The 572,305-nt window shown below is 52.7% G+C and overlaps 2 protein-coding genes across 3 annotated transcripts; both read left to right on the top strand.

The window, feature by feature from the left end:
- Positions 1 to 109,002: 109,002 nt before the first annotated feature.
- On the top strand, positions 109,003 to 380,430 carry IGSF21 (immunoglobin superfamily member 21). 2 transcript variants are annotated; one of them, XM_071217753.1, is made up of 10 exons: positions 109,003 to 109,115; positions 226,854 to 226,966; positions 289,335 to 289,456; positions 329,771 to 329,889; positions 353,217 to 353,332; positions 355,820 to 356,294; positions 366,761 to 366,846; positions 367,131 to 367,323; positions 367,691 to 367,729; positions 380,218 to 380,430. In XM_071217753.1, the coding sequence occupies exons 1-10, from the start codon at positions 109,046 to 109,048 to the stop codon at positions 380,352 to 380,354; spliced, it is 1,470 nt and encodes a 489-aa protein (XP_071073854.1). In that variant the 5' UTR covers positions 109,003 to 109,045; the 3' UTR covers positions 380,355 to 380,430. The 2 variants fall into 2 exon arrangements, with proteins under 2 accessions (XP_071073854.1, XP_058160261.1); XM_058304278.1 differs by lacking the exon at positions 380,218 to 380,430 and adding an exon at positions 368,767 to 369,001.
- A 56,514-nt stretch (positions 380,431 to 436,944) lies between these two features.
- KLHDC7A (kelch domain containing 7A) lies at positions 436,945 to 445,790 on the top strand. The gene has a single exon (XM_004450204.4). It carries the CDS (start codon positions 437,310 to 437,312, stop codon positions 439,590 to 439,592), a length of 2,283 nt encoding a protein of 760 aa, XP_004450261.1. The 5' UTR covers positions 436,945 to 437,309; the 3' UTR covers positions 439,593 to 445,790.
- The last annotated feature ends 126,515 nt before the right edge of the window (positions 445,791 to 572,305 follow it).

Below are 572,305 nucleotides of genomic sequence, written 5' to 3'. Positions count from 1 at the left end.
ACCATGGCTCGCCTGCTCTCCATCTGTGTTCCATAGGAGAGCACTGAGTCACCTACACGCAGGGCAAGTTCAGCCCCTCAGGCATCCATCAGACAGATTCGGCCAGGCCTACATGCTGCCAGCACGTGCACGAGCGTTGCTGTGCTTCTTCCAGAACCGGGATCACGGACCCACCCTGGGAATATGGATCTGCTCTGTGCCAGGTCAGTGAGGAGAGGGGCAGGGACTCAGTCAGGGAGCCACACGTTTCCACCATTTTTAAGTTCCAGTTTTGATTCAGTACTTGCCCTATTTTTTTTAAGCGTTGGGAATGATGTTTCTGCTGGTTATGCAAAGCTTCTGTGGAGAAATGGAGCCCTGAAGGCTTGCAGCTCTGCTCTCTTGATCAGGGCATTGCTGAAACCCAAGCCCCAGCCTCCTTCCTGCACTTGTCTGGATTTGGTTTCTGCAACATGGAGATGGGTGGGGGGATGAGGAATGCTGGGGCCTTCCCTTCTTGAGGCGCTACCACAGGCTTTGCGTGGAAACTTCAGAGAGAGAGAGACCCCATCTTCTCAGCCTTGCCTGCCCTGAAGGAGCTTCTGGGAAAGGAGGGAGAGGGAGGACGTGGGATGGGATTCAAGGGCCACAGACTCTTTCTACTGCTACTGATTTGTAGTAGAGTTTCTTGAACAAATGTCTCTTCATTTTCTTTGTGTCCTTGGGCCAATTTCCAGAGATTTTTAATGGTTGTAGGTTTTTTGTTGTGATTTTTTTTTGTTTTTTGGTGGTTTTTTTTTCGGTAATTCTCACCAGTTATGGTTGTTTTGCTGGGGAGAGGGACTGTGGAGCTTCTCGTGCTCCCAATCCAGAAGATGTCCCTCCAGGTTTCTTCTGACTGTTGCTGGCATGGTGTGTATTTCCAACCTTTTACCTTCACCCTGTTTGCAGTTTTATAAGTAAAGTGAATTTCTTATAAGTAGCGTAGAGTTGGTTCTTGCTTTTTTATTCATTCGACTATCTTTACCTTTTAATCTGAGTGTTAGCCTTTGTCTGTTGCCATACAGTTTACTTTTATACACAGCATCATATTTTTTAAACAATTATCTTTATTTTAAAAGTGGATTTAAATAATTAGAAAAATTTATTATATAGTAACTGACACAATCTGAAGTTTTTCACTTTTTTTTTTTTTACATAGATCCACAGTACTATCTGGTTCATGTTCCTTCTACTTGCAGAATGTCCTGTAAAATTTACTGTGGTGCAGGACTCCTGGTGAAGAATCCTCTCTGCTTTGTATGTCTGAAAAATACTTTTTAGTTCACCTTTGTTTTTGAAAGATGTTTTTTCTTTGGGCCAAGAATTCTAGGTTGACAATTTTTTTAGCGTGTTAAAGATGTTGCTGTATTGTCTTCTTGTTTACATTGTTTCTGATGAGAAATTTGTTGTCAGCCTCATCTTCACCCTTGTGCATGTTAATGTCTTTTTTCCCTCTCTCTCCTTAAGATTTTCCCTTCATCACTGGTATTGAAAATCTTAATATGATGTGCATTAGAGTAGTTTTCCTCATGTTTCTTGTGGCTTGGAGTTCATTGAGCTGTTTGGATCTGTGGATTTATAGTTTTCATCAAATTTCGAAAATAATTTGGCCATTATTTCTTCAAACTTTTTTCTGTTCTACTTCTATGGAGACTCCAATTATACATATATTAGGCTGCTTGAAATCATAAGCTGTCCCATAGTTTACTGATGCTGTATTCATTCTTTTTTTTCAAAAAAAAATTCTCTTTCTCTTTGTATCATTTTGAATAGTTTCTATTACTGTGCATTCAAGTTCACTGATCTCTTCTGATCTGTCTAATGTCTTATCTGCCGTTAATGCCATGCAGTGTACTTTTAAAAATCTCACACACTGTTGTTTTCATCTCTAGAAGTTTGATTTGGGTCTTTTTAAAAGTATCTTCAATGTCTCTACTTAAATTGTTGAACAAATGGAATATGGTTATGATAACTATTATTATATTTCCCTGCTAACTCTAACACCTGTGTCAGGTTTGGATCTTTCTCAATTGATTGATTATTCTCTTCACTATGCATTGTATTTTCCTGCATTTTATTTTTTTCATTTTTCTCATGCCTAGACCTATTTTATTAGATGCCAGTTACTGTAAGGTTCACCTTGTTGGACATTGGATGTTGTATTCCTGTAAATAATCTTGAGCTTTCTCCTAGGACATATATAAGTTACTTGAAAACAGTTTGATAATTTGGGTCTTGCTTTTATTTTTGAGATCTGGTATCACAACAGTGCTCAGTCTAGGATTAATTATTCCCCACAACTGAGACAAGACCCTTCTCAGTATTCAGCCATTGTCTTGTGAATCATGAGGTTTTTCAACGCAGTAGGTAGGAATGGTCACCGCTGCTGGCCCTGTGTGAGCAAGAGGCACTGTTCTCTTTAATCCTTTCAGGTGCTTCTTTCCCTGGCCTTGGGTAGTTTCTTCCTGCGTTTGTGCTGGCAAGTACTCTGCTAAAGAGTTGAGGGTGACCCTCTGCAGATGTCTGAGCTGCATTTTTGTGCAGCAATCTTCTCCCTGGTTCTCTGTCTTACAAACTCTAACTGCTTTATCTCCCAAGACTCTCAGCTCCTTTGCCTCACCTTAGGCTGCCTGGGTTTCTCCTTAGGCCACTGGAGTTTCTCCTCCCTAGCCATGGCCTGGAAACTCTCTCAAAGCAGCAAGCTGAGGCAATTCAAGGCCTACTTCATTTATTTCTTGTCTCTCACGAATCAAGCTCCATCGTTCTCAGATGTCCAATGTCTTGAAACCATTTTATGTATCTTGTGGGGTTTTTGTTTTGGGTTGTTTCAAACAGGAGGGTAAATCTGGTCCCTGCTGACTGGAAGTCCAGCGAACCTTCAGGGCGGGCACTGTTTCACTCATACTGCCACCCACTTAACCGGTGAGGGAACGGAACTCAGGGAAGTGAACTGACTCCTTCAGTGTCACGAGCCACATATCCTGGTAGGGTCAGGACAGACGCTCAGGCCTTCTTCACTCTGAAGCCTATTGCTACACACCAGGTCCCCTCAGACTCCCAGGGTTGTTCCCTCATGTCCTACTTGCTGCTTGACGATTTAGAGTCTGGTACTCATCTAACATCTGGGATTGGCCAGACAGGAAACTCACGTCTGGTCTTGCAGGACTGGCATTAGGACCCCAGAGCAAAAGTAAACACTCTGAGCTTTCCTTGTCAGACCTGCCTGCTGAAAATGTTAATTTTGATGTGACATTTTTCGGTAAGCCCATTGTAAAGGCTGCAGTAAAATGCAATCATAAAATCATGAAATTTTCAAGAACTCGTAGGATGTAGATTCCAACCTTTCGCTCAACACCAACGGCTGCAGCAGGATTAAGAAATCTAACGCCGCCACTTTCCATTTTAGTGTCCATTGCAATGTGCTCACTGCAGACATCACTAATACGTGAAGGAACTCTTTCCTGTTGAACCAGACTTGATCTCGAAATCCAATTTTTAAAATACAGTATGCGAGGCACTCGCTAACAATAGATTGGCTTGACACACATGACGAAGCCTCCTTACATCCTGCTCTTTAGCGTCCTGTTCACAGGGCCGCGTGGCCTTGCATGCACACCTCCTTGCCCAAACCTTCACCATCTCCCAAGGTGGTCTGTTTCATTATCCTCTAGCCACCAGGCCTGAAACATTTCTGTATGTGACAGACAAATCTACTGCCCAGTCAGTATTATCTATTACATCAAATTGTGCCCACTGGGGTATCAGAGACCAGACTTCTCCAGCTTCCAGAAACACCAAAGTCCTTCAGACATAATGTGAAGATAATGGTCAAGTCCCCTCTCCATCAAGTGAAGTATCCCTAGTACCTGACCCGTGACCCTTTACAGTCCTGATTTGCCTTATTTTTCGACACCTTGTGTTTGTCGACATTTTCCTTAAAATATAAAATCCAAATCTGAATAAAAAAAGAACAGCCCAATACAGTACACATGGTCTGATTAGAGTGCAGTAGAGGAAAACTATTACACATTGGTCTCAACATTTTACTTTTATTAGCATAGCCTAGGCTTTTATTGGCTTTTAAAGCAATCATCTCTTACTTTTAGCTCATGTGAGAAGATTTGAGGTAATTTTTACATGAACTGAGCCAAGACAGATGCCCCCTTTCCCATACTAGCACAATTGAATTTCCAAACCCAGTGCAGTGCTTGGCACTTTCTCCCCATTTCATTTCATCACTCCAGCCTATGATCATTTAGCAAAGGAGCTAGATCTCCAAGTTTAGTACAGTGCCTGGGATATGTTGAATTATAGTAACCATATTAGTTAACACTTATCTTGTACTTATTACATGCCAGATACTGTTCTAAGCATATGACGTATTTTAACTGATTTAATCCTTAGGACAGGCGGCGGACTTGGCCCAGTGGTTAGGGCGTCCGTCTACCACATGGGAGGTCCGCGGTTCAAACCCCGGGCCTCCTTGACCCGTGTGGAGCTGGCCTGTGTGCAGTGCTGATGCCCGCAAGGAGTGCCGCGCCACGCGGGGATGTCCCCCTTGCAGGGGAGCCCCACGCGCAAGGAGCGCGCCCCGTAAGGAGAGCCGCCCAGCGCGAAAGAAAGTGCAGCCTGCCCAGGAATGGCGCCACACACACGGAGAGCTGACACAACAAGATGATGCAACAAAAAGAAACACAGATTCCCGGGCTGCTGACAACAACAGAAGCGGACAAAAAAGACGCAGCAAATAGACACAGAGAACAGACAACCGGGGTGGGGGGAGGGAAGGGGAGAGAAATAAATAAATAAATCTTAAAAAAAAAAAAATCCTCAGGACAGCCCTGTGAGGTAGGCACTATTATTATTCCCATTTTACCGAAGAGGAAACTGAAGCGGAGAGGCTCTGTAAGCCAGTGTGGCAGCACCGGGACCTGAACCCAGGCAGTTGAGCTCCCCCATTTGTGTCCCAAATGGCTATACAACACTGTTCTCTGTAAGGGCTTGAAAACATATCTGTTACATGAGCGGCCATGCTCTCCCATGATGGAGTTCTCAGGCAGGCTTCCGGGCAGCAGCAGGAAATGGCTGAGATGCGAAGGGCGCATCTGCTGGGCAGACCTTGCCCCTTTAGTAAATCTTACCTTCTAGTTCGTCTGCTGGTTTCTCTGCTGAGGCTCTGCTTGCACTGAAGGTTGCATATGGGGGAGGGCAGAGCAAATCTCAAGCATAACTTGATGCTTTTTTGCTCCAGCACCTTGAGGACAGAGCTATGATTTTTAACTCGGAGCTTACTCTAGAGGGTGCCCCGGGGTCTCCCTCTGAGAGATGATGTCACAAGGTTGAGGGTCCAGAGGGACAGCCCCAGGTTTGAGATGAGGACTCAGACTCATTGTCAGAGAAGCCAGCTGCTCTCCTTGCCAAGGTCCCAGGGACCCCATCTTAACGCCCCCTCCCTGTGGGCCGAGGCCTGAGAGGCTGGCCCCGGCCCCCTGGTAGACATGTGATCTAGACTGAGCCAATCAATGCGCTTCATCTCCAGAGTCATCGCCATTGGTCCAGATTCAGGCACGTGACTCAATCAGGACCAATGACAAGCAGTCCCGGGATTTTGATAGAAGCTGTTCTTCTGTATGGACTTGAACCCAGGAGGAAGTTAACCTTTAGTCATCGTGGAAAGAACCTGCCTGTCTATAAAACACCCAGAAAGATAAAGCAGAGGTGAGAGACATTGCTCGAGCCCCTGAGCCCAGCCCTGTTGCCCTTTCAGTTATTTGAGCCTATTAATTCCCTGATTTTCTTAAACTGGATGAGTTGCTTTTCTGTAAATTATAGCTCAGTGAGCCCTGATAGGGACAGGTGGGCTGTCTCTGGCTGCCATGTGACAGTCCAGGGCCAAGGACCGGGGGAGGGGTCCCTTACCCGTCATGAAGCATGCGCCCCCACAATGTACCATACCCTGGGGTTACGGGGAGGAATCAGACACAGTCTTGCCCTTGAGGAGCTCACAGCCTAGTTAATAATTAACCACCACGTAGGTGATTAATCTCTATGGTGTGAGGCATGTCACAGAGATACACTCAAGGTGCCAGGGAAGGGAGGCTAGGGAAGGAAGATTTAGCGGGTCCCTAGAGAAGCTCATGTCTAAGCCACATACAGAGCAGGTAAATATTTGGGTCCTTCACTGTTCCTGGGTTTGAATTCTGGCTGTACCCTTTGCTAGTTCTGTAACATGGGGCAAATTATTTCACATCTTTGTGTCTCAGTTTCCTCATTTGTAAAACGGGCATCTACCTCCTGGGTTTGTTGTGAGGGATGAAAGTGGTATATATATGTTGAGGTTAGCAGAATAACTGGCCCAGAGTAAATGTTAGTGGTGATGGTGGCGATGATGATGGTGATGATGATTTCATGAGGGCAGAGGCACTGCAGGTGAAGGAAAAGGATACCAAGAATTACTCCTTCTTAAAGGGGGTAGATGGGCAAGATTCAGGTCTGTGGAAGGAAAGAAGGCATTCCAGGGACTGGCACCAGCTCAGGCAATAGTGCAAAGTGGGGAAGAGCCAGAGGCAGCCACTCAGCACACCTGCCTGGTGGCCAGACTTCAAGGTTGAGAGCAGGAAGGAAACATGGAGCATCTGGGCTGGACTCAGATCACTAATGCCTCGCATGTTGCTATAAACAAAAATGCCTGTCCTTTCTTCAGAAAAAGAATTTGCAGCAGCCCCATAACCCAGAAGTAACTTGTTGATTTGCTCAAATCAGTTAAGCTACTGGTCAATTTGGTCTGGAAAAAAACCTGGTAGAGCCAATTGTCCAGCCAAAGCAGCTGTCTGCTTGGCAGTAGAATGCATGTTCAGCTATGCCATGAGGTGAACCTCTAAGCAAGGCTACCTGAACATTAGCAGTGCCCCAGGAGCCCAGTGTCCAGAGAAAAGAGAGAAACCAGCATCTGACAGTGGCACATTTATTTTTGCTTTTTGTCATGTGGAAAAAAATGATGTTTAATTCTTTAAGCTCCTGGAAATAAATAAATCTTGTGAAGCAAGCATATGCTTGTCTTACCCGCCCCCCCCCCCCAACACACACACACACACAGAGCCTATCTGTGAAGGCAAAGGGCAATTATTTGGTGGATTGTGTCAAGCAAGGCTTCCCACTCAAATTGGCTGGCACCCCAAGTTCCTGGGTGACCTGAGGTTACATCCACCATTTTGGTCAGGGGTACCCCTTGTACCTCTCCCCCAACCTACAAATCCATCCACCTGCTCACCCTTCCCCTATTCACTCACTCACCCATTCACTGACGTCCTCACTCACTCATTTGTTCATGACCTCAGCCATTCATTCATTTATTTTTTTCACTCATGCCTCCCCATTTATGCATTTACAAACATGGACTTTCTGCCAGATATTGGGAATCCAGAGGCAAATGAGACATGGTCCTTATGGAGTAGGGCCCAAAAATGCAGACAAATACAAGATTTGAGCTGTTGAAAAATTATTCTTTAAAGTTTTTAGCATAAACAAAAAGAGAGAAAAAAGTAAAATTAATCCCACATACCATCCCTCAGCTTCAATATTTATTAATTCAGCACCAGTCTTATTTCATCTATCGTTCTCACTCCCCCGCAGAGAATCCCTCTGAAACCAATCTCAGATTCTGTGTAAAGATCTCACTTTGTGAAAGATCCGGTCTTACCCCGTGGTCTTCTGGGTAAAGGCATGTGGTTAAAGGCCGTTGGGCTTCTACAGGACGGGAGAGAGAATGAGCTCAAAAGCTGGCCTATTACCAGCTTTCTCTGGGCCTCGGTTTCCCCCTGTGCATGAGGTGGTGACATCTGTTTTTCAATCTGAGCCTCAGTCTCCATGTCTGTGAAACGGGGATATCTGCCCCCCTCTCTTATTAAGGGGGGCAGGAGGAGGGGAGTCTCAAGTGAGATCACAGATGTAAAGAAGGAAAAACATTAAGTGTTACACAAAGAGTAGTAGCACTTGTTCTCTCTCTTCCACCTGGGCTTTCAGCGTGCCAGAAGTGAGAGAGAATCTTTCAGGGCTGGCTGGTGCTCTGGGGTTGCATAGACCAGCTCCCTTGGTTTTGCTCCCTTTGGAGTTTCTGTAGTTGCAGATGCTGTGGATGATGGCACCCGTTTCTGGGAACAGTGGGGGTTGCCCAAGCAGTCCTGCTCCGGGATTCCTCAGACGCCACTGGCCAGCGGCTTCTCCTCAGGTTATTACCAGGTGCTTGGTCTCACAGGAAGCAGTGGTCATACCGGAGTGGCAGGTGAGTAGCATTGATGAATTGGGGTGAGGCATAGCCAGAGAAAGGGAAGAGAAGTGCAAGGTGCTCCATCGCCGACCTGGCCCTGGCTTTGTAGGAAGGGCAGCCAGTTCAGTCATGTAGCACGTCTCTGGACAAACTGCTTGGAACCACAGCAAAGGAAAGGCGAGCAGTTATACTCATCACCTCTCTAAGTTCTAAAGGTTAAAGTTTACCCCATGGGGCTTTATATTCCCTGTGCTTCGGGTCATGTTACCTTGCCTCTCTGGCCTCCACCAGGGAAGCCAGAGCCTTTGTGGTAGCAGCTGGGCTGGACCCGGGTGCAGGAGCTACAGCCATTCCTACCAAGGTGGGTGTGATGGAGACCAGCCCTGGCCTGGGTGAGGCTGAGACAGCAGCGAGTTCAGAAGAAAACTCAGCGGAGATGGGTTCCTCTCTCAACATCTAGGCACTGGGCATGGTGACCAGGGGCAGGTGGCAGCAGTGGCTGTGATGGCGAGGTCACTGTGAACTGATTGGGCCAGGTGTCCAGGGCTTTCCAACCACAGCAATGCCGTGAGCCATCCCTGGGGCTGCTCCAGCAGGGAGTGCTAGAGACCAAAGTCTGGGGGCAGGTGAACAAGCAGATCTGGGCAGGTGCATAAACTGGGCCAAATACAGAGCTGCATAATGCAAGGTTATGGAAGTGTTCTGGGAGCCTGGTCTGTAAGCAGCAGTGATCTGGGGTTGTAGCTGCTCCAGATCAAACTATCGCATGGTCTTCCATTCCAACTTCCCTTGAAAAGTTCCTCCTTATGTATTAGGATGCATCTGTCCTTTCCCTAGGTGTTATGTTGGATTTGTATCATATGGACATGGGGAACCAATTGACGGTGTGGGGATGGAGGCTCTCTGGCAAAGAGGAGACTGGCTAAAGCTAGGTGAGGAAGAATGATTTCCTAGAATGTGTGTACATCTTGGTCAATACACAGGTCTTTGAAAGAGGCTTAAGGAATCTAATTGTCTGTCTTCTTTATGATGGTCTCATGAGAATACAAAATCTCCAAAAGTACTGCAGCCAGAAACATTTCTGACTTCTTTAAGGTACCCCAAGACCCTACACAGCCATGGGAATGGCTAGCACCCATAAGATACAGTTCTTGAAAGAAGAACAGGACCTTGGACTCCTCCATCCCAAGCACCTAGTACAGTAACTAGCAAAGAGTAGGTATTCATTCATTCATTCATTCATTCAATAAATGCTATGTGCCAGGCCAGGTGATGGGCATTAGAGCGAAATACCTGTTGAATGGAAGACTTCACTCTTAAACCCCCAACATTACTGTTGAGAAAATGCTGGTAAAGGGGTGAGGACTCAGCTCAGCTGAAAAGTTCCTAGAGCTCAGGCTTGCTGGGGACACCCACCCCACTTCTCTCCTGGGCATCTCCAGCCCCACCTGGAGATGGTTACTCATCAGTAACCATAAGGGGAGCAGCCGGTTGAATAAATCTCACTCCAAAATTAATGTAACTGAGGGAAAAAAAGTACATTTACTCATTTCAGCTTCTTGTTGCAAGACTCATAAGTGAATAAATCCAAAATAAATGTAACAGGGACATGGGGAGAAGTCAAGAAAAATGCAATCCCATCACCCTAAATGAAGATGAAGGCTCCAAGACAATATTAAATTCCATCCCCAAAGCCTCATTTCATTTCAGACCCAGATTTCCACAAAATTGAGGTTCTCAGCAGAGCCAAAAGCCCTCTTCTGCTCCCATCCTCCTTTCAACCCCTGCCCTGCTCCCTCCCCCATTAAATAAGTCTCTGCTTTTTCCTTCCTCCCAGTCTCCTGGCATTCTCATCCGTGCAGGTTGCCGACTCTGCTCACGTACCAACTGGCCCCCAAACTCAGATGTGGATAACTTGCTCCGTTCTCAGATAGCTTCAGCCACGCTCTGGGGACCGTCAGCATCTGCCTGGGCTTCCAGGATTTGCATATCAATATGTGCCTCCCCGAAGCCCAGGTGGAGCGTGAGCAGGGGTGCACTCACTTGCTCCGTTCCACAGATGCTTTGGACATGTGAGCTTGGGTGTTTGGCCCTGCAGGTGACTGGCCTTCCTGCCCAAAGGGTTGAACCAGATGTGTTGGGGGTGAAGGTAGGTCCATGTTCTGTTTGGTTTTGTTTCATTTTAATCCAACATCTCTGAATCTCATCCTTGCCATACCTTCTACAGACCTAGTGTCTGGAAATCTTGGGGAGGGAGAGAACAAGGGTGGGGAATGCAGAGGAAGGAGCAGAGTCTCCGCTCTCAGGAAGGGCCCCAGCTGCGGGGGGAAGACTTGTCCCCTTCCCAGGGACAGTGCATTCCATGGCCCTCCAGCCTTCATCCACAATGGGCCAATTCCATGAGGGCAGGGCTGTGTCTGCCTCGGACCTCACCCCATATGCCTGCCACAGAGCCTGGCACACGAGGACATCAAGACCTCCTTGTTGAACTGATTCAAGTGACCCTCACTGACCAGCTTCCCACTCCCAGTGGTGTCCCCAGCCAGATGGTCTTGCATAGCTTTTAGCTGACAGCAAGCACCAATCAGGTCTGTATGTTTCACCATTTTACTGACTAAACTGAGTCGACTGAGTACACGCTGAAAGGTTTTCAGGGAATTCAAGGAGATCCCCGATGAAGCTGACAGATGTCTGTCATCAGTGCCAACAGCTATGTCTTTGTGTCATAATTCTGTCAATGTCAAGAATCATGTTAGCTGTACCCACCCCTTTCCAGGTCTAGGCCATGGGGGTAGATGGCAATGCTGCTGGTGGGGTCAAATAATTGCCATGTCATGGCACCCACTATGTGCCAACTCCTAGCCATAGGTTTACCACCCAAGCATTCCTTCAATAAATCTCCTTTGAACACCTACTGTTTGCTAGGCCCTATTATAGTAGTGAAAGGGACTGTTCTGGTGTCATGAAGTTACATGCTAGAGGGGGCGAGTAGATTCAATTTTATTCTACTATGTTCTAGTGGAGGGAATTATGTTGCATTGTATATTATATTGTAATAAAGTACAAATATATAATTTATATCATATTGTACTATATTATTATATTTCCATTTAATATTACCTTCCAGGGAGTTGTCATTATCTCCATTTTATACTTGAGAAGACATACTCAGGGAGGGAAGTAACTTGCTCAGTGTTCTCAGCTAGTAAGCAAGGGTGTGTGTATAAGCGCAGTGGGTGGAGGGTGGGTTTGGGAGGGGGGCAGGTCTGGATTTGAACCTGAGAGTCCAGACCTCGGTTTTCTCATCTGTAATGCGGAGCTAATGTCCCCTCTGAGGATGACTCTAAGACCCCAAGGGACAACATGTAGAAGCTTCTGGCTCATTTCCTGGCTCATCATCAGCACGTAGTATGAATCACCGTCATTATGACAAAGGTCATGTCGCAGCTGAGCCAGGACCACAGAGGACCCTGTGGCAGGACCAGAGCTCTGCTCTCCTGCCCTCGAGCTCAGGTTTCCCTCTGCTGCGAAGACTCAGCAAGAGCCAAGAAGCCCCCACCTCCTCTCCTGCACTTCCATCCTGGGGATGGGGTGGAGGGGGCAGCCCTTCCAGACCGTGGGCCGGCACCTGCCTTTGTTCCCAGGGGGAGGGCAGCAGGTGTCAGGCTTACGAGCACGGGCCCTGGACCCAGACTGCAGGGTGCCAGTCCTGGCTCTGTTACTTCCTCTCTTGGTGAACTGGAGCAAATGACTCACCTTTGCCATTACCCAGTTTCCTTATCTACAAAATGGCGTTTTTAATCAAATGGTGATTGGGAGGATTAGATATATACAAAAGGCTTAGGACAGAGCTCGCCCCCTGGAGAGTGCCATGTGAGGTCTAGCTGTCGTCATCATGTGGATGCGTGCCAGATGGGGCTGAAACGGGCCTTGCCTTCCTGGGAAGGAGTTGGGCTGGCCCTTGGCCAAAGCAGGAGACAGATTCCACCACCACAGGAATATGAGAATCTGTTTTGAAAACGAAGCACCAGGGAGAGACAGTGGCTTTTGTCAAGGAAGTCAGGAACCAGGCAATACTCCTCCTACTCTCCTGCTAAGCTATCTGGGGGCAGAGCGCAGGAACCCCGCCCTTGGCTAGACGCCCTGGGACCCCTAGGGGCTCACGCGGATGGGCCCCTTGTAGTGTTGTCTGCCCACAGGGTACGGAAGGAATCGCTGTTCCCAGCTCCCTGGGGAATGCCTTAACTCAGACTTACTTTTAATTTTTTACAATTCAGTGGGTTTTGGCATATTCACAAATTTGTGAAGCCATCACCACAATCAATTTTAGAACATTTTTATCACCCCCCCAAAAAAAAACCCTGTTCCCTTTAGCTATCACCCCCAGCCTCCCTTCTCTCCAGGCTCTGACAACTGCTAATCTACTTTCTACCTATTACTTGCTTTTTTTGCACATTTCATATAGATGGAATCATAAAATATGTGATCTTTTGTGGCTGGCTCCTTCAGAGTCCCAAGTGGACAGAGTTAGGAGGGGTCCCTCAGATCATCGAACTCGAGTCCTTCATATTTCAGGTGGGAAAGTAAAGCCATGTGCTGTCAAGGAGAGACACAGGATTCGAACTCACATCTCCTGAGATCATTCTGAACCTGTCTCTCTGAGGCCTGGGTCAGAAAAAGATTAAAGATAGGATCCCTGAAAAAAATAATGAGTCCCCTTTGTGAGACAGTAGTTAAGTGGCTGCCTTCATTCATTCATTCATTCATTCATTCATTCATCCATTCATTCATCAGCACATATTTATTGGCTACCAATAACATTCCAGGCTCTGTTCAAGGCCATGGAGAGACAGAGGAGAGCAAGACAGAGTGGCCTTGGAATGCCAGGCAGCGATCATGGAAACAGGCAAACAGAAAAGGAGCTGTGGCTGCCAGCAGTGCTGCGAACGCAGTGAAAGGGGGAAGTGGCAGGGTGCTGCTTTAGCTTGGGTGGTCAGAGAATGTCGCTTGGAAGTGGGGATATTTGGAGCAAAGGAGGCTGCTCTGCATTGTTCCAGAGGAAGAGCATTCTAAGAAGTGAGAAGTATGAGGAAAAGTGCCGAGGTGGGCTGAGTCTGGAGTGGCAGATGCTGCAGGGAAGGCTGCTGTGCTGGGCCAGGGTAAGCCCGGGGACAGGGGCCGAAGGTGAGCTTTGCTCTCTCCATAACCTTCCCAGGGACGTTTATCTGTCACAATACAGTTATCTGCCTGGGGTCTGTCTCCTTTGCTGGCCTGGACACCCCTGATGGCTGAGCTCTGTGGCCCTCATCCTGCCCAGGGCCCAGCGCAGAGCTGGGTCTGTGCTGTTTGAATTGGCATCTTAGCAAGAATCCCCATGGCAGAGGTTTCCGGGGAGCAGGTTTGCATAAATGAAGGTGGGAGTGGGTGGGGGCTGCTACAGACCCAAGGGGGGTGCGAGGAGAGGGGGCCTGGGGGAATGTGGCAGAACAGGCTTGCCTAAGACGTGCTACCCCTCAGAGCTCGCCTGCTTCCTGCATCTTGGTTTGCTCAGCTGCCCTTGTCTCTTCTGTCATTTCTCCTTGAAAATCAAGTTGTTTGGGAATGAGAAAACCAGTTGCATAACTGGGTCTGTTGGCAGGCATGTTCTAATTTTAAAAAATGTGTCACTCTCCAAGCTGCGAGTCCCCTTAATCAAGCAATTACTTTATGATGTAGTATAGTTAAGGAAGGGAAAAAAATAAAAAATTAAAAAAACACCAAGCCCTGAAATCTCAAACAATTTCTTGAGGAGAATTAATTTGGTAAATGTTTGACTTGAGCTCGAGAATGTCTTTTGTTTCCATTTCTAAATGATAAAAAGGACACAAAAGAAAGGTAATAATTTGGTATTAATCAATCTTCTTCATTCAAATTAGTGCCCCAAATTAAGGGCGTCATGGAAACAGCGAATATTGCAGACAAGGCTACGGGACCTGTCGGGGGACGTATGAGGAGCTGTGTGGGGTGGGCAGAGGTATCCGTGGCCGTGAACCAGGGTTCACAGGATGGGGCAGCCTGGGTAAGGCTGGCACTGAGAATAGTAGCAGTCGCATATTCCACTCTTCCCGTGCTCAGCCATTGTCCGAGCCTTTTCAACTACCCTAGAGTGTTGTACCCAGAGGTACCCTGTGAGGTGAGCATTCCCATCCCCATTTTAGAGCTGGGGAAACTGAGCCTTGGGCAGTCGGAGAAGTTGTCAACAAGGAGACTTGAACCCAAGACTGACCCCAAGGCTCTAGTCTACCACTGCTCCCTCTCACCATCTCTCAGTGCCCCGCACTTCTGCCAAGGCCCAGAGCAGGGGTGGGAGCAGCCAGGTCCACAGGTCAGGAGGGGCTGCCGAGGGGCCCTCTCAGGTATCAACAGAACTCTGATCATCGCAGGATACCCCAAGTGGGAAGGAGAGGGGTTGAGCGCCAGCTTCTGTTTCAGGCTTGTAGAGGAAATCTTCTGAGCTGGAAAAGGAGGGCGGTCAGTTTTCCATACTCTTTGGACCTGTATCCCAGCAATTTCCCTCCTTCAAACCCAGACCTGAGTCTCCTCGTTTCCCCCTCTTCCACCGCTCTTCATTATGCAGAACGGTATAGGCCTTTCTGGACCAGTCTCGCGAATTATTCCCCACTCCTTTATCCAGTCCCCGGCAACAGCAGGGCCATCCCTGCGGACAGGAGCTTAGCCCGCAAAGACAACATTTTCCTTAGGGTGAGTGGAGGGTGGTGGGGAGTCCTCACTTGTGAATACCTCATCATGCCCCTGTCACACGATCATGCCTGCTACAAACGAGCCTCTTCCTTCACTGCAGTCACACTGCCACCTGAATTTGAACAGCCCTCCTTGTCTGCTCAAGGTGCGTTTTGGGATGTGATAGCCCAAAGCTTTTGAAGAACACAAGCCAAGTCTCTCAAAACAATCCACCAGGACAGGCCTTGGTCCCATTCCAAAGCAGCATGAAGTCCAGAGGGCCCTCTGAGCCATTCCCACTGTGAAAGGTGCAGGCCTGGGGACAGTGGGTTGCCTCAGCCCCAAGGCCTTTGACAAGTCCAAATGGGAACCCACAGGCAGGTAACTGCCCCAGGTCAGTCTTCAGGCTTTGTGAAGTAAAATTACCAATTATTAAGCACCTGCAGTTTACGAAGTGCTTATTTCCCTGCGAAGGAGATATTTTCTTCCTGGTGCAGATGAGACAAATGAGTCTTTGAGAGCTCAACTAACTTGTTCAAAGCCACACAGCTTCTAAGTGGCAGAGCAAGGACTCAAACCTAAGTTTGTCTGATGCTACAACCCATTCCCTGACCATTATATCCATGTGCTTCGTGTCTGTTTTCCTATCTGCTGAAAGAGGCACATCCTAATGACAGATTGATAGGCTGGAGCGTCCAGCAGAAGTTTGTCATATCTATTTTTGGGACGTTTGGATAAGAGCAGACTGTGGGGCAACATGGGATCTCACCCTTGGTTACTGTTTCCATATAAATATACCACAGTAAGAATTTATAGTAAACAGTATACAATTTACACATTTAATCATCCAAGTAGAATTTAGTGTGCCTCTACTGTGTGCCAGGCCCTGTGATAGATGCTGTGGTGGTGACCAAAACTCATTTGGTCCCTTCTGGCACATTGACAGTCCTGTTGTGAAAATAGCATTTGAACAAGTAATTAAAACATTGTATCTGTCAGGGTGCAATTGTGGAAACAGAAGTCATTCAAGGTTGAGGAGGAAGGGATTTAACATAAGAGATTATGTGTTCATAGAACCATTAGAAGATCTGCAGAAGCAGCCCCTAGGCTCAGGCTCTGAGAATGGCTCCAAGAACAATGCAGGCCTAGAGCACAGGGGAGCCGTGACCCAAGGTTCCTCTGCATGCCATGCCATCTGGGTTTGGAAGCACCTCTACTAATGTCATATTCTGTAGACTAGGAGGCTGTTGAATGCCCAAAACCTGTGGTCCAGTGATTAGGGAGTCAGCTCATGAAGTCATCACAACCACTTGACACCCAGGATGCTTGTGCATGAGCCCAGGCATTTTCTGCAGGATCCCATGGCATCCTAACCAGTGGAGGTCAGAAGCCACAGCGAGGAGGCATTCACCTTACTTTTGCCATCCCAGTCCTACAAGTGTACCCCATTGGTGGAAACGTCATCTTATCCTAAATCTTAGCTGAGAAGAAATATGGGAAATGGGGATTTTTACACTTCCAGATCATGAGATACAAGTGGGAACAGAGAAAGGGTTGGGGATAGATGCCCCAGGGACTGATAGGTAGTATCTGGAACATCCATGAGTGTCCTTCATGGTAAGTGCAGGAAGGAAGCCCCACGAGGGGCTGTGGGCCTATAATGGCAAGTCGAATCCAGGCCACGTGGTCAAAGGCTGCTTCTCTGATGAAGGTGCTGTCGCACCTGAGATAAGAGCGGTGCAGGGGGCGGATGTGGCTCAAGCAGTCAAGCACCTGCTTCCCACATGGGGAATTCCAGGTTCAGTTCCCAGGACCTCCTAAAAATGAAATAAAACAACAACAACAACAAGCAAATAAACGAAGGGACCAACTTAGGGGAACTGCTATAGCTCAGTGGTTCAGCACTGGTTTCCCACATATAAGAACTTGGATTAAATCCCCAGCTCCAGTACCTCAAAAAAAAAAAAAAAAAAAAGTAAAAAGAAAAAAGAATGGCGTCAACTGAGTGCTCCAAGTGAATTGAACAGCAGAGGTTGGGGTGTGGGGGAGAGCACAGCATGTTTGGATGAGGTGGTTCAACCCGTGGTCACTGTGCTTCCCCTCCACTTAGGTGGGGTGTACTTCCTGCTGATGTTGGGCTTGGTCACATGACTTGCTGTGGCCAGATGGGATGTGTGCAGAGGCCTGCATGGCTTATTCGGGCCATCCACGGTGAGAAGGGCACCCTGGGCCTCAGGAGGAGATGCAGGGAGCGGACCTGAGCCCAACCAGCAGGCTGGATCCAAGCCCAGACAACCCCTGGCCTGAGCGGAACCATGCAGCTGAGCCCGGCCAGATCAGCCCAGCCCCGGCCAACAGCAGGCCCGTGAGCACGAGGACTAGCACTCAGCCGGCTATTGTAAGCCACTGAGGGTTTGGGTTGCTTGTTGTGTAGAACTAGTGTGGCCATAGCTGAGTGATTTAATGTGAGTGAAATATCCAGTATACTTGGAATGGGGAAAATGAGGGGCAGTTGGTGTAAGACAAGGCTGCAGAGCTGGCAGGGGACAGACTTTTCAGGGCTTTATAGGCTCTGCTAAAAGTATGGCGGATTTTTTTCTATTTTACATAAGATTAAGACCATGGCCAAGTGAAGCTAAGTGCCCATGGCATCTGGCAGGCTAGCGGCAGAGCCGGGGCTCCTGAATCCCCTCTGTGCTAGTCCTTTCATCGGCTCGTAGTAAGGACATCAGCAAACACTCAACAAAAGCAATATTTAGTATGACCCAGTCGTATCTGATTCATCCACTACTGAGTGCTTTAGTCTTGTTATTATCCCCTTGTGCAGATGAGGAAACTGGGTAACAGAGAGGTTCCACATTCGGCTCAAAGTCACACAGCTAGCATGTCTGATCCAGTGCCTATGCTGTGGACCACTGGGCATCACTGCCTCTCATCAGTGGGTTTTCTAAAGCGCTCTCCCCGGCCTGCACCCCCTCCCCCGAGGAGCATGGGCTTCTCATTCCAGCTGCGCTGAGCTGGACTGCCAGCAGAGGGTGGCGCCGCCCACACGTGCCAGCTTCAAACTCCGCAGCTCTTAGCAGCTCCGCTCGGACTCAGGTGGGCTAAATTTACACCTCAGGCCGCCGCCGCGTGTGGGGACCTTTCGTTGTAGGCGAATGACAGGCTCGGGTCCCAGCGTCTGCTCCTGGTAATTACAGACTTCTTTGTTGTCAGGCAATCACCGAGATGCCTGCGGGGAGATTTCCTTCTCAGAAGGCAGCATAGCCCCTGTCGAACGGAAGTGACAAGGGCAAGTGCACTGAGGGAGAAGGAAGGGAGGACACAAGCAGCTGCTCCTCCTGGGATGTCAGCGGAAGGTGGGAGGAAAGCGCTCTGAGTGAGGATTTGCCTCTGGTCCAGACCAGGGCACTGGGTGACCCGGAGCCGCCTTCCAGGTCGGGCTCCACGGAGGCCCGGGGTCCGAGGCGGCATGTGTCCCCTAGACCAGCAGAGCCCGCACTCCAGCTCTGCTTTCTGCACACAAGGCAGCAGCACACTTCCCGGCCCCTGGCGGCTGGGCGAGGCCGCGTGACCAGTTCTGGCCATTGAGTTGCTGGCGCAAGTGAAGTGCCCCCCGCCAGCCTGGGGCACTGAGAGTGGGTAGAGACCTCAAGACGTTCCCTCGCCCTACTGGAAAGGCCTGCTGTGAAGGGTTGGGTGTGACAGCAGTGACAGACACCCCCTGCCCCCCCACCTCCGTCAGCCTGCGCAGGTACAGTGTGTGGAGTGGGAAATAAACTTTTGTTGTTATCAGCTGGGAGCTTTGGAGATTTTTATTACTGCAGTGTAACTGAACCTAGCCTCACAGATTAAAAACGTTCAAATGAGGATGGAAAGTGCTGCAAATCATGTGTATTCTTAGAGATTCACAGGACACAATATCATGGTGAAGGCTCTGAGAAGTCCTGGGATTTAAAAAAAAAAGAAGAAAGTTATTTTCTTTGGTGTAACTCAAGATTTCCCACATTTATAAGCCAGCAATCACTCACTCCATTTTGTGGATTCCCCATGACTATCCTAGGAAACATCTTTGGGAAAGGACAGTCCAGGATGCTCGGCACAGCATGACGGCAGCCCCACGTTCCAGAGGGCTCTCCCGGGCACGAGGAGCTCCTCTGTGAGCATCTCGCCTCTGCCGTCCTCACGAGCAGTGCCACGGGGAGCTTGGGCCCGGCTTACGTAGTCACGCAGGAGGCAGAAGGTCTGCCTTCCACCCGGCTCGGCCAGCAGCTTCCTGTCCTCCAGCGAGCTGTGAAGGCCCCTCACCTCTCTAAGCCTTGACATCCTTCCTCATCGCCCATCCTTAATGTGAGTGTGACACAGTTCTGCAAAGTGGTGGAGGTGCCAGCCGCGGCCCGGTGCAGCAGCCATGGGTGAGTACAGAGCCAGGACACATAGACTATGCCAGAGAGAGACTGGAAGATTTGGATGGAGAGATCCGGATCTGCAGGTGGCACAGAAGACCCACCAATTATCCACCGAGACACCCCCAATCTCCCCTGTCACAGTGTCTAGCTCCACCTAAAATTCCAGACTCAGATTCCCAGACAGCCGCTGGGGCTAACCCTCTCCCCACAGCCCCAAGGAGGTGGGCGCCTGCCTCTGGTGCAGATGAGATTCTCCAAACAGCCAGTCCCAGAACGCGCTCAGGCCCACGTCCGTGGAAATGCTCCCTGACCCTCCTGCTGGATTCAGACCGCGGGGGGCCCGCGGGACCCAGCTTTCCCATCGCCCCAGCCTCTGAGGGCCCTGTGGGGGCCCAGCGGATCCCATTTCCACATTCCCACCAGCCCCTGCTGTCCCCAAGGCCTTTCTGCAGCTTCAGCCCCAGCACGTTTCCAAGCTGTGGACAGCTGCACCTCTCTGTCCCATTGGGGACCAAAAACATCCTGGCACAAAAATTGCTGCCTGTTTTCTCTGGGTCTCTTAGCCATCTGCAAAAGGGAGAGCAGGGACTATGTCAGGGGCTTCACATCGTTCCTGTCGACCCTGGAATCCTTCCTTTGAATGCAGTCTGAGACCGGGCGCCCGTGTGTCAATCAGGGGAGAGCAGGGCTGCTCCGAGAGAAGGGCAGGAGGCCGCTGGCGCAGCTCCCTCCTGCTTCCTCTCCTGCCTTCCCCTTCCCCAGCGGAGGTCCCGGGGCTCCTCAGTGCACAGTTTGGAAGTCACTCAATCACATGCACAGAAAGATCCTCCTGTGGGGGGCCCACAGCTCATCAGGACTGACCCCTGCTGCTTCACTTGGCCTTCCCCCTGGGGCCCACACCCTCACCCCTGCCACCTCCCACCCACGCGTTGGCCTCGCTCCTCGGGCTCTGTCAGATGCTGCGTCCCTGCCACTGAGCCCCGGGAGCTTCCCCACGGGCTGTCAGAGCTGCCCAAGGGTGCTCATGGGATGGCTGCAGCGGCCGCGCCTGCCCCGGCCTCCGCCACGCCCTTCCAGGCGAGCCCCCCAACGAGGGTCTGCTGCAGTGAGATGCTCGGGTGGGCCCGGGAAGGCAGTGCCTGGCCTGGCGGGGCTGCCCGGCCTGTCCTCGCTGCCACACCCGGCCGACGCGGGGCCTGGCTGCCCCCGTCCCCATAGCGGCAGCCCTGGGAGCCGGCGTGGCAGCCGCCACCCCTCCAGGAGCCCCCCTGGCACCAACCCCTTGCTGACCTGCTAGCTGAAGAGGGGAGCTCATTAGTTACAAATTAGCATTATTATTCAGCTCAAGTGCCCTGTCAGGGGCCGACACAAGGGAGCCGTTGCAGGTCTGCTTGTCCTTGCTGGAGATTTTAATAATCACTGAAGGTGTTTTTTTAATATAATAATGATGATGATGATGATCAGAGGACACAGCGGCCTTGCCTCCCAAGGGGCCTCGGCAACCTGTCTCTGGCTGCCCAGTGGGATGAAGACGTTGTGTGTGTGTGCACGGCAGAAACCGCCCTCTAAAATAACCGCACACCGGGGGAATAACAGAGTCTCAGATGCATTTTAATTTGGCCCCTGCTTCTAGAATCAGGCCAGTGTGATTGAAGGGTTTCTGGTCCAGGTTTAAATCTCTCAAGGAGCAAGGGCGTGTTCCAGGGTCCCACATGATCCCTCAGGAGGTTCCTGAGCTGCGACCAGATCCCCTGTGGTTTCTTTTTGAAGTGGTTCCGTCCCACCAGGCCATCCTGGCTGAGTCAGGAGAGGGACAGTGGCAACGCGCTCTGCTTTGTAGATGCCACCTTCCATCAGGGAGCTCTTTGGAAACAAGGGATGGGAAAACAGTGATTCAAACTGGCTCATACAATCAACTACAACAGGTGATTTGCTAGGCCGACAGCCAAAGGGGTGCTGATGCAAAATACCAGAAACTGGTTGGTTTTTATAAAGGGTATTGATTTGGGGTAGGCGCTTACAGATACCAAGCCATAAAGCATAAGTTACTTCCCTCACCAAAGTCTATTTCCATGTGTTGGAGCAAGATGGCTGCCAACATCTGCGACGGTTCAGGCTTCCTGGGTTCCTCCCTTCTTCTTTTTCTTGCTTCTTCATCTTGCTTCTTCCTGGGCTCAAGGTTTCTCTCTTCCTGGGCCTTGCTTCTCTTTCCTCTGTGAGCTTACTTCCCAGACCTCCAGCTCAAGACTCCAGCATCGAACTCCAAATCAAAACTCCAACATCAAAATCCCTCATCTCTGTCCTTTGCCACGTCTTTTATCTGTGAGTTCCCACCCACCAAGGGGTGGGGACTCAACACCCTAATGGCATGACCCACTCAAAGCCCTAATCTTAACTTAATCATGCCCAGGCACAGACCAGATTACAAACATAATCCAGTATCTATTTTTGGAATTCATAACCATATCAAACTGCTACACCAACCAACAGGTAAATTTGGGGCAAATCTTCAAGCCCAGTTAAATCCAGGGCTTGGTCTTTCTCTCTCCATCGCTTGGCCTTGCTTTCCTCTATGCTGGCTCTTTTTCAGGTTCTCCTCTCCTGGTGGCAAGATGGCTCCCAGCAGCTCCAGGCTTTCACCCTCTCCTTTCAGGGGGAAAGAGTCTGCCTTTTTTTCAGCAATCCTTGTTAAAGTCCAGCATTGATTTCCATGGGCTCCTGTCAGACCAGTTTGGGTCACTTGCCTATCCCTGAGCCAATCAATGCTCTGATTGGATAGCCCTGGATTGCCTTCCCACCACTGGAGCAAAACTGGGGACAGCCCCACTTAAGGGCTAGGAGGGAAGGAGGGTGAAGTAACCAAGAGAAACTAGGGCGCTGGAAGCAAGGGAAGGCAAAAACTAGATAGATGGATGGATGGACGGATAGATAGATAGATGTAGATGGTAGACGGTAGATAGATTTACCCTTTAGATGGCACCACTTCACCCACTCTCTACTACCACCCTACTCATAGCTCCCAAATCCAAGGGTCAGAGCCAGTGCTGACCCATGCTTCAGCCTCAAGCCCAGACAAGGAAAATCTTTCATCAGCCAGATTGTTCCTCAAAGTCCAGATCTTGGCAATGGTCAACTGAAAGTCAGGGAGGCAGAGGATGTCAGGATACCTTTGCCTGGTCTCCTTCCCAAGAGGTTGTCCAACCTGTATGACCAGCGACTCCCCCCAGCCCCCAGGTAGTGTGTGTCTACTAGTAGTTAATCTCCCTGAGGATAAGTACTTTGTTTTGTTCATGATTTTTTTCCCCAGACTGAGGGCAGTGCCTGGAACACATTGTTACACAAATGAATAAATTTCACAATTGGTTGACTCTGACTTTCAAAAAAAATTTCCCTTCTATATGTATATTTAGCCAACACTCAGCTTTTTGGGTTTTTTACACTCTGGTTGGGACTATACAGAATAACTTCACTGTTTCTGGGAGACTCACTGTCAGACATCTGGGGATTACTGGATATCCCTCATCTGCACCCTATCCTGTGTCTCCTGAGCCTACACAGGATTGATTTTGTCAACTACTCTCCATATGGTAAGATCTAGAGTACCTCTCCCTATTCTGGATGCGTCAATCTGCTTGGTCAATGTCTTGCCCAAAGTATGGTACCACTTTGCAGGTGTGAGGTATAGGGCTGTAGTATAGCAAGACAAGCACCTCCCAATTCTAGATACTCTACCTCTATTAATGTGACCAAGACAATCCCATTATTATTTGGATCTCTACATGTCACTGGCGACTCACAATATAAAAACTGCTGCTTAAAACCCTTGTCTATTTCACATATCCTAAAATCATGTCTTTCCCATCCCTTACTTGTATGGTTGACTTTTTTGTATAGCTCCTGACACCCATGGAGAAAAGAATAATGGCACAGAAGCTGAGGATGGGGAAAATTAACCTCATATGTGCTGGGCACTTCACATGCACTCTGTCATTTACTTCTAACACCCCTGTGAAAACAGGCATAATTGTTCCCATTTTACAGATGTTGAAACGGAGGCTCAGAGAAGATCTTCATTTGTAAAAGTTATCAAACTAAAAAGGAGCAGGTTCATGATGCAACCCCAGACCTGCCTGGCCCCCGCTCCCACACTCTTACAGCGGCCCCGTCTGTGAGTTCTTCCAGTGGCAGGCTCTGAACTGAAGGCGAGACGCTCTTGGAGAGTGTTTCACTGGGCACGTAAGTTCACCTTACCCCCCCTCTCTGCCCAAGCCCGCCCCTTTGTAGACCCTCCGACTGCCCTTCTGGATACTGCTTCCAGCACACTGCGAGAACCCACCGCAACCTCAAAGTTCCCTGCATCCATCTGCCCGCCTGGCACGGCTGCATCCACGGGGCGCCATGGGCGGCAGATGGGGCTTCGGCAAGTCCGGTGCCAACGAGCCGTCTTGGAAAAGGCAAGCAGAAGAGGAAAAGGCCAGTCCGGTCCACCGCAGTCTACCCTCTACTCGCCAGCTGTCAAGGGGGCTCACCAATTAAGTGGCTGTTTAGAGCTTTCAAAACCACTAATCAACCCTGCCAAAACCTTTAAAAAGAGCTTTTAAAATTTTTTCTCTTCATTTTCTTTTTTAAAGCATGTTAAAAGGTTCATTAAAGATCCACAGAGGCTGGAGAAGCCCCTCTCCAGCTACCCTCTGCCCTCCTTTAGTAATTAAGAACGTGGCTCCCCCAGACACTAGCTTCGTGCCTCCCCTGTTGGCCGGCGGAAGCGCGGATGGGAGCTCAGGAGCGTCTTGTTAGTGCATGGCCTTGCGAGGAATCACTGGTTAAGGGGAGGTGCTGGGAGTTGGTGATTTGGTAAAGATGCACGGTCCTTGTCAGCAGTGGGCTCCTCCAGCTCCTGCCTGGGCTCCCCCCACTCCCTTTCCTGTATTTGGAGCGCCCTGAGGAAACAGGCAAAGAAAAGGCACCCCCGGGGAGTCCAGGCCACATGTGTTCACTCAAAGAACTCTCCAGAATTAATGGCATTTAGGAAGCTGCAGCTCAAGGTCCCCCAGAGAGAGCAGCCTCCCCACCGAGCCGGGAGCCAGGGTTGCATGGGAAGGTGTGGACTCTGAGTCGGAAAACCTAGACTAGAGACCCTGTTTCTGTCTCCAAGAAAGATGGCCTCATCTTTGGCCTCAGTTTCCACACGTGTAAAGTGGAGATGTTATCTTCCATGCAGGATTGTCATGAGAGTTAGGTGGCCGTAAGAGTAATTAGAATGACAGCGGCCACACATGGAACATTTGCCAAATGTGAGACACTGCCAAGGGCTGCCACTGCCTTATTTCACTAAGTCCTCAAAACACCCGTTTCACAGGCGAGAAAACTGAGGCTAAGAGAGGTTGAGGCACTTGATTATGGTCACACAGCTAGTAGTGGAAGAGTGGGGGTTGAAGCCAGACATTTCTGTTTCAGATGCCACGTACGAGCCGTGTTTAAATCAGATTCCAGACGCAATTGGAACAGTTTGTGCAGGAAAGGTTCTGTACCTGCTCGGCTTTGCAGAAGCATTTCATGTCAGTATTCTCTGAGCTGTCAGGCTCAGGATTGGGGAAGGTGAAGGGACAATCACTAATTTTCAGAGACAGAGGGAGGGAGGGGAGGGAGGGGGCGGGGGGGAACTGAGAGACTGAGAGATTGGCTCACAAACCACGCCACTCCAGGGACTTCGAAGGCCCGGATCTCCCTGCGGCCACGATGAACGGACAGGCCCAGCCCCAACCGGGCATCGACACTCCTGGACACGTCCCAGGAGAAGAGCAGCGCCGAAGTGGAGTCAGGGGCAGGGTGCAGTGAGCTGACAACGCCTCTTCCTCATTTACGCAGCAGATATTTCCCATGCCTACTAAGCACAGGCGTGAACACTGGGGATACAATGGAATTGTTTAAGACTTCTCCCTAAACCCCTTCTGAGTCTCCCCATTGCACAGAAGCAAAACCACGGTCCTTTCTGAGCGTGATCTGACACTGCCCCCCCGTCCTCACTGCCCAGGACACCTCTTCCTCCTCATTCTCCATCACCCCGAAGGTCCCCATCCCTGATCTTTCCACAACGGGCTTCTCTTCATCGTTCAAGCTTCAGATCCGATGTCACTGTGCACAGCCCTTCCCTGCTGCCTTACAGCCCTTCCCTGCTGCCTCACAGGCCTTCCCTGACTTATCCTAATCGAGCAGGGCCCTTCCCTCCTGGCTGTTTTCTATCCTCACACCTGTGGTCTTATGCCTTTATGACATTTAGCATTTGTGTACTCCCCCCACCTCTTTTTCTCTGGATAAGCATAAGTACGCTCCTTGAGGATGGCAGCCTTGTCTATCTAGTTTACCATCCTATCTCCAGGGCCTGACCCTGAGCAGGTGCTCAGGAAGTGTTGACTGAAAGAACCATATATGGAAGGGTTACCTGTCCCTGGGGAGTTTAAAAGTAGCTCACAGGTTGCATTGGCAGAGCCAAGCCGAGTGGGCTTCCTGGTGGAGGGAGGCCTTCAGGCTAGGGATGGCTGGGGCACAGTTTCACAGGATGGAGGGGAGAGCTGAGAGAGGGGAGAAGGCAGAGATGGGAAGAATTGGTGTGTACAGCAGCCACGCTCACTGGTTCACAGAGGAGAGGGCCTGGCCCAGCTCTGGCTGGCTTCAGGGGTCAGGACAGTGGAGGGTAGTGGCCATAGCCCTTGACTGTGTTGGGGGCTGGGCAGCCCACAACCCCCCAGGAGCCTCTTGCCTGTGCTGTAGCAGCTGCAGCTGTAGCCCTGAGCCCAGCAGAAAGAATGGAGACAAAAAGGAGAAAGGAAAAAAACCACACACCAATTCCCTGGGAATCACATTTGAAAACAGCATCTCACTTGTAAGGGACGTGTGTGAGGCCCAGGCGGCTGCAGGCGGGCTGGTAAGTGACCTCATTTCCGAGCTGACACAGGCCCACCTGCTGCCAAGCAGGCAGAGCCAGAGCTGCAAGGGCCGGGCCAAGCAGCAGCCTCTGCCGGACACAACGGTCCTCCTGGAAGGAAGCACAGAGTCCCAGCCGGGCCTGTGGGGGTCTGATGAGAAAATGTTTCTTGTTCCAGCATCCCAGCTCAACAGACATCCCCCAATGGCTGCTAAGTTCCAGGCACTGAGCTTCTCCTGGGCAAGCAGATGAAAAAGATACAGACTGCCCTTGAGGGGCTTTTGTCCTCGATGAAAGAGGAACATACCAAAAAGACAGTGTAGTCAATGCAGGGGTGATGGGGACAAAAGAAGAGCCATCAGAGGCTGCCAGTCTCTTGGATCCCAATTTTCCATTTGCTGGGAGAGTCATCAAAGGTCTGGAGGAGAAAGTACTGGTTACTAGGAGGTGCCACCACCACCATGTCATACCCAACTCACCAAGCCCATTCCTCTGAGGGCCATGGTGGGCTCAACATATCTACAGATGACAGAGTCAGCACAAATGTCACCCAGGGTCCCCAACCCCAAAAGCAATGTGAAGAAGAATGCAGGAAGTTGGCATGAATTATTAAATTTGGGGGTAAAGAGTGGTGATGGGGTGATGGCTATGAGCAGTGGTGAAGGATTTCCAGTGATGGTGGTGTGGGGGTGAATTATTACAGTGGCTGTAGTCATGATACCCATGGAGACAATGAATGTGCTGGCAATGGCTTAGAGTTGTGATAACAATGCTGGTAGTGGTAGTAGAATAATGGTGCTGAAGGCGGCAGTGATGGAGCTGCTGTAATGAGAGAGGCTGTGAGGAGCACAGTAACACAGGAGATGGTGGTGAAGACTTGGGCTGTTGCCTGGATCCCTCTCGGACTTGAATTGTATCGCAGTGTGAATGTGTTCTTGTTTTTGGTTCGCATTCTCGTGGGTGTGGCCCCATTGTAATTAAGACGCCTTCAAGACGTTACTTCAGTTAAGGTATGGCCTCTGAATCACGTTGGGCTTTAATCCAGACTATTGGAGTCCTTGATAAACAGACAAAGGTCAGATGGAGAGAGAAGCCCCTGGAGCAGCCAGAAGCTGGAAGACAACGGAACCCAGAAGAGAAAGGAGAGCATGCCACCTTGTGCATTGCCATGTGGCCGAAGAACCAAGGACCAAGGATCACTACTAGCCAGCGCCAGAATGCCAGTCTTCTGGGAGAAAGCCTTGCCTTGCTGACACCTTGATTTTGTACTTCTAGCCTCAAAACTGTGAGCCAATAAATCCCCATTGTTTAAGTATGGTATCTGTTTTAGCAGCCAGGGAAGTCAAACCAGGCCCATCCTCCAGAGCTGGAAGAGCAGATGGCAGCGGACATCACTTCCTCCCATCTGTATTAGTTTCCTAGAGCTGCTGTAACAAAATACTGCAAGCTGAACAGCTTAAAACAGCATACGATTATTCAATCATGGTTCTGGAGGCTAGAAGTCCAAAATCAAGGTGTTGGCAGGCCGTGCTTCCCCTGACAGCCCTGAGGGAGGGTCCTTCCTTGCCTCGTCCCAGCCTCAAGGACATTCCTTGGCTCGTGGCAGCCTAACTCCAGGCTTTGCTTCTGTCTCCACGTGGCTGTCTTCTCTCTGGCTCTGTAGGTCTCACTCTTCTCCTCTTTTTATAAGGACACCAGCCCCATTCCATTCACCCTAATTCAGCATGGCTTCATTTTTACCTGCCGATACCTGATGGCAGTCCATGACCAAAGGTCACGAATGATAGCGTGGGGTATGGTCTACCCATTTCCCTCTTGATCATGTCCCTTTTGAGGATCCACATAGCAGCGCTTCAGAAGGGGCAGAAAATAGACAAATCCAGTCCCGGGCTCCTGAGGAGGAAGCAGGGTGCTGCACAGAAGGTGGGTGAGGGCTTCCCTGGGGCCCTCTGCTCCAGACACACCCTGCTCTGGGCTGCCTGTCAGCTGACTCCTCATTAGCATGAGCTTTCTGGACCCTTCACAAGCTCCATGCGACCTTAATTGATGGGCAGGGACAGTTCTGGCAGGCAGGAGGAGGTGGCCATGGGGGCAGTGCCAGTGAGAGACATCTAGGATCCATCAGAGACGGGCTGGCGTCCTCAAGGAATTTAGGTTATCTGCTGCTGCACTGCTGGTGCAGCTGCCAGCTCCTTGAGAGGGGCAGCCTCTCTTCCCCCCTCTCTCCTTTCCACACACGTTCCTGCACCTAGCTGTCCATCAGTCTGCCATGCTCCATTCACACATCCCATATTTACTGAACACCTACTGTATGCCAGGCACCATTCTTAGTGAGGGGGGTGCAGCAATGAACAACACAGACCGTTATCGCCCCTGGGCGGGGGGTCGGGGGGATCATGGTCTAGTTGAAAATCACATCCAGAATCTTCTGAAATGAGTGGGCAGTGGGACTTGCCCACCAGGGCCTGAAGCACAGGAAGAGAGAGATGGAGGACATGTGGTCCAGGGGAGGGAGGCCAGGCTTCGGAGAGAGACAGACTGGGGCCCAAATCGGGATATTTATTTCATCTCCCTGAGTTCCAGCTTCCTCATCTGTAAAATGCAGATACTTACTAGCCGCCCACTGGGGTTGGTTATGAGGATTCACAAACGGCCGCTCTAAAATCCAGAGGAGGAGCGAGATTTGAGGTGGCAGGGATGCCTTTCAGCTGGAGGGAACGCAGGAGCCATCTCGAAGGGGTGAGGCTCTGGTGAAACGTTGACGGATGGCTAGCGATCCAAAGGGGGCCCGCGGGAAGGGCAGTGCCTCGCCGAGGGCCTGGTGACGAGCACACAGTCAATAATGGGCAGACGAAGCGGGCAGCCACGCTCCATCACGCCGCCCTTCCTGAGAAGTCATCGTGTTTATGCACATTCTTGTTCCTTGTCTGTCGCGCTCAACCAGGTCATAAACTCCAGGAGAGTCTCCTTCACATTCCCAGTGCTTAAAACGGTGCTGACCCAGACTGGACATTTAGTTAATATTGGTTGAATGAATGGATGAATGAGTGAGTGAATGAAATTGTAAATTGCCATTCTGTGGATCCCAGGGGCAGCCTTGTGAAGAGATGTTCATTAAACTCTTTGCCCATGACCTACCTCAAGTTGAATTGCTGGACTTTTAGGGATCCATGACCCCACTGACACAAATTTACATTGAGCTAGTGAAGTTCCAAACCTCCTTTGCGTGAACTATTCAAAGTAGAGATCTTGTGAGGCGGATTTGGTTCAACTAATAGAGCATCCGCCTACCATATGGAAGGTCCAGGGTTCAAACCCAGGGCCATCTGGTGAGCATGGTGAGCTGGCCCATGCTCAGTGCTGATGTGCGCAAGGAGTGTCGTACCACGCAGGGGTGTCCCCTGTGTAGGGCGGCCCCACGTGCAAGGAATGTGCCCGCAAGGAGAGCCGCCCCGTGTGAAAAAAACACAGTCTGCCCAGGAGTGGCGCCATACACACAGAAAGCTGATGCAGCAAGATGACGCAAAAAAAAGGGACACATTCCTGGTGCTTCTGACAAGAATGCAAGTGGACACAAAAAAATACACAGCGAATGAACACAGACAGCAGACAATATGGGGTGAGGGGTGGGGGAAGAAATAAATAAAAAAATAAAAATCTTTAAAGAACAAACAAAAGACAAAGCAGAGATCTTTTTTTTTTTTTTAACATTTATTATTTATTTATTTCTCTCCCCTTTCCCCTTCCCCCCACCCCGGTTGTCTGTTCTGTGTCTATTTGCTGCGTCGTCTTTGTCCGATTCTGTTCTTGTCAGCGGCATGGGAATCTGTGTTTTTTTGTTGTTGTTGCATCATCTTGTTGTGTCTGCTCTCCGTGTGTGTGGCACCATTCCTGGGCAGGCTGCACTTTCTTTCGCGCTGGGAGGCTCTCCTTATGGGGTGCACTCCTTGCGCGTGGGGCTCCCCTACGTGGGGGACACCCCTGCATGGCAGGGTACTCCTTGCGCACATCAGCACTGTGCATGGGCCAGCTGCACATGGGTCAAGGAGGCCTGGGGTTTGAACCGTGGACCTCCCATGTGGTAGACAGACGCCCTAACCACTGGGCCAAGTCTGCCGCCAAAAGTAGAGATTTTAATGAATGTTATTATTTATATTCACTTTATTATCTCTCTTGATTCTAGTAGGCAGGGCAGAAATTGTGAGCTCATTTTCCAGCCAAGGAAACAGGGCCTCAGGAAGGTGAAATACCCATGGTGGAGAGACAGAGCATCAGTTCCAAACCCAGGACTCTGGCTCCCAGCCAGTGGTGCCCCCACCACCCAGAACACACCACTGCTCAGTTCTGCCCGCAGAAAGGGCGGCTTCCTCTCCAAGCTTTCCCTGGCAGGTTTTCATACCTTAAGGCTCAGTTCTGCCACGTGGGATCTGTGGGCTGTGGGATCTTCTGCAGGTCATTCCTCTCTCTGAGCCTCAGTTTCCTCATCCAGGCATAAAGCCCGACACTGTGTTGTGCAAACAGCAGGTGCTCAAACACGGCGGCCCAGGCTGCTGACATACAGGCCAAGGAAGGGTGGGATATGTGGGGCACAGGCGGTGAGACCAGCAGGGACGGGGCTGTCGGGCACCCGGGAAGGAGGTCCAAGGACAGGAGCTGGGAACTAAGGAAGCAGGTGGTGGATGCTGGAGCTGAGCGGGGCCATCCTCAAGCCAGAATGAGAATAGCACATACTTTCTGTGTCATATAAATGATAAACAATAATAATAACATTGGTTTGCATGTAATGAGAGAGACCACGGAGCCTGAATTACCTTGGTAATGGGTTGTGGATGTCAGGGAGCCATTTGTTTCTTGAAGGAAGAGCTGAGGATTGCATTCTCTCCTCTGCCTCCCCCCACTCCACCCACTAGGATGCCACCGAAGGTAGGGAGAAGGCAGAGGAGGCCCTGGCAGAGGGTGAGCAGCTAGGGCAGGGGAGGGCTACGAAGGGGGCTGTGGTGGGCACTGTTGCTGAGTATTTCCCATTCTCGCCTTATAGGTACATGGTGAGTTTGAATTTCCTAGACCCCTTGTGGGTGGTGGGCCCACTCAGTAATTATCAGGGGAAGTGATGTGTGTCCATTCCGGGTGGGACACTTAATGGTCATGCATCACTCTCCAGAATGCCCTTCCCTCTGCTGGGTGACTGTAAAGGCACTGTGTCCAGGTGGCAGCACTGTCCACCAGGGTCCTGGAGTGAAGGTGAGAGGGCACAGAGCCCTCGCACTACGCATGGACAGCAGGAGAAAGATGCAAACCTTTGAGGGTTTAAGCTACTGACATTGGGAGTCATTGTTACTGCAGCATTACTCGCCCCATCCTGACTATCATGGGACCCTTCCTTGGGGCTAGGGTCTAAGAAGGAGAGGCCTCAACCAAAGAGTCAGGCAGCTGGTCAGATGGAACATGGGCCTCAGCCTTCCAAGACAGGGAGATGGGTCTCTCCACCTTGGGCCAGCTGATGGTCGCATCCTCGCATGGCTTTCTTCTGCTGCCTGGAAGCTCCCTCCAGGAGTTGCAAGTCATTGGTTCTAGAAATAAAAATCAGGTGGGCATCCAATATCATGGAGACAGAAGGTACTCTGTTAACTGAGCTTTGGATTTTCAATTATTTTTCAGGTCATCGGATGTCAGAGCACTGTGGCTTTCAGGTCAGAGCTTGGCACGTCATCCAGGTGTTCAATAAGTAGTGGTGATGGTTCATGACAATTTCATCGGGGCCCTTAATTATGAGGTGGGAAACTGAGGTTCAGAGAGAGGCAACCACATTTTCAAGGTCACACAAGACAAAATGAGTGGTTTTAAACTTTCCTGAAATCTCCCAGAGATGAGGTGTCTAAGAACCCAAATATTACCTTTATATCTTATTTGGGGAGGTGCAAAGGGTGAAGTGGACCTTGGTGAGACAAAAAACTCAAGCCTGAGTTTAACGCCTAGCCGCCCTTCTGCCGGGTGGGTGAAAGTTCACCAGCTCTCTGCTTCCCATTTAATCATCCAAAGCTCAGCCCGAGGCTCACCCCGAAAGTTTCTCCCTGAGAGGGGAGAGCTGGCCCCTGGGAATTCTCGGTAGCCTCTTCCTCCACCTCCGCCGCATTCGCACCCTTTCTTGCCAGGACCCACCGCCCTTGGATCCCGTCCCCAGCTCTTCCTGGATCCTTTTCAGCTGCCGCGCCCCCCCAGCCCACGTGTTATCCACTCACGTGGTCACCCTAACAGCCCTCACAGCCTACAGACACAAAACACTTTTACAAAGGAGCAAAGTGGTTTAGCCTCTTCAGCTGGAAGAATAACAAGGCAGCCAACCCTGACAGGAAGTCCGCCCCTTGCCGGGGACTGTCCCAGGAGCTCAGTGTGTGGTAACTTACTTCATTCTCGCAACAACCCTGAGAGATGGCGTGCTTTATTCTGGTGTGGAGGAAACCGAGGCACAGAGCATTTGGGGACTCCCCTAAAGACGGGGAGCAGGTAAGCGCCAGGGATGGCACTCAGCTCTGGGAGCCAGGGCCTCCACTCCTCCCTTTAGCGCTCCCCCAATCCGGCCCTGTTTGGAGACAAGGCAAAGAGAGGTGCAGCGACTTTCTCCAGCTCACGTTGTAAGTTAGTGACTCCGGTTCTAAATGCCCATCGGCTCTATTTCCAGGTCCCTACATTCCTGGCACAGGGCAGCTGCACAGCTTTCTCTTCTCTCCTCTGGCTCCATCTGTAGACAAGGGCTTCCTGTTTATCCACAAAGCCGAGGACCCCACTGGAAGAAGGGAGCACCCTGACCCTCTCGGGAGCCACAGCCAGCAACCTGGAAGGGCGTCAGAGACAAGGCAGAGCAGGGCGAGAGGGGCAGCCTCAGCCACCATCCCCTTTGCAAATGCCAGCCTTGGGGGGAGCACTCACGAGGGGGCAGGAATTCCCACGGTCAGGGTCCCACGGGCCTCCTTGGCACATGCCTCCTGTCCTTCTCCCCGAGCTGGCTGCGCGCTCGGACTCAGCCTGGGAGGCTGAGTGTTCCTGGGAGGCTAGAAGAAGGCACGAGGTGGGAGCCTGAGAAGCATGGCCCCACGTCCCGGCTTCTGGGTTATGCTCGAGCAGACACACGTCTTGGTCTCAGGAGAGTGTGTGCTTGTGGGGGAAGGACGCAACTTTTTATATAATGGAGACTCTCAAAACCACGCTATCAGGTAGGTATCCTACTTCTGTTTTGTTTTTTTTTTCATCAGTGTGGCACATTCATTGCATTTGATGAATACATTTTGGAGCATTGCTATACCACATGGATTATAGTTTGCATTGTAGTTTACACTCTCCCCCAGTCCATTCAGTGGGTTATGGCAGGATATATAATGTCCTGCATCTGTCCCTGCAATATCATTCAGGACAATTCCAAGTCCCAAAAATGCCCCATATCACACTTCTTCCCTTTCCCTGCCCTTAGCAACTCCCGGGGCCACTGTCTCCACATGAATGATACAGTTTCTTCCATTGCTAGAGTCACAATAATTCTATAGTAGAATATCAGTAAGTCCATGCTAATCCACATTTTATTCCTCCATCCTGTGGACCCTGGGATGGTGATGTCCACACCACCTCTAAATCAAGAGGGGGCTTAGAGCCCACATGGCTGATGAATGGGATTCTCCTGCTTGCAGCTGTATACTCTCTCAATTCCCTGGTGTAGTGGTTGACCATCCTCACCTCCCTGTTAGCTGACCTGGGTAAGTCAACGAACCAGAGAGTAGGTGTTGCAACTCTCCTGAGGCTCAGGGCCCAGCTGGCACATGGACAGTCCAGAGATTCAAGTCTCCTGAGCATACACCAACCCTCACACCAACCACAGGTTCAGTAAAAGTGACAGAAGAGGCATGTGCTGAGCGGTCACATCTGAGCCCAGCTCCATCACACTCAGGAGCACACATTCCAAAGAAGGGCCCACTGACAAGGCACTGAACTCCAGAGCCGTCTGCCATGACCGTAGAGCCTGGGTGTCTCCACGGCCCTCAGGAGCACTACCAGCTGGGTTTTATCTACTACTTCTGTTTTGAAGATAATGACACAACGTCAGAAGGGTTAAGGGACTTGATAAAAGTCCTAGAGCGGCAGGTGGTTCGGGTGGCGTGCAGACTCGGGCCCCTGAAGCCAAGCCCAGTGTGTTTCAGGAGACCCCGCTCCTCCCCGCCTTCTGCTCCCCTCGCTCCACTCTGCGGTTCCCTCACCCTGAGTTTCCACACCAGCAAAACGGTTACAAAACGAAGATTTCCAGTCAGTTCCTTGACACCCCACAGACCACCAATTCTCAAAAAGGAAAAAAAAGCCACATGTGGAGACTTTTTCTATGCACAGGTTTACCATTGGGGGGGCGGTATTGTTGATAAAAGGAGAGTATAGTGGACGTCTTGTTTGTTTCTGTCCAACATCTTTTTCTCCCCTTTTCATTTTCAAAATCTCTCTTTCCTATGAGAAGCCCATTCCCTGCTCAGTTACATGAACCAATACATTCTGATTTTTTTTTTTTTTTTTTTTTTGGCTTAAATGAGTTGCAATGAATGCGTTATGTGCAGACCAGGCATCCTGATCAGAACCAGAAAAAATGGTTAAAATAAGTAGTGGCTGATTATCAGAGTTGTTCTCCACTCCTCGTCCACCTGGCTTGGACCCCACAGAGCCAGTTAAAATTCTTAGGAGAACAGGGCCATGCTGTGCTCAGCTGCCCTGGGCTCTTTCCCTATCTGTGCCCAGAATCCTGTGGCCTCCTCTCCAAACACCTCCACTTGACCAGGAGGCAAGACTGGTGATGAAGTCACCACCTCAACTTGCCGAGGCCCCAGAGCATTGAAAAGGCAGAAGCGAGTCCCAACCAGGGACTAGCGGAGCCTCAGGGGTCCTTTGGCCAACAGGTGAGAGCCAGGATCAGGGAGCAAGCCCCCAGAGCTCTGCATTTACCTCCTCCGAGACATACCCTGGGACATTCAAGCTCATCAGGTATGCAATGATTTTATTATCTAAGCCAATAAAAAGGAAAATTACAATTTCACTGTTGAGTTTTCTGAACCTTCTATTTTATAGCCTCACGTGTCCTGATTATGTAGATATTTTAAAAAATGCATTCTTCCCTAATAAACAAATTCACTCTTAAATAATGCGCAGACACGGAGGCGATAGATAGGATTGTTGTCGTTCCTACTCTTCAAGGCCCTGCTTTCCCCTCTGCCACGTGATGCCACGGCGGAGTAGGTGCTGCACACGTTTCTGCCCCAGTGACCCGGAGCGCGGCCATCCGGCTTGCTTGGGATGACGGAAGTGGAGGAAGTGACAGTGAAGCAGTTTTGAGAGGACCTCTAAGGGGTATTCTCTGTGTCTACTTGGCCTTCACAAGTTTCTGTCCCCGGTCATGAAAAGCATATGCCCCAGATTGCCTGGTCTTGGGGTGAGGGATGTATGGAGCAGACCTGGACTTAGTCCAGCCTGGAGCCCAGAGCCCGTCACAGCTGGCCGGTAGACCCACGTGCACTCGAAATAAATGCTTGATTTTGTAGGCCGTTGCAATGTGCGGGGTTCTTATGCAGCTTCACTGCAATGAAACCTGACTCATATAGCACATATGCTCATGGATGCAGAGACTCTTAGACTCAAGTTTGGAAGGAATTTGTTTTATTAATAATGATGCCCTCCTTCACGGAGGATTACTAAGTGCCAGACACTATACTAGTTAATTGATATGCACCATCCCTTTCAATTGAGTAAATGGATGTTCAGAGAGGTCAGGTAACTTGCCCAAGGTCACTTAGCTCATTAGTGGTAGAACTCAGATGTTAAACTCAGGTTTGGCTGATTACAAGAGCCTCGCTCACCCGAGCTGCCCTCGCCTCTTTGATTGTCAGCCTCAACCCGCCCTGCTCCAGGCCTCTCCGACATTGACTCATCCTCCAAAACCCTTGCCAAGGTTTTCATCCATGTGCTTTTGAATCCTTTAATTAAATAAAAAGGAACTTATCCCCCCCGAAGTGCACTCTTTCTTTGAACGTTTCTGGTTATTGGAAATTCTTCCTTATATTGAACCAACACTCATTACCCTGAGGCATCTGAACTTTGGTCCTGGTTTCCACATCCCAGACTTTCAGATATTTCAAGACAGGTCTTATGGTCACCTCATGCTTTCTCTTCTTTGTACTAAAGACCCTGCATCCTCTAGCTCTTCTTAAGAAAACACCTTTTTATTTTGAGATATTACATGCAGAAGAGTGCACAAAACATAATAAAAACACAGTTAAATAAATAACTCTAAAGCGAGCCCTGTATAACCACTTCTAGGCTAGGACATAGAACTTTGCCATTTCTAGAAGTTCCTGGGTTCCTTGCCAAATATTCCTCCCCCTCCCCCAGCTGTAACCTCCATCCTCTTCTTCATGGTAATAATTTCCTGGCTTTTCTTTATAGTTTTATCTCATGTGTATCTTTCCCTAAACAATATGGTTTTAGCTTTGCCTGTCTGTAAACTTTGCCTAATGTCGCCATACTGTAGCACTCTTCTTTTAATTTACATTTTGTTTGTAAGATTTATCTTTATTGTTGCTTATAGCTATGTAGTTCACTTATTCTCCTTGCTGTATAGTATTTCATATTGCATATAGTATTTCATATTGCAGTTTACTTATCCATTCTATAGGTGATGGGCATTTGGGTTATGTGTAGGCTTGGGTTGTGATACACAATGCTGTGATGAAATTCTGATACATGTACCTTGGTAAAATGTCCAAGAATTTCTTTGACTTTATTAGATAATTCCAAGCTCCTATCTGAAGTAATGGAACCTAATTCATACACCCACACATGCACTGCTCTTCTAGCTGTTCTATGGCTTCGTTCCAAGTGGCCTTCTTATCCTGGCCATTAAGTCTCCAAATGGTCTCTGTATACGTATACGAGTTGCATTTTTATTCATGAGGTCTGTACATCTGCCTATACATACATACTCGCCCAAGAATACATGGGGTATGCACACAGAGAAGAAATGCCTTCCATACATCCCCTTGACTAGATTTTAAAAGATATGTAATCTATTTGGAAAAGGAAGCTAGAAGCTGGTTCCACTGTAATCATAGTCTTAATTCTGTACTTGTATGAGTGGGTATGAAAGAAAATAAGTGCACCTGAGTTGTTCATTGCAGAAGATTGAATTGTGAGTCTGCCTCTTCACTCTCTTCACAGTAATAGGATTGTTTTCCACACTCTTTGGCATACAGCTTTGCAATGTCCTCTCGTTGTGGCCTGGGTTTACATCTCCAGCTCTTGACCTGGGCTCAGCCATGTGTCTTGCTTTGGCCAATGGAAGTTAGCCCAGGTGACACCAGCAGAGACTTGAAGTAAACGAGTGCAATTCAGCTTTTTGGTCCCTGCCATCATCATGAGTCTGCGGGTCTGGGGGGAGGCTGAGAGCTACGTGGAGCCGAGCAGCCCCAGCCGAGACAAGCCTGGACCATCCAATCCCCAGTCAACATGAGCTAATTAAATGCTTTCCTTTGTGTGCCCCTGGGATGCTGTGTTTGTTTGATTTGGATCAATAGTTAACCAACACAATTGTTATTATCATCATCATCCTTCTGTTAATAATAGCTACCATTTATTGAGCATTTATTATGTGCCAGGTACTGTGCAAAGAGCTTTATATACCTTACCTTATGGAATCCTCACACCATCCCTCTATAGTAGACAATAGTACCATCTTCTTTTTGCAGAGGGAAACCGAGGCTCAGAGAGGTCAAGGGACTTGCCCAAGTTCTCATAATTGATAGGAGGAGGGGCCAAGATTTACACTCGAGTGTGTGACTCAAGATCTCTTAACCAGCTTGGGGAAGGGTTTTGTATTAGTCAGCCAAAGGGGTGCTGATGCAAAAGACTAGAAATTGGTTGGCTTTTATAAAGGGTATTTATTTGGGGTAGAAGCTTACAGATACCAGGCCATAAAGTATAAGTTACTTCCCTCACCAAAGTCTATTTTCACATGTTGGAGCAAGATGGCTGCTGACGTCTGCCAGAGTTCAGGCTTCCTGGGTTCTTCCCTTCCAGGGTCTTGTTTCTCTCTGGGTTCAAGATTCCTTTTTTTCCAGGGCTTGCTTCTTCCTGGGCTCAGGGTCCTCTTATCCTGGGGCTGGCTTCTCTTTCCTCTGCATGCTGACTTCCTAGGGCTCCAGCTTAAGGCTTCAGCATCAAACTCCAACATCAAAACTTCAATACCCAAAACCTTCAACTCTGTGCTTTGCCATGCCTTTTATCTGTGGGTCCCCACCCACCAAAGGGTGGGGACTCAACACCTACTGGCACAAGAGGTTTACATAATTACTTAATCAAGTGAACCTATAAATCCGATATAATCTAATATGCTCAGAGGAGAAGATCAATTTACCAACATAATCCAATATTTCTTTTTGAAATCCATCAGTAATATCAAACTGTTACAGGTTTAGAGGAGTATTTTAAACAAAATTTTAAATTATTATGTTGCATTGGTACTTGTTAAAGCTATGATGGAAAGCCTTTAGAAGAAGCAGGTGTCACACACAGTCAAATTTCAATGGTCAAACTGAGATAAGCAAAGGAGCAGCCGAAGGGAGGGACTTTTTTTTTAGTGAATTCCCTCCCCTTTAGTCATGGCTCAGACCAGCCCCCTGGCTTTCTCCCTGATCATAGAACCAGGCAAAAAAAAAAAAAAAAACCCCACTGGCACTGTGTTCATGGGAAATAATCAGAGTTTAGGAACAGATCAGAACAGTTCTTATCACTGGTGTGTCTTTGGGAAAACCATTTAATTACCTGAGAATTCATTCCCTCATGTGTAAAATGGGAGGAGAAAAATAATCCCTGTTTTTTTTTTTCCCAGCTCCCTATTATTATTAGGGACAAATGGTACAAGGGCTGGGAAAGAGGCTGTAAATGTCAAAACTCTCTGCAGATGTTCTCCGCTGTCATCTTGTTATTGTTGTCATCTTGTTATTATTACAGTGTGTGTCCTCATGACAAGGCAAGGTGCAAAGGTCTCCAAACCCGTGGCTGAACTCTCTTGGTTGAGTCCTGTGCAAAGAGGAGTGGGGAGGAGGGAGGAGGAAGGCCGAGAGCGAGACCTGGGTCCCTCGGGTCTCAGGGCTAGCCCCGGGCTGGCTGACCCCTTGACGGGTCCCTGAGGGGCCTGGAGTTGTTTCTTTGCCTCCCCACTCCCACCCCAGCCTGGGAAGACACAGGTTTGAGAAGGCAAGTTCCCTATTTCATTCCTCAGATGAAGAAGGCTGTGTGGAAGGCTGAGCCTAGAGGGGAGACAGCTTTGCAAGTCAACATTCCACTTCGGGGGGCCAGGGCACCCCGCAGCCCCCCCAGAGCCGCAGTGTTTGGTGGGGCGGCCATCTTGACACCGTTGTGTGCAGCCAAACTGCCGGAAGGGGGCTCTCTGCCTTGACCTTCCAGCTTCTATGTGTTTTAGCTTCTGCAAAATCCTCTTTCATTTCTCCCCTGAACAGCATCTGACAGCTCTCCTCACTCCTCTGTGTGTGATGGTTTCTTTGTTTGGTTGAATAAAGAAGCTTGTTAAGGGAGAAAATGCTTGGCAAGTGTCGGCAAAGATATCTGTTTCCTTGAAGAAACTTCCATAAAACCTTTCAAGCCGCCGCTTTTGAGTCCCACAGCCCCTTGGTTCCAAAGGCCTCTCCAGTTTCCTCACTCTCTCCAGCTGTTGCTTGGTGATTTTCCCGCAGCAGGAAAGGTGAGCCCCACTCCTGGAACCTTGGGAGTGCCGTGGTGGGCTGGTCTCCGCCATTTTGCTTTCCTCACAGCTGACCTGAAGCCAGGGCCTCGGCGCTGAGGAGGGGAGCACGCCCATCGGTCACTCGGTGTCATTGCCCACCATCCCTCCCCACGCGACCTGTGCTTCATCAATCACAGCTTTTTTTGGGCTCTGAAACCTAATACACTCTCTCACTCTTCTGTGTCTTTATTTTTGTTTGTTTTGTTTTTGTTTTTTGGAGGTATCGAGGCCGGGATTGAACCTGGGACCTTGTATGTGAGAAGCCGCTGCTCAACCTCTGAGCCACACTGGCTCCCCACTCTGTGCCTTTAAATACAAGGCTCTCTTTCCTCCGGAAGTCCCTCTTCCTCTAATGAACCCATTCAAGACTCAGTCTCAAATCACCTTCACAGGAAACCTTCCCCGACCCCTCGGGGAACCCCAGCCCTCCCCACCCGCCACTCTTGCTCTTCTTTGAGCACTTCTCCTGCAGTACTGTAATGATCTGTGTGGGGTGTCTCCCTCCCACCAGCAGGCAGATCTTGGAGGTCAGGTGTGGGTTTCGCACGCGGTGCTTTCATCAGTTTGGTTTTCTGAGCTTTCAAGGATGAGTCCCCTCCAAGTTGCCATTGGTGATAGGGGAGGGAGGTCACTGCAAGGACAGAAAGGCAGCAAGCTAGCTTGGCCATGCAATTATACCAGGTTCCAGCATTTGCCAGACTCATGGAAAATGGACACAAACACCCAGTATTCCAAATATATCCTTGCCCTGGGATGCCCCTGCTTTTTTGGGATGCCCAGCATCAAGATCACCTTGGAGAAAAAATCTGATTGCCCCTTTGTCTCCCCCTGGAACAGAGCATCATTACCGGCAGGCAGGGTTCCTCCTCCCCCAAGTCTCCTTGAGGCCATGGGCTTCCTCACAGCCTTGGGCACTGACCTTGATCCCATGTCACTGGGGTTAGCAGTGTCTCCAGGCAGTAGCCCTCTGCAGAAAGACTGGCTTGGGGTCTCTAGCCTCAAAAGGGATAGTGGGCAGGGCAGGTTCCCAGGGATTTCTGGAACCCTCTCCTGTGCTGCAAGCCATTCTTCGGGAGTGGAAAGAAGGCTCTCAGAGGGATCTCTCTTTATGATGGGAAACCATCTGGCCCCACCAAAGGAGCCAGGCGAAAGACAGCAGGAAAGAAGTTGAGTAAAATCAATGTTGAGCCCCATGGAATTTCAAAGCCTGCAGGTGATTGACTAAATACTTCTTTTTATGTTCCAGCTCACAGCTTCCATAGACCTGGACTTGCCATTCACAGGACTCCAATCCATAATGACAAAAATAACTAAAAATTTATTAAGCATTTCACATATATCAGGCATGTGTGATTTCGTTTACTCCCCTTTACAGCCCAGTGAATTTAGGTCTGGGTCTCATGCTACCTCACGGTGCAGGAAATGGGACTCGGATTGGCAAAGTGATTCTGAGGATGTGGAAGGACCAGGGCTCCAGCCTGGTTTGATGATAAGCCCATGCTCTTAAGCTCCATCCTCTACTGCCTGACCACAGTGTCCCCACGGCCCTGGGCCCCCAGACTCACCACCTCCCCAGGCCCTGCCTCCCCTGCCCCAGCTCCCTGAAAGTAGAATCTTGTTCCTGGGCCATCCCAGGAGACCCTCTCATTCCATCTGCCAGAAGGCATCCAGGGAAAGCCCCTTTCTCAATGGCAGGAGCTGCTGCGCCACGGTTCTTTGCTGCCCAGCAGACCTGGGACCCTGGTCACCCCCCAAAGCTTTCAAGCCTTAAAACATCCCCACTGCAGGCCCCCTGGCCTCTGGGTAGACTTTGGCGTCTTCGTTCCTTCTCTGGGAACTGAACTCCACCCACCCCAGGATACAATGGGCTGGGGTGGAAGATACCACCTGGTTCTGGCCAGCAAGCATTTGTGTGGGCTTAGTGCCCCTTCTCTCCGTGGTGGCACTTGTCCTCACCCTAGGGGACTCCCAGACAGGGACGGCCACAAACTGCTGGACTTTGCCCTCAGCCAAATGCTTCTGTGAGCAGAGATTATAATAATAATCCAAGTTGCTATTCATTGGACCTAATACGCGCCCAGCAAAGGCTTGGTGCTCGGTGTTCTCTTGCATGTCATTGGGTTCCATGGACCCCCTTGTATGGATGAAGATACTGAGGCTCAGAGGGAGGGAGTGACTCTCCCCAGGTACCAGCTACTAAGTGGCAGGGCTGGTACCAGCAGGGCTATCTGCCCCCAAAGCCCAGGCTCCCTCCATTTCCATGGACCTGAGACGTGGGCCACCTCTTCAGAAGATGGGTGAGTTGCCCCAGGTTTGGTGCTCCATGGAGAGATTAAATGGCCCTCCAGTCCGGGGCTTCTCCTTGATACATGTCCTGAGTTGACAAGGATTCCAGCTCCAGGGCTGGGGTTTTGATCCATGAGTTGTCCCATCCTCCCCGTGTGTGGGCAAAGCGGCTGAGAAGAGGGTATAGCACACCCATAAGAAAAACAACAAGGGCCAGCACGTGATGTGCATCTCCCAGGTACCAAGCGCTGCAGTGACTCCTTTACCCACAGTGGGGCTACAAAGAGAGCCTCATCCCCGAAGCCTATGGACGCCCAGCCCAGCTTCAAGGATCCAGGGGACAAAGGGCCTCCCTGCTTGTCTCGGAAGCCTTGACATCCCATCTATCACCAGGTCCACCCCGGCTCCCCCAGCCTCCGTCTTCCACCTTTCCTCTGCCTAGTGACAATGAGATTTTTGCTTTGTTGCAAAAGGGGGGAGGGAAAAAAAAAACACCCTCAACAACCAACAAGAAATAATTAGCGTACATTGTGTCATTAAACACTAGACTTTAATTAAATCGCATGGAGATAAATACCTCTAACGACTGGAAATGTGGAGCCCGTGGACAGCAAAGCACTCAGCATAATGGAGTAATAGACTCCGCAAATAGCGTCAAGTCAGGGATTCTGACTTGATTAAGAATCTGACTAAATTGGGTTGTCACCTCGTATGCTGCACCTACTACCTGAAAATTGCTCATTATCTTCCCCATTTGATCTTCTTGGAGCTAACAAGCCTTTGCGGAAATCGGCCCAATGATCAAAGGACCCATTTATTTGGAATTCTTCCCCGCGACGGGGCCCTCATCGCCGGCGTCTCCTTCCTCCCGTTTTTATTTGTAATGAATCATCACCCGGCAGCAGCCAGTGGCGAGCCAAGGCTGGAGGTGACCTCTGCAATCGCCGAGATGACCGTCCCTTCGGTCACCCTGGCTACGGGGACCGAGGCACCTGTCTCCAGAAGGCGAGACATCTCCGTCTGCGGCGGCTGCCGGCTGCCTCTCCCGTTACCCCAACGAGCCGTCCGTCACCAAATCTGATCCCAAGCGTCTCTCTCGCTTCTGCTCTCTTGTCTTTGCGTTCTCTACTGCTGCCCCAGGTCAGAGCACTCTGTCTGGACAGCGTGAGGATATCTAACCATGTTCTTTGTCTCTAGAACCCTCCGCCTGTATCTACCCCATCCTGGCCATGAGGACACGTGTAAAGCACAGCTCTGAATAAACACAGCAAGGGCTTCCCATTTTCTGTAAGAAAGTAGACAAGTTCCTCAGCTGGGGTTTCAGCCTTCTGGGCTGTGATCCCCACCTATCGCTCCAGTCCCCCAACGGGGGGCATGGCTCCCCGGGAAGCCCCTGCGCTCCAGTCGCACTGAGCTGCCCTGGCTCCCTCACCCAAGTCTGCCCTTCTCGCTTCACGGTCTTCCTTCATCAGCTTTGCTCCTTGCAGACGCTCTTCCCTGTTGCCTCAGCCTGAGTCATGGGCGTTCTCCAGGGCGGGCCTCCCACGCAGCGGCGAAGCCGCCTCTGAAAGCTGAGCCTCCAGGCGTGCCCTTCTGGGCCAGCCGAGGCCAGACTTCTAGCATGATGCTGCCCGGTGGGAGACCGAGGGCAGGATCCCCGCTCGTCCAACCATGTCTTAGAAAGCCCCTACTGTGCGAAAGCCCCTACTGAGCGTGGGCATTGTGGTGAGGCTGGGACGATGGGCGTGAGGCCCGCCTCCCTGCCCTCGTGAGCGCTCCTGTCCAGTGGGCAAGAGCAACCCCTGGGCCAACCCATCCTGTAGCAGCACCAAGGTGGACACACGCTCCAGGGGGCTGGGGAGGCTGGGGGTGGGGGGAGCTTCTTAAGAGAAATAGGATGGGCGGGAATCAGCCAGGCATCTGGATGGAGGAGAGTCCGGCCCATCTGGGACCCCCAAGATCATGGGTGGAGCTGGAACTCTGAGAGTGAGGGGTGTGAGGGGCGCGCGGGAGGGGGCCATGAAATGAGCTAAGTTGGGGGCTCAAGAACGTAAGCTCCAGCCAGGGAGGGGGTGGCAGCTGGTGAAGGAGTTTGGGTGAAGTCCTTTCTGCAGGAGCTTCTGAAAAAGCCTCTGTGCCCCAGTGTGCCGTTTATAAAATGGACCGGCTGGAGCTAAAAGGCAACCTCTGCCGGGCTGGGCCCAGGGCCAGGAGGCACTCAGGAGTGCTGCTTCCCAGGGTGCTCCCGTCCTCGTGACGCCCCTCACAGAGGGAGCCCACTCAGGCTCTTTCTCACCAGTGCCCTAAGCAGAGGGGCTGTCTGAGTCTGTCCCCGGGGCGGGGTTTTGGCCTCTGCGGCTCAGAGATAATCAGATAATCAATCCGGAGGTCTGCTTCAGAGGCGGAGAGAGGCCCTAAGGGAACATCACAGCAGGGGCAGCAACCGGGGATCGCATGCGCTCATTCATTCCATAAAGCCTTAATGAGCACCTACTATGGGCCAGGCATTTGGGATGCATCCCTGAATAAAAGAGGTAAGGCTCTCTGGTCATACAGCACTTATATTCCAGCAAGGGAAAAGTGGACAATAAATAATTTAGGTAACAAATAAGTAAAGATGATCGTTTATTAAAAAGGCATAGGGCTATAGGAAAAAAAACCCACCAGGGCAGTGTAAAGAGGCTCGAGATCCAGGACCGTCATTTTAGAAAGCATGGTCAGGGTAACCTCTGGATGTTGACTCATTTTTTTCCTTTGTGACAACCCTATACGAGAGTGCTGCTATTACACCAATTCACAGATGAAGAAACTGAGGCACACAGAGAAGACACGTAACTAAGGCAGCTAAGCAAGTGGAAGCTCTTGGACTTAACTAATTTCACACATGCAGAAAGCTCTCAATAAATAGTAGGTTCTCATGATGACAGTGATGATTTTGCACACTGCAGGTGATCATTAAATATTGGGGGGGGGGGGGGGTTTGAAATAAACTGAAACCGGCAAACAGCCAGAAGGCGCATCAGTCCCTAAGAGGACAAGCACACAGACAGATCTCTAAATGCCTGACAGTCCCTAGTGGTTCTGGCTGTGTGAGAGCCAGGCCGCACAAGCACAGCCCCACTGTGGCGCAAGACCACCCCACACCCCTGCCCCTGCCCGATGCCCCACGTCAAAGGGTCAGCGTCTTTGGAGAGAGGAGGCAGGTGCCAGGAAATGGGGTGTGGGGGAGTGGGGGGATGGAAAACTGGAGCTGAAGGATTGTGAGGCCACGGAAGGACCAAAGGAGAAACCCTACTGCAGGGGCAAGTCAGTAAGTTCTCCTTTAAATATTTAGCTCTCTGGCTGCTTAAAATGGAGAACCCTATCTTTGAATATGTATACATATAAATGTATATTTTGTAGTTTGATCACAGAGACATGAACACCCCAGACAAAATGACTGGTGGGGTGGCGCATGGCAGGGCGCTGGAACCCTTGGGGACATGCAAGAGAGTTTCTGCAGGTAGGAGAGAGCGTGCAAAGCGATATTGAAATACTAATTATCACGGTTGTGTGTTGCGCACCGGCTGTGGGCTGGGCATGCGCTAAGCACTCCTCCACTAACTCACTCCCTCATCCGTTCATTTGCTTCCTCATTCACTCGTCCAGGCTCGCTGGCTCGGGAGCCCAACAGCTGGAGTGCCAAGTCTGGCTCCACAGGGGACAATGGCTGCGTGGCCCTGGGCAGGATACTTAACCTTTCTGTGCCCCAGTCTTCTCTTGAAACAGGGGAACAGTGAGAATGAAACAATGTAATTCCCGCGGAGTTCCTAGAGCAGCGCCTGGCGGGTTCTAGGAGCTCAAAAGTGTCCTTACTATTACTACTGTCGTCATCGTTTACTCACTTGCTCTTTCAAGAAATATTTACCGAGTGCCTACTGTGTGACAGATACTGTGTGAACACAGGGGGAACCTGAAAAGAAAGACAGTTTCTGCCTTCAAGGAAGATTCACTGCGGTCACGGACAATAAGCCTTAAAAAATAAGGAAGGGGCAAGTTCCTCTGGCCCTGAGGGCTGGGAAGCAAGGAATAGGCTGGCGGGGTGGGGTGGGCTGAGGGGGAGGCGGTCAGGGAAGGCTGGCTGGGAGGAACTGAAGCATGAAGAGGAGCCCAGGAAAGGGAGTTCCAGGAAGAGGGGACAGCAAGTGGAAAGGCCTGGAAGGGGGAGGAGTGGATGTGTTTGAAAGACCAGAGAGTAGCTGAACATTCCCCCACACTCTCCAGGGGATCTGGAACCCTTTGGGGTGTGGAAAAGGAAGCCGAGAGAGGGGCAGAGACCTCCCCGAGGTTTTGCAGCTGGAACGTGGTAAAGCCAAGACTTGAAAATCAGCCTGACTCCAGAGCGCCTGCACCAGACCCCCTGGTGGGAGCTCAGGCCCCGTGAACCCCGCCCAACGTGGATGAGCTCAGGGAATCTGTGACCACCAAATCAAAGAGTGTCCTCCGATAGGAGCAGAGGGCCTGCCTTGGGGGCCTGACAGCTGTCAGACCAGCCGCCTACAGAGCGGTGCCAAGGAAAGGCCTGCTGGACCCTCCTTAATGAACAATCAAAGGCTCCTCCAATTAGCATCTCCTAGGGCATCAAACCAGCCACGCGAAGCGATTGGAAATTGCAGTATGTGCCCACCAGGGCCATGGGGGAAGGAGGTTGGGCAAAGGGGCGTGCAGGATGGGCAGCCATGGATCCGTTATGTACCAAGAGCTGTCTTTGTGCATCACTGAAGGCTCCTAGTAACTCAGAGCTGCAGGCATGGTCCTCCTTACATTACGAGTAGGAGGCTCAGCGATATCAAGAGTTTTGCCCAAGGTCACACAGCTAGAAGGCAGAGTGCTACAAGTCCTACCCCTTCACCCCAAATCTGTCACTGGTTCCAGAAAATGCAGTCGCCCAAGGCTCAGGCTAAGAAACGTGATGTCTCTTCAAATCACCCATCTTCTGTCACGGTCACTGGAGCAGTTTGGTATAATTTATGAATTCCAAAAACAGATACTGGATTAAATTTGCAAACCGGTCTGTTCCTCTGAATGTATTAGATTATATCAAATTCAGAGGTTTCACTTTTACTTGATTAAATAATGATTAAGGCTTTGATTGGGCCACATCAGTAGGCTGTTGAGTCCCTGCCCCCTTGTTGGGCAGGGAATCACAGTGAAAATGACATGGCAGAGGAGAGAGTGGGAGTTTTTTGATGCTGGAGCCCCAGGAAGGAAACACACAGGAGAAGAACACAGGAACAGAGACGGCTCCATAGACACGGCCGAGGCCCCGGGAAGAGAGAGGGCCTGAAAGTCTACAGCTGACCTTGTAGAGAAAACAGAGCAGCTGAGCCCGGAGAGAAGTGAGCTCTGGGGAGAGAGACAAGCCTGTGCTAACTACAGCTGAGAAAGGAAGAAGCTGGGACACGGAGCCTGAGGAGGAGAAGGAAGCCTGAACCCTCCAGCGACCGGCAGCCATCTTGCGCCAACACGTGGCGGCAGGCTTCCATGAGGGAAGTAATTTACGCTTTATGGCCTGGTGACTGTAAGCTTCTACCCCAAAGAAATACCCTTTGTAAATGCCAACAGACTTCTGGTACTTTGCGTAAGCACCCCTTTGGCCGACTAATGCAGTCACTAACTGGCCAGGCCCTTCTTTGCCGGAACCTTCTGAGATGTGGTCACATTCACTCACAACCACCAAGGAAGCCGTTGGATCTGGCAGTTAGTAGAGGGCGTTCTAAAGCTCTGAATGAAATTCTAAGCCAGTCCAGGAGCTCTGGGAGAAGACATGTCACCTTTTGAGGCACCGAATTGTTTTAATGGGATGTGAACAAAAGTAATTTAGGGCAACACCTGTCCAGGGAGGAAATTTGAGCATTGGTGGTTGCACGCGGCAAAGGGGCTCATGTTAGCTAGAATCTGATCAGGGCTGTAAGCTCCGGGAGGGCGGTGTCCGTGACTACCTTTGTTACCATTGAATTCCCCAGGCCGAGGGTTTAGCACTGGACCCAGCACACAGTAGGACTTCTGGTTAATAGGTACCGAATTAATAACAATAGCTCATCCTCACTTGAGCCCTTACTTTGTACCAGGTACTCTGCTGAGAATTTTCATCAGGGGTGACAACCTCAGCCGCACACTGGAATTACTTTGGGATCCTGGAAAAATACTGACTCCTGAGTCCCATTCCCCTCGGCTCAGGATGCAATCTGGGCACTGGGAGATTTTAAAGCTCCCCTGGTGACTCTAATATACAGCCAAGGTAAAGAACACGACTTTACATGAGTCACAGGAGGTGGTTATTATTAGCATGCACTTTGCAGATGAGAAAGCAAGTGCTTGTAAGGTTAGGGAATCTGCCCCAGGCCTCTTGGGGAGGAGTCGGGTCGTGAGCTGAGGTAGCCTGGCTCAAGCACCCAAGACCGAACCAACTGCAAAACACACAGAATGAGCAGAGGGAAACAGGGCATCTTGCGAGCTGTCGATAAAGGAGGAAGGAGCAGGCAGCAGTAGAAAGCCTGGGCGTCCGTGGCAGCACCTGCCTTGCTCACTCTGAGAGCAAGTGCTCCCACCGAGAGTTCCACCCTGGACCATTTCTAGAGCAAGGGCCTGTAACCCACCCCTTGGGTCCACCGTGATTGGGTCTTGGGTGATGCCTTACTCAAAAACAACTGCCTCACAGGTGGATAGCGGCATATCAGGGGGGCTAACAGGAAAAACTCACTTTGCCCAAGTGAATTAATTGCTTGAATCACATTGTACAAATCAATGAGTAGGTCAGGGTACTGCCCACATTTCCTGTTTAATCCCAAATATCCACTTTCTTTATTGAATTCCCTAATCAGTTTATGCTCTATCCTTTGGCTGTGACAGCCTGAGCCTCAGAGAAAGGTATTGGTTCATTTGCTCATTCATTCATTCACTCATTCACTCATTCGTTTAGTACCTCCTCTGCACCAACTATCTCCAAGATTCCAGAACATTTTCTGTGGTTAACCACGCATCAAACAGCAATGAAAGAAGGACCTGGCTTCCCGTTGATTTTCACTTGCCTTAATGTAAAGCAGGATTGCCAGCATTTCAGATTTTGCTGGTTTATCTTTCACGGCCAAAGCCCCAGTTATCTCTGCTTCACTAAGTCTTGAGATTGGTTTGGAACTTGTACATATATTCTTTGAAACCATTAAGAGTGGTTTAATTGGCTGTTCAGGGATATCCTCCACTCTGCTCTCCAAATAAATCATTCCTCTCCATCTTTCCCAAGAACTGGGAGGAGGGAATCCCCTTGCCCGGGTGATCCACTACCCTGGATTTATTTGTCTTGCTCTGGGCCCCGGAAGCATCCGGTTTCACACTGCAGATCCAGCTGCTGTTCGCAGCCACTATCCACATCCTGTTTCAGACACCCATCAGGGCCCACAAAGCTACAGCCCGCATGACAGAGCAGCACCAGCTGGCATTGTCTGGAGAGCCTGACTCTTTTTAAAAATTTAAAGCGTATCTTGAGAAAGCATGGTGTTAGGGACCTCAGGAGGAAAGATGGAGAGATCCCCAGGGTTATGTAATTAAGTGGGAAGCCAATGACCTTTGCAGTCAGGTTGTACTGATCCACTGGTCAGCTGCTGTGCACCTGCTGAATGCCCGCCACCTACCAGGTACCGGGCTCAGTTTGTATCCAGGCTTTGCCAACTCAGTGGTGTGAGCTTGGGCAAGTCACACAACTTCTTGGAGCCTGTCTCATTGCTGAGTTCACGGGTTCTGTGTGAGTAGTAAGTGAGGCCACCTATATGAATGCAGGTGGCAAATGGCAGGTGACTGATAAGTATTGGTTCAGTCACTGATTTCGAATACCAACGTCCAGCCATTGACAGTGGACTCCCCATATTGCTATCTGATGCTATTTGTTATAATATACTCATTCCACTCATCCTTAAAGCTTTGTGTGTATATAGAGTTATGTTTGAATTATATACACATATAATAAATGTGTATATATTTTGTAAAGGTAAGCAGAGACAGAGACATGGAGCTGGACTAGAGAATTAGAGAGACCCGTGTATTTCTGAATACTCTCTTGAGGTCATTTCTGGATATGTCTAGTGCCTTCAGACATATCTGTTGGGCACTAAATATATATTTGTTGAATAAATAAATCTAAGAATACATGATTTGTGTAAGTGAGGGAGACAGAATGTGTCTGTTTCAAAGTAGTTAGAACAGTAACTTGAGGGGCAATACAATGTTTAATAGCCTCTCTTGAATTAAAAAAAACAGAAAACACAAATATGAACTTTCTTTTTGGTTTTACTTTTTCTTTTCATTCTTTCCCTTCCAATTAGGGTGGCCAAATAAAATATAAGAAGCCAAGTTAAATTTATATTTCAGATAAAAAACAATTTTTTTTTTTGAGGTACCAGAGCCGGAGATTGAACCCTGGACCCCGTGTGCAGGAAGCCGGCCCTTGACCACTGAGCCACCTCAGCTCCCCTGAGTAGGTTTTCTCGTTTGTTTGTTTGTTTTTGTTTTTAGGAGGCACCAGGGACCGAACTTGGGCCCTTGCATGTGGGAAGCAGGTGCTCAATCGCTTGAGCCACATCTGCTCTCCACAAATACTTTCAATATAATCAAACAATATTTGACCATATATGTGAGATATATACTAAAAAAGTCCTTTGATTTTTTTATCTGAGATTCAAATTTGCCTGGGCATCCTGTATTTTTATTTGCTAAATCTGGCAACCCTCCCACTTCATTCTAGATGAGTCCCTAAATTCTATTTTTCTTCATGTTGCTTACATGTTCAAAAGCCTTCCCTGGTTTTTCATCACCCATGGGATCAGGTAAAAACTCTAACCTGGCGTCTGACCCTCCAGTCCTGCCCGCCTCCCTGGTCAGAGTGGCTTCCTGACCCCTGCCCAGGCATACCTAGGGCAGCCCCACCTCTGCTTCTGCCTGGCCTGGCCCTTTAAATGCTTCTAAGGGGCCAGCCGCGGAGTGCAGGGCAGGTGATTTGGGTCTATGTTTTGGTTTACATTTTACATGGGCTTCCTCCCCAGATAAAGTCACCTATTAGCTGGTTTTGAGCCGATGCTGTTTTACACACACAGTGGTGTCCTGTGCGGAATCTAACCCTGTACCTAAATAGATGGAAAACAGGAAAACCTTTTTCTTTACCTTTTCAGGGCACTAAAAATGCAATTACCTTCTTCCCTCGTAGTGGAGGAGCTCATAAAGAGCCTTAGGAGAGACCCGCCTCTGCACCGGGCAATAGGGCCATCACTCACCAGGCCTGCGGGCAGGGTGGCGGCGACGGCCCCTGCATGCCGCGGGCTGCAGGCCATTGGGGTTTTTGTTTGGCTCTTTCAGCCTTCCCACCTTGCTCACCTGAACCCTCCCAGGCTGCTTTTGGAGTTTGAATAACATGAGTAGCATGAAATAAGCTGGAAGGAGGAGCAGGACTTGAGAAGACAATGAAGGGGGAACTTGCAGGGAAGAAGGAGGAGCAGGGAGGGAAGGGGCTTCTTTACTTCCCGGGGACCATCTGCTGAGTAGCAGTTACGTCCTCTGTAAAAACGGGGACCACAGCGCCTTCCTCCTGGGGTGGTGTTGAAGATCAGTGGCTTGAGGGAAGCTGTCACCTGGTATGGTCAGTCCTCAGTAAGCTTTTACTTTCTTTACTCTTTTGCATAGCTGGTACTTAGACATCTGGGCTGCCTTCTCCCATGCCGGCAGTTGAGTTGAAGCAACTCTGAGCAGACACTTCGGCCACCGTCTGGGGCTGACCTCGAGATGCAAGATGAGTCCCCTTCCCTAAGACCCCATCCCAGAGACAGGATAGGGCCTGTCCCCTCTGGCTCGGCCATTCATCCCTGCCTGGGGAATTACAGTGTTGCCGACAAACTCAAGTTCAGCTTCGTTCTCCAGAAATGGCCCATTGCTCACCAGAGTCTCTCTAGCGACAGTCCCATTGAATTTTCCCAACAGCCCTGAAGGGGGTGCACTTTTTTTTTTTTGCCTCATTTTACAGGTAACCAGAAAGTATTCATAAAACTAGAAATCTGGAGTCTCAATCCCAAGTCCACAGCTTGTCAAGCCCACGGGCGCCAGGCTGTCTGATTCCGGGGCGGGCGATCTTAACCGATGAACCTGGGAGTGGCTGGAGGTGAAATTTGGCTCTTAGAGAGGTCCCTGGTACATGCTCAAAGCTTCCATCCACCCGCTCACTTTCATCCTGGGAGTCAGAGGGACCCCCAGCCTTCCCTCCACACCCCCAGAGCCCCCGGCGGCTGCCAGGGTCCTTATTCTCTCAATGATAGCCCTCCCTAACCGCTGCAATCTTCTCCCTGGACGATTTTTCTTTACCTCCTCTCTGTGACTCTGGCCCTCTCTCCCTGAAAATACAGTTTGCTGATATTAAATACACACACACAATTGCTAAACACATTTTATGTAGTCTTTGAAATCTAATGGCCTCAGGCTCCTGGACGAGGGCTGCAGATAGAGTATCGGCATCCAGAGCTAGGAAGGCAGCGGCTTCTGCAGGCAGCACCCCGTCAGAATGGGGGTTGAAGGAGGCCTGGGGAGGCTGCAAGGGTGGGGGGCAGAGGTTTCCACGGGATAGGAAGGGAACGGGGAGGGGTGTACAAGGTCAGAGGAGAGACCCACCTCTGTTCAGTAGCATCTGGAGGAAAGAAGAAATGGGATGGGGAGCTGGCATGGGGGAGGGAGGCTACTGTGCAAGGGGCTCTTTGAAAGGGGTCTTGATCTCTCAGATTCTGGGTGGTTCTCCACTTTCTGGAATTCTCTCAATGAAGGACAGTTTTTTAAAAAAAAGGAGTTCTGTGCATCCCAAGGCCTGGGGAATCTGCTGCACTCACACACATGTGTAGAGTACAGGCACACGTGGACCAGTGTTGGGGGAGCACAACATGACTTCTGCCAGCCCCTTCCTGTACATCTGCTCGGACAAGGCCATCACCCCAAGTTCAGACCCTCGGCCAGAGCACCTGAGCCATGAGGCCCTGCATGACACTGCAAGTCCAGGCCACTCTGCTCAGCCCGGCCAGACAGGGACACAAACTGCTCTCGGGAGGCTCCAGGCAGACGGGGGAAGCCCCGGCCTTGGGGAGCTCCTGGCCAGGGGAGTGTGGAGGTCAAAGGCCCCAACCTCGGTAATTACCTCTCGAGCTGCAGGAGGAGGTGACATGCCTGACCTCAGGGAGCGCCCAGGCTGAGGGAGGAGGCAAAGGCCCTGGACCAAGAGGGTACCCAGGCTGAGAAGGGACTTCCGGTCCTTGTCTGAAGGGAAAACCCAGGTAGAGTTTGGAAAGGAGGATCCACTCAAGTATGGAAACCACTGACCCATGAGAAGGAAGCAACCCTTATGCTTCCAGCCATGGAAACACCCAGTTGTGTGCCCATCACCCCCAGAGGGCAGAGATGATTTCCTCATGTTCATATTTCAGCACCTAGCTCAGAGCCTGGCCACTGTGTTCATCTCACATTTATCAAATGCATGCTCTGCGCTGGCCATGCATGTTACCTCACTCATATACAATATGTGTGCTACCTCACCGATTTGTGTGATGCCCCACCAATATGTGTTACCTCACGCATGTATGTTACCTCATACATGGGTGGTACCTCACTGATAAGTGATACCCCACACACGTGTGTTACCTCACCAATATTTGTTATCTCGTGCATGTACAGTACCTCATACGTGGGTGATACTTCAATGATAAGTGATACCCCACACACGTGTGTTACCTCACCAATATGTGTTACCTTGTGCATGTATGTTACCTCACACATGGGTGATACCTAACGGATAAGTGATACCCCACACACGTGTGTTACCTCACCAATATGTGTTACCTTGTGCGTGTATGTTACCTCATACATGGGTGATACTGCACTGATAAGTGATACTTCACGCATATGTGTTACCTCACCAATATGTATTACCTCACATGTGTGCTGCCTCACTGATATGTGATATATCGTGCATGTGTGTTACCTCACACATGTATGTTACCTCACATGTGTGTGCTATCTCGCCAGAAGATGGGAGACCAAGGTTCTGCAAGGCCTGGAAACTTGCTACCCATTACAAGGTAATTTCTGTCAATCCTTAGGTCCAAGTCTCAGTGTTTTTTCCTTAGGTAGGGAAGTTCTCTCTGACTCCACCTCCCCCCCGCTTCCTGCACACCTTTGGCACACTAATCACAGTGGTATTTAATAAATTATTTCTGTCGTATTTTGCCCTCTCCCCACTTTTTCATAAGCTCCTCAAGGGAAGGGATGGCATCTACATTGTTTTCCACCCTATTTTGAATGTTTTAGAATGGGCTAAGAGAAGACCTCCCACTAAATATTTACTGTCTGACTGAAGAAATGTATGGACTAGTAAGTGTCCACCAATCAATCAGTGGATAAATAAAATGTGGCATATACATACGATGGAGTACTGTTCAGCTGTAAAAGAAATGAAGTTAGGATGCATGTGACAACATGGATGAACCGTGAGGCCATTGTATGGTCTCACTAATACGAACTAAAGACAATGAGTAAACTCACAGAGTTAAACTACAGAGTATAGGTTACTAGGAGATAGACTGTAGGTTGAGAAGGGGCAGCTGATGCTGAGTGTATGTAGAATGTTTAATATGGTCCATTGTAAATGTGTGGAAATGGATAGAGTTGACGGTAACACATTATAATCAGTATAACTAACACTGCTGATTTATAAATGTGATTGTGGCCGACAGGGGTAGTCTAGGCAGGTTAATGTCAGTGGAAAAAAGATAGAGAATAATCTAGGGGCTGTGTGACACAGTGATTTCAGTGGTGGATGACGATTGAGAAAGTCCACCTGAAACTTTCTAGACCTCCGTTGCCTCATTGTAAATGGATGGATCAATATGTCCCCAGGACTAGCTCACTCTTGAGGTACATCCTTACTCTTAGGTCTAGAAAATACTTTGTAAAATTCCACCTTCCTTCTCCAAATGAAAACAATTTCATACCACTTTGCACCAATCAGATTGGAAAAGATTGGAAAGCTGGATAATGCCACGCGTTAGTGAGGCTGTGGGGGAGATGCCTGAAGCTGGTGGGAGGATCAGTGTCTGCAGGAAACTTGGCGGTATTGAAGGAAATGAAGTCTGCACACACCCTATGACGCTACCATCCCACCCCTGGAGGCCCCAGGAAGACCCTCACATGGGCCCAGGGGACACGCACAGGGTCGCGCTGGCGGCTGTTGGCGGGTGGCGTCTTGGGTGGGGTCTGGGTGGCCGTTAGGGGAGTGGAGGCCTTCTCTGAAAGCCTCTGCAGCAGTCTGAGGCAGCAAACGAGATGTACGCACAGCAACACAGGTAGATCTTAAAAACAAGCGTTAAGTGAAAAAATTAAGCAACAGAATGAGATCTATAGCCCAACACAATTTATGTAAATTAAAACACATTCGCACCATAAACAACACCATATATCTTATAGGAAAACATCCATATCTAAGAACATATATTAGAGACAGTGGAGTGGGGCTGTGGAGGGGGCCGGTGGGGAGGGGCCTGGGAGTCGGATCAGGGAGAAGGGAGAAGATAAAAGAAAGCAAAACCAGAGCCAGGCCTTGGGTGAGCGTGATGATAATGGATGGTGAACCGAGGGTGCTGACCTTGACTGACTGGCTCTCCCAAGGTCAAGTCACGACTGACTCCCACCTCCCCTCCCGCCTGTGGTTTCCAGTGAGATTCCACTGAGGTTACAATAGGTTGGAACAAGGGGTGTCTCAGCCTCAGACCCCATTGACCTGCTGAGCCAGGAAACCCTGGGGGGGGGCTGGGCCTTGCACTGCAGGAGCTTCAGTGGCTTCCCCAGTCTCTATTCCCCAGATGCCAGTCGCACCCACACTCCCCCCACTCACATTTTTGACAACAAAAAATGTCTCCGTGCATTGCCAAATATCCCCTGGGGGGCAAAATCGCCCCCTACTGAGAACCACTGGGTTAAAATAAAAGCTGAGAACTGCTCCCTGTGTCCCAGGTAAGCGGCCCACACTTGCTTCCCAGAAACATGTACACAGAGTGGGACTGGGGCCGAGACTTGGGACCCCATCTTGACAGCTGCTAGCTGCACTTGACGCTTAAACCAGGGCTCTGTGGAGATTCAGTTACAGCCGACAACTGCGTCTCTGCCTTGGGCTTCCTCCTAATTTTAACCAGCAGCCGGATTTGCATAGGACATTTGCATCTGAGATTACCCATGATTCTCTGGGAGACACGGTTTATAGCAGATGATGGCAAAATATATAGATAATTCCATTTCAGCTTGCAAAGTAGCAGGAAGAAGGAAGGGAAAGAGCACTTTGGGGGTTGGGTGGGGGGTGGGCTGCCTCACTCACACGATTAGAGGGATGGGAAGGGGGTGCCTTGCTGGTCAGTGGGCAGAGGGGACTGTTTCTCCTGGGATTCGGCATGTGAATTAATAAATCAAACAGCGAATAAATGGAGCTTCCTGAGAATCCATCTGGAGGGGGCTGCTGTTCCCAGCGGAGGCAGGCGGGGGTGGGGGATGGGCTGGAGACCCAGTCTACAGAACAGCACCCAGACCCAGCCCCTGCCCTCCAGGAACCGAGTCACCCACCAGCACTGCCCGAGAGCCTACCATGTGCCAGGCACTGCTCACTGGGTGCTTTCCCCATGTGGGCCACTCACCTCACTCTCCCACCCTGCACTAGGGGGCTTTTGCTACCCCCACTGGCAGAGGAGGAATCAGGGGTTCAGAAGCCAGACAGTAAAGAGCAGAGCCTGAATTGCAACAAGAGTTTGCCGGCCTCTAACACAGCACTCTTTCCACCAAGGCCTGCAGCAGGCTAGCCACTGACATCCCAAGTAATCACCAAAGCAAGGGCAGGGGTGGTGGTCTTGGGGGACAAGCAGCCTCTCCCTTAGAGTGCAGTGGTTTGTGCCCAGTGTGAGATCTAGCCAGGCCTGAACGTCGAATGCGAAAACTGGAACCTGTAGGCCATGACCTAAATGCCAGGGAAAGTGTGTATGTCCCCATCTTGGGTCAAGGCTTGACTGGAAACTTCCCTACTGTCCTCCCACTCTTCTCCAAGCACCAAAGTTAATGACACCCTCTGCATTGCTGTCCCAATGCCTCCATTATTGCCTGTGAGTAATTCTTTCTATATCTGTCTCTCCCACTAGACCAGGAGCATCTTGGGGGAAGAGACCATGATGGCTCATCTTTCTTTGCCCAGTGCTCAAGAAATACATGAGCTGCAACCTGAGCTAATTTTGGCCTGGAAGCAGAAGAGTAACCAACCCTTAACATCTCTGTCCAAATGCAAATGCTACCTCATCCAGGAAGTGTTCTTTGATTTTCCAGAAGAAAGAACATCTTAGATAAAATCTTTCACTAAGCCACATGTAGTAAGAGGCATTGTGGTTTCTTGATCACATTCCACTTTGCATATTTGTTCCTCTCGAGTATGCTGAAGATGCCTCACAGAAAGGGAAATTGTCAAATTGTTTCTGCATTCTCAGAGTCTAGGGAAGGGTCTTGCAGGTAGGAAGTAGTGTGTGGTTGGATGACTGCATAGATGGGTGAGTGAGTGGATGGATGGATGGATGGATGGATGGATGGATGGATGGATGGATGGATGACTACATAGATGGGTGGGTGAGTGGATGGACAGGTGGATGGATGGATGGATGACTACACAGATGGGTGGGTGAGTGGATGGACGGATGGATGGATAACTGCATAGATGGGTGAGTGAGTGGATGGATGGATGAAAAGGTAAGAAGGTAGATGGATGATTGTATAGGCACATAGTTGAAGGATGGTTTAGTAGTTGAGGGAATGATTGTAGAGATGATGATTGGCTTCTGGATGAGGGGGTAGGTGGACAGATGGGATGGATAAAACAAAGGTGCATAGTTGGGGGTTTGAAAGTGGAAGAGTGAGCAGGTGGGTGAAAGGATGAGTGAATGGATGGGTGTAAGGTTGGACTGATGGTTTGGAGAGTAAGTTAATGTATGTACGGTTGGGTGGTGAATGGCTGGACGGGTAGATCCATGTGGTATGCACTATGGGGGGGTGGCTTGTGAGGTAATGGTTACATGGATGAATGAATTGCCTTTCCATCTCCAAACATCATGCTCAGACTCTACAAATGAACTAGTCCTTTAGTACTTCTTTTTCCCAAATTCTACCCTTAAGTTCCTCTTCCTCTCTCACTCTTTTCCACCCTCCAAGCAGGGGCTCTAGGATGCCAGATGGATGTCTTCCCAGGAAGTTCAGCTCCAGTCTCTGCCCCAGTGCTGAGCATTCCATGCTGTGCAGAAATTTAATACTTAACTCCAGCCTCTCCTCACTCCTTACCTGCCTGAGGAGGTAGAGGCAGCAATTTGCATATTTATTAAATATCTCTTAGCAGGATACACAAGCCGCATTGCTACATCTCGCTTGCAGAGCTGTCCTGCTGGCAGACAAGACCATGCACAATTGTGCTGCATCACGGCCTGTTAAATAGCTGTTCCGGGGTCCAGGGCTAGGAGGGGGGAGGGGCCACAGGGCAGGCAGGAAGAAAGAGACCATGGAACCGGAGAGGCCCTAGAGGCTGCAGACACAGGTGTCTCATGCTTGCTCAGCAGCAGCTCCTGTTCATGGCCCAGGTAAAAGGGCTCACTGGGTATCTATTCCAGGCACTGCCTCCTCATGGACACCCCTGAAAACCAGTCCCCTTCCCTTAGAAAATTCCCAGAGGGAGACATTTTGAAACCTTTTGGGGTTGTGTTTCTTCTTCTGCTCAGTTTATTTGGAAGTTCTTCCTATTGTCTAAACAGAAGTGCGCCTGCTTTTGCATAAGGCTGGCACATTGCCTTTGGCCAAAACGAAGGACAAGTGCCCCGTATGGGCTGGGGGGCCATCGCCAGAACAGAGCTATCCCAGGAGGTCCAGGCTCAGACCTGAGTTTCCAGGCCCCTGGTGCCCGCGCCCTCTCCTCTCTGAAACGGTGTTTTTGGAATTGGGACCTGATGTCCTTCTGGGAACCTGGAGCTCCCTGCTGTAAAGCAGGACGGACCTGCCCACTGAAGCCTGGGTGCCCCAGCCCGGGCCCCAAGAGCTGAGCCCTCCTTCCTCTCCTGACACGGGTCCTTGGTCAGGGCCCAGCTCCAAGCTGGCGGTTTCCAGATTCAGACTACCCAGGCGCTCCTCCCTGCCTCACCTCTTACTAGCTGGGGGACCTGGGAGACTCTCTGAGCCTCAGTTTCCTCATCTGTGAAATGGGAATGCTTATGATGCCACCTCGTGAAGTTTCATGAGGATGAAGAAAACGATGGAAGCCCGGGGCTTACAGAGGCCTCTGCACCACCCTAAACCCTCAGGAAACACCGGTTGTCACCGTTACAGAATCACAGAATGTTATACCTGCAAAGCGAGGCTGTGGTGCCCAGTCACCTTCCCAGGAGGGGGCCAGTGGGGAGGGACTCATCTTGGGTCTTCGTTTTGTCTGCTCTGAGCAAGAATCCTTGCAACAATCCTAAGAGGTAGATACTCCAATCCCCCCGCCCCCCACCTTTATGGACAAAGACACTGAACCCCGGCGGAAGGAAGGAAATGCTCAAGGCCACCCATGATTTGGGGACCTAGACCTCCCTTGGCCCCCTCTTCTCAGACTCGCCACGGGGTATCCCTGCCCGGGAATGGCCTGAGACCCAGGGAAGCGGGAGGGGAACCCACAGCCTTTCCAGCTCATCCGGCCCACCCCCGCTGCCCTGGCCTGGCAGGAGCCAGCTGCAGGCTCGTAAACCTCCCTGAAAGCCTCATAAAACCCAGGCCCCGGCTCCAAGGTGCTGCCGCAGAAGCAAAACCCTTGGTCGTAAAGTAATTCCCATTAAGAGAGGAAGAAAAAGAAAAAGAAAGGACCTGTGCAGTAAAACCAGTAATGGCCTGCGGGGGGTGGGGGGGGGTGGGGGTGGGGGTGTCTCCTGGTCCCAGTGGGCCCTGCCGGAGGGCCACCTGCTCAGAGGGCAAAGGGCAGTGGGCAGAGCCGGGTGGTGGGGTGGAGAGGCAGAGGGTGGAGCCTCCCAGTGCTCTCAGGGTTGGCGGGGTTGGGGCCCCATCGTGCAGATGCAGAAACTGAGGCTCAAGGGGGGACGGGCTCTCAGCCAGGACTCTGCGGTCCTGCACTGCCGCTGCTGGTAGCTCAGGATCCTGAGGGAGGGCGCCTGGCGGGTCCCTCTATCCCTAAGAAGGCATGCCTGGGCTCAGGAGGTGGACCTGCCGTGGGACCCTAGGGCCATACAGACACATCCCCTTGCGCCTCTCTATCATCGATAAATTGGGGCCGATGACCTGGGAAGGGCGTGAAGCCAGGTGTAAAGACTTGGTAGGTGGGGGCTAAAGGGACATGGGGGGTGGCATTGAGGCACTTAGAATCTAGGTGGTGAGGATGACATTTGGGTGGGGACAGATGCCACCAACTTGGCGCAGGCAGAAACTGACTTTGCCCCCTCAGTGCCCTCCCCACTGCCGGACAAAGCACCTCTGCTTGGCTCTAGCCTCGCAACCCTGACAACTCACAGCCTTTCCCTACATCGCCCCGGCCTCCACCTTTCCCCTCCCCACCTGATCTCTTCCCTGAGCCCTCTTCTCCTTCCCTCTCCTGCGCCCTCGGCTTTTGTCTGCCAGGCTCCAGCTCCTCCAGCTTCCTGCCACGCTGACGATCCGCTTCGCTCTCTCCCTCTCTCTCCAGGTTTGGGAGACATTGGCCCTTCTGGCCATCAGAGCCGACTCTACCTCCTCCCTTCCTGAGGACACCGCCCCAGCCACTCCCTGGCCCTCTCGTTGCCCTTTTGGGGACTTAGAGTCTGCCCCAAATCCTGGCTCAGCCTCAGTAGTTTGGAGAAGATTCCATTTGATCCATGGCCTGAAGCCTAAGCAAGGAAGGGCCTCCCATGCCCCACATCCCTTTGCACACCCACCGCACCCACTGCAGGAAGCAGTGCTACAGCGCACGCCACCAACTTTTCACGACAGTCCCGGGCCGCTCAGGGAGGGGTGGAGCCTCATCATCTGCCCTCCAGGACCTGCGAAGCGTGTGTTGTGAGCAAGCGGGAACGAGCTCAGCGACAGAGTGGACCTGCAGGCGGAGAACACGCCAGCGCTGCTCCAAAATGCACCTCCACCACTCCTCTCCAGCTCAGAAACAAAACAAATTCAATGAAGCGTGAAGTCCTGTCCTCCCCCACCGCTTTCTCTCGAGGGGTCTCGGTGCAGAAACCTCTCCCCGGGAACACTGTGGAAAGGGAGCGGGCCCCAGCCCGGGCAGTGGGGGTAGGTGTGAAGCTTCCAGAAGCCTTGGTCTCACCATCTGTAAAATGGGATAACCATACCTACTCCCCAGGGTTGCTGAGAGAACTGGATGAGGACACAACCACAAGGCATTTACGTCCGTGCCTGGCACAGAGCCAGGGAGCGCTGCAGAAGGGGTTAATGCTACCATTACGGCCGACGACGTTGGTGGCAGTGGGGGTGGCACCCTTTCCCTCTGCCTGCCCCACCTCCTCTCTTCACTGCTTCTTCCCAACCCTGGGAGGGAAACGACTTTCGGATTCTAGCGCAGCTGGCGCCTCCGCGGGCCAGGAGCCCACTTCCTTTCAGGTTAGCGGTGGTAGTGACAGGGCAGGGGACAGCCGTGACTACACCTGCCTTGCACTGAGCAGTCCCACGTGCCCGACACAGCACTAGGCGCCTCCCAGGAGCGGTCTCGTGCCACCCTCGCCATGGTCCCTGGCGGCAGTCGCTGTGTCCCCCCTTCCAGACAAGATAGTCTCCTGGAGGTGAGGCCGCTCCCCAGGGCCGCAGGGCCCCCCACGGGTGAAGGGCAAGTCGCTTCCCTTTTCCGGGCCTTAAAATGCGGTGTCTGTACCTCCAAGGCCTGGGCCGTGATGATTTACTGACCGGGCACCGGGCATGGCTGGCGAGGCCCAGGGCTGCTCTGCGAGGCCCTGCTTGGACAGGGTTAAGGTGCAGGAGCCCCAAGGGACGCTGAGCTGGCCCCCGAGGCCAGGCCGCCTCCCCCTCGGTCCAGCCTGGCACTCAGAAGCACAGAGATAATTGGCTCCAGCGTCACTCCACTTTGGAGAGACCTGGGGATTAGCCAGGCTGGTGGAAAAGCACCTGAGCCCCGGGTGGTATTGCTGCTAGCAGGGATCCCAGGCCCGGCCACGGGGGCTCCTCAGGGAACTATGTGGGGACGGGGACAGCACAACAGGGCCAGTGGCTAGTGCCCAGCACATGCAGCTGCAGATCCAGCAGATGGTGCAACGGAGGCCCCGAGAGGGCCAGCCCTGGGGTCCCCCTTCCGCCTTCCTCACGGGCTGCAGTCGCAGTAATAACAATTGTACTACTACTGACGACGGTAGGATAATGGCTGTGCTGTTTGAGCCCCTTCTCTGCCAGACACCTGCTTGGCACCCTGCAAACACTGTCGTGCTCACCCCCCAACAGCCCTCTCTGGAGGGATTGTTTCTCTAGCCTGGTTGTAAGGAGGGGAGAACACAGGCTCTGAGAGCTGCCCAGGCTCGCCCAGCTCGGGTCTGACTCCAAGGTCTATGCTGTTTTTAAGAAGCCAGACCAACTCATACAGAACCTGAAATTACGGAGCGTGGCACAGATCTGGGCCCATTCTGATGGGGTCGGCAGACAGACTCAGGTTAAAATCCGATCCCAGGTAAACGATGGAGCGTGGCGTACCTGTGAGAAGTGGCTTGCTTGGGAGGAAGGTGTGTGCATCTCTGCAGTCAGTTGATCAAGAGGCCCATTGGGTCATGACTCACAATGTTGGCCAATTCCTCCAGCCCCGGATATCCCTTGCAGTTAGCGGCGCTGCGTTGCACTTCAACGCCCACCTGCCATTCCATCTGCCTGGAATCTCCTTTCTTGTCCCACCTGGCAGTTTCCTATTCATCCTTTGAAATGGTTCCTCCAGGAAGCCATGTCTGACGCCCTGGGACCTAGACGTGCCCCTCCCTCTGCCAGGTGCTGCAGCACCTTTAGTGTCTCTCTCTTCCCACCCATTGTCGATTGCATGTGTGTCTGGGGCACTGTGTGGTCCGTGAAGGCACAGGGAAGGCTGTCACACTTGTCTCATGTCCCCAGCTCCCAGCACCGGGCAGCACTTTGAAGGTGCTCTGCCATGAACAAGTGAACGGGTGAATGAAAAATGGATGAACGGACAGCAGGGAAATCAGCACCAGCAACACTCCCGTCCTGCCTTCCTCTGGGCCAGGGACCTGATGCCAGGCCCTCTCCTCCCCACGCCCATGCGTGCAGGTCTTCTTGACATTTAAATTTGTCCATGGTAGAGGCTGGTGGGTCATGAGATTAGAAGGTCAAGGCCACAGGGACTTCTGGACCTACAGCCACCACCGAGTACGCCATGAGCTATCAAGGCACGGGCACCGCCAGAAACCTGAGACTCCCTCTGAACGTGCCTGGGTTTTCACGCCGCTTGGCAGTCCCTGTGAGAGGGAAGAACACGCGTGTCCCTGCAAGCTGACCGCGGAACTCTGTACACTCCTTATTCCAACGATCCCAGAATGCTCCTGCCAGCATAAGAACTAATTTAGAGGGAATTGGCAGGTGCCCTGGCTCCATCCTCATCGATCAGAAAAACAAAGTCTACTTCCTTTGCTTTGGATGCCAACTTCCAAATGCTCTCTTCTCAGAAGCTGGAGTTTGAACACGATCCCTTGGGGGGGTATGTCCAAAGAAGAAGTTCTCGCTGAAATTTCCCGCACCGTAAAATGTCAGGATGCATGCGGACTGTATTTATAGACATATTGCTTTTCAACTTTTCTCACTCCAACATTTCAATGTGTTATTCCTGAAGATAAATGCACATTATGATTTCATAATAGAAATTGCATTTCTCCCTTGTGTCACCTCTAAGCATGTATGTACATAAATATGGCACATTGCCTCCGACAGTAATTTAAAAGGCACTTTGGAGAACATATTGATCATGACCAGAGAACAGAGCTGGCATGGTCTGGGTTTTGCCGGAGTCGGCCTTCTCCCAACCCCCGCCCTCCCCCACTTCTTTGTTTGGACTCTGCAGATTCGGAACTTATGATTTCCATTTATCTTTGTATTTCAGGATGCTTGTTTATAGGTGCCATGGGCTTTGGGAGGGGGAACAAAGCTAAATTTTATAACTCCAAAGTGTAAATAAGGAATGAAAAATGCAGCCTGCCTGCCAGGGTGAATTCCCTGGAGGCGAGACTTGTCCATCTCACTCCCTGATGGACTTGAGATCTTATTAGTTAGATGCTGTCCACAGCTTCCTAGGGCTACCTGGATGTCTTGATCCAAAAAGCAACCCAAAGAGAGAGCAAGGTGCTGGGATGCAGCTCTGAGCAGTCATGGCAACTTCCTGGAAGAGGTGAGTTTGGCAGTACTTTCCATGAATGACAGGGAATGGCTCAAAGGGGCTCAAAGGTGAACATTCTGAGATGAGCCAGAGGTCCTGAGGAAGCAGGTATGTGAACAGAGAGGAGGAAACTGATCCAGCCCATGAGATGCTCCGGATGAGCAAAGAATTCAGCTCCAGGAGAAAGCAGCGAGAAGCTGAAAGGAGCGCTGCCCTTCCAGGTAGCCCTAGTGTATGCCGGGCTAAAATTTATTGAGCACCTACAATAGTCCAGCCCAACTCATCTAGCCCCTACAGTGGTGAGGGGCAGTGTTTTATTCCCCCACTTTACAGAAGAGAGAAACAGGGCTCAAAACTATCCAGCCAGCACCTGAAGTCTTGACCCACTAAATGGAAGGAAGAGCTTCGATTCAAACTTGGCCCTGACTCCAAAGACTCTGCTCCCTCCAGCGTATCAGAAAACTGATGGGGCTAGGGCTTGGGGGTCAGTTTTCAAGAGGCTGCTAACTTTTCCCATCAAGAAAATTAGCTCCCCTAGAGTAAACCATGGACTATAGTTAACAGTACAAATACAAAAATATTCTTTCATCACTTGCAGCTAATGCACCACACTAAGGCAAGGTGTTAATAAAAGGATAGTTTATGGGAACTTTGTGTTTTATGCATACTTGCTCTTATATAGAACTTGCAGCTTCTATAATAATAATTTAAAAAAGCATTGGCTCTATCTCTGCTGTTGTGGAAATGTATTCATTTCATATTGTTAAATGGAAACAAGCGAGTTGTAGAACAGTATGACATCTCATTCTGATAAAATATTTTAAAAGTACAAATATTTCTGAATATGCACCAAAAAGTCATCGTGGATACTCACCAAACTTTTATTAACAGTAGGATGGCAGGCAGAATCTCCCAAGAGGTCCACATCCTAAACCCAAGAACCTGTGAGTGTGGTTCCTGAGATGGGAGATTATCCTGGATTGTCAGAAGGGACCCAGTGTCATCACAAGGGTCCTTCCAAGTGAAAGAGGAGGGCACAAGAGTCAGTGCCAGGCAGACTTGACTGGCCCCTGCTGGCTTTGGTGATGGAGGGAAGCCAGGGACGCAGGCAGCCCGTAGATGCTGGAAAGGGCAAGTAAACAGGTCTACCCTGGAGACTCCAGTAAGGAGCACAGTCCTGCCAACCCCTTCCTGTTAGCCCCGTGAGGCCCATCCTGGACTGCTGGCCTCCAGAACCATAAAATAATAAATCTGTATTGTTTTGTGCCTCTTCCCGTAAGGGGGCAGGCTAGAGCAAGCCTTAGCACTCCTGGTCTCTTAAGGTCCTTCTCAGCCTCCTACCCACTCCTTAAGCAACAGTATTCCCAAGACTTCAGTCTTGGACCTTTTCTCTCCTCCCTTCTCTCACTCTTCCTGGGCCTTCTCTACTCATTCTCCCCAGCTTTGGTGACCATTTTTCTCTTAGTGACCTTCCACACTCCTGTCCAGCACAGATCCTGGATATCTCCACTGGGACGTCTTGCGGGCCTCCCATCAACACAGCCATGACAGAACCGAATATTCTGCCGTGTAAGCGAGCAGACCGTCATCCACTCAGGCTGCTAAAGACAGAAACCTTGGCCATAATCCTTGACTCCTTTGACGTCATCACATCCATTCATCACCACACCATCAACACCTCTTTTTTTAAAAATATTTATTTATTTCCCCCCCCGCCCCAGTTGTCTGTTCTCTGTGTCTATTTGCTGCATGTTCTTTGTCCGCTTCTGTTGTTGTCAGCAGCACAGGAATCTGTGTTTCTTTTTGTTGCGTCATCTTGTTATGTCAGTTCTCCGTGTGTGCGGTGCCATTCCTGGGCAGGCTGCACTTTCTTTCACACTGGGCGGCTCTCCTTACGGGGTGCACTCCTTGCGCGTGGGGCTCCCCTGTGCGGGGGACACCCCTGCGTGGCAGGGCACTCCTTGCGTGCATCAGCACTGCGCATGGGCCAGCTCCACATGGGTCAAGGAGGCCCGGGGTTTGAACCGCGGACCTCCCATGTGGTAGGCGGAGACCCTAACCACTGGGCCAAGTCCAAGGCTTCCCCCAGCACCTCTTGACAACCTCCTTCTAGCGCCTCTTCAGCCTACCACCCACCCTCTCACCTGAATCTCACCAGTGGTCGACTCACTCCTCTCCCAGACTCCACTCTTGCCTCTTCCAATCCATCTTCCATATTATAGGTAAAGTGAGCTTTCGCAAGTAAAAACCTGATCAGGTCCTTCTCCTTTTTACAATCCTTCCACGGCTGCTCATGGACGGATCGGTGGGAACAGCTCTCACAGGCGTCCTCCTTCGGTCATGGGCATGTAGTGGGCACACAGTAAATAGTCGCTGTGTAAATTCTCCCTCCCTTCTTTGTGGGTCTGCGCCCTGGACTTGGTGCCTGCTAACTTTTCTCTCAGAGTCTTCTGAGAACAAGGAGTTCCACCTGGCCACGAAGACCACGGAGGCCGAACTAGCCCCTCGATGCTGCCATTAGCTGTCTTTCCTCTCAATTACAGGGTAATCCCTGTTAAAATGACAAATTTATTTATAGTTTTTTCCTTTTCTTTTTTCCCCCACCTGGCAATTTCTACGGCTCATCGGCTGTAACAAATTCTACTTCATAAAGCAAAGGCACGCGTTATTATTACCTTATGGAAATAGACAGTGGCAGCCGACTTCTAGTCGTGGCCGGTGCGCTGTCTCCGTGAATCTGTAATGGTTTCAATCAGTACCTTGTGGGATTTGTTCTGCCCTTCGAGGACGAGAGCGTTTGGACCTGGAAATGGTGCTGCCACCTCCAAGTCAGTTGGCAGCCGTGACCCAGCCAAAGGGCACTGGGCTTGGGTGGTTGCCGCAGTGAAATGAACAGGCAGGTGATTCAAGGTTGCCTGGGGTTAAGGAGATGGCCCTGGGTACAATATTTATAGAAAGCACTCAGGGCAACCACATAGAGGAAGTGCTCATTATTATTCCATTTTGCAGAGGAAGAATGTGAGGCTCAGAGGAAATCCGTAACTCGCCCAGAGGAGGAGCAAGAGCCCACAAATCCTTGCAGGGCACCCTCCTTTTGTCCCAACGAGGTGGGAGAGTCTTGGAGGATGCCCCGTGCTCCCTGTCCCCCTGCAAACCTTCCCGAGGTTCTGCTATAGAGACGCTACATTATTCCCTCTTTCATTCCCCTATTCATTCATTCGTTGGCTCTTTCATTCAGTCAGTACACTTGTGTTAGCACCAGCCGTGTGCCAGGCACCGTACCAGACTTGGACTGATAATTCAGCCATAGATGAAAGGGGTGGACATTTTCATCTTCCCCATCATATTGGAGGGCATCTTCATTAATTATACTGCTATTAATAAAACAAGAAGGGTGAGAATGCAGAGAAGTCAAAGATGAGGTGGAGAGGAGGAGGAAGAAGGTGCTGTGGCCCCTGCTTGCGGCGCACGAGTCCCTGCTGTCTTTGTAACCACACAGAGGCCGTGGGCTCCCAGGGCCTGCGTCCAGGTCCCAGCCCATCTGCTCCCAGGACCGTGGCTGTGGCTGGATTATTGACCCTCAGTGAGGTCACAGCTAATTCACCTTCTGCCCCACCGTGTGAATATGTGAACATACTGTGGGTGGTGGGCACAAAAGAGGAGGCAGGTTCACCTTGGCAGGTTTTAGAGGGAAGGCCGACTTCATAACGGGCCACAGGGGTAACGAGACGCCGCCTTTCAGGTGTGGGAAGGAGAGCTCCGAGAAAGGGTTCCACCGTCATCAGCGTCCCCAGGCCCGCGCTCTCCGGGCCCATCCGTCAAGACTCCTCTCTGGAGTCAGCTCTTCTGGGAACTTTTCCTGGCTGACTCAGAGAGTGCTGGGTATCGTGCCCTCCCCTGGGGACGCCACTTCCCTCTCTGGACGTGCGTCATCATTGACAAGTGCTCATTGTGAGCCAACTTCACTTTCCTCCTCAGGAGGTAAAGTTCCTTTTCGGAACCACTTGAAAGTCCCGAATCATGTGCGTGCACATCGTTCTTAGCATGGTGTGAAGAGAAGTGTCATTAAAACAAGAGCAGTTTGTGCGCTGATTATTGGATTGTTTTCATAACAAAAGGCACGAAGCCTTTGCAAAGGTTTCCATCTGCTCCAGATTGGCTCCCTAGGCAGGTCCAGTTTATCTGCCTTCCTAGAGCTTACACACAACTCGTAATGGTCAGGGGCTTCTAAAGGACGGGCTACAGGCCACCTCCTTGCATTTGATGGGGTGCAGAAGGCAGAAGGGTTAGGGCGGAGGCTGGGAATGGCATGGGTAGGAGCTCTGTCCTGTTACTCTGTCGAGTTCTCCCCATCTCCAGCTCCAAGCCTGGTCATGTTTGGGAAGAAAATTCATCATTGGAGAATGACAAGACATCATACTGTTTGGGGCACAGAGTTGGAAATGACTAGTGGATCACAACTATTCCAGCCTCACTTAAATGCCTCCGAAGGCAGGGAAGGCACTACCTTTGAGCAAACCCATTCCTGAACAGCCTGGGCTCTCAGTCTTCCTTTGAAGTAGCCCAAATGAAAAACTCTGTAAGTGCAACCCACAGGCCCTTGTTCAGTTCTTGGAGGGCACAAAAGTGAGTCTAATTCTTCCTGTTCACTTCGGCAGCTTGGATGTTTAGACAGGACATCAGAGCTGATGGCGTCTTAGAATTCACACACTCTTCCCATTGCACAGGGGGTCATGCCTCACTTTCCTCATTTGTCACACACAATGTTGTTCAGTGATTTGACCTCAGAGCTGGGGCTAGATCCCAGCCTCCAGCCTCCTCTTCCCCTGCTTTGCTCACTGCTGTCTGCAGAAAGTAGACTTGGCCAGGATCCATCGGACTCCAGCGCATGCTGTCCCTGATAGCCCTCAGGTCTACCCTGTGCTTGCAGTGTAACCAGACCTGGCCCAGGGGAACGGTGGCATTCTTTGCTCTGACCGCATCTCTATCTTCCACCTTCTGACTAATTTGGCTGACAGAGGCAGACCAGCGCGTTCACAGGCAGACTCGTAAGCCAAAATAAAGGAAACTTTACTGTCAAGTAAATTTTGGGGTTCGGTCCAAAATGTGGAAGGGCCTTTCTGCTTCCCAGCCCCCGCCCCTCAGAGGCCGGGCTGGGAGCTCCGGGGTCCCATCCCTGCTCCTCAAAGTCCACACTTGCTGGGCCCAGGAGGTAGGCTGGTGGGGCAGAGAAAGGAGAGGCTCCTGAAGGTGGAGATCTCAGGCTTAAACGCTGGCTCTTTCTTTTACCTGCTGGGAGGCTCGCCTCGAAACTTTCCCCTTCTCTGGGTCTCAGTTTCCTCATTGGTAAAAGGGAGAAAAAAATATCCAATTTGGAGGCTGTTTTGGAGTTTTAAGCAAGAGAAGATAAACATAGCACCCGGCTCGGTGCCTGGCACTCGACTGACTCTCGGCAAATGCTGGCCTTCCCCCTCCCGAACGCCTGAACACTCACCGCGGCCCTCACCAAGTCCCTGCAGCCCTCAGCCTCCTCTGGCTCGCACTTGGAGGACTGCGGTTACCATAGCAACCCCAAGGCAGCGGGAGCCTGGTCCTGTGCCCCAGCCCCACGGCCCAGCCTGGGTCAGCCAAGGCAGCGGGGTCGTGTCAGCACAGCCGGCTCCTCCCTGCCAGAGGCGACCCCCCACCTCCTGAGGTTTTAAGGGGTTTAGGGCTCAGTGGCTTAATGGGCTTTTCTCAGCCTGCACCAGGCCCCCTGCTCCCCTGTCAGCAGAGGCTGGACCCCGCCGTGCCCGTGCCCATGCCCCTGCCCCCGGCGGCGGCGTGGTTGCACCTCGCTCGCTCATTAGGAAGGCCGAGCTGGGCCTGGCATTTGGAGAGCTCTTGCTCACAGTGGGGGCTCAGCCCCCCTTCCTTCTTTGTCTTGCGCCGCCTCCTCCAGGCATTCTCTAAGCAAACCCTCTCTCCGCTTGTCTATGCTGGGCCCGCTGAGTCTGGCTGGAAGGGTTGTCTCAGTGCACTGAGGAGCAGCAGGTGCTGGGATCAGAGGAATCTGGGTTCAAATCATGCCTGTGCACTTACCAGCTGTGTGACCTTGGGCAGGTCATATAATCTTAGCAACGTCCTCATGGGCTTGATATAAGGATGGACCAGGACTGTACATGAGTTCGTTTCAGTTTTGTCAGTAGATTCAATGAACATAGCTGTGAATCCCCCCGGGGACCACACCCAGTCCCTTTTGCTCTTGATGGAGGGAGGGGGGTGGGTGAGGAATAGGCTCTGAGCCTCTCGGGCCTCCCAGCTGCAATCTGGCCTTCGAGCAACCTGACAAGGCTACACTTTGGGCATTCGTTCATTGACCTCGTCCATGCAGTTGATAAATGTTGGGTGCTTCACGCAGGCTATTTCATCTCATCTTTGCAAATGTATTCTCATTTCCACTTAGCAGATGAGGAAATTGAAGTTCTGAGAGGTCATGTGCTTTACCCAAAGTCACACAGCCAAGGGAACGGTGGGGGCTGGGCCCACATGTGGAGGAAGTCTGGGTGTGCCTGGCTGCCAGGGCTCCGTAAATCCTTCAGGCCAGAGCCATGGGCCCCACTGCAGCCCACCCCTGGGGAAGCCCTTCTGTTCTCCTGGCTGTTGGCACTGGAAACACTCCAACTGCAGCCCAGCGCAGGACTCCTGGTTATAATTTTCTGCATTTATATCTTTCCTTTGCCTGTCATCAGGCTGTTTATCGGCACGTGGCGATGCACCGCTTGTACGTGTTAAATATATATGCGTCTCTGTGTGTTATGTGTGTGCCTTCCCAGTTATATTTATGCAGTTCCTCGGAGGATTAATTTAGTCAAATAACTGAAGCTATTTAGGTAGCTGACATTCACACTGTGAAAGGGATGCAGGAGCTAAGTCGGAGAGGCCCTGGCTTTGCTCCCAGGCCTCCCAGGCCTCAGTTTCCTTCAGCGTGGGGCCTGGTGGGGCAGCAAGTGCAGGAGCTCGGGAAGCCAGGGTTCTAATCCAGGCTCCAGGGTGCAGACCTGTGTGACTCTGGGACAAGTGCAAACCTGGGCCCCAGCTTGCTCAGCTAAGAGCAGGCCTCAGGGCCTTTTTCCCACTGAGTTGTACCAAACTGCAGTTGACTTAATGATGTACAGCTCTTGGAGCATAGTAGGTGTTTATTGGTTGGAGATTCCTTTCAGTCTCCTCTCTCTCCCCCTTTCCCTCCATGTGGGTTCCAAGTGGCATATAAGGTAAAGTTGAAGTTTCTCAGCCTGTCACCTCAGACCCTTTTTCTTCCTTCCCCTGGAAATTATACGCTCACTCTGCACAGAGGTGGCAGAGTTGAGCTGGGCGGGAGGCCAAGCTGTAGGTGCCCCTGCACTATCTCCTTGGTCCTCCCCATTCCTGTGCATGCAGATTCTATAGCTTCCACCTGCCAACATGCTGGGGGCTTTCTCTGAGTGCCAGAGCCCACTGGCCTGCCAGAGGGGGAAGCTGCAGGTGGGAGCAGCCCCAGCCAAAGACTGAAGGGAGGCAGTGCATGAAAGCCAAGCCTTCTCCCCTCTGTTGGAATAGCTCCAAGCCTATCACCCACTGCATCCTGGGATCTCTGTCAAAATAAACTCATTGCACTCAAACCTTTGGGAAAGCCCAACCCGAGAAGAGGGCAGGGAGGAATGGTGTTGTGAAGAGATGAGCTCCAGGGTCCCTCCACATGTTTTGAAGCCAGCTTTAAGAGGCAATGGACAGCTATTTAACCCCTCTGAACCTCTGTCTCCTCTTCTGTAAAGGAGGAATAATAGTCACAGGTCTTCCCCACAGAGGTGTGGGGTGATTGAGATAACCTCCTGTCTCTCTCTGGCCCCTTACCAGTTTTAGCTCGTAGCCTCTTCACCAGGGAGGTAATGCAATTGTTGATGTGTGCATGTTTGGTCTTTCTTCACGTAGACCGTCCTCACCCTAAGCAGAGGGTTAACTTCGTAGGAGTCGGGATCGCCGTTTCGTTACAGTAGTTTCTCCAGCACCTTGGACAGCGCCGAGCACAGTCTCTTTGGTGAATGTGATCACATCTTGGCTTTGTTCTATTGGTGTCCCTCACCAGGGCTTGGCCCGTTCCTGCCTCTGATTATGCCCCAGCTGTTGATGCCACCTCGGGTCTCTGTTCTGTCCAGCTCCATTCTTCCTCTATGGCCAAGGAAACTTCCCAGATCAGTTCTGGCCCTTCCTGAGCGCCTTTGTCTTCTGAGATTCCCCACGGAGAATCACCCTCAGCGGCCCACAGTGAGGTCCTGGGCATCAGGCTCACACCCGCTCAACACCTTATGTCCTCCTCCCTTGTCTTCCTTCCCAGGTTTGGGTGGGGGGCACCCAGGCTTCTGCAGTTTGCTCCTCTCCTTGGCCAGCAGCAGAAAGCAGAGAGGCCAGCCGAGGACCTCTCCAGGACACATCTACAGCCACATTTGCAAGGCCCCTCACCTGTCTACCCTGCCCCCCATCCTGAGTTACCAGCCACTGGCACAGCAGACCTGCTCAGCCTCGGACTTGTGTCCTGGCCTCCTGTGGCGTTTTGTGCAGGTCCAGCCTCAGATGTCAAGAGCAGCAACATGGTGGTGGCTTCCTCTTACCTCCCTCCAAGGAACCTGGACAGTTCTGAGCACAGCTGGGGGGGACATCAAAACCTGTTGAATTGAATGGAATTAGGAACCGTGAGGCTGGGCAGGGGTAGGATGGTCAGAAGACCTGGGCAGAGCCAACTTGCTCCATGGCCTTGAGAACTCCTTTCCTTCTTTGTGCCTCAGTTCCCCCACCTATGCTGTGAGGCGCGTGCATGGGACTATCTCCAGCAGCACAGAGGTGGGCACTCATTGGGCATCTGTCACACACCAGGTGTGTTCATAGCCCCAGTTCATCTCAACTCCACGAGGTGGTTATTGATTTTCCCATTTTGCACCATAGAGTTTCTGAGAACAAGACGGGTAAGGGGCTGGAAGTCCTGGAGCTCCCTGTCCTGTAGCCTCTAGAAGAGGCTGCTCTCCTTGGGGATAGAGAGATGGCAGCTAGTCCTGAAGGACTGCCTGGGAACTTTGGTCAAGGCTCTGTCCCCATTAGTGTGCTTACTGCCCCCACCCTCACTTTTCCAACTGACAAATGAGTACAATAATAATACCTACCCATTTTGGTTGTATGTGAATTCAATGAGCTAATTCAAGTAAAGTACCTTGCACAGGCGCCTGACAGGCAGTCCAAGCTCAATAATACCAGATATTATTACGTTTTAATTTTAGTTTTTATCATCACCACCATTATCACCACCGTTATCATCAGCAGCTTAGGGTATGCCCTCAAAGCTGCAGCCTCCTCTTAGATTTTCCCTGGGTCCCTCAGCTTGCAGCCAGTTTGTCCCTCAGAACTAGGCACTGCCCTCACACACACTACCAGCTGCCTGTCCTCCACCGCTTTCTGTAGCAGAGTGAACGCTCCCACCTGGCACAGGTGGTTTGGTATAGATGGAGCACTGAGCTCTGCAGTGTGTGGGTTCCACACTTGGTCACGGCCAATTGGGCCTGGGATGGATTCCTGAACCAAAGGCACCCATCTGCAAGTTGATGGAAGCCTGGGAGGTGGCCTGGGGTGGGGGCTGAGCCCCAGCCTGGGAATCTTACCTGGCTCGTATTGAGCATGCCCTGTGCACCAGGAAGTGCTCTGAGCTCCTCCCCTCCCATGCTCTCACTTGATCCTCACAGCATCCTTTGAGGCAGGTGTTGTTGTCATCATGCCCTTTTCACAGATGATACAAACTCAGAAAGATTAAGTAACTTGCCCAATATCAGGACTTGAACTGCGTCTGTCTGATTCCAGATGCACACTGCAAATACCACCCTATCCTCTCCTTTGGGATGGTGACTGACTGAAGCTCTCAGACTCTCCTACTTGAACCATAAAATCCCGAGTAGCCCTGCTCACTGTGAATGTTCTGGACAGAGAGAGAAGGGGGCATAGAGAGAGACTCAGGGGATGGGGAGGAACTGTGGAAAGAAGGCTGCGAGCAGAAACCAGAAGGTGACAGAAGCCTCAAGAGCAGGATCAAGGGTTGAGGAAAGAGAAGAGCAGAGAGGAAATCTTTGCTCTCAGAACAGTGCTCTCGTGACCTCTGGAACACCAACTCCTGAACAAGGCTCCCGTTCTCCTTGCTGGGGTGGTTTCCCATTCCTTGAGCACACTCAAGCATGTATCCATCCCACTCAACCTGAGTGAACCAACCCAGCACCACTGCCACCCCCGCCACCATCGCATTCAGTGACACTGTTGCAATCGCTGGTGTTGCTGGTGTACAACGGGCCATTGTGCCGTTTTCATAGACGTCTTTTCCATGCCCCTCACGCTGTGCCTGTCTTTATCGCCCTACCACCTACATCAGCCTCATCATTCATTCATTCTTTCTTTCGTTCAGCAAATATCTCTTGAGCCGCTCTTATGTGCCAGGTGCTCCTCCAGCCACTGGGCACAGAGCAGTGAGCAAAACCAGCTCCCAGCTCTCAGGGAGCTTCCATCATCATTCTCACCACTATCTCTGTGTCCTTGGCTGCCAGGCCCAGCCTCACCACTATAACATCAACCATTATTTACTGGGAACCTACCGTGGGTAAGATGTCCGGCTGAGAATTGATGTGTAAAAGACACCTCACTTTGTAGTACATTTCCTGCTTCTTGTCTTATCTGGGCAAAGGGAAACCCCTCCTTACAGAGACACGCCTTCAGGTTCCCCTAGGTGGCACACCTTTAAAGCCAGCCGGGCATAAGCCTGTCTGAGCTACTTGGAAATCTTCTTCTAGTGCAAAAAAGGAGCTGCTGTTTCATCCCAGCGACAGCGGCATTTCCCCAGAGTAGGAAAGGAAGTAAGACAAGGCCTGTGGCTCTTCAAAGTTAAAAATGCCCATGAGATGCCGGGAAGGGAGGAGAGCACTGGAGGCAGAGTGTTCCGGTGGCACCTCGGCAGGGCCCTCTTAAGGGATAACTGATAGGGCAATAAGGCGGTGTGAGTGGGGGACAGATGCGCCTTAATTCTCTGGCTGCAAATGAACCCATCCATTCACCCAAGTGGGTCCTCTTTTCTGTCTTTCCCTTCCCAGCATCCGGCTTCCTTCTCTGCCTTACAGAGGGCCCCAGCAGGCCCTGGGGCTGGGATTTATTTAAATGGTGAGTGAGCTGTGTGGTTAAAGTGTGCGTTAAGCAATGTTTATTACAATCAATAAATCATGGTCCCGTATCTGATCCAGAGACGGAAATAGCACACCGAGCCCAGGCTGCAGGAAAGAGGTGAGGGAGACGACAGCCCCAGAGAGAAGACAAACCCAATCGAGGTCAGTGTCTGCACGTTGGCTGCAAGGGGCTGGCGTTCCCCAGAGCCCTGGGCCCTCCTGACATTTCTTCCTCTGCCTTCTCCTTAGAGGAACATTGGGGGGAAGGGAAGTGGGTGGTCTGGTTTTTCTCCACATGAGAGAAGGTTGGCCTGGGATCAAAACACAGCTTGGAGAGGTAGGTGGGCTTCTTGCCAGGATCAGGATTTGGAAGAGAAGCTTGTCAGGCCTCCTTCAGTGACTTCTCGCCTCCTTGTGGCTTCATTCTCTGCACATCTGGAATGGAGGCACTTGGTAAGGAGACCACATGAAATGCCACAATCCAAACATCTACAGCTTTTAATGTGAGGAGCGCATCTGGAGAGTCAGGATCAAATCGTTTAAAGAGGCAAATGCTGTAAAAAAGATGGGTAAGGAGTCACCAGCATAGATGATTCCAGGATCTCCACTGAAGGTTCCCAAATGCTGGTGCCTAGGTTAGCCACAACAGAAATACCTGGGGAGTGTGTCCAAAAACTGCCTTCCCAGAGCACAGCAGGGAAGGAGAGATTATATCTTCTCAAGGCAAGATGACGATGATGGTGAAATACTGTCATTCTTCTCTCTTGCCCCCATCCCCTTACAGACCACTTTCCACTCTCCATCAGCATACAGACAAATGACTGTGATGCATAAACCTACAGATGTTCCCCTGCTGCAGGGTTTATCAACAGTGGCACTACTGACATTCTGGACTAGAACATTTTCTGTTGCGGGGACTGTCCTGTGCACTGGGAGAGGTTTAATGGCATCCTTAGCCTCCGCCAGCAGCACCCTCCACTTGTGATGATCAAAAATATCTCCTGATATTGCCCAATGTCCCTTGAGGTGACAGAATCTCCTCCAAAGGACCACCTCAATGGCTTCATTGGTGGGTTGCATTATTTTTCCTAATTCCTCATCCCATACTCTTAACCACATGATTCAGTAGCCCCCTCCATTAGGGGCAGAGCCTATTGCCCCATCCTACTCATACTGAGTTTGACTTTGTGACTTGCTGTGGCCAAGAGAGCGAGAGTGGAAGTGACAATGGACTCGTTCCAAGGAGAGGCCTGAAAAGCCATCACCTGCTTCTTTTTACCCTCATGTGCTTCCAAAACTGCCTCAAGAAGATCATGCCTGGAGCAGCCCACTGGCCCCAGGAGAAGATGGAAGATGTGGAGCAAGCCTGGACCCACCTAGTGCTGGAGTCCACCCCAGGGCGCTGAATTAGATGACCCTGGACCAAGCGGCAAACGTGAGTGAGAACAAATGACGGCTGCCGTGGGTCTCTGGTGGTGTGCTCTACAGCAAGAGCTGACTCACACGACTTCCTGCTGAAACCAGCAGACCATCCAGATGTCTCACTCTGGCCCCGAGGCCTTCCATGATCTGGCCACTGCCTAACTCTTCCAAGGGCGTGGGCATCCCAGGCAGAGGGATGAGCAAGAGATCGAAGAGAGGTGCTCAAAGGACAGAATTAGGCCTAGCGTTCGGCAAAGGCCAGCTCATGCCTGCAGGCTCTGCTTTCTAGAGAACCTGGGCCGAGACAGGGAAACAAGAATTAAAATCCAGGCAGTCATTCAAATTCTATATTCCATGTCCTTCACTCCCAGATCATGGATAAAATAATTATTATCATAATAACAATTATTAGCAAGTTCTTGCTGTGGGCTAGGTCTTATTAAGCCAACAATCTTACAGACAGAAAAGAATTCAATCTTCACATGCAAGCAAGGGAGGTACTATTATTACACCCATGATCCAGGTGGGAAAACCAAGTCCGTGGCTGGCACTCACACAAGCAGTGGTGACAGAGGTGGAATTTAAACTCAGGACCTTCTGTTCTCAGAGCTCAGGCTCTCAGGCCCCATTCTGTCTCTCCCCTGAGCAGCTATGCCTGCCCAGGTATCTTCCAGAACAAATCTCCCTGCAGGGAACAGGAGAGATGTGTTGCTTTCAAGATCATGCTACCTTTGGGAAACAAATGTCACCATGGTGCCATCAAAGCTTTCGGTCACTTTCACAGGCCAGCCACGCGCTCTCCAGGATCACAGTGCCAGGTGGGGTGAGTTGTGTGTCTATTTGGGGGCAGGCTTCGGGGTACACAGCCTTCATTTTGGGACAGACTCCAAGGGGAGGCTTAGACCCTGGAGTCAGATCTCATGACTGAAAGGCAGCAGCAGGAGGAGAGGGGCAGACAGGCCAGGCCGGGTGGAGGTGGACTTGGCAGGAGCCTGGCCGGGGTGAAGCAGTGCCAAGGAGAAAGCTGAGGCTTCCGGGGAGCTTTAGAGAAGCCTCGGGTGGGCTCCACACTCCGCCCCTGGAGAGCTCAGGGCCTGGGCACCCTCAAGCTTTGCTCCATCCTCAGGTCATTCTGATTGGTACTCCCGTTTGAGAAGCTTCTGCCCTGGAGGCTGCCCTCGTAGGGAATGTTCTCGGTCCTTACCGTCCTCCTGACTTACCGCATTTACGGCAGTGGGTTTTGGAATTGTCTCCTGCTATTTATTATTCTCTTCTTCCGCGACATCTTCCTGGGTTCATCAGACAAAGGTAAATGTCTTTCTAGACTTCTTCTTCCATATCTGACTCTTCAAAACCAACACACCTCACAGAGAACCCCACTTCTCCCCTAAGTCTACTCCTCCTTCTTGGGTTTTCTGTCTCAACAAATGGTACGTCCGTCCCTGCACACACAGTAGAAGAAGGCACCACATATTAGCAGCTAAGGCAGTCAGCCCCCTGCCTTTGCAACACGGTTCCACTGCTCCCTGGCTGTGTGGCCATTAGCAAGTTGCTTAACCTCTCTGAGCCTCTGTTTCTTCATCTCTGAGATAAGACGATGGTAACCTCCATCCTTGGGCTGTGGTTAGAAGTCAGTGAGATGATGCGTGTGAAATGCTTAGAACTGCACTTGCCACATAGTAAGTGCTCAGTCAATGTTCACCATCACCATTGTCATTCCTGACACTTTCCTCTCTCTCAATCCTTGTAGCCAACCCATCACCAAGCCCTGTCTCCTAAGTATCAAATCCACCCTCTTTACTCCACCTCCACGGCACCCCCGGGTGCAGGCCCCATCATTCTGCCTCAGGACAGCTCTGCCTGCCCCCCAGTGCTCTCCCTGCCTCCCCTCTTACCCTCACCCAGTCTATTCTGCACGCAGCAGCCACTGGGGCCATCTTTTGAAAACACAAATGGCTTCATGCCACTCTGCTGCCTAAAACCTTCAGTGGCTCCCCATTGCCCTCAGGTTAAAGTAAACATTCCTTGGTGTGCCTTGTCACTCTCTGCCTGACCTGTCTTGCCATTGTGCCTCTCCCACTTCAGTAAACCTGAAACTTTCAGTTCTCCAGATCTCCATCTCTCTCTCCCTCTCCCCCTCTCCCTCTCTCCTTCCTTCTGCCTCTCCTCAAGGCTGGCACAACGTTACAATGCAGACCCTTCTGCCTGACCGGCTCTCCTCTGTCCCATCCTGTCTTCCCCTGATCCGCTCCTACTCATCCTTCAAGCCTCAGCTGAGATGCCGGGGAGGTCACTGGCTTGGCCACAGATTGCGAGGGCAGGTCCCTGGCTCAGCTGCATGTCCACTTCCGCAGCACGCACCAGGCGGGGCTAGCGTCGCCTCTGCTTCCACCTGGTTCCCCGGCTATACCACGAGCACCCTGTTGTCAACCAAGTAAACAAGAGGTGGCCGCTCCCCTGGTCCTCCAAGCTGCCCTGTCGCCGTCCTGTTCCACGGCCAGCTCCCTTCTCCCCTCACGCGCGCTCTGCCTTCTGCAGACCGATTTCATCCGCGTCCCCGGGCCTCACCCTCCCCGTCTCGACGTCCTTGCCCGTGACTTGGCAGTTCTCTGCTAGAAAGGGGTGGTGTTTCCCACGCCTTGAATCTGGGTTGGCTTTAGCCAGTAGAATGCAGCGGAAGTGACAGATGCCAGTCCTGAGTCTAGACCTTCAGAGGCTTTTCACAGTTTTTGTTCCCTCTCCCTTTGTCACGGAAACACGCCCGGGCTAGCCTGCAGAGCTGGGCTGAGGTGCCCAGTGTGCCCGCCCAGGCCATTCAAGAGCGGCCAACAGCCAGCCACCCTCCTCCCGCGCCGTGACAGCACAGCCAAGACAGCAGAGCGACCCGGCTGATCGGCCCATGGCCCCCGACACACGAGGGAGCTGAACCCTGCAGACTCGTGGGCCAAACGAGTGTTTATTGTTGTGTGCCACTGGGGTTTTGTTTGTTATGCAGCATTATTGTGGCAATAGATAACGGTCACAGAAGTACCTAGGGAAAGGGCAAGTTAAGTCTTAGAGGAGAATGTTCCAAGACCTTATGTCTTTTTGGAGTGACAGTTGCCAACCTTGGCTTTCACCTCCTCTACCACCTGCTCCGCTCGACCCGGGGCCCAGCCAGGGTCTGCCGGCACACCCGCACCCTGCACCCTGCCTTGCCTCGCTTCCCACCACACTGCTGTCTGAGACTGAGCAGCATCTCTGAGACCCCAGGCAAAACCCTCTGCAGGAGGGGGAGGCTGCTCCCGATCAGCCCCGAGCGACAGGAAGGCAGATGGAGGCTGACTCACCACGCCCCCCTCTGCTCCCAGGGCTGGCTGCGCCCCCCGCCCCGAGCCTGCCCGCCCTGTTGAAGGCTCTCAGGGATGCCTGGAAAGGCACTTCCCAGTCCAGGCACTTTGGGATTCCTGCTACTTGCCCTTGGCTTTGCCCCTAGGACTGTGCCCTCAATCTAGGTCTTCCCTGCAGAGTAGACTGTCCAGGAAACTCTCAGGTCTGGCCGTGTCTTCTCATGGCCACCACTTCTGCCCAGCCTGAGCGCTTCGGTGGGTGCCACCTGTTCATCCACAGTCCAGGAAAGAAGGGAGGAGAAGGCTTTCTAGAACTGTTCACTTCGTGTTTACATCCTTCCTTCCCTTCTTTGAAAGAGAGCTAGAGAGCAAGCCGGTTCCCCGAGCCGGTGTTGCCCTGTCTGAGCCTGATCTGGGAAAGGCGGGTCATCTGCAGCGTCGCGGTGGGGCGCAGGCAGCGGCCGCGGCGCAGAAGCCGCGCAGCACCGCCTCGTCATCTCAGCAGCAGTGAGCTGGCCCCAACACTAGTCATCCAAAATGTTTGGTACCCCCCAGCCCAGTGGTAGCCCCAAAGCACGTTCCAAAACCAAAGAGACGTGTCTTTCAAATGTTCTCATCTGTTTTAAAAACCGCGTGGCCAGCTGCTGCGTTCTGATGGAATGTGGTGAGAAGAGCTGGCTGCTCCGTGGGAAAATCCTTGCCTTTGCCAGGGCTGGAGCGACGGCTGCCTCTCTCCCAGGAGGATGATGGGCTCAGGCAGCCTTGGGCAAGCCGCAAAGCAAAAGCAGACCTTAAAAAAAAGCTGAATACCTATGACATGCATTTGTTTTTTAAATACACAAAAATATAAAGAAGAAAACAAAAGGGGCCCACACCCTGGACGTCCTTTATTTTATACTTGTAAAAATAAAAGTAATATATACAAATGGTTAGAATATTTAAACACTATCCAAAGCATCTTTATACCTACTTTTAAAAATGAACTCAGAAAGGACCTTCCTTACACCATTCTGGGTCATGCTTTTTCACTCAATGATATGTCTTGCAGATCTTTCTAAATTAGCCCAGTCAGCTACCACATTCTTTTCTTATAATCCTAGGGAGGGCTTCCTTTTTTGATCTCTTATTCTAGGCTGGGGGGTATTCCAAGTGATTAACATGTGTTAGCTCGTTTAATCTTCCCAACTGCCTTCAGAGGTGATAAGGCTAACATCCCCATTTTATAAAGGAAGAAACTGAGGCCCAAAGGGGTTATTTGCTTAGGTTCACGTAGCTAGAAGTGAAAGGGCAGCACCCAAACCCGGGTGAATGGGCTGCAGATATGCTCTTGGTCAGTTTGCCTCCTGCACTGGGTGGCCTTCTATTGTACAATTAAAGTGTAATTTATTTTACTAGTCCCCTATTGATGGACATCTGGGTAGTTTTTACTCTTCTGCTATAATAAATCATGCTGAATAGATATTTGTGGTGTGTGTATGTGTGTGTCTGGCATATGAATACAAGGATGAGTCTACGGGGTAAATTCTTAGCTTGGAATACATGGCTGAAAGATTTGCACATTTCAATTTTTGATATGGCCAAATGGCCCTCCAAAGAAGTAGCATCGATTTACATGCTCACTGTAATGGATGAGAGGGCTGGGAAGAGCCTCTTTTGAAGTGTGCACCCAAGAATATTACAGGAATACCTGGGAGGGCTCACAGCTCCCCTTTTAAAAAGCTGACTTCTCGCATTCTACAATGCACATGCCACCCTGGATGAGCGCCTTAAGCAGAGCAAGGACCTGGACGGGCAGCTGGCAAGGGGTGCTACCCCAAAGCCAAGTTGGTGGAGAAGCCATGTGAGCCAGTGGTGTGGCAACTGATAGGCACCAAATGCCAATGGTGCCAGGCTCCTGCTGAAGATGTGAGAAGCCACTGCTGGCTGTCCCAGGTGAGAACAGCAGCTTCCTCGAGGATAACTCCAGGAGAATCGTGGGTAGCTCCCAGCGCTGCCATCAGGCTGGAAGTGAGGAGGTCTGGGTTTGAGCCCCAGCTCTGCCAATACCTTGCTGTGACCTTGGTCAAGTACCTGCCCCCACCATCTATGTCTCTTCCAAAACAAGAAGATTGTACCAGGTGCTGGGCAGCCTCTTTGCCCTCCATCCCGTGACTCTGTGGTTCCACAGCACGGGTAGGGGTTTTCTGTAAACCTCTTTTACATGGACCCTGAGGCCGAACTGCCTGGGGTCAAACCCCAGCTTAGGGTCCTATTAGCAAATTACCTAACCTCCCTGACCCTTGGGCTCTTCATCTGCCGGTGGGGACACAAAGTTATATATTAGGCTTATTGTGAGACTTAAAAGAGAGAAAACACATCAAGTGTCTGGCCCTTAGTGAGTACTTGTCAAGTAGTAGCTATGACAATCACCACTATTACTATGATTGCCATGATTTTCATTTCATTGGTACCTGGGGCAGGGGGATGCTGGGAAAGGCCCATCTCCTCTTGGACTCTGCCTGCCTGCCTGGATGGTTCCCTTTAGCACCTCCAGCCTTGAAATCCATCCACAAAGCAAGCCTCTGTGTGTGTACCCCAGGCATCTCAGAGGGATGCTGAGGCCTGTGTGTAACTATAATTGTAACTGTAAATGTTGGCAAAGGGCTTGGGGGTCCCCCAAGGAGGAGATGCTCCAGAAATGTAAAGAGGCAGGCATACTTTTCCTTGCATCAATGTCTTCAGGACCCAGCCAGCTCCTGCGGGCAATTGCTGGGCAGGATGTGGCGGGATCCGCGTGCTCTGATCTGGGTTTGGGAGACCCATGACCTGGTGACCTTGGGCAAATGGCTGTGTTCTCTGAGCCTCAGCTTCGTCTCTACAGTGGGTTTAATATAACTGCTCAGTCAGGCCGTGGAAGTAGAGATCACACGAAAGAGCCCGGCACACAGTCAGTGCTTAATAACTGTTGGCTTTCTTTCTCCCTTCTCCAAGTTCAAGCCCAGAGCCTTGACTTGGGCACCATGGGGAGTGAGCAGGAAACAGGAGCTCCCAGGCTGAGGGGAAAGCTGAGCCCTGCCCCTGCTGAACTTAAAAGCTTTGGCGACCACAGGTGACATTCACCTGAACTTCTCTAAGAAGTGCCTAAGGCTCTGCTACTCAAAGTGTGGCCTGTGGACCTGCACCATCAGCATCTCCTGGGACCTGGGAACCCAGGCCTCCCGAATGCACGTGTGCATTTGGACAAGACGCCCAGGTGATCATGTGCTCAGCCAAGGCTCACCCTCCCAGCTCTCCAGGAGCATGCGGTGCTGCCACAGGGCTCCCCTCCCCTAGGTCCCTGGCCTGGCAGTGAGGGACAGAAGGGGTGTGGCCCCCAGAGACCCAGAAATGGGGTAGGAGATGCTCCCAAAGGAGGCCGCCCAGGCAGGTGAATCTTCTGGGATGGCAGCCCTTCCCCTTCTCCACCCCAGCTCCCAGGCCCAGGTGAGCTGTGGGGACTGGGGCGAGGTTTTCACTTTAGCTAAGCAAGCCTCAGAGGTCAGACCAGCGGGCCAGAACTGCTGCTTCCCCCAGGCGTGTCTCCCCCAAGCTCCTGCCCACTCCCCTGTCCCCTGGAGGTCCCCTGGAGGAGAGCCAGGGAGACCACGGCAGCTGGGCCAGCCGGCTGGCAAGGAGGCTGATCCACCCAGCAGCGGCCCAGAAGGCACATTAAGGACGTTTGCCTGCTCCCACTTCAATAACCTGCCAGCCTGCGTGGCCAGCGCGGCTCAGAAGTTGAGGAGCAAGAGGGCCATTTCTTATTATTTTTAATAAAGAGCTTCTTACAACCGACTCCATCAGTGCTATTAACATGCCACGTGTTAAATGGGACCACATGGGAACAAGGGGGCTGTCTCATTACTCACTTGCCCGATGAAGCCGGAGCAGCTTGCCGCCATTTGCACACACACACGCCAGCGTGCACCCCCACGGGTGGAGTCATATGCACGCCTGCTTGTAGCTTCTCACTGACAGGTGAGCTGGCATGCCCAGGGCTGAGCACATGCCTACACACGTACCCACCTAGGCGAGGGATGCCTGTGCCCATGCCAGCACACGCTCCAGCACACGTGTGCGCTCAGGCACACATGCCAGTCGCACACAAAGCACATCCGTGGACCTGGAAGGGGCATGCATGGACCTGGCCCAGGAGTTGCACGCATGCCCACACGTGTTAAGGAGAGCGTGCATGCCTGCTCCCACATACGGTTTTGCAAACCATGGCAAGGAGGGGTGGGCCACGCAGTTGAGAAATGTTCCCACAGGCCTGCAGGAAGGCTCTTCCGGGCAGGCTTCAGAGGCTAGGATTGAGGGTCAGGTGCAAGGCGCCCCCTCCCCTGTGTACCCCAAACCAGAGAAGGTGGTGGAGCAGGCCCAAGGTGGGTGTGGCCAGAAAGGAGAGCCAAGCTGAACAGGGGAGAGGACGTAAGCGGCCCCCAAAGTCTGCCGAGCAGGGTGGGTTTCAGAAACAGAACGGCTGAGGGTTAGCAAGTGACTCTCTGTGCAAGGAAAGGGAGAGAGGCGAGGGAGAGGGAAGACGGCAAGAGGCTGGGGGGTGAGCCACCGAGGGGCTGCACCCCTCCAACCCTCACTGCCAGGGTGAAAGTCCTGCCTCTGCTTCCTCTTTCAGAGAGGCCCCGTCCTACCCCCCAAAGAACTATTTCTGGATTGGTCTCAGATCTGAAACAGACAGACAGACAGAGGTGAAGTCAAAGCCGTGGCGGTTGCTGGTGGAGGGTCCGGAAGCCCCAGGCCCGCCTCTAAGCCCCACGTGGTTTCAGCTCGGGGGAGCCTCCCGGCACCCTTTGAGGCGGCTAGCGTCTGTCCAGCTTCCCGTCAGGGAAATCAACGCTGGAGGAGGCTCCCGCAGCTCGTCCGGACGGTGGCTTTCCAAGCACAGGGCCTCAGCTCTGCTACGCGGACCAGCCCTCCAAAAGAAAGAGGGAAGAAGGAGAGGAAGTGGAACAAAGAGCTGGGGATTCAGGAAGGACAGAAAAGAAGAGGAGGAAGAGCAGGGAGAGGTGTGTGCCTGGGTACGGGGCTGGGGGCACATGTAGCCCAGAAATCTCCCGTGGGATGGGACGTGTGCCGGGCGACTTGTGTAAGCATCACGTTTGGTCTTTGCGTCACCCTGGGAGGTAGCAGTCCCTGGCCTCATTTTCACATCTGAGGCCTGGGAAGTTGTGAACGTTCCCCAAGGGACGCGGTGGAGCAGGCGGCCCCCAGGTCCGCGCGGTTGGTAGGGCGCTTGACAGTGCTCCTGCTTCCTTGCAGGGTGGAGCTGGAGAACAATGGGTCAGCATCTTCTTTCTGGAATCTTGGCGCCGGGCACCTGGTAACGAGCTACCTGTCAGCCTTCTCATCCCCCGTCCTCTGCACAGAATAGAGAGAGAAGCTCGGCTGAGCCGGAATAAAAAGAAGGGCAGGAGGGAGACGGGGGAGGGAGGTGGTGAATGAAAGCATCGACGTTTGCAAAAGAACAGACACAGCGATTTTTGCCTTCTGATCTGTAAGCTTCTGGAAACTGGGGGTCCGCAGGGGTTCCCTGTGAGGCCATTTTAATTCTGGCCTCTGTGCTCCATGCAGCTTTCTGGAGCCGCCATGGAACGGGCTCCCCAAAGGGGACATCGATATGTCCGGAAGGACAAAACGGTGAATCCCCTGCCTTCTCTGGGGCCTGGAGGACGTGGTGGGAGGCTAGAGCGATCGACGTTTTAATAGCTGCAGTCAGCGTGGCACTGGGCAGCCCCAGCCCAGACAAAGGCCCCGGAGCCTGCACTTCCCCCACCCTGGCTTCTTCCCGGCTGCCTGCTTTCCTGACCCTGGTCTGAGGTGGCCACACCCCCACTGGGCCTTTGGAAAGGTCAGAAGCTACTGCCCTCCAGGATGAACTTGGGCCTTGAACTTTAAAGGAGACGGTGGGAGGCTGTGGGGAGCTCTGTGTGGAGCTGATAAAGACTCAGGAAAGCAACTTGGATGGGGTGGGGACCGGAGGGCTTGGGGGCAAAAGGAGGCCCCCAGGCAAAGTCGCACAAGGGGGTCTGCGGGGTGTTGCCTGCTGGTCTTCAGCGCTGGGGTCAGGCGGCGCTGCGGTGGCCCCTCCGGCTTACACACTGACCCACTTCCCCAGCTCTTCATCTCCCCCCTCTGTTTCCCAGGCCCAAGCAGCAGCCACCCACTCGGTGGATTGAAACCGGTAATGGACCTCTCTTAGGCAGAGCCCCAGGGCCCCCATTATTGCCGACTGTTCTGAGATGCATCCCTATCCAAGCCTGGCCAGCCCCAGCAGGCCCCAGACAAAGGACATGAAACAATGGTCAGGCACATGCTTTGTAAACCGCAAAGAGGACTGTACAAATGTGGGTTATTCTAATTGCTACTCGGAAGGAAGCCGTTTGGCTGCAGGAGACGGCTCCTACTGCACTGTGACTGCGACGTCAGGCACCGGCTCCGTGCCAGGCACAGGGTTAAGCAATTTGTGGAGAAAATGATCCTAAAAGTTAGGCATTGGGGCTTTCTTTCACAGTGGGGGAAACTGAGGCTCAGCAAGTTTGAGCAGCTTGCCCATGTTTACTCACAGTTGGTGGCTAAGTCGGGACTGGAGGCCCGGCTACCTGACTTCCAACTTCACACCAGGTGCCTGGGAGGAGCCCGGTCCCTCCTTGCAGTCACCGCCCCTTCCCCCTTGGAGACCCTCCTCTGCCTGTTATCCGTCCCCAGTCCTATACTGGACCAGTGCCTTCTAAGGCCCCTAGAGTTACTATCACTGTTGTGGCAGCACCTTTCCCGGAGGCTATGCAGTATCCCCCTGTAGAGCACTGCAAGACAGGCAGTAATCACAGGAACTTGTCTCGGCAGGTCCCAGACCGCGTGACCTCAGGGCTGCACCCCTAGACCCTGGCTGGAAACACTGAGCATGGCTTCATAAGCTCGGCCGCAGCACCCCAAGACACCAGCTCCAGAGGTTTCTAGGGAGGTGGGAGGGAGAAGACGGGGTCCGAGGCCAGCAGGAGGAAGGGTGCACCAGATGGCCACCAGAAATGGGTGAACCCTGGGTGACACTGGGTGGCCCTTCAGCCAGCAGCCACACACAGCATCAACCTCCCTCACCCATCTCTGGGGACAGCGATGGGAGGTGGCAGTGGAGGACCACCCAGAGCCCAGCCGGAATCGAACAGACGGGGGTCCAATCCCAGCCCTCTCATGTCAGCGGTGTGATTTTAGCAAGGACTTTCATCATTCTGGGCCCCTTTAGGACCTCGGTTTCCCCATCTGTAAAATGAGGATGGGAAGACTTACTCCATAGATATTGCCTCTGACAGAGCTGGCATAGCACAAACATTAAGCACACGACAACCACTAAAATGGGCAAAGAGTGAGGTTCAAGCTAGACCCCTGCCACTGCCTCCTGGCATGCCTCACCTCACCTCTGGAGAGCAGGGCTAGGAACAGGATCCATCAACAACGGAAGGATGGTCTCGGGGGTCAGGCGCTCCCCGTCCCTGGGCAGAGGCTGGCTGGCACCTGGAAGGGAATCTGTGGCAGGCTGCGGGGCGGTGAACTGGATGGTTTCTACAATCCCGTGCTAGCTTCGTGACTCTGTGATATCTGACTCACCTCTGTCCTCCTCTGCCTCTAAAACTGATGGCAAAGCAGCCTGTGAAAGTCAACATCTACTCAAATGACATGGGTTGGATCAAACTGAAGACCCGGGCCATCCAGAGGAGGCTCTAAGATGGAGGGTGCACAGCAGGGTCTCGGCAAATACTTTGAATAGTGATAACAATGACAGGGGAGACCCGGATGAGCCACAGAGAATGACAGCGAGCAGAAACCATTCTTCCAGGTCGGTATAAAGGTCATTTCCTGGACCCCTGCCACACCCTCAGCCCTGGGCGAGCACTGGGGACCTCGAAGGGAACATGGCAGGGCCCGTGCCATGGGACAGAGGCAGAGCCAGAACGTTTGGCAGTTCCAGGTAAGGCTAAGTCTCTGGTAGGTAAAGAACACTCTAGAGCCAGAGAAGGGGCGTCAACCCAGCCTGGAGGAGTTGAGCCAGACCCAAAGGATAAATAAGGTAGAGAGAGTGATGGCAGAGAAGGATAAGTGAGATATTCCCTGTAGAGGGAAGAAAAGAATAAAAGGGAATGAAAAAAAAAAAAAGACATGCTCTCCAATCCATCTGTCTTGCTCTCCACAGCACTCTAGGACTTAGCACACCGCATGGCAATCGTAGGTGCTCATTTGTCGAGTGACTAATAAAGCTAATGTTTACCTACTGCTTGTTAATTTAACCCGTGCAACAGCCCTGTGAGGCAGACATTACTCTTACCCTGATTCTACAGATGGGAAAGAGAGGTAGAGGGAAGCTAAACAACCTGCTCCAGGTTGAATAACTTGAATAAGCTAGTAAGCAGCAGAGCTGGGATTCAAATGGAAGGTTCTTGGTTCCAAAGTCTATAAACTCTGAATTGCTCTGCTATGGCATGGCCCTACTATGTGCCCCTACTGCTGCTGAGCAGCACACTGTGTGCAGGAACCACAGACAGGAGGTGCAGGGAGGAGGTGGGAGATGAAGCCAAGCGATGGTCAGAATCCCAGACCCGCTGGAGGTCTGTGCAGAAGGGATGCTTCGGAACTACATTCAGGAGGTGAAGGCAAGGGCCTCGGCAGGATGGAGAGCCTACTGGGTGGGACAGAAGGCTACTCTGTGTGCCCGCTTGGCCGTGGAAAACAATGAACATCGTGCTGAGAGCAAAGCATCACCATCCACATGCAAGTGCACACGTTTGCTTCGGCCAAGAAGGAGAAGATGATTCATTCTTAACTGTAACACACATATTTGCAAATCCAGTAGGGTTAACTGAATGCTGTAAAATTAACCAAACAACCCCAAACAAGCTAAATTGATAATGGTGAAGCTAAACTAGCAGGCTTTTGTAATTGGTAAGCAAGGAGAGGAGCAATTGAAAAACCACAGCTTCCTCGAGACCAGCCTGCTGGTTTGCTAACAGGGCACCCTTACCCTGAACTGGGGGGATTTCCACTCTCTGGGGGAGCACGTGCACAGTAAGATCTCTGCTAGCCATCAGGTGTGTCTGGGGGGAGCCAGGGCTCTGAGAAGAAAGACAATGAGAGCCCTGAGTTGATGGTCCCCACTCATACTCCACTGAGTAGGTTAGTAGTAAATAGGTTTTAATCTGATGTCAGAACAAAAGCTCCCGGACACCTAACCCAGATGCCTGGAAGACTGGGAGCGAAGCTCTGCAGTGAGACTCCATTCACGGCGCGTCAGGCATCAACCAGCCACAAGGCACACTTTGCCAATCCCTGTGCCAGAGCCAACTCTCAGGCCCACCACGCCCGCCCTGCACCCTGGGGCTGTCCAGCACCCTACAGGCCCTGAGGCAGAGGCCAGATTTCAACACATTAGGCACATCCTCCCAAGAGATAAGAGCATTCTCTAAAATCTGTATTTTTAAATCTCAAAGAAGTTAAACAGCAGTATCCAACAAGTCATGTCCCAGCCAAAAGAGTCGTGGACAGGGAGCTAGAAGACTCGAGCTCCAGGCCCAGTTCAGTCGCTGAGCAGCTAGTCTGGCCATTTATCGGACCTCTAAACGTGCTCATTTATACAATGGGCCACTAAGGTTCTTTAGGTTTGAGCTCCTGTGGAATACTTTCAATTATATGTATGCCTCCTTCCTGTCACTTCCTGCGTTAGTTATCTACTGCTGCGTAACAAATTTCAACAAGGATTATTGGCTTAAAACAACTCACATTCATTATCTCTAAGTCTCTGTGGGCCAGGACTCCAGGTGCAGCTTAGCTGGGCCCTCTGGCTACAGTCATTTTAAGGCGCATCCGGCTATGGGTCAGTTCCTAAACTTACGCCAGTTGTTGGCAGGACTCGGCACCCAGCAGGCTTGTGGACTGGCTGTTGTCCAGAGAGCTCCCTTGGTTCCCTGCCATGAAGGCATCTCTGTGGCGCAGCTCACAGCCTGGCACCTCGCTTCACTAAAGCAGGCGTGCAAGAGAGCAAGTGAGTGTGCCAGGACAAAGGACCTACCAGACGTCTGCCAGCCAATCTCGGAAGTGATGTCCCATCCCTTCTGGTGCATTCTATTTGTTAGGAGTGAGTCACTGGGTCCATCCCACACCCAGGGGAGGGGATCCCACAAGGCCATGAATACCAGGAGTTGGGGAGCCTTGGGAAGCATTGGGAAGCCTCTCGTGCTTCCACTTCTCCGTCTATCTCCTGACCTCACTAGGTCCATCTGAAACCACAGTCCTCGCTCTTGTGCTGTTGCAAGGTGCTCCTTTGCAAGAAGACCTTGCAAAGTGGGAAATGGTGCCAGGGGAGAACGTGAGGCAGGTCAGCCAAAGCAAAGCCTTGGATAGATGCCCTGGGGAGAATGATGAGAGAGGAAATTGACAACAGATGTAGCCCCATTTCCACTAATGGGAGTTGCTTCAGCCAATTACTCCATGGGTGCTGTGTCTTCATAATACAAAGAACTTGGGAGAAAAGGCTGTGTTTGATGTGCATTAGAGGACAGTCTCATGCGCCTGAGAATCTTGGTCTTCAATCCTCCAACTCCACATTGCGGGAGCACTGGAGGTTGGCGTGGCCCCTGGAGCAAAGCCCTGCGTTTCATCAGTTCTGCTGAGCTCAATGGCTATGAGCGCCTTCAGGCAGAGGGAAAAATAAAGAGGTGAAGGCTTTTTAGAAGGGTTCATGGCGAATCCCCTCCGTTGTACAGAAAGCCACCTTCTTGTCAGGGAGAGTTTAGGGCTCAATCTCGGTACCCATGCCCTGTGTGGTAGTGCCCTCTGCTTTGTGGGAGATGGAAAGAAAAAACAGGATGCATTTCGGTGACCTTGCCCTTTGTCTTCCCTAGGACAAGTGACAGGAGGGAGCTGGAAATTTAGGGTGCAGAAAGCTAAATGCAGTGCGTGTGTCCAAGAGCCACTTGAGAAAGGCAGGCATTTACTTCCAGCTGGAAGTCCAGCCTTGTATTTTGGTTTCATGACATGGGCTTTCCCCCTCTGCAGTCCCCAAGGCAGGGCCTGGGTAGGCCAGGGCTGGGACCCGAGCCAGGAGGGAGGGGCACAGAGGATGCACACTTTCAGGAGGGCAGCGCCATCCTGTCGGCGAGGAGCTCCTTTCATTTGGTGGCCCGGGCTCCCCACCGGCCTCACCCTGCTCCTGGCCCGGGGGTAGACCAATTGTGTGATTACTTGTTCGATGTCAGCCTCTCTGTCTACACTGGAGAGTCCATGTCTGCTTTTGGTCACCAGTGTGTTGCCAGTGCCTTGTAGGGGATCTGGCACTTATTTATGGAATGAATGCATCACTGAATCAATGAATGCATCAATAAGCTCTCTACTGGGAGAAATTCCATTTGTCTGTAATACCCAGCTCAAAGGCTCTTCCTCTCTGGAGCCTTGTCAACTGCCCGGGCAGCATGAGGGGCCACCTCTTGGCTCCCAGTGTAGCCTGGACTCCCACCCCCACCCCCATCGCAGAGTGCTCCGCTAAAGCGGTGTAGGATGGTGCTTGAGAATTTTCCTGCTGGGATTCATCGTGGCTCCATCTCTTCCTGGCTGTGTGACCACGGCCAATTTGCTCAACTTGCCCAGGCCTTGGTGTCTTCACCTGTACACTGGGGCCAGCAGCAGCTGTGTTGTAAGGATTAAAGGTGTTAATCCAGGGAAAGTACTGAGCACATAGTAAGTGCCCAGTGACTGTAGCTGCTCCCTCATCAGCACACTGCACTGTAGTTAACTTCTTAATTTGGTCATGAATGCCCCAAAGCCAAGGCCTCTGACTTACTCATTCCTGTACCCCTGGCCCCTGTGTTCTTTTCATGGGACGTTTTGCCCAAGAGAGCCAGAACAGAGCCTTGAACTCTGAGACCGGCACTGTGACCTTTTATCTTCCCACCTCCATTTCCCACCACCCTGGCCCGGTACAGGCCCTTTGGCCCCTGGAGACCCATAGAGAGCTCTGGGTCCCAAGTTCCCCTCTTCCCACCCCTTCATTAATCTTGATTAGAGAGTCCTTGCACAGGAGCTAATTTTCGTATAGATGCATATCAGTCATGTAGCAGGGAATCTCTCCTGAGCTAATGAGGAATCATAGTCTTGCCATGTTATTACTTAGTTAATTAGTACACAGACTTCACTGGGGGAAAAAAGGTCAGGGAAGATACTGGCAGAAAGGGAGAAAGCTGTGATTTCCGGAGGCACTGGGAATGGGCAGGGACTCCCAGCAGAGGGTGGGTGATACTTTGGGATTCCCATATTTCCCTTCCCAGACTGGCCATGGGAGGCCGAGCTGGGGCGTAGAGGGTTCCAGGCATTGCCATCTGCAGCCCAGTGCCCATGGGAGAGAAACAAATAAAAATAAATCTTTAAAAAATAAAATAAAATAAAATGGGGATACTAGAGGGGGTACATCATGGTATGTGTGCATGTAGAGCATACATGAGGTGCTTAGTAAGTGTTCGCTAGTGTATCAGCTATCTATTGCCACATAACAAATTATCCCAAAACTTAGTGGCTTAAAATAACATTTATTGTCTCTTGGGAATCTGGGCTCAGGACTCTGGGCGTGGCTTGGCTGGGTCCTCCGGCTCGGGGTCTCTTACGGGCTACAGGCCAAGGCCCCACCAAGGCCCCGGTCACCTCAAGGCTTGACTGCTTCCGAGCTCATGCCAGTGGTGGTTGGCAGGACCCATTCCTCACGGGCTGTTGGACCGAAGCCTCAGCTCCTCACAAGCTGTGGTCCAGCTGCCACCTTCCTTCCACTCCTTGCCGCGTGGGCCTCTCCATAAATAAGCCTATGGCACGGCAGCTGATCCATCGGCGCAAGCAGCGGGGAGGGCCGGAGGGTGCCAGCAAGATGGCAGCCACAGTCTTTTGTAGCCTAATCCCGGCAGTGACCTTCCATCCCTCTTGCCTACTCTACCCGCGAGAAGCAAGTCAGTAGGGGAAGCCGATACCCAAAGCCTTAGCCAGCAGGAGGTGGGGACCGCGGCGGCCAGGTAGGAAGTTATCTCCCACATCTGGCCTGGGAGACGGGGAGAGAGCGGCTGCCTTTCTCTTCACTGCTGTAACCCTAGCACCCACCCCAGCCACAGGCCTGGCATGCAGTAGGGACTCTATAAATATTGGTCCAATGCGCCACGCCAAGGTGCTCGGGGCAGGGGCTGGACAGGAAGGGACCTCCTCTTCTGTCCGCCCTCTCCTGAGCACCCAGACAAGGCTTTGCAACCCAGAGCCCAGAATCATGCCCGCGGGCGAGCCCACCCCCACCGGAAAAGCCTCTGCTTTCGTTGCCCTGCTTTTGCTCCTGACCTCCCACTCCGAAGGAAGGCAGATTCCATCCAGAAGGAGATGTGTGAAAATTGGATTTGCTGCCAGGGTCAAACTCCGCAGTGCTTTATCTGGGCTGTCACCTTCTTTTGAAGCAGAGAACGTTTCTCCAAGCGACACCTCTCACCCATGGCCCCTCCTCCCTGGAATCAGAGCCCCCCAGGGCTCCATCTGTCCCCTCCTTGCCAGCTCTACGACCACCCGCCCAGTCCAGGCCCCCTTTACCTCTCTCTCCAGCCCTTGCAGTGACCCCCTGACCGGTGTCTTCATTGCCATCTGCACCCCCCCTTCCCTTTCTTCACATAGCAGCCAGAGAGGTCCTTTGAAAAAGCAAATCAGATCACGTCATTCTCCTACTTTAAGCCTTCCAGCAGCGTCCCAGGCTCTGGAATGAAATCCGAGCACCCGCTCTGCCTGCCCTGGCCCCGCCGCCTCTCTCGGCTCATCCCCTGGAACTCACCCTAGGACCTCTCCGCGGGCACGGGTCGCCAGCCCTGGAGCGTGCAGAGCTCCTCCTGCTCTGCCACTCAGGCTTTGCCCCTGCCTTCCCTCTGCCTGCAGCCCTCGGCAGCACCAGCTCCTTCTTATCCTTCTTATCCAGCTTATGACACCTTCTCCGGGAAGACTTCTCTGACTGTGCTATGCTCCCATTATCCCCAGCCACATAATCTTATTTATTTATCTCCTGGTACAGTGTGGATTACAACCTGTAATTGTTCGGGTTTTGTTGGTAACTTGGTTTTTGTTTATTTTCTTCATGGACTTCCAGCTTCATGAGGGCAAGACAAACACCTGGTTGTTCACAGCTGTACCCCAGGGCCCTGCACACTGGGGGTAAATGGATTCTGGAAGATTGCAGCAGCTGACCACCTGCCTGCCTGGCCTCAGTTTCAGCTCCTCCAATCGGCCCTGGGCACAGGTGAATGGAGAGAAAACAGAGCTCTGAGTGTGTCACTCCCACCCTGGAAACTTCAGTGGCTCCCGCTGGCCCAGTAGCACCAGGGTCCCCTGGGCTCACACTCCAGGCTGGGGCCAGCCTGCCTTTCCAAACACACTTCCTAACACTCCCTTACGCATACCCCATGCTTTTAGGCAAACTGGAGTCCTTTCTGTCTTCCTGAACATTCTCTGCCTTTTCTCCTCTCTGGGCTTTTGCTGGTATCTTTTCCCTCCACCTAGAAAGGCCTTTCTTTCCTTCTCTGTGAGGCATACACATCTCAGTTCAGGTCACCTCTCCCAAGAAGTCTTCCCTGGCTGCCTTGGTTGGTGAAGAAGAAAAACGTGGGATTTGGAATCAGGCCTGGATTCATATCCCTGCCACTCTGTGACCTTGGGCAAGAGGCCTATGGGCCTGAACTTGTTCAGTGGGAATGGATCTGGCTGTCCATCAGAGCTCCCGTGTGAAATAGCTTGTAATACCCTGGGCCCAATAGATGTGGCATAAATGTGGGGCCCGTTCCACACTGTTTCCTGGGGGTTTGTGATTCTCCCGCACCCTTGATCCTTCCTGTAACCCACTTGGTGGTGCCCTCGCCTACTCACTCCGCTGCTCTGCAAGCCCCTTGCCTTTCCTCTCCATCCCCTTAACCTGCCTACCACAGGGTGTTGCGCAAGTAGAGGCTAGGAAGATTTGTTGACTGTTCTTGACCTTCCCTCTTCTCCGGGAACTCTTCCTCTGTAGAGAAAAGCCACACAACACAGTTTTATGATCATTCATTTTTAATGTCCATGACACAAACAAGAGAGCCATATTTCCCACCCCCATGGAACTTGCTTTCTAAAATTTTGGAAATACCATCATTCATTCAGTCAACAAACAGCTGGGTGTGTTTCAGGTCACCCCAGGGAAGGGCCCAGGCTCCTGGCAGCCACTAGCAATTGCTGAGGGCACCCGGGTCCCTCTTTCCCGGAGTGCAGGCTTCCCTCGAGGGCCACTCCCCTGGCTTCCTGGCTGCTGTTCCTTCCCAGCTGGAGAAGGGTGGCTCCAGGGTGGGCCTGTGAGCCCTGGCACCCGGCAGGCAGCGAGCTGTGGAGTCCCACCACGACCTGCTGTGGCCGGCGAGGGGCGTCAGGAACCCCCCATCCCGCTCTCCCTGGGGATTCCGGCCTCCCAGCCAGGGCCAGGGCCTGCAGGGCCAGTGTCCTTCCTCGAAGAGGAGCAGAGACGCCGTCCCAGGCAGAGCACCTGGGCAGGTGGGCTCGGCCTCTGGGCTCGGAGGGGCCTCTGAGCCCCACCTCTGGCGCAGACCCCTCCAGCGTTCACATCCTCTCCTGTCCTCCCCTCTTTCTCGGCGTCAGCGTGTGGACACGCTGGCTTTCCCCCTTGCCACTTCCCTAACGCAGCTGGCTTAGGCTGGTGCTTCCAGTTTTCCTGGGAACAGAATTGAGAAAGGGAATAAAGAGAGAAAAATCAACCTAGAAAGAGCAGGTTTCCAATCCTACTTCTCTGGCCTCTGAGCCCGGCTCGGTTCTGTGGGGGGCCGTGACCTGCTCCCTGTGTGCCCCACTTAACGCATCTCCAGGTGAAGATGGCGCTTCCCATCCGTGGGCCAGGGTGGCCTGATGCAGGCTCCCCTCTCATCTGCAGGCTGTGCCATCGCCTGCCTCTCCCTCTTCCTACCTTTCCAGAGCAGAGCTCGATTGGGTCCTGGCAAGCTGCATTTCGGGGAAGAGCTGGGGTGGGGAGTGGGGCCCAGGGCTCCTCGCTCTTCTCGGGGAGCCCAGGAGCACAGCAGCCCTCCCCTCCCCCACTAACCCTTTCTTGGGTGCTGCTGGACGCGGGAGGCAGGAGCAGCAGCGGCCTGTGTCCTGCCTCCGGAGCCTGCGCTCCCTCCTCGGCCCTCCAGGGGGCTCCTTCCCTGCCTCTCTCCTGCTCCTGCCAGCTCTGTCCTCGGCATTCCCCAGCTTGGCGGAGCCACCTCTAGCCTCTGCCTCTGTCACCATGGGTGCTCTCTCGGGGTTCCCTGTGACTGTGTTAAAAGGACACCAGGTCATACTGGATTTAGGGCCTGGCCTAACCCAGTATAATCTCAACCAATTACATCTACAAAGACCCTATTTCCAAAGAAAGGCCACATTCTGAGGTTCCAGGTGGACGTGCCTTTTGGGGTGACATTGATCTACTCAGCACTGCCCCTCTGCCTGCTCTGAACCTCCCCCCTGGCCCCTGGCTCTGACCTGCCGTGGAGGAACTCGTCCCTCAGGCCACCGCCTCCCAGCCTGGCTCTTCCTCTGCCTTCCCCAATGGACACCTGCGGTTCTCGGTCCTGTTATGCTGCTGTAATGTCCTCATCCGATCCAGCCTGGCCTCTAGGCCCTTACACTTGGCACTTGCCCTTGTGGGTTGTGCTTCCACTTAACCTTCAGGAAAGCATCGGGCTGCTTCCCCCTTAGCCAGTGGAGCCTGCCTGCACGGGGTCTGGGGGCAGGGAGGCAGCTGGCGCCCAGCCCTCCTCCTCCTGCCGGCCTCCTGGGGTGACTCAGCCCCTGGGGAGAGAGTGGGCACGCCACGGGGGCTGCTTTCCTCCGGGTCCTCCACGTCCTAGGGCGTGAGCTCAAGAGGCAGAGGCTCTTGGCATCCTGTGACCCCTGCCCTTGGCCTGGGGAGCTGTCATTGCTCTAAAATCCACCTTCTGCCTGGGCCTTTCCCCCCGAAGCCCTTGGTATTGGTCTCCGACTTAGGGGACCTGGCAGATGAGAGCCGGACACAGGGCGTTGGGACGCGGCTTTCGGGGGTGGCATCGGCCTCATCAGCCACCTTGCACACTTGCTCTTCAGCGGGCCCCACCGTGGGGCAGATACGAGAGACACAGCGGGACGACACGGGCCCTGGCCTGAGTGCCCCCACTGCCCGCGGCCCTGAGGTCAAACCTGGACTCTACGCTTACTCAGCGCGGCGACCTTGGACAGATTCCTTAAGCCGTCTGACCTTCAGTTTCCTCGTCAATAATCAGGAACGCTCGCTCCTACGCAGTCTTACTGTCAGGTTCAAATGCAATAATAGATGTACAGCACCCAGCTCCGTAGCAGGAGGTCGATAACTGCTTTTTCCCTTCTCTCCACGATGGGTGAGGGAGCTGGAACACCTAGAGCATCTATTGTCTGTATTACTAGATTCCGTCTTGTACTTTTCCTAGCCTGCTCCAAACGAATGACTGGGGAGGAATAAAAATAAGCCTCTTATGTTGGCATATTTCAGGTCACAGAGCCCTTTTGAAATTCTTCATCATATTTGTTATTTCAAAAAACTCCCTGGGAGGCTGATGGGGAAGGCACGATTGGCCCATTTTATAGACAAAGATGCTGAGACACAGAGAAGGGGAAGACTTCATCCAAGGTCACACAGCTAAGCGACAGTTAAACTGGGAACCCTGGTTGTTTGTTTCCTTTTTTTAAAAAAATTTTGTCCTGAAAAGTTTGCCAAGGCACCACCCTGTTCTCAGGAGCCTGTCAGGGCAGATGCAATTCTTAGGAGAAAAGGGCTGGGGTGCTGGCAGATACCTTGGTACCCAGTGGAGGCAGTGCCCGTGTGAACTAATTACCATGCTCTCTCACACTCGCTCTGAGCCTTCCTTCCAGAGAGACCCTAAAGTGCTTCTGAGCTCCTCGTACATATTTATATGCCTGTGTGCTCGATAAAAATAAAACCACTTCACCCACTGCTGAAAGGCAGCCACTTGGGGTGTGAAATATGGGGCTTATCGAGCAGCCGCAAGGAACGGCTCTCTGGGAGAGGCTCCTGTCCCTCCTGACATTGCAAGGGGGCAGCTGGAAGGCGGTGGAATTTCATTAGCTGGAAAAGACAGTGCTGGACCTGGGAGCAGGAGCCAAGAAGACAGCCGGTGCCCAGGCGTCTAGGATGACCCCGACCTCTCTGGGAGGGAGAGCTGGTCCTGCCAGAGGAGGCGGTCCCATCGAAAGCAGGGTGTCAGGTGCCTCAAAACTCACCTGTTCGCATGCGCCCCTGAACCGCAGGCCCTGTGAGCCTGCTTGCAGGTATTTTGGACTCCAGCCTTCTGTTTCCCTAATCCCCACGTTCCACCAAGTACTGCTTCTTCCTTCAAAGGAAGGGGTCAAGAGGCTTCAGTGATTTAAGAAGTTTTGGAGTGAGGACCACCCCCTGGGCAGGTGGTCCAGCCTGGGCAGCCCTGGTCAGAGACATAGGGTTCTGCAAAAGATTTAGCATCTTTTCCGGCCTTTCCAACCTTCTGGTGGTAACTTCCCTCTGTTCTGATGGTTGATTCTGAGTCTTCTCTAGATTCAGGGCTCTGGCTTCTTCCCTTCCTCTCCCGGTCCTGAGCCTATCTTAGGACCTGGGACAACCACAGCAGTCGAAAGCCAAGAGAAGGCCTCTGTCACAGACTTCCTGAACTAGCGAGGGTTAAGCAGAGCCCTGGGGAACACGTGGGGGCAGCCAGCCTAAAGGGTGTGCACAGGGTGCCCTGGGCAGGGAGGTGAGGCGAGGAGGGATGGGGACGCAGGAGCGGGAAGGTGTTTCAGGCAGAGGGAGTGGCGAGTGTAGAGGTCTAGAATCAAGAGCAAGCTCCATGTGCTCTAAGAACTGAACATATGGGCAGGGCTGCAGAGGTGGACTCAGCTGCAAAGAGGCCCCCGGAAGCATGGTGGCAGTGTCGGCATCAGCCTGCAGGCCTCGGGGAGCCAGGGAGGGGCTGGAAGGCAGTTGTCCTGGTAAGATTTCATCCTTGGTATGCTCTGTGACCTGGGAAGTGGCCAGGTGGGGATTGTTTTGACAAGGAAGGAAGGACAAAAGAGGGGAACAGGGGTCGGCCCTGAGGAGCCTCGACTATCCTTCCTTGAAGTGGAGGCTGGAATGGGGTGAGAACTGGAGGCAAAGCAGGAGCTGCGGGAGCCAGGGGAGGCCTCTGGGAAGGAGGACCCGAGAGGACAAGGAGCCTGCAGGACTGTGGCGGCAGAGAGGCCGGGTACGCGGAGGGGGCTCTCAGGCCCTCTTGGTCACGTACCCACCCCCGCCAACCAATCACGCCCTTTCACCTCTGCATCCCCAGCACCCAGCGCAGGGCCTGGTCCAGAAGAGAAGCTCAGCAGTCATGGGCGACCTTTCACGCCTTCGAGGGTGGCAGGGACCCATTAGAACCACTCCTTTAGGGGGCCAGGGTCAGAGGCTGCTGAAGCTGTGCCATTTTGGGCTATCGTACTCCCAAAGACAAAAGAAGGACAGGTTGGCCAGACACCTCCCCTTGATATCATGAAAAGCATTAACCACGCCCCTGGTTTCCCAGGTGGACGTATCCCCTTTTAAGGGATGGATAACTTTGAGGAGTGAGGGCCTCTCCCTTGATGCCTCCCAGTTACCCCAATTCCAAGGAAAAAGTCCAGCCTGATATTGCAGGTCACCCTCTTGGCAGGGTAAATGTGAAGGACAAGGGGTGGGGGTGGGCAGAAGGGCAAGGCAGAGAGCCAGCGAGCGGAGCTGGAGTCCCGTGGACGGCTTGGCGCTTAGTGGGACTGTTTCCATTGATCAGTAGTGGTAGAAGAGTGGGGAAAGGAGAGGGGAAGAAGCAGCTTACCTCTGCTGAGGGGGACAGGCTCCAGGGGTATCAAGTACCTCCTGGGGGATGGCAGGGGATTGTCAATGGGATCTAATGTGGGGACTGGCAGGATCTCAAGATTGGCAGGTGTGTCCAGATCACTGTGTTCAGTGCATGTTTGTAGAACAATTTTAATTGTACCCTGGATTTTAGCATTCCTCAGAGTTCCATCTGTGGTCTGCAAAGACCTGCCTAACCTCACAGCCTCTCCTCCCTACATGCTGGTTCCAGCCTTCCCTGGACGTGCAATCCTAGTCGCATGTTTTAAAGGCTCTGCATATGCAGTTCTGCCCCCAAAGCTTTTCTCTACCTGGTCAACTTTTTTTTTTTTTTAATATTTATTTATTATTATTTTTTTAATTACATTAAAAAATATATATGAGGTCCCATTCAACCCCACCGCCCCCGCCCCCCACTCCCCCCACAGCAACACTCTCTCCCATCATCGTGATACATCCATTGCACCTGGTAAGTTCATCTCTGAGCATCACTGCACCCCATAGTCAATGGTCCACATCATAGCCCAGACTCTCTCACGTTCCATCCAGTGGGCCCTGGGGGGATCTACAGTGTCCCGTAATTGTCCGTGAAGCACTATCCAGGACAACTCCACGTCCCGAAAACGCCTCCACCTCTCATCTCTTCCTCCCGTTCCCCACACCCAGCAGCCCCCATGGCTACCGTTCCCACACCCATTCCACATTTTCTCTGTGGACATTGGATTGGTTGTGTCCATTGCACACCTATGTCAAGTGAGGGCTTAGATTCCACATGGGTACTGGATGCACTCTTCCCGCTTCTAGTTGTAGACACTCTAGGCTCCATGTTGTGGTGGTTGACCTTCTTCAACTCCATGTTAGCTGAGTGGAGTAAGTCCAATAAGTCAAAGTGTAGGAGCTGAAGTCTGTTGAGGCTCTGGGCCTGGGTGTCATATTATCAGTTCTACCTGGTCAACTCTTAAGCGTCCTTCAAAACCCCAGGTCCCACCACCCACAGAAAGCCCATCTTCCACATCCTAGCTCAGTGCCAGGTTCAGAGGATCTGCTCCGATCACGGCACAGGAAGGAAGAGAGGGAGAGAAGGAAGGGAGAGACAGATTCGTGCGCAGGTGAGACATCAGGGCCCTCGCATAGCTCACACAGCCTCTGCCTCTTACAGTCGGGAATGCTGAAGCCCAGAGAAAGGAAATGAGCTCCCAGTGCTATAAATCTAATTGGGATTTTCTCAAAGGTTTCGGGACCTAAAAATGCAAGATTGAAAGCAGACCGGCAGAGAGAAGAGGAAATTGCCAGATTTCCAGTCCAGCATGATCACACCTGCTAGTTTTTGTATTTAAGCAGAGCACTTTCCTTTCAAATACTTTTTCACTTCCAATTAAACGGCTAGCCTGCTTGGCTGGAGAAGCTTACTTCTTGTTCCCTGGCCTCTAGCAGCAGGCGGCCGCGGCCCAAGCAGGCTAAGCGTGGAGGTGCCAAGGGAACAAGGAACAGGCCAAGAACTTCCGGACCTTCCGGTTGACCCTGAGGAGACAAGACACAAAGGGGAGTCGACCAAAGAGCGCATGGCTTCATTACGTGGTGCCGACAACCTGCTCCTCCAATACTGAAACCACAGGGAGCGGACGGTCTTGCTTTGCTCTCAGTTTCCTCATCTATAGTATCATGGGCCCATCACGTAGTTGATGACGACCTAGGGAGCTTAAGTATACGTGTTTCATGAGAGCATGCCTCACTGTAAGTATATTAAAGCTTAAATAATTTGTTAAATGTGGAGATGATTGGTTCTGCGGAACATGGGCCCTCCAACTGGAAAGGTGTGAAAATGGAACCAATCACATATTGGATGTCGCCACCTGTTGGCCATGTTTTGTATTGCAGTTTGGCAGGAAGGGAAAGGGCTGCTCCAACAGTGACGTCAGAAGACGCCAGCCCCGAGTTGACTGTCCCAGCGACAAGAGCACAAAGCCGGGAACACACTAGTGCTGTAAAAATGCCAGAGAGGAAAAATGAACTGCAGATCCTGTTCACACTGGGCTTGTGCTTCTGTTCGTGTCAAGGCCACCTTCTGCAGAGTCCAGACTTGACCCCTGGAGCCTTGGTCCACCCCCCTCCACTGCAGAGAGCAGGAAGTTAAGGATGGAAAAAAGGAATTGCAGTGTGCGGTAATTACAGCACTGGATGGCTGCCTCAACTGTTGTAATTATTATAGCTAATATTTACTGAGTGCTACATCAGTCAAGGCACTTTACACACGTTGCCTTCTTCCACCACCACCACACCTCAATGATTAGTGCTTTTACCCCATCCCCATTTCACAGGTGAGGAAACTGAGGTGCAGAGAGGATAAATAATTTGCTCAAGTTCTTGCATTTGGTGAGTGAGTGCTGAAGCTGGAATTTGAGCCCATCTAGAACTCATGCTTCAACTACAGCACTTGACTACATCCGTTTTCATCTTCTAACGATGACTAATCCCTGTTGATACAAGTTGCTCACACACATCTGTCCCCTTATCCATCCAAATGTTCACGTGCCCATCCACCCCTTCTCGAATCCACCTGTCTACCCAACGACCCCCATCTACCTGCCACCCCTCCATCCATCCTCATGTCCATCTATCCATTCATCCTTCCATCCACTCATTCCTCCTTGCTTTCTCGCTTCCCTCCCTCCTTCCTCCTATCCATCCAGAGGTCATTATCTTAAGGACCTGCTACCTGCCAGGCACAGCTACTGCTGAGATGAGTCATCTGTGGCCCCACCCTCAAGCCACTCACAGGCTCAGAGATACATTGAGGCGATGTTACAGGTGCTGCCTCATGCTGGGGAAGGGGCTCTGCCTGCCCCTGCAGGGCTGGAGAGAGGGGCTTCCCCACAGAAGTAGATTACATCAGTCTCGGCCTTAATGGATGAGTGGACACTGACGGATGAAAAAGGGGAGAAGGAAGCTCAAGCAGAGAGAGCGGCCCGAGTCAAGGCAGAGGCAGTAGAAGACTAGAGAACAGTGACTGATCCAGAGCACAAGATGCGTGAGAGGAGGAGGATGAGAGACGGAGCCAGAAGGGACCTCAGAGTGGCAGCCTCGAGGGGCGTGCTGCGGGGCTTGGCCTTAGCGACAGGGAACCCTGCAAGGCTGAGAAGCAGGGGGTCTGGAGCTCTGTGGGGGGAGGGCCCCTCTAACCGCAGCGTGGGGGATGGGCCGAGAGCAGAGTTAGGAGACCCCAGCTAGGTCCCAGCCCCAGCGTCACTACTTACCGACTTTGCGACCCTGGGCAACGGCTTCACCTCTCTGTGCCTCAGTTTACTTGTCTATTCCAAGTAAACAGAACCTACCACACAGGGTTGTGGAGACGACTGGGTGAGTTAGTGCAAGCAAAGCACTTAGAACAGAGCTTGGCACATCGTCAGCACTCCATAAATGCCAGCGACTGGCAGTGGTCCTCGTCGTTGTTGTTATTATTACTGTGGTATTCTGGGAAGAGATCAGGAGCTTATCCAGGGCAAAAGCAGCATCTCCCACCTTGCAGTCCACAGAACTCTCCCTCATGAGATGTTAATGTTAGTTATGGAAAGACGGTTCTGAGGCCAAGCATGTTTGGGCTTCAAATCAAAATTATAAATCAAAAGCAAAAAAAACCCAAAACAAACAAACAAAAAAACAGCCGTAGGACTTGTCATAGCCTTTAATGTGCTCATGTGAATTGTGACTCTCCAAGGACATAGAGGGGCCCAGTGGGCAGCGTTTGTGAAGTCTGTTTAACTGCAGAGCCCTTGGTAAAGAAATGTTTATTGCAAACTTGCAGAACAAATGGTGCATGGGCCCTGGCCTGGGGCTCTTGGTCTCCAGGGCCTGCCTGCTCCCTTCTGCCCTCGCTGGCCCCCAGGACTGAACTTGGCGTGTCCGACTCCTCAGAGGGGTCCGGCTCCTTTCTCTGAGCCCGTAGAGCTGAGGCCGCTCAGCACCCAGGCTCAGTTTCCCCCTGGGGACCTGGCTGGGGTCCTCCGGGAAGACGTGCTAGTGCATGACAGTCCGGATGGGCCGCGGTCCATTAAGGCCTCAGCGCTGGACTTAATTCCAAGCGGCCCACTCTGTATTGATTTGGGTCACCGGTGTTAAGGCATCACTTTCACTTGCGTTTAATTTAAACAAACAATAAAAACTAGGTCCTGATGGGATGCGGCCTGGTGGGTGTTTAATTCCTGGCACGGAGAGGCAGGAGGCAGGGTGGGAGGGAGCAGGAGGCCAGCACGGAGAGCGGAGAGCGTGGGTGGATGTGTGGTCTCTGGGGCAGAGCCTGGGGCAGGTCCAACCTAGACCCCATCCCCAGAATGCAGGACCTTGGCCAGAGCGGGCGGTTCTTCTCGTTTCTCTGAGATTCCGTTTCCTTCTCAGTCAATAGGACATGAATAAAGCTGCCGCAGAGAGCTTTTAGGAGGATCAGAGGACTTAAGAGAGGTGGAGCACTCTGGACTCCTCAAAGCATTGTGGGTTTTGTTTTTTTTAAATCTCACTTCCCACCTAAAAACTGCCCCTCTGGGCTGTGTGAGTGCACCTTGGCCAGGGGAGGATGTGTAGGAGATCTGACTCTGGGGCTAGAGCTGTGTGGTCCTGGGCAAGTTGCTTAACTCCTCTGGGCCTCAGTTTTCTCATCTCATGTGCTCATTTAATAGTGCTTGGCGTGAAAGAGGCACAGTCATGAATGCTCACTTCCTCGTAAATCAACTCCCTCCCCCCAGGGTGTCCTTCCCCAAAGCAGCAAAAGCCAGGCTGAGGAGGTAACAACAGGGCAGTACGCCCCACCCCCCCACACACACATACCCCTCTGGAAATAAACAAACTCAAGGTCACAGAAAGCCCCTTTGACCCTTGGGGGTGTTCCCTGGGGTGGGGAGAGGAGAAACTTGCTCTGTGCTGTAGCGCCCTCTGTCGGGGGAGCCTTGCTCAGCACCATGGACAGAGGGAGGCGGGCCAGAGGGCCACAGCTCCGGGTGCCCGGCAGCCGGGGGCTCCCACTCGGCGGTGGAGGAGGCCTGCCCCCCGTGACTCATGGGACCGAGTGCCAGGACTGCAAAGTGGAGGCCCTGCCGCCAGCGGCCAAGCCATTAGGAGACAGGAGCTGGGGGAACTTAAGCAAATTAAAAGCCTGAGGCTGCCCTGGGTGCCTTTTCCTTCGGCTAAGTCACCTTGTGCCCTCTGCTAACTGTGCCTCTCAGTGCTTTGGAGACTCCTTTCTCAGGGGCAAAAGGCAAGAATGGAAGATGTGATTTTTGAAACAGGAGCCGGGGAAGCGAGCTCCCACAGAGAGGGTTGCAAGGCAGCAGCGCATCATTTTCCGTGAGGAGCAGTATTCCTGCCATTACCGTAGCTCATATCTGCCCGCGGGACAGCCAGCCCCCTTGGGGAAGCCAGCCATCAGCCATGCCCTGGGCTGGCTGTCCTCTCTGGTGGGTCCGGCTAGACCGTGCGGTCCAGGGGGGGCTGCTGGCTCTCTGAGTGAGTTCACTTCCACAGAATGCTCCCTAGCACCTACTATGCGCCATCCCAGTGACTGAGACAGAGTGTGCTGTCCTAGTTCATTCATTCACTCACTCATACATTCATCCATCCAACCCGTATTTATTGAAGGCCTACTATGTGGCAGCCACAGATGAGGGAGACAATGATCACAATACAGAATGATGATAAAGGACAGTGGGGATGACTGTGAAGTCCTAGGGCTGAGGGGACATTACCGGAGCTCTCCAACCTCCAAACCATAGCGGTAGGAAGGCAACCCGCCTCTGGTCACCAGGCCTTCTTTTCTCCTAACTAGCTTCTCCCCAGGATGCCATCTGGAGCTGCCATAGCAGAGGCACCTCTCTAGCTGCTGCTCCCTGGAGTTCTCTTTCCGGGTGTGGCCCAGGGCTGGGAGCAAGCATCACCCAGGGGGGCCTAGAACCCCACCCGCTGCCTGGATCTCCTCCCTAATGGCTGGGTTGCAGTGGGTGCAGCCAGGAAACCTCACCAATTTGGGGCTCACTTGACAAATGTCTCCTGTCCTCCCGTGGGGCTGCACTCTAATTCCCACTTGGGTGGTCCCACAGAGCCCAGCCATCACGGCACCTGGCCTCGAAGCTCTGGCGCACGTGAGGGTCCTCCCCGCTCAACACCATTCTCCAGCCCGGGAGCCCCATTCAGGGAGGGCGTGGAACCTGGCAGGGATTCTCCGTCCTGCTGGCTTTTCCCTGGGCCAGCGATGGAGGGACGGGGGGCGGTGGTCAGGGACTGTGTCCATGGCAAGGCGGGGGTCAGTCCAAAAGAGGGTCAGAGCGAGGAGTGACCCCAAACTGACCCTCGGCACCTTGGAGAAGGGGCTAGCCGGTGGGTGGGGTGGAGAGAGCAGAGCCGGCGTAGGGAGAAGAAAGGGCTTGAGACTCCTGAGCTCAAGCCACATCCAGCCCAATCAGCCTGGCAACCAATTAGTCTGATTCAAAAAAAAAGAAAAAAAAATACCCATGTAGGGACAAACTGTAATCAAACACCTATTTATAAGGGTTTATTACGATCATTATTATTATTTTACTGAGAGGATCATTCTAAAGCCTGTCAGGTGAACATATGCTTTCAGATCTTCGTAAATGCAAATCGCTCTTTTCCCGGGGTGGGCGGGTGTGAGCGGCAGCCAGGCTGCCTTTGGAGACAGCGTGGTGAAGCGGGGAGAGGGCGGATGGAGGGAGCAGCTCGCAGCCACGGGGCATCTCTGCACCACCAGACCAGTCCAGGGCGGGGCCCAGCAATCACCCTCTGGCTACCCCACTTCCTCCAACCCCCTCCCAAGGCTGCTGGAGAAGGAACCGGCCATGTACCCAGTATCTGTAAGAGTAAATAGAGCACTGGCCTGATAGGGCAGATGGGCAGAACTAGCAAAGCTGGGACTTTTTCCTGCTAGTGCTGTAAGAGGAGCACTGGGTAGAGAGTCCAGTTCGTGGGTTCTGAGCTTGGTTCTGCCCTGGCTTGCCAGGTGCCTGGGTCCCTGACAGAGATGGAACCCCAGCTCTCTGCTTTTCAACCTAAGCTCCAGCCCACCCCAGAGGCTAGCGTGCCCCTCCCCTGCCCACAGAGACCTCCAGGCGCAGCCAGGCCCGACAGTGCGTGTTGGGGAAGAGGAGCACGAAAAGATACGAGTCCCAAACCCCACTTGTCAGACCTGGGGACACCCTGACATGCAAGGTGAAAACTTGGCCTTGCCGGGAGAAAACGACCAGTTCCTTGGCCATTCCAGGCTGGGTGAAGGATAAGGCTCTTCTGGGAAGAAAGCCGGCCCGCGCGCCCCCTGCCGGGGTTCCTGGGCAAGTGGGCAGCCATCGGGTGGAAGCTTCAGAACACCGGTGCCCCGAAGGCGCCCCAAGAAGGGCCTCCAACGGCGGCGAGGCCACACCCCGCGCCTGGCCTGTTCCTGGAGGCTGGCATCGCTCTCACGGGAGGGGGGCGGCCTCCCTCCCTCAGGCGCTGGGGTGAGGGTAGGGGTGCCCCCAGGGATGGGTTGAGTCGAGTGGGAGAGGGTGGAGCTTGGCCTCTGGAAGGGGCGCTTGGACAGCGGGGGGAGGGTTACGAGGCTAAGGGCAGCAGGCGGGTTGAGCGTGAGGGGGGCACGCGGGGGGAGAGTGGGGGGGGGAGATGGAGGGAGGAGGGGGGGCGGGGTGGGGAGGAGTGAGCGCTCCTCCCCGCAATAAATCGGCTTAGCAGATGAGAGCCGAACAGCCCAGAAAGGATTAAAGAAAAGTCTGTATAATACAGCGGAGCGCGACGAGGAGAGGGCGGGGAGAGGGGAGGGACGGAGGGAGGGCGCGGGGAGGGGGACGCTCAGCGCGGCCGCGAGAGGCGAGCGCGAGGCAGGGAGCGGATTCCGCTCCAAACTCCCGCGCTGCCGCGAGCCGACTCCGCGAGGCGGTGGGGCGCCGCGCAGCCGGGGAGCCAGCCGGGAGCCGCGGCGGGGCCGCAGGACGCCCGGAGGGCCAGGGTCGCCGCGCCCCGCGGAGCCCGAGCCGAGTCGAGCCCGGCGCCAGGCGGCCCGGCCGCGGCGGCATGGGGGCGCCCCCGCGGCGCCCCGCGCTCCCCGCCACCGCCTCGGCCCGCGGCCGGGGGCAGGAGGGCGCCTGAGCCCATGGCGAGGAGACCCGCAGCCGCCGCCGCCTCCGCCATCGCCCCGCCACCGCCGCCGGCTCCCGGGCACCATGCGAGCCGCCCCGAGCCTCCGCGGCTGCGCCTGCCTGCTGCTCGCCTGCATCCTGGACCTGGCGCGCGGTGAGTGCGGGGGCGCCCGGTGGGAGCCGGGGCGCGGGGGTGCGCGCGGGGGGCGGGCCGCGGGGGGGCGGGGGCCGGGGTCGCTCCACGGCCGCGCGGAGCCCGGGAGGCGCGGGGTCCGAGCCGCCGTCCTGGAGTGAGAATCCGTCGGGATGTCTCTTTTGGAGAGAGCACTCGTGGGTCTGTGCCAGGGTGTGTGTGGTGTGTGTGTGTCCAGCCGAGTGTGTACGAGCGTGGGTCTTTGTGGCGTCTCGGCGTTCGGGTGTCCAGGAGGGCACTGGGGTGGAATGGGGGGCAGGAGCCTAGCGATGCGAGCGTGGTAGGTCGTGGGGGGTCTGTGTGTGAAGGAGGGTTTGGAGGGGTGTTGGAGCGTCGGTGTCAGTTACTACGCGGCTGCTGCGTTTGGAAAGGTATGCGTGTGAGCGAAAGTGTGAGCGGGAGTGTTTGGGGGTGTGAGCGTGTGCCAGCTTCTCAGCGAGGGTGTGAAGTGTGTGAGCTTGTGTCATCGCGTGTGTGAGCGTGCTGAGGGACGAGGGTGTGAGGTGTAGCGTTTCACGCGGGGCGTTGGAGTGCGGGTCTCTGGGGGGGGTCTGTCTTTCCGTGGAGGGAGCGTGTGCGCAGACGAGGTGAGAACGAGCCGCTCGGGCGGGAGCGTCTGCGGGCTCCGGTGGAGAGGCCGGCGCGTGGGGGGTGAGTGGCTTCATGTGCGGGGCGTGTGTGCGTGCGATGGAGCGTGTGGTTCGTGTGTGCGGGGAGGTAGGGACGCGTCCGGGAGCCAAAGTGCGGGCAGCCCTTTGTGCGTGTGTCCCGCACGGACTTGGTCCAGGGCTAGGCTGGGCCAGCGGGAAGGAAGCGGAAGCTGAACGGCGTCTCCGGAGCGAGGGCGAGAGCCAGCAGGGTCTCCGAGCTCGAGGGTCAGGAGTTCGCGGCCACTTCCGTGCCCCGCGCCCGGCGCCTCCGCCCGATGGGTCTTAAATGGGGCCAGAGTCGAACCTGGAGACCCCCGCACCTTTCGAGCCCACCAGCTGAGAGCTGTCGCGTCTGCCCCCGGCCGGGCGGGAGAAAGGCGGGACCCGCACAGAGCCGCGGCTCCAGGACCGGCGGGGTCCGCGCCCTCGATTCGCCCCTAAGTCTCGTGCCAGCGGGGGTGCCCAGGACCAACCCGGCGGGAGTAAGAGCGGGCTCCGCCGTGGAGGGGGAGGGGAACGCGGTAGTGCAAAAAAAAAAAAAAAAAAGAAAGTAGCCATCGTGGCCGGTAGGGTGTCGGCCCCGATTTCAACTGGGCGATGGAGGTGGGGTCAGCTCTGTCCTCTCTGTATATATCCCTCACCCCACGGGGAGAGAGCCAGGCTCTGAGAATGCCTGCCAGGAAGGGGTGCCCCCTCTAAAATAACCCCACCCCTTCTTCTCCGACGCCCTGGGAGAGCGCTGGGTCTGCGGAGGGCCTGCGGAGGGGCGAAGCTGCAGAATTGGAGTCTGAACGGTGGTCCTGCTGGCAGAGAGGGGGAAGGGCTGTTACAACCCAGAAGGAGAGCAAGCAGGGTACTCTGCCCCCCTACCCGTGGGCCAAGAGACTTTACAAAGTGGACCAACACCCCCACCCCAACTTTTGGGCGAGGGCTCCCCCGTTCGGATGCCACTTGAGGGAAAGGTTATGTGGGGGAGAGTCCCCGGGTCCCAGGGCTACCGAGAGGGCCCTGCCTCTGTCCACAGGCACCGGAGCGCTCGCCCGGGCACTGGGGGCAGCAGGGGAATCCCTTTCCCCCTGGAATGCGCGGGATCGAGGAGCGCGGGGTGTGCGCGGCTACTGTCGAAGGGATCTGGTGGGAAAGCCGGCTCGCTCAGGACGCCACCCTGCGAGCTCCCCGGGCCCCCGCGCGCTGCGTTCTTTAGGCTGCCGGCGTCCTAGCGCCTCTGCTCCTGTCCCGGTCTCTGCGGGGCCCGGAGGCTGGGGGCTGGGGGGGTGGGCGCCCGGGAGGGCGCATCCGGGCCATCGAGGCTGCTCCGCGCCTGTGCTCCGCAGCTCACGCTGAAGAGCGAGCGCCCACCGAGACCGCGGATGGAAACTTCCCGCGCCTGGGGCGCGAGGAGACGCCTGGGTGGTTGGGGAGCCTCCTCTGCTCTGCAGAGAAGTGAGCGCACGAGGGTGGGTCCCCCTTCCAAGTCTATGCCCACGATGGGAGACTGGAGTACGAGAAAGGTCCGCGCCAAATGCAAAAGGCCGGCTCTGCCGGGGGAGGGCGCCCTTCCTGAAAGCGGCGGAGAGCCTTGCACCTGGTATTTGGTTTTGCAGGGCCACCTGCCAGCAGCTGCCCTCGGAGGGTGGGGACGGTAGAGTCCAGGGCAGGTATCTACAAGGGTGCCGGCCCAGTGGCCCCGTGCTGGGCCATTAGGGTCACTGCTGGGGAAGGGGCCTGACCAGTGTGCTCCATCCCTCGCCTGTTGCCACTTGGGGCCGTAGAGAAGGGACCTCAACTTTGGAGAGGTGGGTCTGTTTGAGAGGTGGGAGTAGGATGCGCAAAGGGTGGTCTGGGAGGAAAGTCTTGCCCCTGGCTCCTGACCCCTCAAGACTAGACTCTCCAGAGGATAAACCCACATTCCTCTGGTCGCCCAGATCACCTAGGAGCGTCCTGGGGGTGGGGATGGGTTGGGGTGGGGGGGCGTTTCCAGCTTCTCCGGCCCCAGTTAAGCCGGCCTGGACATCTCTGTGAAGTCCTGCTCCTGTGCCTGTGCAGTGGCCGGAAGAGAGGGAGGGGGAGGGGGCGATAGGGGGTAAGGGGGGAAGTTTGGACCTGCTGGTCTCCCCAGCTGTGGGTCTCCGGGATGGGGAGCCGCGTCCCTGCGCGTTCTCGTTCCGCAGCCGGGTGTCGCCAGGTGGAGGTGCGGGGTGGAGGTGCGGGGTGGGGGGTGGGGGGGCGGCTCTGCTGGTCCCAGCCAGCTGCAGCGCTGAGACTGTGGGGGCTGTGCGCGCGCCAGCGGGTGTGACGACTTGATATATTTATCCTCCCCCGCCCACCGAGCCTGCACTGGCGCCAGGCGGGGGGCTCCAGCAGGGCCGAGTCCGGCTCCCGCCCTAGGGGGGGAGAGCTAAGAGCCAGCGCAGGGTGCCCTCGGCTCAGCTCGGCTCAGCTCGGCTCCCCGGCCACGCCCACACTGGCCGGCCACGCCCCCACCCATCAACCCCACCCCTTTCCCACCCCAGAACGTGGGGCCAATAGGCTTCATGTCCTGAGACTGAGCTAATGTGATTTTTGGTTTTTAAGGGCAGAGAATGTTAGAGCTGGGAGGGAGCTCCGAGATCATTTTCTTCACTGATTCTAAAACTTCTATTTTTTAGCCAAGAGGACCCTTTTAAAGGGAACTGATTATCACCTCCCCTAAAATTCTAACACCTTTGAGCAAGATGACAGGCACAAAAGGAGAGCTGCCCTGGCTGGGCGATGGGGTGTGATGAGACCCCCTGTCGAACCATCCTCCGGGCAGGTCTCCTTAACAGTCTAAGACGACTCTGTTCCTAATACAATGGAGGGGGGTGTTTTATTAAAAGCGTCAGCTGCTTCTCACAGTCTTCCTTCACTCTGTAAGACGGGAAAAGTGAGGCCCCGAGCTTTAAGATGTGTTAATGACAGGAGTACTGGTTCCTTCCAGCTGCTGGATTTGCCCCAGGGCTGCCCGCTTTCCTTTGGCATTCCCCCCGTGGGCAGGTCATGCGGGCAGAGGTGGACATGAACCAGTGCGACCTTCGCCTGGTCCAGCTACCACGATTTTTCAGAACATCAGTCACACACTCATCTTACTACACTCTGAGCCAGACCAGGCTGTATACTCTGCAGAAGGGGGCAGGGACAGGAGAAGTTTAAGTGACTGCTCAGGTTTCTGCTTTACAGCAGTCCCTAGCCCGAGGCAGAAATCAAACAAAGAGGAGGCTGGGTAGATCTGTTAACTGGGTTTCCCAGAGGGAGCAGTCAGCGGCCTGGCTTACTACCCTGCCACCTCTGCAACATCAGCAGTTCATTTATCTGTGCACCCCGCAGATACTTACTGCGTGCCTGCTCTGTGCCAGGCACTGTGCTCAGCCCTGGGAACGTGGCCCTGAGCATGCTGGGGGATTCGCTGTGTTAAAGGTGATCTCAGCTCAGGGGAAATTGATTCTGCACCGAGAGGGAGGAAGGGGCTCTATCCACCACCTTCACTGAACTCTCGCCGGGTACCAGGCATTGCGCCACGGGCGCGATCATGCTTGTCTCACCCAGTTCTAACAACCATCCTGAGGGCTAAAATTGACCCTATTTTGAAGATGAGGAAACCGAGGCTCCAAGAGGTTAAGGATCTTGTCCAAGGCCACCCAGAGATGCACCCGGTCCCGTCCTCAGCCCCAGCCACGTGGAGGGTTGCAGCCTATCCCATTCCCTGGCTTGGTACTTTACTTCCTCCCAAATCCTCATTGAGATGGAATTATTCCGTGTGGTCATCTGCACAGACGGGAGAGGGGGTGTCCCTCAAAGCCACCACCATCATCAAGAGAGTGAATGGACACAGACCTGGGACCATGACCCTCAAGGAGTTCACGGGCGATGAGTGGTAGGGCATGTCCCCAAAGCGCTGAACAGCAGTCCTGGTGGAAGTCTGTTGATACATCCCAGATGCCAAGTGAATTGAGGTCCCCTCGAGGAAGTGCCTGGGGAGGAGTGATTACCTGGGGTAGTAAGGGACTGCCTCAGAGGAGAGGGAGAACTTGAGCTAGACCTTGGAGTAGAGGGAAGACATTAATAAGCTGAGGGCCGTGGAGGAGAATGTGCCAGAGAGGGAGACCTGACATGCCCAGACCTGGAGGCAGGGCTGTGTGTGCTGGGCTCAGCCGCACCCAGAGGGCTGTCTCCCTGGAGTCTGGCTGGGGAGTGGGAGAAAGGCAGGGATATTACCGCTAACTGCCGCTAACTGCACACCTACCAGATGCTCTTATACATTAAGTGCTCTCAGCATCCTGCGGGGCAGTGCTGTTAGTCCTGTGTTACAGACGAGGACAAGCGGGCCAGGCTCTTTCTTTTTTATTTATTTTTTCCTTTAAAAGAAAAAAAAAAATGAATGAGGCCCAGCATCTTTTCTAAGTGGAAGGGTTAGGAGTTCCAATCCTAAGTCTGAAGCAATGCAGAGGCAGCTGCCACTCCCAAGGGAGAGGAGAAAGCGTTTATTTTTTTCATCCCTGGATCGGGGAGTGCAACAGTCTCTCACCATTTGCGAGAGGATGTGGAGAGCCTTCTGCTTTAAACGATAAATGTCAGCGGTGGTAAAACACATGATATCACTTCCTAAGAGGTATGTGTCATCAGGATGACGTTCCTGGGACAAAACCAGGGTAGTGAGATCCTGGAGCCCACCTTTAACCTTTTGAGGGTGGTCCGGTGACGGAGGGGAGGGCCAAGTTCCCCCTGATCTATTGGCCCAGATTCCGTGGAGGGAGCAAATAAATGCAACATGTTTGGAGCTGAGCTGGAGGGAGGAGCATCCCCAGAGAGCAGGAGATCCCGGCTTGAGATGGTCTGCCTGAGACTCAGATTTTAACCCCCGGGAAAAGAATCTGGTGTTTAGCTTGTCCACCAGCCATCCCTTTCTCTCCTGGCAACACACCAGATTTGCTCTGAGCCAATTCCACCCCCCCACACAACTGTAAGCCGTCCTGGTGGGTGGGGCTGTCAGAGCAGGCACCCCTAAGAGGCGCCAGTCGGGCACACTCCCCCAGAAACTGGATGGTGGGCAGAGTCTCATGATGACTGAGAAGCACTGGAAGGTTCCCCTGGCAATGGGGGAGGCGAAGAAGTTGTACTTCCCAGGAGTCCTGAGGCTGAGGGAAGGAACTCCTTCCCTCCTCTGACACCGGGAACTTAGCTCGTCCTTGCGTTCCAGGAACTCCTCCCCTGCATTCCCATCAGGTACTTTTGGTGGCTTCGGTTGTCCAGTCAGTTTCTGTGGCTTGTAAGAAAACGACCACGCTTGACAACTTCCCTGGGTGTGGAGAACCACGAGAGCCTCCGAGATGCCAGTTAGCTCATGCCCAGAGGACCGTTCCTGACCCACTGGCCAGAGGCAACCGAGCCCACCTCCTGCTTCCTGCTTTTCTCTGGAAGCCACAAGGCACGTCCCCCCGTTGGCAGTTCACAGCGAGCTTTTTCCCCCAGTAAAGTGCAGGGATGGAGCCAGGCTTACTATGACCCTCCCATCCTCCACCCCACCAGACTGGCAGCTCCATGAAGTCAGGGTCCCTGTCGCTTCTGCTCATTATTGAGTCCTTCCCACAGCACACAGTAGATACCCCATAAAGGTTAATTGGATAAATGAATTGCCTTCAGCCATTAGACATGGGAGTCTGGTTTAGAAGAAGCCTGGGTGCATAGCTTTCTATTTCTACAGAAAATATATGAAAAGGCTTACACCCCCTCTCAGTCAGAAGCAGAGGGGGCATTGCTATCCCCAAATCCTCAAGATGGAGGAATGAACAGACAAAAGAGGGAATGCAACTATCAACTAAAGTAGACTTACTATTATTCCAGCAATGGAAGAACTTGTAACATTGATATAAAAGCCGTGGTCACCAGAGGTTCTGAGGGGAGGGAGAGGGAAGAACAGGCGTAACATGGGGCATTTTTGGGACATTGGATTTGTTCTGCATGACATTGTAATGACAAGGAAGGATACAAGCCATTATACATTTTGTCAGAAACCATAAAATTGTGCAGTGCAAAGTGTAAACCATAATGTAAACTATAGGCTATGATTAGTAGCAGTGCTTCAATATGTGTTCATCAATTTTAACAAATGTACCACACTAATGAAAGATGTTAATGGGAAAAAGTGTAGAGGGGGGATATATGAGAATTCCCTATATTTTCAATATAACATTTATGTAATCTAAACCTTCTTTAAAAAAAAAAGAAAAAGTTATTGACCTTAAAACAAAAAAAGGCTTGTAGCATGTGGAATTTAGGCTAGATTTGCAGGTGAACTTCCTGACAGTGAAGATGTTCTGTTCCAGAACTACATTTTGTGCTTTCTGAAGACTCTCAGATAATCAAAGTGGTTGGAGACTCTGACTCCAGATATCCTAACTCTCCACCCGTTGATGGCACTTGAGAATTGGCAGAATGCTTCCCCACCCGTCATTCCATTTCAACCTCTCATAAGACATGAAGGCTACTCTTGTGCCCATTTAACAGATGAGCGAAACTGAGGTTCGGAGAGATGGAATGACGGTGCTGTGAAATGACTGGGCCGGAACCCAGGGTTTTTGGCTTCGAGCCCAGCCTTCTCACTCCCCGCCCATGGCCTTGCTTCCTTCAGCCCACATGGGCCTGTGGGAGCCGGGGGTGAGACAGGCCGCCCCCTGTGAGCTCCCGGGAACTTATACCGAAAAGCATCGACTGTGAGCTGGGTGCTGCTGTAGCTGCTCTGCCAAGGGGACCTTGCCACCCCCCACGGCCACCAGCTGGGCGTGGCAGCCCCGTTCCACAGGCGAGGGCACCGGCCTGCCCGTGGCCACACAGCCCGGAGGCGGCAGAGCAGGCCGCCTTGCCTGGCCCCGCCGACTTGGCTTGCTGGATCTTGGCTTGCTCCGGGGCTTCTGGCCTGTGTCAGTCCTCTGCCCCTCCCCCACCGCCCCCTTTCTTGGCTCAGAGAGCAGACATCTGCCCTCCACGGCCCGCCTCCCCCTGAGCTCCCCTCCAAGTCTCGCTCGCCCCCTTCCTCCCCTTCTCTTCTGCCCTTCTCTGACTCAGGTCAGGGGCAGTGGCACTTTGGACAAACGTCTGCCAAAATAACTGGCTTCTCGGGCTGGAGGGGCTGTGGGTCCGTCTCCCTGCCGAGCAGAGGCTCTAGCTGGTGGGCATCCCCACCCCTGCCCAGCACCAGGCCTGGCTCTGAGCAGGCCCTCAGGATGTGCTTGTTGAATGAATGAGCGATGTCTCCCGGAGCCCCTGAATCTGGGCCAAGCCTGTCTGCTGGCCCTGTCAGGCCCCTCTGGGAGCCCTTTGCAGTCTGAGAATGCTGCCGTCATCCAGCTCTGTCCCCCGTCACTCTCTCTGGCGTTCCAGCTGGTGTCAGGGGCATGAGCCAACGGTGGAAGGCGGTGGGAAGACGCAGGGGCTTTCCCTTCCCTCTGGGTCTTCCTTTGAGGAGGGGTGCTGTCCTGTTGGTGATGGGTGAGGGGTTTTTGGAGAAGAAAGAAGGAAGGCAGTGAAGGGGGGAAAGAAGACAGGGAGGAAGGAAGAAATGAGGTGCACTGAGCACCTGCTATGTGCCATGGCCCGTATGTTGCCATATTGAATCTTTCCAGAAACCCCTATTTGCAATCTGTCATTCTCCCCACCTTACAGATGAGGTGGCCAGGCTTAGGGAGATTGCGTGGTTGGCCTATGGCCACAATGCTGATGCCGGACAGCTCTGGAGTCACACCAGGCACGATTTGCATGTCTCATCCCAGCTCTGACCGCCCTGGGAGCAGTTACACCAGGGCAATGGACCCTCCTGTCCAGAGCTGGTGCCTAGACATCTGCCGGCCCACCCCCGGGCAGGCCCGTCCTCCCTCAGCCAGCCTGTATATGCCAACACTGCCCGTGTTTGGGGTCGACAGGACTTGGGTTCCAGTCCCAGGGCAGCCACTTCCAAGCAGAGCCACTAGAACAAGCCCCTGCATCTCTGGGTCTCCACGCCTCCAGGCGCCTCCAGCGGGCGGTGAGTCTCCAAGAGGCCGAGGGCTGGCGCTTTCTTCTCCCTGCCCTGGGTGCTGACTTGGGAGCCAACAGGCCCAGCCCCTCCCCATTCATTGAGCAGCTGCCCAGGTCTAATTCTGGACCAGAAGGGACCTCCCTCGGGGAGCTGAGGTGTCGCTGACAGCCCTACAAGGGGAAGAACTCATTTGAGAACAAGAAAAATCGTGTTTAATGAAATGGCGAATGCAGGCGTCTAAAGAACAAACCGTGGGGATTAGACGGAAATGACCCAGGAAGGCTGTGATGGGAGGCAGGATCCGGGCAGGTCGGCAGGCTCCCGAGCAGGGGCCGAGCGTGTGCAAAGGCCGGAAGCAGCCCAGGGCCGGCTGCCTGTGTGAGGGTGGGGCAGTGCGGCGCTGGCCTCACCGGCTCGCCAAGCCCTCACGGAGGACCCTTGAGGAGGAGGTTGGAGATGTGGGTGGAGGGCGCGAGGCCTGGGTCTGGCCTGGGGGCTGTGGGGAGCAGTCGAAGTGACAAGAGTGATGTCCCAGAGCAGCGTTGGAAGATCAGTATGGCTTTTCTGGGCCGCCTGGAGCTGACAGTCTCGGGGACCTCCCCTGGTTATAAATGGTGCCTTGGGGCGCTCAGGGAGACAGCAGTCGGTTCCCAGCCAGCAAGGGGGCAAGGCTGGCCCCTGCCAAGATGGCCCTGCCCGGCCCCAGCATGTACCTGGGGCCTGGACCGAGAGTGCTGGGAGGCAGGGGTCCTCCTGGGCAGAACCTTCTGGAACCCAGAGGGCACAGACTCCGGAATTGGACCTGGGTTCACAGTCCATCTCCACCCCTCATCTGATGTGTGAACCAGGCAGCCTCTTCATCACTCTCAGCCTGGATTTCTCCACCTGAGCGCGCAGCTGGTGCCTTGGAGGCCGGGGCTGCTGGGACAGGTGAATCACGAACACGTAATATGAAGAGTCCATGTGCAGGTGCCTGTCCCTTATTGGCTGCTTGAGAAGTGACTGCTACTCTTATACTAGGGCCTGGCTCCCTGGCATTGGAACCCGCTCAAGTTTGAAGGGGAAGAAAAAGTACTTACAACCCCCGTGCCCGAATCCTGCCTGAAGGCAGGGACGCATTGCTGTTCTCCCACGCGAAGCACTAAGGGAGACTCTGGATTTGGAATCACAGAGCATCAGAGCCCAAGGGAGATAAGAAATCATCCGCACCTCCTGCTCTCTCCCCATTTTAAAGCTGGGAAACCTGAGGCCAGCGGGAGCAGTGACTGGCTCTTTGGCACGCGTCCTGCGTAATGCGGGGGACAGGTCTTCTCCCTCGAAGTTCTGGGGCTCCATCCCAGGGCGTGGGCAGGCGGACCCACCCCCCAAAGAGCACTGCATGGGGTGGCATCTTGGCGGCACCCCAGTGGGGAGTGAACCCCGGCCTCATAAATCCCCGGAGCAGCCTGGGAGTAGCCTGGGAGAGAAGCAGCTGAGCGGATGGGTTTTTTTGTTCCTTTGCCAAGCGTTCCCTGTGCCCTTTTGTTTCTCATTCGGCAGAGGCCCTTACGCTTCTCCGCTGGGGCTATTTGTCCCCAATCGTTGGCACCTCCATTTTCTCCCTGGCACCATCTCTTCCTCCCCCTTTCCTCACACCTCCCCAAAGGAAGGCGTCCATCACGGGCTGCCTTGGCATCGTGCGGGGCAGTGCTGGGGGAGGGGTGGCACAGGGGCGCGGATGCTTCTGCGGGGTGAAGGCAGAGGCTGGGGCTCCTGGGAGGTGGGTGGCATCTGCCCCATGATGCTAACTGCCCGAGTTTTGTCAAGTCGATATTCAGTACATACACACAATGTGGCCATACCATAGCCGAATGCCAGGTGCCTGGTCCACAGGAGCAGGTGACCAGTTGTGAATCGTCACTGGGCCCCTAATGTCCCGGGCAGGGGCTGAGGGGGTGGGGGTGGGGGCTAGCTGAGGGGGTGGGGGTGAGGGCTGGCTGAGGCAGTCACAGCACAAAGACTTCTTTGTTGGCTTCTGCGGCAGAGAAGTGGGCCCCTGCTCTGCTTGGAGGGGAAGAGGCATCGGAAGGCAAATTCTAGGGTCTGGCTTCTGGCTGCAGAGCTGGCATGTGGGGGGAGAAAAGCCCCCGATCCAGGGGGAGGGATCGGGCTACCTGATGGAAGAGACCAGGACAGTCTGACTTGCAGAGGGACACAGTTTCTTATTTCAGGAAGTAGTAGAGTTCATAAATTCATTCATGCACACGTGCAGCAAGGCTTTATGCCTGTTTCCCAGGGGCGAGGCACTGTGCGAGGTTCTGAAAATCCAGAAGAGAAGGAAGAGGCCAGTGCTTGCCCTCGCGGGGCAGACAGTCTACACCTGTGCTGTTCCGGAGGGGAGCCACCGGCCAGGTGTGACTATCGAAATGTAAACTAAAACCGGACAAGTCTCCCAGCCTTTACTGAACCGAATTGAACAACACTCAGTTCCTCAGTCATGCGAGCCAAGGCCAAGTGCGCAACAGCCACGCGTGGGTAGTGGCTTCGGTACTGGGCAGCGCAGACAGAGAGCATTTCCATCATCGCGGAAAGCTCTGTTTGGACAGTGTGGGTCTAAGGCCGTATTCCCCCGAGTGGGAGGTCGGCAGTGGTGCCTTTAGGTGGGGCTTGCCCCGGAGGGAGGGTCTTTCCTTTATCTGGTTCATGTGGCTTCTTAGCCAAGGAGAAAGCCTCTGGCTGATGCCCTTGTGTCGCTAAGTCTCCTTTAACAGTTGCTAATCTCTCTTTCCAGCAAAAAGATAGTAGGGCTGGGGCAACTAGCATTCCCTGGGCCAAAGCAAGCACGGCTTTTAACAACAGTGTTTTGCTTTCATGGTAATTATTTTTCAGTCACCTTCTGTTTAAGGCAAGTGGTGGTGCTGGTTTGCCATTTGGGACAGTGATTTAAATGTTCTTTTTCTTTTTTAAACGTGGCTTTATTTAAGTAAAAATTGAAAAAACGTGTTAAGTACAGAGCAGAGCAGGTGGCGTGCGGATGCTGCCGGTCTGTGTGGTGCCGGTGGGAACGCCTGCAGTTGGGAAACCCTGGTTCAGCTGGGGCGCCCGCCGCGGTCCCTGCAGTCAGACCGAGTGGGGACGAGTTTCGGTGCCAGCCTTGTGTAAGCCCCTGGCTTTGGGGCGAATTCCTTCCCTCCCTGTCAGTCGGGTTCCAGCAGGGAGCAGCAAACTCTACCGGGGGGTGTTTAAAGGCGCTGTTTAATATTTAACAGAGTTTGGGGAAGGCAGCGGGGGACGGTGCAGCACCGTGGGGCTGGTGACGGTGGGGAGCTGTTAGCTTCTCTAGGCTGGAGGGGAAGGGAAGGAAGCAGTTGTCGGAACCAGAAGGAATGCTGTGCAGAGAGAGGTGCCTGACCCGACCGTGGCCTTAGGGAGAGGGGTGCAGCCAGCTCTCGGGGACCTGGCAGGGAGGGAGCTAGAGGGAGAAACACCCCAACCTCACCCTTCTTCTGCCTTTAGGTCTCCTTGTGGTGCCTGCCATTGACCAAACCTCACTGGAAGCCCATGCAGGTCCGCCTCCCAGGCACACAGGGAGTGGAGAAAGGCTCGTGATCAGGGCCACACGTGGCAGAGATCCAGCCCAATCCTACTAAGCCTCTGTTTCCCGTTTATAGCACGAGGATCACACTGTGTACATGATAAAGTTACTGCATAATGAAACAAGACAGTGAACGTAAAATTCCTGGTGCTAATAACTGGTAGCTGTTTATAATAACAACAGTAATAATAAAGCACCTACTTTTATGCCCAAACCTGTGTTAGATGTTAGATTTCCTTGAGCCAAGAAGTAGCATGATGAGTATGCAGCTTTAGGAAGGTGGACTGGCTTTTCAGGGGTACACGGATTTGAGGGGACAGACAGCTCCGGGACCCTGCTGGCTGGCTTGACCTTTGGGATGTGTTGTCCTGACTCTAGCCTCAACTTCCTGCAACTCCCCTTTCCCTGGTCCATCTCACTGATGGACTATATTTCACCCCAAGGGGCACTGATTTCATCATTCCCCAGTCTATTTTCCACCCTATTTCCCATGGAGATCTTCTTTTTCCTTAGATCCATTTGGGTCATCTTTTCTCCCACCCCCACTGGCTCTTACCATGTGCAGTCTGGTCCACATCAGTTGTGGATGGGCTCAAAGCTCCCTTCTTCCAAATAGAAAGGTAGGTACTCTCTAAGACTCAACTACTCCCGACAGAAGCTGCTTCTATCCTTTCAGGTAGGGGAGAAGGAAGGATACTGTTGAGTAAGTTAGCACTTTGGACTGTGAAATATTTATCCTTCACCTGAAAGTAACTTTGCAACTTTTAGAGCAGGTGTTCTTTTTTAAAAAGATTTTATTTATTTCTCTCCCCTTCCCCCTGCCCCTGGTCCAGTTGTCTGTTCTCTGTGTCCATTTGCTGCGTGTTCTTTTTGTCCACTTCTGTTGTTGTCAGCGGCACGGGAATCTGTGTTTCTTTTTGTTGCATCATCTTGCTGTGTCAGCTCTTTGTGTGTGTGGCGCCATTCCTGGGCAGGCTGCACTTTCTTTCATGGTGGGTGGCTCTCCTTATGGGGCGCACTCCTTGCGCATGGGGCTCCCCTATGTGGGGGACACCCCTGCATGGCAGGGCACTCCTTGCGCGCATCAGCACTGCACATGGGCCAGCTCCACACAGGTCAAGGAGGTCCAGGGTTTGAACCGTGGACCTCCCATGTGGTAGACGGACGCCCTATTCACTGGGCCAAGTCCGCTTCCCTTAAAGCAGGTGTTCTTAATTTTTTTTGTTCCACGGACCCCTTTGCCACTCAGGTGAAAACCACAAATCCCTTACTAAGTCCACACTGTATGTGTTATTTAATGAATATGTCACCCCAGAACCAACATGCCCCCACAAGAATGTTTTTTTGAATTTCACTTCAAGCTCATGGGCCCCTTGTTAAGAACCCATTTTAAAGGGACTTTCTCAACAGGGATTATCTGGAGTTCTGAGAGTGGCTGGCTTCTAGATAGAAATAAATATTCCTTGGGAAAACTTCTACCAACAGCCCCTGTAGCTCTCAGCTTCTAGGTCGGCTGGAGTGGCATTCCCTGTGACCTGGTATTTTCCTTTGTTCGACCTTGTTTCCATCTACCTGACTATTCAAATTGAATTCGATGAGGACTAATTTTGCCAGTTGAAACTCATGAGACGCTTACACATTTGGTGCTTTGCTGAAATTGCTGTGACAAATACCAGCGGCAATTCCTTCCCTGGCTCATTCTCTAAAGTGCTCTGGGCCAGATAGAGTGCCCCTGCCCCTCGCCGACATACCATCTGTCGACCGCTCGGCCTCCTGCCAGCCCTGCTCTTTGCCCGCCTCGATGCAGGTCCCGGTGCACCCTTCGTGCTGGCCCAATGGCCGTGTGGTTCTTAGGAGATCAGTTGCCTGCTGGGGATAAATCTTCCTTGGGGACAATTCCATCAACAGCCCCCGGCTCTCATTTCAGTTGGCTGAGTTGACTTTCCTTATACTCCTTTATTGCCCTTGGTCCAGCTCCTTTCCTACCTACTTGAACCTTCCCGTTGACTTTGGTGCACTCTCGTGGTCCGTTGAGTATGGGCCCGTGTCTGGAGGCTGGTCTCCCATCAGTGCTGGCTGCTGGGCCTCCATCGCGGCTCCTCTGACTCCTTCGGTGGGTGCTGGGGCACAGAGGCAGCTTTTGTCTGTCACCGTCATCCTCGCTTCTTGGGCAATGGGAGGGGTGCCTTCCGGTCAGCAAGCTCTGATCCCCTTTCTGTTGCAGCCTGGGCACCCTGCAGTGATTGCTGAACTTCAGTCAACCCCTTTATGATTTGTGCCATTATCGACATCCTGTTTGCCCTATCATTTACATCATGATTTTCTTAAGATAAAATTTAGATGGACTCTCCCTCTCTTTTGATTTGTCTTGGGCACAGGAATAATGTATGGGTTTGTTGGACTCACTATGTATTTTTTCTTAATTCATATTAAAATAAACATGGACTATTGGAATTTTAAAAGAAGGTTCTCCCTATACCACCTAGAGATATCCTGCTTGCCATTTTGGAAAATGCCAGTTTGGGTGAAAGGGCACTAGCCTAGGAGTTATGAGACCCAGGATCTGGTTTCAGTTTCTCCATCTGCTTGCTGTGTGACCCACTTACCTCCCACCCCACCCGGTCCTCAGGCGCATAGAACAGAGGGGTGAGCCTGGATGACCCAATTCTAAAGTTCTTTGATGGGCAATAGGGTTTGAAAAGAGGATGTCACCTATGCCCCAATATTTTCTTTGTCTTACCTTTTTGTTCTTGTTGCTAATGAAAAGATTTATTTTGTACTTTATGCAGAACAACCTGAAGTATGCAGCTTGACCTGACAGTTACCCAGGGCTTTACAGACAGCGTGTCCATCTCAACAGTGTGGTTTTGGGGATTGGGGATCCACATGAAGTCTGCAGGAGTTGTGAGGAGGGAAAGGGGTACAACAGAGGATATTTCAGTCCTTTCTCAAAGAAGAGGCACTAGAACCTTTGGAGTCCCTGAAAACCTGTGCAAATGGGGCCTCTAAAACAAATACTAGACTTTGAGTGCTTAGCAAAGAGATGGGAAAAGGACCTCGGTAAATAAGAGGGTATTTTCACATAGCAGAGGGTGAAGAGGGAGGCTTACCATTTTTAATGTCCTCAGTACCAGCGACAAAATATTCGATAAGGACCACGTACAATCTCAAATCACTGTCTTGTCCCAAAAGAGGTGACAGTGCCCTGCTCATTCCCAAGTCCCTGTTTATGCCCTATAGCCTATTTTAAAAGGTCAGGGTAGTGGCTTGTTTTCTATGGAAGTATGAAGTTCAGTTCACAGTAAGCACCTGTAAAGCCAGTGAATGAGAAGACCACAGACCAGGCAGTGGTTTCTGTGACCTGCTGAAAAAGGCTCCAGCAGGGCCCAAGAGAGGAGTGCCCAGAGCATCTTCAGCCTGAGGCACAGCAGGTAGAGAAAGCCTGAAAGGAGGTGAGCGGTAAAGCAGTCTGGAGGAGAGCCCCCCCAGATCCTAACTTTAATGGACAATGTTAAAAAGGGAAATAAAAAATCAAACACTGGGGGCCAAAATCCTGACAGATGCCATGACATCTATGCTCACCCCGTAGTATTAAAAATGCCAAAAGCCATGCATGGCCAATAGGTCTGGGCTGGGAGGTGTTTGTGTGCCTAGGAGAGGGTGGTGGGGTTTAGTGCAACATGAATCCCATGGAAAGAGAAGGGCAGAGTCCTGCTTTGCTGACATAGTAAGGGCGGACAGAGTAGAAGGACCAAAACCTCCAAAGTGACTGAAACTCTCTGTAGCCAGCTTTGACCCAGGGAAAAGAGGGGCTAGATTCCCCTCTAGAGATGGGTGAGGGGCAAACTTGACATATATCACATCTTACGGTTGATGGGAAGGCGAAGGGAGCTAGTTTGGGGAGAGGGAGTCACTTTTCTCTTTTAAAGTCTTAATTTATATTTTAACCTCAGAGTTATCAGTGCCTCAGATATAATTTAATCTGAAGTTTTTAAGGACCCCTGAAACAAAAGGCAGAAGTTCACTTTTAAAAAGTTTCAGGAGGCAGGGGTGCCTCAAGTGATTGGGCTTCCATCTACCATATGGGAGGCCCCGGGTTTCATTCCTGGGGCCTCCTGGTGAAGGCAAGCTGGCCTGCGCTGCCACAAAGAGCTGATCACCCATGCCACTGCAGAGTGCTGATGGCAGACAGTGAGTGCAAACAACAAGGGGGGGGAGGGAAGAATAAATAAATGAAATAAAATAAATAAACTAAAAAAAAAGTTTCCTCACTTGCTGGTAGTCAGTTTCCTCCCAGTCTCCCGTTTAACCCTGACTTAGAGTCCACAAAAGCCACAATGTCTAATTGGCAATATATTAGGCTTCATTTCTGAAGAAGTTTTGGATCACAAAAGGGTTCAATTAAGGCAGGGGAGGAGCACTGGTGTGGGATGTCATTGATGGGAGATGCATGGGTGGGAGGGAGTTCTCTAGGGCATGCATATGGGGTATATAGATATGTTCGAATGTGTGTTGGGTATTGTCACAGTGGATAGAATTACACTTGACAACTGAGGGAGTGCTGAGTTCCCAACCTGGGGAGCTCTGTTGCATTCTTCAATGAAATAGCAACAATCCACCAAGTGCAAGGGCAAAGACCAGTGAAGAAGGATGGGCCAATGATGGGGCACTTGCTACAGATGACTATGCTTATGAGCCTGGTTGCTTGAAATTTAACTTGGCCTAGAGCTGCAGGGTGTCTAAGAGTTACCTCCTGAGAACACCCATGTTGCTCAAATGTGGCTACTCTCTAAGCAAAACTCAGCATGTAAATGCATTACCTTCCCCCTAGCATGGGACATGACTCCCAGGGATAAGACTCCCTGGCGCCGAGGGATTACTACCAAGCACCAGCTGGTGATGCAACTAGAAAAAGGTATTGAATAAAAGGAGGAAATGGCAAAGATAAATGAGTTTACATGGCCTTCAAAATGAGTTGGGGTTGCACTTACGCACATCTCAGCAGGATCCCAGAGATAGCCAAAGTAGATACAACCCCAGGTACTGGTGCTCCTGAGGGCTACGGAGACATACAGGCCTACAGTCATGGCAGTTGACTGTGAAGTTCAATGCCTTGCCAGTGGGCCTTATTTTGGAATTTGTGCTCCTGAGTGTGATGGAGTTGAACTCAGATGTGACCTCTACACATGCCTCTTCTGTCACTTTTACTGAACCTGTGGCTGGCGCTGGGGTTGGTGTATGCTCAGGAGACTTGAATCTCAGGATTGTTCATGTGCCAGCTAGGCCCTGAGCCTCAGCAGAGTTCAACACCTACTCTCTGGTTCATTGGACTTACCCAGGTCAGCTAACTGGGAGGTGACGATGGTCAACCACCACACCAGGGAACCAAGGGAGTCTACAACAGCAAGCAGGAGAATCACATCCATCAGCCATGTGAGATCTAAGCCCCTTCTCGATTTAGAGGTGGAGTGGGCATCGCCATCCCAGGGTCCTTAGGATGGAGGAATAAAATATGGATTAGAGTGGACTTACTGGTATTCTGCTATAGAATTACTATGACTTTAGCAATGGAAGAAATTGCATCATTGATTTGGAGACAGTGGCCACAGGAGTTGCTGAGGGCAGGGAGAGGGAAGAAGAGGTGTGATATGGGGGCATTTTTGGGACTTGGAGTTGTCTTCAATGATACTGCAGGGACAGATGCAGGACATTATATATCCTGTCATAACCCACTGAATGGACTAGGGGAGAGTGTAAATTAAGATGTAAACTATAATCCATGCTGTGTAGCAATGCTCCAAAATGTGTTCATCAAATGCAATGAACATGCCACACTGATGAAAGAGGTTGTTGATGTGGGAGGAGTAGGAGTGGGGTGGCAAGTGGGGTATATGGGAACCTCATATTTTTTAATGTAACATTTTGTGTGATGTATGTATCTTTAAAAAAAAGACAATAAAATATTTTTAAAAAGTTATTAATTTTAATCAAAATACAGAAAAAAAGATCATTAGATAGCCAAGCTCTTGGACTTGGGCATCTCTAGGGGGGAGGCGTACTGGCACAGCTCACCTGGAGCCAAGCCCTAGGCTTCCTTTTAAGTCTTTTTTTTAAGATTAATTAATTAATTTATTTATTTATCTCCCCTCCCCACCCCAGTTGTCTGTTTTCTGTGTCTATTTGCTGCGTCTTTCTTCTTTGTCTGCTTCTGTTGTCAGTGGCACGGGAATGTGTGTTTCTTTTTGTTGTGTCATCTTATTGTGTCAGCTCTCCGTGTGTGCAGCACCACTCCTGGGCAGGCTGCACTTTCTTTCGCGCTGGGCAGCTCTCCTTACGGGGTTCACTCCTTGTGCATGGGACTCCCCTGTGCAGGGACACCCCTGTGTGGCATGGCACTCCTTGCGTGCATCAGCACTGTGCATAGGCCAGGTCCACACGGGTCAAGGAGGCCCGGGGTTTGAACCGCGGACCTCCCATGTGGTAGGCGGACGCCCTAACCACTGGGCCAAGTCCGCTTCCCCTTTTTAAGTCTTATTTGATGCCTCTAAATCCACACCTGTGGGATGAAGTATTCTGCCTCTAGAGGACCCTACTAGTTGGATCTGCAGAATGGACACCCCCTTAGCCATGATCCCCTGGGAACAAGGGCAGAGGCTCATTTCAGTCCCATCCACCAGCCACTTACCCAGCACCTGCCACAGGTCAGGCCCTGGACCAAGTCTGGGTATACAGGGTTAAGTAAGACAGTCCCTGACCTCACAGAGTTCAGCTTCATGGAGGAAACTGGCAGGCAAACAAATAAATTACAGTACAGGATTGGAAATTCTAAGATTAAATAGCTATGAAGTCCTTGGCGGAATGCAGAAGAGGGAATAACCAATTTGCCTGAGGTGTTGGGTAAAGTCATAGATGACTGGAAGGGCTGGCACGTGACTGGGTCTTGAAGAATGCATAGGAGTTTGCCAACAGAAGAGAGGAGTAGAGGTATCATAGGAGGAGGCAATGGTAGGGAGAAAGACTCAGAAGCTGGAAAGAGTCTGAGGCAGAAGGAGAAGAGTGGGGAGTCTGGGGAGGCAGGAGGGCTGTGTGCAGGAAGAGTGGGAGGCTGGAGGTGCTATCAGAGTTCAAGTGCCTTTGCTGGAGGCAGGCCATTCCTGCCATTAGATAGATTTCTCAGGCATGGTCCCTCTGGCCTGGCCACTGCAGCCTCCCAGCAGCCTGGACCCTACTTGCCCCGTCCTGGGAAGCTAGAGGCCCTCTTGTGCACTTGCACAGTAACAGGGCCCCTGGTGCACTTGCCCCACAGAGTCAGGGAAAAGTGCTGGAATGACAGAAAGCAGAGCATAGTTCTAACCCAGATTGCTATCTTCAAAAGATGTCCCCTCCTGGGAAGAAATGTCTCCTCCTTTTAACTCAGGCTCTGCAGCGGGGACAGCTGCCCTGTTTATAAAACAGCCTCTCTTGTCTGTGTGGTTCCAAGGAGAGAGTCCTGCACTTGAAGTCAAAAGAGGCGTATGGCTAGATGAAGGCCATCTTCTGAATCCTAGCCTGAGAGTGAAGGGCTGCCCTCGGGGGTGACAATCGCTCACCTTTACCTTGCACTGACTAGACTTCAGGCTCCTCCTTATATGAACTCATTCGTTAAATCTTCACAATCTGCCAGGAGGTCTGTGCTGCTAGGATCCCCACTTTATAGAAGGAGCTGAAGCACAGAGAAGTGAAGCCACTCGCCTGGAGTTGCACAGCTATTGAGTGGCTGCGTCGGGTTTTCCAGGCTGTCTGACATTTTAACTGCTCTCTGCTTTCTTGCTTCTCTGCCAGAGATCCCTTCCAACTTGACCCTTTGTGTTTCTGGGGCTCTCCAGCCCTCACACCCTGACCCTACCTGGCCTCTGGGGGACACAGAGGCTCGGGCAGCAGCTGGCCCTGGCCCTGGGCTCAGTGGCTCAGCTGGTGGAGGAGGCTGGGACCCGGCCCCTGCACCTCTGCAGCCACTGGGTGGCAGCTCCGTTCTGCCCCCTTGTCTCCGGCCGAGTCATATGTTATGTTATTGTTTCTTTCCAGCACACTGCTGCGAGCTTCCTGCAGAGAGCACACAGCCCAGCTCCTTAAAATTTAAAGGGCTTTACTTAGACAATGTCACATCCCTTGGAAAGGAGAGAGAAGAGGCATATGTGACAGTTATATTTAGTGCTGCGTGTGGGTCTGAGCAGATGAGTGTGGGGCTCTGAGCACAGGCGACAGGGCAGGGAGAGGGCCTTTGGCAGGGAGGGTTGGCAGCCAGCCTCTCTTCCCTCTCATCTCCCAAAAAGTGAGGCCTTAGAGGGAGACTATCGTGCGCAGTGTTCTGGGAAGAAGAGGAGAATGGGTGTCACCTGAGGGCAACCACAGGGGAGCCATAACTCTGGAGAAGAACCCCCACCCTCCTGCCACACGGGCCCCCAGCCCCTGAGACACAGCACCCCAGCACCTGTCTCCTGGCTGCCCCAGAGCCTTTGCACCTCCTGCTTTCGACTAAGTTCTATTCATGATCTCATATTAGACATCCTTCATTCATTACACAAATATTGTCTGTGTGCCTACCATGTTCACAGCATGCAGATTGGGCACAGAGATCAGTTGTGACTTGTTTTCATCCCCTCTGCTCCCGGCCCAGGGCCTGGCACAGCATGGGCCTCGGGACGTGTTTGTGGAATTACACATGCAGATGCTGTGGGGTCTGGAGGAAGGAGATGGCTATCCTCCAGGGGTGGATGGTCTCGTTGGCGGTTTCCACCAGGGATATCATCAACTCTGAATGGGCCGTCCTCGCTGGCAGAGCCATACCCATTTAGGAAAGGAAGGGAGAATTCATTCTTTCCTCCTTTTGACCGTCTCTTCACACATTCATTCATTCGACCCGTGCTTATTGGGCACCTACTATGTTTTGGGCAGCGTAAGAAACACTGGGGATATGTGGGGGCAGGGCGAAGATGAAGCCTCCCTCCTGGAGCTTACGTTGCAGAGAGTGTGACTGGACAGTGCATACATGGACCTGCAGTGTCAGGGAGGGAAGTGGTCACAGCTACGCAGAAGAGTAAGGAGGGACTGCCGGGGAGTCCAGCAGAGGTGCCCGCACCCTGGGAGGGGAAGGGGCCCTGTGCACTGAGCATCTACTACGTGCCAGGCCCTGGGCAGGCCCTGGGGCAGCAAACCAGTAAAGAAACATCATCGCCAACTGCAGTAGGTGTTAGGACGGAGAGAACCAGCACAGTGGCTGGTGGGACGGGGGAGGCACCGGGTCGTGGGGCTGAGGGGGCTCCAGGGAGGGGTGAGAGAGGAGGAGAAGGGCCTGGGAGGACGGTCGGGTTTAGGTGGGATTTGGCAGGTCCATGGTTTTCAAACTGTGCTCCCTGGAACCCCAGCCCCCCTGGAGGTTCCCTCTGGGCCCACTCTGGGAGGAGAAATATGGGGGACAGGTCAGGGTGATGGCTGAGGGGGGCCCTCACCCTCAGATCAAGCTGGGAGCTCTGCTTTCTGCTTCACAGATCAGGCATCTCCTTCACTTCTGCTTTGAACAAAGCATCCAGAAGCCAAGAAAGGAATTTGAACATGAGTGGATTAGACGATGATGCGGGGGGGGGGGGGGATTTCTGGACCATCAAAGCCGGAGGGAGTTCTGGGGCTTTTCTGTTTCGGTCCGATCTCCCCCACTTCACTGTTCATGTGGGGAAACTGAGGCCCAGAGGAACTAGTGGCTTTCCCCAGCAAGAGGAGCCGTGTGGGATCGCTGCCTCTTTCTAAGCCGGGAGGGAGGGCTGCGGGGAAGCCCGCCCTATCCCGGAGGGGGCTCGGCTGATGCTGAGCAGCCTGGGCGACGCCCCCCACCCTGGCCCAGCCCCAGCCCAGGTCCCGGTGGACCCTTTTCCTCTGCCAGCCCGACTGGCGTGCCCCACCCTCACGGGAGCCTTGAATCAAAGGAAATGTTTTATGGTCCCACGCTTCGTTATGCTTTATTAAAAGCGCCCGCGCCGGTCCCACTGGCATGTCTGCCAAGTCTTGGGACTTCCTCTCCCCCTCCTCCACCACGGCTGACAGCTGCTGCCCCACCCCCACCCCTTCCCTCCGGAGCAGGGCCCTGGCCTGGGTCAGGTGCTGATGAGATGAAGAGGAGTCCTGCAGGTGAAGCCAGATCGGGGGGTTTGGAATGACTCCTGCAAGTTCACACATTGGTAAACCCATCTGGCCTTGCAGTTACTCCTGGCGGGGATTGGTTCAGAGAAGTTGAGGCTGAGTCCAAAGCTACACAGCACAATTAGAAAGCACCTAGTCCTGTATCTTTCCCCTTCTCTATTCTCAATGCAAATCTAAGATCAGGCTGACAGAGGGAGCCCTGGGCTGCATGAGGCCCGGTCCACAGGGTCAGGGGCGCGTGACTATTAGGTAGCCACCTGCTGCTGTCTCTGCTTCAGTAAACGTCCCATTTGCTTGCCTGCCCTGCCCACTCTGTGAAATCCAGTGTCCCTGTTTGTCATTAATTTCTGTAACCCCAGCCCCTGGAACTCTATGTTAAATATTTGGATGGATGGATGGATGGGTGGATGGTTGGATGTATGGATGGACAGATGCATGCGTGACATGATAGTGAACCAATCACCCTGTCGTCTAGGGGGCCCCATGGGTTCCCGCTGGGTTTAGGGTCAGCCCTGTGGGACGGGGCCCACGCTCGCCTCGCTGATTGTCCCCATCACTGAGCAGGGTGCTGGCACATGGCAGGGATTTCAGTGATGCCTGAGCGGAAGCTGGAGAGATCCTGGGGAAACGGACTGGCCTTGGCCGCGCCAGCCCCAGACAGAGGGATGGCCGAGATGGCCGGGGCTGTGCTGACGCCCGGGGCTGTGAGATGCCTGACCTGAGAGGGTCCTGGGCCCAGTCGGCCTCCTGGGGCTGAGGCCCTTTCCCTCCCCCCTTCCCACCAGGCGAGTGTGAAGGAAAACCCCGGAGCCTTCACTTGCAGGGACCCTGTGCTCAGGGGCCCCTCGGTGGGCAGGGGGTGGCAGCTGCTGAGTCCAGCCCCTCCCTCGATGGACTTGTGCGGCCAGTGGAGAGCCCAGGGAGCGCCTCGCTGCTGGAGGCTGGCTGCTTCCGGTGGGGGGGCAGCGGGAGAAGCCTGGCCCCGCCCCTTCACCTCGGTGGGGAGGGCTGTGCCGTGTCGGGGGACCGGGCGGGGGTCCTCAGGAGGGTGAATGGCCGCTGCGTCACCCAGGAGATGCTTCCCTCGGAAAAGGCACAGAACTGCTCTGAGCCTCGGCTTCTCATCTGTCCAGTGGGGGTAACAATACCCTCTTGTTGGGGGGGTCACAGAAGGCACCTGACCCCCGGGGGCCGTGGTTCGAACCTCGCTGGAGGGAGGGCAGTCGTCCGCTCTCGTGGGAGGGAAGGGGGAAGGAACTGCGGCTGTTGTTCGCTGACACCGAGGGAGAACTTGTTATTCTTTTACCCAATACTCAGAGATCACCTACTGCGGGCCTGGGAAGGCGGCGCTGGACAGGACGGCCAAGTGCCTGGCCCTGGTGGCTTGGATTCCAGTGGATGAGACAAGAGCAAACACGCTGGTACAGGGCACAGTTCTGGCTGGTGACATACAGTGGGGAGAGTAAATAAAGCAGGGCTGTGGGGTCGTGAGGGACTTGGGGGCAGAGCAGCATCTCTGGATTGGTCATGGAAGGCTTCTCGGAGGAGGTGTCTTTTGAGCCAGGCCTGAATAAGGAGAAGAACAGAAGCAGAAAAAGTCTGTCTCAACTCTGGCCTTGGCATCTGCTAGCCAGGGCACGTGTTTGTGGCTGTCCCTTCTCTGGCAGTTCCCCACCCTCACCCCAGCCCCCCGGCTCTTCAACACTGCAAATCCGTCGCCCTTGGTGCCCTGGCACCGTGATGCCAATGCGGCTGTCCCCTTCAGCCCTGGGGACTTGGAGGAAAGAGCACGCCAGGCCCAGAGGGCACGAAGGCCAAGGGCACGAGGAGGCAGGAGGCGGGACCCGTGCCAGTAAGTCCGTCCCTGTTCTCGCTTAGTTCCTGCCCACTTCTGCGAGCTGGGCCCTTCTGCTCTGTTTTGCACACGAGGAGGCTGCGACTCAGAGGACGCGCTCGCGGCCGGGCTGCGGCGGAGCCGGGCTTCGAACCCTGCTGCGTCTGCCCCAGCACTCCGGGGCTCGGCCCTGCCTCCGGGGCCCCCGCTGGCTGTGCGCTCCGCGTGCGGCAGGGACGGAAGGCCCCTCGCTCCTCCCGCTCTGTCCTGCACCCCGGGTGGGTGGGTCAGCCCCTCGGGGACCGCGGGGGCTGGCGGAGTCCCGAGGAGGGTGGGAGAGTGGCGGGTGGCAGGGAGCCCACCGAGTATTGATGGCGCTCCCTCCAGCGAGGAGAAAGGGATTAATTAGCGGTTATTCCCCGGCAGAGGAGATGGATAGAGATTAGGTGGCGGCCCCTGCATCCGTTTTGTAGCGGCTGAGAAGCAACAGTAAATCAGCGCTAGGAATCGATGCTGGGAGAGGGAGATATGTTTTAATCTTATTAGTGGGATGGCATTACGGGGAGTGAGCTGGAGATCCCACTGCCCAGCCTGGGTCTGGAAGGGAGAAAAGAAAGTGGCGGGTGGGTGGGTGGGGGGGTTTGGACAGCCTCCGGGTCTGAGAACTTTGGCCCCGTGGTGGGTTAAAGGCAGGCAGGGGGTGGGGACAGAGGCGCAAGCGGGTAAGAGCGGGGAAAGGAGAGCTGGGCCAGCAGAGGGGCTTCCCAGGCTCCGAAGGGCCTCTGGCACAGTCCAGGTCCTACTGCGCGCCAGGAGCGCCGTGCGTCCGTGGGTGGCTGTGACCCGCCCTGATGCCGGGGCTCCGGGCTGGCCCTGGCTCTGCTACCGGCCCTGAGTGGGGTCCCCCTGCAGCCCTGGCCCGCTCTGGGCTGCACCTGCACCCCTGCAGCAGCCCTGGGGGGGCCGGGGCGGGGGCCCGGAGGCCGCTGCTTCTGGGTGTGTGAGAGGAGGGGGACAGGGCTGCGGTTGGGGCAGCCGTCCCTCCCGGCAGCTCTACCACGGGGACTAGGAGAGGAGCGGCGCGCCGGACGAGGCGGCCCTGGGATCTGACCCGTCTCGGAGCTGCAGAGGCCTGAGTCCCTGGGCCACTGCCAGCAAAACCGTGGGAAACGACGCAGTCTGGCCTTCGAGTGTGACAAGGAGCTTAGAGACGGGACCCCCACTCGCCTTTCTCAGTCCAACTGTCCAGACCAGGTCAAGAGGTTCCTCCAGAAAGAAAACCAGGAGTCAAGGGGATGTGTCACTGAATCCGCTCCACAGCCCCTGGGACGCAGGCACCTTTCATACCATTTCATAGCTCGGTAGGCTGAGGGCTCAGAGAGGGCTAGTTACCTGCCCAGGTGGCACAGCTCGTGGTGTCAGAGCCTGGATTCAAGCCAGGTGGGCCTGCCCTTGCAAGCCCGTGCACCCTGCGTTGCACGACACCCCCTCCTTGTCTGATGGTCAGAAAATCATGGAGAAGGAAAACGGACTTGGCCCAGTGGTTAGGGTGTCCGTCTACCACACGGAAGGTCCACGGTTCAAACCCCGGGCCTCCTTGACCCGTGTGGAGCTGGCCCACGCGCAGTGCTGATGTGCGCAAGGAGTGCCGTGCCACGCAGGGGTGTCCCCCACGTAGGGGAGCCCCACGCGCAAGGAGTGCGCCCAGAAGGAGAGCCGCCCAGCACGAAAGAAAGTGCAGCCTGCCCAGGAATGATGCCGCACACACTTCCCGTGCCGCTGACGACAACAGAAGCGGACAAAGAAACAAGACGCAGCAAATAGACACAGAGAACAGACAACCGGGGGACGGGAGGGGGGGAAATGAAATAAAATAAATAAATAAATCTTTTAAAAAAAAATCATGGAGGAAAAAATGTTAACAAGAAGGAGCTCTACCCAGGTCGTCATTGCTGAGCAGCCCCCCCTCTGTGTCCACGTCTCCATTGCCCCTCGTCGGCCGCCCCGCTCTGACGGCTGAGCCACCCCGGAGGGCCGGCTCCGGAGCCTGGACGGGCACCCGGAGCTCCCTTGGCTCCAGCGGCCGGCACAGCCCGATGCAGGCATCCCGGAGGTCTGCCTGCGCCACCGAGGCCGGCTGAGCCTTCGCGGGAGGCCACCGACCCCCCGGGCGGGAGCCGGGCGACTCGCATCCTCACTTCCTCTATTCCTGGGAAGTCCCTGTGGGTCGAGAGAGAAGATCCTTCAGGAAGACGGCGACTCCCAGGGGAAAGGGGCCCAGCCCAGGCCTCTTGCTGCAGCTTTTCATTTCTTCTTCCCCACGTGCCTTGGAAACAGAATCCACTCTGTTGGTCCAGAAATAAAGGCCTGGCACCAGCCTCTGTACCCAGAGATAGGCAAAAATGTCAGCCCTGCCCATTCCACTCTGTGGTTGCCTCAGCTGTACCACCAGCTAGGAGCATTTTGACATAATAAGTGGAAGGATAGGGGAGTCAGGACCAAATCCTGGCCCACCACCACTAGCTGTGTGACCCCAGGCATGTTACTTCACCTCTCTGATCCCTGGATTCTCACCAGTAAATGGAGGCAACAATTAGCTGCCATGTGTAGCTGTTGTTATAAGAATCGAATAAAATGATTGTATCCATTTATTCCTCTGTTCACTGACAGAATGTGGCTTTGCAAAATGTAATTATATTTGGTAGGATGGCACTTACTGCTGTCACAAAGAAACCCCCAAATTCCCTGGCACAAGCTCAATGCAAAGTTAATTTTAGCTCATTTAATGGCAAGCCGCTGGCGTCTTTGTAGACAGGTGGCTTTCCTCTAGGAGGGGACGCAGGGATCCAGGTTCCCCGTCTTGTGTCCCTGCTGCCTCCTGGGGCCTCGTGGTTCTCTGTAGCCGGTGGACGAGGCAGGAGAAGTGTCTCCACCTCTTAAAAGCCTGGACCAGCACATTCTGTCCCCTTGCATTCCACATACAACTGGCCGGGGCCGCTAGCTGGGTGCAGGGGGCCTGGGGAGTACAGTTGCAGGGTGGGGGCTGCCTCCCAGACACGCCTCCCTGTCTGCAGGTCGGGGCACATGCACGTCTGGCGGCCGCCTGCTGCTGTCTCTGCTTCGGTAACCGCCCGTTTGCTTGCCTGCCCTGCCCGCTCTGCGAAACCCAGCATCCCTGTTTATCTTATTTTCTCCTGTCATCAATTTCCGTAACCCCAGCACCGAGCACTGTGTTGGGCACAGAGTATGTGTTTGTTCAATATTTGGATGGATGGATGGATGGATGGATGGATGGATGGACAGAAGGCGAGTGGATGAAACGGCAGTGAACCCAATCACCCTGGCCTCTAGGGGGCCCCATGGGCTCCCGCTGGGTTTAGGGTCAGCCTGTGGGACGGGGCCCACGCCTGCCTCGCTGATTGTCCCCATCTCCGAGCACGGTGCTGGCACATGGCAGGATTTTCAGTGATGCCTGAGCAGAAGCCGGAGAGATCCTGGGGAAACGGACTGGCCTTGGCAGCGCCAACCCCGGACAGAGGGATGGCCGAGATGGCCCAGGACTGTGAGATGCCTGCAGGCGCTTGACCTGAGAGGGTCCTGGGCCGAGGTGGCCTCCTGGGCTGCCGGGGAAGGGGAGTGCAGGCCCCTTTCCCTCCTCCCTTCCCGTCGAGTGCGGTAAGTAAACCCCGGAGCTGGAGCCGGAGCCGGAGCCCTCACGCGCAGGGACCCCGCCCGGCCAGCCCTGTGCTCAGGGGCCCACGGTGGGCAGGGGGCGGGGGCCGCTGCTGAGTTCAGGGCCATTGCAGATTTCACCTGAGCATCCTTAAGTTATGCCCTGCCTTGCCTGTGTCCCCTGGTGGCGGGACAGAAGGGGAGGAAGAGGAGACTGACCACTGAGGCTTTCAATTTTTAACTTAAATAGAATTATATCATTCTCTCTCTCTCTATGCAAAGCGCTGTTTTGGAGCAATTAAGGAAAAGCATAAATCAGTCTGTTTTAAAAGCCCGGCTGACTTTGTGGCTGGCTAAAATTAGCGTCCTCACACAGGCGGGGGAGGGAGGGGAGCAGGCTGGACTTGGCTTCAAGCGCCGGGTCCACTGAGGCTGCGGGAGCCGCCCTCGGCCGGGGCCAGCCTGGGGGGTCTGAGAGCCCATTGGGAGTGGAGGGCTGGCCCCCAGGCCCGTCCTGCCTCTGCTGCCCAGCACAGCTTTCCTGGCCCAGCCCTGACTCCCTGACACCGTGGAAAAAGCAAGATTTGCAGAGACTGGCTTTGAGCTCTGGCTCCACCACCTGCCTGCTGTGTGGGCTTGGACAGGTCACTTCACCTCTCTGAGGCCCCAGTTCTGCGACCAACAAATGGAGATAAACCCACCCCTCGGGGACTTTCCTCTGACGGGATCATGCCTGTGAAAGTGGCTTGTAAATGGCGAGGGTCTCCCAGGGCCCCTTATGGTAAGGTGCAGCCTTTCCTTACCTGCAGGGGCAGCGCGCCGCCCTTCCGCCTTCTGGCCGTCCCCCACTTTCCCCCCCTTCCCCCCCCTTCCTCCCCCCGCCCCCTGTCCACCGTCCACCGTCCACCGTCCAACTCAGGATGCAGCCGACCTGCCCCCTACCGGGAGCCTCATTGCACGTCGTCAGCTTAGTCCGGGTGGGACCACCTCTGACTCCCCCGGTCGGCTGAAAGCACCCAGGCTGTGCCTGGCTCATCCACTCCTGGCCCCTCGTGGGTGCTCAGTGAGTATCAGTTCAGCGAATGAATTCATAGCCGGCACGTGGGTCCATCACTCACCTCTCAGAGCCTCATTTTCCCCACCTGTCAGGTGAGTCCCACCCGTCTTCTCAAACTCCCTGGCCTGGGACATACTCTGGTCCCTCGTTGAAAAGCCAGATCTGAAATCCCCTCCCGCTGCCTCCCTCCGGGCTGCAGCTCTCTGGGTGCAGCTGGAGGTGGGAGCAGCTCCCAGCAGGAGGGCTAATTACTCGCGGGCACTATCTGCTCATCTGCCTTATCAGAGACATAAGCGTTTAGGCAAACACATTAGACCCACACAGCCAGGCACGTGGGCCCAGAGCATCTGCACCCACACCTCCGGGCTTCTTCTCGTCAGGGGGCTTTACCTGGACGCTGGAGGCAGCATCCGCCCCAGCGCCCCCCGCCTCCCGCAGGCCTGCCCGGCCCACACCTTCCGGATCGAGCCGCAGGTCCCGAAAACTCCCAGCACCCGAGTCCAGGCCCAGGGACTGCGCGCGGCCAGACTCAGCGGGCGCAGGCTGCTTCCCGCACCCAGCCTGAGCCGCGCGCCGACGTGGTCCTCAGCCAATCGCAGGGGACGGACAAATCCTCCCGAGGGCCCCGCAGCCGCACCGGGGAGATTAGAGGATTCTCAGTGATTTGGATGGATCGACAGATTTTCCCAGAAAGGGCAGAAAGGGGGGCTGTCAGTGAGCGTATGCTCTCCCCCAGGCCCGTGCCGTCCTCCCGCCAATGACCTGGTGTGTTGTGCTCCTGTTACTGGAGGGGAAACCGAGTCCCAAGGCAAGGAAAGGACTGGGTGCCTCTTGGGGGCAGACCCTGGCCGGTGCTCCTCACTTACCTGACCTCCCCCAATGCCCACCTCAGCCCTAAGCGGGGGCTCCGCTACCATCCCCACTTCACAGATGGGGAAACTGAGGGTCTGAAGCATGATGTGACTTGCCCCTAGTTCATACCTGGGTCCGTTCTTTGTACCCTTGGAGGGAAGCCACTTTGGGGGACTGGGGCAGAAACAGAATTCATCGTTATAATATGTTTGCATGGATTTCAGCCACGCAGGAAGGCTTTTCGTGTATTTATCATCTGGTGATGCTACCGCAGCCCTTCGAAGTTGGCAGGATAGGTATTTATTTAACAAATATTTATGTAGCACTTACCATGCACCAGGCACTGTCCTAAGTGCTTTATGCATATTAATGTGTTTAATCTGTGTTAAAAACTCTATGAGTTAGATGCTCTTCTTTCCCCTGTTTTATAAATGAGGAAACTGAGGCACAGAGAGGTTAAGTACCTGACTCAAGGCCACACAGCGAGTGAGGGGCAGAGCTGGGTTTCCATCTCTGGCACTATGACTTGTCATCCGAGTTAGAGGTTAGGCTCAGAGCAGGGATGTGACCTGCCCAAGGGCGCAACAAGCCAGAGGCAGGACCGGGCCTGACAGGGGAGCAGGAGCCAAGTGGCACTCCCTCTCCCCGCCTCTCCCTGTGGGAGGTGCCAAGTGCCCCGGATGCTCTCTGTCTCATGGCCACGGCTGACGAGGTTGGATCCATTTCAGGGAAGCGTTTATCTGCCCCGCTCCCCCCCACACTTACGGCTGAAGGTAACAGGGCCGGAAGTGGCTGGCGGCGAGGGGATTAGCGGGCCGGCGGCTGTGCTGGAGCCCTGGCCGGAGTCTCTCCCCACCGACACGCAGTAATCTCCTCCGGGCCGGGGCCTGCTTTCCGCTGGCCGGTGGCTTTGTCCTGCAGATTATCCTGACCACTCCCGACAGCAGTGGGAAGAGGTGTGACATGGCCACAGGTCCCCGGGGGGCTCTGCTCGGGGCCAGCCCTGCTGCTGCGGTCCTTTCTCTACAAACGCAGAGTCTGAGGCCAGGATGTGGGGTGGGGTCGGTAGTTGATCTGGGGGTGGTCCCGGGACCCCGCAGGTCGGGGGGGGAGACTGGGAGGGTGCGCCACCCACGCCCATGCCTCACTGACTGAGGTCACTCCAGGTGATCCTGTCCTGGGCCCCTCCCCACGGCGGGGAGCCACCCAGCACCCCCTCTGCACTGCCTGTGCTGAGCTCTCCCACGACCCGGGCTCGGCGTGAAGGGCCTTCTCTGCGTCATCTCGATTAAACTCCCTGGACGGGAGGTGTTACCACCTCCATCGACAGATGAGGAAACTGAGGCACAGAGAGGGCCACTCACAGCATCTGTGGGAGAGCTGGGACTCAGACCCAGGCACTCAGGCAACACACGCTTTTTTTTTTTTTTAAAGATTTATTTATTTACTTCTCTTCCCTCCCTGCCCCCCACCCCGGTTGTCTGTTCTCTGTGTCTATTTACTGCATCTTCTTTGTCCGCTTCTGTTGTTGTCAGCGACATGGGAATCTGTGTCTCTTTCTGTTGTGTCATCTTGTGTCAGCTCTCCGTGTGTGCGGCGCCATTCCTGGGCAGGCTGCACTTTCTTTCGCGCTGGGCGGCTCTCCTTATGGGGTGCACTCCTTGCGCGTGGGGCTCCCCTGTGCGGGGGACACCCCTGCGTGGCACGGCACTCCTTGCGCGCATCGGCACTGCGCATGGCCAGCTCCACACGGGTCAAGGAGGCCCGGGGTTTGAACCGTGGACCTCCCATGTGGTAGGCGGACGCCCTAACCACTGGGCCCAGTCCACTTCCCAACACATGCTTATTAAGCACCGACTGTGTTCCAGCCAGCGTGCTCCTTCCTGAGCACACAGGGATGAACAGTCCCTGATTTTAAAACCCACATTCCTAACCGTTGCACTCGATGCCTCTGCACGCACGAGCGCTCATGCCCCCCTGGGTGCAGAATCCATATTTTTTAGATTCTCAGGGCTGGTCCTCATTGCAAGTGTTTTTTATCCTTCTCAATAAAGACAATTTGCGACATATAGAGCCAAATGCGTGCTGACAGTTAAAGCTTTGTAAGACGTTTCGCATGAATAACCTCCCTCTGCACTTCCCACGGTGTGGGGAAGCTGTGTCCAACAAGAAATTCGGGATTTAGGCCTGGAAAACGTGGTCCCTGTACCTGATCCCGGAGCCCAGTTCAGATCAGAACCGGGGGCCCCGGGGACATTGCGGGGCACCCGGGGTGACTGCCCCCTTCCCAGCAAGCCCCGGCCTGCCTCTTGGTCTTCGCCCTTTGCCGCCCGCCCTCTCGCTGCCCTCCCGCTGGGCGGCGGGCTCTGGGGTGGACGGCCGGGTTTGAAGGCCGGCCCTGCAGTGCGCTGACTGTGCGTCCTGGGCCCGGGTACGCGGACGCCATGGGCCTCAGTTTCCTGATCTGTGAGATGGGGATAAGGACTGTGGCAGACGCTATCAATGCCCGCCTTGTCCCCTTGTCCCCTCTCCCTGCCAGCCAAAGCCCGTGAACGCAGGGACTGTGCCCAGGGCAGGCCGGGAGCAGCCAAGGACGGCCAGGGAAGCTGGGGGCGGGCGCCCGGCCCCCTCGCCCTCGCCGGGGGTCGCGCTGGGGTGCACCGCGGGGCACAGCCCGGCTGCCCGCGTCGCTAGCTGTCTCGGCCCGTGCCCTGCAGCGGCGGTCTCCCGGCTCTTCTCCGCCTCCCTCCCTGGGGTTTCCTGGGGTCGCCTCCCGAATAGGCGACCTGCCCGTGAATTCCTGTCTCAGGGTCTGCAGCTGGGGAGCCCAAACCAAGGCCGTCGTCCCCACTATCGGGGCAGCTCTGGGAGGAGAGGAGGAAGCCGCCGTGCCGTCGCTCTGCTCACCCCCCACTGCCCTGCCGTGCGCCCGCTCTTCACCCAGCTCATGCCAAGGCAGCCTTCAGACTCGGCTCCGTCACCGATTCCTGGAAATCTCCCCCTTGACCGCTCCCTGCCCCGGGCTGGGTCAGGGATCCTCATATGCGGGAGGCTGGTGCTCAACCACTGAGCCACATCAGCTCCCCTTCGTTGGCTCCCCTGTCTGTCTTGCTTGTTGTTTGCTCATTTTCTCTAGGAGACGCTGGGAACCGATCCCGGGACCTGCCATGTGGGAGGCAGGTGCTCAGGTGCTTGCGCCACATCTACTCCCCCGAATTACTTTTTTTTTTTTAACATTTATTTATTTATTTATCTCCCCCACACTTTTGCGGCTTGTTTTGCTCTCTGTTCTCTGTGTCCATTCGCTGTGCATTTTCCTGTGTCTGCTTGTTTCTCTTTGTTGCGTCATCTTGCTGCGTCAGCTCTCGTCAGCTCTCCACAGTGCGTGGCCAGCTTGCCTTCACAAGGCCCTGGGACACGAACCCAGGGCCTCCCATACGGCAGACAGGAGCCCAACTGCTGAGCCACGTCTGCTCCCCCTGATTACTTTTTAATGAGGAGGATGGTGAGTCAATGTTTTACCCATCTGCTCCTGATGAAAAAAAAAAAGGATGCAGGGTGATTATAAAGCAAGAGAAACTGCAGTCAGACATAAGAAGGAACTTCCCACCCTCTTGTTGAGCAGAGACAGAGATGTCGGGGACAGAACGAGCACCTGCGAAGTGAGAGAGGGGCGAGAAGGGAGAGGCTGATCACGGTGAGCAGGGAGGGCATTGCGGGTCTCCTGCCTCGGCTGTGGCTGGAAAGAGCACTTGACTGAGAGTGAGGGGCTGGAGACCTTGCTCCTGCTCATTCCCAGCTTGCTGTGCGACTTAGGTAAGTCACTTCACCTCTCTGGGCCTCAATATCCTTACATGTATAATGGGGACAATAGCGTGTCCCAGCCGCCTCTACCAGCTGTTTCGTAAGTATCTGAGTGGGAATATGCTTTGCCCACTTTAACACACAGTCCAGATGAAAAGCAGACAAAACAGAAGCGAATACACTGGGAAGTGGAGCAACCAAGTTCTTGCTTCTTGTTCTTGCACAAATCGTGGCTGGGGGACGGGGTGGGGAGGCGGCCACTTGAGGAGCAGCTGCTCCACGCCTTGCCCTTCAGCTGTAGACTCTTTCCATCCTGACAACCGCCCATATGGGAAGTACTGTCTCCTTTTAATAAATGAGAATTTCTGAGGCCCAGAGAGTCAGTTAACTTGTCTGGAGTCACCCAGCAGCAAGTGGTAGAGTTAGGAGTAGAGCCATCTGACTCAAAGCCCTGGCCTGCTCCCCTTGTCCTGGCATTGGAGCTGGGTGGTCACACATCCCCCAATCACCTGCTGCCCGGTGGGCCCTCTCCCCCTGAATACAGCAATAAAAGGAAAGTCCATAAGACCTGGGAGATCTTTCCAGGGCCTCGGGCCTTCCCCATCCCTCTGGAAGGGGGCGCCTGGCCCAGGGTGGGGCTTTGTCACCCACCTGCCAGGCCGCAGCCGAGAAGGAGCCAGGCTCGGAGCCCAGCGGGTAAAATACCGCAGCCAATCCTGGTGGCCTGGCTAGGCATGAAGCGGAGCTAATTGCTCTGTAGACAGTGGAGCCTTGTTTGCATATATGCAAATAGCGGGGCTTATTAGCTCTTCTCCCAGATGGGTCAGTGCAGGCCTCGGCCTGACCCCTGCACGGCCTGGCTGGAAGGCTTCGCTGGCCGGTGGGACGGATGCCCGTCCAGATGGGGGATACGGCGGGCGGGGGCCGCCCGTGGGCTCGGCAGCCTCCGGGGCTGGCGCTTGGCAGCTGAAGGGGAATCACGACCCAAGTGTGTGGATGGGGTCCTGCTGCCTGAGGTCCCCAAGCCCCCTGCAGAACGGCCAGCCTCCCCCCACTTGGGGGACCCCTGAAATCCCGGGCGCGCCCGGCTTTCTCCACTCAGGGCCAGGACTCACGGACCTGACCTTGGCCGCACAGTGCCTCAGTCGCAGCAGATGTCCGCTGCCCAGCTGCGCGGCCTTCGCAGACGAGCGGGCATCTGCGGAGGAGGGCCCCGGGCCTGCGCCGGGAGCCCGGCCGGGCAGCTGTTCTGAGCGCAGGCGTCGTTTAACCTCCTCGGGCCCTCCCCTCGGGCCCGGCTCAGGGCGCAGGACTTTGAGACCGCAGTCAGCCTCCTTCCACTGCCCCGGAGGGACGGCCTGCAGCTCCCGCCTGCTCCCACAGCAGGCCGTGATGACCACAGCAGCCGGCTCCCCAACCCCCCCCCCCCCCGCCTCCCGCTCCCACTCTCCCCTCATTCTCTCCTCCTGGCAGCCCAGCTGAGCTTTTCAAACATCAAACCCAATCACTCTCCTCCCTGCCTACAACATTCCATGGCTCCCCAGTACCCCAGGCAGACAGTCCCAACTCCTAACCTGGCCACAGTCATTACATCTGTTTTCAGCCCCTGGTGTCCTTGTCAGTGTCCAGTACCCCTCCGACCCACTCCCACCCCCACCTCCCACCACCAGCTCTTTGAGGGCAAGGACAGAGTGTGGTTTGCTGATGTGTCCTCAGAGCCTGGCAGAGCCGAGCTGGACTGAGGCCAAAGGAATCCCCTTGTCAGGGAAGCCTCCCCTGCTGCTGGCTCCACCCTCTCCGGCGCTCACCCACAGGTGCCTAGCCCGGAGACCCTGTGCCTCGTTCCTTTGTTCTCTTTAAGGGTCCTCCGGCCTCTTTTCTGGGTGAGGGTCTTGTCCTCTCCATTCGACTGGGAGGTCCTAGAGGGCAGGTGCCGTGTCTCCCCCATTAGACCGGCGCCTCCCCAGGCCAGGAGCTGTGTCTCCCCCATCAGACAGGGCTGTCAGGATGGGAGGGGCTCCCTCTCGCCCGTCCGAGGGGAGTTCCCCGGGGCGGCCCAGGTGTCCCCCGCATCCCAGGGCACTGCAGGGCACGACGTCCACACGGTCACTAAGGAAGAGGTGAGCGAGGATGGAGGACAAGACCGGGAGCCCCTGCTCCTCCCGCCCTCCCCCCTTCACCTGTGGGAAGAACGGCGCGCCCAGTGAGTCCCAGTCCCGCAGCCCGAGCTGCTCTGCGCTGGGGCCCAGGGCCCTCGACCCCTCACGCCCCCCCGGGGCCGGGGCTGCCCAGAGGGGGGCTCCCCGAGACCTCCAGCTGAGGGCTCGTTGCCTGTGCCCGAGGGGCTGATGCGTCTGCCGCCGCCCCTTCCACGTCCAGTTCCTGCTCTGCCCAGCCTTGACCTGGCGCAGCCTGGCTCTGGAACCTTCTGAAGGCACCGAGGTCCAGTCCCTCGCCCCCCGAAATATCACTGGGTCATCCAGGTGACGGGATCTGACTGGAGAAGCCCCCGGTAAACATAGCCACCAAAAAAGGCTGCCCGGGACCCCCCCAAGGCTGCCGGCTAAGCCCCCCAACCCTGAGCCAGCAGGGCAGGGTGAAGGGCAGGCCGAGGGAAGGGGCAGGGCTGTGCCTCCTGCTGAGGACCTTTCTCTGTGTGACCCTGAGAAACACATTTCACCTCTCTGTGCCTCGGTTTCCCCACCCATCAAGCAGTCCCTGCTGGAGGGTGAAGGCGGGATGAGATTACAGGATGCGTGTGCGTCCCGTGATGGGTTATTATCGTGGGCGATTTGTGTCTTTCTCGGTAAACATTCCTTCCTGCTGTTTTGAATTATCTGACTTTAAAAAATAACTTTTTCCTTTTTCGATTACAAAAGTAATGCCTGAATGCTGGAGATAATTTGGAGTATTTAGAAAGGCACGCAAATAAAACATCCCTCCTCAGAGATGACGGCGGTTGACTTATGATTATCCTGCCAGCCTTTTCTAGGCATGGAGATGGAGAATTTGGGGGAGAAACAAAAAGGAATTTGCGGGGTATGTTTTAAATATTATCAGTGGCGTAGCGTTTGTGGCAAGGTGGCTCCTGCTTGCCTCCGTTCCCTGATCGCTGCGTGGGTGTCTGAAAGCTGCCCATTCCCCTGCTTTTGCCACCAATTTCCTGGATTCATACTCCCTGCAACCACCACGGGGGACTTTACAGGCCCACAAAGGCATTCAGAGTTAATGGCAAAACCAACCGTGTGAAAACGGCGCCGTCAAATCCACCTTCTCTCCCCAGCGCCCCGTGCCCAGCCCGCCTGGCTCCCGGGGGGCAGCACGAGCCCTGGGGCAGCGAGGAGGGGGTCGCAGGGGCCCGAGGGGTGACCTTCCCTGTGCCAGGGGCACAGAGCCCCCCGCCCACACCTGCCCAACAGCACGCCAGGAGAGCTGAACCGGAGGTGGTGATCCAGGTAGATGTTCTCAAGTCCAAACAGACACTGGAGGGATTCCTACAATTATGACCTTCAGTCAGCGGCTCAGGGCAGGTCCCTAACCTGCCGCCAAAGGATGGAGGTTAGATGAGACCCCCCCCCCCCCCACCATGCCTTGGGGCTCCGCTCCTGGGGTTGAGGCTGGGGGTGGAACCAGAGCTGGGAAGGACTTCAGCCACTCCTCCACTCATCCTTCCAGTAAACACAGGCCAGACCTTGTTCCAGCTCTTGCCCAAACCTTCCCAGGCAGGAAGGGTCAGAAGTTTGGCTTGGTCTTCAGGGGAGAAACGTGTGGCTACTTCCAGGGTAGTGAGCCCTGGACCCAGCTCTGCTGTGTAACCTTGGGTAAATCATTGCCCTCTCTGATCCTGCTTAGGCTTCCATCAAATGGAGAAAAAGATAGGTATTATTAGAATCGAGTGCCAGGCAAAGAGGGAGTACATAATTACTGCCAGTGTCTCACCACCCTCCATCAGCTTCCTGATTTCTTGTGAACTCTGTAAGGGAGAACAGACACCTTGTTTTTGTCCTGAGAGAAGCACTGGTCTTGGCATGGAGCAGGAAAGACCAGAATTAGGGGCTGCCCCCTCTTTCTGACAAAAGAGGACAGTGGGTAGGTGTGGCGTGGAGGTGGGGCACCTCAGACCTACTTCGGGCCATGCCCCTAACTCAGCAGGTGACCTTGGCTGAGTCATTTCACCTCTGAGGGTGCTGGAGGGGAGCCAGCTCCATCGGCCCTTTTCTCCAGGGCCTCTGGGGAGCTCTGAGGCTGGGACTGGTCATGAAGCTGAGGAATCAGGCTGCTGCCCTACCTGCCGGCCCACACCCCTGCCCACCCCCCGCTCCTGTGGGCAAGAGATGCCCCCTTCGGGCCCAGGTGCAGATGGGAGGAGCTAAGCTACAGGGTCCGTCCACTCAGCCTCACTTGAGGAGGAGGTTGGAACCCGGTTTCTGATTGAGGTTATGCTGCCAGGGAGGTGCCCGGGTGGGACCAGAAGGTGGTCCTGACAGCGCCTCTTGCCCCAGTCCTCTCTCCGCACTTCTCTTTTCACAGCACAGTCTCATCTCTTAATTGATCCTCACAACAAACTCTACGAGGGGCTAGATAACATTACCCCCTGGTTAGGAAATGGGGAAAGCGAAGCTCAGAGAGGGAAGGTGACATACTCAAGGTCACAGAGCATGTTTGTGGCAGGGTCAAGGGCAAGAATAAAACTTATGTCCGCTAGCAGATGCCTCCCCCCCAAATGGAGTCACCCTTGATTCCTTTTCCCTCGCTCTCCATGTCCAGTCAAGGAGCAAGTCCTGGCAGTTTAGACCCAAACACATCCCGAATCTGACTGCTTTTCTCTGTCCTCACTGGTAGCCCCCAGTCCAAGCCACCATCAGTCCTGCTGCCACAGCTCCCAGCTGGTGGTCGGCTGCTGCCACTCTCCTGATCCCTTAGTATCCAAAGAGATGCTATTAAAATGTAAATCAGATAAGATCACTTCCCAGCTTAAAACCCTCCAGGGTTTGCCATCGGACTTGAAGTCAAGTCTGCTCCTTGCCCCGGCCACAGGCTCTGGCTCCTTCGCCTGCGGCCCAAGCTCTGACCTCCCTTGCCCGCTGACTTCTACGCCCAGCCCACTCCAACACTCTGGGCTCCTTCGTTTCTTGCCAGGGTGCCAGGAGCTATCCTGCCTGTGACTTTGAACTTGCCGTTTCCTCGATTTGAATCAAGCTGCCCGCCCATCCTTCAGCTTCAGTTTAGATAAAATGGACAGCTCACGACCTTCCTCTCCCCCCCCCCAATTTCTTGTAATCCTATCGGAGTCTCTAGCTCTCTGAGATAGGTTCATTTGCTTAATTCATATCAGAGAGGTCATGTAGTATTTGTCCTTCAATGCCTGGCTTGCTTCACTCAACATAAGGTCCTCAAGATTCATCCATGTTATCCCATGTGTTAGTACCGTATTCCTTCTTACAGCTGAGTAGTATTCCATTGTGTGTATATACAACATTTTGTTTATCCGTTCATCTGTTGATGGGCATTTTGGTTGATTCCAACTTTTGGCGATAGTGAATATTGCTGCTATGAACGTTGGTGTGCATATATCAGTTTGTGTCCTTGTTTTCAGCTCTTCTGGGTATATACCTAGCAGTGGAATTGCTGGGTCATATGGCAAATCTATAGCTAGTTTTTTGAGGAACTGCCAAACTGTCCTTCAGAATGGTGGGATCCTTCTGTATTCATACGATGAGGGACACATTGCTGGGAGGGAGTTCTCCAGGGACTGTATATAGGGTATATAAAAATGTTCAGATATTCGTTGGGTATTGACATAGTAGGTAGATTTACACATGACAACTGAGGAAGTGCTGAGTTCCTAGCCAGGGGAGCACTGTCACATCCTGCAACGGAAGAGCAACAATCCCCCAAGTGCAAGGGCAAAGACCAGTGAAGAAGGATGGGCCAATAATGGGCCCTTGATACTGATGACTATGATTATGAGTCTGTGTGCTTGAAATTTCAACTAGGCCTAGAGCTGCAGGATGCCTAAAAATTACCTCCTGAGAGCCTCCATGTTGCTCAAATGTGGCCACTCTCTAGAAGTCAAACTAAGCATGTAAATGCATTACCTTCCCCCCAGGGTAGGACATGACTCCCAGGGATGAACCTCCCTGGTGCCAAGGGATTACTACCAATCACCAGCTGGTGATGCAACTAGAAAAAGACCTTGAATAAAAAGGGGAAATGGTAAAAACAAATGAGTTTATGTGGCTAAGAGCCTTCAAAATGAGTCGGGAGGTCATCAGAGAGGTCGCACTTATGCATGTCTCAGCAGGATCCCAGAGACAGCCAGAGTAGATACAACCCGAGGTACTGGTGCTCCTGAGGACTACGAAGACACACAAATTCTATAGTCGTGGCAGATGGCTCTGGAGTTCAGTGCCTTGCCAGTGGGCCCTACTTTGGAATTTGTGCTCCTGAGTGTGATGGAGATGGACTCAGATGTGACCTTTCTACACATGCCTCTTCTGTCACTTTTACTGAACCTGTGGTTGGCACTGGGGTTGGTATATGCTCAGGACACTTGAGTCTCCAGACTATCCATGTGCCAGCTGGGCCCTGAGCCTCAACAGAGTTGAAAACTTCTACTCTCTGGTTCATTGGACTTACCCAGGCCAGCTAACAAGGAGGAGAGGATTGTCACCTGCCACACCAGGGAACCAAGAGTGTCTACAACTGCAAGCAGGAGAATCACATTTATCAGTCATATGGGATCTAAGCCCCCTCTCAATCTAGAGGTGGAGTGGATATCATCATCCCAGCATCCACAGGATGGAGGCATAAACTATGGATTAGACTGGACTTACTGGTATTCTACTATAGAACTATTGTGATTCTAGCAATGGAAGAAATTGTATCATTGATGTGGAGACAGTGGCCACAGGAGTTGCTGAGGGCAGGGAGAGGGAAGAAGAGATGTGATATGGGGGCATTTTTGGAACTTGGAGTTGTCCTGAATGATATTACAGGGACAGATGCAGGACATCGTATATCCTGCCATAACCCACTGAATGGACTGGGGGAGAGCATAAACCACAATGGAAACCATAATCCATGCTGTGTAGCAGTGCTTCAAAATGTATTCATCAAATGCAATGAATGTGCCATAATGATGAAAGAGGTTGTTGATGTGGGAGGAGTGGGTGGGGTGGGACGTGGGGTATATGGGAACCTCTTATGTTTTTTAATGTAACATTTTTTGTGATCTATATATCTTTAAAAAAAAACAACAAAAAATTTGCTATAAATAAAATGGTTTAGAAGATGCCTTCCCTGAATTCCCCTCCCCATCCAAATATTACCTCCAGCCCCGATTTTTCTCTCTATATTAATGCACTGGAGCCATCCTTCAGGGTACTTCTTACAATCTTTAGTAATCCCGTTTGTTATTTGTTTGTTCCTCATATCATTTCCCACTATTTTAATATTATTATTATTATTAAGCTTTTAACACCTACTCCATACCAGGATTATTCTAGGTATTTATATTTGTGACTCATTTAAGCCCACCACAGCCCTGTGAAGTAGACACTATTATTATCCCGATTTTACAGGTGAGGACACTGAAGCCCAGGGAGGTTAAGTCACTTGCCCGAGGTCACACAGCCGGCTAGTGGTAAAGCTGAGATCTAAACCCCTGTGGTCTGGCTCCAGAGTCAGGCTCTTGACCCAACACTAGACTATAAGCCCCGCCAAGGCTGCGTTCCCCGTGCCTGACACAGGGTCTGGCGCTACCAGGTACCCGCCGGGTGCTTGTCCCAGGAGGGTACGTGCACCACAGTAGACATGGTCTGCGCCCTCAGAGAGCTCTTGTGATAGCTTATTTTGTTGCTTGGAAGAATTAGGGAAATAAAAATAAGAAATAGAGAAAACAAGCCTATATAATTTAAAGAATGAATGTTTTATCCTCGAGTGGGTAAGGCTGTTTGTATTCAAGTACACGGTGGCTCGCCCGCCCCCGTGCAAACAAGTTAATGCTTTGTACCCGTGAAAAAAGCCTGAGCATAGACCCAATGCTTGAAGTAAACGTCCGCAGGCTCTTAGAGCATCAGCCAGGCGCGTCCGCGGCACATGGCCGGCGGCGTCTCCAGGGCTCCCGGCAGGCTAAGTGCACAGAGCGGGGCTCAGGGGTCTGCATTCTTTCTAATGCTCCCGCAGCCCCCCTTGCCTGGACAGACCGCTGGCCTCGGCGTGGGCCACGCCTGCACGCACCGGCCTATGTCACAGGCCCCGCTGCTCAGCAGTGGCAGGGCCAGCAGCGCAGCCCAGAACCGGAGAGCCCACAGGGGCGGGCGGGGGGGCACAGTGCACACCTGGGGAGGCAGAGGCAACGGGGGGTGCTTGGCACACAGGGAAGGCCATGGGGGCCTCTGGGTGAGGACAGGCTTGGGGGCACCCTGGGTGGGGGCAGGCCTCCTGGCACAGCCCAGAGGTTCCGCCTCATCGCCGTGCTCATCACCACTGTCAAAGCTCACAGCTCACGGGGCAAATGTAGCTAATGATAAGGGTGCCCTGTGCTGCCTCCCAGCCCTGGCTGAATGGCCAGTCCGCTCGGCCCTGGGCTCTCTGCGGCAGGTGCACCTGCCAGCTTGGCCCCACAGGTCTTCCTGATGGGTGGAGGGAGGCTTTAGAGCCTCTCCGAGATTCCTCCCAGGTTGGGACCCTGGCTTCGTTTTTCCGTCTCTGCCTCCCGGCTCCTTCATTTTCCTGCTGCGTGATCTTGCATGAGTCATTTCCCCTCTTGGGTGAGTCATCTGTAAACTGCACTATCTGCTTAAAGCAGAGTCCCGAGAATTCTCTGAGATAACGTGAGCAGAACACCCGGCACAGGGTTTGCTCCGTGTGGGCTGTAGTTCCGGCAATTCCGGTTTTCATTTATTTGCTAACAGGAATGTAGGCTTTGGAACCAGGTCCATCTGGGGTGGAATCCCTCTTCTGCCGCTCTGGCTTAGGCCGGGGACTCTTGGAGCCTCAGTTTCTTCATCTGGACAATGGGGATAATGACTTCCTCCAGGGAGGTCGCAGGATTGGCCCATATAACACCTGGCTCAATGCTTGGGCCTGAACAGAATCTCAGGACACTGAGGTGGCTTAAAGGTGGTAGCTGGTTTCCTACCATGCACGGGTCCCAGGATCCTGCAGTGTCCTGCAGCTCTGTTTTAGCTATAGGTGTTTGAGGCAGGGTGGCCCGTGACCTCCCGAAGTGTTGCTTGCAGGGCCAGGTGAGAAGAAGCAAGCAAACACCGAGTTCAGGGCTGGCAGTCCACAGATGTCCAGCCCTTCCAGCCTCCTTGGTTTCCAGAGGGGTTTAAATCACTTACTCTGAACCTGCAGGGGGCTGAGACCCCTGAACGCCACACCGTGCCTGCCAGGCACCCCAGTGACCTAACTACCCACCCCGGACCCAATGCATTCACCGTGGCAGCTACTGCCCTCACCGTGGTTTCACCAGGTGGGATGCCGAATGCCAGTGCCTTCTGGATGGTTCCAAGTGGACACTGTCTGTACTGGCCCCGGCAAGAGTGGCCTTGGTCCTGCAGAGCAGGTCTGCCCCCAAAGCCTCCCCACCTTGTGCCAATGCAGAGAAAAGCCTGTCCCAGCCTGCACCAGCCAAGCAAAGGCTCCGGCGGGTTGTATGATCTGAGCAGGGTCACCCTGGTGGTGAGAGAGGAGACCCAGGCTGGGCGGCAGCCACCAGGAGTCCCTGGGCCTTCTGGATGTTTGCTGCACACCTGAGCTCCCGCTCTGGGCTCTGCGTGCAGTGAGCCTCCCTCACTTCACCGTGGTCTTTGCCCACATGCTCCCTCTCTGTAGAGGCCTTCCGGCCACTTCTAAGAGGGTAATCACATGGGCTGCTGTAACAGACAGCTCCAAAGTCCTAGTGACTTGACTAATTCCATTAAATTTCTTGCCATGTGGGGTCAGGTGCACTCACCCCTGGTCAGAGGCTCTCCCAGGTGCCTCACCGCGAGGCATGGCTTGGGGATCCCAGCCTCTTCCGTGTGCCTCTGCCATCATAGGGTCCTTCGGGGTTCCCCAATGGAGCCTGTTTTAGCCTGCTGCAGAGTGACGAGGAAGAGGGCACTGAGGGCATCAGCTGATGTTGCCTGGACCAGGTCTGGAAGTTGTGGGCTTGGCTCATGCCACATGCCAGGAGCCAGAGCAAGTCCACGACCAAGGCCAAGCAAAGGTGGAGAGAGGGCGCGCGTGGGGGGGGGGTGCGATTTGCTGGGCGTTGCTGACATCGTCGCGGAGGTTTCATGGGGTGTCTGGAGCCAGGGCTGGAAGTGGCACCCGACACTTAGGACCTGTTCCGATGGCCGTAACTCTACCCTCCTTCACTGCAAGGCGGACCGGGAGGCGCAGAGACGGTCCCAATATTGATGAAAACAGAGTTTCTGTACCCCCCCGTCACCACGAGGGTGACCATATAGCTTCAGGTGAAAGGGGTCACTGCTAGTTCCCGCTGAGGGGCAGGCCCGCCCAGGATCGCCCCGGCGGCCTGGCACGTAGGCGGGCCTCCGCCTCGCAGCGCCGCTCGCTCCCCGGCCTTTGCTCTGAACGGGTTTTTGGCCTGTTATCTGTCTCCCCGCCTGGATGTGGGCCCCGAGAGCGCAGGGCCTTTCCTTGCTCCCCTCCTGTATCTCCAGTGCCTAGAGCTGGGCCTGGCACGGAAGAGGGCTTCGCTCAGTGCCCGCTGGGTGAGTGGGTATGTCTGAGCATCCCCCGAGGTAGTCTGAGAAACCGACGCCGCCTTAGCCCACGCTGTCCAGCCCTCCCGCGGCCGCACCCTGGAGGCCGAGCAGGCCCCAAACCAGGAAGAGCGAAATCCAGGGGCTCTAGGCCTGAGGCAGAGGAGGGGCAGGGCGGGTGCCCCCAGGGGGTGACACTGGCACTGAGGATGTTTAGAAAACAGACCAAAAAAAAATTTGATGTAAGAAAAATAAAGCATAGCCATAAGCTATAGTTTAATATAAATTATTAGCAGATGTATATTTTTTCTCAAAGTAAAAAGGATTGCAAAAATCGAAATTAAATTAATGGTATTTGTACTTTATAAGTGGAATCTAAGAAAAAAAGAAAGAAAACAGAGACCGGAGACTTGGTTTTAGACCGTCTTGGGCTCACGGTCTTGTTCGGCCCCTTAGACCTTGGATAAGCTCGGGGAGGTTGCTTGAGCGCGCTGAACCCCAGTTTGCATCTGGAAGGCGAGACCAGGGGTCCACACCTCGACAGCGCGGGGGTGAGGCTTGGATGAGAGCGCGCCGGCCAATAGCCCAGCCCGTCGGCCGGGGCCCAGCACCTGGCATCGGCTGTCACCGTCGTCATTTCTCGTACGTAGATTTAAGTTCGAGGCTCCATGGCTATGTATTTTGGCCTCTGGCCACGTCGGAGGCGAGAAGGCCTGGCTCGTTGTGCCCCTCCATAAAGCCCACTGAGGAAGGTTCTCGAGTGTGCAGTGCCAGGAGCTCTCGCGGCTCACGCTGCTTCCCGAGGCGAGGTCCCTGGCCCTGGTCTCGGCTCTGCCGGCGTGCCGCGGGGTGAGCCTGCACAGCTGACTTTGCGCCTCTGAGCACCAACCTCCTTGGACTCGGGATGTCAAGAGCCATCTTGCCATGGTGGGGTGGGGATTGAAAAAAGAAAATGCAGTTCAAGAGCCTGGCGGTAGTTACGAGGTCATAGCACGGGGCTGACGTGTGTTGCGCTCTCTCTGTGTGGCAGGGAGCAGTGGGGACACGCCCAGGCTCTGGGGTATGAGCCCCCAGGGCTTTCGGACCCTGCCCAGCAGCGGCCACCAGGCTCTGTGGCACTGAAGGGAGACAGTCTCCTTGTGGTTGTGCCCCCACGGTGCTCCGCTGGCTTAGAACCGGCGGCAGGCGGGGGCACCTGCAGAGTGAGGGACATGTCCCGGGGCGTTGTCGCAGCCTCAGCATACACCGTGTCACAGGCAGGGGTGTTTTTTGTCCTCTCAGCGTTGTCTGTCCATTACCCTCTGCAGACAGCCGTGAGGGGCTTGGGCAGCCCATGCCAGCTCCCTTGTCCTCACTCAGCAGGGAGGCCCCAGCGAGAGCGATGGGGAGCGGCGCGCAGAGCGGCTCAGGCCTGCCCGCGGCCCCTGGCAGGTCAGCGCCCCAGTATCGCGCCGTCCACTCGCCCAGCCCAGTCGCGGTCACTTGGCTCCGTCACAGCGGTGGAAGAGCAGTGGAGTCACGACTCAAAACCGCACAGCCGAGGGGCACGGCGCTTCCCCTGGGCCAGGAGCCCAAAGGCATTTCCTCCTTTTAGCTTCGCCCTTCCCATTTTACAGACCAGGCAGCCAAGGGTCGAGGGTCGGGGAGGTGAAGAGCTCTTCCAAGGTCATGTGAAGAGCTCTTCCAATGTCACGTGGCTAGGGAGCACGCGGGGCAGAGGGTAGGCTGGCGTTCCGGTCTGTCCGAGCCCCAGTGTGGAAGCTGCTACCCCACACAGCATCTGCGCTGTAATCACCACCTACCCAGCCGTCGGCGTTTGCTCTTCCTGTGCAGCTGCTGGCTTGGCGGCCCCATGCAGCATCGACCCCATGTGCTCCTTTAACAGATGGAGACACTGAGGCCCAGGGTCACAAAATGTGTTAATTATAGGTGCCAGGGACCTGTGAGAATCCCAGGTCACTGGCTAACATCCAGATGCCCCTGTGTTTTCGTGCATTGCCATACCTTTAGACAGGCACGTGGGCTCCCCTTCACCCCAGTCCCCCCCACTCCCTATTGTCTTCACCTGGACCTATTTTCTCATTGACATCACTTGCCTGATACCGTCCACCTTTGCTTCCCTGCTGGGGTTCCTCTCACAGGGGACACCCTTTTTTAAACCTTCCTCTTACTTGCAAGCATGGTTGTCCCTTTCAGAGCCCCCTTCCCACAGTCCAGCTGGCTCTGCTCAGTGGTGGAGAGAAGCAGAGGCCTCTGTGCCTGCTCTTCCCTGACCTTAGTGCCTGGCTCGGGGAGGCCGGGGTCAGCTCTGTCCCTGGTCCTGGACAGGATGACTCTGGAGCTGAGATTGCTTCCCTTCCTAGGCCAGGAGGCCTAAGCCAGGGGGGAGGGAGGAGGCTCTGGCCCCAGGGAGGGTCAGCTGTGGAGGGGCAGGTGGTGGGCCAGAGCTGGGCAGCTGGTGGTCTCACTCAGGCCGCCTGCAGGTGCCAGCTGAGGCAGCAAAGGGGCCAGGGCTACTGGACACACCCTTCTTCCAGGCAGCCCTCCAGGATATTTTGAGATTCTACTCTGTCTTAAGAATCTCCAGGGAGCCCCTCCTCTAGGGAAGAGAGAGGAAGTAAGGAGGAAGAGAAGGGAGGGAAGAGGAGAAGGGGGGAGGGTGGGGAAAGGAGAGGAGGGGAGGGGAGAGGACAAACTCTGGCCACACAAACAGCTCCACTCTCTTTGCACCCAAATGGCCAAGCTTATTGTTTCCCCCCTGGCAGGGGCCCCCACCCCACCCCTCCTTACTCCTCCAAGCTGCAGCCCGGAAGCCACTGCCCTACCTTCCTGCTCCCCTCCCCTCTGCTCCCACTAAACCATGTGCCGCCGCAGGCCGCGTGGCATCGCTTAGACGGCACCACTCACCTTTGCTCACTGCAGCCCCCACACTGCGGCTCCTTAGGGGCGGGAGGGCCGGGCTGGGCACACGTCCCCACGTCCACTACGCCCCAGCACCCAGCCCTGAGAACGCTGGCCAGTGAGAGCTCGGTGCCTCGCTCAGAGCTCTGCCGCTTCGGGGCCTATGACCCGGATAGGCCCTTCTCTCAGCCTTGGAGCCGATGCTTCTGCTTTGTAGGATTGCTAGGGAAATCGGAATTAGGCCTCTCTGTACAATGAGCTTGGCACTGCTCAGGGCTTCAACAGACAGCGGCTTCAGAGCAGACAGAGAAAGGTGGCCGTGACCCAGGCCAACTGGCCCACGCCCTCCAAGGGCAAGTGCACTGAGCTGGGAAGGGCGAGGACCCAGGCCATGCAAGAGCCTCAGGGTCCAAGGTGTCTGAAAGCTGGGGGTGCCTCGCCAAGGGACGCAGTCCCCTGGACAACTTAGAGGGGCATAGAGACCACTCTGGAGAGCCTGATATTAGGCTGGCCTGGAGTGGGGGGATGATGGGGGCAGCCCTGAGTGGGGAGGAGCAGGCCAGAGGAGGGGGAGGGCAAGCCCCCGGCCCCTGCAGCGCTGCTGCTGGCCCAGCAGGGACCTCGGTGAGCCTCTTGCCCAGCCCCCGCCAGGCTGAGCCAAGGGAAGCTGTTAGCTGTGATCGGGGAGGCTGGGAGCTTAATTGATTAATGTTGGTACGTGTTTTGACGGGCCCAGATGCAGTGCTCGAAAAAGGTGGAGCATTAATACATATAATATATAATTATGATGTACCACCGGCCTGGCAGCCTGTGTAAATAGTTACCCAGCTGGGAACCAGTCGGGTAAGTGGGCCTGGCCCGCTGCAGGCCCCTCCCAGAGCGCAGGCTGGCTGCCACCGTGTCGGGAGGGCTCTGCCCGGCCTTGACTGCGTGAGAGGGGCCCAGGGTGGCTTGTCCGGGCTTGGGGTCTGGGGTAGAGGTCAGGAGCCTGTGTGGAACCAGCTGCCAGTAAGCAGGGGCCGGTCAGGAAGGAAGGAACCGGGGGTGGGCCGAGCTCTAATCCACATCCTCCCACTCCATGCTCCCTTGTCGCTCGTCCTCCTCTCTCCTTTGCAGATGAGGAAACACGTTCAGAGAGCGTAAGTAAACTCTTCGAGGATGCACAGCAAGGGGGTGGCGTGGCTGGGATTGCAGTTCAGACCCTCCTGGTTCTGAGCCTGAGCACTAGGTGGGAAGGGAAGACCCAGGCTGCCGCCCCCACCCCCACCCAAGCAGAGCCCCTGACAGGCTCGCACCGACTGCCCCAAAGAGGGCACCGAGGGAGGGCTCCAGATCCTGGGTCTCTTTCCCTAACGTAACCAAAAAGTTTAGAAAGCAGGGTTCAGAAAGGAAATTGAGGGGCGAGCCCAAGCAGCTCGAGGTTTCCCTGACACCCAGCTCCTCGGCCCTCCTCTCTGTGTGGATGGGGAGCAGCGCGGGGGAAGCAGCTGGGGGGGGGGGACTAGGTGCAGAGGAGGAAGGTGGAACCCAGACCCTCCGGGGTCAGCAGACCCATCAAAAGGACTTTGGGAACCAAAGTCACGTCGGACAGCCACACCGCTGGCCACGCCTCCAGCGCAGAGCCCCACACTCCGCCCCGGGCGCATGGCTCGCTCTCTGGTACCCACGGAGCCCTGGGTCTCCCCGCCCTGGCGTTGCCCCTGGACTTCAGCCCAGGAACCAAGCTCAGCCTGGGCTGCCCTGCCAACAGCTGCGCCTCGTGTCGCCCTATAGCTACGAGCTGGGCCCCTGGCCCCGCCCTGCAGCCCCCTACGTGGGGCTCGGCAGGCAGGGGATTCGTTTGCTTCCCCCGCGCCCCCCCTAGCTCCCCACTCTCAGGCCAGGCCCTGGCCACACGTCCTCATCCCCCACATCATCCCCACATCCGCACCGGGCCTGCCTTCCTCCAGAGCAGCAGCCGCTAATGGGATGCTAAGTGCCTCTTTTGCAGATGAGGAAATTGCAATTAAGAGAGGTTAAGGAACGTTCCCGGGGTCACCTATTTCCTTTGCCTGACTTCAAAGAGTGTGATTCTCCCACTTCATCATGTTGTCTCTTTGACTGATGGGTCGTCAGGGCAGGGTGGCTGTGTTTCCCCGTTGTCTCTGAGACCCCCAAAAGTAGGGCCTGTGACTCCCCCACCAGACTGGGACCATCCTCCCATAGGTGTGTCTCCCCCATCAGACTGGGAGCCCCCTGAGGGCAGGGGCTGCGTCTGAAGTCCCCCAAGTCCCCCAGCGGGGTAGGCGCTCCGCTGCCCCCACCCTCGCCGCCCCCACCTGTGGCACCCGGCATCGCCCTGTCCTGCCCAGGACTCACCCTCAGCCGAGCAGAAGCCGCCGGCAGGCCGCAGGCCCAGGGTGCACCCCAGGCATTAATTAGTGTTGTTGCTGTTAAGTGTTTCTTCCCATTTATGCAAATCAGCGAGGTAAGAGGCATATAATGAAGTGTTTGTGGTTGAATACTGTGCGCTAGGAAGGAAGATGAATTTTAATTACGGGCTCCTAATTGGATGGACGGCTTGTTAATATCCTCCCAACTGGGTCTCTGAGCCTCCGCAGCCCCGCCCCCCGCCCCCACCCAGGCCTGGGGATCTCCTGACCCGTTCCTGGTCAGCCTCGGGTAACTGCAGCTCAGGAGCCTCTCCCCCAGGGTCACCCCAGGCGTCCCTCTGCCCTTTGCTTTGGGATTCCTGTGCTTTGTAATCACATCCTCACTCTCTCTCAGCCTTTTGCAAAGCCCTGGGCCTCCTGTTCAAATCTCTGCTGTACCACCTGCTGTGTGACCCTGGGTGAGTCGCTTGCCCTCTCTGAGCCTCATGTTCTCCAGGCTAAGCATGAAGAGTGTAGACAAAGGGCAGTGGGAAATCAGCAGGAATAGTTAGGAATGGTTTTCCAGAGAAGGGGAGGCCCTGAAAGACCCGTAGCATCCAGAGGGAAAGGGAGGGCAGCCCAGGAGCAGCCCAGGAGGAGAGTCTGAGGACAACCCCTCCCACTCCTCCCAGAAGCCCCCCTGATCCTTGCTCGACCCCTGGCACCTGGTTTGAGTGCCCCTGCCCCGGGTTCAGTGGCCTCTGCCTCCCAGCACTTTTTTCACGTGTCTCCTCCATCAGACTGTGAGCTCCGCAGGGGGCAAGGCTGGTCCGTTTTGTTCACATTGTCCTCCGGCACCCAGCACGGCTCTGGGACCTACTGTTCACCCAAGACGTGTTTGTTCAACGAACAAATGAAAGAAAGGCCAGCACGAGGGGCCAGGGTCAGCCTGACTTGTCTGTGGAAGGCGTTCTGAGACAGCGTGCAGTTTGGGTTCTGGGGAAGGCAGGCGTAGGAGCCACGGGGCCCTCTAAGCAGGGACTGATGGGATAATAGACTAAATGGCATCTTTGGGGGTCCCCGCTGCCTCCTCTCAGCCCCTCTCCCCTTTGTTCCTGATGTGATCCCAGGTCTCCAGGTCACCAGTTCGGAAGCATGTGGACCCGCTTGGGATGGGTGGAAAGGGAGTGAGATTTGGGAAGGGCAAGGTGGGGGCAGAGCTAGAGGGAGAAAAGGAAGGAAAAAAGTCATTGCTTCCAGGAATTTCCCTGGAATGGGCTGGAGGATAAATTATAAAGCAGGGAGGAAGGCTGGCAGTGTGGGTCCCTTGTAGTGCCAAGAGAAGTCTGTTCGGAAAAACACACTCAAGTTTGAACCCATCTTCGGGACTAGCCAGCTCTGGGGTCTTTCCGAGCCTCAGTAGACCCGTCTGTCAAGTGGGCTGAGCCTGTCTTACAGGGCGCGGGGAGAGGTAAACGACGTGAAGTGTTTCAAACGCTCAGCACAGTGCCTGGCAGGTATGACTGTCACTAGCACACCCACGGCAGGAGAGAGTCCCAGCAGTCCAGACTGGGGCTTGCTCTGCGGGATGGGCAGGTGAAAAGCACAGGTGTTTAAGGCACACCTGACGCTGCCCCTTTCCTGGTGGGCGATGTTGCCCTTTCCAAGTGGGCGACTTTGGGCAAGTTTCTCTTTCTAAGTCACAATTTCTTTACCCAGAAAATGAGGATCATAGCGTGCCTACCGACAGTGGGTAAGTAACCTGCCCCAGGTCACATGGCTGATGAGTGACAGAGCTGGGATTTGAACCCAGCTTTGACTAACTCTAGAGCACAAGCGTTTCCTCATTTCCTCCCTGCCTGCCTCCCTCGAGTCCTTTCCTTCCCTTCTTTCTTTCAAATGGTTATTGCCAAATTGCCCTCCATAAAGGTTGTACCAAACTCTGCTCCCACCAGCAGTGTTGGAGTCTCTTCCTGTTTTCCCAGACTTGCCAAATATGGTGTTAGCAAAGCTTGGGAAATGTTTTCTAAGTGCAAGATGGTATCTCACTGTAGTTCACTGCCCCACCCCCTCCATGGCTCCGTCATCTATTTGCTCGTTGTATTTGCTCGTTGTCTGCTCATTGTCTGTTTGTTTCTCCTTTAGGAGGCACTGGGAACCAAATCTGGGACCTCCCATTTGGCAGGCGACTGCTTGAGCCACATCCTCTCCCTGCTTGTTTTTTGTTTTTGCTCGCTGTCTGCTCATTGTTTGCTCTTTTTTTTCTTGTTGTTTTTGCTCATTGTCTGCTCATTGTTTGTCTTCTTTAGGAGGCACTGGCAACCGAACCTGGGACCTCCGATGTGAGAGGCGAGTACCCAACTTCCCAAGCCACATCCACTTTCTCATTGTAGTTTTAATTTATCATGAGTGAAGTTCAGCATCTTTTCATATGATTATGAGCCATTTGTATTTCCTTTTTGTGAATATCCTTTATCTTTCCCATTTCTAATGTTACTATGTCAGTCTTCTTTATATTCATTTTAGGAAACTTTTAAAATTGGGAATATTATCTGTGCAAAGAGTTCCAAATATTTTTTCTGGTTGTCTTTTTTTTTTACTTTGCTCTTGTGTTTTTCTCTCTTTGCCACTATTAGTGCACCCTCCCTAAGTCCGCAAATTTGAATATTTGAAGTCAGGTCTGCTCCAGAAAACCGAGTGGTTATCTTTGGCCTGTCCCTTCATTTGTCTTCTGAGACAGCGTGGTCCACAGGAAAGAGTGCAGCAGATCCCGGGGCGCGCTGACCTGGCCTGACGTCCTGGCGCTTACACAGCCGCCGGGTCACCTTGGACAAGTCCCTCCATCTGAGCCTCCGAGTCCGCTGCTGTAACTGGGACTAATATTAGCTCACTGGCAGGGCTGCCGTGAGGACAGAAGGAGATGAAGTCGATAAAGCACACTGCTCCGGGGCTGGCCCATGACAGGGCCTCCGCAAGCTGTAGCTGTTGTGGTTTTCTCTACAATAACAGCGTTCACCCAGCATCCGGGACATGCAGTGCCAGAGGGGAGGGTGATGCCAAGTGAACATGTCCGAGCCTCTGCTCTAAGGAGCTTGGATTCAGGTGGAAAGGAGGGGGGAGTGGGGAGGGCAAGGCTGGAGGAGGGTCCAGTGCTCCAGAGCTGGCAGGCCCGAAAGCCGGGACCACCTGCACTGGTGGCAAAGTAGCTCTTTCCCCTGGAGCACCCTGGGGGCATCTGGGGTGTTGGCTGGAAGTGGGAGGTGGGGTGGAGAAACTGTTGGGGCAACAAGAACCCCTTTCCATGAACCAAGCAGGCCACCCAAGCGTGTGATGAAGGCTGTGCGATTAGAAGTACTTGCTGGGTGAGTGGCCTCACGAATGAGCAAATGTTCCCCAAGTTCTCCATCGGTGGCCATTGGATGGATCCCAGATTTCCAAATGAGGCTGAGCTTGCAAGAAGAGAGGGCACAGCCTGGCACAGCCCGCTGGGGGCCTGCGGTCTCAGCAAGGTGGTGGGGATCGGTCCAGGGGACCATGTGGGGGTAGAGGGGGCTCAGCCAGGCCCCGGGAGGCTCCAGGGTCTGCACCTTCTCTCTTCTAATTCTTGCTGCACACCAGCAAAGTGGGCATTACTGGCTCCATTGGACCAAGGAGGAAACTGAAGCTCCAAAAGCTGAAAGAGTTTGCCCGGGGCCAACCAGGGACTAGGTGGAGGCTTGGAACCCAAGTGCCCCCGATCTCCCCATGAAGCAGGCTGGCTGGCAGTGCGTCTCAGGCTGTGGTGGGCCTCGTAAAAGTGATTCCCGCATGAGGTCGCTGTGCCGCCCCCTCCCCAATCATCTGCCTTCCTGAGGGCCCCTCCTTCCCAGGGAGGTTTGGCTAAGCAAGATAGGGTTGTGGGGGGCCCTCTTTGGCTCCCTTAGGAGAAAGGGCCCTTCCTGTCCTTCCACTGCTGTCGCTGGAGCTGACCTGCGGTGCTTGAGCCTCACTTGGAATCCTTCATGATCTGCTAGGGCTTGGGGACAGATGCCAAAGCTCATCGTGGCCCTCCACCCCAGTAGACACAGAGGCGAAAAGGAGGGCCCCCCGGTGAACAGTCTCCATTCCACCAAATCAAGGGGGGCTCTCACGCTCATCGGGCCCAGGACCCCCCTGAATTGTTTCGCGTGGCCCCTGCTCGTCCCAGGGCCAGCCTCCCTGCCCCAGGCCTGCCAGGCACCTTTCTCCCTCCACATAGGTGGGTCCACGTGCTCCCCTTTTAAAGATCACGTCCAGGGGAGGAGACCACCCCGCTCGGCGTCACGGGCCAAAATGTCTCCCAGGAGCCGGACGAGCAGGACCACCCCGCTGCTTCGAGCCGGGAGCCGGGCGAAGGCGCCTTAAATCCTCTGACCCGCGACGAGGGTCTCTGCCGCTGGCCCCTTCCACCTCACTCCGCCCGCCATGGAAGAGCATCTGGCCGTTAACTTCTGTATAATAACCCTTAAACACTGCCATTAAGTCACCTCTCATTCTTTTAAACTACCCGGGAAGGGAATTCAGGGTGATATATGGAGGCTTTTACAGCTGGCACCGGGCAGCTTAAGGCCTTAGCAGACGCTGAACGCACACATTGTTGCGTAAATAAGAGTCACTGTAATATCAAAGCATCACTCAGCTTGGTTTCCAAGCTTCTCAGCACCCCAGGCCCATGCCTCACACCTGGGTCGTCACCGCCTGCAGGAGGGGCACAAGGGCAGGGGGCGTGGCCCAGCGCTGAACCGCGAAGGATGGCACGTCTGGGTCCCCACGATGTCGCCGCGGCTGAATGCACCAGGAGACCCTGCTTCTTTACTGCGCTCCCCCCATTTCCCCTTCCTTCTCCTATAACCCAGTCTTTTCCTCAGTTACCCTTTTATGTCACCTGAAGGGCAGGGGAGGGGAGGGGAAGGAATGACCGGCCATCAGAACGAACTCACTGTGGAGCAGGCCCCTCACCCTCATTATCACGTCCAATCCTCCATTTTCCATTTCGGAACCCAACGCCATGCCCAAGGTCATCGAGTGGCTGAGCTGGGATGTGAATGCTGCGCGCGTCTCACACTGAAGTCTGCGGCAACAGACGGAGGGTTCTGGGGCTGGAGGTGGGGCGGGGGCGCGTCCTGGTGGGCGCACAGCTCTGAGCCCCTGGGTGGGAGCGCAGGGAAGGAAGAGCTCAGGCGATTCCCAGGAGCCTGCCGTGGGGCCTCTCGTGCCCACGCCCGCGGGCGGATGTGTTAATATTGCATGAGCAGTGAGGGCTTGGGTTGCTGCTCTTTACTCAGCGCTTCTCCATCCTCCCTCAGCCGATGGCTGGGGACCCAGGCAGGGCCCCGGAGGCGCAGGCGGGGGCGCTGCCCGGCTCCTGCCCCGCAAGCCCGACTCAGGTCTGTAGGCCGGTGCTCGGCAGCTTGGGTGAGCCTGGCCGAGTGTGAGGCCCTGGGGCTGGGGCAAAGCAAAAAACAGTAAAGAAGAGAGGCCGTACCGGGGCTGGGGAGCAGCTGAAGACAAAGCCCAGGCACTATTTCTTCTTTTTTTTGGCCTCTAGTCCTCTCCCTCCCCTCTCCTAGTGCTGGCTGAGATGCCGGCCATGGAGCTGGGGTCTAAGGACCTTTCCTATTCACGAAGGCAACGGGAGGGGTCGAGAGCTAATTCCACTTGGTTCCTAAGACCTAAGGGCGATCTCAGGTGTCCCCCGCTGCTTCCACCCAGCCTGAGGGTGGCGACACAGGTGCCCCTGCTGAGTGTCTTTGTTTGCGGCTGGAGCCCCACCAGCCCAGTTAGGAGCTCCCTCTGGCAGTTAGCTATGCCAGCTATGCCCGGTTAGCAAATACGGGAAGATGAGTTAGTTACTACCAAATAGACCTGCTGGTTTGGAAGGGAGCGCGATTTTCACACCACAGAGTCCTGGGGAGGGAGGAAAGGATTGCCAAGAGGGTTCCTGGTGCTAGAGAGGTGGGGGTCCACAGGGCTGGCTGTTGGGCGCATAGGAATGAGCAGCCTGTCCGATGGGGGAGGCTGACAAACGAGAAGACAGGCGGGGCCACAGGAGAGGAGTGGGCTAAGGTCTCTGCGGGTGGGTGGGAGATCTCCCTCTGCTGGAGAGGTTCACCGGAGTAGACGCGCCAGCGCAGCATCTCTCGTCACGGATAAGGGCACGGGCCCTGGGATCAGATGGCTGAGCTCTAGCCAGGCTCTGTTCCGTCCATCGAGCACACAGGGCTCCCAATAAATGGCAGCCACGAGGCTGTCAGAGTGGAGAAGGCAGGGAAGGGTATTCCAGCAAGAGGGAACAGCCTGAGCAAGGGCATAACCGAGGCTGGATGCCGCACCTGGGGGGCCCTGTACCAGGATTAAAGGCTGCGATGGTGGGGGACGAGGGAGGCAGGTGACTGAGAAAGGGCGGCTGGGGCCAGACGTTTTCCCAAGAATGGGGCAAGGGGAACAAGTAACCCTTTCTGAGCAAGGATTCTAGAATCCTGTGAGGGGAAAGGCAGATCAGTGGCCCTCAGAGGTCCCCTTTGAAGACCTTGCTGGCTGGCTACAAAAGTCTCACTCTGGATGATTGATAAAAATATAGATTGCTTGGTTCCATTTCTGGAGAATCTGAGTCAATAAGTAAAATTACTATTTATCGAATGCCTTCTACTTGTTTGTTTTTATTCTATGTACTTTACTTTTTTAACTTATATGAGTTACCCATAATTCTATGGGGATAGTTACTGTTATTATCCTCATTTTACAGATGGGGAAACAGAAGTACAGAGAGGTTACATAACTTGCCCAAGGTTGCCCAGCTAGCAACGATCAGAATTAGGATTTGAACACAGGTTTTTCTGACTTAGAGTCCATGCTTTTAAATACACTGATATAGCGACTCTTCTGAGGGCTGGGGCAATTTGCTACTCACTGGGAGCCTACCCTCACCCCACCCCTCATGATTCCCAGAGGCTGGAGATTTGGGACACACTGCCATCATCCTCAGTGCCCTTAGCATTGAGAGAGGGAAAAGGCTGGTGGAGGTTGAGCCGCCAAGAAGGGCTTCATAAGGGGGTCAGGTTGGGGTGAAGCAAAGACCTGAGGAGGAGGGCGTTCCAGTGTGGGGCACACAGCACTAGCAAAAGCTGGGCAAGGGTGGGCGTCCGGGGAAGCAGGTTGGGGAATGGCCTGGGAGGTGGGGCTGGCTGCACAGAATGGAACTGGGAGGCTCAGGGGAGGTTTCTGGCCTTGTGTAGCTTGTTGAGGAGTCAGTGGATCATGGGATCTCAAGACCCCTTCTTTTCTAGAACCACCCAAAGCTCAGTGATAATCCGCCCCAAGTTAAGAGACCAGCCAGAAAGAGAGAGCCCACGGCTCCACTAAGAAACAATCCTCCCCAGCAAAGACTCATCCGTGGGGCTCGCTGGATTCCCTGGAGGCATGGGGCAGGACACACTCGCCGACAGGGGATGGCTCTCCTCTCAGCGCTGGACCAGGAAGCACCCTGATGGCCCAGGCGCTCCTGGCAACACAGGCAAGGGTGAAAGGAAGTGGCGTGGCAGAACGGTTAAGGGCACAGCCCTCGGAGTCGAAGGTCTAGTTCTAGCTCTGGTGCTCACAAGCTCTGAGACTTGTTCAAGTGGCTTTTCCTCTCTGAGCCTCCATTTCCTCTGCTGTAACATGGAATTAATATCATCTGCTAGGGTTGTCATGTGGAATCACTAGACGATGCACAGTGCTCATCACAGCACTCAGTAAACAAATGCCTTTGTTTCTTGTCACAAACAATATTCTCTTTTCTCCTTGCTCTGCGTGTACATAAATTTGAGGACAGGTAGCACCATCGGCTCTCCCTGGTACTGAGTCACGATTGGTCTAAGGCTAAGCCGATCCCTTCAGCTGTCCCATTGCCTCTGCAGTGATTGGTTGAGTCATGGGCCAATGAGAGGAAGTCTGCAAGAGGCTTCTGGGAAAGGTTTATCTCACTGGGCGAAAGAAAAACATGGGAAGAAATGGTCTCTCTTTTCTGCTAGACACGATTATGTCTTCAGTTGATGCCTGGAATTGCAGCAGCCACTTTGCAGTCATGAGGGAGACTAGGTGGATAGGCTGGGGAGGGCAGGACAGGGCAGAAAGAGAGAACTGGGGCCTCAGTGAAGGTCTGGGGTACTGAATTAGTCATTCCTAGAATCCCCCTAGCTCAAGATTTCTTACGTGAGATAATGCATTTTAAATACTGTTTAAAGAGCTCAAGCTGAGTTGGCGTTTTCTGCTACCTGAGCCAGAAGCATTCTACCTAATCCCCCATATTGAATAATTACAGTGTATTAAGCACGTGTTATTCCTGGAGCTCAGCACTTGCCTATACATGATCTCACATTATTCTCACAACAGTACAATGGCATTAGTGCCTCCATTGTTCATGCAAAACCATTTAGGCTCAGAGTGATGACGTGACTTGCCCAAAGTCACACAGCTTGAAAGGGACAGAGCTGGGATTTAAACAAGCTCGTATGCGCTCCAAGGGGCTTTGTACTAGACAACTGCCTTCTCTGTTGTGTTTGTACGTGTGTGTGTATGCACGCGTGCGTGTGTGTGTGAGCATGCATGCTGCTAGTAAATCTTCTGGTGCTGTTGGCCACCTATCCCAGCTTGCACGCGTGTGCCTGGAGATGGGTGGCAGTGAGCAGAATGCGTTCTGTCTCTTACCCTTTTCTCTCCAGGAAGGGGACAGAGGAAGGACCCCAGGGTTGCTTTAGGGCTCCCACTCACCCCTCCCCACCCCAGGTCCTCTTCCTCTTTTCTAACTCTGCATCCACAGCTTTATCTCACATCCCGAGTGGCCCGGAGAGGAACTGCCATGGTAATGGAACCCAGGCACTGGCCTGAGCGCCTGGAGCCCTGGCAAGCCACTCCCAGGCAGGGCCTTGGGTCCCCATTTGTAACCCAGCAAGCTTCTCTGACATGCCCACCTGGAGAGGTGTGGGCCCTGCAGGGCCCCAATGTCTTTGAAGCCTCATGATTTCTCTTAAAAATTCACCTGAACCACGAGTTGTTCTAGTCTGAGATAAACTGGGCTTAATTATTTACTTATTTTTTTTTAAATGTTGAGGTGAAATTCAACATACAACATACAACATAACATACAATGAGCCGTTTTAGGTGTACGACTCAGTGGCATTTAGTTCATTCAGTAAGTTGTGCAACCACCACCTCTCTTTAGCTTCAGCACTTGCTCATCACCTCAGAAGAGTGCCCTGCACCCACTAAGTAGTCACACCCCGTTGCCTGCCTCAGTGCCTGACAGTCACTGGTCTACTTTGTGGCTCTATGGGTTTTCCCACTCGGGGTGAATCACATAAAGGGAATTGTACAGTAGGCGGCCCTTGGTCTGGCTTTTTTCGTTTAGCATAATGTTTTCAAGGTTCATCCAAGTACTGACTTATTTTTAAAATCAGCTTTAGTATGAGGTGTAGTTTACACTGAGGTAAAATTCACTGATTTTAAATGTCCAATTCGATGAGTTTTGACACAGGTATGTAGTTGTGTAAAAACAGCCACAATCGAGAGATAAAACAATCCCTCCCCAAAGTCCCCCTAAGCCCCTTTGTAATCAACCCTTGTTCCCACCTCTGGCCCAGGCAACCACTCATCTGCTTTCTGTCACTGTAGTCTTTCCTTTTCTAGAATTTCGTAAAATGGGAATGTGCGGTCTGTGCGCCCCGGGTCTGGCTGCTCACACTGCGCACCGTGCTTTTGAGATTTCCCCGGGTGCATCAGCAGCTCGCTCCTTTCTGTTGCCGTGTAGTATTCCGTTATGAGGGTATACCCGGTCTGGGAACTGATATTAAAGTGTTGCCTTCCACCCAGTGGGTGCCTTGGGAAGCTCAGCTGCCTTTGTTTCCCGTCACGGGGAGTGTGCCTGGGGAACGCACGCCGCAGTCAGAAGCGCAGGGTCTGCTGGCTCTGCGCTGCGTTCCAGCTAGGGCTGGGATCCTAAATCCCAACCGTTCTCGAATCCTCAGTCACCGGGAGTTCGTCCCCCACCCCGCTGACGCCTCCAGGGAGGGAACTGCCCAAGTTCCCTGCATCCTCCTAGCCAGTGTTTAAACATCTTCACAGATGGGCAGTTCTTTCTTTTATCTCCTCCCAAACCTTCATGCTTCATTTCCACCCTTCCCGCTGCCGATGGAATGGAAGCTTTGAAGTGAAGGGATGTGTGAGTCAGAAGGCCCCAGGGAAGGACTGATAAGAAGACCCAGGAGTCCCTCCCGCTTCCGTGGTTCCACGGAAAGCCGTTTAATAGTGGAGCGAATGCTGTGGGTTCCCGCTCGCATCCCCTCACGGCCCGCACTTGAGGCACACGGCGCCTTCCAGCCGCAGCGCCGCCTTTCTCTGCCCAGGGCTGTGTCTGCCCGCAGGGGCCCCGCTCGCTGCCAAGGCCCCGTTGGCTTCTCCCCTCGGCGGGAAGCCTCTGACACGCGTGGTCCAGGCTCCCGGAGTTTCCCGGGGGCCGAGTTCCAGTTGCCCACAGTGCATAACCTCTTGGTAACCCGCTCTCTTGCATCCCCCACGGCCCTGCGTGGGTTTCCTGAAACCGCCCCCTCCCCGCACGACCCGTGCGCCCTGGAATCCTGGTTTCCGAGCCCGCTCTGCGGGAACCCTCCAAAGCCAAGGCCATTTACTATGGCACGTTCAGCCCGGGGGGCCCTAGGCGCCAAGCTCTTTGCTTTCTTCTCATTACCACCTAGTCCCTGAGGTAGGGCCCCTCATGGCCATTTTGCAGATGTGGCAACTGAGACCCGGAGAGGACAGATGACTGTCCCAAGTCACACACTCGGTAAGAGGCCATGCCGTGTTTCAAACTCCCTACGCCTCTGCCCAAGCGCGCATGCTCAAAGCCTCTGCGCGGCCCTCTCCAGAGGGAGGACTCTGGCTTGGGAGTCTGAACATTGGAATTCTGGCCCAGGCTCTGCCACAGACCTGCTGTGTGGTCTCGGTAAGTCGTTTCCCCTCTCTGGGCCGCTACCTCCCCATGGCAAACGGGAGGGACTGGATTTGCTTGACGTGTGCAGTCCCCGCTGAGCACTGGTGCTTTATAAACACTAAGGTAAAGGCGGTGAGTTTAGGACCCGGTGGGCGTCGATGTGCAGCGTTGGCCCCAGTAGCTGGCGGGGAGGGAACAAAGAGCCGTGGAAGGAGTAGGGGAGTCGGCCTTGGAGCAACAAGAGTAGCCCCTCGACGGGCCTGGGAGGTGCTCTGTGGCTGCGCAACAGCAGGAAGAGGCAGCCCGGACCGCACCTCCACGTCCCTCCCTCTTGCTGGAAGCGTCCTGGGGAGCGCTTTGCCTTTTGGGTCCCTTCTATGGGGGACCCCTGACATCTTTCTCAAGCCTCTCCCAAGCACCAAGGACGGTGCAGGGCAAGGCCGAGGGCTGGCCTGATGCGTCAATGCCATGTCCCCGCTGCCTCCGAAAGCAAAGAGCAGCGCGGAGGGAAGCGCTGGTGAATTATGCAGGCACCCTTTAATCAGGCCCTGATTAAAATGATTGTGCTGATATTAATTCTCCCAGCCCTCTCGGAGGAGAGGCGCAGGAACCGCTGGCGGGGACCGTCAGCACCCACTCCCGCTTCAAGCACTTGCTCGTGCCCAATGACCCCGGCACTTGTGGGGTGCTGGGCACTTGCTGGCCCTCCGCCGGCCCCCAGGGGCTGGGCCCACGGCGCCCTCCGCCTTGTGGACAAGGCCCCCGTGACCGCCTCTGCCTCCGAACCTGCCGGCCGAGGCTCAGGCTGTCCAGGGCCTGACTATGGACACAGGGCGGTGAGCCTGGCGAGCAGCCAGCCTCCGCTCCCCAGGGGGGCCTGTGCAGAGAGGGGGGGACAAGGCGGATTTTTAAGTCAGCGTCCTGCGGATGGCTTCATTTTGCCGGATAACTGCGGGGCTGGGGCATCCTCAGCTCATGAATCCGACTTGGGAGCAGCCAGAGACCCGGGGCTTTGGGGGGTGGGAGTCTCCTCCCTTACTTCGGTTTTTCATAAACGCCTAGAAGCGTCTTGGCAAAGTTAAGGAAAGAGCATGGGCTCTGGAGCCCACGGTTTGCAATTCCAGTCTGGCCTGGCTTTTGAGCACAGCTGACTTCCCGAGGTGTAGTCACCTGGTCTGTAACATGGGGCAGTGATGCCCCCCTCCCAGAACTGTTGCCAAGAGGTAATGTAATAGAGACTTAGTTGCACATCATAGATGCTCAACAAGGATTCATTTCTCAATGAGACATCATGTTTTGTTTTTTTTAAAGATTTATTTTATTTACTTATTTCTCCCCACCCCCTTGTTTTTCACTTGCTGTGTCTGTCTTCCTTGTTTCTTTTTTTTTTTTTAAAGATTTATTTATTTATTTAATTTCCCCCCCTCCCCCGGTTGTCTGTTCTTGGTGTCTCTTTGCTGCGTCTTGTTTCTTTGTCCGCTTCTGTTGTCGTCAGCGGCACGGGAAGTGTGGGCGGTGCCATTCCTGGGCAGGCTGCGCTTTCTTTCGCGCTGGGCGGCTTTCCTCACGGGCGCACTCCTTGCGCGTGGGGCTCCCCCACACGGGGGACACCCTTGCGTGGCACGGCACTCCTTGCGCGCATCAGCACTGCGCATGGCCAGTTCCACACAGGTCAAGGAGGCCCGGGGTTTGAACCACGGACCTCCCATATGGTAGACGGACGCCCTAACCACTGGGCCAAAGTCCGTTTCCCTCCTTGTTTCTTTAGGAGGCACCAGGAGGCAAACCCAAGACCTTTGATGTGGGAGGGAGGTGCCTAATCATTGAGCCCCCCACTCCCTGCTTCTGTTTTCTCTTTCATTATGTTTTTCCTCCCCGCGTCTCTTGTTGTGTCATCTTGTTGCATCAGCTCGCCGTGTCTGCCTGTCGCTCCAGCTTGGTGTCTTCTTTAGGAGGCACCAGGATCTGAACCAGCGACCTCCCGTGTGGTAGGCGGGAGCCCTGTCACCTGAGCCACATCTGCTTCTCCTTCACATCTTATCGACTTTGAGAGTGGACATGTAACTGGTGTTTAAGTGTATCTACTCCCTCACTTTCCTCTCCCCGCTACCCCTGTAATGCCTGAGGCTCTGGAAGCCTTGTTCCCTCTTCCTTGATGAGGTGGAAGGAGTTCCTGGGTCCCGAGAAGTCAGAATACAGGGCAGTTCCCCAAGGAAACAATGTTACAAACCACCTGTAACCAGAGATAGGAATAAAGCCTTCTAGCTGCCTCGGGGATTGAAGGGGCATTGGGGTCTAGCCTGGGATGCTAACAACCATCCGCCTGGCAGTGGCACAGCCACAACATTAGTAATTAAACCAGTTATAGCAATGAAATCCAACACATCCACTGATTACTGAACACTTTTTTTGTGCTGGGCACTTGATGTGGTTTATCTCACTTAAGTTTTCTAGATTCATTTGAGGTTGGTGGGTATTTTTGCGCACCCTTTTTACAGATGAGGAAGCAGAATGACTCAATTTACCTGCCAAAGTTCAGCATCCACAAGGTTTTAACCAATAACCTTTTTTGTTTCCTTCTCTAACCATGTCTCTCTGGGAGGATGTATTGCTTCATCTGAGAAGTGGACTTCTGAGTGAACTTTGGGGACAGACTTCCATAAACTGTGGATTGTGTGGAGTCTGGTGGCCTGGAGGACCTGGAGCCCATCTGAATCCACTGGTGGGCACTTTCTGAAGGGCCCAGGCCATGGCCCATGAGAAAAGGTTTTGCCTTTTCCCAGAAAAGTTCAGATGGCTCCCTGCCCATGCGCCCAGAGTGGGGGCAAGTGGATGTGTGTGTACACATCGGCGCGTACCTGTGAGTCTGGACTCACATGTGCATGAAACGTAAATACAAGTCATTGCCCAATCACAAGCCTTCTGTGACAAATTTTTTCAGTTGATTACTTATTGGCCTGCCTCATCACCTCTTGTTCACAAACGCACGTGTCGGCCTGGTCTGCACTTTGTTCAGTTCCATGGATTTGCAGAGTGCATCAGAATTATTGGATGTCTTACTCCTCTCCCCCATCAAGCTGGGAATTCCCTGTACAGAGCAATGCCCCTGTGCAAGGGCAGAGGTGTATGTTTTTGGAGATTGAATGGGAGGTGTGGAACAGGTACTCTGAAAAGCAATATTCAATAAGCCTGTTGTCTTGAAAATATGTCCTGTAGCAAATCAAGCTTCGTGATGTGTGGGAAAGACAATGAAAACCAAAATTTGAACCTCCTGGGAGGTAGACAGAGAAGAGCTGAGATTGGCGAGCTTATCTAAAAGGGGAAGCTGTTAAAAAGGTTGAGAAGCCTCCCTGACACTCAATTGCAAGAACTGCAGGTTGGTGAGATGCAAAAGGAGCCCCAGTGGGGCAAGTTTCCTTTGTTTTTCAAGTCCTCATTGGCCGGTGCTTAAGTCATCACTTAGATTTCAATCAACTATAACAGACATAACCTTGAAGTGTGCAGGTTGTTGGGAGAGAGAAGAGAGTAAGTGGGGGTGGGGGTGGAGAGAGAGAGGGAAAAAAGAGAGGGGAAACAGCAAACAGGCTGGAAAGAGAGAGGACAGGAAGATGTTTCCAGAATCCCTACTATGCGTTAAACACTCTGCCAACAGGGACTTTCACCTCATCGTTTCCCTCATCAATCTTCCATCCATCCATCCATCCGTCCTTCCATCCGTCCGTCCATCCATCCATCTGTCCATCCATCCATCATCCATCCTTCCATCCATCATCCATTCATTATCCATCCCTGGGTGACCTGCTCTGGGCCAGCCTGTGGCTGTGTCTAGCCAGGGTTTGCCCAGGTCACATTACCCTCTTAATAACCCTTTGCAATTAAGCTGCCTTTTCTCCATTTTACAGATGAAGAAGTAGAGGCTTAGAGACGTCTCAAGGTCACCAAGCAGGAGACTCAGGTTTCAGCCCCAGGTCTTCCTGGGTTCACATCTCTGATCTGCCTCTTACAGGCACATGATATTGGACAAGTAACCTAGCCTCACGTTGCCTCAATTTCCTCATCTGGAAAATGGGATAATACTTTGGGTATATTGTGTAAGCATTAAATGGGTTAATGTATGTAAAATGAATAGAACAGTGGCAGGCACATATTGAATTCTATGCAAGTGCTGGCTGTTACTCTATTATTGTTATTATTCTCTGCGCATAGATTTTTTGCCATCACCTCCAAGTGCTTTCCCTCCCCGTTTATCCCAGGCCCCCTCCCTTTTAGAGGTAAGCCCTGGTATCAGCGTCTCCAGCAGCCTCACATCAGCCCCTCCCCACCTGCCCACCCCCCCCCCCCGGCCCCCGGGGTTTGGCCTCTTGGGGACAGATCACCCGTGTCACCATAGCCCCTAGGCAGGCAGAGCAGCAGGGTTGGTGGGTGCAGGATGTGCTTTCTCCCCCACCCCACCTTTCGAAGAATCAGAGGGCATAAGTTAGATAACCGTGACACCTGTTTTAAATTAGTCTTCAGAAGCCTCCGACAGCTGAGAAATTATTTAACAGGGAAAGAATTGAGTACATGAATAAATATTAATATTAAATCACCACTTCCCTAGATTTAAGGGGAGGGGTGGGGGACTCACCAAGAACTGGAGGCAGCAGCTCTCTTGGAGACGCCACTGCGCGTGGCCCCGAGAGGTGAAACATGACGCAGGAAGAGGGAGCAGCTGGCCATTGGTCACCCAGTCCTGTCCTAGCGGGGCGGGGGCTCCATCTGCCAGGGGGCCAGGCAGGTGGCAGAGGTGTCGGCTGGCAGCTCACGGCGGCTCCACAGGTGGCTCCTCTGGGCTGCAGTCCTGGAGGGGCAGGGGGCAGCCAGAGGGCGGTGAGGTGGACACATCCCCCTCCACACCCCTGACTTGCATGGGCATGAGCCCTTTGGCCTTCGTGGGCCCCTTCCTCCATCCAAAAATACTAAAATTTATATTTGCGACTGCATTGGCATGAAGACAAATAAAATCCAGGTTAGAGTCATTATATTCATTTTTTTCTGATTTTACAAGGAATCAAGGCTCAATAGTTTTGTGGGCCCTAAGAGTATCAGGGACCCTCCTGGCTGGGATGGGAGAGGCTGATGTCCAATCCAGGGCAGCAGGGACTAGTGGGGAGGGGGCATCTCGAGGCTGGCGGACTCTGGGGCGGGCAGAACCACAGAAGGTTGGTGAGGCTCTGGAAGCTTGGGCCCCGTCTTTCAGGCTCAGGCCATGTCTTGATATTAAGTAATAATAAATTACTATTAATAACAATCGTAAGAAGAATTCTAGTCACCCTGCTTCAGCCGCCCTGACTGCCTCGATGCTCCTCAAAAGCCACCAAGTACATCCCAGGCGTGGGGTCTTGGCGTCCTTTGCTCTCCCTTTCCTGGTGCTCTCTTCCCTCACCTCCTTGGGGTTGCTCCGCCAAGGTCACCACCTCTGATCTTCCTTGACCTTTCTATCCAAATAGCCCCAGCCATCCCTTTCACTCTGTCCCTGTACTCTGCTTAATTCTCGTCATAACCCTTTTCATTGCCTAATAGTATATTCTGTGACAAATACATACATATGATGTCATCTATGCCGTGTACAGGATAGGTGGGCGATGGCTACTTGGCTGGGGTCCACTAGACAAGCTCCATGAGGATAAAGAATGTGTCTCCTTCATCCCTGCGCCCTTGGCATCTAGCACGGCCTGTTCACAGGGTGCTCAGGGGATGTTTGCTGAACGAATGAACGAGACACTGCTGGCAGGTGGTAGGTACGATCGTGGGTGAGCCACCACGATGGGCCATTCGGTCCTCAGCACTCCTTACCTGCATTCCATTTTCGGGATTCTGAGGTCTGGAAAGATGAACAAAGGTCCCTGAAGTGACACAGTTAGTAGATCAATAGCATCCCTCGATAAAGTGTAGGAAGGTCCAAGGCGGGATCGAAGAAGGGGCCTGGGAGGTGCCAATAGGGAGGGATGAGGGTACAAGGGGGCTGACTTGGTTTCCCCACCTACTCCAGGTCCGGTAACTCAGGTGCCATAGTGCCAGGGCCTTCTAGGCTGCCTTTCGGAAGTTGGGGAGGCCACCGAGACTAGGAGTCAGGGGCTCTGGCTCGTGTGCCTGGCCCAGGGAACCTGTGCTCATAGCCTCCCCCTCTGGGCCTCAGTCTCCTTCTCTGTCAAGGAGGGAATGGGCCGTGATCTGTGACTCCGGCGTTAGGCAGGGGCATCTCAGGTTTCGCCGGGGCAGGGACCGTGGCTTAGCGCCTGGGCCTCCCTCTCCTCCAAGGGCCTGGCTAGGAGCCTGACCCCCGCAGGTGCTGGTGGATGGCCAGTCGCTGGGCATTCTGGCATCGTCTAACACCTGCCTGGCATCTCGGAAGCCCCATCCTGCACGGGGCAGTGAGCGCACCACTCCATCTAACACAGAAGGGGCGTGAGCCGTGGCCGCGCTCAGCTCCTGGTCTAACTATGACAGCGGCGTCGACGCGCCAGGATGTTTTTAATTAGAGGACTGCGTGCGCTGACCCAAACACTATTTGGGTCCAGGACTTTCTGGCTTGAGCAGCCCGAACCCTGCATGAGATGATGATAATAAGGACCTTTAGACTGTGGTGAGAATTAGATGAGATAGTTCCTGAGTCTAGCGTAGAGCAGGGCCTTGGCCAGTGACCTGACATAGAGGTCCACTCTGCCCCCACTTCCCCGGAAGCTTCCCTGTCTACCCTGGCTGGGCCAAACTTCGGCTTCTTCTCTCCTGAATTAGTCCCCCAGGAGTGCGCAGGTCTGGGTGCAGGAGGCCTGCTGAAGAGCCTGACCTTGCTCCAAGCTCCCAGGGCTGTGTCTGGCCTGGCAGCATCTTTGCGCCCCCCAAGGCTGAGGTTCCAGGGCTCAGCCAGCATTTGGGTCAGTGTGGGACCTTTATTAAACATATGTTCCCATCAGCATCACTGCTGTCATTAGAAAATAGCTGAGCAGGGAAATGTTTTAGGTTCATTTTGTGTCTCGTGGGCTCTGTGACAAATGAGGAAAATTTTTGGATTCAGAGAGATTGAAAAACTTGCCCAAAGTTACCCATCTGGAGAGTTCCAGAGCTGGACTCAGATTCACATCTGTGCTCTCTACCCTATGCCAGGCACGCCCATTTGTTGTCCTTTAAATCAGATCTGATCCCTTCCTCTATGGGGACTTTGTGGGGACTTCCCTTCTGGGGAATGCCTTTCCTGCTAAGACAGCAGGGCATCTTTAGACTCTTAGTTCAGTGCTCCTGCTCCTTCTGGCAGATCAAGCTCTTTTGTCCAGTAGTAAGTGGACAGTCTGACTACAGTTTCCAGCAAATATCTCTTAAGGGTACCCTTTGCTTTTCCCGAACCATGGCCTGGGTCAGGTGCGTCTGTCATAGGCTCTCCCGGTACCCTGCACTTCTCCCTCGTGGCAGCTACCAGAGCTGTAATTAAGTAATTAATTGTGAGTCCCATGTCATCATGGCTGAATAAATGAGTGGACGAGTGAGTGAATGAGCCTCATTCCTCGTTCCATTTTCATGCCCCACCAAGCTGCCCCTGGACTCCTCTCCCCTTGGTCACCACCTGGGAAGGGGCCCTGAGTACAAAGAGGTAGGAATGGGCTCGGAGTCCTCTCCACCCGCTGCAATTGCCTTTGGATTCCAAGCTGGGCCCATCCACTTGACCTGTGCCCCAAGGCCCCTGCTGCCCTCGCCCCCCACTTCCTCTGATGAATCACACCAGTCCCAGTGACAAAGCCGGCGTCTCGCCCCTCGTCCAGCAGACACGACATCACCGTCCTTCACCCGCTGCAAACCGACAGCCCAAGCATTACAGGAAGCCTTCCCCACCCCACGCCGGCCAGGCTGCCCTCGCCTGTAATCTCCGTTTTCTAATGGAGTGACCTGACCCCTGTGTGCTGCTCTGAAAGCCCCCGAGAGAGGCAGCCAGGTAATTCCCCCGGCTGAGGCACGCCCTGCCTTACGCTATGTCTCAGCAACTGCTGCCCGAAGACAGGCCCCCCTGGCTGTCTGAAGGATGCTGGTGGGTCAGGGGTCAGAGCACTGAGCTCAGAGTCCAGCCACCCAGCTCTCCTGCTCTCCTCACATACTTGCTCTCTGACCTTGGGCAGGTGTCACCGCTTTCTGAGATTCAGTTTTCCCATTTATAGTAAAACCAAAAGCCTTCATTTTGTGAATGCTGAGGAATTATCCAGCTCTGACATTTAGTGGGGGGGCGGGGGGGGAGGGAAGAGTCTTCCCCTTAGGCCATAAACACCATGAAAGCAGGTCCATGTGTGTGTCGCTGGTGGATGCACATGCAGCACCTAAGACGGCACCTGGCACTGAACAAACACCCGGCAAATGTCGTGAATGAATAGACAAATGAATGAGAACGACGGAGCTCTGGGGTGATGGAAATGCACTAAATCATGTTTGTGGGGGTGGTGACGCAACTACACACGTTCGTCAAAGCTCATCAACCTGTAGCTTCAAACTGGTGGATTTTATTTTATGTAAATTATACCTCAATAAAGCTGACAAAGAAATGAATGAGAGTGAACAAGATAGATGGCAATCAAAAGAATGTTCTGGAAACAATGAAAATCTCATTCTTCTGGTATCAAAAGGAATGAGATCAGAGACACGCTGGGAAGCTGACACGGACCCTGGCCATGGATAGCCTTGCAGGGCTTCCTAATACCGTGTACAGCAGCCAGCCCTGCACGCAGGGGCGTAAAGCATAGTCATGTATTCTCATAACCCAGAAGCTATCGGTGAGGTCAGTTACTCTGGGCTGAGCTCAGCTGGGCAGTTGTTTAGGCTGCAGGTCCACCTGTGCATGGCACCTGTGCATGGGCACAAGTCGGGCTCCACTCTGGGATGCTGGCTGCGGGAGCAGCAGCTCCCTGGGGGAAGCTCTTCTCGTGAAAGGCAGAAATGCAAGAGGGTGATCTCCTGCACAAGCCTATTTCTAGCTCTTGCTTGCTTCATGTCCACTAGCATCCAACTGGCCAAAGCAAGTCTTATAACCAAGCCCTCGCTGATAGGTGGGAAAGTACGTTCCACCCACAGAGGAAGGGAGAAGGGAGAGGCTATTTGCTGAACATCATTCTAGATAATCCCACGGGTAGCTTCGGGGAAAGCGCTAGGGTTAGAGCCTGGTGCTGGAGCTGGACCGATTTAGGTCCACATCCCGATTCTCATCGGTCGTGTGACTTCGGGCAAGAAAGTTTCTCTCTCAGTGCCTCATTTTCTCCATCTGAAAATCGGAAATCATCAGACACAGCCCTTTAAATTACGTTGTCTATCAAGCTTCCTCATCCAGGGCTTCACACAGAATCTACATCTCTGTCAGCATCCTTGTGGAGAGGAGAGAGATTCTGATCTCATCTCTGCCGTCACTTCTGGCCCTCCTCCCCCTCCTTTCCTTCAGCGGCCCCCCCCTCCCCTCTCCCCTCCCCCAGGAGCTCCACTCTCTTCAAATATTTGGAAACATCCCTGAGGTCCCCAAACTCGGTCATGGTTAAACTAAGCTACACAGATTTAGTTCCTTTAATCTTTCCCCGTAAATTAATCCCTCTGAACCTTTAATCATTTTTCTCGAACAAGATTCAAATGAGACTCATCTCTGGCTCCCACGGTGCACAGGCTGCAGCTGGGGGACGCCGTCCCGCCACAGGTTTCTTGTCCTGCGGGGAGGGCACACGGGGAGGAGAAGGCCCTGGGCTCGGGAACCTCCAGCAAAAGCCAGCCCAGGCCCTTGGTGGGGCCCTGCACTCCGCGCAGCGGCTGGCCCTGTCCACGGGCGGAAGAGCCCGCCTTGGGAATGCCGGCTGGACACAGGAACCCCCGTCCTCGGCTCCCCTGGTAACCGCTTGCCTCCATGGATCCCGAGTCGAACATCTGCCTTGTCTTTGTAGATAACATATCAAATCCTCCCGACCTCCCCAAGAGGTGGGAGGCAGCAATTGCACATAACGGGCAGGGCCACGGGTTCGAATCCCATCCGTACTCCTCTGAACTCTGTGACCTTCGGCAAGTGTCACTCAACCCATCGCGCCTGTCAAACAGGCTAAGAAGGCTCACCTACTTCATAGGGTGCCTGGGAGGATTTGATGGCCACATAAGCGAGACTTTGACTACTTTGCCCCTTACTGGTTGTGTGACCTGGGGCAAGCACCTTCACCTCTCTGTGCCTCAGTTTCCCCCTCTGAAAAATGGGGATAATAAGAGGAGCTAGCTTATTGAGCTGTTGTAAGGAAGACTAAATCGGGGTGTGTAAGGCGCCTTGAGGAGGGGCCAGCGCAGAGCAGGGGCTTGGGGCACTTTTGCTCCAGGTACCGCCTCTGTACCCTCTGTGAGCCTCCATGGTTGTCACATCATTTCCCCTCCCTGAGCCTCAGTTTCCCCATCTATAAAACAGTCATGTTGCTACCTGCCTCCCAGGGACTGTTGTGTGAATTGTGAGACTCAAGTGAAGTAAAGTGGGTGGAAGCGCTCTGCAAAATGGCAAAGCATTAGGCATTTTGAAGGATTATTAGAGAGATGGCAGCGTAAGTGTACTGGCAGCGAGGTGAGTGATGTTTAAATGAGAATTTCCAAGCTCCCAGGAAGGCTTTATTCCCCATCCCCAAACATTTGTCGTGTTGGAACATCTCGATAGCTTTCCCTTCTCCACCTGGGAGACCGATTTGTGCAAAATTGGCCTGGGAGTGGCACAGGGGTGAGGACGGGGCATGAAGGAGAGGGGCTGGTGAATCTTCCCCCAAAGAGAGTTGCTAGATGATTGGGAAAGTCGCTGCAGAAGCTCTCTCGCCCCTCCCCATCTCTCCTGCCCTCGCCTGGAGCTACCGAAGAGTAGGACGGACCCTCTGTCTCAGAGTCGCTGTGCGCCCCTCCTTCCCCTCGTCCTCCACAGCCACAGGCTCTCACCAGGCCTGCCAGGTCCCCCCAGACGCCCCTGGGAGCTCTGCCCTTCTGCCTCCCTCCATGGCCTCGAGTCCCATCATCTCTCCCCGGAACGGCTACAGTAGCGTCCTAGCCGGGTCCCTCGTGTCCCCATCGAAATCATTCTCAGAACAGCAAATATCAGGATGAAAAAAAAAAGAAAAAAGCTCATCAAATCCATCTCAAAATCCTTTGGTGGCCTCCCTTTATACATGGAAAAGAATTCAAAATCCTATAAAGTAGGGACCGTTCTTATTTCATTTTCCAGGGGAGGAAACGGAAGCCCAATCCAGTAAGTCACCCTGGCCCAAGGTCACAGCTCCAGTGTCAGGAGACTGTGGCCAGTAGCCTGGGTCCCGGCCACCTCTCCGGCCTCACCGCAAGCCGCTCTGCTCTTCAGTCCGTCCCTCTGATTGAACAAGTTCCATCCAACGTCAGGGCCCTGGCCCGTCCTTTCCCACACTGGGAATGCTCTTGCCTCCTCCTGTCTCCCTCACCCCACCTGGCCTCACCTAGGTAACTGCCGCCACCTCCGGGCTGTCATTTGCACGGGCTGCTCTCAGGGTCTGGGGTCCGTGCTCTCATAGCGCCTCTGCCTGTGTCCAGTGGATGTACCCCGATTACAACCATCGCTCCTCGGGCGATTGTTTAACCTCTGCCTCTCTCAGTAGAGCAAAACCAAGGAGGCAAGGGCAGACTACACCTTGTTCAATGCGCCATCACTGACTTCAAGCACGGGTCCTGGCACTAAGCAGGCACGCAGAACGCCTGTTAAATGAATCAATGCGTGCATGCATGAAGGAATGAGTGGAAAAGGAATTAGGGAGATTCCTGCTTGGAAACTGAATCTGAAGGTCCCTTCTGGATTTGAGAGGAGTCCTGCAAACCCATTTACACCCCAAGAGGTCTTAGGGATATCAGAGGGGGCGGGGCTAATCACCCTCTGGCAAAGACACTACTTTTTATTAGCAGTGACCTAACTGGTAGCAAAGTTGTGGCTTGCTGTTATCCTTTCACTTTTTCCGAAACCTATAAAGAAAACAACCAATGCAACAAAAGAGGAGAAAAATTCACATTGAACTTCTCTGATCCCCCAGCCATGAAATATACCCCTGGGATTAGACCCCCGCTGTGAAATATTGCCCTGTGATTAGATCTCAAGCCATGAAATATACCCATGAATTTAGATCCCCACCTTGGAAATACAGTTTGCTGATTAGATCGCCTCCGTGAAATATGGCCTTTGGGTTAGTGCATGCCAGTAAAATATGGCCTTTGATTAGATCACCCGCGGGGAAGGCTGAGTTGTTAGCTGGGAGTGGGGACTCTTACCACCGGCTCACAAAGTAAAATATAAATACAGAGAGAGGAACAGAGAGAAGGTAAATTAGTCACAGTGACATTTTGGAGCTTGGACTTCCTTGGAGGTTGTCAGCATGCAGGAAGGGGCCTGGGACTCAGAGCTAGGCCTGGAGGCCGGTCCGCCCTGCTGGGAACGCCCTTCACTGGGTCTCAAGGGCAGTGATGACAGCAGGTGACCAGGCCACTGCTGAGTGCTTCGTGGGTGTCAACTCCTGCCCTTCCCCTGAGGAAGGGGGCGTTATTGTTACTGTCCCCAATTCCCGGTGGGAACCGAGGCAGAGGGAAGCGAGGACACTTGCCCAGGGCCTCACAGCTAAACGTGGCGGAGCTGGGGTTTGTCCACCCCTTGAGCCTGTACCCTTAACCACTGTGTGTGGCTGGCCGAGCAGATGACCCCCCTGGCCGGTGCCTGGACAAGCGTGGCCACCACAGACTCAGCTGTGATGGGAGGGGGGTGGGGGTCCCTGCAAGGGTCGGAGGCACCCTGAGCTCACGAGGTATAAGGAGCCAAACGGAGAACTCCAGGGCCGAGCCTGGAGAGACATAGGGTCAGCTGGGCTCGTCGCCACAACTCAGAAAACAGGCCCAGGCTGGCCCGTGGCAGACCCAAGGTCAAAGCAAGGTAATGGCAGAAGCAGACCGGAAGCCACAGTCACCTAGCGTTGAGGCATATGTCTCCTGCTGGCTGTGCTGAATCAGTCTCTCTCTTTCAGAGGAGCAGGAAACTGAATTTGGATCCTGGGTTGATCCCGAAAGAGGACTTTGTATAATACTTCAGTGTGGGCTGTGGTCAGTCAGACTTGGGTTCAACTCTTGGCTCACACATGGCCGAGGGGTGAGCTTGGGTCTGCCGTGGACACTGGGGTGCACACACGGCCCTCAGGCATGCGGTCCCCGGGTGCTGGGAATGTTGGCTGCTCCAAGCTAATGGCCTAACCCCCCCCAACCCAGATTCATGTCCCCTCCCCTGCAGCAGGCCCCATCCAGGGGTGGGAAGAGCTGTCCTCTCAGTTCCAGGGCTCTCCGTGGGCACGGCGAGGCCTCTGCTGCAGCTGCCCCCTCGTCCAGCTTTCTCCTCGTCTGCCCTGCTCCCCTTACTCCCCCGCGGGGATTGTCCCAAGAGCTGTCCCCAGTAAAACTGCACGCAGCTTCCAGGCTCACTGTCGGCTTCCCTGAGCCCAGCCTAAGGTGGACACTCACTGTCCTTTCCAGACCTTAGTTTTTCACCATAAAATGGGCACCGTGATGCTCTGACTGCAGGTCAAGCTTGTGATGCACGTGTGACGTGCTCAGCGTGGTTCCTGGCGCACCAAGAGCTCTAAGAGGCTGGGAAACGTGTGCCAGTTTCGCCGCGGGTGATCTCGAGTGAAGGAAGTCCTCGGAGGCGGCTCGCCTTCCCTCTGTTTTAATGCAGCGGACGTGGTAATGTCCGCCTGGGACAGGGATGGGGGGCCTGGGGGCCAGAGCCAGGACTCAACAAATGTACGCTCCAGGCTTTCTTCCTTGGCATAGGCGCTTGGTACGAGCTGTGGGAGGGAGAGCTGGGCAAGTCCTTATCTCGCTGGAGCCAGCCGACTGGCCAGCCCTTATCAGGGATTTGTGAGCTTGTAAAACACGGCCAGCTATCAAGTCATCTTTCTGGGGTGGGGTGCTCTCAGCTGGGCCTTATCAGCGGGGTGATCTTAGCCTGTGATTGAGGGGAGAGCTGGGCGGCAGGGGCTGAGTCCCCTGGGGAAGGTGGGGGGCCACCTGGGGCCAGGAGTGCAGGGGCTGGAGCTTCATCAGAGTGGACAATGGCAGAGTTCAGACTGCGGGGTGACCCTGAGAGCCTCTGGGAACCCAGAAGGAGAAAATTCTGGACCAAAAAAGAAAAAGGAAAGCCGTGTCAACCTCAGTGCCCCCTTATTCAATCACTTCTTCGGTTGGTCTGTGCCTGTTAAGCACCCACTGTGTGCCGGCACTTGCTGGGCAGGTCAGAGCACTGGACGTAGAGCGTGCGGCCCCGAGTTCCAGTGCCGCCTCTTGCGGTTTCTTGCCGTGCACCTCTGGCCACTCCCATCCCTTTTCCGAGCCTTCATGTCCTCGTGGGCCGGATGGGAGTATTAGCACCCTCTCACCCTTGAGACAGTGGGTGTAAGCGCTGCCTTACCAACAAGTCCTGCACCTGCTGGAAGGACGCCATCATAGGGCTGCCACGACGGAGTCCCAGGGGGGCTGCCAACAAGGGGACTTGACTCTGAGTTCTGGAGTCTAAGAGACTGAGGACTCCGAGAGCTGCAGGGAGACTCCTCCTGCCCCTCTAGCCCTGGCGGTTACTGGCAAGCCTTGGCGCTCCTCGACTTGTGGCTGCGTTGCTCCAACCTCCCGTTTGTCCGGGTCCACCTGTCCTCTCCTGATGAGGACGCAGTCACTGGGCGAGGGCCCACCCTGCTCCGGTTTGACCTCATCTGAACTAATTACATCCTCAAAGACCCTGTCTCCAAATAAGTCCCATTCCAAGGACGGAGGTACGACTTGAGAGTGCCTTTTTTTTTTTTTGGGAGGGGGGACGCAGGACACAATTCCACCCCCGACGGATGTGATCCACAGATAAACCTGCATGCAGACCACACACCCAGAGGAATGACCACGAGGGGCGAGGAGCCAGGCGGGGCTCTGGAAGGGGAAGACATCGTGCCGGGGTTGGCTGAGGACTCGGAGAGAAGGGGGGGTTGGTGTGTGAAACACAGACAGGGCCTCGCAGGCAAAGGCCTGCGGGGCTGGACCGGGACCCAGGGTGCAGGCGGGGGAGCAGCCTTGCCGGCCGGGGAGCCCGGGGCCGTCTGCTCTGTTTTCCTCCCGTCACGTTGGACGCCTTTGTGCCGAATCCCGTTTGTTGCTGTTTCCCTGTGACCCCCTTCGGAACTCGGCATCTGTTTGGGGCTCCATCCTGTCCCCACCCCTGCGTTCCTGATGCTCAGACTTGTTTGCAACCTGGGCACCTGGGGTCCTGGAGCAGCGGGTGGTCCTGGCTCCCTCCGCGGCCTTGAAGTGGGACAGGGACAGGAGGGGCGAGGTAAAGGCCTCCTGTCTCCTCTGAGAGCCCCGCCCGTGGCCTCCCTTCCTCCGCGGCCTCCCCCTGCTGGCCAGGGCTTCCCCCCTCCACCCTGCGCACGTGCCGCTTCCCCATCAGGCTTCAGGCAGCGCCAGGGCCCGACCGCTACCGACCCTCGCCGTGGGGCCAGGCAGGACTTGGGCTCTGCCACTGACCAGCTGAGACTTTCCAGCTAGGCCTCTAGAAGCCTCCGTTTCCTACCTCTCTGAAATGGGGCAACTCCTACCACACTGTGCTACGGTGGGGATGTGACAGGATTGGGCTGGTCCAGTGCCCGTCTGCCTGGGGTAAGCATGCGGGGTCACGAGCACAGCTCTGGGGCCTGGAGTCTGCACCCTGGCTCTGCCACTTACTAGCTGGGGAAGCAGGGCATGTGCCTTAACCTCTCCCTGTGCCTCAATTTCCGCATCTGCCGAATGGGAACACCTGCCTCGTAAAGTTGATGGGGGTATGAAATGAGGTTATATATCTATAAAGTGCCTAGAAATGTGCCAGAGGCACCGTCAGCACGATAGGTGCTGGCACCGCCTTCATCACCACCCACCCATTGGCACCTCGGGAGCCCTGTCCTGAGGCTGGCCTGGAGCCACAGAGAGGACAGTTGGCCCCAGTTAGCAGCTGTGTACACTGAGGACCAGCCAAGTTCAGCATCTGGACTCAGAGCGTACAGCTGTGTTAGGATTTGAACTAGGTGGGGGGCTGGGGGCTCAGAAGACCTGTGTTCAAATCTCGTCCCTGCCCTCAGTTGTCTGGGGTGGACTCTAGCCAGTCACTTCCCCACTCTGAGTGCAAGTTTTTGTTCTCTTCCACTAGAAAATTGGAATCACGCCCTTCCTGAAGTATTTGTGAAAATTAAACAAATAAATGTGAGCATCTTTTGAAACATGTAAGGCTCAATGGACTGATTAGATTCATCCACTCAACGCAGATTTGTTGCGCATCTACTGAGTGGGAAGCACTGGCCCTGGGGATCCGGTGGCGAACGAGGCAGACCAAACCCCAGTCCTACAGAGCCTTCGCCCTCGAGGGGATGGCAGGCACACTGCTGAAACCTGTGAGGGAAGAGCCGCCAGGGAAGGGGGGTGTGGGCCGGAGGGAAGGTTCTGTGCGAGGAGGTGACCTTGGCTGGGACGAGCCTGCAGGTGCATGGGGCAATGGGACGAGGGAAGTGCGAAATGAAAGCCTGGGGTGGGGAGAGTGCAGCCTGTTAAAGGAACAGCAGGGAGGCTGGGGTCAGGAGTTCTGCTCCAAGGGAGAGGGAGCTGTGTGGGTTTTGAATCCGGGAGGGCCATGATTGGGTGGGGTGTTTGTCTATTTAGCCAGCAAAGGAATGAGCTGAAGAGACCCTAATTTTCCTGTGAATGTGTGTTTGTGAGTGTGTTGGGTAAGGCACCAGAGCTTAAAGAATGTACTGGAATTGGGAAAAGGTTGGACAAATTGGCCTCTGGCCTCTAGGTCAAATTCCTTTTGACCTAGAGATTTTATGAAGAAATGGTCATGTTGGTTGTTTTCCACGTCCCAAATCATAAATGAGCAAATAAATGAGGAGGAGGCTGGAAGCATTCCCAGGACCAGGATGTGAGAGCTGCTGTAACAAACAGGTCAGTGGGGGAAGCTGTTGGAATCCACGTTTGCAGAATGGCAGGGCTCTGCTTCCAGTGCAGGGAAGAGGAAGGAGCTGTATATGAAATTTTTTTTAAAAAGATTAATTAATTTATTTTTAATTTCTCTCCCCCCCCGCCCCCATTGTCTGCTCTCTGTGTCCATTTGCTGTGTGTTCGTCATCTTGTTGTGTCAGCTCTCCGTGTGTGGTGCGCCATTCTTGGGCAGGCTACACTTTCTTCCTCGCTGGGTGGCTCTCCCTATGGGGCGCACTCTTTGCACGTGGGGCTCCCCTACGCGGGGGACACCCCTGCGTGGCAGGGCACTCCTTGCGTGCATCAGCACTGCACGTGGGCCAGCTCCACACGGGTCAAGGAGGCCCGGGGTTTGAACCGCAGACCTCCCATATGGTAGGTGGACGCCCTATCCATTGGGCTAAGTCTGCTTCCCCGTATATGAAATTAATGCCCCAGGCTCTGTACTGCCCACTTTGCCTGAACTCTGTCTTTGGATCTTATACCCACTCTTTTGAGAGGTGTAATGTCACCCCCATTTCACAGAGCCTCCAGAAGGCTAAAGTAATTCACTCAAGGACCAACAGCTAGAACGTGGCCAAGCTGAATTTGAACCCAAGAGCCACTAAGATGAGAGCTCACACTAGCTGCACATGGTTAGATTACCTCCCAGGCAAAGCGTGCGTGCCAGCCAGCCACAGGCACCAGGGAAGGAGCCTCATCAGCAACTTGGCATGCTCAGGCACCCCTAGTCCACTGGAATGGCTGGAGCATGGTCTGGAGGGACCAGCTTAAACGATGTTGGAATGAGGATCAGAAGAGGCTTGGTGGGAGTGGAGGAGCCCCTTCTGGATTCTTCCAAGACACACAGAGACCCTCTCCCCTCTAAAGCCTTCCCAGCTTCCCTTGCCTGGTCAGAATGTGCCCATCGTTCCCTGGGCTGCCCCAGCCCTGTTGCTTGAGCCTCTCTGGAACGAGCGCCATCCTCTTCACACCCCATGCTCTCTGAACCCATGGTCTCATCCACCACGCCCATTAGCTCTGTTAGCTCCGACCTCCTCAAGGCCAGGAGCTGTGCTTTATTCTTCTCTGGGTTCCCAGTGCCTAACACAAGGAGTGGCGCTTAGTAGGTGCACTGTAAATTCATTCAGTCCACAAATAGTCACTGAGCACTACTGTGTGCTGGAAACTGAAGACAATGATAGACTGGAAGGACAGACAGATGGACAGGTAAACAGGCAAAGGCCATGGAGGAGGCTGGTGGCAGCCCAGGGGGGAGTGGGATGGAGGCAGAGGGGGGTCCCCAGAGCAGGTGGTGGTGAGCACGCCAGGTGAATCAGTGCAGGCATCGGGAAGGAGACAGAAGGTCACTGCAGCTGGAGTGAACAGCCGGTGCAAAGACTTGGGGTAAGAGAGAGGAGTCAGAGCCTTCAGGAACCAGAGCAGTGTGGTGAGGCTGGAGAGGGAGTCCAGAGAGAAGGGCGAAGGGGAGCTGGTGGTGGAGAAGGGATGGGGGCTTTATCCTGGGATGCCCCTTCCCTTAACACAGCTGTTGGGGGGGGGGACTGAATGTGGCCAAGTCTCTGGCTCAGGCACCTCTTCCTGGAGGCAGGGTGAGTGAGGCAGGGGGTAGGAAAAGATGCCAGGGGGCTGGCTGGATTAAGTGGGGGTGGGGGGAGAAGAGGGGGAGCTTGGGGTCCCTAAGTGCTCACTGAGCTGAATTCTGTATTGACATGCAGGACTCGATCTGACCTTAGGGCAGGAAGCAGGGCCGTGCCTCGGACCCTGCTTCGTCCCTGCAGAGCGCAGGAGGGTCCTTGCTGTTGGGGCGGGGGGACAGGTGTTTCCCACACCTCGGAAGGGGGCTGGACCACCCCCATGTGCTTTGATTCCCTCCCTGGCCTGCAGGCCTCCGGAGGACAGGGGCCGGGCATGTGGGCAGAAGCTGTGGCCTGGGGCCTCACAAGTGGCACGGAGACGTTAGCACGAGAGCGCAGCGCCTGCCCTCCCAGCCAAAGCCTAGCCGGGGGCTCCGCTGGGTCCTGAACGTGCCGCCCAGAACAATCTGCGGCAGGGCTGCTGGTCGTTGGCGCTTGCTCTTTGCCGGGCCCTGATGCAGGTGGTTTCTGCGTCATCTCACCTGAGCCACCCTAAGGTGGGCCCCCTGCTTGTGCCCGTTCCACAGACGAAGACACGGAGGCCCCGAGAGGCCCAATGACTTATGCAAGGTCCTGCTGCTTGAAGGTGTCAGAGGTGGAGCTGGAGCACACGTCGCCGTGACCCCCAAGCCCAGGCCGGTGTGGCCAGCCCAGGACGCTGACCTCACCGGGGAGAGAGCCGAGGCGGCGAGCTGTCCCACGCCCTGCCCAGGTGAGGGAGGAAGCCTGACGGGCTGGCTTCCTCTCTTCCCTGCTTCCCGGTACCAAGTATATATTTTTTCTAATCGGCCCAGCGGCTGATGGTTATCTGGCTTCGCGAGAGAGTGAAAGAGACTTTGTGTCAAATGCTGAAAAATGACTTTTCAGGCAGCCTCTCTGTCTCCTGAAAGGAGGTGACGTGCTCAGAGCATACAAATCACTCGGCGTGCGGGCGGCTCGATGTGTGGAAGGAGTGTGTTTAGATTGCTAAAACCACTCCCGTCCCTTCCCAAGGTCATGGGCAGGCTACCCAGCCTTGCCAGTGCTGGAGGGCAGAGCGGCCTGAAGCCCACGGGGGATGTGGCCCAGGGAAGGCAAGCCTGGGGGCTCCTGGTCCAGGAGGGGCTCCCTCAGATGCAGAAGATGCAAGAGCCCAAGGGGAAGGTCAACCTGGAAGTCTAGTCCGCAGTCAGCCGTGTGACCTTGGACAAGTCTTTTAACCCTTCAGGACCTGCCATCCGGCCAGATCTTCCAATAGCTGCCTCTGCTTGATGCCAACTGAGGCTCAGAGGTTCAGGAGGCAGACTGCCAGAAGGGAGCTCTCCAGAGGGCCCTGAACCTGACTTGGGAGGCAGCCTGCTTGGGCTCGAGTCTTGGCTGTGTGACCTCAGGAGTGTGGACTAACTACTCTGAGCCACCGAGGACACTCAGTGTCCTCATCCATCAAGTGGGAAAATAATCAAGGCTTCCTCATGGTGGGTCTGTGATGAAAGGCAAGGGCTTAGAGCAGGGGTTCTGAACTAGGGGTCTGTGGAAAGATTGCAGGGGGGTCCATGAGCTTGAATTGAAAATTTTAAAAGAAAACATGATTCTTGTGGGGATGTGTTGGTGCAGGTGTGATACATTGATTAAATAATACACAGCATAGTGTGGACTTAGTAAGGGGCCTGTGGGTTTCACCTGACTGGCAAAGGGTCTGAGGACTGCCCGGCGCTCTAGGACGCCCTCGGGAGTGTCAGCCCTGATCGCTCTGACCATCTCTTAGCTGTGGTGACCTGGACAAGTGCCCCCCCCCCCCCACACACACACACGCCTTGACTCCTTCATCTATTAAAAGGTAGAAAGGGAAGGAAGATTTAAAAATTCAAAATACTTAAAATGCTGGGCACATAGTAGGCTCTTAATCACCCATACACTTCATTCTGGCTCTTTGCAGAAAGACACTTTCAAATGAAATTTCAGTTTTTGAGCGCATTTGATGGTTCGCAATTCTTTGACATGTTGTAATGAAGATGGGTCTACGTGGACCTTTCCTGAACGGGAGCATCCGATTGACTAGATTATTCTATTTTCCGGGCAGCCGTGAGGCGGGCCGCTGGGGTGTCTAGGAGCTTGGTCTCCAGGGCTAAGGAAGCGCGTCGCCCAGGCCTGCCCTGCCTCCTCAGCCGCTGATGCGGCAGGTGGGTGCCTCTCGTTCCTGGGGCCCACCTGGGCCAGGAGAGGGGCTCTTACCTGTGCAGACAGGGGAGTGGCTGTAAACAGCAGGAACAGAGAAAGCGCCTAGGCCAGTGCCCGGGCTGCGGGGGGGGCGCAGTCAGCGTTTGTCTCCCCTACTTTTGTTTTCCTGGCTGTCAAACCCAGAGAAACCTCATAGCCAGGCCTTTCAAAATACAGAGAGTTCCAGATCAGCTGGTGCTGTTAGGCAAGGGAGGGCCACAGGAACCTGCTTCATGCTGTAGCAAAACCAGCAGCCCTCCCTGGCTGGGAGAATTCTAGACTGCAGCTGGAGGCCAGCAGTGTAGACAGAGAGAGAGCAGAGCACGGCGGGCGGAGCCAGCGTCAGGTGAACGCAGGCCTGCACCTGTCACCTGAGAGCTGGGTGGCCCCAGGCCTGACGACACCTCCCTCCTGGTCCTCCTTAACCCACAAGGTCTTGTGAGGCTCTGGGTGAAACCACAGAGGCAAAGTGTTCGCTATTCACCAGAGTTGGCATTAGAAGACGGCACGGAGGCCTCTCTCCCTCCCCCTCGGCCTAACTGACCTGCCCCGGCAGGACCCGGCCCTGGGCACTGGTGAGGGGGGTTGGGGCCCCCATCCAAGGAGGATGCTGGGAGGGAAGCAGATGTCCAGCGCCTGCGGTCGTCCCCAGGGGGCCGGGCACAGAAGGAGAGGAAGCAGCGTACAGCCAGGGGTGGCGGGCGCAGCTCCCCGGGGTGCCTGTCGCCTGGGCTGCAGGGAAGGAGCCTGGGGCCAGCACAGCCACGCCCTGGCCCGGCCCCTCCCTCTAAACCAGGGCCAATGACCTAAGTGGACGTTCTTCCAAAAGCAGAGTTGAGAGGCACCCCAAATACATAAAACAGATAAAAAGGGGAGCTCCTCTCGTTAAAAAGTGGGTTGGGGGCCCTGCGCCCCATCTTGTTAGGTGCTGGAGCCGCTTGCCCCCAAGTGCTGCCCACAGCTGCCCAGCAGCTGCTGACTGTGTTTAACTATTTAACCTCCCTCAGCCTCTGTTTCATCATCTGTAAAATGGGGAGAATGCTAGAACCTTCCTCACATGGTGAAGATTATAGTAGACTGATGTAAAGAGCAAAGCAGGGTGCCTGACCCAGAGTAGGACCTGACAAATGTCGTCATGACAACAGTAAGGAATTTTTTTTAAAGATTTATTTTATTAATTTCTCTCCGCTTCCCCCCGTTGTCTGTTCTCTGTGTCTATTCGCTGTGTGTTCTTCTGTGTCCGCTTGCATTATCCGGCAGCACTGGGAAACTGCGTCTCTTTTGTTGCGTCATCTTGCTGCATCAGCTCTCTGTGCGGTGCCACTCCTGGGCAGGCTGCACTTTTTTTCATGTGGAGTGGCTCTCCTTGAGGGGCGCACTCCTTGCATGTGGGGCTCCCCTATGCAGGGGCGCCCCTGTGTGGCACAGCTCTCCTTGTGCACATCAGCACTGTGCATGGGCCAGCTCCACATGGGTCAGGAGGCCCTGGGGATTGAACCTGGACCCCCCATATGGTAGACAGACGCTCTATCAGTTGAGCCATGCCCACTTCCCAAATGATTCCCACATCCCTGGGAGCTGCTGAATCCAGCTTGGAGACCGCCTCGACCCCACCTCCAAGAGGCCCTTTCCCTTGGCACATCCTCCCATTCCACGGCCCACAGCTTCCCAGACCCACTGGTTCCATGGGCCTCTTACTTGGTGATCTTGCATTTCCTAAATGGGAAATCGTGTCTGGTGCCCACCTCCCTGCGGCTGTGGGAGTAGAGCCCCCCCCCTCCCTCCCATGTCTCCCTCCTTCGCTATCTCTCACCTCCTGCAGCCACAGCTGCAGTGCTCCAGAGTTTATTTAATCGCCTCCATTGTCTGCTCCACGCCGGGTAATCTCAGCTTGGAACACATGTTAACAAATGAGCAAAGTTTTATCGGGAGCCGGCCCCCTCCCTGCTTTGTCAGATAAGATGTTCGCCCTGCGCTGCCTGGGCTCCTGCTTGCGAGACTGCTCCCTGGCCCCGCGGGAATCGATCCCCGGGCAATGGCAGGGTCTGGGCAGGGTGACAGGCGGGCGGGGTGGGAGGCGGAGCGGGGGCTTCAGGGGAAGGCCCCAAGCCCCCTGCTCCTTGCCCACCCCCGGGTTCCCCTGCTGCCCCTGCTGGCTGGGGACCCCCTGAGACTCTGCCAGCGGGGGTCAGCAGGAAGGCGGGCAGCCAGCCGGGGGTCCAGGCCTGCTTCTGCCTCTTCCTCACCATGTTCTTGCTCCCAAGTCACTGCCCTGCCCCTCACCTAAGACAAAGAAAACCATCTGCCTGCCTGAGACGAAGAGCGGTCCGGGGAGAGCAGGTGCGCGATGTGATCTGGGGGAAGCGGGGCACTCGGCATGGGGACTGCCGTTCCCCTCTCCTTCTCGCCTTCCTCACCGCGCCTGGGTGGAGCCCCCCAACCTGCAGAAGTGCTCATACCCTCGGGGGCAGCCTCCTTCACCAAGCCTGGTCCGCTGCTGGGCAGGACCCCATCTCCAGGGCCCCCTAGGGAGCTGATGCCCAGGCCCTGCCTCTCTGCTGCCCCAGCCTAGGGCAGGCCTGTGACCAGATGACCGTGTTTGCCTAAGACGGGGGCCCCAGAGAGGGAGCAGTGTCCATGGATGCAAAGATGCAGTGGCCCGAGGACACAGAAGGGAAGGGACGTGGAGCCATTTCTAGAAGGACTGCCTGAGCTCGAAAGTGGAAAGAAGGATGGGAAGGGCTCCTGGGCAGGGCTAGTGACGCGAGCAAAGGGCTGGGGGAAGGAATACTCTTGAGCCGTTGCGGGGACCGAGTGTGTGCCCGGGAAGGATGGAGCTTCTGGGAAGTGAGGCTGACACTTAAAGGGCCTCCCAGGACTGCAGGCTCTCTTTAATTCTGCAGGCACTGGGGAACCAGTGAAGGTGTGGAGCAAGAAAGCTGGTGTGATCAGAACAGTGGCTCAATTGGCTAATCCAGTAGCAATCCCGTTTCCAGGTTTCTGCTGGAGGGAAGGCACTGCTATGTAGAGGCACGATTGTTGCTCGAATTCAGAGCGCTAGAGAAGGCTGTCAACCAGGGGTCTTCAGCCCAGCTGGGCGGCCAGCAGGACACGTCTACTCAGCCTGCTGGAGCCCATTCCTCCTCGCGGTGGTGGACATTAGACTTGGCCCCAGGAGTATCCAGGAACCGGGGCCTCAGCTGTGCTCCATCCCCAGGAAGGAGCACGGTTTGGCCTCCTTGCCCCTGATGGGGTGGGTAGGGGATCTGCCCTTCTGAGATGGCACTCCCCCCCCCACTCCCAAGAACTTAGCTTTTACCCTCAAGCCTCAGCTGTCCTGCTGAAACCTCCTGGAAATCAGCCAGTGAGAGGGCTCTGGAAGGGGCAGGCATCCATTTCTCTGCTCTGTCCGTGGAATCTTTGATATCTGTCCTCCCATCTTGATTAAACCTACCTGCCAATGAGCCCCATCTGAAACCTGTGCTCCCTCCCCACGACGCTCCTCTCCCTCTGTCCACCCCTGCGTGTGGCCAATTCAGTCCAAGGGAATGCCGTGGAATTGGAAAATTCCATCCCGGGCCTCCAGGCTCATTTCCCACCGCTGTGTGCCCTGCCATCTTCTGACAGTTTCACTCTAAACTCTATTTACATTCTGGAAAGTACATAAGATTTTTATCATGTACTTTCCTAATGTCAATTTTCCCATGATGAGAATAAGGCTATAAACACCCATATTTTCATAAGCCTATTATAGTCCTCCATGTATTCGCAACAGATGAGCGACGCAATCTTGCACGCCGGGAGGGCTGACTGGGGACGGGCGCGGAAGGTGGCCCCAAGGCGAATGCTGGGAGCTGAAATTCCTGCCTTCTCTCTCTTTCATGGGGTGACTACTTCCACTACTTTCAGGGGGCCCTTCTTCCGTGACCAAATCATGATATCTATTTCTGGCCAGAATGATCGAATCCTGCTAAACTATACTTTTAAGGCAAAGGACTGACCCAACACCAAAAACAGCACCCGGGGAGGGAGTAGGGCATGCAGCACCCCCCCCCCCCGCCCCCAACTCTCCCCACCCAGGGAGAGGCGTGTTGGGCCTGGCCCATTGGGACCGCCTGGGCTGAGCTCTGGGACAAGGACTCCAGTCCTGACACTGCAGTTCTAGAGAAGTTAGGAGGCACAGGGGCCGTTGGGCCCACCGAGTAACAGTGGGATGTGGAGGCCCCTGCACTTCTGGGTGGGGCAGTGGGCTCCCTAGAGGATGTCAGATGTCAGTTTTCTTTCAGATTTATTTTATTTATTTCTCTCCCCTTTCCCACCACCTATTGTCTGCTCTCTGTGCCCATTCACTGTGTGTTCTTCTGTGTCCGCTTGCATTCTCGGCAGCACCGGAAATCTGTGTCTCTTTTTGTTGCGTCATCTTGCTGCGTCAGCTCTCCGTGTGTGTGTGGTGCCACTCCTGGGCAGGCTACATTTTTTTCGCACAGGGCAGCTCTCCTTGCAGGGCGCGCTCCTTGTGCGTGGGGCTCCCCTACGCGGGGTCACCCTGCATGGCACGGCACTCCTTGCGCGCAGTAGCACTGCTCGTGGGCCAGTTCACCACACTGGTCAGGAGACTCTGGACCTCCTATATGGTAGGCGGATGCTCTATCAGTTGAGCCTCATCTGCTTCCCTCTGTTTTCTTATCAATCTCATTTTCTTGGAGACCTTGTAGCCCTTATGGTGAGTCCACTTGTGAGGCTAACAGGTAGACTCCAGGGCATCCAGCAACAAGCAAGTCTGTAGCCCTACAAGGTACAAGGTCAGGACCTGCTGGTGGATCCACCTCGGGTGTTGAATGAAGTGTTGAATGAATGAAAGAATTAATGAATTCCCTTCAATCTGGGATGAAGGAAATACACTCCTCAGAACTAGGGCAGCAGAGTTGATATAACTATATAAAAGAGGACAGCCTCTGGGGTCAGACTGCCCCCTCCAGGGTCCACCCCTCAAGCCTGAGTTCAGGACGCTTTTTTTTGCCAAGGGCTAGATGGTGAACATTCTGGGCTTTATAGCAAAGAGGCAAAATCGATGATATGACATTGGTACTTACACAACCATTTAAAATGCAACCAGTTCAACATACAAGAATCATTCTCCACGGCTGTGCCCTACAGAAACGGTGGCCAGATCTGACCCGCCGGGACCAGAGTTGGTGACCCCTACTCTGAGCCGTGTTTCCTTTACTTGTAAATTGTGGCTCTCGTTGTTCTAGGACAGCCATCACCTAGAAGCACCCTGGGGGGCTTTAAACAACACAAATCCACTGTCTCACAGATCTGGAGGCCAGAAGTCTGAACTCAAGGTGTCAAAGTCAAGGATGGGCAGGGCCAGTCTTCCTCCGGAACCTCTAGGGAGGACCCCTCCCTTGCCTCTTGCCAGCTTCTGGGGGCAGCCTGCATTCCTTGGTGCTCGTTGGCCTGCAGATGCATCACTCCCTCTCTGCCTCTGTCTTCACCTGGACTGTCCCCTCTGTGTCCAGTCCCCTGTATACTCTTCTGAGTGCACCAGCCACACTGGAGGAAGGGCATGGTCTCATCACAACTCATCGATCTTCAGCAACCTCCTCCAGTAAGGCCCCATTCTCGGGTCCTCGGAGTGACCTCGCTGGGGAGATTCAATACAATCCATAACAGTGGCCAATCCCCATCTCGGGTAACTGGAGATCCCGCACACCAGATAGAAGGTATATAGAGTGGCTCTTACACTGTCGTCTACTGCTCGAGAAGTAATTGTCTGCTCCTAATCCTCATTCTGCTTTGTCCAAATGAATCTGAAGGGAGCCAGAGCAAAGGTCATCTCCAAACCACGGGTGATAGAAACAGCATCCCTATTTGCATGTGGCATGCTTTCTTTGGTTCTCCTGGGCCACTGATTTACCTCCTGGGTTACAGGGCCTGGGGTCTGTGGACTTGATATTGAGCACATGGTTGGAGATGGAGAAGAAAGGGCTCAGGGAAGATGGAGGGCAAGGCCGGTCAGTTAATAGGCATGCAAACAAGGTAGTCCATGTCTGGTTGCACTTGGAGCATGCCAGCTGGTTTCTTGCAGTCCCTAGAAGAGAGATTTGGGCTGGGCAAGAGAAGAAACTAGAGGAAAATCGTAAAAGAATGGAATTCATACCCAATTCCTGGCCTGGTTTCAGCCCACTTCTGTCTGGAGGTGAAAGGAGAGTGGGGCATAGTCAGGTTGCCCTCTCAGGACTGCATCTGCCTCCCATTGGAGCTGGCAGTTTGTGATTTCCTCACTGCTGACATTCTCCTTGGAGATGACATGACCATCTCTTTGTTAGAAAGCCTTTACATTTTGTTTAAAATAAACTGAAGTTGGAGATCCAGTCTCTGAGAGTGCTTCCAAAGCTCCCGCTCTCCGGACTGTCTGGAAAAGTTTTCGATAGCTTCTGTGTCGGTCAAGGGTGGGTTTTATTTCCATGTCAAGTGAAACTCAATCACTGGTTCTGGTAAAAAGTTGATGCAGAGAGAGAGAGAGAGAAAATTCCAAAATATTGACAATAACTGTCTCTGCATAGTGGTCCACAAGAGGGGATTTTGTTTTCTTTACAATTACTAGTATTTTTTTTAAATTTTCTGCAATGAACATCTATCACTCTTAAACTCACCGAAGGGAAAAGTCATTAAACACAGCAAACATTGATAAGCCTAGGGCTGTGTCTCTTCTTCAGAGCCCAGTGGGAAGTTACCTTCTCAATGGAAAAAAAAAATCATCCTCTTGTTCAGGGGCGTTTTGTCACTCAGCTCTTCCCTCGACTCTTTATCTTGCTGTCAAGGAGAGGGACGGAAAAGGCGCTCCGGGAGAGTGAAGCCCAGGCAAGCGTGACTCCAACAGCCAATTGTGAAGGAAGGTAATCACCAGAACTGGCTTTGGAACTAAAATAAAATGCCATGTCTTATAACCAGAGGATACTGCCCGAGCATTCAGAGTCCAAGCTCAGCAAAACCCTCGAGTCCTGCCTGAATCTGGGGAGAGTGATTCCAGGTGCGTCTCGCCGTGACCTCTACGAAGGATTCTACCCAAAGCATAGACCAGAATCCGAGTTACGAAAAAACGTGAATGATAACCAGGGAGGACTGGTGAGGAAGGTCCAAACTTGGACCCACGGGGGTTCTTCTGAAGGCTTGCTCCTGTAAGACGTCTGTATAATGTCTCTGAATGGGCGTGCTGATTTGCAGTTCTCATCAAAGCAGTAGGCAGCGCCCACACCGTGCCTAGCTCATCCCAGAGACTAGAAGAGGTGGACAGCTCCTGGAGCTGGAGTCCTGCCGCTGACACAACAGCCCCTGCCCTCGTGGAGATGACGTTCCAGTCGGGGGCAGGGAGAGAGCAGAGCGCAACCAACAGGTGTGGCCGAAAGACAGTGGCGGGCAGAGGAATGGCACTCTAAAAAAATAAAGCAACTTTAGGGAGAGGGAGCGAGGTTAGGATGGAAATTTTGGAGAATTTTAGAGCCGGTGGCCAAGGAAGGGCTCCCTGAGGGCAGAGATCAAAGCGGAGCGAGGGAGCAAGCCAGGTGCAGCGCTGGGGCAGGAGTCCAGGAAGAGCAAGCCTTCTCTTGGTGGGAATGAACTTGGGATGGTCAGGGGTCAGCCGAGAGGCCTGGAACAGAGTGAGCTGGGGGGAGAAAGAAGCAAGGTTGGGATGAGGGCCAGAGTCCAGGCGGCGCTGGCCTTCTGGACCACTGCCAAGGCTTTGTTTCTCACAGTTCAGTGTGGGGGGAGCTACTTGGGGACTTGCACCCAGGCAGCACACGATCTGATGGCTGCTTCAAAAGGACCCCCCCCACCCCCGCTGCTACAGTCTCAGATAAACACACTGAAACTTGCTCTCTATTGCTGTGTTACAAATTTCCATGCATTTAGCTCCTTAAACAACACCTCTGCATTATCTCACAGTCCAGTAGAAGTCTAGGTGAACTCAGCTGGCTTCCTCTGCTCTGGGCCACACAGGGTCAGTATCTAGGTGTCAGCTGCCCGAGGCTCTGGAGAAGAACCCAATCCAGAGATCCTCCCCGGACTTCAGCTTTCCCTGACTCCCTCTTCTGCCCCCAGAGGGAGAAAACATCCCCCTTTTAAGGGTTCCTCTGACTAGATCAGGCCCCCTGGGATCAAGGTCAGCTGTGCCCTATGATGTAGCGTAATTATGGAGTGACGTTGCATCGTATTCATCTGTTCTGGTGATTAGGGCATGGATTCTCGCTCAGCCTTAGACTTCTTCCCACCACACACATACTCTGTGGCTTAGCTCCACTTGCCGAAAAGAGGTGTGCCTATGTGGAGGCAGGGAGGCTCTTCAAAGTGGAACTCGAAAAGCCAGAGTGACAAAGTCAAGACAGCAATACCAGTCTTCCAAAGAGCTTTTATTGAGCACTTCTGTATTCCTCTGAGTCTGTCGTCCATTATGGAAGGATTAAAAACAATAACAACAGAATATCTCCTCTCACCGGGGAGCTGAGACTAATGATGCATCCAGCAAGCACTGGATTTGGTAAAAGACAAGGGAGCTTGGTGCTAAAGGAGGCAGTGGAGGGAAGAGCCTGGCAGGGCTGTGATTATCTGTTTACACATCTCCCGCTGGACAAATCCATGGCTCTTCTCCAGTGCCTCGTTCAGCAACTAGCAGGTGCTTCATAATGATCTGTCAAGGAAGTGAGCAAATGAGTGGACCAGAGAGCCTCAGTTTTCCTGTAAATTGGGGACTTTGACCTCCCCGCCGGTTGTGGGAAGATCAGATGCAGTGCAGAAAAGCAAAGCAGGTTCAAATCTCAGTGTTGCTGTTTTGCCCTGCCCTTGGGAGAGAGGTGGGGCAAGAGCTTTCACATCGAAGGCAAGTAAGTGCCCAACCGTGAAAGTCGTGAAAGTTGTGAAAGTTGTGAAAGTTTTCCTAAGGGAAGATTGATGGGAGAAAGAGGGGTGTACCTAGAAGAGATGCACTGTGTGCCCTGAGAGGAGAGGCCAGGGTCCCAGAGGGCCGGGTGGGTATGCTGGAGGCAACCTGCACCTCCGCAACCCGACTTCACCTGTTTAGTTTCCCATACAGCTGCCTAAACTATCCCATGCAATGGGTTGGCTTGGCCACGGGCATTGATTGGCTCACAGTTTCAGAGGCCAGCGGGCCGGCCTCCCCGGGCCGGTGCCTTCTGGCTGGCCCCGCTGTCTTGGGGCGCCTTGGCTTTTTCATCACATGGCAACGCACATGGCAGCAGCTTCGCCTTTCTCTTCCAGGTTCCACCGGCCTCCGGCTTCTGGCTGCTCTCCATGGCTTCTTTCTTTCTGTGTCCAATTTCCTTTGTTTGGAAGGATTTCGGCCATGCTGGACCAAGGCCCACCCTCATTTGGTTAGGGCACACCTTGACTAATGGCATCTTCAGATATCTTATTTACACATCCACAGGACCAGGGTAGGCACCTGAACGTGCCTTTTGTGGGCGACACGATTCAATCCCCAACAGGCCCCCTGCCTGAAGGTGGCCAAGGGCAGAAGTCACTTCCGGTGGGAAGAAAGGGGCTGTCCAAAGGGTATGGGCTCTTGCCAATTGTCCCTTGGTCTAGGAATAATATTTTAATGACAACAATAGGCCTTATTTTCCCCAAATTGAAAACCACCTAAATGTCGTCAACAGTACTATGGATAAACAAATTGTGATATTTCATACAACAGAATATACTGCCCAGCAACACTATTCAAAGCACAAGCTGCTGATAAACACAACACACAGATGGATGCCAAAAACATCCTTTTGAGAAAAAGTAGGCACACACAAAAGGGTACAAGGCAAAATTCATCTATGATATAAGAAGCTGAATTAGAAGTTATCCTGGGGGTAGGAGTAGTGACTTGTTAGGAAGAGGCACAATGGGACTCTCTGGGGTTCTGGGAATGTCCTATATTTTGATCTGGATGGTGGCTACATTTATTGAGTTGTTCATTTAAGATCTGTATATTTTACTTTAAATTCTACCTCAATAAAATGGAGTAAGATTGTTACAACAGTGGTAACATCAATACATATTGAGTGATGGGTTAGTACTATTTATCAGCTCTAACCTTGGAAGGTAGGTCCCATGATTCCTATTTAATTGATAAAAAGCCTGAAGCTTCATGTGTCCAAGAGCAAAGCGGTAGGAAGTGGTGGAGCGAGATTCCAATCTGTTTCCTTGGCCTGCCTGGAGCTCTTTCTTACCAGAAAGGCCAGCTGCTCTGGGGCTGTGCCCTGCCCAAGAGTGCACACAATAGGGCCACATTTGAAGGGACGGTCTGGGGAGTCTGCTCTGTCCTCTTCCTGAATTCCTCGTCCTGGGACGAACTGGTCCCAGGCATGGGTCCTACCCCTTGCTGTGGGCATCAGGCTGTGCTATCTCCCTGGGAAGCAGGTGGCCTTGAGGCCTGAAGGATGGAAATCAAATGCCTCCTGCTCACCCTGCCCCAGCCCGCTTGCTCTCTGCCCGACCCCTCCATTCAGTAAGATGTCTACAATCTCCACCTTGGCCTCCAGCAGGAAGAAGTCAGATGGTGAGCAAATCGGGCCGAATAGCCTTCGGGTGACAAGCAGGCACTCTGTATCCGAACAGCTGTAATAGGCTGATGTTTATCTTGCAGGATGTGTGCGTTTAATAAAGTATTAATATGAAGCGAGATTGCTTCTCCTGTCAAGCAGGCAGAGCGAGATTAGAGAGGAGGGAGAAGCTGTGCTCCCCAGGGAGGAGGGAGCCCCAGTCGCTCTCTCCTTCCTGAGCCAGGTCTCCTTTGCTTTGCAAACTAAATGAATTCTGTCAAGGGTGGCTGTAAAGGAACTTTTCTTTGGAGTAAGTCTTTTGTCCTCAAAAGATCCTTGTAATGCAAAATCAAAATGTGTGCTGGAGGGCAGGAAAGAGCCTCTGATGGAATGAGTTGATGCATTTTGGTGGCAAAGAGGTTTGGGTGAAAGTCAGGTGATAGACCCCGCTGGTGCCAGGATAATATTTTGGGACAATGTCCAGCAATTTATGCTTCCGGCTTCAGATGGCTGGTGCTGGTGTTTGGACACTCTCTTTGCCGGGCTTGGGAATGCCTGACTCCACATTCATACCTTCCAGCAGTCTGCTTTCCTTGCTTGATTGTGGGGCTTCTAACCTTGCCATTACCAACATTTGGGGGAGAGGTAATCCCCTGTTGAGGGGGTGGCTGCCCAGTGTCTTGGAGGATGATTACCTGTATCCCTGGCCTCTAATCCCTGGGTGTCAGGAGCAAACCACCCCCGTTCCCTGAGTTGTGACCATTAAAAATGTTGCCAGATACTTCCAACTATCTCCTGGAGGGCAAAAGCAAGCCCAGTTGAAAAACTGCTGCTTCATTGGGCTATTTCTAACGGCACCCCGAGTGTAGACGTGAAATCTCTCTGGGCCGCTGAGGCTGCTACCCTGATCACTGAGCTGTCTGTTGCTTTCTGTCAAGAGTTTATTTAAAATTAATGCAGATCCGAGAGCAAAGCCACCATTCATTCAGACCCAGGTCTTAAACTAATAGGTTGAAGGAAACGGAATCGTTACTGAGTAAATTCCCACTGCAAATTTCCAGGCCCTTTGGTACCAAAGTGAGGCAATCCAATCTAATGCTGATTGTCTTTTTGGGAGAGAAAAATAAAAGACAAAAAACTAAGTATTCCTTTATTGTGCCTTTAGCTTCTGAGCCCAGCAATTAATTCTTATGTGCTAAAGGACTTCTGTGTTTATGAGACATTATTATTTAATGTCGGCCTATTTTAAATTGTAATTTTTTCATTAAGTTTCCTCGTTTTACTTGTTAAGACCAGTTTATAACCTAGCTTAGACTGTAATAACTATTTTTCTTTCAAACTCTTCCTTAGTCAGCTATCATCCATATTTTAAATTTCATTCTAAGCCAGAGAAGCCTCCCTCTTGCTCGCAGTTCTGTCGTCGTGCTTCCCAGAGATGTCTGAGCATGCTGGGTTGCCGAGCTCGTTACATGCCCTGTTCCAAATATCTCAGAAGGGGAAGCAAAACAGCATCAACTAGGGACTGTTCAGCTCCTGGGCCCCTGAGGCTTACCTGAAACAGCCAGCACAAAACAGGCCACCGGCCCTAAAGCTTCCTAGAGCATCTCTTAAGTCATCTTTCTGGTACAGAGGAGAGGGCAGCTAGAGTGGCTGAGGCGCGGGCAGGGAGGAGCTGGCCAGGCTCCCTTGCCTGCACTGTTCTGCCGTGCCAGGCCCCTGGCTGGCTGCCCCCCACACTCGTGCTCCAGCCCTAAGAAGTAAGAATTCAGAATCACAGGGCTGGCTTATGGCAGACTCGGAAGCTGCTGCCAGGTTGATCAAATTCCCAAGCCCAAATTCGTAGCCTCTCGACATCTGTGGGACTGGTGACCCACTTTTCCTTTGCAGGACATGATCCCCTCTGTTTCCTCATCTCAGCTTCACGGTTTCTCTGAGACGTTAGCCCTCTGAGCCCCTTCCTCGGGTGAGATGGCGCTGGCGCGGGGTGGGGGGCTCTTGCTCTCTCTGTCCAGGGGTCTTGAAGCAGGTCTCCTGCTTCACAGTCCGGGGCTGTCCCCTTTCCTTTCTGCTGCTGCTTGTGGCTTCCGCCTTCCTGGCTGCCTCTCCAGCCCTGGCGCACGGGCCCTCGTCCCTCTGCCCACCGCCACCCTGGCCCTGGTCAGGGCATCTCGTGCGCATCCTGCGTCACCTCAGTCTCCCACCCTTCTTCTCTCCTGGCTGCTCCAGCTATTCCTTGGAGGCTGGACTGATCCAGAGATAAGGAAATGGTGATTCCCCCCACCCACCTCTAGGGACGCGGAGAAAGTTCCGGAGGGTGATGGCAGGCTGTCGAATGAGAGTCGTAGGGAAGGCAGCGTGCCGTGGCAGAAGGGTTACAGGACCGTGCTTCAGGGCACCCGGGTTCTGGGCTTGAATTGCAGGCTAGTTGGCTCTGCCACCTTGGCCTCAGTTTCCCCATCTGTGTAACAAAAGGGTTTCAATTCATGATTGTTAATTCATGCTAATGCTTCATGTTGGGAAATCTGGTTTAGGAATCCAACTTAGTGACAGCGTAGCTGGACCCACTCATTTAATTTGTTGCTTATTCATTCATTTCCCTGTCCACTTTTCCCTCCCAAGAACCTATTAATGGGTGGTATATAGGAACTCTGTATTTTAGGCATGATTTTTGTAAACCTACAACTTGTCTAATTAAAAAATATATACAAAGGCACTATATTCGTAACATTCTACCCCCACTCCCCTCCAAAAAAAAAAAAAAGAACCTAGTGAGTATCTAATTTGTGCAATGTATTAGTGGACTGTGTTGGTGGACTAACTGTCACCCAAAATCTCAGCGGCTTAACACAATAAAATTGCCTTTCTCGCTAATCTCACTGTCGGTGAGGCTTTCCTCCACGCAGTCACTCAGCACCCAAGTTCCTTCCTCCATGTGACTTCACCCTGCTCCAGCTGCTCAGAGCCACTCCATTCAGTCAGCTGGTGAGACAGCGGGGGGCAGAGAGCAGGGAGGTTTCGACGCCCCTCCAGGAAACCCTCTTCTGCTGCCCAGGACTTAGACTGGCGGCCCCACCAAGCCACAGGGAGGCTAGACTATGTAGTCTGAGTGACTAGGAAACTATATCAGGCTACCACAGGTGGAAGTGGAAACAGACCTCAAAGTGAACTTGAGTGAAGGCGCAGGGACACATGGACGAATGTGGGGCTCCAGAGGGAGATGTGATTGGCGGGCTCGGCACCAGCATCCTTCAGGAGCCTATGCCCTTGGCCCTGGATGTCAGCCCAGGCCATGCTGCCTGCTGAGACCTAGAGGCAAGAAGACTGATGAACGAGTCCTGCCCTTCTCAGGCCTCAGTGTCTCCTATCCATAAAATGGGAAGACAAATGGCCAACGTTGGTTCTCCAAAGAACTGGAGGAGCGTCGGATGTCTGCAGAGGGCCACAGAACAGCCTCCCCAAGCTTTCTTATTAATAGCATAACCACATCATTATCAATAATGAAACACAAATTAATAATAAATAAACAAACTAAAGATAAATAATACATACATCATGAATAATACATTAGCACTACAAGGCTTTCGAGCATCTCTTGCCTCTGACAGAGGGGAATTTGATTAGCTGGCTGGAGATCACAGGGGGAGAATATTTCAGAAGAGCCCAGGAGGTTGGGGCAGGGGATCGACGCCAGGAAAGCAGCAGGCACGTCCCCCGGCAAAGGCTGCAAAATGTTTGAGGTCCCTGGTGGCCCAGAGCTAAGCTGACCTTCCCCTAGGAGAGGTGAGAACCAGGAGACTGGAGATGGGGCTTCTCCCTCTATGTATTTTTTCATGGCCCAGATTCAGCGTGGGAGATCTATGCACCAATAAGGCAAAAAGTGCCGGCCCCATCAGCCTTTATGGTCGCGGCTAGGCCAGTGGAGGGTGTTGGTAGAATCTATTTGTTCATCCCTGCATTTATCCATTAATTTGGTAAATAGAGCTTGCATGCCAGTAGTGTGGCCCATAGCATGTGCAGCACAAGGAATCCAGGAGCTAAGACATGCTCTTGGCCCTCCTGGAGCTCACAGTGCCCTGTAGGAGATGGATGTGCAAAAAGGCCTTCATCGTGCAGTGTGCTGGGTACATTGTCACAGAGGCTGTGAGAGGGGTACTTAACCCAGGTTTGGGGGTGCAGGTGAGGTTTGTGTCAGGAGAGGTCTTTCAGGTAAATGAGGCCTGAAGAGGAGATGGAGGGAACTGGGGCAAGCTGATGGTAGGTGTTCCAGCAGGGACGTGGACGAGGAGCCAGGCAAAGCCTGGCAGACTTGGGTTGCTCTAGATGACTGGGGATGGCCGAGGTCAGCATGCATAGGGAAGAGGGTCAAAAGATGAGCCCGGATCGGGGCAGGCCATTGAGCAGCCTTGCGTGTGAGGGGAAGGAGTCTGGACTTCCTTCCAAAGGCCACGGGGGACAAAGACGAATTTGAATCCAGGTGTGACATCAGCACCCTGGTCTTGTGACAGCTCACCACGCCCCCTCTCACACAGTTGTTCATGTGTTGGTTCCTTCATTACTTCATATGTGCGATGCGCCAGCTGCGCACAGACCATTGTACATTATGCTGGGAGCTGGAGCTACACAGCAGGTTCCTACCTTGAGGAGCTCCCAGCCTGAGGGCAGTAACCATGGGCTATCGCTACCATGGAGTGTGGCTGGGCTGTGTTGAGATGCTTACCAGGAGCTGAGCGCTCAGGAGAGCATCCAATTAATATAAATCCTGGAGGGGGCCGCTTTTGTGTCCAAACTGGAAGAACATGTACAAATTTTCCTGGGTGAACTCAGAGAGCATTCTAGGAAGAGCCAAGAGCCTATGCAAAAGGGAGAACTTAGGGGGGGTTAAAAGGAATGGTGGTTATGTTTCAAGGAGACAAAAACACAGCAGGACAGATTGAACTGGAGAGGCCTAGAGGGGAGGATCAGCAAGGGGCGTAGCTGGCCATGAAAGAGGCTGAACTTGACCCTGAACAGGAAATCGATAGGGCAGGGAAATTGAATGACTTAACCAGAGATGTGGTGTCATCATACTTACATTTTAGAAATATCACTGAGATTCCAGTGCAGTGGATGCATTAGAGGAGCAAGGTTGGCGCCTGGGGACCAGTGAGGCAGCTTTTACAAGTCCTGGGGAGAGATTTTTTTCTTCATCTATTTTTGTTACAGAAGTTGTGAATTTACAAAACAATGATGCACATGTGTAGAATTCCCATACAACACCCTTCACCAACACACTATTCCATTGTGGAACATTTGTTACATTTTATGAGATAATATCATCAGACTATTGCCACTAACTATAGTCCGTAGCATACATTTGGCATGTTTTTCCATACCCTCCGATTATTAACACAGTACATCTTTTGGCATTGATGCAAGAATATTATGGTATGGCTGTTAACTATAGTCCATAGGTTATATTAATTGTATTTTTCCCATGCTTCTCCACGTTTCCACCATCCTACAATAGAGACATACATCTGTTCTAGTTCACAGAAGGACATTCTTACGTTTGTACTATTGACTACAATTCTCATCCACCTCTGGGTTCACTGTGTTTTTCAGGCCCTACATTATTCTCTAGCTTTCTTGCGATTGACATTTACATCCCTAGGCAATCCCATTTATAAACCAGCTGCTATTCACCATAATGTGTTACCATCAACTCTATCCATTTACAGTCAACTTAGTTAAAACTTGTACATACATTAAGCATCAGTACTTCTTTGCAGCCCTCCTCTTATCTCTTCATAACCTATACTCTAAATTTTAACTCCATTCATTTTTTCTTTGAATTTAATTCATAAGGCCATGAAATATTTGTCCTTTGTGTCTGACTTATTTCACTTAGCATAATTGTCTTCAAGATTCATCCATGTTATCATATGCATCCCAATTTCATTTCTTCTTAACTGCAGCGTAGTCTTTCACAGTAAGTATGTACCACATTTTGTTTATCCATTCATGGGTTGATGGACACTTGTGTTGTTTCCATTTTTTGGCAATTGTGAATCATGCTGCTGTGAACATCAGTGTGCAGACGTCTGTTCATGTCACAGTTTTCAGTTCTTCTAGATATATTCCTAAAGGAATTGCCTGGATCGTGTGGCAGTTCTATACTTAGCTCCCTGAGAAACTGCCAAACTGTCTTCCACAAAGCCTGCACTATTTTACAATCCCACCAACAGTTAAGGAGGGTTCCTATTTTTCCTCATCCTCTCCAGCTCTTATTGTTTCATGTTTTTATAATAATGGCCATTCTTTGAGGTATGAGATGATATCTCATTGTTGTTTTGATTTGCATTTCTCTAATAGCTAGTGATATTCAGCATTTTTTCATGTGCTTTTTGGCCACTTGTATTTCCTCTTTGGAAAAATGTCTATTTAAGTCTCTTGGCAGCAGACTTGGCCCAGTGGTTAGGGTGTCCGTCTACCACATGGGAGGTCCACGGTTCAAACCCTGGGCCTCCTTGACCCGTGTGGAGCTGGCCCATGCGCAGTGCTGATGTGCACAAGGAGTGCCGTGCCACGCAGGGGTGCCCCTCGGGTAGGGGAGCCCCATACGCAAGGAGTGCACCCTGTAAGGAGAGCCGCCCAGCGTGAAAGAAAGTGCAGCCTGCCCAGGAGTGGCGCCGCACACACAGAGAGCTGACACAATAAGATGAAGCCACAAAAAGAAACACAGATTCCCGTGCCGTTGACAACAACAGAAGCGGACAAAGAAGATGCAGCAAATAGTCACAGAGAATAGACAACCAGGGTTGGGGGGGCGGAAGGGGAGATAAATAAATAAATATATAAATCTTTTTTTAAAAAATTAAGTCTCTTACCCATTTTTTAATTGGATTGCTTGCTCTTATTGAGCTCATTGTTGAGTCCTATGATCTTTTTACATAGAATGGAAATCAAACCCTTATCAGATATATGGTTTCCAAATATTTTCTCCCATTGATTGGGCTGCCTTTTCAACTTCTTGATGAAGTCTTTCAAATCACAAAAGTATTTTAAGTTTGAGGAGGTCCCATTTATCCATGTTTTCTTTCATTGCTCGTGCTTTCAGTGAAGGTTTAAGAATCCGCCTCCTACCACCAGGTCTTGAAGATGTTTTCCTACATTTTCTTCTAGAAGCTTTATGGTTTTACCTTTTATATTTAGGTCTTTGATCAATTTTGAGTTAATTTTTGTATAAGGTATTAGATATGGTCTTCTTTCTTTCTTTTGGCTATGGATATCCAGTTCTCCCAGCACCATTTGTTGAATAGACTGTTTGTCTGAGCTGGGTGGGTTTGACAAACTTGCCAAAAATCACTTGACAGTAGATGTGAGGGTCTGTTTTTCAGCCATCAGTTTGGTTCCACTGGTCTATGTGTCTGTCTTTATGCCAGTGCCATGCTGTTTTTACCACTGTAGCTAGCTAAAATGATTTAAGCCTGAAAGTGAAAGTCTTCCAACTTCACTTTTCCTTTTTAAGATGTTTCTGGCTATTTGGGGACCCGTAAGCTTTCAAATAAATTTGCTAATTGTGTTTTACATTTGTTTGAAGAATGCTGCTGTAATTTTTATTGGGATTGCATTGAATATGTATATCAATTCGGGTAGAATTGATATCTTTTCTTTTTTTAAGATTTATTTTTTATTTATTTCTCTTCCCTTCCCCCCCCAGTTGTCTGCTCTCCATGTCCATTCGCTGTGTGTTCTTCTGTAACCACTTCTATCCTTAGCAGCAGCACCGGGAATCTGTGTTTCTGTTTGTTGCGTCATCTTGTTGTGTCAGCTCTCTGTGTGTGTGGCACCATTCCTGGGCAGGCTGCACTTTCTTTCACGCTGGGCGGCTCTCCTTACGGAGCTCGCTCCTTCCATGTGAGGCTCCCCTACTTGGGGGACACCCCTGAGTGGCCGGCACTCCTTGTGCGCATCAGCACTGAGCATGGGCCAGCTCCACACGGGTCAAAGAGGCCCAGGATTTGAATCCTGGACCTCCCATGTGGTAGGCGGACACCCTACCCATTGGCCAAGTCCGCTTCCCAGAACTGATATCTTAATGATATTTAGTCTTCCAATCTATGAGCATGAAATGTTCTTCCAATTGTTTAGGTCTTTTTAAATTTCTTTTAACAATGCATTTTATATTTCTGAATGCAAGTTCTTTACATCCTAGTTTATTCCTAAATATTCATTTCTTTTAGTCACTATTGTAAATGGAATTTTTTTCCTGAATTCCTCCTCAGATTGAGCCTCACTAGTGTATAGAAACACCAATAATTTTTAAATATTGATCTTGTATCCTGACACTCTACTGAAATCATTTATTAATTCTAGCAACTTTGTTGTAGATTTTTGGGACTTTCTAGATATAGGATCACATCATCTGAGAATAGCCTGTTACTTCCTTTCCGATTTGGATGCATTTTGTTTCTTTTTCCTGCCTGATTGCTCTAGCTAGAACTTCTAGCACTGTATTGAATGACAGTGGTGACGTGGGCATCCTTGTCCCTGATCTCAACAGGAAAGCTTTCAGTGTTTCACTGTTGAGTACAATGTTAGCTGTGGGTTTTTCATATATGACCTTTATCATCTTGAGAAAGTTTCCTTCAATTCCTGTCTTTTGTAGTATTTTTGTCAAGAAAGGATGCTGTATTTTGTCAAATGCCTTTTCTGCATCAATTGATAGGATCATGTGATTTTCCTCTTTGATTTATTGATGTGATGTATTATGCTGACTGATTTTCTTGTGTTGAACCACCCTTGCAAGTCTGGTATAAAACCCACTTGATCGTGATGAGTATTTCTTTTAGTGCGTTGTTGGATTTGATTAGCAAGTATTTTGTCGAGGATTTTTGCATCTGTATTCATTAGAGAAATGGGTCTGTAATTTCTTTATTAGTAATATTTTTACCTGGCTCTGGTATTAGGGTGATATTGGCTTCATAGAATGAATTTTGTAGCACTGCTTCTTTTTTAGTTTTTTGGAAGAGCTTGAGTAAGATTGGTATTAAATCTCCTTTGAATGCTTGGTAGAACTCTCTTGTGAAGCCATTTGGTCCTGGGTTTTTCATTTTGGGGAGTTATCTGATGACTGTTTCAATCTCTTGACTTGTGATTGGTTTGTTTACTTCTTCTATTTCTTCTCGGGTCCATTTAGGTTGTTCATATGTTCCTTAGAAATTTTCCACTTCATCTACATTGTCTAGTTTGTTGGTGTACAGTTGTTCATAGTACCCTCTTATGATCTCTTTTCTTTCTGTGGGGTTGGTAGTAAAGTCCCCATTTTCATTTTTCATTTTATTTACTTGCTGCTTCTCTCTCTTACTTGCCAGTCTGGTTAAGGTTTTGTCAGTTTTGTTAATCTTCTCAGAGAACCAACTTTTGATTTTTCTAATTCTATTTTTTTGTTGTTGTTGTTCTCACTTTCATTTATATCTGCTCTGATCTGTGTTGTTTCATTCCTTCTAATTGCTTTGGAAATAGTTTGCTGTTCTTTTTCTAGTTCCTCCAGCTATGTAGTTAGGCCATTGATTTTAACTCTTGTTTTTCAAAGCATCAACAGCTATAAATTTCCCTCTCAGTACTGCCTTCACTGCATCCCATAGATTCTAATATTTCTCATTTTCATTTGTCCTGAGATATTTGTTGTCTCTCTCAAAATATCCCCTTTGCCCACTGATTATTTAAGAGTGTGTTGTTTAATCTCCATATATTTGTGGATTTTCCCTTTTTCTGCCTCTTTTTGATTTCCAGCTTTATTCCATTGTGGTTAGTATAGCAGTCTGATATATTTATGAATTCCAAAAATAGATATTGGATTATGTATGTATACTGTTCTGTACCTGGGCATGATTAAATTATGATTAGGGCTTTGATTCGGCCTCATCAGTAGGGTGTTGAGTCCCTGCCCCTTGGTGGGTGGGAACTCACAGATAAAAGACATGGCAGAGGACAGAGTTGGAGGATTTTGATGTTGGAGTTTTGATTTGATGTTTGATGCTAGAGTCTTGAGCTGGAGTCCCAGGAAGTAAGCACACAGAGGAAAGAGAATCAAGCCTGGGAAAGAGAGGACCTGAGCCAGGAGAAGAACACAGGAATAGAGACAGCTTCTTAGACATGGCAGAAACCCTGGGGAGAGAGACAGAGCCACTTGCCTAATAGTCTACAGCTGACCTTTTGGAGAAAACAGAGGACCTGAGCCCAGAAAGAAGCAAGACCTGGGAAGACAGGAACCCAGGAAGCCTGAACCCTGGAAAATGTTGGCAGTCATCTTTCTCCAACATGTGGAAATAGACTTTGGTGAGGGAAGTAACTTAGGTGTTATGGCCTGGTATCTGTATGCTCCTACCCCAAATAAATACCCTTTATAAAAGCCAACAGACTTCTGGTATTTTACATCAGCACCTCTTTGGCTGACTAATACAATTAGAGAGAGTGCTTTATGTAATTTTGATCTTGTTGAATTTTAAGATCTGCTTTGTCACCCAACATATGGTCTATTCTGAAGAAAGATCCATGAGCACTTGAGAAGGATGTATATCCTGCTGTTTTGGGGTACAATGTTCTGTATATGTCTATTAGGTTTAGTCCATCTATCATATTATTCAGGCTCTCTGTTTCTTTACTGATCTTCTGTCCAGATGTTCTGTCTAATGCTGAGAGTGGTGTACTGAAGTCTCCAATTATTATTGTAGAGGTATCTATTTCTCCCTTAAGGTGTGCTAGTGTTTGCCTCAAATATCTCGGGGCATCCTAGTTAGTCCCATATACATTTATGATTGTTATTTCCTTCTGGTGAATTGCTCCTTTTATTAATATATAATATCCTTCTTTGTCTCTAATAACAATTTTGCTTTTAAAGTCTATTTTATCTGATATAAATATAGCTACTCCAGCCTTTTTTCTTTTTCTTTTGGTTACTGCATGGCCAGAATATCTTTTTCCAGCCTTTCACTTTCAATCTATTGGTATCCTTGTGTCTAAGGTGAGTCTCTTGTAAATAGCATATAGATGGTTCATATTTTCTTATCCATTCTGCCAGTCTGTGTCTTTTGATTGGGGAGTTTAATCCATTAACATTCAATGTTATTACTATAAAAGCAGTTCTTATTTCACCCATTTTGATCTTTGGGTTTTAATTGTCATATTTTCACCACTCTTTTTACACTTATAGATATTTTTACTGATATAATCTTCATTTCTAGACTCTCCTCCATGCTTCTCTCTCGTCTTTCCTTTTCTGACTGTAGCACTCCTTTTAGTATTTCCTGCAAAGCTGGTCTTTTTGTTATAAATTCTCTCTGTTTCTGTTTATCTGTGAATATTTCAAACGCACCCTCATTTTTGAAAGACAGTCTTGCCAGATGTAAGATTCTTGTCTGGCACTTTTACTTTTGCAATATCTTAAATATATCATACCACTGCCCTCTTGCTTCCATGGTTTCTTTTGGCACTTAATCTTATTGAGTATGCTTTAGATGTTATGCATTGCTTTTCTCTAGCTGGCCTCAGAATACTCTCTTGGTCTTTGGCATCTGAAGTTCTGATTAATATATGTCTTGGAGTTGGTATATTCAGATTATTTGGATGGGAGTACATCGTGCTTCTTGGACATGGATATCTACGTCCTTCAATAAGGTTGGGGATTTTCCTGCCATTATGCTTCAAATATTCTTTCTGCCCCTTTTCCCTTCTCTTCTCTTTCTGGGACACCTGTGACATGTATGTTTGCACATCTCTTGCTGTCATTTAGTTCCCTGAGACCCTGTTCAATTTTTCCATTTTTTTCTTCATCTGTTCTTTTGTATATTCACTTTTGGAGGCCATGTCTTCAAACTCACCGATCTTTTTTCTGCCTCCTCAAATCTGCTGTTATGTATGCCTCCAGTGTATTTTTAATTTCATTTATTGCAACTTTCATTCATTTAAGATCTACTATTTTTCTATATATGCTTTCAAATTTTTCTTTGTGCTCACCCAGTGTCTTCTTAATATCCTTAATTTCTTTAGCCATCTCATTGAATTTATTAAGGAGATTTGTTTGAACATCTATGATTAGTTGTCTCAACTCCTTTATGTCATCTGGACATTTATCTTGTTCCTTTGACTGGGCCAGATCTTCCTGTTTCTTGGTATGGATTGTAATTTTTTTGTTGGTGTCTTGGCATCTGGCTTACTAGATGTATTTATTCTGGGTGCAGCTTCCCTCTTTAGTTTAGGGCTTTCTTGCCCTTTCTCCCTTGCTGGTTGTGTAGTAGGAGCTGAGGATGTAGTTGATATTGTAAGCTGTGGAACCCCAAGCTGCCTCTGTTGCCCCAGTAATTGATGAAGCTTCTCCCACCTTTCTCCTCTGCCAGGGGAAGGGGCAGGGCCACAGCGATGTGTAATCATCCAAGTCATATAGGCCAAGACCCTTCCTTCCTTACCTGGGGCGGGGATGGAGAAGTAGGTATAGGCAACAATCTATATCACGTAGGCTCAAAATGACCACCGTTGCCCAGGTAGACTGATGAAGCACTGGCCCCCTTCCTCCCTTGCCAGGGCAGGGGATGGACCCTCTGGAGTGCCCAACAATCTAATCCATGTGCCTGCAGGCAACTGTGCCTGCAGTTGCCCTGAGAGGCTGAGGGAGTACTGCCCCTTTTGCCCTTTGGGGAGTGAGGATGGAACCACAGGTGCTCAACAGTTGCATCAGAGTAGGCTGAAATTACCTGCTATTGCCTGGAGAGGCTGAGGAAACACAGCTGCCCTCCTAACTTGCTTGGAGGCAGGAATGAAGCACAGGTGTCTGACTATTCAATCTGTGTGTGCCAAAAGCACCTGCAGTTACCCAGAGAAGCTGGGAAAACACTGCCCCCTCTTGTTGTATCAGGGATGGGGGTGGAGCCACAGGTACCCAATAGTTGAGTTTGTGCAGCCAAAAGCACCTGCAGTTGCCCAGAGAGGCAACTGCAGCCCCCTTCTATCCTAAGGGGTGGAGGACAGGGGTGGAGATGGAATCAAAGGCACCCAACAAACCAATTAGTGTGGACTGAAAATGCCTGCAGTTGCCCAGAGAGGCTGAGGAAACACAGCTCCTCTCCTACCTTATTGGGGTGCTTTGGGGGGAGATTTTGAGGCAGGATTGGTGTGGGGCAAAGCAGAAAAAAGAGCTCTGAGAGCTGAGTAGTAGAATTGATCCATCTTAGAGACAGATGAGCTGTTAGCTTTCCTCTCTCTGCTTTCTTTTCTTAAAGCCTCCTCCCCCACTCACCCCAGTTTCTGCCAAAAAGGAGGCTGATCATGGGGAGCACCTATTAGCCCAGCCTGGAAGGGTGTATTTCACAGAACCCTCCGTACCTGTCTAAAGGGTATGGTGGCAGTAATTGGTTTGTTGTAATAGTATTTATTACATTAGTAATTACACTGCATGGGGAGCCCAGGAAGGCTGTCCTTAGTGCCACTACATGGTGTTTATCTTCATGAAATAGGAGTGACCTCTTTTCTTCATGAGTGGTGATGCATGAAGCTCCTGTTATCACGTGGAGATAAATCCCAGACCCACAGAGGGGGAGGATGGCGTGTGGAATTTATGTGGCCCTGACTCCCATGATCCATCCCAGGACTTTAAATCCAGCTGCAGGAGTGGCTGCCAACCCCTTCCTCCCACCCTTTGCCCCAGGTCAAATATGGGTGAGGTTTGAGCTCTTTCTCCAGGAAGAAAGGTCTTTATCCCCTGGGCTGAGAGTGCAGAAACTCTCAGAAACAGAACATGATTAAGACACTGCCTCTGCCCTCAGGGGACTCCTAGTTTGACAATAAACATAGCCTCTGCCCTGTGTAGAAAGGTGATGGCCCATGTTTCTTTCGCTCCTTCTCTAGTTACTTTGTATCCACAAGTGATGGCTCAGATGGCACAAGATATACACTGCTGGGTCAAGTTTACTGTCCAGAGTTGGGTTCCAGAGGACTGTATGGCAAGGATGTGGTGGAACAAATCCCTGCCCAGCCTGGGGCCTCCCACAGACTGAGAAAGGTTCTCAGACACACCTTCCTGGCCTCCTGGCCTCCTGGCCTCCTGGGCTTCTCTGAAGCTGGAACTGGCCTCAAGAACCAGTGAGCCTCTTGCCCCAAGTGGATGTGTTATGTCCTACTAGTCGAACCTGGGGTCCAAACCCACTTCATCCCAAATCTACTTGTTTTCCAAACAAGTGCAGGTTTTCACATGTATTCCTTGGCACTCAACCCTTTTTTCAACCTCTCCCATTGGAAGTAGAGGCAGCAAGAAGAGTATTGGGATCAAAGGCCTCCTGCCAAACCTGGCTCTGTGTGCTTGCGAGGAAGCCGCCCCACATCCCAGAGCCTTAGCCTCTTCACCTGTAAAATGGGGGCACTTAGGCACCCTGCTGCTCTAGGCCTAGTTGAAATTTCAGAATCACAGGCTCATAAGCGCAGTCAATGGTATCAAGGGCCCATCATTGGATCATCCTTCTTCAGTCGCCTTTGCCCTTGCACTTGGGGGATTATTGCTGTTCCATTGGGGACTGTGACAGAGCTCCCCCGGCTAGGAACTCAGCACTCTCTCAATTGTCATTTGTAACTCTACCTGCTATAACAATACCCAATGAACATCCAAACATTTTATATACCCCATATACAGGCCCTGGAGAACTCCCTCCCAACCATGTGTCCTCCATCAATAACACCCCACACCGGTGCTCCTCCCCTGCCATAGTTGAACCCCTCTGTGATCCAAAACTTCTTCAAGAATGAAGCCTAATATATTGCCAAATTCAATTAGTAGGAAAATGAAATAGTAATGATAGGATTAAAGATTAGAAATAGAATACATACTAATTTAGAAAAACTAAAAAAACTAAAATAAAGGTCATCAGAGGGGTCACGCTTATGCACTTCTCAGCAGGATCCCAGAGACAGCCAAAGTAGATACAACCTCAGGTACTGGTTCTCCTGAGGGCTATGGAGATGCACAGGTTCTATGGTCATGGCAGATAGCTCTGGAGTTCAGTGCCGTGTCAGTGGTCCCTACTTTGGAATTTGTGCTCCTGAGTGTGATGGATGCAGATGTGACCTTTCTACACATGACTCTTCTGTCACTTTTACTGAACCTGTGGTTGGCACTGGGGTCGGTGTATACTCAGGAGAGTTGAATCTCTGGACTGTCCATGTACCAGCTGGATCCTGAGCCTCAGCAGAGTTTCAACAATACCTACTCTCTGGTTCATTGGAATTACCCAGCTCAGATAACAGGGAGGTGAAGATGGTCAACCACCACACCAGGGAACCAAGAGTACCTACAACTTCAAGCAGGAGAATTGCATCCATTAGCCATGTGACTCTAAGCTCCCTGTCGATTTAGAGGTAGAGTGGACATCACCATCCCAGGGTCCACAGGATGGAGGAATAAAATATGGATTAGAGTGGACTTATTGGTATTCTGCTATAGAGCTATTGTGACTCCAGCAATGGAAGAAATTCTATCATTGATGTGGAGACAGTGGCCACGGGAGTTGCTGAGGGCAAAGAGTGGGAAGAAGAGGTGTGATATGGGGGTATTTTCAGTACTTGGAGTTGTCCTGAATGATATTGCAGGGACAGATGCGGACATTATATATCCTGCCATAACCCACTGAATGGACTGGGGGAGAGTGTAAACTACAATGTAAACTATAATCCATGCAGTACAGCAGTGTTCCAAAATGTATTCACAAAATGCAATGAATGTGCCACAATGATGAAAGAGGTTGTTGATGTGGAAGAAGGGGGGTGGGGGCTGGGGTATATGGGAACCTCTTATATTTTTTAATTACCATTTTTTGTGATCTACGTATCTTTTTTAATAAAAAAGACAATAAAAAAATGGGGCTAGTATTCCTAGAGACGCAGTGAGATTGTAATTATATATGTCCTTCAAAAACTGCCAAGCACTAATTATGTGCTGTCACACTCGTTTACTTAAAAATGTATGTATTGGCACTGTTCTTATTTCTGAGTATGAAGTGGTGATTAAAACTTACAAAATCAAGGACTTCCGGTGCAAGTTTGATGAAGTAAAAGACCAGCCTCCCTTTATCTGCCACTAATTCAACTTTAAAACCTGGGCAGAATGTATAGACATCTATTTGAAAACTTTGAAAAGTAAATATTAGATAGCAGATTTGGGAAGATATGAGAATTTGAAGAGCCACCAAAAGAACTAATATAAACCAGACCTGGAGACTCATAAGGTAATACTCAAAATGTCCAAGATATAAACTAAAATCACAAGACATATAAAGAACCATAAAAATCTCAGCTCACATGAGGAAAACAAACACTAGACTACAATGAAGAGATGGCACAGATGTTGGAATTATCTGACAAGGACTTTAAAGCAACCATTATAGAAATTTGTGAATAAGCCATAATGAATTAATAATATTAAAATAAATCTTGAAATAAATATGTAAAAAGAAAGACTTGGCAAATAAATAAAAGATAAAAAGAAAAACCAAAGGGAAATTTTCAGACCTGAAAAAAAAAATACAATAACTGAAATAATAAAGCTCACTGGAGGCAGAGGAGTCAGTAGACTTGAAGACTGATCAATAGAAATTATCCAGTCTGAACAACAGTGAGAAAAAAGATTGAAACACACAAATGCAGTCTTTGCTTTCATGGAGCTTACAACCTTGATGAGGTGGGGAGATGTCAGCAGGCAATACAAAATATCAGGCAGTGATAAATGTTTTCCAAAAACAAATCAGGGTAAAGGGAGAATGTCAGGTGTACCATTTTATACAGGGTAGTCAGAAAAGGCCTCTCCAAGGAGTTGATATTTGAGCAGAAAAAGGAGTGAGGGATTGAGCCCTGTGGATATCTATGGAAAGATTGTTCTGGGAGATAGGAGAAGCAGATGCAAAGGCCCTGAGCTGGAGAGATGCTTGGGGTGCTCAGAGATCAGCAGTTTGTTGTGAGTGGGTGGAGTGACTGAGGGCAAGAATGAGGGGGATGTAATTGGAGGGGTGGGGAGAGGTGGAAGATGGGCACAGAGAGATCAGTTAGGAGGCATTGCAATGGACTAGGGAATAAATGGTGGTGCCGTGGAGGGGGGAGATCATTGTGTTCAGCAGAGGTTCCTCCCCCAGGACACAGGGGTAGGTTGGGTGATCTCTGCACTTCTCTTTGAGAAGGTTCTTGGCCAACTGAGTCGATTCATCTGGGCTCCTGAGACAGCATGAGGAGCTAGACTCTCCCTAGCTGCAAGGTACCTGGTTACCTCTGTTGGTGGCAAGGATATGGGAACAAATGAGGGACACAGGAAACCAGCTCCACGGCGATGTTACCAGGAGAACCAGGGCTTTGCGAAGGAGGCAGCCGTTGCCCCATCCTCTGACCGTCTCAGGTGGGCACCCACTATATCAGTCAGCCAGTGTTCCCACGTGTTGATGCAAGATGGTGCTGTCTGCAAGGGCCCAGCCTTCCTCCTCTTTAGGCTCTGTTGTCCCAGCTCCTTCTGATCTCAGCTGTAGTTTAGCGTAAGTCTTGTCTCTCTTCCCAGGGTTTGTTTCTTTCCAGGCTCAGCTGCTCTGGTCTCTTCACAAGGTCAGCTGTAGACTGTCAGGCTCATCTCTCTTCCCAGGGCCTCTGCCGCATCTACTGCTTCTCTTCTCCTCTGTGTATCTTCTCCTGTGTGTCTGCTTCTGTGTGAGAATATGTTTTATCAGCCCAAGGGGACTGGGAATCTAATGACGTCGTGGAATCAAAGCCCCAATCTTAACACAGTTTAATCAGATGTCTCAGCTGAATCTAATACAATCACACCTAGAGAAACAGACCAGTTTACAAACATAATCAAATGTACTTGTATATATCTTTTGGAATTCATAAACAATATCAAACCGCTGCACCACCGTGTCCTACTCCAGGCCCTGCCTTTCCGGGGGCTCAGCAAGCACTGTCACTCTCAGCCTCTGCTGCCCACAGCTGCTCTTACTCCATGATGCCTGCTGCCTCGTGGCCTCCGCCCACAGCCTGGTCCCTGTGCCTCGGCCTCTAGCCACCGAGCTCACCAGTCGCCGACTCCCTCGTCATGTCTTCCACCCTGACATTGTGACAGGCACCACCCAGTGCGCATTTCTTCGGTTCGATGGAGTTCTCGCGCCTGGCCTCCGTGAAAGGCTTTGGGACACTCGAAGCTGGCACCAACCCCAGTCCAAGTAGATGCCAGAGGCAGGCTCCGAAGGCACCTTCAGCTCAGGCTGCAGAGGACAAGGTCCACAGCAAAGAGGTGCTTCTGGGAGGCACCTCCTAGGACACGACCCATTGGAACCGCTCATGGCCTGTGCAGTGGTGGCTATAAATCCTGAAAAAGTCATTACGAGTGATTTCCAGGGTCCTGAGTGGTAGGAAAGTGGGGATAGCTAGTCTGAGGAATGAGAGTTTTCTGGAAGAAGTGACATTTTCACCAATCCTTGATGGATCAGTTGGAGCCATCTAAGCAAAGAGTAAAGGAGAGGGCTCAGGGCAGAGCGGGCAGTCTGTACTGGGCCAGGAGGTGGGAGAGAGGGAAAGCCGCATGCGAGGAAGAGGAGAAAGCAGCAGGACTACAACCAAGAATGGGCAGTGAGAGGGGCCATAGGAGCCTGAGGGCACAGCAGGGCCTTCACCCTGGCAAGTATTTGCAACTTTTCCTTGAGAGCACCGGGAAGCCCGGCAGGCACTCAAGAAGGCCAGGGGTGTGCATTTTAGGTCACTCTGGATGCAGGGGGGCGGGGTGGATAAGGCTGGAGGGGGCGTGGATGGACGGATGCAGGAAGTCCAAGACAGAAGTGTGATCTTACAAGCCGTTCACTGACGACTGCCATCTACAGGGCACCCACAAGGTGCCCTCCTCCCCAGGGCTTGACGTTTATGCTCCTAATTCTTACAACGTCAAGGGAAGTGTGGCCTCCGCTACCACAGACCTAGATAGAGAGGTTTTTTGGATTTGCCCAGGGGCCCCCAGGAGTCACAGTGGGGTTGCAACTAGGGTGACCCCAACCCATCCTAGTTCACCTGGGACTTGCCCGGCTTTAGCACTGAAAGTCCCACAGCCCAGGAAACTCTTCAGTCCTGGGAAAACTGAGACAGCTGGCCACTTTAACATAGCTCATGTCTCTTTTCACTACCTGAGAGCAGGCCCCTTGAATCTCTTGACGACCCCATCCACCCTGGGGGCCGGTCCTGGGCAGGCTCACTAGAAACCCCCGCTCTGAACCGGGGAAGGGAAGAGGAGTGGTGCTGGGAGGCTGCAAGGCGAGTTTCCCGGTAGAGGGGCTATTTGTCATCACCTCTTTGGGAGGGGGCCTGGTTCCTAAGCATTGCCTGTGATTTTACAGAATGTATCTTAATGGGGTGGTGCAAAGGCTGTCAGAGATAGAGGGGAGAGTGATGGGGCCAATCGGGATAATGAACTGCTTAGTTAAGATGGATCCGTCGCCTCTCCTGATCCTGCTTCTTGATACATGTCGGGGGGGCTAAGGCATCGAGGCTGATGGGTGGCAGATTTAACGCCGAGAAAGACAGCTCTGTCTTCAGCCGGTGGCTAATTAATTGGTGTGCTCGCTTCTCCGAGAAATGGCCTTTGGTTGTTCCTGGAATGAAGGTGGCCAGGTTGCCCTTAGTTCTAATTTCCATATCGAGACTCAGTAACCACCCAACAGGGCACTCAATGGAACTGGAAAGCCCTAAAAGTCCATTTCACCCCTCACTTTACAGTGAGGAAACTGAGGCCCAGAGAGAACATAGCTGAGACCAGAACCCGTATCTCCTGAGCTCTGTCCACTGAACTCACTGCCTCCTGGCAGGTGGAAAAGCCCATCTCCCAGCCCCGCCTGCCAGTGGCCCCTTCTCACTGACCTGGAGTCTAAGTGTAAGAAGGCTGGGACCAGAGGGTGTTTCTGTTTTGGCTTATTTTTTTAAGATTTATTTATTTTATTTTATTTTATTTTTCTCCCCTTTCTCCTCCTCCCCTTCAGTTGTCTTTTCTCTGTATCTATTTGCTATGTGTTCTTCTTTGTCCACTTCTGTTGTCATCAGCAGCACGGGAATCTGTGTGTCTTTTTGTTGCGTCATCTTGTTGTGTCAGCTCTCCATGTGTGCTGCACCACTCCTGGGCAGGCTGCATTTTCATTCGCGCTGGGCGGCTCTCCTTACGGGGCGCACTCCTTGCACTTTGGGCTTCCCTACTCCGGGACACCCCTGCGTGGCAGGGCACTCCTTGCGCACATCAGCACTGTGCATGGGCCAGCTCCACACGGGTCAAGGAGGCCCGGGGTTTGAACCAGGAACCTCCCATGTGGTAGGCGGATGCCCTAACCACTGGGCCAAGTCCACTTCCATTTGCTTTTTTTTTTCTCCTCCCCCCTTGCGGCTTTTTTTTGCTTGCCGTCTGCTCTCTGTATTCATTCACTGTGCGTTCTTCTGTGTCTGTATTTATTTATTTATCCTGCCCTCACTTGCAGCTTTCTTGTTGTCTGCTCTCTGAGTCCATTACCTGTGTGCTCTTCTGTGTTTTTGCTTGTCTCCCTTTTCGTTGGTCACCTTGCTGAGTTGGCTCTCTGCAGCACTGGCAGGCTGGCGGCACTCCGTGGTGCCTGGGCTGGCAGCTCTCCACAGCATGCGGGTGAGCCTCCCTTCACAAGGAGGCCCCGGGACGTGTACCCAGGGCCTCCCATACGGTAGGCGGGAACCCAACTGACTGAGCCACAGCTGCTTCCCCAGAGGGTGCTTCTGAATGGATATGGCCTCTCTGGGCTGCAGGGGGCCTGCTTGGACCTCCTCTCTGGCTTCCCTCCTCTGCCTGGGTGCAGGATTCCACGTGGACCTCCTGGCTTTGATCCCAGCCAGGGTGTCGGCTTGAGCTGGTCATCTCGCTAGCTTTTCTTTCTCCTGAACCAGCTTCCAGATGTCAGTCCCTGCCCCACCTCTCTCCCCAACCCTCCTTCCTGGACCGACAGTGGGCAATGGGTGGCAGTTGAGGTCCTGGGCTGGGGGAGCAAGGGCCTGGCCTCCCCCTGCTCAGTGACGCCCACCTCTTTGGTGGCAGACAAAGCCCGTGAGCACGTACCTCCCTGTGGCCCCCGTGCTGTCTGCGTGACTTCCATGCAGGAGTCCCACGGGAGCTGTATACCTCACCCAGCCAGAGCGAGAATCCTGAGCCTGAGCCCCACAGCTGGATTTCCATGCCCTGGAGGCATGTGAGAGGAGAAAGGAAAAGTGGCGGAGGGGGTTTTCAGGGAAAGAACCAACGCAGGGTCTTTGGCAGGTGCTGGAATTTAGGGAGACAAGAGCTGGAGGAAAGGCAGTCGGGCCTAGAGAACTTTGCCTCTATTTTTCCAGTGGGAAAAGCTTCTCGTCTGTCTCCTGCCCTGCGTGTGTCTGTGCCTGTGTCTGGGAAGGTGGCGTCTCACCTGTAATCCAGCTGTAATCCTCACCTAGCATATTTCTCAGAGAAGTCCCTCGCTTCCTGCCTTCCGCACGTAACTCTTCTTCGGAGGCTTAGAGCCCACGCATGGCGCCGTGCTTGCCCTGCCCTTGGCTGGGAGCATCCGCAGAGCCCACAGCTCCCCACCAGGCTCTGACCTTGAGTCAGGGCTCCCTCCACTCGCCACCCTGCCCTTATGACCCCACGCCCTCCGTTGCTCAGTGCCGCAGTGCCAGGTCTGCCCTGACCCCTCACCTGGCCCTGTCCCTGCCGTGCACCTGCTGCCTTGGCCCCTTCTGGGAGCCAGACCTCTTGTGAAGACACAGGTGGCTGATGAAGGGGTGCCTGAGGGACAACCCACCCTCAGACCACCCCCCATGACCTCAGCAAGTCACATGGCTGTCCTGGGTGGTAGCAAGAGCTGGTGGAAAGAGATTGGCTTCAGGGTTACATGGATCTGGGTTCAAATCCCGGCTTCAAAGATATTATTGAACATGTTCTAATGTCTTTCAATGGCCCCTCCTCTTTGTGACGAAGGTATATCCACGTGCTTACTTCTCAGGGTGCTGTGAGCCTCAGAGCTCGTGCGGCAAAGCTCGGAGAGTAACACTCGCCTTATTCTTATTTTAATACTCCACTGCTGTTAATGGCTCTCACATTCCAGAAGGAGAGGCAGGTGTGTGAACAGGTGCACTCCAGTGTGACATATGCAGCACCTGCAGAATGGGGCCAGGAGCAGGGTGATGCATGAGCTGATGAGAAAACAGGAGTGCACCTGTGGAACCCGACAATGCCACACCCCCAGGGAGCTGAGGTCTCCCACCTTCCCAGCAGCCCCGAGCCCCCTCCAGGGGCTCCCCTTGGAGCTGAAACAAGGAGGGGCCAGGCTGTGAGCATTTCTCCTCGGCCCCTTCCCACCCTGGTTTGGCTTCCAGTAGGGGATACCCCCGGGAAGGGAGGCCCAGCCACGTCTGCCTTAGCTTAGAGAGGTGTTGGTTCCCAAGGTCCCTAGCAGGTGCCTAGCATCAGGCATGGGAGGGTGCGCCTTCTCTAATTTTGTGCCCCAGGCACCAACTTGGTCTCATCCTAGTCTAGTCCCACAGGATGCTTGGCCAAATAAAGTCTCCAGAATGTAAAAAGTTCAGGAAAATCCCCTGCCGTGGCCTGGGTTTGGATAGTCACAAAGCCCTCTGAGCCCTTTGGCCCCAGGGCCTTTGCACTTGTGGTGCCCACTGCCTGGAATGCTCCCTCCTAGATAGCACATGGCTCCCACCTTCCTTTATTCTGACCTCCTCAGAGAGGCCTCCCCAGGTCACCTGCCCCCATTACTCTCCATCGCTTTACCCCGGTGTGTTTTTCTTCATTACACTTTTTACCTCCCGACATACCTTGCATCACTTATCTCATCATGGCCTGCTTCTCTAGAAGGTCAGTTCCACGGGGGCAGGGACTTGCCTGTTTTTACTGTTGCATCTGCAATGCCTCGAGCAGGGTCTGGCACAAAAGAGGTTCTCAACTAATATGTTCTCATAAAGGAAAGAAAACAGGAAGAAGGCCCGAGAGAACGGTCCTGAGAAGCCCTGTGAGGAAGGAACCTGCTGAACCTCTTTTGCTCAAACGTGGCTTATGGTCCAGAGCTTGGTGCCTGAGAGAGCTGGTGGAAGCCCCCTCACCTCTCCGCCCTCTGGCCAATGCCATCTCAGGCATCAGAACTTCTCATTCAGCTCTTCTGTTGCCCCAAGGACCTGCCTGTCCCCTGACTAATGGGCTGTGCCTGGCTGTCACCCTGGCATGCCCCTGGGAACCCTATCGCTTCAGGTACCTGCTACACCTGCTGGTGCTCCTGGCACTACTACCCACTTACCAGAGCAGCACTCCATCCCCACCCACCCCAGCAAGCTCACCCCTGCAGTTCCCCACCCACAGTGACCCTGTAAGCTGGCACCTCTGTCCCACCCTGGCCCACCTGCCATGCACGCCCCACTGGCACCCACCTCGGGTGGCTGGCGGGCTTACACGTCTGAGACCGTGCCCTGCCCTCCTCCTTCCCGGCGGGAGCGAACCCTTCTCTGGTCTTGGGCTTATTGGCCACCTGGACTGATGGTGCTCAGCTCTTACCTATTTCGTGAAATGAGACCCCAGAGCAGCCCCACTGGCAAGACGAGCCAGGTCAGTCCTGGGCTGGGAACTGGAGCTCCACACTTCCCTTCTCTCCAGCGGTGGTTGAAACATCCGGCACACAGAACTGTCCGTGACCTTGGACCTTCTCTATGCATAGAGCGGCTGCGCGTCAGCTGTGGTTATGGAGGGGCCGGCAGGTCTGGGTTTGAATCCCAGCTCCCTCACTTGCAGCGGGTGGGAAGGCTCTTTCCCCTCTGTTTCTTCATGGAAAGGGGGATTAGAACAGCTTCTCTCTCCTAGGTCTGTCGAGACGATTAAACGTGTGAATGTGGAGAAAGCCCTCAGCTCGACGCCTGGTAGAGAGTGCGTGCCCACGAAATGGGAGCCTTTATTCGTGTTTCACACTCGGCCTTGGCCTGCCTGAGTCCTCTCTCCCGTTGGGTCCCTCTCCCTGAAAGTGGCCTCCGTGCTTGTCACAGTTTGGAACCTAGGGCTTGGGGACTTCTGGTCACCCAGGCTGGACCAAGCTCCCTCCTCACTCCCACAGTCCCACCTTCCTCCTGCTGTTACTCTCACCTGGGTGGTGACCTGTCTGCCTGCCCCTTGTGTGTTCCTGGAGGCCCCGGCAGTGCTCGAGCCGTCCCTGCAGCCGTGTCCTTACCCAAGGCCTGTGTAGAGCAGGGGCCCCAGCCTTTGGGGTTGAGCAAATGAGGAAAGAAAGAGCCAGAAGACTGGTCCCTCTCATCTGCCCAGCTCACTGCATTGTTGAACCGCTCAGCTTGGGGCTCCCGAGCCCCAACCTCTGGCTCAAGTTAGAGGCTGCCCCAGGGTGAGTTCCACACCTTAACCCACCCCCCACCCCTGCCACCTGGAGACTGGGGCCTGAAGCCTTGGGCCACGCAGGTCGTGTCTGACTCCAAGTTCCAGACTGATCCTTTCCAGGTCGAAGCTTGTTTTTCTCCCGGATTGTTGCAGCCATTAAGCCCCGGGCAGGGGTCAGGCCCTGGCTCCATCCGCTCAGGTTGCCTGCACAGTTGACATCCCCGATCCCATCCTGGCTAGTTTTCCCATTAAGGCAATCGGACCAGATTGATCCATTAGATCGATGGCAGGACATCAGCCAGCAGGAAACAAATCAGATGAGCCTGGGTGAGCAGCAGCCCGAGAACGAGCCGGGCTGGAGGGGGCGTCCAGGCCTCTGGGGTGGGGCTGGGGAAGGCAGAGGAGCGGAGAAGCCTTGCCAGGCTGGACTTTGGCATCCAGGCTTCAGCGTCCCTGGGGGGCGGCTACCTAGACCCGGGCCTTGGGGGCTGGGCAGGGAGCCTGTGGGCAGCTGGGGGCGAAAAGCATCTTCTTTAGCTTAGAGATGCTCCACCACCACCACCACCCGAACAGCTAAGCTGGGGGTGGCAGGGGCCGCGTGATGGGAAGTTGGGCTTTGGGGGAGCAAACAGCAGCATCTCAGGTCTGTCTTGCCCTTTCAGCAGTTAGGAGGCTGGGGCTGATGGGCACGGGTGTCTCGAGCGCCACACTGCAAGGTGGTTTCTGCTATGCAGAACGGAGATGGGGCTTGAGGGGTGGGAGGCGTGTTGTGTTCACATAGGTTGAGAAACACTGGTAGAAACATTGCAGCAGGTTGCTTTCCCCCAGGACTTAATAGGCGAATGCATGTCGTGATTCTCTAAAAGCAGGGATGGAGGTGCACTGTTGGACCACAGAATCATTTTTCTGGGCTATTTTGTAGAAAGGCTTTGAGACATCTCCTGGAGGTGCCAGCAGGTCCTTCATTCATGGAGAAATTCATCCCAAGAAGTGATTTTGGGGGGGTGGAGGGGCCCACTGGAGCCAGGGAGGTGGCAGAAGAGATGACATGGAGACGGAATAGAGGGTGAGCAGCTGCCCTCGGGCCCGTAGTCCCCGTTCACACAGCTGCAGGGTGGACGGCGCCCCCTACGGATGTGTGATGCAGCCGCTTACTCCTTTGCCTGCTCCCCACCACCCCCCGGGCCAGGGCAGCCCAGCGCCGCTGGTCAGCTCACACCCTCACCACCCCCTTCTTTCTCCCATAGGCTACCTGACCGTCAGCATCGAGCCTCTGCCTCCCGTGGTGGCTGGTGATGCCGTGACCTTAAAGTGTAACTTCAAAACCGATGGGCGTATGCGCGAGATCGTATGGTACCGGGTAAGTCTCTGCGCTGTCCCCTCCATGCCTGGGGCCAGGCTGCTGGCTCAGTCCTCAGAGCCCCTGGGGAGACCCCCACGCCAGCCCTGAGCTTTCTGGGGCCCTCAGCCAGGTCCCATCCTCTGCCGAGAGCCTCCTCCCCTGCCCTTGGGACCTGTCTCGTTCCAACCTCTTTTGTTCCCCCAAATCCCCCCTTGTTGGGGAAACCTCATCGGTACCAAATCTGTTCGCTTCAGTGGAGCAACTACAGAACCTCGAATGGCCGATTCTCAGGCCTGAGGCTTTGGGGAATGTTTTTGACGGAAGAGAAAGAACAGGACAGCTTCCCAACGTCTACATCATCAAAGTAGAGAGAAGGTTTGCCACCGAGTCCAGCTTCACATGGGGCTGGTCCCGGCAGCTGGAACTGCACATTTAGACCTGAGAGGGGCTGCTGTTAGAGAGAGCCGGTGGCCACCTGACCAGAGCCCAGGTGCTGGCCACAGGATGCTCAACTTTGGGATTTGGGCATCATGGTGGCCTCTTCCACCCCCAAGAGAAGGCTTCTTTCCTGTGTCTGGACAGGGCTTCTGAGCTTGCTCTCCCTTTGCCACAAAGGAGCCCAGGGGGGCTTGGAGGAAATCCAGGTGGCATTGATATTACTGCAATGCTGTCCTCAGACTGGCGCCGAGTGACATACCCCCCCCCCCCCCCGGGAACTGGCTGGGCAGAAGCTTCCCTTCCATCACCAAAAACCAGGGTCCGCAAACTTTTTTTGTAAAGGACCAGAGAGCAAATATATTCGTCCCCGTGGGCCCGATGGTCTCGGTTGCTACCTCTGCTGTCCTAGCAAGAAGGCAGCCACAGGCGACGTGCAGAGGAAAGGGCGTGGTTGTGTGCCAATAAAACTTTATTCATGGACACCGAAATTGGAATTTCATATAATATTCATGTGTCACAAAGTATTCTCTTTATTTTTTTCCCAACCACCAAAATGCATAAAAGTCACTTTCAGCTCGCAGGCTGTGTGAAAACAGGTGGTAGACCGCCTTGACCTGTGACCCACAGCTCGCTGTCCCCAACCGAAAACAACGCTTTTCGAATCTTTGTAAACACCATTGCTCTTGCTTCAAATGAAACCAGGGAAGCTGCACTGGCTGGAGCTTGGGGAGGGGTGGCGGTGGGGTGGGCGCTGGGTGATGACGCCCCCTCGAGAGCTGGCACATCTGCTCCTTCAAGCTGCCACCGCGCCCCACACGCAGCTCGTTGAAACCCAGCCACGGCCTGGCTCAGGACTCCCCCGACTTCCCTCTTGCTCGGAACCAGGGTGGAACCTGGCCACTCCTTCTTGTATTTTGGTCTTTGGGTCATCACTGGCTGGTCGGTGCTATTTTAGTGGCTGTGATCTGGGCTCCCTTTAACCCAAATCATGGTTCTCCAAGGCCTGGAAGCCCTTCTGCCTGGAATCAACTGGAGGCTGTTCCGCCCAAGCCCTCCCCGGAGTCCGGGCCCCGAGGGTGGGAACCTGCTGTTCGCACCATGCAGGGTCCCCGTGCAGAGGGCGTTTCCATCCTAGACAGAGCGGTGAGCCTAGAGAAAGTCAAGGCATATGTTAAATAGTGCCACGAACCGACTCGGGGAGAGGCGTATTTACACGACATGGCAACTGCTCGGCTGACACATGCGGCGAGCATCTCATTAGCACCTGGCAGACGGGCTGGGGTAAATTAACTCCAGCTCATCTCTGCCTCAGTCATCCCGTAGGTGGGATCAGAGTGGAGCGGAGTGGATGACCCGGGAGAGAAATTGCGAGTACCGGAGGGAACAGTGGGCTAATGGGGTAAAGGCAGGAAAAAGCTGGAGACAGGAAAATACACTGGGCACCTCATTGCCTTCTCAGCCCCTAAAGCGACTGTCCTTGCTCTTGTTTGACATCAAATGCTATGCACTCACTGCAGAACAGCTCCCTGCAGAGGCAGCGGCTGGGTCAGGGGCAAGTGCAAGGCCAGGCTGGGCCAGGCTGCCGGAGCAGGACTCCACGCGGCTCAGCGCTCCGTTCTCGGAAGATGGGGTGGGGGCCGGGATGGGAGGAAGGGGATTCTGGTTTGGTCAGAGGCACCCCTTCCCCTTATTTACTTCCAGCCTTGAGAGCCCCCTCCCTCCCGCCCCACTCCACTCTCTCCTCTCCACCACCATACTGAGAGGTTTGAGAGCCAGTTACGTCTCTTCCGGGCCTCAGGCTCTGCGTATTGGTCCATGGCAGGCTGCACTAATTAATTTATTTATCTCATTTCACATCCTTCCAGTGAGGGCCTCTGGACTGGGGGTATGCAGATGTATGCAAATCACATGCAAATCACCCCCGTGAAGCCAGATGCTTGGGCCCTTTTAATTCTGCAGCCAGACTGAGATGGTGGGCCCTGAGACTCTCCTTGGGACCTGCGAGCCCCTGCGGGGCCCCTCGTGCCCTGTCTGCGGTGGGGAAGGCAAGGGGCAGAGGACAGGAGGAAATTCCGGGGACGTGGTTCCGTCCTGCCGCTTTCGCTTTGCCTCCTGCCATTCCAGCTTCTGTCACTAATGGCCTCTTTTCCCAAGGAGCCAGCCGAACGGAGCCACCAGCCTGGCCCAGCTTCCGAGGGGGCTGCGAGGAGCAGCAGCAGGCGTTCCGGGCTCCTCCCTAGCCCAGTCCCCCTCTGAGCCCCTCCTCCCCGGCCACACAGCCCCCCACTGCTTCGGCTCCCTCCCCAGCTCCCTCTCCTTCAGCCCACCCCCGCCCAAACAGGGAGCCTCCGAGCAAGCAAGCGCCCTTTGCTTTCTGAATGTGTGTTTGCTTCCCGCCCCAGCTTCCTTTCCCCGTGGCCTGTGAATGAGCCCACAGAGCCCGGCTGGGAAGGAAATGAATAGCTCACACAGGCCCAGCCAGGACCGCGTCTCCAGTCGCGCTGGAAAGGAGAAGCAGGGTATTGTGACGCGGCCGCCGCTGCCCGCTCAGCCCAGCATGCACAAAATGGCCCAAAACACGGGTCAAGCCCAGCAGCCTCCCCTCTACGTTATCTTAGAAACGGGATCAGACTGTGCTTTCAGGAACAGAGTGGAGGGATTTGAGTCTTTGGGTCATCTGGGAGAGCTGATGAAATTGTCTAAGGCAAAACGGGTCACCCCTGGAGGTCGGCAGGGCCTCTGGCTGAATGTTTGGCAAGTCCTGTCTCGAGGACTTCCTGGAGGAGCAGCCAGGAGGCTGGGAGGAGGCCGGCAAGGGCCTGAGCTCTGGACACTTTGCCCCATGGGCTGGACAAAGGAGGAGAAGCCCATCCAATTTGTAGAAAAGGATGCTAAAATTATTTAAAAAGAAAAAAATAGAAGTGATCAGAAAGCAGGTACGATCAGAGCCCTGGATCTGTGCTGGCCAGTACAGGGGCCATGAGCTACAGGTGCTGTTTAAGTTGAAATTGAATTAAGTTAAAAAGTAATTTCTCATTTAGATCAGCCACATTTGAAGGGCTCATCAGCCACCCTGATGGGCAAGAAGGCAGGTATACTCTTGGTGACTAGTAGAGACCAGGACCCAAATACCACCTTGGACAGCACAGGTCTAGAACATTTCCACCATCATGGAAAGTTCTCTAGATATCTGAAAATTGCTCTCGAGATTTGCAGTTGTTTTTTCCCCCTATGACCTATGGAATATACTGTGCTTTCTTGACAAGGAAATAATAGCAATGGCTCATTGAGCCAGCTTTCCAAAATTAATTTCAATAAAATGAACTTTATTTGTTTTGTAACCTGTGATCATTAGATAGTGGGAGGCGGAGGGGAAGAACGTGGAGGTCATTCTCAAAAATCATTTCCTTTCTCTGAAAACACAGTGGAAGACAAGAGAGTCAAGGCCCCTGAGGTGCTGGGTTTTACTGTTGTCTAGGAAAGCCCCGCTTGACTTAAGGATGCTTCACAGCCCTTCTCACCTTTTCCCCATCCTTCCTCCACAGTTGCATGGATTCATCTTTCATGTTTGAGTTTCCCAGGCTCCATCTTTGAAGCTCATGAACAGAGCTCTCCTTATTTCCTAGAAAAGTAAAAGTGCTAATAGGGTAGAGGTGCAATTCCTTACTTGGCCAGTAGGAAGCTGTCACCTAGCAACCCTGGCATTAAAGTCTAGAAAAGAAATGGCAAGTAATATTCTTTACTTAATTGATCCTGTCCATTTTTATGTCTATAACTGGGGACTTGCATAATAATGCTAATAATACTTATCTTAGTGGCTAACATGATTGAGCTTTCTACTATGAGCCAAGCACCAGATAAAGTATTTTGCAAATACCATCACATTTAATTTCCCATTGGCCCTTTATTATTCCAGTTTTTCAGATGGAGAAACTGATGCCATCCAAAGAGACTGTGTCTCAGTTCACATTGCCTTCCCCGACTCCTCCAGAAAGGCAGACATTCCCTCCTCCGTGATTTGATGGCCTCCTGTGGGTCTCCACTCCTCATTTAGCTCATTGTGTCAAAACACCGGTCTGCTAGGGACATCTCAAGGGCAGAGAGAGGCCATGGCTTTTCACCCATCTCTTCAACACCTAGTGCAGAGTAGCTTCAGTAAATATCTGTTAAATCAACAAATGGTGGAGCTATAAATATAAATGCATGTACACATTTTGATGGGCCAGCCAGATTGCCCACTTCTATTTCAGATGGGCATGTGTGTCTGGCTGATAGTCTGTGGGGCGTGCGGGCCTTGGCACATGCAGGGAGCTTTGTGGAGTGTGGAGAAAAGGACCGTTTCTTATTAGGAAGCACTGTCTAAACTCATTCAGTTAGAGGTTGCCTGCCCAGCAGGTAAAGCCAAAGGTCTGTTTATATCATAGAAATCCATTAAACAGACGCAGAGATTCATGGGAATTTAACCTTTCACAGCAGTTTTTATCATCCCTCCTTTGTTTTGTCTCCTTTCCTTCACTGTTTGTTCCCAAGAGCTGCTCTGGGCCCAGGTTACAAGGCCACAGAAGAGAGAGCCAGAGAGCAAGGCAGAAAGAGAAGGAGATCTACAAATAGTGATAAAACCCAGCTTTCAGTATCCCTTATCTCGTCTCTGTCACCTTGTGGAGAGCCCTGCACCTAGGTGTTTGTTTTGTGGTTCAGATGCCTTCTCCATGACCCTGCCTGGTGAGAGCCAGCCCCTGTTTGCGGCTCTGCTTGATGCCTCACAGTGTGGGCTCGTGACTGCTTAGGGCCATCAGAGAAGGTATTGAGACTGGAGGCTGGAAGCACAAGGTAGAGAGACAGGACTTTAGCATCGGAAGACTGCACCTGAGTCCTGGGCATGAGACTTTGGGCAGTGACCTCACCTTTCCACATTTCGGGAATCTCACCTGCAACTGGGCATGAGAACGCCTGCTTTGTAAGCTTAAATGAGATAGTGTCTGTAGCCCAACAAGCCCAGCGCTTGGCTCGTGATGGTACCTACTCAATAAATGGTGGCCAGTGTCCCATCACATTTTCTTAGACTAATGGGATCCAGAGAAAGACGTTCCAGAATAGACTACGGTAGAAGGTGGCTTGAGAGGATCACCAGGATCAGATTTCTTGAATTCCATCCGATCACCTATAGTCCAAAGGAAGTGGGCAGAGACAACCCTTGACGCCTGTAGACTCTTTGGTCCCTGTGTGGTGAACTCAGTGCACTTCCACTCTTTCGAAATATCATCACAGAGTTAAGCCACTTCAGTGGATCTGAACTCTCCCTGAGGTGGGCAACTATTTCAAAATGACTTTCTTGGCTTAGTTCTTTCTTTAGTTTTAATCCTTGACCATGTTTTGTTGTCTGAAACAAAATAGAAAATGATGATCGTAAGAGGCCATCATAGTCAAGTGGTATTATTAGGGCAAGAAGGCAGGTATACCCTTGGTGACTAGTAGAGACCAGGACCCAAATCCCAGAGAACTGGGATGGACTACCCCCACGGCCCTGTTGGCTTAGAGCCCAGGCTGGAAACCACTCAAGCTGGCTGCTCTTCGTACTCTCCTGAAACCACACCCTTAGCTTGGACTCACAGATCTTACAATTCTGAGATCTGGAGGAGGAAGGAAATGAGGAAAACAATAAGCCAAGCCAGCCCAAGCTGGCTTTCCAAAGGGGCAGTCTCCCTTTGATCAGGTGTGCCCCATGTCCGCGCTCATCGTACCAGTCATACAAGAAGGAAGAGAGAGGACTCAAAGAGAGGGCTCACCAAAGCACAGTTGATTTAGAATAAATACAATAACACATAAAGAGGAAAATAGACACTTTCCCAAGTCCAGTTTCATTCCACTGCAGTCCTTTATATTCCACTCAACTAATGCTTCACACTCCACCACAGTGGTCTGGTTGTATCCATCCTAAACCCATATCCCATCTCCTCCTCCTTGGGGCTGGAATGAGAGAAGAATCCTTAAACTCCCCCTAGAGGTCAGTGTAGCTGGCGGTGACTGCAACCCCAATCCTTGACCTTCAGTGGAAGCTTGTTTGTAGAGGGGTTCCCCCGCTGGCCACTCACTAGAACTTCTAAAGGCACCTCTTAAAAAATACTGACGTTGGTGCCTTCATTCTACAGTTATTAGGTCAGGATCTCCAGGATAGGGGCCTCAGGGCATTTATTGCTGTAAGCGGTTCCCGGGTGATTGCAATTCAATTCAGTGGGCCCAGCCAGGGGCCATGGTTTGATGTTCGGGAAACTCTGAATACAGGGAGCTGCTGCATTCACTCCTTCAAAATTAATTCAGCACGTATTTACTGAACCAGGACGGTTCTAGGGTCTGGGGTTACATTGAGGAAGAAGACATCAAGATCCTGTGCTCATTTAGCTTACCTCGGGGTGGGGGGAGAAGAGTAAGAGGATGAAAAGATAAACAAAAAGGAAAATACCAGATAATGACACAGGTAGTAGGTGTAATTAAAAGCCTGATAGACTGATGAGATGGTGTCTCAGTCTGCCAGGCTGGAATGACAAATACCACACAATGGGTTGACTTAAACAACAGGAATGTATTGGCTCATTGTTTTGAGTTAGGAGAAGTCCCAGAGGGAGGCATCACAAGGCCATGCTTTCTCCCCCAGGTCTGTGACGCTCTGGTGCTGGCCGCAGGCCACCCCTGGAGGGCCTTGGCGGGTGTCCCTGCTTCGCATGGCAGCCTGCGCCATCTCCTTTCTCTTCTGGGTTCTGTTGAACCCAGTTGCCAGCTCCTCCTTGTGGCCTTCTCTGACTGCATCTGAGTTTCTTCTGCTTATAAAGGACTCGAGTAATGCAGATGGAGGCCACCCTCATTCACTTGGGCCACACCTGAACTAAAAATTACCCCTCTGAGAGGCCCTACTTACCCTGGGTTCATGCACACAGGAATGCGGTTTAGGGTTAAGGGCGTGCTTTTTTTTTTTCTGGGGTATGTACTCAACGTACCACAGATGGAAAGGGCTTGAGTGTTCAGGAACAGACTCTTTGAGGAAACAACATTTAAACTGAGATCTCACAGACAAAAACCCACCATGCCAAGGGAAGGAGGTGGGAAGGGCACTTGCAAAGGGCCTGTGGTGGAACCAAGCTAAGCATGTTCAAAGAGTAACACCAAAGCCGGTATGCCAGAGTGAAGTGAGCCAGGGTTGAGTTATGAGAGGAGGCTGGACACATGGGCAGTGCCCATTCGTGCCAGGCCTTGTGTGCCAGGGAACTGAATCTGGAATTCTTCTAAATCAATAGAAAGCATTGAGGGTTCTAGAAGGCCCTTTCCAGGGACGTTTCTGGGTGGAGAAAGGATTGTAGTGGGAAACAAGACTGGAAGCAGAGGGACCATGTTGGATGTAGCAGTGGCTTGGGTGAAGATTACTATGGTGGCAGTGGCGATGATGGGAGGGAAATTAATTCTGATTATCATTTGCAAGTAGAGTCTTAGGGCTCACTCATGTGTGGAAGGGTTAAGGAAAAGAGTATTCAGGGTAATTCCTGGCTTTTGGGCTTGAGCAAATGTGTGTAGAGGTGTTTGCTGACCCGGGAGGATAGGAGAGAAGGAGCAGGTTGGAAGGGACAGACATCACGAGTTCCCTGCAGGGCCACATTCAATTCTAGGTGCCTCTAAGACCAGGAGATGCAACTGTCAGAGCAGTGGGTCAAGCTACAAATGTAGAATTCTGGGAGAGGTCAGGACTGGGGAATTCTACTTAAAACCAGAAGCCTGGACAAGATGCCTTGGGAAGCAAGAGGAGAGGACTCAGGACTGTTTTCTGGGGCCCGCCACAATTTAGAGGGAGAAGAACTCTGAGAGTGGGTGTCCCAGATTCCAGGAGAAGAAAGTGTTTCAAGAAAGAGCTGTATCCTGTGCCCCTGAGAGGTGAATTAAGACAAGAACAGAGAAATGACTATGAACTTAGAGCCCGCTGGTGACCTGTACAAGAGCAGAAGCCTGAATGGAATGGGCTTAGGGGAGCAGCAAGGCAAGCTTTGGCCTGGGCTTGGGATTTTTATTATTAAGTTTGAACTTGAACTTCTAGACAAACCTTTGCAAGTAACACAAAGATGTGATTTCTTCTGTTCAGTCCTTCTCCATTTGCAAGCCAAATACCAAGTATATCTTCTTTTCCCAACTTTCCCAGCCTTTTAATTTGGAACTGGAGACAGCCTCGCTTGCCTCCTTGAGAATGTACAAGTGACTGCCCAGATCACTTAGAGGATTCTAGAGTAACTGAACAATGTGTTTAGTGCCTGGAGGAAGACCCCAGCTCTAGCACCCAGCTAGCTCGGTGGCCTTAGGACAGTGGCCATCTAATTGTACAACCTTCCTGAGCCCCTGCCCAGTGCTAAGAGCTGTACAAATGGTGGGAGGTGTCCTGGAGAATGAGGTGAACCCACTTCCCTTGTGGGCAGAGCTTCCAGGCCAGCCACGGGTCTTAGGCTGTTCAGGTCTCTTTCCTCATCTGGTGAATGGGCTTGATAGCACTTCCCCTAAGCATCTCGCGGGGATTTGTGTGAAACAAATGAGACACCCTGCAGACAAGCTGTTTCCATCACTCCGGGTGCAGAAGAAATAGGCTGTACTTATTTCCTGCATCGTCTCTTTTCCACTTGGCCGAATCCTACTCGTTCTCGGCTCTGCGAAGCCTTCTGACCTCACTCACCAAGGCAGAATGAAGAGGCCCCGCGGGTCCCCGCAGCCCGCCGCCCACCCTCCGCCTAGCGAGCAGTTGCCGGCATTTCAGGGCCTTCTCAGTGTCTCGGGCTGGGTCTTATGCATCTGTCTCTACAACATCTGTCACAATCCCGGCAGGCCTTGGGCGGGAGTCCTTACATGGGATCTCTGGGTCCCCAGGGAATATGTGCAGGGACTTTTGGGGGTGCTTCGACCCCAGAAACTATGCCCGCTATGTTATGTGCATTTTGGGGAGAAGAGGGGCTAAATACCCTCCAAGGAGTCTTTAATGCCACCTCCATTTCCGGTGGAAAGCTCAGGAACTGCAGCAGCAGGTCACCAGGTGCTTGTCGACAGGGAGGTACCTATGAGTGTGAGATGCACGGACGGGGCTCGTAATCTCCATCCCAGGCCATCGGTCCCCACTGTCAGGATGGATGCAGGAGAATGAGAAAGAGAAGGGCTGCAAGGCTGCGCAGCTCGGCCAGCCTGGATTTGTGTACAGATGCCCTTGGAAGGAAAAAGGAGATAAGAAGTGAAAAGAGGGAATGCGTGCCTTGGCAACACATCGCTGCTCTCCCTGGCAGGAGGAGAGGTGTTTTGGGACCAGAGAAGTCCATCCTTTCTTGAGGATTAAGATCAGGTTTCTGATATTGGGCAATGACACTGTTTTCCTGCCCTAGAGGTTTCCTTTTAGGGCTGATAAGAGCTCTTGGTTTCCAAGCTGTTGAGAGGGCATGCCAGCAGCTGGAAGGGACACCTAAATAGCAAGACATTTTATTGGGCCATTCACCAATAATAGGCTCTCCCATTGGATGGTCTTGAAAGACATGGTAGACTGGTATCTCCGGGGGAGCACGTAGCAGGTTTAGGTCACTCGGGGGAGCAAGTCCTCGCTAACCAACTGCATAGGAGAGAAGAAAGCAAGGTCTGGGGGCAATATATCCTGCTGTGTGATCTTGCCCAGGCCACTTCCCCTCTCTGAGCTTCAGGACCTTCATCGGTGAAATAAAAGGGTGTGTTAGATGGTCTTATAGAAAGTGTGCCTCCTTCCCACCTTGCAGCCAACCTCCCCTCCAGTTTTTCCCCAGAGGAGCCTGGGCTGGGGGAAGAGGCAGGCACTTCCCGGGCCAGGCCATGCCCAAGGAGTGCTCCTCAGCAGGGGGAGGGCCCCTTGAGCCCCGGGGCCTCTGAGCCAGCAGCCGTGGGAGCCCTAGGGAGCCCTCAGTGTGCTTCCCCCACACTGCGTGACTGAAGCCCACTGAGGTTAAATGGCTTGTTGGGGAAGGATTGAAGGTGAACTTCCAAATACTCAAAGGAAATAAAAGAACATGCTGAAAGGAGGACTGTTTCCCAGAACACTGGCTCAGGACTCCCTTCTCCCCCAAACCGTCCTCCTCTCCCTACCTCTCCTTGCCAGGTGGCCGTGTCATTGTCATCTACAGATGACTGTATCCTCTTAGGAGGAGGCTCAGAGAGCCACGAGGCAGAGGGAGGAAACTGAGACACAGCCCTGTGCTTTTCTAACTCACATATGTGATGGCATCAGTACCGCCCCTACCCCCATACTCACCCTAAGCTTAGTGGAGTTCCCCATTGCCAGGCTCAAACTCAAGGCCATTGGCCCAGCTTATAAGGCCCTTGACTGACCCTCTGTTGACTGATCCCCCAGCCTTGTCTCCTACCGTGTTCCCAAATGGGCCCAGCACTCGAATCACATGGCCTATTTGAAGTTCTCAGGAGCATGCCAATGTGCTTTCCCACCTCCGAGAGGGTGCATATGCTGCTTCCTCTGCCTGCAGCGCCCTTCCCCCACTCCATCTGGCAAACTCTGACATGCCCTCCAAGGCTCAGCTTCAGTGTCACCCTCTAGAGACCTCCCCGTCCGTTTATCCCCTTCCATCTCGCCCCTTCCACAGGCACAACCCAGGTGGTGTTAGATTCTCATCACACCCTTGTACCACCCAGACCTCCACCCACTGACTCTGGACTCAGATGTTCACAAAGGCAGCAGATATTTCTTCAGCACCTACCACGTGCCAGCATTGAACTACGTAGGGAATAGAGCAGAGAATAAGAGAAATACGACCTTGTTTTTGGCACTTAGAGTTAAGCAGTGAACACAAGTATTACACAAAAGATTGTCAAATAAATTTTAAATTGTGGTAACTGCCCTGAAAGAGAAGTACAGGTGTCTGCAAGTCAAGAGCTCATGAGAGAGGCTTTGTGACAATAGCTAAATGTCTTTCTCCTAGAATGTAAGCTCCTTGTTTGTCTTTGTAGCTTTCTTTCCTGAGATACTAAGCATATGACTTAGAGAATGAATGAATGTCTTCTATGGCTCTGAAAGACAGAGAAGTAAACTTTTAACTGATGAGGTAAAGAATTTTTTCAAAATTCAAGCATTTCAACCAAGGATGGATGTCTTAGGAACCGGTGGGTTCCTGGGGGACTGGGGGTGTCAAAGCAGGTATCAGAGTGGCCACCTGTCAAGAACCCAGGCCAAGGAAGAGGTCCGTTTCAGCTCTAAGACTTGGTGATGCATCAAGTTCAGCAACCAGTGATGACCTCACAGCTTCCAGGCATAGAGCCGGGAGGGCTTGGGACCGAGTCGTGCAGCCAGCTCCACTACCCACACATCAAGCGTGGGCCTCTGCAGACCCCAAGTACCAAGACCTTTCCAGATCCCCCAGGAGAAGAGTGAGCTTGAGTCTTCTGGGAACATGGTGCATGCAGCAGTGACTGTCGGAGAAGGCAGCTCGCCCTTTGCGTGCTCCCAGAGGCCAGGCTGGCAGAAGCCTGGAGCTGAAGCGGGGCAGGGGAGGAGACGGGGAGGAGCTGAGCAAAATCCAGAAGGCCAGATGGACTTGTAAAACACATCTCTGACCATATCCCTCTACTCTACACACAACAGTGGCACCCGCATTCTTCTCAGGATAAAGACCCAAATCCCGGCATTCCTCGGCCCCTCCTCTTCCCCGGTCTTGCCCATGAACGAAGAAGCTGAGCCTCTTCAGAGCTCTCTGAGAGCCTTGAGAGAAGGAACAGGAAAGGCAGGGCAGAAAACTAAACACTCATTCCCACTGCAGAGCAGGGGAAACCGAGGTTCAGCAACTTGCTCCACTCGCTCACGCGGCCAGGGAGCGGTAGAGCCGAGCCTCAGGCCTCGACTGTGGCTGCAGGGCTGCTCTCTTCTTGTCACGCTCCACACCGGGGGTGGGAGGGCCTTCTCCCTGAGATACCGTCAACCTGAGGCCCCCACCCTCGCAAGGGCTGTGCCCCTCTGGCTTGGGGATCCTGTCGGTCGGTAGGACGGGACTTGACACCCATCTCTTCTTCGTGATCATCGTTACTTGGCCTTCAGGCCAGGTGCCGTGCGGGGCATGGTATAAAGATGGCCTCGTGGAATCCATGCAGGAATATGCCTGTGCCCATTTTAGAGATGGGGGCTCTGAGGCTCCGATGGGTGAAGTGAGGGGCCCCTCACCTCTCAGGCGTGGAGCGGGGCTTGTATGCAGGGCTGTGTGGCTTCTCCTTCCAGCAGCCCCACTGAACGGACAGTGTGACCTGCAACCCGCTTTGGGCAGCTCAGCTGCCCCTCCATGGCGGTGGGGGGTGGACAGAGGGCCAGCAGCCAAGGGGAGCAGTTTGGCTGCTTTGAGCTGCCTGAGGTGCCTTCTTTGTCCTGTGGTGGGAGCCACCTGTCTCTGCAGAGATGCCCAGCCACAGACCCACGTGGAGGCTGTCCACGTCAGACGAGGACCAGAGGGAAAGCAACTTCCACCCTGCTCCCCAGGCAAGCACTCAGAGCAGACAGGTGGAAAGGGCAGGCCCCGCCCACTCTGCCACGGCAGCCCCGCCCCGCAAGCTCCAGGCACACAGGATGGCTCTCCAAGCGCACAGGATGGCTCTCCAAGCGCACAGGATGGCTCTCCAAGCGCACAGGATGGCTCTCCAAGCCTTTGGGGAATGTTGGGAAAAGTTCAGGGATACTTTCCAGAGCCAGGTCTTCGTGGAATCTTAGCACACAAACCTCAGGAATTCCAGGAAGGAGGGAAATGGTGGCCTGGAGAAGTGACAAGTCTGAATTGGTGACTATTCTTCAAGAAATGAAGTTTTTTTATTATTATTATTATTATCATTATCATCATCATTTTGCAAGGCAGCAGAGTAACTCAAATGAGTCTAAACCAGTGTTGTCAAGTAGTGGTTCTTGGGGGACCCGTTTTAATGGCTATAATAGTCATTTTAATTAGCACATTAATTATACATGAGCAGGTGCTTCCAAAATAATTGAGGGTGTTGGAAAGCTGTTTATTTCCTTAAGTGGTTTAAACATTCCCCTTTAACCCTGTTTACACTTTGAATATCAAATAATGCAGGCCAGTTCTTTGTAGACAGAGAGAGGAGAAGCCTGTCTGGATTGGTGGGCTCTGAATTAATGAGGTCTCCCGTTTGTTCATTCATTCATTTATTCCTTCATCTATAAAACTCACACTTCTAGAAAATCTATACTGGGCCCTGGGAGCAACACGGAGGGGCTGTCCCTGGTTCACACTCTGTGGGGAGAGACAGGGTGTCATGGTGGCACAGGGGAGCTCCTGTCTGGAGTCACTTGGGCCTGAGGAGTGGGCCTGGCAAGCAGAGGCAAGAGCAGGTGCAAAGGCCCTGGGGCGGCTCATCTACATCCCTTCAGTGCTTGGTGAAGGGCGGGAGGAGGGAGAAAGGAGGGGGAGGCTGGTGGGCAATCAAGGGCTGGAACAGAACTCCGAGCCTGGGTTCCACTCAGCAGAGCTTGGACGTTATCCACCGGGAGCATTTGCAGAGTTTTAAGCCAAAGTGCGCCATCAGACTTGACATGGTCAAAGCAAAACTCATTTCTCCCTAAAACCCGCTCCTCTCCCTTTCTCCCCCATCTGAGTAAATGGCATCTCTGCTCGGTTACTTACGCCAACCATCTAGGGGTCTTACCTGCCCCCTGCCTTCTCTTACCTCACTCTCACACTATATCTCTTCCATTTGGTCAACTCAAGAGACCCGCCCAGAATCCACTTGCTTCTTCCATCTCAGGGCTACTGGAGCCCAAGCGTCCATAACCACCGACAGTGCCTCTTAACTGAACTCCCTGGTTCCACTCTTGTCCCCTTGCCCCCGAAAGCAGTGTCCCTGCTGAGGCCAACTGGCCTTTCAAAAACAGAGACCCGCTCAAGGCGTTCCTTGGTTTGCCTAACACGTTCCGGTAACAAGGACGAGGCACCGCCCTGCCCTGGCCCGCCCGGGCCTCCGCTTCCTCTGTTGCTATCTGCCACGCCAGCCTTCTCCGGGTTCCACAAAAACCCCACATGTCCCCTCTTCCTGAAAGTCCAAGTCGGTCCTACCTGACTCCAGGCACCCTCTGTGTAGGGCCCTTGTGTGATCGTTTTTGGGCTCTCAAAGGTGACTGTGTGGCCAGCGAGGACGGCCGCTTCGCAGAAAGAACTCTCCCAGCCCTCCTCGCTGTGACCTGGGGCAACCCTCAGCCTCCCAGTGTGTGTCTGTAAAATGACGATGGCGACAACACCCCGCCGCCATCGGAGGGCAGTGAGAGTGGCGGCCATCCAGCCAGCCCACAGCGGTCCAGGCTCGGCTTGTTATCCGAGGGTCATTACTAACAGCATCTGTCCAGCCTCAAAAGTGGCCCGATTTGGACGGAAAGTTAGACGGGCGCCAATTCAGCCTGCAGGAAGGGCTTCTCACGCGTTGCCGCTCCTGCCGCCCCTCCAGGTCCCTGCATGCACAAGCTGTGACCCTCTGTCCATTGCCAGAAGTCTGCCATCTTAAACTAAAACTGAGTAATGGTAGAAAAGAGGGAGGGAGGCCTGGCCTGCTGGACTGAAAGAAAGCTGACGTCAGCCTGTCCAGCATGGTCAAGGTGCCACGATCCCGCCCAGCCGCTAGGATGTGACGGGACAGGCGGGGAGTCGCTGTGTAAAGCAGATTTTGTAGGTGATGCTGGCAGGCCTTCCCCTCCCTCTGAGAATGTGTGCTGGGGGAGGACCAGCTGGAGGCCAGAGGAAAGGCAACCCAGGCGTGAAGAGGTGGCCACAGGCTGGAAGATGGCACCTCAAAGGCACCCGGCAAGGCTACTACTGAGGCTCCTGCCCCAGCAGAATAGGGCAAACTGGTGACTTTTGCATGTTTATCGTTTATGCAGAGGTCTTCCTGACACTTAGCAGTTCTAATAGGTTTTATTTTATTTGACTCTTTTGGATTTGTTATGTTACGCAACCATATTATCTGCAAATGATAATGTTTCTGTTCTCTTCCAACACCCCTCATGAGCATATCGTAAGAGCACCTATTCTGGAACCAAATCAGTTGGATTCAAATCCTAACTTTGACACTTAGATGCTGTATGACTTTGGACAAGTTACTTAACTTCTCTATGCCTCATTTCCCTCGTTTATAAAAAGAAATGAATTTAGGACAGTGACAGTACAATGTAAATGTTGATATTATTATTTATTGAACTTATTACAATTTCTTGCCTTATTCCATTGTCTAGAACCTTCAGTATGCTTGTTAAAATGTTTCCCATCTCATTAAGTTTTCACAGGAGTGCATTTATTATTTTAACATTGCACATGATATTTGCTGCTGGTTTCTGATAAATACTTGTTTTTTATTGTGTACAAGAAGTCTATTTCTATTCCAATTTCACCAAGAGTTTTTATAAAGAAAAATTAATTAAGTGCTTCTTAAGAATCTGTTGAAGTAATCATATGGTTTTTCTCCTTTAATTTACTAATGTAATAAATTATGTTGATGGTTTTCCCTAATATTGAACCTCCGTTGGGTTTTTATAATTTCTTTAAACAAATACCTTGAATCCCAAATTAAAAGAACTCTCAAGTATTTGTTTATTATTATTATAAATGCAATCTTTTTCACCATATTTTCTGTGAGTCTCTGGGATATAAGAATGAGATGCAATTGATTTTTTGTAGCTTTATCTTACATCCTGCAAATTAGATGAATTCCTTTATTCTAGCAAGCCGTGATGGCTTTCCTTGTACTGTCAAGGCACCCAGTCTTCCTGGATGATATTTTTATTTCTTTCTGGTACCTTTTGGGTATATTACATCTGTCAGTCAAAGCATGTTGCGCACCTACTGTGTGCCCGGCGCTGAGCCCAGGCTTGGTCTCTTGAATGACTCTTGCTGCTCTTCGACAGGGCGCGGTGGCCCCTCTCCTGGGCTGAGATGGTGAGAACACAGACCCGAGGCAGGGAAGGCAGCCCATAAGGTCCTAAGCCACCCGGGGTCAGATCACGGATTCGAACACCGTGAACCCTAGAGCAGGGCCGCCTCCTAGCTGTAACGAGCAGGTGTAATTAACCTTGACCCCAAAGGCAAAGCCAGAGCTCATAGATGCCATGGGATGGTCATTTCTGGCTGGGAAAGCAAAGATAGATATCCTTACACTAAAACCTGGCCCTGGACTGCCCAGCTCCCTGTCCCTCTTCTTGTCCTTGAATCTGGGACTTGGTTGTCCTAAAAAGGAGCAATCATCCCAGTTATAGTTGTTTTCTTTCCAGCAGCATTCTGGCTTTGGGGGTTGAGGTGGGGTCACGATATGCCTCTGTCCCTGGGACTGACTGTAGGACTCTCCCCGTGAGTCTGTGTCGCGTGCTTCCCCACTTCCTGAGTCAGGGTCTCCGAGAGGCTGGGGGCATCTTGGTCCTCAACGGGCCCCCTCCTGCCCGGCATCCCTCTTGGTGCCTTCCTGCTGGTAGACGTGCTCTGCTTTTCTCAGCTCATTACTCGATCCCATCGCTGTGCCCCAGGGACCCCTCCCCCCCCCAGCATCTGACATTCCTACATGCATGTATCTCATAATTTCCCTTCACCTAACAAGAGTCAACTTAATTATCCTTGCCGAGCTTAGGTAGGTCTCCAAGCTGCAGGCTTGTTCTCTGCAATTACCCTCTGGGTTCCTCCCCTCGGGCCTCCTGCAAAGATGGCAGCCAGTGTCTTCCTACCGAATCCCTGGAGTTGTGCCCCACACAGAGTCCTGGCCGAGAAGGCACAGGGGAACTGGATCAGGATGTGCTCTAAGCACCAAGCCACATGCGCTAGTATGCGGCTGCATCCATCTAGAGGGACGGACAACTTTAATTACTCAATTTTATTAAGTGGATCAATAGTAACTATTAGTCAATTAATATTAATCGGCTATTAATTAATTAAGTCATTTTATGGGATTGTGGCAGCCCTGTCTAGCACAGCTTCGCGGCTCCCAAGAGTTGCCCTACCCACGCAAGTCACAAGCGTGGGAGCCTCCCAGGATCCCAGGCATCCCTTGTGCTAGGGGCCCAGCCCCAGGCTCTCAGCAGACAGGAAAATTCATCAGCTAAGAGTGGGTTGGAAACTGCTTTGGAAACAAGGATGATCGAATGGCTCCTTCTTGACCACTCATGCTAGGTGCTTTCCATGCATGGCCTGAAACAGGAGCTATTTTTAGCTCCCTTGCGTAGATGGGGAAACTGAGGCCCAGAGAGGTGAAGAGATATCCTGAAAGCCCTGAAAGGGCTGGAATCTGATCCCGTCTTCGTGCCTCCGGAGCCCCCTTGTAGAAGTTTCCTTGTTCTTGGGAGACAGTGGCTGTGCAAGTTTCCCAGAAGCTGCCAGGTTTGACGACCCGGGACAGGAACAGCTTTGTCCAGAGACACGCCTGGATGCTTCGGCCGGTGCTGCAGGTCGGAGCGGCTGGTGCTGTGGGTTGGAGTAGCAGGTGCCTCCCCATCCTCTTCTGGACCATTGAGACCCCGTCTGGGACCTAGCACCACTGCCCTGCCCGCTCCCCGTCTTGGCCATCCTGGGTGGTGGCGGAGGAATGAGGGCATTGGCGCGTGGGCTTCCAGGGGGCTTGGTGGTGAGGGATGCTGGGGAGATGAGAGCAAGAGAGGAGTTCTCTGCGGCTGTTTAAGTCCATGCTCTCGGCGACACCTGGCTCCAGCCACCTCCATCAGCCAGGCAGCTTCCTGCCTGGGGCTGTGGACGGTCACTAGCCTCTCAACTCCCTCATCTGGAAAAAAAGAGGTATAATTCCCACCCCGCAGGATATTGTGGGGATAAAAATGCGGTCATTTGAGCCAAGTTTGTACTGTAGTGCCTGGCAAATAATAACAATAATAATCAAAGCTGATATTTATTGGGTGCTGACTATAGACTCGATAATGCTAAGCACTTCCCATTTATAGCTCGTTTAACCCTTCCTAGCAACCCTCTGGGCAGGTACTGTTATTGTCCCCCTTTTTTTTTTAAGATTTATTTTTATTCTTATTTATCCCGCCCCACCCCCACTGGCTTGCTTGCTGCTGCTCTCTGTGTCCATTCGCTGCACATTCTTCTGCTTGTCTGCTTGTCTCCCTTTGTTGCGTCATCTTGCTGTGCCAGCTTTCCATGGGCGTGGGCCATCAGCTCTCTGCAGGTGCGGGCCAGCTTGCCTTCACAAGGAGGCTCTGGGACCTGAACCCAGGGCCTCCCGTATGGTAGACGGGAGCCCAATTGATTGAGCCACAGCCGCCTCCCTATTGTTCCCATTTCACAGAGGACGAGACTGAGTTACAGAGCTGCAATAACATGCTCAGTATCATACAGCTGGTAAGTTAAAGACATGGGATTCGAACCCTGGCAGTCTGGTTCCAGAGTCCACACATCTATTTGATAACTGCTTCAAAAATTAACCCTTCCGCCCACCCCACCTCCTCCAACACACAGTCTCACCTGGCAAAGGGAGTCTAAAGGGATCTAAAAGGAGCAAATACTCAAATGAAACAACCAAGGAAAAGAATGTCTACCCTGGCAAGGAGGATTGTTCTCTAATGCTGGAAAGAGATACACCTAACACATAACAATGCCAAAGCTTATTGGGACTATAAATTTTCTCCAAACTGAACCTGCACCTTCTCCTCATTTCTTTCCCCTCAAAGTTCCCCACACAGAGCTGCGCACACAGTGGGGCCCAGGCAATGCTGGCTGAGTCGACTTTGAAGGGAGGCATTGCAACTCATTTTGAGCTGCCAGAGTTAACTCCTCTGTATGACTCAAAACTCTACCCAACAGAGGGGGACCTTAGGCAGACGGTCAGAGGCTGATTTCTGTGGTGCTGGTGCAGTTCCGTGGCCTGAGTTATAGATCGCCTTTGCAGAAAAGCGACGCTGAGATTTTCCATTAGAAAAGGGCAGCTGCCCTGTGGTTTTCTGGAAGGTCAGAGGTTGGGGGCTGGGGTATGCTACCAAAGCAGACAGCTCCATTCCTGGAGCTTTAAAGAATTCCTTTGTTATGCTCACTCTGTGTTACCCAGGTATTGGTAAGACCATGCCACATGAGAAGTTCTCAGAGCAACGTGTTCTGGGCAAAAATCATTCATCTGACATTCTCGAATCATCCATTTACTTAACAAATATTTCCTGAGCACTTATGGGGTGCTGGGTCCTGTGGCAGGTGCTGAGAGTACAGTGGGGCATACGACCAACAAGTTTTCTCTGTTCTCAAAGACTTTACAGCCTTGTGGCAGGGGGGACGCAGAGGGCGCAGAGCAGAACTGCTTGCTGAGTGATGGAGGAGGCCAGGGATGGCTTCCCAGAGGAAGGAAAGTATAAACTAAGATTCGGAGATTGAGGGGACCTTATCCAAGAGAATGTGCAAGCATCCTAAGATGAAAGAATGTGCAGCACCCTGGAAAATTGAACTGGCTCATCTAGCTGGAGCCTAGATGAGGAAAGGCAAAGAAGCAGAAAGCACCTGGAGAGGGGCTAGGGACCAGATCAGGTATATCCCTCAATAAGACATTTGAACTTAACCCTGAGGGCAAAGCAGGAGACCTCCCCCACTTATTACATGTTAAATGATAATTTTTTATTATATTGGGTTAAATAATATTTTTTCCCAAACACTCTCCCTTCCCCCAGCACCTATCCCCTTAATATTCTCTAATCTACTTTCTATCTCTGCAAATTTGCTATTTCTAGCTATGTCTAAGAAGTAATGTCATACAATATTTGTCCTTTATACCTTGTTTATTTCACTGACCGTATTATTTTCAAGGTTCTTCCATGTTGCAGCTTGTCTCATAACCTCACTCTTTCTTATGGCCAAATAATATTCCATTGTATTTATGGACCACATCTTCTTTACCCATTTATTTGTTGTCGGACACTTGGGTTGTTGCCTCCTCTGGGCTATTGTGGGTAATGCTATTGTAAACATTGGTGAACAAGTATCTGTCTGAGACCCTGTTTTCTCTTGTTTTGGGTATATACCTAAAAGTAGAATTGCCAGGTCATATGATAATTCTATATTTAAGTTTTTGAAGAAGAGCCATATTTTTTTCCACAGTAGCTGCACCATTTTAACATTCCCACCAAAACAATGCGCTAGAGTTCCATTTTCTCCACATCCTCTCCAATACTTGCTACTTTCCATTTTTTTTAAATGATAGCCATCCTTGAAGGTGTGATGTGGTAGCTCCCTGTGGTTTTGATTTGCATTTCCCTAATGGCTAATAATGTTGAACATCTTTTAATATGTTCATTGGCCATTTGTATATCTTCCTTGTGGAAATGTCTCTTCAGGTCTTTTGCCCATTTTTTAATTGGTTTGTTTGTCTTTTGTTCTTGCATTGTGAAAGTTCTTTATATTTTCTTGATATTAAGCCCTTACACAATATTTGGTTTGCAACAACTTTCTCCCATTCTCTCAGTTATCTTTTCATTTTCTTGATAATTTCCTTTTACACACAAAAGTTTTTAATTTTGATGAAGTCAACTGTCTCCATTGTTTCTTTTGTTACTCATGATATTTATGTCATATCTCAGACTCCGTTGCTGAATCTTAGGTCAGAAAGATTTGCCCTATGTTACCTTCTAAGAATTTCATCGCTTTAGCTCTTATATTTAAGTCTTTGGTCAATTTTGATTGATTTTTGTATATGGTATAAGGTAGGACTCTAATTTCACTCTTTTGCATGTTGATAGCCTGTGTTCCTACACCATTTAAAAGACTATTCTTTCCCCATTCCATCTACTTACCACCCTTGTCAAAAATCAATTGACACTAGATACATGGGTCTATTTCTGGACTTTCAATTTTGTTCCATTGGTCTATTTGTCTAGCTTTATGCAAGTACCTCACTGCTTTGATTATTGTCGTTTTGTAGTAAAATTTGAAATTGAGAAGTGTTAGCCCTCCAACTTTGCTCTTCTTTTTCAAAATTGTTTTGACTTTGTGGAGTCCTTTGAAGTTCCACATGAATTTGAGGATCAGGTTTTCCATTTCTACAAAAAAAAAAAAAGGGGGGGTCCTGGAATTTTTATAGGAATTGCATTGACTCTGTAGATTGCTTTGGGTAATATTGACATCTTAACAATATTAACATTTCCAATCCATGACTGTGGGATGTCTTGCCCCTTACTTATGTCTTCTTTAATTTCTTTCAGCAGTTTTTTGTAGATTTAAGCATGTAAGTCTTTTATGCCCTTAGTTAAATTTATTCCTAGATATTTTATTCCTTAGATAATGTTGTAAATGGAATTATTTTCTTAGTTTCCTCTTTGGATTATTCATTGCTAATGTATAGGAACACAATTGATTTTTGGATGTTGACCCTATATCTGCCACTTGTTTACTAGCTCTAATAGTTTTCTTGAGGATTCCTTTGGATTTTCTGTAGATAAGAGCATGATGTCTGCAAATAGAGATAATTATATTTCTTCCTTTCCAATCTGGATAAAATTATTTTTCTTGCATAGTTGCTCTAGCTAGAACTTCTAATACAATGTTGAATAACACGGGTGAAAGTGGCCATCCTTGTCTCACTCCTGATCTTAGGTGAAAAGCTTTTAAGTCTGTCACCATTAAGTATGATGTTAGCTACAGGTTTTTCATAAATTTATCATATTGAGAAAGTTTCCTTCTATTCTTATTTTTCTGAGTTTTTATTAAGAAACGTTGCTGGGTTTTGCCAAAAGTCTTTTCTGCATCTATTGAGGTAACATGTTTTTTTCTTTCATTCTATTTATGTGGTGTATTAGGTTGATTTTTGTATGTTGAACCACCCTTGCATTCATAGGATAAACCCACTTGGTCATGGTGTGTAATCCTTTGATATACAGTTAGATTTGATTTGCTAGTATTTTGTTAAGGATTTTTGCGTCTGTGTTCATAAAGCATATTGGTCAATAGTTTTCTTTTCTTGTGATGGCTTCACCAGGCATTGGAATTAGCATAATGCTGCCCTCATAGATGAATTAGGATGTCTTCCCTCCTCTTAAAGTCTTCGGAAACATTTGAAAATAATTGGTGTTGTCTTTAAATGTTTGGTAAAATCCAACAGTGAAGCCATCTGCTCCTGGGTTTTTCTCTGGTAGAAGGTTTTTCATTATTGAGTCAATCTCTGTACTTGTATCTCTGTAATAGGTTTGTTAAGGTTTTCTATTTCTCCTTGAGTCAATTTAGGTAATTTGTGTATTTCTAAGAATTTTTCCCTTTCATCTAGATGATCTAATTTGTTAATGTACGATTGTTCAAAAGGAGTCCCCCTTTCTAAGCAGAATTACAGCAGAGTATCTGTTTGCTGGTTGCTGGGAGGTCACCGGGGGATGGATGGGATGTAGGGAGCACGAGGGCAGGGCAGGAGCTCCAGGTTGGAGGCTGCTGCAGGCACCCAGGCAAGCAGGAGTGGAGTCTGAGTTAGGGAATGGGCAGTGTGGGGGAGGGTGGGGAGATGGGGATGGATAAAGGACAGAAGCCATGCTTGATCCACAGTGGAGGGAATGCACTGCTGAGTGAGGGGTGTCTGGGGATGCTTCAGAAAGAGATGACATCCAAGTGGGGCTGGAGGCATGGGTTCCATTTCACCAGATAGAGAAGGGGAGGGGAGGGGAAAGGCTGCCAGGCAGGGGCCCCCACCTCTGCAGAGGCACTTCAGCAATCTGCGGTGCAGCCTTTCTGAGCTCAGAGAACCTGGCCGGCATGATTAGGTGGCCACTCCAAAACCCAAGCCCAGTTTTGCTTTAGCAGCATTTCTCCTCACTCTTCACCCCTAAATCTCTCTGGATGAGGCCAGAGAAATGCCCAAGAGCCACAAAGCAAGAGAAGAAGGCTCAGCCTTAAAATGTAAAACCTGCCAAAGTTTGTCTGGACTTGATTTCGCCTCCCCTTTCTCCCCAGACTGGCCCACGGAGGAAGGGTTGGGGCATTTGCACTAAGAAAACCCAACAGCCTAGGAGTTGGCGACAGTCAGAATCTGCACCCCAGGCCCTGGCTCCCATCTGCCTCCCCTCGTGTGTCCTCAGCCTCGTTTCCTGTTGCCAGTGGAAACTGTGGAAACACAGCCAGGCGCCAACTCCTCTCTTCCAGGAGGCAATCTGCTCTCCTCGCCCTGGGAGGGAGATGTGGAGTCCGAGGCGGGCAGGGCTCCCACTCGCAGGGTGCGCCCTCCTCCTGCCTCTGTCTCTCTCTGTCTCTTCCTTGCCCCCTCCTCCCTCTTGTCTACTGCCTCTACTTTTTGTTCTCCTCTTTCTTCCCCTGTCTCCCTCCCTCCCTCTCTCACTCTTCTCCCTCTCTCTCACTCTTTCTCAGTTCAATTTGTACAGATCAGACTTTCTAGAGCCCTGAATGATGTCACAGGTGCTCTGGCCTTTGACAGTCACCTCAATGCTAGTGTCCTTGCAATTCTCTCAGGTTCTGGGATGTTGTCTCCTCCATCAGATTGGGTATTCCTTAAGTAGAAAAGGACCATGCCTCCCCCCTCAGACTGGAAACACCCTTAGGGCATTAAGATAAATTGAATTGAGTTAAGAGGAATTACTACAGACAAAGAAGCTTCCCTTCTTTGTGTTGTATCATAAATTCCATGTAATTAAAAATACTTTCAAGAGAAGCAAAAATTCTAAAGTAGAAAGAGGATGGCAGTGGAGTTTGACAACCAGGTTGAAATCTGAGCTTTGCCGTTTACTAGTTTTAACATCTCTGGGTCTCAGTTGCTTCGTGTGCTAAATGTGGATAAATCCAACTTCACAGTTATAAAAGTTAATGTTCATTTAATCACCCAGTCCATTTATAAAAAGTATCTCCCATGTTCCAGAAACTATTCTAGGCATGAAAATATGATGACGAATAAAACAGACAACAAAAAATCCCTACTTTAAGTGCAGGGGGAGATAGACCATTAATTAATTAATTAGCAAGAAAATATCAGGCAGTGATAAATGTGATGTAGATAATTAAGGGTAATATAGCAGAGAGTATCCGGGGCTTCTTAGCTTGGCTGGCCAAGAAAGACATCTCCTAGGAAGTGACGAGGTGACGCTGGGCTGAGCTCTGGACGGTGAGGAGGCGTGGGCTGTGCAGAGCTCTGGGGGATGAGTGGCCAGGCAGAGGGCGGCCAGGGAGGGGGTGAGGTTGCTCCCACTGACCAGAGACGAGGCTGCGTGACTGGAACCTACAGGGCAGAGGGAAGGGAAAAGATAGGTCAGGAAGGAGTCGAGGCCATCTCACGTGGGGCTTTTCAGGTTTTAATCTGAATATAATGGGAATTAGTGGAGAGTTTCTAAGTTGGTAATGACATGCTCTGATGTATGGTTTGAAGAGGCTCCTCTGGCTGCTCTGCAGAGGCTGGACAGGAGGGGATGTAGGAGTCAGGATAGCATACATTGTGCTGCCTAAACAAAATAACCCTGAAATCTCAGTAGCTTGATGCAATCGAAGTTGTATTTTTTGTTCACACCTAGTTGGATGCGGATTGGACAATACCGCTGGGCGTCTCCCCTCTAGGAGGGGCCTCAGGGGTCCAGGCTCATTTCATCTCGTGGTTCCACCTTCTCGACACGCAGCCTCCGCGGTTAGCAGGGAAAGGGGACAGGAAAGCACGAGAGTCAGCCCTTGTGGGCTGGTCGGGGAAAGGCTTAGGTCGTTTCTGTTCTTTTTCCATTGGCCAGAACCCAGCCACGGGACTGCAGCCGCAAGAGGGGCTGGAAAAGGTAGTTTGCCTGGGTAGAAGAGGATGAAGAAGCAGGATTCAGGGGGCACACAGCACTGTCCCTGCCAAGGACAGCAGTGGGTGTAGGGGAGGGGTTCGGAGTTCCTCGCCATCTTCCAGATAAGGGGTGATGGCGCCAGACTCTGGTGGTGGCAGTGGGGATGCAGAGAAGTGGGCAGCCGGAGTAAGTCACATGACACCTGGCCAGTAAGCTGCCTGTGGATGAAAGCCTTTATCATCATCCCTTAAAAACATTTTAATTACCCTTCTCAGGGTGAGGTCAGATCCCCCAAGTGGCTTTTCTCTGATTCTACAAGGTCAATAAAATGAGATACTCTCCAATCAATGTTTTTTTAAAAGGCCGGATTGTAAAATCCTGGAGCTTTGGCCTTGGAATGGCTTGTAGAGATGTCCAAGCCCACCCTCCACGTTCTCTCATGTAGAAAGAAAGGCCCAGAGGGGACCACGGACTTGCCCCAGCCCACAGAGGTGGTGGCACCTAGCAGTGCCATGTCTGTGTGCCCCATGTGCCTTTCTATGCAGCTAAGGGGATTCTCAGTGTCTTCTCCCCCAGCAAGTCCAAGAGCACAGACAGTGGGGAAGAGTTTGGGGCAGTTTCTCCTGGTCACTTCTGAAGATATCCAGGTGGAGAGGGATGAAGGGTTAGGCATGGGCTTGGGTTTGGCCACCCAATGCTGGCTGCTGCTCTCTCTCCTTTCTCCTGCTCTTGAAAGACAATAAATATATGGTGGGTGATAAAGACGATGTTTCTAATCCCATCTCAGCCATTTCCTTGCTGTTGCATTTTGAGTTAGTTACTTAACCTCTCTGAACTTTAGGCTTTCCCTTTAGAGAAGGGGGCAGATGGTGCCAGCCTCATGGAGTTGTAATGAGAACTGACTGAAGATGGCCTGGCAATTAGGAGGTGCTCAGCCAATAGAATGCATGAACTGGAAGAATTGCTGAGCTTTTTACCCACCTCTCCAAACCCAGAGACTGGGAGCTGACTCTGTGTCATCTTGGCAAACCCCTCCAGGGTTAGGAGCTCCCTCTGCCACGCTGAAAGCTTTCCTTTCCTCCCACCTCCACCCCCCTTTCTGGGGCACCTTCATCCTCTGACCTTACCTTTCTCTGCACAGATACATCTGTGCATCCTTGGTGCCATGTCCAGGGGTCAAGTGGGCACAGAAAACCCACACCTGCCCAAGTGGACTGAGAGGCTGGACTAAATTACTGGCACCCAAATGTCCTTGAGTAGACGCCTGTTGTTAGGCTTGGGTCAAATTTAGCAGGCGTGGGAGAGAGAATGCTCATTCCCTCAAGAGCTGGCCCCAGTCCCTGGCCTCTGCCTACAGCTCACCAGCCTCTTAGGAGCTGCCCAGGTCCCCTCCTCGTGCTGTGGTCCTGCCCAGGGACCCTCCAGGTGGGATCCTGCCAGTCCCTGAGATCCAGCCTGGGCTCAGAGGCAGCCCAAGAAAGAGAATTTTAAAGCCTGTTCATGCTTGGCGGGGAATCTGCCCTTTGCCAAAGCACCAATTAAAGGGAGAAGCCAGTTCAGAAGACTTCATTACCAGCCTTTTATCTGGAAGAGGAGGCAAGGGCAGGGGGAGGTGGGCGGTGGAGGTGCTGGGACAGCCATATCAGCGTCCTCTGAGCAGGACAACCATGTGCATCTCCCTGAAGGTGCTGGGGAGTGGCTGAAGGAGTTCCACACCAGGGGCTTGCCAAGCAAGGGAGAGAGCTGGGCAAATGCAGGGAGGTGGTCAGAGAAGGCTGCCTGGAAGCGGCAGGCTTAAAGCTGGGCTTTGAAAGGCGGTAAACTTAGGAGCAGTGGAGAGAAAGGGGGTACCCCGGGTGGGAGGCCGTCTGGGAGCAAAGTCCCTGGGAGCTAACAGGGACTAAGGCATTGGTCAGTCATGCTTTGGAGGCACTTTCCCATGCCAGGGGCTCTGCCAAGCACTTGGTACCCCATCTCTGATCTTTCACACCACCTGTGAGGCAGGTTCTATCATTCCTGCCATTTTGCAGATAAAGAAACTGAGGCTTAAGGGCTTCAGCCCAGGTCTTCTAGAAAGTGTTGGAGCCTGGCTTAGAGCAGGAAGACGACCTCAGCACTTCCACTCTCAAATCCTGGCTGAAAAGGGGGAGAAGGGCATAGTCGAGAGGGGTCGAGAGTACGAGGCTTGTGAAGTGGGTAGGGTTTGTCTTTACCTGACGTCCGCAGGCCCCCGTTTCCCCCTTTCTGGGCCTTCCAAGCACAGCCATCTAGCTCTGTCCCCATTTGCAGATCTAGATCTCCTGTCTACACTGGCCTGGCCTGCATCCCAGATCCTCTCGGCTATCTTCATCCCTTCTCTTCTAAAAAGTGCCTTTGGAAATTGTTATTCCCAAGGGGATGTCTGTCAGGTGACGTTCTCAGGCTGGTGGCAGATGGCCTTAGAAATCCTCATCAACCTCCAAATAGGCTGTTGCCTGCATGGCAGTTGGATATGGGCTACCCTAGGCAAGTTGTTGGTGACTCTGCCTCACCTGTGGAATCTTCCAGAGAGGCTTTGTCCACGCCAAGAACCTATAAGAGCCTGGCTATCATTCATTTGTCTGTCCATCCATCCATCCATCCAGCAAACAATTGCCAACCACTTATTTTACGCCAATGGGCATGCCATCCCCCTTGCATTGGGCCCCCAATGCTGAAAGTTAGTCCTTTCTGGAGAATGAAGGAATTAGGGTCTCCTAGCCCATCGTCAAGTGGTAAGTGCTCTAAATCTACCAGGTGAAATGCACTGGCCCCAGAGGCAGTGGCAGACCTGGCCCTGCTCAGGCCTGGCCATCGAGCCTGCAGGCCCTTCCACATAGAGAAGTGGATGGAGCAATGTCCCTGCACCCATATTACAGAGGGAAAAACAGGCTTGGAGGGGAGGGTGAGCCTGGCCAGGGTGCCTGGCAGGTCAGAGCCAAACCTCCCTCCCCACTCTCCTGCCTCTTGCTCAGTGCTCACCCAATTGGGGTGCCTCTGCTGGGTTTGGGGGTGTTTCTCTCCCACCCAAGTAGAGGGACTGTTGTCAAGTCTAAGGTTTCCCTCAGTCTTGTGCAGTGATGTGGCCTCTGCCTACTGCAAGGCTGTGCTGGTGGACAGACTGACAGACTGACACACCCTCACCAGACACACAGACAACAGATAGATGTCAGTCCCTAATCCTGATTATGCTGCCATGCCCTTCTCTTCCCATGGCCCTGTCCCCCTCTATTCCAAGCCATTCCCTTTCCCTTTCCCTGCAGCGTCCTCTCCATTCTCCCTCTCCTTCCCCATGTTCGCTCATATACATTAAGCACATCCTTGGGGTCTCCCTCCTTCTCCTTCCCCATGTCAAGAAGTCCCCAGGTTCTGTCCATTCATTCTTAAACCACTCTCACATGTGCCCCCTGCAGCCTGACACCCGGCACGCCAGTCCAGTCCACTGCCGCCTTAGTCTGGTGGCTGTCCCCTGACTTGCCTAGCAGTCACCGTGCCTGGCTCCAATCCGTTCTCCACATTGCAGCCAGAGGGAACTCTCAAGGTACGAATCTGATCGTGTCATTTGTGTCATTTCACTGCGTAAAACCCTGGAGCAGCTTGCTTTTGGCGTCCGGGTGGAGCCCAGCTCTGTTCTCAGCCCCCATAAAGCCTTGTAAGATCTGCCTCTACCCACCTCGCTGCTTCATCTTTCACCAACCCCCAGCCAGATCCTCCTGCCTGATTCTCCAGCCAGGTGGAGCTTCTTTCTTTTTTTTTTTTTTAAGATTTATTTATTTATTTTATTTTATTCCCCCCCCCCCCCCCCCCCCCCCCCGCTCCAGTTGTCTGTTCTCTGTGTCTATTTCTGTTGTCGTCAGCAGCACGGGAAGTGTGTGTGGCGCCATTCCTGGGCAGGCTGCACTTTCTTTCGCGCTGGGCGGCTCTCCTTACGGGTGCACTCCTTGCGCGTGGGGCTCCCCTTGGCGGGGGACACCCCTGTGTGGCAGGGCACTCCCTGCACGCATCAGCACTGCGCATGGGCCAGCTCCACACGGGTCAAGGAGGCCCGGGGTTTGAACCGCGGACCTCCCATGTGGTAGACGGACGCCCTAACCACTGGGCCAAGTCCGTTTCCCTGGAGCTTCTTTCATTTCTTCAAATAACTCACGCCTTCCCTTCCCTCTGGGCCTTTGCCTGTGCTATAGCCTCTCCCTGGAACACCCCCTTTCTGGGTGGGGTAATTCCCACTCCTCCTTCCATCTAGAAGCCTGTCTTCAGTCCCCAAGTCCAGGTTAGTTACTTCTGTGTTCACCGTCCCTTGTGCGTCCTCGCCGTAGCATTTATCGAAGTGAATCTTAATTGCCTTTTTAATTCTGTCTTCTTTGCCCAAACCCCAAGGGTTGAAATTGCAATAGCTTTCCAGTGTCCCTCCCATGCCACCCCCTCTTACTCCAACACCCCCTAAAGTTGGATCCCCTTAAGTCATGGTCCCAGGCCCTGCAGGATCCCAGGGCTGCCCTGAGAACTGTCCGTGGTGCTGCCGGCTCCCGGGCGAGGCTTTGCCAGCCATCATCCCAGCGGTGCCCTGCCCTTCCGGATGTTTCCCAAGGAGAGAGGAGAGGCCTTGGCCGTGCCCTGTGAATCCACGCTCTGCCCCAGCTGGTGGATCTGGGTCTGCCTCTAGAAGTGGAAGCTCCCTGGGATACCTTCAAGTTGGCTGCCACCGCTCTGGCCTCTTGGTAACACCCCTGCCTCTGAGTTTGGCCAGATTTCTCTAAAGGGGGAGGGTGAATCACAGCAGCAAAAAAACACAAATAAACAAGTTCTCTGCACACTAGTCTAATCTTTCTTCCTCCCTCTGAGTACCTCATACGTCCCCTTCCCTAAAACTGTGGTGCACCCTCACCAGCCAGCTTCCTTTCTCCAGAGCATGTCAAGGACCAGCTCACTGTCTCCACGGCTTGCCTGTCTCAGTTGCTTCCCTTTTTCGTCTCAAGCCCGGCCCTCTTGGTAATATTGGATTAGCCCACTTTCTTGAAAGCTGATTTTCTATTTGCATAATCCTCCCCTCTTGGAGTTGCTAGGCCCTCCGCGATAAGCTGATGGGCCGGAGCAGTCAAGCAATTTATACTCTTTATTCTGAACAGCTGTTGAAAGAGGAGGAAGTTATTTTTTAAAGAATACGTGCACTTTAATTTTTACCTCCACGTTCTTTTCTGCCAGTAGTACCATCCCAGCTTTTATTAACATGAAGCCAGTGTTTCCTGGAATATATAGATCTTTACCAAACTATGGCAGACAGGAAGGAGGTCAGACCTAAGGAAGAACTTCCTAATAGTTACAGTGGAGATAATGCACACGAAAATCCCTTATAATTTCAATGCTTTATATAAAGCACATTTCCACCTGTCATCTTTTTTTTTCCCCCATGAAAAACTCTAGGCAGCCGAGACAGGTATTTTTCCCACGTGACAACTATGACTATCAAGGCTCAGAGAGATCATAGGTCAAGTCATTGATACAATTGAAGCTAAAGCTGATTCTCATTTCTATAATTCTATAATATAATTCAACTCTAATCAATGAACATTTACTAAGGACCCACTATGCGCCAGAGGCACCAAGCCTGCAGGTGAAAGAATCCATTTAATACAGTGAACCTTGCATTGAGTGCCTACTAAGTGTCAGATATGCAAATTACAACCCCAGAGAATTTAGTACAGTCCACAGGTATCTAAAATTAGGGATGGAAGAATAGCCAAGAAGCTTCTTCTTCCTTAGAGGTCTCTTTACTTTGCCCAGTGCCAGGGCGGGGTACCAAGACTTGGGAGCCCTTTCTCCCCTCTTCACGGGCTCTTCACCCAAACGTCTTCTGAGAAGCCCGTGGGTGAGGGAGCACCCACTGCATCTCCTACTCACTTAAAAGTGAGTGATGTTCTTCAATGAGCTGAAGCAGAGCTGCTGAGCTGCTGAGTTCTATTTATACAATTTGTAAATCATTCTGTCAGGTCCTCCTGCAAACCCCAGGAACAGTTGTGCAAGGAGGTGGCTGCTTCGGTTGGTCATTTTCAGTTCGCCCAGGACAGTCGCATCCCCAGCGTCCCTCAAGCCTGACAGCTGCCGAAGGTGACCTACACACCAAAGATGCACAGGCAAAGGTGGAAGGGATCGAGGAGGGGTCTTCTGTCCCTGCAGTGGGCCCTGCTGTCTCCAAAATCCCTCCTAATCTGTGTTTGGGAATTCAGAGGCCTTCTCCCTACCACCCTCCCCATCCTCCTCCTTGCTGTCAGGGCCGATCGAGGTGCAGAAGGTCCCAAAGGCAAGAGAGGGACGTGGCCTCTAAGGAAGAGGTGGACTCTGTGGCCTTTGGGGTTCCAGGATCTTTGATGTCCGCTGTTGGTGCTTTCAGCAAAGCAAGGCAGGATGTCAGAAAGAGCCCTGGATTGGGAGCCAGGGGACCTGGGTTCTAGTCTTGATGTTGTCCAAAGTATATGTTCGGGGTTAGGTGTGTCTGCGCCTCAGTTTCCACCATGTGTAAAACGATGGCATGATTGTAAGAATGTTTAAGAAAAGGGCCCTTCCTTAAAGAGGAGCTCAGATCTGCCTTCAAATATGCAACTGTGGGCAATTTGCCTCACCCCACTAAGACCCATTTCTCTCATCTGTAAAATAGGAGGGTACCTCCCTCTTTGTGATCTTGTGAGGATTGAGTGCGCACCAATGTCAAGTGCTTGGCGCAATGATTGGCACCTAGCAGGTGCTCACTGGCTCTCATCTCGCCCCTTCCCCTCAATCTGGTTTCCAGAGAAGCTTTCTGTTATGGAATCCCAAAAGGTGCTCAGACTCGAGTTCTCGTCTGATTTCCTTGGTGGACAGAACCAGGCAAAGAGCCAGACTCCTCTTTGTCTCCCTCCCTATCCCTTCAGCCTCTGGTGGAACTCTTTTGGAAACAGGTAATACACCAACAAATACTGAAAGAAAGGAAATGGGTCTGGATGCTGAGTCTTTGGATGAATACATAAAGCAGCAAAAGGGAAAAAAAAAAGCATCCCCAGGTTGGGCATCTGCCAAGTCCCCTTGACGCTGGGACGCACTGTGGAAGCCGGTTTATGGGAGAAAGCTAGCTTAGTTCAAAGATTGGAGCCAGGCCAACTTGGGTTTCCATCCTGCTTCTCCCTTTGAGCCTTCCTGTAATGCTGAATGAGACCACTCTGAGCATTGGTTTCTTCATCTGTAAAACATACCTCCCAATGGTCAAGACGTAGAAAGTATCTGGAAAATTTCATGGCATACATTAGGTGCTTAATGCTAGCTAGCATTCCACTCCCTCCCCCTCCCTGGACCAGGAAATAAAAAGAGGAGATTTTCACAAATCAAGTGGTCATTGGTATTAAAAATTTGTAGAAAACAAAGAGGAGGTCTGAAAAAGGCCATTGAGTTTGGTGTCCGTGAGCTTCCTTCACTTCATCTGTAGCAGTTTGATATTGTTTATGAATTCCAAAAATAGATATTGGATTATTTTTGTGAACTGGGCTTTTCCTCTGGGCATATTAGATTATATTAGATTCAGAGGTTTCACTTTTAGTTAATTATATAATGATTAGGGCTTTGATTGGACCATGTCAGTAGGATGTTGAGTCCTTACCCCCTTGATGGGCCGGGACTCACAGAAAAACTGCACCACAGAGAAGGGAGATTAGAGTTTTGAGCTGGAGCCTGGGAAGTAAACACATAGGAGAATAATACAGAGGAATAGAGACTGTTTCTTAGACATGGCAGAGGCCCTGGGAAGAGAGACAAGCTGTTCGCCTGATAGTTTGCAGCTGCAGAGACCAGAGCCCTGAGCAGCTGAGCCTGGAGAGAAACAAGCCCTGGGAGAGAGATGAGACTTATCCCAGCCTACAGCTGATATTGGAAGAAGCTGGGACCACAGAACCTTCAGAGGAAGAGGGAAGCTGAACCCTGGCAGGTGTTGGCAGCCATCTTGCTCCAACACGTGGCAAAAGACTTTGGTGAGGAAAATACTTTGTGCTTTATGGCTTGGTAACTGTAAGCATCTACCCCAAATAAATACCCTTTATAAAAGCCAACAGATTTCTGGTACTTTGCATCAGCACCTCTTTGGCTGACTAACACACCATCTTCACCTCCCCAGAACTCCTTGCGTTCTAATCTTCACCCGTGCCACTTGATAGGGACTGCTCTCTTGACATTTCGTGTTAAAGAGAAGGAGCATGTGTATGAGGGCTTGTCCCACGAATGAGGTTGTGTGAATGTGTCTGTAGGTGTGTACGTGTTTAGGGTGGGACTCTGTGTGTGGGTGTATAGACTAGAGAGAAAGAGCCAGAGGATGGGGCAAATTTGGAGGTGAAGGGGTGGGAAAGACTGTGGAGGGGCTCGCCATCGTTAGGAATTAGATTTCTTGTAAGGAAAGGGAAGGATGGAAACTGACTTCAAACTCCAACTCTGTCCCTTGCTACAATTGTTGCCTTGATAAGTCCCCTCATCCTTGAGCCTCTGTTTCCTCCCTTCTCAAATGGTTATTAAGGTTCCTACCTTATGGATTTGGGAAGGTGGTTAAGAGAAGCCTCTAACATGGTGCTTGGTATGTAGAAAGTTCCTAACAAATGTTAGCTCCCTCTCATTCTCTGGACTGGAAGACTGCGGAGAAGATTAGTGAAGATATGGGAAAGGGAAAGAAGGAGGGCATTGAGGATGGTCTTGGGAGAATAAAAAGTCTGATGTTCTTTCCCAAATACTCTCTGCCTTTGTCAAGGGAAGTGGCTGTTTCAAGGCCAGTCAAGAACCAAGAGGTCCAGAGAAGCTGTCAGGGGGCTTTGCTTAATCTTTGACCCTTTGGTATCATTGCTGTGTGGGAATCCATCCTGGTCTTGTCTGATGTGAGCCATGTCCATGTGCAGATGACTGGGGCCACCTGCCTGGGGGCAGGTGTTGAGGGTGAGAAAATAGCATATGGAACCAAGGTGAAAAGATTGGGGGAACATCTTTCTCCTCAGGCTAGAAGCAGCCAAAGGCATCCTAATGTCAGAGTCATAGCCCAAGTGTGCTGATTCAAATGGGGCATTGGACCACCTAGAATCCCAAACAGGATGGCCCTGGTGAGTGAAACTCATTATGCTCAGCTCCTTCGCCTATACCAGGGACATGATAACTGCACCTGCTTCAGGTGAATTGTGAGAATTAAATGAGTTGATACATATAAAGCCCTTACTTAGCACGTTATTAGCTCAGAAAAAGTTCAAAATCAATGTTAAGCATGAAGATGAAGGGGAAGTGTGAGAAAGAAGATGAAACATCTGTCAGGGCTCTGAGATCCTGGCATCAGGGCCAGAAGGGAAGGACCTGGCAGCTCTCAGACTCATCCTCAGCAGGAGCATGTGGGAAATCTCCTTTACTGGGGAGCCTCAGAGGCCATGGAAAAAGTTGGGGCTGGGGTCTGTCTTAGTCTGGTTACCCCAGAAGCCAACCCTGAGACAAGGATCTGAGTACACATAATTTAATTTGGAAGAGATCCCAGGAAGTATTGTCAGGGGAGTGGGGAATTGAGACAGAGAAGAGAAAAAAGTCAATAAAAAGTGTACCTACGACAAGTGGGAAATGAAGCTCTATCTCACAGAGGACCTTTGGGAGATGGTGTGAATGGAACTTGTAAAACTTTAATGTAGAGAAGAATCTTCTGAAGACGTTTTTAAACAGGATTCTGAGCCCCACCTCTAAAGACTGATTCAGTGGGTTGGGATGGGGACCAAGAGATTGCATTTCTAACAAGCTCCCAGGCGTTGCTGGTGCTGATGGCCCAGGACCACACTTTGCACAGCACTGGAGACCACATCTAGGAGTCACCATCAATGCCCTCCCCTCAAGGGGCAAGGAAGCTGGGTTTTACCCACCAGTTCCATTGGTGGAAGACGGCTTCTGGGGTATGTACTCTCTGGCAATTCTAGCAGCCAAAGGAACAGCCGCAGGCAGAGGGTGGCAGGGGATGGCAGTAAGTAGGCTTGTAGATGTGGGTGCAGTGGGGGTGGGGTGGTGCACCAAGGGCATCTGCTAACGGGTCACAGGGGCTGGGTTTGACTCCTGGCTCTGTCACCTGTAACCTGGGAGACTTGGGTCAAGTCTGTAATGTCCATGAGTTCCATCCATAAAATAGGGATAATTCCACTGCCAGTATCGTTACGGGGATTTTAAAAGAGGAATCCAATAAGAGTGCCTGGCACATAGTAGGTGCACGGTGAATGTTCATTGAATCTGAAGCAGCACTGTTCTGGAATTAGAAAGGGAGAGGATTGGATCCTAGAGAGAGCTGGAAGCTGGTGAAACCAGCATATGTTCTGCCTTGGTGCATGCCTGCCTGGCTCCTCAATGACTTGTGGAGTAAATAATTTATGGAGAGAGGTTCTTTCTATTTGCTAAGAGCCAAGACTGTTCCATCCACCGCCATCGTAAGGAAGCTTTCTGGAGACTTGGCCTCAAGAGGCTGTTTGTGACCCGGTTGTGCTTTCTAAAGAGGCGGCTGAGGTCAGCCTGCAACTACACAATGAAAGACGTGGGAATGGAGCAAATCAGCCGCCTTCCCGTCCCATCCCGGGCCAGGCCACAGGTCTCCCTACCCCTCCTGCCCTTCAGGGCCTGCTGTGATGGCACAAAAGAGAGAGCTCTGCTCACGATAGGGGGGTCCCAGCTCCTGCAAGACAAAAAGCAGGAAGGGGGTTGGGGCAGCGGTGCAGAACGGGGGCAGGGGGAGGCAATAGAGACAGGTGATGGGAGAAGCGGAGGTGCACTGGAGGGAAAGGGAGGCGCGATGAGGAGGCGTCCAGGGTAGACACTAAGAACTTGTCTACTGTATAATGTGACTGGGGGTTTGGGTGTCTTTTTGGAGGATGTGAAGAGTCAAACTTGGGGGGTGATTCTGAACGCTCAAGAAAGCTGGCAGTTTCTCCACTTCCTTTCTTATATCATCGCGTTTGAATATTCTGGTGAGAGGAGCCTGAGGAATGAGGAGGCAAAGTTTTTTGGGGGTTGACTTCCAGCCACCGCCCCTCCCCCCATCTCTACGAGGCAGTGGCTCAGCAGTGCCATGGTGTGATGGACTCAATTTTGAACTTGGCATCTGAGCCCACGTCTGCAACCTCGTACTTGTTGTGGGACCCTGGGGCTGCAGTTTCTCCCTCGAATGGGAATTTGTCTGATTATCTGAGACCCCTTTCTGCTCTGATGGCTCCTGAGTCGTGATTTGGTAGGGGTCCTTGGGAACGACGCCCTTCCCCAGCCAGTCGTTTTAGGGAGAACCTGGAGCAGGCCTCTCCAAAGATGCGGCAGCGCGGCCCAAAGCCGGGGATCGCGGACTCCCGGGTCCCACCTGGGGCCTGAATGGCCCGGCCCGCCCATCCCCCGGGGCTCTCACCTGTGCTGCATTTTGAGCACTCCTGTCGAAAAGGAGAGAGAATTTTCTCTTCTTGCTTGTCTTCTGCTACCGGTTAAACAAAGACGCCCAGCCGGGCCGGGTCACCTGCTGCCGGTCCATGTAATATCTAAGTGGGAACAACAACTCATCGAATGGAACGGTTTACAATTGCCTGGGATAAAACTATTTTCTTTTCAATCTTCCCTGGAAAGTGACGGATAATAACCAGCCTGGAGACTGTAATATTATTAGGGCCAAAAATAAAATAAAACCCTTTTACCGCCTCCTCTTGTAGAAGGACACCAAATAGTTTTTCAACTCATTTAAATAAATTGATTGTTTTCCTGTTCATTATCTTTTATTCCCAGGAAACCGCAGAGCCCTCCCTCCCTCTGTCTGAGGAGATGATCCTGTTCTCCCTCTCCTATCAGTCCTCTTCCAGAGGTCTTTAACCTCTGATCGTCTCCCACTTCACTACCATCCTGTCGAGACCCACCAGCAAGAAGCCAAGCCTTCCTGAACTGATTCCCGTGTGTTTGCTGCCTTCCCAACCCCGCCACTTAAATTAAATGAGATAATGCACTCCAGGCACACAGAGCCGGGCTGGCATTTGTCATTATTGATGGTATTGGTAAGTGGAGCATTTGAATGGCCTGACTCTTTTATCACCAAGACAATGAGTGCCCTCAGGCCAGTCGCTGGGCGCCGAGCCTCAGTTTCTCCAGCTGAGAGTTGGGCAGAGAGGATGTGGACACGGTGAGGACCTGGGGCAGGGATCTGTCTCTTTACAGAAGGACAGCAAGACAGGAACTCTCTAGACAAATGGACAGAAGGCCACACAGCCTGGCCATTCCCTGAGTCTATGCATACAGCATACAGACACTACATCTACTTACAGACCCATGGGGGCAAATTCAGCTCTGAAACCATTTAGTTTACATTAAACCTCCCTCTTCCTAGGCGTTTCATTCCAGATGATTCTCTGAGTGCAGTTTGCCTCCTAAATTTATGCTGCTGTCTCCTCTTATCGGTGGTCGTGGCATAGGTAGGCTCGTAACCTTGACAACCCAATGTTGCCCCTTCTCTACCAAATGGAGGTGATGGTCGCCACCTTTTAGGGTTGTGACGAATATTCCGGCTGACTGAGCAAAGGCAATATGCTCATTAAGGACACCCCATAAATGACAGCTGTGATAGTGGCTGTGGGCATGTCTCATTTCTAAGTATATTTATTTCAATCCCTCACCTGCAACCCTGAAATCCAAAAAGATCTGAAAATGAAAAGATTTTTTTTTTTTTTTTGCCATCCATTCGGTGGCAAACCTGGACCTGACCTGAACTCACTGGGTGGCAAAATTCAGCCTGAACCGAGGGGCAGTTATTTATAGCCTTTCTTTATCTCACTTAGTGTTAGCACCCAGGCGTTGCTCGTGGAAATATTAATGTGGGTGATTAAGGAGCAATTCTTCACCCCCCCAGGCGGGTTATGTAATATGCTGCATAAGCACCATATCCCCTTTCAGAAGTGGGATAAGGCCTGAGCGCTGAAATAGGTTTGGCCCTGCAGGTCCCGGATAAGGATTGTGGAATTGGCAATGCTGTCGGGCACAGAATTGCTCCTCTCCCCGTGCCTCCTGCACGTGTCTACTCTTAGGAAACCACTCTGCTGCCTATTCAGACAGCTGTCCTCTACTCGTGTGCGCGCATAAATCCAGCTCAAACCCGCCCACCTGGGCACATGCTTCTCTTCGCCCCACGCGCGCGTGCACACGCACGCACACACACTCAGCCTCCCTGCACCCTTGGCCGGCCCCTTCTTCGGAGCGCCGAGTCTCCATTTTAGCGCGCTGCCACCTTCGCCTTCCTCGCCCCCCTTTCTGGGCCCGCGTCTGTGCCCACCAGGCAGCTGGAAGGGAAGGCCTCCCCCTGCCTGGCGTCCAGATGCTCGCCTTCCCCCTCGCCGCGCTGCTGGCTGAATTCTCCGCTCCGCACGCGCGTCTTTGGCATCGGGTCTACGGAGCCCGGGATTTCAAGAGGGCAATGTGCGGGGGCAAGCGGGCTCCCTGCTCAAGCTCGCGGCGCCAGGAGCAGGGGCGGCCCGCCGTGGGCGTTGTCCAAGGTCCTGGACCTCCCGCCGGCGCTTCCTCCAGCAGGTTTTTCTTCTGAGCCATGGAGATTAAAAGCTTGGATGTGGCACAGAGGAAAGGCTTTTCAGTGATTTACTGTAGCCGTGATGGGTTTGGAGGGAGGGAAGGTGTTCTTTTCTATCAGACCATGCAGAGGTGAGAATGACCCAGAAACCTGTCCTCATGGGCCCCTGCTCAGTCCTTGAAACAGCGATATTATTGTGAGCTAATATTTATTGATTGCTCACTATGTGCCAAGCTCTGTTCTAAGCACTTTATAAGGCTATCTCATTCAATCCTCACAACATCCTATGAGGCGACTTCTATTATTGCCTTCACTCTGCAGATGAGGAGGTTGAGGCTCAGAGAGGCCAGGTAACCTGCCTCAGGTCACACAGCTAATAAATAGTGAAGCCAGGCACTGATCTCAGAAAATTGGACTCCAGAGCCCAAATTCTTAACTACACATGTATCAGTTTTCTATTGCCTAGTAATGCTGTGTGACAAATGTCCACAAAACCTCAGTAGCATACAGCAGTAAGCACTTGTTGCTCATGCATCTGGGGTGGTCAGCTAGCTGCCCTCACTCACCTGTCTGGGAGTCGGCTGTCACCTGATCTAGGCTGACCTCAGTGGGGACAACACGCATGACTCTGCTCTCTTCCACGTGCCTCTCAGCCTCCAGGAGGCCAGTCTGGCATGCTCTCACGGGGGTGGTGGTGCAGAGGGACAGAGCACATGTGGAAACAGGCAGTGTCCCCTGAGGCCTGCTCTCAGTCCTGGGGCACCGTCATTTTCCCCGCACTGCTGGTCAGAGCGAGTCACACAGCCAGACCAGAAATGGATGTTGCCTCTGGAGTGAGACAAACGGAGCCTGGCTGAGGACCAGCTTGGCAACCTACCCCAGGGTAGGGTCCTTGACAGCCTTTTGCAGACCCAGGTTTGCACAGGACTGTGCCCCCCAGGGACAGAGGAGGGGCCAACAGGGACTCTTGCTGTCAGGGCTCCCCCCTTCTAGGGGACCCCAACATGACCCAGGGCTTCTGCCCATGAGGGGCTCTCAGGCCAGTGGGGTAAACACTGTCTCTTCCCTCAGGAGCTTCCAGAGCTAGGAGGGCCTCACTTCCTGTCCTTCAGAGGCCAGTGGGATGGAGGAGACTCAGCCTTTGTCCTTGGAGAGCCCATGGCCTTGCGGAACTCCCAGTGGAAGGGGCAAGCATTGACCTTACCCCGATGGGAAGGAGCTGTCCACCAGATGAGGCATAGAATCGGCAAACAAATGGCACTGAGCTCTGGGGACTGGCTAATTGGGGAAAAACAGGGACGACGTGAGCTCAATCTGGGTTAACTTCCTGGAGGAGGTGAGACTTGGCCAGGGTGAGAGGAGCAGAGCAGCTGGACAAAGATTAGAAAGTGGCGGTCAGGGACCTCAGGGGAAGCAGATGTGGAGCAGGTTTCCCCATTCTTTGGCCCTCTCTGGAGCTCCTAAGCACTTGCCGTGGCCTGCTGCTCAGAGCCCGTTGTCCCAGGGTCCTCGGGGCTCCGTCCACCCCTCTCTGCATAGCAGTCACCACAAGGAAGGCCCTTCTCCACATCTTGGGTCAGAGGGAGGGAAGGAGAGGTTTGGCGGAGGAAGCCTCGGGCCTCTCTGTGAGGTCTGGAGAAAGGAGGAGAGGGAAGAGGAAGGGACAGGAGGAAAAGAGCAGGTTCTGCTACTGGACCCCAGGGCCTTTCCGAGACCCCAAACTCTCAGAGGATACCAAGACCAGGCAGGGCTCCGTTCTTTGGGCCGTGCCAGGTTCCGTCATTAGAGATGGAAGAGCTAAATCTCCAGCCTGGATCCTCTAGAGCAGGCTTCTAGAACAGCCCACGGACCAAATCCAGCCCAGCACCTGTTTCTGTAAAAAAGATTCTCTTGGAACACAGCCAGGCACATTCATTCACATCTCGTCTCCAGCAGCAGGGGTGAGTGTGGCAACAGAGACCACGTAGCCCTGAAGCTCGAGATGCTTACTAGGCCCGACCCCTGCTCCAGGATGCGAGCTGCACAGGCAGAGAGCCCGGTCTATGCACGGCGACATCCCCGGGGCGGGGAACTGGGCCTGGACTTCATCTCTCGGCCTGTCCTCACCTGATGCCAATGCCAAACACGTGCCACCTATGGCGAAAAAAGGACCGACCCCGTTTGCACCCACAAGAAGGAGCATGGCTCAGCCCCTTCATCTGATGCTGCCTCAGCTGATGCATTTACAGAGGAGGAAATGGGGCCTGAAGAGGTCAAAGTGAGCGGCCTTGCCCCGACAGCCCGTTGGCAGCAGAGCCGGAGCTGGAACCCAAGTCCTGAATATGCAGCGCAGGCCGCTTTCTGCCGGGACGTGCTGAAATCCACCCCCCAGCATGCCCCTCCCGGCAGAGCCTGAGCTGTCAGCCCCGAGATGTTCTTCTTTGGCATTTGGCAGAAGATTCCCAGTGGGCGTTTAAGTCCCTTAGTGTTGAGGGTGGAGGTATCGGGGACTCCGGGATCCCTGGAAAGCAAAGCTGAACAGAGAAGGAGCCCAGAAAGCAAAGGGCGCTCGGAAGTCTGTGATGCACCCAGGAGAAGTCCCAGCCTGCACTTGGCAGGCGGCCTGGGACTAGGGCCACAGTCTGCGGGTCCCTCCTTTAGCTCTCCCGTGCCTTGGGTGTGGAGATAACTTGTCACCAAGTTGCAAAGCCAAAGCCCGTCTCCTCCTCCCCAGATCTATAAATAGCTGTAAGTGCTGGCGGCGTGAGATCTGGAGCTGGTCTCCACCCCGGAGGTTCCTGCGTAGGCAGCAAGGGAAGCAGCCGCCTGACAGTGCTTGCCTGGACAGAGTGCAGTCATTTGTCCCCCATGTGCCACCAAAGGGAGGAAGCTTCCTCAGGCCTCCTCCAGGCACGGATTCTGCAAGTTGAAGTGCGTATGGGTCGGTCTCGCTTTTTGCAAAAGAGCTCCGGTGGCGTTGTGGATCGTGCCTTCTATGCCTGCCTCGATGCAGAGCAATGTCTTTTCTGATCTGGTCGATGGTTGATGGCCCCGGTGCTACCACCAAACTTCTTAGTCCAACAGTCAGTGAGCTGTAAATGAACACATCCGTGCGTGAGGGGAGCTGCTATTTAAGAACAAGCGAGGCAGGAGCCGCTTGGTGGGGGTCGGCGGGAATCGGGGTCACTGTAGCCTCTGGGGGGCTCTGGCATCATCTGAGGGTAAGAGGCTGGTGATGCTGATGGGACCCAGCACAACGGAACTGGGGAGTTTGTCCGAGGTTTGGGGATGACAGCCTGTCCTTCCTGATAGATAAGGGAGGATCCAGAGAACCTTGACCCTGAAAAGTGGGAATGGGATCCAAGAGCTTAGGGAGGACTCCCTGGAGGAGGAGGAGGAGCGCCAGCAACCCTGATGAACGATAAGTTCATGGGAAAGAATTCATTGTGGGCTCCCCCCTCAAGGAGCAGATGTGAACAGAAGGTCCCCCCTCAACCTAGAAGCTTCCCAAAGCCCAGACTCTCACCTCTTAGCACCAGGCTCAGTCCATGAGCCCCGGAAGAGTCAGAGCTGGGCCTCCACCATCGGTCTGACGATTCCCCAAAACGAGGGAGTACACTTGCTGTAGCGCACCACAAGCTCCTGGAGGGCAGGTGCAGTTTCCCCCGAAGACTTTCTCTCCGCAGGGGCCATTGAGAAGGAGCAGAGCCTTCCAGAAAGGCAAAGACAGCCGCTGAGTAGCAAATTGGCTGTGTGTCCTTAGGCAAGCCCCTTTCCCTCTCTGGGGCTCTGTTCCCCCCAGACACAAATCGCGACACTTTCCAGCATTTTGGAAACATTCTTCTGGGTCTCTGAATTCCCAGCACACCCCTTTTGGAGGGTCCCTGCTGTGGCCCTCTGCCCCTTGCTCCCGTTTCCTGCCCGTGCCATCCCCGTCTTCCAGGCATCTGGCTCCTCTGCGAGGCGGGGAGCAGCTTTGCGCTTGTGCTGGCTGGTGGCTGCTTCGTTTTCCACCTTCTTGGGCTGGCAGCATTCCTGGGGGCTGCATTACCAGCCCTGCAGGGAAGCGAAATTAAGAGACTCCAAACCCCATGTCCCTCGCCCACCCTCAAAGCTCAGGGAAGTGGCTTTTTTGAAGACCTCAATTTAAACAAGAGAGAAAACAATTCTGAAATATTCATCCCACTCGCTCGGCTCAGTCTCTCCTACCCTCCTAAATGTTTCCTTTCTAGGCTCCAGGAAGACTATTCCAGCAGAGTGTTAGGGGGGCTGCCCTGCATGACTCACGCCCCCCAAGACCCATCCCTCTGCAGGGCAGCTGGGTGTAAGAGGGGGCCTTTGGGGGCGAAGCTGATTTCCTAAAGCCCCCCCCCCCAGTTCCTGGGCCACTCACCTTTGCTCCAAGACTCCCGCTCGTGCTGCTGCCTCCAGCTGACCTTCCCTTTCCCACCCGGAACCCCCACCACCCCTCTTTCCTTTAACCAATATTTATGGAGCACCTGCTGTGTGCCAGGGCCCCTAACGCTGTGTTTGTATCATCATCGCCATCGTCGTCATCACACTTGACTTACGACACACACTTTGTCCTCTCTGGGGAAGAGCAAGGAGACAGGTGGCTGGATCAGAGTGAGCAGGGCTAGGGGTGGGGGTGTCAGAGGGGAGGCCGGGCCGGATGCTCCAGGGCCATTTTTCACTGCAACCTTGTAAGCCATGATCATTCTCTCCACCCAACAGAAGGTCAAATAGCCTGCCTTGGGGTATGTGACTTGTTTGCCGCAGAAACAGAATTTTAATCCAGAAGCTCTGCCCAAAACCAAAGATTGTTCTCTGGGCCATAGGCCATGTGGCGTCCTGTTTCCACCTGCTGAAATCCTCATCCAAGGATCAGCTTTTAAAATCCACTCTCTCACAAGACCTTCCTTCCTTCATCACCCGAGGCGGAAGTTCTTTGCCTCACCTGTGACCTTTCTAGCACTCATGTCCCTCCTTTGCCTACTCATTAATTCATTCGACAAAGGGGTTTTGAGCACCTGCTCTGAGCCATGCCCTGTCCTGGGAGCTGGGGGTACGTTAGTGATGTGGATATCAGAGGGAAAAGCATGCCAGGCAGAGGGAACGGCCAGCGGAGAGGCCCTGAGGCAGGACGTGGCAGGCACAGTCAGGGACCTGCACGGCAGCCAGCATGGCTGGAACAGAAGAGGTTAGGAGAGGTCAGAGATTTCCAAAGGTGTGCCTAGACAAGCCCTTCGTTCTAGGATGTCGTCGGTGGCCAGGGAGAGGCCCTCCTCCCGTCAGAGGCAGGAGTGACCGGTCATGTCTTTCCTCTTTGGACGCGCCCATTTGATTCATCTTTGAACCTGCTGGTCCTCGCTCGCAGGCACCCTGGAAAACCGCCCACTAGTGGAGGGTCGTCTTGGTGTTCACCGTGGGGCCCGGGACCCCCAGGGTCTGTGGGACGGCAGGAGAGAGCTGGGGACCGAGCGCCTCAGGCCAGAGGGGAGGGCAGGACGGCCCGCCAGGGAGGGATGCCGGGGGACCTGGGCCCGTGCCTCCAGCCCAGAGAGTCTGGGCCTGTTGCTGCGGGCCTCAAGCCTGGGTCTGTTTGCCCATGGAGGTGGCTTGTCATCGTCCCGGCTAGGGCTGTCGTGAGGACCCAACACGCTGACTCCTGGGGAGGAGCTTCGGCGCAGGACTCGACACACAGTAGGTGCTTGGCAAACGCGAGTTCCCTTCCCCGCGGCCCGGAGCAGCACTCCCCTGGGAGCTGCTCAGTGCCCTTCAGTACCTGGTTTCCATCCGCGGCGATGGCGTCCTGCGCTGGAGACAGGGCTCGGTGACAGCAGGCTGCCTGCCCTCTGGGCGGATCCCACCCCCGGAAGGGCTGTTCTCCAGCCCCTTCGTGGCAGCATCTATCAGAGAGTTCTAGAGGAAAAAAATAGACAGAAACCAGCACCATGGAAGCCATCAACCGCTCTGCCCCCGAAGGGCTGCGGGTGTGATTTGATGCACTGGTAGCATTTCTGCAAATTACACATCATTCTCCCCACCAAAGCCGCACCTCTGGCTGCTGTAATATTTGCCTGACCGTGCAAGTAATTTTCAGGCTTCACTTAGCGGGCCGGTGAGGCGTGGAGGAAAGCAGGCATGGAGCTGCTTTGGACAGCAGGTCCAAAGGAAAACCTCCTAACAAGCCAGCCGAGTCTGGAGAGAAAGCTCTTCTGCCCCACCTAACAGGGTTAGAGGGCGGAGGACAGATGCGATGGGCTTTCCACCAAGCATCGTCTCCCTGCCGTTTGCATGCCTCTGATGATGGGGAGCTCATTACCCATCACAGACACATCATTCCAACTCTTAAGTGCCTCTGACAGTTAAAAACTGAGAGCACACCCACTGCCACCGCACTGCCCTCGGGTCACCGTTGTGTCCATGATGCTGGCCCTCACCCGCACAAGTGGGACAGCCCCTCCCAGCATCTTCCACCTTTGGATTGAGTGGTTTGGCAGAAGCCCCACTTTCCTTCCTGGGACAAGGGCAGGGGTCTTCTTGAGCCTCTCCCAGGCTTGCCCATTAGAAGAAAAAGGCATTTTAATCCACAGTGCTTCCAGAATCTTCTCCTCTGGCCCTTAAACATATATTAAAGTTCTTCGGATGACTGAGATATGGTGGGGGGACAAACACCAAAGGCCTGGACCGGGGACTGCCGTCACCTCCCACCCTGGTGGGAGGCGCTGGCTTATCCTGTGCCGGGAGGAGTCTTCAGCAGGTGTCCTGTTCCCACTCGGCCCCTGGAATCCGCTCTCCACCAGTAGGGGGAAGGAGCTTTTAAACACGGCAAGGAGCCCAGGTGGCTACCCTGCTTGAGACCCTCCGATGTCCTCCCATCGCAAGGAGAATAAAATCCCACCTCCTCTCACCAGCCGTTAAGACCCTCTGTGATCTGGCCCTGGGTACTGAACTCAGCACATACCATTCTTCACCTGCTCACTCTGCATCCGCCATGCCAGTGGTCTTTCTCCTCCCTGAAGACCACAAGTTTGATCCCACCTCGGGGCGTTTGTAGTTGCTGGGACCTCAGCTTGGCATCCTCTCTCTTCCACCCTCCCCAAGGCCGCTCTTTCTCATCATCCAGGACCCAGAGAAGCCCCTTCTGGCCCTTCATGTAACGCCCAGGTCACTTTCTAGCCCCTCTTGCCCTGACGTGTTTCCTCATGGCAGTAATCACTACTCGAACTCATCTCGCTCTTTGGGCTTTCTAATTTTAATGTGCATTTCAACTCTTAGTATGTGTGCTCTCTGCAAACAGGGACCGCATCTCTTTAGAAAGGTGCTGGGCAGAGGGTAGCCCTCGTTCATACGCTGAGTAAATATCCCCGCATTATCATCCATCCTTGCCACAACCCCAGGAAGGAGGCAGCGGGATCCCCACATCACAGACGAGGAAACGGCCTCACGGAAGTCAGACGAACAGTCCACAGCCATCGCCAATCAGCGGGCAGGCTAGGATTTGAACCCAGGATTGCCTGAATCCAAACCCCATCTTCTTCTTTCTTATTTTTAAATCACTGACAGTGAAGCCCTTGCTCTCTGGGCACAAAGAAACAAAACACAACCAGATCTTTAATGAAAAGCAAATGGGATTTTGGGGGAGGTTGTAATAATACCAAGTGTTTGCTCAAAGCCAGGTAAAGATTTTTTGTTAATATACTGGGTGATTTTTATTGGACAGTTTATTTGTAATAGGAACCAACACCAGACTCTTCAATCTTTTTTCCCCCAGAGGAAATAAGCCAGCCCTCCTGCTGGGCGGTGGGCTGGGGGGGGGGCGCGGGGAGCACTGGCACACCCCTTGTTGGAAGCCATGATACGAGCTGCCCGTGTTGCCCCTCCTGGGCTCTGGTAGGAAACCAGCACCTGTTTTTAACTCCTCGGTGTGTCTGAAGGGGTTTGAACTAGACCGATGCTGTTTGCCTTGGAGCAAGTTGCTCAACTTCTCTGGTAAAGACACCTACTGGGGGCATCTCAAAGACTACTGGGGAGTGAATGGCACAACTAGAAGGAAAGGATTTCAGGTGCACAGGCATGCACTTGAGTTTTGGTTCATTCATTTCTTCACCTCGTACTTACTATGCTAGGACTGGCCGCACACGGTGTGGAACTAAGCAGTCCCGGCCCCTGACCCCTGCAGGGGAGAGCCTCCAAGTCCCGTGGAAGCTGGAACCATGGTCGGCCTGTGCCGAGCACAAACGTTGGCCCTTCTCTTGGGCTCAGTAAATATTACTAAATAAATATGTGCAGGTTGTGGGGGGGATAAGGCAGATGAGCAGCGGCTGAACTCTCGCTGGAGATGCTAGGGCAGGCTTTTGAGCTGAGTCATAAAGGAGGAGCCAGAGTTAGACAGGTGGTCCAGGGGAGGAGGGGTCATAACCTAGACCAGGGGCTGGCAAACTACACCCCCAGGCCAAAGCTCGCCCGCCCCTGTTTTTATAAATAAAGTTTTATTAGAACATATTCATGTCCATTTGCCTATGGATTGTCCATGGCAGCTTTGACACTGTAGCCACAGAGTGGGCTTGATGTGACAGAGACTGTGTGCCCTGCAGAGCCTAAAATGCTTTCTGGCTGGCCCCTCACAGGAGAAGTTTGCTGGCCCCTGATCTAGATGAGGGAATCCGGCCAGTGAAGGACCAGAGAGCTCTTTCCTGGTTGGAGTCGGGAATGGTTACAGAATTCGTGGGACCCAGTGTGTGACAAAATTGTGGGATCCCTCGTTCCAAAGCAATTATGAATTGCAAGGCAGCGACTGCGGAGAGTTAAACCGGATGTGGGCCCCTCTGAGCAGGGACCCCCAGGCAGCTGCACAGAGCACCCACCCGAGAAGCTGGCCCTGAGGGAGCCAGCGCTGCTCCTTCCCGTGCCCTCACTTGCAGAACAGCACCGGGAGTGGTCATGGGCTGAGATCTTGGCCAGGGTGCTAAGTTGCGACTCGGAGTCTCCAAACCCCCAGCCCCATGTCCCTGGAAGACCAGCCTCCAGGCCCACCCCTGAGCCCAGGAGCCGGACTGGCCTTTCCTTCCCAGGCCCCACACACTTTGTGGCCCTTGGGCCAAGCTCTCTTTCCCTCCGAGCGTCTTGGTGAGCAGCAGGAGACAGGCAGCCGTGGGACGGAAATGACAGTTTACGGGAATCTCTCTGGGGCGGTGCTGTTGTCCAGGGGCTCAGCTGGGGCTTCTAGCGTCAGGTGAGGGGTGGGGAAGCGACCTCGCTTTACCCAGCTATGGGACAACCAGACCCGGAACCGGGGCTGATGGAAGCCTCTCGAGAGGGTTGGCCTCTCGATTACCAGACTTTACGGTAAAGCCTGAGTCCCCTGTCCTTGCGCTGGATGCCCTCCTGTGGCCCCCAGGCCCACTCCTCTCTGCCCAGAGGCGCCCCTCTGTGGGCAGCACCAGTGGGCTTCCTACCCCTGCCTTCCTGCTGGGTTTGGCCCATGGGATGCCCGGAGTATGGTCATGACCACGAGGTAACGATGAGATGAGGGGCTTTTTTTTCCCCTGGCTCCTCCTGCTGTGTCCCCACATCCCTGTACCCAAGCCCCTGTGGGTGGCACTCTCCCGCAGCTACTGCCTTCTCAGGTGCAGGTGGACCTCTGGCTCCTCTGCCCTTTTCCCTTTGCTCCCCCTGATTCCCACCCCAGGTACAGCCTCCTGCCTGGGTGGCTCTCCACAGCCCTGCCCACCCCGCCTCGTTTGTCCCCTTCGCGCAGGCCATCTGCTGTCTACCAGGCCTCTGCTTGACGCCACCATCTTCCCCCAACCCAACTGGGCTCCAGTGAAATAGAGATTTTGATGATCAGATGGAAATTGTCCCAGCACTTCCTGCGAGTGCAGGTGGATGCTGAAATGGAGCTTCTCCTCCAGCAGAGCTGGACACGCCGTGCCGGTTGTCTGTCGCTGCACACAGACTGTCCCGGAATGCGCCGGTGTAAAACAATGGCCATTTTTTCATATCACATGGTGATATGGGTCAGGAATTCGAGCAAGGCTGGGGGGCACTGCTGGTGCTTCTCATGGCGTCCACTGGGGTGGCCGGGTGGCATCAGTGGGTGACTGGCCTGATCTTTGGGGACCGAGACAGCTCCGCCCACATGCAACCCCAGCTAATGGTGCTCGACTAGCTCCCCCTCCCTTGTCCAGGACCTCTCCACGCAGCACCACGGTCAGACTATGTAGATGACTCCTAGAGGGAATGTTCTAGAGACAGGAGGTGGGAGCTGCCAGCCTCCTAAGCTTGGAAGATGCTGGAAGCTGGTGCACTTCTGCTTTTTATGCTATATTCCGCTGGTCAAAGCAGTCAGAGAACACTCCCTGTTTCCAGGGGAGCATGCATAGACCCCATAGCTCAAAAACCGTGGGCTGTCACTAAGCCACCCACAGGCCCTCGTCCAATTATCATCACTTTCTTTATATGCTTAGAACTGGTCTCTCTAATAGGCTGTCTGGGGCCAAATTCTCCCCCAGACTACATTCATTAGACAGACCCTGGAATGTTTTCTTTTTAATTAACTGTCTCTGGAACTGCGTAAGTCCCCCGAACACTGGCCTCACCACCGCCCATTGTCTCCCACTCAACCTCCCGTCTGGCCCCTGGTCCACGACACTGTGATCCTAGACAAGAGGGTGCAAGGGACACGTTTAACCTGATGGGCCCCGGGACTGGGACACATAACGCCAAACAAGCAAGGCTTTTACATGACGCGGCTTGCCCAGCCTGGTCTCTGGGAGGAAACGCTGTCCAACAAATGCGCAGACTTTTTCTGAAGGTCCAGAGATGGAGCCAGCACGGTGGCGGGAGAAGAGCCGGGCTGGGCAACTCAGCCACCGCATCTTGTCATCGCGCTGCTGGGGTGACCCTGACCAGCTGACTCGGCTTCTTTGGGCGGCCGAATGAGAGTGTGGAACAGGCACCAGCCCCAAGTTTGCTGCTCACTCTGCCACTTCCCTTGGACAGGCCACTCCAGAAAGAGCAGGGCCGAGCCCAGCAAGGGCGGTGGTTTGTGCCCGGTGATTTCAGGGACCTGGATGCTGGTTGTCAGAGGCAATGGAAAACGTGGGAATTAGCCGTGCTGGATCTGGCAAACCCCTCGTGTCTCTGAGCCTCGGTATCCCCTTCTCTAAAATGGAGAGGGCACCGCTGCATTTGGTTGGTGCCAGGATTAGGCAAAAAACCACTTATTGAGCAAACGGGACCCCATGGGGAACTGGCAGGTAGCATCTTGCCTTGGGTTCCTCCCCTCCATGGAGACGTCAGCCTACAGGTGGTCTCCTAAGGTGGCATTCGCTGGCCACCCAATCCGAAGTGGCCTCCATCTCCCCCTTCGTCTCCGTCCACCGTCTACTTCACTTGTCCACCTGGCCCTTCTCCCTCTCTGATACATTTCTTCCATCTTAATTTGATTTACAATCTGTCTCCTCCCACTGGAATGTGGACTCCACGGTAAAAGGGACTTTGTCTTGTTCACGCCTATATCCCCAGCACCTAAAACAGTCTTCGGGCACATAATAGAGTCCTGAAAATCTTTGTTGAATGAGGGAATCAATTAACAGGTTCAGTAACTCTGGGGTAACTCTCCAAGCACAGAATTCTGCCTGGCAGTTTACCCATTGCTAACATGGCCCCATGGGATAGCAGTTAGAGAACTTAGAAATCCGCCTTCCTCTACCCTATTCCATAGATGAGGAAACTGAGGTCTTAGAGAGAGGGTGCAAGTTTCCCAGCATCCACTGCAGTTGGCAGAGATGGTGCCACATCTCCCACCTCCCAGCTCAGTCATTTTGCTCCTCCAGCAGGCTGCTGGGGCTCGTGGTCAAGTGCTCATCTCCAGGGCAGCCGGCAGATGGACAGACAGACAGGCTCCACTGGGCTGGGCTGCCCGCGATGTCATGTGCTAATTATGGCAGGCTGGACATGCCAGCCCAGCAATGTCTCCTGGCACACCCCGCCCCTCATTTAGCAGGTGGGCAGGCTGGCGCAGGCTGCTGCCGGTGGCTGGTCGTGCTGACACAGGCCCAATTGCCGAAGTGCCTGCCGAGCGTGGTGGGCCCGGCAGATTGGCACAGCAAGAGTGCTCCCCGCAGACAGGCAGCCCCTCCTGACCGCATCGGTCAGCCAGGCTGCACGAGCTGGGCATCTGTCCTTGTAATCGGGCCTTGCTGGATGCAACCTGTCCACACAGGTGTGCATGCTGATGGACAGCCCAGGGGGTGGCTCCGAGACTGAGCATGGCCCTGGACCTGACCCCTGCAGAACAGTGGGGAGAAGGAGGTGGTCACAAGCAGAGCGCCTGGGCCAGAGCCTTGCACACGATACGCAGACACCCGGATCGGACAGGACTCGGCCATGCCCCCCACCCCAACACACACACCTGCCCAGCAGGCTTGTGGGAGGCAAAAATCAGATCAGCAGGCCGCAAAGACAGACTGGACAATGGTCTTTCTCTCTTTCCCAATTGCCTCTTCCCAAGCCCAGACCGGCCTTGTCCCTTCAATCTGCTGTCCACTCTGCAGCCAGAGTGACCGGGCACCAGTGGGGCATGCCCACCCCTGCTTGAAGCCTTCAATGGCTCCCCAGCTCCCTCCAGTAAAATAACAGCAATGCCTAGGTAGTATCTACCATGCTAAGCACTTGATGATAACAACAGCAGCACACAATTACAGGGGGTTTGCTGCGTGCCAGGTACTTTGCTAAGCACTTGACGTGGAAGAACCCAAGTCAGCCTCCCTTGGCCCTGGGAAGCAGTATGACTGCTATCCCCATTGTACAGATGAGAAAACTGAGACCTGGAGCTATGAAGTGGCTTGCCCAAGATCACGTAGTCGGTGAGTGGTAGAGTCTGGATATGAACCCAGGAGGTCCGACTCCAGAGCCTAATTCCTACCAAGCCCGGACTGCCAGGAGTGACCCTTCCCCCCCGGCCCCGCTCTGCACCCCAGCTCCTCATGACCCCTGTCCACCCCACACCCCACAGGGGCATCAGAATTCAGATCACTTTTTGCCCCGTGCCGCCTCCACCCCCCACACAGAGGCCCACTGGGGCACGAGCGCTTCCCGCTCCCTCTGTGACCTCCCCACCCCACCCTGACCTTGAGGTCCTCAAAGGCGGGACCACATCTGAAGTCTCCCTGTGTCCACGGGTCCAGCCTCCAGGAGGTGCCGACTGAGTGGGTGAGTGGATGAATGAAGAGCTAAGGTCCCTTGGGTTACAGGAGCGGAGGCTGAGGGTGGGTGATGAAAAGTGGACTTCATAGGTGGGTAAGCCCCCCGCTGCCTCCCAGCAACCCCCTGCTGGACCGGGACAGGGAAGGTGTTAGCGATGGGCAAGTCCTCTCTGCGGGGATGAGTGGACGACCCTGGAGCCCATCTCTAATGCTAGGGATGTTGGAGAGGGTCCTTCTCAGGAGGCAGGGGAAGGGGCGGCAAGGAGCTGGCCCACCACCCTGAGCTGGAGGCAGGGGGTGGCCGTGACCAGGCCCATGGCTGCTCGGCACCCGGCCACGGACCTTGGGTCTCAAGCAGCAAAGAGGTGGGTGGAAAGAGGACGCTCCCCAGAGCCAAGGACCCGGATCCCCTCTCTGCCTCTTCCTTCCTGGGGGCCCCCGGCAGGCCCCCACCCCTCTCTGGGCCTCAGGTTCACATCCTGCAAAGTGGGTGGTCTAGGTGGGACTGCTCTGAGTGGCTGGACCTCTCAGGACCCATTGGGCACCCAGGATCTGGCAGTTGACGGCCATCCAGAAAGTTCCAAAGAGGCCCTGGGGGGAGAGGCCCTGGGGGCTTAGGGCAGCCTCCCCCAGTTGAGGCCCCGGACCCCCACATCCAACTGACCCATTGGATGAGCCCAATTCCACCCCACACACACTGATTTTGAACCTTCCAGGGAAATTGACACTTTCAAACCCCGCCTCCCACTCTGCCCCAGGTGAGCCTGTGTGCACGGAGGCGGGGGCTTCGGGCACTTCTCCAGGTCCCGCTGCCTCTGGCCTGCCTGCCCTGGCAGCGTGGGCGGGCGCAGTTGCACAGGAGACGGGGAGAGAGGGCCTGAGCAGCCAGGCGTGCCTGGTGGAGCTGGTGGGCTCGGGGGGCCAGGCGTGAGTGCAGCTTTATGTGTGACTGGTCGGGGCCTGCCGGGGGCAGGACGGGGCACGTGGGGAGGGTTTCCAGGATGTGGCCCCCACCCTGGCCGCTGCAGCCTGGCATTTCTCAGACACATACCCCCGCTCACGCCAGGGGCATCCTCCAGCCCTGGCCAGGGGCGGGGAGCAAGTGTGTAAACTGGGCTTCCAGCTGGGGTGCGGGCAGCGTGCCCACACACACACACGTTCACACAATGAGCCGCCTCACGTCCTTCCCCGTACAACCATCTAGAACTTCCAGGGACATCCCGTCCTTGCTCTGCCTTACACACGCGTGTGCGTCTCGGGCACAGCCCATAGCGCCCCTATGGGTGTACGTATCCCTGCTGACACATGCACACACCACACACTTCCCATTCACGCGCGTGCCCTCCCGCCGGGAGACCCCAGCCGCCCCTGCGCGCGCGCCCGGGGCGCCCCCCTCCTCGCCCCTGTGTGAGCACCTGCCCACGTGTGCAGGGCCCACAAGGCCAGCCCCTGCCCGCCCGGCTGCCACTCTCACGGACCTCAGGGCCCTCGGCCCGCCCGTGCCCCGTCCCTCAGCTGCTGTCTGCCATCGCACGGTAACCAGATGAGACAAGGCAATTTATGACACCAGCTGTCTCTGTCAAAACTGGATCTCCCCCGCACAGGGAAGCCAATTACCCCGAGCCCCACCCCGCCAGAAGTCACAAGGGAGACGAGCAGGGGTGGGATCTGCCCACCGACAGGGGTGGGGGCCAGGACTCAAGGCTCTCCCTCCGCCTCACCTTCTTGGAGACCTGACATCTCCTCCCGCAGACCTGCCAGGAGGGGGCCAGTGTGGAGTCTGCCCACCCCCCCTCCAACCCTCCCTCCCCCCTCCTCCCACTGTGGCTGCTTCTCTGGCCCAGCTCCCCAGGCCTAGGTCGGAGAACGGGTGGGTGGGGGCTCCGAGGAAGAGTAGTCCAGGGTCACCATGGCAACAAGAGAGCCAGGACTCCTGCGCTGCTCCCCCTCCGCACCAGGCCATGCCGTGGCCACATCGTTGCCCCCTTGTCCCTCCACTCTCCTCCCTGGGCAAGCAGCCCCACGCCCTGTGCCCATGCCTGAGGCCCCCTATGCCTAGAACACCCACCTCTCCCTTCCTTCCCCCCTACCCAAAACTTAATCAAATTCTGTCTCAGCGGCTTCCTAGCTAGACTTTGGAATCACACTCGGGTTATAATCTCCACTCCACCACTTACCAGATGGACAATCTGGGCAACTGGCATCCCTTCTCTGGCCAAAGTTTTTGCATCTGTGAAAAAAAAAAAAGATGTTCACTGATATTAAAAAATATATGGAATGAAAGCCCACTATGTGCCAGAGCCTTCTCCAGGAGCTGGGGATACAGCAGTGACCAAACAAAGCCCTCGCTCTCGCGGCTTGAGGTTCTCCTGGGGAAGTCGGGCAGCACATATTGAGAGATTTAGGTGAGGTGACGGCGTGTCTCCACCGTCCTCGTCTGCTTTGTCGCAGCAGCTGGGAGGAGCTCGTCGTTAGAGCCATGCACGGCTGAAGGCATGCGTGAATGGATGGCTTGCGCCCCAGCCCAGGGCTTGGCTTGGTCTGAGCGGGCCCTTGGTGAACACTAGCTGGTCGGGGCCCACCTTCGTGTCAGGGCTCGAGGAAGCTTCCTCTGCTTAGCTTCTGAGTGGTTGGAATGGGAACGGGAGCCGCTTAACGGACCCGGAGTTCATGCCTTTATTCCCCAAACAGGCAAGACACACTACGTGCCCCATGCTAGGCACAAGAGGTTGAATGAGATGGGGAAGAGACTTGGGGGTGACAGTGGCAGGGCAGCGGTTTCTAGGTTCCCTTCATCACCAACCACAGTGCCAGGAACGAGCAGTAAGTCCATGTTCACAGCGGTGTCCACGTGCCTTCCCATGGGATGTAAAGATGCTTCCTTTTGATGTTTCTAACAACTCAGGGATAGGTGGGGAAACTGACGCTCAGAGACCTCCCTGAGCACCAAGAGCCCGGGAGCAATGGCGCCCCCAGTGGAAGCGAGTCTCCTCGCACCTGGCATGGTGCCCCAACGAGATTCATTCCTGCGATCTCTTTTAGGCCCCTCAGTCCCAGCAACAACCCCGCAGGGCGTAGCTGCCGCCCATTTCACAGCCAGGGCGCAGCCCTCACCTGGGCCGGCCGGGCTCAGAGCCCAGGCGCCCCGCACTCTTCTGTGCCTAATCAGTTCATTAAAACCCTCCTTGCAAACACTCCCTCTCACTGCCCAGCCGCAGAGACCTCAGCTGCTCCATTTCCAGGAGAGCAAATTCCTTCCCGGGATAATGTAGGCAGGCAATTTAAACAGCTCCGGGAAAATACACCAGCAGTTTTCACTCTCTGCCACTATTACACTTTCCAGCCGCGGCAGGATTGGCCCATAAGTGGGATATCAAGTTTATTACAGCTATTTCCAACCTGTAATTGGTTTTGTGGAACACAAAGAGAAAGAGGTTGGGGGGTGGGGGGAGGTGGGCTTTTTTCCCCTTTCTTTTTTTTTTTCTTCTTCTGGATGACAGCGCTCTGGGACGCCGGTGAGGCGGCTGGCGTTGGAGACTTATTTGTTTTTCAAATGAAAACCCCGGCCTGAGGACTGCGGGTTCCTGCATTCCTGGCTTGACTGTGGCCGTTTGCCACGCTTTGGAGGTTGCGCTTGAAAGGCGTCCCAGGCCGGCTGCGGCTGCGAGGTTTGCTGGCAGGGGTGGCTGGGACCCTGAGACGGCCCCCGGCAGCCTCAGCCGGTGGGCAGCTGAGCCCCCGGGGGCCAGGCGTGGGCCTCGGTAGCCGAGGTCTCCAGGGCCGGCCATTCTAGGAGCAGAACATGTGGGCAGCCAGGGGAGAAAAGGTCCTCAGCGGTGACCCTGCCCCATCCCTTCATTGAGCATTTAGGGAAACTGAGGTCCAGAGAGGCACTAGCACCCCACTCCCTGCCTCTCAGTCCAGGGCTTGTCCCTTCCATACAGGGCGGCTGGGCATCTGGGGAGCACAGGGCCGAGAGGCTGTCAGGATGGGGAGGAAAAAGCCACCCATTCTTGAGCACCTACTAGGTGTCAGCTGCCTTCATCAGAGTCTGCCTGCCCTCACCAACCTCCCCACTTTGGACTTAAGTAAAAATAAGTTACAGCCAGTATTCATTGAACACTTCCTCCTGCAAGCGCATGAGCTCATATTTACAAGACGATGCACGCAAGAAATGCAAGAGTGTTATTCCCACGACTCTCAGTATTACCACGTCCCAAGCAATCCACTTCCCTCCTCGCGCTTGCCGTCTCCCAGACTGCATGCTCACACAAGCTCCTCGTGGGTAACATCGTTCCCACTTGCAGATGAGGAAACTGAGGCACAAAGATCCAAGCTCATACAGCAATAAGCTGAAATTGGCAGAGCTGGGACTTGGACCGAGGCCCGTGGGACCCCCAAAGACTACACTGTGCAGGGCTTCCCCACATGCCCGGCCTCTTGCCAGCGAATCCCTGCTCAGAGGTCAACCCCCACCCCCCTTCCCCACGTGGTGTCCAGCAGCTCACCTGTCTCCTTTTCGGCTTTTGCTTCTTTCTCTGCAAAATGGGAGGGATGGCACGAGCCCCCCGGGACAGGGCATTTATTCAGCACCCACCACGCGCCAGGCCCTGTGCTGGGAGACTAAGCCCAAGGGCACGGCGGCGGGGAGGGCCGCCAGCGCAAGCCGGGGAGATGTTGGGCGGGACCCAGGCCCCTGTGCGTGGCCGTGGGCACAGGCTCTCCTCTCTGGCCAGGCGCGCCCTTTGCATAGTCGGGAGGTTTTCCCGGTACAGGAGAACGTTACTGCGGGGGGAGCCTCTGAGAAAGGGCAGCTCGGGTTCCTGCTGGTTCCTTCTGGAACAGCTCGGGGGTGGTCTTGGGCCACCGCCCTGCTGAGCTGGGCCGGGCTGCACCCCCCGGGGAGCCCCAGCGGGATGGGGTCTGGGCCCAGGGCCTGGGTGTGGTCGGGCCTCAGCTCAGGGATGCATTCCTTCACTCATTCATTCAACAAGTACTTGCAGAGTGAGTGCCACGTGCTGAGCCCTGGGGACCGCAAGAGCAGCGCAGCTAAAGACCCTGCCCTAGGGTGCCCGCCCCCTCGGAGGCGGGGCTCACGTTTGAGGGCTCATTTATTATGATAAAAATCGCCTGCATGGATGAATGAACCCAGAGGCTCACATCGCCCCAGGCATTCCCATTGGCTGTCCCGGTCGTCAGCTTGCATTCGGTCCTTGGCCCTGGCTCTGGTGGGGTAACCGGGGGGCTCCTCCCCACCTCAGGGCCCCTGACCCCCTCACCTCTGAGTGCTTGCTTGGAGCCCCCTCACACCCCCCCTCTGGGCCCACGCAGCAACAATCCTCTTCTTTCACCCTCCTCCTTACATACACACAGCTCCCCAGTCCTTGGCAGCTGGCTGCCTCACCTGCCTCCCCCCAGGGCTGGCCCCCTGCTCTCAGTTCCTAATTTGCTGCATTCTCTGGCTTTTCTGCTTTCCAGTTCCAGCCTGGGGGGGTGGAGTGGGGCACAGAAAAAGAGGTGTTCAGGAACGTAGCTGTCACGACTCAGCACTGAGCACTTAGCACTTGTGAAGAGGGCCAGGCGCTCCTGACAAGCCCCGTGTCATCAATCCCCCACCAGGACGCAGGTTGCATTATCCCCACTTCACAAATGAGGAAACTGAGGCTTGGAGAGGGGAAATGACTGGCTCAAGGGCACAAAGTTAGAAACAGAAATCAAGAATTCAACCAGTCATCGAGGAGATCCGTCTGGCTTCATGCTCCAAAGCCTCCCATGGGCAGGAGGGGCCAGCTGGGGACTGAGCACTCCCTGAAGAGGGCCCACCTCCTCCAGGAAGTCTTCCATGATCACTCCTCCCTCCCATAGCATTCTTGGCTCCTCCGGGACCACTTGGCAAATGCCTGTTGCTGCTACAGCCAGAGTTGCCTTGACTCTGATCTCTCAGCAAACTATGCATCCCCCACCACACTGCCAACAAGCGCGATGGGCTGCGACGACGTCTGGAATTCGTTTATTTCTCTGCCATGGGGGCCCAGGGAAACATTTCTGGAATTGAAGGCGGGTGTCTGCCTGCATGCCCACCACCTAATACCCACCCTATCCTCCGCCCACAGCCTGTGACACCCCCCCACCTCTGCCCTGGGGGCGCTAACTGCCAGGAGCTGCAGAATAAACTCCCTGCATGTACCTGCCCACCCCGGCCTGGGGCCTGCGGGTGAGCTCCGAGGCTCCCCTCTTCCTTCACCGCTCCTGAAGCTGCGGGGGTCAGAGAGCCGGCTGCTGGGTCGGTGGCTGGAAACGCCGGTCCTCAGAGCCCCGCAGCTGGAGCTCTGATAAGCACTGGTCTCTGGCCTGGAAGCCCAGGACGGTTTACCAGAAGCAGTCATTCGCTCCGTGGGCTGACCGCGGGGCCCAGAGATGGCCCCCGAGAAAAAGATGTAAATAAAGCCAGAGGAAAACTAGGCGCGTCCTTGAAACTCCCCCGGCCCCCCTCGGCCCCCCTCGGCCTGAAACAGCGATTTACGACCCAGATAATTCTTACCGTGCTTTATCTGGGGTGTGTGGGTCTGCGTGTAAGTGTGGGAGGCGGGTGTATTTTCCTAGTAATAAACCCCTCAGTCCCGGGAAGTAAATTTGAGGAGACAGTTTTACTGACAGATTTTTTTTCCTCCTTTGTGTAATAAAAAAAATGGAGTGAAATTTGAGATTGGGACGATAAGGGCTGCGGCATTTTAGGAGGAGATAAAAGAGCGGTACCTGGAGAGGCAAGGCTGGGTGGAGGCTGCAGGCTCAGGGGCCCCCTGGCACCCGGGGAGAGAGGAAGGGCTCCAGCCTCCACTGGGCTCTGGCACCCCTGGGAGGTGGAGGGAGGCGCCGTGGACTTCGCCTCCATTCAGCCTTGCTCAGCCAGGCGGGGAGGCCGCAACCCTGACCTTGAGCCAGGGGCCAGGATTCAAATCCTGCTTTCGCCTTGAACCCCGTGTGAGACCTCATGAATCACGTTGCCGCTCTGAGCCTCAGTTTCTTCATCTGCAAAATGGGAAGACGGTTGTCTATTCTACACCCTTCCCAGAGGCATTGTGGGTTATACAAAACGACAGGGTTTCTCAGCCTTGGCACTATTGGCAGTTCGGGTCCAATAATTCCTTGTTGCGGGGGCTCTCCTGTGTGTTGTAGGATGTTTAGCAGCCTCTCTGGTCTCCAGGTGCCAGTAGCACCCCTCCCCCTCATTATGACAACCCAAAATGACTCCTTTCATTGCCAAATGTCCCCTGGGGGCAAACTTGGTTTAAAGGTACTTTGGTGGCTCTAAAAGGCCAAATGAATGTGGGGTGGCGGGGGGAGGGAGGAAAGGAGGTGCGTGGGGAGAGCAGCTCAAGCAAGGGCCCTCGCCTCCTGCCAGGCTGGGGTCCTGAGCAGGGGGCATATGACGCTGTGACTGCAAGGGAGGGCAAGCCCCGAGGGCCTCTTCTGCCCCCGCGCCCCCCCGCCACGCCGGGCACGGCCAGCCGCAGGGGCTGTCTGCCGAGTTGTGACATTGGACGCGGAATCAAGCCGTGGGTGTTCAGGGATCTTTCTCGGGGCGAGTGCTGCTTCAGAGCCCGAGCAGAGCGCGGGGCCAGCCCCTCCCCGTCTTCTGGCTGGCTCTCCTGTCTTCTTCCGCTTTCCTCGTCTCGGGTTTCCGAAGCTGGAAAGCCGGGTCCTGCTGCAGAGGAGGCTGCCCCGAGGCTCCCGTCCACAAGCCCTAGGCCTCGTGCTCAGAGGGGAAACGAGGGAAGAGCACGCGCCGGCCTGGAGGGGGCGCAAGAGGGGTGCGGGCTTAGCGAGAGGTCAGGGGGACACATGCGGCGGAAAGTCCCACCGCTGATGCCCCTCAGCGCCCCAGAGATTGCAAATGCACGTTCATGGTTCAAATGCCCACCAGCCAGGCTCGCTGGGGACGGGGCGGGGGGGAGGTTTGGGTGCCGCTCGGGACGAGGACATGGATTCGACAGAGACCTCCTGACTCTTGAGAGACTTCAGTATAGGGAGAGTGACCAACAGAGACGTGGCAGATGTCTGGTACACAGTAGGCACTCAATAATGGCTGGCTGGGTGGAAGGGAACCTGAGGTCCCTACACCAGGAGTGACGACACCTAGGTCAGGCTGCTGGGTCCAAGTCGGGTGTGTCCAGGGGCTGGGCTGTGGTCCAGGACAGCGACAGAGCCGATCTCCCAGCACCCTCCTGCCGGTGGAAGCAGCCTGCACCGCCCCCCCAGCCCCTGGAGAAACCCGGTCCCTGGCCAGCGCCCTCCCCCTGCCTCCACCAGGCAGAGCTGCGGGGAGTTAATTCCACTTCCCCGCCGGGGCGTGAGGCCTGCCGGTCGCAGGCTGTTAGCGCAGAGCCCAGCTGAGCGGCGAGAGGCTGCGGCTCCCGGCCTATAATAGAGTTGCTGAGACAAGCGGAAAACTGCCGCCAGTAAACAGATAAATAATTGAAACAGTGACAACACATACCTTGCGGCTTTGTGGAGTAACACTTTCATTAGGCGGAGGTAGCCGGGACGCGCAGACCTGGGAGGCAGGCGGACGCTGGAGGACGGGGTGCTGGGGTCCAGCTCTAGGATGGTGGGAGCGGCCGGCTCGGGAGCGGCCTTTGTCCTCCCGCTGCCCCTTGGCTCGCGTCTCCCGAGGACCCCTGCCTTCTCCTGGCCTCGGTGCCTTCCGGGAGACACGAGGACCCCCTGGCCCCCTCCTGGCCCTGTGCCAAAGGCAGCCAGCGGGCGCCAGGGATTGGGTTCTCCTCGCCTCCTCGCCTGCCGACCCCCTCCAGCCTCGCCCCCCTCGGATCCATCCTCACCCAAAGGCAGGGTGAGCTTATAAAGAGAAGCTGAGGGTGGCCCTCCGCCCCCTGCTGACCCCCCACCTCCTCAAGAGGACGTTTAGCACCTGTGCCTGGGAGGACTCTGCCCTGGCACGTACCACTCCCCTGCATCTCTGCGCCGCGTCCTTTCCACTCCAAGCATTTTGAAGGCAGCACTTCCACTGAGCAGCCACAGCTCCTTCCAGCCTCAGGGCCTTTGCTCCTGCTGTCCTCTCTGCCAGGAAAGAACTCCCACGTTTTTTGCCTGGTGGCAATTTATTTATTTAAGATTTATTTTTTATTTATTTCTCCCCCCACCCCCACAATTGTCTGCTTACCGTGTGTGTTCTTCTGTGACTACTTCTATCCTTATCAGCAGCATGGGAATCCGTGTTTCTTTTTGTTGCATCATCTTGCTGTGTCTTCTCTCCGTGTGTGCGGCGCCATTCCTGGGCAGGCTGCACTTTCTTTCGCTCTGGGCGGCTCTTTTTACGGGGCACACTCCTTGCACATGGGGCTCCCCTACGCGGGAGACAACCCTGCGAGGCACAGCACTCCTTGCGCGCATCAGCACTGCGCATGGGCCAGCTCCACATGGGTCAAGGAGGCCCGAGGGTTGAACCACGGACCTCCCATGTGGTAGGTGGATGCCCTAACGACTGGGCCAAGTCCACTTCCCAGAAGGCAATTTAGATACCACTTCCTCCAGGAAGCCCTCGGTGACTACTTTATCCCAGGACGCAGACTGCCCCTCCTTTTGGCTCCCCTGGCAGCCTGGACCTACCCCTCAGAGAATTTATTAAAAATGACTGCAATTTACCTGTTTGTCTCCCCACGAGATCTTTGTATCCATGACTGCCCCCGGCCCCAGTTCTCTCTCCCCTTTCCATGCAGCCTCTTCCTCCATTCCTTCCTCCTCAGGGCAAGGAAGGCTTCAGGATCGGGCTGCCGCTGTGGCTCTGTAAACACCTCGCACTCTCTGGTCCTACCCACGGCTTGCCAGGCTTTGCCAGTCATTTCTACAAGGCAGATCAGTCATAAGAGAGGGATGGCAGGGGTACCGGAAAGAGCCAGTGCACAGGCAGTCGAGCCCCAGCCCTACCCCCTCCCAGCTGTAGGACCTGGAAGTCCGTGGACTTCAGAGCCTCAGTTTACACGTCCATAAAGTGGGCGTGGCCCTTTTCTCTGCAGTTGGATTCTAGCAGTGACTGTGTCCCCGCCAAGGACAGGACTCCCAGGGACCCTGGCCTGGCCTTGGGCTCCCGGCCTGTGCACGGCCCATGGCCGGGACCAGGCGAGTGCTCACCTGGGGCTGCTCTGCTCTCTGCTGCAGGCAGGTGCTCACCTGGGGCTGCTCTGCTCTCTGCTGCAGGCAGGTGCTCACCTGGGGCTGCTCTGCTCTCTGCTGCAGGTGGGTGCTCACCTGGGGCTGCTCTGCTCTCTGCTGCAGGGGAGTGCTCACCTGGGGTTGCTCTGCTCTCTGCTGCAGGCAGGTGCTCACCTGTGGCTGCTCTGCTCTCTGCTGCAGGCAGGTGCTCACCTGTGGCTGCTCTGCTCTCTGCTGCAGGTGAGTGCTCACCTTTGGCTGCTCTGCTCTCTGCTGCAGGTGACAGATGGCGGCACCATCAAGCAGAAGATCTTCACCTTCGATGCCATGTTCTCCACCAACTACTCCCACATGGAGAACTACCGCAAGCGGGAGGACCTGGTGTACCAGTCCACGGTCAGGTGAGGCCGCGGCCGGGGGGCTGGGGGCGCGGCCGGGGGGGGGGGCAGGCAGCGAGGCCAAGAAGGGCACTTCTCCAGCCCTCTCACCTCCACTTCCTCCATGCCCTTACGGGGTGCAGGGGTCCCCTCCCTGGCCTGGGCAGGCCCCCGCCGGGGCACTGCTGCTGGGATGGGACCATTCCCTGGAGAGGCAGGCAAGGGCCAGCTCACCCCTCGGGCACCTAGAACAGGTGCAGGCCTTGATGCCCCTTGCTGAGCCAGCTCTTCCACCAAACCCCATTTCCAGATGAGGACACCAAGGCTCAGAGTGAGCCACTCAGCCAGGAGTAGCAGAGCTGGTTCGCCCAGCTCAGAATCCCACGGGGCATGTTCTCCCGTACCCTGCCCCTCCAAGGCCATAAGGGTGCAGAAGGAAAAACAGACCCTAAACCAGGGAGGAGTCCTTGAGGATGGAGAGATTTAGTATTTCCACCCCGACCCTTTTACAGAAAGCTTTAAGGCAGCAGAATCTGCTAACGAGATGCCACTCCAGACCTGCCATTTCCCAGGTGTGTGGGCACTCAGCGCCCCAACCCTCCCCCACACACCCCCTAAAGGGCTCAAGTCTACTGCATTCCTCTGACCCTTTACCCAGGCTGGACCCTCTTCCCAGAGCGCCCGTCCTTTGGTCACTTGGTAAACTCTTCATCAGCCTTCAAAACCCAGCTCAAGCATGTCCACCCATGGGATGCCTTCTGTAGGTCACCACAGCCGGCCTGGCCTCCCCAAAGCCGGATTGGGCAGTTCCCCTAGTTCCCACCCCTCCACCAGAGGGACCTGCCACCACACCCGGGAAGGGCAATCGAATGTGCATGCGGGCACGCACACGCTCGGGCACACCTCACAGCCACGGGCTCGGCCTGGCACCCAGCCGCCGCAGCAGGCTGCTCCGACCGGAGGAGAAACCGGCTGCGTTGGACCCCGGGGAAGATGCCGCCGTGGGCACAAGCCCACATGCGCTGAGCCTCCCCGGGCAGCTGCGCCATCGCCAGGCCGCGCTTCCCGCCACGCCGTCCTCAGGCCCCGACCTCTGAGGAAGGGGCCGCCACTCTCCAGGCGGAGAGGATGAGGGGTTGCGCCCCTTTGCCGGGCAGCTCTCAGCCCAGGGCCTCGTATGCAGTAGGTGCATAATGAGCATTCGCCAAGTGAGTGATGACCCTGGGACGCCCCTTGGCCTTTAGGGCCTCAGTTTCCTCATGAGTAAAGTGAGAAAATGGGACAAGGAGAGTTCAAAGGGTGCATCCCGCTGAGGCGCGGGCATCGGGCTGGTGGGCTTCGGCTGCCCCCTTCATAAGGACGGGAAGGGGCCGCACCCCTGGAGGACCAGGCTGTCTCCGCCCCCCCCCCCTTGCTGGCTGGGTGCAGGAGCTCAGCCCCCGCGTTTTGTTGAGGGACTATGGCAAGAAGAAGGGCGAGGTGTGCAAATTGCCGCACCGTGCCTTCTTTTCCTATTTATGATTTCTCCCGCACCCACTCCCACGGACTGGGGCACCTTGAACTGTTAAAGCACACCAAACACAAGCCGGTTTCAATCGAGGTGAAAACAAGAGATAAAACTCATTCTGGAGGAGAAAATAACTCTTCTGGAACCACAGATGCCTCTGCAGCCAGTGAGCCCCCAGATGGTCCCCCGCCTTCTCAGAAGCCAGATGCCACTGCTCCCTGTCCCCCAGCGGGGGTCTCTGAGAAGCCCCTCCCAAGCCTATCACATCACTGCCAGTCCCCCCCACCCCAGGAAGGAACCCAGAGAACACCCAGCCATTCTGGGCCCCCACCCTCCAGTGCCACCTCTTGCATCAAGAGCACAGCCCTGTCCTCGAAGACCCGGGTTCGAATCCCAGCTCTGCCACTTCCTACTGGGTGACTCAGAGTCCTCTGCTCTCAGGCAGGCTGCATCTTGCCAGCTCCAGACAATTGCGGAGCTGACATGGATCAAACCTGCCTCTTCCACCTTCCGGCTTTAGTGAAATCCGGGGTTGGTAACTCCGTGAGTTTCCTGAGCTCTAAAAGGGAACGGCGGTGGTATCTGAGGATTCCAGGTGTTAATTTAGTAAAATGCCGGCAAGCAGTCTCCCAGCAATGCGTGTTTGCTGTTGTTGCCTTGCTCAGCCCTCCTTTCCCCGCCAGTTAAAAAAAAACCCAAAACCCTGACTTTTTATGTTCTCATAAAGCCTCCTTACCCTGCTCTTTCTTTTGATCCTTATAAACAATTCCGTGGAGGCAGGAAGGTATAATTATGATTACCGCTTTCTCTAGCTCTGCTTTAGAGAAGGGGACAAAGTTCAGAGAGGTCAAGGGACTTGCCCAAGGGTGCCCAGCTGGGAACAGCATGAACTTGGTCAGACCCCAAATCACCTCTTCCTGTCCCCACCATGCTGCGCTCCTCATTTTACAGTCAAGGATACCCAGAGAGGGCCCAGAGAGGGGAAAAGACTTGCCCGAAGCCACACAGGGTGCTGAGCTAGACCCGTCTCTGGACTGGTGGCCCGCGCCCTTTCCCTTACGCCCCACGTAGGGGGCAGGTCTCCCCTCCCTCTCCCTCTGCCTCAGTGGTGCTGGTGGTCTCCCAGGGAGCTGGGACTTCCTATTTGGTGAGCACCGGGGGAGAGGGGCGGAGGGGAGGCCACCGCCCAAGGGAGGGAAGGCGCAGAGCCTGGCGAGTCTTATCCAACCCTGAGGCTGCGAGGCGAGGCTGCCGGGCCCCATTAGGACTGGCAGTGGGGCGCAGGGCTCCGCATTTACATATAAATGAAGATATTTACAAATTAATGCATCTCAACTCAGAGCGTCCCAGCTCCACAGCTGTCTGAGCGCTTCCTTTTCAGCTGGGGAGTGGGGGAGAGAAGGAGGGTAGATTAGCAGGGAGCAATTTCCAGAGTGGAGCCCGGGGAGGGGGTGCTGCTCAGAGAGCGCGTCTTCCCTCTGGTGGGACCCCAGAGGGACCGGGGTGAGGGGGGCTCGGCCTGGGGCAGCGGCGGGGGTGGAGTGGCTGGTGTGGCGCCCACTGGATCCACCTAGCGAATGCCTTTCTGATTCTCAGTCTCGGAACCCAGAACTCCCAGCTGGAATTTGCAATAACTCATTCCTGCAAAGAATATTTCACTGAGCACCTAGTAGGAGCCTGGAGTGGGAGACGCCCGGGGGAACAAGGAAGGCAGGGCTTTACGATCTGACGCAGGAGCTGGCTAAAGGCAAAGGCCGGGAATAAACCTATCAGTAAAAATTGCACGGATGCAGGTGTGAACACAAACGGCGATCGTGCAGCGCAGGGGCTGGTGGGGTGCTGTGCTGGGCCCTGGCTGCCGTGCTGGGGCTCCGTTTCCAGGGGGTGGGCAGCCGGGGCCTCCAGGAGCTGGCGCCTGAGCGGGACGAGGGACGTAGATTCAGGTGGGGGGACGCGCAGACGTGGGCGTGCGTCTCCTGGACCGGCACTCGTCCTGGTGGGGCCGGCCCTGCCGTCCCCGCGGTCGGTCCCCGCGGCCCTTCCTCAGGCTTTCCAGGAAGCCAGAGCCCTCCGGGGCCCCGGGGGCAGCCTCAGCCGCGGGCTGATGGGAAGGGTGGCGTGAAGACCCGGACCCCTCACTCCGGGTGGGACCACCCCATGCCTGCCCCCCCGGAAGCTGGAGGCCCGGGGATCCTCCATCTCATCCCTGCCCCATCCCTCACTCCCCATCCAGCCCCCCGGGATCTCCCAAGTAAACCACTTGCCCTGGAACCCAGAGGCCCAGCCTAGGGTGTTGGGGGTCAGGGGGGAGGGATGACTAAGGTGACAGCCCCAGCGACGGGGCCCCCGTGCCTCCGTCCTCCCCCCACCCTCTCACTCCCTGTGTCCAGGGGCAGGCCCGGCCCCGGCACGGGCGCAGGTGGATCTGCCCCAATGACGGGGTCTCTTGACTGCGGGAGCAGAACGCATCCTGCCCCCCAGAATGTGGAGGTCCCCGGATCACACGGTGACCCCTCAGGCTGCCAGGGTGACTTGAGAGGAGACTTTCGGCTCCCCCCCCCCCCCACACACACACTGTCTCCAGAGCACTCTGCTGCCCCTTGGGCCTGCCACGTGGGTTGGGAGGTGCCCTGGGCAGGTGTGGCCGGCCTGACCGGTGAGGAAAGGTGTATTCCGCTCTCCCCTGACCCCTCACACCTGCTGCCCACCTTTCTGCTCATCCCTTCTGGTTCGGCTTAGACACCACTTCCTCCAGGAAGCCCATCCTGACTGCCCAGACAAGTCCACTCTCATCCGCTCAGTGCCCAGCGATGGCGCGTTCAAAGCCTGCTGCACCCCCCACCCCAGCCAGAACCTTTGTGAGGACAGAACTGGGTCTGATTTCTCCTCCACCGTCTCCCCAGCCCCCAGCACAGCACCCACCCAGCAGGTGGCGGACAGTTTGTAAATGTTTTGTGAATGAGCAGTGGTGGGAGCTGGGTGGGGTCCTTTGGGTGCCGGGCTCCCCCTGTGGGGTGGTAGCGTGCCTTAGGAGAGCCAGGCCTCCAGGCTCCCACAGCCTCTGCATCCCTCGCTCATTCCTCGAGAGATCACACTGACAATGCTGGGGAGAAAAAGGCCTGCCCCATGGGGGGTGTTACAGTATGGGGGTGTGAGGACACAGACAAGAAAAATACATCTGTTGGGGTTTTTTTTTTAAGATTTATTTTATTTATTTCTCTCCCCTTCCCTCCCCATTGTCTGCTCTCTGCGTCCATTCGCTATGTGTTCCTCTGCGTCCGCTTGCACTGTCGGGCGGCACTGGGAAACTGCATCTCTTTTTGTTGCGTCATCTTGCTGCGTCAGCTCTCTGCGTGTGCCGCGCCACTCCTGTGCAGGCTGCGCTTTTATTCACATGGGGCGGCTCTCCTTGCGGGGCGCACTCCTTGTGCGTGGGGCTCCCCTACGCGGGGGGCACCCCTGCGTGGCACGACACTCCTTGCGTGCAGCAGTACTGTGTGGGCCAGCTCGCCATACGGGTCAGGAGGCCCTGGTGATTGAACCCTGGACTCTCCATATGGTAGACAGGGGCTCTATCGGTTGAGCCACATCCACTTCCCAAAAATATGTTTTATATAGTTCTGATTTGTGGTAAATGTGGTGAAAGAAATAAGGTCTGTGATAGAGAATGATGAGAAGAATGGGGTGGGGTTTACTTTAAAGGAGTAATCAAGAAGGGCTGCTCGGAGGAGCTGCCATCTATGCAGACACCTGTAGGATGAAAGGAGTCAGCCAGGTGGGGGGCGAGGGGGTGGGGGAGGGGTGGGGGAGAAGAGGGAGTTCCAGGCAGTGGGCACAGCAAGTGCAAAGGTCCTGAGGTGAGAAAGAACGTGATGCACGCCAGTTGCTGCCAGAGGGCAGTGTGGCCAGAGAGCAGGCAGCAAGGCGGTGCCGGCACTCATTCTCAGCTCTCTGGGAACCCGCTGAAGGCGGCAGCCGTGGCGATGTGTGTTTTGTAAAGCTCGCTGTGGTTGCCAGAGTGGAGGGCAAGTTGGAGGTGCCAGGGAGGGAAGACAAAGCCTTCCGCAGAGGAGCCGGGAGGGCAGGAGGCCTCCTCACACGCCGCAGGAGTCAGTTTCCAAGTCTGAGGGAGGCTGGGAGCAGACCTGGAGGCTGCGGGGGCTGGCGGGGGCTGGGGGCAGGCAGGAGGCAGGGTGGGGGCGGGAGAGCAGCCCCCTCCCCGGGTCTGTCTCGGGGAGCAGGCTCCGCCAGCCACAGCCGCACGTGCTGGAGAACAGCTGGGCGGGGCCCGGGGGCTGCACGCAGAGCTGGCGTGCACAGTTACACCTTCCTAATTCATATTTATCAGGGGAGGGAGAGGTGGGAGAAATCAAGTAAATGAAAAAAGAGCCTGGAGGACCGAAGATGCTGGAAGAAATGCCACCGCCTTTATTACTTTGGAGACGCGTCCGTTCATGGATTAGTCCTTGGTGCGTTTGGAGCTTTCGCTGCGTGGAAGGCACAGAGCCGGGGGCACAGTCCCCAAAAGCGGTCCAGACCCAGCTGCTGCCCCCAGGAGCCAAGCCCAGCCCTTCTCGCCGACACCCCTGGGCCTATGAGCTCCCCCAAGGTTCAACCGAATCTTTTCCATCTCGGCGACCCCTGAACCTACTGGGCATTTAGAGAGGAACAATAAATATTTGTGGAATGGAAGGAGAGAAGGGGGAGATAAAACATGGAGGTAAATAGCTAACAATTCAAGTAATAAAGTGATAGCTGTCATAGGGAAGATGCAGATAGAAGCAATGATGAATCAGAGACAGAGAGGCTGGGGAGATGGGGGAGAAGGGTGGCGCTGAAGTGGCCCTAGAAGCGTAAGTAGGTTTTAGACAAGAGGAAGTGGAAGCAGAGACTCTAGGTGGAGGGCACCATGAATGAAGGGTGTGAAGCACCCAAGTGCCGACAAAGGTCACTGTGAGCAGGCAAACGAGGGCTTCAAAGCAGAAGCCTTCTGGGACCTGTTTAAAAGAAAAAATGTGGCTGATTTTTAAACAGACACGTTAAATGTTTGGTCCAAAGAGCAGAAGGGCTTGTTTGCCTTTGCGAAGTTAAACGTTCTTTCTGCAAGTTCATCTATTAATTTGCAGGGCAAACTCTTTTTTCACTGTTGGTGCAAAGAAAAGTGCCATCAACCCTTGGGAGTTTGCACGTCTGAATTCTCAAGCTCTGTTCTTCCTCTGCATATTATCATGAGCCACACATCTCTTTTCTCTGAAATATACAGGGAGGTTCTGTTTGTGAATGCAATTGTTTATTTATTCTTCCATTCAACCATGCAGCAAATGCACTCTGAATACCTACTATGTGCCAGGCATGTGCTAGGCTCTAGGCAACACAACAGACACAAGCCCTGCCTTTATGGAAATGAACCTCCGAGGTTATGTCCAATACCTGAGCTGCTGTAAGCCCATAACTCTCTCTCCTACCAAGAAAACATCCTGGCATGCAGATGGCCAAGAGTGACATTATAAGAACAATCTTGAATACTTTTCAGCGCTTTTTGCATAACTGATTATGTAACATGCCTCTCAGTTGCGTCAGAATTGAAAACCCCAGCCTTCAACCTCAAGCCGAGAGTTGTTCCCGGCTCAAAACAAGGGAGTATTTTACAAGAATGGGCTGCAGTTCTCCTGCCTGCCACGAGGGGACCTTTCAGTCAATTCCTTCCCACGTGGGCTTAACTGGGGGTTGCATCAATACCAATTCCAGGAAAAAAAAAAATTCCTGGGACCCACTAAGAGATCATTTGATTCAAGCTGCCTGGAGCAAGGCCTGGGGACTCTATCTTTTTCTTAAAAGTCCCCCAGGTAAAGCTGCCGGCAGTGAGATTTGGAAAGTGCGGCTCCACACACCTTCTATCTGATCCCAGGCTCAGACTGGAGCCAAAGAATTCAGCAGGAAGCTCAAAGGAGCAGGTCATTCTCGGTGCCGCTGCAGATGGCAGGCAGTTGCTCGAAGTCTCCCGGGGCCAGCCCTAATTGCTTTGAAGATGACGAAGGAGTTGGACCAGCCACTGACCCCCTTGTCCAACCCCGAGCCCCACGTGACCTGACGGGCACCTGTGCAAGGCTAGCCTGCCCCCCAAGCCCCGGCAGCCACTAGGTGGCAGCAGAACAACGACCCCTAGGGACCAAGGCTGCCACCTGCCCAGGCCAGGGCTGTGGTCTCAGGAAGTGAGGACTTGGCAAGATGCCCGCCCCCCTCCCCAGATGCTGTGGCCAAGAAAGCCAAGGGGTGTCCTGTCCTGGCTGCAGGAGAGGGACTTGCTGAGCCACCCAGTGTCCCGCGTCTCCTCTGCCCCCTCTGCCGGCGGCCTCAATTCTATATGACTCGCCAAGAAATCTGTTGAACCCACCATGCTTCGGCTGCTGGGCCTCAGTTCCCATTGAGCCGACGCCGGCCCCCTGCCCCAGCCATCCGGGCCCAGCCCCCTTGCTGGTACTGACCCCTCGGTTTCCCCTTCTCTCCTTCTCCGGGGCTTACCTGCCCTCCTCTGCCTCTTTGAAGCCCGCTGGTGCTTCCAGGCCCCCCGCCGATGGCCGCTCGGCACAACCTTCCCTGACGCGGTCCCCCTGGCGGGATGGGTCCCCGCCTGCCTGGCCAGGCCGCTCTGGGCTCCCTCCAGCTCTCCTGCTGCCGTGATCGTCCACTCACACGTCCGCCTCCCCCACAGGGGCCGTGGGCAGCCCAGATGGGGGGCGGCCCGGGTCTCCTCCCGGCCCCACCCCCCGCCAGCACAGGCCGGTTCCCGGGCCGGCACCACCTTCCTTCCCCTCGAGGGTCTCGCCGCCCCGGGAAGGCTGACCCTCTCCTTTTGTTCCCTGACTCTCATTCTTCCCTGTTTCTTCTGTGATTTCCTCTCTGGGGTTTGTTTCCCGCTCTCCCCATTGGGAAGCTTTGTCCTGCCATTCTGCTCTCACACACACGCGCACACACAGGACGCCGGCCCACCTGCACCTACCGACGCCGAGACCCTCCAGGAGCGCAGCCCCTGATCTCAAAGCCCCAGGAGTCTCAGGGCCGTCCCTGTTTCCACGCTTGGGGAGGTCAGGAATGTTCGGGTTGGGTCTTGGGTCATTTGAGGCAGGCGGGTGAGATGCCCTGTTGAGTGCAAGGCCGCCCCTGGGGCGGCCCATTCCACCCCCCACCCCCCACTCCCTTTTTCCACCAGGCCCCCCCCCCCCAGAGGGACGTGCTTGCAAAGCTGTCTGCTGCCCTCTGGTGATGCACTTGGGTATTGCAACAGGGGGTCTCTTGCCTGGGGCCCCCACTCCACCCAGCAAGGAGGGCTTCAGTCCACTCTCATCCTTGCTCCCTGGCTCGTGTGTGTCCAGAGCAGGGACCCTCTCTTCTTCATCTCTAGGGCCTCAGTGACCAGGATAGTCTCAGTACGTCTCGTTGCGTTAATGGGCTGATGGGTTATCCAAATGCGGAATTACTATTCCAAACCATCAGCAGAAGTCTTTCCCGTCTATTATCTGATTAATCCCTTACAACAATCCCATGAAGTGCAGATTCCAGATTCTATTTACAGGCAGTCAAGCCCAGCCCAGAGAGGAGCAGTGATTTGCCCAAGGTCACAAAGCCAGAGCTGGGAGAGCTAACTCAGGTAGAACACCTCACCCCTGGGTCTCCCCGCTGAGCTGCCCCTTCCCCCTTGGGTAGCCAGTTCTCCCTGCTCCAGAGCCCTTCTAGAGAAAGCATCTTCCCAGAGTCAGCCACCAGGAAGAGCCAGCCAAGGGAGGCAGCGCCCAGGGCAGGGATGAGAAGACAGCTCCGATCAGGTGTCTCTGGGCAGCAGGACGTGCTTCCACCCACCTCGGCAAGCGCTTGCCAGATAGTCCTTTGTCGCTTAGCCAGTGCTTCTTTGTAAACTGCAGACATCGGGAGCCAGTGGTGACCAAGGGGAGGTCTCTGTCTTCGTGAAGGGGACCCTCCTGGGGCTGTGCTGGCAGCACGGGGAAGGGGAGAGGGGGGTGGCTGGGCTCTGCCAGGAAGAGGTCAGGGAGGGTCTCCCGGAGACCCCAATAGTGAGGGGAAGCTGCCCCGCAAAGGCCAGGTCCGGAGACGGGAGTGAGGGTGCTGTGTCCACAAGGAACAGAAGAAGCCCAGAGGGGCTGGGGGTCCCTGGGAGGAGGGAGGGCTGAGGTGAGGAGCGGCAGATTCCAGATCTGATGGAGCAGACATGTACGCGCATCGCCTGGTAAAACGCAGATTCTCATTTGGGGGCCTGGGCGCGCACTGAGCCTGCGGTTCCTACAGGCTCCCCGCTGAGCGGGTGCCGCCGGCCTGCGGTCCACCTTTTGAGCAGCAAAGTCGTAGAACTGTGGTTGTCAGCCCCGGGGGCGCTTTAGAAGGACTCAGGAGAGCTTTAAATCCTCCCCACGCCCCAGCCGAGGCCCAGCACATTAAATCAGATCTTCGGGGGGCGGGGCACGGTGTTAGTGCTTTAAAGTCCCCTGGAGAGTCCCACAGGCCGGCAAGTTGGAGATCCACCGTGGTAGAACATTCTGGATCATTAGAAGGAGTTTGGATTTCATTCTCAGAGCAATGAGGGCTCACCGGAGAAGTAATGTAATCTCATTTATGTTTTGATATTGCTGGAAGAGCCCCTCAGCACTTGGGGAGGTGCAGACGGGGAAGCAGGGAGCCGGGCAGGAGAGGTGGGGGCTGGCCGGAGTGGGGGTGGGCAGGAGCGCGGGGGCGAGTTGGGGGCCGGCAGGACTCGCCGAGGGGTTAGAAGTGGGGCATTCAGAGAGAGGAACTGAGGAGCAGGGCCGTGCTGCAGCGTTCGGGAGGAGGGGGCTTCTTAGGGAGTTGGGGAGACCAAGGAAGACCAGCTCGAGCTGGGGAGAGGCCCAGAACTCACGGGTTAGACACCCAGGTGACGATGGCAAGTAGGCCAGTGGAGACTTGGGGTGACAGAGGTTGTGGCTAGAGATACAACTGTGAGGCCACCAACACACTCCTGACTCGGGACAAGATCTGACTGAGGCCTTCAGGCATCACCCAGGCCAATGCCCTTATTCTCCAGGTGAGAAAACCAAGGCTCAGAGACTGCGGGTGACTTCCCTAAGGTCACACAGCAAGTAGCCGCAGAACCAAAACTCGAATTCTGACTCCTTGACGAGGACCATTTCCACTCCACAGAGCTCAGCGCAGCTTCCCTCCAACCCACAGCCAGGCGGATGGAATTGCTGAGACGGCAAATAATTTATATATCTGCAGTCAGAAAACCAGAGCTGTTAGAAATTATCTACACACTTTCTCTCTCTCTCACACACACACATTATCCTTTTACTCTAAGTAAAAAATCAGTAACCAGGCTGTCAGCTTTATTACTAATTACGCAACTACTTTATTGCTGGTATTAAAAAAAATTGAAGGCTAAAAATGTCCAGGAAAGACTTAATTTAGCAAACAGTTCAGAACAAAGTATTTGTCGCCATGCTATTTCTTCACATTAGCATTTGCTCCGGGTGATTCAAACTCCTCTTTAAAATATTACTGCAGCCTAATAAAGTCCCGGGTTCTGGGAGAATCCACTTTGCTGTGGAAGGTAATCGTGTTTTGGGGCAGGGGGAGGGCCAGGGTTAAGTGCAATTGACGGTGGCTGGACAAGTAAGGCTGGCAGAGGGCAGAAGATGTAAGTGGGTGGATGCCATGTACTGCTGAGCACACAGCTGGCACCCAGTAAACGGATGGGTGAGAGGATGGATGGATGGGTGGGTGGGTGGATGGATGGATGGATGGACGGACGGACGGATGGACAGATGGAAGGATGGACAGATGGACGGAAGGATGAATGGATGGATGGATGGACGGATGGACGGATGGGTGAATGGGTGGATGGATGGATGGATGGACAGGTGGGTGGGTAGATGGATGGACGGATGGATGGATGGATGGATGGACGGACGGATGGATGGATGGGTGAATGGGTGGATGGATGGATGGATGGCCAGGTGGGTGGGTAGATGGATAGACAGATGGATGGATGAATGGATGGATAGATGGATGGTTGGATGGATGGATGGATGGATGGATGGATGGACGGAAGGATGGACGGATGGACGGATGGAAGGATGGATGGAAGGATGGATGGATGGATGGATGGACGGAAGGATGGACGGATGGATGGTTGGAAGGATGGATGGAAGGATGGATGGATGGATGGAAGGATGGATGGATGGATGAATGGATGAGGAGCTGCTCCTGGTTTGTTTTGCAAAACTAAACCTTAGTCAAGAAAAAGAAGTCACCTAAAATTTGGCATTGATAAAGATAAAGGAGATGATAGACATGAAGTTTGATGGGGTGTTGGGTCTTTGTATATCGTCATCTGAGACAGGAAGCAACATCACATAAGGTGGCAGGGTGGGAGCAGTTTTCTTTGTTTTATAACAGAGATGATCAGAGAAGTAAAGCAACTTGCTTAAGTCACCCAGCACCAACAGCTTAAGTCCTTTCCCTGCACGTCTGAGTCCCTTGCCTCCGGCATTCCTAGCAGCCAGTGTGAGCTTCCTAAAGGGAAATCAGGTCACGGCCCCTTCTGCTGGAAGCTTCTGAAGCTTCCAGCTCACTCAGGTTGGAATCCCAGTTTCCAGTCAGCCTCGCCCCCACCCTCTCCCTCCCCTCGCTCTCCCCCTGTCTTCTGGCCTTCCTGCCAAGCCTGAGCCAGCCCCTGGACACTTGCTCTTGCTTTCCCTCCACCTGGTGCCTCCTCTCCCCGCTCTCAGGTCTCAGATCAAACGTCCTGCCCTCCGAGACTCCTGTCCTGCCCTCCTTGTCTGAAATAGTCCTCCCACCACCCCCCGTTCATGCTCGGGTCCGCCGGTCCGGGTCATGTTTGCCTGGTTTTCGTGGCATTTGTTACTGTCCACTACAAGCCTCACGTACGTGTCCAGGTACACGCTGTCCTTGCCTCTCCAGTGCTGGGACAAGGACTCGGTCCCTCGGCCGCTCTTTGCTGCCCCCGCGGCCTGGACAACATCAGGCCTCTCGATAAATGGTTCTGACATGGAGAAGTGAACTCCTGGTGAGGGCGGGTCCCGGCCTCCAGCCCGGACACCGGAGCTGAGAGAAGCCCCGGGTGGCCGTGGCGGGCCCTCGACCTCTCTGGGGCTCTGTGCCTTTCGCCAGTGCCCACGCAGGAGGAGGCGCGAGGTGGGGGCAGCCTTCCCACCTCCCGTCGCCCCCCTTGGCGCACCCTGGTCCCAGGGTGCAGGGCTCGGGCAGGCCAGGGCCCACCGGGTGGGCGCGCGGGCTGTCCCCGGCCCTCGGCTGCGGCTCGGGCTCGGCTCTGGATGCTTGGGGGAGCAGCTGCGCCTGGCGCGGGCAATTTCCTGGGGCGCTGGGCGGAGGCTCCTCACTGTTTGGAGGGTCGGGAGGCTCGGTTGATGAGTGACGCGTCTCCTTCCCTGACGGGGCGCTTGTTCGGGCGAGCCTCTGCTGCTTCCTCGGCTCAGGTAACGTGTCTGGGCGTGCGGAGGGTTTGCTGGGGCCAGGGACCGAGCCCTGTCACAACGCTCCCCCGCCCCGGCCCTGCCAGGGCCTTCGAGCACTTTAGTTTGCCTTCCCTGGGCCTCCGCGTCCCCAGGAGTGATGACAGAGCAAGAGACCCGAGACCCAGGACGGCAGTTTGCCAGGCTGGTGCAAAGGGCAACAGTCCTTCCCGAGCACCGAGTCCCGCTCTAAGCGCCTTGCACGTGGCCTCAGAGCCACAGAACGTTACGATAAAGGAGGTCCTAGGGCTGTCCCTGTTGTGAGAAACAGTGGGGCTCAGAGTGGTTAAGCAACTTGCCCGAGGCCACACAGCTGGTAAGTAGCCGAGCCAGGGGTCAGACCCACCAGGCGCGGGACATGGGCTCCTGGTCACAGTTCTGTGAGCGTTCCAGAAGGCTTAGGCGGTGCGGGACCCCTACCACCCCAAGGCCTCTCTGTGCCAGGCGCGATCAGGGGTGACACTGGGCTGGACTGGGGTCTCAGGTGCTTCATCATGAAGGTGGAATAGCGATCCCAGCCCGCGAGCCGTGCTCAGGACGGCACGCATTATCTTCGACAGGCTTAGCCGAGCGTCTCGTGTGCCGTGGTGCTAGATTAAAGCTCACTCACTCACAATATGCTTCATAACTCACACATAGGCTATATATTCTTCTGTACAGGATGAATTTCACATCACGAAACTACTTTTTAAAATAATAAGAGAACAAAAGGCTGTTGACTCCAGGAAGCCCTCCTCGATTGCCCCAGCAGGGACACCCTCCCTGCTCCCGTGGTCTCGTGGGCCTCGCTCGCTGCCCCTCTGCCGTCGGCTGAAGGGGCTCCAGCTCCTACCAGACAGTGACACCTGGAGGAGGGGCCAGGTCTACACTGCCCCAGGCCCTGCGCGCTTAGCCCAGAGGGATAGCAGAAGGAATGAATGAACGAACGAATGGACGAGTGAAGGATCTGGCTTTCCTTCTGCTTTTCTGAGATCCGCTCCTGGCTCCTTCTCCAGAGTGACCCTCCACAGTACAACTCCTACCGCAGCTGGACTGGAGATGTTCCAGGAGTAGTGGGAGAGGAGTGGCTGAACATTCTGTTCGTGTAGTCATTCAACAAACATTTCGTGAGTTCCTTAGATGAGCCCAACACGGCATGAGGTAGAGGAGGGTGACACGATCATGGGAAAAACCGGACGCCAGCCCCACCCCGAACGAAGGAAGGCTCCTGTTTGCTGAGCACTTCCACAGTTTCCAACGTTCTCCCTGATTTGAGCCCCACCCCAGCCCCCGAGGTGGGCTGTGTCCCCCCTCCCATTTCTCAGAGAGGAAACCGCGGCCAGGCAGATGTGTCATGAGGCCATCGCAACCCAGGGCCCAGCGCCCGGGGTGGGCTGCACGAGAGGAGCCCTTCAGCGCTCAGCCTGCCCACGAGACCGGGCACAGGTGGGCATCGGCAGGCGGGGGGCCAGCTCTGTGTGCTGCTCCCCGATGGTCCAAGCCGTCCCCTCACCCCTGGCTCCCCCACTTCCCAACCCGTCCCCCCTGGCCAGGAAGCCTGGCCGGGCTCTCTGGAGATCCAGGCAAGGTGCAGAAAACTCCATTACTGGCGAACGTGGTGGCTGGGCAGGGTGACACCCCGGATGACCCGTGGGCCCCGCCGACCCCCAGGGCCCGTGCAGCCTGCAGGACTGGCCCAGCCCTTTCAGCAGGCCTCAGGCTGGCTCAGCGCCCGGGCCAGGTGCCCACTAACGCTGCACACGAGCCCGGCTGCAGGGTCCCCACGGGGGCCTCCTTGCAGCGCTAATTCCCCAGCTGAACATTTCCATGAGGGGGCAGCTGCGCTGAGCTGCAACCGGGCTCTGCCTCGGGGCCCCCCGCCGGGGTGAAAGGGGCCTCCCTTCCACCCACACTGGGCCCTGAGCTGCTCGGATCCACCAGCGCCCCCGCCCCCCACCCAGCTTCTCCTGCGCCGTCACTGAGAAAGAGGAGGAGTTGGTGGAGTGTGGCCTCTCCGTCGGTCTGATGCCCTAAAAGGGCTCCCAAGCAAAAACATGCCTTTCCCTACTTTCCTCTTTGCAGCCCTGGAACCACCTCTGGGCCTGGCAGGTGGTAATAATACCAGCTGATAGCAGTATTAGATGAGTGCAACACTCTATGCATGTGGCTGTGTGCCAAGTTTTACACCTAAAAACTCATTACCTTCCATGGGGACCATGCCACTGTGAGCCCCTTTTACAGATGGGGAAACTGAGGCACTGAGATGGAATATGGGCTTGTCCCAAGCAAGGGGCAGAGTCAGGATGTGAACCCAGGCAGTCTAAGGCCACAGTCCTGCCCTGCTCCCTAGTCCACACAGCCTCCTCTTGTCTACACTGCACAGGTGATGGGGGTGTGGGGGTAGGGGCCAGGCTCTGGGCAAATAGACCCGAATGGGGACCCCGACCTGCCCCTCCCGAGCTGCAGATCCTTGGGCAGATTACTTGGCCCCCCTGAGCCGCTGCACCCACACCCCCAGTGACAGGGAGCCTTGGTCCGGGCACCCACGGCCTCTACCCCACCAACGTAGGTGCGTCTCTTGGCCTCTGCTTGCAGATGCAGTGGGGAGGGGGCTGAGCCCCTGAGACGGCAACGTGGGGATGCTGGGTTCTGACGGGAAGATTCCAGGGCACCAGGGGAGGGCTGCAGCCATCGAGAACGGGAGGGGGCCGGCAGAGCGAAGCCGATCAGGGGGGCCGGCGGGGAGGCAGGGGCACCAGGCGCCCTGCGCACCCTTGCTCTCCCCACGCTGCTTCTCCCCCCTTACCCAGACCACGGTGCCACCCCACCAGCAGGGGGAGGGGGCTCGTGGAGGCCCTGCCAGCTGCCCTAGCTGCTGATGGACCAAGGGGGCCCTGGTCCGCCCTTTGGATGATACTAAACGGCCCCCGGGTCCCTGCCCACAGCTGCTTGCACCTCAGCCCCTGCTCAAATCCTCCCACCCCCAACCCCCGGAAGCCAACAGAACAACTCATGCCTTTGCGGGGTCTTCCAGGCCCCCTGTGGTCCCAAACGACTTGTCTGCTTTTGTATCAATGTGTGACACACGCCCAGCAGCGTGCATAGCGTGTGTGCACTCACCTAACACGTCCAGCTCAAGGACGTCTTACTCACACTGGCGCCCAGGCGGCCCACTTCACCGCCCTCAAGGCGTGGGACACGGCCACACCCACGAGGCTTCCTCCCACCGAGAGGGCAATGCCATTCTGGCGTTCACATCAGCTTTGACGTGGTTTTGCTGTCCCCTGGCCTGCACACCGGGGCCACACGACGTGCGTCTGCCTTCGTCCGCTCAGCGTCACGCCTGGGGATGTGCCTGCTCCGTAGCAAGGACCCGGGTCACGGCCGTTCGCAGCGCTGCGCAGCTCTCTGTTGCAGGGATGGCGCCGTTCTCCTAGGGATGGGCATGGCAGCTGCGTCCGGTGTGGGGCTCAGAGGAGAGGGCGCCGTGGGCACCGGCGTCCGTTTCTCTCCGGGGTCTCCCTGGAAGAGGAGGTACTGGGCATAGGGATGGCTGGTGGTTGGCCTTAGCAGAGGCTGCCACGGGGTTTCCCAAGTGGAACTCTGCCCCTGGTATCGGCGTGTGAGGGCTCCAGGGGCTCCGCATGCTTGCGTGGCTCCATTCTTGATCTGGCCACACGGGGGACTCCCCATGGCTCAAGGTGGCCGCCTGCTTTCCCGCCGCCTGACCTTGCAGGAGTGGACCCCCAGCTCTGCCTGTCGGAGCGCCCCCCCTCAGGCTGAGCTCTTGCCTCTCTGCCTCCAGGGCTGCCCTGGTCCCTCTTGCTGGGCAGAATCCCATGGGCTCTGCTTCCTGTGGGCCCTGATCTTTCTGGTACAGTCCCCCCGTTCGTCAGAGGAGGTGGAGGCTAAGGCTGCAGGTTCCGGGGGCAGGGCTGCCCTGCAGGTGAGCAGGTGAGCAAGCGCCTTCCCCTCTGAGATCGGTTTCTCTGTCTGCCTGGAACGTTCTTCCCCAAATGTCCACGTGACACCCTGCCTTCGGCCCCTCCAGGTCTTTGCTCAGGCGGCACCTCCTGGAGGGGCCTCTCCGACCACCCCACCTATAGCAGAGTCCCCTTCTTGTGGCTTTGCAGAATGCACCTACCTGGCGTTACCTGGCGCGTCCTCCTGGTCTGCTTCTTTATCGCCCCCTCCCCCACTGGAAATCCCTCCTCCTGTGGAGAGCGTCTTATTTTTTGCTCACTGCCCCATCTCACCTTCTGTGCCGAGAAGGGGTTCCCTGGGGCATTCATTCATTCATTTTCTGAATGAATGAATTAAATGAATCTATAAAATGGGGAGAATAATAGCATCTCTCTGATGGGGAAGCTGTTGGGAGATGATGTGAGGTCACACTCGGGACGGTTTTAGCACAGTAGGGACTCATTCATTGTTAGCTGCCTTCTTACTTTCCTATTGCTACTAGGACAAATTATCACAAACTCCGTGGCTTAAGACAGTGCAAATTTATTATCTTACAATTGTGACGGTCAAAGTCCAAAATCGGTCTCCCTGGGCCAAAATCAAGGTGTGGCCAGGGCTGCGCCCCTTCTGGAAGCTCTAGGAGATGGCCCATTCCTTTGCCTTTTCCAAGGCCTGCAGGCCTTGGCTTGTGGCCCCTTCCAGCAATCCCATCCCTCCCACCTCTGCTTCCGTCATCACATCTGCCTCGGACCCTCCTGCCTCCCTCTTGGAAGGACAGTGGTGATGCCATCAGGCCCACTGGGATAACCTTCCCCCATCTCAAGATCCTTAGCTCGACCATCCCTCCTGCAAGCTCCCTTTGTCCTTGTAAGGTCACGTATTCACAGCTCTGAGTTTTAGGGCATGGGCCCTTTTGGGGGGACATTATTTTGCCTCCCTCGGCAGTGGTTATCAGTGTGCCGATGTATTAGCCAAAGGGGTGCTGGTGCAAAATATCAGAAATCTGTTGGCTTTTATAAAGGGTATTTATTTGGGGTAGGAGGTTACAGATACCAGGCCGTAAATCATAAGTTAACTTTCCTCACCAACGTCTATTTCCACGTGTTGGAGCGAGATGGCTGCTGACATCTGCCAGGGCTCAGGGTTCCTGGGTTCCTCCCTTTTAGGGACTTGCTTCTCTTTCCTCTGTGTGCTTTTTCCTGGGGCTCCAGCTCAAAACTCCAGCATCAAACTCCAAATCAAAACTCCAGCATCAAAATCTTCAACTCTGTCCTTTGCCATGCCTTTTGTGTGTGAGTCCTCACCCACAAAAGTGTGGGGACTCAGCCCCTACTAATGTGGCCCAATCAAAGCCCAAATCATAATTTAATCATGCCCAGGTACAGACCAGTTTACAAACATAATCCAATATCTATTTTTGGAATTCAAAACTATATCAAACTTACAGACGATAACTGACCTCCTCCATTGGACTGTCCTTCCATCTTCATTTCTGTATCTCTAGTTCCCTCATCAGAGTCTGGCACACCGTGGGTGCTCAGGAAGGTGGGGCGGGCTCCTAGGGCATGAGAGTCTCATGCGCATCTGTGCCCCGGCCACCCGGGGCTGGGCCTGGCACACAGAGGGCTCAGAAGTGCTTGCTGAGCGGAGTGGAATCCCAGGATGTGGCACAGGACCACACAGGACTTGCTTGCTTCAAGGGGAAGTGATTCGAGGGGCTTCATGGAGGCCAGTGGGGCAGGGACCAAGGCGAGGGGGCCCAAGGCAGGGAGGCATTGCAGCTGGGGAGGGAAAGAGGGGCTCATACCCCGCACAGGCTCCTTGCAGAAGGCCTTGGACTTGACTCCCTCCAGGGTGCGTGGAGCCTGATCTTCAGAGCAATCAAGAACAATATAATAAAACTAACACCCAAGGAGGACTTCAGACGTGACTTGACGTGGTGCAGCCACCCGGGAGCTGGGCTTCTGGGCTGGGAGGGCCTAGGCAGGTCACTACTTCTCTGTGCCTCGGTTTCCCATCTCTAAGGTGGGGAAGATGACAATAGAACCCACCTTGCAAAGGGCTAGTGAGGCTTGCATGAGTCAGCAAACCTCGTGGCCACAGTGTGAGCGAGATGGGAGGTTAGCGATGCGTGTGGGCTAAGACCCTTGGATGGCTTTGTCCTTGGCCATGTGCATTCAACAAGCACCTGCTGAACGTCCCCTACAACCGGGCCTGGTGCCAGGCTCCAGGGAGACAATGGGCCACAACTCAGCCTGGTCCCCGGTTTCACGGGGCTCTGGACTACCTGCCCTCCGGGTGGGAATTACTGTCGCCCGTTTTGCAGGTGAGAAAGCCCAGACCTGGAGATGCTAAGTACTTGCCTGGGGCCATGTAACCAGAAAGCTGTGGCGTCGGTATTTAAAGCCATACAGCGTGCAGTCTGGACCCCTGCGCCCTCTTCTACAGCGCCGGTGCCCAGGGCCCTGGAACTCTGCCCTGAATCTTTCTGGAAAACTTGGAAACGGTTTCGAAGCAGGGGTCTCCTCCCTCATTACGGCCGCCTCGGGAAGACGTGAAAATTTGGCTCTGATCAAATTAGGCCCAGGTTGTGGTATAACTTTCTATAGTCACCATAAAGCTAATAAACTAATAAATTAGACAGAATGAAAATATCATTGAGCAAGACTGCACACTAAAGCACTGCTGTAATTACATTCACGGCCAGGGCCAATCTCTCAGATTTTGCCTTGGCCAAGTTTCCTCAGCTCACCATGTCCCTAATAAGGCATAACTCACTCTATAAACATTAAATTGACTTATTTATTTTAAATTACAGTGGAACTGAAAACCACCTTGGTAAACCTATTCTCATGCATCTGCCTTCCTCGCGAACAGAGCCCAACGATTTTAGTTTGTAAACAAAAGAAAATATCCAGAGCCAGTAAGCCTCGTCCTCCAGCCCAGCCTGCCTGCCCCTCTCCTGCGACGATCCCAACGTTAGAGGTTTGACTCGCTCCCCGGGGGCTGGCGGAGGTCATCCCTTATGTATGGAGATGATTCATGCTTAATTAATAATAGTGATGGCAGCTAACATTTATGGAGTGTGCATGACCGGTGCCGTGGGCTGGGACCTCTGCCACAGCCTCCACACCAATGGATTTGTCGAATCTTGTAATTGCCCAGACAGGGCATCCTCTCGTGTGTCCCGCTTGGCAGAGAAGGAATCAGAGAAGGGAAGTGATTTGACGGAGGCCATGTGGAGAGTGAGTTGCAGCAGACCTGGGAGCCAGCCAGGGGGGTCTGAGGCTGAAGCTTGGTCCTTGTCACCCCCACACACACCCCACCACTCAGCAGCCTATCACAGGTGACAGCACGCAACAGGCTCATGGAAGCGGCTAGGAATTTGGACTTCAATGAGACCTCTTTCTTGGGTTGTGGGAGGAACTCTCAGCTTGGTGAGAATATCAATGATAGAGGCGATCACCAGGGGCCACTGGAGTCCACGGGCGTCTACCTGTCCCGGCTGATGGAGGCGGGGGAGGGACAAGGGCTTGGAAGGTTTCTCAGAGATGATGAGTGCTGGGAGATGGCTAGACAAAGAGATGGGAGGAAGGCATTCCAGGGGAGGGCACAGTGCAGGCAAAGACTGGGGGGAGCATTCAGACAGCTGGGGCTGGGTTGGAGGGAGGAGAGTGTGGGGGCACAAAGTGAGAGGAGCCTCGGCAGTGGGAGTTTTCCCAGTTCTTCTGCTTGCTCCGGCTCTGGTCCCACTCAGCCTCGCGGGCAGCCGCGTGATGCTCACTGGCTCGCATGGAACCAAGACAAGAGGGAAACTCTGGTTCTGCGGAGGAAGCCCTGCCACACCTGAGTCTAGACTTTGGATGGTAGATGATGGATGGATGGGTGGCTGGATAGGTTGGTAGGTGGATAAGTGGGTGGGTGGGTGCATAGATAAATAGATAAATGGTGGAAACCAGGATGCCTCACCAGAGAGGCACTCAGATACACCCAGCATAGCCATGGAATAGCTGGTGGACAGCCTCTCTGCAGCCAGCTCCTCACCTGTAAGATCGGAGTGGTGATGCTTTATTCTCAGTCCAGACTTCTCTAGAGACCCAAATGTTCAGCCCCATATCCAATATCTCTGTTCAAACTAACTCATGCTGTCCCCTCTCACCCGCTCCTTGCTCCTTTTCTCAGTGAAGGACCCTACCCTCTGCTTGTTGCCCAAGCCAGAAACTTGGGAATTATCCAGTTGTCTTCTCTACCTACTCACCATGTCCCACCATCATGTTCCATCTCCACTGCCTCCTGTATCTATTCCAAGCCTGATCATTTCTCTCTACTTGTCCAGCATTGCTCATCTCACTGCTGCAATAGCGTCCTGACAGGCTTGCCCATGCTCACTCTTGCCTTCCCTCATCCTGTTCTCTATGCAGCAACAGACCAAATCATGTCACAGCTCCACTCCCACCCCCCTTCCATTTCTTCAATGACTTCTACAGTTCACAGGAGAAAAACCAAACACCCTAACATGATCCAGAAGACACACATGGCCAGCCCCTGCCTACCTTCACCTCCTCCTCTCACGGTCCCTCCCTGGACACAGCCACACGGACCTTCCTTCACTTCTTCAATGACCATCACTTCTCTGCCCCCCACCCCGAGTCCTCTCCACCAGCCCTTCCCCACCACCTACCTGCCAAGTCCTGTTTCTCCTTCTAACCCCTGCTTAGAGGAAAGCTTTTCCTAACTCACCAGTATAGCTCAGTCAGATTCTCCTGCTATCAGCTCTACTAGACACCTCACAGAATTCATGGCACCATTAATTAAATACATATTTCGATGACTAGTTCCATCCCTGTCTGCATCACTAGAAAGTAAGCTCTGTGAGAGCAGGGATCATATCTGTATTGTCCTCTGCTGTTTCTCTAGTAATTACCCTTGTGCCATTGAACGGCCCATGATAGACAGTCAATGAAGAATTGTTGGATGAATCAGTGGGTAGATGGATAGATGTAAGGATGGATGGGTGGGTAAGTATATGAGTATGGGGGGTAGGTGGATGGATGGGTAGTTGAATAGATGTATGGATGTATGGATGGATAGTTGGATGGATGTGTGGATGGGAGGATGGTTAGGTAGGTGGGTGAGTGGGTGGATGACTATATGGGTGGTAGATGGATAGGTGGGTAGTTTGGATAGATGAATGGATGAATGGATGGATGGATAGTTGGATAGATGGGTGGATGGATGGATGGATGGATGGATGGATGGATAGTTGGATGGTTGGATGGATAGTTGGATAGATGGATATTTGGATAGCTGGATGGATGGACATATAGTTAGATGGTTGAATGGATGGGTGGATGGAAGGATGGATGGATCGGTAGGTGGATAATATATGGGTGATAGATGAATGGATAGTTGGATGGATAGATGAGTAGGTAAGTAGATGGATGCATGCATGCACTGAAGATTTAATGAGATGCTGTGTAAAAGCCCCCAGTGAAGTACCTGGCAGAGAAACGTCACTCAGTAAGTGTTTGTTGGGATGGAAACACAAAGCACCAGACTTGCTCCAGTGCAGATATTCCCACTAGCCTCTCAGACCCACTTTCGGGAAGGCAGAGCCCCTGATGGGAAACCAAGACCCAGAGCCAGTCCTGAGGCAGAGGCATGACTGAGGCCAATTGGAATCCTTGGCCCATGCCAGTCGCCAGGCCTGGGCTCTGCCAGGTGATGATGCAGAGGTCGGGCCAGGGCACCCTGGAGGTCTTGTTCTTGTCCAGCAGAGCCATCACCCTGTCCCCTCCTTCCCGGCATGGGCACAGCCACCACCAGGGCCACAGGGAGTGGGTCCAGGGCTGAGCGCTTGGAAGTGGAAATCCTCCACTTTTTTTAAGGATGAAGGTTTTTTTTCCTAAAGTGATGGAAAAATGCAGTGTCTACATTTTCAAAGATTGAATAAGATGGTAGCTTCTCTCTAATAATGTACTCAGCTGGTTTCATGTTCTTTTGACAATTCTAGTCTATTTTTTTATTGGAGAAGTTGTGGGCTTACAGAGCAATCATACATATATAAAACACAGGATTCCCATACACCATCCTATTATTAACACTTTTCATTGGTGTCACATTTGTTATAGTTGATGAAAAAACATTTTTATAATTGTACTTTTAACTATAGTCCAAGTTTAACGTAGGGGTCACAGTTTGAGTTGTGCACGTCCGTGGATTTATAAAATTTTTTAAAAATTCTAGTACCATATACAAAACCTAACATTCCCCCTTTTAACCACTAGTCAGATATGTATTTCAGTGCTGTTAATTACTTTCACGATGTTGTACGACCATCACCACCATCCATTACCAAAACATTTCCATTGTACCAAATAGAAACTATGTACATTTTAAGCCTTAACTCCCTCTTCCCTGTCCCCATCTCATTCCCTGATAGACTCTATTCCAGATTCTGACTCCATGAGTTTGCATATTCTAATAATTTCATAGCAGTGCAATCACACAATATTTATCTTTTTGTGTCTGGTTTATTTCATACATGATGTCTTCCAAGTTCATCCACATTGTCACATATATCAGAACTTCATTCCTCTTATGGTTAAATAATATTCCATGGCTTGTATGTACCACATTTTGTTTGCCCATTCATCAGTTCATGGATGGACATTTGGGTTCCCTCCATCTTTTGGCAAATGTGATTAATGTCACTATGAACATCAGTGTGCAAATATCTGTACAAGTCCCTACTTTCAATTCTTTTGGGTATACACCTAGTGATGGGATTGTGGGGTCATATGGTGATTCCATATGTAACTTTCTGAGGAATCACTAAGCAGTCTTCCTTAGGGGCCGCACCATTTTACATTCTGACCAGCCATAAATGTATATTCCTATTTCTCCACATCCTCTCCCACTCTTATATTTTACTTTTTTTTAAAAAATAGTAGTCACTCTAGTAGGTGTGAAATAGTATCTCGTGGTTTGGATTTGCATTTCACTAATGGTTAATGACACTGAGCATCTTTTCATGTGCTTTCTGGCCATTTGTTTATCTTCTTTGGAGAAATATCTATTTAAGTCTTTGGCTCATTTTTAAATTGGTTTTTGTCATTTTGTTGTTGCATTGAAGGACTTCTTTATATATTCTGGATAGTAAACACTTATTGGTTATGTAGTTTCCAAATATTCTCTCCACCCAGTCCTTGGGCATGGATCCACGGCCCTACCCAACTCTCTCAAAGAAGAGCAGATGAGAGATGTGTGACTGGAAGAGAACTTAACAACCACACCAAGCTGACAATGACAATGACGATGACAATGCTATGGCATGCTGGCTGCCAGGCGGGACTGTCCTAAGGGCCTGCCCTGTTTATCTCATTCCATCACTGTGCAAGCCAGTAAGCAAAGTATCATCTCAGATTTTAAGGTGGGGAAATGGAGGCACAGAAGGGTAGAGTAACTAGCTCAAGGTCACAGAGCTGGTAAGAGGAGGAGCCAGGGTTCAAAACAGTGCTCCAGAGTCCTGGCTCTTGGCCACATTTTGTCATCCACAGTGTTGATGCCGGCACAGTAGTGAGGTCTGAGGGCGCAGGGGAGAGGTCACCGGGGAAGCACACAGCTTCCTCGGGCCCGGGGCATGGGCACTTGGAATGGCCCTTTCCAAACCACGACTGTGAGCCACACCTTACTTTTGGCATTTCCCTGGGTCAGTGTCACTGTGAAGTGACGTTGCTGCGGGCAGGAGGGACAGACCCCAACACCTCCCCACCCCGGAGAGCTCCCTTTCTCCTCCTCACTTTGCCAGCACCACCGCCAAGAACACACCTCCTCCTTGCACTGGCAATTAGCAGAAGGAACAGATGGAGGAGGCTTGGTTGAAAGGGATGTGACCATTGAAACTCCCCAGCCTGCCAAGCCACGGCTCGCCTGGGCAGGCTTTGTCTCCACCGAGGGGCTGCTTGGGGCGGGGGTTGTTTGCTCAAACCACTGGCGGTAGCCGTGACTCCATTCGGCCCTCTTAAGGAGCTCTAACCCCATGGGCGTGGAGTGGGGGAGTCAGCTCTGGGGGTGGCTGCCCCCCACCTCCGCCAGGGCAGGGTCAACCCTGAGCCCCTGCTGACCCCAGCTCTGCAGCCCCTGCTGCTCGTTCGCTCTCTCCTCACTGGGCCTCAAACTGGAGACTCCCAGGCCGGGACACAGGGATTGTTTGACTCCAGGTCTATGATTCTGGCTTTTCTTTTTTTGTTCTTTTTTTCCCAGCTGGAAGATTTTTGGCTTTTCCTTAACAAGCAGAAGGTGTCAGCCCGCAGTCCTGAACTAGAACAATCCACCACCATCAGCAGTGGCTGGATTTAAACCAGGCAATGGTCTCTCCTTTCCCCACGGTCCACACCACTTTCTTTTGCCTGAAACTGTATCAATTATAATAGAATGTGTTTTGGCTGTGTGCAAAAAAGTAACCCCAATATGTTAGGCCTGAACCAGATAAAAGTTTATTTTTTCTCTCTCTTAAGAGTCTCTGGTAGCTGTCCAGAACTGGTAGATGCTCCATGGTATCAGAGACTCAGACTCCTACCTCTCGATTGTTGACTGGGCCTGGCCTCCATTCTCAAGGTCACCTCAAAGTCTAAGAAGACTGCTCCAGCTCCAGCCATTAAGTCCACATTCCAGCCAGCAGGAAGGATGAAGGGGAAGGAGAAGGATACCTTCCCTCCCTTTAAGGACCCTTTTAGGAAGTTGGGCATAACATTTCTGCTTATCCCATTGGCCAGAACTTAGTCCATGGCCTTCTAGTTGCAATGGTGGCTGGAAAGCATAGTCTTTTTGTTCAGTGGCCACATGTCCAATTAACAATCAAGGGTTCAAGTATATGACAAGAGAACAATGGCTTTTGAATTGTTTAACTTTCTTAGCCACCCGGAAGCCCCAAGCAGATGAGGCCCTGTCTTGACTTTGCCTCTGAAATTACTTCATCAGTAATTTCTTACTCATCTCATAAAGCTCTTCCATGGAATTCACAAGGGGACAATGGATGTAAAACTACCTAGGAAAGTTTGTGGCATTTAATATACGTTCTGTAATTGTCATTTATCCATTCTTCTCCAAAATACCCCCCCGCCGGCCCCCTCCCTCCCCTCCTTCAGGTCTTTGCTCAAATGCCCCCTCCTGGGAGACCCCTTCCCTGAGCACCCTGCAATTCAAAATTTTAGCCCCTGCCTGTACTCCCAGCACTCGGATTCCTGCCCCTGTCTTTATTTTTCTAAATACAAATAGAACCACCGACACATTATTTTTTAAAGTTAGCTTGGTTTATGGTCTCTAGTTCCCTCAACCAAAATACCAGCTCCGTGAGGGCAGGGATTTTCATCTGTAATGTTCACAGCTGTGTCCCCAGCACCGGAACAAGCCCTGGCCCTTAGTAGGTGCCCAGTTAACATTTGTTGAAGAAATGAATAAACGGCTATCTAGTGGCTTTCTTCTCTGAGTTAGGCACCATGTATGTGGGAGAAACAAGGCAGGGAACGGGGAACCTGCCTGTTTCCAAACCCCCACAGCATTGAGCCCAGAGCCAAACGCACTAGGAGAAACACCTTTACCTCGAATGGAATCCCGGGGCCAGCAAGAGCCCGGGCATTTACATTTTGTTTCCACGGAGAGGCTGATGGGGGAGTTGGCGGGCTCCTCCCCTCCCCTCTGCAGCACCCTGGGCGCCCTGGCCTGCCCTTCCCTGCTCTCAGCCCAGGAAGCTTAGGACAGTCGGGCATAATTGGGCTGCCCTACTTTTTAAGAGGACACAGATTGAAGGATTGGGTTTTGGTGGACTGACCTGTTTAAGGGCCTTAGAAGGGAGTGGGAGATTCAATTTTCCCCTGCTGAAGCACGGCTGTTTTTAGCTCGGCTTTGATGAAGCAGCGGGAATCGGCTCGGCCCGGGGTCGCGCATCAGCTGACCTGGTTGGGGAAGGCGTCCCGCGGGGCCACAGGCCCCGCTGCAGGTTTCCAGGGAGAGTAAAGAGTTGCTTGACCCGGCCGAGGTCAGGGTCCCGCTCTGAGGTGTGCCTGGGCCGTTCCAAGGGGCAGAGCGGCTGTCCAGGCCGCACTCCGGTGTTTGGTCTTACTGATGGACACCTGGAAAAAAGCACACCGGAGCTCCTGCCCCAGCCCTTCCACTTACTAGCTACGCGTCCTTGGACAAATTGCTTGTCCTCTCTAGGCCTCAGTTTCCTAAATTGTCAAGCCAGTTCTGTCACAGGTACCGAGTGATGTAATAGAGGTGGGCTGCCACTTCCGTCTCGGGCTTTGGGGGTCTTTCTGCTGGACGCCCTCTCTGCAGAAAGCTGAGCTGAGCGACAGCGGCACGGTGGGGGCAGGCCAGCCCAGCCCCCGGCAGATGAGACGAGGCCTCTCTGAATTGCAGTGCTCTGGCATCCTGCCTGCTTTTCAAGGGTCAAGAGCCATCCCCCTGAGCCTCTCCTCTGATCCTTTCCTCGAGCTGTGGTTGAAGAGATTGGCCTCTGGGCTGCTCTGGCCTCCTGTTAGAGGCAACCACGTGATGGATTCTTGCGGGATTTGGCTTCCAGGAAAAACGTGATCCCTGCCGACAAAGGGGTCTGCTCTTGGTCTGCGGAAGGTATAGCCAGACCGTGTGCTGTGCCCCCCTGTCCCTTGCTGGCAGGAGGCCCGGAGCTGACAGCTGGCCCCCTCAGCCGGCTCCGCCTGACCCCTTTCCATTCTGCTGCCCCTTTACCAGTCTTTCCAGTCTGGAGAAGTGGCTTTCCTTCTGCCGCCGACCATCTGTGGTATGCCCTCGCAGCAGCCCAGGCCATTCCACTGGCCACGTCCACCGTGGGAAGCAGTGGGTGTGGGGCTTAGGAGCAGGGATTCTGCAGCCTGACTGGAGGGTTCAAATCCCAACTCCGACATCCTCGGGCCGAGTGACGGTGAACAAGTTATCCATAACATCTCTGTGCCTCAGTTTCCTCATCTGTAAACCTAAAATGAGAATAACACCACCTGTCTCAGGGGACTGTTGTGAAGATGAAGTGAGCTTCGCAGACGGGGAAACTGAGGCACAGAGATGTCCAAGATCACGCAACGATCGCCTGTTTAAGCCGGGGGCATCGGGCGCACGGGAAGCTCTTTGCAGCCGCCAGCGGCCATTCTTCTTTCAGCGAGCTTTTGTGAGGGTGGATGAGATCCATCTTCAAAGCGTCTGGTACGGGGCTTGCACACGTTGGGTGCGCAGTGAATCTCTGACTAGTATGGAGATAAGGCACACACTGTCCCCCGGAATTGAGGTACAGAGTCACGGTCAAGCGACCCGACTGAGGCTGCACTCGGTGGGGGCGCGACCATGTCCACTGAAGAACCAAGCGACAAGGGACACAGGGAGCCAGGGCGCCCCCTCCTCGCCGTCCCCCACCGTCCCGCTGAAGGGGGGCTAGCTCCTGACAGGCTCGGGGGCTCGGGAGATGGCCTGTGTTTGCCATGCCTGCTCTCTCCCCTACGGCCAAGTGGAGAAGGACAGACAGACTCCTGTTAAAACCACAGCTCGCTGCAGGGGGAGAGAGGAGCGGAGCCCACAGCCGTGCTTCTGCGGCCTCGGCTTCCGCTCCGCTCGCGGTCCCCATCCGGGGCCTGGGTTCCCTCTGGCCCACCGCCTGATTTCTAGTTCTCCGCAGCCCAGGGTCTTCTCCAGGGATACCCGTGCCAGGCCCTGGGCCCACCGTGGAGGGGGAGGATGGGGGAGGCAGAAGGAAAGTGCGGAACCCTTGGCCCAACCCCCAGCCCAGACCCTGCGTTGGCTACACTGACCGGTGAGGGGCTAAATGGGTCAATCAGGACGTGGAGGAGGAAGTGGTTTCCATGGCAGCAGCAAGAGGCTGGAGAAGTGAGGCTGGAGAGGAAGGGGAGGGGGGAGAGAGGAGGGGAAGAACGGGAGAAATGGGGGCAGGGGGGTCAGCCAAAGACTCGGGAAAGGGTCGCTGGGTAGGAGAGAGAGGGAGGGCGGGGTAGGGATGGGGGCCTGAGGCTGGGGAAGGAGCAGGGATGGATGGCACGGAGACCCAGGCCCCCATCAACGAGGCATCCAGGGGGCAGAGCGGGAGGGCCCAGTGGACCCAGGGCTGTCTTCGCCCGGGGACCCAGGTACCAGCTCCGTGGGCTTGGGTGATCTGGGCCCCTCAGCGAGGCTCTTCTTGGTACTTCTTCAAGGATTCATCGTTGGAAAATGAAAGCCTGATTTCCAAGAGGCTGTTCCCCTTGTTAGAAGCTCGCACTGGTGAATCAAGGCCGCCCCCTCTGGAGCCTCTTCTGGGCCAGGAGTGACAGGGCCATGCACTTGAACTTGCTGGAGCCTCAGGGGCCAGGGCTCCCTGCAGACGCTGAGGTTCAGACAGGTGAAGTGGCTTGCCTGGGGTCACACAGGCCTGGGAGGCAGGGCTGGACTTGAAACCCCGAGCCAGCACCTCCCCTACCCACACTGTTTCCAACCCAGCAGTGGGGTTCCCTCTTTCCTTAGAGCTTAGGAGTTTGGGGTGGGGTGGGCCGGGGGAGGCAAGCGCTTCCCCTGGAGAGGGGCGACTCTTAACCATCAGCATCACGAGGGCATGCAGCTGCAGAAGCTGCTCTGCTGGTTCTAAGGGCTCAGGGGCCGAAGGGCTAACCCACAAAGTCTGGGGCAGGGGCAGGGCCCGAGATGGGGCGGGGAGGGACTGGGGGGGGAGGGAGGCCCCTGCCCCCTGCCCCCTCCTTCCCTCCCACCAGCGCTGCACTTGATTGGATGCCAGGGGTGTTTTGTACCCAGTGAGCGGCTGTGATGGAAACCGTTTTCAGGTTGAAAGGGGCTAGAATCACACTAATGGCTTTTTAAAGGCCCCAGAAAGCAGGGCTCGGGTGACCTCTGGAAAGAAGGGAGAAAACACACAAGGAGGAAGGAAATGAAACCGGCCGAGGTAACGATGCTCTGCCTGCGGCTTCAGTCCCTGCCTGTCGCTGGCGCCGCCCGACAGTCTGTTTGCACCTAACTGGCTCAGCTCAAGGGCCCATTTAGACCCGCAGGGCCCTGGATGGGCACCCTAGCCAGAGGGGACTGGCCGGGAGGCGGTGGGGGCCCTCTGGGGTGGGCTTGCAGCCTCAGGGAGCGATTCTGACCCATCCTCCTGCTCGGGTGAGGAAAGACAATGGACCCAAGCACCAGCCTGGGGGCTGGAGGCACCATTTACTTCTGGTTTGTGGAGACCCCCGACCCATTGAGAATTCTGTTTCTTAGAAGCCCAGCTGCAATGAGCACCTACTATGTGCCGGGTCCTGTATAAGGACAAGGTAACACTATGGTCCATTCTCAAACGGCCGTTGGCTCGCCTCCCTGGAGCCCTCGCTGGCTACCTGGCCTCTTCTGCCTTCACCCTCCACTGACTGCTGTCAGGGCCCAGGCAACCCATTCCGCTTCTCCTCGGTTTTCTCATCTGTTAAGTGTAGGATGAGCAGGTCACCCTAGTTAAACGGCCCGGCTGGCCTGGGAGATCTGGAAGCGTTCATCCGCCTTCCATGTTAAAGCAGCAGAAACCCCAGCCTCCTCTACCTGCTTCCCGAGCTCACAGGAGAGGGCGCTTGGCTCCAGGGACAGTCAGGTGCGTTCAGCAGCTCCTCTGCTGCTCTGTTCCCGTGGCCCCACTCCTCCCTGGGGAAGATCTCCCCAGCCTGCTCGTGTAAAGAGCTCGTTTCAGAGGAAACCCAGGGATTGGCCCAAAGGGGTGAGGGGATCATTCCTGGATTTCAGACTCTTCCATCCCCCTCTCCTTAAGGGTGAAAGTCCCTCCTGTCGGCAAGTCTCCCCCAGTGTATGGAAACCGCTGCGGCAGTGCTCAGGGCTCACCACCGCAGGGGACTCCGGGCCATCAGGCCAAGCAGAACGAGACGACTTGCCCTTGACCAGCGCTGGGGCCTGGGGTCCACGTTCTGGGGTGAGCTTGAGCAGAGAGCCACCTCCAGCAGGCCAAGAAGGCTGAAAGCACATCACCTCTTTAAAGTAGGAGGCCAGGGAGCAGGTGCAGGCTGGGCCCAGGAGGGCAGGGCACGAGGCACAGCAGCGAGTCGGTGCAGCGTGGGAGCCACGGGCTCGTGGTTTGTGTGGGGCCAGCTCGGTGGCAGCCCCTGGTGGATGAACTTTAGAACTCAAATAATTCCCCTTCAACAAATAAGCATCAGGTACCTGCTAGGTGCCAGAAACGTCTGAGCTTTAGGCTCCAGTAGTGGAGGCTTGGTGAAACCAATGGAAGGGACCACCCAGCCTGTCTGATGGGGGAGGACAAGGTTAAACAGATGGGTGAGGCTGAGGGGGAGGGAGGAGGGCTGAGCAGCTCTGACCAGCGGGCAACGTTGGCCTCACCTGAGGGCTCCTTAGAAACACTGGGCCCTCAGGCCTCACCTTGGGATCGGAACCTGCATTTGACCCAAATCTCCCGGTGATTCTTGTGCAAACTCAAGTTTGAACTCTATGTCCCAACACACTCCCAGGTTCTCACATAGAGCATCTCATCGGAAGCCAAGCTCCGGAGATGCCCTTTCTTGCCTGCCCCAACCCACTTCCCCAGGTCTACCAATTGCCACAAAGGCTTCCATCAGTCCTGCGGGGTGTCGTGCAGTCACCCAGGGCCTGTGAGGGGAAAGCAAGAGGAGGTGAGGGCAGCAGGGGAGGAGGGGTAGCCAGGCAGGCCTGAACCACCGGCCCCTTCCCAGCCATGCTTGACTAACTGTACAGGTGTGTTGGGGGGTGGGGACAGACCTCACCCCTCCTTTTATTTGAGGGAGCAGCAAACCTTTCTAGGTGTCTTATTAGCAAACATACCAAGAGTACCCAGAGCTGCCAGAAATTTTATGGCGGTTTTTATTAGCTCTGCCAAGGTGGAGCAGACAGTCTGCAAATGTTGCCCTGGAATCGCAGAGCCTTGACCCTGAACTTGGAGAGTGAGCAAGTGTTTTTAGGGAGGGTGAAATAAAGCCCTGAGCCTCCGGAAATGTACAGTCAATAGGGAAAGCACGGCCCCTGCACGGACAGTAAAGCTTCCTAACTTCACACTTGGGATCCTTCCAGCAGGGATGATAGAGAGCCGAGCTACGGCAGCGCTGGGCTAGTAAGACTGCAGGGGGTCTGTTTAACCTACTTGCAAGGACCAGCTAGCTCCCAGTCCCTTAGAAGCTCTGTTTCCATGCAAACAATGGTTCTACAAATGAAAAGTCTCTCTCATCTCTCCATTAAAGCAGAGCCTGAAAGGAGCAATCCCTACCTGAATCTTCTCTGTTAGCCCAGAATGAGGTACCTTGTATATAAATGAAGACGTTTGAATTTCCAAATGCTTTCAAATAGAGTAGATTATAAAAGTACGGTCCTGACAAGTCTTCCCACTGGATTGCTGACTTTCGGCGAGTGATGCGTCGCTCAGCTCTTTTCCGCCCCGCAGCCCGCCCTCCCTTCCCCCTTTCTGCACCTGGGACAGATCTTGGAGGGACTTTCAGCCAGACTGAGCTTGGGCTGGATCCTCCAGTGGGCGGAAGGCCAGGGAACGGTCCAGTTGTGAAGACTCAGACCAGATCTTCCCTGGAATGAAGTTGTTGGGGAGGGAGTGGACCGGAAGCGCCTCAGGGCAGGGAAATGGTGCGAGAAAGAAGACTGTGGACGGGCCAGGGCTGACAGCAGAGGCGGATGGCGTGGTAGTCCCCTGTCCCACAGCCAAACCCGAGGGGAAATTAGAGGAAATGTATATCAGATGCTCCAACACAAATGGGTGCGCATTTCCCATTGAGAAATCAGCCGACCTTTCAGGACTTACTGTCTGGTTTTGAAGTTCAAGGCAAATTGAGAACAGCACCGTAGAAAGTAGGAATGGGGTGAGGATGGGGGGAGTGGATAAGCTGCTGCTAGAGAAAGACACACCCCAGCCGCATGCACAAAAAGACAAAACGTAAAAAGCCAATGATCCCGCAAACGATGACTTTGGAAAACAGTTTGGCAGTACCTTAAAAAGTTAAACATATACCCAATCATGCCACTCCTCAGCATTTACACAAGAGAAATGAAAGCATATCACGCAAAGACTTGTACGAGGATGTTCTCAGCAGCTTTATTTGTGACAGCTCAACACAGAGAGCATCTCATGTGCTCATCGGCACGAACAATGGCTATGTGGATAAACAAAACACGGCACACGGCTCAGCAATAAGCGGGAACCAGCTATTGATAAAGGCAACAGCATGCATGAATCTCAAAGTAAAGATGATTAGTGAAAGCAAACAAAAAAAACTGTACCCACCCTGTGGTTCCATTTCTATAAAATGCTAGAAAATGTGAGCTAATCCAGAAGGACAGCAAGCTGAACAGTGGTTGCCGGGTAATGGGGGCGCGGGGGGAGAGAGGGAGTACAAGGGGCACCAGGAAACTTTGGGGGGTGATGGACCTGTCCACTACCTTGATTGTGGCAGTGGTTACAACAATTTACACATATGTCAAAAGTCAGCGTAGATGTACACTGTAAATATGGACAGTTCATTGTACACCGGTTATACCTAATAAAGCTATAAGCAGGTTTTTTTTTTAAAGGCAAGGCTCCCATGAGGCATTTAGTGTAGGGGCACACCAGCCCAATGCATTGGCGGGATGACACTGCTGTTTGTTTACGATGACCTTGACACTGGGCCAGGTTACTCCACCTCCAGCCTGTTCCATCTAAGGACAGGGAATGTAATGCAGATTCCATAGAAAAGGCTCCCTTACGCTGTTGCCATTTAAACATTTTGCTTTATCTGTCTTTTGTTCCCCTTTATACACCCAACCCTGCACACAGTGCCTGGCACATAGCAGCACATCATAATTTGTTTAAAAATTGAATCAATTAATGGTGTAGGGGCAAGAAAATGTTAAGCATCTGTAGGCCACCAGGCTCTACTCTAAGCATATTTTCATACATTCATCAGTTTAGGCTTCAGTTCCCAGGAAAAGGTGCTTTTTTGGATCACCTGTTACCAGCAATCCAGGAAAAGTAACTAAAGGGCCCATTCCCTGGTTGCACCTGGTGCCCCTCCACCCCCACTCCCTCGTTCACTCCCGTCTCTGAGAATCTAGGGCTCTTCGCAGTGGAAAGACAAAGCCACAAAGGGAAAAATGATCAGAGGCTAAAATCACGGTGGGTGAGGAGAATGTGAGCACAACTTGCTCGGCAAACCCCAGTCATCGGAAAGAAGGGGCCGGCCGGAAGCCAGGAGAAGGGAATTTAGGAAAAGAAAAGGCCGTCCTGTTTCTCCCAGCAGGGCAGGAGCGGGCGGCACTCATTACCTGGAGAGGCTCAGAACAGAGACGCTCAAGAGCGGTGGGGGCAAGTGACACCAGAGAACTCAGATTAATGTGCTGATAAGGAAGACCTGGGGGGAGGAGAACTGAGGGCCAGTCCAAAGAGCTTCCACCAGGTTTGGGTTCGAATCCTGAACCCACTTACTCACCTTGTGACTTTGAGCATGTCTCTCTTCTCTCTTTGTCTCGGTTTCCTCAGCTATACAACGGGGATATAATATTATTATTGTTATAGAATACCGCAGTGCAGTATATTTTATATTATAATGTTATTATGTAATGCTATAATACAGCATTATTCTAGGGTAATAGCAAGCATTCAGTGAGTTAGGGTAAAATGCTCAGCTTAATGCCTCCCATTGCTGCCATGCCCCAAGGGTTGATGTTAGGGCACCCATTTATCATCTGGAGAAACTGAGGCTCAGAGAAGCCCAGGGGCCTTGTGGGAGGTTACCCACCTGGTCAGGTACAAGCCAAGAACAGAGTTCCTAATGCCTGGTCCAGGCTGTTCCTGCCACCCTTGTCCAAGCAGTGGATATTCCCCAAGCACCTGGGAGGAAAGACAGACAAATCAGTTACAAGGCAGCAAGATAGGAACAGGCTCTTCCAGGGGGAGGTGGCCCTGGGGAGGTGGAGGTGAACTCCGGCCACACAGCAAGCAGGGTGGTCTGCCTGGTTGAGGCAGCATTTGAATGTAGAACATATCTAGCTCCTGTCCCTCGGGTGTGCACGCCATGCCAGCTCTGAGCTGAGCTCTTGAATTATCCCATGTAATCTCCTTAATAGTCTGATGAGGTCGTATCACAGATGGGGAAACTGAGGCTAGGAGAGTGGCATGCTTTTTCCAGGTCACACAGCTAGTCAGTGATGGGCCTTCTCGGCCTATTTTTAACCACAGTACTGCACTGCCAAACTTTGAAAGATGGCTAGAGGCTCTCCGTGTGGACAAGAAAGGCAAGGGCATTCATTCCAAGCAGAATTAAAAGCAGGGGCAAAGGCCCGGGGGCAGAGGCCAAATCTTCGTATTCACCCCTCCACCCCCATCCCAAGGCTTGGCAAACGGCCTGGCACATAGTAGGCCTCAATACCTGTGCTGCAGGTGGATGCCCCACCATCCTGGCCCCAGGCCCAGCAGAGGCCCCCGTGGCCAGCCCTTGGTGGCCTCACCGACAGGACCCCTCGCCCTTCCTGTGCCCTGCTTTTCAAAAACGCAATTACTGGCCCTTCAGAAGCGCTGTCAGCGTTGGTAAACTCCAGCCGCTAAACCGCACTGCCCCGATCGCTCCAGAAACCTTTGCAGTTATTAATAGTGTATCGATCGCAGCCCGTTGCTGATGAGAGGGGCCCCCCTCACCCCACCCCTCGGGTCCCTGCTCTCTGCAGAAGGCCTTCTCCCCAGCATGCAGATCAATGCCACGCACTGCTGGAGAAAGGGAGTCTCTGGGCCACTTAATCCACTCTAGGAGAGTGACAGTGGAGGCAGAAGCTCAGGTGAGAAGAGGTGGGTTGATCCAAATCACCGCTGTGACCTGGCAGCCGTGGGATCTGCAGGAGGGAACCGGAGTTGGCTGCAGGTGGAGAGGGGGCTACACTTGGTTTCCAGCAAAGGGTGAGACTGTGTCCTCTGTACTCTCCCCACCCAAAGGTCTCACCATCGCCCATTTAACAAGTATTGATGGAGCTCCTACAGTGGTGGCAAGCACTGTCCTGGGCACTGGGATCCACTGATAAACAGACACTTACAGACTCTGCCTGCATGGAACTTATTGTGAATGGTGGGAGGAAGGGAACATTCAATAGTCGCAAACCTAATATGTTAATAAGTAACAGTTTGGTCAAGTGGAAGAAGAAATTTTAATAACTAGCAAGAAGGTATGAGGAGACCTACTGTATCAGCTAGCTGTTGCTGTGTAATAAACCATCCCAAACCCTGAGGGCTTAAAGAACAACCATTAGTTATTGCTCCTGAGTTGGCTGGGCTCACTCCTGTATCTGCTGGGGCCTCTCTCCACGTGCTCTCGTCCTCCAGCAGGCCCTTCAGTGGTTTGTACTCAGAGCAGAGGCAGGGCATCAGAAGGAGAGAGAAAGAGTCTTCCCGAGGCTGGGGCTTGGACCTTGAGGGCCATCACTTCTACCGTGCAGTATTGGCCAAAGCAGGTGGCACGGCCAGCCCAGGAGTGGGGAGCTAGACTCCACCTCTTGATGGGAGGAACTGGAGAGGCACATTGCAAAAGGCCTGGAGAGAAGGAAACTATTAAATCCGGGGCCATCAAAGCAATCCATCAGCTGCACTCAACCAGTCCAGGGGACAGTGGAGATGTCTATAAGAAAGCCCGTTTCTTTTGTAGCTTGAAGGATGTGCCCAGGGGAAGAAAGTGCAGCATTCAGAGGAGAAGAGAATGTAGCAAGTAAGGGCCCTGAACCAAAAAGGAACTTGGCTAACTGCAACGTGGGATCCCAGGCTAAATCCTGGAACACACCTTAGTGGAAAAACTGGTAAAATCCAGATGGAGTCTGCAGTTTAGTTAATAGAAAGGTACCAATGCTGGTTTCTTAGTTTTGATGAATGTGCCATGGCCAGGCAAGAGGCTAACAGAGGGGAAACTGGGTGAGGAATGCAGGAATTCTTTGTATTACCTTTGCAATTTTCTCTAAATCTAAAGTTATTCTACAATAAAAACTTTATTTTTTAGGAAAAAAAGCTTGGCATGGGGGAGGAATGGGGAGCAGCTACCTCCCCCGAGGCTGGAGCTGGAGAGGGGGAGGGCTTGAGATTAGACGTGGCTGGAGATGGGGAAGGGCTGCCCGGAGCTGGGCCTTCTTGGTGAGATTAGATTGTGATCTTTGTCTTAAGAGCAGAGAGGCCTCTGAAGGACTTTAGGTAGGGGAGTAACATTGATCTGATTTGAATCTGAAAGGAGCTGGACCAGGGCTTCTTCACCTTTTTTGTTCCACGGACACCTTTGCCAGTCAGGGGAAAACCACGGGCCCCTTAGTAAGTCCACACTGTACTGTGTATTATTTAATAAATATATCACACCCGTACCAATATATCCCCACAAGAATAATGCTTTCTTGAAGTGAAATTTGAGCTCATTGACCCCTTGTTAAGCACCCCTGATCTAGATTCTACGTGGAGTTTTGGGAAGGAAATTAGGGGACCAGTAAACCATCTGTCTCCATAGGGCAGGTGAGAAGGGTGGCAGTGGAGACTGAGAGGAGCAGGTGGACTTGGGACATATTTAGGAGGTGGAATTCCCAGGCCTTGGTCCTTCACTGCATCTGGGGACTATAGGACTGGGAGACTTGGGCCAGTGTTGAGAGCAGGGTCACTCGTGGGGCTAGGGGACCCAGGGGAAGGAATATTTGGGGTCACAGAAATAGTCATAAGTGTGAACTTCTTTATAAGGTACCACTCCAGGTGTCCCCTGAGCTGTCTTCTATACCACCTGTGTGATGTCCCCCACATGTCGCCAAGCATGTCACCTGAGCACAACAGCAGGTTAGCAATTGCCTAAGCGTCACACCTGTGTCCTTATCACATAAACACATCTTCAGCGTGTATTACCTGTGTGGTGGTAACCTGCGCATATCACCTGTGTGTCAGCCATGCCATTATTACCTTATTACATCACCTGGATAGCCGCCAGCTACGCATGCACCCGGAGCCTGTTTCTTTAAGAAGCTGTCCCCTTAGCACGTCACCGGCACACCTGTCACCTACGCAGATGTCACCTAAACACATCATGCTGGGTGACTGTCGCTCAGTAGCAGTACTGACAGTGAGGCTATTTTTCCAGTCTAGCTGAGCTACAAACAAAACACTTCCCCGAGGGGAGACCGAGCCCCTGCTGTTTCCGCTGTCGCTGGCTGAGTGGAGGGAGGCAGCGGCCCCTCAAAGCCTCCCTGATGAAAAGCTCCCGTTCTTTACGTCCTTCCTGACAGTCAGTAGACCAGATGTCAACCTCTGTGTATTCTATGCAAATGAAGGTGTTTGCTTATGCTACCGTGTGCTGGGTGGTGGGGAGGGAAGGGAGGGCCCGGGACGGCTGGCTCAGCTCAAGGAGACAGCATGCAAACAGCGCTGGGAGGCCAGGTGCGTGGGGGAGGGGGAAATGGGGGGAGACAGTCAGTCATAAGGAAGACGGAGCTGGAAGACAAGGATGAGAGGGAGGGAAACAGCTGAGATGAGAGAAACAAGAGTGAATCCGAGGTAAATTGCTCAGCAAAACCAGATGGAAGAGAGAGGCGAGGCTTAGCCTGGTGGAGTGGGAAACGCATCCACGAGAGGAGGGGAAGGCCCCTCCCTTCTCGGGGCGGCAGGCCTGGGACGCACAGCCAGGGCCCCAGCGCCTGGCCATCGCCCTCGCTCACCCCCGGGGGGTTTCTGAAAGGACTGACGGGCCAGGTAGCTGGGGGAGGGTGCCCCGGTCGGCGGGGGTGCCGTGAATACGAGCTTCCTCCACCGACGCTCTGCCAGGACTTGAAAACCTGTCAGACCCGAGCAGAAGCTCCAGCTCCTCTGGGTTGTGGCCAGAATAGGCTTTCCCGGGCCCATGATTAGGCCCGGAGAAGGCTGGGACTTGCGGGGGGACACCAGCCTTCTCGGATGCAGCCTCTGTAACTCCGGCCGGCGCTCTTCCCTGCTCAAACCACCCAGATCCCACTTGTCAGGAATTTCCGCTCCCACATCAGAGGATGAGGGCACAAGATTTCATGGTCCCCCTTCCCATGGGATGTGATCTTGGGGAGACAGCACTGCATTTAAACCTGCCTGAAGCCCTGTGAAGATCAGCCCCATTTTCCCAGGAAATGGAGGCTCAGAAAGATGACACGACTTGCCCAAGGTCCCACAGCTTGTAAACAGCAGGGCCAGGACTTGAACTTGGATCTTTCTGACACCGTACCTGGAAGGAAAGAGCTGCCCTTTGGGCATCTTCCACGGGGAGAGACAATAACATACCAGCTCATTTTAGCATGGTCTGACCCCGTGAGTGCTGTAGAAGCATCTAGAACAGAAGTCTCCAAACTGTAGCCTGCGGGCCAAATCCAGCTCTGGCCTGTGGTTGTCCAGTGTTGAAACAAGAATGCTTTTTTAAGCACATTTAACTGGTTAAGAAAAATAAGAATGACACTTCATGGCACATGGAAATGACATGAAATTCAAATGCCAATGTCCATAAATAGAATTTTATTGGAGCCATGTGATTGGCTTATACACTGTCCGTGGCTGCTTTGCTGGTACAAGAGCAGAGCGGACAGGTCGTGACAGAGACCGTGTGGCCCACAAGGCCCAAATTATTTACCATCTGGAAAAGCCTAGAAGGTTTGAGGGGGCCTTTCCCTGTGCTCTGACAAGCCACCTGTTTTCCCAGGTGACTTGGGTGCACTGAGCAGCTTCTCTGCCTCCTGACCACTGGAATGTGGGCGCTGGGGACAGGAATCTTATTCTGTTTCTTCTCAACGTCCCCATGGCTGGCACAAAGTGGCCGCATGGCGGTGAGGGAAGAATCCAAATTTGCATCATGGCTCTTACTAGCTGCGCTGGGGCAGGCCGCCGTCTGAGCTCAGTGTCTGTGTTTATGAAGTGGGCGAGGAGATCCCTGCTGGGAATGGTCGCAAAGAGGGTGACGTCCTAGGTGGCCGCTCTGAGCCGGCACCTGGCAGGTCTGCTCTGTGCGGGCACCTCCTCCCCGCAGCTCCCCTGGGAGTGGGTGCCGTCACCCTCCCGAGCTCGCGAGGCTGGAAGGCTATCTGGGCCGGGGCCCACCACGCGGGCTGCACGCAGAGCCCGCGCCTTCCCCGCGTGGAGCGCGCAGCACAGTGCGGGGCGTCCGGCTGGTGCTCAGTGAACGTTCCCCTCCTCCCGGCACAGCGCACAGGCACGTGCTCAGCCCAGGCAGGGGCCGGGCGAACGGAGGCCGAGCCGGTGAGACCTGGGGCTCCTTCCCGCCCCAGAACGGCGCGCCCTCACACTTATCCTCTTCATGCCCACAGGCTGCCCGAGGTCCGGATCTCGGACAATGGTCCCTACGAGTGCCACGTGGGCATCTATGACCGAGCCACGCGAGAGAAGGTGGTCCTGGCTTCAGGCAACATCTTCCTCAACGTCATGGGTGAGTGCGGGGCCCCCGGGGTTTAGCGAGGTGCTTTCTGTGTGAGCACGTTGTGCGCATATGTGTGTGCGCAGGTGTGACTGTGCGTGTGAAGTGTGCGCTCCTACAGGGGCTGTCCTGGAGCCCGCCTACCAAAAGCCACATCATGCCGGTGGCGGACACTGCCCTCCTTTGCCGCCCCAGCCCTCCAGGGGCAAGGAGGCCAGACTGTGCCGGCGGGTGAGCGGGGTGGCCTGGCCACCCCAAACCTCCCTCTGAAGGCCTCCTTGGCACCCCAGATACTCTGGCCGCAGGAAGGCAGGGGCTGTGCCATATCCCTGGATCCTCGAGGCTCGGTGCTAGCCCCGGCACCTTGGAGGAGCTGCCACATGTGGGCTGGAACGAAGGGGCCACTGAGAGTGATGAGAGCTTCCCGAGGGCAGCAGGCTGCCTCAGTTTCCACTTCTGCAGGATGGGGGCGGGATGGAGGCTCCTGGATTGCTCGTGCACCATCCAGCTCCAGGCCTGCGACCCGGAGAGGGTGCAGCGGTGGCATACGGACACCTTTTCTAGGCTGATGCCAAGAGCCATGTCCAAGGAGCAACAGGGCAGGGAAAGTACAGGGGAGGGGTGCCCTGGGCAGTCCGAGGGGGCGGCTCAGAGGCGATGCCCACTGGCTGCGGCCACAGCTGCCCCCGGCCTGTGCTCCCCCTGCCCCTCCCCAGGCCCTTCCAGGGATGCTGAAGGACGCGGTGACGTAGGGAAGCGCGCCGGGCTGGGCAGCAGGGCCCCTGGTCCTGACCCTGGCTCTGTCACTAGCTGTGTGTGTCCTTGGGCAACTCTAAGCCCATCACAGCCTCAGTTTCCCCATTTGTAGAAAGGTGTTTCTCCAAGTGGTCTCAGAGCCCGTGCCTGCCCAGGCGTTCCTGTCGGGCCCCCCTGCCGCCGGCGCCGCTCCTTGCCAGCAGTCCTGGGGACTCAGCCGCCCTTGGGGCTCTAGGTTCTCTGATTCTCTTAGCAAATGACATTTACCAGGGAAACAACGAGGCCTGCCCTGCTCAGGCAATCGATGAAGTCATAAAGGCCCCACTGAAAGTGCTGCTTCTAGAGAAATTAAAAACCTCCAAAGGTCTCTGGAGAGACCTGCGCTGCGTAGAGTTTCCGGTGGAGCAGGGGGCTGCGCTAAGGAACCGGCAGGAGGTGGGGCCATGAGGGGGATGGGGGTCCTGGGGGGATGGGGACCATGGGGGGATGGGGACCATAAGGGGATGGGGACCATGGCTGTGGGGGCTGTGGAGGGGGTAGGGGCTGCAGCAGGGGTGGGGGCTGTAAAGGGGAAATGGGTCTGTGGCTGGGCCGAGGGGGTCGTTGACTCCCTGGAGTTCCCTCTAACAGGGACAAGGCACATTCTTGGTTCCTGAGCCCTGGCTGGGTAGACCAGGGAACTGGGCAAAGAACAAACTCAGTTTGCACAATTAAGGAGCTCCCTGTCTGAGGAGAGAAAGAAACCGGCACTCAATCTTTGACTATGTGCTACTCATAGTCAACTGGCACTCAGTCTTTGACCTACTATGTGCCAGGTGCTTAGCAAACACTTTTGAACAGGACCAGGTCCTGGTCTCTAGGGAGTTTGTGTGTGAGGCAGACATAAATCACCTGCCTAGGCAAATAAATGAGCTGCGTGTGAATGGCAATAAATACTGGGAAGAAAATAAAGCAGGGGAATGGGATAGAGTGACTGCAGGTGGGTGGCTGCTGGTTTTAGGAAGGGGACTCAGAGAAAGCCCCTCTGAGGCCACTGGGTGAAAGCTGGATATGCATGAAGCCATTTAGTCCTCCCATCCAACCCAAGGGTAGTACTAGCATTTATACCAGGGTTCAGATGCAGAAAGGAGGCACAGAGAAACCAAGCAACTTGCCTAAATCCACACAGGCAGGAAGTGGTAGAGCTGGGATTTTATGGGGCCTATGAGCAAAGCTGGACTCTTCAAAAGCCACCTCCTCCATGAAGCCTGCACTCTCACTGATTTACAAATGTGCCCTGAGCAACTTACTGTTGCTCTCTGGACCTCAGTTTCCCCATCTGCACAGAGAGGTGGTTGGACCAGATAACTCCAAAGCTTCCTCCCAGTTCTGACACTTGTTACCCTGCATGCTAGATGAGGAAACTGAGGCACAGAGAGGTCTTAGGACAGACCCAGGTAGCCTGGCTGGCCTGACGGTCCCTGCTGAGCCAGGCCGTGTGCCCTGGGCAGGCACAGCCGCCCGAGGCTTCTGGTCTCCTTCTGTCTCGCTGTGTGGGAAATCAGGGACCACGTGCCTCTCAGTGCCTCCAGATGGGAGGCGACAGCCATCAAAGACGCGGGGTGCCGGGCACGGGGGAACAGCTGCTGTGGTCCCCCTTACCGAGGTGCCTGATGGGGCTTGGCAGGCTGTGGAGGAGGCCGAAGCTGCCGGGGAAGGGGCGCAGAGGGGGACGGGTGCAGCAGGCTGGGCCGCCCCCCATCTCCCACCCTGTGCCCCAGCTACAGGGCAGTGGCTTAAGCAAGGCTCTGACCCCTGCAAATCCAGGGTGCTCTTGGGCAGGGACCCTCCTGGAGCAGGGCCTCCCCAGTGCAGTCAGCCCTCTGCGGGGCGCTCCTCCGAGGTCACCGTTAGGGGTCTTCCCATCCCAGCAATGCCCTGAGGAGGCGGACACCCCCTACTCACTACGCTCAAGGCACCTGGCCCCGCAGCTGACACGCGTCCTGTGCCTGGCTTGTGCCTGCCAGCGGGGACACCTGGCTCCATGTGCACCAGCCCGTGGCACCCTGGCCACGCCCCTGAGCCGCTACCGGCCCCTTTATACAGACAGATGAGGGCCCAAGGTTCAGGCACTTGTCTAGGACACGACAGCTGTCTGAGACCAAAGTCCACAGTTGAATCCAGTGGCTCTCAAACTCGACCACGCATCGTATCAGAACTGCCCGGAGGGCTTTTGGAATACGAACTTTGATTCGGCAGATCTGGGGGAGGGCCCGAGAATCTGCATTTCTCACAAGTTCCCAGGTGACACTGATGCTGCTGGGCCAGGGTCCTCACTTTGAGAACCACTGGCCTAAACCTCTATTTACAAAAATACTAATTCAATATCTATGTCAATATCGATATACACGTGCATCTATGTCCTTATCCATGTACAAATGAATTTCTCCTTCCTCCTTCCAATGCTCAGCTCCCACCCGGACACAAGGGGATGCCCCATCCCTCTAGCATAGAAGCTTAGGACACACCGGCTTTGGGTTTCAGTCCAGATCCACCATTATGACTTGGGTTTCTTACCCTCTCTAGGCCTCAGTGTCCCATCTGTAAAATAGAGACAAGGAGGCCTACCTCCTTGGGTGGTTGTAAAATTAAACTGGACAAGGTTTGCAAAACACTTCCCCCAGAACGTGGCGCACCCAAAGGGCTCCGTTCATGGGGCTTCACTGTTCTAGCATCACCCACTCCTGGCACCGCCGTAGCTGCCTCTCCTAGTCCCTGCCTTTAGCCCCAGCGTGAAGACGTCTCTACCATCCACTTACCCATGACCCCAAGAAGACTTCAGCCAGTCTGAGCAATGTCGCAGGAGCACAGCTTCAGGCACGCTGGCTCCCTGGACAGGGGGCCTAGTTCTACCCTGTTCCTGGGCGTGCCAGGAGCAGCAGCCTTTCCCTACTGGCCCTGCCTGGGAATTCCTTCCCCGAGGTCTGCACCCAGGGGAGGAGCCGGGCTCTATGACCAACTACGACGAAGACACCCCACCCTTGCCCAACACGTGCCAGTTCCAAAGTGCTTCCCTACCGAGCACTTTACCAATCCTCTTGACAGCCCCCGAGGCCTGTATTAGTTACCCCCAATTCACAGGCGAGACCACCGAGGCTCAGCAAGGGGCTTGCTCCAGTCCCCCGCGGCTCTGGTGGCCCCTGTCCCAAGCAGCAAGCCCGCTGTGGCTCACCAAGATCCAGAGCGGCAAGGGGAAGGCTGTGAGAGGCAGGTGCACCCCCATTTAGTGAGAGCCCGCTCGGCCTTGACAGTTGGGCATTTCCGCGTGTGTTCTTCCGGCAACCCAATGGCCCCGCCCGCTGGGAGGCACCAACTCTATTCTGCCTGTTGCACAAGCGAGGCACCCGAGGCTCAGAGAGGGTGTGACTTGGCCGAGGTTGGGAAGATTAAACGAGATGACCCCAGAACAGAATGTTCTGGCACATTCTGAGTGCTCAATAAATAGTATCTCTTACGATGAACAGTATCATGCCAATCAAAATCAGGTGCAATTAGAAAGGTTTACATAATTGTGCCTCCCCATCTCCCTGACCCCCTCCTTCGATTATATTGAAGGTTTCAAGCATCAACATCTACCTGTTGTTTTGGTTTGTCTGTGACATTGGGTAGGTCCTCTGTCACTCAGCGCACACACATGCAGACTGTCTGTCTGATTGGGTGGAGGTCACTGGAAGCCACAGTCTCCCCTCTACCAAAAGGGACTGCCCAGGACAGTGGCAGCTGTGAGTGGGGTAAGACACCCCCGCGCAGCCCAGGGCCCCTCCTGCCTCAGAAGCGGGGCTCCCTGCCTGCCACCCCCGTGCCCCTGCAGCCGGCGCATTCTATCGCACTGTTTCTCGAGGCCTCCCGGTGCAGATCAAAATGCGAGAGCGGCTGTAATTTCACGCCTATAACATCCCCGCTGTATGGTGGGGAAGACATTTGGGAGCCCCGTGGGTGAGACTGAGGGTGTGTGCTGCACAGTCATTAAAATGTTTTTATCCGAGCTGCAGATAAATTGTAAGCCGATTTGGAAGTCGCGTGCTGGGCCCCGGGAAGGCATTACACAGTCACAGGAGGATGGCCAGGCCACTTCTTGGGGGCGCAGGTTCTCCCGGGGCAGGAGCATGTTAAGAGTGCGATGCTACAATCAATTAAATGGTGTGCGGGTCAGAACCCCCTCCTCCCACCCCCGCCGCACCCAAAAGGCACCGCTCTCCTGCTTCTCCCCGAATGCCGAGGCCAGGCTCCCTGCCCCCTGCCATATGTGCCTGCCACTGCATGGGGCCCTGTCGATGCGGCAGCTCCTTTCTAAGGTCGCCTTCTTGCTGTGCACCTGACACAGCACCACGTGCACCACCCACTATTAATCACATGACCCTGACAAGCGCCCTCCGAGGTAGGTAGGCGTCGCCACCCCATTTCACAGATGAGGAAACAGAGGCTCCGCGAGGCCAAGGCACTTGCCCATGTGCGTGACAGACGTTCCCACCCAGGGGTGCCCGGGGCCGACACTGGTGCCCCTGCCCACAGCCCAGCTCCCCAGGGAAGCAGCCCACTGTGGAACAAAGGCAGGAGGCAGCGCAGGTGTGCAGCGGACCCCTGGGACTGGCATTGGGGAGGTGGGGACCTCAGCAAGACTGAGCCTCAACCAGTCTTGGCACTCAAAAACTAGACGGTCAGGTGAGCGGCTTTGCCTCTGGGCCCGTCGGGGTCAGTGAGGAAGGAGGGCACGTCTGTGCCCTCGCCCCCGTTCTTGGTTCTCCCACCCTCGATTGCCCAGGGCACCTGAAGACTCACCCCTCAGTAAGGAGCACTGGTCCAAATCCCAGTTTTGACATAGACAGGCCAGGATTTTCTGTATCTGTTGGGAGACACAGAACTAATAGGATTTATCTATCTGACTATCTGTCTGTCTATCTTTCTACCTAGAGAAAGGGAGATAAATTTATTTTAAGGAATTGGCTCACACTACTGTGGACTGGCAAGTTCAAACTCTGAAGGGCAGGCGGGCAGGCTGGCACCTCTGGTAGGAGCTGTCGTTCTGGTGTTGATCAACAACTTTTTCTCCAGGAAACCTCAGTGTTTGCTCTCACTGCCTTCGACTGATTGCAGGAGGCCCACCCACATTTTTGAGGGAAATCCACTTTACTTAAAGTCAGCTGATTGTAGTGGTAACCACGTCAAAATACCCTCACAGCAGCACCTAGGTCTGTGCAATTAAACAACCGGGTCCTGTGGCGCAGCCAAGTGGGCACGCGGGCCTAACCATCACAGGGGCTAGCTGGTTGTATCTGTTAAAAGACATTACAAAGTGACTTGGATGCGCACACACGGGCATTCTAACTTCCATTTGTGCATTCATTCATTCTTCCATCACTCATTCATTCAACAGGTATTTACGGAGCACCTGTCTAACGTTGTTGTGTGCCCTGGCGATCAGCAATGGACAAGACAGACAAAACCCGTCCTCACAGAACTTAAAATCCAGTACGTGAGGCGGACGATGAACAAGCAGGCAGATGGGATATCCGGGATGGGCCACAGATGGGCAGGGGGTCCAGGGTGACCAGAGGGGAAGGGGGACCACTTTAAATAGGGTCAGCTAAGGCCCCTCTGAAGTCACGCTCCAGGAGGGCGAGGCTGAGCCGGCCGGGGCGCACGAGCTCCCTCGAGTGCTGGCGAGGAGTCACGAAGCGTCTCCGTGGGCTGCGCACGGTCCTCGTGCAGGGAGGTCAGTGAGGAATGAGGCCGAGTCCTTACTGCAGAGAAGTCACACTCTATCAAGGGAGCTGGCGCCATGGTACAGAGGGGACACTGAGGCTCGGGACCTGAGCCGGGCGGCGGAAGGCCAGGACCCGCCGTCTGGACCTGAAGCAGAGACGTCCTGCTCCCGACGCCACGGCGTCAGCCTCGTGGGGCCCTCCCGCATGCCAGGCACTGGGCCGAGCTCTCCCTCTGCTCAGCCACTGCTGCAAGACGTGCTCGACCACGCTCGCCTCGACAGGTGAGGGCGCCGAGAGGTCAGGGCACTCACCGCGGTCACCGAGCCAGCACATGGCAGAGCGCGCGCTCTCCTATACGCTCGACCAGAAGGTGACCACGTCCCGGTGAACAGCCACAAGACGCTCGGTCTCAGCATCCCGGCCTCTCTCCTGGAGGCGTCCCAGTGAGGCTGGCAAATTAAGGTACAATTTTGGAAACTGAGGCTAGAGGGGTGCCAAAACACACCATCTTCTGGGGTGGGGGAGACACCCCAGAGAGCCAGGGCACACAGCCCCTCTCCAGAGGCCAGTTGTCCGTGAGCCCTGCATAGCATGTATTTTTTCCCCGGTATGTTCTACGGAATTTTTATAAAGTGAGTCTAGAGTGCTCCCCTCCCTTTTTTTCAAATGAACAGTTTTATTGAAATATAATTCACATACCATACAATTCACCCATTTACACAATCCAGTGGTTTTTAGTATACTCACTGAATTGTGCAACCACCACCACCATCAATTTTAGGACATTTTCATCACAGTACCCACGCTGCACTGCTCCCCGCCCTAGAACCACTTTTATCTCTATAAAGTTGCCTCTTCTGGATATTTCATATAAATGGGATCATATAATATGTGGACTTTTGTGTCTGGCTTCTCTCACTTAGCACATTCTCAAGGTTCCTCCATGTAGTAGCACATATCAGAACTCCATTTCTTTTTATTACTGGACATATGCCCTTATATGAATATACCAATTTTGTGTATCCCTTCATCTGATGGTGGACATTTGGGTTGTTTCCACTTTTCGGCTATTTTGAATAATGCTGTTATGAACACTCATGTACAAGTTTTTGCATGGACATATGTTTTTCTTATTTCTCTTGAGTATTTACCTAGGAGTGAAACTGCTGGGTCATATGGTAACTCTATGTTTAACATTTTGAGGAATTGCCAGACTGTTTTCCAAAGTGGCTGCACCATTTTACATTTCCAACAGCAAAGAATGAGGGTTCTGATTTCTCCATATCCTTGCCAACACTTGTTATCATCTCACGTTTTCATTCTAGCCATCACAGTGGTATACAGTAGTATGAGCAGTATACCCATCATAGTGGGTGTACAGTGGTATTTCATTGGGTTTTGATTTGCCTTTCTCTAATGACTAATGATGTTAGCATCTTTTCATGTGCTTTTTGGTCATTTGTATGTCTTCTTTGGAGAAATGTCTCTTCAGATCCTTTAACCATTTTTAAATGGAGTTATTTGTCCTTTTCTGGTGTTGTAAGATATTTTCGGGACTTGGGGTTGTCCTGGGTGGTGCTGCAGAGACAGTTACCGGACAGTGTATGTCCTCCCATGGCCCACTAGGTGGACTGTGGGAGAGTGTGGGCTATGATATGGACCATTGACCATGAGGTGCAGCGGTGCTCAGAGATGTATTCACCAAATACAACGAATGTCTCATGATGATGGAGGAGGTTGTTGTTATGGGGGGAGGAGTGGGGGGAGGGGGATGGGGGGTATATGGGGACCTCATATTTTTTTAATGTAATATTAAAAAAAATAAAGACAAAAAAATTTTTAAAGATTTTTAATATAATCTGGATGCAAGTCTCTTATCAGATACATGATTCGCAACTATTTCCCCCATTCTGTGGACTGCCTTTGCACCTTCACGATGGTGTCCTTTGCAGCACAAAGGTGTTTTGTTTTGATGAGATCCGATTTATCTATTTTTTCTTTTGCTATCTGTACTTCTTGAGCTGTTTTAGTCAGCCAGAGGGGTGCTGATGCAAAGCACCAGAAACCTATTGGCTTTCATAAAGGGTATTTATTTGGGGGTAGAAGCTTCCAGTTACAAACTTCTTCACCCAAAGTCTGTTGCCACATGTTGAAGCAAAATGGCAGGCGATGTCCGCAAGGGTTCAGCCTTCCTCTTCCTCTGAAGGCTCTGTGGGCCCAGCTTCTCCTGATCTCAGCTGGAGGCTGGAGGGCTTGTCTCTCTTCCCAGGACTCATTTCTTTCTGGGCTCAGCTGCTCTGTTCTCTTCACGAGGTCAACGGTAAACTCTCAGGCAAATGTCTCATCTCTCTCTGGGGCTCTGGCATCAAAACTAAGTTCTCTCCTCTGCCGTGTCTTTTGGAACCGACTCTCTTCCTCTGTGTTCTTGTCCTGGGTATCTACTTCCATGTGAGAGTCTGTTTCATCAGCCCACCAAGGAGGCTGGGACTCAACACTGAGTCGTACTCTAAGGATGTAGTTGAATCCGAGCCCTAATCTTAACATAATTAAATCAGACATCTCAGCTGAATCTAATACATGCTCAGAGGAACAGACCAGTTCACAAACATAATCTCTCTTTTAGGAATTGGTAAATAATCTCAAACTGCCTCAGATGCCAAGCAGGGTTCAGTTTGCAGAATTCCCTCTCAGGGAGCCTGCGCAGGTACAGGACAGCTGTGGGGGGTTGCGACGGTTTGCTCGGTCGGTAGAGGTGGGGTCTGGCTGCGGACGAGGGGTTGGTCCAGCTCTGGACGAGGGGTCGGTCCCGCTTGGGACGAGGGGTCGGTCCGGCAGCAGACGAAGGATCGGTCTCACAGGGGTTGCGCGGTTCGGCTGATGGGGTCGCCCGGCGAAGCTGGCGACGAAGGGGTCGCCCGGAGAAGCAGGCGATGAACTGGGGACAAGGGAGGCCAGGCCCTTGTCGGGGGCTCTCAGGACTGGAGGGCGCACGGCAGAAGAACTACCGCCGAGACGAGGTAAACACGCAGGTCCACTTTATTGAGGGAGAGGCAACAGTTTTATAGGGGCTGGGGAAGGCTGATTGGTCGAAGCCACGCCCTGTTCTGATTGGTTGCCGGTGAAAGGTCAGTGGGCGGTACTGGACGGGGGAGGGGTGGTGGTTAGGGATTGGCTGTCGCTGTTGCTGGGGGAAGGGGCAGGGTTTAGGGATTGGTGGCTGCTGTTGCTGGGGTGGAGGGCAGACTTGAGTTTCCCGCCCACGCCTGGCTGTTGCTGCTGTCGGGGGGAGGAAAAAGGGCAGACTGGATTTTTCCGCCCTGCGCCTGGCTGTTGCTGCTGTCGGGGGAGGGGAAAAGGGCAGACTGGAATTTTCCGCCCTGCGCCTGCGCAGGGAGAAAGAAGAAGAAGGGTGCCGTCCCACAAGGCATCGTGTGGCGCCATCCAGGAGGAGGGGCGGCCGCGGAAGCATGGCTGCCGAGAAGGGGAGACCCGAGGGCACTCTGCGCCCATGCCGAGCTCCCTTCAGGGGTGGCGGTGAGTCCGACCAGCCACCCTATTATGGGGGCAGCGGCTTGGCCTGCCGCGGCCGCTCCCCTGCCAGGCCAGCAAACCACACTTCAGCCCGAGGGGTGACCGCAGGGGGTGGGGTGACTTCAGGCAGAACTGGGGCACAGCTGGTGTTTAAAGGGGCCCAGGAGCCCGAAGTCTGAGGTCGGTGGAGGGATGCTGGCCTGAGGATTCCTGGGAGCGCTGGGGCAGCGGCTGGGAGGCAGGGGCCAGAGCTGCCCCCTCCACCTCCCAGGATGCCTGCTGCCTGGGAAATGATTAGCTCATTCCTCTCTTCTGGAGCCTGAGTGGATGAGCCTCCTGCTAGGCTGGGACAAATCACATTACCTGGCCCTGGGTGGCTGCAGTGGCCCTGGAGTCCGGGGAACACATGCTGCTCTGCAGAAGTGACAGGGGGGCGGGGTGGGACCTGGGCCAGAGCTGCAGAGAATTCCTGGTGTGCCAAGGAAAAAAGGTGCAAACCCAAACCTCTACCTCCTACCCCAGAAGCTCCCAGGATCCTGTGGACCAGGTCTGAGCTACCCTCAGTCAGGAATCCCCCAACCCCTCCCCCCCACATTTTCCTGCCCACTCGGGGCAACTGAGGTCTTCTAAAGCAGAAATGGGAGAAGTCTGGAGAATCCCAGTTGGAGAATTACCCCCCTATTAAATCAGATTGACCAGAAATAGAGTTGACCTCCTTAGAGAGTTGAGGAGGTTGCCTTTGGGCTCTGAATTCAGATATGAATTTTAAGCCCAGTTCTGCAGCTAATAATAATAAAAGTGGCTAATGTTTATTGAGCATTTACTACATTCCAGGCACTGCTCTGCTTTCTACCAGCATAACAGCTCTCTAAGGTAGGTTCTATTATTACCTTCCCCCCTTAACAAGTGTGAAAACTGGGAAGTTTTAAAAAATATTTGCTCAAGGACACAAGTCTAAGAGGGGGAGAACTAGGATTCGAACCCAGACCACCTGTCTCCAGAGCCCATAGGGCCTAACAGCTAAACTGCTCCACCTCTAACTGGAGCATCACCTGCAGCCTCAGTTTCCCTGTCTGTTCAGTGACGGTTACACCAGCACCTCCCTCATAGGACATTTCTGGGGGAAGAAATGCCATAGCCACGGACAGGGCTGTGTCCCTATCTCACTGTGAGCGCTCATGAAAAGCACAACTATTCTTAATTTCCACCCACTTGGGCCTAACCCTCACCCTATAAATGTCAGAAGAGCCAGGATTAGGGCTGGAGTGGCAGGAAGTGACAGCAGCCCAGCTCACTAAGCCAGGGGGTGCAAGCTCTGGACCCCAACCGGATTCCAGCAAGGAGATCAGGAAAGAGAACGGAGCCGGCAGCCCTGAGATCAATCCCTTCTCATCCCCTCTTGTGCTGTGACTTTTCCTCTCTGAACCTCAGTTTCCCCATCTGTAAACCGGGGATAATGAAGGTTCTGACCTGATAGGATTGTTGCAAGAAGTAAAGAAGACGGTGCTTTTAAGCCTCTAGAAAGCACAGAGTCCAGATGGGCCAGCCTCGTTACTCGGGCAGGGCAGGCATTTCCAAGGTGAGCATCTCCGGAGCCAGCCAGGGCTCAGGCCATAAGGGGACAGGTTGGAAAGACGGGGACAGATGTAGGGGGTATGGCAGGATGGGCCTGGGTGGAGACGGCTGGCTGAGAAGGAACAGCGAAGCCGTGTCCTCTCACTCAACAGCCGGTGACCGCAGGAAAGGGGCCTCTGGGTGGAGAGGCCAGGGCCACAGGCCTGGGGACTTCTGTATGCCCGAGCTTCTGGGGGTGGGGAGCCAGCTGGCTGGGCGGGGCCGGCCACGAGCTGGCCAGAGCCGACACTGTGGCCCAGGGAACTGGGGCAGGAGTGGCCGGGTCCTCCCAGATGGACAGAGAGGGGCCTGGGCTCTTGAGGGCCCTGGAAAAAGGACATCCAAGCTGCCCGCCTGCCTGCCCTCAGGCCTCCCGGCTAGCCGGGGTCCCTGGCTGAGAGCCAGCACAGAATGGGGCCAGACAGATGGACTTGGGGCTCAGAGGGGCACTTTGGAGCTGACTGGATCATCGAGCAAGGACGGTCACTTCCCGCCGTCAGCCCCAAAGGCCCACGCCTGCTGACGGCCTGGACAGGCTTCTAGAGTCCTCCCTTCCTCCCGCCCCGAGCACGGCCCTGCAAAGAAGGAGTGCTTTGACCATGGCCCGCGCTGCCCTCAGCAACGGGCTCCGTGGTCCCATGGCTCTCCCTTCTGGACCTCCCTGCAAACCCTGAGGCAGGCCTGCTTGCAAGGGAGAAAACTACAAACTGCCCAGGGGGTCTGGGGACCTGCCCAAGATCCCACAGCAAGCGGGGGGGGGGGGTGGGATTTGAGCCCAGGTCTCCTAGAAGCCGGAGCCCATGATTTTCCCATCGCACGAGCATGCCAGGAAGGCAGGGGCACATGCCTCCTCTCCAAATGCAGGGCAATATGGCAGCCCCCTGGGCCTTTGTCCACAGGCCTTGGAATATCTGGGCTGCACCGTCGGCTGGTCCTCCCAATGGCCCCAGGAGTCGGCAGGGTGGGGGAGCGGTGTACCCACTTTACAGAGAAGGAAACTGAGTCTGCTAATAAGGGGAAGGCTGGGGTTTGACCCTGGAACACCGCTACTTGCCACCCATGCACTGTGGGGAGCTGAGGCCCCCATGCAGGGTGGTGACGAGACCACCGAAGCCCACGTTAACTCCGTGACCACAGCTGTGCCTGGGGGAAGCCGCCAGCTCAGCCAGGCAGCACGTGCTGTCAGTGCATCTTGTCCCCGAAGCCCCAGCGCTGACCTCCGCCAGCCCTTCTCCCACAGAACAGAGTCTAGTGGAGAAACCGACGGACCGTCTGCTCGCTCAGGCCTCACGCTGATGTGCTTCTTGATCCAACCGGTGTTTATAAGCAGCCTGCTGTGGGAGAAGGGCTCAGAGAATCCCCATTTCCCTCAAGGAGGCCACAGCGGTCATCGATTCATTTTAACGCAGGACAGCCCGGGATTCATAATAGCAGTGGGTTTTGTGGTTACAGGGCACAGATGTTGCTCCAAGCGCTTTACATATATTAGCTCATTTAACTGTCGTAACCCTGTGAGGTAGGTACTTTTATTGCTCCCATTTTAATAAATGAGGGACCTAAGGCCCAGAGAGGTTGAGTAACTTGCCCAAGGTCACACAGCTAGTAAGGCAGGTGGCTGCAGCCCCCCCGAAGCCCTCACATCTCAACAACCAAGACTTACCTCTGGCTCCAGGGTTGCCGCCGGGCCCCTTGTTCTCCCACCTTTACCCGTCTCGACTGCAGCCTCCAGGGCCGCCGAGCAGGCCTGTGGGGGCGTCCTTAAACCTTGCCAAGTGTTAGGTCAATGCCATGCTTTATCCCTTCTGCCACTGGGAGCTGGATTTAGTGGCTCTGGCAGAAGGTAAACTTCCCCTTAATTATGAGTGATCTATGGCTGTGGAAAGTGCAGGGCCTCGGGCCCAGTGATGTAAGGAGTGGGCATGGAGGCCGAGGCTGCAGGTGTTAAAAAGGCCCTGGCAGGAGCTGGGAGGAGGGCGGCTGTGGGGGGCAGCGAGGCACCCTGGGAAGGCTGCCAGCTGTAAACACTCTTGGGGAGAGGGAAATAATCCCACCACCTCATGTACAGTAGGGGAAACCGAGACTGAGCTCACACCGCGAGCCTGCCCAGCCTGGGAGCCAGCCGTCCTGTGCCTGCCGCCAGTACATCCTTGAACTCAGTTTCCCCGTTTGTACGTAAAGAGGCAGGATTACTTCACCACAATCATCTTAAAAATAAAAACCGCCCCGATTCAGTGCTGCTTCTGTGGCAGGGCCTTCTACCAAGTTCCTTCACGAGCATCCTCTTGTTTAGTTCACACAACAGCTAATGAGGTCGTTATTATTCCCATTTTACAGAAGAGAACATGGAGGCTCAGAAGAGCAGGCTGCCTCCCCCAGAACTCCATCAGGCAGATCCCGATGGCACAGGGGACCCTGCCCAGCAAGGCCACCCACAGCCAGGACGTGAACTTGAGCAGCCTGGCTCCCGAGGGGGCCCGCGGGCTGGAGAGTGGGCTCATGCTGTGCCCTCTGTCCAGGGAGGGTGGGGAAGGGGCCAGGGCTCCTCGGCACCCTCAGGCAGAGAGGGAAGGAGGGGCTGGAGCAGGGCTCTGAATCCCCTGGCGTCTGCCGTCAGGTGCGGGAAGCAGGTCATGCAGCCGGAAGCCCCGAGCCCATGGCAAGGCTGCCACGAGAGCCACGATGCATGGGGGGAAGCTCCCTGCAGCAGCCTGGGGATTTGGGGAGCAGGGGAAGAGGCAGGAGGGTATTTCCTAGGGAACAATGGTGCCTGCAACTCCCGTGGCTGATTCTCCCTGCAGACCCCAGCGATAAGAAGGGAGAATCTCTGGCTGGAGGGGAGAGCTCTAGAGCTGGCAGGACTTGGGGTTTGGGGGAGCAGAGGAAATTAGGGCTCTGCTGGAGGTTGGCAGGAGTGGCTATAGCTGGGGTGCAGTTCAGGAAATCGGGGTGACCCAGAGGGCTAGGCCTGAAGAAACCCACGGGGCCCTCATGTGGGAGAACGAGCAGGCAGTGCTTCTCCAGAGAGGAGGGCACTGGCCAAGTCACACGGAAAGCCAGGTGCCAAGCCGAGACCCCAGCTTCGCCCAAGTCTCAGTTGAGATCCTTTTGCAAGACATGAGAATAAACTAGAAGACTGCAACTGTGAGTCATTTCATGTTCACCAAGTGCCAATACGCCCACCTCACAAGCACCCCCAGGGGGACAGGCATCGTGAGGACGAGGCCCAGGAGGCTATGGGGCCAGCTTAGGGCACTGGGACCCCCAGCCAGGTTCCCCAGGCCCTGGGCCAGCAAGGGCAGAGGTGAGCCCTGTTTCTAAGCCCCCGGGGCACCAAGGCCTGCCGCAAGGGGGACCCTGTTCATTCCCGCGGAAGGGGCTCTCCAGGCTGGGGGAAGGGCACGAGTGGGTCCCCCCAGGGGCTCCAAGCTCCAGCGCCCTGCTCTCTGAGGCAGAGTGGGTGCGGGAAAGAATCTGAGCTGCAGGAAGGAACCCACTTGCCAGGGCCTCCACACGCTTCCGTGGGCTTCTGGAGGCTTCTCTGATAGATGGAGAAATCTGGGACCTAGTGAAATTGTCCATGTGTGTAATATATACCTCTGGGATATACTGAAAACATCCCCCAAATCGGTGAGCTTTGCTGTTATTTAAAATGGATTCATGTCATACCCCATAGATTTCATCTTTGCAGAAACGGCACCTAGCGCGCGGCTTAAACACATCCGCTACTATTGCCACATAACTCGGGGGTGAGGCGGGCACAGGCCGCCAGAAGGGCCGAGGCTGCGTCCAGCGAGGCCCCCGGGGCTGGGGCGGGGCCGCGCGGCCCTGACGGCGCAGGAAACCAATGGGAAAACTAGAAGCTTGAGAAGCAGCCAATCAGAGCACCAGTAGAAAGGGTCTCCGGCTGTGGGGGCGGGGCTTCAGGGCATCCGGGTCCTCTGGCGGGTGCTGCCCTGTGGCCGGCGGAGGCGGGGGCGGGGGGATGCTGCTGCTGAGTGTGCTCGGCTCCTGTTCGCGGTCCCCCCCCCCCCCCCCCCCCCCCGCCCCAGTCAGTGTGACACTTCACTACTGTTTCCTGAGCACATGTAAGGCCTCTGCTGGGGGTTCCTGTTATTCCTAGGTTACAAGGCGGGCAGACTGGGGTTTCCCGTGGCCAGGACAGTTGTCACACTTGACTTTGCACTAGAATCACCCGGGGGCTTGCGCCACTCCAGGTGGCTGTACAACCCCGATTTCCGGTTCAGTGGGATCAGGAATGGAGCTCAAGAATTTTCATTTCTAACAAGTTTCTAGGTAATACTGCTCCAGGGAACACACTTTGAGAACCGCTGGGCTAAAGGAAGCATCTGGGAAATAGCCCTAGAATACAATCTAGATCCAACCCCAAACCCTGGACCTGGCGGGCCCACCAGCCCGTTAAGCTTGTGCGGGATTTAAATCCTCCACGGGCAGTAAGGGCAGTTGGGTGCCTGCTCTCCCGCCTCCCTGGTCATCGCCCCTGCACCACCCCCGCCCTCTGGCTTCCCCTGCTCCCCCAGAGCAGTCAGCGGAGCCTCCGGCTGGGGTTGTTAATTTTATCTTCCACTTCGAAAGCACAACAGCTGGCAGGGGAGGGGGGAGCAGGTGCTGCCAGCCAGCTCCCTAGGAAGCGGTGGGTCCGCATGACCCTGTACTGTCCAGAAAGACCCCCATCTGGGGGAGGGGCAGAGAGGGTCCCGGGGCACACACTGGCAATGGACGAGAGCCCAGATCCCAACCCCTCGTGTGGGCTCCCACAGCTGCTTTCAAGTTGAAGTGGGGTGGGGAGAAGTGGGCTCCTCTAAGCAGCTGCCACATAAAAGGGCCGCCGCAGGCGCAGACTCGGCCTTGATCTTGCCTGTCACTGGTGGTGGCTCCGACTGGGGCTTTTTGTTGGGGTTTCCCCCTTGGCTGCTGTTTCTGCTCAGTTCAGTGTTTAGTATTCCCATAAACTGAACAGTTGTGCTATCTCGCCCTCTTTTTTTCTCCCATAGGTGGGATCTGCCTCCTCAGGCTTTGCTGGGAGAGAGGGGCTGGGTAGGGCTGGGGACTGCAGCCCTTCCAAGGGCAGGACACCTGGGCTGTCCCCTCCCCCAACTGGTTCAGCCATTCATTGGACAAATATTTATTCAGCAAATCCTTGCATGCCAGGCCTTCGGGATGCAACTATAGATGAGTTCGTGCCCTAATGGCATTTGCACTCTAATAGGTGTTGGAGAAAAGGATGAGTATGCAAGCCAGTATACGAGATAATTCTACCTTGTGAGCTCTCTGAAGAAGATGAAGGACTGTGACAGGGATGAAAAGGAGGACCTGGCTTAGATCAGGAGGTAGCATTTGAGTTCAGACCTGAAAGATGAGCAGGACCCAGCCATGCAAAAAGCTGGATGTAGGACTTCAGGCACAGGAAGCAACAGATGCAAAGGCCCTGGGGTTGGGAGAAGCTTAGAGTGTTCCTGGAACCAAAAAACATCTCCGTGTGCTTGAGCCTGGTGAAGGGGCAGGAGTAGGAAGGTCAAGCTGGAGATGGGGGCGAAGCCCAGAGCCCTGCAGAGATTGCGGGCTTCCTTCACAGCCAGGCTGCACGCTTACTTGTGCTAGGGGAAATGAAGGAAGGAAAAGAACGTGTGTTGAATCTGCTCTGTGGCAGGTACATTGCCGAAAGACAAAGCCCCAGCCCTCAGGAAGCACGTGGCCTAGCGGGGGAGGCAGACGTGGACTCTGACAGTATCACTCACCACAGGCAAGCCTGGGATGCGTCAGGCACACAGAGGATAGACCCTAACTCCAGTGGGTACAGTCTGGGAAGGCTGCCTGGAGGAGGCAACACCTAAAACCAGCCTTAAAGGATGCTATGGAATTAACCAGGCAGAGGGGCCAGGGCACAGAGGAGGTGAGAGGAGGTGGACAAGATGACAGAGGAACCTCATACAGCCCAGCGTGGTTGGAGCTTCCCTGAGGAGGTGCTCCTTTGAGCAGCGTCTTGAAGAAGTGGAGAGAAACTCGTGGGGGGAATAGAAAAGAAACTGATGTGGAGCCAAAAAATTAAAGTAGGGAACATGGAGGGGCATTTATATTCATGGACACTTTTGTATATTATCAGGGTGGTTTTCTTTTTTTTGAAATATGGTGTAATGACCAGAAGCCGATTGAAAAGGAAGGCAGTCAATAGAGCAGGCATGCTGAGAGGGAAGAATGGATTTTTTTTGCAAATAATATAATTTTGAACTTGTCTTTCCTCTCCCCAGCCCTCGCCCAGATCTAATTGATTACCACCTCATGATAAATGACACTTGGGGCAGGAGTATGCTAAGCACCGCCATAGAATGGTACCCAAGGAATCGGGGGATTATCCTTTCCTCCAGACAATGGCAGTGACCACTTCTGGGGTACATCCATCTCAGCTGGAGGAGGGGTGTGAGCAGTCGAAGTAATATAAATAAATCTTTTCTGTTGGTTCAGCACTTGGCAGTCTTTGCAGATGCTTTATGCCCATTTCTTGTTTGCTTCTCCTCTCAAAACCTGTAGAAGCTAAAAGGCTGCTGGCAGGATATGTTTTACTGAACCCATTTCATAGGTGGGAAGACTGATGCCAAGAGGCATTGATTGACTTGTCCAAGGTCCCTTGGGATATTGGTAACAGAGCCTGGGCTGGTACCTGGGAGGAATTGAAGCTAGACTTTATGGTGGGGACAAGGATGTAACTCTAGGAGGACAGTTAGACTGAGAACCGGGGCCCAGATAACCTCAGAGTACAGGTAACCCTGAAGATCCTGCTCCTTTCTGTTGGCATGCATCCCAGCACTATTCTGTGGCAGTGTTCCCTTTCCAAGAATGCCAGGGCCTGTGCCATAATAGGTTTGTGTTCCCAAATTGCAAAGGCCATGGGATGATTTACAGAGCAAAGAAGAGCCGCCACATTATCTCCAAAGTGAGTTACGGCGACTGAAACAAAGTTCTGCTTTCAGGACAAAGACAGGCAATATTTCAGAGTTAATTTCATAAAACCAATCGCCTGACCATTGCCTCACTCTGTCGTTGATAACTGTGGAGTCTAAAATAACTTCCAGTCCATCCTCCCTTGTTGGTTGCTCAACAGGGACAGTAGAAGTTAACTCGACATGTGGCTGTGTCAGGCAGAAAGGCACGTAACCTTTTCCTGATGCTGGACAAAATTAGTCAAAGAGACTTCTAGCAGCACTTCTCTCCACTTAAGACAAAGTCAAAAACAAAGGAAACCCACTTGATCAGTTGATTCAGGGGAGTTTATGGTGGTAGCCTTTGACCACAATGGTGGACTTATAGAGAAAGGGCCATCCCTCCCAGCACCCAGGGCTGGTGCTGCAAAAATGGAAAGAAGGGTCTAGCAGTGGTTGGTGAATTCTATAACTCTGCTGTGTCTGAGTTTCCCCTCCTCCCCTTCCTCCTTCTCCTCCTATTAATTTACCCCTTCCCCAAACAAAATACACCTGCATGGCATCTCTTCACCTCTGGAGGGTCATGTCAGGTGAATGGTGCAGACAAATGTGTTACACCCCACCCCAGCATAGGTGTTTCTGAAGACACACTCCTATAGACCATGAGAATGAGGTGCTAACAGCAGGAGAGTTGGACTCTATGGGTGAGGAGTGGGGAAGAGGTTGGTGAGCCAGGGTGCTTTGTTGATTTTTTTTTTTTCCTTTTTGCCATTATGGATGTCACCTGGCTCTCCTCTCCTGGCCAGGTAGTTTCGCTTAATGCAGCTCTTTCTGGGCCTGACATGATGTTGGGATTGTTCTTGTCCAGGCAGGCACATGGACTGTATGCCTTTGCCCACCGATGGCTGTCTGCTTTGACAGGACACTGCTCCTGGAGCATGGGATCCATCCCAGGCATAGGGCATGCAAGGAGGCTGCTCGTTGTTGGCCTTGGTTGGCGACTTTGGGGAACTATTATGATTGCAGTAGGGATGGGCATGGAGTTGGAGTTGGGAAGGAGGTGGAGATGGAAATGAGCACAGAGTTGGCAATGGAATGTAGATGGGGATGGAAATGGAAATGGAGGTAGGGGTGGGGAAGGGTATGGAGGTGGAGGTAGAGAGGGAAATGGGAAGGAAATGGGGGTGGAGATGGGAACGGGGATGGAGATGGGAATGGCAATGGAGTTGGGAATGGGAAGGGGAAGGGGATGAAATGAATATGGAGCTGAGGGTGGAGATGGGAATAGAGGGGGGGAATGGGGATGAGGATAGAGTTGAAGTTGGAGTTGGGGATAGAAATGAGGGCAGAGTTGACAATGAAGATGGAAATGAGGATGGGACTGGGGTGGAGTTTTTGGGGATGGAGTCAGGGAGATAAAGAGCAAAGGAAGAGTGTAAATGATGACCCTAAGAAGCAGAGGACTGTGGGCAAAGGAGTGCTGTCCTTAGTCCAGGGACGGGAAGGAGAAGAGGAAAGGGGGAAGATGACAGTGAAGCATCCGTAGCAGTGGGGGGCCCCATTCTCCGGGGGGTAGATGGCTCCCCGACCTCTGCCTCTGAGCCCTCCACTGAGAGGCAAGGGGCAGAGTGCCCTTTTCCTGGTGCTGGGGAATTTGTTGATGGGGAGCAGGTGGGGAGCCGGGGCTGTCTGCGCTGTTATTAGCAGCACCACTGTGTCAGCGTCCATACAACTGAAATCCGTTATTGTCTTATGAGCTTGATTAACTGTACGTATTGCTAACACCTGCCTGGAAATAGAACGATTGGGAACACAGCTCCCAATCAGTGCTGTGTGGGTGCTGTGTGTGACTGGGGTGCAGATCTCGGGGATGGGGCTGTGTGCATGTGTGGGTTTAGGGTAGCAGGAAGGGGACTGGTGCTGTGCAAAGAGCCCTGGCCAGGATCTGGGAGGCCTGTGTACCAGGCCAGTCTCTGCTGCCGACTTACAGCGTGACGTCATACAACTCTCTGCCTCTCTCTGGCCTCAGTTTGCTAACCTGTAAAATGGAAAGCCTGGACCAGTGCTGTGCAATAGAAATATAGTTAAAAAAAAAAAAGTTTTAAAATAAAAAGTGAAATTAATTTTAATGCTTTCTATAGCCACATATAGCAAGTGGCTACTGGCTTGGACCGGTCTCGGGTAGTTGCTATTCTCCTCACTAAATCGTGAATGCCCGGAAGCCAGAGACCACGTTTCGTCCTCCCAGTCCTTAAATAAGGAGCCCCAAATAAGGAGTGTTCGTAAATATTACTACTAACAAAAGCAGTTCACACACACTGCATCTATAGCCACTCTACAGCTACTGAGCACTCCACAGCTACTACTTAATCAAATCCTCACAAGTGCCCTATGGTTCTCATTTGGAAGAGAAGAAAACAGGGGCTCAGAGAGGGTAAGTAGCTTGTCCAAGGTCACACAGCTGGTCTTTGAATGCTGGGTAGTCTGAATCCAGGGCCCACACTCAACCATTGCCCACTACCTCCCTTATTAGGGATAATACACATAAGGTAAATTAAAATAGTGAACTTGATTTTTGCCTCACTATGAGCCAAGCATCTTCTAAGTGCCATTTCCTTTATTCCTCAAAGCAATCCTAAGTGTCCAATCCTTGTTTGCCTAGGAAGGTGAGGAAGAATGAATGCGTTATTTTTAAAGCACCCCCTGCCTGGTTCTGTGACTTTAAGATTCTTGGAAGCTCTACTTGCTCGTGTGCTACCACAGCAGTACCTGGAAGTCAAGGTGTACCAGGTAAACGAGCCTCTCTGGTGGCTAAAACATGTACTTAGGTCTAAAGGTACTGTGAGCTTCCCTTTTCTTTCCAAAAGTCCGGGCAGCACAGCTTCAAGTCAGAATCTGGGCTCCAGGGCCAGGCGGCCTGGGTTCAAATCCTGCCTCTACCTCATCCTGGCTCCAGGAACAAGGGCAAGTGGATTCACCTGTTAAACTTCCCCAGTGTAAAATGGGGGTAGATAAACCCACCTCTTGGGCTAATGGGAGGATGACATGAACAGCTGTTAGCTACACTGAGTGTCAGCTGTTGTTGGCTCATGCTGTGGGACCCAGGTTTTCAATTGAGTACTAGAAAAGTTTAGATTGCAGGATCTGCAACTTCGGGGTAATTGAGGTGCTTGCATGTATTTTTCCTTCTCTGCATTCCTACCCCACTTACCATCTGTTTCAGAAGATCTTACCCTTAATTACCATTCTCCGTCTATTGTTCTCCCATTGTTTCCTGTGGGTTCTGCTTTTCCTGCCGACAGCATGTGGCGGCTGCCTGCCTGAATGAAGGAAGAAATGGCTCATACCTTGCTTTATTTCATTGGGCCTTAAAATAGAGTCACCCATGCGTCTGTCACCCCCGCCAGACTGCGAGGCTCTAATGCTCTGCCGGATTCGTTGTTAGGCGCCTGCAGCAAACGCCTGGCACCAAGCCCAGAGCCTAGCAGGTATCAGGAAATGTTTGCTGGATTTGGTGAGACCTACCTGGAGGCAAAACCCCCTGCAGGAAGGAAAGGCCCAAGCCTCTTCCTTCCACTCGTGGCCCAAAGCTGGGTAAGCCACTGGGAATGACAGCCATTCCCAGATGAGATTCTAAGATCCTGGCTCGAGTCCTGCTGATAATGAGGGGGCTGGGAAAATAACCAGAGGAATCCTAATAATATTCATTCCGACCATGTGCCAGCCCTTTCATATCCATTAGCAAGTTTCATCCTTCAAATATAACACCAAGTGTTATCCCCAAACAAACTGGGGAACTGAGAGCCCAAAAGTTTGGGTAATTTGTCCAAGGACATGAAGCCAGAAGTGACGTGGCCAGGATTCAGACTCAGATGTGACTGGCCTTTCAGTGGTGACTTTTCTAATGCCCCACAGTACCTGGGGGCTCTGACTCTCAAATAGCCACCTGTCCAGGTGAGCCTGTGGGAGGAGTCGGCCAACCAAAATAAGCCAACTTCTGTAAAGAAGGGAGCGGGGGAAGACTTGGTGCTAAATATCTTACAAGTCTAAGTCGCCTAAGTCTAAGCTACTGTCCATCTAGCCTAAATTCACACTCTCTGTTTCTATCTCTTCAAAGTGCAAGTCATATCTTACCTTTGCTCTAGCTTAAAACCTTCAATGGCTCCCCACTGCTCTTGGGATAAAGACAAATCATAACAATGGTGAGTTGGTAAACCAGCTCTCAGGGCAAGGCCTTAGGAGCCCTGTTTGCTGATTTTCGTGGTGTAGAGAGAACATGGAACTCTTAGCCATTTAACACCCAGCTTGCAAAACTCCTAAAATTTCACATTTGACCCTCATGAGGCGGTAGGAGGCGGCACCAGGGGACCACTGCCGTCCTAACCCCGTGTCAGGGCTCCAGGTGGTCTAGCTGCAGGGCGGCCCCACTGGGCCCCCTCCCCCCAGCTCCCTGAGCTCCCACCTGTCTTCGGTCTTTGTTTGCCCTGGGCCTTGCTGCCCCCGTGCCTTTGCTCTTCACATGTGATCTCGGTGCTTGTCTGATTCTTGTGTCTCCCACGAGGCCATAAGCCCGGAGGGCAGAGCCTTTGCACAGCATTTTCACACTGCAGTTGTCTGTGGCGCCCCCTGGAGTTGTGCAACATTTGCCCCCTCCCTGTCCCAGCGCCCAGCGTGGGACCTGGCCCATCTTAGCTCGTAAGTGGACTCTGGGGGAATCTTCCAGTTAAGCCCTGTCTCCCTGTGCTTCCCTGTTGGGCAGCTCCTCCCACCTCCATCGAAGTGGTGGCCGCTGACGCGCCAGCCCCCTTCAGCCGCTACCAAGCCCAGAACTTCACGCTGGTCTGCATCGTGTCCGGAGGGAAACCAGCACCCATGGTGAGTGCCCTGGGGTGCCCGGCCCCTCCCCACCTGCCGGGCCACCTGCTTCGCGGCTTGGCTAGCCGCGCACCACCGCTGCAGAGTGGAGACGGAGAGGGAGGGCTTGGGAGGCTCCTCTGCCCCTGGCCATCTTGGTCCGAGCCTCTCACTCATCTGACCTACCAGGAGTCCCTGTGTCTCTCTTGCTCCCAGTTTGACGGTGCTGAGACTCCCTACTTCCCCTTGACTTCCCCTTGACCCCAGGAGCCTCGAGCTTCACAGTGGGGGGTGGGGGGCAGCACCAAGCACACCCCTACCCCACTTTGGGCAGGATGGAGACAGCTATGGCCCAGAGAGGAGAAGCGACTGGCCCAGAAACCCCCGGGGCTGGATGTGAGCTCATGTCCTCCAGCTCCAAGTTCATGGCTCTCCCCAGGAAACCCCTTCAGAAAGGAAGGGAGGGAAGGGGAAGCAAGGAGGAAGAGAGGAAGAGAGGATCAGCAACTCCTTTTTAGCCCCACCCTAACTTCTCGGAGGCCCCTGTCCAGGCCACAGCTGCTGGGGGGCCGGGGGGTGAGAGCCCCTGGGCTGCGCATCTGGAGGGCTGGGTGTCCTGTCCAGCCAGGTCTGCTGACCCAGCCGAGCAGGCTCTTCCTCCGTTTCCCAGTTTCTGTAAAATGAGGGCGTCGGGCAACATTAAAGTTGCCCAGGTTTTTTTTAAAAAGCCTCTCAGCCTTTCGGCCTAAATCCTGTACATGGAAGTCCCATGTGTAAAACGCACAGGAGTGCAGGGAGGTGAGCCGCCCGTACCGCCCCCTGAGGCAGCGTCGTGGACCTAATGCTGGTGCTCCAAGGACCGCTCCAGTGCCAGCGTTTGAAATACTCTGATCTTGGCCTTGTGACTTTCCTATGTTACAGGATTTAGCTGTGGCAGGAGTAGGCGGGTCTAGAGTTCAAGAGCGGGAGGTAAGAAGGGCTCCTGCCCTCCCAGAAGAGGGGTCCCCTCATCAGACCCCGAGGGTCTCGTAGACACAGTCCAGTGGTGCGACCTGGGGAGCCAGTGTGACCCCACTCCAGGGCAGGGGGCCAGATGGGGCCAGCTGCCCAGGATGGTAAGGAGGGGTGCAGAGCAAGTCCTAGGTGCGGCCCGTGTCCCTCTGCCCACTCCTCGGAGTCCCGGAGAGACGGATACGGAGGCCACGTCCAGGCCCCTGTTGCTGAGAAGACTCAGCCCGGGTACCCCCTTAGGAGCCCAGGAAGGGGTTTGGCTTCACTAAAGACAGGGAAACTGTCTGTCCCCAGAAGAAAACCTCCTCTTCCGGAGGACACAAAGGCTCCCCGGGACCCCAGGACTGCCGGAACAGCACTCCCCAGAAGCCTCAACCCCCAGCCCACCCCTGCCCTTGCCTGCCCTTCCCTGCCATGTAAGAAATGGCAATAAAATATTCAGCTCATATATCTACATATGCATAAAAGACCCTCAGTCTCCACTTTCCAGGCATCTTACGTTTGCCTGGGATGTCAGAACTTGAAAAGAATTCTTTGATATAAATTACAAACCTGCTTTTGAAGCACTTTCAAAAATAAAAAGAAAAGATAAGAAAGGAAAAAACCCAAAGCGGGCCATGATGTGCATAAGAGATTCTTGGAGCTATAAAGTCTGACAGATTCACCGTGTCCCACATTTCCTACCCCCCATACGCCTCCCTCCTTCCCTCGCCCCACAGCCCCCCTTCTCCCCGTTCCTCTCCCCCAGCATCTTCCTTCTTCCCCCACCCCAGCCTCCCTGGGAGCTGCTTCCTCCTCTCTGTCTGTCCCCTATCGATTTATTTATCTGATTTATTAGAAACCTACACTGAAAACCCACAGGCCTCTGGGCGCATGTACCGAAATAAAAAGACAGCAAATTAAATTAAACGCCACCGTTCAAAACGTGAAGTCCCCATTAGCAGAGAAAGCGGGAAGACGTGGCTCCATCCCCGCTCCTCGCGCCTGCCCCGCTCACCTGTTTTCTGCCTTCAGCCTCCCAAATGCACACACAGAGATCCTTTCTTCCTTCTCCTCCCGACAGCTCATTTAATCTGCTGCCTCCCCGCTTTCCCTCTCACCCACACGCCCTGCGCCAGGGGCAGCGACCACCCCCTGGAGCCCAGGTAGCTGCCAGAGCCCTGTCCAGGGTCCTGGTTTCCCCTCCTGCTCCACCTTGTTTCATCCAAGCACCAACAGCCCTTCAAAGGAGATGTTCCCGCTCCCTTTACAAGCGAGGGGGTGAGGCTGGAACAGCTGAGCCGCTGCCATCAGAACCTGGCTGCATTCCCCTTGCACCACGCTGACCCACCATGCTTGGGGGGCTGGAGGGGAAGAAGCAGACGGAGGCAAACCGGAAGACTGCCGGGAGGAGGACTCCGGGAGAACTGACCTCCTGTGGCCAGGTGGTCTGAGAGCCCCCGGGGAGGAGGAGGTCATCTGCACAAGGGCTTTCTCACACCCTCCTTGCAATTCCAGGTGTATTTTAAACGCGACGGGGATCCCATTGACGCCGTGCCCCTGTCCGAGCCTCCGGCCGCAGGCTCAGGCCCCTTCCAGGACAGCAGGCCCTTCCGCGGCCTCCTGCACCGCGATGTGGACGACACCAAGATGCAGAAGTCGCTGTCCTTGCTGGACGCCGAGAACCGGGGCGGGCATCCCTCCACGGAGCACCCCTCCCGAGGCCTGACCCCGGATCCCAGCACCTTCCTCCAGCCAACGACGGAGAACATCCCAGAGACTGTCGTGAGCCGCGAGTTCCCCCGCTGGGTCCACAGCACCGAGCCCGTCTACTTCCTGCGCCACAGCCACATCCCGGGCAGCGACGGGACCGTGGAGGTGCGCGCCCTGCTCAGCTGGACCCTCAACCCGCAGATTGACAACGAGGCCCTCTTCAGCTGTGAGGTCAAGCACCCGGCACTGTCGATGCCCATGCAGGCCGAGGTCACGCTGGGTAAGGCTGGGCTGGGGCCGGGCGGCAGGTCTCCTGCAGAGCTGGGGGCAGGGGCGGGGGAGCCTTGGGATAGGGTTCCCGGGCTGCTGGTAGTCATGGAGATGGGGAGCAGACGGACTAAACCCGAGTCCAGGTCAGGCACAGACGTCAGGGGTGGGAGGCTTCCGGAGGTTTGCTGAGTTGGATTCGGGAATGTGGGAAGCCAGGGGAGTGGCTGGACAGGGTCAGGAACGCGGGAGGTCAGAGGAGGTCAGGGGAGGAGGTTGAAGGAGGTCAGGGGATTAGAAACAGTGAAGGTCAGGGGAGGTTTTCTTGGTTGAATCTGGAACATGGAAGTTATTGGGAGGAGGTTTGCTGGGTACATGAGAAACACAGGATTCTTAAGAGAAGCCTGCTGAGTCAGGTCAGGAGCAGAAAGTCAGAGCAGGGCCCACCGCAGGTCAAGAAGACTTTCCAAGTCAGGGTTGGGAACACAAGAGATCAGGAAAAGTTTGTTTGTCAAGGAGAGGAATCCAGGAGGTCATGGCAAGGGCGGGGAGGTTTCTCTAGATCACGTTCTGGAGCATAGATGGTTTCAAGGAGCTCTTCTGGCTAGAACAGGAAACCCATGCCACCAGGAGGCACGTGCTAGGTCAGGGTCATGGACTCAGGAGGTCGGAGGGTCAGGAATGCTGAGGATGAGAGAAAGCTCCCACGTTGGGGGTCAGGGACACATTGGACCTGGGAGGACATCACGCCCACCTGGACGCCCCGTCCTCTGTGCTTGCATGGGAAGGGGACACAAACAAGAGACCGGATGCTGAGGGCCGGCTCAGCCCCTCTACTTCCTCTTCCTGTGGAGCACCAACTTTGGACACCCCCAGAGAAGTTCCTAAGAACTGGCTCCCTCCCCTCATACATTTCCTCCGAGCTGAGCCAGGGCAGAGAGCAGAGATGTGGAGTCTTCTCTACCAGAAATATAAGAAACTCACAGTGCTAGCGTTTTGTGTTGCCTGGAGTGAACCTCGACAGGAGGAGGGACACAACGACCCTCTACTGTTCCTTTCCGCCTAAAATACCTTTTTGAAAAAAGATTTATTTTATTTATTTATTTCTCCCCACCTCCTCGTTGTTTGCACTTGCTGTCTGTTCATCTTCCTAGTTTCTTCAGGAGGCACCAGGAACCGATCCCAAGACCTCCAATATGGGAGAGAGGCACCTAATCACTTAAGCCACCTCCATTCCCTGCTTTGTTGTGTCTCTCATTGTGTTTTTGTTCTTGTGTCTCATGTTGCATCATCTTGTTGCATCAGCTCGCTGTGCCTGCCCATCATGCCAGCTCGCTGTCTTCTTTAGGAGGCAGCCTTTAGGAGGAGAACTGAACCAGGGACCTCCCATGTGGTAGGTGGGAGCTCAACCACTTGAGCCACATCCACTTCCCGTCTGCCTCAGGCACTTTTGATCTTGATCTGTAGCACCCAGCAGCAGTTCCCTGAACCCAAGATACCTTGGCTTGTCCACCGAGTCTCCTGCAGTGGTGGGGCTTCTACATGAGCCTCCTATAGCCTCTAACCAGAAGCCCTCAGTGGCCAAGGACAGGGAGCAAAGACTGGCAAGGCCCGCGGCTGTGAGCTGGACCACCAGAAGACCCAACACTCTTCAGCATCAAATATCAAGGGAAAGAATCTCATGTAATTATAGTACCTACTATGTGCCAGGAACATTTGCAAGGATTGTCTCATTCATTCCTCACAAGTAGAATGTAGTTTACCACATAGTCCCATTTTACAGATGAGCAAAACTGAAGCCCAGGGAGGTCGAGTCCCTTGAATCACCAACTTGCAAGTCGCAGAGTTGGGATTTCAAGCCAGTTCTATTGCTGCCTTCTCTGCTACCCACAGTGCCAACCACTGAACTCACCAGCTCCTGGTACTGGACATCCTTGGCTGGATGAGGGCCTGGCTCCCTAAAGATCCATGAAGGGGAGCAGATGTAGCTCAGCAGTTGAGTACCTGCTTCCCACGTACTAGGTCCTCAGTTCAATCCCCAGTACCTCCTAAAAAAAAAAAGACCCATGAAAAGGTCACCCTTTGATGCCTACAGGCCGCCTGTCCACACAGAAAATAATGAGGGCTAACATTTATTGAATACTTACTATAGCCCACGTACTGTTGCAAACACTTCTCTTATATTAACTTGCTAGATCCTCATGAAAACCCAAGGAGGTAGGTGCAATTATTATCCCTTATCACAGATGAGGAAACTGAGGCCCAGGGAGGTTAAGTTGCCCAAGATAAGTGGGGCAGGATTCACAGGCAGGTAGTGTAGCTCCAGAGTCTGTGCTCTTAATCTCTAGCTCTGCCTTCTCCCAGCACCCATTTGTCGTGGGCCCCAGCTCCCTGGGTCCCAGTCCTCGCCACTCCATAGATGCATCACCAGCACCCCTAAAGCCAGGCCCTGTGCCGGCCGCTGAGGCTGTCAGCCCAGAGCCTGCGTGGACACCCACTCTCAGGCCTCCCGCCTCGCCAGCCCCTCCCGCCCCTCTCTGGCCCCTCCATCCATGCCCCTGTGCCTCCTTGCCTTTGGACCCTCCCACAGCGCGTCCCCCATGCCATGTGCTCCCAGCCTTGGAGACAGACCAGCCTCGACCCCTCGTCCCTCTGCTTCACCCACGAAAGCCACCCCTGCCACTTCTGTAGAAATGTTGACTCCCCAGAGACGGCTCCGCTGCTCCACCCCATAGGAAATGAGAAAGAGAGAGCAGACGAGGACTTCCAAGCAGCTGAGCGGTGGGCTGCAGCTCGCATCTCCTACTGGTGGGGACTGCCACGAGCCTGTTCCCATCCTCGTGCCACTCCCACCCCAGGTGCTCGATTCACCACGACTGCCTCTGACCACCCTTCCGGCATAGCGAGGGGAGGAGGGCCACTCACAGGTCGTGGTCGTGGTCAGACCCGTGTGTGCACCTGGAGGCCAGAGCAGGGGCACCAATGGGAGGGGCCAGACCAGGTGCTGCTGAGAGAGCCAGAGGTCCTGCTCCCCGTTCACCTCGGCTGCTATCAGTTGCCATCTTGCATCTCTAAGCCTGTTTGTTTTCTGGCCTGTTGAATGGGGAGAATAATGGTGCAAATGACTCGAGCACATGCTGGGAGCCTCACAAAAGCTCGCCATGACACTTTGAGGTGGCTGTCAGATGCTATCATTATTCCCAATTTATAGATGAGGGACCAAGGTTGACAGTAACTTTCCCAAGGCCACCAGCCAGGTCTGTCTGACTCCAGAGCCCATGATCTTAACCGCTGTGCTCTACAGTCCATCTGGAGGGGCCAGGGTGAGGACCAGGGAGCGAGCAGATGTGAACAGTGGAGAGTGCCGTGAGCCAGAGGGTGCTCTTTGCATACCCGGGCACCCAACCCTGTCTGCACATGGTCAGCTTGCTCTCTGGCTACGGAAGAGGATGGTGGGTTGCATGAAATGACCTTGGGGACAGACTCTGGTAATTAGAACAGGCTGGTGAGGACCCAGCCTGTCTCCCTGCAACGGCCTTTGCCCCTGCTCATCCTTCTCCCTGGCATGCCCTCCCCAGCTCCAAGGCCACCCCCTCCAGGAAGCCTTCCTTGGACCATCTCCCAGTCCTCCCAGGAGCTAATCCTTCCAGCCTCTTCTGGTTTCCTACCTTACCAGGTGCACCTTCCTTGTGATCCACAGCTGCCTGGTCATCCTGGAACTCATGCTTTTTCTCATGTGAGTTCTAGTCCCCTAGGTTCTTGCCCCTTGTTAGCTGGGTGGGACCTTGGACAAACCACCAGACCAATACGAGCCTCAGTTTCCACATCTGTAAACTGAAGATGGTGATAGAAGAAATCAGAACATGACATCCATGTCTTCTCACCCCAGGTCTACCCACAGTTGCCTTCTGTCCTTTAAAAAGGATGGACTATCCATGCTCCCACCAGAGATCAACCCTCTCCACCTGTCCCTGCCTCCCAACACCTCTCGCCAACCAAGGGACTCTGCTCCTGAAACTCTTGGCTCCCTGCAGTGTCAATTTCTCCTTCTCTGCTGGATCCTCCTTGTCATCATTCGTATCACATGCCTGGCGTCTTCCCTCTCATTAAGTCCAACCTTGACTCCATTGCCCCACTGGATATGGCCTATTTTTCTGTGCCCCAAAACCCTTAAAAGAAGAACTTCCTCACCTCCCATCCCTATTGAACCCGTACCACTCCACAGAACCTATTCTGATTCAATGTCAGGTTCTTGGTCCTCATCTTATCTGACCTGTTAGCAGCGTTTGTCATGCCTGATCATTCCCTTCTTGAAACACCTTTTCTCTTAGTTTCCTTCCAAGCAGGGCAAGTCCCTGGGCCTCTCTGCTCTATCCACACTCACTCTTTGGACACACAGCCAGACCCAGGGCTTTAAAAACTGTATGCTAATGACTCCTATGTTTTTATCTTCAGCCAAGACCACTCCTTTGAGCCGAGAGTCATATGTTGCTTATGGCATCCCGACTTGGACATCTAATAAATATCTAATAAATATCTAAATCTGAACACATCCAAAACCAAACTCGCGGCCTAACCCCCATCCTTAAGCCCACCCCTCCCCCATCTCAGTAGATGGCAGCTACGTTCTTCTAGTTGATCAAGCCCAAAATCTTGGAGCCATCCTTGTTGTCTGCTCTTTCTCTTACAGCCTACATGTAACTCACCATCAAGCCCCAGTAGCACATATCCCAAGCTGCCACTTCTCATGGCCTCTTCCAATCCAAGCACCATCAGCTCACACATGGATTATTATAGTAGCTTCTAAACTGTTTTCTGTTTCCTCCACCCTGACTGATCTTTTAAATATATAAATCAGATCATCATCATACATGCATATACATATCTGCCCAAAACTCACCAGTGGTAGACAAATAGATTGACAGAACAGAAGGATCCAGAAATAGACACACACGTATAGAGCCAATTGATTTTTAACAAAGACCCCGAGGCTGGACAATAGCTAAGGGAAGTTTTTTTAACAAATGGCATGGGAGCACCCGGATAAACATAAGGGAGCAAACGAACCTTGACCCCTACTTTGCACCACACACAAAAATTAATTTGAGATGAATCATTGACCTAAATGTAAAACCTAGCATTTTAAAGCTTCGAGACAAAAATAGAGGAAAGCATCCCTGTGACAAAGATTTTATAGAGAGGTCACAAAAAGCACCAAATGAAATATTTGAAAAGTAGTAAATTGGACTTAAAATTCTTCTGTTCATCAGTAGACCCTTTTATTAATAAAAACATGAAAGGCTGAGACGAAATATTCTAAATACATACATTAAACAAAGGACTTGTATCCAAAATTTTAAGAGAATTATTAGTACAGATCAACAATGAAAAAATTAGCCAGTTTTTTACAAAAGACATGCAAAAGGCCAATAAACATGTGAAAAGGTATGCAGCATCATTAATCATTAGGACAATGAAAATGAAAACCTCAGTGAGGTACCATTTCACAATCACTATATTGGCTAAAATTGAAAAGGCATTGTTGGCAAGAATGTAGAAAGACCAGAACTCTCATACATTGCTGGTGGGAGCATGAAATAGTATTACCACTTCGGTAAACTGCAAGTTCCTTATCAAGGCAGAAGTACCCATACCCTATGATCCAGTAATTCCACTCCTAAGTATTTACCCAAGAGGAATGAAAACATATGCCCACAAGAAGGCTTGGACATGACTGTTCAAGACAGAGCAATTTTATTCATAAAAACCAAAATCATGTAAATAACCCAAATATCTGTCATTAGGAAAATGGATACACAAATTTGTGGCATATTCATACAATAGAACACTTCTCATCAATACAAAGAAATGAATTCCTGATACATGCAACAACATGTGTGGATCTCAAAACCATTATGTTGAGTGACAGCAGCCAGACCACAAAGAGTATATACTGCATGATTCCATTTGAAATTCTAGAATAAGCAAATCAGATCTCTGGTGATAGAAATCAGAAGAGTGTTGGCTTATGGGGGATGGAAATTGACTGGAAGAAGGCATAAGGGAACTTTGAGAAATGATAGAAATGTTCTAGATTTTGACTGGAATGGTGTTTACATTTATTAAAACTCATCAGAGTGGGCACTTCAGAGGAGTGCATTTCCCTGTATGTAAATTTTATCACAATTTAAAAATAAATGAAGAGTAAAAAAAACTACATGAACGAACCAACAACAACAAAAAAACAAGAAACAAAAACTAAACACACGCATGCACACACAAAACCCCAGTTCAGTAGACTCGGTTACATTTGAAACCAAACCCCAATTCCTTCCCTTGGCTTCCAAGGCCCCCTCATCTTCTACGGATCTCTCCAGTCCTCTCCAGCACCATGGCCTCCTTATGCTCCCTTGGACATAGCACACACTCAAACCCACCTCTGGGACTTCACACTGGCTGCCATTTCTGTCTAGAATCATCCCGCATCCCCCCAGCTGGTCTTGATTCCTCTGTCCTTCAGTCTGTGCCGTCTATGACCACCTTATCTAAAACAGCCCCTTTCTCCTGCCCCCCCAACCCCTTATCTTGCTTGGTTTTCTGGCATAGCATATATATATATATATCTTTATTACCTGGTTTCCTCACTAGAATTTAAGCTGTATGTGGGCAAGTTATTTGTCCTGTTCACAAATTACAGGGTTAGAACAATCCCTAGACTATTAATCGATAAACATTTGTTTAATAATCCGTTAATACCTTTCTGAGTTGTGGTGAAGATTAAATAAGACAATGCATGCCAAGTGCCGAGCATAGTGACATAGAGAGTAAGTACTCAGTGCATATAAGCTACTGTTCATATTGATCATTGTATCTCCAACTTGCTCTGACTAATGATCTGCGTGGACTTGGTGTATAATAAAGAACTGGATGGATGCAACAGGTGGGTGAGTGGACTGGTAAATATGTGGGTGATGGATGGATGGATGGTTGGGTGGATAGATGGATGGATGGAAGGATGGAAGGATGGAAGGATGAGTGAGTGGATGGGTGTGTGGATAGATGGAAGAATGGATGAAAGGAAGAAAGGATGGATGGATGGATGAATGGATGGAAGGATGGAAGGATGAGTGAGTGGATGGGTGAGTGGCTGTCCCAGTGAGCACCCAGAACTCCTTGGGGAAAGCCTACAGGAGCTTTTCTTCAAGAGTTCCCGAGGCCATCTTGGTAGCAGGATGTTCAGGAGAGGTAAGGAGGGCAGTTTATATAATCAGGATCTTTCGCATTTCCCTGAGCAGGGGCAAACCATTTTACAGTTCACATGGCCATCTATCTCTGCCACACTGTTATTTTCATGCATCTCATCAAGTAGGGTTGTAGCTTGTTCTCCCCATTTCACAGGTGAGGAGGCTGAGACCCAACAAGTTGAGATGACTCATCCAAGTCATGCATCCAGAAAGTAGGTTAGGCCTCATCCTGGGAATCTGGATTCCCGCCCTTTCTACAAGTGGAGGGATTGGGAGAGTGAAAGCTCAGGACTGAGAGCATTCCTCTCCGATACGCTTAACCATGTATTTGAGAAGCAGGGCGGGGAGGCCAGGATTTGGCTGGCAGGAGTTGCTGATGGGCTTCATGGTGGTGGGGGAGGGGTAGGAAGGGTAAGAACAGCCAGCCTGGCTTAGGGAAGTGACATCTTTGTGCAGCAGCTGGGAAGGGAGCAGAAGGGACCATCTGCTCCAAAGGCACTTCTCTGCCTGACAAAGTTCAGACAGGTAAGGTGGGACAGACCCCTCCCTTGCCCACCCTCTGTGCCCCTGGAACAGGTGGCAGAAGGCATCTGGCTCCCTCCAACCCCCGCCCTGGGGCCCCGTGCTTCCCTCTGAACACCTATGAGCTATCAAGTCCTGCCTCTGCCCCTTCCTGCCGTGTGACCTTGGGCAAGGCCCTTCGGGCTCAGAGCACCATTTTATGCTTATAGAGCAGCTGTCTCAAAAGCACCAGCGTGGATGTGCATTCCTACCATGGGGTCTAGCGCATGTTAGGAACCCCGTAAATGTCCATTCCCAGGGCCCTGAGGGCCAATAGGCCCAGGAATGAGATGAATGAGATGAGATTTTTAGCAAATAGGGCAGTGAGGACTCTCACCCAGTCTCCCAGGCAGGTATGCCCTTCACCGCCCTCTGCTGGCTGAAGCAGGACAGGGCCATCCCAGCCAGACCAGAAGGACATACACAGTGGACAAAATAGTCCAGGGCCAGCCAGCCTGATGCCAGAGCTTCCAGGATGAAAATCGACGTGCACAGCCCTGGAGAGCTAATAAAGCTGTTGAAGGGGTTACTTGGCCTCTCTAAGCCTTTGTTTCCTTATGGGAACAATCTCAAAAGGTCAGAAAGTTAGGTGAAACGATGCATAAGGCATTTAACCTAGTGCCTGGCCATTAGTAAATGCTCAACAAATGTGAATTCTCAGCGCCACCCTCATGATATTCCCAACAACCCAGTGTGGTGGGCAGGCCAAGGTCGTTGTAATGGTCCCAGTGTGCATCTGGGGACAGCAAGGTGAGGCGACTCATCCAAGGTCACCCAGCACAGACAGGAATGTGGCTCCTGGGCTCCCTGTCCAGGGCTCCCTCCACACGGCTGGCAGAAGCAGCAGCAGGAGCCGCCCCGGCCCTGCCCACCATTTCCCCCCACCACGCAGGCCCACTCTTCCCACGGAGGCTGCCCTCGGCCCCATGTGGCACTGCCGACGTCTTGCTCGTGGTTTAATTAATAGTCCTTTGGTCTCGTTCTCAGAGAATGAAATTGGCACTGCCTGGGAGACCACCCACCTCTGCGGCTGCTCTGGTTTCTGCTCGAGAGCTCTCAGTGGGAAGCAGCAGGCAAGGGCGGGCAGGGACATCCCACGCCGCCCCGGGGTCTGGCAGGGGTGGGGGAAGGGGCGACAACAAAGCTCTCCTCCTGCCGCTGCCCTGGGAGATGCCCACGGAGAGAGGCTCAGAGCGTGGCTCTCGGAATCAAGCCCTCAGGCCTGCCTCCGGCCCAGAAAGCTGTGCAGACCCGTCCCCGCTACGCCCGCGCCGCCTTGCCCGCTCAGCGCCTCCTGCCACATGACCTCTCGCCGTTCTGCCAACACCCCTAGCTCGTCCCGTGCCCCTGCCATCTCCTCTGCCTGGCAGAGCCCACGCAAGCTTCCCATCCCAGTTTAAAAGTCTCTGTGAAGGAGACACTGACCTTATCCAAAGGTGTCACCAATTCTCTGCCACCTCACTTCATCTGATGCTCTGATCTTTTCTTCTTTATTTGTCGGTTTGCTTATTGCATGTCCCCCCAGCTACAACACAAGTTCCGCTTTGGCAGGCACCTGTTCTTATTCGTGTCCACCCCCAGCCCTAACCCGGAGCCTGAAACATGGTTGAGTAATTATTTGTGGAGCGAGTGGATAATGAATGAACGAATCCGAGGAAAAAAGCCTTGACTTGAAAGTCAGGAAACGTGGGCCCCCAGCTCCGTGGGTGAACTTGGGGGGGACTCTTCATCTCCCATGGGCCTCTGATCACAAGTTGGGGTGTGTGGGGTGAACCCAGGGATCCCCAGGGGCTCTTCCATCCCTGGACTTCTCATGGTGCTCCTGGGATCTAGTTCAAGGCCCTTGGGCATCTCGTCTCCTGTGCTCAGAGAATATAAAGGGGCTTGAGTAAGAGGTGATATAAGGACATGTAAGCAGAGAGGACAGAGGCTGGCCCAGGGAAGGGGATGGTCCCCCACACCTTGTCCACTCCCCCCCTCACCCCACAAAGGCCCCATTGAGCAGATTAACCTGGTAGAAGGAGCACTGGACTGGGTGAATTTTGGTCCAAACTTGTCCTCTGTGTGACCTTGGGCAAGTCACATCACCTCCCTGGGCCTCCCTTAATTCAACTGTAAAATAGGGATGATAATGGGAGACCCCCTGCTCAGTAGGGTTTAGTGCAGGCAGGAGTTCAGGATCCTTCAAGCAGCTGTGCCTGCTTCTCCCCGTTAGTGGCCACGCCGGAGCTCAGCTCTCACCTCCCCTGGGCAAGTTTCCTTCCCTGGCTCTACCATCCACTTGGATTCTCTGGTCCTGCCACTTGTCACATTTGGATTCTCTGGTCCTGTCCCTTGTACTTGCCTGTTTGCTTGTCCCTTTGCCCCCACTGATGTATGAGCCCCACGAGGGCCAGGGTCACGTCCTGTACAGCCTCGAATCCCAGATCCTAGGCAGGATATGGCTCATGGCAGGGCCTTGCGGAACATGTGTGAATGGATGCCAGCGTGAAGGAGTGAATGAGTGAAGGAATGAATGAGTCCCTTGGGAGCTCCCGGCTCAGAAGCAGCCAGTCCCAAGGAGGCTGACAGCCAGACTGGAACTTTCTTTTCCAGTCCCCCTGCCCCACCTTTCCTTGCTTGGCCACCCCTGCCCCATATACACCCCTCTAACCTGGGCTTCCTCTCTCTACAGTTGCCCCCAAAGGACCCAGAATCATGATGACACCCAGCAGAGCCCGAGTTGGGGACACAGTGAGGATTCTGGTCCATGGATTCCAGGTCAGCCTCTCTCTGAGCACCTGGAGCGTGATGGGCACCAGCCCTGGCAGCCCCCACAGCCCTTCTCCACCCCCCACCACAGCCGGCAGGCCTCTGCCGCCCCGTCTGTGTGATGGCAGAGAGGTGCATTCCTCCAGGGCAGCCAGAGCTAAGCCACTTGACCTTCCTCCCGCCCTCGCATCATCCTGGGCTCCGGGCCCCGCCGGCCCGGCCAGGCCTCCGACCCCTCCCTGCCCCGGTGGCCCGGCTGCTCCGGTGACCCGGACCCCCGCTCTTGCCAGCAGAACGAAGTCTTCCCGGAGCCCATGTTCACGTGGACGCGAGTGGGGAGCCGCCTCCTGGACGGCAGCGCCGAGTTCGACGGCAAGGAGCTGGTGCTGGAGCGGGTCCCCGCCGAGCTCAACGGCTCCATGTACCGCTGCACGGCCCAGAACCCGCTGGGCTCCACCGACACGCACACCCGGCTCATCGTGTTCGGTACGGGCGTGCCCCGGGGCGTGGGGAGAGGGCCCGGGCTGGGAGCTGTCCCCAGGAGGAGGGCCCAGGCCCCCTAAATTTTGCCCCTTGAGGTCCCCACAGGGAGGCATCACGGCTGGGTGGATAAAACCAGGACAGCTTTGGAGCCAGAGAGCTCTGGGACCAGATGTCAGCTCTGTGTAGCAGCTCTGCAACCTTAGATAAATTGTTTTGCCTCCCTCAGTTTCTCCATCTGTCAAGTGGGGCTGATTGTACCCAGCCCAGAGAGTGTGTGGGCTATACTGAGCTAGTTCACGGGACACCACTTAGCAGGTGCTGGATGAAGGCTGAGTGCCATCCTCTCTCTCTCTCTGTTTTGTTCCAACAGAAAACCCAAATATCCCCAGAGGAATGGAGGACTCCAACGGTAGGTCTCCACCCTCAGCCCTGGTCCCCCAAACTGCCCCTTTGTACACCCCAGCCCCTCCCCAGCCTCAGGCAGGAGTTTGCCCTCTAGTTGGGAGGAGTCTGGCCCTTTAAGAAGGCACAAAGGCCCAGAGAGGTTGTAAAGGGGGACTGAGCACAGCCCCCAAGCAGCCAGCCAGCTTTTCCAGAGACCAGCGCCCATCCGCGGCGACGCTGGCTGCCCTGACCCCAGCTGGCAGTGGCCCGCTTTCCGCTGCCCCTCCCAACCCCATCATCTGAGCACACCCAGACCTGCTGCCTCCCCGCCCCCACGCAGAGCCATCTCCCAGGTCTCAGTAGACGCTCCTCCTCCTGGCCCCCTGGGGCCCTGACGGCCACCCGAAGCTGACGTCTGTCCAGCAGGCCCGGGTGGGACAGGTGAAGTCAGAGACATGACCTTGCCTACCAGGGACCCCTACCCGGGGTGTGTGAAGAGAGGCCAGGACCTGGGGTCTGCGAGAGCTCCCAGTATGACTCGGCCTTGCCCCAAACTGTGGAAGAAGATTCTGCCAGGGCCGTCCCCATTTCACAGATGGGGAAAGTGAGGCTCACAGAGGGTTAGCAAGGCAGTGAGCATGTAGGCCCTGGAAGCAGACCGCCTGCACTCGGTCCTGGCTGTGCCACTTACCTGCCATGTGCAAGTCACTTGGGTAAGTCACTTAATCTGTCTGCGCCTCAGTTTCCTCATCTGTAAAGTGGGGGTAATGATAGTACCTACCCCAGGGCCTGTTGTGAGGAGCAAGTGAATTCGGGGACACAAGGCACGCAGAACAAGTCCTGGCACCCAGGAAGCCAGGCTGTCTGGCCGTTGATGTGGTTTAGGGTCTTGCTAGAAAGCGGCAAGGCTGGGATTTGAACCCAGTTCAGCCTGATGCTGGAGTGCAGCGTCTTTGCTGGGAGCCCCTGAGGCTCGGCCGTTCCCAGACCCCACAGCCCCGCGGCCCCCACAGAGCGCCGGGCGGGGGGCGGGCTCTGACCCTGCTGCCGCCTCCGGCCCAGGTTCCGCTTCTGGCCCAGCTGGCGTCTGGCTCACCTCGGTGCTCGCCCTGACAGTGGCCCTGGAGCTGACGTGAAGGCCTGGCTCGACGCCCCCTCTCTGTCCGGCACTGGCATCTCTGCGATCGGGTTTCCTTTCTTTTCTAAACTATTTCCAGTCTTGTTCTTAGTCCCTTTCGGTCTGTGTCTTGGCTTCTTCAGTCAGTTTAATTAAAACAAACAGAACAACTTTCCCCACCTTGGTTTGTGGCTCTGTGTTCTTATTTTTTTGGTAACAAGTCCTGGGAACCTCCTGGCTTCCAGCCCTGGGACAGGCACTGAGGGCAGGGATGACAAAGGACACGGAAGTCATGGCTCCTTCCTGGATGGGGTTGGAGTTGATGGCCCTGATATCTCTCATATCCAGTTAAAGGAAGTGGCCAGAGACCCTCAGGAAATCCAGGTTTCCTCTGGCCAAGTGTAACAGTCAGCTATTGCCACAATAATGCTGCATAACAAGCCAACCCAAATCTCAGTGCTATAGAATAAGCATTCATAATTGTGTTCATGTTCAGGTGGAGTGTGATTCAGCTGGTCTAGACTGGGCTTGGCAGGGCAGCTGTGCTGCAGGCTGCAGGGTGACGGGGCTGGACCCCAGGGCTGGCGTAGGTTCAGGTCGTCTCCTCAGCTGTTTGTTCTGGGACCCAGGCTAGTGGGGCAGTGGCTATCAGACACTTGATCCTCTCATGGTGGACCATCAGAGCCTGAGAAGAAAAGCCAAATCCTACCAGCATTTTTAAAGCCTCTGCCTATGTCATGTCCAGGAAAACTCCTACAGACAAAACAAGTCAAACAACCAAGGCCAAACTCAGTCACAGTCCCAAGTCAGCAGTGGAAGTTTCCCAGAACTTTCCACTCAACCACCATGCCATCTCCATGCCCATCGCTGTTATTTTAGAGGGAAGGACTGAGTCCCTGGGGAGGGGTGGGTTGGCCTCTCTGAGCTACGGCCAAGACTTGAGGGTCACCACGGAGAAGCCAGGGAAGACTGTATCAGCCTGGATAGGCTCCGCACTGCTGTCATACCAGATTAACCAACTTAATGATTTAACACACGAGAAGTCAATTATGGGCTCAGGAAAAGCCCAAGGCTGATCAGATAGACCTCTTCCATCTCGTAGCTTCACCAGCTAGGGCACGTGGCCTCTGGAATCTCCAGGATAGGAAGACAGGGCCTGAGGACCCCTCAGTAGACAGGACGATGGCCCAGCAAAATGTCCACAGTGCCCCCGCTCCGAGCCCTCCAGTGGTTTCCCCTCACCCAAGAAACACCGTTTACAATCTGTTAGGACTCAGCCCTGCCTGCTCCTCTAACTTGGCCCCAAATGCTCCCCATCCCTTATGCTTCTTTCACCCTCATTTCCTTTCTGTTCCTCCACCATTCTAGCCCCTTCCTCCTTCAGGGTCTTTGCTCTCCCTGTAATTCTCTTCCCCTCCACCTTTGGAGGACCCGCTCCTTCTTGCCATTTAGATGGCAGCTTAACTCCCACCTCCTCAGAGGGACCCATGGGGCCGCCGTGCCCCTCTCCAGCAGGCCACTATTGATTTCCTTCTCTGCATAGCACACGTCACTGTCTGATATTGCTCCTATTTACTTATTTATTTGTTGACCATCTTCCCCTTACCCTGACCAGAATGTCAACGCCCCGGCCTGGGGACGGCAGCCGTGTCCGTATCGTTCACTTTGCTACTGTATCCTTGGTGCTTAGGCCAGAGCCTGGCACAGGGCAGGTGCTCCACAACTCTGTTGAGTGAGTGATTGAGTGGCCCACTACGGGCCTGGCCCTTGCTGGACATCTTGGTCTTAGAGATGAGTTAGACATGATCCCACCCTCAATGGGTCACTGAGCTCACAGTCCAGGTTGGGAGAACATTCACCTAGTTAACCAGTTGTCAATCAAACCATGGTGGAGCACCCAGATTGGGACCTCGCCAGTGCTCTGGAGTGCTGACGTGGGAGAGTCATTCTGCTGGGCTGGAGGGGTGGGTCAGACGAGACCAAAGAGAACAGATGCCATCCAAGCAGAACTTTGAAGAAAAAAGTCGTTTGACCTGGCAGAAAATGGGGAAGAACATTCTAGACAGGAAGATCAGAGGCTTGGAGGTAGGAGGATTGAGTATGCATTTGGGAAAAAGTTACATAGTTGTATCAGTGCTTCCCTGGCAGACTGATTCACTCAACAAATGCTTATTAGCCACGTAGCATGAGTTAAGCAGTGTGATGAATGCTGCAGATGAACAGCAACACTGTCATATGGTGCTTGTATCAGTTATCTACATAGACAGTGATGCTGTATAACAAGTATCCCCCAAGCCATGGTGGCTTAAAACAACAGCCATTTGTTATTTCCTTTTAGTCTATGGGTCATCTGGGTGGTCTGCTGATTTGGGCCAGGTTTGGACCACTCTTGTGTCTGCAGCCTGCTGGTGGGTCAGCTGGGGGATGGCCTTGGCCAGGACAGCTCAGGTCTGCCCCCCACATCTCTCATCCTCCAGCAGGTTAGCCTGGTGAAGGCAGAGGACAAGAAAAAGAATCAAAGCCTCAAAGGCCTCCTGTGGCCTAGAGGGACTCAAACACTGTCACTTTATTTTTATTTCTTTATTAAAGAAGCTGTAGGTTTACAGAGCAATCGTGTATAAAATGAAGTCTTCCCAGATGCCACCCTATTATTAACACCTTGCTACAATTGATGAAAGAACATTTTTATAATTATACTATTAACTATAGTTTCATGGTTTACATTAAGTTTTGCTGTTTACGTTGTACAGTCCTATGGGTTGTTGGGGCTTTTTAAAATTTTTTATCCTAGTAACGTATAAACAGCCTAAAATTTCCCCTTTTAACCACATTCAAATATGTGATTCCGTGCTGTTAATTATGCTCACAATATTGGGCTACCATCACCACCATCCATTACCAAAACTTTTCCATCAATCCCGGTAGAAACTCCGTATCACGTAAGCCTGAACTCCCCACTCCCTACCCCACCCGGCCCCTGGTACACTGCACTTCTGCTGCATTCTATTGACCTGACCAATACAAGTCAAAAGCCAACCCAGATTCCAGGAGTGGGAGGAGCCCAAAGTCACACTGCATAAGCGTGGGCTATAGGGAAGGAGGCAGGATCCAGGTCCCTTTTGCAAGCTGCAAGAGCCCTGCAATCTGGACTTGATATTCTGGGACCTTGGTTTTCCATCCGCCATGTGGCATACTCTCATTTGAGCTGGGAAGTCCAAATGCCTCCTCACAGCAATTTTCCTTCTAAAAATAGAGCAAATAACTGAGTCATTCATTCAATAAATATTTATGTGCCCGCATTTGGCGCAGCCACGCCCTGTTGCCTGCAACGGCGAAGCAGATGGTTTGGAAGGGCTGGCCGGGTCAGCTGGCCACAGCCGCACGGCCACCTGTCTCCCCACCTACTTCCTTCTTCCTCTAAGCCCTGCTCTGCCTACCGGGAGCCCCCGGGCTTCTACCACCGGCCGGCAATTTGACATAAGCCTGGGCTGCACAATGCCTTTGCCTGTTTTCTGGAAAGAATGAAAAAGATTTGTTCCCCCTCCTTGCCTTAATAGAGGAAAGCCCACGTAGGCATGAAATTGGAATTGCTTTGCCCTGTTAACAGCACGGTCGTCGGGCGCCGCTGACCCCTGACGTGCATTGATATCTCAGCGCAAGTGGGTGAATCGCGTAAAGCAGCGGGGGCCACGCCTGGGAGGCACCAGCCCGGAGGCTGGCGGGAGGCAGGGGCTGGGGCTGCCGTTGGCTTCGGGCTCTGAATTTGAGGACCCCGAGCCCTGAGAGGCTGGACGGGGTGGTTTATTCAATCCGGGGTAGAGGGACAGAAGAGGGGGGCATGGCGTGAGACTGAGGCTGCGCCACCCCACCCTCCCTCCAGGGCAGAGGACCCACAAAGACCAGCAGGGCAGTCCTGACCCTCGGGGAGCCCCCAACCCACCCAGTATGACAGAGTTGGGAGAAGAAAACCGCAATTTCATACCATAAGCATTGGGATAGAAGTTTGAAGAAAGTACAGTAGGGGCACAGTGGGGTGAAAGATTGTCCTGCTCAGGGAGGTCAGGGGAGGCTGCCTGGAGGAGGTGACACTGCAGCTAGGCCTCGAGGGATAAGAGGAGGCATCATTGTCAACTCTGCCTCCTTCACAGGTTGGCCCAGGCCGGCCCAGGGCCTTCAGCCGTCTCTTGGGCACTTGAGACACATCACGTCTTAGGAAGTTGGACCACTGGTCACAAGAGCCAAAAGTGGAAAATCACCCCAATGTCCAGCAGCAGGTGAAGGGATAAGTGAAGCGTGGCATAGACATACACTGGAATGTTTTTAAAAGGGACGAAGTACCGAAACATGGTACAACACGGATGAGCCTTGATACATTATGCTAAGTGAAAGAAGCCGGCCGCATAGCCTATGACTCCATTTAGATGATCTGCCCAGAGCAGGCAAGCCACCGGGAGGGACAGCCGATGGGTGGCACCGGGCCTGGGGGAGGGGCGGTTGTGAGAACACACTTAATAGGCATGGGATTTCTTTTCAGGGTTATGAAAATGTTCTGAAACCAGTAGCATTGTAAAATGGGCTAAAAGCCACTGGACTGTACACTGCAAAATGGTGAAAATGGTGGATTTTGATATGCAAATTTTAACTCAATTAAAGAAGAAAATAAAAAACGTGAGTTTGGCCAGGCCCATGGCTGCAGGTCCTCCATGGTGTCCAGAAGCTCCAGAAGCACCGCTTCTGCCCACCGCTCTTCCCAAGCACAAGCCCTGTTCAGTCTACCACCCACAGACCCCTGTGGCGCCCTGGATTTGCAGAGGCCTCCAGTGCTGATTGGCTGCACCGTGGATGGCTGTGCCCTTGGCGCCCACTGATCCCATGTCCCCAGGGACCAGACAAACACAAGCAGCACTGCTGGGCCTCTAGATGGGCCGCTGCCCACTCCGTGGGGCCCACTGCATCTCCCAGGAGCCCGGACAGCTGGGCATGTCGGCAGGAAGTGCCCACGGCTGCCACCTGGTCCCCTGTGTGGAGGTATGTCAAGGTAGCAGCCCCCTTCCCTGGCCTGAGCTCTGCAGGGGTGAGCGTCTGAGGCTCCCCCAGTCCCCAGGTCACAGGGAGCAGGGAAGCAACCGTGACCTCCCCTTGCTGCTGCTTGCAGAGAGGAGCCTCAGCGTCCACTTGTCTGGTGGCCCGTTAGGCCCGGCACCTGCCTTCTCACCCTGGGTCCAAGCCTCTGGGGCCCAACAGCTCCCACCCCAGAGGTGTCACAGGGCCTTCTAGACTGAAGACCTCCCTGTGGCCCCCCTGGCCCAGGCCACTGGCCAAATGGGAGGACGGGGAGGATACACCTGCCCTGCAGGTATCTGATCCCAGCAGCTACACAGCCAGCTATTGCCCGTGGGAGGCACAGAGCCAGGAATGTGTCACTTACCAAGAGGCACTGGGTGCCCCACAGAGACAAAGACAAATGGTTTTCAGAGTCACCGTCCTGACCCCAGAAAGACTTAAGTTTTATTCAATGTACAAGTGTACCTAGAGCTGAAAAGAAATAGCAGGGACACCCTGGGCTCTGCCGTGCCCGGGGAGCCGATGGCCTCAGGCAGGCCCAACACCCCTGGGCACTCCGGAGTGGAGTGCAGGCTGGGGGCTGTCAGGAACCGACTCCTCCCCCAGGACCCCCACTTCTTGCTGATGGAAACGAAAGGGTGGGGGAGGAGTAGGGAGGCACTGGAGGAGCAGCAGGTGAGCCGGAGGAGGGGAAGGAGGAGGAGTCGGGAAGACAGGAGGAAGGGCCTTGGGATGGGGGCTGGGAGGGCCTGGGGGCCGGGTGGGTCTAGGGGGCCTGGTAGGCTTTGGGGCCAAGTGGGCCTGGGGCCTGGGTGGGCAGGGACAGCCTGAGAGTGCTTCAAGGAGAGCCGGGGCAGCCGAGGAAGGCGGGCGCAGGCTCACTCACTGGGGCTGGGGAGGCAGAAGGCTCCTCGCAGGACTTTGAGGAGGAGGGTGGAAGGCGGCAGAGGTGGCAAGTCACTGGGGCGGGCTCTGGAAGGGAACTTGTTGAGTCTGGCTGCTGGGATAGAGACAGATCAGGATGGAAGGAGGTGGAGAGAAGCTAGAGGAGCAGGGACCAGCAACCAGAGGCAAACAGGGACTGAGAGCCAGAGACACGGAGGAAGAGAGAGGGGGAGAGAGAGAAAACCGAGGGTGAGGAAGACAGAAATAGAGGAAGAGAGAGAGTCACAGAGCGAGATTCCAGAAGAGCAGAGATTATGAAGCTGAGACGGGCAGGGGAGAGGAGAGAGGGACGAGGGACCGAGGGACTTGACACCCCGCCCAGCGGGAGGCCAAGCCGCAGCCGGGAGGGGAGTTTTCCACAAAGCACTTAAGCTGCTCTGCTGGAGATTACGCCCCTGGCCTCCTCCGGGAACGGCAGTCCTGAGTGATGGGTGGGAGGAAATACATGTGCAAACTACGCGCGTTTTTTCCAATGGGCCCAATCGCCCAGCGACAGGCCTAAATGTCAGTGCACACGGCGGAGCCCGCGCCAGCTGTGGCCACGCGGCCTTCCCTGGGGCCAAGCCTTGCCCTTCCACCCCGCTTCCGTGCCTCCTTCTCCAGATTCCAGTAGGGCCGCAGTTCCCAGAGGCGAAGGCAAAAGGTGCTTGGAAAGTCTAAGCTGCTCCAGCCCCAACTTCTCAAGCAGGACCTCCTGCAGGAAACCTCCCGCCTGAACACAGGAAAGCGCTTCCCTCGGCCCGTCAATCCTGAGGGCAGGGATTTCCTCCAGTGAGAGCGGCAAGGTAGAAACATCAAGCACACAGGCCACGGCGCTGCCAGGGTCCAAAGTCGGCGTGGTCGCTCACTAGCTCTGTGCCTAGGACAGCTTACTTAACCTCTCTGTGCCTCCAGTTACCCTTCCAAAACGGGGGTGGGGGCTGCCGATGTTCATGGCACCCATCTCAGGATTAAATGAATAAGGTAAGGGAAGCTCGTAAGACAGGGCCAGCACACAGTAGGTGCTCGGTAAGCACTGGCTATTGTTGCAGTCATTAGGCAGTAGGGAGCCATCATCAGCCTTGGTTTTGGGGTGAGAGTGTTCTCCAAAGGCCAGGCACTGTGCTAAGCACTTTGCACACTTCATCTCATTCGATTGTCCCAACAGACCTTCAATATAGGAATCACTATTTTCAATTTACAAACCAGGAAACAGAAGTTGAGAGAGATTGTTAACACAGCAAGTAAGTCCTGCAGATGAGATCCGTGTCTAGGTTTGGTGTCACAGGTAATTTTGCTTCCTTAGATGGGAAGCCCAGCATGATGTCAGGTGCAGATCAGGCATTCATTTAAATGTTCTCTTCCCTCCCCTTCCCCTGGAAGCTCAAGGCAGACTCTTCTCGTAAATACTAGGGTAATCTCAAGCAGGTCAGTTCTAGAGACAGTGTGGTATAGGGGTTAAGAAGGTGAGCTCTAGAGCCAAACTCTTCTGGGTTCAAATCCTGGTTTGTCCATTTACTTGCTGTGTGACCTCAAGCCATTCACAAAACCTCCCTGTGCCTGAGAGGCCCCTGTGTCCCTACAACGAGGACAGTAAGCATGCCTGCCTCTCAGGGCTATTCCGAGGGCTGAATGAGGTAGTACATACAAAGCACTTAGAAAAGTGTCTGGCACGTAGAACGTGCTCAATAAATGTCCCCTGTTAGTGTCATTCTTGTTCACGTGGCACCACACACTGATGATAATGACCCTCGTTTAGGACTAGAGAAAAAAGACCACATGAGGCTCCTCACCTTCTCCCCGTGGTCATTCTACACCCCTAAACCACCCCACTGTTAGGGGGAGGAAAGTGGAGAAGGAGGAGACCGAAGGGGAGAGAGACTTTACCAGCTCCGGTTCTTTACGACGTCTCTTTCAGGCGGGCCACAGCCTTCCGCGCCGGGCGTCCTTGTACCCACTCGAGAAATGAGACAAGGAGGGCGCCTCGAGGAGCAGGAAGGGCTTGCCCCCACCCCCGGGGCCGCTTCCTGCCTCCAACCAGTGCTGCCCTCTGGCCATCAGAGAGGGCACCTGACGCTCCCCGGGGACACACGGTGAAAGGACTACGGCAGGCGGGGGATGCCGGCAGGGGGTCCCGCCCTCTGGCCAGTGGCTCCCGGGCACAGAGAGTGACCCACTAGAAAAGGGGGCAGTTTCTCTGTGGGTGCCCAGGACACCAGGCCAGGCGCTCTACGTAAATTCACTCCTCGCTCCAACACCAGAGCCCAGGCCTCTTTCAGCTAAAGCGGGAAGTCCTGTTGAGTGTCCACCCATCTTACAGCTGGGAAAACGGAGGCTTGAGGGCGAAGCAGCAGGTCGTAGAGCTGGTTGGTGGCAAAAAGACGTCTGGAAACCAGGCTGGCCGACCCCTTCCTTTCTCAGGGATCGTCTTGAGTTGTCTGCCTGGTGAAGAAAACATCGGCTCAGCCGGCGAGGCCCTGTCCCGCCCTGTTTGGGAAGAACCAGCAAGGATCTCCAGGGCCAGGGAGGACGAGGAGCGGTGGCCAGGGCAGGCAGCCCAGGGGACGGGGACTCAGGGCTGAGGCCCTCGCCCTCCTGGGGCTGGGAGCGGCTCTTCCAGAGGGAGCCCCCCGACCTCAGAGAATGGCCTTGACTTTGTTTCCCCCGCCCCTCCGTGCCCAGCCTTCCGGAGCCCCGAGCCCCCTTCTGGGTCCTGACCGTCGTGAGGTCTTTGGGCTGCGGCTCTGATCGCGGCCCAAAGGAGTCCAGGACTTAAAGAGCAGCTCTGCCTCGCTGCCAACCTGCTTCCGCTCTGTTCTTCTGTCTCGGTTTCCCCTCAAACGCACGTGCGCGTGGGGACGTGTGCCTATGCGGACGCTCAGGCCTTCCTGGGGGACTATTAACTAAGAATAATTTATCCAAGAAATTTGTTATGTTAGAATTACCAATTAGATATGATTATAACTTACCATGGCTAACACTGCACTACTGCTGGAAATCTGAATCCCATTAAAATCTAATTAGCATATATTAAGTCGAAGGCGGTTTTACTGCAGTGCGCCAGCAGGCCCGAGCCTCCCCGGGCTGGGCGCATGGATGCGCTGCCCACGCCAGCGTGCAGGCCACATTGCCCACGGCGCCCGCGCACCTTTTCTCCTCCTAAACTGGGACCAGATGGTCCACGCTCATGGCAAGGGGCAGCTCAGAAGGGACGTGACCCTGGGGGCTCTGTCCCTGGATGGGTGGCCTGACAATCAGTGGAAAGTCTTCGTTTAGCCGTGGCTGATGCAGGCAGGGTGCTGGGGCTGAGAGGCTGGCCGTGAGCTTGGCAGCCCCTGGGAGCCACTTAGCTTGGTGGCTGAGTGACCCTTCCCAGGGCTTAAGGGCATGGAAAGTCCTTATCTTAGGGTGTGACCACTCTTCACCTGCTGAACTCTCACAACGCACTAAGGGCTTCACATCACAGCCTCACTTAATCCTCACACGAATTCCAAGCAGTAAGTACTAGTATTATTATGTCCATTTTATACACAGTGAATTTGAGAGTTAAAGAGGCTAAGGAACTTGCCCAAGGTCAAATAGCCACTGGCAGCTTGTTTTAAAAAATTCTCCATTTCTTCTAACAGCTTGTTGCCAGAATATTGAGGGCCTTGTCCAGGTCAAGGTCAGGCCTTGCAATACCTGCTTCCACCAGCAGGTGGAGCCAGAAAGAGAGTAGGGCACCCAGGGCAAGGAGGAGGGTCAATGGGTGTCAGCTACAAGGTCCCATGTCCTGGCTGGAGACCTTCAAAGTACAGGGCAAACCCCAAGACAATGTTCCAAAGAGATTTGCTGAACACAATCATTCCAAACACTGGTTTCTAAATTGCGATTTTTAAAATTTTTAAATATTTTATTCAAGAAGTTTTAGGTTTACAGAAAAATCTTGCATAAAATACAAGTAGATTAGATTATTGCTCAGCAAATGTTCACTCCCTTTCCACCACCTCCTAGATGCCCTGTACTTCCCCTGTCCCCCTTCCTTGTTCCACTGATGACCAGGAGGCTTGCTTTGGCCAGTGAGATGCTGGTGCCCCCACTGTGAGCCTGCCCTGCTGCCATCTCCATGGGAACCGCCTCCAGTAGGCAAGGCCCAAAGAGGACGAAAGACCCACAGCTGGGAGCCAAGCCCGGCCAAGCCCAGCCTAGATCAACCAAACCCCAGCAAACCCGAAGACATAAGAAGGGGAAATCCCTGTTACTGTTGACAGCCCCTGAGTGTCTAGTTTGCCACAGTGCTGCCAATGCAAAGTACCAGCAATGTGTTGGCTTTGATATAGGGAATCTATTCAGGGTAAAAGCCTAATTTACAAGGCAGTGAAATGTCCAAATCAAGGCACCATCAGAGAGGCTTTTGCACCAAAGTCCGCTACTGTTGATCCTGGTGTCCTGCCATGTGGTGATAAGGTATATGGCCATGCTGGTCTCCTCAGCCTTGAGCTGCTCCACAGGCCCAGCCCTTCAGGAGCCTCTCTCCATGTCTCTCTGCCCTGCTGGTTTGACCCCAGGACCTCTCTCAGCATCTTGGGGCTCCTCTGTTCCCCTGAAATCCTCTTTCTCATATGGCAGGATCAAGACGGCGGCTTCCTTTCTCTTTGTTTGTCTCTCTCCATGTCTCCGTTTACATTAGACCCAGCAAGAGGGTGGAGACTTAACCTGAGTCATGTCTTACTGATGTAGTCCAATCGAAAGTAATCTTATCAAAGGATCTAAATTGAATCTAATGCAATCAAAGGGTACCACACCCACAGGAATAGATTAATTTAAGAGCATAATCTTTTTGGGGGAGTCACAAAATTCACACTGTCATAGTGAGTTTTTTGGTGGTTTGTTACACAGCAATAGCTGACTGATTTACTGGGGGTCATCCATGTATGGATAGAGAAGAAAAAAAAGCTATTCCAATGAAGTATTGAAGAGGGAGCAAAGTCCTCCTCTCTCATCACACATGTCACCTCCCTGTCTCTCATCACCAGCCTTATTTCTAATTAATGTCTTCAGCAAATGCTTTGTCTCTGCTAAATTAGCCCCCGTGTCATATATCTCTTCTGGCTTCCTCCCAGCCTCTGTTCAGCTTTCCCTTACCAACGACTCTCCATCTCACAAAACAAGCATACAAACTCTGTTTTTTTCTCCCCAGTTTGGGCCCCACCATGCTCATAAATCACCTCCTCCATCAAGCCTTTGGCCTTCAACCCACCCAATTTTGACTCTCCCCTTCACTCTCTGCCTGAGTCCAGCCTGCTCACCAGGGGGTGACAGCGGGAGGTGCGGCCTCCTGATGAGCCATTCTGTACCGTTTTCCCCCACCGCACCCCACATACCTACCGCTGCCCCTTGCTGGGGTCACACCTGCGTTCCGTCCACAGCTTTCTCCAACTGGCCGGACGATTCCACACCACCAGCTCAGCCCTGCAGGAGGAGGTGGGAGGCCAGGGAGGCTCGTCCTTCCTGGTGTCCTGGAGAATTCTGGACCTTGAACTGCTTCATGCTGAGGGGAGAGTGACCCGCCTGAAGGTCAGGACACTTTCCAGGACAGGAACAGGTGTCACGAGAAGACAGAGGAAGGGGCATGGTAAGGAGAAGAGAGGCAGAAAGAGCGAGCACATGAGGGAGCCACCCCTAAGCAGGGAGGTGCTCGCCCCTCGTGGGGCCCAGGGGACATCCGAGCCGGTGGAGTGCTGGCCTGAAGCTCCAGTGGGCGGAAGTGTAAACCGCCCTGGGCTGGGTGTGATGGGAAGGCCATGCTCAGGGAAGAGGCAGCCCCCGTCCCTGCTCATCTGAGACGTCCTGACACTGAGCGACTATAAGATCAATTCCTCTGGCTCCCCTAAATAAGGCCACGAAGGACCCCCTGCAGATGGGCGGAGGGGAACGTGCCCTATCTAAGCCCTCTACCTGTTGGCAGCGGCAGTGGGCCAGCTGCACCCACCCTCAACGACGTGGACAAATCGCACGGGCGTGAGGGTGAGCCAAGGTCAGGGGCCATCTGATTCCACGCAGCCCAAGTTCAAAGCCAGGTGAAGCAGGTGTGTGCTATTTAAAGTCAGGGTCGTGGTGACCTGGGGAGAGCGGAAGGTGTGAGCAGGGCCTCTGGGGCGCTGGTGATACTCTTCCTTAATCTCCAAGCTGCGTGCAGGGCTGCATTCGGCGTGTGAAGGCCCCTTGAGCTGTACACTTAAGGTTCCAGCACTTTTAATTGAGCTAACATTTTCGTACCGATGTCAGTTTCCTGGTTTTGGCAATGATCTGTGGTTATATAAGATGCTGTCTTTGGGAAAAGCTAAGTAAAGGGTATATGAGGACTTTCTGTGCTACATTTGCAACTTCTTGTGAGTCTTCATTTATTTCAAAATAAAAGTTTTTAAATGCTATTTTTTTAAAAAAAAAAAGCAATAAAAGAAGACGGTTTGGGTTTATTTTAAGGTTTTGTAACATTTCCCAGCCACCAAGAGTTGAGATAAATTTTAAATTAATAGACAAGAAAAGGTATAGCTATATTTCAATTAAAAGTTAAAAAACAAAACTACAGAACAAAGCTTTGCCAGCCTCTGAGATTATCCAAGGAGAGGGAGGTGGGAAAGAAGTGTCATGCACAGAGCACTTAATATGTGCCAGATATTTCTAGGCACTTAGCCCAAGTTATCCCATTCCTTGCAGGGATGGTGGTGGTGATGTATTGTCTCCATTCACAGATGAGGAAACTGAGGCTCAGAGAGGCCAGGGACCTGCCCAACATCACTCAGCTCATTCAAGGCAGAGTTGAAGTTCAAACCCAACACTGCCTGCGTCAGAAGCCCTGCCCTTGTCCCTGCCTCTCTTGGGCCACTCAGAAGGACATCTTCCCCCAACCCCACCCTCCGTGGCCCTGGACTGCCTCAGTCCAGCCTCGGGATGTGGCACTGAGGCCCTCGATCCTCCGCCGCTCCTGCCGGCAAAGCTGCTGATACAGAGTTTTCCAGGAAGGTCCACCTACCTGTCCCACTCCCTCACCACGACTGGCCCCTACACAACTGCAGTCTGTTAGTAGCAGAGCTGAAGATGCAGCAGCCCTCCCTCCTCAGTCCCGGCAGACCCCAGAGCTTGTTCTCTGCAGGAATTTTCCCCCCCAACACACATGTGCACCCTCAGCACCAAAGTCCCCAAGACTCTTGGAACTTGGACAAAATTAACTCATTTATCCAACCAGCTTGCCCGGGAGGGCTCCCACTGATTGCCACGGGCCCTGGAATTAACCTGGTTTATCATGTCCTCTGGATTTTGGCTCGAGCAGCACTTTCAGGGACTTTCAGGCATCAGGAAACAAAAGAAGAGGCTGGGGGACCTGGTGCTGAGGACAGCAATTCCTGCCTCCAAGGCCATCTCCTAAGTGGACCGAGCCAGGAGCAAAGGCGGGCCGCCGCTGGTGTGTGGGGTGAGCAGAGCTGGGTGTGGGGGGGCAGCTGGGACTCAACCTGCCTGGGTCGTCTTCCTAGCCTGAAGACCACCAGGAGTGTGCATAGGGGGCTCAGCAGGGCACGATGGGGGCAGGCAAAGCAGCTCAGGAAACATTCCTTTACTGCAGGACTTCTCAGAGCCTTGACCACGCTACCGTGCCCCGTGAGTCTTCCCAGTCTCCGTCCTCCACTCTCCTCTGGAATGTTGTTCTGACAAACGCCTGCCCAAGACCTTCAGCTCAGCCATGTCTTGGAGGCAGTTCTGGGACAAGATGAAGAAGGAAGGGATCTGCTGTGACGTTTGGCACTAGGCAAGGGCATCACTGCTTCTTTTTGGCAGACGAGGGACACCCAGGCCCAGAGAGGAAAAGGGACTTGCCAGGTCAGCAGGCAGTTAGTGACAGAGCCAGCCCTGAGTCTCAACCCACGGCTGAGGCCAGGCAGGTGTCAATCTGCTCCCAGAAGATTCCCGGGGGCTCTGCGGCCATGCTGAGTGCCATCCCCAGGAGGAGACAGGAGAAATATATAATTTTATAGCTTGCCTGTAACGGTTACAAAACTCTCGCAAAACTCTTCCATTATCCTTTTTCATCTTTACAATCTGTCTTTAAACCATAGGCATTTGAGCCCCATTTTAGAGAAGATATGATTGAGCCTCAACAGGAAGATACGGCCTGTCCAAGGTCACAGGTCCTGTGGATAACAGAAAGGGGACTTCTGCCGGTGTCCCCAGATCCTGCTCGCAGTCGGCTTCCCACCGCCACCCCAGCCCCTCTCCTCGAGGGCAGGCCCTGAGTCTTGCTCGGTCCCGGGTCCCCACCACTCCCAATCCTAGTCCCCGAGTGGGGCCAAGGAAAGGGCTCTGGGTGCAGAGTCCCTCAGGGAGGGCACCAAGGGGCTCTGGAAAAGACTAAAGGGGTGATCTGGGTTCCAAGGAGCTGCGCCCCCCCCCCCCCGCCCCCCCGGCTGCTGCTCTCTTTTTCCATATCCTTGCCAAGGTCAAATCTGCCCCCAGCAGTCTACCCATGCCAGGGCTCCTTAAAAGACGGGCCTCCCCCTTTCCATGAGTAAAGGAGAGGGATCCTGGAGATCTGGATTTAACCTCCTTGGGAGGGTCTATACCAGGAAGTCAGGTCCAGAGCGGTCTAATAACTTACCGTAAGTCATACTGCCACCAGAGGTGGGGACGATTTGCTCAGCTTTATCCACAAGGCTCAGGAGGCTCAAACCTCAAAGGGCAAAAGAATCACCTTGGCCGGGAGGACGCGTGCAAAGAAGAGTTGGCTTCGCAGGCCTGCAACTTCCGGCCTTAGGGAATCTGCTCGCAAGGCAGCCCTTGACTAGCGTCTGGGAACTTGGACTTGGGAGGCACCTGCCCTTCCCAGGTAAGAACGGCTCCCAGTACCTGGACTGTCTGTGCCAACGATGCGGCTTACGCTGGATGCCTGCTTTCCTTCCGGGCATCTGGAATCTGGGTAGGAGCCTGGCAGGTGTGTGCGTGACCTGCCCCCAGTAAACACCCTCCGCCCAAGTCTCTAGCGGGTGTCCCTGGTAGACGAGATTTTATACGTGTTGTCACAGCTGGCTGCTGGGGAGCTGAGCCCGTCCTGCACGGCTCTACTGGGACAGCACTCGGACGCTTGAACCTGTTTCCCTGGAAACTTCGCCATATGCACCCCGCCCCCTCCACTGTGCTTTGTGTCCTTCTGCTGGACCAAGTCACGGCCGTGTCCCACGGCACGCAGCGTTCTGCGAGGCCTCCTCGCAAATCACCAAATCTTGGAGACTCCCGACACGGAGTTCTGGGGCACCCACTCCACAAATTCTGACCCGGGGGTCTGGGAGGACCCCGGGAATCTGTGTATTTGCACGCACTCTGGGTGGTTCTGTGACCAGCATGCCGAGAAGCATCCATAGCTCATTCCTTGGTGCGCATTTCCCTGAGGTTGCCTGGGGCCCATTTCCCCAGAAAACCTCCCCGAGGCCATCTGTGGAGGATCACACAGAGGGAGAATGTACTGGAAAATTTTGTAGGTGTCTCTGAGACCCAGCATCGCCAGTTTCCCCCTGTTCCTCTTCTTAGAGCCCAGAGCGGGGCCATTTCAGCAGGCGCCGCTGCGTCCTCACGCCAGCTCATCGAGGCTGCAGGGAGGATGGCCTTCCCTGGACCTGCCGGGTGGAGAGGCTCAGAGGAGAGAGGAGAGGGGGAGGGTGGGGTCCAGTGGCTGCCGAGGAAACCAGGTTTGATGAGAGGGGCCCTGGGTCTGAGCTCTGAGCCCCCAGCTCCAGCAGCAGGCCCAGCAGCACAGCAGCGAGAGGCACTGCCCTCCCACCCCGGGCTGGAGGGCCAGGGGCCAGCTGTTTGCATCTGGGCTTCGAGATCAAAGGCCATCTCTGGCAAAGGTGCTAACGCCGCTGATAGAAACTTACCACTGTCTCTGGCCCACCACCGCACCATCGGCTTTTGCATCCGCCCTGGACAGCAGTCTGGCCTCCATGCTGCCAGAATTCCGACCAGTTCTCTAACTTAATGAGCCTAAGCCTTTCTTGGTCCATGAATTTTAGGCTAGTGGGCACCAGCGCCAATACCTTTACTTTTCAGAGCCACATGGATTGATTCCTTAATTCCACAAATAGTCACTGAGCACCAACCACATGCCAGGCACTGTCTTAGACCAGGGACACCGCAGTGAGCAAAACAAAGAGGAACAGAAAATGCCCTCTTCCCTTGTGAAACTGTGGGAGATGGACAATAAACAAAGGAAAAAGTATGCTATAAAATTAATTCTAAGGAGAAAGATAAAACCGAGAATGAGAAAGCAGAGTTGGGGGAAGGTTCCATCATGAATGGGTGATGGGGGAAGTGGCCACTGTCTCTGATGATGAGAGGGAGAGGGGGCATCTCACCTCCAGGCCTGGCCAGAGAACCAAGCCAGGAAAGGCAAAGAACCTGCAGTCTGGCTCCCAGTGAGAATTCTCCGAGGCAAAGGTAATTATGCCAACAGATATACTGAGTCAATGCCTGCCAAGCAGCTCAGCAAAAAGAGAAGGTGACAATGGCAACAAATCAATGATACCTGCCCAGACCTTCGTAAAGAGCAGGAGATGGCCACTGTGCCCAGCCCACCTTCAGGGTAAGCGACTGCCCACCCACACCCACCCATCTGCTTCAGCCTCCTGTGTTCCAAATGGTTTCCCCTGTGTTACCCTGATGCGATCATTCATTGAGGGCTTGTAGGTCCCAGGGAAGTGGGCTGGGGACTTAGCACTGGGCACGGATGCCGGCTCAGTACTCATGGCACAGGGGTGCAAGCGGGTGGTGTCCACCTGATTTTCCTCCCACGGGCTGAGCTGGCAGATCGGTGCCAGTCTGCAGGTGCTGATGGCAAGTCATGAGATGCCCGAGAATGGGGAGAGGGCGTGGCTGCAGCGTTGATGTGGAAGGCGGGGAGGCTTCCGGTCCCAGCAGAGGCTTTTAACTTTTAGGAAGCATCAGATTTGCCTGGGGAGCAAATTGGGGTCTCCGCTCCAAGGGACCCTGACTCAGCAGCCCTGGAGAGGACACTGGAAACCTGCCCTGTTAACACACTCCCAAGTGACTATGAAGTAGGGGCCTTGCCATTCCCACCTGGGACCCCCCCCACAGCAGCACCCAGCCCCGGGCCTGCAGCGCTTCACCTCCCACCTTTGGGTCTTTGCTTGTGCAGAGCTCTCCCCACCAAGGACCCTCCCCTCTCTGGGTGGCAATCTCCTGTCCACCTTCCAGGATGCAGCCGAGGCAGAGCTGGTCACTCCCCCGGCCGCCACCACCTGGGCACACCTATGCTGTATTCACAGAAGCAAAAGCCCAGGCTCGGGGGGCGCAGCTCAGGCTTGAGTCCCTGCTCCTGTTTACGTACTCTCGGCCTTGGGCAGGCAAATTCATTCCTCTAAACTGAACTACCCTTATCTGTAAAGAATGTAAAATATCACACACACACACACCCAGAGTAATTGTGAGTATTATAGGAAGTAATGTATATCAAGTGCTTCATACAGTAAATGTTCGACATATGGAGCTAGTATATTAGGAACATTAATAATTACAGTGACAACAATGACATCTGTCGGCATGCATCTCCCCCACTAGACTAGAGCCCTTCAGGGCACTGCAGCATCTCGTGATCACTCCCAGCTTTAGGCTAGGGCTTGGCATAGAGGAGACATTTAGTACATGAAGGAAGGGACTTCTTCATGAGTGTCCCGGGTCGTCAGGGCAGGCTTTCCAGCAGAAGTAAAGACTGAGCCAGCCCAAAGAAGATCTGGGTGGTACGTTGGGCAACTGTGGCTTCAACTGCACTATGTCTTGGTTTGCCAGAGCTGCTATGACAAGTACCACACAGTGGGGTGGCTTAAACCACAGCAAGCATCAGCTCACAGGTTTGGAGGCTAGAAGTCCAGCCCCATGTGCTCTCCTTGGAGTCTCAATGTTCTGGAGCCGGCTTGCCTGATTCCTTGGCTTGCCCCTCTGCCTCCCTTCCACGGTGACCTGGTTCTCCCTGTGCTTGCTCTTCTGGTTTCCGTGGACTTTGGCGTCTTCCTGTGGCCTCTCTCTTTCTTTATAGGGAGATGTGGATAAAGACCCGTCCTGGTTCCACTTGGCCACACCTTAATTTGTAACATCTTTCGCAGGTCCTAGTTCCAAAAGGGAGTAAGATGGACCGTCCCTTGCTGGGTGCCTCACTGGGTCTCCCACACTCAGCGACACAGGAGAGCACTCAGCAAGCGCCCTCGTCTGCGGTGCGTTAAGAGGCCAAAAGCTCCATGTGCTGCCTTCCTCGAGCCTCACCAGCCCCAGGGCCCAGCTAGGAGCCCCCTGATTCGCCCCCCAGCCAGGAAGGCCCCCCACTGGCTACTTCACCTGTCAGCCAGGCCGGCTGCTGGCCGCCTGCTCAACAGCCTTCATTTCCCTCTCAGCCCGCCCAAGTATTCAAACAAGCCAGTGGCCTCCTCTCACGGGAGCCAGGGGTACCCTGCCCTCTTGTCACCACAAAGCCCGCCTCCCCTGGTCCGGCTGGTGCACACTAGTCCTGAGTGCACTGCCGTGTGGCCCAAAGTGGCCCGGCGTGGCCTGCGGTGCCTCCTCGCCCCGGCGAGCCCGAGCGCTGCTTCCCAGCACCAGGTGTCCTGTGCTCCACTGTTGAGGGCGGGGATCCCTCCTTCTCCAAGGGGCAGACAGTTGGCGAGAGAACACATAGGCTAGGCCGGCAGCTCCGGGCTGGGCGGGCTCGACGCGGCAGCTCGACTGCATGTCTCCCATCCTCCTCCTGGACCACCAGGGCACGTTCCTCTTGTGATAACGGCAGGGGCACGAGAGAGCCAGCGGAGCGGGCACGATCCCTTAAGGCCTGAGCGCAGGGCTGGGCTGTCGCTTCCGGCTCTTGGATTAGCCAAAGCAAGCTGCAAGGCCGAGCCAGGGTCGGGGGTGAAATGCCCTTCCCTTGAGTGGGAGGAGCCCTGGAGACCCCCGGTCAAGGGGGCGGATTCGAGGAGGGCTGAAGAAGAGGGCTCAGGTCACAAACTGCACGTGGGCACAGGGGAGGAGTGAGGAGGGCTCTGTGAGGTGGGAGGACAGAGGAAGGGAGCAGCGGGCGCCCAGCGCAAGCCCAGGTGGAGGGAGGGGACGGTCGGCCTGGGGTTAGAACGCCTGCAGGGGTGGGTCACGGTGGGCTTCCGTGAGCCCAGCTCAACTGGATTCGTTCATTTGTTCATTCATTTGTTCACCGAGCAGTATTTATGGGGCGCTTGCTGCATGCTGGGCCTCCTCGTTCTCTTTGAGTAAAAAGAGGCAAAGTCCTGACCCTCGGGGTCAAGCGGGGGCTCCGCGTCTTACTTTGGCTCCTCCCCCGGCTTGCTCTGTGACCTTGGGAAAAGCGCCGCTCCTCTCTGGAGCCTCCATGGCCATCTCTAATAATACCTTATCTTCGCAGAACGCTCTTAACTTTATCAAATGTCTGCACATTACGTTCTCCGTGAGGCGTTGGAGACTGATTTTATTACCTCCCTGATTTCACACGTGAAACTCTAATGGATATAAAATGCACCGGCTTCCTTGGAAGTGCTCTCTAGAGCTCTTCTGGCCACAGGAGCCCGGGTCAGGGGGCCGACGCCCCCAGGAGCAGCCCACAGCAACGAAGGACAGGAGGCGGTGGATGTACGACGAGTCGTCTCTGGCCAGCGGTAAAGGACCCCAAACTTAGCGCTGAACACGGCAATCATCTATTTGCGCGTGATTCTGCAATTGGGCTGGATTGCCTGGAAGGCCGCTGCGGGTGGCTCAGGCAGCTGCAGTCATCTGCGTCTCACCCAGGCCCAGGCGGTCCAAGGCGCCTGACTGTTGGGTGCAGCCGTGGGCTGGGCTCCCTCGGCTCTCCCCCGTGTGGCCTCTCTGGCGGGCTTCCGCTACGGTGGCGGCACCGTCCCCAGAGGGCCAGCTCTAACTGTAAGTGCTCAATGAGACACATTTGCTGGGTCAAAGCAAGTTGCGTGGGACTTGTCAACATGGGAGGGGCCTGCACCAGGGCCTGGACACAGGCAAGGGAGGGTCACTGGGTCTGCTGAGGCAGCAAACTTGCCGGTGGATCTGTGTCCACTTCCACCACCTCAGGGGGACCTGCTGAGCTGTGCTCGGCTCCATCCCTGAGGGTCCCCAGAGACCCTGAGCCCACGGCCCACAGCCCTAACCTGCCCATGGACAACGCTTCATGGACTTTCCCCTCTTCCCCAGCTCCCTCTCCTGCTTCCTCACCATGCTTCCTAAAATCCCCTCCCAAAGTAAACCTCCTGCTCCCAAGTCCTTTCCTCTCGGTCGGCTTCCAGGAAACCTAAGTGGGGACACTAGCATGGCCAGGAGGCGTTCAGTTCTGCCACGCGGGATGAGATGGGAGCATGGCAGCGGGGCACTGGGGAGCCAGGGAAGGCTGTGCGGGGAGCGAGTGCTTTGGACCTTGGCCTGGCCTCTGGGGGCTGGACCCGGCTTGGTCAGGGAAGGGGACCTGACCAGCTCACCAGGGACAGGGGAGCAGACCTTAAAGAGCCTCCGTCAGATTAGCCTTCCTAGGTCCATCCGGGTCCCCAGAGCTGTGCTCTCAGTTTGCTGGTCTGAAACTGACCCCTTCCCCCTTCTGGGTTCCAATTTCGGTGATTATGTAAATCGCCCGTCCCAGCCTAAGCAAAGCAGGCAGGAAGTGGGGCAGCGCGACAGGATAAGATGGGCAAACGACGGATTACAGCCGCCTACTCCGGTAAACACAAGTTTGATTGCTTTTTTTGGAAGGGAGAGGGGATGCCAGGCACAGAAATGAAACAAAGTCCTGATTGGTTGTGTCAGGGACACCAAGCTGAGTGGCTGGAAGGGAGCACGGAGCTGGGAGCAGTGGACTCTGACCTGGGGATTGGAGAGGGAGGTGTTGGGGCCATGGAGGCATTGTGCCAGGGAAGATCCTGGCCATTTGGGTCAAGGGCAGGGCACTCTACCACTGGGGATGGGGGCGGCTGGGTGCCAGGTTCTCACCCCGGATCTCTAACAACGGCAATGTTGTTAACTTTGCTAAGTTTACTGAGAGCAATGCCTCTACACATAATTATCATTTAATCCTGATCACCACCCTATGATACTATTATTATCTGCATTTTACAGTTGAGAAAAGACAAGCACATATTAAATTTGCAGAAGACACAGAAGAAAGTGTTCTTTCACCCACCAGAGACCAAGGGCCCACTTATTCAACAAACTCTTATTTATAGAGCCCTGGCTCCGTGTCAGCTGCTTCATGTGCACCAGATCATGGCAAGCCTATGTAGGAAACAAGCTTCTTTCCCTCATTTCATAGATGATGGAATTGGCTTAGAGAAGCGCAATGACTGTACAATGTAACTAATAAGAGGCAAGGCTGGGAGTCAAGCTCGGGCCTCTCTGATGCCAAAAGCTATTTTAATGGCCCAGCTGCACAGCTTCCCTAAATCCTACTTCACACGTCCAAGTACAACTCCTATTTATTGGGCATTTATTCTATGGCCCCCAGGCCTATGCACCAGCCTGGCCATGAGAGATGGTCCCTGCCCTTGAGGAATCCATGACCTAATAAGGAAGACAGACACATACACAGACTGTTGTAACAAAGAGGCTCATATAGATAAATGGATGAGGTGGAAGCATAGGCGGTGCCTAACTCTGCCTGCAGAGGTTAAGACGGGCTTCCCAGTGGAGGGCAAGGCACAGAAGAGTAGGATTTGGGTGGACGGGAAGAGATCTGGATGAGAGGGCAGCATGTGGAGAGGCCCCTGGTAAGGCAGTACATGGCGCGCTCCAGAGCACCCACGGCCTGCTGTGGCTGAGACAGAGCGGGTTTGTCACGGAGGATGCAGTCACTACTGCAAGGGCGAGGTGGAGGGTCACGCCACGATGGGCCTTAGCTGCCAGTCCAACCCCCAGTGGCAATCTCCCCCAAGTGTGCTAACTTGAAAAGTGCTCCAGCACAAGGGAGTTCTGTGGCCAAGGGCGTTTGGGAAGCCCTGTGCCCTCGTGCCGCTTCTGGAAGCTGTTCTAAAACGGTCAGGTTTCTGAGAAAGTCCCTGGGAGCAGCGTTCCAAGGTCAGACCCTTCGGGAAACATGGGTGCTCTAAAACTGGAAGCTCTCGTTCCCAGGCTGACCTGGAGATTCCTGGCAGGCCCAGCCTAGACTTGGAGAGAACAAAGGGAGACCAGAAGTGCCGCCTTGGGGAGGTCACCCTTCTGTCCTAGAGCCCAGGGGTCCAGCCACGTGGACAGTGCACCCAGCTTGGACCAGGAAATCTCAGGGCTGAGGAAGTCCCTCTGAAGTCCCCTGGGGAATCTCGAGGGGCGGCCAGTGGCTCAGTACATTCTGGCCATTGGGCCCCTCCCACCCCGCGGTCACCTGCCTGAGGTTTTGGGGGGCCCCAGGAGCAAGGACCACCAAAGGTAAAAATGATCAGGAGATGAAAATCTCTGTTTCCTCCACCAAATTGGAAGAAAGGGAGCGTACAGGGTGGAGGTAAAGGACATATTTAAAATTCTAGACTGTTCAGAGAGCACTTTTCCCAGGGAGCTCCTGTGTGCTTTGAGCACCCCTCCCAGCTGGGTGGCCCCCAGAAAGCTGCTCCCCCTCTGCTATACATTGGAGTTCTAACCCTCAGTGCCTCAAAATGGGACCTTATTTGGAAATAGGGTCGTTGCAGACGAAGGAATTAAAATGAGGTCACACTGGAGGAGAGACCCGAATCCAAACGACCGGCGTCTTCATAGGAAGACGAGGGGAGACCCAGAGGCGGGGTCTCAGGGAGGGTGGCCGCGCGGCACTGGCGGCAGGGACCGAAGCGCTGCGGCTGCAGGCCGGGAAGGCCAAGGGCAGCTGGCAAACCCAGGGCTCCAAGAGCCAAGGAGGCCCTTCCCTAGAGCTGCAGAGGGAGCCTGCCCGCACCTTGGCTGGACGTCCGGCCTCCAGAACGGGAGAGGCCACATTGCCGCTGCCGAAGCCCCCAGGGCTGCGGTCACCTGTCCACCTGCTGAGCCGCTTCCTTACCCACAAGGAGGGGACGGTAGTGTGCATGACATGGGGGTCTTTGGGGCTCGCCCTAGGAAAGGGTCGGGAAAGGGTCCCAGGTTTCTTGTTTTGTTTTGTTTTAAAGAAGCTTTAGATCACATAAATGCTACATAAAAAAATATAGGGGATTCCCATATGCCCTATCCCTTTCCCTCCCCGACTTTTCCTCATTAAAAACATCCTTCATTAGTGGGGTACATTATAGTTTACATTATAGCTCACGCTTGGCACTGCACAACTTTATAGGTTATGACAAAATACATAATGGCCTGTATCCGTCATTGCAATGCCATGCAGGACAACTCCAATGCCCCCCAAAAAGCCCCATGTTGCCCCATGTCTCACAACCTCTGGTGGCCACGTGCTTTACATCCATGATGTGAGTTCTTCCATTGCTGGAAGAATAGTAAGTCTACTTTAGTCCACTGTTCAACCCCCAGTCTTGAGGCTTAGGGGACGGTGATGCCCACTCTGTTTCTGTTGAGCAGGGGCTTAGATCCCAGGGGGTAGAGGGATGGAACTATCGTGCTTGCAGCTGCAGACACTCTGTTCCTTGGGATGGGCATTGTCCACCATCATCTCGCCAGGTTGTTTTTTTTTTAGAGATTTATTTTTATTTATTTCTCTCACCTTCCCCTCCCCCATTGTCTGCTCTCTGTGTCCATGCACTGTGTGTTCTTCTGTCTGTTTGCATTCTTGCCATTCAACACTGGGAAACAATGTCGCTTTTTTTGTTGCATCATCTTGCTGCATCAGCTCTCCGTGTGTGCGGTGCCACTCCTGGGCAGGCTACACTTTTTTTATTTGCACAGGGTGGCTCTCCTTGTGGGGTGCACTCTTTGCACATGGGGCACCCCTATGCGGGGAACACCCTTGCGTGGCACGGCACTCCTTGCGTGCAGCAGCACTGCACGTGGGCCAGCTCTCCACACGGGTCAGGAGGCCCTGGGTATCGAACCCTGGACCGTCCATATGGTAGACGGACACTCTATCAGTTGAGCCACAGCCGCGTCCCTTGCCAGGTTGTTTTGAGGACTGCAGAGCACAGCTCCTTGCTCTGTGCCATGTGCCGCATCTTGAGGCACACACGGCGGGGCCAGTCGTGGCACCTGGAGCTGGCCTGAGTCATGCTCGGTGGCAACGACAGCAGGGAGAGGTTGCCGACGGGGCCAGAGGGTCATCAGCTCTTACCGGATGATAAGGCCGCATTTCTCAAAACTCCCAGGGTTTGAATTAAACAGGATGGGGTAGTGCAGCTTAAACAAGCTTCCCCAGCAACTCACCTGAAAACCACAAAGGGCAATCACTCTTGGATTCAAGGGCAATTTGGACTGAGCAGCCAAGGTTACATCGACAACTGTTTAAAAAGCCCCTACTGTGAGTGCCTGGGACTTTACATGCACACATGCACACGTCCGCACATACATGCATAGCTACATGCATTCATACATAGGTACAAATTTGGGGTTTTCCTCTCCTCAGGTTCCAGAGGTGCCCAGAAAAGTTATGACCTGCCCAAGGCCACACAACTAATCAGCAGCAGGTCAGGATTTGAACCCAGATATCTGAAGTCACATCCCAGCCACTGGCCACGACTGGCCCCGTTTCTCTTTTCAGTGTAAAGACAGGGGCAGCCACCTCGGATCCACCCCAGAAGTCTTTCTGGAAGGGGGTGGGATGGGGGGCCAGCACCCAAGCCCGCCTGCCGCCCGGTAGCACGGGCCTGGCCGGAGGCTGGCGAGGGAAGAGGCCCGGGCCTGAACTCCCCTCACTTGATCTTCTGAGTGGATTTAAGATGCACCAACCCGCAGTGCTCCGGGGTTCATCTAAACATGATTAAACAACCATTAGGCTCTGCGGTTGGGAAATGGAGATTTACAGACTTCCAAACCTCCATTTAAATGCAAATGTCGCCTCCTCGCCCGGAACCACGGATCCGAGCCGCATTAAGGCGCTGTCGTCCCGTCTCCGCCATCGCTCTCGCTCGGCTGGGCCACCTCGGGCCTCCTGCCAGCCGAGGGGCACTGGGGGCACCCGCCGGAGCCGGGCCGGGTGAGGGCGGGGCCCAGGGCACGCGGCGACGGGCGGCAGGCGGGCGCCCGGCCTCCTCCACCCCGCTGCGGTGCGCCGCCGGCCGCGGCATCCTGGTGCGCAGGTGTCAACCCCTGGGCCCAGGCAGCGCGACCTTGCCAAGGTCATGGGCACAACTGGGACTCCTAGAGCCACGACTTAGGCCCTCGGGAGCCTCTGGAATGCCACGCCGTGTCACGAGGCACCGCCCAGGCCTCCACACATGGGGCAGGGAGTGCCTGGGGACCAAGAAATAGTCACTGAGTTGAAAGCAGGTAAGAAACTGCCACCCAAAGTGAACCGACAATAACAGGAGACATTTCACTGATGGCTTGCCTGGAGCCAGGAAGCGAAACTACCGTTTCATCCTCCCAAGACCCTGTGAGGTAGGTTCTATGGGCCCTATTTTTAAGGGGAAATTGAGACTTAGAGAAGCAAAGAGCCAGCTGAGGCCACTCATGAGGAAAGTTCCTGATCCCAGATTTGAACCCAAGTCTGTCCATCCCATAATCCACGCTCCTAACCCCTTCTCAGGGCTCTGCCACTTAACTTCCTGTGTGACCCTTGGCAAGTGACTTGACCTCTCTGGGCTTCTGCTTCCGGATCTAAAAAGGGCATAAGAGCCATGTCCTCCATTGTAGTACCTGGAGATGGATGGAGCTGGCATAAGTAAAGCACGTGGAACGGTGTCCGGCGCAAGGAAAACACACAACAAACATGAGCAGTCGTCATTAATTATTCTGTGCAATGAAAGGGCCGGGTGCCCTAAGAGGTAGAAACCACACGCTGTGGGGCTCAAGGGGTGAAACCCGGAGCAGCTTCTTGGAAGAGGCAGCACTTGGAATGGGCCTTGAGGAGTGGTCAGGGCGGGGGGTCAGGTGAGGGAGGAGCTGGAAGGCGTGGGGCAGATTCAGGGAAGGGGCGGTGGTCCTGACGTCTGTCCTGGGCAGCAGCACCTACAGGAGACGGGGCGGGAGGGGGCGTGTAAAGACCTTGAATTCCATTGAATTCCAAGGTGGGGAGCCGGGCCTGGACTGCGCAGGTGATGAGAAGCCCTAGGGGACCTGGCCATGGCCCGAACGTGGGGGCGAGGAAGAAGAGGGCATCAGAGGCCACTGTCCCGAGAGCGACCGCTTCCTGAGCCCTGGGCTGTGCCCAGCGCTGGGATGAGCCCTTCTGCACCATCTCATGCCCTCCTAAAAGCAGCCCTAGGGTCAGCTCTGTAGTTATTACTCCTGGTTCAGAGGAGTCGAATGGGGCTCTGAGGGGTCAGGGCTCATGGCCAAGGCCACCCAGCCCGAGGGAGGGGGCCGGCTGCAAACCCCAGCAGGATGGAGGAGGCTCCTCCTTGCAGCTCTGCCTCTCCCTGATGCACAAGTTTCCAGTCTGGGTGACAGAGAGAAAGGGGGTGCTGGGGTGACCAGAGCATCTTGGCTTCCTCAGGACTCATCCCAGGAAAGCCCCATGTCCTGAGCAAGCCATGACAAACAGTGACCCTGGCAATGACCTCTAGATGGGCCAAAGGGACAAGGGAGGGCGGAGCCGTAAATGATGGATAAAGGTTTGGGGCACGTGGTCTAAGCAGGGGGTCAACCACGACTTTGACACAAAGTCAAGTCCCCCCCAGGGACCTGAGGGGCCCTGGGACCTGGCCAGTCACCAGCCATACCTAGAGAGAAGAGCCCAACCCCAGAAAGGGGTCTTCCCTCCCAAGGAAGAGGAGCACTGGACTCTGAGTCCTGCTCAGCTGCCACCTAAGTGAGGCGTCTTGGAGGAGACTCTTGGCTTCTCTGGATTCCATCTCAGCCACTGGCCCTCCCCGGGGCATTTGCTCAAGGGTTAGCTGCAAGAAGTCACGCGCACACGGGGACAGGGGTTTCAGCACGAGCCCCCTCCTTTCTTCTGGAGTCCAGTCGCTCTGCCAGCGGGCGAGGTCCTGTCCGGTGGCACCTCGAGGGGGCAGGGCAAGCACCGGGGATTCTTGGGCTCCTGCGTCTGCCGCCTCTGCCCCCACAGCTCCCTCCACCTCTGGCCACTGTTTGCTTCTGACCATCAGCCTCTGAGTCTAAGCACAAGCGGCAGTAGAAGCACGGCCAGCTCTGGAGACAGGCCGGGAGGCGGCCTCGGAAGAGGCCTGAGCGGCGGCTGACGTGAAAGAGAGGGCCGGTTCCTTTTTTTTTTTTTGTCTTTATTTATTTTTTAATATTACATTCAAAAAATATGAGGTCCCCATATACCCCCTACCCTCCTCACCCCACTCCTCCCCCCATAACAATCTCCTCCATCATCATGAGACATTCATTGCACTTGGTGAATACATCTCTGAGCACCGCTGCACCTCATGGTCAATGGTCCACACCACAGACCACACTCTCCCACAGTCCACCCAGTGGGCCATGGGAGGACATACAATGTCCGGTAACTGTCCCTGCAGCACCACCCAGGACAACTCCAAGTCCCGAAAACACCCCCACATCACATCTCTTCCTCCCACTCCCTACCCCCAGCAGCCACCATGGCCACTTTCTCCACACCAATGCCACATTTTCTTCAATTATTAATCACAATAGTTCATGAATAGAATATCAGTAAGTCCACTCTAATCCATACTCTAGTCCTCCATCCTGTGGACCTTAGAATGGCTGTGTCCACTCCACATCTATATCAAGAGGGGCTTAGATTCCACATGGATGCTGGATGCAATTCTCCTGCTTTCAGTTATAGGCACTCTTGGCTCCCTGGTGTGGTGGTTGACCTTCTTCACCTCCATGTTAGATGAGTGGGGTAAGTCCAATAAACCAGAGTGTAGGAGCTGAAGTCTGATGAGGCTCAGGGCCTGGCTATCATATGGTCAGTCCAGAGATTCAGGTCCCCTGGGTATATATTAAACCCCAGCACCAACTACAGTTCCGGTTAAAGTAACAGGAGAGGCTTGTGGACAAAGATCACATCTGAGTCCAGCTTGTCAGTATTCCAGGACGTGGCCCGGGACCGGCAGCCTGTCTGCTTGAGCCTGCAGGGCAGAGGCAGGTCCTGGAGGCCCCAAGCCACAGAGCCAGCTCGGCTGCCGCAGACCTCCCCCATGACTCCCATCAACTCCGCAGGCCTCAGTCTGCTCATCCGTCAAATGGGGCCCCTGCGCCGCCTCGCGGGCCACTGCGGGGTCCAAGGGCAGAGCCTGGCTGCAGGACGATGCCAGGCAGGTGCCACCCACGAGGAAGGAACGACGGAACGGTGAAGGGCAGGGAGCGCAGCCAGAGGGGTACGAGGGAGGCTGCCGGAGGAGGGGGGCAGGCGGGCGGAGAAGGCAGATGGCGAGGCAGGTGAGAGCCAGGTGCGGGCTCATCCATCAGTTCTTCCGTCCTGGCCCGTCCCTGCAGCCCCCCGCCCCCTCCCGGCCCCTCTGGATAATTAGGAAGGACACGGAGGAGGAGGATCCGGCCCTCGGCTTCCTGGTTTGAAGCCCACCGGGTGAATTATGCAGCGGCTGCGGGAGACGCGCGGGATCCTTCATTATTGATGAGCGCGGACGGGTCAGCGCTGACGGCCTGCCTGAGAGACACGATTAGCTTGTAAAAAATTAATCGCCGTTCCCCGGGAGGACACGGATTCAAACCCGGAGGAGTGGTGTTATCGATGTTCCCTAATTTCCGGGGACTTTGGAAAGGCTTTAGCGCAACTCGGAGGAGACAATTAAACCCCATTAGGATCTCAAGTGCCGGCGAGGCGGCGCTGGGGGCGGCACCTGCGGGGCGGGGGGACGGCCGCGCTCGCTCCCTTCTCCGGAGGCTCCTCCCACTCTGCTCCCGGCCCCAGGTGAGCTCATCTCGCCTCACCTGTGGCTTCAGTGACCACCTGGCCCCGATGACTCAGGCCTTTGGGGCTCCAGCTGGATCTCTGCTTTCCTGCTTCCCAGCCTCCCTCCCTGGTTCTTTACGCCCGCCTCCAGGGTCCCCCCCAAACAACCTGCTTGCACCCAAGTCCTCGTCTCCAGCTCTGCTTTTTGAGCCATCACAAGCTAGGACACCCAGCTTCTCCTCCAGAGCCCCTTCCGCTCTCTTCTCCCTGCTGCGTTATTGACCTTGACAAACACACATCTGATCTCATCAGCCTCTAGCTCAAATCCTTACAAGACTTCCCTTTGCTCTCAGGATCAAAACAAAACCCCAGTCATGGCCTCTAAGAGTTCAACTCATCCGGCCCCTCCCGGCAGCTCCCGTCTCCCCTCCTGCGCATGCCCGGCCTGCCGCTCCTGCCACTGTGTTTCCTGCCAGCCAGCCCCTCGCGGTCCTCACGCTCCTTCCTGCCCCCGGGCCTTTGCCCAGGCGGTGCCCGCTGCCTGGACTCTTCCTGGCCGCCTGTGCTCTGCAGCTTATGCTCGTCCTTCAGATCTCGCCCAGTTGTGGTTTCTGCTGGAAATTTTCCTTGTCCCCCTTGGTGAGCTCAGATCCCAGCCTCGCTTATGAATTCTCATAGCACCAGACCCCTCTCTCTTTACTGCTGATCACAGCTGCGTTTTCACATTTCTGTCCATGCATATTTGATTGGCACCTGCCTCCCCCATTCAGAGTGAGCAGCATGAAGGCGGGAACTCTGGTAACCCTGAGACCAGCAGGTAAAGTGTTATGAATGAATGAATGAATGAATGAATGAATGAGTCTGCCTTGAGCTGATTACAAGTCTCCCTCTGCTCCAAACTCTTCACTGGTTCCCTCGTTGCACACAGAGAAATTAAAACCTCTTAGCAAGGCTTTTAAGGCTCTCTGTCATCAAACCCCAAATTCTCCCCAGCATTATTCCCCCCATGCACCCCTGGACCCAGCTAATTTGAGGTGCTTGCACTTCTCCATGGGTCCCCCCACCCAGTGAGTGCCCATTAGAATGTAGCCCCATAAGCCCAGAGTGGCCTATGCACATGGCAAAAGTTCCAATAAGCAGTTATTGAACATTTGCTGAAATCTCTTCCTCATGGGTCTCCCTGGCTTAGAAAACCACTGCCTGGGTGTCAGGGGCTCTAGCACCTTCCATAGACTCTGTAGAGTCAGTTAAAATCCCCATTTTACAGAGGAGGGAAATTGGGGCTCAGAGATGTACGGTCACCTGCCCAAGGCCACACAGCTTGAGACTGGCAGGATGTCGACCCAGGTGAATAATGTGGCTTGCCAGTCTCCCCGCCTCCCATCTTCTCCAATTCTCCACCTTCTCCCCATTCATTGAGGTCCAAGTCAAATGACACTTCTTCCTGGGAGCCTTCCATGATCACTTACAAGTACCTCCCATTCTGAAAGCCCATCAGAGCCTTCGACGTTTGGTCTTGGTTTTATTTTAAGAACTTTCTTGAGGTGTCATTTACCTCCCATACATGCCACCCATTCTGAATGTATGATTCATTGGTCAAGCCTTTGTTTTTATGACCCCACCTGGCATATGTTGCTTTCCAGCTGTGGTCATTATCCACACACAGCTCTCAGCTGCCTATGGAGGATGGGACCAGGGCGTGCTCGCCTCCGAGGTCCCCACCGGCAGGTCCTGGCACCCTGTGGGTGCTCGGCAAGGTGAGTTCATGCACACAACATCTTCTCCTGGGGGAAAGGCGACTTGGAAAATAACCATGGCTAACAGTTCACAGGGCTGGAGCTGCGTGGCCAGGCGCTGTGCCGTGCACTCCACCTGCACGATCTTGCCAAACACAGACTCTCCGTGCGGTCGGGGAGGGCGCGGAAGCCCAGAAGGGGTAGATAACTTGCCCAGAGCCACACAGCCAGTAGCAGAGGCTTGCTGTTAGGCAAAGCGCTCCGACGTTGGGGTGGCCAGGTGTCCCAATTTGCCTGGCACCAAGGGTGACACCGGATGCAGGGCTTTCTGTTTTAAAACCAGGACAGTCCCGGGCAATCCAGGACCAGTTGGTCACCCTATATAGAGCGGGGACGTCTTAGAACAAGGGTACTGCAGGGCCTGGGGAGGGCGACCCCAAGGTCGTAAGGGGCTCTTCCAATGGCCACGTGTCCCCCCGGCTCGCTGGCCTCTGAGGTCACTCTTCAGGCTCCTCTCCTCCTCCTTCCTCCTGGCCTCTGCTTAGGCTCTTGGCAGATCACTTTCTGCCTCTCCTGGGCCTCTCCTGCCAGGTTAATGATTCCCAGGGGTGCTGGGGATGGAGAGGCTGGGGGGAGGCAGGAGAGCCGGCCAGCCCTCAAGGCCAAGCCCACCGCCAGGGGCTCCGGCGGCATTGGGGTTCAGCAGGAGAGACGAGGCAGGAAGAGAAGCTGGGGCCGAGAGGAGGCCCTTCTGCCGCTTGTCAGCTCATTGAACGGCCTCTGCACCAGGACACCTCGCCTGGCCCGACTGTCCCCTGGCATTTCTGTGTCCGCTGTCTGTCTCACAACAGCCCGGAGAGCTGGGTGGGCCTAAATTATAATCTCCCTTTTATTAACAAGGAGACTGAGGCTCAGAGAAGCGGGGCGCACAGCTAGGCAGTAGCCGAGCTGCGGGCCATCCTGAGGCCCCTCAGCTCTGCGCTCCATGCTAGGTGCAGGGACGGCAGGTGGCAGAGGCTGGGGCCGGAGATGGGTTCCTGCAGAGGAGAGAGTCCTGCTGGAGATTTAAGACAGTTGCAGAAACTTTGAGGTCAGCCACGTGGCTGCACAAAGGGGGTGAGACCTGGGAGAAGGGAGACCTCCCCCAGGTCACAAGCCAGCCAATGGCTGATGTTCAGTTTCCCAGATTATCTGATCAGGATTGAGAGGTAAAGAAGACCCCTCCTCTCCACACAGGCTCCAGCCGGTTCCCAGGCTCACCATATCCCGGGTCTAGACCCCAGATCCCTCCTGCGCCCCCGGTCCCGCCCGCCCCCCCCAGGAAGTTTCTGCCCTAGAAAGCAGCCCTGGTAGCTCCTCCCAGGGCACCTCGTAATGACAGTCGTGGGTGCGGCTGACCCGCGTGGAGCCTGTGTGTGTGCCTGGCACTGTGCTGCGAGCTGCAGGGCGTTTTCCCCATTTAATTCTCAGAATAGCCCCGCGGGGATGGGGCGGAGGTGTCTTGGTCTCCTAGGGCTGCTGAAAACCACAGGAGCGTGCTCCCCAGTCCCAGAGGCCAGCTCCCGGGAGGGGCTGCTCCTGGACTCTCCTCGCTCCCGTGGTTGCCAGCTGTCCTTGGCAATCCTGGCATGGAGCCTCATCACTGCAACCTGCCTCCATCTTCACGTGGCCGTCTTCTCTGTGTGTCTCCTCGTGGCCTTACAGGGACACCCATCATTGAATTAGGGCCCACCCGACTCTAGTGTGACTTCATCTAACTCAGCTACCTACCTATTTCCAAATAAGGTCGCAGTCCAAGATTCCTGATGGAAATGATGGAAACCCGATTCAGCCCAGTATGGACATGTACTGTGTGCACAGAGGACGGCTGAGCCTTTAAGGGAGTTGATAATTTGCCCACCTGCTCATTGACAAGCCTCTTTGCCCACCTGGGCCTCATTCCCAGGACAACAGGGTTCGAGTCAGTAGGTACAAAATGGGAAGAGGGAGCTGCTGCATTTTTGGCAGGCACCCGGCAGGCATAAGACTTTCCCTTTCACAGTCAGGAAAAGTGGGGCTGAGAGAGGATAGGAACCTGTTCGGGGTCACCTGGCTCTTAAGCCACAGACCTGGGACTCAGAGGCCAAAGTCCAGGCACTGCCAGCTGGCCACCCGCTCCCGTGTAACTGAGTAACCAGGACGCGCGGTCCCCAGCACAGGCTGCTGCCAGGAGCCGGGTGGGCCGAGGCGGGACCTGGCACAGCCCAGACCCCTGCAGGGGGTTCCGGCTGGGTCAGAGGGCGCTGACCTCCCAGAGGCCAAGGAGGCCCGAGAAGAATGCCCTTGACCGACCTCCAGAGCAGCAGACGGAAGAAGCTTCATCCCTGGAGCTGGAGCATCTCCATCCCCTGGTCTGTGGAGCCGCCAAGAATGGCTCCTTGATAATGATGCTCAATTACTGGGGACAATGTCGCAGATCTGAGGGTGCTCCTGGAATTGAGCGCATTAGGCAGGAATGGTTTCGAGAGCATCGCTGCCTGGGGGCCGGGGCGGTGGGGGTGAAGGCAGGGGGGAGGACAGACACGGGGGTGTGCGCCAAGGGGGGCGGGTTCTGAAGCACAGTCGAGGGCACCAAGGCCTCCGGGCTACGGAAGGACGGTGGAGCGCCATCTGCTCCGCTTCCCCGCCGCACACTTGACCTTGGCCCTCGGTTTCTTCTGCATAAAACAGGGGCATTCATCAATAACAGCCACCGCAGCGCTATGACAGCCACCACAAGGGCCGGGTTTTCCCGAGTACTCACTCCGCACCGAGCCCTATTCTAAGTGCGTTTCAGGTATTAACTAATTAATTGAATCCGCGCGGCTGCGCGGGCTGCACATTTTCCGACATGCCTCCCCTCGAAAGGGCTGCTCTAGGTCTCATCCGCTTGAGTCCGGCCAGGCTTGTAACTGCGTCAACCAGAGGAACCCCGTGGACGGGGAGGCCACGGGGCCTGAGTCCACGGCTGCGAGGACGCTCAAGCCACATGGGCGAAGACGCCCCAGGTAGAGGTTCCAGATGAGCGCAGGCCCCAGGGGAGACCTGGGCGGGCCGTGCCTGCTGCGCCCCACGCAAAGCCGTGACCTGACCAATCCAGGAACATAATAAAATGGCGGTGGTTGCCCAGACGTTGCTGCGCGGTGTGTGACACGGCAGCGGGACACCAGACTATGCTTACCACTTGCATTTCCACGGGCAAGTGACAGGGACGGGATTAAACCTGGGCAGTCTGGCCCCAGAGTCCTTGCGCTTAAAAGCTGAATAAATGGAGGTGCATGTAATTACTAGGCCCTATCGTCATTACGATGATTACTTCTGTGCCTAATCTCAAGCCCATGTTGACTCCAAAAACCCACTTCAGCAGCCAGAGGTAATTAAAGGTAATTGTGTTCTTTACTGAAGACACTCAAAGTATCTTCAAGGTGACCCAAAGTTTTCAGCCCCGGCCTTATCAATACTCCTTTTCTTCTCCTCCCTCTCCCCCTCGTAACCCACTCTTGCCAAGGACATCTCTTCTCAAATCTACCCACCCACCCCCATAAACTCCTCCTCCTCCCCTGCACCCCTCAACACCTCAGTTCTCAGCAAGAATGAATTCTTCTGCTTTAGAAGAGAGGGCCAGTGGACTCCAGGCAGACAGTTTTGGGGTGCTTGTTACAAGCAGGGGGTGTGGACAATCTTGGAATGCTCCCACCCCCCCACGGCTCATTCTGCCCCACTGCTGAACGCCCCCAGCCCTTTCTGGTTACTATGGGGGCTGTGCTTAATACCGAGAATGTCCTAGAAACACCTGGTGGGTTGAAGGAGCCCCAATATTCCAGGAAGACAGTGCCCTCCGACAACCAACATCTCCCCCCAGATGTCCTCAGAGGCAGCTGTCCTGGGTTGAACAGTGCCCCCCAAGTCCAAGTCCACCTGGGACCTCAGAGTATGACCTGACTGGACAAAGGGACTTTGCTAAGTCCAGATGAGGTCCCACTGGTGTAGGGTGGCCCTACAGCCAATGCTCTGGGGTCCTTATAAGAAGAGGGCACTGGGGCGGAGATGGAGACAGACACCCACAGAGCAAAGCAGCTGTGTGAAGACGGAGCAGGGACTGGAGTGATGTGCCATGGGCCAAGGACACTGGGCCACCGGAAGCCAGAAGAGCAAGGAAGGAGCTCCCCAGAGGCTTCCCCAATGAGCTGGTCTGCTGACACCTTGACCTCAGACTCGCAGCCTCCAGGACAGTGAGAATAAATTTTGGATTGTTTGATTTGCTTTCTTTTATTGCCTGCTGCCTACTGCTGCGTTGGCCTGCCTTCCTGGCAGCTGTGACCCAGTGCCTGGGACAGTGCTTGGCACAAAATAGATGCTCAGTACGTCCTCTTGAATGGATGACTGTGTCACACTGACACAGCAGTTCTACTCCTAAGAGTCATCTCAAACCTGTGGACAAACTTCTATGTGCAAATATTTCATGGTCATTGTTCAGAGTAGTTCAAAAGGGAAGGGGGCAGCCTAATGTCCATTGATCAAAGATGCGTGGAGTGAATAATGGCCTGGCTGAGGCGTGCGGCCGGCCATTGGCAGGGCCGGTGTGTGCCTGTACTCGCTGACGGAAGCCGCCCCATGATGTGTCCCTGAATGAAAGAAGCACACGGAAAAGCTGAGCGCTTCGCTTGATCCGGTCAGTGTAAAACTGTGTGTGTGCTTGTGTGTGCGCAAAGGGGAAGGTCTGCAGTGGAGTGACTTATTTCCAGATGATGGGTATCCAGGGAGTTGTTTTCCTTCACCTGCCTTGCTGAATTGTTAGGATTTTCTAGCTTGGGGATAAAGAAGTTTTGCAAAGAGATAAACTAAAAACATTTTAAGAGAAAGGAAATTAGGAGGGAAGGAAAGAAAGAGTGTGGAGAAGAGAGAGGCTCCGTGCCAAGGCCACTGTGCTGCGTCCCTGGTCCTGTCCTTTCCAGTTCTCCTGCCTCCCGCCCTCCCAGGAGGGCACAGCAGAGGCAGGGGCGTGAGGGGTGTGAGGGCCCCTGCAGCTGCAGGACGGGGCGGGAAAGGCAAGGGCGCTGTCCACGGAGCATCTCCCCCTCCCGACGCCCCCCTTTCTTCCTCCTCTTTCCAGGGGAGCTGGGCAGCACCCCAGCCACCACCAGGGAAGGAAAGGGCCACTTGTCATTATTGCTGCCACAACTTTAGCAGTGCACGCTGAGTGTGATGATGATCAAACTAGACACCCTGCATTAGGAGCTTGCTCTGTGCCTGAGTCCCGACCCTGCTGAATGCCTTACCTCGTCTGATTCTCACCAGCACCTAAGTCAGGTGTGACAGCCGTGGAGTCGATTCACTTATTACCATTTGCACAGCTAGTTAGGACAACCACCAACATGCATGTGTCCGAATGGGCTTGCACGCTCACGTGTCCGCAAAGTGTCTTCTACGTATTAACTCACATGATTGTTGACCTGCCTGTGAGGTGGATAGTCTCACTATCCCCATTTTTCAGATGAGAAAACCGTGGTTCAGAGAGGTTCAGTAATTCGCCCAAGGTCACCAAGCTGATAAGTGGCAGAGATCCAAACTGAATGCAGGCAGTTCTGGCTCCAGACTCTAGAACTGTGACCCCGAATCTGGGGTCAGGAGGCGACGGTGGCTTGCCGGGGTCACACTGTGGGTGGGTGGCAAAGCTGCCACCAACCAGAACAACCCAGTTCATGTGCCTGTGTCCCCGGCAGCCTGTGCTGGCACTGGCTGCCCCCTCGCCCCCAGCAGCGCTCAGCCTCGTCAAGACTTGGGAAGCCCCAGCTGCCTCGTTGGACAGGCGCACCCAGGGCGCAAGCACTTTTCTCTCCTCAAACTCTCCTGGCAAGCGAGCGCTTCCCAACTCAGAAACACGCCAGCCTGCCTTAGGGAAGGCCTCGTCGTGGGGGCACCTACGACATCATGAGCCTCCAGCCCCTCCCCCCACCCCTGCAAACCACCCTCGCCTGGCATAGCACAGAGGCCACCTCCCCACACTTCTCAGGTTCAGCTTTCCTTATCTCACCCTTGCTGAGAGTGCCGTGCCTTTTCCTGGCTGTGCATCACTGAGCAAGTTATTTAACCTCTCTGTGCATCAGGTTCCCCATCTGTAAAACAGGAAAAATAATTCCAACCTCAAATTTTTCTTAAGCACTCCTGGAGAAGGGAAGGGAAAGGCAAGAAGGGACACTGCGAGGCTGACACCAGCACCCCCATTTTGCGGCTGACAAGACCTGAGAGATGGCTGGCCATCTTGCCCCAGGTCAGGTGAGGAGAAATAAGGAGAGACACGGCACAAGCCTCTTTTACCACATCACTCTTCTCCCATTCACAGGGTCAGGGCTAGGGTGAAACAAGGCAGATGCCCAAGGGTGCAAAATTTAGGGAGGCTGGCACTCTCGGTGCGGGCACTGCACGCCCCGAGAGTGGGCGCCTGCTCAAGTCTCACCGGCTACGTGCTTCAACTGCCCCCACCACTCGCGCCGGGGCTGCTGCAGTCCCCAGCCCTCCCCCAGGCCAGCCGGCCTCGAGGGAGCATCACCCCACCTGGAGGGAAAAGGGACGAGCTCCTGGCGGATCTGCTTAGTCCGTACAGGAAACCAAGGGCAGGCTGGAGATGGGGCGGGGCAGTGGCGGTGGGGGTGGCCCTCCTCAATTCCTCGGCCTGGGCGGGGGCTTCAGGGTGTTTGAGGAAAGGGCAGACCCCCTCAGAGTTGTCGGTCCAGACCTGCCCCACCGCCGAGGACGGCAGGTGCAGTTTCCCAGGGAGCACATTCACGGCTTTCCATTTCGGGGGGGAGGGTCCTGAAGAAGAAGTCACCGCCCGCGGCTGACCTGCTCGGCAATAACCCTGCTGAGATGCAGGTCTCCGGGGCCCCACGTCACCCCAAAGGGGTCAGCCCCGCAGCTCCCCGTTTGTGTTTCTCCATCACCGGATTCGTGGGCGGCAGCAACAACCCCAGGTCCTCCCCTTTACCCCCCCCATCCTCCGTACCCGCCCCCCCCCGGGCCTCCACACCCCTGCCCCTGGGCTGCCGCTGGCCTTTCTCCCGCTTCCTTTCCTGCCACTTCACAACCCCAAAGCCCAGAGAAGGGGCCCGGCCAGGGCAGCGGCCGTCTCCCAGGTGGGGGTGCAAAGACCGGGGCAGGCACAGCCGAATCCTCAGGGACCAACACGCAGGGCGAATCCCGTCTAGCCTGGCGCACAGGTGCGGCTCCCGCCCACCTTCACAAGCGGCCAGCTCCTTCCCCACGTCCCCCTCTCTGTAAGGGGAGCGTCAGCCACCTGGCCGCCCGGGGACAAGTCCCCAGGGGTGTGATTCGCCTCCTTCCCTCACCTCCTACATTCCGTACATCAGGATAATGTGTTGCTTGCGCCTCCAAGTACCTCTTGGCCTCTCGGTGGCTGCCGACACGGGCGATGTGTCACTGCCGGCACGGGTCACCACGACAGTGCTGGGTGCTGCGGGGCTCCCTAGCTCGTCTTCCGGCTTCTGCTTTTCCCCACAGCCACATCTGTTCTCCCCCTGGCAGCCACGGCGGTCATTTAAACCTGCCCGCGCCTCCGCGTTCTGGTTTCGGCTCAAGCGTGCCTCCTCCGAGGTGCGTCTCTGATGACTCTTGGGCTGCCGTGGCTCCCTGCTGCGAGGTGCCCCCTCACTCTCTCGCTTGTGACCCTGTTTTATGTTCCTCAAGCCGTCGCGGCTCCTACTTGCTTGTTTCTTTATTTGTTGGCCATCTGTCTCCCCAGCCGGGGTGTAAGCTCCACACGGGAGCACCTTTTCTCCTTTATCTCTGCCTCCCCAGTGCCTGGAGAATCCCCTGGCCCAAAATAGATACTCAATAAGTATGCGTGGACTGAAAACACAGTGAACAACCTGGGAAGAATGCATGTTAGCATTGATTTGGCTACAATAATAGAGTAACAGAAATTGTGACTCGACCTGGCTTAACCAAGAAGGACATTTTAGTTCCACACCGCAGGTTCCAGAAGGTGAGTGACCTGCAAGTAGAGCGTGATCAGGGCTCTGGTTCAAATTCTTCGTGATTGTCTCAGCTCTACCCTTCTCCAGCTGCTGGATTTATCCACAGCTGGGTTTTTCTCCTGGACTCCCGAAGGCTGCCAGCAAGCAGCTGGAGCCAGAAGCCTCCCTGCTCCTGTCCAGTGGGAGAGGAGGAGAAGCATCTCCCCTCCCCCGGGACGAGACGGTTCCTTCAGTCTGACCGGGCCACCCACGTGGAATGCCACATGCCAACTGGCCTAAGTCTGGACTCCTAGCCAACCACTGCAGCCAGCACCGTGCTTGGGGAGTCCCTGTCGCAGGGCTGCTCCCCTGTGTAAACGAACCTCCCTGGGGAGGCGTGCATACCTGAGCAAAATGGGAATGTCCTTAGGAATGCAGAATGGGTAGGGAGGCAGCCTACAGCAGTATTATCCCCATTTTACAGATGAGGGTCCCCTGACCAGAGAGGTCATGTTATGTGCCCAAGATCACACCGCTTGAATGTGAGAATTTGGATTTGAATCCAGATGTCTCTGACTCCAGGGTTCTTAGGGACCAGGCCCTACGGCCTCCCAGGCTACTTGGATCCCAGGGCAGGGCTGTATTCACGCTTTCCATTCTCCAAGACACAGAAAGGTCAGGACCCCACTAGTGACACAAGAGTGAGGGACCCCGACACAGCCATCCCCCTCACCTCTCCACTGGAGGCCTGGTCTAGGTGCCAGAGGCTTCCGGAAGCCTTCACAGGCAGCCTGGGTTTGGCGAGGGCCCCGCCTCTGCCCTCTCGGACTGCAGTCCTCCCTTACATGGCAATTCTTCTCTGGGACTTAGTCCGTATGGCAGTTTGGTAATGTTTATGAATTCCAAAAATAGATATTGGATTGTGTTTGTCAACTGGTCTGTGCCTCTGGGCATATTTGATTGTATTAGATGTATTAGATTTACTTGATTAAATTATGATTAAGGCTTTGATTCTGCCTCATCAGTAGCACATTGAGTCCCCGCCTTCTTGGTGGGTGGGGACTCACAGGAAAAAACGATATGGGAGAGGAGAGAGTGGGAGTTTTTGATGCTGGAGCCCCAGGAAGTAAACACACAGGAGAAGAACACAGAGGAATAGAGATGGCTCCGTAGACACCGCCGAGGTCCCAGGAAGAGAGCCAGAGAGTCTACAGCTGACCTAGTGGAGAGACCTGAGCAGCTGAGCCCAGAAACAAACGAGCTCTGGAGAGAGACGAGCCTTACACCAGCCTACAGTGAGATTGGAAGGAGTTGAGATCACGGAGCCTTAAGAGGAAGAGGAAGGCTGAACCCTCGCAGACATCGCCCGCCATCTTGCTCAACATGTGGCAAATGACTTTGGGTGAGAAAGTGCCTCTTATGATACCTTGAGTTGGACTCTTTAGGTCCCGGTTCCACCCCAAATAAATACCCTTTATAAAAGCCAGCAGATTGCTGGTACTTCGCATCAGCACCCCTTGGGCTGACTAATAGAGTCCGCCTCCCTGCCTCCGATACCCTTTCAAGATGGGCACCTCCAGGCTCTACCCCAGCACCCCCACTCCCCACACTCCTCCTCACAGTTTCTCTTCCTGCACTGCTCCTTCTCACCTCCGTGATTTTGCGTGCACTAATCTCTCTGCTGGAAGCACAATCTCCCTGCCTCTCCCCGCTCTCTCCCCAAAGTGCACTCCTCCTTCAGCATTGCTCCCTTCTTAGTTTGTGACCCTGGCAAGTTATCTCCCTCTGCTTCAGTCTTCTCAGCTGAGAAGCAGAGGCAATAATAAAATTGTTGCAAAAAGTACACTAGAAAATCCATGAAGGTACTTCAAACACTATTTGGCACGTAGTAAGTGCTCATGAAAAGTTTGCTGTTATGATTATTATAATCCATATCCTTTAGGTCTGAGTTTAAACATCCCTTCCTCCAGGGAGCCCTCTCTGAATATCTTTCCCAGGTCAGAGGTACTTGCCCTGCTCTGCAGCTCCATTCGCCCTGTGTGGGGCAAGAAGCCATCGCTTAGAACACCTGTGTAACTGTTGATTTACTCTACTCATCCCTGAGAGCAGAGATGACAGTGTCTGTCTGGTTTACCCTTGAATCCTCAGTGCTTAGCACATTGTCTGCCACACTGTTGCAAATGAATAGACATTTGTGAGTAAGAGAATGGATGAGCAAATGAGCCAGCAATAACCCTTTCTCCCCATCTGGGTCACCAGTAGTTTCTGAACAGTTCCAGGGAGGGTTTTCTTTTGCTCTGAGAACTTCTCCCTTTTCCTCCCATGCCTCCCCTCCCTACCCCCTGGTGAACACCAGCCTGGAGTTTAGCATTCATGGTCTGATTAGCGCTTTCTCTTCTCCCCAGCCCGCCTTTCAGAGCAGGTGCCTTCTTCCTCCCAATCAGTCCCCTCCACCGCTGCACCTGGAGCTTCATCAAAGGACCCTGATTTCTCTCCTGTGGCCCGAACCCGTCAGGCACTTTCTGCTGCCAAGCAGGGGCTGACCCCTTCCCAGGCCGGGCCATGCCCAGCAGGAAAACCAAGCCAGGGCAGCCACCCCGGGCCTTGCAGGAAGCTCGTGCATCAAATGCCCGAGTACAGACAAGGCAGGCAGCAAACGGGCATCCAGGCAACGATCATCCAGAACCGTGGAGGATCCGGAAGGCATTTCTCTTTGGCTGCGAGGTGCATTTGATGAACTTTTTCCCCACTACCGCAGATGTAACTTCTGAATCCTCTTTTACTTCAGCTAATACTGAAACATCTTTGCCTGCCCTGTGCACACACTGGGAGGATGACCCCAGCATGCATCTGGCAGTCACGAGGGGCAGCATCAGGCCCGAAACTGGCCAATGCAAGGAGCTAGACCCTGTGGGGATCCTGGGACATGGGGTGCAGTGACCCCAGATACAGACCCCGAAAAGGCCCGCTGCCTTCTGCCTGCCATTCCAGGTCCTCTGTCTGAGCAGCGCCACTTTGCACACACACGTACACGCACCCCAAGCCTGCTCCCCCCTACCCCAAAAATGATGCTTTCCAAGGAAAAAGAATTTCAAAATAACTTCCCATGTAGTGGGAAGAACTTCTCAGAACCCTGATCAATGGTAGAATTTCTAGCCCTCCTGAAAGGGGTCTCCATCCTCTCTTTTCTCCAGCCCCTGGGGACATTCCCTTCTTCTGAGTAGAAGAATCAGTGGATTTGAAGATAAAACTGTTTTCCTTATGAACTGTCTCACCTGGGCATGCCACTTACCTTGGCTGAGCTTCAATGTTCTCTGAAAGATGGGTGGCAATCCCAGGTCTGCTTACCTCCCCGGGTGGCTGTACGGACGGCGGCGGTGAATACGGCGTCATCCGGGGGTATTGTGTTGGTCGCCCGTGACCACGTGGTGGCTGATGTTAGTTGAGCGATTACTACATTCCTGACCCCATTCTAAAGTCTGTACATATATTCATTCACTGGATCGTTAAACAATCTTGTGAAGCAAGTCTTAGTGGTTTAACCATCTTTTAAGGCTGAGAATGCTTGGAGAGCAGCCCCAGGTTTCAAACCCAAGCAGCCTGGCTCTAGACACGCCAGTGCCTCGTGGTGAGGAAGCCCTTGTTTATATTATCTATATTCTTGCAGGTTTATAGATCTGACTCAGCAGCATTAGGGCACTCTGGCTCCATGTTGGGTCCTGGGCCATCGTGGGATACAGCCACTCCCGCAGGCTCACAGGCACACAGGGAAGGCGCGAGAGCAAGGAGCCGTCCACGAGTTAAGGAGGCCAGTCCTATCCTTCGGAAATGGTTACAGCCAGGTTGCTGAGCCACGGCCCAGGCCTTGACAGGAAGGACGAATCGCCCCACTCCAGACGGGTGTTGGGGAGTTCTGGCTCCCCTCTATTCCCATCTTCATCTGCCTCAGACTTTCCTTCAGTCATTCAACAAACCTCCACTGAAGCCCTATTGTGCACCAGGCCCCCTGGTAGTGCCCTAACAATCACCTGGCCCCTCCCCACCACTACAATCCAGTACGCCCCGTTTAGCCAACCAACACTCCCAGAGGAGCCGGCAGGACTTCCCGGGTCCCAGCCCCTAGTCCTGGGCAAAGTTGGGGTGCATGAGGGGTGTGGACGTGGCAACGCCTGGGGGAGGGCCCCCCACCGCCCCTCCGCGGTGTCCTTGTCCGGGGTGAACCTGCAGCAGACCCAGCCCCAAGGCACGCTGCAAAGCGGGGGGCGAGGGCCGCCTGGGCTTCGGGGGTATGGGCACAGCGGGGGGAGGCGGGAGGCCGAGCTGTCTCCCCAGCCCCAGGAGCCTCTCTCTTTTTAATCTTTTGTCATTGTAAGATCTGTTAACTTTTATTTAGGGCTACAACTCCTTCTGCATGTCTCCCGAGCTGTCTTATTTTTTTCACTTTATTTTCAAAGAAGCTTTAGGTTACAGAAAAGTCACATTGAAAACAGAGTATTCCCATATACCCCCTCTCACATTTTCCCTTGTTAATTAACTGCATTAGTCAGCATAGCCCCCCACTCCTGCACCATGCTCTAGTAAGCCTCCCCCACCCTACTTGCTCAAAGAACGTTCCCACCGTTGTAGTTTTAGCGGCAGACCTAAAAATCCCCTGGCTCCACCTGTTCCTTCCTCCAGCCATCCTCCCAAGTCCACGGCCAGCGCTCGCCCTCCCATTACAGCACTGCCCGCCCACTCACGGAGGAGCCTCTCCTCAAAGCCGTTCTTGGCAAACACGGGTCAGTGCTTGTCTTTTCAGCAAATGACTCTCCTCTCCTGGTGACTTTCTGTGTCCTCTTCAAATCCCTGGTCGAACAGGAAAAGGGAGAGTTTGGGACAAGTCAGAAGATGTGTATTTAACACTTGAGAGTGCCCTCCACCAATTCAGTGCGTCACTTCAAGTGAGGGCCTGCGGGGACCTCAGTTTCCCCGTCTGTGAAATGGGTCAGCAGAGTGAGCGTCTCCCATCACTGTGCCCTTGGCGGGCCCTGCTAATAGCTCATTTATTGATTCAACAAACGCATTTACCCTCAGAGTACCTCTTATGAAGTGGGCGGTGCCCGAGGCACTGGGGGCGGAGTAATTTACATGACCAAGAAGTTCTCTGTGCTCATGGGACTTGGGTTCACTGTATTCTCACCCACTGAACCTAGATGTGGCCTCAGCATCCTTCTCAGCAAGTCCTTCTCAAGGCAGCCACGACCTATCTGTCAGATTAGAATGAGAGATGAACCTTATTTCCCATCCCCCGGAATCATCTCTAAACCATTGTCCAACATTGGAAAATCTAAGACCCAAAGCCTTTGATTTTGTGTAGTTCTCGAGGAGAGCACCTTCAGCTGGCAGGGTGCTCAGAGATGAAAGCGTCCACTTACATCCCACAAGAGAAGTTAAGGAAGAGGATTTCTGAGAGAACAATTTAGACAACTGCCTCCAAGCACCCACTCAGGGTGCTCTGCTAAAATGATCTGTTCCTGGTTAAACACCAAGAATATTTTCTTCTCGTTTGACCCAGAACGTGGCACTATACAGTTCTTGGGATTTTCAGAAGTCTCAGTCTTAGGTCAAAAGGCCATGTCCAGGTTGGTGAAATCTTTCTCCCTTCTGCCAGCCTTTTCCAAATTGGCACAGAGACATGGGACAAGGAAAAGGCACAAGCACCTGCCGTGGGCCAGGCCCTGTGCTAGGGATTTGTATTGGTCAGGAAAAGTCTAGATTCTGTTGCTGTAACAAATCAACCGTGAAATCACAAGGATCGGCACAACAAAGGTTTGTTTCTCTCTCATTTAACTATCTATGGCAGGTTGGCAGTAGGGTCTGCTCCAGAGACACTCAAGTCTTGGAGGTGCACCTGTTTGTGACACTGCTGTCCCAACACATGGCTTCCAGAGTTCCCGTGGCAGGGTAAGGAGCGTGTGGAGAAGTCACGCATGCCTTTAGATGCCTGGGCCTGGGAACTGCTCTCATCACAGCTGCTAGCACTAGGCACATGACAAGGAGGCTCAAATGAAGTTGTCTGTGTGCCCGGGAAGGAGAGGAGAATCAGCGCCACCGAGCGCTAGTCCTCTCTACCACAGTGCCTTTGTACCTCTTATCATACTTAACCCCCACAGCCACACTTGGCAGGATCTATTACGCCCATTTCACAGATGAGAAAACTGAGGACCTCTCCTGTAATCCAAATGCGGGGCTTTGGTGTGGAGAGCAAGGTTATCTTTGGCAGCTCAGAAATCTTTTGTAACCTCCTTCCTGGTTCTCATCTGTGTCTGGACCAGAGGTTCTCAAAGTGGGTACAACAATACACCGGGAGGGTTCCCCAAGCCACTGATGGGAAATAAAAGGCTGGATGCAAAAATTGGCGAAGTCCTTGCTGAATGAAAGCAGGTGAATTAGGGCAAGCTCCAGCCTGTCCCTCGGCTGGCCACCATCTCTGGGAGGCCACAAATCGGGCAGGGCACTAGATTAGAAAACACCCATGGGAGTATTTTCCCCCGGGGAATGCGTGCCTCCCTCAGCAAAAGGCTGGGAGCCACTGTTTTTAGCAGCTGAGTTTGCCAGCCAAATGCCTCTAGTGCACAGCAGAGTTTTTATAAGACCATTTGAGGGGAGAAGGCACAGCCCTCCCATTGGACAGAACCACGGCTCTCCAGCCATGTGCAAGAGGGGGCAGCGAGGGGCAGTGAGAGGCGCAGGGACCCTGGAGCAGGCTGGCCTGAGTCTCAATCCTGGTTCTGTCATTTCTGTTCGCTCTGTGACCGTGAGCGCATCAACCTTCTGAGCTTTGGTTTCCCCCACTGCAAGCTGCTGGGAGCAGGGCCCACCTCGCAAGGCTGTAGAAAGGACCAAACGAAAGAAGGCTTGGGGAGCTCCTGGCACGAGCCTAGCACCAAGGGGTGCAGAATCAGTCACTGCCTGTCTCTCTCCTTTCCCCTTCCACGTCTCCTGGACGTTTGGCACGGGAGCCAGCTGTGTCCGTGCTTGTCATTACAAACCCCAAGAGAGCTGCTACATCCACCTTCCCCTGCCAGGGGATATTTAATATTCTGTTATGGAAAAAAAAACCCGGAAATTTAAATAAATGTCCACGTACAGGGATCAGTTAAATAAACTCATATTCAGCTCCACGAAGGTAGCGCTACCCAATGTTGCCAAGAACCTGACACAGGATAGGAAATGTTCAAGACACATTGAGGAAAGAAAAAAAATAAGATATACTATGATAATGACTATGCAAAAGCAAAAGTTCTATGGCCTGGGAAAAGGTCTAGAAAGAGAGCTCAGAATGTGGGAGGGTCTACTTAAAAACACAAATTGCATGTAATTTCATTTTTACTTTATGTTGCAATTGCAATTTTTCTTGTATTCATTTTTATCATAAGAAAAATGACAGTTTATCATGAGAAAAGTATCCTTTTTAAAAAAAAAACAAATTGAATGTGGCATTTCTATTAGCACTAGTTGCACAGCATTTCAAAGATCTGCCAGACGTTGGACATGATCAGAACAAGTGGGGGTTGTTGTGGACCAGGAAGTAGCGAGCACTTCGAGTGTGGGTTCTGCCCTCCTCCTTTCCAACTGTGTGACCTTGGGCAAGTCATTTAGATTCTCAGAGCCCCGGAGATGAGAAATCCCACCTCGCCAAGAACCCACCTAAGGCGCCTGGCAAAGTCATTGACAAAAAGTAGATGGACATAGCAGGAGCTCAACAGCCGGTGGTTTCTTTTTTTTTTTTTTTTCAATTAATTTAATTTTATTTATTCATTTTTTAAAAAAATATTACATTCAAAAAATATGAGGTCCCCATTCACGCCCACCTCCCCCACCCCACCACTCCCCCCACAGTAACACTCTCCCCATCATCATGTCACATCCATTGCATCTGGTGAGTACATCTCTGGGCATCGCTGCACCCCATGGCCTGTGGTCCACACCATAGCCCACACTCTCCCACGTTCCACCCAGTGGGCCATGGGAGGATATACAATGTCTGGCAATTGTCCCTGCAGCACGGTGGTTTCTTTTGTTCTCTACACCCTGTGGGCATTTCGGGGGTGGCGGTGGCCCAGCCCCCAGATCAAGACCCCGCACTGCTGCGGAGGCTCTCGTCCAGGGTAAGGTCCCTGCAGCCCCACCCATCTTTGCTTCCCACCCCCACGGACCCAGATCCTGCATCAAGGACCAGTTCCCCCAAGCCCCAAGACTCCTGAGCTCCCGCAGCTTGGCTGGAGCTCCCTGTGCCAGCCCGGGAGCGCTGCTGCCGACAGTGTCATCTTCAAAGGGGCGCTGCGCTAAGGAGCAGCTGCTCCTGGCTCCCTTTGGAGAAAGCTTTGAAGTCACTAAGCAGAGTGATTGGATGAGATGACCCCGAAAGGTCCCTTCCAACCCGAGGGTCTGAGATTCCTTTCCTCTCTTTCATCCCAGTCCCCGAGCGAGCGGTGAAGGGGGCTGAGCTGGTGGTGCAAGCAGCTGCTTCGGCCCGGCACACACCCACCTCCCTCCTTCACCTCTGCAGTGCCTGCCTGTCCTTCACCAGCATCCCCCCTTCCAGAAGCCATCCCTAATCTCTCTGGCATCCTTCTCCGATTGCAACTGCCTTGCCACCCCTCCCGACCCTGATCTCCTGGAGGACACGGTTTGGGCCTGCTCCTGCACGATCCCATACCCAGGGCAGGATCCAGCACGCCGCAGCCCTTCCAGGCTTGCCCGAGGCCACAGGAGAGCTGGAGGACTGGACGGGCAGTCAAAGCGCTGGATATTTCCGTTCCAGCTGCTCCCTGCTTGTCCAGTCACATCCTAACAGCCAGATCTCCGAAATAGTGGCGCAACCCATACTTAGAGAAATTCCGCTTTTACACTTTTCTAAAGGGATCTTTTTCCCATTATAAAATTTTGTCTTTTTAGACAAAAAAACGAAATACAAGAAAAATTGCAATTGCAGCGTAAAACAAATGTGACATTAAACACAGTTTGTAAAGGAAAAGGAAGATGTTTGAAGGATTAATTAGTCCCATTGCCCCACCCCCAGACGTGATACCTCACCAAAAAGGCAGGTCTTCGTTGCGATGTGATGAGAGCTGACCTCTGGGCTGGGCATCATGCTAAACCTCTTACCTTTATTACCCTTTTTAATCCTCACAAGTAACCCAGGAGGTGGGTGCTGTTCCTCCCATTTTAAAGACTAGGAAACTGAGGGGGGAAAAGCGTAAATGCTTTGGCAAACACTTTGCAGGCCTTGGAGGTTAGGCCCCAGGGGTGAACTCCTTGCCATTCCTCTCTGCCACTTGCCTGAATTTCTTAACTGTTTCCCTTTGAAGACCTTCTATTAATATGAGCTAAAAATATCTCTATTTTAACAGCTTTTCAAAAGTATAATTTACATACCAGAAAATTCACCTGTTTTAAGTGCACAATTCAATGATTTCAATATATTTATACAATCGCCACAATCTAATTTTAGAATTTTCCCTTCATCCTAAAAAGAACTCTTGCTCCCACTCATGGGCACTCTCCATTCCTACACCCAAGCCCCAAACAGCCACTAATCCACTTCTTGTCTCTATAGATTTACCTTTTGGATTTTTCATATAATTGGAACCATGCAATACACTGTGCCCTGGGCCTGGGGCTTTCACTTAGACAATATTTTTGCAGTTCATCCACATGACTTACAGCATGTATCAGCAATCCGCTCCTTTTCATTGCCAAATGGTATTCCATTTTACGGGTCCACCACATTTTGTTTATCCGTTTGCCAGTTGAGGGAAATCTGGGTTGTTTCCAGTTTTGGTTATTATGAAGATTTGCCTACAAGTCTCTAAGGGAATTAAGTGTTCTCTTCTCATAGACAGACTCCCCAGGCTGGAACGGCTGGGTCAGGCGATAAAGCAATGCTTCACTTTTTAAGAAACTGCCAAACTGTTTTCTGAAGTGGCTGCACAATTTAGCATTCCCCCCAGCAATGCGCAAGGCTCCCCATTTCGCCTCATCCTCGCCAGCACTTGATATTGTCTATCTTTTTGATGAGAGCCATCCTTGGGGGTGTGAAGTGATATCTCATTGTGAGTTTTAATCTGCTTTTCTCTACTTACTGATGATGTTGAGCATTTTTTCACTTGCTTATTGCCCATTCCTGTGTCTTCTTTGGTCAAGTATCGATTCAAGTCTTTTGCCTGTATTTTAATTGGGTTATTTGTCTTCCGTTTTTCCTTAATTTTTATTTACAAGCACTCTATACCCATAGTCTATTTTTTTCTACCTTCTCATAATTGCTGTAAGCAGAAGAGAGGAGTTTATTTAGTGGAAAATAGATTTGAATTTAAACTTCGCTTTGCTGCTTTCTGCATCTGGTGTTTCCGACAAGCATCTTAAGTTCTCTGTTCCGGTCTCCTGAGCAGCGATACTGTCACTCCCTTGCAAGGCCGCAGTGCACTTCCATTGCAATAATGAAAATAGAGCGCCAGGCGCGTAGTATGGGCTCATCTTTTACTCACACAACAAGTATTTCCTGTGCCTGTCCTGCTCTGCGCTGAGCACTGCTGCTGGAGCTGGGGCTAGAGTGGGCGACAAGAAACTCACATTCTAGGGAGGGAAGTGGGCAACAATCAAACAGCAAGATAAAACAAAATAAATCCATCTGCAATGTCAGGGAGTGAAAAATAAGGTGCAGGGACAAAGGTGAGCAGGGCTGACAGGCAGCCTTCTGGGATAAGGCGGCTGCTAGTTAGAATATAATTTTGGATGAATGCAACCAGGGGCCTAAAAAACAGTGGCTTCAGTGCAGTCAAAGTCTCTCCTCCCTCACTCAGCCCCGGGCTGGACCATGGCTCTCCTCAAGGTCGACTAGGCGCCCAGGCTCCTGGACCGCAGTGCCACCTCCTCCACCCATGGTGCTTTGCCTTGCCCCACTGCACACCGCAGCAGGGAGGGAGCAAGGAAGAGGGGCAGACCCCCTTTCTCAGGGTATCCCTGGAAGTTGCTCACATACCTTGCACTTAGTCACATGGCCAAACCTAGCTGCAAAGGAGACCGGAAAATATAGTCTTTATTTTGGTGCCTAGCCAGGTGTCTAGCTAAAAATCAGGAATCTTGTCATCCCAAGCAAAACAAGGAAAGATAGTCCAACAGTCTCTGCCATGGGTGGTGAGGGAAGACTCCTCTGAGGAGGATGGAGGGAGCCATGCAAGGCTCTGGGGACAGAACATTCCATGGCAAATGTAGCAGTGGCTCCAAAGCTCCTCCGTCAGGAAGAAGTCCAGGGAGTTGGAGGGAAATCAAGGCTACAGTGGCTGGAATGGAAGAAGCAAGGAGTAACTTGGTAGAAAAATGAGACAGGAGAATCAGGAGAGTCAGCTCCCGGAGTTCAAGGACAGGCCTGTGGATTCTGCTCCACGTGAGAGGGAATCCTGTGGACAGCTGTGAACGGGGAAGGTCATGATCCACCTGCCATCTCACAGAGATTGCTCAGGACACTGGAGCTGCCAGGCAAGAGGTGTCGGTAGCTCAGACAATGGTGGCAGGTGAAAAGTGGTCAGTGCAGGTATATTCCGAAGGCAGAGATGTAGCACTTGCTGGGATGGGTCGGATCCAGAATACCACAGAAACAAGAGGAAGCCAGGGGGACCAAGCAAGAGTGTGAGCACTTTTTCTCTTACTGATGCGTGACCAAGGGCAGGACAGTACGAGCTGACATAACCCCAAAGTCAGACCACATCCCTCTTCTGCTCAAATCCCTCCAAACCATCCCATTTTCGTAGAATAAAAGCCACATTCTTTAGGATGTGCAGGCCCTCTTAGTGTATCTCCAAGAGATAGATGCTACTGTTCATATTTTAAGCAACACAACCAAGCTAGGAGCGGTGGAGCCATAGCCAAGGTCGCATGCCCTGCAAGAGGGGCATGCAGGGTCCGCGTCTGCCTCGAAGGCCCCAGCCCTCGCTGTTCGCACCGCATCACCCGGGCCCACGTGTCCCAAGGGGCTGGGCAGTGCCGAGGGAATCGCTGTTCTGTCGCCTCTTCTGGCTCTGTCTCCAGCGCCCCTCCACCGCCCACCTGCATGCACGCACACACACAAGCGCCGTGCACACACACGTGCACACCCAGCCCCTGGCCTCTTCCCCTGCTGGTTCTTCATCTCACCCAGGATCGCAGCAGGGATTCAGCACGCCGGGCGGAGCGCCACAGCTCTAGCACCTCCAGAAGCCCGGGGCGCTTCTCCACTCCTGCCGCGCGGACCAGAGCCACCTCCTGCACAGCGGGGGCATCTCACCGAGCCCTCACTCCAGCCCGCAGCTCAGGGTCCTGCCAGCACTCCCACCCAACAGGGTCTGCGCTGTTCCTAAGACCCCTCCGGAGGGGCCTGCGGGGATCTAGGGGTCCCTTTCCTCACTCCTCACATGGGGCCTTGCCCTCTGGGGATGCACAGAAAACACGGCTGGTGGCAGGCGAACCCCAGGCCGCTGCCTTTGGCTATGTCCCCTCTGCCTGGAGGCCCCTCTTCCACCAGGGGATTGAACAGCTTCGTGGTTAAGGGTGAGGGCCCAGGAACCAGCTTGCCAGGTTCACGTCCTTACCAGACTCGTTCCACTGGCTGAGAAGCTTAATTTTCATGGCCTTGATTCCTTCGTCTGTAGTCTACTGACCGTAAGACACCTACCACAAGGGATTCTTAGGAGAACGAAGGGCTTGGATTGGTGCCTGGCACACATATGAAGTGTCAGATGATACTATTATTGTATCGATGAACTAACTCTCTTTCTTAGGAGAAATCCAGCTCCTCCTGAGCAAACCTCCCTTTGTCTCCATGCAAACAGGATAATTCCCGGCTTGTGTTAATGCCTCCCTCTATCCATCATTCTACTTTAGGGCTTATCGTGACCTATTAAAGTTTGGTTTGCCTTCCCTTCTTAGCTTTCAGCATGCTCCCTCTCTCTTTTACCCTCCAGTCACCCTGGCTTTCATTTCTGCCTAAGTTACCTTCCTGCCTCAGGGCCTTTGCATATCTCTCCAAGTGGGACATATTGCTCAAGAACACTACACATCTCACTTTTAAGAATGGCTGATACTTGTTAAGCCTTGGCCCTGTGCTGGGTGCCAATTTAATCATATTACAGGTATTAGCTTGTGAATTCCTCATAACAACCCGTGAGATAGAAACTATTGACTGTAGCAGGTGCTGTGGTGTGCCTTCCTCGTCACCCCCTGCAGAGCCAAGGCTCCTTCCCCTGGCTGTTGAGAACGTTGCCAGCTGCCACTCACCGCTGAGTCCCTCCCCTGGACTTGCCCTTAGCTGAAGAGGGCTCCCTCCCCCAAGGCTATGCCCCTCGCCTCCAGGGAGGCCCATTTCTAAAATGACTGATGCAATCAGGGTCACAACCCCCCAGCCCTCCTCCTCAGTTTGGGGTAACTCTGCAGGGTCCCCCACACCTGAGAGCCCCCGAGGGATGGGCTGGGGCCTCCACCGAGGCAGCCTTGCGATCCATCTCCTCCCTCTGCTCCCGTCTACTTCCTTCACCCCCCTTCGCTCCCCACAGGGCTTGATCCGCAGGGCAGGCCCCGACACACTCGGGGTCTCTTTCCAGAAGAACCCACCCTAAAAGCCTGACGGCTTACGAAAATGAAGTAGCTTGCCCGATGGCACACGTCCAGCAGGCGGCCGACCTAGGATTCGAATCCAGGCGGTCTGGCTGCAGAGCCTGGGCCTGACCGCTGCACACAGCCCCCACCTCCTGACCACTCTCCTGACAGCCCACGACTCATGTCCAGGGTGCTTCCTGCAGGTGTGTGAAGGTCTGATGACCCTCTGTCTCCCCCTGGACACGAGCTCCAGGAAGGTGAGGCTGAGGTCCCTCTTGCCCACGCAGCACCCCGGCGCCTGACACAGGGTGTCCAGTGCTTAATATTTACTGAATAACTGAATGATGGAATGAATGCCTCTCTCTGCTACACGAGCGATGCCAAGAGCAGGCGGGATCTGTCTCCACGTTCCTGGTGCTCAGGGAGTCCCTGGCACTGGGAGGCGTCCGACGTGCTCATCAGATTGAAACTGAACCCCTCTGCCCAGCCCTGTTCCCGGCCACGCCACCTCCCGTGCCCACTCCCCACTCACCGCTCCCCAATTCCCTGAGGACGTTCCCGGGCTCGTGCCTCAGCCATGCTTGTTCTTCCCCGTGGGTTTTTTTTGGTTTGTTTTTTTTTAAAGATTTCTTATTTATTTATTTCTCTCCCCTTCCCCCCCTCCATTGTCTGCTGTCTGTGTCCATTCACTGTGTGTTCTTCTGTGTCTGCTTGCATTATCCTGCAGCACTGGGAAACTTCGTCTCTTCTCTGTTGTGTCATCTTGCTGCGTCAGCTCTCCGTGTGTGTGGCACTCCTGGGTGGGCTGCACTTTTTCACATGGGGCGACGCTCCTTGTGGGGTACGTTCCTTGTGCGTGGGGCTCCCCTACCTGGGGACACCCCTGAGCGGCAGGGCACTCCTTTGCGCATCAGCACTGCGCATGGGCCAGCTCCACACGGGTCAGGAGGCCCTGGGGACTGAACCCTGGACCTTCTATATAGTAGACGGACGCTATCAGTTGAGCCACATCTGCTTCCCTCTTCCCCATATTTGCTCCTTCGGTTTCCTCTCCTCTTCCTCCTCCATCTGCTTGAAGCTTCTTCATCCTTCAAGGCCTTGGGTAAATAAATATCAGCTCCTCTCTCCGGTGCTCCTCCCCGCTCTCTTCAGGCAGATTGGGGGCTCTCTCCACCCTGCCCACTGTCCACATGCTCCTGGTACTGTCCATGCCCCCAGAGCGGGCTCATGACCTCCTTTGACTTTCTGCTGCACTGGGAGCCTCCAGCAGGTGGGAATCCATCTGATTCACCTCCACACCCCAGAGCCTGGCACCGTGGGCTCCCAGAGAACATGCAACAGGCATGAGCCGAAGGGATGAGCGAGAACATGGGCTAGGCGCCCTACTGAGCCGCAGGCCCCCTTCAAAGAGCTTAACACCGGATCCGCAGCAGGCAGGAATTGCTATTAGCCCATTGTACTGACAGGGCACGGGAAGCACCCATACTTGTCTAAGAATGAAAGACAGAAAAACTCCCAGCCTCGAGGGGCTGCCGGTGGGTGCTGCCGCCCTGAATGAAACAGAGGCAGGGAAGAGATGGAAGGCTGTCGTTTTCCCTGCCCCCTCCATGGAGCTGCTGGCAGCTTCTGGACCACAGGAAAGGGGAGTCCCAGCCAGTGAGGAGGCGCCCCCAGAAGCAGCCCCCAGGAGAGCGCAGGTCCCTGACGCCGCTCAGGCTGAGGCTCCTGGGTGTGTAGTGACAAGCAGACCCCAGAGCGCGCAGGAGGGCCGCCTGCCCTCGGGAGGGGTTTGGAGGGGGCTACAGAGAGGAGGGGGGCTCTCGGCCACGGCCTCCAGGCTGCCCTCATGGAGGCGCTGAGCCCATGCAGCTCCCCGGGACGGCCATCTCAGGGTTATTTACAGACCAGGTCACAAGGCACCGGCTGCGCAGTGCTGTCCTCAGAATCTAAGCAGCTTTGGGGGGATCTGCCTTTTCTGCTGAATGAGGCCGGGCACACAGCGACCAGGGCTGGGGAGCAGTTATGGAAACAGCATGTGGGAGTGGGGATTGCCAAATTGAATCTCTGCTTGCCTAGAAAAACGAGCGTGGGACAAAGGAGCTGAGGAAGCCAGGAAAAGCCACCGGGAGCAGCTCCACCTGGCGCTGAGGCCCTCCCCGCCCTGCCTCTTCACAGGCCAGGCCCGGGGGGGCTCCTGCCAGGGGGGCTGCCGAGCGAGGGAGGGATAGCTTTTGCGAGGTGGGAGCATGTGGCAGAGGGACCAAGCCTTGGCTGGGGCCCAAGACCTTCTAGGGTCTCAACCTCCTCCAGGTCTCCTGTGGCTGCTGCATCAAATCACCACCGACTTAGTGGTTCAATCGACACACGTGTATTTTTTTAAAGTTCTGCAGATCCGAATCTGAAATGGGTCTCCCTGGGCTCAGACCAGGGTGTGGGCTGGCCTGTGTTCCTCCTGGAGGCTCAAGGGGAGCTTCTGTTCTCTGGCCTTTCCAGCTTCTAGAAGGTGCCCACTTCCCTTGGCTCGTTGCTCTCCCTCCAGCTGCAGAGCCGGCAATGCCCGGTCGAGTCTTTCTCACGTGCCATCGCTCTGGCCCTCTCTCTGCCTCCCTCTTTCTCTCTGAAAGACCCCTGTGGTTTCCTTGGGCCCACCTAGATAACCCAGGATAATCTCCCTAACCAGCCGATTCGCAAGCTTAACTCCATCGGCAGCCGCGGCTCCCTGTGCTGCTGAGCCTCCAGGCGTGAGGATGGACCTCCCCGGGGGAGAGGACACTCTTCTCCTAACCACAGAACCCCTCCTCCCAATCCAGTCTCCACTTATTAGGCACCTCCTGTGTACCAGGCGCTCTCACACTCGATTATCGTATTTCTCCTAACTGCGCCCCCCACCCCCAACCAAATCCCCTGGGAGGGCAGGGACCCTGTACTTTTTGCCCAAGAAGAAACCCGGAGGGGCAGGGCCACATCTTTTTGTCCTGGTTCCCGAGCATTTTTGCCTTTTTTCAGCCAATTCCTCCATAAATTGTAGATATATTAAAAATTATATTTTACAACTGCATTGATAATTGATTTTAAAAACAGTGCAAACACGCCCGGGGGCCCTTGGCACTGTACCCACGTGCCCACAGTGCCTGGTGGGTGGGGCAGCTCCATGCCAAGGCGATCCCCTGCCTTCCAGGACACTGTCTCTTTCCCCACCACCTGTGGCTTCCAAGCAGTTCTCCACGAGGTCACAGGCTCAGAGCGGTGAGGACAGGAGCGGTCAGCTGATCTGATGCTCTTATTTAACAGCTGGGGATCCACACGCCCAGAGAGGGGTACAGTGTTCTCAGGGACACACAGCAAGCCAGTGCATAGCTAGGAGAGGACCTGGTCACCTGACTTCCATCCAGGGCTCTTCTCTGCCCCTCTCCTTCTCTCAGGCACCCACACCTCTGACCTGGGAAAGCCCCCAGCTCCTTCCTTCCCCCCTGCCCAGCACACACACATGCACACCTCTCTGTCCTCATGCCCACAATGTCAACACAAACCCTGGCTAGTGCTGTGCTGACTGTTCTCTATGTGTGAAGTCAAACCAGTCGGAGCCAGGTACAATGGACCAGTTTTACAGATGGGCAAACTGAGGCCCAAAGAAAGGATGGACCCAAAAGCCACTCGAAGGATTCTGGGGCAAGCCAGTGCTCCCGCCTGGTTCCAGAGACCCCCATCCTGGGCTCCTTGCTCTCTCACCCCCTTGCCCTCTGCCACTGATCACAGGGGTCGGTCATAGAGCTCAGGGCATGGCCTGTGGGGCTCCCTTTGCCCTCACCGAGCCCACAGCATAAAAGAAGACAGTGTGACCGGAAAGTTCCAAAAGAGCTAGTTTCCAAGTCCTCTGTGTCCAGACTTGGCAGCAGCAGCTGCCTCAAGCTCAAACCAGGAGCAAGAAAAACCAGTTGCTGGAGGCTGCCCTGGCCACCTGCCACCCAGGCTTAACCCTGCAACGTGAGAAGCAAGAGGTCTGGGAGCTGCGGGACCAAGGCTGGACTCAGGCCTCCCGCTGCAGAGTGGACCCTCCTCAGACACCTCGGGTTTATCCCCTCCGAGCCTCAGTTTACCCATTAGCAGTAATAACAGTTCTTAAGTCTCAGGTTTGTTGTTCAGGATTAAATGAGATGCTTAGACCAGTATGTGGCTCATGGTGAGAGCAAAAGAAATGTTAGTTATGACTTTCATTGTTATAACTAACAAGGACTAGTTGTCGTGTATGAAGGAGCAGATGATCAAGAAACTACTGGGCAGGCAAAGGAATAGCTCAGCCTCTCAGGGGAGTAGAGCGGGGGCAGGAGCCAAGGCTAGAGAGGAGGCAGGGGTGGCTCTGGCTGAAGCCCCCTCCCCGGCCTCCAGCTGCACAGGGGTGCCAAGGCTGAGAGCCTTGCATTCTCCACCCACCATCCCCTGCAGGTTCCCACTGGTGGAACGGACACTCAGGATCCTGCATCCCGGGGGGCAAAACGTCCAGCTCCCCACCCATTTTACAGGTGGGGAAACTGAGACCCAGAGCAGGAGTCACTCAACTAAGAACACGGAGCTGTTTCATGACGCCAGCAGTCAAACGCAAGGAGCCTACTCTGGAGAAACCGAGTGAGGACTACGTTTGGCAATTACAAGTCTTCAAATCTCTCAACTGTCCCAGGAACAGATCTTGTTTGGTTGGGTTTTCTTTTGTGTTCTTTTTCCCCCTAAACCTTTTCAGTTCCTCCTGGCTTCCTGACATCTAGCTCAGCACAACTGACTTGTTCTTGGAGCCCTGAGAACAGCTTTAAGGAAGCGTGGATTGACGAGCCAGAAACCACTTCCAGCTCCGCCGCGTCCACGCCTCTCACCCCGCGCACCCCTGCCTCACGGTCGCTCACCTCCCGCCAAACGCCGCGGCTCGTTCCTACCTCGGAGCCACTGCCAAGCTGGTGTCCCTCCCCGAGACCCCTGCAAAGCCACGGCTTCCTTGCAGGCCGTGTACCAGCGTCCCCTCGGCCTCTCAGCCCTCCCTGCAGGGTCTTGGCCGGCCCTGAGGACACCAACCCTCACCCCCCTGGCAATTAGAGGAAGTAAATGTGCAGTCTGAGCGCTAATTCCTTTGCTCTTGCTGAAATGGTAGTTTCTAACGGTCTCCAAGTCCGCTCTCATTTATTCAGTTGTTTGTTCAACTTTGATTTGATCGCCAACCAGGAGCCAGGCGCTCCCACATCCAGCCTGCCCTCAGGTAGGTCACCTGCTGACGGGGTCGCAGCCACTGAGAAAGCAACCCCAGGGGCATTTGACTACAGTTGTGTTAGGTGCCGAGCGGTGTGAGGGATGGGACGGGTGCCCTGTTGGCGGCTGGGGTGTCCTACTAGAGAAACTTACAAGGCAGGAAAGGGTCCCTCCCAGCCCAGCAGGTGCTGCCTGAGCTGGGGGCCACGGCAGTTTCCCAACCGTTTCTCACCCACCCCTGGCACTGGGTTCCATGGGCGGTAGGCAGGCTCTGGTGTCAGATGGACAGGACTCCAACCCCAGTGCCACCTGCTCCGAGCTAAGGGACCTGGGCAGGTCACGTCCCACCTGGGCCTCAGTTTCTCCTTTGTGGAACAGCCCTGGAGCGTCCTGAGTCACGTGTTGAGGTAGTATAGGCAGCAGCGATGGTGAATGTCCAGCTTTTAAGCACACGGTGGGGAGTGAGGCCCGAGGGGGTGGGGTCCCTGGGGTGACTGTGGCTTCAGCAGACCATGCCCTTCTGCTCTGATTTGGGGAGCAAGCCATTTCCCTCTGCACAATCTCTGGTCTCTCCTCTGTAAGCAAAGGGGGACAGACTGTGGGTGCCCTGAGGCTCTTCCAGCCCTGAGAAGCTCCGGCTGGAAAAGCAAGCCTGCTGCCGAGAAGCAGTGGAAGCAGAGACCACCCTGAAAACCTGTGCTTTATCTGTCCCTCTGGGTTTTCAGACAGCGGCGGAAACCGAAACCCACCCCCAAAGATGGAGGAGAAAATAAGCAGCATCCACCATCGCCAGCTAAATGGGTCCGGAATAAACCCACTGGACAAACAGCCCCACCGGACAAACAGCCCCACCGCCCTCCAGTGTGGAACATGCGCTTTAGGTTATGGGACGTGGGAAGTTTGAACTCAGAACACAGAAATAGGGAAACGGACTTGGTCCAGTGGTTAGGGTGTCCGTCTACCACATGGGAGGTCCACAGTTCAAACCCCGGGCCTCCTTGACCCGTGTGGAGCTGGCCTATGCGCAGTGCTGATGCGCGCAAGGAGTGCTGTGCCACGCATGGGTGTCCCCCACGTAGGGGAGCCCCACGCGCAAGGAGTGCGCCCCGTAAGGAGAGCCACCCAGCGCAAAAGAAAGTGCAGCCTGCCCAGGAATGGTGCCGCCCACACTTCCCGTGCGGCTGACGACAACAGAAGTGGACAAAGAAACAAGACGCAGCAAATAGACACAGAGAAGAGACAACCAGGGGAGGGGGGGAATTAAATAAATAAATAAATCTTAAAAAAAAAAAAACTGCAAAAAAAAAAAAGAACACAGAAATACTCCTGGGAGCCGTGGACTAGGAAACTCACAGTTTAAGCCCCACCTCCAAATGGAAACAGGCACCTCCCACTTCCTCCCCACTCTTGGTGACTGCTGATAAGGGGAATCCCACACCTCACATTATTTGGAAAGTTCCTATCACAGGAAGTCCTTCCTTCCTTCTTATCTCAAGCTTTCTTGCTTTAAGTCCTATCACTCACTTGCTCTCCACTTCATTCTCACCCAATCAGGAATTAATTCTGACCACTTCAACATCCCATACACTTTCGAGGACTTAGAACCATCTCTGCACATAGTAGGTCCACAAGAGATGCTACCTATTCATTATAATCTTCAGCCTCAGGGCCTTTGCACACAGCGAGCTGTCTGCTGTGATTGCCCTCCCTCTCCCGTCAGCCCTGGAAGCCCTCCCCCAAGGCGCCATCCTTTCCTGCTAGTCTCCATAGCAGCCCCCGCAGCCCCTGCCGTCCTCCCCCGCTCGACAGAGCTCCTGGAGGGCTGAGGGTGGGTCTTACAGGGCATAGGGGAGGGTGACATTGGAGATCCGAGGCTGAGCCTGCTGGTCAGGTGAGTCTGGGCTCTTCGCTGATGCTCTTTGAACTTCGGCTACCCCGTCTGTCAAGTGGGAGCAACCGCTTCCTACAATGAGATTTATATTCATCCTGGAAGTTGACACCAGCTTCTGCAACCAGTCCCAGAATCTCAGTGGCTTCACACAGTGCCAGTCAATCATCACAATCTTACATGGGCAGGGTGGCCCTCATCCATCCAGGACACGTAGCCTCCAAGGTCACCGCAGCAGGGGAAGAGAATGCAGGGGCAACACACTGGCTCTTCAAGGCCCCTGGCCGGAAGCCACTCGGTCAGCCCTGCTTCCTAGGCCGTAACTTAATCTGCAGAGGCATCTGGGAAACTTAGCTCTACTGGTGCTGGGGAGAGGAATTCTCTGGGATTTGGTGAACACATAGCTGCGCCTCTGTCACAGCGTGTCATGATGATTAAATGACAATGCACACGAAGTTTCTAGCCCAGGCCTTGGCACACAGTAGGTGCTCAGTGAAGTGGTTGGTTCTTCACTGGTTTCTCATTCTCCAAACCAGGCCCTGGATCTGGCCCTGATGGAGGCGCTGCAGGAGCCACTGCAGGAGCCGCTGCAGCTCCAGGCCTGGCCTCCCCACCCGCCTCACCCCAGTCAGCTGCTGTGCTGCAACCCCCCCCCCCCCCCCGCCCTGGGTCTCCCCACCTGGGCTGTGGTCTTTTTCCAGAGAACTGATTTGCAGTCAGCCAAAGCACATCTAATGGGCCAGCAAGGCCCTGGCTGCGCCAAGTTAGCTCCATTTAGAGGCTCAGGGCTGTGGAACACAAAGCAGCCCGGCCCCCCCAGCACAGCCCTCCAGCCTCCGGGAGAGACAGGCGTCAGATCCGGGACACTGAGCACCTCAGCCAGCAAGACCCCCTTCTGCCCCGCACCCCCTCCCTGCGGAGCCGGGGGTCACACCTGCCCGGCCAGGCTCCCAGCCCCTCAGGGTCCTGCTCATCACTGGGCTCTCATGAGAACAGCGCAGGATGTGGGGGCTCAGAGGGCAGGGGTGCTCCTGGGCACACTTTAACTCATTCAATTATCACAACAGCTTGTGTGGAAGCAGGTTTTATTGGCCCCGTTTTACAGATGGAGAAATGGAAGCTCAGAGGGCACAAAGCAGTGCTTTCTAAACTAATCTAGCCAGGAAATTCTCCTTTTTTTTGTTATAGAGTAAACCCAAGGCACATACTTTAAAATGTGTCCTCAGTCAGCCAGTTTCTTACCCCGAGAGCGGACCTGACATGACATCCCAAAAGCTCAGGGGGTACCTTCTTCTAGCAAGGGGCCACTTCACCGGGCTCCCAGGGCCTGTGACACCCAGAACTTGCAGGTGAGCTAATCGCTGGATGTGCGTTTTTTCTAGCAAGGCTCCCCAGCTTCTCGCAGAGCTTCAGAGGAGCCCGAGAGGGTATGAAAAACCATTGGACTGGTTTGTCCCCACAGACAAGGCCCAGGTTTGTTTTGTTTTGTTAAAGATTTATTTTAATTTTTCTTTCTCTCCCTGCCCCTTGTTGTTTTTGTGCTCACTGTCTGCTCTCTGTGTCTGTTTGTTGTGTGCTTGTCTTCTTTTTTTTTTTTCAGGCAGCCCTGGGAACGGAACCTGGGGCCTCCCATGTGTGGGGAGATGACCGATGACTTGAGCCACCTCCACTTCCAAGGCCCAGTTCTGAGCTGGGGTTTTGCAAATGGGAAGGGAATGGCAGAGATGCAGAAAAGAGCACCATGAGTGGGCGAAATGGCCCGTGCAACAGCAGGGACGAGGGGACAGTAAACGGACGAGCTTGGCTGGAGCAGAACGGGTGTTTGGGAACAGTGACAAATGAGGCTGGGGCAGTGAGGGGATCTTGAAGACCAGGCCAAGCCATTTCAATTAGATAGGAGAGGCAATGGGGGGGGGCGGGCATAGAATATCACGGAGCCAGGGAGCGGCAGCTGGGGTGCCGGGTTTGCAGAAGAAGCAGACGAGCAGAGGGGAGAGATGAGCTTCTCTGACAGGGCCCGAGGGACAGCCAGGAACCCCGTGAGCTCTCTGCCCCTGGAATGGGCTCAAAGACGGACTATCAGGAACATTTAAAAATAGGAGGAAGCGAGGGGCAGACAACCTCTCTGGAGCCAGGTCCTCAGGTGGAATCTGCCTGGGTTTGAATGCCAGGTCTGCTATTTCCTCAGTGTGGCTTTGAACTTGACAATTCTGTGCCTCTGCTTCTTTCTTTTAAAATGGGGACAACCACAGTGCCTGTCTCAGAAGGTTGTGAAAACTCATTTAAATGAGAAAATTCATCCAATCACTTAGCCCAGGGCAAGGCACACCATCAACTCTCAACAAATGATGGGTTCTATTACGATCTATCAACTCACTCCGCTCTTATCAAATCCCGGCTCCGTATCGGGGGCCATCCTAGGCATCTGAACATGGCATCTCGTGTTTTCTGACAATAACCCCATGAGACGGATAGCATCATGCCTGTTTGAGAGATAAACGGAGGCACAGAGATGTTCACAACCAGAATCAGCAGTGATGCCTGTTGAGGTGGAGGTGAGAGCTCAGATACCCAGGGGTCAGTGACAAAGGTGCAACCTCTCTCAGACCAAGAATGGGAGAAGACACGTGCTCTTGATAACACTCACGATCTTACAGTTGATTACTTCCCGGGGTTGTGTGTATGGGGGGCTGGGGGCGATGGTGACCCTGATCCAGGTGTGATGGGGAATGAGTTGTTTACAGAGCTTCACGAACTTCAGTGTGCTCCGGAATCACCTGGGGACCTTGTTAACCGGCAGATTCAAGGTCTGCCTGAAATTCTGGGGCAGGGCCTGAAATTCTGCATGTCTAACTAGCTCCTCAGTGATGCCGCTTTGAGAAGCAAAGGTTGCTAGAGAATGGCTAGGGGGTAAAACAAATGTGAGCTTGCACCAGACATTTAACCTCTCTGAACCTCAGTATCCTCATCTGTCAAGAAGTGAAATCCAACTACCCTGCAGGGCTTCTGTGAGGATTAAAGGATATGGTGCCACCTTAGGTCAGACACGGTGGAGGCACCCAGTAAATACTGGCCGTTATTATTTTCGCTGTTACCGTTATTTTTGTTACTGGCGGTGAGCCCTTGTGAAAGCTTCAAGGTACAGCAGGCAGGCAGGGGATTATGGTCACATACTCAAGCCTCAAGATCTTCCTTCCAACCCAAGAGAAAAAAATCAGAATGTGCTCTCCCATCTCCAGCAGCACCCACGCTCGTTTCCCGTTCAATTCCCCAATCAAATTCTCAGGCACGTAGCACATTTCCTAATGGTCTATGCAGGGGAAATCGTAAATGGGACATTTCTTCATGCCTTTGGCATCCCCACCTCCTTCAAACTCCCTTTCCAGGCCAGACCCCTTTCTGGCAGCTGCCGCATGTCTTCTCTAAAGTCCTCGCATCCCCCCACTGCACATCCCAGAACTAAAGGAACAAGGGCCGTGTCTCCTTGGAGAGCAATGCCAGTCTCCCTTGGGTTTCTGGGAGGTGAATTTTGGCAACAGGCAGCGGGGGGGGGGGGGGGGGGGAGGGAGGGCACAGGTCCAAGGTCAAAGCAAAGCCCCACCTCCAGGCCACTCAGCAGCTGTGGGACCTTGGGCGAGGTCACCGCAATGTGCTCATCTATAAAACGGTGATGACGATGCCAGCTGCAGAGGGCGGTACTACCGGAAGTGTCAGTCAAGAGCTGTGCCCGTAACCACTGTGCCAGTTGTTTGTTGAGGTCTTGGGACTGGATGTCCGGATGGGATGTCCTATAATGTGGGAGCTGGCACGATGGAGTTGGAGAAACATTTCAGTGTTGTAATAGCCAGTGGGGACGTGCTCGTGGACATGCACGCCAGCTGGGATCCAGCCCAGGGACACTGAACATAATGAAGTCACGGAGGTCAAGGAGAGATTATCTAAGAAAGGTCCCCTGGGTAAGTAAAAGAGCCACCCCTGCCACCCAGCACACACCGAGCACCTTTCGGATAAGTAGTTCTTTATTCTTGCCCTCCTCCCCACCCCAGGTGCAGTCAGATACCCTGTGCTGCAGTCTCTGCTAAACCAGACTCTCTCTCCAGGCCTCAGTTTCCACGTGCATCAAACCAGAATCCATGTATTCTGACCCTTCTGGACTCAAAAGGTCCACACACCCTCAAGTGCACATGCATGCATGTGTGTTACATGTATGTTGTGAACATGTGTGCATATGTTGTGTGTGTGTAAAGGCCACACACCTCCCCTCTCCCTCTCCGACCTCTGCACACTTTCTGTCCACCCCTCACCTCTGAGATGCCCACGTCCCTCTCCTCTCCGCCCGGGGCCCTTCACTCAGGGCCTTACTGGCCCCACCCCCTGGAGTTCACCTTCACCTTGAAGTACGGAGGCCCTTTGGGTGGCGCAGACCCGGCCGAGGTCCTGGCATGACGGAATGCAAAGCTAATCACTGAAAGATGGGCCTGTTTATTTGCATGGCACGCATTTGTCTCTGACTGTTTTATCCACCCCCTGAGCCAACGGAAGTGTTCTCAATTTATCCTGCCCGCACGGAGAGACCAGATTGGCGGCGCGCACACATCCACAGAAGCCCAATATAGACTTCCAATTATCTTTTAATTTCGCTCCTGTCTTCATTTGTTCATTTCACTTTTTTCCAAACAGAGATGGGGAAAAAAAACCACCGTAATTTATGGAGTTCGGATCAGCTGGCAGGAGGGTGGCGGTGTTTACCCGCCGTGGGCAAGGCGGCGGCGAGCAGCCGAGAGGCCCCTTCCCGGCCGTCCACCAGGGAGACGGCCACCTCTCCGGGGCCCGAGTCCCTGGTCTTCTGTCTCCCTTAGGTGACAGTGCTCATGCTGGCACGGAGGACACATGCCCGGGACCCCCATTTATCAGAAGCCTCAGAATGGGCCCAGCTTTCACCTGTGTTAGTTCAGCTCCCAAACAAGGCCCGGGGTCACTGGAAGTGCCATCTGACCCCACCTGTGCACACAGCGATCGCAGTCTCTGAGGACGGCTTAGGCCCTTTCCCCGGGGCATGTTCCCCTGTATTCCTTAGACCTTACTCCACGCCCCTGGCCTGCCCCGTTCCTGACCCATGACCTCCCCTGCCAACAGGAACCCTGCCAACAGGCCCTGCCCCAGAAAGCCGGCTGCATGCGGCAGGAGTCACGACTGGCTCCCTAAGCCTTGTCACCACCCCTGGCACAAACCTGGTACACGGAGGCATCTGTGAATACTTGAGGCACTAATTAATTAGACCCCTCCATGGCCCCTCCTTCCTTTATCAATACCCAATTCCCACTGCCTCTTTCTGGAAACCTTTTCCACCCATTCTGATCCCTCCACCCCTTCTCGCCCAGGGCTCCCCTGGTAGTTTGGTGACCGAGAGGGACTTCGTTCATGAGCGCTTGTTGATAAATCACTTGGCTGATTTTCGCTTGTGATACCTGGTGGCTTGGCGTGGGGCCCCCTCTTCCTGATCGGAACCTGAACTCCCCTCGGGCTGGGACTGTGCCTTCTGCTTCCAGTGGTTCTCCCACCTTCCCTTTTCCTCCCCCAGGCCCAGTTCGGGTGCACCCAGGAAGTCTGTGGTGCTTGCTGATGGTGGACTTGGAGGCTTTGGCCTGCAGCTGCCGGGAGACAGCTGAGGGCAAGGTGGAGCCACTGCTGGCAGGAAGCTGCAGCCAGAGGGGCTGAGCCCTGCTCTCCTGGCAGCACCACAGGGGGCTGAGCCAGGTCTCAGAAACTGGTTCCTCCATGTGTCTCTCCTCTCCCAGGACACAGGAGCCCAGAAGCCACCCCTATCCCGGGGACCCCTGCATCACCCTAGACAACCCTCACTTCCCCACTAGAAAAAGAAAATTTTTTTTGAGGTACCAGGGGCCAGGGATTGAACCCAGGACCTCGTATATGGAAAGCTGGTGCTCAACCACTGAGCCACACGGGCTTCCCTGCATTGGTTTTTTTGTTTGTTTTGTCTTTGTTTGATCAGGAGGTGCCAGGAACCAAACCCAGGACCTCCCACGTGGGAAGCAGGCACTCAACTGCTTGAGTCACATCCGTCCCTAGGCTAATCATTTTATTACCTTCTTACCCTGTCCACCGCCTCCAGGAGGAGGACAAATGGGCTGGGCAGGCAGAGGATTCATTATCTATCAAGACTCTGCTATGCAGCCCACCTGGCCTAGTCCAGTCCCTAGAGCCTCAGATATTGGGGGCGATGCTAATGCCCACCTCTCCACTGAGGCGATGACTGGGTGAATTTACTTATCCAAGTTCCCAGGACCTCAGCCGCCATTCCCATTACTTGCCTTGACGACTCGGGGGACAGCCACTTACCCGCCACCCCGAGGGTAAAGAGGGATTTTCAGACACAAGGGCGAAGCTGACTAGTTTTCATTCCTGGACTCACTGAGATCTCCTAGGGTGTTTGTTAAAAAATGAGAATCTGGGATCCACCCCAAACCCACTAAATCAGAACCTCTGGCGGGGAGCGGAGCTCAGAGTTGAGCATTTCTGACAAGTACCCCCACTGATTCCTGTGTCCACTAGATTGAAAATCTTTACTTCAACAGATGGGAAGAGAGGAGACCCAGGAATGTCCCCCTTCCAGTCCCCACTGGGACAGACAATGACCCAGGAAGAAACACCTGTTGGGTAAATTTGGGTCTTTAGAACTTTGGAGGGAAGCAGATGTGCCTCAACTGATAGAGCGTCCGTCTACCATATGGAGGGTCCAGGGTTCGATCCTCAGGGCCTCCTGACCCATGTGGTGACCTGGCCCATGTGCAGTGCTGCCATGTGCAAGGAGTGCCATGCCACGCAGGGGCACTCCCACGTAAGGGTGCCCCACGTGCAAGGAGTGCACCCCGCAAGGAGAGCCGCCCTATGAAAAAAGCACAGCCCGCCCAGAAGTGGTGCCCCACACACAGAAAGCTGATGCAGCAAGATGATGCAACAAAAAAGAAACACAGCTTCCCAGGGCCACCGTATAATGCAAGCTGACGCAGAAGAACACACAGCAAATGGACACAGAGAGCAAACAACAGGGAGTAAGGGGAGAAAAATTAATAAAATAAACCTTTAAAAAAAAAAAAAAAGAACTTTGGAGACTATTTCCAAAGGGATTGGAGAATCTAATGACAACCAAGTTGACATAACTGTGGAGCACCAGTCACCTCTGCCATAAAATGGGGATAACAATTGTACCTCTCTCAAAGGGCACGGTGAGCATTAGGTAAAATTCGTCCAAAATATCCAGCATAAAGGCACAATCCACCTTGGCCGTTGGCCTGATAATGCAGGGCCCAGGGTAGGCCTCAGGATCCTAAGCTGGGCAGGGGTCATTCGCTGTCTTCAAGGGACTTACCATCCAGTTGTACTCTATACAACGAGCATTATGACTCTGCAAATGAGATGAGCCCTAGAGGAGGAGCACTGAACAAGGGACCCAGAGAAGAGAAAGATGCTCTCAGCTGGGGTGATGCGCCGGTGAAGGCAGCGTGGGAAACACGGCCTTTGGCCCAGCGGGAGGCTGGAGGGCTGTCCACCAGCAAAGAGGAGGGGGCACCTTCTGTCCGATGAGATGTCGGCCTGGACACTGGGCCAGAGGCGACAAATCCAGGCATTTTGGACAGCCATCAGAAGATGGCTTTAGAAGGGTAAGTCAAGACTGGAGAGCAGAGAGCTGGGAATTCCAGTTAAGGAGTCAAAGCCTTCAGTGCCATGGGTCCCCAGGCATGTGAGCCAGGTGGTCCAACAAGTGATTTTCTTTTTTTTTCTTTTTTAATATATGCTAACTTTTAAAAATTGAGAGTGGTCACATCACTTCCTAGATTCTAAGCTTCTCTAGAACGATGGGAAGGTCTGGTAGTTTTGGGTCAGGACCTGGCAACCACGGCTGGGCAGGCCTCACCTGTTGATATTACCTGCCTGGCTCCCATCTGAGTGTGAGTTTGAGACCCTGCACTGGCCTTCGGGGACCCTTCCTTGATGAGGGGAGGGGCAGAACCAGGCCTGTGCTTCAGAAGAGCCTGTGGATGACGACTGACTTAATAACAATACTGATGAAGGTTAGGCGGGAGGAGGGGAAAGGGGCGAAAGAAGAGCTAATATTTACTGAGCTTTTATGGCTTGGAGGTGCTGTCCTCAAGGCTTACGTACATTAACCCATTCAGTTCTCAGCACAATCATATGATGGATATGCTGTCACAACCCATTTTTTGAGATGTGGAAACTGAGGCACAGAGAGGTAATGCCACTGGCCTAAGGTCACCCAGCCATTGAGTGGCAGAGCCAGGTAGATGGCGGGGGGGGGGGGGGGGCTCGGGTCTGCCCTCTGCACCTCGCCCTATGAGGTGGTCCTGATTTGAGAGAGGGTCTGTCCCACGTCTCACCCCGATTGGGAAACTACTGCGATGTGTTGGTCCTTCCCAGGAAGCCCGGTTTCTCTTGGGACAGTCATAGGGACAAGGCTGGCAGAGACACTCAAGTCGAGCAGCTGGGCTGCAGCTCCTGCCTCCACCCACCATGGGGACCGGCAGATCCCCCAGGAAGGAAGCACCCAGGGAGGATCCCATGCCACCCTCACTGCAGCTCCACCTGCCCCAACTCCCCACACCCAGTCCTTCCTAGCCCCGTCAACTTGCAAATGACGAAAGGAAAAAAAAAGCACACACGCGAATCATAACCAACCCCGCGCATTTCCTGGCATCAGGTGACTGGTTAAGTGCTTCCTCCCTCTTCGTGTATCCACTGGACACTCTTGCACGACCAGCTGCCCGCCGCCGAGCTGGCTCAGGTGGCCAATCCCAAGTACAACCCCTAGGCAGACCCCACTGCCCCAGGCAAAGCATCAAAGGACAGAAGGAGGGAGGCCAGCCACGGAGGACCTGCCAGCCTGGGCCCCAGCAGCCGCCCTCTGCCAAAGCAAAGTCACCTTTGCTCTAACTCCTCCACTGGCCGGAGCCTGCCCAGAACTCCCTCCTGCTCAGCTCGGCAGGAACTAGGAACCAGCCTCTATTGGGCAATCATTAATCGGATTCTTTACATTCCTGTGCCCGCCGGCTCGAGAAGCATGCTCCCGGGAGGAGCGGAGGCCCAGGGCTGGCACTTGGACATGCAGCTGACCGGCAAAGTGGTGCTGTCCGCTGCCGCCCTGCTCCTGCTGACCGCAGCCTACAGACTGTACAGGTCAAGGCTGGCCCAGGCCCCGCAGGAGGGTGGGAACGCCAAGGCCCCAGCCGAAGAGGAAGCAGGGGGCTCAGGGCAGCCTGCCATCCCAGCTTCTCCCGGTGTGCTGCCAAGGGGGCTGAGATGCCGGAGGGTCAACCAGAGGGCCGGACCACCACGGGGCAGCCACTGGAAGAATCCGGGAGGCTCCTGTGTCCTGGCAACGGGAGTCCCTTCCGAAGACGGGGAGCCCCGGAGAAAAGGAGCTGGTGAGGAGCAGGGCGGACAGTGCCCGGATGCCCAGCTGGCGCCTCCTGGCCGCGGTGGCTGGGAAGCTGGGACAGCAGTTGGTGGTAAGCCCGGCCCTTCCCACTGCCCCGACTCGGGCAGTGAACCTAAATGCTCCCCACCGCAGGTTGGCAGATCCCCCGGGCAGCCAGTGGCAGGGGAACTGGACTTCCCCCACCAGTGCTGGATGGCCCACACTCAAGGCAGCAGGGACACGAACCAGAGCTGGGTCTTGAAGGGGGTCAGCAGGGAGGAGGCTGGGGCTCTCCGGGTTGTCAAGGACTTGGCCCTGGCCCTGCACCTGCAGGAAGAGACCACCAGCACCTCCTACACGTTCTCGTCCATGGCCCGGATCCGAGTGGAGGAGAATGTCATACAGGAGAAGGCGGAGGGGAGCGGGCCGAGGCTGAAGGGCAAGGTGTATGATTACCACGTCGAGTCCTTCTCTCGGTCCATCGCCAGAGACAGGCTGGACCCTGCGACTGCAGCCCTGGCTGAGGCTCCCTCCCCGGCGCCACCGGCAGGCCCCCCAGGGCGAGGGGCCGCCTCCAGCAGCCACACAGAAGGTGGGGACGAAACGTCCACCTCCCCCCGCCCTGTGACCCCCACCTTCAGCAGGAAAGCCAGCCTCCTCCAGATCGTGGAGAACCCAGAGCTGCAACTGCAGCTGGATGGCTTTCGGGCCCTGGCTGCATCTGGCCCAGACCAGGGGGCCCGGCCGGCCGGCGCCACCTCCCTGACTTCCCTCCAGTCCTGCTCAGCCGGAAGCAGAGCCGAGCCCCGTGTGCAGCCGGTGGCAGGGACCAATTTCCTCCACCTCCCGCTCAGCCCCAGTTCAGCCTCAGACATCCACCTGGATCTGGGCAATTGCTACCAGGTGCTGACCTTGGCCAAGAGGCAGAATCTGGAGGCCCTGAAGGAGGCAGCCTACAAGGTGATGAGCGACAACTACCTCCAGGTGCTGCGCAGCCCAGACATCTACGGCTGCCTGAGTGGGGCGGAGCGGGAGCTGATCCTCCAGCGGAGGCTGCAGGGCCGCAAGCACCTGGTGGTGGCCGATGTCTGCCCGCAGGAGGGCTCGGGCCGCCTCTGCTGCTACGACGACGAGCAGGACGCCTGGCACCCGCTGGCCCGCCTGCCGCCCGAGGCCGTGTCCCGGGGCTGTGCCATCTGCAGTCTCTTCAACTATCTCTTCGTGGTGTCCGGGTGCCAGGGGCCTGGGCGCCAGCCCTCCGGCCGCGTCTTCTGCTACAACCCCCTGACGGGGATTTGGAGCGAGGTGTGCCCGCTGAACCAGGCCCGGCCCCACTGCCGCCTGGTGGCCCTGGACGGGCACCTGTACGCCATCGGGGGCGAGTGTCTGAACACGGTCGAGCGTTACGACCCCCGCCTGGACCGCTGGGCCTTTGCGCCGCCGCTCCCCAATGACACGTTTGCCCTGGCGCACACGGCCACGGCCTGCGCGGGGGAGATCTTCGTCACGGGGGGCACGCTGCGCTACCTGCTGCTCCGCTTCTCAGCCCAGGAGCAGCGTTGGTGGGCCGGCCCCACGGGGGGCGGCAGGGACCGCACGGCCGAGATGGTGGCGGTGGGCGGCTTTCTCTACCGCTTCGACCTCCACCGCAGCCTGGGCGTCTGCGTGCAGCGCTGCAGCGCCAGCGCCCGGCTCTGGTACGAGTGCGCCACGCTGCGGACGCCGTACCCAGCCGCCTTCCAGTGCGCCGCGGTGGACAGCCTCATCTACTGCGTGGGCTGCCGGCGCACCCTCTGCTTCCTGGCCGACCACGTCTCGCCCAGGTTTGTGCCCAAGGAGCTGCAGAGCTTTCCCTCCCCGCGGGGCAGCCTCCTGCCCACCGTCCTCACCCTGCCCGCCCCCCGTGTGCCTCAGACCAGCGTCTAGGGACCCCTCTGCCGGGCTCCTCATGCAAAATGGGGCGGCACAGGGCCCCCTGCCGGGACCCACTGCTCCACGGGCCATTTCAGGGAGATTGGGCGGTCCTGGAATTTGGACAGAAAGAAGGGAGTTCTAACCCAACCTTCTCCGCCGGCTCCGGGGTCTTAGATGGGGCTCTGCCCTCGGGGGGCTGCAGAGGTCTATGGGAAAAGCCATGCTCCTGGCTGGTGTTCTGAAGCAGGGGACGGCACATCTGCTGGGGTGATGGCCACCTTGCCTCTAATCTGAATTCTTGGGGGTGCTACTCTAGGACCCCTCCAAAGTTCAGGGGCACAGCCTGATGGCAACCACGGTTCCAGGTACCAGTTGGCCCCCAGAGACCCTTCAAGCTGACCACTCTAGAGGTGGATTGCTTTCCAGAAGCCACCAGGTCCCCCTTCCCAGGTGCCAAAAAGCACACACAGTTCGGAAAAACTCAGGGATGCAACACTGGCCAGACCAGAAAGGAGCCCAGGGGAGCCCCAGGTGGTCACTCAGAGGGAGCAGGGTTTTGAGAAGGAACAAGAGAAGCTAAAGTTGGTGCTGCCCCAGGGGCAGGGACTCTTACTTGCAGAGTAACTTACCCCAGTCCTCTTAACTTTTTCTCGTATGTGGAATTTTAGAGGTAGTAAAAGACAGAGGAGATTCATCCCCTTTTACCAGCCACTTGGAAAGGAGCATCTGCTCCTAGTGCCCTGCTAGGCACAGTTAAATCTACGGATGAGGTCTCAGGCCGGGGCGGTAGGCATGTGGCCCTGGGGCCGCCTCCTGTTGGCGCTCACGGTGGCCATGGCTAACGGCCACCGCGCTCACCCTGGGTCTCAGCGTCTTCGCTCACAGCTCTCAAGGCAGCACAGCCCTCCTGTCTGGGAGCAGGGGTGGCCGGTCAGTCCCCCAGGGCTGGTATGAAGTGATGGCATGGTTTGCCCTCCCAGTGCCGTGAGTGACCAGGTTTGTCTCACCAGACAGGAGATGCTGGGGGATCAAAGGGGGACAGGACCATGGTGGGACTGGAAGATTCTAGGGGAGGATCCAGAGACCAGCAACTCCTTGCACACGAGGTTTGGTAAATTCTGAAATGGAGGAGAACCTCTATCCTTGAGAAAGTGCTCGTTCTTCCTGAGGGAAGAGAGAGAGACTGGCTCGATCTGTCACCAGAGTTCTTGTCCCCTCTACAAAGGTGATGCGTCCACAGATATAATGCGGCAGGTGCTTCAGAGGCCAGTGGCGCTGGGACCAGTCCTAAGGTGACAAGCAGCATGGAGGAAAGAAGAGCTGGGAGGCATATCAGGGCAGGGCCTGACAAGTGAGGACATTTTGGACTTGAGTCTTTATCTAAAAAATGGGGAGGACAATTTGTATCCTTCTCTGCCTCTGTCGTGGAGAAAGCCCTTCCCAAGTTCAAGGGTGGTCCTGATGGGTCAGCTGGTGTCCGCTGCAGCTGCTGAGGCTGAGGCTGAGTGCCTTACAGAAGATGCAATTTAGAACAGAGTAAGAAGAAAGGTAGCATAGAAAGGAGAAGAGAGCTTTCGTTGTCCCCTAACCTAAGGCCTGGGAAAATGAGGTTGCTTAGTTTATTGCTAAATCAGGAACTGGGAGGGACCACGGCTGGCCCTTGCGGGAAGTTACCCCTCCCCGACCCAGCCCAGGCCGTGCCCCAGCTCGGCGTCAGGACGATGCCAGGTGCACCCAGACGGCATGATTTGGAGGGGCTACCTCTGTGCAGGACACGGCGTGCGGCTTCGTCCTCCTCGTTCCACGTAAAGCAGGTTAATCTCCACGTTGATGGGGTGGGGGAGGGGGGACACCTTGCAGCCCCTTCTGCATCTCCACGCCAGGCAGACAAGTGTGCCAAGGGTCCTGGTGGCCCTGCCTTGGGACACCCGGGAGCCTCCACAGGGGACTCAATGGCACTCGGGCTCTGGGCACCAGGTTTTGGGGGGGACGGGCAACACCGGGGCATCAGCCTCCCGAGGGGCCCCCAGGGTGGAAGGCGATGGCTCCCAGAGGGCATGCCCCAGAAGGGCACAGGAGGGTCCTGTCTGGGAGCTGGAGCTGTCCCCCAAGGGCAGGCCTCCAGGAAGGAGCCAGCAGAGGACGAGGCCTCTGCGGAGTAGAGATCCAGGAAGGTCTCCAGGCTCAGAGGGACCCTCCGGGACAGGCTTCCAGGCCTGAGGCAGTAAGATTCAGGCCAGGCCCCAGCGCTGGTGAGTGTGGGCTTCCTGACGAGAGGGGAGCCGAGGTTTGGGCCTGGGCTCGGCGAGAAGGAAACGGCTCATCCCGTCTACCGCCCTCATGGTCCCAGGCAGGTGGCACGAGTCAATCTCCATGCCGCACCCCGCTAACCCTGGCAATGGCCTCAGAGCTGCGTCAGCCCATTCCTGGGCGTGGCGAGGTTAGAGCTGGTGCGTTTGTCATCGCTAGCCTGGGCCTCGGGAGCTGGGCTGGGGTGGGAGTGGTCGGGGTCATCGTGATGGAGCAAGGAAGTTCAGGGGGCCTGGAGAGCCCCTGGAGCCTCTGGCGGTCAGCACTCATCCACTCCCTTGAGAAACAAACCTTTCTAGAAGGCCTCCCGTGGGTCGGGCCCTGCCCCAGGTGCTGGGGAGGCAGCCGTCCCTGCCCTGGTGGAGCTTACGTTCCAGCGGAGGAAAACAGGCGGTTTAAAAAGCAAATGTTCTCAAATAGAGGGAATTGTATCTCTCGGGAGAAATGGTGGCTCCCAGTGCATTAGGGCAGTTGAGCATGTCAAGCCCTCAACACTGTTGCAAGTATCTCTGAACATGGCCCTTCAAGCAATGAAGATTGACTGTCACTGTGGGCCCTAAGGGGGGGGGGAGAGGTATTGAATAGATGGAATCAGTGTAACTGTGTGGGCAATAGAAGTGTTCCACAAGATTATGCAAGGATGGATATAAGACATGTTAAAATACACCAAAAATATATAGGGGCTGATAGGCTAAAATGTAAATCATAATGTAAAACATAAGATAACTAAAAATTTAGAAAATTGTATAGTCTAAAATATAAACCACAATGTAAACCCAAATTTTACCATGTTTGAAAGCTATTGTCTCAATATCTGTGCATCAGTTTCAGTAAATAGAGTATGAATATGTAAAAAGATTATTGCTGTGGAAGGGAAAACCGTTTTATGTTGGCTATGTGAGAGTACTGTATATTGTATATATGAATTACTGTGATCTAAAACTTTTGTGAAATAAGCTCAATAATTAGGGGAAAAAAAAAGAAAAAGAAAGGATGTAGACCCTGAGGAAAAGATGGAAGAAGTTGCCTTGCCAATTTGCATACAGGGCAACACTTACTGCAGTGATGGAAGGCAAAACATCAAAAACAAAGCTTTTGCATTTTTAAATTTTTTAATACCCTAATTTATTTTTACCTTAATTTTTCTAAATTAATAGGTATTCTATATCTAACCTTTAAATTTACCACTCTATTCCATTTTACTATTAATGGAACCTGGCAATATATTGGGCCTCATTTTTGAAGAAGTTTTGGGTCACAGAGAGGTTCAACAATGGCAGGGGAGGAATACTGGTGTGGGATGTTTTGACAGGGGACACATGGTTGGCAAGGAGTTCTCCAGGGCATATATCCAGAGTACATAAAAATGTTTGGATATTTTCATAGTGGATACAATTAAAAACAACAACTGAGAGAATGCTGAGTTCCTAGCCAGGGGAGCTCTATCACAGTCCCTAAAGGAACAGCAACAATCCCCCAAGTGCAACAGCAAAGACCAAAAAAGAAGGAAGGTCCAACAAAGAACTGTTGATACTAATGACTATGCTTGTAAGACTGTGCACCTGAAATAAGAACAAGGCCTAGAGCTGCAGGGTGCCTAAGAGTTCCTCCTGAGAGCCTCCGTGTTGCTCAAATGTGGCCAGTCTCAAAGCCAAACTCAGCGTGTAAATGTATTGCCTTCCCTGGCCCCAGTATGGGACGTGACTCCCGGGGATGAGCCTCCCTGATGCTGAGGGATTACTACTAAGTACCAGCTGATGATGTAACTAGAAAATGACCTTGAATAAAAGGGTCAACACGGACCAGCAGAATATCTCAGTCTACATATAATACCAGGAGTTAAAAAATATGCTTTTTGACTTAAACAAAAGGGGGAAATGGAAAGGACAAATGAGTTTATATGGCTATGAGTCTCCAAAAAGGGCTGGGAGGTTATCAGAGGGGTTGCTCTTATGCACACCTGAGCAGAGTCCCAGAGACAGATAAAGTAGATACAACCACAGGTATTGGTTCTTCTGAGGGCTACAGAGACCCACAGGTTCTATGGTCATGGCAGACGGAGTTCACTGCCATGTCAGTGCCCTACTTTGGAGTTTGTGTTTCTGTGTGATGGAGCTGGATTCAGATGTGATCTTTGTCCACAAGCCTCTCCAGTTACTTTTACCGGAACTGTAGTTGGTGCTGGGGTTGAAAGTATACCCAGGGGACCTGAATCTCAGGACTGACCATGTGATAGCCAGGCCCTGAGCCTCAACAGACTTGCACTCTGGTCTATGGGACTTACCTCACTCAGCTAACATGGAGGTGAAGAAGGTCAACCACCACACCAGGGAGCCAAGAGTGCCTATAACTGCAAGCAGGAGAATTGCATCCAGCATCCATGTGGAATCTAAGCCCCCTCTTGATACAGATGTGGAGTGGACACAACCATTCTAAGGTCCACAGGATGGAGGAATAGAGTATGGATTAGAGTGGATTTACTGATATTCTATTCATGAACTATTGTGATTAGTAATCAAAGAAAATGTGGCTTTGGTGTGGAGAAAGTGGCCATGGTGGCTGCTGGGGGTAGAGAGTGGGAGGAAGAGATGTGATGCAGGGGCATTTTCCGGGGTTGGAGTTGTCCTGGCTGGTGCTGCAGGAACAGTTACCAGACATTGTATGTCCTCCCATGGCCCACTGGGTAGACTGTGGGAGAGTGTGGGCTATGGTGTGGACCATTGACCATGAGGTGCAGCGGTGCGCAGAGATGTATTCACCAAATGCAATAAATGTCTCATGATGATGGAGGAGGTTGTTGTTATGGGGGGAGGAGTGGGATGAGAGGGGTGGGGGGGTATTTGGGGACCTCATATTTTTTTAATGTAACGTTAAAAAATCAAATAAAGACAAAAAAATTAAATAAAAAAAAAAAGCAAATGGGTAAACAAGTCAATAGAACCTACAGAGAAAGAAAAGGCAGGGAAATGGGACAGCCAAGACAGGGAGAAAGGGCTTGCTCTTTTAAGTAGTGTGACCTTTGAGGGGAGGCCTGAATCTGGGAGTTCAACAGACCAGAAGTGACCCAGGGAGGGGGCAGGCGGGGCCTGCTGCCCGGAGTGAAGGGCGGGGCTGCCTGCCTGGTGCGTGGAGGGCAGGAGCGGAAAAATTCAGTTACGCCAACATTGGTAACAGAGAGGCCTCTAGGACTGGAATAACCTGCACTCCCCGTGAGAGAAGCAGAGCCCATATTTTTAGGGGCGAGTGAAAATAATTACCAGCATTCAGCAGACGCCATTCGAGGCCGGCGGGGTGTCAGCTGGCAGTTATCACCCCAGGGGTCGGGGAGTAGGATTTCCACTTGGCCTCATCTAATAGCCTGGGGTCTTTGAGCTCCTGCCCTTCGCCTCAGAGCAGCCTCTGGGTCACATGGCTTTTCCTGAGCCGTCTAGCCTGCGCTCTCAAGAGTTCTTATTTCTTAGAAAAAATAATGGTAAATTTGGATTGCTTTCCGCCTTAAGCCAACCATGCCCATTACAGAAAAGAAAAAAAAAAAAGGAAAATAGAGAAAAGTATAAAAGATCTCCCCGCCTTTGCCCCCCAAAGACAACACCTGCTGTGGGGCAAGCCCCTCCAGTCAGTCTTTTTTCTACGCATGGCTTTTGTTTGATTTTTGCTTAGGTGTGATTATGCTGAATATATGATTCAGTAGCTTCCTTTTTCTTCATGTAGCATTTTAGAATAAGCATTTTCCCATGTTACCACAAATCTTCGGGAAACATCACTTTAATAGTTGCCCAATGGCCCATTGAGTGGAGGTTCTCCAGTTTTTAAGCGTCCCCCCTCCTCCAATTGGGCTTGTGGATTTTTCTTCTGTTGTTTTCTTTCATGATCATAAATAAAATGCCCTTTGTTTCCTCATTCCTCTCTGCCCGAGGCCTCCTTCAATATTTAACAAGAGAAACCCAGTCTAGGTCCTGCCTGGAATGGCAGCCGCGTTGCCCCAGCAACCACAGAAGCCACAGCATTTCCCTCCGGCAGGGGCCTGGGCCCGCCCTGCCTGGAGGACACAGGGCTGCTCTTGGAAATGCCCTGCTGGCTGGACAGAGTCATCCTCGCTGCCCTCCCTGTGGTGTTTTTGGAACTAGGATGTAAGAAAGGGAACCAAGTTCACGCGGCCCGGCTCTGCATCTGCCCAGCACTGGGCTAAGCTTTACACCCATGGCCTCACTGGTGCCCACAAGGTTGGCATGGCACCCCCATTTTACAGGTGAGAAAACTGAGGTTCAGAGAGTTTAAGGAAACTTGCTTTTTATGTCAAAGTCCAAAGACCCTCCATTTCCTTAAAAGCGAGCTTGGGGAAGCGGATTTGGCCCAACGGATAGGGCGTCCGCCTACCACATGGGAGGTCCAAGGTTCAGACCCAGGGCCGCCTGACCCTTGTAATGAGCTGGCCCACGCGCAGTGCTGATGCACGCAAGGAGTGCTGTGCCATGCCGGGGTGTCCCGCACATAGGGGAGCCCCACGCACAAGGAGCACGCCCCATAAGGAGAGTCACCCAGCGCGATAAAAGTGCAGCCTGCCCAGGAATGGCGCCGCACACACACGGAGAGCTGACGCAGCAAGATGACGCAACGAGACACAGATTCCGGGTGCCACTGACACAAAAGGACACAGAAGAACACACAGCGAATGGACATAGAGAGCAGACAACTGGGGGGGGGGAACGGGGAAGGGGAGAGAAATAAATAAAAAATAAATCTTAAAAAAAAAGTGAGCTTGAACCCAGGGCTTCCCCCTCCCTGCCTGTGCTCGTTCCTATCCCCTATGATGAAACCTTGGAGCCAAGGGCTTGGCATCAGCCTGTCTCTGGGCTGCCCTCAACCCCTTCGTCATCCTTGCCAATCAGTTATGCTCCATCCTTAAACTTCAAACTCCAGGCAAATTTTCTTAAATCTCTGGCCCACACTGGCACATCTACAAAATGGGTTTCCCACTGTCAGCCTCATGGGGGCGCTGTGAGGGCTGACACTTCAAGGACTGGGACTTTCTCGGAGAGTCAGTGTCTCCTAAAGGGGGACTGTCCTGAGCCAGCTCAGGGGATCCTCTCGTTCTCCTTTGGGGTCCTGGCCCCAGAGAAGGAAGGTTGCCTGACATTTCAGCGGCAGAGGCCCATCCTGTCTGCTAAGGTCTTGACAACTAGGTAAAGTTGTCAAGCTGCTGGGCCGTCCAGGTTTTGGGTCCCTGAGCCTCTGTGCTCCCATTCCAGCGTGGACAGCTGAGAATTGACTGACTCGCTGATTTGCGTTTCCCCGGGCTCAAACTGCTCAGCGTTTCCCAGAGTGTTCGCTAGCGCTCAGGCGCTGTCAGGTGCCGCTCAGGGGCCCCTGGAAGCCAAGAGAAGCTGCAAGGTGGACGCGTGCTCCTCTGGTTTGCAGACGAGTAAGAGCCCGAAGCGTGCCGAGCGGGGGCTGGGCTGGGCTGCAGCTCTTCAGGGGTTCCAGGAACCCCTGCCTTTGCAATCCTGACCTGGGGGGGCCTTGGGACCCCTGTGTCCCCCTCGGAATTTAAGCTGTGGCTCCAGCCAGAAGCAAGCCCCCGAGGCAGATGGAAGGCTAAGGCGGAGGAAAGGGACATGAAACACAAAGGCAGGCTGGAATCCCCCAAGCCGGAGACTCGGAGAGGCCCGGGGAGCTGGAAGAAAGGACAGCCTGGGGCAGCGTCTCGACACACAGCTCTGAGCTTGGGCTTTTTGAAATATGGGATGTGGGTCAAAATAAAACAAAAAACAAAGACGCGATCGAGTCTGAGTTGCCTTTTGGTGTGCAAAGTGGAGGAGACATGGATTTTATACCAATGATAGTGATTCCCATGCCAGGCTCGGTGCAAATACTTCACAATCATTTCCTCATTGGATCCTCCGGTCGACACTGCCAGAACGGTTATCTCATTATATAGATGAGGAAACTGAGATGAGACACTATTAAAAACTTAAAATTGATGATTTAATACTTATTTATTAAGTGAAGGATATTATAATAATAATACCCACCTCTTTATTATTTGAAACTTAGAGAAATTTAATTCTTAATACAGTTATTGAATACTCAAGACGCATCAGGCCCTGTTAGAGGCTCTTTACTCATATTATCCTATTTTATCCTCAAAACAATTGTGGTGGTTGCAAAGCTGCCAAGTTCTCCTCCTTCCTTCAATTTCCCACCCCTTGAATCAGGCCGTGTGACTTGCTGTAGCCAGTGAGACAGTGGCAAACTTGGTGAAAGGAGAGGCTTGAAAAGCCCTGGTGCACTGGGTTGGCTCTCTTGTTGCTCTTGGAAACCTTGCAGTTGCCACCTTGTGAGCAAGCCCAGGCCAGCCTGTTGGATGACAAGACACATGTGGCACAGTCACCCCAGTCACCCGCCAGCCAGCTGCCCAACCTTGAGCGAGACCATTGGCCACCGGCTGGCCATGCCTGAGTGAGCCCACCGAGCCCCACCAGAAGAACCACCCTGCTGAACCCAGCCCAGACTGCCAAACCACAGACCCATGAGCTACAGAAATGGTTGGGGTTTGAAGTCACTAGATGTTGGGGTGGTGGGCCTTACAGCCACAGTTCAATGATCTGAAGTTCTGTGAGATACAAATGGTTATCGATGTTAAAGAAACCGGAGTTCAAGAAAGTGAAGCAACTTTCCTAAGATCACACAGTTGCAAGTGGAGGTACTGGGGTGCCACCCCAAGTCTGACGGACTCCAAATCCTGCATTCTTCGTCTTTCACCGTCTTGGCCCTGGGTTCTGTTGTAGCTAGAAGCAGGGCATTGCGGTCCTCCTGGGGGCCTGGCCATGGGCCAGTGGGCATGGTGCTCAGCCCTCTGCCAGCTCAGAAAGGCCAGAGATCAGCTCCCTGAAAAATAATCACTAACACCTACTGAGCACTGGGCACTCAAGAGTAAGCAAGCAAAGTAAGTACTCTCCTTGCATGAATTCATTCAATTCTGAAAACAGCCCTGGGTGTTAGGCTCTTTACTCTGTTTTACAGATGAGGAAACTGAGGCACAGAGACTTTAAGTAACTAGCCTAGGGTGGCAGAGCCAATAACTGACAGAGCCCAGTCAAGCCCCGGGGCTGCGGCACAGTCGGGAGCGGTGGACTGGCCCTGAGAACAGGAGGGGCTTTGCTGCCCCTCCCCCGACCCCCGGCCACCTCCTGGGGTCTTCGGGGTTCAAGCTGAGTGTGTGCTCCCTGTGTCTCGCTCAGGGGGTGCTGTCCATCTCGCTGACTCCACGTCTGGTCCAGGACTTGGCTGAGGGTCTTCACTGAGAGAACAGAGTTGCCAAGTGCCAGCCTGGGAGCCCTCTCAGACCCCACCTCGATCTTTAGGGGCTGAAACTCCTGCAGGTGATTTTTTGACTCCCTAGAGCCTCCCAGATGAGTTCAGTCCCAGGGGATGATGGTTGGAAATCCTAAGTCCTGAGGCTACTTGCCACGCCACAGCTCTTGTAATTGCTGCACCCAACACTTGTATTCACCTAGACTTTCACACGGAGGTTTGAGACCCATCACAGTCCCACTTGACTGATAGAACAAGTAAGGCTTAGCGAGATCACGGCTGGAACGGGGATGCCCGTCCTTCAAGGTCTCGGTAGTGTGGCTTCTCTCAGCTTTGTTCCGCCTCCCCTGTCAACCAGGACCCGGCACTAAATCTGCTCGCTCCTCCTCTGGCAGCCTCTGTCTGCAGGTCTGCTGGCCCCAGCAACTCCCCTGAGGGCAGGGGCAACGTCCTGCTCCTCTCTGTATGTGCTACCCAGCACAGAGCACGCAGAGGAAGCCACCGCTGAGCTGTGTCCTCGTGTGAAATGCAATGTCACGTACCTCAGTTGAGTTTTCAGCACTGGCCCCAGCCCACCACACTGAGCCCAATCCATGACGCTGCCCCCAGCCCACCACACCACACTGCCCCCAGCCATGACGCCACCCCCAGCCTACCACACTGCCCCCATTCCTCCACGCTGCCCCCAGCCCACCATGCTGCCCACAGCTCACATGCTGCCCCCAGCCCTCCATGCTGCCCCCAGCCCTCCATACTGTCCCCAGCCCACCACGATGCCCCCAATCCACACACCGTCCCCATTCCTCCACACTGCCCCCAGCCCTTCACACTGCACCCAGCCCTCCACGCTTCCCCCATTCCTCCACGCTGCCCCCAGCCCACCACGCTGCCCCCAGCCCACCACGCTGTCCCCAGCCCACCACGATGCCCCCAATCCACACACTGTCCCCATTCCCCCACACTGCCCCCAGCCCTCCACCCTGCCCCCAGCCTTCCATGCTTCCCCCATTCCTTCACGCTTCCCCCATTCCTCCATGCTGCCCCCAGCCCTCCATGCTGCCCCCAGCCCTCCACGCTGTCCCCATCCCTCCACGCTGCCCCCATCCCTCCACGCTTCCCCCATTCCTCCACGCTTCCCCCATTCCTCCACACTGCCCCCAGCCCACCACATTGTCCCCAGCCCACCATGATGCCCCCAAATCCACACACTGTCCCCATTCCTCCACACTGCCCCCAGCCCTCCACGCTGCTCCCATTCCTCCACACTTCCCCCATTCCTCCTCGCTGCCCCCAGCCCTCCATGCTGCCCCCAGCCCACACGCTGCCCCCATTCATCCACACTGCCCCCAGCCCTCCATGCTGCCCCCATTCCTCCACGCTTCCCCCATTCCTCCTCACTTCCCCCATTCCTCCTCGCTGCCCCCAGCCCTCCACGCTGCCCCCAGCCCACATGCTGCCCCCAGCCCTCCACGCTGCCCCCAGTCCTCTGTGCTGCCCCCAGCCCTCCACACTGCCCCCAGCCCTCCACGCTGCCCCCAGCCCTCCACACTGCCCCCAGTCCTCCGTGCTGCCCCTAGCCCCCCACGCTGCCCCCAGTCCTCCACGCTGCCCCTAGCCCCCCACGCTGCCCCCAGCCCTCCACGCTGCCCCCAGTCCTCCGTGCTGCCCCCAGCCCACCACACTGCCACCAGCCCTCCACACTGCCCCCAGTCCTCCGTGCTGCCCCTAGCCCCCCATGCTGCCCCCACTCCTCCACGCTGCCCCCAGCCCACCACGCTGATCCCAGCCCTCCACGCTGCCCCCAGCCCACCACACTGATCCCAGCCCTCCACACTGCCCCCAGCCCACCACACTGCCCCCAGCCCTCCACACTGCCCCCAGTCCTCCACGCTGCCCCCAGTCCTCCGTGCTGCCCTCAGCCCCCCACGCTGCCCCCAGTCCTCCATGCTGCCCCCAGCCCACCATGCTGCCCCCAGTCCTCTGCGCTGCCCACCTGGCTTGCTTCCCTGTCTCCAAGAGGCCTGTCTCATACCTCTTTTCCTTTCCTCAAACACCCCCTGTGGCAGACAACACCGGGGCAACGAATCGCCCCTCCGTTCTCCCATCGCTCGCTCGCACCCTACTCGCCTCTAATCCCCAGCACAGCACCTGCGCCCTGAGCCCTCCCCGGCTGCAGAGGAGCTCTGCCTCTCCAGGGCAGGCCGGACCTGCCTGAGGACCTGGCGCCCCCTGGAGGAGCCCCGAGCCAGCGCCTGCCAGGCGACAGTGTGACGACCCCGCTCCCTCAGCACTGGCGAGTAACCGCGGCCCTGGCCGCCAGATCCCCTGGTAGGACGGAGCCCGTTTCCACCCCACATAGGCGCGCCGGCCTCCCCGCGGAGGCTCTACCTGCTTCTCTTCCCTCCTGAGACCCTCGGGGCGGCATTCCCGCCTCCTCTTGGAGCCATCCCCTCTCAGCCTCTTCAGACCTCACGCCACGGACCGCCCTTCTCTTGTACCAGCAATTTCCCCTTAACTCCTGGGAATTTCACACAATTTACCTGATGGAACAATTTTTTTAAATTGTGAATATACTTTAAAAGGATAAAATCATTGCACAAATAAAATGTGCCTTTGTTTATAATAAGTGTCAAAATGATGTAGCCTCTTTGTGTTCTTGAAAACAATTTATCTTCTCAAGATTTCTGACTTTTCCCCTTGTAATCATATTTACACCATCACAGTCAGCAATCTTTACTTTGTAGATAGTATGAAGGTTAGCTTTATCCCAGTCTTAACTTGACTCATAATAAATTCTGAGAGAATTCTTTTTAAAAAAGGAGAAGAAAAGTCTCCTGTTACAGAAGCTACCAAACTGATCTGAAGGAGCCAAAATCAGGCACCAAGTACACCCTGGGACCAAGTTTTTAACATCTTGGAATGTTCTAAAAACTGTAGAAACCCATATCCAGTGTCTTTTATCCCCTCCCTTGCACTTCCCAAGTGTAGTCCCCTGGACTACACTGTGAGGTGGGGAAGGCAGGATGGCAAATCAGGGCAAAATCGAACCTCAGAAAAATGCAGGCAGCCAACGACTTTAGTAAAAGTCACCCTTGACTTTGGAAAACGATCCTCACAAGGATGAGGACGTTAGCTCTCTGCTCCATCAGCACAGATAAGTGGGAATGTGCCTTAAGCACAAAGACACATTGGTGTTCATTCGTTCTGGAAAGTTCCACGAACAAGCAGCACCCAAGCTCAGTGGGATGCTTTGGGGCAAGAGACTCCTCCGTCTCCCGACAATCGGATGAGTGCCTTCTTTCTCAAAGACGCTAGCGTTCCCCTCTCATTACCACGGGAAATGACAAAGGGAAAGCACACCCTCTGTTCCTCTATGTGCTTCCTCCAAGCTCAAGCTAAATTAATCATTTTTGATGTTTTGACAAAAATAAACTTTGGAAACAGCTGAGAAATGAAACACGTTAATGATCGTGTTACCTTGTGGGTCCTAATTATGCACTCACCATCGGTTACAGTAACAGTGATGCGGGACTGAGTGACTGCAATTACATAGTAATAATCTCTGCCAAGATGTGCAACCCAGGCCAGACTCTGTATTTGAGGAACACCAAGCTGAATTTGTACACGAGGATGAGCGGAGATGTATGAAGGGTGAGAAGGCCGGGTTTGGGGGGTAAAACTGACACTGACCATTTTCCCTTCAGGAGCCGGTGAGGTCTGGAAAGGGAGTGGCATGGCTAGCGAGGCGGCACAGTTCCACCCATGGGTGCGTGGCCCTTCACTCATCGGACGTTCATTAAACTCTTCCTCCCTGCAGGTGTAGATGACGGTTGTGAACAGATGAGGCACATTCTACCAGGGAAGGCAGGGAAGAAACGGATGAAGGACTACGTAACATCACGGCACACTGGTGTAGATTCAGGGCAGGAAACAAATGTTGGGCTGTGATGGAGAAGAACAGAAGGCAGAAGGTTGTTCTCGGGGCAGCTTCTCTTAGAAGGTGGTGTTTAAACTGAAATTGAGAAAGACTTGGCCCTAAGAGAGGGAGTGGGCAGGAGGAAAAGCATTCTGGGGGTGGGGGACCCTTGAGCAAAGACCATGTGTGGTTGCCCCAAAAGAAAGCACCTGTGGCCGGTGAGCGGTGGCGGGTGAGCCGGGCCAGCTCATAAGGAGGTTGGATTTTCTTCTCAGCCCGGCCAGGCGGGTTGCTTTCAGATGTCTGTTTTGTTTTGTTAATAAGCTTTTTTTTTTTTAGGAGGTACTGGGGATTGAACCTAGCACCTCATAGGTGGGAAGTAGGAGCCAATCACTGAACTACATCTGCTCTCCAATGAGAGTTGGTTTGTTTTGTTTTGTTTTGTTTTTAGGAGGTCCCAGGGGTCAAACCTGGGACCTTGTATATAAGAAGCAGGTGTTCAACCACTTGAGCTACATCCACTCCCTAATAAGCTTTTTAATTCTAAAATAGTTCTAGATGTACAGAAAACTTGCAAGATTAGTAGAGTTCCCATATACCCCATACCTAGTTTCCCAAATTAACCTCTTACACTGATTTGGTACGTTTGTCTTAACCAATGGACCGATATTGATACATAACCATTAATGTCCATACTTTATTCAGATTTCCTTAGTTTTTTCTAATGTCCTTTTTCTGTTCTAGGATATCATCCAAACTGCCATGTTACTTCCATTCATATTTCTCTTTGGGTTCCCCTTGACATAACAGTTTCCCAGATTTCCTTGTTGTCGATCACCTTGGCAGTTTTGAAGAGGACTAGTCATTTTGGGTTTGTCTGATGTATTTCTCACGGTTAGACGGGGGTTATAGATTTTGGGGGAAGAGGACCATAGAATGTCAGGTGTCATTCCCATCACGACATGATGTCACTGTGGATGTTGGCCTCGACACCTGGCTGAGGTCGTGCTTGTCAGATTTCTCCACTGAGAAATTACTTTTTCCTTCCTTTCCATGCACAACCACACTTGAGGGACTGGAAGTTATGTTCCACCTCTTTAGTGGGGAAGGTGTCCACAAATAATTGAGAATTCTTCTCTACAAGAGATTTGTCTCTTCTTCCCCATTTATTTACTTGTTCAATCATTTATTCATATCCGTAGAGCCTCATGAATATTTAGTTTATATTTTGGGTTATATTTCAATACTGTGTGTGTTTCGTTGCTCGCTTTGCTCCAGCTTTGGCCATTGGGAGCTCTCAGTTGGCTCCGGTGTCCTATTATTTTGCTCTTTGAACATTTTCTTACTTTCTAGCTGCTTGCCTCCTGTGACTTTCTGAGTTACATTCTGTGTATAAAAGACTCCAGTAATAGAGTTAAGACGCAACCTGATTGGGCTGAGCCACACCTTAACTGAAGTAACTTTGTTGAAAGGTCCTACTTACAAGGGGTTCACACACAGAAGCGGATTCTATTTAAGAACATGTTTTTCTGGGGGACATACAACTTCAAACCTCCACACTGATGCTCCAGATTCATCTTGTATATTCCCTTCCCCAGCTTTAGAATCAGCCATTTCTCCAAGGAGCCCTAGTTCTTTCCATTAGAGAATGATCTTAGAAACCAAGATCTGGGTGCTCTGAGGTCTTTAATCACAAGGCGGACATTATCTGATGCCAGCTTTAAATGAGTCCCTGTGGCTGCTGTGGGGAGGACGACGTATTGGTGGGTGGACAGAGGAGCTGGGATACTGGTCGCGGGGGGTATTGTGGTCATCTGGGTGAGGGGCAGCAGGAGAGGAGTCCTTGCAGTGACGAGGTGTCCACAGATTGCTCCTGCTGCCCAGCCCTCCTCAGCCTTCTGTCTGCCTCTACTCCCTGGTCACTCCAAGGCAGCCCCTTTGGCTCCAGTTAGCCGGGATTGCTTTCTGTTACTTACAGCCAGGCACCCTAACCAACAGTTTGACAACTCACACCCGTGACCTCTACAGTGTGCTCCTAGAAGGCAGGCGCTGGGCCATGTTCATTTTGCCACCCCCAAACTCTCACACATTGACCGCTCTCAGGAAGTACTTGCTGAGCTCGAGTTGTGCTGTTCGGTGAACAGAACAGTTGGCTGCACAATGGAGCACCATAAACAGGGCGACAGGGGGCACCCTGGTAACCCACTTAAGAAAATAAACTGTTTGCAAGTTCCATCTCCACATTCATTTGCATGGAAACAATTAGTGTGCTAATTAAAATTGAGTCTTATCTGTTCATTAAAGTAGGCCCAGCAGGACCTCCAGTTGGCAGTTCTTGTTGGCAGAAAGTTCGAGGTTCTCTGTTAGTAGAAAAGAAGCCCTTTTCATTTCTCTTTCGATGTATTTTTTAATAATCCAGGTGACTTCCAAATTTGGCTGGTCCTCGACTCAAGGGGTTTGAATTCGCAAGCTTGGCAGGAATATGTCAATCAACACCTATATCAAATGAGAATTTGTAATCCTTCTCCTGGCCTGGCCTGGCTGGAGTTTGCCTTGCTCCATAAAGGAAGAGTTTGCAGCTCAAATTAATAGTATAAACAAGATTTCAGAAGGGAATGTTTAACCTGCTTAAGAGAACACACTGTTTTCAAGCAATTAGAACTATTTGCACACAATGAACGTGCTAATTGCAGATAAACCTTATTTCTGTATTAAGAGGGATCCAGCAGGACCTGTGCTGGCAACACTTTGCCAACGGTTTAGCTTGTATCACCACATGTTCTTGAAAGGAATAATGTCTCAATTCACTGAAAACAATCCCCTGTATTCAGATTTCCAAGTAATTCTCAGTAATTCTCTCTAGGCCTTAATTTCAACATCTATAAAATGGGGGTATTACTTATCTCATAGAGATGTTGTGAGGAGGTAATGAGTGAGTTTATGTCCATAAATGGGAGCTAGATTCATTTTGGACTGTCCCCAAATTTGGGAAAGTGAGGAGACAGACTCTTGGCTCAGCAGCTGATAGGGGACTACCTGGCACCCTGCCACCCCATTTGGCAGCCACTCTTCCAATGGAATGGGAGCCACCTTGGCCTTCAGTCTGAGCTCTGCTGCCGATCGGCTGGGCAACTTGGGGCAACACTGAATTTCAGCTGTCTCTCTGTGAAATGAGCTGGATGAAATAGCTTTGCAGTTTTAAACTCTTTAAAAAATCAATGCATTCCTTTGATTGCATACATTCCAAGTGGAACCACAACAGGCCTGGCCCAGAATTCTACTGAGTTGAGGGGGCCCAGCCCAGACAGGCTTCCAGCCGAGCGTCTGCCTTGACCGTGGTGGGACCTTGAAGCAAGGCCACACAACTCCGGGAACCCAGACAGAAAAACACGTTCCTGTTGTCCTTCATTCATTCCACAAAAAACCCTAGGCACCCACCACGTGTCCCGCACTGCTTTAGGCACTGCAGAGAAAAGATTAGTAAATGATGAGGATGATTGGGGATGCTGAGAAATGCTACGAAGCCAATAAAATGGGCTCATCTGATAAAGAGGATCTTCCTTTGGGTTCCCAAGAAGCAAACCCTGAGAAAAGGATTTAGGTGCAAATAGTTCCTTGAAGAGGTGATCCCAGGAGACATGGACAGGGAAGTAGAGGGGAGTGACAAGGAAGGAATGTTGAGCAAATGGTCAGTGAGTGGTGAGTAAGCAAGTGTGGGCAACTGAGGCTCAGTCACATCGGGAAACTCCGGGAGCCAGTGTAGAGCACGCCCCAGAGTTAGCCCACCTGAGGGCTGAGGGAACTGGGGTGTCCGTTCACAACTCCCCTCAGTCGCTGGACGCTCCTGGGGAAAGTGGGGAGGGAGCAGTTGGAAGTCAGGCCAGCACGGCCCCCCTCCAGAGGGTGAAAGCCTAGGGGCTGTTTGCAAAGGTGTGTGGGGAGGGGCTACCAGCCGCTGTGGTTCTCAACTCCACTGCTAATGTTTCTCCCTAATGGAATTCTTTTTTGGGGGGAAGGACGGGGAGGTATGCGATGATGCCTCTCCTCTCTTTTCTTTTTCTTTGAAGTATCTTCAAATGTATGGAGGACTTGCAAGAATAGTACAAAAAAAGTTTTTTTCTGAACATTTTCTGAGTCTTTTTTTCCTGAGGATAGATTGGTGGCAGGATGCTTTTCATCACTCCCAAATTCTTTAGTAATTTATGCCCTGCACATAAGGACATTCTCCTCCATAACCGCAATACAACCAACAAAATCAGGACATTAATATGGACACATTGCCACCATCTAATCCACAGGCACCCACCCCACCCCCATCTGTCTCAAGGTCCTTTATAACAAAATGATCCAATCAGGGTCACACAGTCCTTTTTGGCTGCTGGGTGTATCTGTTTCTTACCGCTGCTGTAACAAATTTCTACAAACTTAGTGGCTTAAAATAATGCAAATTTATTGTTTTATAGTTCTGTAGTCCAGAAGTATGACATAGCTAAGACCCAAGTGTCAGCGAAGCTGTTTTCCTTCCAGAAGCTCCAGGGCAGAATCCGTTTCCTGGCCTTTTCCAACTTCTAGAGACCACCTGCTCCCCTCGGCCTATGGCCTCTTCCTCCTCTTCCAAGACAGCGTCATAGCATCTGGTCCTGCTTCCATTGTCACTTCTCTTTCTATGACTCTCCTCTTCCGTCTCCCTCTTCCACTTTTAAGGATGCTTGTGATTACATTGGACTCACCAGTCAGCTGATTAGCAACCTTAATTCCCTTTGCCCCATAGGGTAATGTATTCACAGGTTCCAGGGGTTAGGGCACAGCACATTTGGAGGGGAGAGGCATTATTCAATCTATTGCACTAGATCTCCTTAGTCTCCTTCCATCTGGAACCACTCCTCTTTCTTCAACTTTAATGATTTTGATACTTTTGAAGATTTTGAGCCAGATATTTTGTAAAATGTCCCTCAGTTTAGGTTTACCTAATGTTTTCTCATAAGTAGATGCAAGTAGCCATTTTGGCAGGAATATCACAAAGGAGCTGCTATGTTCTTCTCGCTGCTTTCTATCAGCACACAATTCTGATTTGTCCCATTCCAGGTGATGCTAATCACTTGGCAAAGATGGTATCTGCCAGGTTTCTCCATGTAAAGTTATTTATTCCCCTTGGCAATAAATATTTTGTGGTGACATTTTGAAACTATGTAAATATCCTGCTCCTCATCATAATTTCACTCACTGGTTTTAGCATCCACTGATATTTCTTGGCAGAATTAATTATTACTATGGTGGTTGCCAAATGATGATTTTCTAATTCCATCATTTCCTTTAATGTATTAGTTGGCTTTCTACGGAAAGAGTTTTTCTTTTCCCCAATTGTTTATTCATTTATTTATTTATATCAGTGCAGTTTCATGGATTCTTATTTCAGTCAAAGGATTATAATCTGTTATTAACATGATGTATTTTGATGCTTGAATCATTCTAGATCTGGCTTGAGGGAGCCCCTCCAGTCTAGTTTCTGTGTCCCTTTTTGGCTTGTTCTTATTAAACTCTGAGCATTTTCTTGTTTTGTAGCACAACAAGGTGTTCTAGGCTCATCTTGCACTTTCTCTGCCCCAGCACTGTAATTGACCATTTCTCCAAGAAGCCCTGGTTCCTTTCAATGGAGAAAGGTGTTTAGAAACCAAGATCCAGGCTTTAGGGAGCTGAGTGTTCTTGATGTGTTGGTGCTTTTTGTCCCTCTCAGTGACCGCATGCATTTACTTCTATATTTATGTCTTTATCTATCTATAAAAACATGATACCTCCAATTCCACCCCAATACCATGGAGTTTACTCTAGTTTTTCTCCTTTTCCATGTTTGTAATTTCCTTCTTTGACCCTGAGAAACCTAACTCCCATTATCCTCCATACATTTACTTACTGGATTGTTTCTCCTGTAGGTCATCTCCATGGCCACGATTGCACCCATGATGCCAGGTATTACCTCCCCATGCAAACCCGTTCTTCTCCCTAATCAGGCTCCAACACCTCCCAGCAGCCTGCCAGACTACAAACCCTGACCATGCAGATATCTACCTTGCTTGTACCAACCTGATAGTATGGTTTTGGACCATGTTAACCAAGGCAGGAACCAAGAGGGAAGGCACCCAGTGGAATTCTAATTTTGGTGTTGCATCCTGTCTTAGTTGGTAGAAGCAGGCCTGAGATGGGTATGTGTATCCATGTGACTTACTGAGGAAAGGCTCAGAAGAAATTAGTAAGGGGGCAAGAGAAAAAATAGGGAATCACATAAGAATGTGGTTTCAGATGAACTCTAGCTTCAGTGTGATCCCACAGAAAGTTCTGGAGCATAACCCCTGCACCAGTTAGTCCTGAGCAGCAGATGCAACTTCAAGTAAGGTGGCTTCAATCCTCAGGCAATCCTCAGGAAAAGGTTGAAATTTGAGCCATTCAGAAAAGCAACACAGGATGGGAAACCTAATAGTAAAAGGGATCCCAAGGGACTTGGGTGAGACACCAATAGTCCCTGCTGTACAAACATTTTCCCTTATTTTGAAGACAACAAAGAATTCCATTCTGGACACACCTCCAAGGGTCAGTAAAGTTTTCCCAGAAAGAGCCTGAGAGTAAATAGTTCATGCTTTGAGAGCCATTCTGTGTCTGTCACAACTACTTAAACTCTGTCCTGGTAGCTCTAAAACAACTGTATTAAATGTGTAAGCAAATGAGAGTGGTTGCTTTCCTGAAAAACTTTATTTACACAAACAGGATTTGGCCTGTGGGCCATAGCTTGCTGATGACAACCTCTCCAGCCAGGTTTGATTCCAAACAAGCCCAGGCCCTCTGTGGTCAGCAATTTCTGGACATTCCCTCTAAAACACTAACTTTGAACTGTTCCTGTCCTTATCATTTTTCAAGGTGTAAGAAGGCCATCAGGCACAGGGGATTTCCAAAAGATGAGATCAATAGCTCTAAGTTTTCTCCCAGTTTGAGAAATGGAACTGAATTAAGGGCCAAATTGGTCAGTCAAGGGCCCAGAACTCTCTAAAGGACCTGAACACATCATTAGAATCGTAAAGAGGAGAAAACTGAACACACAGAACCCCTCTTGGGAAAGGGCTGTGTTTACCCAATCATTCACCCCACAGATGTTCATCAAGTGCCACAGTACTGGCCTTAAAGACCCAATGCACAGCCAATGGTATATAGTCCCTTCTCTTATGGGCTTATCGTCAAGTGGCATTAAGTTTGGTTGGTCTGTGGGTTTATGTCTTCATCAGATTTGAAACTTTTTGATCAATATTTCTTCAAGTATTTTCTATCCCATCCTCTTCCTTCTGCATCCCCAAAGCTCATATGTTATGGACCACTTGATACTGTCCCACAGGCCACTAAGTCTCTATGGGGCCCAGTCTTTTTCTCTGTATACTTCCTTATGAATAGTCTCTATTACCCTGCCTTCAAATTCACTGATCTTTTCTTCTCTAGTGTCTAATCTTCTGTTGATCTCATCCAGTATATTTTCCATTTCAGATATTTAAATCCTATGCTGCCTCTTATCCAATGTCTAGATATATTTTGTTTGGTTTTCTGAAGTTGCTTAAGGTGGAAAGGGTAGCTCTACTCCTTATTTCTACAGTATACCGTAAGTGGTAATTTAAACACTTTTTTAATTAGAGAAGTTTAAGTTTATAGAAAAATCATGCATAAAATACAGAGTTCCCGAATACCACCCTTATTATTAATACCTTGTATACATTTGTTACACTTCATGTAAGAACATTTTTATAGTTGTATAACTAACTATGGTTTATTATTTATAATACAGTTTCCTATTTATGTTGTATGATCCTATGTGGATTTTTTTTGTTTTAATTTTTATTCTAGTAACAGATGTGCAACCTAAAATCTCCCCCTTTTAACCACATTCAATTTGTAATCCACTGTTGTTAATTATGTTCATAATGTTGTGCTACCATTATCATCATCTCTTACCAAAACTTTAAGTTCAACCCAAATAGAAACTCTGTACAATCTAAGCATTAACTTTCTATTCCCCACCCTGTCTCCTGGTAACCCGTATTCTAGATTCTGAATCTATGAAAGTGTTTATTCTAATTATTTCATAACAGCGAGACTACGTCCTTTTGTCAAACCCATTTTTAAACCACCCCAATAAACTCTTTAAGGTGGTAGATGAGAACTCAGGCAGCGCATTTGGGTAAATTAGTTGACCACCAAGGAGACTTCTAGGGAGGTAGGTTCTATTCACTGAAGGGCAGGGAATATTATTTCCAAATAAGTTTGCAAATCTGAGGCCAGAGCAGCTTGCTCAGAACAAAAGCTGAGTGTCACCATCAGGAATCTTCCCCAGAATTCAGCTTCTCTTTGAAAAAAAGTTTGACCTAATATTGAAATAATTGGATATAGAGGAGCACCAAACAATTAGCCTGACCAAGACCCGCCCATGTCTCTACCTGCCCTATCAGGAACAATGGGATCTGGGGAAGTTCGCTTTCTAAGGAATCAGAAATGAGAATTCTCATTTAGTAGTGATCTTTCTCGCATGCCGATCTGATCATGCGGCACAGCTGTGGGCCCTGCTCTTCCTCCTGCCTTTGGGGTAGAGTCCAGGCCTCCGCACGGCCCACAGGGAATGCTCCCAGGCATCAGGTATCCTTTGCCACCTCACACCCGTGGCTCCAGCCCAAACAAACCTCCCACGCCCTCACCAATGCCACCGGTCCTATTTAAGCAGTGTGTTCACTGGATTTGTTCCTCACCACTGTGTAAGTTACCTCTTCCATTTGCTAGCTGCCCAGAAATAAAGCAACCACCTCTGCTTCCTTGTCATTATGATGGGAGGGAGGGGAGCAAGGGAGATTGGACTTAAGAGCAGGGCTCTGGTACGGTAGGAGGCTCTGGCAGTCGTGTTTGGGCAGTCAGATTGGTAGCTGGCCTGGCCATTCTGGGCCTGCTAGTCTGCTGTGCCAGGCCATGGTGACCCCTGACCTAAAACAATGTCAGGAGTTAAGTCTTAACTATTAATTAATGATGGGAATATGGACCTCAATCCCTCCAACACTTAACTCGTAAAAGGATCAATAGAGCACAAGCTCTGGAACTGGAGGAAACCTGGGTTCAAATCTTGGCTCACCAGCTTTGGGACTTCAGATAATGTTTCCCTCTCTGAGCTGTAGAGCTTTGCCTTGGACATAAATGGAAAGGACCTGAGTCCTTGCTGTGAGACTAAATGAGATGGTGTATGTGAAGCATTAGCACAGTGCCTGGCACACAAAAACCACTTACTACGTGTTAGCTTCTGTAGGAACAGGGACAGCCCCTCCCTGCTGGTCCCCAGGCTGCAATTTTATTGCAGATGTCAGGACAGACCTCAGCAAGGCCTTCTGCCTTCAGCCTTCAGCCTGCCTCAGTGCAGATTATATAATCAGACAGACAAATTCAGGTTTCCTCTTCAGCATCTAGCTCATGAACTAGTTTCTACATGGACTCGGTGACACAGCACACTTTCTCTGATTGAATAAAGAAAGGGAAACTCATCCAGCTGACCCATTTGTTGGCTGGTCTTCTGCAAGTAACTCTCACAAGCAAGGAGTGTGTATGTGTGTGTGGGGGCATGTATATCTGAACTGACTTCTCTAGAGTGCAGCCAACTGGGATGTTGGTCAAATTTTCTGGACTAGAAATGAAGAGGAACCGTGTTTTTTTTCTTGTCTACAAAAACCAGTCTGCCATCAGCCCCAGATATTTCCTAAGGGTCACTATCGAGTCCCACACTTTGTTGGTTTATGGGGAATCTGTCATAATTTTCTCAACACTGTTAATATTATCACCTGTGTGAATGAAGATTTATTATATATTTCTTGCTGAGATGACCACTGTAGATGCAAGTGCCCCTCACCACCGGCTGGCCTGGATTTGTGGTATGCTCCCTCCCCTCAAAGGCTGGTAAGCAGAGGAAGGCAGAGGGTATTGGTTACTGGTGGCCCCACAATTCCTGGCAAAAGAGCAGAAAGTTTTGAATTGGACTCTGGTTGTGACCTTGATCACACCAAGAATAAGTAAGACTTTCAAAAGTTGAAGATGGAAGAGTGAAAAGTAATTACGCTTCACCCTCCCATTGGCCCAGACATACTATGGCTGATGGAGGGACTGGTATATGTGTTAGGTATCTCAGTCAGTCATCTACCTGGCTGCAGTGGGGCTGGGAATGGAGCCAGCATGCAATCAAGGTGATCCCTAATTATACACAGGGAATGGATGTGTCCAGCAAAAGGAAAAAAAGTTTACCTGCTCAGAGGAGGTAGTATCAGGGAGTGATGTCACACCTGTGTTCTGTCTATGACTTGCTGTTATCTCATAAAAGACCACTTGATAAGAGAATTTAGCAAGAAAAACCCCTCTTGAAATCACAATACCCAATTCCCATTTAGCTCAGAACTCAGCTTGAGTGCTGGGCTAAAGAACTTGGAAAGATGGTGATGTCCACTCCACCTCTATATTGAGAGGGGACTTAGATCCTACATGGTTGGTGGATGCGATTCTCCTGCTTGCAGTTGTAGGCACTCTCGGTTGGCCATTTTCACCTCCCTGTTAGCTGATCTGGGTAAGTCCAACAAACTTGAGAGTAGGAGTTGCAACTCTGCTGAGGCTCAGGGCCCAGCTGGCTCATGGCCAGTCCAGAGATTCAAGTCTCCTGCATATATAACAACCCCAGCATTAATCACAGGTTCAGTAAAAGTGGCAGTAGAGACATGTGTAGAAAGGTCATATCTGAATCCAACTCCATCACACTCAAGAACACAAATTCCAAAGTAGGGCCCACAGACAAGGCACTGAACTCCAGAGCCATCTTCCATGACTGTAGAACCTGTGTGTTTCCATAGCCCTCAGGAGCACCAGTACCTGGGGTTGTATCTACTTTGGCTGTCTCTGGGATTCTGCTGAAACATGCATAAGCATGACCCCTCTGATGACCTCCCAACTCTTTTTTGAAGACTCTTAGCCATATAAACTCTTTTGTCTTTATCATTTTCCCCTTTTATTCAAGGTCTTTTTCTAGTTGCATTACCAGTTAGTGGTTGGTAGTAATTCCTTGGCGCCAGGGAGGCTCATCCCTGGGAGTCATGTCCCACGCTGAGGGGAAGGTAATGCATTTACATGCTGAGTTTGGCTTAGAGATTGGCCACATTTGAGCAACATGGAGGCTCTCAGGAGGTAACTCTTAGGCACCCTGCAGCTCTAGGTCTAGCTGAAATTTCAGGCACACAGGCTCATAAGCATAGTCATCAGAATCAAGGGCCCATCATTGGATCATCCTTCTTCACTGGTCTTTGTCCTTGCACTTGGGGGATTGTTGCTGTTCCATTGGAGAATGTGACAGAGCTCCCCCAGCTAGGAACTCAGCACTCCCTCAATTACCGTTTGTAACTCTACCTACTATGACTATACCCAATGGATATCTGAACATTTTTATATATCCTATATACATGCCCTGGAGAACTCCCTCACAAACATGTGTCCCCCATCAAAAACACCCCATGCCAGTGCTCCTCCCTGCCATAGTTGAACCCCTCTGTGACCTAAAACTTTTTCAAAAATGAAGCCTAATATATTGCCAAGTTCAATTAGTAGGAAAATGAAATAGTAATGATAGGATTAAAGATTAGAAATAGAATACATACTAATTTAGAAAAACTAAAAAAACTGAAATAAAGATCATCAGAGGGGTCACGCTTATGCACTTCTCACCAGGATCCCAGAGACAGCCAAAGTAGATATAACCCTAGGTACTGGTGCTCCTGAGGACTATGGAGATACACTGGTTCTATGGTCATGGCAGATGGCTCTGGAGTTCAGTGTCTTGTCAGTGAGCCCTACTTTGGAATTTGTGTTCCTGAGTGTGATGAAGTTGGACTCAGATGTGACCTTTCTACACATGCCTCTTCTGCCACTTTTACTGAACCTGTGTTTAGCACTGAGATTGATGTATATTCAGGAGTCTTGAATCTCTGGACTGACCATGTGCCAGCTAGGCCCTGAGCCTCAGCAGAGTTGCAACACCTACTCTCTGGTTCATTGGAATTACCCAGGTCGATAACAAGGAGGTGGAGATGGTCAACCACCACACCAGGGAACCAGAGTGCCTACAACTGCAAGCAGGAGAATCACATCCATCAGCCATGTGGGATCTAAGCTCCCTCTTGATTTAGAGGTAGACTGGACATCACCATCCCAGGGTCCACAGGATGGAGGAATAAAATATAGATTAGAATGGACTTACTGGTATTCTACTATAGAAGTACTGTGACTAGAAATGGAAGAAATTGTATCATTGGAAACAGTGGCCACGGAAGTTGCTGAAGGCAGGAAGAGGGAAGAAGAGATGTGATGTGGGGGCATTTTCAGGACTTGGAGTTGCCCTAAATGATATTGCAGGAACAGATGCTGGACATTATATATCCTGCCATAACTCAATGAATGGACTGGGGGAGAGTGTAAACTACTATGTAAACTATTATCCATGTGGTGTAGCAGTGCTCCAAAATGTATTCACCAAATGCAATGAATGTGCCACAAGGATCAAAGAGGTTGTTGATGTGGGAGGAGTGGGGGGGTGTGTAGGATAAATGGGAACCTCTTATGTTTTTTAATGTATCATTTTTGTGATCTATGTATCTTCAAAAAAATGCAATTAAAAACTTAAAAATAAAAAATTTAAAAAATAAAAGAACTTGGAAAGAGTTTGTTGTCTTAAGTGGGTCAGTTCTTATTCATTTGCCACTAGTCCATGGCACTTGTGCATAAATGGTGCAAATTCAACTCCACACACATTTCCTAAGAGCCTATAACCCCCAAGGAGGTGCTAGGGCTGGCTGAGCAGTGTGTGTGTGTCAGGGCATGTGCATGCTTGAGAGAGAGAGAGTATGGGAGTGGGGTGGAAGGTGATGGGCAGAGAGAACAAATAAAACACAGCGACTGCCTACCAGCCTTCAAACACTCACCTCTGGAGACCCCGAGGTGCCTTTAAGATACTCAAAGCTAAGACAACCTAAAGATTCACATCAGATCCCTGCCTGTTACTCCCAGAGGAGTCTGTGCACGGCAGAAAGAAGACATCATTTGGGAGCCTGTTTGAGATGTCAACCACACCCTCCCCCTCCCCCTCTCCTGCTTTTCTATGTCACCAGGGTAACCGAACATCACCCACAAACCCCATGAGTACAGCAGCCAGGTAGCCGGAAGGTCAGTGTTAATGAAAGATGCTATCTGGAAAACCTGTGCCAAGCCAAGCTGACATAATTAGCTGTATTTGTGGTCCCTGAGGTCTGGCAAGCAAGGATGGGGTGGCAAGAGAATTGGGGAGGGGGTATCCTCTTCCGAAACCTCTGGAACAAAGAGAGCAATTTGGATGGCTTCCAGTTAGCGATAGCAACTTTCCAAGTGGCTATCTAATTAGTGCCTGTCTCGGAAGGACGGCTGCGCACAGCAAATAAACAGGGACGCTTGGCTTCCCCTTAGCTCCAGCCCATGGACTTTCAGGATGTTGACAGCTTTCGATCCAGCCTTCATTGCCATTATTCCAATGCCAGAGAGTATTTTTCCCCCAAAAAGTGCCATTTGCATCCTTGGCATTTGGAGCACAGTTAATAATGTTGTTGGCGTCCCAAGCATCTCAGAGCTACTTAAGACGCGTCATTAGTTCTCTGGGGTTGATGGGGAAAGGAGAAATGTATGGAAACAAAAATCCTTTTTATCTGGTTTTTAATTTTCAAATGAGCCAAGTTTATTTCTATATGGTTTTGAGTAAATAGATTAACTGGACAAGGCTTGGTTTCCTCATCTGTAAAAAAAAAGAGCTACACACATGACCTGAAATACTGTTGTGAGAATCATGACAAGTGCACGGCACGGTAAATGGTAAAGGAGGATAGTGATGATAATGGCTATGATGAAGATGGTAATGATGATGATATTGATGATAATAGCGCTTTCCCTCAGTAACCTTGTTTTCCACAATGGGAAGAACTCAGCAACATAACATAAAAAGGGGCTGTTGGTTGATGAGCTCATGCTCCAGTCCTCATTACACAATGAGGCATAATAATGATAATTATTTGTAGAGAGCGCTTGACCATCTTCAAAGTCCTTTCACATGTGTTAGCTTATTTGCACCATTCCACCGCTCTGTGAGGATGGTGCTGTTATTAACCACAGCCTACAATGGAAAAAAAAAGAAGCTTAGAAGATTAAGAACCAGGCCTGGGGCTCTACCGTGGGTAACTAGAATAACCAGTTCTTGAACTTGAGCTTTAGACCCCAAATCAGATGTTCTGCCTGTGGCACAAATATTGCCTTCCAAGCATTTCGGGGGCATGGAGAGAAAGAACTTTGACTGATGTGTTTCTAATACATGGAGATTATCAGCAAAGGAGGTCAAGAGTGAGAAACCTGAGACACGAAGAGAGCGGGTCTCAATGGCCAATGACATCTGACACTCACTGGGTCTCCACTGGCTCAGGGAAGACCCAGAACACCAAAATGAGTTTAAAGGAAGCTGTTTTTGTTACACACTACTGTGTAACAAACCACCCCAAAACTTAATGCCTCAAAACAGCAATGATTTTAACTCAGGGAGTATTTTAAAATATTTCAAATCATATACCTAATAAGGATTTGCTATCCAGAATATATAAAGAACTGGTACAACTCAACAACAAAAAGGTTTTTAAAAAATGGCCAAAGGATTTAAATGGGCATTTCTCAAAGAAGATATACAAATAACGAATAAACACATGAAAAGATGTTCAACATTACTATTAGTAGGAAAATGCAAATTAGAACCACAATGGATACCGCCTCACACATACTAGGATGGCTATACTTAAAAAAAGAAACAAAGCAAAAAATACTAAGTGTTGAAGAGGATGTGAAGAAATTGGAACCTTCATATATTGCTGTTAAAATGTACAATGGGGCAGCCATTATTGAAAAGATATCACTATTTGCTCAAAAAGTTAAATGCAGAACTACCATTTGACCCAGCAATTCCACTAGTAGTTATATACTCAAAAGAATCAAAAACAATGCAGTTTCAAGCAGATACTTGCACACCAATTGATCCTAGCAGTATTCACATAGCCAAAGGTGGAAACAACTCAAGTGTCCATCAACGGATGGATAAACAAAACACAGTATAGAGGAGCAGATGTGGCTCAAGCGGTTGAGCACCAGCTTCCCACATGGGAGGCCCTGGGTTCATTTTCCAGTGCCTCCTAAAAACAAAAATACAAACAACAAGCAAGCAAACAAAAAAATCGACTCAGGGGAACCAATGTGGCCCAGTGGTTGAGTGTTGGCTTCCCACAAATGAGGTCCAGGGTTCGATCCCTGGCCCTGGCACCTCTAAAAAGCAAAAACAAAAACAAACTCACATATATACATACAATGAAATAGTATTCATCCATAAAAAGGAATGCAGTTCTGACACATGCTGCAGTGTGGATGATCCTTGAAAACATTTTGCTAAGTAAAATAAGCCAAATGCAAAAGGACAAATATATGGTTCCACTTACAAGAGGTATCCAGAAGAGGCAAATTCACAGGGATAGAAAGCAGAAGAGTAGTTACCAGGAGCTACAGGGTGGGGTAGACGGGAGTTATTTCCTAAAGCAGAGTTTTTGTTTGGGGTGATGGAAATTTTTGGAAATAGATAGTCTTGTACAACATCGTGATATACTTAGAGCCACTGAACAGTACACTTTACCATGGTCAAAATGAAAAATTTCATGTTATATATATCTTACTGCATTAAAAAACATGATTTTATTCTCTCACAATTCTGGGGTTTATAGAACCCACCTGGGGGGTCCTTCCACATTATATGATATATATATTTTAAGATTTAAAAAAATTTATTTCTCTCCCCTTCCCCCCCCCCCCCCCCGGCCCTGTTGTCTGCTGTCTTGTGTTCACTCTCTGTGGGTTCTTCTGTGTTGGCTTGCATTCTCGGCGGCACCAGGAATCTGTGTCTCTTTTTCGTTGCATCATCTTGCTGCATCAGCTCTCTGTGTGTGCAGCGCCACTCCTGAGCAGGCTGCACTTTTTTCATGTGAGGTAGCTCTCCTTGCGGGGCACACTCCTTGCACATGGGGCACTCCTATGTGGGGATGCCCCTGCATGGCGTGTGGCAGCAGCACTGCGCATGGGCCGGCTTACCACATGGGTTGGGAGGCCCTGGGAATCGAACCCTGGACCCTCCATATGGTAGATGGACGCTCAATCAGTTGAGCCATGTCCGCTTCCCTCTATTCTTAACACAGGTAGGAATTAGAAAGATTAGTGACTTGTCCAAGGCATCATACTCAGACACAACGTTCAGGAGGAGAAAAAAGGCCATCTCTACCTGGGCATCCTTTCTAGAAGAGAGAAATCTTTTCCTGGTAGTCTCCATTAGGTTTCCTCTCACTTTCCCTTAGCCACGATTGAACTACATGTCTGTTCCTTAGTCAGTCACTAGTAAGAAGACCAGGGGTTTCCCAAATTACTTAAGCCAGTGCATTCCCACCCAAGAAATTATATCTGCACTCTTCCCTGGAGGTGACCATTCCAGGCTCTGGTCACCCCACCCACACTCAGCTACCTTGAGAGCTAAACAGATTGATCTCTCAACCTTGACAATCATTTGCAGGGGAGCGGGGTGGGGTGGAGGAATGGATGCTGGGGAGTCAGCCACAAAGACCACCATGACTAGGAAGTGACAGCAGGACTCTAATCCACCTCTTTCCAGTTCCAAAGTCCACCTCCTTTCCATTACTCTCCATGCCGTACCTGAATAGACGTGGCATGAAAGGAGGCTTGAACTTCCTGCCATAGCTGCCAACACTGACAACTTGGCAACCTTCATAGGGAATAGTGCAGCCTCCCTGGAGGCTGAAAGTAACTGTGCACTGAGACAGGGAGCCTCCATTGGGCATGTGTAGCTCTGAATCCCTCTGTCCAGCTGTCAAAACCTAGCCCATTCTCAGGTTTTCTATGGAGTAGCTGAGCAGTGGTACATAGCTTGCATAAGGACATCTCTCCTCCCTTCATCAAGCCAAACACAGATCTCCAAATTTTAGCTCTTGGTAGAGGAACCTTAAGTCAGGACAAGGGTAGCAGATAACCAAAGAGCACAATTGTGCTGGCTGTAACATCCAGGCAACCTCCTCATTCAGATGCCTGTTGCCTCTCTTTCCAACAGGTAGCTGGCCACTCAGGGCTTACAAGAACACAGAAATGGAAGCTCCTGGACTTTACTCTTGCTGCATTCTCTTAGTTAGGTTCGAGTAAGTCACAGGATCAGCCCCTATTCAACATGGGATGGATTACACTAGGGAATGTGGTTGATTGGGGGCCATATTTGAAGACTATCCACCACACAGGCCAATAGAAATAACTGTTCCCAGCTGCTTCAACTAGTATGTTGAATCCAGATTCTATGATAAATTCACCATAATGGATTATTTCAGCTTGATTTAGACTGTTTCTCTCTCCCTGGTCTAATACATTCTGAATCTATTCTCATGCATCTCTCCATGTTTATGCCAATGTAAACAAGCAAAAATTATTCTTCCGGGATATAACATGCTTGAATCTAGCTAGAGGCACAGCTCTAGAGGCAGGGAAGTGGTAAGGGTGTTCAGGATGAAACATGGCTTCCTTTTTCAAAGGAAAGGTCATGACAGATTTTCAAACAAGGCAGGATCCACTGATGTGGGAGGCTCAGTGAAATCTGGGCATTGATGATACTTAAGAGTCTTGAAAGTCACCAAAAATGTCTCCGTTTCAAGACCCAGAGTTCTACTTTTTCCTAAGGCATGTCCTAATTCTCATTTAAGAGACCTATTGAGGTTGTAAATTCAACCTACATTGCAGTTCAGAAACCTCCAGTTTCAAGCAATGCAACTGAATGTCCAGCTTTGTTAGATCTTTGACTAGCAGTGATGAGAAATTATTTTACAGTGGCAATGGAAGTTCCCTGGGTCTCTTACCAGACCTTGAGCTATGGATGCAGAACTCTGAACTTATTGTTTTCTTTCTTTAAATTCTGTAGTATAGTTAGAAGTATTTAACACACCCCATAGTGCTTATGTTCCTCATTCTTTTTCTAACACATTGTTACATTCTGCTGGCCTGCCAAAGATTTGTCTTAAGGACACTCTTCTTTCTAGGTCTTATCCTATCTGCCAACTGGATCCTCACTGCCTTCAAACTCAACAAGGTCAGGTAACGAACCATGATTTCCATTTCCTGCTAAATGTGTAGTCTACTCCTGTTAGGATTCAGCTGTGGACAACAGAAGCCACTCTTACTAATTTAAGCAGAGTGGTATCTATCATCAAGTATTAGGAGGCTTATAGTATCATTAGAAGGGGCAGGAGAAGCAGGCTGTGGGCTGACCTTACAGGGAAAACCTTCAGTCTCCAGAATCATTCTGTCTGCGCTATAATCATAAATGCTTCCTCCACCAGTGTCAAGAAAGCCAACAAAGCAGTGTAAATTTATTTTCTATAACCCTCTTCTCCTATCTGGTTTAAAAACCAACTTTATAACAATGATAAAAATGTTCTTTCATCAACTGTAACAAACTTACCACACCAATGCAAGGTGTTAATAATAGGGTGGTATAAGGGAACTCTATTTTTTGCATGACTCATCTGTAAACCTACAAATTCTCTCTCATAAAATAAATAAATAAAATAAAACATTTAGCAGGTTAAAAAAATCAACCGTAAAAAAAATAGTTATAAGCCATGTTGATGAGATTATAATGTATAAAAATATAATTTGACAATAATATCACAAAGGAGGAAGGTGGGAATGGAACTATATTGGAGCAAAGTTTTTTAATGCTTTCTAAATTAAGTTAATATTAACCAGAACTAGATATTTTTTAAATGAAATGTGTTCATTCTAATCATCAAGGCAACCCCTGAGAAAATAATTTTAAAACATATAGCAAAAGAAATAATAAGAGAATGAAAGTGATACACTAGAAAAAAATATATTTAAACAAAACAAAGCAACTATGGATAGAAAAACAGAAAGATATAAAACATTTAGAAAACAAATGAAAAGTGGGAAAATTACCCAATTAGAAATTACGTTAAAGCTGAATAGACACCAGCACAAGGTGCATGCTTTGTCTGTGCCAATATATAAGGTGGAAGTCTGAGCTGGGAAACTTATCTCAGTCTCAAGCTCCTATTATTTGTCCTTAAAGCAGATAAAGGCTTGTAGACAGCTGGGACAGTACAAAAAAAACCCAAACAATTAAAGTGCCCTGGGCAAACCACTAACTGCGTTAAATCACCCAAAAGAACACACAGAAGGAGGTGAAAGCCTATCTCAAAAGTAGTAGCAAGAGGTGGGGCAAGATGGCCTCAGAGTCAGTGCACCCTCATCATCTCTCCTACAAAAAACATCGGCTGAGTGGGGACAAAATCCTGCCTGAGTGAGCTGCCTTGGAAACCCCCAAAGCAGGAGGTTTCTGGACATTGATCTGGAGAGAGTGTGACAAAAAGAATGATTGCTCAAGGGAACTTAAACAACAACAAGTAAATAGAATAAGAAGAATAAAGTGTCAAAGAGGAGACTTAACACACACACACACAAACAGCACCTAAATAAAACCCGAGACTAGACGGAGAAGCTAATCAACTGAACAAACCCATCAATTTAAAATGATGACCAGACAGCAACAAAAAAATTACAAACCATACCAACAATTCAGGAAGACATGGCCCAATCCAATGAACAAACTAAAATTCAGAAACAGGAATAGAACTTTGAACAACTAATCAAAGCTCTCCAAACAAATACCATGGGCCAACTTAATGAAGTGAAGGAAGAGATTAAGGATATTAAGAAAACACTTGTAGAGCATAACAGAAGAAATTGTAAACATACACAAAAAGATAACGGATATGATGGTGATGAATGGTACAATCTAAGAAATCAAAATACACTCTCAGCAAATAACAACAGGTTTGAACAGGCAAGGGAAAGAATTAGTGATGTGGAAGATAATACATCTGAAATCAAACAGGTAGTAGACTTGATAGAAAAAATCCAGCAGAGACTAAGGGATATGAATGACAACACAAAATGCACAAAAACATGCATTATAGGCATCCCAGAAAGGGAAGGGAAGGGAAGGGAAATGGAATGGAAGGGGTGTTGGAGGAAATAATGGCTGAAAAATTCCCAAACCTATTGAGGAAGATGGATGTATACATCCAGGAAATGCAACACACCCCAAACAGCATAAATCCCAACAGGCCTACCACAAGACATATTATTATCAAATTATCCAATGCTCAAGACAAAGAGAAAATACTGGAGGCAGCGAGAGAAAAGAGAACCATCACATACAAGGGAAACTCAATAAGATTAAGTGTTGATTTCTCATCTGATATCATGGAGGCAAGAAGGCAGTCATATGACACAGTCAAGGTAATAAAAAAAAAAAAATTTCCAGTCAAGAATACTCTATCCAGCAAAGCTGGCATTTAAAAATGACAGAGAGTTCAAAATATTCACAGATAAACAGAAACTAAGAGAGTATGCTAATAAGAAACCTGCCCTTCAAGAAATACTAAAGGGAGTTCTGCAGGAGAAAAAAAAAAAACAGGAGAGACAGAGTTGGAGGAGAGTGCAAAAACAACTAAAAAGACAAAAAGAGAAATAGAAACAACATATGACATACACAAATCCAAAGAAAATATGGCTAATGTAAGTAATTCTTTGAGAGTAATAACACTGAATGTTAAAGAATTAAATTCACCTGCCAAGAGACACAAATTGGCAGAATGGATAAGGAAATATGACCCATCTATATGCTGTCTACAAGAAATCCACCCTGGAATTCAAGGAGTTTGAAAGTGAGTAGCTGGAAAACAATCTTACAAGCAAACAATAACCAAAAAAGGGCAGGAGCAGCTACACTAATATCGAACAAAATAGACTTTAAATGCAAAACTGTTATGAGAGACAAAGATGGGCATTGCATATTAGTAAAAGAGGTAATCTTTCAAGAAGAAAGAACAATCATAAACATTTATGCACTTAACCAGGGTGCCTCCAAATACATGAGGCAAACACTGAAAAAACTAAGTGGAGGAATAGATGCCTCTACATTTATAGTGGAGGACTTTAAAACATCATTATCACCATTAGATAGAACATCTCAACAGAGAACCTATAAAGAAACAAACACTTTGAATAATATATTAGAGGATCTGGACCTAATAGACATATACAGAACATTACACCCAAATACAGCAGGATATACATTCTTCTCAAGTGTACATGGATCATTCTCCAAGATAGACAACATGCTAGGCCACAGAGAAAGTCTCAGTGAATTCAGAAAGATTGAAATCATACAAAATAATTTCTCCAACCACAGTGGAATGAAGCTGGGAATCTGCAAGGGTCAGAGAACCAGATTAGGCACAAAGATATGGAAGTTAAGCAACATATTCTTAGACAAACAATGGGTCAAGGAGGAAATTGCAAAAGAAATCAGTAACTACTTTGAAACCAATGAAAATGACAACACAACATATCAAAACTTATGGGATGCAGCAAAAGCTGTACTGAAAGGGAAATTCATAGCCATAAAATTCATACTCAAAAAAGAAGAGCTAAGATCAAAGACCTAGCTGTACACTTGGAGGAATTATTTTAAAAAAAACAAAAAACTAACCCAAAGGAAGAAGAAATAAGGCAATTACAAAGATCAGAGCAGAACAAAATGAAACAGAAATAAGAAAGCACTAGAAAAATAAACAAAACAAAGAGCTGGTTCTTTAAGAAGATCAATAAAATTGACAAACCCTTAGCAAGACTAACAAAGAAAAAAGAGAGAAGATGCAAATACAGAAACTAAGAAATGGGAAAGGGGATACCACCACTGACCCCACAGAAATAAAGATTATCATAAAAGGATATTTTTTAAAACTATATGCCAACAAGAAAGACAATTTACAGGAAATGGACAAATTCCTAGAAACACATGAGCAGCCTACTTAGATGAAAGAAGAAATTGATGATCTCAACAAACCAAAAACAAGTAAAGAATTCAGTCATTAAAAATCTCCTTACTAAGAAGAGTCCTGGGCCAGATGGCTTTACAGGTGAATTCTACCAAACATTCTGGAAAGAACTAACACAATCTTGCTGAAACTCTTTCAAAAAATCATAAAAGAAGGAACATTGCCTAACTCATTCAATGATGCCAACATTACCCTAATACCAAAGCCAAACAAAGACACCACAAGAAAGGAAACTTACAGACCAATCTCTCTAATGAACCTAGGTACTAAAATCCTCAGCAAAATACTTGCTAATCATAAGCAACAACATATCAAATGAATTAGACACCATGACCAAGTGGGTTTCATCCCTGGTATGCAAGGATGGTTCAACATGAGAAAATCAATATAATACAACACATAAACAGATGGAAGGAAAAAATCACGTCATCAGACCTATAGATGAAGAAAAAGCATTTGACAAAATACAGCACCCTTTCCTAATTAAAAAAAAGACTGCAAAAGATAGAAATATAAGGAAATGTTCTGAACATGATAAAGGGTATATATGAAAAATCCACCGCTAATATCATTTACAATGGTGAAATCCTAAAATCTTTCCCTCTAAGATCAGGAACAAGAAAAGGATGCCCTCTATCATCTCTCCTATTCAATATTGTGTTAGAAGTACTTGCTCGAGCACTGAGGCAAGAATCAGACATAAAAGGCATCCAAATTGGAAAGGAAGAAGTCAAAATTTCACTATTTGCAGACAACATGATCCTATATATAGAAAGCCCTGAGAAACCTACAGCAAAGCTTCTAGAACTTATAAATGAGTTCAGTAAAGTCACAGGTTATAAGATCAATGTGCAAAAATCAGTAACATTTCTATACACCAATAATGAGCAATCTGAGGAGGAAATCAAGAAAAAAAATACCATTTACAATAGTAAATTAAAAAAATCAAATACCTAGGAATAAATTTAACTAAAGATGTAAAACAGATTTAATGCAATCCCAATAAAAATCAACACAGCATTTTTTAATGAACTGGAAAAACTAACTATGAAATTTATCTTGGAGTTGACCTAAATGATATTGCAGGGACAGATGCTGAACATTATATATCCTGCTATAACCCACTGAATGGACTGGGAGACAGTGTAAACTACAATGTAAACTATAATCCATGCTGTGCAACAATTCTCCACAATGTATTCACCAAATGCAATGAATGTGCCACAATGATGACAGAGGTTGTTGATGTGGGAGGAGTGAGGGTGGGGTGGGGGGTGGGGTACATGGGAACCTCTTATATTTTTTAATGTAACATTTTTTGTCATCTAGATATCTTTTTTTAAAAAAAGATAATTAAAAATAATTTTTTAAATGCAAAAAAAAGAAAGAAAGAAATTTATTTGGAAGGGAAAGAGGCCCTGAATAGCCAAAAACATATTGAAAAAGAAAAATGAAATTGGAAGAATCACACAACCTGATTTTAAAACATACTACAAAGCTATAATAGTTAAACCGGCATGGTACTGGCACAAGGATAGACATACTGACCAATGGAACTGAATTGAGAGTTCTGATGTATATCCTTGCATATACAGTCATCCAACATTTGACAAGGCCACAAAGTCCACTCAACTGGGAGAGTATGGCCTTATCAATAAATGGTGCTTGGAGAATTGGATAACCATATGCAAAAGAATAAGAGAGGATTACCATCTCACACCTTATACAAAAACCAACTCAAGATGGATCAAAGACCTAAATATAAGAGCCAAGACCATAAAGACCTTGGAAGACAATGTAGGGAAGCATCTACAGGAACTTGTAATAGGAAATGGCTTCATGAATATCATACCCAAAGCATGAGCAGTGAAAGAAAAAATAGATAAATGGGACCTCCTCAAAATTAAAGCCTTTTGCACCTCAAAGGAGTTTATCAAGAAAACGAAAAGACAGCCTACACAATGGGAGAAAATATTTTGTAAACATGTATTTGATAGGAGCCTAATATCCAACATAGATAAAGAAATCCTGTATCTTGAAAATAAAAAGACAGACAACCCATTCAGAAAAATGGGCAAGAGACTTGAAGAGATGCTTCTCCAAGGAAGAAATACAAATGGCTAAAAAGCACATAAAAAGGTGCTCGACATCACTAGCTTTTAGGGAAATGCAAATCAAAACTACAATGAGATACCATCTGTAGCAGTTTGATATGGTTATGAATTCCAAAAGTAGATATTGGATTATGTTTGTAATCCAATCTGTACCTGGGCATGATTGAGTTATGATTAGGGCATAAAGGGGTGGAAACTCACAGAAAAAAGAAATGGCAAAGAACCGAGTTGGGGATTTTCCGATGTTGGAGTTTTGATGTTGGAATTTGATGCTGATACTTAAACTTGAGCCCTGGGAAGTCAGCATGCAGAGGAAAGAGAAGCCAGCCCCAGGAAGAAAGGAGCCTTGAACCCAGAGAAAAGCAGGCCCCAGGAACATAGGAACCTAGGAAGCCTGAACCCTCACAGATGTCGGCAGCCATCTTGCTCCAAATAGACTTTGGTGAGGGAAGTAATGTATGCTTTATGGCCTGGTATCTGTAAGCTCCTACTCCAAATAAATACTCTTAATAAAGAAAAACCAATTTCGGTATTTTGCATCAGCATCCCTTTGGCTAACTAATATACCATCTTACACCCATTAGACTGGCAGCTTTTAAAAAAACAGGACTACGCATGTTGGAGAGGATATGGAGGAATGGGAAACTTCATCCACTGCTGTGGGAATGTAGAAGGATCCAGCAATTCTGGAGGACAGTTTGGCGGTTCCTCAAAAAACTAGCTATAGATTTGCCATATGACCCAGCAATTCCACTGTTGGGTATATACCCAGAAGAACTGAAAACAAGGACATTAACCGATACATGAACACCAATGTTCATAGTGGCATTATTCACTATTGCCAGAAGTTGGACTCCACCCAAATGCCCATCAACTGATGAATGGATAAACAAAATGTGGTATATACATACAATGAAATACTACTCAGCTCTAAGAATGTATACAGTACTAACACATGGGATAACATGGATGAATCTTGAGGAACTTGAGTGAGACAAGCCAGGCATTGAAGAACAAACACTACATGACCTCTTTGATATGAATTAAGCAAATCAAACTGTCTCAGAGAGCTAGAGACTGGAAATAGGCTTACAGGAAATAGGGGGAGAGAGAAAGGTTGTGAGCCAACACCTACATGAGTGAAATCTATGATAAAGTGGAGGTAAGTAGTTGTGCAGTGAAGGGATAAGACAGGGGCATAAAGATACCATTGGGTGGGGCTTTGCAAGCTGTAGAGGGAATAGGGTTGGTAGGATGGGTTAGATGATCCATGGAATAGAGGAAGGGTTTGGGGTGAGCAGGTGAACATGGGAGATTGTCAGGTACGTGGTTGAAACTATAATGTTGAGAAATCTCTTTAGAAAATATAATAAAGACGGGGGCATCTGGCACAGGGTTCACCTGGGGCAGACTTCTAGGGAGTGTGTGAGTGCTCATCTTTTCATATTGTGTTCTATCAGTGGGTGGAGACACATACGATGAGCTGGAAAGTGTTGTACCCCCATCCTGGGGTGGACTGATGGTCTTAAACAGAGGAGAGGGTGTCTCTTGAGAGTATGGGTGGCACCCAATGAGGGAGGACAGAGTAGAGGGTCAAGCCCTCAGCATTGTTGTAAGTATCTATGAATCTTGTCCTTCAAGCAGTGAAGATTGGTTGTCACTGTGGGCCCTGAGGGGAGGGGGAGAGAGGAATAGAATAGATGGAAATGGGGATAACTGGGGGGCAATGGAAGTGTTCCACAAGATCATGCAACAATGGATATAAGCCATGTTAAATTTCACCAAAAATTTATAAAAGAGTATAATGTAAACCATATGTGACCTAAAATTTAGAAAAGGGTACAGTCTAAAATATAAACCATAATAGAAAAAAAGGTGGATAGATGAAAAAAATTCCAATCAAAAAGCAGAGAATTGGCAAAATGAATAAAACAACATGACCTAATTATATGCTATTTCCAAGAGACATATTTTTGTTCAAAGGCACAAATGAAGTTAAGAAAATTCCATTTACAAAAGGAATAACTCCTAAAATTCCATCAAAAGGAATAAAATGCATGAAAAGGACTCAGAATAGGCAAAACATCTCAATAAAGAAGAATAAAGTTGGAGGACTAACACTTCCCAATTTTAAAACTTACCACAAAGCTATAGTAGTCAAGACAGTGTAGTACTGGCATGAGGCTAGGCACATAGATCAGTGGAACAGAATTGAAAGTCCAGAAATAAATATGTATAATCAATTGTCTTTCCTCAAGGATGACAAGAAAATTCAATGGAGAATTAATAGTCTTCAACAATAGTGCCATGACAATTGGATACCACATGCAAAAGAATGAATTTGGATTCACACCATATGCAAAATCAAGTCAAAAAGGATCAAAGACCTAAATGTAAGAACTAAAACTATGAAACTGTTAAAAGAAAACAGGTGTAAATTTTCATGACCTTGGTCTAGTCAACAGTTACTTAGATATGACACCTAATGCACAAGCAACCAAAGAAAAACATAGACTGGATTTCATAAAATCTAAAACTTTTGCACATCAAAGGCTATCATAAACAAAGTGAAAGACCACCTACTGAATGGGAAAAAATATTTACAAATCAGATGTCTAAGAGATTTCTATCCAGAATATACAAAGAACTCATACAACTCAATAATAGAAAAAGACAAAAGACCCCATCTTAAAAATAGTCAAAGGATGTCAATAGATATTTCTCCAGATAAAATATATAAATGGCCAATAAGCACAGGAAAAAATGTTCAATCATTAATCCTTAGGAAAATGTAAATCAAAACCACAGTGAAATACTGCTTCACATCCAGTAGGATGGCTAAAATAATAATTAGACAATAACAAATATGGCAAGAATGTTGAGAAATTTGGAACCCTCATATATTGCTGGTGGAAATGTAAATTGATGTAACCACTTTGGAAAACAGTTCAGCAGTTCTTCAGAAAGGTAAACATAGTACTCCTTCCCTGTCATTGATGGGGGATGCATGGGTAGGAGGGAGTTCTCCAGGGCATGTATATAGGGCATATAAACATGTTCAGATTTTCACTGGGTATTGTCATAGTAGATAGAGTGATACCTGACAACAGGGAATGCTGAGTTCCCATCTTGGGGAGCACTGTCACATTCCCCAAAGGAATAGCAACAATCCCCCAAGGACAAAGACCAGTGAAGAAGGATAGTCCAATGATGGGCCCTTGATACTGATGACTATGCTTATGAGCATGTGTGCTTGAAATTTCCACTAGGCTTAGAGCTGCAGGGTACCTAAGAGTTACCTCCTGAGGGCCTCCATGTTGCTCACATGTGGCTACTCTCTAAGCCAAACTCAGCATGTAAATGCATTACTTTCCTTCTGGCATGGGACATGACTCCCAGGGATGAGCCTCCCTGGAGCTGAGGGACTACTACCATCACCAGTTGGTGATGCAACTAGAAAAAGACCTTGAATAAAAGGGGAAAATGGCTGGGAAGCGGACTTGGCCCAATGGATAGGGCATCCGCCTACCACATGGGAGGTCCATGGTTCAAACCCCAGCCCTCCTTGACCCATGTGGAGCTGGCCCACGTGTAGTGCTGATGTGCACAAGGAGTGCCATGCCACACAGGGGTGTCCCCCACGTAGGGAAGCCCCACATGCAAGAAGTGCGCCCCGTAAGTAGAGCCACCCAACATGAAAGAAAGTGCAGACTGCCCAAGAATGGCACCGCACACAGGGAGAGCTGACAAAAAAAGATGACGCAACAAAAAACCCCACAGATTCCTGGCGCTGCTGATAAGGATAGAAGCGGTTGCAGAAGAACACACAGCGAATGGACACAGAAAGCAGACAACTAGGGGTGAGGAGGGAGAGAAATAAATAAAATAAATAAATAAATCTTTAAAAAGGGAGGGAAATGGTAATGACAAATGAGTTTATATGGCCAAGAGACTTCAAAATAAGTCGGGAGGTCATCAGAGGGGTCACGTTTATGCACATCTCAGCAGGATCCCAGAGACAGCCAAAGTAGATACAACTCCAGGTACTGGTGCTCCTGAGGGCTATGGAGACACACAGGTTCTACAGTCATGGCAGATGGCTCTGGAATTTAGTGCCTTGCCAGTGGGCCCTACTTAGGAATTTGTGCTCCTGAGTGTGATGGAGTTGGACTCAGATGTGACCTCTCTACACATGTCTCTTCTGTCACTTTAACTGAACCTGTGGTGGGTGCTGGAGTTGGTGTATGCTCAGGAGACTAAATCTCTGGACTTTCCAAGTGTCAACTGGTCCCTGAGCCTCAGCAGAGTTGCAACACTTACTCTCAGGTTACCCAGGTCAGCTAACAGGGAGGTGAGGATGGTCAACCACTACACCAGGGAACCAAGAGTGCCTACAGCTGCAAGCAGGAGAATTGCATCCATCAGCCTTGTGGGATCTAAGCTCCCTTTCAATTTAGAGGTGGAGTAGACATCACCATCCCAGGATCCACAGGATGGAGGAATAAAATATGGATTAGACTGGACTTACTGGTATTCTACAATAGAAATATTGTGACTCTAGCAATGGAAGAAATTGTATCATTGATGTGGAGAAAGTGGCCACGGGAGTTGTTGAGGGCAGGGAGAAGGAAGAAGAGGAATGACATGGGGCATTTTTGGGTCTTGGAGTTGTCCTGAATGATATTGCAGGGACAGATACTGGACATTATATATCCTGCTATAACCCACTGAATGGACTGTAAACTACAATCCATGCGGTGTAGCAGTGCTCCAAAATGTATTCATCAAATGGAATGAATGTGCCACACTGAAGAAAGAGGTTGTTGATGTGGAAGGAGTAGGAGTGGAGTGGCGAGTGGGGTATATAGGAACCTCTTATATTTTTCAATGTAACATTTTTTGTGATCTATGTATCTTTTTAAAAAAAGAAACAATTAAAAATTTTGCTTAAAAAAAGGTAAACACAGAGTTAACATATGATCCAGCACTTCCACTCCCAGGTATGTACCCAAAAGAATGGAAAACTCATGACCACACCAAACTTCTACATGAATTCTCAACACAGCATGATTCTCAGCAGCCTAAAATTGGACACAACCCAAATGACCATTAACTATGAACAGATTAAATGAAATGTGGTGTATCCATCCAATGGAAAGATATTCAGTCATAAAAAGAAATGAAGTACTGATAAATGCTACAACATGGATAAACCTTGAAACATTATCCTAAGTGAAGGAAGCCAGTCACAAAAGACTACACATATTGTATGAAAAGTCCAGAATAGGCAAACCTACAGAGACATAATGTAGATTAGTGGTCCTCAGGAATGGGACCTCTTTTTGGGGTGATGAAAAATGTACTAACATTTGCACAACTTTGTGAATATAATAAAAGATACACTGAATTGTATACTTTAAAATGGTGAATTTTTAATATGTTTATATTTTCAATAAAGCTGTTATTAAAATAAAGCCATAAACTAGGTAGAGAGGAAACTACCTTAACCTGATAAAGTACATTTACAGAAACCTAAAGCAAGCATCATATGTAAAGTTAGAACTGCAGAAATACTATAATTAAAGAATTAAATAAGCATGCTGCTATGGCCTTTTTCTGCAACATTGTACTGGAGAGTCTAGCTAGCAACATGAAACAAGAAAAAATCAGAGAAGGAATCATAGTTGGTGGATCACATGATCATTTACATAGAAAATCTAAGAGAATATGCAAACAACAGAACTAGCAAGATATGGCAGTGGTGTTTCTGGGTTAAAAAATCAATAATATTCCTATATGCCAGGAATAATCAATTAGAAAATGTAACCAAAGGCAAGTTCCCAGACATAAAATCAAGAAAAACTATAAGGTACTCAGGAATAAATCTAATAAAAAGATGTGAGACCTTTGTGGAGATAATTATTGAAAGTTATTACTGAAGGACATAAGAGCTGACAAAATGAAGAAAGATAACATGTTCATGCATGGGAAGACTCAATATTATACAGATGTCAGTTCTTCCCCAAATTAATCTATAAATTCATTGCAATTCCAACTAAAATCCCGATGGAGCTTTACAGAAAGCTTTACAAGTGGATTCTAACATTAATCTGAAATTGTTAAGGGCAAATAAGAGCCAAGATAATTCTGAAAAGAAGAACATGAAAAAGGAACTTTCCCAACTAGATACAAAGACTAACTACAAAGCTACCTGAAATTAAAATAATGTGGGAGCCATGTGGGGAGAGGAAAATATATCAGAAGAACAGACCAGACAGCTCAGAAGCAGTCCCAAGTATTTATGAGGACGTGGTATATGTCAGAGGTGGTTTTATGCATCAGTGAGGAAAGGATCATTACTGAACGGTGTTGGACAATTGGCTATTTATAGGGGTGAAATTTTTAATTGGATCCCTACCTCATACCACTTATGAAAATAAATTCCAGGTGACCAAAATAAAACTTTATTATAAGGATAGATTTTTGAATATTTTTATGATAAAGAATTAGGAAAGGATTTCCCAAACAAAAGGTACAAATTATGACGGGAGAAAAGGTTTCATTTGACCATATCAAATATTAAAATATCTGTATGATAAATTGATCATAAAACCAAATTAAAGTACAAGCAACAATTTGGAGAAAAGAGTTGCAACAGTATAGAAATAATATTGAAAATGTGCAGTACTCCTGTAACTGAAAAAGAAAAGTCAAACAACCCAATAAAAAAGTGAATTAAAGAAAATACGAAAAGAAGTACAAAAGAAAACTCAAATGGCTGACAAATATATTTTAAAAACTCAATTTCAGGGAAGCAGATTTGACTCAACTGATAAGAGTGTCTGCCTACCTCATAAGAAGTTCGGGGTTCAAACCCACGGCCTCCTGACCTATGTGGTGAGTTGGCCCATGTGTAGTGCCGATGTGTGCAAGGAGTGCTGTGCCACGCAGAGGTGTCCTCCCGCATAGGGGTGCCCCATGCTCAAGGAGTGCACCCCACAAGGAGAGCCGCCTCACGCAAATAAAGCACAGCCCACCGAGGAGGGGCGCTGTACATACAGAGAGCTGACGCAGCAAAACGATGCATCAAAAAGTGACCCAGTCCAGATGCTCAGAGATGAACTTACCAGGTGCAATGGATGTATCACGATGATGGGAGAGAGTGTTGCTGTGGGGGGAGTGGGGGGCGGGGGCGGTGGGGTTGAATGGGACCTCATATATTTTTTTTAATGTAATTAAAAATAATAATAATAAATAAATATTAAAAAAAAAAGTGACCCAGTTTCCTGGTTCTGCACAACAAGAAGGTAAGTGGACACAGAAGAACACACAGTGAATGGACACAGATAGCAGACAACAGGGGCCAAGGGGAGAGAAATAAATGAAATAAATCTTTAAAAAAAAACCTCAACTTCACTGCTAATCCGAGAAATAAATTTTTTTTAAAGTAAATTCTATTTCAAACAGATCATACTGGCTGAAAACTTTACTACCACCATCCAAGTCAAGTAGGGAAGAATAAAGGGAAATAAACTAACGTTCCTCAATAGGGAAATGATTCCTTAAGTGTTATATGCATAAAATGGATATAATTTTTCAGCTGTTAAAGTGAATGAACTAGACCTGAGAGTCTCATCATTGATAGAGCTCGCACACGTGATTAGTACAGCAAATTGCAGGTTAAGTACAGTGTATCATTTATACAAAATCTTTAAACACACAAAAGTCATTCTGTATTATTTGTAAGTATGAACATAGAGTAAAAATTTTAAAACAAGAACAAAGAATTCAAATTCATGACCATGAATGCCTCTGAGGAATTGGGAAGGAGAATTGGGACTAGAAAGGAGAAAAAGAAACTTCATTTTTATTAATAATTTTAAAATTTTCTTAATTTATAAATAGATATGAAATCGAGTAGGATAAAATGTTAACATTCATGAATTTGGAGTATATGAGAGTCTCTTTCCTTCCTTCCTTTCTTTTCTCTCTAATAAGAAATAAACAATACTGGCCTCTCCCTCCTGAAGGTGGAGGAATAAGAATGAAAGCTAAAACTCATCTATTTTTCTCACTAATGTGTGTAGGTATGTGTGCATGTGTGTAAAATCTTGGAATAAGGGCAATAAGCAGCCAGAAAGACTTCAGTGAGGAGGTGATACTTCAGGGGAGATTTGATGGATGAATAGAAATTTGCCCTGTGGGCCAGGAGAAAGGTAGTAGAAGGACATTCCAGGCAGGGAGAGGAGTGTGTGCCAAAGCTCAGAAACCTGAAACAGCACGTGTCTACAGGGATGATGAGCAAAGTGGGCAAGGAGAGGGGGACGTAGCCAGAACCGGATCCCAGAGGGGCTGGTGTGCCAGGCTAAAGAGCTCAGGCTGTCCTGTGCCTTCTGGGGACTTGGGGCTCGCAGTGTCCAGAAGGTGGGGCCCTTCTGGCCTTTGCTTGCCGGGCAGCAGGGTTTAGAGCAAAGGCCACACCATGTGGAATGGGTTAAGAAGTTCACTTTACTGGGAAAGCTTCCATAAACCAAGTGTCAGGCAGGGATGAGAAGGTCTGACCTCCCTCCTGCCATCCCCTCTGCTGGACCTGCAAGGCAGGTCTCCCATTTCAGTGGAGGGACCCTTCCCCTTGTCACACTTCCTTCTTAAAGTATCAGCTTGAGAGCAACCTTAGTACAGGATGCAAAAGACTACCTGACACCGAGTGGCCAGACCTGGGGCCAGGAGCTTGCTAGGGTTGTCACAATGCCAACTGCCCAGTGCCTGGAGACCTCAGTGCCCAAGAAGGTTGCAGGTCCTCAACCAAAGTGGAGAAAATCCCTATGAGAATCTGAGCTTGCGTGTAGCACGACCACTAGGAAGAGTGCGGCGGGAGTTCAGTTCTACCCACTTTATTATCCAGCCAGCCCAGAGTCTTCTGCCAAGGTCACTTTGGGTCATTCTGCTCAAGCAGCAGAGGGACATGGCTGGGCTTGTATTTTTATAGCTTAGCAGCAACTAAGAGACAGACTGTGGGGAGGATGGACATGGCCACATTATGACTCAAGTGGGTTCAAGGCAATTTTGCCTTCATGAACCCCTTCCTCCATAAAAAATATTTAAAATTCTATTTTACCACTTTGTTGGTATAAAGGCAAATACATTAATATATGAAAACATTTAACATCTTCTTGGGCCCCTAAAAGTATTGGGCCCCACGCACTGGTCCACTGGGTCTGATGGACATGTTGGCCTTGGGTAGAAGACACAGGAAGACCACGGAGGAAGCATCACAACAGTCTCTGAGGTTGGTACTGAAGTGGCTGCCATGGCAAAAGGGAGGTGGCTAGGGCAGGTGAGGAAGATGCTGGAAGCTGGACTGGAGTGAACACGGAAGGGTAAGGATGGAGGGCTGTGAGGAAAGGAGCAAAGAGAGGCAGCCAGAGAAGCCCATCTGCCTCCCACACCTCATGCAATATGAATGAAGACAGAAAAGGAAGCTAATTGGAATCATTTTCAGTCTAAATGGAGCTGCTTCCTCACCTCTCCAATGGGACAGCCCCACTTGGGGAACTGGACATCCAGAAGAGTTAGCATTTAGGAGCTCGCTCCATTCCAAGCACATTGCTGCTAAATGAGCTCCCAGAAGAGCCTCCCCCCCGCCCCCCAACAGAGTGGGAACACAGACATTCTGGAACTCCAGAGACAGGCAGAGAGCAGGGAGCAGGGCCGCTGATGAAGACATCCTTTACAGCTTCATCCATCGGTGGACAGTCTGCCCAGCTGGCATCGATCCCCCACGTGAAGCCCCTCCCTCAACAGGGTTGGGTGAAGAGGTGGTGAACGAGGCTCAGACCGCCAGCTGCGGTCAGCATGTGGCTTCTCCACTGAGCTGAGTCTGCAGCTGGAGAGCATGAGAAATGGATCCCAATTAGGGGCTGCCTCAAGCTGTGGCAGGATGTCAGCGGGTCTTTTTAGCAGCCCCATGCCCCCACCTCCAACTCACCCTTTTCTCCTATTTTTTCCTGGAGAGCTAGGTCAGCATTCCCTGGGTCGCATGCCATCCCAAAATGCAGGGCTCAGCTACTTACACAGCAGAAAACAAGCAGGAACTCGGACTTTCTACGCCTTCGTTCTACAACCTACTTTGTAACTCTGCCCACTTTATAAACGCTTGTGGTTCCCATAACTATCCCCCTCGGTCCCTGCGGCAGAGGCCAGGCACGTTGCCAAGGGGCCTTTGGGCACCTACCTGCTAGTCACACCCCAAGTCTTGAGCCATAGTGGAGTAAGACCTCGCTTAGTTTGGCCACACCTGAACTAATGACATCTTCAAATGTCCTATTTATAAACAGGTTCACACCCACGGGCCCAGGGGATTAAGACTTGGACATGTCTTTTGCAGGGGACACGAGTCAATCCCCAACACTGTTTAAAAGCCCTTTACATGTCTCAACTCACATACTCCCTCTGTCCACACCAGGTGCTTGTCAGAGAATAACCAAAGAACACTTCTCCTGTTTCTAGCAAAGGGACATTGGAGTTAGAAGTGCCCGTTGGTAATAACCGTACAGCCATCAAATCCATTTTCTCATTTCATTCTACCAACAAGCCCAATTTCCTGTAACAGGAACCTGAGACACATAGCAGTGAAGTTATCAGTCCAAAACTCCTGCTGGTCACGTGACAGGGGCGTGTCCTGCCAGGTCTTCTGATGCCAGAGTCACCGCCCTTCCCAACGCCTTCCAGCTTTTGTATCTGTTGGGAATGTTTTTAGCTGAAAGTAACAGATTCCCCAACTCTCCGTGGCTTAAACTCCATGGAGGCATTTTTTTCTCATGCAAGAAGTCTGGAGGGAAGAAGTTTGGGGGTTAAGCCGGGGGCCCCCTGATTATCCAGGCACAAGCAGCCTCTCTGCAGAGTCTCTGACCTTGCGGTCCACAGCGCAAGCGTAAGATCCCCCCCGCCCCGTGACCGTGTTCAAGCAGGTCACAGCGGGTAAAAAGAGGCAGGGATTTCCCCTCGGCTTATTCCCCCTTTACGGAGGAGGTAATCCACTCTCTCCCCAGGAGATTTCCCCTCTCGTCTCATTAGCCAGACCTAGACAGGCTGGGAAGTTCTGCTATCAAAGAAGAAAGGCAGTGAAAGTTCGGAACAGGCAACTAAGACGGCATCCCACAGCATCCGTCAGAAATAAATGCCCCCACAGGATTCTGGGAGCATTTGAATGTCCAACACATTCAAACCTAACGGGCTGTGAGACCGCTGATCCATGCCTTACTCCCCCTCCTCCTCTCAGTGTCTGAGCGTAAATGCATTCATTCCACACGCGCGGCTATTCTTTCCCAAATGCCTGCTGTGCCGCAAACTCCCCAGCAGGTATCGGACCAGCAAGGCATAGCGGAAAGAGCGTGGGCTTTGGAGTCAGACCACATTGTCTTCGAATCCCACCGCTTTCATGCTGTGTGACTTCGGACCAGTCCCTTCACCTCTCTGAGCCTTTCTTTTGTCAATGCGGAGTGATTGTGAAAACTGAATGAGATAACACATAGCAGGAAGGAAAGCTGGTGACAATGACCTAAGAACAGCACATGGTACAGTCGAGGGAGAGATCAGACATCTAAACACAAGGTGGTGGGTGTGGAGCCAGCGCTAGGGGAGCCTTGAGGAGGGTGTGGCCCCACGTGGCGCTGCAGCGGTCATCATTATTCAGAGGTCCGATTCCTCTCGAAGGCCACCATCAAAATGCCGAATAATAACAAGAAAAACCACCGTGGCCACCATTCGCTGACTGCTTAGCACGAGTGCGGCACTATGTCACAGCTTTATAAATATTAATGCATTGATCCCCATAAAAATCCTAGGAGGCGGGGCCTGTTATTAATTCCATTTTTCAGTTGAAGAAACTGAGGCACAGGGAGGTTAGAAACTCAAAGCCCAATCCCTGGCTCCGGAGCCTCCCCCAGCTCCAGGTCACGCTGTCCTAAGCAGGCTGAAAGCGTCTTCCCTGTTCGTGGCCTGCGTATGGCAGGTGCCATTTGCCTACCTGGAGGCTCTCCAGGTGGAACTGGATCTGGGATACCCCTGGCAGGAGGAGCAGCAGGCAAAGCATCACCACCGCTCAGCCCTGCCCCTTACAGGAGGGAGTCGCTCTTTCTGCACCGCCGGGGGCAGTGAGCAGAACAGCGCGGGTCCCAGCGAGGCAGGTGGTGCGCTCAGCTAGAGAGCATTTCCTCCTCCCTGCTGGCGGAGTCCTGCTGCCCAGGTGGGCCTCACGGGGCTGCAGAGCCAGCTGGGCCTCCCCGGGCACACCCTGGGACCCACCTTCCCTTCCCACATCCTGCAGACCCACCCACTGGCCCCTGAGCTGAGCCGCGGGCACACCCAGGGAAGTACCAGACTCAAGCTCAGCCCAGAAGGGTTCGAGGTCAGGGATGCGCACAGAAGCAGGATGGGGACAGACGTTTGCAAGGCTGGCTGCAGTCACCCAGGAAAAGGCATCGCCCTGGCGAGGGGGCGGTCAGGGACGGCTACAGGGAGATGTGAGCCCTGGCAGAGGAGCAGAGACCAGCCAGGTGAAGCACTGAGTGGGAGGGTGATAGTAACAGCAGAAAACATTTACTGGGTCATGTGTTTTTCGATTGAGTGAAATCAGCTCACTGGACTCAAAGAGAACCCAATGAGGTAGGTACACCTGTCATCCCCATTTTACAGAGGAAACTGAGACACGAAGAGGTTAAGGAATTTGATCATTGAGATAGTAAGCGGTGGTGCCAGGATTCAACTCCAGGCAGTTTGGTTCCAGCTTCTGGGCTGAAAAATGTTCCCTGCTGAAGGGTGGTACGTGCAAAGGCCCCGGGGCCAGGCGGCGGGACCCACACACAGACTGCACATCCATGTGTGGAGCCCGGTGATGGCTGGAGCCCAGTGAGTGGGTGAGAGATGAGGCTGGAGCGGTAAGCAGGGTGGCTTTTGTTCATGGAGACAACTCTTGAATGGGGAGAGAGCCCAATTACATAGCAGATGCGAAAGCACGCTCAGCTCACCTTCCGTCCCGGCTGATTGGCAGCTGGACCCATAGACCCCAGCCCCTAGATACCTAACCTAATGCCCAGCCCAGTCTTTACCCCTAGCCCCAGCTTCTGTAGACCTTCCCTACCTAATGAGCAGCATGGAGACCATCCAGCCCTCCAGGCAGTCCTCCCCACTCACTCCTCACGCAGCCCTCTGGCCCCGGCCTGGCCCGGGATCCATAATGCATTTACACAGTCCATGGATGCCCTTTCTGGAATCTTTAAAAGTATGTTCCCAAACCACATCTGGCTGATTTGTTAAGTGCTGGACCAAAATCCAGACTCGCCATAAATTACAGGCCAACTCCCCTCCTTATGGGAGAATTAACCACAGAACTTTACAAATAGTAAATTCTCCAGATGATTTTCAGTGCCAGTGCGATTTAGAAACATTCTATTTTTAAATCAATCCCCAAATGTTTGTTCTACTGATTTTGTTGATTTGTTTATATATGCCCTGTCTCATTCCACCAAAAAAAAAAAAAGGCTTGAGGCAATTTTCAGAAATATATGTAACTAGATGCAATAACTAGATGTGGAATCAGGACAAAAGATAAGAAAGAACAGAAAATAAAACTGAGAGTTGGAGTAAGTCATAAAATGTCATGTCCTTTACAGTGCACTTCAGTTGGGTTGCTTGCTGAGTTCCAAGCTTCCTAGTGGCCAAAGCCAAATGTGTTTATTTGCCAGATGACCAGGGATCCAGGAAGGAAAAATAAAATTGTTAATTGGAAAGCAGCAGCAGTAGCATAGCATCCCCGAGGTGTGTTGACCCCTGCACTGAAGGTTTTGGGGGTATATCACAGAGTGTTGGGAGCATAATCCTCACCCGAGGTGCTGAGCTGGATGAAGACATTCAAGGAGCAGGCCCCGGTGCTTGCTGAAGAGGTTGCTCCAGACTCTGGCCGTTGGCTGCCTTTCTTCAGTGGACAGGACCAGCAGCAGGAAGGGACAGAAGCTCGGGTCCTGGGCCCTGCGTAGCCAGCCCTTTCCCCTGCACCTCTGTGCCCTTGATCTCTATTTGGGTTGTATCTGGGTCAGGGCAGGGCCTGGCCCGACTTGGCTGAGCTCCCACCACTAACTGGTACTCCTCCCGGCCACCCACCCTTCACAGCGTGGTGCCTGTCTCTGAGCATGGATGGGCCACGGCCCCCCAGACCCAGAGAACCCATCTCCCCAAAATTGAGGGGAAGTGATGCCCCCTCCCCTTGACTCTAGGGGCTCTTACTCTTAAGGGAAGAAGAAGGGGGCACCCTCATTTAAAGCCCTACTAGATGCCAGATAGTGTGCAAAATACTCTCCATGTGTGTACCACCACTCCTAAGCCCCCTCTATGAGGGGCTCTTCTCCAGGCCCAATGTCTCCTTGGACTCCAGACTCTTCTAGAAATTATTCAGTATAGCCGCTTAGATGTCTCAAAGACATCTAAAACTCAGTGTGCCCAAGGTGATGCTCACAGTCTCCCCAGCTCCTCATCTATCCTCCTCTGTGTCCCTGTCTCGGGGAAAGATGCCACCAGCCCATTGTTCAGGCCAGAAACTTGGGCTAAGTAATGTGCGCGAGGTCACGTGGCTAGCCCGTCCCTCTCCCCTAATCTCATGCCCAGAATTAACCTTCCACCCAGCCCTGCCAATCTTATTCCCTAGATGACACTTCTCTTCATTCCATCTTCATCTCCCCTCATTAAGCAGCCTCCTGTGGCCTGGACCTCTCTAAGAGCTTCCCATTCCGGTCCCTCCAGCACATGCTGCATCCTGCACCCAGAATAATCTTTTCAAGACACACACAAAAAAACGCATCTGAGCACGTCAACCTTGCTTAAAATCCCTTCTGGCTTTCCCCTTGCTCTTAGGTCGGACTCCACAGTTTTCAGGGTAGAGAAATACACTTGCTTCTGCCCACCCTAATCCAGCCTCACCTCGCGCCACAGCCCTACTGACCGCTTCTCCAGCTCCACCGGCCACCGCTCTGCTTCCCCCACTGGCCACTCTGTTTCCCCCGCTGGCCACTCTGTTTCCCCCACTGGCCTCTCTGTTTCCCCTGCTGGCCACTCTCCTCCCCCTGCCCAGCATCTCTCCCCCACCATCCTTCCCAGTCAGCTCTTACTCACCCTTCGGGTCTCATCCCAACCTTCACTTCTTCAGGGAAGCCTTCCTTGGCCGCCCTCGAGAGTCAAATCTCCTGTAAGCTGTTGTCGTGCAGTGTGACTCCCCTTTGCAGTCCTCATCACAGCTGGGAGGATTGCAGCCAGGCAGGCTGGCTTCTGAGCCTGTCCTCGTAACCCTTATGTGATAAGCAGTGGCTTAGTCCTTGAGAAAACTGGTTGAATATATTGAATCAATGACTTATGGGCTTCTACCCGGCTGGATAACGACCCCCAAAGATGCAAAGTCTTAATCCCTGAACCCTGTGGTTGTTCCCATCTTTGGAAAAGGGCTCTTTGCAACGTGATCAGGTTAAACATCTTGAGGTGGGTGATTACCCTGGATTATCCAGGGGGGCCCCAAATGCAATCCCATGTATCCTTATAAGAGTGGGGGGATTTTCGGGACTTGGAGTTGTCCTGAATGATATTGCAGGGACAGATGCTGGACATTATATATCCTGCCATAACCCACTGAACGGACTGCGGGAGAGTGTAAACTACAACGTAAACTATAATCCATGCAGTGCAGCAGTGCTCCAAAAGGTATTCACCAAATGCAATGAATGTGCCACACTGATGGAAGAGGTGGTTGTGGGAGGAGTGAGGGGGGTGGGGGGTAATATGGGAACCTCATATATATTTTTAAATATTTATTTTTTATTTCTCTCCCCTTCCCCTCCCCCCCACCCCCGTTGTCTGCTCTCTGTGTGCTTTTTTGTGTCCACTTGCATTCTTGTCAGTGGCACCAGGAATCTGTGCCTCTTTTTGTTACTTCATCTTGCTGCATCAGCTCTCTGTGTGTGTGGCACCACTCCTGGGCTGGCTGCCCTTTTCTCACGTGGGGCAGCTCTCCTTAAGGGGGGCATTCCTTGTTGCGTGGGGCTCCTCTACACGGGGGACACCCCTGCATGACACGGCACTCCTTGCATACAGCAGCACTGCATGTGGGCCAGCTTACTGCACAGGTCAGGAGGCCCTGGGTTTGAACCCTGGACCTCCTATGTGGGAGGCGGACGCTCTATCAGTTGAGCCAAATTCACTTCCCTCTCTTATATTTTTTAATGTAACATTTTTTTGTGATCTATAGATCTTCAAAAAAAACAGAGTGGGGTAGAGGGAGACCTTCTCACACCAGGAGAAGGCCATGTGAAGACGGAGCAGAGAGAGGTTGAAGATGCTGCCCTTGAAGATTCTGGTGATGTAGCCACGGCCAAGGCATGCCAGCAGCCACCAGAAGCTGGAAGACTCAAGAAATTCTCCCCTAGCGCCTTCAGCGCTAGCATGGTCCTGCCCACACCTTGGTATTAGCCCAGTGACACTGACTTTGGACTTCTGGCCAGAATGGAGTAATGTGTATTTTTGTAAGTCACCAGGTTTGTGGTAATCTGTTATAACAACCATGGGAAACAAATACAAGGCTAGTGGGTGATGGCACTGAGGCTCAGAGAAGCTAGAGGGCACCTGAGGTCCCGTGGCTAGCCATCGCCGCCCTGAAACTTCTCCTGGGGAACCAGTTAGAGAAGGTGGCCATGCCAAAAATGAAAACTTCAAGGAGGCTGAGGATCCCCTGGGAGCTAAGAGAGGCCCCCTCGTCCACCTGGTCTATAGCGGGCAAGAGGAAACAGCCCTTCTCAGCCCACATAAGAAAGTTGCTGCCCACCCCCACCTCTGGTTCTAAGGCTGCAGCCCAGCCCAGAGCATCCCCTCCCCCCAGCTCCAGGAGGGGCCCTGCTCAGGGCTGATTCTCCCTGGCTCTGGCCCTTGAGAATTCAAGCAACATCCAGGAATTACTAGAAAGTGCCAGTTAACCGTGCAGGCGCTCCCACACCATGCAGCCTGCTTGGTGATCTTTCTCCTTTTCCTTTCCTACCTGAAGAGAGATAGACCTGAAGCCATGCAGAGGACAAAGCCAGTGCAGACATCACCTGGTCAGCCCGATGCGCTAGGAAAATCTCAGGCAGGGAGAAAAGTCTTACCATTAATGAAGCATTGCCCTGCGCCAGCACCTGCTAGCTACTGTCGCATGAGAAATCTCGTGCAATTCCCACAACATCCCTGCAAGACAAGTGGCCCCATGCCCATTTTGCTATCAGGGAAACTGAGGCCCAGACTTGTTGACCCTTCCCCAGCTTGAAAGTGGCCAAGTTGGGATTCAACCAGGTAAGCCTGACTGCACCCGCACCCACCCCATGGTGCCCCTAGCCAAGGAGAGATTCCTCCTCCCTTTATAGGGAAGATGCAGGGAGACCAGCCTTCTTGGGCTCCCCATACCTCTCCCCTCAACCCTCCACCAAATCACCTGCCCTTTCTGAGTCTCCATTTACCCATCCAAAAAATGAAGAGGCCACCCAAGCTAGCCCTAGCCCGCTCACAGCATGCTCATGCAAATCAAATGCAATAATAGGTGGGGAGTTGCTTTGAAAGTAAAAGTTTCCTGCCAGGGATTATTCTTGTAAATACTGTATACTCAATTCTTGATTTCCCACACTAATGGGAGGGAGCAGTGGCGCAGATAATTAAAAATGCATTTATATTTGGCTTCAAAACACGTTTTTGTTCTCATGTTTGAATATGGGTGGGTCTGATGATTGGGAATTCAGTGTGACTCCATAATCCTTCTGAAAAAGGAAGAAAAAGAATAACTAGCACCTGCCTTGGAAGAAACCAGAAAGCCATCCCCATGCTCAGCCCCAGCTTGTTTCCTGTTTCTATTGAGGATGGAAAATGTCACCTCCAAGGTGAATGCAGAAGCACTCAGCCTAGCAGAGCTTCAAGATGAATGATTACTGTTGTTTTAAGCCACTAAGCTTTAGGGTGATTTGTTACACAGCAACAGATAACTGATACACCCTTTTATGTTCCTATGAGGTCCACTCACCAAGATTTCTGTAAACTCCTGATCACTTTGGGATCTAACTTCTTACTGCTTCTAATCCCTCCATCTGGCCCCCAGCTTTCCCCCCACACATGCTCCTTCCCACACCCCAAACTCATCTCTTTCCCTGATAGCCCATAAATAATTTACAGGATTTTGTGGGTATTAACTGAAAGTCTGGAGGAGAAGCAGGGGTTTACACATCACAGGATCTCAAATATCTTACATCTGGGTGTGAGAATTCTCTGATCTGAAAAGATATTTGGCCACCCCATCAATGATGTTCTTTCTAGCTTTTCTCCTGACAATTTGCCTCCTCTCTCCCTCTCCCTATTCTCCTCTCTTCCCTGTTCTCCCCTACCTCCAAATTCCTATGCCTGTCCTAGACTGGTCGTTTAGTTATCTGCCTTTTCCAGATGTCCCATGCTTTCTTAGTTTTATCTTCTACCCACAGAATATTGCCAGAATATTCTCCAAAACAGAAATAGATTTTCCCTAAGGGGACTCCGATGCCAGATATTAAACTAATCGTTGCACTTTTTACTCCTTCTATCTCAGTGTCTAGTTGTCCATCCAATAGCCATTCTCTTCTTCCTTCTTACCTTTTGCTCTCTAATTTTACTCAGGACAATTAATTTTCCAGTTTCCTTCATAGCCAAGAGTGGACATGAGACACAGTTATGGCTCTTGAGATGCAAACAGAAGTCTGCAGGGGATTTGTGGGAACATTTATCCTTTCCTAATATAGGCGCTGCCCCATCCTCCTGCTTCTTCCCACGCAGGACATGGACGGAATGTCTGGCAGGGAAGCAGCCATCTTGCAACCAAGAAGACGAAAGCCACGTGCTCAGGATGGCAGAGCAGACAGACCAAACAAGTCTGCATACTCGATGACGCTCTTCACCTGCACCTGAGATGCTTAATTCTGGACTCTACATCTGGTGAGAAAAATAACCCTGTTTGTTGGGTTTTCTGTCTCTTGCATCTGAGCGTAATCTTGTCTGAGTCAGTGAGTAATCACATTTTTATTTCAAGCACCTTTCCTTTATGGCTGCTGCTTCAGGTAAAAGGATGATGATGTCAGCCTCCGACTCTATATTAAACCACCTTGATAACAATGTCAATGAAAAGCAATCAAGCAATATCACCTGCAATGATTTTTTATTTATTTATTTTTTCAAGATTTGTTTATTTTTCTCCCCTTCCCCTCCCACCCCAGTTGTTTGTTCTCTGTGTCTATTTGCTGTGTCTTCTTTGTCTGTTTCTGTCGTTGTCTGTGGCATGGGAATCTGTGTTTCTTTTTGTTGCATCATCTTGTGTCAGCTCTCCGTGTGGGCGGCGCCATTCCTGGGCAGGCTGCACTTTCTTTCGTGCTGGGTGGCTCTCCTTACGGGGCGCACTCCTTGTGCGTGGGGCTCCCCTACGCGGGGGACACCCCTGTGTGGCACGGCACTCCTTGCGCGCATCAGCACTGCGCATGGGCCAGCTCCACACGGGTCAAGGAGGCCCGGGCTTTGAACCGCGGACCCCGCATGTGGTAGACGGACGCCCTAACCACTGGGCCAGGTCCACTGCCAGTCACCTGCAATGATTGAGACTTGTCTGGAAGTAGAAGAGAAAAACTGGGAACCCCAATTCATTTCAGAATGGGGTTCTCCTAAGGGCAGAGACAGTGCCCTGGTCGTGTCATCTGCCCTGTGTCAACACACATCTGGCACACAGGGCTCCAGTTCTTCTCAATGGAACAAATGCACGAGGGCTGAGGAGGAGCAATTTCTTCGGTTTGGGGTGGCCCTGAAGAGGAGGGTTCACCTGAGCTCTTGGCCGACTGGTGGAAGGAATCTTTGGGAAGCAGGCTGGAGAGCAGACGTGCACCGAGACGCGGGTCCTCCGCCCTGGGCTTGGGTCCCGGCTCAGCCGCCAGGTGGGTCGTAGCGTTGGGTGGGTGCAGGAATTCCCCACCTGCCTCCACTGGCTCGGCTGAGAAGTGGTGACACTGATCACGCCATCTTCTTCAGTCGTGAGCAAGAATTGAGCTAATGTGGGCAAAGCACTCACCGTTGTGCTCAGTAAACGCTCGCCTTATCTTCTTACTCACAAGGAGGACATTGCAGAAGGAATGTACAGGCGCTGGGCGCAGTCAGAAGCCGTTGACGTCTGGCCGACGCCTGCGTGGGCTCGGGGTGGAGCTGGCCAGTGGCAGGGAACGGCTCCCTGTGGGCCTTACGTGGCTGCTGTGGGGCCCCAGCACCTCCCCGGTTCTCAGATGTCCCCGTCTCCTGACCAGAACTCCCCATCGCCCCACTCTATCAGGACGAGGCTCCATGGCCACCTCCCTCACCACCTGGAGTGCATCCCTGACCCCCAGAGCCCAGCAGGCACAGGCGCCAGTGGAGGCTCACTGAGAGAGAAAGGGGGGAGCAGGTGTGGCTCAAGCAGTTGAGCACCTGCTTCCCACATAGGAGGTCCCGGATTCAGTCACCAGCCCTAGTACCTCAAAAAAAAAAAAGAAAGAGGCCGGGGTCGAGGGCCAGAGCAGAGGCCACAGCAAGCAGGCTCGGAGTGGGAGAGGGGGCGCCTGGCTGTCCTCAGGGGCAGGAGACTCAGACCAGGGAGAAAGCGTGGGCTTTGGTGGGTGAGGCTGGCAACCTCCTCTCTGGGCCTCAGTTTCTTTATATGTAGAAGAGGCGGTTGAGCAGGGTGACCCCTGACAAGCTGGGGTCTGGGACTGGGCAGCGCTGCAGGGGCTGGACAGAGGCCCCTCCAGAGCCCCCTCACACAGCGTGCTGAGGAACCCCCAGCGCCCCTCTGGCCTGGGAAGACACCTGCTCACCAAGCCCCAGGGCTCCATCCCAAGAAGGTATCCCCGGAAAGCCCCCAAAGCATCGGGATGAGAGGGAGAGAAGGCGAAGTAGCAAAGCAAGAAACCCAGCTCTAAGAAGCTGTGGAACTAGAGGGGCCTTCATTGCCTCCCTCGTTCATTCCCTCCTTCATTCATTCCCTCCCTCGTTCATTCCCTCCTTCGTTCATTCCCTCCCTCATTCATTCCCTCCTTCATTCATTCCCTCACTCATTCATTCCCCTCCTCCCTCGTTCATTCCCTCCCTCGTTCATTCCCTCGCTCATTCATTCCCTGGCTCATTCTTTCCTTCACACATTCATTCCCTCACTCATTCTTTCCCTCCCTCGTTCTTTCCCTCACTCATTCACTCCCTCACTCATTCACTCCCTCACGTGTTCATCCCCTTGCTCATTCATTCCCTCACTCACTCATTGTGCCTCAGGCAGTCAATCAAGCAAGCGCTTCCTTTGGGCCAGACCCTTTGCTGCAAGATGAAGAAGACTGTGCAAGAGTTCACAGTCTAGAAACAAAAGCAGACACTGAAACAAAGCATTCCAATGGAGAGCAGTCAGCTCTCGAGTGAGGCTTGGGCCACGTGCTCTGGCGAATGGAGGGAGGGGAGACCACACCCACGAAGCAAGCACCTCTGGGCGGGGTCTGCCCACAGCCCTGCACCGTGCTGTGAGCTCTCCCCTTCCCGTCCTGAGGTCAACTGGAAGGTGCCGTGGAGTTCGGCGGCTGGTAGTTTAGCCACCACTAAGCACCTTCATCATCCGAGAATCCCAGTGGCGTTGCGTGCACGCCGGCTTCACCCCCCCATCCCTGCCTTTCCTGGCTGGGTGCCCCGTCCAGCCGGGCTCTCGCTGCCCTGGCTGGGTACCACAGCCCAGCCGGGCCCACTCATCTCCCACACCCAGTCCTGCTTCCCCACTCCCACCCCCAGGCCGTTACTCCCCTCGGGGAAAAGAGACCCTCATTAGTCTCCCCATTCCAGACAAGCCCCTGCTGCTCTTTAATATAATGGCCTAATAGTCTCAGAATTATATTTTGCTCTGTATTTTAATTTCTTGAAAACCCCCCGGGAGGCCATTACCTTGCTCTGGGCCTGGGGCACTGCTGTCATCAAGCCACCCCTGATAATTCCAGCAGAGCCAGGGTGCTACCCGAGCAGGGGCCCCTGGGCACTCGGAGGCTCGTGCCGGCAGCTGAGAAGGCGCTGGGCGGGCGCTCTCTGAAGCATGGCCCATCCAGGGAGCCCCAGCACGTTAGCACCTCGGTCTCCACCCTGGTCCTTGAGCGGCTGCCCGAGGGACCTGGCTCAGCCAAGGACAGGACGGGGAGACCGCCCCACCAAAGGGGCCTGGCTGTCCCTGCCTGCCCCCTGACTCAATTTCCCCATTTCTGTTTCTAGGCCTATCTCTGTTTTCTCCTCCACCAAATGGCCATATGTCCTTCTCTTTTCCCCACTCCATTCCCTGCAACAGAGGGCTCGGCAGAGCCCTGGACCCGGAGCCAGTGGGCATGAAGCCCAGGCCCTGCCCTCCAAACACTCTTGGTCAAGCCCCCAACTTCTTAGCATCTCACTTTGCTATTCTTTAAAGTAGGGGTGCAGTTATCTGCTTTGCTCATTTACTCAGTCATTAAACGTCATGAAAAGCTGCTGCGGGCTGGGTACTTGGCTGAGGCCTCCCATCACAAGGCTGCTGTAAAAGGAAGCGAAAATGTCAGCAGCAGCAGCCGGGCTGACCAGCAGTCCCTGCGCCAGGCACAGCGCTCAGCGCCCTCCTCCTGCCGCTGCTGCTGCTTCACCTTCCTCAGCAGCCGTCGCAGCCGCCGCCTCGCTCACGCCGGGGGCGTGCTGTGTGCTAGACCCCGCTAGAAGTTGATTATGGGTATTTACCCTTTAAATCCACTCGGGGAGGTTTGGACTATGAGGATGCTTATTTTACAGGTGAGAAAGCTGAGGTTCAGGGGGTCAGAATGACTTACTGCCAGTCAGATCCCTCAATGCACGCTCTTTTTTTTAAAAAAAGATTTATTTATTTATTTATTTCTCTCCCCTCACCCCCCACCCTGGTTGTCTGTTCTCTGTGCCTATTTGCTGCGTCTTCTTCGTCCACTTCTGTTGCTGTCAGCGGCACGGGAATCTGTGTTTCTTTTTGTTGTGTCATCTTGCTGTGTCAGCTCTGTGTGTGCGGCACCATTCCTGGGCAGACTGCACTTTCTTTCGCACCGGGCGGCTCTCCTTACAGGGCACACTCCTTGCGCGTGGGGCTCCCCTACACGGGGGACACCCCTGCATGGCAGGGCACTCCTTGTGCGCATCAGCACTGCACATGGGCCAGCTCCACACGGGTCAAGGAGGCCCGGGGTTTGAACCGCGGACCTCCCATGTGGTAGACGGACGCCCTAACCACTGGGCCAAGTCCTCCAGCCTCAATGCACGCTCTTAACCCTTCCACTCAGCTGCCTCCAAGGTCCATCAGCATGTTTGAAAGTGCACAAAAAGCAGGAAGCATTACGCCAAGGTGGGTGTGAGAAAACTTGGTCCTTGGCAGCAGCAAGGCCACATGAGGCTTCCAGGGAACAGGGACGTGTCTCTGCTTCCCCCACAGCACCGAGAGCAGAGTCCTGGGGTCATTTGGACCTGGATTTGGTCCTGCCTCTGTCCCTACCTTGCTGTGAGCTTGGCCAAGCTACGTCACTTCTAGGAGGCTTTGCTTTCCTGTCTGTAAAATGGGTTGGTGGTGCCAACCTCTCCAGGTTGCTGTGAAGATGACATGAGATAGATGTGCGTGCATGAGCCTGGCACACTGTCCGGACCCGCACCCCCGGCGAGCGTGGCTCCTCTCTCTTCCCCCCGAAGGTGGGACAACTCCGTGGTGTGATTTCCAGGCCAGGCCACGAGCTCAGCACCGCCTCCCCCGCCCTCTGCCTCTTTCCCCCTTCCCTGAGATGCGCTCCCCTCCGTGGGTCCCTGACCTAAGTCAGCCCCCCAGGAAGAAGGAAGTGGGGAGACGCTGGCCTGGCTGGCGCCGGGAAAGGGCTGAGGAGCCCACGCCTGGCTCCTGGCTGGTCAAATGTGGATCCGAGCCATGAATGTCCCCCAGGGGAATTAAAATGCAAGAGCCTGTAAGCTGTCAACCCTTCAGGACCTTCCTGGGGCCCCTCCCAGGCCCCCATCCCAGGAGTATGCAGTGATGCTGCTTCCAGTGACCCCACCCACGAGAGGAGAAAACCATCACACTGCGGAGTGTCCTCGGGGAGCTGCGTTGGCCCTGGAGGCCTGGCAGGTGGCCCAGGCCCATGGACAGAGGTCTCCTAAAGAAGCCACTTTCAGGTGGTTAATGTCCAGACCTGGCTTCAAATCCCTCTGTGCTACCTCCTTGTGTGATCTTAGGCAGGCTGATTAACCTCTCTGGGCCTCAGTTTACCAGTTTCGATCAGGTCTGGGGGGGTGGATGAGATGCCGCAGGTCAGGCTCTGCACAGCGCCTAGTCCATTGTGAGCACTCAGTACTTGGCGGCCACTGCTATTGGGATGGTGAAGAGAGGGGAGCTTTTCCAAATCCTGCAAAGCAGGGGGTTAGGCTGGAGCTCAAGGAGGTGGGGAAGGAGCTGGGGTGTCTCACCTTCTCCCCGCTTTTACCTTCTCCCATATAGGACCCTAACTCCATCTCATCATCTCTCACCTGGAACTTTGCCTCCACTTCCCAAGAGCCTTTCTGCCCCTGTCCCATCTGCTCCAGTCTGCCTGCAACTGGGCCACGTGGCAGATCCTTCCCAAATGGCAGGTTGTCTCAGGATCCTGTCGCTCCCAAGGTTACACCGCTTTGGCCTCCCCCTGCCCACATGATGAAGTCCAGACTTCTTGGCTCGGTAGTCAAGGTTCTCCAGGGTCTGATGCCAGCCTCAAATCGGCCTCCTGCCACTTCTCACCTCCCACGAGGGCCTCACGTGGCTGCCACACCAGGGTCCACTTCCCTGCCTTGGGCCTCCTTGAAATAAGGAGAAGCCCTGTCCCTAGCTCAGGGGGTAGGAGCCGTTACCACGGGCTTGGGGCTTATTCTTCCAGCTGCTAAGACCTGGGGAAATTCAGCTTCTGCCAGGACAGGGGATCCTCGGGGAAGTGGCAGCGCCGTTCAGGCACAGGGAGATCAGTGCGGGACAGAGCAGGCAGGCAGTGCTCCGCGCGGCTGAACCCCCAAGCCAATGCAGGCAAAAGAGTTCCGGTCAGTAACCGCACACTCGAGACAGGCACAAGGTGAGGCAGTGCTAACACCCGCCCCAGCCGGGCGTGGGGGAGGGCGCCAGTCCTTTGCCAGTGCAAATGTGAATTGTCCCAGCCTTTTTGGAGAGCAATCCGGTGAAACCTATTAAATTTTAAAATACACGTGTTTTCCAGCACGGGGATTCCCAGTCTGAGTATCAGAAATACCACCACTAGGTAAGAAAATAAGTGAAAGGACGTCCACGGCAACACTGCACAAGCCAGCTGGGGGTGGGGCGTGGGGGTGGGGTGGGAACTGAACACAGAATGAATGCCCATCATGGTGGGGAGGGGGCGACAACTTACAAACACCCATAGTCCCCGTGGAACATTATGCAACCATTTAAAAGAATGATTTATATGTGTACCAGCTGACTTGGAGAAATTTCCACAAGGTATTATGAAATGAGAAATGCCTGGAATGTGATCCCACTTCTGTGAAGCAATCCATGTAATAAACAACAGTTCAATGACCTGACCCCCCCCACACACACACACACGCTGCTGCGCACAAGTTCCTATCTTTGGCTGCCGTGGGATGGCTGTGGGGTGTCGAGATGGGGGGGGGGGAGGCAGAGGAGATGGGGGGGAGCAAAACACTGAGGTCTTCATTTTCAGAGAGGCGTTCCAATATCAAAGACCACGGATGCTACGATCCCGCTGTGGAGGGAAGTCCTCAGGGGCTGCCAAGTTTCCATCAAGCTGTGTTTCGAATGTAGACCCCGTTGCTCCGCTGGTCTCCGCCCCCGGCCCTAGGCTGTGAAGGTGGGTGGTGCCTGCCCTGGAGCAGCTTACGGTCCAGAGACAGAAGCAGATGAGTAAACTTTAAGTTACAAACGGGGCGGCAAGTGCTGTGTAGAGATACGTGTGGGCACGACAGGAGCCCGAGGGTCTCTTCTGACCCAGCGGTCAGAGAAGGCAGCTGGAGGGGTGACATCTGAGCAGAGCCCTGGGATTAGGCTCCGCATGTACACATCCACGGGTGACTTCAAAGAGGCCCACGAGAACTAGCCTGTCATCCCTGCTTGCTGGTGAGGAAGCGGGCAAAGAGAAGGGACGTGACTTGTCCAAAGCCATGCAGCTCATCGGTGTCAGAGAAGAATTTGAACCCTGCCGGCCTGAGTCCACAGTCCGTCATCCACTCTGCTGTCCCCATGAGACTAGGGCTGGGGTGGGGCCTCCTTGGCTGATCTTTCTTGCGTTCCTACCGCTGCCAGGCTTGCAGTGGGCCCAAGGGGGATGCAAATATGGAAAAGGCCTGGGCAGAGAGGAACCTGGTGCAGCCCTAAAGCTGCTTGGCGGTAAGAGGCACAAGCTGGAGGAGGCTGGCTGAGACCCTTGGAGGGCAGACAGCTGTATTCTAGGGCACTTTCTGAAGGGTAGGGGTGGGCACGGCCCTGGCGCTGCCAGTCTCTTGCCCTATATTAGGCTGAGCACACAGGAAAACCAAGCAGAGTTAGTGTCACAGACAGCAAAGCTCCAGGGGCCCTCCAAGACCTCTCATTTACAGAGTGGTAAATGAGGTTCAGAACAGGAAAGGGGTTTGCCAAGGTCCCATGGCCAGTTCGTGCCAGAGCGGGACTGGAGACCCAGCCTCCCAGCAGTGGGCCACAAACCTGGGGGGATACATGCACACACACATCCCTTGGCAAGGACTCAGCACGTCCCGACTGGCCTTGTGCTAGGTCCTTGCCCTGGGATAACTCACTGAACAAAATAAAGACCCCATTTTATAAAGACAGAAACTCAGGCACAGAGAGTAACTTGCTCCAGGTGATGTGGCCACCTGGGTGGCAGATCCAGGGTCCAGGCTCAGTTCAGCCTGATGGCGAGACCCTGCCACACCCACCTACACTCCAGCTCACGAGGATCATGACTTACTGACATCTGTCACTTCGCCCAACCCTCATGACCACCTGTGGGGCTGGGGGCTTTATGCTTGCTTGGTAGATGAAGACACGGACACTCCAAAGGCCAAGGGACCTCCCAGAGCCACGCAGCAAGTGACCGCAAGAGCCAGGATGGGAACCCGTGGGCTCAACCTCCAGGGGTCCCTTTGTTTCGGGACTTTTTAAACCTGGAATAATCACCGTCCCTGCGACTTGAAAGCCTTTTTCCGAAGCCAGTCCATGCTAAAGGTGGATCTCCCATCCCTCAGGCCCCAGGAACAGAGTGGAGAAGCCAGGGACCTCCCCACCCTCCCCCACCCAGACTCATGCCACAAACACACACACTCGTCTACCAGCCAGCCATCCCCCAGACCCAATTAGTGAGCCTGGTGGTCCCGGGGGAGCCCCGCAGGGCGACAGACTTATTGATCAGCCCCAGTGGTGCAGTGTCCAAGAGGAGAGAAGAGTCCAGAGGTCCTTAAAGCAGCGTTCTCCTCCTTCCCAGCGCAGCGGGGACTCCGGGGGTGGAGAGTAAGTTGTATTTACTGTGACGGTAATTGAAAGGCAGCAGCAGTCACCCCACATTGTCCTCGCCGATACCTAATTGCTGGACCAAAACCTGCTGAAGAGCTAAGCCCAGGGCTGGGGGAAGGGGGGTAGAGGGAGGAAAAAAAAGTTAATATAGCCCAGAATCAATAGAGAAAGCTTTCACAGTGTCAGGCACAATAAATGAAGCTGAACAACTGGAAGCTGCAGAAAATTAGCCTCCAGGCTGACTCGGTTTGAGAACTAAAAGCTGGGAATTGTGGAAACAGAAGGGAGTTCTCAGCCCCTGCTTCTGTCGACGTGACTTCTGGGGCCAGTGGAGGCTCGTGCCAGCTCAGAGCCTGAAGACTGGCTGAGGATGGATCCAACAGGCCCCGATCTGCTCCCTGGGAATGGACGTAGGACACGGAAAGCCTGTGGTAGCCCATGACCTTGGGCCCATTGTACCAGCTCACCGAGCTTTCGTTTGTTCGTCCACAGGACAGTGTACCTGCTGATGGAGGGTACATGGTATGGTGGATAGAACTTGAGTAGACCAAGGTTTGAATCCCAGATGTGCCACCACATCTGGGAACACTGGGCAAGTAAACTTAACCTCATCTAGAAAAGGAAAGTATGATGCTTGGTTTTAATAGACTGAAAAATGTCCCCCACCCCACCAAACAAAAAGATATCCACACCTTAATCCCCAGAACCTGCGAATGTTCCCTTTATAAGGCAAATAAAAAGAGTCTTTTTTTAAAAAAGATTTATTTTATTTATTTCTCCCCCGACCCTGTTGCCCCCATTGTATGCTCTCTGTGTTCCTCTGTGTCTGCACATTAGGCGGCTCCAGGAACCGATCCTAGGACCTTCTGGAGTGGGAGAGAAGCGATTACTCTCTTGTGCCACCTCAATTCCCTGTTCTCCTATGTCTTCTTATTTTCTCTTCTCTCTGTCTCTTGTTGCATCATCTTGCTGCGCCAGCTCTCCGCGTCAGCCAGCACTCCTGCGCAGGGTGGCATTCCCATGCAGGGGGGCACTCCTGTGCAGGGCAGCATTCCCACATGGGCTGGCACTCCACATGGGCCAGCACTCCACGTGGGCCAACTTGCCCTCACCAGGAGGCCCTGGGCATCAAACCCTGGACCTCCCATAGGGTAGATGGGAGCCCACTTGGTTGAGTCACATCCATTTTCCAAAAGAGTCTTTGCAGATGTGATTAAGTCAAGGATTTTGAGATGGGAGATTATCCTGGATGATCGTGGTCAACCTGGACTGCAAACACATGTACATTTCTACGAGGAAGATGTCACTCCCTCAGAGAAGGTCATGCAAAGACGGAGCAGAGAGATTTGAAGATGCGGTCATTGAAGATGTGGGTGGCACCCCCACACTAAGGTGTGCCAGCACAGGGCTGGGCGCAGGAGAGGGTGAAGCAGACAGGGCTCCAGAGCACCAGGAGGCAAGAGAAGGGCCCAGCACTGTGCTGGGGTAGTCCCCTGCTCCTGAGAGACAATGGCGCACAGCTCTTCCCAACTCCATAGTAGCTTGACGTCAGCCATGATGGAAGAATTTACACCACGGAAACCAGCAAACACTGCAGCTCAGGCCTTTAGCTTTCTCTAGAAGGCTGGTTGTTAACCCTTCACCAGCACACCACTGGGACAGCCCCACCATGGAGAAAAGCCCCTATTCCAGAGCTTGGCAAGGAAACTCCCCCAACTGTCCCCTGTCTATGGGAGCCCATGAATATTTAGCAGAGCTCAGCTGAGGCAGCCCAGGTCCTTTGGGATGAGGTGGAGCTGGTCCTCCCAGATGGCAGAGAGAGCTCTGGCCAGAAAGGGCTCTCAGCTGGGTCCAGGCTCCCTCCATCCCCTCCTGAGCAGGTGCTCACTTCTCTCTGCCCCTTCAAGCATGGGCCTCCCCCTGTCAAGTCAGTCTGGACTTCCAATGGGCCTTGCCCCATGCCAAGCAGTGGGATTAGCATCTCTGCACCTCCATTCCTCCTCTGAACCCCAGTGTCAGGAGTGGGGGCTGTGAGAATTAAAGATGACAAGGTCAGAGGATCTCCAAGCCAAAGCTCACATCCCTTGAGCATCTTCTAGGCACCAGGACCTTGCCAGATGCTATCGTCATTCACCCCCATAACAAGGCCTCCTAAGGTGGGTGTCTAATACTGTTACCCCTCTTTCCAGATGAGGAAACTGAGGCTCAGAGCCATAAATTCCTGCTCAAAGCCACAGGGAGCTGGTCAGGGGTTGAAAACTAGACCTGTCCGATGCCAGGCCTCTGCCATCACGTGACACCCCGTACTAGGCCTGGCACACTGGCCATGACACCCCTGCGTTTGCACCCTTCTCCCTGACAGCCCGCTAGGCTTGCCATGGGGACCGCAAGGCAGCTTCGGCAGCTCCAGCTGTGTGTTTCCTTTCCACAGAGAAAGTGACCAATCCAGAGTTCATTGCTGGCTCTGGAGCAGGAAATCCAGGCCCAGCCCTGGACAATGAGCAGGGCAGGTGGCTTCCCCGACCCGAGCAGCTCTGCAGACTGATTGCTGCAAGCACCACACCTGCCCTCTGACTGCTAGTTGGCCCTCCCTCATTAGAGTGACGTCACTGGGACAAAAAAATATCCATGTGTATGTAGCGGGGATCTGCGGGAAGGCTGAAATATCAAAATAATGGTATGTCAGAGAGCTGCCAAAAGGGAAGACATGATGGGGAAGGGAGTGAGAAAGGAAAAGGCCTAGGCATACCAACATTTGGTCTGTTTAAGTGCTTCCTTCCAGCTACTAGTGGGTTGGAATGAGAGACCCTCAAGTTATTAAAAATGGAAATGTTTGTTACCAGGCAGGTACATAGCACCCACAGTGCCTTGGCTTGGGGGATCTGGGTCAGTAAGACAGAGTGGGCTCTCCCAAGGGCTGGCAGCCTGCCACTTCTCCCCATGGGGGCTGGACTGTCCGGGGGTCCCCCAGGAGCCACTCTAACCTGTTGGCTTGGGGGAAGCACTGGGGAGGGGCAGGAGGCAGGGGTACTGGGGTGGTTGTGGGCAAATGCCCCCCTTGATTCCTCCTCCAGAGGCTGGAATGGAGGGAAGCTGGAGGAGGTCTGGCCATTGGCCTGACCCGTCATCTGCCCAGTGAGAAAAGTGACATTTACACAGAGGAAGCGATTTTCTGCATCCCTCAGGAAAAGCCACATTTGCTGCGTTAACAAACAATCCCCAAAGACTGTGGGTTCTAACCACAACACCTGTTTCTCGCTTATTGAACAGGTCTGTGGCCGGTCAGCTGGGGGTCTGCTCTGCGGCCTCCTCTCGCAGGACCCAGACCGACAGGGCCACCACTCATCACGCTAAAGGAAAAAAGTCTGCAGAGGGTCTCCTGCCGGTGAGCAGGACACCGTGCCCCTCCCCAACCTACTGGCTGGAAGCCAGCAGCAGCCCCCAATCCCAAAGCGGGGAGAACGTGCAGTCCTGCACAGGCCCACCTGGAAATGTCTGGGCGACTGTGCTCACGAGCACCCAGTGAACCAGTGGCAAAGCCAGCACCGCAGCGGAACTGCTTCCACCGAGGCAGCCAGGTGAGTGCCTCACACGTGCGCCCCTTTAAGCCTCACATCAAGCCTATGGGCCATGGATGAAGCACCATGGTTGTACCCCATTGACAATCAAAGCCATCGTGGCTCAGAAAGGTGATGTGTCCTGGCCAAGATGTGTCCTGGCTTGCAGCTGGGAAGGGGTGGAGCTGTGGTCCAAACCCAGCAAGAGAAGCTGAACAACCCAGAGGACAATCTGAGAAATGGCCTTGAAATCCCCCCTCTGCCTCTATCTTACTCTGCAGCCCCAAACACACGGCTGGTCCTCTCTGCTCTCGCTGTATTTTCCCTGCATGGAACAGCCATCTCCATCCTCAGTGCTCAGGAGAGTAGATGGTAAGAGTGAACTTGATCTTCAAATGTGTCAAGCTGTATGTGTGTGGTGAGAAGAAAAGTGCCGTACACTTTCCAGGTGTTTTTATTGGAAAAGAAAGGTGCGGCTCCCAGAGTCATGCCGTCTCTGGAAATGGGACAAGGCCAGCCAGCGGGAAAGATGACAGCCCCAAACTAGCTCTCAATGTTAATTACATCCCAGCCAATGCCCCCAGCTGGAGAAACACAGATGCAATTAACATGAAGCCGGGGACCCCCACACGCCTGTTCTGTCATCACGTTTGTCCGGTGGAATTACCACCCCCCCCACCGCCAGCACTTCTCACAGTGACAGCCCATCCTCTTATAAAAGACAAACTTGCAGTGCTTTCCACGTGCCCAGCTCCATGCTGAGTGCTTTCTGGGTAACCCAGACACCTGTTACCTCTGTCTCACTCACCGTGGGGTCCTGAGTCCCTGGAGCCTGGCACAGTGCCAGCCATGCACTAGGTGCTCAGTAAATGTCCAGGAATGGATGGAAGATATTCTCATGTCTTTCTGGTTTATGGATTCAACTGTCCTTTAACAGGCAAATAACTTGCTCTTGGCATATGCTGACAACACCTCTTGCTCCAATCCTCCATTCTGGGAAAGTCCGATTCTAACTCAAATTTTCTCTGCATGGTCCTCTCCTCACCCTGGCTTATGTCACCCCAAATGTGGAACACAGCCCCTTTGTCTTGATCACTCCCAGGTTCCTCTAGGACAAGATACGTGTACACGTACAGTGACATTTGCTGACGGTTGTGGTGGTGATGGAGGAAACCTGCACTGTTCTGAAATGGAGAAAAGGACATCTCAACTATGAAGATCCTTTTTCCAGTCCAGGCCCGACAAGCTTCCCATCTCACCTCCTCACGTCTTTGCTGCAAGCCTCCAAGCCCTAGCAGCCACCTGCTCACATCTCACGTGGAGCAGTTAGTATTCTAGCCCTTTCCCAGGACTCCTTCAGGTCCACCTTTACGTCTCCGAAAACTCTCTCAGGCACCCTGGTAAACAACTGAGTCTTCACCCTTGGCTGCCCAGAGTCCCAGTGAAGACGTTGACACTGCTCTCTCTCCTTGGACATGAAATTCTTGGCACTTGGCTCTTGGCCACAGCCTGGTTTTAGGGGTGCACATGACAATTTTTGTTTTCCCACCAGAGATTTAACTCTCACAATAACCATCTGAGATAGGTGCCATTTAGGTGATTATTGCCATTTTACAGATGGGGAAACAGTGACCCAAAAAAGTGAGGTGACTTGCCCAAGGTCACCAGGTTATTAACTGGTACAACCAGGACTCAACACAGCTCTGTGTGAGCCCGAGGTCCATGCTGGCACACACCCATCATGTGTTGTCACCCACACTATATTCTACTGCCCACCCAAGATCCATACCCATTAACGACAAAGAAAATGCAGAGAGCAGAAGAACCTTCTTGAGAAAACAAGGTTCTGGGGGACAGCTGCACAGGCCTGGAGAGGCGGGGATGCCATTGGGTCTGCAGATGGGAGAGAGGGACAGAAGCCAAAGAACTAATCTTTTGGGCTCCTGCAGTATGCCAGGCACCAGCTGGGCACTATGTACTCCGTGTCCCAGGAAACTTAATCGCCACCACTTTTACCATCATTTTACAGGTGGGAGAACAGAGGTCTGGAGATCACACAGCTTGTCAACAGCCAAGCTGGGACTTGAACCAAAGTCTTTCAGGCTCCATTCCTCCATCTATGTGGTCTCTAAAAGGCACCCATCCCAAGGTAAGCCTCAGTGGAGGGAAGAGGTCAAAGCCCCTTTGTAGCAAACCCAGCCCTGTTCTCACACAGTGCTCTGTGAAGAGAGGGCAGTGCCCAGACAACACTAAGCAACTGGTCTACCCAACCTGCCTCTTTGCTGCCCAGAGCCAATTGGGGACTATTGCCCACCTGTGCAAACCCACCCCTCTTGTCCTTTCCCATCCCTCTGTTCCAACAGGCAGTTCTGACATCCTGCTCCACAGGCCACTGCGACTGCTTGAAATGTAATTGGGCTCATCTATGGGCACAGACTTAAGAGGGAACCTAGAGTTGAATCCTGATCCTGAAGTAGCAACCTAGGATACAAATGTGACTGCCAAGTAAGGAACCAGAAGGCAATGGCATGGAAGTTGATAAAATCCTACGAGTTTGAAGATGGGTTCACAGACATAGAAATGTCACCTGGTATAGTCTTCTGTCTCCGCTCTAATATCGCTATCCCCATTTTACCTATGAAGCAATGGAGGCTCAGAGATTTGCCCTAACACATGGGAAGGAGGGGACTAGAATCTGGCTCCAAAGCCATGGGTTTCCCATGGGGTCTTCACAGAGAAGCCACAGGGTCACCCCAAGGAAGGAGAAGGAAGCCCAGCTGGCAGGTTCCATCTGTCAGTGCAACTCAGCTTTTGTCTGTCTATATGTTGGGGCTCCATGTCAGGTTTTATTTTTTTTAATTATTGCTGCTCAAAGAAAAATTCAAAAACCAAGGTACCACTTGCTCCAGGGAGAGATCAGGATGGACTTTGAGGGATAAGAGGGTCAAGATGACAGTGATTAAGCCTCAGGAAATCAACTACCCAAAAGTCACACACCTTATTTCATCTACAGAATGTCTTTCCCACTCCAAAGACCTTTTTATACTTTCTCTCCTCCATTTTCTACTCACCCCTCCCTCCCTGCTGGCTTGCAGCTGGTGGCCTGGCCCCTTGTCTCATAGAGAATATGGCAGTCATTCGAAGGGAACCCCCTCATCTTCCCACCACCAAGCCTTCCCCCTGCCCCACTGCATTTGGCCCCCTCCTCTAAACCAACCCTCCTCTTACAGGGGAGGAAGTTCCACTCCAACCCCCAAACACACACAGCCACCAAAGGCCAGTCTCTCCACTTGGACTCTGGGTCCCACCAGAGACCCTCTCCTTCATTTATCTCCTCTTCTCCTCTCCTCTCCTCTCCTCTCCTCGATGCCTCCTATTAGCACGTGTAAATGTTCTACCAGCTCTCATTCAACAAAACCCTTCCCTTGACCGCCATGTCCTTTCCAGGGCCTGCCCTATCTCTCTGCCCCCTTCATAATCAAGCATCTCAAAAGAGTCATCAACACAGTCAACGCTGTCTCATCAACCTTCAACCGTCCATCCTCACCACCCTACAAACCGCTCTTGCCAGGGCACCCACCTATCCCCATGTACCTGAGCCCCCAGCTACACCCAACACTGTTGACTGCTCCCTCCTCCCTGAGACATTCTTCCCTGGACTGCTGTGACTTTAAACTCTTCTGGTTTCCCTCCCTCCCTGGCCACTCTTTCTTGGTCTCCTTTCTGGCTCCTTCTCCCCTTCCCAGCCCCTGAGGCGAGGCCTTGGGGATGGTGTCTGGAGCCCCCTTCTCCTCCCCCTCTACCCTTTCTCTTTAGGTGCTTTCATCCACTCCTGTGCTTTTCAATACCACTTCCTCACTGATGACTCCAAACTTTCCTCTCTGCCTGCTCCCTCTCTTCTGAGCCCCACGCTCAGGGGCGCTGTCCTGCGTCACCATTCCACCTGGAGCCACCTCCACCTGGACACCTCAGAGGCATCTCGCACTGGCTGGTACAGGACAGAGCTCTTGATCTTGCTTCAGCAGATCTTCTCCCTGACCCTCAACCCCATAGCATGGTGTCAGAGGCCTGCTGACCAGCTGGCCATCAACCCCAGGCCCACCCTAAGCCACTCTCCTGCTCTCTATGTGGAACTCCCTTCAGCCAGGCTTTCTCTTGCCTCAGGACCTTTGTACATGCTAAACCCATTCCGGTCCCCTGTTCGGATTCCTGGCTCTCACCCACTCATCCTTGATGAGAATGGGGGACGGGGGAAAGGCCTCGGCTCCTTACTAAGTCAGATGGCCTGTCTTGACATGTCTCTAAGGCTTTCCTCCCCATTGAACTCACCCAAGAGGTGCCTGCCTTCCCACTGGACCAAGGGCTCCAATGAGGCTGAGGGCTCAGTCTGTCTTCCTCTAACCGTGACACCCAGCACTTAACACTGTGCCCCCCACCCCAGGCTCCCAGCGGGTGCCCAATAATTCCTTGTCAGGTGCATCAACAAGTTAAACCACCCCCCAGAGCTCTCAAGGGGCTGCCTTGGGGCGACCTCCACAGCCACGTGAGGAAGCTGGGCAGGAATCTTCCCCATTTGACAGATGAGGAGACTGAGGCTCAGAGGAGAGAAGTGACTTGCCCTCTGGCACAGCCAGGATGCAGCAGGCCAAGACTCAGACCAGGTCCATTCAGCAGGCCCTGGGTTCTCGACCAGGCTCTCCAGGGCAGAGCCAATATCTTCGAGCTCTCCCTCCCACTCGACGTTGACAGCTGCAATTAAAGTGGCATCCTAGGCGGCGATGGATCCACAATTGGTTATAGATTTAATTAAGCAAACCATGTCCCACACCATCAGTTGTGTAATTGGCCGCATAAGACACATTTTCCCTCGCCGTTCAGGAGCGACGTAATTTGCCAGGTCAGCAGTTCTGCCTAAAGTCAGAGGCGTCAGCCAGGCGGGCTCTCAGCTGGTTCTCCAGCCCTGCTCAGGGCACTGGTGTTCACCAGCCCCTCCCCAGGGGTGGGTGCTCCATGGTGGAGCAAACCAAGACTCAGAGCGGGGACGGGACTCCCTCCAGGCCAGGCAGCCAACAGGTACTGACAACAAGTAATTCAGTGCCCTTCTCTGGCCCCACACCCCGCGCTGCTCATGACTGCTGGTTATCTGTCTGTTTAGCAAACTTCTCAAGCTTCTCTGAAATCCGGGGCTTCCCTCCATCCCAGTTAGAGAAAGAATAAGCTTCTCTTTACATGTAACTGAACCGCTGTACTTCTCATGGTGCATTTGTGCCCCGTCCTGCTCTCTGCTCCTGCACACCCAGCCTCCACCTGTGAGCTCCTGGGGGCAAGGGCTGCATTTATCTTGGTATCTGAGGCTCCCAGCACAGCCTGGACCAGAGCCAGCAGGCCCCCAGGGGGGCTCCCTGGATGGATTTGTTGCTCGTCACCTTGTATATTTTTTTCTTTTTTATTGTAACCTTATTTCTTTTTATTTTTTTAATAGTATTTTTTTGAAGAACATAGATCACAAAAAATGTTACATTAAAAAATATAAGAGGTTCCCATATACCCCCCCACCCCCTCCCACTCCTCCCACATCAACACCCTCTTTCATCATCGTGGCACATCCACTGCATTTGCTGAATACATCTTGGAGCACCGCTGCACCACATGGATGATACTTTACATTGTAGTTTACACTCTTCCCCAGTCCATTCAGTGGGTTATGGCAGGATATATAATGTCCAGCATTTGTCCCTACGATATCATTCAGGACAACTCCAAATCCCGAAAATGCCCCCATATCACACCTCTTCTTCCCTCTTCCTGCCCTCAGTAACTACCGTGGCCACATTCTCCACATCAATGCTACAATTTCTTCCATTACCAGTCACAATAGTTCTATAGTAGAATACCAGGAAGTCCACTCTAATGCATATTTTATTCCTCCATCCTGTGGACCCTGGGATGGTGATGTCCACTCCCCCTCTAAACAGAGAGTGGGCTTAGACCCACATGGCTGATGAGTGGGCTTCTCCTGCTCGCAGCTGTTGGCACTCTCAGCTCCCTGGTGTGGTAGTTGACCATCCTCACCTCCCTGTTAACTAACCTGGGTAAGTCCAAATAGAGAGAGGGGTGAAATATTTATGGATGAAATTATATGATGTTTGAGATGTGTTTTAAAATAATAAGGACGGTGGGCTGGAGGGAGCAGAGGGAGGTATAAAAGGGGCGGGACTGGCCCGGGCTGGCGGTTGTTGGGGCTGGGGCCTGGGTATCTGAGGGCTCACTAGACACCATCCACTTTCATGTAAGTGCAAAATTCTGCTCAATCCAGGACCCACACCTGCCCACGCTCTGTCCCCTGCCCCAGGGCGCTCAGTGCAGGACCCACACCTGCCCACACTCTGTCCCCTGCCTGACGGTCACCAGGGCGCTCAGTGCAGGACCCACACCTGCCCACGCTCTGTCCCCTGCCTGATGGTCACCAGGGTGCTCAATCCAGGTCCCACACCTGCTCACGTTCTGTCCCCTGCCCGATCTGGGGCCCTTCGAGCTCCCTGAGTCCTGGGGAATAAACACAAACTCCTTAGCGTGGCCCTCTGGGTGCTCGGCAGGTCTTCCTGCTCCCGCCCTCCCAGCCTTCATCTTCAGCCTCACTTCCCCGCCTTCACCCCCCACCACACACTCTCCTCCCCACCCAGCCAATGTGAGCAATTTTCAGGCAAACGAAGGGCCAAAATTCTCATGCCTGGCCAGCTTTGCCTGTCCCGTTACTCCATGGAGCTTGGACAGCACTTCCCTCCTCAGCCATCAGCTCCCCAACCTGACAAGCTCCTCCTCACCCTCTAAGACCCAGCTGTAGTGTCACCTCCTCCAGGAAGCCTTCCCCAGCGCCCCAGGCTAGGATGTATGTTTCCACAGTGCACTTGTCTCCAGCCCTGCACACGGTCCACGGGGCTGTACATGCCTGCTGGTCTGTCCCTCTCACCAGCCAAGGAACTTCTCCAGGGCAGGGAACTGCCTCTGTGCCCCTGGCAGCTAACATCAAACTTAGCACACAGTAGGTGCTATAGAGACCCTGGATGTGCAATTGTGACCTGATCATTTAGCCTCTGAGCCTCAGTTTCCTCACCTATAAAACAGGAATAATTGTACCTACCACATAAGGGTGATCATTCATTCAGCAAATATTTTTGAACTCCTACTATGTGCCAGGTTCCAGTGTAGGCCCTGGGTTTACAGCAGAGAACCGAGCTGACGAAACTCTCATGGAGATGACATTCCAGCAGGGCAAGAAGGATAAGAAATAAAATACACATGTACAGTATATAGGATGGCATATGGTGATAAGAAAAATAAAGCAGAGAAGAGCACTAGAGGTTTGCAGGGAAAGGCCAGGTAGCAATTGAAACTAGTTTGGCCAGAAAAGGTTTCCCTGTGGAGGTGACATTTGAGTCAAGTTCTGACGGAGGTGAGGGAATGGACCAGGTGGGGTCCTGGAGCAGCGCCCATGAGCAGCAAGGGACAGCAAGTGCAAAGGCCCTGGGGCTTGAAGTTGGCTTGCGAAGGCCAGAAGTAGAGCAAGAGAAGTAGGGCATTGTGCCCGGGAGACAAGTGTGCTGGGAAACCATCCTGAGAAGCCGAGCGACGCGAATTGAGAGCCAGGCCGACGGCGGGCAGGCACAAAAGCATTCTGCGCAGCGCCTGGCACACAGAAATCCCTCACCGAGCACGGGTTGTGGTTGCTCTCAGCGGTGCAAGCATCGTTATCGTCGTTTTCCCGATTATTAAGGCCTGAATGTTATCTGGTTCTGACAACGGCAGTTTCTGGAAACGTTCTGCACACTGCAGCTTCTCTTGAAAGAGCCCTTGGCCCTCGGAGGGCACTTCTTTGAGGCACGTTTGTTGGGATGCACACGCTCAGCCATGCCTCTTTTTTTTTCCTCTATTTTTTTTTCAAAGTTACATTAAAAAAATATGAGGTCCCCACATACCCCCCACCCCACCCCCCACCCCACCCCCCACTCCTCCCACATCAACAACCTCTTTCATCACCGCAGGACATTCATTGCATTTGGTGAACACGTTTGGGAGCACTGCTGCACCACGTGGATAGTGGTTCACAGGGTAGTTAACCCTCTCCCCCAGTCCACCCGGTGGGCCTCTTTAGCGACAACACAAAGGTCTCCATCTAGAGCTCAGGCTGGGGCCTCACGAGGCAGTTCTTTACAAGCTGGCTGCGCCAACAGGCCAAAACAACGGCCGCAGCAGACACCACCCCAGGGCGAGCGCAGCGTCATCGCATGCCCCAGCGGGCGGAAGGGGGCACTAGGGCAGCCGAGCCAAGGGGAGTCTTTGGGCCAAGGGCATCCAGGGTGACTGTGTCTTCCCCTGTGCCTGGAAACGCTGGGCAAAGTGGCCGGAAGCGAGGCCAGCCGGGAGCCGCAAGGTCAAGGACAGCCGGGGCTCATAGTGTGCCTTGCGCTGCACACAGGCTGTGGAAGCTTCTGGACCTGCCGTGAGTCCAGGCCTGACCCTCCCCCAGGACAGAGAGGAAGGGGTCATGAAAGGAGCACCGGGAGAGGGGGCAGCAAGACGAGGGAAAGGAGTAGGAGGAGGAGGCGGAGAAGGAGGGGGTTGCGTCTAGGAGCAGGCCGAATCTGCAGGCATCTGGTAATCTGATGGAGGAGGCACGCCCCTGCCCTGGGGGCTCCTGATCTGATGGCAGAGGCACAGCCCTGTCATAAAGTGCTTGCAGTCTGATGGGAGAAGCACGATTCCATCAGCTCCTTTGCCCTCTCTCTGCGTCCCTTCTTGACTGAATCCCCAAAGATTTCCACAGCAGGGAGAACCTCCCCAAACAAATCACCAACTTGGAATGCCTTTTTTCAGAAATCAAGGCTGAGAGACAAAGCCAGCGTGGAAGGTAGTGGTGACTTCCACGGAAAGCATCTCCTCGGGGGGTGGTCAGGATTTGTTTTTAAATCCCAAGGAGAGCCACAGGAACAGAGATGAAATGAGCCTCAGCAAGCCCAGAGAGAGCTTGGTTGGACTTGCAGTAGAACTCTGTCCTAATGGATGTCTGGGCTTTTTTCTAAGTATGGAATTAAGACATGCCCCTTCCAAAGTCCACAAACTGCATAACAAAGAAGAGGGGAGAAACCCATCACATTTTGCTGTTTTCCTTCCCATCATTACCCTAAGCATCTTTCCATCTTGAATCACACTGCATACATTCTTCCTTTTATTCATTTAGCAGCCGTTTATTATGGTCCTACTATGTGCCAGATATGCTCTGGGCATGGAGGATAGGGCTGTGAACGATCAAACAAAGTGCCTGCCCTCATGGACCCAAAGGTCTATCAGGGGAGACTGGCAAGAGACAAATAATGACATGCTGGCAACATTTTCTACAAGTGACAAATTCTATGAAGAAAATAGACTAGGAGAATGACGGAGAGTGACTGAGAGGAATGGGGCGGCCAGGCAAGGCGGTCAGGGAGGTTCCTCCTGGGAAATGCTGTTTGAGATGAGCCACCATGAGAAGGTCTGGGGGGAAGATTCCAGGCAGAGGGGCAGAGGGCACAGCAGGGGCAAAGGCCCAGAGGCTGGCTCACACCTGGCGTCTTCGAGGAGCAGAAGGAGTGCCAGTGCGGCTGGAGGCAAGGCCCCGCGCCAGTAAAAACTCAGGAGAACCTCTTAGCCATCAAAAGGATATGAGCTGGACTGGGTGGCCAGGGGGTTTCGTCCTTGAGCAGACATGGGCAGCCTGAATTTATCCTAGAATGGTAGAGCAGAGAGAGGCTTCAAAAACCGCTTGCTCCCCAGCTCCTCTCACTCTGGTGTATGTCTCTGGGGTGCTCACTGTGTGCCAGGGCGATGAAGCTAATAGCGATGAATGCCGACTATGCCAGGCTCTGTGCCAAGTGCTATGGAAACCTTAACTCATTGTATCCTCAAAACAGCCCTGTCACCGAGGTACTGTTCTCCCATTTTACAAAAGAGGAAACTGAGGCACAGAGCTGTGAGGTGCCCTATTCAAGGAGACCCAGCTGGGTAAGTGGCAGGCCGGGTGCAAGCCCAAGCTGTCTGGCTCCAGAGTTCTCACTAAACTACTAACTGCACCACTTGTGGCCCAGCCAGAGGATATAGAAGAATGATATTTCTTCCTGGAGCTTCCATTTTGCTGGATGATTTGAGGAAAAGATGTTAAGCAATTTAACTGATAAGTTCTCTAACACTTTATTTTCATACCAAAACAAACATAAATTGATGACAGAGTACAGGGCAACATTTGCATGAATTTTTAAAAGAATACTCAAGCCTGAAAAAAAAATTCTGGCTGCTTCTGATTGCACGAGAGCAATTTGCCTTTATACAGATGAGCAAACTGAGATCCAGAGAGCAGAGAAGATTTGTCCACGGCCCCCAGCACCCCTCCCAAAGGCCACAGGCTGGCCCTGAGGCCCTTGAGACCTGGCAGTCCAGGCACCCGGGACCTGAGAAGGTGTAAGAAGCCAGAACAGAGACAGCAGGCACCGCCCAGCCATCCGGTCACCATTAGCTGGCCCTGACGGGTGCCCCGGAGCAGGCCCCCAGAGTCGACAGTTCATTTCCATTTGCCAGGACCCCACCCAGAGCAAAGGGTGCTGAACCTAGGTTAGAGATGGAAATGAGAGACCCACACCCAGGGCTCCGTGCAAATGCCCCAGGCGAGCAAAGAAAGCCGGGCGCTGCGCCCAGCGCACCACCCCCACCCCACCCCCACCCCACCCAGAGCAGGGAGCTGTGGTACACAGGGCGTAAAGCACTGGCTCAGGCAGGCCTGCATCGGAGGGAACCGAGAAGTAACTGCACAGATGGATGGGTGGGTGGATTCCAAAGAGAGAGCTGGACTTTTATATACCAGATAGATAGTATCTCAGAGACCGCGGGCGAGACTGTACTCACGTGCATGGGTGTGTATTTATATATCCCACGGGTCAGTATAGCTTTGAGATACATAGGTAGGTAGATAAATTCAGGAGGGGAGGCTGGCGCTGGCAGGTCCCACGGTAGGACGCCGATTATGCACATCTCTTCCCACCTGTGTTTAGTGACATCCCATTGGCTCCCTAAAATCAGCCTTGACGATGGCGTCTGCACCGTGGAAATCTGCACCCGCTACAAACCAAGGCTTTGTTTCCCCCAGAGAGCAGCACACCACTGTGTACAGCACGCCACTGTTCATATATTATGTGTAGAAAGTTGGTGGTGTCTCGGTTGTATGAAGCCGGTTGGATAGATTTTATATATATAGTATACACATACAGATTCTATTATATATACTACTATGTAAACTAGATATATACCATATGCATACTTCTACTATACTACCATGTATAGTAGACAAATCTATATAGAGTAGATAGATCATGCTTATATGAGATAAAGAGAAACAGAAAATTATGTATATACACTCTAAATATAGATATACACACATACATAATATATATTTCGTTGAACCTTTTGAGTTTCTGCTATTCAAGTGTTGAACTCTAAAAGGAGGCAATACATGCCTTACCCTGCTAGGTAAGTTACATCTACAGGAATCTAGAAAATACACCCATCATTAGAAACCACCCCAGACTGGAAGTCAGAGGGACCCTGCTCCAGCAGCCACTGCACCACTTACAAGCTGTGTGAGCCCTGGCAAACGGCTTGTCCTCTCTGAGTCTCTTTTCCCTGCGGGGGACATGAGGGCATGGAGGCCCCCTCTGGGCCTGCTGCAGGGACAGACCTGAGGCCAGGGCGGGGCCTCCACGAGCCTCTCGGGCCGCTCCAGCCGCCACCCCCACCCCCAGCACCTGCTGACCGTGGGTCGCCCCGCGGCACCCGTGTTGTCCCACTGGATCTCTGCAGGGCTCCACCTAAAGAAACAGTCTCTTGCTCGGGGGAGGCATCACCTTTCCCGACCGCCCCCAGGCCCTGCCCATCCTTCCCAACCGAGAGGCCGCGGCGCCGGCTGACAGATGTCCCTGGCGTGGCGCCGCGCTGAGTCTCGCAGGGGCCGGGCCTCGGTCAACAGCGCGGCGGCCAGAGCGGTCCTGAGACGCCCCGCTGGATCCCTGCCCGCGCGCCTTCTCCAATCCTTCCAGCCCCCTGCCCCGGCGGAAGGGCAGCTTCCAGCAGAACAGGGCAGCGTGTCGGCACCCAGGAGCTCCGGCTCCCAAGGCAGCCGGGGGTCCTGGGCAGGCTCCTCCCTGGGCCTCCGTTTTCTCTCCTGTATGCTTAGCCCAGAGCATGAAAATCAACGGAAGAGAAAAGGCTGCCAGCCGAAGAACGCTGCCTGGGAGCGAGAGCGCCCCCCAGCCTTACAGCAGGACTCTGAGCTGGTGGCCCGGCGGGAAGGAACAGACAGATTCGAATTCCAGCTCTGTGACTTACTATCGGTGTGACTCTGGGCAAGTTACTTAGCCTCTCTGAATCTCAGTCTCCTCATCAGTAAAATGGAGATAAAGCACCTGCCCTGCAGGGTTCTCGTGAGGATAAAGAGGGCACAGCTAAAAACCATGACACCTGCCATTTTCACAGCACCAGCTCCCGGCCAAGCCCAGTGCATGAACTTTATCTAGCATCTCATTTCTCCCTCTAACTACCCATTCCATCCATTCTGCAGAGGAGGAAACTGAGGCTCAGGAAGGTTAGGTGCCTTGCCCAAGGAACTCAGCTGACAAGTGGCAAATCCCAAATCTGAACCCAGGCAGTCTGGCTTGAGTCAGGAGCTCACCCACGACGCCAATATCACAGAAGCCGCTCTATTCACGTCAGTGACTGGGGTTCAGGTCACTCGTTTTGACTGCCCCCTCTCCCTGGCTAAGAGCACCTTCCGGACTAAGAGCTTTCCTCCAGACCTAAGCCTTGGGGCTTTGGGACTAAGGCTGGGAAAGGGGCCCTCCCATGCCTTTTGAAAGGACGTCAAACCCTGGTCTATCCTCTGACCTCTTGTCCTGAACTAAATACAGCTCAGCATCCTGTGCAGCGACCCAGGGAAGGGACAGAGAAGTGGGGCAGACAGCGACAGGTAAGACAGGTGTGCACAGCCAGCCTCAGCATGGTCTCCTGAGTAAGGAAGGTGAGGACAAGTGACTGGGGTCTCTCTAGCCCATTTCTCCTCAGACCCTACAGAAAATTAGTTTGGGGAATAAAGAAACAGAGAGCCAAGGAGACCCAGAATCAAATCAAGTCCCTCCACTGGCTAGGATGCAGGCTGTGTGACCTTAGGCAGGGGAGCTGATCTCTCTGGGCTTCTGCTTTATCACCAGTAAAATGGGGATGTGAATGCCTATCTTTACAAGGCTGCGATGCATGGCAGTGCCCAGCACATAGCAGATGCTCAATAAATGATAACTGTCATCATTTATTATTTTATTTAGGCAAGCCACTGTCTCTGAGCCAATTACAGTCAGCCTCTTCAAACCTGGCAGCTGTTGGGCAAAATCTATCTGGCTGGTTTCAACATACCTAGGAGACTAAATTCACCCAACAGCTTTTGAAAGAGTTGGTTGAATTTCACTGCTAGTTATTTGCAAAGTGTCTGCCCACTCAAACCGAACCCAGAAGGCCGGTTCTTCAAATTCTGGACTGAATAGGGCAGGTTCTGTTCAGGAGAAGCAGCTGTTTCTTGCACATCTACAGAGCAGCCAGGTGGAGGATGGAATTCAAGTCTCTTTACAAAACAGAAGTCTGTGGCTCCAGTAGGAAACCGAGCCTGGCCTGGGCCCTGCGGCAGCTAGAGAGGCACTCAGCTATACTTGCAGAGAGGACAGGGGGTGCTGATGGCTTGGCCTTTCTCTTTGAAAAAGCTGCTGGCAACTGAGCTGCCACCTTTCTATGGTGCATTCCAGAAGAGACAATCAGGTCTGGGGTGGTGAGTGACTATCTACCTGATACTGGACTCATCATGGACAGGTAGGTAGGGCATCATCATGGGAAACACCCAGAGAGGGACCAGTTCTCTGTTCCAAGAAGACCCCAACCCCACCTGGATGAACCCCAACCTCTGGACTTGTTGAAAGCAAGGATGGAGCAACAGTGCCTGGAGAGTTGCCGAAGAGAGGAAGGAGGTCAGAGTGCTCAGGGCATCATCAGAATGGGCAAATGACGAGACTAGGAGAGGGCCGAAGCCCAAGACCCAGCCAGCAGTGCGGCTGCCTTTCACCTCTGCTGTGTGACCTTGGGTACTCTGTTTGCCCTCTCTGGTCCTTTTCTGTTTAATCTGAGAAGCTGAGAGGACTGATAGACCATGAGGTGTATGAGGACAGGGACTGGATTTTGTTCCCTGCTGTACCCAGAGCTCCTGGGTCAGTGTCTGGATGAACAGACCCTCTATAAATGACTACAGAGCGCAGGCGCTTCGTCGTCCATTTGCTCTCCTTACGTTTTCCCAGAAGCTCGCTTTTGATCAGAGCAGCACTCTATGCCCCTGGTGTAAGCACTGATCTCCAGCCCGTTCAGACCCTAATGAGGCAGACACAAGGAGGGACGCCTTCATGCCAGCAGCCCTCTCTGGAACTGCAACTCTCTCCCCACTGCCACCACGGGGCTGACAGCCACTGAAGGCAAAACGAGCCTCGGGCCCCAAGGCCAGGGTTGCAAACCCAAAGGCCTGCAGGGCTGGCAGGTAATGGGAGTGAACGGGGCCCAGTGAGGTCTGGGGTAAACTGGACAGCGTCCACCCTGCCCACCAGTGCTGCTCCTACCAGCTCCAGCCAACCATTGCTGGAAGAAGCACAAGCCTATGTGGCCATGTGGCCAGCTCTTAGAATTCTTTTTTCAAGAAGCAATGGAAATCTAGATTCTTATATGAAATAACCCAATTTTTAGGCGTTGGCAACTAATTCAACAATTTTAAAAGGGGCAGGGAAGCCAACAGAACATTCTCGGGCTGGATTCAGCCTGGCTCCTGAGGTCTAATGGGTTAGTGAATAGAAGACACGGCCCTGTAGGTCTGATGGTGGCGACACCGCTGTGTCCTTGGGAATCTCCTAGTTCTGATGGGAGAGGCAAAAGGAGAAAAACACTCCCAGTACTTCCAAAGCAAGACACAAAAACATGCAGAGGAACTTCATGTAGGCTGAGCCACGGTTTCCAAGGAGCGACAGGGCAGAGGACCCGATGGGTGAACTTGGGGTGAGATGGGGAGATGTCTCGGACCCTTTTCTCTAAACTCGTGAAGAACAGGCAGGATGTAGGGTAACAGGGAAGGGTGTCCCAGTGGGGAGAACAAGAAACGGCGCAGAGCGAGGTGCGGGGGGGTGAACCTGGTAGCTCAACGGAGAGACCCGGGCTTGTACGGTCTGAGCCAGCAGCGCTCCTAGGGGTTGCCGAGACCTGTGGTCCAATCCGCAGACAGGGAAATAGAGGTTGGAGGAGGGCAGGGACCCGCCCAAGGCCGTGCAGTGAGCTGGTGACAGAGACAGGATGGGAATGAAGCGGCAGGAGACCAGGCTGGGGTAGGGAAGAGGCCGTGAAGCCCCCAGGGACGGCCGCTCAGCAGTTTACCTGGTCGAGGAGCCTCAGGCTGGGGACCCTCCAGACGCCCCTTCCTGTAATGTGAGCTGGAGCCGGCAGAGGCCACCATCTGTGGCCCCATGACTGCCCTTTGAATTAACCTTTAGACTGAGCAGACTAATAACTCAATCCCTCTTCCACCGAACAGGCTCCAGAGGTCTGGCAGGGGTGGGGGGGAGTGTGGTCCACAAGGGCAGAGGCCTCTGGCCTCAGCACGGACTCCCAGGCTGCCCCAGAGACAGAAGGCCGTGCCTGCCGGGCAGGGGGCCCACAGGGGCTGGGAGGGAAGCCGCCTGGAGCGCCCCGGGCCGGGGGTCCCCGGGCATCCCATCTTGGCCTCCTCTCAGCCGCCCCGCGAGGCCCGGGCTCCCACAGCCACTGCAGGGGTGGGAAAGCAGGGGCTGGCCTTCCCCCACCCCGCCAGGAGTGGCGGCCTCGGAGTCCTGCCCTTCCAAAGGTAGGCCAGCGACGCCACACCCCGGGGGGAGCCCGGGGGGAGCCCCCGCCCCTTCTCCCTGCCTCCCACTCCACCCTCAAGCTGGGCCCCCACCCTGTCCTCGCCCCAGGGGCCCCATGTTTGCTCTTCCCTCTGCCTGGAATATTCTCCCACCGTCTTTTCACACAGCTGGAGACACCCGGGAACCTGCAGCGGCTGGGGAAGAGAGCAGGCAATCGAGAGGAGCGGACGCAGGGGCTGGGTCCTAGAGGGCCATGCGCCCGGCCACAGAGCTGGGACTTCATTTTATGAGCATCTGGGAGCCAGGACAGGTCGTAGTTCCTCTTGGTTAATGAAGTCGGATGTCTCTGTCTCATCCTTTAAAAAGATTTTAATTGCGATCTCAAATGCCTAAAGGACTCTGAAATGAACTAACAGCTCAGTGCGTTTTCCCATCTTCTCTACATCCATGAAATTTCCACCCTATCAAAGCTTCGGTCGTTTCCAGTACCAGGGAAGGTTCCCACATGACTGGAAAGGGATCCGCTCAAAACTACCTGCCCCAAGAGGCACACTGTTCAGACTTATGTCACTATCAATTAGCGTTGCCTTTTTTTGACGTTCATATGAAAATCTTACAGGGTGTGGCCCATGGCAAGTTGCCTTCTCCAGCGATGGCTGCAACATGGTAGAGTGGTGGGGGGTGTCCCCTCTCCTTAAATATGAACGGACCTTTACGATGGCCTAGTCGGTAGAGCACGGCAGAGGTGACTGTGCAACTTCTGAGCTGATCATCCAAATGCCGTATACCTCGGCCACGCTGTCTCGGGACACTCCCTCTTGGAATCCGGCTGCCATGCTCTGAGGAAGCTCAAGCAGCTCATGGCAAGGCCCACATGAGTGGAGCCCTCAGAGCGGGCTGAGCTCCCAGCCAACCGCGGCACCGTTTGCCAGCGTGGAGGTGAGCTCTCTTCAAGGGGACCCACCAGCCCCAGCTGAGCCTCGGTTGCCACACTCGAAGCAGAGATGAGTCACTCCCCTGAGTCCTGCCCGAAGTTGCTTTATGCCATTAGGTTTGGGATGGTTTGTTAAGCTGTACAGACCACTGCAGCATGATCTGGGAAAGCATTTTAAGGAAAAGAATTTAATCTTTTACTCTTGGGTATAAAGAAAGATCCAGTACAAACTAGCTTAAGGGGGGAAAAAAAAAAAGGAAAGAAAGCAAAAGGGAGTCTGGTTTCTCATAACTGGAAACTTTAGATCCAGGCCTTTATCGGTGCCACCAGGGCCCACCTCTCTCCACCTCTCACTTTGCTTTCCTGTGAGCTGGCTTGTTCTCCAGCTCCACATGGTAACAAGATGGCTGCAAGCACTCGAGGCCTACGTGCTCCCAGGCTCAAGTTCAAGGAAAGAGGGCTGCCTCTCTCAACAGGCCCAGCATCAGTCTCCATCCATTGCCTCTGACGGGGCCATGGGCCCATCTTGAACCAATGACTGTGGCTGTGCGTCAATTGGTCAAGCTTGCATCCCTTTGGATGCCTGGAGCAGGGCTGGGGGCAGGGTACTGGGAGCACAGTTCCACAGGGGAGAGTGAAGGGGGCTGGAGCAAAACGACTGATGTCCACCAGGAATGTTTTAAGCACGTGGCACTGGCCAGCTTGGGCCAAAGCTCACGGGCGAGGGAACTAGCGCAGGAGTACGGATGGCTCCCTGCCACCTCCACACGGCCAGGGACCACTTGCAGGAACGCGTCCCGCCAGCCCTGCGTCTCTCGTGTCATTCAACGAACAGCATGCTCAAAACCCAACCCTGAGATTAGGAGGAAAAATAATATTTAAAGGCACTTATTAAAGATACTCAGAAGGCCTTTCGAATGTCAAACAGCTGTGAGCAAACTCTAATTTGATGATCTATGTGTTAATGAATCCCAGACATGCAGATTAAATTCTCTTTAAGTTGCACGTGGTTTTAAAATGTATTTCTCTCTGGCGTGTCTGAACAAGGTTAGCGAAACACCTGTGCAGTCGGCCCACTGCTCTGGGGTCAGAGGAGGAGCCGAAGGTGGACTTCAGGGACCTACGAGTTGAATATAGACAAAGACACCTACAGAGGTGTTAGAGCAGCATGGACCACCGCGAGCCGGAGCCGACAGGGAGGGCCACCTGGCATGCATGATTCATTCGTTTGGCAAATATTTACTGAGCACCTACTACATGCCAGGCCCTGCCCTGGGCACTGTAGATGCAGTGGTGGACACGGAAGCCAGAGCCCCTGCCCTCCTAAAATTCATTCAGGTGAAGGAGACAGACAACAAGTAGGAAGGCAGTTACTAATGAAGGTCATTTCAGGTTAGAAGGAGGTCTCGGAAGGAAAGCAGCAGAGAGATGTGACAGGGGACAGGTTGCAGGCTGGGGCAGGGGCAGATGGGGGAGGGGAGGTTGTCTGAGAAGTTCCCCTGAGAAATCAAAGCAAGGGCTGAGAGCGGGGGGACAAGGAGCGAGTGTGGCAAGGCAGCGGGAATGGCAGGTGCAAAGGCCCTGCGTCAGGACCAGCCTGGAAATTTCCAGGAGCAGAAAGTGGGCCAAGTGGTGGGCACATACAGCAAGGACTCGCAGCAAGAGAGTGAGAGTCCTTCTGGCCGCAACTCAGAGAACTTAAAAACCCAGAGCTGGGAGCAGAGGTAAGCAGCAGGGGCGGATCTCTCCCCCCGCCTCCACACGGATGTGGCCCGAGCAATTAGGCTCCCGTCTATCATATAGGAGGTCCAGGGTTCATTACCCAGGGCCTCCTGGTGAAGGCAAGCTGGCCCGTGTGGCAAGCTGGCCCATGCAGAGTGCCGCCCTGGGCAAGGAGTGCTGCCCCACGCAGGAGTGCCAGCCCACGTGGAGAGCTGACGCAGCAAGATGATGCAACAAAAAGAGACACAGAGGAAAGACAATAAGAGATTTGGCAGACCAGGGAGCTGGGGTGGCACAAGAGAATAATCACCTCTCTCCCACTCCAGAAGGTCCCAGGAATGGTTCCCAGAGCCACCTAATGAGAATCCAAGGAGACACAGAAGAACACACAGCGAATAGACACAGAGAGCAGACAACGGGGGCGGGGTGGGGGGGAGAAATAAACAAATAAATCTTTTTTTTTAAATGCTTTAAAATGCATGTACCTGCTGGAGAGAGGCGTGGGGGCTGCTTGCTGTTTCCTGATCCGAGGCTGCTTACATGGATGTGCCCACTTGGGGAAAATTCTCAAGTTGTACAAGGGGGGTCTGCACCCCTTTCAGTAGATGTGTTATTCTTTATGAAAAGCTGGCTGGAGTTAGAAACGTGTGTGCACAGGGAGTAACACGGTGCCTTTTGAAAGAGCACGTGCAAACGAGGCCAGAGCCTAACTGCATTAGGTGGGCTGGCTGGGGAGGGATGGGAGTCGGGGATGAGGAGGGGAGACGTTTTAAAATCCTTGCCAGAGGGCTCAGACCCTGTTGAAAGGGACTTCCATCTGTGAATGCATTAGCTCATTTTACAGCCTCAACAACGCTGCCATCTCAGAGACTTGACATTGCAAGGAAAAGGCAGGCCTGTGGGGTAGGCTCTGTTTTCTTGTTTAATGGATGAGAAATCTGAACCACCAGTATATATGTGAATGAATGACTGAATGAATGAATGAACAAGAGAAAATAGGTCCCGGGTGCCCCTGAGTGGCTGTTGAGATGCAGGTGGGGAGGAGCTGATAGAAGCTTCAAAGATCAGTGGGAGGTGTGATTTCTCGTCCCCCCACAGGTGGGACCCTTCAGACCGGGCACACCCAGCCCCAGCCCACCCCGATCAAGGTGGGCGTCTGCGCCCGCTCTCGCTCTCACGCCCTGCTTGTGGTGGGGGGCAGGAGCCCGCCCCGGCCAGCAGCCTGCCAGAGCCCGGCGGACGATGACAGCATGACGGATTGGGCGCTCACCGCAGCCCGGCAGCTGGGACGACAAAAGGAAGGAGATGATAACTTACGCAGCACCGTCCATTTCCTCTTCTCTCTGAACCTTGAAAGACAGGGCTCCCGGCGAGCGGCTCCCGCTGGCTGAGAGGCCCCGCGCGTCCCCAGGGGCTCTCCTCCAGCCCAGTCCTGAGTTTGGGGAGCGCGAGCAGAGAGGCTGGGCTGGGGGTGGGAAGAGGAAATGGCCCGGCCTGGATTCCGGCCCGCTCCGAGTGGGGAGCAGCCCTTTCAGGGGTGCAGGAGAGGCCAAGGGGCTGTCATTGGCCCACATGGGACATCGGCAAGTCCGCCCCGGGCCCTGCTTCCTCGGTAAAATAAACAGTCACCCCAGCCCTTCAGGTCGCAGGGAGGACGTACGAGCCCCCATTGTCCAATAGAACCCCCTGAGATGCAGCGTCCCTGGGTGTCCGTGAAGGATCCCAGCACCTTCACTCCTGGCCCCCAGGGCCCCCCTGTGTCAAGGGCAGACCGGGGTGCAACCCCTGCGCCTCCGTTCTCCAGCACTGAGAACCAGACAGATCACTGCTCCTCTCGGCCTCGCTCTCCTCCCCTGTCTGATGGGGACAGTGATGGCCCTTGGCTGGGCATCAGTGGTGAGAGGCTGATACATGTTAGACCCTTGTCACCAGCATCTGGCAGCTAGTGGACGCTCAGCAAGGCAGTAGTCATTGTCATCTTGCTGCACATTCATCGTGAGATCAGGGGGTGGTGAGTGAGATCCCAAAGGTGCAGCGTTTAAGGCGGGGCTGGCTGTCAGGGTCCAGCACGTGTGAGGTGGGCACTGGAGAACGAGTGCCACCTTAAACGGTGCTCTGCCTCTCTCTTCTCCCACCCTGTGAGTCCAAAAGTGTGGCCCGAGGATGGCAGTGGACGGCTCCCGTCTTTATTTATTTTGCTTTTAAGTTGCTTTTCTTTAGAATTGTGGTAAAATATATATGGCATAAAATTTGCCATTTTATCCATATTTAAGGGTCTGCTTTGACGGCAATAATTGCATTCACTATGCTGTGCATTATCTGTTTCTAAACTTTGGCATCATCCTAAACACACCATTATTTATTAAGTGCCCACTGTATGCAGGGCGCTGTGCGTGCTAAGCACCCTAACCTCCCTTTTTACCCTGTAGCAGTCCTCCTAACAAACCCTGTGACTGCTTTGCATGAAAGGATTGGGGCAGCGCTCAGAGAGGCTGCGTCGGTTGCCCGGGGTCACCAGCCTGCAGGTAAGGGGCACACTCCAGCCCCCATGCAGGTTTCCAGGGATTCTAAGCTGAGACCCTGGCCGCCGTGCTCTGCTGCCTCCTGCTGGTGCAGGGAACATGGGGGAGAGCGAGGGGAGGGGGCGGCCCCGCCGCGCCATCCCTATCCCCACACTCCCCCCACCCCTTACTGTCCAGGGCCCCTCTCCGGGCGCCCCAAGTCCAGCCACAGAGCCAGAGAGGAGACGTGGGCTGGAGGCCTCAGGGGCGGGGGCTGAGACGACCCGGGGCTGAGTGGAGGGGGTCAGGCCCTGGTGGACACAGCCGCCACCTGCCCAGGAGGGCGCAGTCGGGACAGCATGCCGTGGCCCCCTCGGGACGGGGTTAATTGCACCCTGTTCTCTCCACCCTGGCCCAGAGTGGAATCCGCAGGGTCTCACGTGCAGCTCAGAGCTCTCGTTTAGCGTCTGGCTCCCCCTCCAGCCTCTAAGCTCCGCTAGGGCGCAGCTCCATGCTTGCCTCTTAGTAGGAACTCGACAAAATCTTGCTGAACAAGAGAGTGACTCAATGACAGATGTAGGGATTATTTTCCATTACAGAGGAGGGAATTAAACGGAAGCTTTGGGGGAGAACATTTGAACCCAGGACTTGGGAACGGCGAGCCCTGTGCTAGTTTCCCTGTGGGCCAGGCGGCCTCTTGGGAACTTTGCCTGAGAAGGGAAGGTGCAGTACAAACAGGAGAGTGCAAATGACATGCAAATGACAATGCAAATATCACTCAGGCTCTCCTGCACAGTGTCCTGGCCTCTGGGAGAAATCTCCTGGAAACGGCTGTCTGCACCTCTGCGGCAAGCCGGTCCCTGCGGGCAGCAACTGGGCTGGGGATGGGGAGCAGAAGCAGCGGAGGAGGGAGAGCGGGGCTGGTTATGCGGCAGGAGCCCGGCGCCAGCCGCGGGAATCTAAGGTCTTTGGGGCGGCCCTCGTGGGTCTGGGGGCTCAGGCCCCACCTGCCCCACTTTCTTAGAGAAACCAAACCCAGGGCAGACACTGAAATGGAGCAGAGCTGAGCTGCGGGCCCTGGGGTGCTGGTAAGAGTTGGAGTCCTCATCCCTTTACCAGCCTTCACGCACGTTACCTGCTTGGGTCCTGAAACAACCCTAAGCAAGAGCGAAGAGCATGCCCACATCACAGATGGGAAAGCTGAGGCTCAGCGAGGTTCAGTGCTTGCCTACGGCTACGGAGCTGGCAAGTCGCAGCAAAGCTGCCCATCCGAACCTCTGCCTGGCACTGCCTGGCACCCCTTCATCTTCTCGTCCTCCTCACCCACACGTGCCCACGTCATTCCTAGAAGGGCCCTGTCCATTCCCGCCTGTGTTCCAGGACCTCGTCTTCCTTTCAGCCTGGTGGAAGCCCTCCTTCTCCAGGAAGCCCTCCCTCCCGCCTCTGTCCTTGGAGCCCCCGCAGCAGGGAGGGGCTGTGCCTGCAACATCTTCAGCCTCCAGCCGAGTCCAAGCCACCGCCCCTCTCTCCTGGAAGATGACCCTCCTGTCACCTCACTCTGTCTTAGCCACAAGGGCCTCCTTTCTGCTCTTCCAGCCCATGGAGCCATTCCCGTCCCTGGGCCTTTGCATCATGTGTCATCTGCCAGAAGCCTCTGGTCTCTTGCTCGGCAAGTTCACAATTCAAGGCTCAGCTCAGGGCTCAGCCCCCACCCCGGCTTCTCCTGGCCTCGTCCCTCTGCCTCCATCCTTCACAATCCACAATGATGTCCCTCATGGTCTGCTTCCTTGCTTCTTGTCTGTCCCCCTCCCTCTAAGGTCCAGTCCATGAGGGCAGCAGCCTCGTCTCTCATGGGCGCCGTGTGTGCCCAGCATGGGGGAGGCGTTCAAAAACCACCTGTAGAATGAATGAATGGATCAACTAGTCAAATCGACTCAACAATCGATCAGGAAGGAAGGTTTTATTTTTTGGAAGAGGCGCAGGGCCCAGAGCCCCCATGGAGAGCCAGTGCCTACATCCTAGGGTGCCGGCGAGCACCGCCCTGCGTCCCTCCAGCGGCACGGTGGTCAGACAGCAGACACTGGGCCCGTCACGCCCGCACGAAGATGCAGCAGGGAACGGGACGGGTGCCCTGCCCCTGAGTTCGGCTCCCGGAGGAGGAGAGCTGGGTGGTGGGCGACAAAGACGCCCCTGACGGCAGCTGCGCGTGGACCAGGCCTGCAGACCATCTCTGCCCCGAGTCCAGCCTTCGTGGCCGGGGCCCAGTCACCGGTTCGACCTCGGCCCACTGGGAAGCAGCGGTGGGTGTGCGGGGGCCTGGGTTCGAGCACGGCCTCTGTGCCTCCGCAGGAGCAGGACCTCCAGGGATTTGCTGGATTCCCCGGGCCTGCCTCACCCACCTGAGGAAGGGGGTAACAGTGGCAGCTCCCTGGAGGGGCTGCCGTGAGGAGAAGGAGTTAGCCCAGAGAGGGACTTCCCAAGCAGCCTGGCACCTGTGTGAGTATTGGCACGAGGTGCCAGCTGGGCCCCGGGGACTCAGGGACGACAGGGACGCGACCCACAGGATACTCCCAGACACGTGACAGAACAGCAGCGAGCCACGAAGCTCTGTGCCGAGAGTCGGTGCGAAGAGCTGGGGGCCTCCCCGCCCTGTGGGCCAGAACGAGTTCCCAAAGCCATTAAGCTGGGGGGCTCCCCTCCCCCACCAACCCGTCTCATTTTTCTTCCTTTAAAAAAACTGTCCCCCCAAAATAGCTGGCCTGACAGCGGAAGCCCGGAGGGAGGTGGGCCTGGCAGCTGTGGGTTCGGCCCCTCCCCACCCAGGTGCCCCCATCAGCTCAGAGACCCCCGAGGGAGGCGGCACCTGCCCCTTCCTGTCTGATGAAAAGACCAGAGACTCCTCGGACCCACGCCAGGCAGGAGGCCACACGGGTCCTCTCCAGCCTGGGGGGCTCGGTGGGGGCTTGAATCCTAGACAGACAGGGCTGGCACTGAAGGCCTTTCTGCACGTGAATCAGGCAAGTCCCGTAAGTACGCCAGAGGAGATAGGGGTGCTCCCCTGGACATGGGGAGGGGCCCGGGCAGTCTCGCCTCCCCTCAAAGCGCAGTTCAGAAACAAAACGAATTAATCCAACCACCTCCCTGGACAAATGGGGAAACTGACCCCCAGGAGGCAGGCGGAGGGCAACTTGTCCAAGGTCACACAGAGACGGGACTGGCGCTAGGGTCTCCTGACCCCTTCAGGGACACCCCATCGCAGCAGAGAGCAGCCCCAAGTTCTAATTGAAATTGGCCGGGAATGAGCAAAGATGGGCAAACAAGATCCCTAGACCCCCTCGGGCAGCCCCCACACACCCCGTTCTGGAGGGCCCTGCCCCTGTCCCCAGCAGGTGCACAGACTGCGCCTGGGACCTGATTGTGCTCAGGCCTTTGACTCTGCTGCCCCCTAGTGGTCCCCGGCTTCCATCTCCTGCTCCAGGACTGCTATTGACTTGTGCAGGGTCCCGTCCACCATCCACAGGGACAACTAGACAAGGGAGAGGGGACAGCAAGAGGGAGGTGAGGCAGCCACAGAAGGCGGCAAGGCTTGGCCTCTGCCTTCTGCAGTTACCCACCGTAAGCTCTTCCACAGGAGAAGGTGGAGGTCAGTGAGGGGTCAGGAGAACATCGTGGAAGGGAACATTTTCTTGGCCGCTCCTCCCACCCAGAGATGGAATCTAGTCCCCTCTCCTTGAATCTGAGGTCTCCTTGGATGGAGGTGACACTGCAGAAGTTCCGAGGCTGGAACTTAAGAGACCTACTGGTCCCGCCTTTGCCTCTTAGAACTTTTCTGGCATCCAGTCACCGTGTTACCTGTAAAGAGGCCACCTGGAGGGAAACCAAGGCATTCCAGCAGATGGCTGAGACTACAGCCCAAACCCAGTGCTGGCCGTGTGAGTAGCCCATCGTGGACAATGCCAGCCCCGATCCAACTTCCACTCTGCTGCACCAACACCACACGGAGCAGAAGAACCACCCAATGGAGCCCAGTCAACCCAGAGACTCGTGGGAAAGAATAAACGGCAGTGGCTGTGCTAGCCACTAAGTTTTGGGGTGGTTTGTTATGCAGCAATAGATAACCAAAACGGGGTTCTGCCCCTTAGCAGCTGTGTGACCTTGGGCTTTTCACTTAGCCTCTCTGAGCTTCATTTCTTGCCTGAGGTGACAGCAGTTGTGGGGATTAAATGAGATGGTGTTTGGAAAGCACTGTGCACTGAGTATCTGGAACCCACTAATAATTAGCATGCACTGAGTACTTACCTGGTGCCAGGCAATGCACTCAGTGCTTTGTGCATGTCATTTTAAACATCACAGCAACTCTCTGAGGTAATTTTTCAGATGGAAAAGCAAATTCCCCAAGTAAATATTCCCACTTTGCAATATAGAAACTAAGGGATAGAGAGGATAAGTAAATTTCCCAAAGTCACTTACCTGGTAAAAGATCTAGGATTCAAATCCATATAGTAAGCACAAAATAAAAGACACCTGTCATCACCATCACCACCATCACCACCATCACCATCACCACCACCACCACCATCTCCACCATCGTCACCAACACTGCCACCATCACCATCACCACCATCCTCATCATCACCATCACCACCACCATCACCACCATCTCCACCATCGTCACCAACACTGCCACCATCACCATCACCACCATCCTCATCATCACCATCACCACCACCATCACCACCACCATTATCATCACCATCACCACCATCACCACCATCATCACCAACACTGCCACCATCACCATCGCCATCACCACCATCCTCGTCATCACCATCACCACCATCACCACCACCGTCATCACCATCACCACCATCATCACCATCACCATCATCACCACCATTATCACCATTATCACCACCATCACCACCATCCTCATCCTCATCATCACCATCACCACCATCATCACCATCACCACCATTGTCACCATTATCACCACCATCATCATCACCATCATCATCACCATCATCATCACCATCATCACCATTGTCACCATCATCACCATCATCACCACCATCATCACCACCATTATCACCATTATCATCACCACCACCACCATCACCACCATCACCATCACCACCACCATCATCACCACCATCACCACCATCTCCACCATCGTCACCAACACTGCCACCATCACCATCACCACCATCCTCATCATCACCATCACCACCACCATCACCACCATCTCCACCATCGTCACCAACACTGCCACCATCACCATCACCACCATCCTCGTCATCACCATCACCACCACCATCACCACCACCATTATCATCACCACCATCACCATCACCACCATCATCACCATCATCACCAACACTGCCACCATCACCATCACCACCATCCTCATCATCACCATCACCACCACCATCACCACCATCTCCACCATCGTCACCAACACTGCCACCATCACCATCACCACCATCCTCATCATCACCATCACCACCATCTCCACCATCGTCACCAACACTGCCACCATCACCATCACCATCACCACCATCCTCGTCATCACCATCACCACCACCATCACCACCACCGTCATCACCATCACCACCATCATCACCATCACCATCATCACCACCATTATCACCATTATCATCACCATCACCACCATCCTCATCCTCACCACCACCACCATCATCACCATCATCACCACCATCATCACCACCATTATCATCACCACCACCACCATCACCACCATCATCACCAACACTGCCACCATCACCATCACCACCATCCTCATCATCACCATCACCACCACCATCATCACCATCACCACCATTGTCACCATTATCACCACCATCATCATCACCATCATCATCACCATCATCATCACCATCATCACCACCGTCAACCTTATGCAGTGTGACCACAGGAACTGGCCCAGTCTCTCTCGGCCCAGGAATCTGATGCTTTCCGATCACTTAGTGCTCCAAACAAGGAATAGGTCACCGAGTGTGCACAGCCCCTTCCTAGGCACCTCCAGACTCTTTCCGTAACCCCCTCCCTTGGTGATATCAACACCCAGTGCTGACACTGGAGTGAGTGGACTGAGAGCAGGGCTGGTCTCAGGATTTCATGAACCCAGGGGTCCTGCCCTCGATCCATGGCTGATAAGCTGGGAGGCCTTCAGTCATAGAAGGGCCTCCCAAATTCTCTAGACTGCTTTTCCCTCCATTCTCAGGTCTGAACTGCTTCTAGGCTACAGAGAAGGGATGGCCTTTGCCTGATGACCACCTACACAGGCCACTGAAAATACTTAGGAACCTGCTATCAGGGACACACAACTCCAGAGAGTCAGATTCACGACAACTGCTATTTGCTACCACTTCCCAACAGCTCCTATATCCCAGGTATGACTGTAGGAACTCGGCAGGTTCATATTCAGCAAGTGTCTATTGAATACCTACTACATATCAGGTACTTTTCTGAGCCCTTAGGGATATCAGTAACAAAAACAAAGATTCCTGCCCTTGTAGAGCTGATTTTCTAGCAGAGAAGGAAAGAAAATGAAAATAATAATAAATAAGCAAATTATATACTGGGTGACGAGTGCTGTGGAATAAGAAAACCATGGGGTAAGAAGCTAAGGGAATTGCAATTTTTAATCAAGTGGTCAGGGTGGGCCTCACTGAAAGGTGACATTTGAGCAAAGACTTGAAGGAGGCGAGAGAATGAGCCAAGCAGACATACGGGGATGGCACCACCTGTGCAAAGGCCCTGAGGCAGGAGGGAGCGGCCATGGTCCAGAACAGCAAGTAGGCCAGTTGGTGCAGGGGAGGTGGCAGGAGACAGAGGACCTGTAAGGCCTTTACTTGGCGGGGGCGAAGAGGGGCGGTACACTGAAGCGACCCAATATGACATTTTAAAAGGCTGCCGTGTGCAGCCAACTGGAACGGGACAAGGCCGGGGCTGGGAGCCCAGGGAAGGAGTCTGCCCAGCAATCCAGGTGCGAGATGATGAAGGCTCAGCCCAGGGTGATTGCAGCGCAGGTGCGGAGACGCGCCCGGTCCCGGCTGTGCAGAGAGCCGCCAGGCCTCCCCGCGGACTGGATCCCGCTTTGCGCCTTCACGGCCCCTCTGAGCGGAGAGAGTTGAGTCGACTGGGGCAGAGAACTTAAGTCTCTCTCTCCGGGCCTCTCGGGGAGATGGGATCGCAGGGCGCTGCAGCGAGCGGTGCTGCGGGCGTCCAGGGGCCACAGGGACGAGCTCGGCACCACGGGCAGAAGGCGGTCAGGGGCCGGCACTGCCGCCCAGCACCCCGTGCTGCAAGCTGGACCATGAATTGACGGCCCGTTAACAGCCTGGAGCTCAGAGCAGCCACGTCTTCCGCCATTGATAAACCCGTAAAAACGCCGCGGTCACGGTCATGTGTCCCTGCCTCCTTCAGCTGAGAACGAATGGGCAGAGGCAATGGGGGCCTGAGCAGGGTTTCACCTGGACTCTAGGCCCCTCCCCCTCCCCTGTCGCCCTGTCCCAAGGGGTCAGCCTGTGGCCAGGCCCCCACTGTCTCCTGGCACTGTCTCCCCTTCCCTACACTCCAAGGACCCCCCTGCTGGGGAGTGCAGGAAAGGAAGGGAGAGGGGAGAGTCTGGGGCCCTACCTGTGGCCTTCACAGCATCCCCATAAGACCAGCCTCTCAGTCCCCATTGTACAGACGGACAAACTAAAATGCTCAGGGCACTGAAGGGACTTGCCCAAGGTCACCCGGCTGCCAAGATCCGCGTCCAGCGCATCTGGCTCTGGGGTCCCTTCCATGAACCCTGCATTCTGCAGCCACCTGCAGTTCCCAGGTGCATGGAGCCTGCTTGCAGGGGTGGATAAACGACACCACATGGGCACTGACGTGGGCGTGCCACGTCCCTTCTGCCACACCTGCCTCGCAGAACTTATCCTGCCCTGGCACGACCCCAGCACGTCAGTTTCAGGGAATTGTATTGTGTTACCTGTTTTCCCTCCAGCACTTCCCATCCACCCATTAGTTCAACAATCTGCGTTTGTGCCCTGATGTTACTGGGCACTTTCTCCACCCCAGGCACAGTGCCAAGTTTGTACTAATTCATTTAAGCCTCCCCACAGTTTTATGGGGTGTAAAGTATGTCCCTGGCTTACAGAAAGGGAAACGGAGGCACCAGAAGATTAGGTAACCTGTGCACGGCCCCAGCGCTAGGAAGTGGCAGAGCCAGCCTGGAACGCACGTCTTCCCACCTGATCCCACCTGCTGCCTGGCTCCCCCACGCCCAGGCTGCTCCTCCCCTCTGGCACAGGACTCAGTGCCACCCCCATCTCTGAGCCCCTGCGGAGGGCAGTACCAAGATACGAGCTGCTGCAGCTGGAGACGCGGTAGCTGGGGCAGGGCCCCTCTCCTTCCCGCCCCCACCCCAGTACCTGCTCTGCCCCTGCCCTGACTCCCGGGAGACTTAGCGGAGCAGTGGGGCCCCCTCCCCTGAGCTCACCCCAAGGACCGTCTTGAGGGGCACAAGCATCCAAGGCCCAAGGCGGCACGATTGGGCCCACAACTGCACCAGGTGGGACACCTGCGCCCCCTCGTGTCCTGCCGCAGCCCCACAGCCAGCCGCGCACCAACAGCGCCCACCCATCAGGGTCTGGGCTCTGAAGCGCAAACCTTAGGCTTCTGCGCCACCTCGCCTTGTGCACATCCACGTGCCATCTAAATTATTAGTTACTCGATATATTTTTCCTTAAATCTACTCACTTGTTTTACTTAGCCTCATCTGAGGCCGTAATTCCCACGAAATCCCAGATCCGATGTGCTAGTTGTACTTTCTCCTATTACACTGTAAAACAAATGCTAACTACATAATTTCAAAACCTGTTTTCCTGTACCACCAGTCCCCGTCTCCCCCTGCACTTGAGAAGGCACTGCTCGCTCAGGGGCACCCCCTCATTCGCGGAGGGTCAAGAACTTCTGTCTAGCTAAAGGGGATACAACCCCAGGTTATGGTTCTTCTGAGGGCTGCAGAGACCCACAGGTTCTATGGTCTTGGCAGATGAAGTTCAGTGCCATGTCAGTTGGCCCTACTTCGGAGTTTGTGGTCCTGAGTGTGATGGAGCTGGACTCAGGTGTGACCTTTGTTCACAAGCCTCTCCTGTCACTTTTACTGGACCTGTGGTTGGCACTGGGGTTTAGTGTATACTTAGGGGACCTGAATTTCTGGACTGTCCATGTGATAGCCAGGCCCTGAGCCTCAACAGACTTGCAACTCCTACACTTTGGTTTATTGGACTTACCCCAGCCAGCTAACAGGGAAGTGAAGGTCAACCACCACACCAGGGAGTCAAGAGTGCCTACAACTGCAAACAGGAGAATTGCATCCATCGTCCAAGCAGAGTCGAGGAACCCTCTCGATAGAGGGGTGGAGTGGACATAGCCATCCCAGGGTCCACAGAATGGAGGACTAGAGTATGGATTAGAGTGGGCTTACTGATACTCTATTCTGGAACTAATGTGATTAGTAGTGGAAGTAAATGTAACACTGAGATGGAGAAAGTGGGAAACGGACTTGGCCCAGTGGTTAGGGCGTCCATCTACCGCATGGGAGGTCCGCGGTTCAAGCCCCGGGCCTCCTTGACCTGTGTGGAGCTGGCCCATGGGCAGTGCTGATGCGCACAAGGAGTGCTGTGCCACGCAGGGGTGTCCCCACATAGGGGAGCCCCACATGCAAGGAGTGTGCCCCATAAGGAGAGCCGCCCAGCGTGAAAGAAAATGCAGCCTGCCCAGGAATGGCGCCGCCCACACTTCCCATGCCACTGAAGACAACAGGAGCGGACAAAGAAACAAGACTCAGCAAACAGACACAGAGAACAGACAACCGGGGGAGGGGGGAGAAATAAATAAATAAATAAATCTTTAAAAAAAAAAAAAAGAGATGGAGAAAGTGGCCACGGTAGCTGCTGAGGGTGAGAAGTGGGAAGAAGAGATGTGATGTGGGGGCATTTTCAGGACTTGGAGCTGTCCTGGGTGGTACTGCAGGGACAGTTACTGGATATTGTATGTCTTCCCATGGCCCACTGGGTGGACTGGGGGAGAGTGTAAACTATAATGTGGACCATTGACCATGTGGTACAGCAGTGCTCAGAGATGTATTCACCAAGTGCAATGAATGTCCCATGATGATGGAGAAGGTTGTGGTTATGGGAGGAGTAGGGTGAGGGGATGGGGGGTATATGGGGACCTCATATTTTTTTAATGTAACATTAAAAATTAATTAATTTTTTAAAAAGTAAAGCACAAGTAAAAAAATTAATAAGATAAAAGGCATAGCCTCTTCTTTGTACATCTTTGGCTAGAGCCCTGAGCTTCTAGATGTAGTGCTTTTATTTTGACTACTAAAAAATAAACTTCATGTAAAGTTTACCAAAAAAAAAAAAAAAAGAACTGTCTACCCAGCGCTCTGCCAACACCACCCCTGTCCTGGCCCAGCTTACAGAGGTGCCTGTTAACTGAGGACGTGCAAAGATAACTATAAATGCAGGACCCAAAATTCTATTAAGTTATAAAACCATGGGAAGCGGACTTGGCCCAGTGGTTAGGGCGTCCGTCTACCACATGGGAGGTCCGCGGTTCAAACCCCGGGCCTCCTTGACCCGTGTGGAGCTGGCCCACGTGCAGTGCTGATGCGCGCAAGGAGTGCCCTGCCATGCAGGGGTGTCCCCCGTGTAGGGGAGCCCCATGTGCAAAGAGTGCCCCCCCTAAGGAGAGCCACCCAGCGCGAAATAAAAGTTCAGCCTGCCTAAGAATGGCGCTGCACACACGGAGAAATGACACAACAAGATGACACAACAAAAAGAAACACAGATTCCTGTGCCGTTGACGACAACAGAAGCAGACAAAGAAGATGCAGCAAATAGACACAGACAACAGGCAACCGGTATGGGGGGGAGGAAGGGGAGAGAAATAAATAAATAAATAAATAAATCTTTTTTAAAAAAATTTAAAAAAAGACGATAACTCAACCAGACAGAAAAAAAAAGTTCTGAAAAAAAAAGTTATAAAACCAATTGGCCATGCAGAAGTACTAGACAATGGACGAGCCCCCAATAAGGGGACTCTTCCTGGCCAGGGAAGTCAGGGAAGGCTTCCTGGAGATGGTGGTGCTTGAGTGGAGACCTGAATGGAGCAAAAGTTCACTAGGGGATGAGAGAAGGGAAGGGAAAGGGGTCCTGGCAGAAGGATGAGAACTTGCAAGACCCTGCAAGCAGGAGGGAACTGTCCCCAAGAGCCCCAGGTCTGCGCGGTGGTGCTTGGCTCCTGCCGGGCCAGCACAGGTATCCCGCCCCCACTGCCTTCCTGTGCCTTTCTTGTCCCCGGCTCCAGCCCAGCTCACCCGCCCACACACCCAGCACTGCCAGTGCTATGTTTGGTCTATTTTTTTTTTCCACCCTTATAACCCTGTCATTTTGCTGCCAGGACCCCATTTGCAAGACAAGACCAGATTTCAAAAATGTCAAGTCACTTTCCCCAAGTCACACAGCTTGGTGGAGCTGGGATTTGCCCCCAGACCTGGTGCTGTCTCCCTGCCTCAGGCTGCCTCCCAGCAGAGCCCCAGCTCTTACTCCTGTGGACTTGGAATCAGGGGACCTGGGAGCAATGCTTCACTTAGCACAAACTTGCCGAGCAACTCTGGACAGGTTATTGCCCTTATCTGAATGTCAGCCTCATCTGTGAAATAAGAAGGGTGCACGATGACAGAAATAACATGCATCAGTCCTCACACTGACCCTTTGAGGTAGGAACTCCTATTGTCCCCATTTTAGAGATGAGCAGACACGCTCCGAGAGGTTTAGCACCTTGTCCAGAGTCACACAGCTGGCAAGAACCATCTCCAAGGTCCTTTCCAGGAATAACGTTCTCAGGCTGAGGACTTTTCCAAGGAACCCCAGCTTGTCCCTGGAACGTCAGCCCACGTCTGGCTCCCAGTCCACTGACGCCGTGTTAGTCCACTCGCTGCTGTGCTTGGATGTGAGATTTCTCTCTCCAAGAAGGCCGGGGCCTGGGATGCTGCCTGCCTCTCCCTACCTCCTGGGCCCCCACGAGCCAAGCGGGGTCCCGGGGGTTCCGGCCAAGACCACGGCTGCCGCCCGGGCTGCCCACAGCTTCCCTTCTCTTTTCCCTCGGGGAGAAGCAGGGCGCCGTTGGGGACCTGGAGAGCCTGGGCTCACTCGGGAGGCCTCGTGCTTCTGGCCTCCCGTCAACACCCGGCTTACTCCTGGCATGGGAACGCGGTTCACAGCTGTCCCGTGGCCGCTGTCCACGCTACCCACTCTCCCAGCCATGGCCCGGGCCCCTTTGGGAGACCAGAGGAGCTTGGACCGACCTGCTCTGGCCAAGAGCCTGCCTGGCCTGGGCAGAAGAGGCAGAGCCGGGGTGGGAGCTGGGGTCCCCCCTGGGGCCTGGGGGGTACAGCACGAGGTCTGGCAAATGGCATCAGGAACAACTGCTGACTCTTTGGCCAATGCTGAGGTTTGGTCAAGGCCCTTTGTGAAGCCCCTCGCCTAGGAGAGCCCCTGGTCTGATGGGAAAGGCACATCCTCTGCCCTCAAGGAGCTTAGTCAGAGGGGGGAAGCACAGCCTCGGCCTGGGGGGGCCTCAGCCCCAGAAGGAGGTGGGGCACCAAAATGAAAACAGAACTGAAACAAAGCCGCAGAGAGACAAACGTAACTGAATTCCCAGGCAGTGGTGTCTGGGCCCTGTGGTACACCAAGAATTTAGCAAGGGTTTGGAGTTAATCATGGCTGGCTCCAAGGAGGAGGCAAATATATTGCATTCTGAGCAAGCAAAATTATGGACTGGCCAAAAGTCAAAGGGCAAGCACCTTGAAGAAGAAACAGTTCATGCAAAAGCTCAAAACCCAGAAGGAGAAAAAAAAAAAAAACAGAAGGAGCTGTAGGTGGTACAAAGACAGGCCGTCAAGCATTACCAGGTGCCAGGCTCTGTTCAGAAGGACCCACGTGGGTCATTTCATATGGCCCTGACAGCAACCTGAGCTGCCGTATTATCATATCCATTTAAAGACGGGGAAGCCAAAGCACAGAGAGCTCAAGGAACTTGCCCAAGGTCACCCAGCCAGTAAGTGGCAGAGCTTGGAAGGTCCTAAAGAATGATCCAATTGACTCCATCTGTGGTACAAATGGTGCCTAAGACTCAGAGAGGGACAGTGACCTGCTCAGCCTCCCACAGGGATGGGGGGACAGGGCCCAAACGGGAGCTGAGGTTGCAGTGTCCTAAAGTGCAAGGCTGACGAGGGTCGTCAGAAGGCCTGGAAAGCAACTTTCTCCCCCTGGCGAGCCAGGGGGTCTCAGGGTTTGTGGTTTTAAATGTGTCAGAGAGGATATGTTCAGAGAACAGAAACTGCTATGTAAACTTAATGTGCATCCTCAGGCAATCTTATTTTAAATTTCATTTCATTTTTTATTTTAATGTTTGACTATAGCTAATACCTACACATGGTTCAAAAGGTCAAAAGCATAAAAACATAAAGATTCTCCCTCCACCTCTGTCCCTCGTCTGCCCAGTTCTCCCCACCTCCTCCCCTAGGTAACTGCCGTTCAGAATTCCCCATGGAGCTTTCCAGCATTTCTTTATGCATGCCCACCTAAGGAAGAATAGAGATTATTGACTATCCTCCTTTTAATATAAACTATTACACACACCGCTCTGCCCTTGATTTTTTTCTCTTAGCCAGGGTATTCCATTGCACGGATGGACCATAATTTAACTAGCCAGGTCCTTATGGCTGCCCGGGGGTTGGTCCTTATTTGCTGTTATAAACAATGCAGTGATGAATAGCTTGTACAGTGGTCCTTTCCCCCAGTGTGCAGGTGTTTCTGTAGGATACTTTCAAAGAGGAATTGCTGGGTCAGAGAGAATGTGCATCTGAAATTTTGCTGGGTGTTGCCATGCTGCCCTCCACGGCCACCGTTCCAGTGGCCCGACACTCTCACCGGCAACCTAAGAGAGCATCTATTTCTCTGACATCCTCTCTTAAAGAAGGTGTCTTCTTACTGTCAAATTTCTGCCAGTCTGATGAGGGAGAATGGCAGGTCGCTGTCATTTCCTTGGGTATTGATCTTCCCCTGAGTGAGCTGAACTTCTGTCCATATGTTTCAGAGTATTTGGATTTCTTTTTATATAAACTGTCTGTTATTATCCTTTGCCTATTTTTATGTTGAGCTGTTGGACTTTTATGAATTTCTATAAGCTTTTCAAAAATGAGAAGGGCCTTTGTCTCTGCTATGAGCTGCAGATATTTTTCCCAGTTTGCTATTTATCTTGATTTTGTTCATGATGGGATTTTTTTTTTTTTTGCCATGGAAGATATTCTTTGTCTTTTTAATCTTTTATTATCTTTTTTTAAAAGATACATAGCCCACACAAAATGTTACATTAAAAAAATTCAAGAGGTTCCCATATACCCCACCCCCTATCCTCCCACACAACAACCTCTTTCATCAGTGTGGCACATTCATTGCATTTGGTGAATACATTTTAAAGCACTGCTACACAGCATGGATTATAGTTTACACTGTATTTTATACTCTCCCCCAGTCCATTCAATGGATTATGGCAAGATATATAATGTCCTGCATCTGTCCCTGCAATATCATTTCGGGCAACTCTAAGTACTGAAAATGCCCCCATATCACACCTCTTCTTCCCACTCTTTGCCCTCAGCAACTCCCGTGGCCACTGTCTCCACATCAATGATACAGTTTCTTCCATTGCTAGAGTCACAATAATTCTATAGTAGAATACCAGTAAGCCCACTCTAATCCAAATTTTATTCCTCCATCCTGAGTACCCTGGGATGGCAATGTCCACTCCACCTCTAAATTGATGCCTTAACCTTTTATTAACTGTTTCTGATTTTTTATTCATAATTTAAAAGTCTCCCACTTTAAAGTCATGAAGGTATTCTCCCATGTTTTCTTCTAAAATATTTGTGGTTTCATTTTCACATTTAACTTTTCATTCCTTTGTCATGCGTTTTAAGTATAAAGTACAAATCCAGATTTTTCCCAGTTGGTTATTTGGTGTCCCAGCACCACCTATTGAACAATTTAGATTTCTTCACTGGTTTGAGATGGTAACTTTATCAAATACTAAATATCCATCTGAATTTAGGCCTATTTCTGTGTTTTCTATTCTATTCCATTGGTCTGTTTGAGAATTCATGGGCAAAAACTGTATTATTTGAATGAGTGAAGCTCCATAATGTGGCTAGGTATCTGAGAGTCTAGTCCTTTACATCACTGCTCTGTTTTTCCAGAGTTTTCCTGGCTATCCTTACTAGATACCTTTTCACATGAGCTTTAAGAGCAATGAATCTAGTTCAACAAAAGGTACTGATTTGGGAATGGATGTAGCTCAAGTGGTTGAGCACCTGCTTCCCAAATCTGAGGTCCCAGATTTGATCCCCAGTACCTCTTAAAAACACAAGCAAATAAACAAAAAATCAACTCTTATTGGAGAGTGAACATAGCTCAGTGGTTGAGCACCTGCTTCCCCATGTACAAGGTCTGGGGTTCAGTCTCCGGTACCTCCTAAAAAAAATGATTAGAATCACAGTAAACTTATCATTTCACTTAGAGGGAATTAAACTGTTCATGGTACTGTGTCTCCTTCCTAAGTTATGATATAGATCTTTCCACATCTTTTGATCTTTTAGTAGTTTCAATTTTAAGTAAACATTAAAATAGAACGCGCACACAGACAAGCCAAGTAGCTTTAAGGCACAGCTCAGTGAATCTTCACCTAGTGAACATCCCTGTGAAACTGCCACCCAGACTAGGAGCTAGAGCATGACCAGAACCCTGGAAGTCCCTTATGTGCCCCCAGCCCCAGGCACCACATCCCTCCTCCCCAAGGAATCACCGCCCCACGTCTACCCTCATAGGCGAGTGTTGCCCGTTCTTGAACATTGCCACTTGAATCAAACTGCACGTATTCCTAGGTGTCTGGCTTCATTCACTCCACGCTACGTTTGTCAGATTCATTCACGCTGTTCCATGTGGCACTCGGTTTATTCATTTTCATCACTGGGTAGTTTTCCTTTATATGACTATAGAACAATTGTGCGTTCTACTTGTTTCCACCATCCGTGGCTTACTTGGTGTGCTTTAGTTCCTAGGCTGCTGGGGCAAATACCATGAAATTGGTCAGGTTAAACCAGGGGAGTTTCTTCACTCAGTTTGAGGTTGGCAAAAAGTCCACATCCAGGCTTCATCAAGGCGGTGCTTTCTCCGTGAAGACTGAGGCCCCTGGGGCCGGCTGCTGGGGACCCTGGTCGGTGGCTCCTCTGTCACGCGGCAATGCACATGGCGGTCGCGCTGTTCTCCAGGGTCCATTGAATTTCAGCTTCTTGCTTCCATGCCTTTCTCTTGCTGTGTCTGAACTTCATTCTGTTTATAAAGGACTCGAGTAAGAGGATTGAGAACCATCCTGATTGGCCTTCACTGAAGCAGCCTCAGCAAAATTCCCACTTACGGGGGGTTCACACCCACAGGAATGGATTAGTTTTACGACATGTTTTTCTGGGGTACAAACAGCTTCAAACTACATGGTGTTCAGATGACAGACCCTTGGATAGTTGGTTGCTTTGTTTATAGGTAGACCTTTCTTTCACACTACGTGGAAATGCACACGACTTTGATACATGCAGTACACAAAACAAAATCCTTGAGAACAGTTTTGCACGAGACACATTACATGGGCTCTCCACATTGGAGTCCGATTGGTGGGAAAATGTTGGACTAGGCATGTGAGATGAAGGAACCAGAAGGTGCATATCATGCAGAAACCACTCATTCTGCAGGTTGGAATTGCACCTGCAGCCTGTGCAGCATCGACACTGGTGCCTCAGAGGCGAAGCTATTTTATACTAACCAGTTTGGGACTACCCAAGAGAAGTATCCTCTCCAGCTATGGAGTTTTATGGACCATTCCTATTTCTGCTTTAGGAAATTGACATATTTCCTAGATCATCTTAGTATTGCTACAAAGGACATGTATAACCCCCAGCTAAAATCCTCATGTAGCCTAGACAGGGGCAGAATGCATCATTAGAATACTTGAAAATTGCAGCTCTTTTTGGATCCCCAAGGAGTATCTGCACTCTTCTTCAAACAGGCCTCTTCTTCAGGATCCAGAGTCACCGCCACAGCAGCTGAGGAGCCGTGTGTCCCGGGATGCATGGAACACTGAAGAAGACGTCATCCTTCATTCCGTGCAGACCCTTAATCACGGTGGAAACTGAATGCACCCACCTAAGGGTTCTCATGAAACCTGTCATCACAGACAGCCCAGTGGCCCAGGTGGTCTAGGCTTTTGTTGGACCACCTGACAAGCACTGCCAGCCGCCTGTTTGTGAGCCTCTTTCCACTGGTCTCCACTTGCAACAATGCGTAAATCAGGGTACAGATTTTAGGATGACTCCAGCCACGTTCACTCCACTCCAAACAGGCACCCTAGACTCTCCCTGCTCCCCAAGGACCCAGCCATGAAAGCTTGACTGGGAGACAGAACCGGGCTGCATTCCGATTGCAACCACTTCCAATAACACAGTTTTGGGGAAAGCCACCTATTTTCCAAGCCACTGCATTGGAAACAAGCAACTCGTATTCTGGGCTGTATTTTACAGCATCAGGAGAGATAAATTGAAAGACGCTCATGTTCAGTTGGACCAAATTAAGACGGCTTCCTCCTCTCGGTGACGTGCTCCAGCCCTGGTAACAGCCAGCTTGGAGCGTGCAATCACATCGTGGTCTTTGTCAGAGACAAATTTTGGTGTTCTAAGGAAAGGCTGCTGCATTGGCCATCCATCATCTGTGCCGTCAATTCATCCTCCCTGACATCAGCAAGAGCAAGTTCACCTGCCAAGTCCTTCCTTAAGGAACGGATGCACAGGCCCTGCGGCAGCACCAGCCCCACCAACTGGGCTCTTATTCTGGGATGTGGCTTCTTCCTTAGGAAGATTTTGAATCAGCTGACTCTTGAGAGTTGCCAGGTTGAGCTTGGAATGGAAGGAACTGGGGCTGCCACTGAGCAGGTGTTGGCAGGACACAGTGGTAGGACCCAGATGTGGTGGGGGCGGCACCAGGACTCGATTATTCTACTTTAAAAAAGGAGACAAGGATCTGGAGCAAAGGACACTGGGGAGACGTGTTTTGGTGAATAAGACCTCAAGCTTTGCACACTCCTGGCAGAGAGGGGTAAAAAGCAAAACCAGGGAGTCAGCTCAAAGAGGACCTAAGTGAGAAAGTAAAATTCCCGAGTAGCCCAGGTAACAGATGTTTTGCTAGACAGCTGGGTGCTTTTCACATGTTATCCTACACTCAGGATATCAAAAGATATAAAGGATCCTCTGAATTTTGCCTAGAGCTAGTCCAGCTGGGAGGACTGTGAATACTTATGTCATATCTTTGATCCACACCTTAAACCTTCTTTTACTCTCCACATAGAATTGTGTTTAGAGACTATGCTACCGCCTCCTCTATTTATTTCTTAAAGAAGTTGTGGGTTTATAGAACAACCATGCATAAAATACAGGAATCCCATCTACCCTGGCTGAGGAGCAGAATGGAAAAAGAATTACAAAAGGTGAAAAGAGCCTAAGCGACCTCGGGGACACCATTCAAGCCTATCAGTATATACATTATGGGAGTCCCAGGAGGAGAGAGAAGAGAGAAAGGAGAAGAAGGAATAAAGGCAGAAAACTACCCAAACTGAGCAAAAGACATGGCTATGCCCATCCAAAAAGCTCAGAGAACACCACGCAGGATAAACTTGAAGAAAACTCTGCCCCGCCATATAGTGACCAAACTGTCGAGTGTCAAGGACAAGGAGAGAGTTCTGAAAGTGACAAGAGAAGAGCACCACAGGATGTATGAGGGAGTCCCAAATTAGATTAAGTGCCAATTTCTCATCAGATAGCATGCAAGCAAGAAGGCAGTGGGTTCAAAGTGCTGGAAGAAAACAACTAGGAATTTTATATCTGGTGAGACTTTCAAAAATGAGGGAGAGATTAGGACGTTCTCAGGTAAGCAAAGGCCAAGGGAGCCCATCCCCCCTAGACCTCCCCTGCAAGCAGTGCTCAAGGGAGTTAGAGAGTGGTGCAAAGCGACATGAAGAAATCCAGACCTCTGGTAAAAATGACATGGGAGTAATTAGAAATGCAAGTACTACTGTATTGTGGGTTTTTTTTAAGTATGTAACTCCGCTTCTTAGTTCTTACAGGTGCTATTGAAGTCAAGTTGGTATCAAACCAAATATGATTGTTAAAGATTTAGGATGTTAAAATTTTTTTTTAATTTCTTTGTCTTTATTTTTTTTCAATGTTACATTCAAAAAATATGAGGTCCCCATATACCCCCCAATCCCCCTCACCCCACTCCTCCCATAACAACAACCTCCTCCAACATCATGGGACATTCATTGCACTTGGTGAATACTTCTCTGAGCACTGCTGCATCACATGGTCAATGGTCCACATTATAGTTTACACTCTCCCCCAGTCCACCCAGTGGGCCATGGCAGGACATACAATGTCCAGTAACTGTCCCTGAAGTACCACCCAGGACAACTCCAAGTCCTGAAAATGCCCCCACATCACATCTTTCTTCCCACTCCCCACCCTCAGCAGCTATCCTGGCCACTTTCTTAAAAGGATGTTAAATTTTAACCCCATGGAAACTGCTAGGGAAATACAGGAAAAATATATCCAAATATAATGAGACTCAATACAGTGCAATACAAAAACAAATAAAAATGAAAGTAGGAATTAATGGAAGAACTGAGGAACAAAAAAGGAACAAAACTTCCAAAACCTAACAGCAAAATGAGAGAAGAAAGTCCTGCCCTGTCACTAGTGATGTCAAGTTGAAATGGATTAAAGTCTCAGTCTAAAGCCAGAGACTGGTGGACTGAGTTTAAACAGCATGACCCTATGGTATGCGTCTATAAGAGACTCACCTTACATCCAAAGACATAAGTAGGTTGAAAGTGAAAGGACGGAAAAAAGAATACCAGACAACTAGTAACCAAAAGAGATCTGGGGTACGTAAACTATTATCAGATAAAATAGACTTTTAGTCAAAACCAGTTACAAGGGACAAAGTCCAGTACATCATTATATATTGATAAAGGGGTCAATTCAACAAGAAGATGTAACAACTATAAATACAATAAATATGCACTTAACAGCAGAGCCCCAAAATATAGGAAGCAAATACTAGCAGATTTGAAGGGGAAAATTGATGGTTCTACATTAATTGTAGAAGACTTAATTACACCACTTTCAATAACAGATAGAACATCTAGACAGAAGATCAATAAGAAAATACAAGACTTGAGCAATACGCTAAACCAAATAGACCTAATAGACATATATAGAAGACGTCACCCAACAACAGAATACACATTCTTCTTGAGTGTACATGGTTCATTCTCTAGGATATGTCATATCTTGGGTCACAAAATAAGTCTTAATAAATTTAAAAATATTGAAACCATACAGTATATCTTTTCTTTTTTTTATTTATTTTTTAATTCATTTTTTTAATATTACATTAAAAAAATATGAGGTCCCCATATAACCCCCACCCCCCTCACCCCACTACTCCCCCCATAGCAACATTCTCCTCCATCATCATGACACATTCATTGCATTTGGTGAATACATCTCTGAGCATCGCTGCACCTCATGGTCAATGGTCCACATCATAGCCCACACTCTCTCACGTTCCATCCAGTGGGCCATGGGAGGACCTACAATGTCCGGTAATTGTCCCTGCAGCACCACCCAGGACAACTCCAAGTCCCAAAAATGCCTCCACATCTCATCTCTTCCTCCCATTCCCCACACCCAGCAGCCACCATGGCCACTTTCTCCACACCAATGCCACATTTTCTTCTATTACTAATCACAATAGTTCATGAATAGAATATCAGTAAGTCCACTCTAATCTATATTCTATTCCTCCATCTTGTGGACCTTGGATTGGTTGTGTTCATTCCACATCTATGTCAAGAGGGGGCTTAGATTCCACATGGATGCTGTATGCAATCCTCCTGCTTTCAGTTGTAGGCACTCTTGGCTCCATGGTGTGGTGGTTGACATTCTTCAACTCCATGTTAGCTGAGTGGGGTAAGTCCAATAAACCAGAGTGTAGGAGCTGAAGTCTGTTGAGGCTCAGGGCCTGGTTATCATATTGTCAGTCCAGAGATTCAGATCCCCTGGGTATATATTAAACCCCAGCACCGACTACAATTCTGGTAAAGTAACAGGAAAGGCTTGTGAAAAGAGATCACATCTAAGTCCAGCTCCATCACACAGAAACACAAACTCCAAAGAAGGGCCAACTGACATGGCACTGAACTCCATCTGCCATGACCATAATAACCTGTGGGTCTCTGTAGCCCTCAGAAGAACCAATACCTGGGTTTCTATCTACTTTGTCTGTCTCTGGGACTCTGCTCAGGTGTGCATACGGGCAACCCCTCTGATAACCTCCCGGCTCTTTTTTAGAGACTCATAGCCATATAAACTCATTCGTTCTTTCCATTTCCCCCTTGATTTAGGTCAAAAAGCATTTTCACTCCTGTTATTATATGTAGATAGAGATATTCTGCTGGTCCGAGTTGAACCTTTTATTCAAGGTCATTTTCTAGTTACGTCATCAGCTGGTACTTGGTAGTAATCCCTCAGCACCAGGGAGGCTCATCCCCAGGAGTCATGTCCCAAGCTGGGGGGAAAGCAACGAATTTACATGTTGAGTTTGGCTTCGAGACTGGCCAATTTTAGCAACATGGAGGCTCTCAGGAGGTAACTCTTAGGCACACTGCTGCTCTAGGCCTCATTCTTATTTCAGGTGTACAGGTTCACAAGCATAGTCATTAGTATCAGGGGCTCATTGTTGGCCCTTCATTCTTTTTTGGTCTTTGCCATTGCACTTGGGGGATTGTTGCTGTTCCTTTAGGGACAGTGATAGAGCTCCCCTGGCTAGGATCTCAGAACTCCCTCAGTTGTTGTTTTTAATTGTTTCCACTATGAAAATATCCAAACATGTTTATGTACCCTGGATATATGCCCTGTAGAACTCCCTGCCAACCATGTGTCCCCTGTCAATAACATCCCACACCAGTATTCCTCCGCTGCCATTGTTGAACCTCTCTGTGATCCAAAACTTCCTGAAAAGTGAAGCCCAATATATTGCAAGGTTCCCTTAATAGTAAAATGGAATATAGCGATGAGTTTAAAGGTTAAATATAGAATACATATTAATTTGGAAAAATTCTACATCCTATCTTTTTCTTCTCTTTTTTCTAATTGTTAAGCTTATCTTCACAAGAGTCTTAGATCACAGTAATTCATATATACAATATACAGTACTCCCACATATCCAAGATGAAACCTTTTCCTTTCCACAGCAATAATCTTTTAACATATTCATACCATATTTACTGAAACTAATGTACAGATATTGAGACAATAGCTTTCCAACAAGGTAACATTTGTGTTTACATTGTGTTTTATATTTTAGACTATACAATTTTCTAAATTTTTAGTTATCTTATGTTTTACATTATGATTTACATTTTAGTGTAATTTTACATGTCTTATATCCAACCTTGCATACTCTTGTGAAACACTTCTATTGCCCACACAGTTACATTGGTTCCATCTATTCAATATCTATTTCCCCCTCCCCTTGGGGCCCACAGTGACAGTCAATCTTCATTTCTTGAAGAGCCATGTTCAGAAATACTTGCAACAGTGTTGAGGGCTTGGCAAGCTCAACTGCCCTAATGCCCTGGGAGTCACCATTTCTCTTGAGAGATACAGTTCCCTCTATTTGATGGCCTCAGTCCTCCCTGGGATATGGGTATATCTTCACTCTCATTATATGGGTCACTACCCAATGATACAACCCACTCTGGCGAAATGAGCATTCACATATTCCCTAGGAGTCTGTCCTGTGTCAGATTATCCCCTTTAAGTATCTTAAACAGGTAACTTTCCTTATTATATTCTTGAAAAGGTTTTCTCAGCATTATACTCTCAACGAACACCTGACAATCTCCTATGTTTGTATGTTGCCCCACCCTCCCCCTAATTTCTTGGGCAATATTACCCATCCGCCCATCCCTAGCCCCCCTCAAGCCCACAAAGCCCCACCCAAAGGTAACCCTATGCCCCCATTTTATCCCTTCCGTGTACAAATACTTACCTCCAACTTATCATAGATTTCACACATGTAGATGTCAGCTTATGTCCTTCTTCTACCCCTTGATTTCTCCGTGTACAAATACTTACCTCCAACTTATCATAGATTTCGCACATGTAGATGTCAGCTTATGTCCTTCTTCTACCCCTTGATTTCCTGTAAGCCTATCATCCATTCTCTAGCTCTCTGAGGCAGCTTGGTTTACTTATTTCATATCATTGAGGTCATGTAGTATTTGTCCTTCAATGCCTGGGTTGCTTCACTCAACATAAGGTCTCAAGATTCATCCATGTTATCACGCGTGCTTGTAGTGTATTTGTTCTTAAAGCCGAGTAGTATTCCATTGTATGTATATACCACATTTTATTTATCCATTCATCTGTTGATGGGCATTTGGGTTGATTCCAACTTTTCGTGATAGCGAACACTGCTGCTATGAACATTGGTGTGCATATATCAGTTTGTGTCCTTGTTTTCAGTTCTGCTGGGTATATACCCAGCAGTGGAATTGCTGGGTCATATGGCAAATCTATGGTTAGTTTTTTGAGAAACCGCCAAACTGTCCTCCAGAATGGTTGGATCCTTCTGCATTCCCACCAGCAGTGGACAAGTGCTCCCATTCCTCCACATCCTCTCCAGCATTTGTATTCTTCTGTTTTTTTCATAGCTGCCAATCTTATGGGAGTAAGATGGTATCTCATTGTAGTTTTGATTTGCATTTCCCTGATAGCTAGAGATTTGGAGCATTTTTTCATGTGCTTTTTAGCCATTTGTACTTCTTCTTTGGAGAAGTGTCTTTTTAAATCTTTTTCCCATTTTTTAAATGGGTTGTTTATCTTTTTATTTTCAAGATATACGAGTTCTTTATATATGCAAGTTATAAGTCTCCTATCCAATATATGGTTACCAAATATTTTCTCCCTTGTGTAGGTTCCCTTTTCACTTTCTTGACAAACTCCTTTGAGGTGCAGAAGGCTTTAATTTTGAGGAGGTCCCATTTATCTATTTGTTCTTTTGCTGCTCGTGATTTTGGTGTGAAGTTCACGAAGTCATTTCCTATTATAAGGTCTTGTATATGCTTCCCTGCACTGCTTTCCAAAGTCTTTATGGTCTTGGCTCTTACATTTAGGTCTTTGATCCATCTTGAGTTGATCTTTGTATAAGGTGTGAGATGGTAATCCTCTTTCATTCTTCTACATATGGCTATCCAGTTCTCCAGGCACCATTTGTTGAATAGGCCATTCTCTCCCAGTTGAGAGGGTTTGGTGGCTTTATCAAATATTATATGGCTATATATAAGAGGATCTACATCAGAACTCTCAATTCAGTTCCATTGGTCTGTGTGTCTCTCCTTATGCCAATACCATGCTGTTTTCACTACTGTAGCTTTGTAGTATGTTTGAAGTCAGGTAGTGTGAATCTTCCAATTTCATTTTTCTTTTTCAATATGTCTTTGGCTATTTGGGGCCTCATTCCTTTACAAATAAATTTCATAGTTAGTTTTCCTAGTTCCTTAAAGAATGCTGTGTTGATTTTTACTGGGATTGCATTGAATGTGTAGATCAGTTTTGGTAGGATAGACATCTTAATAATATTTAGTCTTCCTATCCATGAACTGGGAATATTCTTCCATTTATTTAGATCTTCTTTGATTTCCTTGAACAGTCTTGTGTAGTTCTCTGTGTATAAGTTTTTTACATCTTTAGTTAAATTTATTCCTAGGTATTTGATTTTTTTATTTACTATTGTAAATGGTATTTGTTTCTTGATTTCCTCCTGAGCTTGCTCATTATTGGTGTACAGAAATGCTACTGATTTTTGCACATTGATCTTATAACCTGCGACTTTACTAAACTCATTTATGAGTTCTAGAAGCTTTGTTGTAGACCTCTCAGGGTTTTCTATGTATAGGATCATGTCATCTGCAAATAATGAAATTTTGACTTCTTCCTTTCCAATTTGAATGCCTTTTATATCTGGTTCTTGCCTCAGTGCTCGAGCAAGTACTTCTAAGACAATGTTAAATAGAAGGGGAGAGAGTGGGCATCCTTGTCTTGTTCCTGATCTTAGAGGGAAGGATTTTAGGATTTCAGCATTGTAAACGATGTTGGCTGTGGGTTTTTTCATATATACTCTTTATCACGTTCAAAAAATTTCCTTGTATTCCAATCTTTTGGAGTGTTTTTATCAAGAAAGGGTGCTGTATTTTGTCAAATGCTTTTTCTGCATCTATAGATATAATCATGTGGTTTTTTCCCTTCAATCTGTTTATATGGTGTATTACATTGATTGATTTTCTTATTTTGAACCATCCTTACATACCTGGAATGAATCCCACTTGGTCACGGTTTATAATTCATTTAATGTGTTGTTGAGTATGGTTAGCAAGTATTTTGTTGAGTATTTTTGCGTCTAGGTTCATTAGAGAAATTGGTCTATAATTTTCCTTTCTTGTGGTGTCTTTGTTTGGCTTTGGTACTAGGATAAGGTTGGCATCATAGAATGAATTTGGTAATGTTCCTTCTGTTTCGATTTTTTGGAAGAGTTTTAGCAGGATTGGTGTTAGTTCTTTCCAGAATGTTTTGTAGAATTCACCTGTGAAGTCATCTGGCCCTGGGCTCTTCTTAGTTGGGAGATTTTTAATGACTGATTCTCTTTTTACTTGTGATTGGTTTGTTGAGATCATCAATTTCTTCTTTTGTCAATATAGGCTGCTTATGTGTTTCTAAGAATTTTTCCATTTCCTCTGAATTGTCATTTTTTTTTGGAATATAGTTTTTCAAAGTATCCTCTTATGATAGTCTTTATTTCTATGGGGTCAGTGGTGATATCTCCTTTCTCATTTCTTATTTTGTGTATTTGCATCTTCTCTCTTTTTTCTTTGTTAGTCTTGCTAAGGGTTTGTCAATTTTATTGATCTTCTTAAAGAACCAGCTCTTGGTCTTGTTTATCTTTTCAAGTGCTTTCTTATTTTCTATTTCATTTATTTCTGCTCTTATCTTTGTTCTTTCTTTCTTTCTTCTTCCTGTGGGGTTACTTTGTTGTTTTTTTACTAATCCCTCCAAATGTGCAGTTAGTTCTTCAATTTTTGCTCTTTCTTCGTTTTTGGTGTATGAATTTATGGCTATAAATTTCCCTCTCAGTACTGCTTTTGCTGCATCCCATAAATTTTGGTATGTTGTGTTATCATTATCATTAGTTTCAAGGTAGTTATTAATTTCTTTTGAGATTTCCTCTTTGACCCACTGTTTTTCTAAGAGTGTACTGTTTAATTTCCATATCTTCATGTGAAATCTGGGCCTCTGGCCCTTGCAGATTTCCAGCTTCACTCCACTGTGGTCAGAGATATTATTTTGTATGATTTCGATCTTTCTGAATTCATTGAGCCTCTCTTTGTGTCCTAGCATATGGTCTATCTTGGAGAATGATCCATATGCTCTTGAGAAGAATGTATATCCTGCTGCATTCGGGTATAATGATCTGTATATGTCTATTAGATCCAGCTCCTCTAATATACTGTTCAAATATTTCATTTCTTTTTTTTTTAATTATTTATTTATTTTTAATTACTTTAAAAAAAAATGAGGTCCCATTCAACCCCACCGCCCCCACCCCCCACTCCCCCCACTCCCCCCACAGCAACACTCTCTCCCATCATCATGACACATCCATTGCACCTGGTAAGTTCATCTCTGAGCATCCCTGCACCCCATAGTCAATGGTCCACATCATAGCCCAGACTCTCTCACGTTCCATCCAGTTTCTTTAGTGATTCTCTTTTGAGATGTTCTGTCCAGAGTTTATAGTGGTGTATTAAAATCCTCCACTATAATTGTAGATGCATCTATTCTTTCACTTAGTTTTTCCAGCGTTTGCCTCATGTATTTAGAGGTGCCCTTGTTTGGAGCATAAATATTTATGATTGTTCGTTCTTCTTGAGAGATTGTCCCTTTCACTAATATGTAGTATCCTTCTTTGTCTCTCACAATTGTTTCGCATTTAAAGTCCATTTTGTCTGATATTAATATAGTTACTCCTGCCTTTTTTTTTTTTTTTTTTTTTTTGGTTATTGTTTGCTTGTAAGATTGTTTTCCAATGTTTGGATATACTCATAGTGGAAACAATTAAAAACAACAGCTGGGGGGGTACTGGGTTCCTGGCCGGGGGTGGGGGGTGGCTCTGTCATGGTCCCTAGGGGAGCAGCGGCAGTCCCCAGGTGCAACGGCAAGGACCAGGAAGGAATGAGGGTCCAACAGTGAACCCCTGATACTAATGACTATGCTTGTGAGCCTATACACCTGAAATAAGAACAAGGCCTAGAGCAGCACTGTGCCTAAGTGTTCCCTCCTGACAGCCTCCATGTTACTCAAATGTGGCCAGTCTCAAAGCCAAACTCAGCATGTAAATGCAATGCCTTCTCCCCAGTGTGGGAAATGACACCCAGGGATGAGCCTCCCTGGCACCAAGGGATCACTACCAAGTACCAGCTGATGACATAACTAGAAAATGGCCTTGAATTAAAGGTTCAATGCGGGCCAGCAGAATATCCCTGTCTACATATAATAACAGGAGTTAAAAATGATGTTTGACCTAAAGTAAGGGGGAAATGGAAAGGACTAATGAGTTTATATGGCTATGAGTCTCTAAAAAAGAGTCTGGAGGTTGTCAGAAGGATTGCCCTTATGCACACCTGAGCAGGGTCTCAGAGACAGATAAAGTAGATACAAACCCAGGTATTGGTTCTTTTGAGGGCTAAAGAGACCCACAGCTTCTATGGCCATGGCAGATGGAGTTCACTGCCATGTCAGTTGGCCCTTCTTTGGAGCTGGTGTTTCTGTGTGATGGAGCTGGACTCAGATGTCATCTCTTTTCACAAGCCTTTCATCCTACTTTACTGGAATTGTAGTTGGTGCTGGGGTTTAAGATATATCTAGGGGATTTGAATCTCTGGACTGACAATATGGTAACCAGGCCCTGAGCCTCAACAGACTTCAGCTCCTACACTCTGATTTATTGGACTTATCCCACTCAGCTAACATGGAGTTGCAGAATGTCAACCACCACACCATGGAGCCTAGAGTGCCTACAACTGTAAGCAGGAGGATTGCATCCAGTATCCATGTGGAATCTAAGCCCCCTCTTGACATAGATGTGGAATGGACACAACCAAGCCAAGGTCCACAGGAAGGAGGAATACAGTAAGGATTAGAGTGGACTTAATGATATTCTATTCATGAACTATTGTGGTTAATAATCGAGAAATTGTGGCATTGGTGTGGAGAAAGTGGCCATGGTGGCTGCTGGGTGTGGGGAATGGGAGGAAGAGAGGAGATGTGGAGGCATTTTCGGGACTTGGAGTTGTCCTGAGTGGTGCTGCAGGGACAATTGCCAGACATTGTATGTCCTCCCATGGCCCACTGGATGGAACGTGGGAGAGTGTGGGCTATAGTGTGGACCACAGGCCATGGGGTGCAGCGATGCCCAGAGATGTACTCACCAGATGCAATGGATGTGTCATGATGATGGGGGAGAGTGTTACTGTGGGGGGAGTGGTGGGGTGGTGGTGGTGGGGGTGAATGGGGACCTCATATTTTTTTAATGTAATTTTTTTAAATGAATAAATAAAATTTAAAAAAAAGAAAAAGATTATTTTCCAACCATTCACTTTCAGCCTCCATGAATCCCTGGGTCTAAGATGTGTTTCTTGTAGACAGCATATAGATGGGTCATAATTCCTTATCCAATGTCCTAGTCTGAATCTTTTGATAGGTGAATTTAATTCATTGACATTCAGTGTTATTACTTTCAAGGAATATTTATGTTAGCCATATTTTGATTGGACTTGTGTTTGTCATATTTTGTTTGTTTTTTTCTTCTCTTTTTGTCTTTTTTGTTGCTCTTACACTCTCCTCCAACTCTGCCTCTCGTGTTTTTTCTTTTCATCCTGCAGAACTCCCTTTACTATTTCTTGAAGGGGAGGTTTCTTGTTGGCATACTCTTTCAATTTCTGTTTATCTGTGAATATTTTGAACTCTCCATCATTTTTGAATTTTAGTTTAGCTGGGTAGAGTATTCTTGGTTGGAAATTTTTTTCTTTTAGTACCTTGACTATATCATACCACTGCCTTCTTGCCTCCATGGTTTCAGATGAGAAATCAGTACTTAATCTATGGAGCCTCCCTTATATGTGATGGTTTTCTTTTCTCTTGCTGCTTTTAGAATTTTCTCTTTGTCTTGAGCATTGGATAATTTGACAAGTATATGTCTTGGGGTGGGCCTGTTGGGGTTTATGATGTTTGGGATGTGTTGTGCTTCCTGGACATGTACATCCGTCTCTCTCAGTAGATTTGGGAAGTTTTCAGCCATTATTTCCTGCAACACTCCTTCTGTCCCCTTTCCCTTCTCTTCTCCTTCTGGGATGTCTAGAATACATATGTTTGTACATTTTGCATTGTCATTCAAGTCCCTAAGTCCTAGCTGGATTTTTTCTATCTTTTTATGGATCAGTTCTACTATTTGTTGATTTCCGATGTACTGTCTTCCATGTCGCTAATTCTCTTCTCTGCCTCTTCTAATCTGCTGCTATTTGCTGCGAGTGTATTTTTGATTTCTTGAACTGTGGTGTTCATTCCCATCATATCTGTTATCTTTTTGCATATGTCTGCAATTTCCTCTCCAAGTGTTTTCTTCATATTGTTAAACTCTTCCTTTACTTCATTAAGTTGGTCTCTAATATATGTTCTGAGATCTTTAATTACTTGTCCAATGTTCTGCTCGCCTTTCTGGTTTTTAGTTTGTTTATTGGATTCAGTCATGTTTTCCTGATTGTTGGTTTGGTTTGTAGTTTTTTGTTGCTGTCTGGTCATCATTTTATCTTAACGGGTTTAATCAATTCCTTAGCTTCTTTGTCTAGTCTTGGGGATTAATTAGTTGTTGTTCTTGTGTAAGTGTTATGTCTTCTCTTTGTCACTGTGTTCTTCTTATTCTAATTTCTTGTTGCTGGCTAAGTTCACTTTGAAGGAAAATATTAGGGCCAGGGAAAGGAAATTGTGTAAGAAAAGAAAATGTGTAAATAGTATTGGTAATAAATATTAACAGAGCAACAATGTGAGATCTTGGAGAATGGATATTAGACTCATGTAAGTTGTGTAGAGTTACAGCAGTAAGGAGAGTACCTATAATGAGGTAGTCAACTGAATATGGGGATGACTAGAGTATGAATTAAAAAGCCAGTGTTTCATGAGAGAGGGGAAAAAGAAAAGAAAAACAATAATATCAAGAGTAGATAAAAGACAGAAAACAGAACGAAGGTATTAGAAATTAAAGTTAGACAATTTGGAGACCAAAGAAAGGGAGGTGGAATGTAAGAGAGACAGTAGATGATGGAGGATAGCAAGATGTGGGGGAAAGGGGATAGTGTAGGTGGCCAAAATCAATTCACACAGAAACAAGGAAATGAAGGATGAGGAAACACAGCAAATGTGAGGCGCTCCCTGCAGCACCTATTGTATAAATAAAATAAAATAAAATAAAATAAAATAAAATAAGGAGAAAAAGAGAAAAAAGAAAAAAAAAGAGAAGGAAAAAAGGGGGGTGGGCAAAGAAAAGGGAGGGAAACAAGCAAGAAAAAGAAAAGAAGAAAGGGAAAAAAAAAACCTAAATAAATGAAAAGGACCTTGGGGGATACAATGGGAGAAAAGACCAGGAGATAATGCAATATTAGCAACCAAGACAATAAAAAAAAAAAGAAAAGGGAAAAAAGAAAACACAAATGCCGAGGGCTAGGACAACCAAGGACCTCAGATGGACCTCGGGGCGTGGTGGATTCAGGGATGGGAAGTCTGTGATATTGCAGACTCAAGAGGTGTGAGTCTCTGGGGTGTGGGTCACCAGGGTTTAGGGGACACAGACCTGGGAACCACACATCCAGTTAACAGGGAACCTGGGAGCACCGCAGCACAACACAGCCTTCAGGGATCCCCGCAGCTCGGCGCCAGCCCTAGGGGGAGGGGTCACACCCGCAAACTCTGACCTCTGTGTCAGAAACCCAAAATTCCACCTCTCACAAGAGTCTCTTCTGTCACTGTCTCACCAAATCGACTTCAGGACACCTCCCACCCTGCAAGCCCCTGAAACAGCCTGCTGGGGGCGCTGCTGTACTACAAACAACTCAGGGACCACCGCAGATGGGCCGCCAGCCCTAGGGGGAGGGGCTCTAGCTGGAAGCTCTGATCTCCATGTCAGAAACCCAAAATTCCACATCTTGCAAGAATCTCCTCCACCACTGTCTCACCAAATCGACTTCCAGACACCTCCCACCCTGCAAGCCCCCAAATAGCCCGCTCAGGGCTTGGGAACTCCCCAGCGCAGCAAAGCCTCCAGGAATCGCCACCGCCAGGTCGCCCAGCGTCCTGCACACAACCCCTATCTCTGTGAAAGAGACCCAAATTTCTACCTTTTACAAGAATCTTCTCTGTCACCGTCCCACTAAATCGATGTCCAGACACCTCTGCCCTGCAAACACCTGAAACGGCCCAGTCCAGCAAGATTCCAACCCTACTCAGCTGCTTCTTTGCAGGAGAGATTATAAGGTGCACTCACTCAGATGCCATCTTGCCCCGCCCCTCAGTATATCTTTTCTGACACAATGGAATGAAGCTAGAAATCAATGACAAAGGGAGAAATGAAAAATTCACAAATATGTGGAAATTAAACAACACACTCAAATAGTCAATGGGTTAAAAAGAAAATCACAAGGGAAATTAGGAAATATCTTCAGGCAAATGAAAATGAAAATACAGGGAAACGGACTTTGGCCCAGTGGTTAGGGCGTCCGTCTACCACATGGGAGGTCCGCGGTTCAAGCCCCAGGCCTCCTTGACCCGTGTGCAGCTGGCCCATGTGCAGTGCTGATGGGCGCAAGGAGTGCCCTGCCACGCAGGGGTGTCCCCCGCGTAGGGGAGCCCCACGCGCAAGGAGTGCACCCATAAGGAGAGCCAACCAGCGCGAAGGAGGGAGCAGCCAGCTGAGGAATGGCGCCACCCACTCTTCCCGTGCCGCTGATGACAACAGAAGCGGACAAAGAAACAAGACGCAGCGAAAAGACACAGAAAACAGACAACCGGGGAGGGGAGGGGAATTAAATAAATAAAAATAAATCTTTAAAAAAAAAAAAAGAAAATGAAAATACAACATACCAAAACTTATGGAAGGCAACAAAGGCAGTGCTGAGAGGGAAATTTACAACTCTAAATGTTTACATTAAAAAATAAGAAGACTTCAAAGACCTAACCTTAAAACTGGAAAAACTAGAAAAGATCAAATAAACCCAAAGAGAGCAGAAGAAAGGAAATGAAGATTAGAGCAAAGATAAATGAAATAGAGAACAAAGAAACAATAGAGGGAAGCAGACGTGGATCAACTGATAGAGCATCCATCTACCATATGAAGGGTCCAGGGTTCAATCCCCAGGGCCTCCTGACCCATGTGATGATCTGGCCCACGTGCAGTGCTGATGCGTGCAAGCAGTGCTGTGCCATGCAGTGGTGTCCCCCGCATAGGGGAGCCCCATGCGCAAGGAGTGTGCCCCACAAGGAGAGCCGCCATGCATGAAAAAAGTGCAGCCCACCCAGGAGTGGCGCCACACGCACAGAGAGCTGACAAAGCAAGATGACACAACAAAAAAGAGACGCAGTTTCCCAGGGCCTCTGGGTAATGCAAGCAGACACAGAAGAACACACAGTCAATGGACATAGAGAGCAGACAATGGGGGGTAGGGGAGAGAAATAAATAAACTAAATCTTTTTAAAAAAAAAAAACAATAGAATCAACAAAACCAAAACTTTGTTCTTTAAAAATACCAATAAAATTGACAAACCTTTAGCTAGACTGATGAAAAAATAAAAAGAAAGAGAGAGGATGCAAATGACTGAAATCAGAAATGAAAAGGGTGGCTTTATTATTGATTCCACAAAAATAAAAAGGACTGTAAGAGGATACTATGAACAACAGTGTGCCAGCAAATTAGAAAACCTAGGTGAAATGGACAGATTCCTAGAAACACACAAACTACCTACACTGATTCAAGAAGAAATCGAAGATCTCAACAAACCAATAACCAGTAAAGAGATTGAATCAGTCATCAAAAACCTCCCAACAAAGGAAAGCCCAGGACCAGATGGATTCACAGGTGAATTTTACCAAACATTCCAAGAAGAATTAACACCGATCCTGTTCAAACTTTTTGGAAAAATTAAAGAGGCAGAACACTCCCTAACTCATTCCATGAGGCCAGAATCATGCTCATAGCCAGACAAAGACATTACAAGAAAAGAAAATCACAGAACAATATCCCTTAGGAATGTAGATGCAAAAACCCTCAACAAAATACTAACAAACAAATCCACAGCTCATTAACAGAATTATACCGCATGATCAAGTGGGAGTCAACCCAAGAATTCTAACACGGCTCAATATAAGAAAATCAGTTAATGTACCACATCATATTAACAGAACAAAGGGGAAAACCACATGATCATCTCAATCAATGCAGAAAAGGCATTTGACAAAATCCAGCACTCCGTCTTGATAAAAACACTTAAAAACAAAGAATGGAAGGAAACTTCCTCAACAACGGCCTCTAAGAAAAGCCCATAGCTAACTTCATACTCAGTGGTGAAAGACTGACAGCGTTCCCTCTAAGATCAGGAACAAGGTAAGGATGCCCACTTGACTACTGTTATTAACATTCTACTAGAAGTTCTAGCTAGAGCAATTAGGCAAGGAAAGAAAAGGCATCTAAATTGTAAATGTAAAACTCTCCCTTTTTTGCAGGTGACATGATCCCACATACAGAAAATCCTGAAAAATCCACACCAAAGCTCCTAGAATTAATAAACAGGCTCAGCAAGGTGGCAGGGCACAAGATCGACATGCGAAAGTCAGTAGTGTTTCTATATACTGCTAATGAGCAATTTGAAGAAGAAATCTAGAAAAAAAATTCCACTTAGAATAGCAATTAAAGAATCAGATATCTAGGAATAAAACTAACCAAGGACCTAAAGGACTTGTACACAGAAAACTACAAAGCACTGATAAAAGAAATCAAAGACAACCTAAATAGATGGAAGGACATTCCATGTTCATAGGTTGGAAGACTACATACTGTAAGGTGTCAATTCTACCCAAAGCAGTTTGCAAATACAATGCAATCCCAATCAAAATTCCAACAGCTTTCTTTGCAGAAATGGAAAATCTAATCATCAAATATATATGGAAGGGTAAGGGGTCCCAAATAACCGAAGCCATCTTGAAAAAGAACAAAGTTGGAGGACTCACACACCCTGATCTTAAAACTTATTACAAAGCCACAGAAATCAAAATAGCTTACATACAGACCAATGGAATCAAATTGAGAGCCCAGAAATCAACCCTCACATATATGGCCAACTGATTTTTTACAAGGGGGCAAAGACCACTCAATTGGGAAAGAATAATCTCTTCAAAAAATGGCACTGAGAAAACCAGATCTCCATTTGCAAAAGAATTAGGGTGGACCCTCCCTTCACCATATCCAAAAATCAACTCAAAATGGATCAAAGACCTACATACAGAACTAGGACTATAAAACTCCTAGAAGAAAACAGTAGGAAGTATCTTTGGGATCTTGTGTTAGGCAGTGATTTCTTAGATTTTATACCCAAGGCACAAGCAACAAATGAAAAAAATAGATAAATGGAAACTCATACTATTGAAAACTTTCGTGCATCAAAGGACTTTATCACAAAAGTGAAAAGACAACCTACTCAATGGGAAGAAATATTTGGAAATCACAGATCCAATAAGGGTTTAATATCCAGAATATATAAAGAACTCCTACAACTCAATAATAAAAAAGCAAAATCCAACTAAAAAGTGGGCAAAAGACTTGAATAGGCATTTCTTCAAAGAGAATATACAAATGGCTGAAAAGCACATGAGAAGATGTTTAATATCATTATCTATTAGGGATATGCAAGTCAAAACCACAGTGAGATGCCATTTCACATCCACTAGAATGACTACTATTAAAGAAACAGAAAATTACAAGTGTTGGAGAGGATGTGGAGAAATAGGAACACTCATTCATTGCTGATGGGAATGTAAATTGGCACAGCCACTTTAGATGACTATTTGGCAGTTCCTCAGAAAACTAAGTATAGAATGACCATACCACCTGGCAATCCCACAGCTAGGTATATATGCAAAAGAACAGAAAGCAGGGATTCAAAGACATATTTCCTCACCAATGTTCATAGTAGCGTTGTTCACAATTGCCAAAACATGGAAGCAACCCCAGTATCCATCAACCAATGAATGGATAAACAAAATGTGGTGTCTCCATACAATGGAATATTATGCAGCTATAAAAAATGAAGTTCTGATTCATGTGACAACATGGACAAAGCCTGAAGATATCATGTTGAGTAAAGTAAGCCGGATGTAAAAGAACAAATATTGTATGATCTCACCAATCTAAAATAAATTGAACAAGCAAGCTCATAGGGTCAGAATGTAGACTATAGGTTATCAGGGACTGGGTTGGACATAGGGAATGGGAAGTTAATGCTTAAATTGTGTGGAATTTCTATTTGGGTTGATTGTAAAGTTTTTGTAATGGAGAGTGGTGAAGGTAGCACAACATTGTTAATGTAATTAACAGCACTGAATTACATATGTGAAGGTGGTTAAAAAGGGACATTTTAGATCATATATATGTTACTAGAGTAATAATGAAAAGAAAAAACATAGGCGTGTACAACCCAATGAACCCTATTATGAATGACCATAATTAACAGCACCATTATAAAAATGCGTTCATGAATTTATAACAGACGTATCTCACTAACGCAAGGTGTTAATAATAGGGTGTTACATGGGAACTCTATTTTACATATTTTATGCATGATATTTCTGTAACCTTACATCTTCTCTAACAAAAAACTATTAATAAAAATTTAAAACTCAACCCAAAATGGACTAAAGACCATATAAGAGACAGACTATTAAACTTCTAGAAGGAAACATAGGGAAGCATCTTCAGGACACTGTGTTAGGCAATGGTTTCTTAGACACCCAAAACACAGGCAACAAAAGAAAAAATAGATAAATGGGACCTCATCAAAACCAAAACCTTCTGGGCCTCGCGGTGGGGCAAGCTTCCCTTCTTTCCTCCTGCGTGGCTCTCGCTAAATTACCTCCGCCCGTACAGCCCTTGCAGCCATCACGGCAGTCGCTATACATCCGTTTTGAGTCTGCTTTTTCTGAAGTCTAGGTTTGTCGAAAGTGGCATTTGTATAACTTCAGGAGGAGAAGGTGATCACGGCCGTCTCGGGCTGCCAGGATCACGTCAGCACCTGTGGAGCCACCCACAGCTGCCCACCAACACGCTACACTCCAGGTGCCACACGCAAGGGGTCATAGCCCCCCCTGCGACACGGAGCCATCCGTCTCCTCTCAGACTGGGGAACCCCAAGGGTAGGTTCTGCCTCTCCCTCATCAGACTGGACCTTTTTACAAGACTTAGGGATGTCTCCCTCATCAGACCTGAAGGCAGAGGCTGTGATTCCCCCCACTGTCCCATGCAACCACACAGCATATCCAAACTGCACTGAAGAAAGGAACGTAGGAAGGGAAGAAACAGATGGAGGCTGCTAGATCAGTCAACGCAGACTTCTCTGAGTAAGTGATATCTAGGTAGGGAGCTGAAAGGTGTGGGGGGAGCAGTCCAGGCAGAGGGGGCATCAAGTGCAAAGGCCCTGAGGCAGGAGTGGGCATGGGCGTGTCAGGACTGGCCATCAGACCCGGGGTGGCTGGAGTGGAGAGGGCAGGGGCAGGTGGTCCCAGGCTGCGATGCAGTCTTTGGCTCTTCCTCTAAGTGGGGTGGGAGCCCCTAGAGAGCGTGGAGTGACGAGATGACCTAACCTGACTTCCTTTGGAAAAGAAGTAGACCAGAAGTGGAAACAGTTTCGTGCCTTTGACACTGGAAAGCACTCGGCAGCGAGGCCCAGCTGCTGTCTGCACTCTCAGGCCTTCTGCCCTCGACCACCCTGCTGGAATCTCGGCCACCCAAGCCCTGACTGCAGGAGGCAAGGAGCCTGCGGACCCGCCGCTCTCCCTAGAGGCAAAGGACTGTCTCCTCAATCTCTTCTTTCCCAACGGCGACATTTGCCCTCTAAAGGTTGGACACGAAAACCCTAACCATCAGGAGCTTGGGGCGGGGTGGGGGCTGCAGCTTGGCAGAGAAGGAGCTCCTGGGGGCAGCTCCCAAGGGCAGGGCGCTGCTGGGGCAGCGCCTGCTTCCACCCGAGAAGTGCACAGAACGGCCACGAGGTGGCAGCATTGCTCCGCCGAGAAGGCGGAGGCGCTGCCGCGAGGGGTCTCCGCACTCCCAGAAGGGGGCTGAGGCTCCCCTCTCCCCCGGGCCTCCCAGAGGAGTCCCCGTTGATGAGGATGGTGGTGGCGAGGCCAGGGGTTTCCAAGACGGCACCGTTCACATCAGCTGCCTCACGCGACCCTCCAGCAAATTCCGTGAGACGGACCCTTTGGGACTCAGTCCTCGGGACAGCTGGGAGCAGAGGCCCACGGGGGCGCCAGGTACGGCAGCCCCGGGTCTTCTGTCTGAATCGGGGGCAGGGAGGGCGCTGGGAGCGGATGGGGGGGATCAGGCCTCCCTGAGCTTACCTGTGCCTGGCGCGGCTCCAGGTGACGCGTTCTTCGGGGGATGAGGCGAGAGAAGAGCCCAGGGCAGCGCACACGCGCGGGGAGCCCAGTGGGGACCCTGGGCCTCCTATCGCCTCGCCGGCTCCTGCTGCAGGTTCACGACATCATCGGTGGGTGCATCTAGACATCTGGATGTACACGCCGGTACACGCGGGCTCAAGAGCAATGGCTGAGGAGAGGGACTTGTGGGCCTAATTGCTGGCTTTCTTTACAATCGTTCAATTAATGGTATTATTACGTCATTCAAAAAAAGAGAGGGGAAAGCGGATGTGGCTCAACAGATAGAGTGCCCGCCTACCATATAGGTCCACGGGTTCGATCCCCAGGGCCTCCTGGCTCGAGTGGTGAGCTGGCCCACGCACAGTGCTGCTGCGTGCAAGGAGTGTCGTGCCACTCAGGGATGCCCCTATGTAAAGGTGCCCCTCACGCAAGGAATGGCCCCTGTGCAAGGAGAGCCGCCCCGCGCAAAACTGCAGCCTGCCCAGGAGTGGCCTGACATACCGAGAGGTGACGCAGCAAGATGACACAACAAAAAAGACACAGATCCCCAGTGCCGCCTGATGAGAATACAAGCGGACCCAGAAGAACACACAGTGAATGGACACAGAGAGCAGACAATGGGGGGGGGGGCGGATAAATAAAATAATAAATCTTTGAAAAATAAAAAGAGAGGCCCCCCTGCCTACTCTCCAGACCAACACAAAGCCCGGTACCTCCCAAAGGCACCACACACCTCCGCCTTAGCCCAGGCATACAGGAGATCCGTTTAACATCCTATTGGATTAAAGTCCATCTCCCCACACTGAACGGTTAGCTCCAAAAAGAACAGGAACTGGTCTCTTGCTCTCCCCATTGCAGCTTTAGTTCCCAGCACAGTGTGCGGCACATAGTAGGTGCTCAATAAATTGAATGGCTGAACAAAGGAGCATCTGGATGTCCTGGCCTAATCCCGTGGCCTCCGCGAGGCTCCCTGTGCCTCAGAACCTTGCAGCGGCCACAGGCGGCGGGGAGACCTCTCCGCAGCTTCAGGGGCGGCTGCTTTCCATGAACTCGGAACCGAAGCTGGTTCCACATCAAAAGCTTCCCCAGCCGGGCTTGGGCCTGCTTCCGGGCTGATAGGCAGATAGAGGGGAGTGCGAGGAGCCCGGGGAGGCCCGGCCAGCCGCTCCACCCCCTTGCTGGCCGGGGCTCCCGCTCAGGCCGCCGGCTGGAGGACGGGGAGAGCCTTGCTCGTAAATTACATTCGGACAGTCTGCTGGGAAGATTAGCATCACACCAGGGTCTGCAGCCAGGCTTTCCAGCGTCTCTGCAGGAAAAGTGGTTCAGGGATAAACGGAACCTGGCAAGGAAAGGGAAGGCGAGGCTGAGGGGAGGGGGGGAGAAGGGAGAGAAGGAAAGGCAATGAGACAAAGAGTAGTGCAAACAAGGTGGGGAGAGAAACCAGAGGGATGAAGGTGAGAAGGCAGAGACCCCAGGAGACTGGGCAGACGTGGACAGACGCCGGCTCAGCCCGGAGCAGGCAGGTCCAGCTGCACAGTGCCCGCCCCCACACCTATTTCCCGATCCCGGGTGCTGAGCACAGCCACAGTGACTTTCTCTCGAAGATGACACTGGTGGCCTCGTGGCCTCAGGGCCCAGGAGGATGACCTCCCCACGGAGGCCCGAGGCCCACCGCAGCTCCCGCGGCCGAGGGCTTCCTGCGAGCAGGGCGCCTGCCGGTCCTCCCAGCCGGGCGTGGGGGCCGCGCGCTCCCGCACGCTCTGCTCCCCTTTGTTGTTGCCTTCGTCTAGTTTCCCACCCCCGCAGACCCCCACTACTGTGGTTCACAGCGTGGACTGAACTCTCGCCTCCAGGGGAGAAAATTTCATTAAATTTCAAGCCTTAACGTTGTCAAGGGGCAGGCCCCTGGGGCTGGGATTCAGAAAACCAGGCTCGTCCCGCTCAGCAGCAGTCACGGGGCCTCGGGGGGCCTCAGGGTGTCTCTGGGCTTCGTTTCCCTGGCGAAGGGGGGGGTTGGGACTGGTAGTGCCCAAAGGAATCTTCCAGCGCTAAAATTCCACGACACTCCTGACTCCCCTTTGGAGGAAGTCCCCAGTGGGGTCCGCTGAGCGAGCACTGGATTGGGAGTCTGGAGGGAGTCCCCTGGCCTGTCTGGCAGGCACATTTAAAGGCGCCAACTCTGGCTAGAATACAACGTGTCTCTCCCCCACCCCTGCATTTGAGCCTTCCAGCTCCCTGTGCATTAGGCTTCATGATTCTTCCCATTTTACAGATGTGGAAACTGAGGCCCAGGCAGAAGGGATTTTCTCATGGTGACTCAGCTGGGAAGCAGCAGAGCCAGGAGTCAGACGCCAGGCTGGACCAGGTCGGGAAGAAATCCAGAGTGGGGGAGGGGGTAGCGGCCACACCCCCACCGCAAGGAACCGCTGTTTATTCCTCGGGATTAGGCCATCTTTGGGGCTCCCCAGGAAACCCCTGCTCCTACTCTCTATTATGTAAAAAAGAACTTCTGTACAGATGGGGAAACCGAAGCCCAGAGGAGGTCACATAGCTCTGGGCATCCTTTCTGCTCCACCCCATGGGATTACTATTGCCAGATAAAATATAGGGCGATATTTGGGTCACACTTACGCTAAAGAAGCAGTCATCGTTTATCTAAATTCCAGTGGAACTGGACGCCCTGCGCTTTCATTTACTGACCCTGACAGCCGTCCGTGGGGCTTCCTTCCCTCAGGGTTAGAAGAGCTGGGGCACCCCAAAGCGCAGCCGCAGCCCTCCCCTCCCACCCCACGCTACCTCGCCTGGAAGCCTGGGCCCTCCAATGCCGAGCACTTGAACGAAAACGTGGGAAACAGCTGCTTACGCAAAGCGTGACGCCCAGGCACCTCCGAGGCGGGTCCTGACCCTCCGAGGTCCCCTGAAAAGGAGCCGAAGGCTCCCTGGAAACGCACACCGTTCTCCCGGGCCACCTGCGTGCTGGCACAGACAGTGGCTCTGAGGATGGGCCACGGCTTGCCCGTGTGACCTCGGGTAGATCCTGTCACCTCTGGGCCTCAGTTTCCACATATGTGACTTGGGAGCCGGTGTCTCCGGTCCCTGCAGCTTGCCCGGCCCCCACAGCTCTGGGCACCTTCCCACGTGTCAGGAGGCAGGGCACTGCCCCCCACGTGCAGGCTCCGGTCTCTGCGAAGGCACCGCGCGGGGTGGGGGCTGGCGGGCGGGGCAGCTGGGAGGTGCCATGGGGCCTCCTCCCGGGGCCCGTGGGCCTGACGGGTCGTGCTGACCAGGCGCCCTGCGTGCTCCAGCCCCCAGCGCAGCCCCGCGCAGCCCCGCGCAGCCGAGTCCCAGCCGCCCTTAGCCAGCACCTCCCCAGGCCGCGGCCACGTCAGCCGCCCTGCGTGGGTGGCCAGGCCAAGCCTCACAACCAACGGCACTTACGTCACCGGTGACGGCATGGCGCCTCGAGTCCGTGTCGCCTGCGTGCCCCCAAGACCACACGGCCTGGCAACCTGCCCGCGCCGTTCCCTGCGGTATCCCCGGGTCCAGACAGGCCGGAGCACGTGGGAGGTCCTCGGAATCTCACCCGGAAGAGGCAGGTGACCCGCCCTGGAGAGCGGGTGCTCGTGAGGTGCAGACGCGGAGGCGAAGAGCGATGACAGGCGGCCAGGGTCGCGCCGAGGACACCGGTACCCCGGCAGCCCAACCCGAGCCTGGCCCGCGCACCCCTGCCCTCCACGGAGGGGACACGCGAAAACCCACGAAGGCGTGCGGAGCGGACGAGTGGAGGGAGGCGCAGGTGGGCGCAGTCCTCCTCCTCTTACCCAGTCTCCGCAGGCGAAGGTGGGGGACAAAGCACCCCTACGGCCTGAGACCTTGAACCTGGAGCATCAGTTCACGGGTTCCCACCAGAGACAGGCAGCGACAGAGTCACACAGGACGGTGGTGACAGACCAAGGCATCTGATCCCAGAAACTCCCGGGCTTGGTAGCAGAGCAGGGGTAGGGGATTCAGTTCCAGCTCTTTCCTGTGTGCCCTCAGGCAAGTCACTGGGCCTCTCTGAGCCTCCCCTCTGTACAATGGGAATGAGACTATCTAACCCACAGGGCTGTTCTGAAAACTGCCGGCTGATGCCTCAAAGAACAGTGCTCGGAAACACAGGTTCCCCGGGCTTCGCCTCCTCCCGCGAGCAGCGAGCAGCGAGCAGCAGCGCTAACTCAGGCCTGACAAACCCCAGAGCCAACCTGACAACGCTGTGAAGTCTAAATCAGAGGAAAATAATTGAGGTTAATTCCTCGGCATCCCGCACATACCACCCACTTCTCCCAGCAGGCAGGGCAAGATTTATGAGCTAACGGTGGCATTGTCATGTAAAGGCTGGGAGGTGGTGGGGGGGAGAGAGCCCTGGGGACACTAGAGTCTGGCAGGGGAGGCCTAATGGCATTAGCACCCAATTACTCCGGTTGATCACTCTGGCTTCCCTGCAGCTATAAAACCTCGACCTGCCCCTCCAGTCGGCCCTGGAAGGGCCAGGCCAGGGCAGGGTGGCCCTGTGGACTCAGGCCTGGGTCCTTCCAGCTTGCTGT

Source organism: Dasypus novemcinctus, chromosome 9 (assembly GCF_030445035.2).
Source record: "Dasypus novemcinctus isolate mDasNov1 chromosome 9, mDasNov1.1.hap2, whole genome shotgun sequence".
NCBI lineage: Eukaryota > Metazoa > Chordata > Mammalia > Cingulata > Dasypodidae > Dasypus > Dasypus novemcinctus.
This window is presented reverse-complemented; position numbering and strand designations above follow the sequence as displayed.

Coding starts and splice junctions, on each gene's coding strand:
- IGSF21 (XM_071217753.1), top strand. CDS start 109,046: ATGCGAGCCGCCCCGAGCCTCCGCGGCTGCGCCTGCCTGCTGCTCGCC. Junction 329,890..353,216: donor CATCTTCCTCAACGTCATGG/GTGAGTGCGGGG, acceptor CCTGTTGGGCAG/CTCCTCCCACCTCCATCGAA. Junction 366,847..367,130: donor TTCTGGTCCATGGATTCCAG/GTCAGCCTCTCT, acceptor TCTTGCCAGCAG/AACGAAGTCTTCCCGGAGCC.
- KLHDC7A (XM_004450204.4), top strand. CDS start 437,310: ATGCTCCCGGGAGGAGCGGAGGCCCAGGGCTGGCACTTGGACATGCAG.